Raw genomic sequence first — 576,716 nt, 5'->3', positions numbered from 1 at the left:
CTAACATTTTCCTTTCCTTTTTTCAACAAAAGCTGAGATTTGCCTAAAATAACCAGCAACCAGACTAGTGTTTATTGCTGCGGTATTTTTAGTTGCTGGACCTGATGATATGACTGCAGAACAATTTCGAAGGCATCAGTTTAGTTTACGTTTTTGCAATACAGTCAACAACCACAGCGTTACTGCCTATTTGCTGTAAAGCAACCCCAGTGACCCCTGGCTGTTGTCATGTTCCTTTTCTGCTGCATCCCCACATTGTAGGAGCTGAGTTTCTGTCTCACATGGACACAGTAGCAATAATGCAACATAACAGGGAGACAGAGAAAAGACCTTTTATTCCCTCTGTATTCCTGGCACAGCAAGAAATACAGCGTGTCATTACAGAGCTTTTCTATTAAATATACCGCGCTCACACTTAGAATTGAGTGGACTCACATTAGCTCTCCAGCGATGGTCACAGAGTGGTTGCTGATGCCCAGTATAGTGTCCAGGTCTGAGCTGGCTCCCAGGTAGACAGATTATATATTGGGCAACGTTGCCTTGCATCAGCCCACCCATGACTGTGCTCGCTGAGGAGCAGGGCCTCCTGCCAGACAAACTGTCACTGCCGCTGCCATACCCAGGAGCAAACCCACAATGCTGGGGAGATCCCTCAGCATATTCCTCTTGGAATGTATGGAAGGGCTGGGCACACGAACAATTGCCAGCTAAATGCATTTCAGCATTACTGTGGGAATATTTTGTCCAGCTTCTCCGGAGAGTGTTGTTGTGGCTCTGCATCCATTGCTCCTGAGGCCATGCTGCATGTGTGCAACCTGCCAGACTGTAACCACTGAGCATGCACATTGCACTCCAAGTGCAAAGCCTCTTCTGCCTGAAGGTATCTCAGTCTGGACTATGGAGCCTCTTTCATTGAGAAGAAATCTTGAGGATGGGGAAGCAAATATTTCCAGGACGTTCCTGAAGAGGTTCTGGGAGGGAGGCATGGAAGCTGGACTGCCCCCAGGAAAACCAAAAGATGGGTTTCCCATCTGAACCAGCCCTGAGGACACAACAGTTCACATCTCAGCACCATCAGTCCTTATGCCTTGCTTCACATCAAAAAGCAGATAAGGGAGAGCAGGATCCTACACTGCCAGCGAGTCCCAGAGAAGGTCAAGTTATTTCCGTATAAATTCCCACAAAGAATACACACTAACTGCATGCACTCACAAGCAAACTGAAGAGCACTTTGAGCTCTGGTTTTCTCTTCCTCCCCACTCTCAGTTTATGTCCTTCTGACAATCAGAAAATACAAACCTTTTGTCATTCCAGCGCAAACTTTTTGAAATTAAGTGATTTACATAGCTACGGCCAAAGATGAAATTCAAGTATTTTCCTACTGAGTTCAGTAGTCTTAACCTTCGAAGTTTGGTTGTGAAATTCCCTAGCCTAACCACAAAAAACAAACAGAAAAACTCAGAAAGCAGTGGTATTTGGGATTACTCAGGGTTGCTTGAGAGGGTATTATCTTTGTGTCTCTCAAAGGCTACAAATATGGTTTGCCTCCTTGTGAAAAAACAAGGCATCCCTTTCCTTCGTGTACACATACACAAACACACATCCGCAGACGGGCAGGGCAGAGAAGCTAAGATACCACAAACACTCCCTATTTGAAAGACAGAGCTGAACCATTCATCTGCCAGTCTACATAACATGCCACAGCCACAAGTATTCTCCTGTATGTGAGAATGCCTCTTGCAAAGCGACAGCTCACAGGAGGTCCTGGACAAGACCTGGATGCACCAGCACACCAGGACAAGCAGTAGTCCTACACAGATCCCTGAGAGCAGAGCTGCTCCAGAGAACTGGTGAGAACCTCGGGGACACAGACTTGCAGGGAAGCCATCCGGGTCAAAACTACCTGGAGGACAGATGCAAAGAGGTGTACCCTGGGGACATGATTTAGTAGTGGACAGATACAATTGAGCTTGATTATCTCAAAGGTCTTTTCAATCTGGTGATTCTATGTCTTCAATAGGGGGTGATCTTGAATCAGGCCAACTAAACAGACAAGTCTTAAGTCTAGACTAAGGTTTTTACTATATTCATGTAGTCATATTTAAGCCTGGGAGGGAACTGAGCATTCACATCTGTCTACAGGTTCATGTGAAAACCCTGCGCTGCCTGTCCCTCTGCTCTTGCATCAGCTCAAGAAAATGTTTGTGCTAATAAAGACAAGGTCTTGTGCACCACATGGGATAAGCAATAGAAGGGGGCACAGCTCTACAAAAAGGGCATTTTGAGGATTATGCCTTGCAGGAGGGGTAGTTGGAGCGGGTGGGAGTTATTTTCCAGGAGCACGGTATATCTACATTTCATATTCTCCAGTGAGGGCTGCTGTTCAGAGCAACAAATGCATTTTTTTCCCAGTTAGCATGCATCCATCTCCTTAATTTTTAACATCCTCCTGCCAGCAGCATCAAATGCCTATAAAATCAAACATACCTGAATTCTGCAGAGACCTGCAACTTCGGGAGCTGAAGGCAATGTGCCCTATGGTCTGGGTCGGTGGGAATCCTGGGCCCACAATGATACCTGTGCAGAGCTCAAGCAGCCGCCAAGGGCGCAAGTGTCATTGCCTCCTGCTCAGAAAATGTCCTCATTACAGAGAACATCAGTAGCAAACAATCAATTAAAGGAACAAAGGAGGAATTCAGAGCCAGGACTAGAAATGCATCTGCATCTGTTCCTCTTTTGTCATGAGTGTCACCTTGTGCTTTGTGAGGGTCCGATCCTGCTTGTGATGCATGAGCATTGGTGCGAGCTGCATGTACACAGCAAGGAGAGAGAGAGAGAGAGAGAGAGAGAGAGAGAGAGTGAGAGAGAGAGAGAGAGAGAGAGAGTGAGAGAGAGAGAGAGAGAGAGAGAGAGAGAACTCGTAAGCGTAATCACTCAGCATTGCCGGAGCGCATCTTGAGCTGACGACAATACTTTTGACAAGGAAAGAGATGCAAAAGCACACCCATAGATGCAGTAGATAGCATATGTCAACATTAGTGCTTCCTGTGTTTATGAAGAATTTGATTGAATAAAGGGCCTGGCAATAAATTACATGAGTGATTCCAGATTGCAGCACACATATCCATCATATGCCTTTTGTCCCCCAGAGTATTATATTTCACTAAATTGGTGACACGTGTTAAGCACCACAGACTGTCAACCACCCACACAGAGCAATGGTTCCCTCACTGCTCGCTGCTGCGTGTTCCCAAGAACAGCATTTCCTCCAGGGTCCCCAAAGCCATTGCTTTTCACATAGGTACATCCCTCCGCCCTTAGTGAGAATGCAGCACAGGTACATGAACTTCTGATAGTAAAATGTAATTTGTTCAGATCTTTGCCTTCAGGAACACTAAGATTCTGCCACGAACCAGAAAATTTGTGATCTAATTTAGAGTCAGTGAGGCATGTCTTTTCCCTAAGGCTTTTGGAAAACAGAGCTGGGTTCCCTCTTTTACATGACCTAGCATTTTTTTTTTTTCTAAATGCTAAACAATGTTCATCTTTTCTCTGTAGAACAGCAGGCTGAGACAGAAATGAAAGCACATTCATGAGGACTGTTGGCCAGGCATACAGCCCCATTCTCCAGCTAAGATGGCAAGTCACACACTGGGACACTGAGTTTGATGCTGGAGTCCCTCGCTCACTGCTTGTGATAGTCATTCACAACCACCAGAAAGCAGAAAAAGGTGGGATTTTGTAATTCATTTTTGCCACAGCTGCCCCTGTATGCCCCTGTTTAGTGTTTTAGTTGGCTTTTCTATAAATTTTCCATGCACTTTCTCTTAAGTCTCCAATTGTCAGGCTTGGTGCAGAATAATACAGCTATAATAAATGATAGGAGGTCTCAGCTGCAATTTTAATGCACAGCATCCCTTTTCACCTGTTTAACTCTGCCTCCTGCAGAGGGCTATAGATGGACTTAGAAATACCACACAAACAGGCCAGAGGTATTTTTTCCCTCTTAGAAAAATTCAGGGTAAAGTCTGCTTTTTCCAGGCAAGCTAAAAATACTGTGGAAAGTCTTTCATTGTGAAACAGCTCTTGGAAAGGTTTCCTAAAGGTCAGAGACTAGAGTGAGATCTAGTCCCGAGATTTACAGTTGGCTCTTGTGCTGAACTGTCATGTGTTATATGGCTTTGCTCACCTTTGCCCTCAGTGCACTTGAATGAGTGACAGCTGCAGGGGCAGAGATGCCAGCTGCAGCCCAACGTACCACCACACAGCCAGGGACAGTAGGCTTGTGAGGGATCCACTGCCTTCGTGCCAGTAGCTTGGGCAAGGAGCGTCTTTCTCAGAAAGGGTTTTCAGAGGTGGCGCTGCCTCATATATAGCCAGTCTCCCTTGTTCTGGCTCTGTCTCCCCAGGAGATCACCCAGAAGAGGAGCAGTACAGAAGCATGGCTGACACCATAAAGTACTGGATTTGGGGAAAAGAAAGAAAGATATCCCATACCTTAGCAGACGCATTACTTCTCCTAGTGGGAAAAGTTTCCCTTTTCTAATTTTTTTTTCCCAGGAACAACTCCCTAGGGCACCAGGGGACTTAGCAGTGAGGTGATGCATGCCTTCATTGCTCACTAAGGCAACACTGAATTTCAGCCCTCGGCATTTCCTAGCTGTGCCTGTCGACAAAAAATGTGAGTTTTACTCAACATCATTACCAGTCCTCCTGTTCCCCTGGGATCCCTGCAGTGCAGGGGAGGAAACATGGAGATCCAGGGCCAAAACTGAGACTCAAAGAGGAAACGCCACCATTCCAGCTCCTTGCTCCCACTACGACATGGTGTCAAGAGTTACGAACTAACCTAATTTAGTAGAATCACAGAATAGTTTGGGTTGGAAGGGACCTTAAAGATCATCTAGTTCTAACCCCCCTGCGATGGGCAGAGACATCTCCCAGTAGAAGGAAGCATCGCTGCTTCGCTAGGGATAAAAACAGTCTGACAAGAGCCCACCTGTACAGGGAACCCAACCTGCTCCCCGAGTTAAATCCAGATTAATACAAGCGACTGCTTCAGCGTCCCGTTTGGAGCTTTCAAGTCAGGCAAATATTCAATGAATTTGGGAAGAAAACCCCAACCCAAGCCTCCTTCGTGAATACTAATGTCCAAAGAGCTTCTTAACTATACAATAAAAAGGCCTTCCAAGCAATTCAGCAGTAGCACCGGCAGAAAGACAAACACAATCTTCAGTAAGGTCTTATCAAGCGAGAGCTGCTCGTTTGGCAGACGTCGCCCGCACCTTCAAACCAGCTTAGCGGTGACAAGGGGCACCCGCCAGAGATGCGCCCCAAGGCCCCGCGCCTCAGCCGCCGAGCCAAAGCGCCCATTTTGCCCCAAACCGCGCGGAATTGGGTGCGGAGGAACCATTGAAGGGGCGCGGGCGCCACCTGGCGGCGCGGGAGGGCGCCTCCAGCTCCTCTCTGCCAGCCCGGGTTGAGGAAAATCAACCGGATTCCGGTGCCTGCCGCTGGTGAGGAGCCGCCAGCGCCCTGCTCGCAACCACAAAATTCACAGAAACAACAACAACAAAAAAAAAAGTTGGAAGGGACTTAAAAGGATCGTCGGGTCCAACTGCTATCTCTGCATAGGCCAACCCCAAAATGTACAGCATGTGTCTCAGGCTGTCCTTCGCCAGCTTGACCTGGGAAAAAAGGGTCAAAAACCATAGAACAGCATCTCTATGGCCACAGCCTGCTGTGCCAGGGGGGTGGCAGCCACCTACCAACTGCCCTCTATCATAATTTACATTATAAGTAATATTAAGTTATCAGACTCTCCCACAGAGCTTCTTGCCTGTCACAGCTACGCAGAGGTTGAGGATGTGCTGGTAGAGCCAGAGGTGACTTCAAGAGCGAGGCAGACTTCACTGTCGGCTTCAGCAAGAGGGATTTCATTCCTGAGATGACTGTTTTGACACCTGGAAGAGCCAGGTGTCCCTCCAACAGAGCTTCTTGCCTTTCACCACTGCACCGGTTGAGGATGTGCTGGTGGAACCAGAAGTGCCTACACGAGGAAGGCAGAGTTCACTGTCGGCTTCAGCAAGAGGGATTTCATTCCTGAGAGGGCTGCTTTGACACCTGGAAGAGCCAAGATCACTAGTGTTGTGTTTGTAAGACACTTTGCCTGGTGGCTGAGCAGCTCTCATGAGACAGGGCTCTGCATCCAAGCTGGGGTGGTGGGCTGGCACTGGTGCCCTCAGTCCCATGGCTAGGGTTTCAGCCATGGATGAGTTCGCCCAGTCACAGAGGTGAGGCTGGGCATTATGGTATCAACACCTCCTCTGGAGATCCAAGCCAGTGGATGTGTAAGTGGAAGTGACCTGTGCAATGCCCTTTCCTAATTCCCAGTGAACTTGGTCTCAAGACTAGACTAAGAGCTTGCAGAAATGACTGTTACAGCCATCTACGTTCAATTCCTGCTCTGCAGGGAACTGAGCTCTTCCAGCAATTGAATGTCAGCAGTACCCTGGATAGTGTAAACATTTCCAACCAATAATTACAGATATCACCACTTCCCCATCTGAGCTGCTGAATGACTGCTGCCATCTGATACTGAACACCCCCATCATTTTTCCACTTTTTTTTAAAAAAAAGAAACCAAATGTTTTGCATTGCTTGAGCAATCACAACCCACCATCTGAGAGACACAGGACTACACCAGTGTTTAAATCAGATCAGTAAAGATAATGATTTAAACACTAATTTACAATGGCATGATCCTATTCCATAGTCAAAGGGCCCTAAAAACACATAATAGGCCCTCAACTGAAGTCTCCTGACTACACAGCACTGTTGGCTTTTGAGGGTAGAAGAGCTGGAATGCAAAAATGGAAGCTTGTATTTAATTCTCATCCATTCCTTAACATTCCCATGGTCTATCCAACACCACAGCCTAGGCATATAAATGATCTGATCCTCAGGGTTAAGAGTGAGTATTTATGATTTTGGGCAAGTTTCCCTGTGATTAAGTTTCTAAACCACGACACGGGTAGACAGATGACTTTGACAGAGACTCCTGTGAGACTTTGGTACGTTAATTAAGTCAGTCAAAAACTTCTCTATCCACTTCTCACTCATCTCAGAAAACAAATATGTCACCACAGTGCCTACTTGTCTGCCAGCCCAGGACAGCAGAGAGAAGATGCAGTGTATGCCCAGGAGCAGCTTACTCCCCGCCCATACTTGTACAAGCTGACTGGTGGTTGGGAAGCTAACAGCTGGCTTTCACAGATGTGTTACACAGACATTACATTTCTCTGCAGACCTGGTTTCTACTTGTCTGTGTATTTAAGCCATCCTGTTGTAGCAAGCTGGGAGGGAAGTGGGTGATGTGAGACCACAGAGCAAAGTGCCGTTAATTCTCCAAGTTTACAACCCAAAGGAGGATCACAGCTAGCATGGAATCAGGGTATTCAGCATCACCAAAACTAAAGTGAGCATGAAGACAACAGGATTCAATGTTACGTAAAGGTCAGTCTGCACAGTTGAACAGCACTTTGGCAAGCGTTAGCCCAACCTAAGTGAGCTGGAGACAAAAGGACTACTGCAAAAATCACTCCTTATGTCCCACCAGCAAACATCACACCAGCAATTGCACCCAGGAACTCCTGGCCTCTGAATCTGGCTTTTATTCTAGCTGCTTTCTACCAGGGAAGGTGACTTAAAGGTTGAAACTTCACAAAACATGAGTGACCGAGGGTTTTCCCAGTATAGGAAAGTTTTCATCTTATATAACATGAAGGCTTTCCAGAAAGCTGAATTTCTGAATTTCAGGGGAAATACTGGCATCTTAAAATTTATTTTTAATTGCTATTGAGGGAAAAGCAAGCTCTTCCAGAGACAAAGTCACAAAATTGTACTGTTTCCATAACGTTGAGCCATTTCCTCTTGATAATGTCAAACCATCCTAAAATATTGTCTTATGCAAAATAGCAGATTTAGTTTACCATCTTAATAAGGCAAAATGAAATTAATTTACACAAGCAAATCAGAATGATTTGTTTTGACTTTCTCCTTTAAAAATTGTCAAATTGCCAGAAACCTAAGATCCCAACACTAACAATACTGCCTTTCCTACAAAATAAGTCTTCCAGTCTGTGTTTTCGACCAGCTCTTCACATAACAGACTGACTTCAGCCCCATCCATACCCTATGCTTTCTTGGTCCAAATCCTAGTGTTCTGGAGCTCCCGCAAGAGAAACAAGGCCTGTGGTGACATCTGACTGCAGTTAGGATGTGTACAACATTTGTGCTGTATACTTTGGGCTGTCTTTTCTTTGTCTTTGGCTGACACCAGTGGCTGAACTGCTAAAACTAAAGAAACTACCACCCAGATGACAGGTCGAAAGAAAACTGTAGACATCACAAGTAAGAGCCCAGAAAATAATCATTACCATCTCTGTGGAATCACTAAGTGCACAAATGGTTGAGATTGGTCACTTCAACCCCGACTCCTAGAGCTGTAGCCAAACCACTCAGACTGTGCTAATTTATAATTATAATTGGTGATTTATTGCACATTAAAAGCCCTGTAAATCAAGCTGAAAAAAATGTGCCTGTCAGAAGCTCTCTGTTAAAATTTCCATTTCTTTCTATGCTTACTGCTACCAAAGAAACTTCAAACTGTGCTATTCCAGGCCACAGCTTTCTTTCATGCCGTTTTCAACTATTTCAGCTCCCACGAAAGGGCTGAAAATTCTGGGGCTTGATGCTGCAGGTCACGGCCCAAAATATTCTCCCTAAGTCTTTTCTGCCAGAGAACACAAAAACCTCTCCACTTCTACCGCAGTTTGTGTTCTACGTTTCAGAAATGCACAGAACTTCAAATACACTCAGAGATGAGCTGGTTACAGCTCCCAAAGCCAGCAAGAGCAGCTAGCTACAATGCAATGTGGGATCAGAAAAACAAGAGAAAATTTTAATTTCCACAGCCCTGGCTCCCTGCCATCACACGAGTTCCCCATCTGCCACTGTAGACCACTTCAACAATGGAAGGATCCTTTCTTTGACACTTTACTTTCCATTCTCCCTGGCTGCAGGTTTCCCCAGGGTGCCAGCCTTTGCATGCACCACCTCCTCTGTCTGTAGCCGTTGCTGCAGTATGGGTTTCTCTATTTATCTTACAGAAAGATGGCAAAATAGAAAGCCATAAATCACACAGTGAATATAGTTTTACCAGGTAACTAATCCCAACCGCTGGTCTGGTCACCCTAAGACAGTTGGCGGAAGGATCATAAAGATACAGGCACAGGTTCTCCATTGCCTAGTCTGCCCCATGAGGAGCAGTGTGGACTTTTCCCACTTCAACAGTGTATTTTGCTTTTCCACAAATTTCTTCCTGACCCCATGTTCCCTGAAACATAAGATTAGATAAATTTAGAGATGACAATTTTATTTCAAAGCATATTTTTTGTTTTCATAAATGTGTCCTGTTTAGGGTTCTTGGTTCTTTGCATACTAAATAGCCTGCCTGGTTTTCTCTTTGCCACATCTTTGTATTATACTATTTTTACAGCTGACAAGCAGTGTTAGACTATGGAAACGCTATGGTGTCAGAACCAGATTGAATTTGCTGATTGCTGGAATTCTTTGTGCTGCTTGCACAAAATTTCTTTCCTCTATAATACATCTGTTGTTTGTATATTCGATAAAGTTAATATCTGTGAAATCAGTCATTTCCCCTAGCTCTAAATTATACCGCAACAGAAGATTGACTTCATTGTATTGACAAGAGAGAACTCTCAATGCTTATTATTTGTAGTGACTTGGAGAGATTACAAAAGCACACAGAATAGCTTTATCAGGGAAGTATACCTCTATAAAAGCTGATAAGGTGATGAATACACATTAACAGTGTAAATAGTTTTTAAACAAACTTCAACTTTTCTAGCCTTTTAGGGAGGAAAAACTAAAGAAACAGATCACTGTATCATCATTCCCTTCTGTCCCATCCCAGACCCATGAGCCACACGCTAGCGTCCAGGCCTGCAGGGGGGATCATTAATCCGTGCAGTGATCCGGAATATGACAAGGTCACTCTCAGGGTGAAAATCAAAAGTGATATTTATTCTCGGGTCTACAGCCGAGACATGGGGGTGCAACTTCCCAAAGTTACAGGAACATACACCAACCTGTTCAGAGCACAATCTGATCCCTGAATGCAACCAAGGTCACTCGAATCCTATCCGACACACACACGGTAAGGTAATGGGAAGGAGACAGAGAGAGAGAGAGAGAGAGAGAGAGAGAGAGAGAGAGAGAGAAAAGGAAAGAAATCACACCACATCAATAGGCAGTGACAGTTTGTTGGGAAGACGTGGTTGCTGCAGCAGCTTCCTCCAGGCTGTGTGGTCCATGCTGGGGGTATTTCTCAGATCCACGAGCTGTCAACTTCAGACAAAACTTTTAAGGCAAAGAAAGAAGCAAAGTCAGGCTTTACACCTTCCTCTCTTCATACCAATACCGTGTTTAACACTGATGTCATGTGCAATATTTATGTCTATGTAAATAATTCAGGAACCAATTAATCCAATTCCTTTGTAATTACATTTTATAATGAGATACAGCCCCAAACCCAGCAGCTTAATTGCTGCTTAGAGGAGATAGTTATGACATGAACACTCGTAAAGAATGTAGGTGTTTTCTGTTATTTCAGTTAGGGATGAGGCTTAAGCTATTAGAGTCCTGATTTGGATTTCAGACACTTCCAAAGTTCAGGCACTTGAAGACATACAGGTTTTTCACCTAAGAACAAGAGGCTTCAACTCTTCTATTTCACGTGACTGTATATCAGGGCACAAGAGTCACCCCTCTTTTCCTGCAAGACAACCATACTGCAGTTCCATTTCTCTGATGCTCTGACTCACAAAGTAGTACTGGATTTTGGCCTCATATGGCTAGATTCCACCAAGTTTGCCCAGGCTTTTTTAACACATCACAGGTGTAACCAGCATGTAGATCACCCCAAGCTCAATCTATAAACCTTGCTTGGTACACAGGAGAAGCCTGAATGTTAAGGGAATCTCAGATGAGAAAACTTTGTGAAACACTATGAATCCTATCTTAGTGAACCACTCAAAAGACCAAATTAGATGCTTAGCTGAAGAACATCATTCAGGTAGGTGAGAGGGAAAGCTTATTGTGTACATCTGGGAACATTAGAGTTCAGTAAAGATTTTACGTATATTACTCACACCAATCAGATGAAGAAGTGAGGGAAATCTTCGGCTTTTCCAGTCTCCTCAGCAATGTCCTTGCACAGGTTCAAGAGTTTATAGTTTTTCCGCTGCGGCCACCATCACAATGGCCCAGCACACCAGAAACTTGTTCAACACAGATAACATCTGGTGCTCAACACAGCTGCTGATGCTGGTCTCCATGCACATTTGCACAAATGTGGAAGTAAAAATGCAATATGGTCAACAAGGGTACATTCAAACACCTCCCTGTAGTTCTCATGGGGCTTACCAGCACAACAAGGGCAGCTGACAGTGCCCTGGCCACAGAGTGCTAAATGTGGATGAGCAGCACGCAGCAGGATGGGAGCAGCAGGATCCTGCAAAGACGGGAGACCTACACCCAACGGTGCTACACAACCCTGGCTGCCCTGCAGAAAGGAGGAAGGACGTCTGGGATTTTCCTAGGCTGCAGTGGTTTGTGGATTGTTTTTGCCTAATTTTCCACGTACAAATATAAAGTTAAATAACAGCATAACCTTGGACTAGGTGCAGGTAGCTGCTCGGCAAGAATTTGATAGTTACCTTCAAGAATTGGATTACCAGCTTTGTCACCTAACAGTGACTAGAAAACATTTGGAAAAATAAATAGCATATTAAGGGATCTTTCAGGGCATAACCCTGTGGAGCTTCTGCTCTTGTCACATCTGTCAATATTTTGATGTCTAATTTATTTTGTAGGGTTAGGTTAATAAGGGAATTAAGCTTACAAGGAGTGGCATCAATAGTCGGGTGTCACTGGTCATATCCTCTTGTTCCGAAGCATATGTCTCAATAGGGGAAAACTGTTGATTTAGAAATAAAGGAAGATTAGCTCTCCCTCCTTCAGCTTAGGAGGTCTAGGATTTTCCTATCATCCCTTCAGAGAAAAAAATGAGAGAGAAACCTCTCAAAAGGAACAAATGTTTAATGGGCTATCAAATCTGATAGTCATACTCTTAAACGTGTTTTCAAGTGAATTTCCAGAGCACTGTTTGACACACATTACCTGCGGTACGAGCACCTCATGAGGCTGTTGTCACACATCACTTAAACCTCCTTGAAAATATGAGAGCTTTCCTTGGAGTGCCATATAGTTAAATATGTGGCGTCTTTTCCTTTGCATACGTTGCGCGTCTCTCAGGCTGGCTGTGCACAAGACATAGCATAGAGCATCCAGAGCAAAGGAAGGGGAAAAGCTTAGAGCAGGACCCCACAAGCCTTCCTGTCAGAGATGCCCCATGGTCGTGGACTCTTTTAAGCAACACATTACAAGATCAGCCTGGAAAAGGCACCAGTACTCAAATAGTCAGTAGGCACGGCATTTCTGAGTAAGGCTTTGTCTGTACGGGATGGCTGCATCAATCTGGTTTACTTTAGGCTCAGAAACAATAAAGCCTAGGGTGTACAAATAGCTATAGGCATGTACACATTTTGGATTCAAAGGACTCCATTTAGTTCAACTTGAATGCATTCTCAATTGATTTAAATTAAGGGAAAATAAACAGTTCTTAAATGAAAAATGAACACCCACAGATTGGCTGGCACAGGTTTAACTATACTCACAGAAAATCATTCCTTCTACCAGCGCAATTTTCCCATTGTGAAGAAGTTCTAAAATGTCAATGGCTTTCAGCTTGCAAAAACACAATACCCTGAAACTTTGCCCTGTTACTTGTAATGTGTGGTGTACCGAAAAGTACTGGATAATGAGAGGGAATGTGCTGATGTGAATATAGAAATCTCATTTTAAAGCATTTAAAAGCTTAAGAACACAGCTTCAAACTGAGAGTTGCTTAGTTTTTATGATTGCTTTTATCTTTTCTAGCAGCTAAAGACATCCTTTGATGTCTTAAACTTGTTCTAAACAAATGTTTTACTCAACGTGCTTTCATGAGACCTGGACAATTTATTCCATTATGCTGCTATTAACTGGTGTATATTTATGTGTCAAGATGCAAAGGAGCAATTCCTACAGCTAATATTTCACTGAGAAAGGTTCTGTAATTACACCAGAAAATTTGGAATTAGGATTCCTGGGTTTTCTCTGAGCTGCAGGACAGACAAAATGCACTGTCCTCAAAGTGAGTCACTTTGATTTCCTTATTTACTGAATGCACTATAATGTTGATAAGAAATTGTGAAATTTGTCAAGACATGCTCAATGGAAAGGTGACTTTTGGGGCAATTTTATCCTCTCACCTGCATATACTGCTGGTAAGGTTCTTCAAGATTCTCTGAGTTAAGAGCATTTTTGTTGATGTTTACAGGTGGTTAATAAATTGACCCCTTTCTCTCTGACCTGAGCGACAAAAATGGGAAGCTGAATTTGAACTAACACCACTGGGTGAGAGGCAGAACAGAGACATTTATGAGGAAATTAAAGAGAATTGAGTTGTTACTAAAGGTGTTTTCAAGTAAGACTTTTTTATTTGGGGAGAAGATTAATTTTTTTCTGGAACCCTCCAGCTTTTTAGAAAAACGGTGAAACCTCCTCTACCAAAAAGGAAAACCTCTTCACTTCTAAAATAATCTTCCAGCTTTGTTTTTTGAATTAAAAAAACCCCCAAAATCTGACCTTCTATGTGCATGCTCCCAGATCTTTCACTGCCAGAGATTAACAAACAGACAGGCATAACAGATCACTTAAAGAAACATCACACAACAGTCAGCAGAGATCTCGGAGGGACACCAGACACGTTGCAGAAATCCTAAAGGGTAGCTCAGAGGGAGCATCAGGTTTCCTCTCCCATACCTGCAGAGAACTAGGCAGACAACTCTTGCCACGTTTTGTTCTAGTCTGAGCCTCTTGCCCTTCTGTTTCTTAATAAACCTGTCCCCAAGGATAAGGGATATGAAAAAACTCCAGTATTTTTTTAGCACTACAAGCCTCGCTTGTTCCTCTTATGGTAGCTTCATCACCAGTAGGACTGTACCAGGGCGGTGGTGTAGTAGTACCATCCTGGGGGGCCAGTGCTGATCGCCAGAGCTGATCTCCAGTGCCCTGGCTTGTCCTAGAAAAATTCAAGATATGCGAACAAAACTGAGCTCTTTCATGAAACCTTCATGAAAAATGGGAAGAATCATACGCCAGGATAGCTCCCATGCCAGGATAGCTTTCTGTTGGTGTCCTCACCCCAGGCTGCCACATACCAGGCAGCTAACCTCACCTATGGCTGCTGCATGTGCCAGTGTAGCCTTGAATGCAAAACTGTTGGGTTGAAGTTTTCAGTGAAATACCTCTAGGTGGCCGAAATGTTCAACAAAACACTTTGCAGAAAAAAGATATTTTATCTAAAATAACGTCTTGAGTTCAGTAACTCCACTAACTTTGGTGGAAGAAGTCTGCTTTCCGAGCTGATGGTGATTTATCTGTTCTATTAAGTCCACACATGGTGCTTTCAATGGGACCAGAAATTAGACTGCCTGCAAAAAGGCAACGGATGGAGGTTCCTCCTCGGTTACTCTGATTTAAATGCAGAGAAGCTCCTGTAACTTCTTTTGTGTTATTTCAGCTCTAAAGGAATGAAATGAAGAGCAGAGCTGTGCCAATGAACAGCAGCACACAACTGCCTAGGCTGAAAACGGCAAATAGTTTAAGCACAAATATTTTCTTTTACCATGGAATTCCTAAGCATACTTGGGAATTACCAGATTCATTCTCAAAAGTAATATACTTTTCATTTAATGAAAAGAAAAACAACAAATGAGAAAAAACAAAACCCACAAAATTCCTTTGCCACTTCTCACTTACTTTAAAAATTTACCTGGGCATGTGTATCTTTTGTTTCCACATTTCTCTCAAGGTACAATTCAGCTAACAATAAATACCAGTATCCTATCATGTGTATTTGACAAATAAAATTCTAGGGTAATTTGACAATCAACAATGCCTAGTGTTAAGGATTTAATTATTAAATCTGATTGAATATGATTAAATATGGCTCATGCTTTCCAAAATGGGTTCCATGATAGATTTAAATGAACTCATTAGTGGTTAATGCAGCAAAGCGCTTTCTAAATGCTAATGTTTGGCTGCCTTTGGCTCGTTAATTAATTTGAAGATTGTGTAATTATCAGAGCATTCGGTTAACATACGTCTACTTCTTTTTATTCCCAAATGACAGTTGTTTGCATGTAACTATTGGAAATTCAATTATATTTACAATAAAAACAGAACATCAAACTGCCCAAACAAGCACACTCTGCATGGGAACAGCATCTTTCAAGTCTTTTTTTATTATGGTTATTTATAAAGAACATAGGCTCAGCAGCTTCCTCTAAGCACAGAGAAGGGATAGCAAAGTAGATGTCTTTGCTGGATAATTATAGACCTCTGAAGAGTTGTGCAAGGTGTATGATGTCTGAAAACAGCTTGAAAAGAAGCAGGAGCAGAGCCTGGCTTGCTTTGTCTTTTGGTTTGGGTTTTTTTTTCCCTGCCCTTTTTTTTAAAAAAAAAAATTTATTTGGTACTTTGCTTTTAAAAGCCAGCAGCCATGAAACGAGGCAGTACAGCCTGAATGCCCTGTCCAGAACTGATGAGCTGTTGTATATGTGAAGACATGGCACAGACCTGGGTTCTTAGTGGACATGCAGAGCCACAGACTTCAGAGCAGGCTGGGAAAGTGACACCTATTAAATACACTGTGTGATATTTAGGGCAATAGGTGTACTGGCAGCTCTACTTTAAATAACACAAAAGCCTGAAAATAAAGCAGAAATCATTTCTTAAGCAGATATTAAACACAATGATGGGGCCATAAACACAATAAAAACTGAGCACTGAACAAAGCTTTACAGTCAAAGCTTGTAAGAAAGAGACATGGATTATAAGAACTTCATGAACATCAGTGTGAACTCACAAGAGATGCCATAGGAATAATTTGTGTCCAAGTTTCCAGAGCTATAAGGCTCCTCAGTGGAGGAAGAACAGAGCTGTATCTCCTAAAGGTATTTTTAACGACAATAACTAAAAAATTAAATTGACTCTCAGAATTATATCTTCCATAATTTTAAAGGCATATTTGATTTCTCTAACAAGCCTCTATGTTGCCTTCACACCACACACTGAATTCCCATCAGTCCGTATGACAACAGGGAACTTGTTTGTCAGCAATAGATTTTGTTTCCACTAAATACAGAATTCTCTACTGTAGTTACAGAAGGCCACAAATAGCTGGAGTGACGGCACAAGTGTAAAAGCCAGAAAAAACAACCTTGGGATGCATTAGCATGCATACGATTGCCTGAAAGGAGCCCTTCTCTGCCAGCAGCTGCAAAAGCAACAATGCATTAACAGATGGAATAATTAAGCCCAATAAGTAACTATTACATTTTCTGGTGAAACAGAACAACTGCGTTTTCTCAAATAATCAACTTCTATCTCAAAAAAACTCCAACACGGATCACTTAGATAAATCATCTGATGAGTTTGATTTTTCAATTGCTATTGATCATGGATTTTTGTCCTATGCACTTTTATACGGATATGTACTATTCAAAAATGAGCAAATAGGCATGATTAAGTAGACAGCACTTTATAAGTCCCCCCAAAAACCCCTCAACTCCTCCTAGATCTCCCTTCATGGGAAAAAGGCAAGGAATGATCATGAAGCAAAACGCGTCACCCTTAACTTCTAGACTATTGCTGATTTTTACAGAAAAAAATGTTAATCCTTTGATTTTCACTAAAGTAGCTGCCTTGCTAGACAATTTCTATTTCAGATAAAGGTCTACCCCAATCAGTAACAGGAGGGTTAATAAAGACAGGGGTTGGTGCCATTAATAACTTACAGTGAAATAGGGATGATGAGATGGGTGTCTTGGAGAAAAATTGCACTTCCAATGGGTGCAAAAGCTCTCACCAACTTTACTTTGGTATGGACACACAGATGTATCACTGGATGAGTTTCCCAGAGTTCAGCCAATTCGATTAATGCCTGCAGATCCTCTCAGCACCTGCCTCCCATCTCTAAAACACACAACCCCACATGTTTGCAGCATGTCCTAGAAGACGGCAGTGACTCCCAGCAGCAGCTCACTGTCAGAGTTTGCTTTCTTCCCTCAGCCTCCACCGCCAGCTTTGAGGAGAAGCAAACATAGAGAAAGCAAGGCAAAAAATCCCCCAGGAGCAGAATACTCAAGACCTGCTTGCTGGGCTGAACTGCTGCTGCTTCCCAAAAGAGCACCTCTTGTCCATTGGACTGTCGGAGAGCAACGAGTGTGCTGCAGACTTTCTAATGAGGTGGCAGCAGAGCTCATTTTAAGGCTCCAACCACCTCTGTGGCAGCAGTGTGTTGGCGTCTTAAGGCATGAGATTAAGAATTCAGATAGTCTTAGAGATGAACTGCTATACAGAAATGTCATCTCTTAAGTCAGCTCGAAAAGAGAATCACTGACTCAGCACCTGTCCAAAACCAGCAGAAGATGCAGGCATATAAATGGATCCATCAGAGAAACGGATCGGTGAAGAATACTACTGTTGAAGGGTGCAGGGACAGGCAACAAACAGAAAAATCACCAGAGTTTTTGCCACAGCCTCTGACAGGAAAGGCAGGGAGTGAGGTGGAAGGAATCCAGCTCCTGGCACCCGTAAAGAGTCTCTTGAGCTTATGAAAAATAGAGGAAAAAGAACTATAGCATTGGGTTGAGGGAAAGGTGCAGCACATTGTAGGAGCACACCGCTAAAAAATCAACAGGAAAGCAGTGGATTTTAACAGAGAATTGCAACTGCTGCAGGAGGTACAGGTCACACCGAACGTCTACAATTAATTTTTAAAGCCAAAGTCACAGAGAAAAAGATTAAAACTTCCTTGTACTGAAGTTCCCAGACATTTGGCTACTGACTCATGGGAATATCTATTACATCAACAGGGAAAAATCCTTTGACCCTCCTGAGGTACAGATATGGATGAGAAGGGCAAAACATGGCATTGCTCAAATACCCCTACCTTTTGTTGTTTAGGAGACTGCTTCGGGTATTAATCTCACTGGCATCACTTTAAATCCTGATTTTAATGCAAATGGCCACATACCATGCCCCACGGAGCTAGAACAGTGGGAACAGGCAGCAGCCCTGCAGGACAAACCGGTGCAAGGAAATGAGAGGAAGGTCTTTAGGTGCACAGTAGCTGGCTCCATCTCCAATGACAGCTGTGCCTGTGAAAGTTTCCCTGTCATTCTGCAAAGGTGCCAGCATGGTACCCTTCATAAAGTCCTAACTTTTCTCTCCTTTCCCCTGTAAATACAGCAGGTGCAAGTGTGTGTGTAACAGCAGACTTCACTTCAGAAGAGCACTTTATCTACCCATCAGTTGAAAGGACTGTGCCCCCAGTGCATCATCTGTGGTATCTGCCCTTCAATCTCCCTTTTTCCGTACTTGTGGCACACTCCAGCATCTTCACTTCTGCAGATAACAAAGGCCTTGACACTATCATTTACTCAGCGGACAATGAATCTGACAGCCTAATCTTAACTTCTTAACAGCTGTGTTTATTTACTAAAGTAGTAAATTGTTTCCTCCAAAGCACAGAGGAATTGGTCTGAACAAACGAACATCTCTGCAATTTGGCGAGATTTGGTATTCGCACATGCTTTCTCTTGAAACTATACATTTTTTGATCACTGGAGTGTCTGAATTATAGGCAATCTTGGGATTCAATCTTTGTTTTAATGACTTCTCTGACTGGTGTTTTGTATAGAGAAGGAAGGCTGGAAGTACAGTAAATTGGCTCACAGGAAATTCAAAATAATAACACCACTTATGTTCTGAATCTTACTGACTATATTTGCTTCCATTCCAAGACAATTTTCTGTTTCCTATTTGTAGTTTAGTTTAGATAACACAAATCATTGCAGTACCACACTGGTTTTTTTAGCCTGTCTCCACACTTAGACAAACTGGATGCTGTAAGATAGTTCTGTGCATCAGCAACACTCTACCTCAGAAAGGGTGTTAGGAAACCTTAATTAGATTAACACACCTGCACCCTGAAACATAAGACCCAGCCCTATTATTCCAGACCAAGTAGTTATGAGTTTCTGGAAGCGTTCGTCAAACATGAGGTGAGCCTTGCCAGGATGCCTGGCGGCAGCTCCTAAACTGCAGGGCTTGCCACGGTGTCTGGCTTGCACTACTCTGCCAAGTTGCTCCTGCTCTTGTCCCAGGACTGCAGCTGCTTAGGAGCCTGTAACAAAGCACAACTACTGCTCTCACACTGGGGAAAGCAAGGAAAAAAAATAATCTTTCAGCTTATCGTGAACTAAGCATAGCATTGCTGCAGCAATCCCAGCTGCAGAAGCAAGTTTTGGAAAACAGCGGATACACAGAAATGTAACAAGAAAATAACACATCCTCCTGCTCAGCAGCAGTGATAAAATAATGTCAATAAAATCTCCTCTTCCAGTTTCCACTTCTTGGGGTTGGGTACATGGAAGCAGCTGAGAATACAGTGCACATCTACCCCCTCTACCACTGCTGAGACTCTTCGATCCTTAAAATCTCTCTTTCAATTGGGGCTGAGAGAGGAGATGCCTTTTCTCAACTTATGCTCACAGTAGTAGTTGTGCTCAGGCCTCTAAGAGGAAGGGTTTAGGTTGCTCTCCCAGTACAGGCAAGAGCAAAGCAGGTCATAACCCAGAGCTAGAAGTGATCTGCATTCTGAAAGTGCAGTTTATACCCCTTCACCTTTTTTCAGTCATCCCCCACCATATCCAGAGACGCAAGAGCATACTCAGGTACCCATCTGCTGGAGAAAACATCCAGAAATCTCAGCATGCATCAGGCTTTCACTGTGGGTGCAGGTAGACTCAAACAGCTGCACCAGCCTAACAGCCCACCCTGCTGCCCGGTGATCCTGCTGTCTCCACTGCTCCACGCTGAAAAAGTGAAAAATACAAAATAAAACCAAGCAGTGTTTTCTGCTATGTCGGCGAGCTGAAGCAGCTTACAGAAAGGAACACGATCTCTCCTTTCGGGAGTTTTTAACACTGGTTACAGCATTTCTGTACCCAGGAACATGCACTGGAAGCTCTTACCCTAGGAGAGGTAGATGCCATGTAAGGAACAGGCCTGGAGCTGGCTGCTCTGGGGGCCTTTCAAGGGCTGTTTCACAGTGGTCAGGGCTGCAGCCACCTGTGACAGCGGAGTACTTAAGAGAAGTTTCAGATATTCTATTTTTACGAGTTCTTCCCCTGAAAAGACCCATTTGAATTGGAGTTTTTTTATATGCAGTCTCAGTTAAGAAATGACATCTCAGTTAGTTTGCAGTTGTTTGGGATTCTCCTGTCCTAGGAAGTCTCGCGTTTAAAAATTTTATTTACAACAACTTTGGTTACTTCCGAATCCTTGCAACATTGATCTATTCAAAATAAGCTCTTTGGGAGACAAATATCTATGTGGTTAGAACTCAGGAAAATGTAGGTCTCCATGACATAGAAACAGCCTGGACCGAGATATATATCATATTAAACATCTACTGCCTGAAAGCATGTTTAATATAAAGCAGGAAAAAATTCTCTCTCTCTTTCTTAGTACTCTTACCAAGAGTATTAGCATATCACTGGAGCATGTTATGAATTCACTTTTCTGTTTTGTTTCAGCGCACACCTCGCTGACATCTCCAGTTCCCAGGGAGGCCTGGGACATTCTTACTATTTCTGGAACAACCCTGTAGCAGTACTGGACTGGGAGGGTTGATCCAGGTGAAAGCCATGGGCAGATACAACCCTCAGCCTGATCTTCCATCCTAATCTGGGGCAAGAGTCTTTGGAGCAGGGAATTTTGTGTTTCATTCCTAGCTTTGTCATAGATCTGCTGGGAAACTCTGGAGAAAACCTGTCAGTAGCTGAAACCCAGGATGGGGGAACAGCGCAAATGAAGGCTTGTAGATGAAAAAAGGTGTTTATGCAAAATTTCCAAGAACAACAGGGATCCATCTTTGCTGGGACACCAGTAATGCAAACCCATAAATTATTGAGCTATTGTTCATATTTATAACAACAGAATTGCAAAACTAGGAGCCTCGTTTCATTTTCAGTCCCCCACCGCCCGCGCCCCCCTTCTCACTTGTGCCAGACACCATCTTTCTCATAAACAAGATTCTTATTTCAGTATTCATTAGATTTTTTGTCAAAAAGAGCAGCTGGTGCTGATGAATTGATTAAGATGCACTGAGGTTGGTTCAGCCTAAAGAAGAAAAGACACAACAACAGATTTCAAATATATAAAAGGCTGCTGTGAAGAACAATAAAGAAACAAGCTTTTTCTTTCCCCTCACGTGGTGGACAGAACAGTTAAGTTTTTAATTTCATCAAAGAAGATTCAGACTAGACAGAAAAGTGTTTTAACATCAAGACTATCACAGTATAGGAACAGATTGCTCAGGGAAGCCTTTGAGACCAGAATGGCAGCTGTCAGGAACAGGCGCGTTCAGCCTGCCGGGCTGCTGAGCAATCGAAGACCCCCAGTCCCAGGCATTTCTCCTTGACCTCCTCATTTTTGATGACCCCATTTTCAAATAGAACCTCCAAACCAAAAAGTATTCAATTTGATCCTGTTTATTTATAGCCCTCCTAAATAAAGTGAAATAAAATGGTTAAAAAAAGCTGGAGAAGAAGAAGTCTCCCGATTCCCATACCCAGGCATACAAAAAGTGATTCAGCCTTGATTGACACAGAAAGCCATATAATGGGCTGACATTCAAACTAACAGAGTAGCATTGACACAGATTTCTTATTTGTATTATTTCTTACTTCTTGTCCACTTCAGAGGCATAATTTACCTGCAAAAGCATCCAATGGAAATGCCGGGTTGATTTATACACTCAGTCAAGCAAACAGTAATAAGCAAGGAGATAAATAAATAAATAAATCATCAAGTATTTTGTACTTGAATGCTCTGGTAAGAAATCATATACCTAAACCCCAAACTCTGAGGCATACCTGCTATCCAGGCAACAGCAACAAACTACACCACTATTTAACTGACATTTCTAATGGGTACCAAACAGGAAATTCCCCTGCTCTAGAAACACACAGTGGAAAGCTCCAATTTGCTCTCTGCAACAGCTATACTGAATGATTTCCTGTAAAATTAGCTGCAGGAAATGAAATACAATATTTAATAGAATAAAATAATTTAATTCAGCAGACACAGCAAACTGATTTGACCATGACAGGGGTAAGCAAACCAACTGCAATAAACTACACCCCCCTCCACTTCTTTGCCTTGGGAATTGGCTTCTGGCTTTGAATTGCTTACTGCTAGAAAGCAGTTAGTTCCTATCCACCTAATCAGCATCCGACTTTGCTGCAGTATTCAAGCAAACTGAAGATGGATGAGATGTGGCAATAGAGAGAACTGCAAAACTTTCAAATAACAATTTCAAAAGTAAATGAAGCATCGGTAATTGCAATTCTTCAATATTTTCCTTGGGCAAGAATTTCCTACCTTACAAAATTATTCACTTACAAGAAATTAAGGGATTTATGTCAGAATCTACTATGGCTCCCAACTGAAGTATTAGGAATGTATGGTTATTATATCATAAAAAAGTCCTTTTCCATACTTAAGAGTATAAAGCCACAATGCAGTTCAAGCATAACAGCTAGCAGACATTATGCTCCTAAGTAGCTTTTGTAATCGCAAACTCTGTGAAGAAAGAAATTGTAAAGACCCAATGCAGCTTTGGAGGATGAACATGCGAGAAGAACCTTAGATCAACCAAATGGTGCCTTAGATTTGTTCTAGCTGCACTTCAGTATAGCAGAACGAGAATCGTGGTCTTTAACAGATGGATTTTTAATATTTGTCAGGAAAAAAACCTTCATCCACCAACATTTCTTTTTGGAAGTGCAGCCCTAGCTCTGCTGGCACCAAAGTCAATGGAAACTTCACCTCAGCATCATTGTGAGCAGGGAGCTTTCATTATCTAACAGGAAAGGGAGAATACTCAATCCAAGCTGTCATCAGTCCAGTCTCAAAATGATCGATATGTAATACAGAAAAGTCAAAACATGGTGCTGTCAAGCTAAAAAATCAGGGCTCTCAGCAACTAGAACAAGTCAGAAAAATCTCTGTGGAAACAAGAAAACAGTCTGTTGAGAGTGCTTGACTTCTACTGAGACTTCTTGAGACCAAAATCTCGACTTGAAATCTGAAGAATGAATCTAGGAGCCGAACAGTTTCACATTACATCTATTAATAAAACCTCTGTCTTTTCAATTCCTCAAACAACCCTTTATGGTGCCAATTTTCAGTTAGTCAGATAAATAAGAAAGCCTCTGCACTGCAGATCTGCTGAATCAGCTTTCCTTAAGGACAAATTGTAATAACCGGGACATCATCGCTCTCTACAGAATCATTGTAAATTCTTCCCAAAATGTTTTTCCGTTACAGCTGCCCTGTGCTGACATCAGGGAACCAAAGACGTTGCTTAGAATTCCACTAAATCTTTTCCCTATGAGGTAGAGTATACGAACTTTATGAATACCTGAGACCACGAATTCCTGTAAAATTAAAAAAGAACAGACTGTTGTAGCATGATAAACTTCAACGGGAAGATTTGGGCAGTAATGGCATAATGCACCTACCTGGAATACAGTCTCCTCCTCACAGAACAAAGTAGGCAACACTATCATGATGTCTAAAGCATTGCACTGCCACTCTGTGGCTCCTGCATCGCAGGGTGGCCAAGCACTAAAGACGAGCACTTGTGCTAATGAAGTTTCAAGACACACAAACTTTCTGACTCATGACATTAGTTAGCACAAACGGTCTGTGTCCCAAAGCCATAAAATTACTTCAGTATTGCTCTCTCAAAATTGAAACGATGACAGAGAAATTCCTGTAGTGCACTTACGAGTCCAGGTGAGGGGAATCCTAGACTGGTTTTACACTTGTAAAATACAGTCCCTTCTCTGTTTTCAACCCGTTGCATACACTTCTGAACAGCAAGTTTTGACATAATTAATTAAACTGAATTTTTAACATTACTGAAATAAGAAAGCTATTACTTTTGAACATGTTACAGTAAATAAAGAGTCTACATGAAGAAGCAGTAATTTCACCATAAAGTTATAGCCACATATTAAATAAACCATCTGGGTTCCCTCTCCTGGATTATGACATAACCCACAATCCTAAAGGAATTAAAACATCATATGTATAGATAGATACATGTTATTTCATGTGTAAATCTAATTGGTTTCAAATATCTGGAACACAGTAACACAAACGTTCCTTTGCATAATCAAATTGCATCACTCCATAAGAACAGATCTCTCCGATGTGAGATTCCATTACCATAGACGAGCAGGCTCCCATGCCTCCAAAGTCTTCTGAACAGCTGCAGTGTAGCTGTGAGCATCACTACACTCAGCTTCTCTTCCACAAAACTCTGGGTAAGGAGAAGATGAAGCATGTAAAATGCGCACAAGACATCAGTTCGTCTAAATCAAATGCGTAGCAGCAAACAGCGGCAGAGGACAGCTTCACTATTTCCAGACAACCTACTATGTGTTCTTAAAGAATACGTAGCTGTACAACGTACCATCCAGCACTGTGTCTTGTATGAAAATGTGCCAAAATATTGAAAATAGTGTTTCAGCCTATGAATTCCCCAATTTAATTATCTGGAAATCTTCTATACCAAACATTTAAAATTACTGGTATATAACATTCAGCCGAGGTAATATCAAAATATATTTTATTCTGGACCTCTTTCAGATCTGATTCAAATTACAGTTGTCAAAGCAATACAATGCAAAGGGAAACTGCAACAGAAAATGTGCCTAGAAGGGATATAAGGGCCTTGGGGACAAATCATTGTGATGTAGAACCAAAATACATCATAAAGTGTAATTAACATGGTCCAGGACAGTATAGAACATCTGTATCAGTCTTCTTTAGACAATAATCATGAAAACTGAACAATAAAAGTCCTTTAAACAAGTACAAAAAACTGTCATGGGCTGGTTTACACTTTTACAACAGTTGTAATTTAACTGGATAACTGAAGAAATGATGCAGACATTTTAATCCAGTGCTATAGGTAGGCTCACAGAATTAGACCCAAAGGATTTGTAACTCCAAATGAAACCATTACAACTACAATGTCAATGTCAGGAGAGAGAGAAAATTACTTCTGTATTCTAGCATTACTGTTCTGCACACTGCAGTCTGTTGAGGACAACATTGCAAAGTACACTGGACTAGCAACAACATGCAGACTGTTTTCTTGTATTTACCCACAAATGTCAAAAAACATTATGAAGTAAAAATGAATGATTATTTAAAAAAAAAAGAAAAAAAACCCCAAAAACACGCCTCAAGTTATCGTCAAGCTTCAAACTTAAAGGCAGAGAAAGCGAATTATGTACTCAAAACTACTGATCTGAAGCACTACTAACACTAAATCTGCAATCTGCGAGAAACGGCAGATTTTCCTGGTTCATCTGCCTTCCATCAGACTGACGGTGAAGACAGCCACGCTTTCACAGAACGTGCTATTTCAGAGCTTTCTCTAGAGGGAGAAGTGAAGATTGCTCTTCAGCTCTCTCCCTATGGAAAATGTCAGGGATCTTGATGGGGATTTACTGCTGTCTCCTGAAGCCATATTTGCTTCTAACATGCCACAATGTTGCTTCTGCTTTCTTCAGACTTCTGGAGAGTGTGAAACTGATCCCGCTGGGGAACAGCTCTACAGGATTTTGTGAAGGGAGAAGCTATCACTCTTGTCAATCAAAAAGGAACACTGGGCTAAATCCGGCAGGCCCTACTCTGGCAAAACCCCCACCCAGGCCAAAGGGGGTCCTGGCTTGGGCGAGTCGTGGCTCACTTTACCTACGCGGCACGCTGTACGGTATTACACAGATCCGACGCCTCCAACGCTTACGCTGCCAAGGTTTTCTCATGAAGTGAAACACAATGGGATTTCTGGTTAAGTAAAGATTGGAAAAAGCGGGTCCCAAGGCTCCTCTTTGCTAAACAGACAAAAAACATACAACCTTTTATTTACAAGCTGAAACCCCCAGTTTGCAACTTTAATGAAAGTCCTTCGTTCAGCAGAACTAAATGCATCGGCTGCAATTTGCTCCGTAGGCAAACTGGCATAACCGCCCTATGCCACCTACTTCTTCCTAAACACAAAGAACATTTCAAAGGTACAACGTCTCGTTAAATACCCTAGCATGAGGTAAGCAGTGTAAGGAAAAAGGAGTGCTTTTAAAATGAAAATTAATTAAAATTGGTAGAAATCTTTGGCCTTTCTCTCAAAATGCATTAAAGTGTCATGAAATCAAGAAACATGCTTCAAAATGCCATGTCATTCTGACTCTGGTAACTATTACCTCCCTTCACCCAACTCAGAAAAAAAGAGGCACTTTTAGTGTTTCATATAAGATTTCCAATCATCTAGTAGACGCGCTAAATAACCCTGCACGATTGTAGTCCCAGAATAAACTGAGTTTATCAACATTACAAAGACTCTAAAAAAGCTTTTATGAGGACCTAGATATTCTCTTAACTACACTAAAAAGTCCACTGGTTGGGAATCTTTAGATCAATTTAAAATGCAGAAAAAAGTAAAGTAAAAATAGGAAAAGAGGGACTCTATGGAAACCTGGACCTAATTATGCAGAAATGAGAAACAGGATTTTGAGATGGATGCATAGAAAGACAGTGAACTCAAGAGCAATTCATTTCTTATTCCATCGTTAACTCTGAGCCAAGTTTTCCCCTTTCCTTTTATCCTTTATTTGGATATTTGCCCATTAATGTGTTGAACTGAAAAAAATAGGAACCGTAATGTATGCAAAGGCTTATGCACACATTTGCCTCCACACTTGAAGAACAGGCGCAACAGAACTACTCAGTAGGTAAGATTAAGCATGTGCATACGCGTATACAAAGTTAGGGTCCTACTGACGTTTGGCATACTCAATTTAAAGGAACAATTTGGATAATCTACCTCACTATTGATTACGAGATCTTTGTGCTATAAAAGATAATAATTAATGTTATGGTTCTTTGTTTGTTTGTTTTTGCTTCACATAATCACAGAACCTAGCACACCTTTCATGCATGCATTGAACAGTGTATAAAAAAAGAGGCGAGAAGAGGTGTGAGCAGGAGCAGCACTGTGGCATGCTAGTAAAGGACAACAATAAAATATCCATGGGCCAGATCCTTTGCTAGTGGAAACTGGCATCATTCCACTACAGAGGGGCGCTGCTGATGAACACCAGGTTGGGGGCCTCAAGCCTGCACATCCAGAGCACTCAAGTCAGCAGATCTGACGCTCCTGCTGGACTGCGCTAAGAACCTGAAAACCCTGGACCTGTGACACTGAAGCTCTGTTTTACCTATTCCTGAATATGTGATACTATGCTGAAGCAACCAGAATTACAACCAAAACAGCTGATGATTGAGAAAGAGGAAAATGACAATATCCTAAAACACGGCTGTGTGATTTTGCAGCTATGCCACAGAATTCCACCACAATTGTTTAGATTGGCTGAAAGAATCATCCAATAACTTTTATGAAAATGAATAAACTGTCCATATTAAAATACAAAAAGTACTATCAAGAATCACTTCTGACTTTCAGATTTAAATTCAGTGCAATTGACAAATGCATTGCTAAATGAAAAATGCAGCTTAAACATACTCAAAACATTTGTGTCTATTCCTGGGAGCACAGTTTAAAATTATTGCACAGAATTTTTTTTTATTTTTATTTTTTTTTTCATTAAATGACAGAGGTCAGCCACAGCCATGGACCTCCAGCAATAAAAGCAATATTTCAAGTGCCAGACACTCAATATATTAGGTTTCCTACATATTGTAACTCACAGGGTAATTGCTCTAAACATTTGTAATATGTTCCAAAACCCTAAAAAATAGCTGGCACTGAACCACCGTGGATGACTGTCTGTATGGATATGACTTTTTGTTGGCTTTAAATGCTGTGTATGATAGTATTACAACCTTCTCTTTACCACTGGCAAATTGCTACCCTACCTTAGCCAAACTCAGACTTGCTTCAAGTCGTGTTTATTCCATGGAAATAGCAGAAATCAATGCCCAAAGAACAATGGTTAAAATGTCAAAGCTGCATTATCTTAATTAAATCAATTTATACCTAACTTAGAGGGGGTAAAAAAAAGAAAATAAAAAAAAAGTTAGATACTAGCAATCATAAGCCACAAAATTATTTGTCATTAAAATAGTGTTATAAAATTGATAACTTCGCAAAGCTCTGCAATATAAACCATTCCTTAAGTAAAATGCCTGTGACATAAATTTGACAACCTCTCTTTTTATAAATTTACACTCTTGGAATCTTATGCAAGACATGATGCAACCTTTTGGACTACACATACGCGTAAACACAACCTCATGCTATCATTTACAAATAAAATCACTATTGGTATACTTTTAATCACATGAGCAGAAAAAGGTTTGCCATATACATCTGTCATTGTAAGAAAAATACTTGATATTGTAAACAGAGTAAAAGACACTATATAGTAGTGATTATTAAAAAAATAGCAGCTTACATCTACCCTATATTTGGAAAAAATGTAGTCACAAGATACAATAAACTGCAGGACTGGAGCAGCAGGGGAATTAGTGCAAGTATTCATCTTTTAAATAAGCTGAATCACTGCTATTAAAATAAACTTGAAGCAAGTCCTCTGTTTAAGTTTTTTGTTTTTTGTTTTTTTTTTTTTTAAATCTAAGGTAGTAAACATTTTGCCTCTTAATGGCAGTGTTATCAAATATATGCCAAAGATTTTATTTTAATAAAGAAAAATTACATGAGATACTTTTAATACTGGAGTTTGGTTACAATTATACATCTAAGCTCCTACAAATAACGATGGGCAACTCTCAGAGAAGCTGTGGCATGAACCCTTGTCCAGAAAGATCTTAACCTCTTAAAAATGATCCCCTAGCTGTACTTTGCTCCTTTTCACAATAGTGCACAATTTAACCATAATTTAGCTATGGTCTTAAAGCAACAGAAGATGCGTTTTTTTCCTCTTTTGTCCTTTTGTTTTTTTTTTGCATCCCTGTATTTTTCTTTTCTGTATTTTTGTGCCCTTCTACTCTTAAGTTTGGCAGAATTATGTCCCAAACTACTGCATTTCAGCCATGTCACCAGAAAATAAAACATAGCATTATACCCATTAATGTCATACTTTGTAGGTGAGCAGGACGTGAAATATCACGCCTCGAAGACATTTTTTTTTCTTCTCTCTCCATAACCCCTTTTCCACCCTCCCCCTGTTCACAAAATTGTGCTCTGGGAGCCACAGAATGTACCAAACATTATCAGGTTCAACCTACCTCTTCAAAGAATGCATTAAAATATGTTTCAAAGAAACATTTTTTTCCAAGGTGAAAAATTATAAACAAGAAACTAATTCACTCCCTTACTTCATGCATCCATAAACTCAACCAAAACAAAACAGAAAACCCAATGTTTAAAAGCAAAGAAAAAAACTACTGCTGCAGATTTCTGTTAGTCCATTTTCTCTGTACACACAAACTGCTCAACTACTGAGAAGGAAAACAAAAATACCCCACAATCCATTATCGTAATGGATTTAAAGGGGACAAGGGGTAATGAAGGCTGCCATTAGTATCTTCTGAATTTGGTATGTATATGGTCTGCTCTTGTATATGGTATATTTCTCTCTCTCTCGCTCTCTCTTCTGTTTGTCATATCCAAAACCTTTAAATGTTATTTTGGGGCACAGCAGATTCCAGCACTTGGTGAACAGGATTCACAAGCTGTGACAAAACTCTGTCATCCTCTTCAGGGTGTAATTTTTTTTTTTTCTCTTTTTTATATACAGTATATGTATATATTTCTTTTACGTTTGGCTGTAGTGGACTGGCCATGGTTCAATTGGGACTATAGCAGTACATGGGTCAGGGACAGTCATTTTGGCTATGTACACATTCATAGTCGGTCCATGGCTTCCAACTAGTAGCGCTATTTCCGTAGGTCTAATACACAAACCTGTAATAAAAAGAAACATATTCAGAATGCATACACACCTTCATACAATACATATACACAATTTATACAATTCTGGGTGAAATATCTGAGCAAAACCTATGAAACACACTGTGCAAGCTTTATCTTGTATCTCTTAACAATAGATTTGGGGGAGGGAACCACCAGGAGAGCACTTCGGTTATGAGCACCAGACTTGCTAAGGGTACTGCTGCCTAAAGAATTACTATCAGAACATAATGTTCTAGTTCTGTCAAATATAGAAATCTATTAGTAAAACATAATCATATTAAAGCCATGCTTTTAGTCATCAAATAGTTCAAATGTGACTCTGCTTCCTTAGTTATTACAAGCTATAAGTATATTTAAAACTGAGGGCACGAGGAGGGCTTTTGCTAGCGAACAATATAAAACAAAATAATCAACATTTTTAAAAGAGGAAAAACTAAATGAAAATCAATCTGTTGCAAGTACAATCAGTCTCTTGGGTTAAATTAAATGGAAGACTGGAAAGGTTACACAGCATACATGTAAGAGGATCACCTACGGTGGAATGATGATTAATTCCTACTCAGGATATGCCTTGAGATTTTGTTCCTTTTATGAGATTGTCTACACTTCTAAGATTAAAATGATAGGAAGGACTAATCAAAATTAATTCTCTAGAATTTAGTCTACTTAAAATTCAGACCTTTCTATTTTCTGTTCTGTTAATATTTTACCACAGTACTTTGCAGGACAACGTCAGAAGACCTTGGAGGTGATGCTACAATACACCACTATGAGATGATAGAGGGTGCATTCCTGATTAAACATATGACTTTATTCTGTGTCTTCTAAACAATGGAAACAGAGTGGTATTAACAAGTAGCTCCTTTCATTTTCAGGAACTTTTTGAGTATCCAGAAATTTCTACTTTGTTTTGCTGTTCTTTCTGTTAAATGCAATGCAGAAGATATTTCACTCCTATCGTACATTACAATGTCATCATCTACAATGACCGCTTTCACTTGAAAAGGGCAAAGACGCAAAACTGAACTTGTTTCCAGACTATAATGAAAAGACCAGTCTCAATGCACGCATTTCTATGGTAAGCCCCAGTAGGGACAGAAAACTTAAATTAGAGGCATCTTCACCTTCTGAGATTTTTGGAGGGTTTAGAATAGTAATGCATTAAGCCGGAATAAAGACATATTCTCCTTTCAACATTACAGCACTTCTTTACATGAAAATCTACATGTGAGCTGGCTATATTAAACTTCAACTACAGAAGGAAATTTTGTCTCCATTGTTAGTGAAAAGATTTCCAAAAGATGCTTTTTGTTAGAACGTCGGAAAATTTAAGCTGCACTTACTGAACCATCTGAAGCACTTGCTCCAACTTTGTCTCCTGCTGCATTCCAGCAAACCTCAAAAATCCCTCCCGTTCCCCGATAACTGTGAACTAGGGCACCTGTCTAAAAAGGGACAAAGCATGTAATTAATTTAACAAAATTCAAGCAAACAGTAAAAGTTGTACAAGTAAAACTTCCCCACTTCTTTTAAAACCTGAAATTCTCACAGGAAATGGTCCAGATGAGACCCGTGGACAATCTCAGCACCGTGTTAAAGGACATGACCAACACAATTATCACACCTTCAACTCTTGTGTTTGACAAGGAAAACTGGGGGCAGCCACGACTACTTCCAATTACTGAAATGAGCCTTTCAAAAATTAATATCCAATTCCCAGTAGCCAGCAATCATATCTCGCCTAACAATAAGGTCTTCGGGCTTTCATTCACAATCATTTTTTTTTTTTTCCCCAGAAATGCTAAACAAGTAATCATGTCCTTTTCTAAAATGTCCTGTAGAAACACCGTCATCATCATCTTCTCTCACTTTACATTCTCTTGTTTTTCAGGGAAATTCAATTAAGCAGCTATCAAATTTGAATGTCTACATCCAGTCATCATTTTTCACAGCGAACCTGTTTTATCGGGAGTTTGAAGTTCAGTTAAGAGAATTCTGAATGCAACACATTATGAAGACACTTTGTTGAATATGTACAGTTGGTGGTGTTTTTTTGGTCTTTTTTGGGGATGGTGTGGTGTGTTTGAATTTATTTTTTATTTTGCTAAGTAAAGACAACAAAGACAATTATTACTTCAGCATAGGCAAGCACACACAGAGAGAAATTAAAAGTGATAACAAAAAGGAAGTGAATTAATGTGTTAGCAAGGGCGAAGCTCTTCATGGCCCAAACATGATGGAGTGACAAAGGTTGGAGGGGTGCTGATGGAAAAAGACCAAAACACGTATTTCTAAATTGAAAGAAGAGCTATACCTGTGTATTCCAGATGTGTACACATTTATCAAAGGAGCCGCTGGCCAGGTACCTGCCGTCAGGACTGAAAGCTACACTGTACACAGGTTCTTGGTGTTTTGTCAGAGTATGAATACAAATTCCTCTGTCTACATCCCATAACCTAACAGTGGAATCAAAGGATGCACTGTCAAGGGAAAAAAACACAGATTTATTACATGTCAATTTGGCATATTTTTGTTGCTAATATAAACACAATAAAGTAACCTACATGCTTCAGAACATTCTGTGATCCTATATATATGAAGAGTGAAGTAAAAGCAATGCTTAACAGGCATTTGAAAGTAAGATTAAAATAGTACCTTGCTAACATGAGATTGGCATTTGGATTATTTGTTCCTGGTCCTGTAGGACTCCATTTGATAGTATAAATTTCTTTGTTGTGTGCTTGTAAATCATGGACACAACTGTCTTGTTTCATACTCCAGATCTATGATGAAAATGGAAGAAAACACAAAGACATTTAGCACAATATTGAACCAAAATATATTTTACATCTTTCTTCTTCCCTGTCTGCAGCCTGACCGCTACCTTACAGGATTCAAAACATTGCTTATGATTGTTGAGTTTCTAGAATAATTATGACAAGTATTATTCCAGTACTCTCCATCCTTAGAGCTCTAAGTACCTGATAGAGTTAAAGAGTAATAAAGGTACTGTCTATAGAAACCAATCTGCATGTGCTAACTACAAGCCCCTTGAAAAGTGCAGGGATGATAACAGATGCTAAAATGAGAAGAGCAATATGTATATGTTCTTGTCTGAGTTGACAAAATATCACAGTCCTATTTTTAAATGAACTTCCTGCTACAAAGACTAAGTGAAATAAAGGAATAGTAGAGATACTTTCTGCTTTCATATGAAGCTATAGATACACACTGCAACAAATATTGTTGCATTTTTCTGGCTTATAAGGATTTGCACTGTTAGGCCTTTATACCTTTTCCTAGATGTGAAACTTGATATAGTAGCTAATCCTCCTAAAGCTTTTTTTTAATGACACCTGGTTTAATAGTGCTATTAGCTCATCTCTTGTTAAAAAAAAAAGCTAACAGAAGCATGTTTAAGCACAACTGTATTTAAGAAGCAATTGGGCTTTAAATGTTTAAATGAATGACGCTTTTCAGAACTGGTGCTTCACTGAAGGGAAATTGATTTTCCGTGTGCAGAGAGAATTAAAATTGTATTTCCAGTTTAAATTGATAAGATCAAAATCCAGCTTCTTGTGCCAAAAATAGTATAGATGAAAAGAGTCCATATTAGATGCCCTAGAGAATATGAAATTGGCATCACAAGAGAGAAAAATCAATCAATCGATCACTAGGCATCTTCCACAGGATTCAAAACCTGACTTTTCAATGGTGGTAGTAACGAATGTAAGTGAACAAAGTGATTTGTGACGTGTAGACTTATCTACAAGCAATTAGTCTTCCAGTTAACCCTGAACAAAATTGTAAAATTCCTCTCAGGTTGGGCTGAATTCAAAACAGCAACCAAGAAGTTAATTGCCTGAATGCACAAACGGTGACATGTTCCCGGTTGTCACCTCTCTACTCACTGAAACACAGCAGCAACAGCTTGAGCTTTAGGCTGGAATTCATCTCACTTGAGTTTCAGCTGTTTAAGTACTGAGTATCTAGCTTAAGCTGGCTATTTCGACTTCATCCACTGCTAATGGAGAATGACTGATGCTCTCAGCAGTTTACTCCTCACACTTGACTTAGACACTTAGGAAAATACGAATTGCTCTTCAGTGGTGCTAGACACTATTGACTAAAAGATGCCTAGACATCTAGCTTTAGACTAGAGGTGTAATGCTTAAATGTTTATATTTAGATAAGGTGATTTCCATTGCAAGTGCCTGACTGCCAGCACAGGAGGGGCTACCTGGCTACTCATTCAGCCATTCCCTATCTGTGATTACACAACAGTGAGTGAGATGGATATAAGTGTGTTGAGGGCTACTAGCAGGACAGTGCTGTCAGCATAAAAAAACCCATATGCTAAGAGTCTACCAAACATAGTGCTAGAACACTCACTAAATATAGAAGAGTATGGCAGTAATGGAAACATCTGTGATATTGAAACAGCACAGGCCTATTAGGCACTAATAATCTCATTTCTCCTAGTGGATCTAAGCTGGTGGTACTTTTGTTTAGATCTCTAGTGTGCCTTGAAGTCATGTGTATAAGTCACAGTATCCCCTGCATTCACAAGTTTGCCTCCGTTCTACAATAAAGTACGTTGCTATGAATTATTTGAAGGAAAACTGTAGGTGTAATTTGAAACTGTAGAATGACTCCTCATAAATTGGAAAACTAGAAAGAATGGGAAAACGAAAACAGAAGAAAACCAGGAAAGGAGCTAGTCACCCATTCTTCTGTGTTACATGACATGCATTCCAACTCCTCCTTTTAACTAAAAGTAACTATCAAGCGTGACAGCTCAATGATTAATGACCTGATTCTGTAAACAGCTAAAAGCACCTAATAAATCATGTTCCAAGTCTCAGGGTGGCAGCCTGTAACTAGTTCTCTGGACCAAAGCTTGGCTCTGATTAACAAGGATTTGCCAGGATTGCCTAATCTTTTTATACTAAAAAAGAACAAATATTGGGTGACATGGCAAGCACTGCGATACTGCTGGACCACCCAAGCTAATGGTGCGTAATCCAGAGTCCTATAAAGGTAAGAACAAGCACCAGAACTCCTCTTACCTTTAGAGTCATATCATCAGAGCAGGACGCCAGAAGGTTACCAGTTGGATCCCATTTGATTGCATTTACTTCATTCTAAAATTGAACAGTGAGAGTAAGTTGGAGTCTTCACTTCTATTACAAATGATAGCTTACAAGAGATAACGTTGGACAGCAGTTATGAGTATTTGTAAAGCTGTCAGTATTGTAACATTTGATCTTCATTCCTAGCTTCGTCTTCATTAACAACAGCTTTTTGCTACCTGTTCATCACATTTTCCCATGCACGCTCTTACACAACAAAGGCTGTGCATAGCAAAGTCTTAGTTACGCTGTTTCTTCTTCTAAAAGTCACTTTTGCTATGCCATCCTGGCTCTGGAAAATAGCTGCACGTGGGAGTAAGAATTATTCTAACAATGTTAGACACTACAGTTACCATACGACCTTCGCTACAACAACCTGTCTACATATACCTACTGCCTGTCGCCAAAGACAAACCATTCCACAAGTGCTGTGTACTGACAAGCACACTGGGCCCCCAACCTCTCATCTACAAAAATATCATACAGCAAGCCCTGATTTTCCAGTACTTACTGTGTGACCCTGGAAGGTTTTGATGGGCCTATCTTGTCCTAGCTTACAGACATGAATACACATGTCTGTACTGCAAGAAGCAAATGTGTTGTTACTCTGCCAATCAACATCTAATGCTGGTGCTAAAAGAAAAAGAAAGAAATTTATAACTTTGTTATACGTTCTGCAGGAGTTTGATTTGCAAGTTTAGCATGCACCACCTTAGAACAAATGCCAGCTGGAAGCACCTATTAATTTTACTGCAGTTCTAAATAAAATCCAACAGTATGAACAGCGAGAAATGCAGCCAAAACTAGCCTTGTACAAATAAATGAAACAAAATTTAAAAGAAGTCATTCAAACATGGAGCATATCTGAAATGAAATGGTTATGTAGAACACGGTGCAGTAGGACAAGCCATAGTCAAGTAATCTAAAAACAAATCTCAAGTGTCAGCAGGAGGAACAGGTTTCCACAATTTAACACATCATAACACGTGAGCCCCTCTCCACTAACAGTCCATGCTTATGTTGCCAGATGGCAGTCAGTGAAAGGTAATGATTTATTTCCTTTCTTTAATTCCAGCATTGTAGGGTGTGGTAACTTGAAGCTTAGTCATGGGCGACATATTCCATTTGGTTAAGCCAAGATATTTATGGCAGATAGCACACAGAATTGCTTGGAGTAAATAAAAATTTCAGTGGCATGACAACAATCAAAACCATCAAAATATAGTGTGAGTGGAATAAAAAGAGGAAACAAGGCACATTTCATAAAGGCCCTTCAATGACATGTTCATCATCCTCTCTATTCTATCTTCCAGCTGATTCTAGCAGGCTTGCACAGCATGCAGCCCACAACACAATTTGTCTGACCTCCTGAGAGGCTGCACTCTCATCCCAGCTGGCCAGAGAACCGCCTTTCAGCTGGCTGGTGGCCAAACAAATTGGGGACAGCACAGCAGGCAGTGCAGAACAATGGGATGCAGAGCTGGGATTACTGTAGCAGGAAGATGACAAATGCAGTCCTTAGCTGACAAAGACAAACCTTTCATGGCCCACCCACTTGATTTGTCTGCCACTGTACTACAGAAAGTCTGTAACATTTGGATTATCTCTTATGACTTTCACAGAACTGTAATAAAGTTGAGTTGAAGTTATAAAATCAAAAAAATTCTACTGTGTTTACATTCTCAAGACTACAAATATGGGAGCTGGCATAAAAAGACCGTCTGTAAGACTTCAAAATGGTATAAACAAGCCCCATAAATTCAGATTTCTTCAGATTTTTTAATTTATTTTAATAAATAACACTTTTTTGCAATTTCAGATGGCAATCCTCAATGATCAACATCAAGACTTACCAGAATGAAAAGGAAACTGCTGCTTGGCTTCACCAGTGTGGGCATCCCAAATAATTGTGGTCTGTATTAAACAGATAAACAATAAACGAACTTGTACAAATGGCTAATTTCCCCAGAACTACCACCATTTGTATGTATCAGACTACTAGCCTACTGCCCATTGTCCAAAGCTGCTCCCAATTACACATTTCTAGTGATTTACTCAGTACTAAAGGAAATAGCAGATGTACAGACAAAGGTAGAAAACCTTAACATGTTGTGATATTAGAAAGGTGTTTGATCACAGCATTGTGGGATCTCAGGGGAAGAAGGGGGTTGTGAGCTTTCTCTTAATAAACACAAACTAGATTTATCTCTTTAGTCCTATTTATATTCTTGCAATCCACTCCACACACCTATTTTAATTTCAAATACTTGTATATTCAAATCGTAATTTCAAATACTCATTTGTCCCTAAGGAGACCTTTTTTAAAACAATCCATCTTGTACTTATGAATCTGAAAGATTTGATTTAAGGGTATAATTTTGTTTTGAGTTGTTTTCTGCCAGTACTTCTGATACCCTTCTGATGAAAAAAAGAAAAAGGCAAAAAAGTCTTAGACGACACATGTAGTTTTTTGTAATCACTGTACTATATGCCAATATTCCTGACCTACCTCAACAACCAATGAAAATTTTGATACTGAATTCAGTGGAAGGATGAACTGACCAAATATTATTTATGGAAAAGAAGTATATGGTTGGGCCAATCTTTCTGCTAAAGCAGAATATTTTTTAAAGTACAATCTCAAGTGCTCTGTCCAAGGAGTTCTATTGACTGAAATGAGGCTTCTATCTCCTCCATAACCCTTTTCTGCAAATTACAACTGTACTCCCATAAAGATTTACAAACTGGCATAAGCTATCACAGATGCCAAAAGAAGAAACCCACCCTTTCCATGCTTTGAGACATTTCCTTTTCCTTCCTTTGTGCCAGCACAAGCACTTATAAAGCTGGGCACTAAAGCAAACCAGGTTAAATGTGTGCATGAAAAAAATAATAAATAAAGGAGATGTACTACTTCATAGTGACACTGCCAGTTCTAAGTGTTGCAGACCTGTGATCTTACTGAACTTGCAGTTTGACGCTCTCACTGACAGAAAGCCTGTGTTTACTTCTGCACCTTAAGTCCATCAGAGAGGAAAACCTAAACTCTTTGAACTTGTCTTCAGTCTATTCTTCAGCACTATGTACCCTCCCTTATATTCATAAAATATTTCTTGGTAACAACAGCTTTAAACTTAAAGACCTTGTGAGTCTTTAAGTTTGTTTAGAGATGTGAAATGAAACACAGTTAAGCTTCTATGTTTCTAAGTGTAATGAGCTTCATGGCATTATACTAGTGGCACCTCGCCAGTCAGATATATCGTCTTTTCTAATGTTCCAGGACTAACCTTTCTAACCATTCTCAGGCTTGACTGATATCCAAATCAGCCTAAACCTATTCCTCCAGTATGATTTTTTTTTTCCTGCGGCTTCACATAAAGTGCTTCAGTATATTTTAAATTATTTGGTTTTACAACAGTTTAGCGATCCTGCGTTTGAGGCACTTTCCAACTTGCACTAACCCAGCTGGCAAGAGATCCAGAGACACCAAAATCTAAAGAACTAAAATATCTCATAAAGCTACTACAAAACACACAGAAACACAGCTGTCATAACAAATTCTTTTTAAGTACATATTTACGTTCCATACCTTTAGTTTAATTTACTTACTTTCTAATTTTTTGCTATTGTGTTTACAATTAGATTATAAAGGTGAAGGAAAGAATTTTAATTTTACCAAAGATTATCTCACCTTGTCCACTCCTGCACTTAAAATGAAGTTTCCTTTCTTGTTCCATTTTAACGCAAATATAGGACCTTTATGTTGCCCTAAGGTGCTGGCAAGATTACCTGAAAATTTATATTGATATGAATACATTAAAAAAATAAAAGACTATGTTGTGAGCCACAATACAGGAAAATACACTGGAAATAAAAAGTCTTGCACTTACCATCTTTAGTCCATATTCTTGCAAAGCCATCGTAAGACCCAGTTGCTAGAAGTGTACCTTCACTCTGTCAGCAAAAAAGTTAATTTATACATTTATTTTTACTGTATAACTCAAAGCTAAAGAGCACAAAGCAAGTTTCACTTAGAATACATCCACGTAAGATTTATCATATTTATTCTGTCAACTACAACTTACAAAAAAGAAGTACCCAAAGCACAATACAAGAAATTACAATGCGACTCAAACCCAGAAATATTTCAGGAGCCGCAGCAGAAGATGCACAATCACTTAAAATGTGACTATGTAAACTTTCAGGTACAATTTTCTCAGAGTATTTTGAGCACTGCCATTTCTACTTACATTCCAATCCAGCGATGTCACATCTTTGTTGCTGGGTACGTCCTGCCCTCCTTCTCGTATACAGTGTCGAAGTACCAGCTGCGTAGAGCCGCTTGTGCTGTTTTCACTGAGGTTCCATATCCGTGCTGTTGAATCTCCAGATCTAAAGAACAGTTAATAAGAATATAACTCCTTCTTTCAATTCACTCCATTTACAAAGGTATCCATTTCAAGACAGCAAATGTTGGGGCATTTTGATTTAGAGGGCATTACGGTAGGTATTATTTTAACTTGTTAGCACCAACATAGAGAAGCATGCCAGCGAGCACTGCCACTGCGTACACACACATGGTTAATGCACGTACCCTGAGGCCAAAAGGTCACTAACGGGGTTCCAGGCACAGATGAATACTTCAGATTCATGGCCACGCAACACCACTGCCTTGTTGGGAGGGATTTCAACATCTCCATCTACTTCCATCATATCTGTGTGATTATCTGCATTATGGGAAACAACAGTAGAAAGAGGTGGATTTTAATATTTTGGGACAATACTTTAACTACTGTATGGGTCATATTCTGCTGGGATGAGCATAACGGTTAATTCACAATTTACAGGGATCTAAATTTGACAAAGCCGTATATGTCCCTTTACTTTTTCAGTTGCGATTTATGAAGTACTTTAAACAGATAGGGAGTGTCAAAAATGTGAGAAAGCTCTTGGTCCTTCTAAGACTCACTGTCCAAATGGATTTAATTTTGAAACTTCAAAATTGAGGCCAAAAGTTAAATTTTTGCTACGTTAAAAAAATAAATGTGTTAGAAGTATTCAGTTTTTCTGGCTCTATGCTCCATAGTAGAATGTGTTACTAGTCTATCTTGTGCTTTAAAAATACATTTATGACACATTCATTTTCAAAAATCTCTCTTTTCACCAACTGCAGTCAAACAGATTTTAAATCTACATCTCAGATACTTCACTTATAAAATGCTTTAATTAATTTAGTAAAATTCAGTGATACGGTAAACTGATAACAGCTTTTTAAAAAGCATCGGCAATTACTGTGGCAATACATAGCTTTCTGCATGGAAGTGATGTTGAATCCATATTGTTCTGTAAAGCACACTGGGGCCAACTCGACTGACAAAACTGTTTTCTTGGCAGCTACCATCAATCACTGTCTATTATTAAAAATAAATTCACTCTAAGTGTAAATGCAGAATATAAAAAACACTGAACAGTTCACCTGCTCTATTCACTGTGGTTAAACAAACCATTTCACATCTATTGCTTAATTTAACATCAAGAGTTTCAGTCACTGTTTGTACGTATGAGAAAATAGAACAGGCTATTAGAACATGCATGTTGTTAAGAAAGAGCACCATATAAATCATTGTTACAATTAAAGAGAATCAATGCCAGTACAATGCTGTGTACCAGCCAGTAGGGGTTGCTGATACACCACATTTAACAGTGACCGAGATCTGACGTTTACATTTGTTCACAGTTAACAAGTAAATAGCCTTTTATTTGTTTAAGCCAAGGATTATATTTCCAGTCTATTTATCATACACAATAATGAAAAAAAAAAAATAGTAAAACCCAGCTATAAAATGCAAAACTTGTATATGGCTTGAGATGAATATTCTCTCAAAAACATCTTTTCTTCAGGTGTATTTACAGCTCCCCCTCTCAAATGTGAAATGTAGACTTCCAGAAACAGAGTTTCCAAATCACATTTTCATGCCTGACCTGAACTTTCTATACTAAGCGTGACTGTAAGGTATGTTCCTTTAACCAGTGATGACAACTAAGACTCACTCGTTTCACTATCACAACTAAAATGGAACCAATGAATACAATAAACCTGCAAGCAGTTGCACTGAATGATTCTGAATAGCAAATGATGAAAATTGATACTGATAAAGGACATAAATGACACAGGATTTGTTGGCAACCATGACGACCTCAGCACAACAAGACAGACTGTCCTACAGAGAACCGGTTACAGCTTTCTGATTCATTGGGTTAGCGGAACCTGTCAAAAGGACCTCATGGAGCTTCACAAACTATGATGTTTTAACCAGGTGTGGGTTAGCAGACTCTTCTCCTTATTCCTTGTACAGGGGCAAAGGCTGAGGATATGCAATATTTAAAGAGTTGTCTCCGATGTTTTTTTCTTTTCATATAAGATCTACTAGAGGGTCCTATGAAAAACCTTCTGATGATGGGAAAGGAACAGTACTGGAAGTGAAACCGGTCAGTGGAATATTGTGAATTAATGAATTCAGAAGTTTGCACCTCCTCCTGCAATTCCAGATCTCAGACACGAAGACAGTCAAATGTGAAAGACCATATGTTTAAGCGTCATCTTTGACAAAGGTATTCTCTTAAAGCCGAATGGTTATTTTTAGCTGCACACATTTAGCTCACTGCCTACTAGTTTGTACCACCATAAATAAAGAAATGAGGCCATTAAGGTCATTTCTGTCTCAACTTACTTGCTATAGTATGTGCTCCGTTCTCTTCTCCATTTGCAGTATTTTCTCCATTTTTTGCTGATCCCTGTTGGTTAGTCGCGGCTGCAGCTGCAGCAGCTGCTGCCTGCTGTTGTGCAAGTTTATCTCTGTAGGCCTGTTGTCTTGTCTGTACCACATCAGGCATTACTGCATCTATCAGTGAGAGAGACTCTATCGGCCTACCGTCAAACAAGGTACCATCCTAAATTACAGCAGAGGGAGAAAACAAAAAGACAACAAATACAAATTAATATTATGGGCAAAAAAAAATCCAAGGAAAACTAAAGCAAAAGTTTTGATTTGATATAATAAAACAGTTTACAAAAGGTGCTGGAATTGATAGTTTATCTTTGTTCTGATTAGGATTGGAATTTTAGTTTAAAGTTAAGTCGCCACAACAAATACGCAAAAAAAGCCACTGTAAGCTTTCTGACAGAGCTTCTGGAATCAAAACTTTTATGCTTTGAGTTTGCTAAATTGTCTGCTAAAGCAAAAAATACTATAAGCTATCTATGAATATGATTTCAAGCATGAGTGGCTGCAACAAAATCTAATGGTTTGTTTGAAGAGCTGCAAACATTGCAAGTCGGGTCACTGGCTTGTGAAGTTATTCCATCTTATTAGACTAATACTTTCCATAAACACATTATCTGGAGAGCTGACTAGTTTTCTTCCTTTTTTTAAACACTGCTGGCATGCTTTCAAACAACAAGGAAGAACTTTATCCTGAAATGGACAAGACCCAGTTAAATATAGCCTTAAACACATGCTAGGGCCTTGTAAGGATCTATTTTTAGGAGCTAGAAGGATTCCTTGTGATAAATATAGGGCCTCCTCCTTCTATTCCAATCACTTGCTTTATTTTTCTGAGGCTTCCTAAGGGGAAAGATTTACTTCACTGGGACTATGAAAACTACACGTAAACGGAAGACATAAGAGAGACTGGAAAGAGAGCAGAACTAGTGAAAAATATCATTTCCTTCCATAATATAACTGACGCATACAAAAGCTGCTAACCTTCCAGGCATAAATGAGAATGGAAATGGAGGACGAGTATCTGCAGCATCAGGCAAGAAGATACACAGTTTTCTGTACTGCTGGAATAACCATTTAAACATCAAATTCAATAGAACCTGTTCAAGATGAATTAGCCCGGCAGAGGCAAAAAGCAAACTAGCATACATTTCCATCCTTCCTGCCACAAATTGAAACCCTCTCTCTATCTGGAAACCTTGCCTTGGGGCTTTCATTACTTCATTATAATGACACTCAAATGAGAGGTGCACAGTGCTCTCCCACCTCCCTAGTGCAAATCCACAAAAATAAAAATTAAATGTTACTTGTCTCAATTACTATCTTATTGCACTTGTGTGAATTTACTACAACATTGTATTAGGTTAAAAACTCTACACACAACGGACCTTTAAGCAATGAGCCAGAACACCATGCCTGGTGTTGTGTGGCTGCACTGGGCAGAACCCCTACCCAGTAATGTCACTCCATTCTGGTTCCACCACTGGAGTCATGGTGAACACCAGCAGTAAGGAATCTGAAGTAAAAGTAGATAAATAGGATACAAGAAAGTTAAGAAAAAATACTAACATTCAAACTTACTGCAAGCAAGGACACAATGCTCCTGCAGGCAAAGCCTCCTTACCTCATTAATACTGACTTCTGCCTCTACATACTGCAGACCTTTCTGGATGATGGAAATCAAAGCAGCTGGTGGCACCAGAGCACCGTTTATATTAGATTGGCTGATATGGCTCTCTATACCAAAGGTAAATGCTGAATGGGAAAACCCTGAAGACAATGCAAAAACATCAGAATTGTTTTATAGACAGAAAAAGTTACTTGCCATACAGTGTAGGATCTTCTTTTACAAAAGTTACACAAAGTTACAGTATGTTTATGAACTATAAACTCATCAAAACATCTCTGTTGTTTCCCTCTTACTTGTTTCTAGTTTAAATGTACAAAAAGACAAAACCTAAATTTATATATAAACACAGCAATTATTAATTATGGCATCATTGGCAAAACATTCATGTATAAGTAATACAAAAATGTAAAATATGCAGTAGTATTTACATATATTTATATATTCTGAAATTATATGTGTAGTATTGACTATAGTATTATGTCTCCAAGACATCAAGACTCACTTATTCTTTTTACTCACCAATTTGTTACCCATGAAAGGGAAATGGATCTGTACACAAACCAGTTGTGCAGTGCTGTCACAACTGTGTTAAGATTAAGAAGTGGCAAGCACTTTATGGTGCAGCACTGGTAGCTGCTTCTTATTTATTTGATTGCAAATCTAAAATCTAACCTAAAGAAAAATAGTTGTTTCAGCAAATTAACTTCACTGTCACAGAATTTTTTCTTAAAGATTTTTTGGGTTTTTTTTTTTTTTTACTTTTTTGCAGCCAGGTAACTACAAAGCTGCCTGCAAACTTTCGGATGAAGATAAAGCAATTTTGTACGTTTGGCTTCTGTGACAAAAGCAATCTGCAACTGGAATAAGAACACATAATAGTTTCCAGTAAATTCAGGCAGAACAATGAGTTTCTGTTTTCTCCTGACAAGCGGAGACTGAAAAACTGTGCCAGTCACCATTGCTTCTGGGGTTTCTTTGTCTTAACTTGAGACATCTATGAGCAGCAGACATAAGCAGCAGACAGATGTGTCAGGCAAATGGATTTTCAAGAAGCCTGAAGTCTTGTTCTTCCTCCTAAGAAGGCAGCAGCTTAGGCTAGCCTGGCAACGAAGGACAAATCCTCCAAGAAAATGTCCTGCAGGGAGGGAGGCTTTTGAGAACTTAAGAGTCATTCCTGTAAAAAAAAAAATCTGTTCATCTGCATTTAGATTCAAACAATACGAGTCATCTGGTCGTGGCAGCCACTTCTTCCTTTGAAATACAGCAACATCTGCCCTCCTACAGTCATATTCAGGCAAGGAATTTAGCCGTGGAAGACCAGCTCATGTGAGCACCATCATCCCAGGACAACAGGAAAAAACAGTATTTTTGTGGTCATCCATTTTTCATCTTCAAGTAGTCCCAAAGAAAATGGTTCAAAGAGTCATTGTCACTTGTAGATAAAGTGATCTCCAGGAAAATCCATTTCGAACAATCAAGCAAGTCCTTAGTTGGTTGACTGCCATCTAGAAATTCCAAATGACCGAATCTGATTAAGTTACAGAAGGTAACTTGGCAGGAATTCATTCTCTTGTTGAGTAGAAACACCAAGAAACAGTTCAGACAGAAGCACATGCCTACTGGCAAAATAATTAAATGAGTCTGCATTTGCTAAGGCCAGTTCCAGATGAATACCAAATAAATTATGCATTGTTTAACAACCAGAATTGTAAAAACTCACCTGACTCCTGCAAGTATCTATATACCAGGAAGTTAACCTCATCACTGCTTATACTCATCTTTATTCCCAGTTAAACCATGAGGTCACAACAAAGGACACAACCCTGAAAATAAAAAAGTAGGTCAATGAAATATTTTTAGTACCCAATACAAATTTCTCTACAAATGCTGTATTTATAGAGTAAGTAGCTCCCTGGCAGCACAGACAATGGTTTTATTTTATAATGCAAATAAGTCTACTGTAGTCATTAAAAAGTCATTTGTCTCACCGCAGCATAAAGGTCAGTAAATTAAATATTGAAAGGCTGGATTCTCAAATGATGCATAATAGTATGGACTGGGGAACTATGCTGCTTACTACCAGTACCAGAAAGGCCTAATTTCACAGGTTTTTAAAAAATACTTGAGTGAGTTTCATTGAATCAACATTATCGATATGGAACACATTTCTCAAAATGTGGATTTCTGTCAGCCGGGCTAACAAAGACCAAGAACTTGGTATCTAGGGAAATTCTCGCTTTTACACTTTCTAATCTAGTTCAATTTTCAGGTACTCTTGCTCTAGTGAAAAGGTGCAATATGGGCTACAACACTGTACATGTTCAATGAAAGCCCAGCTATTCCCACTAAAAATTCGAAAACATCTCAGCCGTACATTTATGCTTTGTGAAAGGAACTCTTGAAATTAGAGACAAACTTTAAACATATTGATGGATATATGTTTTCCCCTTGATTTTATTAACGTAACAAAGTATCAGACTATATCAACTTTTGATGACAAATTTTGAAAACATGAAGCAAGAAGAGTCTTTAAGACACAAAGAGGAAGAGACAAAATACAGTATTTTTTTTCTAACTTTAAGCCTCATTTTTGAGAGGATTCTCATGACTTTTGAATGTTTGAAAACCCTGCTCTTTTCATCACATCTAGTAACAAGCAAAAACATCAGCCTCTAGAACAGAGCATGACATAAGGTCCATCTCATGCTCCTAGTATCCACACAGCATTTTTCATCAATAGATCTTCAAGGTTTCTATCCAGCCACCCACCACCTTCCTTTTCTTCTATGGAACTGGAATTCGACATGGTAAGTGACTTTCCTACTGTTATTTGACAAAGTTTGACCTGGACTTGACATAAAAAAAAAGGACTAAAGAACAGGTTTTCTAGTACTGCTCAAAACAGAAAGTTATTCCTGTTAATGCCCAGCTACATGGCCGCAAGGTCAGGCCATTCACCACTGTTGCTCTAAGTGGGAAAGTGATGAAGTCAGCAGTAAACAACAATTAAAATATAATCAGCATTATAAGGCCGCCAAACAGTCAAAGGGCTTTATGTGTTCCTTCTAAGCATCTTCGCCTAGTAAGACTTTCCAATGAAATAGGGCAAAATGATCACGCTCTTTATCTAATTTTTGAACTTTACCAGTCAACTGCAACCAAATGTGACAGGAAGAGCTCTCCAAAATGTGACTTTCCTTCTACAACACTATGGGGCTCTAGGAAAGACCCAATGAACCTCCATAAGAAGAAGAAAGGCTGCAGGATGAAATTAGGTTTCAAAAGAAATGCGTTTGCCCAAACCCATATACAAATGCTGTTGAGTTAATGTGCACATGGATGCTTGAAACCTACACAACTGCGCAGCTACTTGTGCAGCTAATAGCTGGGGTTAGGAAGGAGGGTAGCACACACACTGACCACTCGGTTTGGAGACGGCACAGGAAAAATGACACAATCCAGAAGCTGCACAGGGAGGGCCCAGATCCAGCGTAGGCTGGCAGGACCGAAGTGGCATAGCTGGGGTTATCCTACGTGGGAGACAAGGGACAAGTACATGCTGGACATGTCCACAGAAATCCAGATCTCACGCTTACAGAGCACCTCGAGCATACTGAGCAGTCAAAGAGGGGAAGATACTCTTAGGGAAATAAATAAAAATACAGAGCTACTTAAATCCTTCTAATTTCTAAAGGAAGGCAAATTGCTCCGGTACAATAATTTCTAGCTAGTGCAATACACGCTCTAAAGGTACACTGACACTAACCTACCCTACTCCATCCACAGCCCCAGCAATGCCTGATGTACAAGGTATACCTGCTAAAGTACAATATACTTTGAGGGCTCATTTATTGAGAAGCGTGTGAAAGTAATGTCATTTTTAGCGATTTCATGCATTGAAATTCTATCATTTCTACCATGTGCAGGATCAAGCACTAATTTTATTCAGCTATGTCTTGTCATACCTGGCACAAATCATCTTTATCTATGACTGCTTGTTATCAAGACTTTCTGTAGAAAGAGGAACGTTATTCTCCATAAGAAGAAAAGGTAATTAAATTTAAAAATATTTGTAAAGAAGCCTTTTTACATTACACATACAAAATGGTATTAATTGTTTGATGGGTTTGTTACAGATTTTTAAAATCTTGCTGCATCATCCAAAATATTCATCAAAATGCAGAAATTAGAAAGTGTTATTTGCTACATAGGGAAGATCCACATTCTTAACATAAAGCAGAATTGTGGAGATGCCACAGAAATTCACGTTACGTAGCTGCACAGGAAAAGAAAAAAAAGCTAACATTCTGCTTGTCTGTCAAAAGCACTATGAGTCAAACAAGTTTCATCTTTCAAGGCTGGTTCACTCCCACAGGATGCTCTGGTGAGGCAGGACCAGCACTGCCACAAGCTGCCCTGCCCAGCTATCAAGAGGTGGCAGTGCAACACTAAGCTTTTATATCACAAAAACCAGGAAAACACAGAAAAGCGTTCAGTAAGTACACGGCTTGCCTAACGAGGACATGAAACTGAAAAGGGTGCAAAAGGTTCCAGTTTTTTATCAAGATATTATTTTATCTTTTTCTTTTTTTGTACTTATTTAAGTTTTCTGCAAAGTCGTGCCTGTATTTACCCCCACCCCAGGCCCAGTTGCGCAGCCAGCGCCTCAGAGACAACCGTCACCCAGCCACCACTCAGCAAAGGACATGAGGAATTGTGAGAAGCAAACCCAAACCTCCCTTCTTCCCATTCCCAAAGCAAACTATCACATTAAAGAGAGAATACAGCAGAAGTACAGATAGGAGAGGATACAATCATTCTTTCCCTTTGACAAATTTTAGGTCGATATCCAGTTTGCCACTGGCTGCAAGCTTATGCTGCTCACCCTCGGAAACAGGGGCCAAGTCAGCCTCCCCTCAGCAAAGGGCTCCACAGCGCGGCACCTCCAGCGGCTGAAGCAGCAGCTCAGAGCTTAGTGAACCCCATTGCAAGAGACGAGGGACCCCAGGAGCTGTGCCACCTTCTGCCTTTCTGCTCGTAACTTCCTGGGAAGTAACCAGTGGAAGTGACCCTAGATAGTGACTGGATGGAAAGGAGACCCACCGACCTCAAAGCCACCGGTTATGTTGCGCTCGGTGCTCAACACACACCGACACTCTCTTCCCTCATGCTGAAGTTACAACTTGCCATGGATGTCTGCCAAAGAAAAATAGGAATGGGAAAGAAAAACTTGCTAACCTAGAAGTCACGTGAATGCCATTTTCCCTTAATGCCTCAACAAGGGCTTGTCTGGGAGGTGATGGGGAAGTTTTCTTAGAAGTAGTGTCATGTAAATGGAAACAGAAACACGACTAGAGGAGAAAAGACTGAGAAGAAGAAAATCCTCATGCATGCACCCATGCATGTACGTACATACCCCACACGCTAGCAGATCTACTTAATGCCAGTTTATTTCCTCCAATTTCTTCCATGTGCAATCAGCTACTTATTTAGGACACTTAGTAGGATATTAATAGTACTCTTTATTTTAGGTAAAGCAATAAAATAACAGAAAAGTTTAAAAAAATCAAACGAATTAGTAGAAATGATCCATAATTCCTACCAGTCTTAGAGTTCTGATCCAATATGCAAAGGGCCCACTGAAAGATATCTTCACCTCTATATCCCAAATCAGTTCTGAAAATGTAACAAGATCCTTGAGGCCTTTTTTCCTGGCCTTTACAAAAATTCCAAGTCTTCCTCAAAATATTCTGTGGATTTACAGGAAATATGGCAAGCTGCGGTGCACCCACACTATTGTTTTAGCTCCTAGTGTGCTTTTAAAGGAAACCTCTCCCACTTGTCCCTACTTTTGTTTGAGCTTCAGAAGTCACAGTACGTTTGAAGTAGATTCCTTACTAGTAAAGCTAAAAGATTAAATTAAAAAAAAAAAAAAAAAAGAAAGAAAAAAAGGTAAAAAAATAAATAAATAAAAAATAAAGAGTGTGCACAAAGGCTTCCAAACCATGCCCAAATTGCTCATGGGCTTCCACTCCCTTGGACCACAACAGAATCAATATTCTCTGCTCAAAACAATGTCCACTTCAACACTCCTTTTCTCAGGCTCTCACCTCACACATATTCCTACAGTGCTCAGCAATGCCATAAAGCCAACAAAACCGTATTATAGTGTAGGTAACCCATCACCCTGTTCTTCCTTGATCATCCAAAACCACTGAGCCACAGGCATTGTAGGATCCCCTTCCTGGAGGATGAGCCTGTGGTTTATAACATTACTGTTCAATTAGAATCAGTCTCAAGATATCCTGGGTAATTTTTAATGCTGCTATAGAAAGTCCCTGAACTCCCAAAATTTATCAAGCGTGAAACACATCAGCCATAAAACAAAAGTCAACTGTCTGTGCAGATGCTGACCTTACGATCTACTTGAGAACTAGATGTGCCACGGGTCACGCACAGACAAGATGCAGGTTTGTGCTTTAGACAAACTGACCCACTTATTCCAACTCTGAATCGATGCCAGAAATCACACAACCTCCCCCCAACATTTGGTAACTGCCTCTTTCAAAGGAAATGAGGTTTCTTGTCCCAGAGCAAACACACCAACAACTCTGAATTAGCTTCCACATAGCAAAAATGTGCTTGCATTTTAGTAACGTGCCTACCGTAACTCAGACGCACCAGCACATAGGGTCTCACAGGGGCTTCTCCACCCCTTGAGGGCGATTCACACACTTTCATCCTCTGGGTAAAATTTACAAGTAAAATCTGTTATAACGAGATCAAGTTCCACTATCACAAACACTGATCTGCAGGCTAATGGATGCCCAACAGTAGAGATCTTATTGCATTTCTGACAAATTATTATTCTACTCTACATGTTTATGCTAGCTTTGTACTCTTCCAGGTTCATGCCAAATGCTGCAGAACAGATGCCGCCCGATATGGCTCCACGCCTAATAGGCTTTTTTGGTTGTGCTTTTCTTTTTTTGTCTTAAACAAACCTGAACTGGCAGAGAAAGTTTATACATCAGATTAGCACTTTATATCTCCTCATCCCAGTTCTATAACATACAATAAATCTAACTCTGGTAGATCTACTGCATCACCAAACAGCAGCCTAAGAAAGTAACATTTCTGCAGTTTTATGTGGGCTCTAACACATCCTAATTAGGTAGGATAGCAAACACCACGCAGGCTACTGTGAACAACTACTTCCCAAAACATCCCAATCATGAGCTAGGTACCAACTAGGATATGTTAAGGGGAATAGCTAATGCTCTGGGTAGCTCTGAAAAACGTTTAATGTTCAGACATAAACAGACTGCTACATTTATCCATGGAAAACACAAGTCTGGCTACAGAAACAATAAGTTTTATACAACAGAAATATTGTCACTACTTTTATTTTTTCTTCTTTCACAAGAAATCCTGACAAATATGTTGCTAGCATGTGTGCAAATACAGAGTGATACCATTTTGTAATTGCTGCTTAACAATCTTCCTTTTTTTTTTATGGCCACAGTAGTTAAAAAAAGAAAAACAAATCCAACAAATTATATGAACCAGTCTGGGAATGTGTAATCTTAATTCCACCTAGAAAACCTGAAGGCATGTACACGTCCTTTGGAAAGTTTTATTACAATTTGCTTTACAACCGTATTACCTCTCTTAAAAATAAAAAATAAATTGTGTGTGTGACACACAATTCCTCTTCATTAAGCTTCACAACTAACGCTGGAAATCCCTCAGCCTGGTAAGCATGCCTGCTCTGCTCAACCAGTACGTGATTGCTGTCCCAGGGCCTCAAGGGACAAATACCCTGTCGTAGACCAGGAAAGTGTCAAACACCAAAGTCTATACCTCTTGTCCAACTGCATGCAACACGAGTACAACGGTGAGGCATCAATGCCACCAAGTCTGCTTTGACGCATCATCAGGGATGTGCAGAAGACAGTGAAAAGACCACTACTTAAATCCAACCACTCACACCAGGCAAAATCCTGGAATTGTGAGGTTTCGGCAGAACTTCATTCAGATACCAAATCTGCCCCGTGAGGTGCTTGCAGAACCGGAGTTTTAATCCCCAGCTCCACAAAATGCTGTTGCTTGTGGCTAGTGTTCTATAAAAGTGTTCTCCAAAGGCTCTTCCCCGACATAGTGAGTTTATCTCAAGTGGCTGCTGAACTCAGTAACTCTACATCCAAAGAAGTTACATATAGCCCTTCAGAAACAGTTCATAAAGGAAAAATCATTAATAAATCAGTGGTTCCTATATGTCAAGCATGCAGTGTATGACTGATGTTGCACAGCCCTCTGAGTAAGAATTTATTAGACATCAATTTCAATCAAAAATGAACATTTCTCATACGTCAAAAAGAAGAAAAAGACTGAGGTTTCTTTAACTATATCAACTAATTGCTCTAAAGAGTCCTATTTGTTCTTTCACATCTTCACAAGGGTCCAATATTGTATTGAGCACAATACAAATGAGCCCTTATTAGAGTCCTCCTTCTATCTGACAATCTGCAACTAGGAATTCTTTCTAACCTTCTGAATCTAAAGGAAAACTATTTTTAAATTAAATAAATTAAATTAAATAAGCTTTGTTGTAACGTATTTCAAAATGAAATTTCTCATTTTCTTAATTTTTACCCGTGTGTCCAAATTGCTATTATTTAAATGCGTCCTTTTTTATTTTAAGATTCAATAATCTGTCAAATGTGAACTTACATAAAAAACCATCTGTAATTCTACCTAATGAACCTTCTTACTGATTTCCCATATGATCAAGCTTTGCTAGTTTTCCTTCTAGCAATTTAAAACAAGAGATGTTTCTCATGTTCGTCTTTTAAGTCTAGTGCTTTGCTTTCAATCTCAAGAATACAGCTTCACTTTCGAATACTAAAAAGTAATTTTTCCTTTCCTCATCTGAATTGTTTTCCTTAGCTCAGGCGATAAATATTTGTATTCCGTACTTCAGCTTTAGTGACCTAATTTATGGCAACAGTCTGTCTTTCTGTGCCAATCTGAGAGCATGAAGCATACAAGATGACAAAGCCAGTTTGAAATTTTCTGAAGAAAAAAAACCCAAAACCACCCAAAACCTTGGCTAAAAATAACAGTTACTGTCTATTTATCTGAGTACTCAGTCCCCAGAAACACCAAGCACGGTCCTGACTACTATTACAAAATAAGCTGCAGATGAAGGCCATTTGTTGGTTTTGCCTAGAGCAAAGTAGTATTTAATTACTGAACTATGAATCTCCTCCCCAAAGTCATATGCTGGGTGATCCAGGAGACTGGGATTCCGGATGTTACAGCAGAGACACAAGCAACAGTATATTCAGTATCACATTTCCAGGGTTATGGCTACAAAGCTGCAACTTCTACACTTCGTAGAGTTAAAAATACATCTTCCTGGACAGCTATAGGGCATCATGCAGGGATTCTTGGCAGCCATATTCTGAAAATCCCTAGACTGACTAAAGAAACAGAGATATTTCTGGTACTGACACTTTATTCAAAGCTCTTTAGATTCTTACATCTCTTTTTTCTTTCTTACAGTGCAACACAACAAAAAAATGATGTGTTTGGGAGAGATTTTTCCTCTTTATTTCCTGTACCAGAAGAGCAAAAAGGAATCATATATTATATGATATATATAACTACGATATTTTAAAGACTTTTCAGCTGTTTGGGATACAATGAATATAGATATTTTTATCCAGGCACAGCTTGTCTGTGTGATAACTACAAAAATGTTTAAATGGAGGTACTTCTGATACACCTTTCCTTAAGAGCTTCCTTAAAAGCCAAACCCAGCTGCTCAGAACACGCACCTCTATGCCAGTAAACCCACCAACAAACAGTCCTGCCTCAGTTTTGACCTACTACATGAAACCCATCCCTCCTCAATTCCCCTCAAGATCCCAAAAGCAAACTTCCCATCTCAATCTCCTGAAGGTGGCCAAGAGAAGGGCTTTTAATCACAAAGCTCATGCCCACTGATGCAGGCAAACTAGAGGTAAATGCAAACTGTCCAGAAGTAGTAGTTAAAACATTAAAGCACTGCCCTCTTTCAATACTTGCATAATTTTCAGAGCATAGCATGAAATATAAACAAACACTATGAAGTTTTCCTTGATCAAACATCTAATCCAGACCAATCGCATTTTTCAGAAAAGAGGAACCAGTGGTTTGATGGGATGACCTTCAGGTTTAGACTGTTCTACCTGTGCACAAGTTGGGCTGATGCCTATGTCAGCAAAACTGGAATTGCGGCATTTCTAACATTGATTAGAAATGGTTAGCTTTTCGTTAACCACCAGAATTAGCACATTTACCTACCTGGGGAAGCAGCAGTAGCGGCTTTGCTAGTATGGATTACTTCAGAAGATGACCTGCAAAATCCACCTAGGCTTCGAGTGCTAACCTATATCTACCCTGTAACAGAGAGAACGCTACCAGACAAATGCTTGTCATACTCCATACTGTCATCTGTTACCAAAAAGGGGAAGTTTTCCTTTACTAGAGGGGCCATCATGGGAGCAGTGACAAAGTTAAGCAAGCTGTAGAGCTTTCATTCTGTCCCTTTAAAGAGTACCACGTTTCAGGAGCACCTAATTTAAATAAATTTAGACTTTTGCAATCAAAATACAGACCCAGTCTCAAGAAGGCTTTGTAAAATTGTTAAATGGCTTTACTAACTGCTAATATGATGACCTACTAATATTCTTACATCTAGACAGAGAACAGCAGTAGGTTGCTGGAATCAAGTGCTAGAAAGATGAAAACCAGAAGAAGCCTTATATAGTACGTAGTTTAAAATCCCATGCAATATACCTCTTCAGCACGCACGCAGTTTTAAGCATGTGACTGTATGACTGCTAATCTCCTGTCTTGCTTTAAAGCCTCAGCAAAAAATTAATTATGGATGAATGTGGGAGCTCATCCATTAATCCTCGCTTGGATCAAACTGTAAAAATTTCTGAGAAAATAACTGATAGAGAAGAGCTCTTGAATTGGTCAAAATGAGCCCTATTAAGAGCTTTTGCTGAGGCTAAGGGAGGTGAATAGCAACATCCAAAGAACGCCTTCTAGTTGTGACCACGCATCATTGAAAATAAGCACAAGTACTTTGGTGCCAGCTTTTTTATCAAGAAACTGTAAAGATTAAACAGTTAAATGGAGTTAAAGACCTCCATAAAGTGCTGCATTTCTGCTCTCAGCTGATTTATTCTTATTTTCATCGCTGGAAAACCCACCGAATAACATGGGCTGCAAGTCTGATCAAGAATGTTCCATTTTTCCCCAATATGTTGTTCCTGATGTTCCCACAATAGATCACTCAGGGCTCTAAGGGACTGTGTCAATTGAATTGAATGATGTGGTCGCCTGCTGGTACATAAATGCAAAGGCAAAGCTGAGGGGGTTTATTTTCAAAACAGAAGACATTGATCCTGTGACAATGTTCCATTACCCTGACTTTACTCCTATTAAAGACAGTGATTACATCTACATCAATCGCTTGAGCTGATGGATATTGGTGCACTAACAGTGGCACAGTTTTTCACTATGCTGCTGCTGACCTGCATACTGATTGCTAACAAAAAAGATTCATTCTGAGCTTGGATTAATGTTACCTATTTGTCAGTGAAAGACTACAAAGTTTGGACAGACTTTCATAATTAGTTGATTTTCAGCTGTATGTGGGGTTTGGGTTTTTTTTCCTTAAAATCTTTTTGTGGAATGGTTATTAGAGACTGTGCATCCTGGAACAGATTCTATTTGTTATGATTAATATATTTCTATTGCTACTTGATAGTAATGAACAGCATATGTAGTTCTGACAACCATCTGTGGAAAGGTATCTCTCTGCACTCCTGAAGCAGCATCCCTATCTTGACTGGGGATTTTCTTCCCATAAGGCTTGTATGGACTCCTCCTCCATGACTTTGTACTGTCACCTTTCTACAGTTTCTATCTGCTGTCCCTAGCTATCTTTTCCAGGCTAGTGATCCATCTTCTGGCTTTCATCTCTCAATCTGACATACCATCTTGAGCCTGTGGTCACACATTTGCCCTGGTTTTCATCTCTTCACCATGCACTGCGTACACATACTCTGAACTCCTGACTTCATCTCTCCAACTGCTTTCAAGAGCACCTACGTTATCTGTGCTTCTTTCAGTAACTTATTTTTCTGTGTTCCTCTTTCACTACCTTTCTGTTTTAACATGTAAGTTGACAACACTTTGCACAAATAAAATTCTGGTGGTCGAATATAATCTAATTCATCTTTAACAACAGTGATTTCTATTCCAGCTAAGCCCTGTTCATTTTATTTGTTCTTGTTCGTTTAGCCTTGTGCCCTGAGGCACATCCTTAAGTGCTTACAGGAGAAAGGCCTTTATCTGACTCACTTCAGTGTATTCACCACAGTGGGTTCCCTCATTCTTGATTAGAAAGTTGAGTTTTTTTCAATGCTGCCATAACAGCAACAAATTGAGGTGATTTGGAGTTACACCTACGCAGAGTAATAAGGCACAGCAGAGATCAGAGTTAGCAGCATCTGAACAAGTGCAGAAACCAGGACAACATCCAGAAACCAGCCCGGCCGCCAGAGCCAATCAGCATCTTGACCTGGCACCCTTCTGCACCATGCTGACATCCACAGGTCACACTGGCGTAAGGTTGGGTACCTCCTTGCCGACGGCCATTCCATACTGCACAGCTATAATTTTCCCATACCCAAAAGTAAAATAAAAAGACCCCAAATCTTCCTTCGTGGTGCGTCCTGGTACTTGTGAGGCTGAGCCTGTAGAGACCAAAGCAGCCCTCGCTGAGGGGATCCTGGAGCACCAGCTGTACAGCAACTAATTTTGCCAGAGTCTACGTTTTGAAACGCCCATTACAGGCCACCTCTGCCCCATGGACCGCGTCTTTTTTGTGAAATGCTAGGTTACCTTTTATTAAGGTTGCTATCATTACTCATGTAGTTATCCTAAATTCCTGCAGGTCTTTGGAGCCTGTTTTGTCTTTCCCAGTGAAGAACAAAGGACAAACTAAAATCAAACATGCTTATATTTATCTGGACACAGACATGAACTTTTCAAACAAAGGATCCATTTGTTTGCCCTGCCCTTCTTGGTGTATGAACCCAAATACTCTCACCTCCTCTATTTTAGCACCTACAAAGTTAATACAAAGTGTGGGGCCTTATTTTCAACATGCAATTTCATAGACCAGACAAAGAGAGTTTCATCTTTCTAAATGCAAATAACCTCAGCTGGTTTTCCCATTGTTAAGCCTACTCTCATAGGCCTTTCCCATGAGGAAAGTAGTTTTGGAATTATATACCCTGGCAGCATCTAGTTTGGTGATAACAAATAATTTTTCTAAAATTGTGAGTGCATGAAAGCTGCCAATTTTTTGTTTCCTCAGGCAGATGTTTTGTTAAATACTAACAGCTCCAAATCCACAGCTTCTGCAAAATAAAGGGTAAAATGTGAGAAAATACCATAATGGGGTGAAAAAAAAAATTATAACAACCTCACAGGGCTCACAGAAGATCCTTTGGTTACAATTTCAAGTCAAGAAAATATAAACTGTCAAGGAAAAATATCACCTCAAGCCTTAGTGGCCATTAATCAAGCACAACTACACCAAAACTTTCTACTAATTGAAGAGGAGGCCATATCGATAAACATAAAATGTCTTTTTTTTTTATTAAGGTGAAGCTAAAGCAAACAGCATCCTAAAGATAGGGAAAAGAATGAATTAATGACACCAAGAATGCAAGGGGTTTGTTTTGTTTTTTTATAATAGCTTCTAACTACTTGGGACAAGGCCAGTATTACTCATGAATTGTGGGCTGATGGCAGATAGACTGGTAGTTACTTATGTTAATAGTAGAGACAAGCTGTGCTTTAGACATGTTTTTCTTTATTAACCCAGATATAACCATTGTATTATTCCAGGATACTAAACACGTTGAGGATCTAACTGCATTTGGACAGCAGAATTTGGTAATGAAAACATGTGCCAACATTCACTCTACTTAGTGTTCAAAGCTCTCTCCAGCCACGAAATATATCCTAACGCCTGGAATGTATGCAGTTAAATGTAAACTGACAAGTTCTTTCTAGCCCCAAGAGTTCACCTCTAGGATTTAAAGACATGTAACTCATGACTGACTGCAGTGTTATGCATGAACAGAGAGTTTTAAAGAAAGCTTAAAATCTTTTACCCTCAGATTAAAAACTCAAAGCTGTTTCCTTTACCCAAGCATTTTGACATCTAACCTTGTTTATGAAAGTAGCCTGAAATGAGCCTGTGGGAATACGCAGGTAAATAACCATCATGAGCTCAGGACTCTAAAAATGGAAAAAAAAAAAAAACAAAGCCCAAACCTTTCGCAAAATCAAAAATAACAACATGCTTTTGCAATTGGCCACATGAACACAAATAAAGATGTGAATCTATGTCAGATATATCTGCTCCCACTCTCCTTCACTACCCCGGCTGTGCTAAGATTGCCAATTTGCAAAACAAGACCTCATAACCACTCCAACAATACCACTTAAAACAACACTTTCTTTCATTCCCAAATAAAAGCTTAATGAAACCAAATGCAACAGCAGTATCAAAGATGCAAACCACAGCTCTGCCTTTAAAAGCTGTATTAGACCTGTAGCTCATTTTTGTTTAAGAATAATAAAACTGCAGTGTTTGAGCTTAAATGACAGAAATCAGTAACAAATGCAAACATGATCAAATGCAAAAGGGCATAATGAAAGCATCTTTACTTAGAATATTTTTTCTTTAATTAAAGACTAATTAACAGGAAGAAATAATTAAATCGGAGCATTTCTCAGGAAAGGGAGATGTACTAATTAAAATTAATTTAACACTTACAAATTTACTTTAGAAAAAGGACTCAAAGTGAATCAGAAACTATTCAAACTTACTTTAGGACCTCAAGATTTAACTTGAGGTGGACTTCGAAATTCGGTAGCTAAATTTTACAGAAGCACTTAAATCACTTAGAAGCCTTACTGGAATTGACTTCTAATAAAGAAGAGGATGTGAAGTACTTGCCTTTTGTAGGACTTCCTAAGACCAAGTTGATATGTCTCTCAAAACCCATGATATAAATTAAAAATCACTGTCCGACAAACATTATTTTTTGGTATTTAAAGAGTCAAAGCTCTTCTTATCTGCTAAGTTTTAATTAAGTATTACAGTAAGAGCTTAATACCCACGATTTCAGCCCTTGCAAGGAGACTGGGCACAGTCATACATGAACACAACGAACTGCAGCCACAGACAGCACACAATGATTCATTTGTGATAGGCTGTGACACAGCATGATGAACAAACTTGTCCTATTTTTATTTACAACCTAAAATAATAGAAATGTGAGACCAAGTAGCATTCTCATTTCTTCTCTCACTGCACTATATACCTATCTGCAATATTGATGTAATCTATTACAGAAGTAATAGAGAAATAAAGCAACGGCCAACTCAAGCACCATCTCAGCAACGCTTCACCAGCCACGGCTGCTGGGCAAGCAGATGCCTGTGCCCACAATGGCTCTGGAAATGGAAGCAGGGTAAGGGCTGTTGTCAGGGCAGGTTGTTGACAGGTTGTCAGGGCAGATTACTGTTTTACTTCTACTGAAATAAAAGACTAGATGCTCCTGGGCCACCATTCTGTCACCGCTGGTCTCTCATGACTGCAATCACCAAAGAATGAGAGAGGCAAAAAAGTGACTTGCATAGCCCACATTCCAGCTTCCACTATGGAACTGGACACTCAACTACACAAGAAGCTGAGCTGCAGACAAGACCCTTGCTGGGACACAGGCATCCAAGACAGGAACACTTTATCCTCCGTACCTCTGCAACAAGGGCCAACAAGTATCTCTTACCATTATTTACATAATTTTCAGGTTCTGCTACAATAACCACCTTCAAAGCAGACATTCAGTCTTTGCAGCTCTACATTCTGCTTTGTACCACATCTCAAAGTTTGGCTGTGTATGTTGTCATGAGAAAACTTAATGCTATCTAGTAATTTCTGCTACGTATTTTGGCAGAGAATGTCTCCATCTATAGTAGCTATACCTACATTTCCTAATGAAACAGTACTGCTTTTTCCCTTCATCTATATATATTTAATGAAAAACTCACTCATGCCTCCAAAGGTTCCAGACATTCATTCAGTTCCCTTTCCTTCCTTTAGCATCTGCTTATTTCTTTCTCTAAATGAAGCTGTATCAAGAGTCTTTTGGTAGAATATTGAGAATAGCATATATGCTGAGGTGATATGCCTATAAATATATAGAAAAGGCATACAATACAGTCATCCTTGACCAGATTTTCTATATGCTGCGATATATTCTCTTTTTTACTGGGAGCTGTTCCAATACCTGAATCATCAAGAGCGTTCTTTTCTTTAACAAAATGCCCTGAAAAATAAAAACAAGCTTCTTTCCTTCTCAGTTGAAAATAGAATATTTTAACCTAACTCAAATTATCCTAGACTAAGGGCAACTTTGAATGAGTGCCAAGTTCTGACACTTCACTGGTGTTTAAGTCTAGAGGCATATTTATACTACTGTGAAGGAAAAATTCACAGAGATCCAGTGAACATGCGTGCAATAACACAGCCCCAGACAGCTCCTACACATCGTAAAGGCACCTGTACCTGTAGAAGCAATTCCACAGCTGTTCTTAGATGATTAAAGAAAAGTCTCAAATGTTGTTCTTGCTAATTTGGCACTGTACATAGGGTCTAACTAGTAAAGGAACCTGAGCACACCTTTAGGGGGATACACAAAGAGTTTCAACAAAATATTGAAAGATGGTTTACAAGAATGCTATTTTTGCCTTTCTGTATAGCACATAGGATAGGAAAAAAGTTCCTGTTTTGTGAGAAAAACATCCTTCAAAGCTGTATGCAAATGCTTACATAACTGCCTATACACATGCACAAAACCCTTCCATTAGGAGTCACTATTTTGAGTTAAACATTCTCCTCTATTGGTGTAGTTGGAAACATCACAGTTTCACATTTGTGTAGAGAAAACAGTTCTGCTTAGTCAAGTTAAAACATCAGCAGAGATAGAAATACACTATGTCTTATATCTGCAGGCTACTATTACATAGGCAGCTGCACCAAAACTGCCTTCAAATTGACCCACCAATGACCTCTACTCTATCTTTTGCAGAATTAAGCAGTCACAGTAACTACTTCTGCTAGTTCAGACTTAAATCAGAGAGGACAGTTTTTCAAAAAAAGAAACCCATCAAGTTAGGGTATCATGCCTCAAACCTTTACCTTGCCTCAAACACTGAAATAACAGGTTTCATGCATGAACAATTCTCATCATTTGTTTCCAGTAATAGAAGCATTATTTGAATAAAAAGATATGACAGAGAAGAAGTCCATGACTTCTCCAGATCACATTATACTTTAATAAGTGCTGCGCAAATTGCTCACATTTTGAAAAATTCTCAGTATTTCTCAGACTCCAAAGATCTCCCATCATCTTTCTTTTCTTAGAATATTCATAAAGCTGTGATATCTTCACTTTGCAGAATTGCTGTTTAATATTCTTGAGTAATGCTACTCAAAACTTCACAATGCTTTTTCTTTCATATAAACCTGAAAGCTTATTTTCTTCCACTCCAGGATTTACAAACTCTAATGTAAGTCTACATGCATTATTTGTGCATACTTGAGAAATTATCTACCTATAGGGCTGGAAACCATAGAGTGTGAATAGTACCATGCCCAAATATTTTAGGTAGACCAACCTAATGCAAAAATGGCTTCAGGCTTTACACCAATTCACTTCCATCTTCAAATAGCACCCTTTCGCTACCCTAATTATCAGCTTCCAGAGCCCCATCAAGCAAGCCCCCACTCTCATCGCCAACACAGGAAGACCTACTTCTAGTTTCTTGCCCTGACTAGAGAATCCTATTAAGAAGTTCTTGTGAACCCCATTTTTTTTTAAAGAACAAAAAAAAGGACTTGTGAAATTATACGTAGACGCAGATCAAACCAGAAGATTATTTAAACATATTCTAGTCCCATTGACTTCAATTGCTTAAGTGATTTGTTGGAGCAGAGCCAGTACAACAGCTCCCTGCAAGAGCAAGACCATAAAGAACAGTCAGCAATATCCTTCTTTACCTTGTGAGGGTCTTACTTGCAAGATAAGATTTGTTAAAACAAACTCCCTGTCTTTGAGTGCCCTCTACATACGTAAAATAGTTCACAAACTTTAAGGGATTGTGATTTAAAAAAAAAAAAAAAGAAAAGAAAAGAAAGAAAAAGATTAGACATCTGCTACACCCACAAGACATTTGTTAAATTACAGCATATATTAAAAATTCTACAGATACAACTGTGGTATCAGTTATCTACTGCTGGAAGAACAAATACTCAGTTGTGCTCTTGCACAATACATAAGCACTGCTGCTCGTACACTGGTTCAGAATGAATTTTCCTTTTATTAGAAAAAGTAAGGTAATCTTGTCTCCCTTGTAACTCTATCCTTGGAGAAGAGAGGAAAAACTACGTTTAAGGAAAGCATACAAAGTCAAAAGAAATGCTAAAGGGATTGTAGTTACATACATTTAAAAAAAAAAACCCACAACATTGCAAATTCATGACTGTATGCTAAATTCAAGAAAAAGGCATATGTTCTGGATATTTGCCCTGCGAACCTCATATCTTCCTTTAGGAAGCCAAGACTTTAGTACTTGGGGAAAAAAAAACATACTTTAATCAAAACACAGTAGCTTTTCCCCCTTTTTAAAAACCTGAGGCAATAGTGACTCCACACATTGAGCAGACAATAGTTTTCACAAGGTGTTTTGTCAAAAGGTCTATTTATTAGTATTCCCATGTTGTGAATTGATGTGTTTTATCGTAACTCTCAACAAAATGAATACGAATTTACACATGAGACAACAACAGTTCCAAAGGGAGCTGTTAAAGACCATTGAATAAAAGGTATCTTAACATAAAGGTTCAGTGGACTGCAGAAACAGACACCTAACAAACACTGTAAATGCACTTATCTGCAATTACTAATACTAAATTGTACCAAACTAACAGTCCACTTTTATGACAAGTAAATAGATAAATCATTGAGTGTCCTTACCAGAACTACTCTCTGAAACCCCACAAAACTGTGATGTGGCAGCAGTACAGCCCTTGGTATTACACCACCTGTAACACAAACCATATTATGATAGTTTCTATCAATATCTATTTTAAAGGATGAAAAAGGATAAAAGCTATTTTTCTACCAGTCTTTTACTGAAAGCATTACAACAACATTTTTTTTCCTACTGATTACAATATATGTTCACACAAGAAAATAAATGAACAAATGTTAAAGACGATCTTTTGATCAGTTACATGGAATATGTTTAAAAAAATATATAGGCACCGTTTCAACTCTCCTCTTACTCTTTCAGTTGAAACAAAACCCTAGCACAGAATAGAGCATTAGTGTTAACAGAACCTCTGTTCTTTTGGCTGCTCATATTGTCAAAAGGGAACTTTAATCTGGATTCTCATAAAGTTTAAAAAAGGTACTGCCATGGTGGCTTATTCTACTGTTAGCTAAAGAACACAAGTAAAATGACTCAATGGCAAGATAAAAAGTAGGAAACACAAGGCCATGATCAAACCAGTCTGTGTTTTCAAAACTGACCATTTTGGATCTGAATTTAACACCAGTAAATTATAAAGAACAAGTTATATGAAATAATCCTTATAATAGCTTTGTAGAATAAATTACTATAAGTGACTTCAAAACTTAAACAGTCCCTAGAAGCTATGTACATTATGCACCTGCGATCAGAACAATTACCGATCCTACATTTGGATAACATAGTGGCTATCACCAATATTCATTACAGATTAAATCATGAGAGAGAAATCTTATGTCAAGATTAAAGAGAAAGGTTTGCAGGTAAGGGCGCAGGAACACCAGCTGGGCACTGCAAGAAAAGAACACACATATCAAAAAAATGCTGTTTGAAGCAAGACACGGTAGTTGAACAGATAACTCTGCCCCAAGTGGAAGAGAATTCGGAAAAAGGCAAACTGTTACCTAAATACTAAACTCCAGACACAAAGCCTCACAAAATACATTGCAAATAACACAGAAACCTTCACAAAACCTCCTAAAACCCAGGACTAGAACCACAGAAGGCAACACATGCCTTAAACAGCATACAGCATTTAATACTTTCCATTATCTTAAAAATAACATTGACCTCTCAAAACCACCCTGTTATTCAGTCGGTTACTAAGCTGAATAAGACCTGAAGATGTTTCTCCCCCATTTTCATTGAGGAACTACAGAGCATTTTGGTCAGCAATCATTTTCCACATTTAGATTTCCAAGAGATTCTAGTAAACCAGTATCTGCTCCTTCCCCCCCTCCTGATAGCTGGGAGGACATGGTCTATGGGAAGAGCCCTGGATGAGAGAAAGGGGAATACCACGAACGCCAATGGTGCTATACTCCACGTATATGGAAACTACGGATATTGTTTTATTAATATTTAATTAATATTTTGATATTAAAGGTTCTCCTTTTCAGGATAAGAAGATACAAATACTTCCTAGACCTAGAGGGTGAGAAGCAAATGCTACAAAGGCTCACTTGGAATACTGAGATCACAAGCTTTCTCATAATAAAAGTCAATTTATTCATTACTACATTTCCAAGAAGAGCACTCCAATACCACCACACTGGACCTGGAAAGTGCCTTGGTCCTGCTCTGTAACAACACTTACTGACAGTAGGTCACAAGATAAGTGAAAAGGTTGTGACCCCATATTAATGTAATTTTAATTCTCTGCTAGGCTATTATGTACTGCCTTGATCATTTTGTGGATCTAACTGTACATATCAACTGCATTGCTAAAATTGGATAAAAAAAAAAAATCTGAAGCAAAGTTTAATATTTTGTAAGAGTTTTAACTCCAAGATGAATGATAGTGCAAAAGGTCATTAAAAGGGGATGCTGACACTGCTAGTTAAGCAAACAAGAGGGAGCAATAAGTTTCAACATTCATATCCTTTGAACTTTATCCATTTTGCATTTAGCATTTTTCACTCATTTAGAGTAAATTCTGTTCCATGAAGCTAATCGGTATTAGCCCTAAAATGATGCCAAACAGGAGAAAGAACCAGGAGGCTCTACAGGAGACTGGAGCACCACCACACCCTCAACAGAAGCTGCTTTTTCAGAGGAATTCCCTTCCTCTCCACAATTCCCCACAGAGCATACACAAAAACACACAGACATCAAACAATAGAAATTCATCAATCAACATCCTCCCTACAACAGGTACCTGTTTACACTTAATTAATATATCATGGGGTGAGAGGGCTGAGAGGGCACTGCAAGAATTCAAACACCACCCAAGTTAACAGGTCCTTTAAGAATAACTAAGCTACAAGAGCAATTTAACAACCAGCTACTTCTGTAGTCACTTGTATCACAGAACATTACCACCAGAGTACCCCCTGCATTTTATTTATCCAGGAAACACTTTTATCCTGTTTCAAATAAATAAGCATAAAATTTATTTTATATACTGCAAAGACTTACAGGTTACATAGAAAGAATATGTCCACCTTTTTTTTTTCTTTTCTAATATAAGGTAGCAATGTGAACAGAATCTGTAGCATGTAGAGTAAAAAATTCACAATTAATTATATTCCTACCAAATGATGTGATGAAATTAAGCACATCACAGGGTGCTCATCTATAATCATTAGGTAGAATTTCCCTTACTATATCCACTATTCAAGCTTACTTTCTGTAGTAACACTGAGGAATACTTCATAGTTACATGCTTAGTCTTATTTTTCTTTCTTACAAGACGCTGCTATCCATGTATTTCAGAGAATCTGAAAAGAATCAAAGAGCAAACTTACAGTCTCTTTAGGGAAAAAAAAAACCCAAAAAAATCCGCAAACCAAAACCCCACAGTTGGGGAAGTTGTCCTCAGAAAGAGGACAAGAACAGAAAACACTGCAAAAATGTGGGTGATTTTGACAACCCAATTTTTTAGGTGATGCTAACTGGCAACCTTAATGACTGAATCTGCTACTAAAATGCCCACACACCATTAAGAATTTGTTCATTCTGAGCATGAAATCTTTCCCACTGCAGCTTAAAATATCTATGCATTCATCCGTGTATAAAAATATACATTTACTTCCCCACTTCAAAATTAATTACAGAGCAGGAATTTTATCATGCTACCACCAATACATGTGATGATGCCACATGTAAACGTATTGCACTTGTTTTGGCACAGGACAGCAACAGAAATAGTAAATTTAGAAAGATTCTATGAAACTGTCACTCTCTAAGTAGTTGATTAATATCAGTGAAGCTGGGAGGATGGGGCATTCGAGCAGGCACAAGCAGTTAACCTGCCACTAGGGTATGCTCCTTGATAAGCACCAAGTCCCACTGACCCATATAATGGGTGGGTTTTGTCCCCACAGCCTTTTTCATTTTGCTAACTGAAAGAAATAGAGGAAAGAGTCCATCTTGTACCTCTCTAAATTAAAGGAATACAGCTATCCAACCCAGACTAACTTTATCTCTTAAAGCAAAAGCTTTGTTTGCAACCCTCTCAAGCTTTTGGCCAGCAATTTCCATTTCATATTCTTCTTTTCCATGACTTGTAACTGCAATCCTTACTACTATTAGATTTGGACTTAAGTCAATGCAATTTGTTTAAAAATAATAAAAAATGGATTTTTTTTTTTTAACAAACAAGTAGCATTTCCTTTTTGAACGGCTGTCTAGGGATTTTCTTGTTTTGTTACTAAATCATGCATAGTTAGGAGAAAAAAAAAAGGTAAATTATGCGCTCATAAAAACTACTTACGTGCACTTTTATAAATTGAACGTGGCCCATTAGGGAAGGAGAACTGATCTACTGTTGGGAGGTATTGTTTACTGCGTCTTACCCACTAGACTACCTGTTAATGTTATTTTCTCTCTGTATGACTATAGCAAAGACTGCTACTAAGGCAATAAAATGCATGCATACAGGCAAAGAATTCAGTATAACCTGACATTAAATAAAAATGTGTCTCTCTTGAACTTAAAGCAATGCATGCATTTAGATCTCTCAGGAGCTCAATGCATGAATAAGGCCTTATTTTTAGTCTGTCCTATGAGCATTGCATAATTTCTGGTCTGCTTCTCCCTCCATTTGCATAAACCCAAATGTTACCGCCGAGATATTTGATCTGCTCACTACCACTTATTCCCTCTAATCCTTCCATTTCAAAGACCAGCCAGCCAATGAATGTCACCACAAGAACAACTGAAATCCAAGTAATGCACTAACAAAATAAAGGCTCGTTCATCTACAAAAACAAGATCTGGCCTTTCCATCTTTTCTCTGCAAACAGCACCACAGATCTTTTTGCCACACCTGAGGGGGAAAAGAAAAAAAAACCAAACCCAAAAAAAACCCAAACCCCACAACTAACAAGAGAGGCGGCTTTGAGAAAAGCAAAGTCTTGGGCCGACAAATTCACACTGGCCTCCTAAACTCACTCTACGAAACATAAGCAAATCTGTTTAACTTCTGTCGCAATGTTTGGCTGTGCTGTGTGTAAGCTTCTGTATTACAACAAAATATTTAGCAATCCGTGCAGTTCTACTTGAAAGTTAAACTGACAATAAATCATTTATCACACGCAATGTTTAAGATCACAATTTACTGAATAATATTTATTATTTCAAAGTAAACATGATAAAAGTGGTATTTCTTTGAGATTCAGTAATTTCAGGAGAGAACAGAAACACTCAGCAGAGACTCCAAGACGGATAATAATCCTAATCCCACCAAAAGGGACTCTGGGCAGGACTACTCAGATACTGAAAAACATATGCAGCCAAGCCTGAGCACTACGAAAGGTAAAAAGTCTTTTGGTCATCACCAAGTAAAATCCTCCAGGAAGATTCTGTCCCTATAAGCTAACACTTTCCATAAAGCTTCCCAGGAAGATGGTAACCAGACGTCAATTAAAATGCTACAGACAAGCAAAGCTTCTGCATTATTGCGTCTTTAAGTATAATCGTACTATTAAACATTATTTGTTAGCAAAACAGTTATTCCAGCTTCTGAAAATTAAATTCTTAAGATCTTTATCTATGAAACACTAATGTTCTACCTTGGCTACTTTACGGCAATGTCCCCTGTGAACGTGCTTGTTTTCTTCTCTTCCATATCTGCTGTAATTTCCATAATTCTTCCTTTTAACAATTTAAGAAGGCATACCTTACGAGTGCAGAGGATATTTTCAGAAACATTGATGGTGTTCAAAGAGTCTTATGTTTGACTGGATGCAGATGGCACATCAAGGAAGAAGCAGCATCTAAATCTATGAGCTTTGGCTGTTGCATATATTGAGCAAACAGGTTTGAGAATTACACTGTGGCTTGTTCTTTGGCCTGATGATAATACAAACTATTTGGCTTAAAGCCTTTATAGTTTTATACATACATTTTCAGTGTAAAAAAAGAAAAAAGTGAAACACAGGAATGACTTTTAACACAAGTGTAGGGCAGAAGGATTTAATTTTTTTAAAGGTTGACTCCACAGTGTTGCAAATACAAGAGGCACTACTTCGCGTGCTCAATAAATACATAAGTAAATAAAATCTCTTCTGTAACCCTGACCATTCTGCACAATATCTAGCAACTTATATTATGGCAGCAACGCTTGTCATGATCACCATCGCAGAGCAGAAAGCTGTTACATACTTTGTGCCTGCAAACCACAGAAAATGAGCAGCCTTCATCCTTCCATTTATCCCCGTTAAAGTCAGTGCCACCACGTTCTCCCAGGAGAAGAAGTGTGAAAGCTAAAGCACTGCAGGCAACAGCAGAAAAGGAACTCAGAAGAAAGGTCTGTCCTCGACGCTCTTGGACTGTGGCAAGGGATGAGCCCAACTGCCAGGCAGTGACCGTGTCTTGCAGAAGCCTCAGCTTATTTTCAATAAGTAGGAAGTAGCACTTCTGGGATGGAGCACACACCTCAAACCAGGCTTTCATTTGCTTGAGTATCCATGCAAAAATAGTGGGAATTGGTCCTAAATTGGACTAAAACGAAGTTATATCACAATTATGTCATATCTAATTAAAGTCCGTATCAGCAAAACTGAGTCCTGCCAAGGTAGACACAAACGTCATTCGGCAGCCACTGCCGTTCCTAAACCCACAACTGGAGGACATGAAAGCATAATAAAGCTACTGACTGAATAGCCCAATTTCTAAAATAAAACAGAATCTACCCAAATTCTAAAGCATTGTAGTAACACTTTACTAAAACGAAAGACAGGTTCTTGGATTTCAGCGTTGCAATTCAATAGTCATATGGAGTTACAATACAGATAGCTCTTTCACTCTCTCAGAGGATTTGAGTTAAATTCTTGGCTCAGGATTGTAGTGAAAATAAACAGGCAGCATTAATCTAGTCAACATTTATTCATAAAACACATGAAAAAAAACCCAAACCTTAGTTTACTGAATGGCAGCCCAAAAGATTACGAATGCATCTGTCAGAACTAACAGCAAGAAGAAGGTGCCTGATGAAGTCTTTAAGGTAGCTCTTGTAATATATGTATCACCTACTTACAGAGATAAAAATCACAGACGGATTCACAAAGTCATCCAAACAACTCCAACCAGGCTTACTAATACCCGCAGTCCTGCTCTATGGAAAAGCTTCTGACAAAGATATAGCATCTATTTTTCTCCAATTTTGGAAGCATTGCAGCTGTGTGTTGCCTAACAATTTAGTTTATTAAAGGCAACAACTGTCAAAACCTATACAGACTAATTTGGTGTGCAGCGATTTTACATTATTCGTATCTTGTCATAATCTGACTAGTGCACACTATCGCTTTCCAATCATGCCTATAATTGGTTTCTTGGCTGTATAGGCCTAAAGACTATAATCCAAACCATCTCCCAATTACACTGAAAAATGCGTGTGTTAGTGGAAAGTTACATTACTTAATTTTCAGACTCAATGAGCCTTTAATAATTCAGGATTTTTAAAAGTTTGCACAGAGACACTATTTTTTGGTGCTATGCAGAAAGTTGTGTTTCCGTAGGAAACTCCAATATTGAGACCTGTAAATGCTGACGAATCACGTATGGAGATATATATGGAACATAAGGCAGACTCAAGAAAAAGGAAAATTTTCATTCAAATGGAAGAATATATTCCAAGTCTACTCATTGAAGCCAAACAAGAAACTCAGCCATTAAAGTCCTGTACTTCAAAACTTACAGAAGTGTGACAATTACACGTGAACTTGCTTGTTTACTTCCAACATATGCAACTGCTTATCATCCTTGCCTGCAGTCTTTCAGAGGGCATTTATAGTTCCTTGAATTTGTTGGTAGACCGACAGCAGTTCAAAACACAGATACTTCTTACAAGAATTGTTGCTTAATAATCCCAGAGCGTGGTATCTGACAGATGCTTTCATTACAGGACCAGGATTGGCATACAGGTAATTTTTAAGATGCTTAAAGTGTTGTGGCTGCTATTTTGACAAATATAGTTCACTATTTTTCATAGAAAAAATTAGCAAGTAAATATTGCAAGGACAAGTAGGATTCCTCAGACGCAGATATGTTTCTTAGGAGAGGAAAAAACATTGAAGGTACCACTTGAAACAAGATAATTTTCGTAAATTTTTAACGTGTTAAGAGTTTTGGGTTTCTAAACTACTACAATATGGCAAGATATAAGAGAAATTTTAGGTGTTCTTGTGATTACAGTGCTATCAACAGGACTATATGTGAGAAGCACATGCATAGATACAATATTCCCTGAGTCACGTAGAAGTGAAAATAAAATGTAGTACTGCCAGGCAAAGAGAGGCAGAAAAACATACAGGAACAAAAACTGTTCAAGAAACTATTGACAGTCTCCAACACATCTCAAACTGACTGTGAAAGAAAAGAAATCATGCTTCCAACGCCCTGCAGAGTTTAAGCCTGGGCCTCATTATCTGCCTTCATATACAATTCTTATCACCAGGGCAGGCAAAGGCTTCAGCAGAGTCATTTCTTCCTCAGTCCACTGTGAATTGGACAAACACTACAGCTACATTTTATCAGTGGAGAATAACTGAACCTTAAACACTTCTTGAAATGGTCTGGATCCCAAGCAATGCCCGAAACACTGATCTCTCCAGCAAAGCTTGCTGTCACAGTAACACGAAGTCGTTTTGGGTTGGTTCTCTGTACTATGCACAGTAAAGTGCATCAGGGAAAGGAAACCAAAAAACCCAAAACCAAAACAACAAACAAACAAACCACCTTAAAACTGGATATCTGCAAGAAAACGGAAGCAAGCAGCTTGCTGCAGTGAGTCTGTCTCTCCTTAATTGTTTCTTTCCCGACTATGACGCTATGAACTATGCTGAAACATGTGCACAGACACAGCTCTGGGGAGACAAGCAGCAGAAGAAAAAGACACAGAGCTCATCACCTTTCACAAGGCATTGGCAGTTGCCAGGAGGGCTGTGAAAGCTCCAAGCCCTACACTACGCTTTCAATAACCGTGCCTTCCAACAAGCAAAGAGCTATAGCACCCTGCCCTATAAAGTACAAGGCAGAAAAGTACATATGCTCATTTTTAGACACTTGGCACTAATACGAGTTTTCTGTTACACCTGCAATAAACGGTAAGAAAACCTTAATGCAGAAGATGCAGCATGTGGTCAAAGGTACTGCCGATGCTCCCACTAACCGGCAAGTTTCACAGATAACAACCAGCAGTGTTTTAATCCAGCAACAGCAAGCACTTTCTAAGACACAGCTTAAACCTCCTAGGACAGCTACCATTTAAGTAGCTGTCATAAACTCTATAACAAACTCTATCAGTAGTGAGAGGAAACAATTTTTGTCCCCCGTGAGTTGAGCGCTCATAGCAAAATTGCTCGCACAAAAGGAATGAGATGCAAAGAAGACACACAAATTCTGTAGCCAGCACTCACAGCCCAGGGTTACCTCAGCATTGCTCTATCAAGTTTAGTGGAATGCATTTTAAAGCGGTTTAGCTCTGTTTTGTCACATATCCAAAATATCAAACACATACAAAGTACAATGCATCTCTCTCAATCCTCCTATCTTATGATAAATTCATATAAGAATTCGTTAAAAGGTGAAGTATTGCACATGTTTGTTAATTTACAGACAAGCGTAAGTGGGAGGGAGAGACAAGGCAGGAGGCCAGGTAAATAGGCAGAAGAAATAAAAACCTACGTAGAAAGTTTTCCCACCAAAGCAAACCAGAACCTAACATCTTATTGGTATATTAACATGTGTGCTGTGAGAAGTGATGTGCACTTGAATGCACGTTTCACTCTGATCCCAAAGGATCCAGCTTCTTGTGAGATGCCCCTTCTCATTTTATTCCTCTTCAGCGTGTCTATGAGCTACCGACTTCTATTGGAAGCCTAAAAAATGCCATAGGTTTTACTTTATACATTGGAAAAAATACAGTACCGATGCTGATTCGGGACCCTCAGTTAAGGTGACCTGCAGGCAACACATCGCTGGCTTTCCTCTTAGGCCTTGCTTCAAGAGGGAGGCTTTTCTTAAAATACTGAAAGTGCCCTTACTTTGAAATCATCATCCTCAGAAAGTGGTTTTGAGAAATACGACCAACTTTGCTTTCAAGCTTTTGACTGCAAAGGCACATGAGCGTTACCGAAGCAAAAGTTTTAGAATTAAACATATATGCAAAGGAGGATACACAGCACAGATGAATAATATATGCCTATAAATAAGAAGAAAAATAGACTTAAAATATCCACATAACTATTAATTAGTTATTAATATTAGATCACTGGTCTATTTCCCTTCAAATTAGCAATTAGCCACCCACTAGCAAAATGTCAATTGCAAAACAAGAGACAACCTACTTTGAGTTTTGAGAGACATGTCAGCCACTGTTAAATCACAATACCCCTATTGTGTGCCTTCCCAAATTAACATCTAGCTTTCATTACAGGCAGCTATATGTACAAGTGCTACTATAGATTTTAATAGTCTTTATTACATCACACGAGCCAGTGCATTTTTCCACAAAGAAGTCTATGCGGAGAGATAGAAAAAAACGGATTAAGCAATTCATTGGTATGAAGCTGGGTCAGACACTGGCACAGCTATTTCTTATGGGTCCTGTGCAGCAGTCATCCTGGGAGGACTGAGCACCCAAGAGATGCTAATGAGATATTCTTGGATCCGATTTTATTATTTTTCAACCAGAGACAAGCTTTGATTGCTAATGCTACATGCAATGTCCCGTGAAATGCAACACAACACACTACTCCATCTTTAGACTGTATTCATAGAAAGGAGTCTCCAACAAGGGGGAAATACCCTCTAACAATATATCTTATCGATCAGCAGGGGAAGGTGCATGCACCTGCATAAGATACCCTGCACAAAACCACACTGGGTCCAAACCAAGTGCCCTGGTGACTATCAGCTCAAGGAGATGGAAGACACACTTTATCCATAACTACCTACTGAAATGCAGATGTTCCTCTATGGCCTCTCTGGCTTCTCTCCTGTCAAGAAAAAAACCAAGTAGCACACAACCAGCACGGGATGGCTCCTCTCTACAGCTTTTGCAAATGCTGTGATTCAGGGCTTCTCTAGCAAAACTAGACCATGTTGGGGATTTCAGTGGAGGTCAAAAGTCACTGAGGTGAATTAGTTTTAAAGAATATGGCTTATTCCACTAAGTTTTCTTCTGGTTTGTGATTTGCCTTGAAAACAGTTCTCCCTTTCTTTCTCCAGATGCCTGACGCTATCTGCAGAAAAAGTTGAAAAAAAGAGCACCCTGCAGAGGTTCCCTGAAGATGGAGAGCTGGCAGGAGAAACCCTGGCAATACATGCTAAATTGCCTCAAGCCTTCTGCTGAGAAAGAGGCAGGTCATTCTTTCAGACAGGTCTGCCACAGAGGGGAAACAAACAGATAAAGAATTACATAGAAACAGTTCTCCAAGCAAACTTAAGACTAAGGAACACATCTTCTCGACAACAGGTGACCTGTACACACATTTTGGTGGATAATGTGTCTATTTTATAGTTTTATAGCAGATTAATTTGGAATACACAGAAATACCTTTAAAGACAGACTTGAAGAGAAACATAGTAATCAGTGCTGCTCATCTTTCCTCTTGGAATAAAATCACATCACTTTCCATCAGCTTGCAAGAGCACATACCTAATAATGCCTTTTACAGAACTTCCTTCTACAGCTGGCTTTTATTCTTGTAAAAAATAAGAAAATCATCCTCTTAGCCTTAAGATTTGCACAAAGCCAGAGGCCCAGCAACAGCTGTTTAATTTCTTGTGTATTTATGCATATCAAAGTATTTGTACAAAGAAATCAATTGTAGCTGTCACTAATTTTGCATGTTGCCGATTCACCTTTAAACCTACGGGGAGTGAAGGGAATCCTGAATTAAGATCATAGTTTGCCATATGGGAATAGGACTGTCCATGCTTTGCTATTTCCTAAGTTTTCCTATGAGCTTAAGACTCAGTTTAATATATAACTATTAAAAACTAGAGGAGTCAAAGTTGATAAAAGGGAACAAGAGCTGCAAGAAGAAACAAAATACAAAGCCAGCTGAGATCCAAAGCCCCTTGCATCACATGGGTTTTTTTTTTATCCATTGTACATTTTATTTTTTCTAAAAACTATCACACATGTAAGCAGGAAAGCTGTGAGGTCCTTTAAAAAGAGATAAGAAAGAAAAGATGGACTGGGTCCTACCCACCCCTTGCTGTGCTTTTCCTTTATATGCAAAGATTTTTCCTTTATATGAAAAGATTTAAATCTTAAAGAGATAGTTCAAAAATTTTCAGGATTAGGGTGGGCTTGACCAGCTAAGTCACATCAGCAAATTTAATTCAAGCAATAGCTGTGGGGATCCACAGGTCTTATATCTATGAATAGAAACTGGAGCCCAACTATCAATAACCAAATTTACCTCTGTAGCTGCAACACTGCAATCAGTCTCACACCGCCTGCTTTATATCAAACCAGCAGGAAGTCAAGGCCTAGCTCACATCTTTTGATTTTTCTCCTATTCCAAATCAGTTTACGGCAACAGTTTCTCTTAAAACACGCAAACAACCATCAGCAGAAGAAAAACATTATTTTCATTTAAAACTTATTTTTTTAGTTACTTATTCTGGGCAAAGCCGGCATTATGGAGGGAAGAGGATTTGATAGCCATTTGACGGTTTCATTTAATAGAAAATAAGGATAGAATATAGAGGTTTGCATATGTTATGGAAATGAAGGCAAGCGTTCTTCTGGGAAGTCCTGGCTCATGCAGACCACTTAAAAAACCCACGACAAATTTCTTCAAAACCACTGAAAAAGAACAACTGAATAACAGACCCTTAACCTTTATTGCTGAGAGATGACGACCTATTTCTAAGTACGTCTCCCAACAATTATTGTACATCCCACAGGTTCCTGGCCACTGCTGAGGGCTGCTTTCCACCACACAACCCCAGAAGCTTCACAGTCAATCTAGGTGTATCTCCTGGTAAGAGTAGTACCCCTCCAAGATGCCAGGGAACCTGCATTTCCACTGACTCTAACCAAATTAATTCAGTTAATACATTAAGTGCATTGAAATTATTATAACTGAATATTCTATTATATAACCACAAACCCAGCAAACCCTTTGCTATCATATCCTTCACCTGAATTGCAGTTTAGAAGAGAGCCAAACCCGATGATCCCATGCAGTACAGCAAGAAAAGCAGACATGGTTATTCACTTACACAACTTCTGTGGAAAAACATGAGGGCAAAAGCATGATTCAGGTTATGGAAGGCAGTCAGAGGCACAAGAAAGAGGTAGTATTGTCAAGTCATCACAGACTTTTAACTACAGCTGGTAAATCTGCTAGACTCTTACAAATGTTATTAAAACATATACCAAAAATGTTATTTTTCTGCCTCAGGTGGAGCAAACTTGTTTTTCCATCAGAACAGAAACGCCCTGATGAGAAAGCGGCTCACTGGAGATGTGCCATAACATGTATTACTGAAAATCATTTTGTCAGAAGAAAATTGAGAGCACTTGCAAGTAGGAGAAGGTTCATAGGGCTTTCTAGACTGGTTGTACTTTACATTTATACATACACACTATACTTTTATAAGTGCAACAAAAAGATAATAAGAGATCTATAGATTCTCTTTTGTGCTGAGAAGTAAACTATTTAAGCACTAACAACCTCTGACAAAGCAATCAAAACCTGACCCAATTCTGGACACGAGCACAGTAACAGTAACCAATTTTATTCCCACCTACCCTGCTTCTCAATTCCCTATACAACACTGCTAGCTGAGAAAAAAAAAACACCCAAGGCTACTCCAGATCAGTGCCTCAGAGGAAAATGAGCAGGAATGCAGGCAGAGGGGTGGGTGGCAGCCCACACAGGTATGCTTCAAGGACTTGCAGAGAAGGAAAAGTCTCTGTGCAGAGGTTATATCACTGATGTGCACTGCAAAACAGACAGCAAGTGAATTACAAGGCTGCAAGGCCAGGAATTTATGGAACTGAAAAACCTCTGGGAATGATCATCTTTCCTATCATAATGTAAATCACAATGTGTGTTGATACAAACTCTTGTAAAAGCTCTGATGTAGTTAAACACACTTGGATAAAACGTAGCTGTACAAAAAGATCTACAAAACGAACAATTAAAAAGTAACACACGCAACAGATGACGAGGATTGTACTCATGTCACTTACAATTTTTCTGTTCTGTTTCAAGTGCCTCTCTTCTTACTCAAGGAACCTTCATAACAATTAAAACCAGACATTATGAACATAATTGCCACTGCTATTTATTTTAATAACGGCAGCATCCAAAAGACCCTTTTTTAAAATGGGGGCCCCACTGTGCTAACACTGCATAAACATGCAAGACTTAGTTCCTGCACTAAAAAGATTGTGTAATGAGACAAGGTCAATAAGCAACATAAAAGCAAAACGTCAAAAAAAACCCCAACCAAACCAAAACAAAGAAACAAAAAAAAACAAAAAACAATCTCCATGCAGGACTTCAGTTGTTTTGTTTTACTGTATTTTCCTTAGATGATCTGCTACTTCTTCTTGCCAACCAAGGTCCTGCAGACACTCTGCATCTCTACTACTATTGGCTCTGGCCTCGTAGCACATCCCATTGAAAATAAAAATAATAACTCAAAACATTCCTCTTCTGTGGGAGGCAAAATCCACCGAAGAGTCTTCAAAGACAACCGAAGTGCCAAGATGCAACACTGCTTTTCTAGTCATTCCTAGAAGTGCTAGTTGTTTCTGATTTAAGGTAAATACAATGTTGAAATATTGCCTTCACCATAAACAAATATTCTCTTCATCTAAATTCAATAACTTCTTTGGTCAGTGAAGTGAAATATTTGTAGGATGGACCGAGGATTAAACGCTAGCTTGTGGTTTACATCCAGAGAAATATTAAGATAGGAAGATATTTAACAAAGTGATTCTGTGGCTGGAAAAAAACACCCCACCCTATATAGAACTAGCAGCAAGATAATGTGCATTCTCGTGTTTTAAACTAGCCATATAGCAAACAGCCTCCTATAGGCAAGTCCTTCCTCAGCCCTCCCACCTCATAAACACAGCAGAAATGTGAGCACCAAGATAGATTAGAGCCCAATGAGAAGTGTTTTGAGGGAACAGGGTAAGAAAGGAAAGGAAAAAGCATCACAGGGAGAGGCACTTTTTCTGTTCTTGGCTCTGGCTGTCAGGCTGAGTTAAGGGAATGCCTTCTTAAACAGCTGAACCTCTAGAAATTTGCAGCCATTATCCTAGTGTGAGGCAAAATGTAACACATGCACTTCTGCCTGTCTAGGATTCTTTTTTCATTCAGCAAATATTTCGTAGACTTATGACTCACAAAACTAATTATTTTTTCTAGGTGTTACTAAAAAAATCCATACAGCTCACCCAGATTTGCTTAGAAGTGATAAATAGATGCATTTCCTATCATCAAGTCCACTCTTTACAGATTATGCATTCGCTTCTCTCACTGCAATTTAGTACAGGAGAAAGGAAGCATAAAACCCACTGTTTAAAATGTTCCATTTTGGAGGATTTTTGGTATTCACTTACTGCAGAAACAACCATCCTCTTCCCCTTTCAGGATATTCCTGCTTTTCAATGGCATTGTTCTTTTCAGCTAACTCAATATGTCCATCATTAAATTCTTCTTGGAATACACAGCAAGTCAGGGCATGTATTTCCCATTGATAAACCCACCAAATTTAAGGAATGGAAGTGTTTCTCCTACCCAGCTCTTCAACCAAGCTTCCTAATTATAGCACTTTTATCACAGGATTTCAGCATATAATAGCAGAGGTGCTCTATAGCACACTGAATTCAAAGTTGAGATAGCCACAAAACTGCTCTTTAGACACACTAAAGTCATGCACATGGTAACAACGTGCTATTGTTTCTCAACTAACACAGTGTGCAGCAAGTTGTTTGTGTAAACAAGGCACAGCCTTATCTTCCAAGTTGTCCGAAGCGATGCCCAACTCTCAAACTGTCAAAAGAAGGGCTAGAAGACCTCTCACTGAGCCGTCACATTTCACCCACTTCTGTTTCAAAATAGGTATTTTTAGTTGACTTCCAGGCAATTTTCATGGAATTTTGCAGAGATGTTAGACAGGGGTAGATATGTTTATAAATATATATTTTTATATACGTATTTATTTTTATTTCTATATATATGTATTTGTTTATTTATTTATTTATACATATATATATATACACATATACACACACACTGACATGCATTCATTTTCCAGTGGAAGATTCCCGGGGAGGTAGCACTGTTCTAAACAAGTGATGTGCTGCCAGGACAAGAGAATAAGGAAGCAAGTGCGTTATATTTTGTGACCCAGATCTCCTCCTGTGATCTCCAAGCTCCTTTCCCTACTCAGCGCACTGTGCTTACAAACGACTGTGGATTTTCCACCGGATGAGTTGCAAATCAGAAAAGTATGTGGAACAATTAACTCCGCTTAAGCTGCCATGCTTTTTCTTCAAAAGTAAGCACTGGGGTTCCTAACTTATGAGTCTTGCATAGTTCAGATCTTTTTAAGTAGATGTCACCCACCGCAGCTGTAACTTGGCACTTCTAGCAACTCGTCTCTCAAGCTTTGCTTTACTGGTGCTTCTCAACTCAAACAAAAGTCCCAGATCAGTCTCGGGGTTACAACAGAACATAGGAACTCGCAAAACAAGTGTTTTTTTCCACAGGTTGGCTATGTATAGATGCCACAAGTTCTCTCCGAATGGTTTCAGAATTTACATATTTAACATTTCTTTGCAAAGCATAAATTTAAAGGCATTTACATAACTGATTAAAGTTCTTTCCAAATTAGACAAAAAAATGAGTCCAAGACCTGTTATGTACTTCTGAATTTGCCAAACTATATAATGTTCATATTCATTACATTGTTTTGTCCCAGGCAACAGTTTCTGTCCCGTGTTCCTAACAGAAGGACGTGATTTACTTCTGTATGTGTCAAATTTGCTAATCTGGCAAAAGAGAACACAGCTGAAATTTTGCTGATATTCTCTCCAGGTTATACAAAATCAAGCTCTCACCTTTCAAAGACATAACCTGTTATTCCACAAACAATGCGTGTTACAAAGACAGTCAGGGTCCCGCCCTGAGCCCAGTTTGTACTAACAAGTGTCCACCTTAAAACCAGCGAGGCTATTGTGCCTCTCATTATATCATGGGGAGAGTATCCAAAAATCTTACTCCCCAATGGATGAGATCTGTTTTCTAATTACCAGCTTGAATATGCTCCTTGCCAAGATACACACACTTCTCGTCCCAGTGCTGTCTTCAATATAACATTGAAAATAGTTGTACTCACTGAAGCCTTTATCAAAACCTCATGTATTTAGAGAGAGCAATTATATCACTTCTCAGACTTCACTTTACTTGGATAAACCAACCAACCTCATATTTTCATCTTGCAAGACAGTCAGCTGTTCCCTCACCATCTCCATAGTCCTCTTCTGCACCTGCTCCACTTTGCACTCATCTTTCTTGCATGTATTCGACCAGAGTAGCTCAGTGTTACACACACGGATTCAGCAGTGCTGCCCTGCACATCAACGAGCAGCATTCACATCTTCCTATTTCTACCTTAAGTACCTCTTCACCTCACACATTTTAGGACTACATTTTCCCGAGTTGCAGGGTACTAGTAAAAAGATGTCCTTTGATTTTACTGGCTAATATACTGAATTCTTTCTGTTCCTCTGTCATTTTCAAGAGATAAGTGCCCGGGTTAGGGCAAAATTCACATCTGTCCTGAAGTGCACAACCATGCAACTTGTGCTAGGAAATTTCAGTCCACTTTTCCCACTCAAGTCCTAAAGCTCTTCATGTAGGATACTCTGTTCCTCCTCTACACTGACAGAACCTTCCAACTTTATGTCACTGGCAAATTTTATCACTCCTACTTCTGGTGCCAAGTTCATGAGTGAATACATTAATGTCAGCCTAAGACCAATTTGTAAGACAATAAACTTCCTTTAGGCCCAGCACATTCCCCATGATCACAAAATGACTTAACCCCCCTTTAACACACTCCTTATTCACCTCGCAGTTCTTCTAAAGCATCTCATTAGTATTTTAACTAAGAATTTCCTATGTATTGCTGGAGTAAGTACAATACCATAGCCCAGACAGATCAGCTCTAGCTCATTCTTTTGTCTAAAACCCCAAATGAACAACTCCAGGAAAGACAACACAGATCCCACTACAGGTGTCAACGAAGCCCACATGCTTAAGTCTTGTCTATTTTGATTATACATGTACATAAAACCACAAGATGCAGAGCAACCTTGCCTCAGTCCCCTCCCAACACAAAGCCAGAGCCCTCATGAATTCCAGACACTGGGACGTTAAGATCAAGATATTTCAGAGGGCTGCACTTACATTAAGTCATGTAACATTCAATCTTCTTCCGAAGATGCTACAAAGCATGTCAAACTGCAGATGAACAAAAAGCAGTCCAAAGAAAATGAGAAACTGTGACAGTCCAAGGGGTATTGCAAACCTCAACAAGGTAATCCCTGCAACTGCCATGACACGGTCATAATGCAAGACAAAAAATGGTTTATTTAGTTTGGGTTAGGAGAAAAGGGAAATTCAATGGAAATACATGGACCACCATAGACACAACCACAGCACGTATAACTAAAAATAAAGAAAAAGAGGGAGCGCTTGTTCTGGTAGACCATGAATGAGGTAGATCTGCTGACAAACCTCAGTCAGCTTCAGCAAAGAGATTGGCGGAACAAAACTGGATGGGTTAATGAAAGCAGCTGCTCCAAAACAGCCTGTTCACCATAGTTTTCAGCTTCAGCCAAAAAAGAGGACATGCAAGAGTCCGCCTGCTGACTGAAGTGGACATTCAGCTGGGTATCTAGTAAACTACAACAGCATAGGAAACATCTAAGTACTAACCAAAAGAACGACTCGGCATAAAAGGATCTTGCTTTTAAAAAAAGTTAAATATAAAAGAAACTGGGAATCAGGCTAGTGGAAAGGTATGCAAACAATCTGCTCTAAGCTGCATTCACATTCATGGACTCATAAGCAAACCAGTTACCAGCTTATTGCAAAAAGCATGAAACCTACAGGAGAAAAGGCAGCAATGGCCTTGCCTGAAGAGCAGTACATCACCTCAGGGGCGCCCACAGTAGGAAGTAAGAACTTGTACAGTATCTTCTATTTAGAGCAAAACCCCAGCATTTCTAATGCTATTTCCATTTGCTATTTATGTAATTAACAGCCACCTCCTCATATTGTCTCCTTGGGATCAAATACCCATACCTAACTCCTCAGGTTACTTCCCATTTCCCAGATGGTCAGTATTCACAAAATACCTTCTGCGCCTCAGTCACTTCTTGGTTAAATCCATTTTGACGGCTCATTAGCAGAATAATTTATCAACCGTTGCAAGACCAGCTCTTTTAAATTTGTTTTCTATGTAAATCAGGTTCCATGCAACTAGGATAGAATTCTAGCCTTTTCAAATGCATTTTAATGTGAAATGCTGACATAAAGACTGAAGTTTATTTGATTATTTTTCTGTTTATGTTATTAGTAATCAGTTTTTCTGGCACTCTTTTCTGTTCCAGTTCAATCGCTCAGTTGAATTACGTGAACTCCTGGTGAACTGCACCAAAAAAAGGAAAATTAACTAATGCCTCATTTGATCTTGTGACCATAAAACTTGTGTTTTCATTCCCTCTTTAACCTTTGACCATCTATTTTTCCCCTTAATTTGTGTGTTATGTACCTGATAGTTTTAAATTCGTTTCTTTTATTAACGAAAAAAGAATCCTCTCTGATGGCTGATCTGCCCTCTATTCTGATCCATTCTAACCATCACTGACTTTATTCTAGACTCTCATTAATAAGCACACACTTAAAATCACTTCTTCATAGTCCACCATACAGGGATGTTATTTGGCTTACTACATTCTCTTTACCAGAATGTGTACGGCTGTTTTCACAATAAGTGGTGAATATGCTAAAAGATAAAAGTTTACGAAAGCGTGAGATGGCTGGTTTTATAAAAGCTCAGTTGCCAGTTTATCACTTTAATACATTCCTCTTTTTTTCATATTGTTATGACGGGCTTGAATTTAATCTATGCTACTGGGTTTGTCTTTTTGTTGAAACAGATGAAAACCACTTGAAGACATGATAAAACACTTCTAAAACACACGTAGACCATAACATGGTCCATTTACAGCCAAAAGAAATTAAACAAAAGGGGAAAATTTCATTAATATCATTAATGATGATAAGCATTCCAACTGCTCACATTTGATGTTATTACCTTCCATTTTTGTGAATATTAAATTCATGGATGTTGATCCTACACACACGTGACAGATATCAACTCTAGGAGGATTCAGAACCCTTGCCTTGAATAACTTTTTTCTGTACGTGCATTAAATCACAGTAAGAACACCACACACAACCTTCACTTCCAAATACGGGTGCCCTAAGCTGGTGACTACAATCTTTATTTCTATTCATATGCTGAACTATGAAAATTGGCATGTAAGTACATGCTTCTACAACTGGCATCCGTGTTGATGGCCATGCAGACACAGTGTCCCTAGACTTTGGTGGCCAGTAGGACTCGGTTTCTCCGAAACAAATAAAAGTTGGTATATTCAATATCATTCCTCTCAGCCTATAAACTTTCTGTTGTTATCCAGCAACATTCACTATCTCCCAGCATCAACAGCACTGAAACTACCAACAGCTTTTACTTTTGTTGACTCAAACTAGTATCACCTTTCTGTTGCCAGGAAGGAAACCAGGATCAAGACTTGATCATGGAAGCGTCACGTTAACATGGTCCTATGGAAAATAAACCCTGCTCTTCTTCAGACACACAACAGCCTGTCCTTAGTTTTTTTCTATAACATCCTACTTCAAATACACCTAATACGCAGTTATATTTTTTTTAAATATGCAACAAACTTACTTACTGTCAGGAACATTTGACACTACTTCTAATTCCTTCATATAATAGAGTGGGGAAAGGGTCATTTCAGGTCACACAACTTCACCATGGGCATATGGCATTGAACCCACAGCAGAAACAAAATCTCTCTCTCCTATAAAGCAGATGGCATGCTGATCAAGTAAGATATAATCTAATGCTAGCTGCACTGCTACTGCTGCTGTTAACTACTGAACTAAAACCTGCATAAAGTGGTACAAACAGAAAAACTCAAGGCAGGGGAGGTAAAGGAGGAAGAAGATGACTAGGGAAAAAATACAGAGTAAAAATGCCCTAACGCAAGACAAGTCATTGTAGCAAAAAGAGCCTCTTTTCGGATACATTTAACATTTAAAACCTAGGAATAGCAATAGGCAAGGAACAGCAACTGCCTTTATCCTGTATCAGAGGACATTCTCCTACTTTCATATACTGGCCCCATTCCCTTTGCTCTTGTGATTGCACCGCACTGGGCACCTGCCAGGGGCTACATATCCCGGCTGCTTAGGTAATTACATATTTATGGTTCTGCAGAGAATTCTTAGTCAAAGCTTATTTCTGAACTGTAAAAGGCTTAGAGAATCAGCAGAGAAAGTTTTCTGACAAATGCTACTTCAAAATAGAGCCACCACTTTTTTCAAAGACAGTAGTTTCCCTTGCAGTTGATTAATCCATTAGTGAACTTTGAGCAATGGTAGAACAGGGAGACAAGAAGTGTTTTCCCTCTAAATCAGACAGGAATCCTGGTTGTGTGCTTAACTTGCTTTTTGTAAAATAAAAAAATACAAAATTAAAAAACTCTACCAAAAATGGAGCAGAATGCAGTAGTATATATTTTTTTTTTAATATTTATCACAGTATGCACCCTACCACACCACACAATTTTTCTTCAGTATCATGTTATTAGCGCTTCCTCTTCAACACACACTACTAGATCAGTTAAATTCATTCTGATCCAATAAATAGAATTTATGGATGAACACTGTGAAATATAATTGTTCAGCTGTAACCAATTATCAGACAAAATACATTGCACTTCACCTTCCTTCACTGATAATAGCATCCATCGATTCAGGCAGAACAGTCCAAAATTTTATGTTGTCACTCAGTTTAGGCTTTTGCAGAAACTGCTAGAAATACATCTTCCCCCCCTCTTTTAAAGCTGTACTCCATAAACTGTACGACCAACTACCTCAACAATAAATTTCATGAGCACTTTTAGGCCCTACCATTGAAAACACTTTCAGGCTTGGTTAGCTTTACGCACACAAGTGCTTCTTATTTATATCTCAAAAGAACCGTCCTTACGCTTGAAGATACACATACGCATATGCGTATGTATTTGAAGAATGAGGGCGTTAATCACGCAGGATTATTTATTTTGAAGCAACCACTCGTGTCTCTGGCAGCCAACACCTTAAGCACTGCCAGGTTTCATAAACTCTTAAGCAAGGGAGTAATGAGTTCTCAGTGTAATGAAAACTAACCTTCAGCACTACCATCTTTCAAAGGTCTACCCACCCACAGATATTCTTTTGTACATGCTCATCTTTGTGAGATGACATTCAGCTCCTGTTGAAACAAAAGTTAGTTTTGCAGTTCCAGTGCCTACCCTGGAGCTAGTGGCACGGACCTCTTGTTGTCCTTGGCAGGCACCACCAAAGACAGGACTTCCATGCCAAACCCAGCTTCTCCAGTTCTGGGTGCAGGCTCCTGCCCTCTCCTTTGCTTGTCTTCCTATGCATGAAACCATTTTAAGATCATGGACTGGCAGATTACCCGACAGACAGATCAGCATTTACACAGGTTTAGCTGTTGTGGAACCAGAGGCTAATAGTTCTAGTCATTTATTCCAGCTGTCTTCTAAGCAGTGGTAAGTTCACAGGACAACGCTACAGAAGGCACTACAAATGGTGTTGAAAAAAAGTCTTGCTGCAGTTTTTGCAGACATCTTCCAATCTGTTTACTAAATGCCTTTTTCTTTGGAGTGACTTCACCCTCCTCAGCTCCTCCAACCACTCCTGCCGTTTCTGGGCTAAATCTGCTGGGTAGGTTGATCACATTGAAGTGTCTCACTTATGGAATTTCCTGGCCTAAGAGACTTGGCACCTGCAGAGTTGTTCTCCTGTAACAAGTCTCTTACATGCAAGAATAGTTGACGAAACACAAACGGTATTACACCTTCAAAAAACAGCGTCGTAAAAAACAGCGTCGTAGATGGAATGGACTTCACATCTGCTTTGTGTTCCCCTCAAGAAACTACTAGGACACGACTTAGCTGTTGACAACTCCATTTTTGTGCTTGCTGCCTATTCTCAGACTTTGCCTGTATCAGCGTGTAATAAACAGCAACATCCTCTATGCTCTTGGGGAGGAGACCATTTCAACTGATCGGTGTGTTGATCTTTGTCAAACTAACTATCCAGTAAGAGATGGAGCCAAGAAGCCAAGCATAGTGTTTTTCAGTATGCCTCTCAGAGGGCCACCACATTGCCTTTCTTGCTCAATTCTTCCATAGCTCTTTTTGGTTACTTCCTGCGAAATAAAATCCATCACAGCAAGCTGTTGTATGGTAGCCACAAACAGATTCTTCCCGGCTTCTGTAGTTTCTAGGTTTTGCACACTGCCTTTTATATACGTAAATATTATATGGATGTATACATGCATGTAGACTCAAGCACACCCGTATGTAGCCACTTATATTTACGCACACAAACACCCCCAGGGCTGCTTTGATAAACTGTAGAAGTCAGAAAGGCACTGGTTTGCTTCTAAAACTTGCAGGAAAAGCCTTGCAAGGTGAAATGGAAAATCTCTCTCAGGTAAGCTACCTGTTCCATCACGTAACAAAAAAATTAATTTGCAGAAAACCTGATGTGATCTTTTATTTAGGCCAAAGGTCCAGGACTTTTGATATTTATTTCTCACACATTCATTAACCCGTGTGACTGTGGATTAAATACCCAATTATCAGCCTCAAAATGAACTTTTGAGGTCCTAGGAAAACTAGCATTATACATTAATTTTTCTTCACCTAAGAGATCTTTTTTGTTAAGTTTTTGCATCTTTCCTTTGAGACTCTAAGGAACATTACAGTTGACTGGAAGAACAGGAAGAAGAACTTACACCAATTGAACACAGCCTACTCTCCTTTAGCAGGCTATATCACAGTATAAATATTTGAAAACAATGCCAAGAACTACAATATATTTTTACGAAGTAACAGGTATTTTACCCTACTTATTTATCAGTTAACATATCATATATGATGGGGAAAAAAGCACGTTTTAATTAACTTTGAAATACAAAAGCAAAGAAAAACAAAAGAGGATGTGCAACTTCCATGTTTCATTTTTTTTAGTACTAAGAAATGAACTGAAAATCGTGATTTAACAAAATTGTCAAAAAAATTATAATTTCTCAAGGGAATCAGAAACAAGTGTCTGATTCAAATATATGTATTGAAGATGGGTAGCTAAGTTAAACCAAGTCCTGTTGGGGAGAAGAACAGAAACTGCTTTTTTTCAGGTCAACCTTTGGCCCATATTTTGTCTGCCATTATCAGAGAGAAAAACAACATAAAAAAAAACTATAAAAGTATTTTTCACTATAAACCAGATAAAGTTCTGATTACATTTGGGATGATGGAGAATGTGTCTGCCTTGTCTCTTAAATTTACAAAACTGCTTCAAGGTAATTAAGAGATAAGTAATTGTTTAGAAATCTCTAAAAAAATAAAATATAACAACTCACAGCACAAAAGTAGCCCTTAAAGAAAAGAGTGGGGAGTATTTCACTTCACTACAGTTGAGTATGTTTTATGATCACTGTAACAACTAGCATGCCCTTGAGACTCTGCAATTCTGAATTTCTAATATAATCTGTAGGGGGAAAATTAGGACAAAATGCAGTAACATTTCAAGTACAGTCTCTCAGTATGTTAAAATTTTATGAAGTATAAGGACTAGGTTAATATGGAATGAGTCATGTTTTTAAGAGAAGCAGTAACATAGACCTGTATTTTACATCATAACTAAAAACAGGCTCGAATACAAACTGGAAAGAAATCAGAATAGGTTTTTATCAACAACAACGATGAAAATTTAGCCATAATAGAAAAGGCTGAGTGCGCTGTACGTTTCAGGTTTAGAAAATTAAAACACCAGGCTACATGATCAGGTAAAAATGATGACTTTTTACTCAACAAATCCATTCCCACTAGCTGAAATTCATCCCAAATCAATATAAACTTTACACATATCAACTCTGAGCTTAAGCATCAGGCTATTAAATAACAAACACTTGACGCAGATCTTCTGATTTCAGAGTCCTATTTGCCTTACTTGGTACAAAAAATCTGTGCTCCATTACATTTCACTTCAAGAGTCAATAGAATTACTACATTTCAAACTAAAGAAGTTACAGCCAAGCAAACTCTTTTGAAGCATCACTCTGCTCACAGGACAAAGTATAGTTGCAAAAGTGGAAGTGAGGCTATAATTTATTTACATATTATTTAGATCCACGCCCACAAACAAACCAAGGGAATCCAGCTCAGCTCTCAGATCCCAAATTGGGTTTTCAAAGCCAATGGTTAGCAAAACCGTCCCCTTCACTTCTATACTGAGCTCAATGATCCAGGGAGGCTTGAAATATAAAACTCAGCCTGGCCCTTTATGCACTTAATTTCTTAAGGCTAATGCTGCAGTTACCATGCTTACACACCTCAACTGTGACAACAAGACACCAAAACTCCTGAAATAAAAGGTTCTTTGATCAGAGCTTCATCACTAAGTTCCAGTCCTCACCTCTGCTTTCTATCTGCGCATCAGAAAGCGTACGTAAACCACAAAGACAGTCTGCAAATACAAACTTCCAATAGTATGCAACACTAAGTAATATTCCAGAGATGCAGTAATACTATTGCATCAATTAAGCAGAAGCTAAGATTTTCACTTCAATAGTCTCACACTGTCAAATGTGCTGAAACAGACTGCACCTGGAATTGTGTTGGGTTTTTTTTTATAGGAGAATCTGTTAGTACTGAAAAAAAATGCAGAGAGCAATCAAGTGGGGGCAACAGAGCACTCGGCTCTGCTATGACTTGCCTCGAAGAGGCTTTTGGCCAAAAGAAGCAGCAAAACCAGTTACCACGAGAATGAACTATGCGATTGTCAAATCACATTTCTTGCTTCAAAATTAACATGCTGCCCTACTTTCCACAGGATAAAATCCAGATACAATTTTAATAGTTTTGTCAAACAATGACGTTCTAGATGTTTCATTTAAAAAAATAAAGTAATCCACTTGTGTTCTAAAAAGTAGTTATTCTAAAAATACTATTTAGAACACAAGTTGGCTTACAGTACATCTGCAGGAAGAAACCACACCACCTTTAGTCAGTTAAAAAGGTACTTACCATTGGCAGTGCATTGATATGCGGAAGTTTTCCTTTCAGGTGCCTCTTGCCACAGTAGGGCGATGCTGACTAGGAAATAAGGAAACAAAATAACAAACATTACCTTTTATTATTTCAAAAACAGTGACATTAATACAACCCAATGTTATCAAGTATGGGCCTCTATGGCTCTTGCAGCCTACTCTGCTCGAGGAGCAGAGCGATCACCACCAAATTTGTATAGAGCCCAGAGCAGCAGTGACCAGCACAGCAGATCACGCAGAGCTGGGGCTTTGCATATATGCTGTCACTACCCACATCCCATGAACTACTCCTGTAGGGAGCCTGAAACACAGACCTTTAAACAAGTGAGCCTGCTGGATGACTGCTTGTAGCATCAGAACTCTAGCCGTTCATGTGCGCTCCTGCTGAATGGACGTGACTAACAACCTGCGTATAAAACCCTAATGTCTGGATTCTGCCTTAGCTCTCCAGAAAAGCCTTCTACTAGGCCAACAGGCAGCTTACAGTACCTTCTGCCCATGGCCATTCTGGAAACAAATCTCATCTACTGAATTCTAAACACAGTGAAAAGCCTCAGACAAAAATGAACGTTCCAGCAGTTTAACTTCCAAAATGGTCACATCCACTGAAAAGCAGTTTAAGAAATAAATTTCTTTTCCTAACATGTATTGCACTAAATGACGCCGTTTATGTTCACAGGTGTGCCCGTGCACCCAGACAGGTACCAGCTCCAGCAGGGACTGCAGTAATTAAAATAGCCCAGCTCATACCAGTTGCTGGCAACATCTGACAACACATACATAACAGAAATTTTCCTAGTGCAATTTTCATGAGCAATCTCTCTCTAGATCTCCCTGGATCTTCAAAAACCAAACAAAAATATAATCTGACAAAATCCATGCTCTCCTACATTGTAGTAATTTTCTTTACTTATAAATAATAATTTAATGTACCTAACAACAAAGTTAAGTATAAACACATTTTACTGTCCAGATATGCGTTAACTCCATCCACTGTAACATCCATTTTTATTCATTAATGACAAACAATTTTTATTCACACTAATATTTCTGAGCAGTTGCTCTCCAAAGAAATACTTGCCAGGCTACTTTTCTTGTTGGGAAACAATCTAATCACCCACTCAAAGAGCAGGAAGGGCAACAGATGGACATGAGTGACTAATAAAGTCTAATCCGGCTATTTTTAGATTAAACTATTTACAAAGCATCTGCAAATTGTGTTCAAAAAGTTTTACTATGAGCAAAGAATGGCTTCAGGCCTCGTGATCAACATAAAGTTCCCATGTGCAATTTTCAAACTCAGCCAGGATATGGTTTATTATAAAGCCATTTTTGCATCCCGCCAAAGAAAAGAGCTGCAGCAGCCGGGCTTGCTTTATTCTTGGAGATTCCCACCACACTACCAAGGACAGACAGAAATGTAACCACCACAGCACATAACCCTCACAGCACAAGCAAGAGACGCTGCAAAAGATGCTGAATACTGAAGGAATGCTGGGAATTGAAAGAATTTGCAAACATGCTCATTTCCTTGCTTAGCTGTGCCACAGGAATCATGTAAATAGGCTGAGGAAAACTCCGCTCTTCAAGTGGCACAGGTTCCTATGTAGAGCTGCTCAGAAAGTTTGTTATTTTCCACAGCCAGAGTTGCAGACCAGCAGAGAAGAGAAAGCTTTATCAACCTGCTTAGCAGACCCCATAAACAAACACTACTTGCTTATAACAAGTGTTTTCCTTAAAAACAGAACACCAACCAACCCAACAATATTTGCACTCTTATTCTGAGAGCAGACTAAATCATTAGAAAAAGCTGTGTACAGAGAACAGCAGAAGAGGGCTCGTTGCCCTATTCTGAGCACGATGCTTGGTTTGGGTTATTTCATTTGGGAAGGAACATGGCAAACATAAATAAAAGGATGATCGCACAAACAAACCATTTTCCTCAATGAAAAAAAAGCTTTCCTCAGCATACACTGCCGAAACTGTCTCCTTCCAACACCCCTTTGCCCTTGCGCAATCCTTTGAGTGCTGTACTTATCGTCAAAGCCAGAGAGGCAAACCTTTCTGTCTGAACCGTGGAAGAGGCTTCTTGTCCTTCACTTTATATCTAAACAGGGCAGTGACACGGAAAGAAGCTGGAAGCAAAGCCTCAAGAGAGCAGGGAATAAGAAAAGAAAGGGTTCACTGACTCTGCTTCACTCCTCACTCATGTTAATTGGTTGTAGGCTCCAGTTTTAAATAAGAATGCTTGAAATGACACATAAATGTTCAGAAAACACTGTGATGTCCTTCAGAATCAAGTACTAAGTACAAATGCCTCAGCAGCAGCTTTTTTAATTCCAAATGTATCCCACTGGATTTTGGCATGTACCTTGACAATGTAGGTGACTGCTATAATTTATTGATTTTAGACTATCTTTTGCCTTTATAAATAGACCTGTGACTGTGATTTAAACATGTGACCAGGTGTAACAGTAGTAACAGCTACAGTACCTGACACTTAAAAATAATACACCAGATGCCCTTGAAGTTGATAAAGCACACCCAGGGAACACACAGTAGCTTGCGAGCTTGGATCCTTCATCTTGGAGGGGCTGGAGAGCTGACCACTGACTGATGACTAATGCATTGACTGAGTACTGCTCCCCTTGACTTAGAAAGAAAGAAGATTTTCTGCAGGCATGCAGACCTGCTCCCAGCCAGTGCTCACCAGCTTTGCTCACACTGTGTTTTTCTGCACAAGAACGACATATTTGAAGCCTGTGTGCCGTCCCCTCCTCGACACCGCACTCAGACACTTGGTACAACACCCAACATCATCTCCTCGGGAACAGCATCTCACTGCGGTGCACAGAGTGGCAGCAGTGCCTGAAGACATCACAATCTCTGGAGACCAGCTTGCATGCAGAAGTGGCAAAAAGGTCCAGGCAAACAGGTTGCAGTAGGCAGGCAGCTCCCATCTGCAGGGCCAAAACTAACACACGAAACTGGCTACCAAAACCACAAACACCAGCCCATGCTGCTAGCACAGACTGGCTGCTGTTATCAACCCAGGAATAATCCCGTGGCACAAAGACAAAAGCACAGATAAACCGTGGCACTGCACAGTGACAAACCTGCCTATAGACACACAGCACAGACATACACTAACATTATTCTTAACTTGTTTCCAAACATGACCAGTTCAAAACAAGGATTTGTATAAAAGTTATTTACAAAAATGTTTAACCATTTCCTTCTAGAAATGCTATCATTTACACTATTTTCTCCTACACATCCATTACACAAGGAATTACACTGAGCTCATGCTTTGGCTAAAACAACGTTTTCCGCGTGAGCTTTGAATCGCTTCTCTTTCTGATGTGAACTTGTGTGCTCATTTTTTTCTTCTAATCCTCTTAAGATCACACTGTTTACACTGCTTTCTGAGATTTTGGTGCTATTTGAGCTTTAACAACAAATTTAGTCATTAGATGTTGTGCTTTGTGAATTATAAAAGCCTTCTAAGGACACAATATCTTTTCGTCTGAATTATCCTTGAGTATCCTGCTTTTATCTGGATTCAGTATCTGGAAAGAGTGTTCCAATCAAAACAGAATTAATAAAAAACTAAATCCTGGATATTCCCCTCAGTAACTAGGCTGCAAAAAGCATCAGACAATAGTTTTAAGAGTCTAAATTGAAAACTAATCACTCCATTGAATCCTTCCTTTCATTTGGTTAATAGGCATATACAAAACTAGCAGTGATTCTGCCACTGCTGTGCTTGGAACATAAACAGAGAAAATCAAAGTTATTTCTTTTGATCACAGTTCCACCGCAACGTAAGGCAACTTTTTTAAACAACTGAGCACTTTCACAGTAACATCTGCTTTTAAGATCTAATAGAGAAGTTAAACTGAGATAAATATCAACTCAAAAAAATTCAAGAGAAACAAATACATACGAGTGGGGGAAAATAACCAGGACCACACACAAGACAGCATTAAAAACTGACATTACCCGCAATTAGCTCATAGTAATAGGGTTCCTAGTGACAAAATACCACACAAGCTGCACCAAGGCTTCCCTCGAGGAGCAACACAGCAGCACAGCACTGGAATTTGCTTGGATAGAGTGGGGATCATTGATGGCATTTTACAAGAAGCCTGAACAGGGAAAACTCAAAGTATCTGAGACCCGCCCAGAGACGCATCCACCTATGAAACTACATCTGAAACGTCTTTTCTCCATGATTTCAGAAATCTTTGTTTCCTGATCTTTGCTCTCTCTTTAGAGTTTTATTATGTTAGAAATATGGAAAAAAAATGACATAAACTGACTTTCTGTCTGCTTCAAAGCAGAAATGCTTAACCTATATATTCATATCACATAAAAGCTGCACAACTTTCCGCACATCAGAAATAATCTATCATATACCAGACACCTGTATGTCTACAGACATATGTGAACCATTAAAACAAAACAGGATATCTGAGGAGGATAAAGAATAAGAACTGGGTTAGTAGACAACACTGTTCTGGGGCAAAGATCATCTGGATATGGGAACCACTCTTCAAAAGCACACAGAAACAGGATTCACTGTGCAATGAGAAATACAGGAAAAAAGTCAGACCAGAGCAAAAGACTATTGTTTAAACACCAAATTCTATAAAAGCCAAAAATCGGGGTAACCACAGAAGATAGCTTACAGCCCGCTACAAGGAAAGGAAGCTAAACTGCTGGAGAGAAAACCATCTTAGCCAGCTCTATTAAAACCACATAACACACAAGAGTGATCTTGTCAATACCAATAAGTTGGTACCAGTGGGGAAGTAGAGAGGGTGAGCCATGCTGCAGCACAATTTCACTTGCAAGGCATTTACATAAAATTAATTAGTAAGTAACTCAATTCACGTAAACTGCAAGTTAAAAGAACCTAGAAAATGAAGTTAAATCCAGCCTAGACTGGGAAGGAGTATAAATAGTTATTACTTGAAGCACTGAGTGCTACAGCCTCTAGAGTAGTCACGGAATCCCACCTTGATGAAGTGTTACATCGAGGATGGGGTCACATCTATGTAAATTCAAGCTAATTTCTAATCTGTGTTACTTGCTTGTTTTCAGAAGATAGCAGACATGACGACTACTGACTTATTGATAATAATAGTGACATATTGATAAATTATTTTTGTGGTTTTATTTGCAGAGTTTGAATTTAAATTAATCACTGCAAGATTAATAAGAGAAAAGTCTGAGATTAACAGGCTGTCAAACTGGGTGCTCTCAGCAGAGTCACCTCAAACCGGAAAGAAGAAAAAAACCTTTTCCTTGTTTAAAAGAAATAAGTTTGTAGCATTTAGGGGCCTCTCTTATTCTCAGTAAGTTTATTACAGATTTCAAACCCATAACTAGAACCCGAACCAAGACATATTTCCCATGATACTCATTCAACCCGCTTCAGCTTGCCAAATCAACTCAGCCACGCTGCTTAGTGACAGCCCTTCCCTTCACCATGCAGAGCCCGTGAATGTCGATGGGCCTTCACAGCTGAACGGAGGCAAGCACCCGCTTTTGCCAGCATGGCAATGTTGGGGGGGGACCTGATAGTTGCAAGGTTACCAGGACTTTTAAATTGGTCTCCAATTTGGGGACATGGAACAAAGCTCAAACTGCTTTCCTAGGAAAAACATCTCCTTCCACATCCCTGCTTCTGCTAACAGTGCCTGCCTTGTCTGTGTTTTAAGATATTCAGGACAAGGTATTCCTCTGCACTGGGGTTAATGGTGGCCTTGCAGAAGAACCATTCTAAGATTACGGCAAGCATCAGAAATCGTTAAGGGGGGAAAAAGCACAACTCTACATGTTTCTTAAAGAGCCTAATTTACCAAACTCATTAGAATTCTGTCTCAAATCTGCCATGTTTCGGGAGGCAGGATACAGGTTTTAAGCGGGCATCGTATTTGGAACTGAGTTCAAAATGTATAAAAAAGAATATCTCCAAAAATAACAAGAGAATGTGGACAATATTGCACTATTTTCAACTCTAATTAATATAACCACTATTCAAACCCTGCCTGTGTTTCTTTCAATACTGGTACCACCATAGCCCTTACTTTTCTGGGCAACTGAAAGTCAAACAAGACGTTCCTTCAGAGTAAAAGCTCGATCTACAATTTTGTTGAGCTGCAGAGGACATTTAGACAATGCTGCAGGACTTGGGTTCTGCTACAAGACGTTCACAGGGAGCTGACATCAACAAGGCTCAACAAACCCTGCTGTGGTCACTGACCCTGAACACCAAGTACACTCTGTCTTGTTGGAGTTGTGGTTCTCTTCTTATCTGAGAACATGTTAGGAAGACTGGTTGCTTTCTGTTTGCCTTCTGCAGGAGCACCTTGCAGGGTGTTTGGCCTCGCAGTAAACTATCACCTTGCTTGTGATACTGGGCATGCAAAAGTAATAGCACAGTCTGAAGAACTGGTATCCAAGACTTCTTTTAATATAGCCCTCAAAATTATAAGTTACTTTTAGTACTCAAAAGCACTTCGAAATCCATTTTTCCAAAAATTTAAAGTCACATCAGACGTCAAAAGTAAAGTCTGTGGTGGATGTTGGTCTTATACTCCAGATATTCCTGGAATGCAGCTCCCCTAAAATAAGGTGCTAAGAACGCATTCCAGATTCTTCCTAAAATTATTACTACTATTATTGTTTTGTGCAAAGCCAGAGAAAAGCATAAGCCTCTCATGCTGCCAGAAAAGGTAACACTGACTGCCCTGAAACCATCCATTAAATGTATCAAGGAATAATTAAATACATTTGGTGCATAATGTACTCATACAGTAGCACCACCTTTCTTTAAAGATTCTCCCTATCATATTTACACAAGTAAACCCTATTTAATAAGCAGCAGTACAAGTTGCCCGAGACCAAGCAACACAAGGAATTTTTCCCTTTTTCAAATCTCCACATCCTACCACCATCTTTCCTACGAATCCTCTTGCCTCTGCCCTTCCCATGCTCCCATCATTTCTCCAATGGAGTGATTTTGTGGCATCATATGAGGGCTTTGACTCACAAGGAGTTAAAACCTCCCCAGAGCAGGCTGCTGTTGTTCATGCACTGGTTGTCCAGCCATCCCTGCTAAAAGGACAACTCATTCTAACAGCAGCTACTGAACTGTGACAAATCGCAGACTAGGGTATAGGAAAGAAGACTGTGCTGCTCTTGTTAACATGGCAAGCTCTCCTGCTTTATGAGCAGGTAAAGCCATCCTTGCAGTGGGGGGGCTAAAAGCTTGGAGGGCAAAGGAACACACACTCATTCCCAAGTAAGCTGCTTCTTGTTCATAAGAGCTCAGAGGGTGCAGCTCATCTGAAGGCTTTGGTTTTGTTTTATTCTCAAGCCACATTGTAGCCAACCCCTACATGCCACAGCCTGAAGAGACCCACCCCTAGCTGGGTGCTCTTGCCACTTCCTTTCTCCTAAAATATGAGAAGTAATTGTTTTCTACCACTCAGCTCCTGAAGCATCTCACTGCAGGGTCAGAAAAGGACAGAACTGGCTCAACAGAGAACAAGGAACAGCCCCGAAAAAGAGGGAATACAGGAACAACACGGCCCTATAGCTCCATTGTCAAATACACCTCTTTTTCTGTGGGATGCTGGTACTTTGGACAATGACGGGGATCCCAGCACTAAAACCTCACAGCAAACACTGACTTTTGTGTCAGGTAATGCGAGTCATATCAGAAATAACACAGACACTAAGTTTATTAAAAAAATACTCTGTTGTCTTTTCAAACTGTTTACACATCAGAGCTGAGATACTGCATTCGTCTGTCACACTGACTGACAGGAAAATATTTACATTGATATTTGACTTATACGCGGAGTAAGAGACACTGAAATCTATTCCAAAGAGTAAGCAGCCTACAGCACAGACATAGCAAAATATTTACTTGAGCAGTATGGTCAATGAGAGCAGCATTTATTAAATAAATGGGTATAAGTCACTAATCAGCAGCATTAGACTAATCTAATCATGCCACTTGTTCTTCTCCCATTAGATTTTTTAACAGGACCAAAGCATGATCAAGGAAAACAAATATATTTGATTCATCAATGACAGCATATTCAAAGGATCTGATGAGCACCAGGAAATGAAGACACAGTAGAGAGGCCTCATATAAAGACTGTCACTAGGCTATGATTAATTTATAACAACCTAACAGTACTGTTATTCAAGTCTGTCCTAAGTAGTAAAGTGGGGCTTAGCTACACGTACATAGCTACGCTACCAAACTCTGTGCCTCCCCGGCCCTAGGTGGTCTACTCCAAAATAAAAAAGCTTTTCTCAAACATGTTGTTCATTACACTAATCAACACTAATCAATGTTGGCTGTAAGAAAATGTTTTTCCATACTGCAAATGGATGCAAAAAAAAAAACCAAGCAAACTTAATTTGTTACCAAAATCAGTGAAGTCAGTATTTTTGTTTCATTGCAAATATTTTCTTTTGATTTCCTACAGTCACTGCAGATGCACAGCTCAATTTAGAGCCTGCTTGAACTCATGTATAACCTGCAAAGAGCAACATATATCCTACAAACAAGTGGAAGGGTGATTAGTTAACCTGTTCTAACTGTTTGCAAAGCAGCATAAGAAGTGAAAAAACTTGCTAACGTTAGCTTCCCAGCACCTTGCATTTTCTTTTGTATAAGTTAAAAGATTTTATCCAAAAGAAGTTGCAATAGACCCAAAGAGTGGCCGTACGGGATGAGGCCAAAGGGCTCCCTGTCCCATTACCCTCTCTCCAGCAGTGACAGAAAGGCAGCTGCCCAAAGGAAGAATAAAAACAGCACCAACATGATCTAATCCCCTCAGTAATCTCCTAGCCTCCAGCTATTTTCAACTCAGATGACTTTTCAGAGCACAGGGGCTTTTTTTGTTTCTGTGTACTTAGTAACCTCAAAGGAATTGTCTTCCATTAACTTGTTCAGTCCCATTAACATTTAGCATCTACCTCTTCTGGTAAGCAGTTTTACAGGTCTGCTCCCTGCTCAGAAAAAGAATAGCTTTTGTCTTTCTTCACGGTTTCATATATTTGCCTCTTACTCGCTCAACTTGACATTCCTGGCAGAGAAAAGGAACCTCTGACTCCTGCTCACCCTCTCCGCAACTCTCGTGAGTCCACAGACCTCTGTATACCCCACTCCCATGTTGTGACTTCCTTAACCCATTGCTAAATGAAACAGCTACCTGGTCCCTATATTACATTTTAACATCACAACCACACGCTTTGCCTGCCACACACTGAGTCTGCCATGGCATTTCCAATCCTTCTGCCCATTCTGATCTTTTCCAGTGTTACTATCTTGATAGCAATAAATCTGTATTACTGACAAACCCATGGATCATTAACATATCAGAAAAAAAAAAAGGCACTTAATTCTTCGTTATTGAAGGTGTTCTTCTATAAGAGTATTCATCCAGGAATGTGAAATGGGGAACTGAACATCTAGCATAGTAAATGTTAAAATAACACCATTAAGTTTCAAGATTATTTTTGAAAGAGCATCAGCCCATATGCGCTCATCAGCATAAGCTCACACCTACAAAAGAGCTCAGTTTCTAACATATCAGGAAGCTATTAACTTCTAAATCCTATCTATACAGTAATCTGACTAATATTATTCTCAGTGTCTCACCTTTCCACACTTATATTCTCTTCTGTTCTTCACTAGGGCTCCCTGTAACAGGGTTAATAGCATCTTGTTTCTTCTGTAATGGGTATGTCCTAATAGTAACAGTAATAGTCTATCAAGAGTGACTTGAATTTATGCTTTCTTAAGCTCTTCTGAAGAACTGATACTAAATACACTGCCTTCAAAAATATCCAGAAAATATGAGTTGTTTTGTCAAGCATATTATTTCTCATTTTTAAAATCAATACAATCATGGAACAAGTTGATACCCTCTGCTTTAAATGTCTTTTTAATCTCAGTGAAAATCTACCTCATAGCTTGGAAAGCTGTTAATGGATTCAGTCTCAAGTACAGGTAAGGAACACCTCTGACCAGGAGAGGTGAGACAGCAATTTAACAGGAACAAAAGTAAAGGGGGCAAGAAAAGATCAAGGTTTTAGATAAATCTACTGAAAATGACGTAGCTGGAAATACATTTTAAATAGCCAGGAAAAACTTCCCCTAAATGATGCAGCTGAAGAACAGTTATGAGAACTAGCACATGCTATGGGGCTCCTGTTACTTTAAGCAAGAGTAGTAAGCACTCTGCAAGGAGTAGTTCTGCCTAAGGAGACATCCAGTGCATAGCTTTGATCTAACAAGGCTTTTCCTTTTCTTCTCGATTCTTATCTTGATTGTTTCACACCAGGAACTTGAAATTTGCTGAGCTGCCCATCCTGCAAATCTTCCTCCCTCCCCGTCCGTCCCCCCCTACTCTCCCCTCCCCGTTAAAACAAGAATAGGCTGAAGATAGAATTTCACCATTTGGGAATTTCATTTACAGAATTCTGCCTCTGCAGCTGCCTTCAGAATTCTCCCCAACTGCTGTCAGGACTACAGAAAAAGAGGGGGGTTGGGGTTTTTTGGTTATTTGGGTTTTTTTTTCAAGTCAACTCCTATTTATCAATGTGATCTACTATACTGATTAGAGAAAGTAAGAGACAAGACCTCTAGTCATGGTCTTTAAGGGAAAAAAAAATCTTTAATCATCCAATTTGTGAAAAATATTTGCCCACGCCTCAATTTTAAGACATGCCAGATAGCTACTGTCGCTGAATTTACTTGCTTCTTGTGTGTTTCTTGCTGCTCTGGGACAGATTTACTAAAGCATCCACAGACTACCCAGGCTTCCATTTTTAGAAAAAGAAGAGAGTGATGATTCTCTATGCATTAAAAAAAAAAAAACAAAAAAAAAAAAACCAAAAAACAAAGCAAAGAAAAAGCATTATGCCTCAGTTTGAATATATAGATATTTAGCTCCTTCTGTTGATGGAGAACAAATTGGAGGCCTCTACATTTTGCTACTTTATTTTGTGACCATGCTAACAGACACTCATTAGCCAAGGAAACAACTGACAAATGCTCTGGCAAGGAATATCACAGACGTTTGTCAAAAATACTCCACCTAGCAGAAGTATTTCCCCTCAGTGTCAGACATGTCAAATATTGGGGTCTGGTTCATCTCCAAACAGAACACTCTAGATATTATTTTAGTCACACCTAGTCAAGGGGTTTTATTCCTTCTTTTATTTTTAAGCATGCCTTCCAAGCACGCTTTTTTTGCCGTGCTTTTCAAAGTCAGCATCAGGCTTTTACAGTGGAACAATACGACGTATTTAGTATTATCTAATAGATATACAGAACCTATCCAGCACTATGTACTAAATGCATAGGATTTGACAACCTAATAATGATGTATCCTCCATCAGCCCACAAGTAATAACAATGTAGGTTTACAAACTGCTGCACTTCAGAAGAGACTGTTTACCAGATCAGATAAAAACAAGATTCAATATATATATATTTTGTTGCATGACACTGTACAGCTGCAAGCATTTATCAGACTTTCTTGTGTCTTATCATTCTTATCACTGCCTAAGGAACAAGCAAAATCTTGGAATCACAAAATGTCTCAAACACTAGCACTTCTGACCCATTTAACACATAGCGATTTTTTTACACCAGCTTTATCCAGAAATAAATCCACTTGCCATATTCTCACAGGAATACTGCTACTAGACTGATTTTGACACCTTCTCACAGAAGTCCCACTCGACCCTTTTGGACCGTGCGTGTAGCAGGCTGTGCATACTACTGACACACTGACTCTCCCTCTCCCAAAAAATTGAAAAGGATGCTATTTTGGTAGTGACATTTGTAGACTAAACAAGCTAATCTTAAGGGTAATTAGCGCTATTTGTTCTTTTGTTAAGATAATTTCCTTGTGGCATTTTTAACTAAATAATTTGTTAATGTAATGATTCAGAAAACATTACTGGTTTGGTGGGTTTTTTTTCCTAATAATATCATCCTGTAAAGTAGAAAAAAACAAATATGAATCTATGTTCATTTATTTTAGCTGACATATGAGGAGTTAATTTTTATTGCTTCAGTGTGTAAAGACTTTGCTACAAAATTCTTCAGTGACTGGACTATTGCCAGGCCTCAAAATGACACATGTCACAGACTCTTACCAAAGTTTGAAGGTAGTGACTCCAGGGAGCAGCCACAGACCACCCACAGCCTCAGGAAGCAAAGATGAGCACGGATGAAGGCATGCAGCCACAGTGAAGTGCAAATATTTCATGCCAGGGAGGCAACAATAATGTAAAGCACTAGTAATACATGTATGAAAGTGATTTACGAAGCCTCCCATCAGTGTGAAAAATTCCGCTGTCCCAGTGCACACTATATAGCCATAAACGGTAAGATAAGGAAATGGACGTGTATTCTAGCAGCATGGTACATACATATATAGGATGGGAAATGTAAATGGAGAGAGATTCACGGCTTGGCTTGGAATTGCAACTTAGGGCTTTAGTTTGGCTTTTGTTAGTACATAACATAGCAAATAGGGCAATTTGATTTCATGTGTAATGCTTTATGTAAAAGTCTCTCACGTGACACATCTTAGAAAGAGAGATGTATTTGCAAAATATTAAAGGCAACATTTGCATTTCTTTTGATTAACAAAACAGAAGGACACTACTGAAGATCCAAACAGTCTGCTCATTCTCAGTCACCAGCTGACTTGACCTGGTGAGGTCATTTCAACAGTCACATCCCAATCACTCCACCCAAACCCTCCTGTGGGTTTTTTTTCTCTTCTTTGAATTAACCATTTCTCACTGCTAACTATGAATTAACAAGGATATAAATCAAATTTAAAGGAGACATTTCCTAAGCCTCCTGACACATGGCTGCTGCACTGTCCTTGCCATTGCCCCATCAGCTGAATAAAATTACCAAGATTCAGAAGGACTTCACTGCAGCTGCTCACAGCCTGGACGTGAACAAAACTGTTCCCAGTACTCTCTTGGAAAGGAAAGGCATGGGCACTGCTTGAGATAAGCAGCTGAGTTATTAATGAGGAAAGAGACCCAAAAAGCCACAACTGAGGCACTGTGAACTTAAAATTCTGGTAAAGATACAGAGCATAGACACGATGTCAATATTCATTATGTTTAGGATTCACAGAACTTGAAACAAACCCTACACATACCACACAATAAATTTTAAATCTCACTCCTCATTATTTTAACCAAACAGAACAAAACTAAACTAAACAACAGTGCCTAAAGAGAAGTAGAGTGCAGGAACTGGCTCCCTGCAGCCAGGCTGCGGCTCCCGCGTAGTACCACTGCCTCAGCAGGGAATCATGTCATGAGTGGAATAGAAAAGGGAACATCCCACAGTCATTTCTGTTTGTTCTTTTAAAATACTGTTTTTTTCAACTCTGCCAAAAATTTCTATTAAAAAACCCCAAATTTTAAAAATACTTAGTTACTCTTCAATTGAAATTTTCACTGTGTTTTGACACCAGAACCCCGCTGCAGCATCTTTGGTATTATTCTCTAAAGAAAACAAAGCTTTTCCAATTACACAGCTTGTCTTGGGTCATATAGTTTTAAGGCCAAGATTAAAAGACATTAGCTGCTATCAGACAGATCTGAGAGAAAGAGAAATCCAGAAATCTCCCTGATGTCCTAAACCAGCTGGTTGACTCAGACAGCAAGAGTGCACGTGCTCTGATACACATCACATTTCATACAAATCTCCTTGATGGAAAATCTGCATCAAGTCACACGGAGAATGCTTCAAGCATAAGGAAAACTTCAAAACTCAAGAATGCTACACCAGTTTACAGGAAAACACAGATCAGTATTTCCACTTGTCGAAGAGTAACTTATGGATTGCTAGAGACAAGCAGGCAAAAGTAATTCATGACCTTCTCTGTCATGTCCTTGAAAAGAAACGATGGTCAGAGTATAAACTCAGTTTCAAACTATTTACATGTTCTGAAGTTAAAACTGGCATTTCAAACTGACCAAAACCACAGACGGAGGCAATGCACTCAGAAAAGCAACACTTCATGCCCTCAGCAGCGCCAGATACAAGGACTGCTGATCCCCACACTGGCTCAAGGCTGGCAAAGCCAAGCCCCAGGACAGCAAGAACAGCCACAACTTGGGCTGGGCTGTTTTCTAAAGATACCCCATCTGTTAAGATTGAGTTTAAAATTTAATTTCCAATTCAATTTAAAATTTTGGCAACCTATACCAAAATGTGATTTAAGCCACTATAATAATTTCAAACAAATGAAATATTCAAGTAATACATTAGGTCTTAAAGAAAGCTAAACCACTGATGGAAGTGCTGGAAATAAGAGACACAGCATTCATAAACAGCATTTATTACAAGCGTTAAGTGGTAAGTTTTTACACTGGCACAGAAATGTTTTACTATCCTAACTAGTTTGTATTCAACTAGCTTCAGAATTTTGAACATACACTGTACATTCAAGGATGAGATATTTATCTGCCAATTATAAGAGGGCAAGCCCCCTCTAATTCTGAAATACTGAAGAACAAAATCAGCTCACTTTACAACTTACAAAATAGCAAGCTTTCCTAGTTTTAAGTGCAAGTTTTCATAAATAGCCTCTCTTAATCCAGTAAAAACAAGATTTTGTGCCTTGGATACCCACTTTCATCTAAACACCTTTTGACACGCTAAATGAGGAACACGCTATTCATCAACTTACAACTTCATAAAAAGTCAGGAAAACTTAACCTTTGTTTATGCAGATTACTTTAGTTACGTGCTTTCACAAAAGCAGAGCAGTAAATCTGACTGATCAGGAAAAGAAATACCAGCTTTACTACAACACCTTAGCACTAGCAGCAAATCAAACATTTAATAGATTGCAGCACAGTTATTTTCTTGACAAAGTTTGATTTCTTTAAATCCAAAAGAAAAATTACAGTCAATTACTTGAAGCAAGGGCTTCTGTGTGTTGGATAAATTGTTTTCACTTTGATCCACCCTGGGCCTAACAGGCATTTCTTCTGGTATTAAGTACTCAAAGGTGTAAATTAAGGCTTGAAAGACCTCCTTAAAGCAATATCTATAACAAGCCTTGCTATTCAAAGAGCCAACCAATACTTTCAAAGGAGAAAAGATTTTAAGCCGGGTTGGAAAAGCATGCAGCAATAGATAGTGTGTCTACTTCTGGATGCAAGTCATTGAAAATGAATGCAAAGAAAGCCCTTGCAGGACATACCCACATTCTGAGGAGGGTGGTGCTCCCTCAGAGGTGCAACAGTGAGCACCAAATGAACAACTAAGGAAGTTTAACTACTCTGTTCTAACAGCTATGCGATAGATCAGAAAACTGTCACTTCTATGCTGGAGAATTATCATTTATATAGTGGTAACATCTCTTAGAATTATTAGTACTGTGATGGCACTGGAGTCCCGACAGTGAATGAAAGCCCTAATGTGCTAAGCAAAGATATAATATACCCCTAGTTTAAGGACAGAGGCAAATTCTGCAGAGAGAAGTAACACAGGGAGCACAGAACCACTCCAGTGAAGCGAACAGGGCAGCAAGAGGGGTAGCGGGCAGCGATGTACCCCATGCTGCACACTGATGAACTCTCCAAAACCGCAAGGCTTCTCCTGCTTCTCAGCTCAGCCTGAACCTCTCAGTACTAGCGGTTGAGAAAAGCAGGTTTAAGCTCTTCGATGCAGGCCAGCCTACCTCTGAGCATCCAATAGAGAGAGCAAATCTAGAGGCTACACAGAACCGGATCATCCCGACAGACTCCTGCCAGGAGACGGCAAGGCTGCCTGCCACAAGTCTATTGATAATGCACTGACAGAGCTCCTGCTGTGATCTGCGTTGAAAAAGAAACTCATAACATCCTCTGTGCATTCAGTTTTACATTTGGAAAAATCAAATCAGCATTTGAAGACAAAGAGCAGGCACTACACAACATACAGTACCTGCAAATTGCATTCTCAAGTTCTCAGGTGTTGGAACTGCCTCTTCGCCCATCATGATAAAGTACTGCTATCTAAGTGAATTTTAACATATTGTCAAATATCCACAATTTATAAACCTATCTATTTTGCCATAGTCAATTTTGCAGCTTCATTTCCAGCAATTTATATTAACGCACCACGGATCACAAAATTATAAACACATAGGGCATTACCGATAACTAGAAAACACAGTCTTATCTTCTTCAGGTTTTAGGTTGGCTTTTTAAGTTTAGCTTTATCATTTAATTCTAATCCAGCAAACATTCCATATTTAAATAATGCAAAATTATATCTAGAATACAGTACGTTCAAGTAATTACACTGAGAACAGGAGAGAATAAGAGGGCAGCTGCTGTGTAAAATCACCTATCTAATCATACTTGCAATTAATTTTGTAGTCTGCATGCATTCAAAACTAATCTTTTTGTACTTCACTTCTAAAACTCATACACAGCAGTGCCACGCTTGCTCTCACTTCCGCAGGCAAGCATTGCCCACAAGTTCATTTTGGACATCATAAAATCTCAGCTCATTGACAATTAATGTACGTCTCATCCAAAAGTTTATTAATGGTTCTTTCTCTGTGTCTTTTCTGGAACATCAGTAAGAAACACCAATGACTAGACAAGAGGACTGATTTTAAAGACAAACAATGTCAGAAGAAAAATAAAGTTGTTCCCATTTTCCCATTTGTACAGTAGCAAATAAGGAATCAATAATAAAAAATATATACATTATAAAAAGTTTCAGAAACTCCCTTCTGAATTCAGCTTTCACTGTCTGTCTTAATTAAAAAATGTGAAGGATCCCAAAAGATCAATAGGACCTATAAGAAACTAAGGTGCACAAATCAATACCTTTTTTTTTTTTTAAATACAGTAAATTGTATAGTAGCAAACACTGGGATAAAGCAAATGGATCTTCATACAACAAACAAAACAGGTCATAAATCAACTATTTCTAAACCTCTCATATCTTCAAATAGGGAATGTGGTGAAAATGTCAGAGAAATTATTTTCTAGTGGGCCTTCAGTTTTTTCTAATTTCAAGTACAAACTTTCACTAAAGGAATGTGATCTTTAAGGATTTACCTTTGTTCCTCCCTCTCTTTAATTTTTAAAGAGCTTTCTCAAAATTCGCTTTGCAGGAAGCATCACTGGTTGGGACACCAAAGGAATAGGGTGGTACCCTTTGATCAGTAGATACTACCCTTTCCCTAGTTTAGGAAGGATTTTACTCACAAAAACTTTAAAAATTCTTTAGAGTGCAGCGCTGAAGTGTCCTTTCAGATCATTCCTGGTTTGGAGACATTGGGGATTCACCTTCTGCCAAGTCATCCCTTCTGCAAAGTAGCTGAGCTCAGACACTGGAGTGCCTCAGCAGAATGTGCATAAAAAGACCCAGCAAGATGGGACTGGCATCTAATTGCCACTCCAGCTCCACCAATTTGCTGTCGGATTCACTTTCATTCAGTTCAGTGCCTAAAAAATTTCCAAACAAGGCAGAATGAATGTGCCAAACCCTAATGTACACCCACAAGGACGGTTACTGGACTGTCTCTAAGACCGGGATGCCATTTGGGAAAGCTGAAATACCAGCTCATTGGAGCGTGAGGAGAAAATCCTTTTCTCATAGGACGCTGATGTGCCATGTAATAGAAAATGCTATTAAACAAAAATGATCGACTGCAAACACACACGGATAATTTAGTGAACAAAAAATAACTTGCAGTTAAGAGACAATATAAATTGTAATACGCAGACAACTAGTATGACAAAAGGGCAGGGAGCTTCACCCCCCAAAAATACAGTAGCGAAAGCAGAAAGACAGTTACTGTGTTTTGATTTTAGCAAAAGAAATTTTAAATAATCCATAATTGAGGATGTAATTGCTAAAAGGAAGAAACAAACAACATAGAATAATCAAGACTGAAGAAAAGGAGATTATCAAAGGCACCTGCTATCACAAGAATAGAAATGAGATCTTCAGAAGCCCTGAAGGACTCCTTATGGAAAAGAAACAAGAAAAACTACAGAAAAACCCAAGAAAGTGATCATTACTGATTTGATCATTGCAGCACACAGAGATGTACTAGAGATGGTAGAGAATGCCAAAAGGAAGGGGGGAAAAAAAACAGGAGGGAGGGGAAGGAGGTGTCCTGTATTCATTCTGTCTTTGCCATGCGAGAGCCATTCCCCATCCTGCATGCAAACCACTGGAACCAGCTGCTTCTACAGCAGCTGCATCACACTCACGTTTCACAGCTACACAGCTCCAGGAAAACAAAGCCAGCAGGGTGTAAACATCTCTGTGAGACTAATGCATCATCTTCTAAAAGATTTCCTCCAATTGCACTGTTGATGGCTCCAGCTCCAAGTCAGCATTATTTCTTTATTCTGAGCAGAAAATGCACCGTGGCAAAACAAAGCACAAGTTTCACTGTGCTTTTCTGCTCTGACCAGAGAGCAGTTTCTTCCATCCTTTCCCTGCGCCCATACACATTACAGAGTACTTTGGCTGCCTCTCTAAAAGATTACATTCCCAGAGCGTGGGTTGATCAAACACACTGAATGCACTACCGACTTTGACAAATTAAACAGGTATCTCCAAAACCTAACAGTGTCTGTAACAATTTTGCTTACAAAATTTAAAATTCCCATAGAAGGAAGATCCTGTTTGACGACTGAACGCCTTACCATATGGATCTCAGACAGAGTCTGAATACTGTTTTAAAACAAACTGAAATTCTATACATTTCTACTTATTTGCAAGATGATCAAAACAGTGAGAAGTTCTAAGGAGAGGACTTTAATTTTGTCCATTCACCACCTTCATCTATCGGGAGCTTGAGTTCATGCAGGACCTCCCAAAGCCTCTGGAAAAAAAAAACAGAAGAGCCCACTAGGCAGGGATGGAAAGAGCACACATTATTTAATAACCAGAAATTACATACGAGAGACCTTTCTAGTTTTATTTTTAGCACAACGTATCTGTTGGTCGAAAGACTGCATTTGAACACTGAGAGGAGTGTAATGGGAAACTTAGTTTAAGGATACCGTTCTAACAGGTCATAAAGATTGTATCATTATCCTCCTTGGACAGTAATTAGCAATAAGAATACATGCTCTTCCCTTAGTTTTTGTTTCATTGATGAGTTGTGAGGAAAGAGAAATACTGTTCATTCAACATGCTGTTTATTTAATATTCAGCTTTCTTGAAATCTTCTTATGCAAAGTACAAATGCTGATGATCAATTATTTTAGCAATCATAATTCAAGCTGAAATTTTACACTCTGTAAACACATTATCATGACCACCCCATTACGCATTTGAAAAATTCCAATTGCAGCAACCCATACCAATGAACATGCTGCATTACGTTTACAGTAAAATGCTGTTGTGGCTAGACATACCAGGTTTTTTTTAATAACAGTAAAATGAATGAAGCATACATACATGCTGAGTATTTTGCAATGTGGTGTACAAATACATTCATACATTAAAACAGTCACACACTTGCTTTAAATATTAAAATTAAAAACGTTTAAACTTATCGCTAACAAGAGGTCAGCTCCAATATTAGATTTTTGGTTTTAAAATGAAATTATCAGATAAAATAGAGAAGTCAAAGGAGAGACTGTCATTTTTGTATGAAATGACCTGTCATTTCTGTAGGAAAATTTTCTCTCTGTGTCATTATGTTGATGACAAGGAGAACAAAGTTTTACTAAAGCAAGCAGTAGATCTTTGGGAGCAATCTAAAACACCCTCACACTTACTGGGTGGCCTAATACATCCCAAAATGTAAGCCTGTAATTAAATAAAAATTCATAAAACTCTGCTTAGACTTTTTATGGGAAGTCTTCATGCACATATAACTGGGGTGTAACACATACACTGGGCATCTGGAAGGAAAAGGAGGCGAGAAACTCTAACATGAACATTCTCCCAAGTTTGAGCAGCACCTCTACCTTCAATCCGTCCCATCTTGCTAATATTCGAAGATATATTATACACTCATCATACAAGCATACTGAACTGATGTGCTTTCCTTGTACGAGCACAAAGCTTCTAGCATTTATTTAGATAAAAATCAATTTCAGAGTTGTTAAAAGGAATTATCACAAAAACTAAGGTTGAAGTAGATGGAGTTTGGCAGGGTGATGCTTATAGTGCTCCTAGAATTTTGAAATAACTGCAAATTTCCTCTATTATCTTTAGTTAAATACCTGCTTAATGCAAAATTTCTTTCCCACAGTAAAACTCAATCTCCTAACACTAATAAACAAGCAAACATTCAATATCTTAACACTAATAAACAAACAAACATTCACAAATTAAGATTTGAAAAAAAGAAAAAGAACCTATGACATGCACCTGAGCAATACTTGGCAGATCACAACATACTCCTGTGTAATAATCACTTTGGAAGGAAAAAGTTAATTAAAGCATATATTTGGATGTTAGATGAAAGGCTGACATACAGCATCACTCAATTTCCACAGCTTTTCAATAAAAATCCCCTTAACTAAGCCTGTGCAATTGGAACAGCTACTCCTCAAGTGATCACAAAGAAAAGCATGACCATATTACTTGAAGTCTCAATATACATTCCAGGGCTTTTCATACTTTAAACAAAGGGAAAACAAAACACAAACGTTTTCTTATTTCAAAAGTATTTTGTAGGGTTACAGACTGTGACTGCTCATCTTCAATACGCTCAAGCACATACATATACAAACGCAAAATACAAGTGTCACTCATAAAAAAAAACACACACATTTTTACTGGTCTATATGTCTCTGCCTTTATACAGGCATACCGCTTCTAAAACACTGCCTGTTCCATCCATCCAAGTGAAGTTCTTATCCAGACTTTCATTATCTCACGCCTGAGCCCATGCTGGTCCCTGGCAAAAGGAAGCTTTTACCCCTCTCAGATCCATCTAGGATCCTTCTGAAAAGATCATTATCTTCGGCCTTGCCACATCTTTTTGTGCTTCTCCCCTAGCTTCACTTTCTAATACCTCAAACAATTCACTTACCAGGCTCCTCTTTTAACAGCCAAGAAGGGCCTTGGCACTTTGCTTATCACTGGTTTGGTACCAAAGAGCTAACTCCAGCTACCTCCGAACAGCTAACGATGAACTTAATATATTTTCAAATGAGCATCAGCATGCTTCCTCACGTAGTGCTCATTATGAGAGGTGCTCCCAAATTCACAAGTTTCCTTTGAGTCTCTTTACAAAAGTCTCCTTTTGCATGTCAGCTACAAAAACTGTGTTCAGTAGCTCCAAGTGAATTTTTCTTCCATGAATATACACAATGGCTTTCTGAATCCACATAGGCTTCTAAGCATTACCATGTTCTGAGGTAAAGAATCCTGCAGGAATATTCTAGGGGAAAAAAAAAATCACTTAACTGTGTTTATTTTGGACATCACTTTCTAGTTCTATTTGATGTCTTTAGTCTTTACATTAGAGTAACAAAAATCACTTCCCAATCATCCTCATCACAATCCTCCCGATTTTACAAACCTCTGCCACCACCTGACCCAGGTGTTGCTGCATTCCTCCCACCCAACCTGGAGACTACTCATCCTTTTAATGAAGCTCTTCCGCTGCCAATTCTGACTGCAGAGATGCCCTTACTGGTGAACCCGACTAGGCACTTCACAAAGTTTCTAGCAAGCACTTGGAAAGAGGGAAGTTTGCTTTCTTGTTAGCAGGACAGGTTTCTGAAATTGTTCTACCTCAAGGATATAAGATGCTGAGTCCAGCGTACAAAGAAAGCTGTCAGCACTACTGATTTCTGCTGCCAGGAAGGGAGATATGCACCCCATATCACCCATGGCACTAGAAAGGAAAGGACAGCGAGGGATGCTGAAAATTTTCAAATCCTCCCTCAGCTGCTATGGTTATTCAGTCTCCACATCTTGTCTTACTACTGTGAAAAAACAATTAGATTTTCTCTCAAGGGTTGAACTTTACCGAGGATGATGAGGTAGCTGTGACGAACCAGAAACCTGCAGGGAAGCCACAGACCTGGTTCACGTGCACTTCAGCAGCAGCTCTAGTGCAACTGCCAGAGCCTAATCTGCCTCCTGGTCCAATTCCTTATTCTGCAAGAGCAGGAAAAAAGTGATCAAGTTCCTGCTATAGGCAGCAAAAGGGAGGAAAGTTCAGCATGCATGCCATGCATCCATTAATTCATTAGATGAGCAACTTCCCCGTGATACCCAAAGTACAGCAGTAACATCCTAATAAATTCATGTTTTTAACTTCAAGCCAGGAAACTAATTTTCAGTATAGATTTCAAGTTGACTGAGACAAGTCAATGAGATTCTCCAGTACTGGTTTTCTTTCCTTTAAGCATGAAGCTGTAGAACTTTGTTAAACACACTGGAAGGTTTTACAGTTTCACTGCTTTGTGGTTAAAGACTTTTATATCCTTTTCCGAGATGTCTCACACCTGCTTAAAGAACAACTGCCCAGTGAGTCACAGGTATTTCCATCACACCAGCCACATTCAACCACTGTTATTTTTCAGCTTAGAAAAGAAGCAAAATATTCTATAACCATTAACTATAGCATCAGAGAAAACAAAATCCATGCTGCCTTACTAAGTTAACATTGCATATCCAATAAAAATAATCACTTCCAAAGTTATAAAATCACTCAACTTCATCTTTGATGCTTCCCATAGTTTTTCTTACTACACATCCACTTTTTCATGTTTCTCTTAACAAGGCTTGCATGAGATGACCTAGTTTATTTGCACTCCTCCCAAACTGTGAAGTAGAATGTGCTAACACAAACCAAATGGTCCCAGTCATTTTGAAATGAGCTTCTCCTCTGCCAACTACTCACCCTCTGCCACCTCTGTCTACTGCCTTGACACTTTCCAGCCATTTTCCTCCCAGGCCTTTGCCGCCAGCTCCTTGTCCTCACATCTTGCCCACCCTGAATGCCCAATAGCTCTCTGTTCTTTTTCCTGGGCTGGTGCCGCTTTTTTCTCCCTGGCAGGCCAAGCCTTGCAACCCTGGGCAGTTGGGTTCCGCCGTACAACCAGTTGCTCCTCACCTTTAATGTCACCAAATGTTTTCATGCAGGAATCGGTACCTCAAGCTCCTGTGAAGTCAAGTGCTGCTCATCAAGCACACAGTGGCTGGCTCTGCCTGCTGTTTAAATGAGTGCATTTTGCTTCCCAGCCATGCAATCAGCCAGCGAGTGCAGCCCAGCAGACACCATCGGTTAACACCACTGCTTCCCATCATGCGCCTGCAGAGAACGATTGAATGCCTTGGGCGTGGGAGAAAACCCAGCTCAGATTTAGTGCCAAAACACAGTGGAGAGGTCGACATATCACCTATCCCACTGCTAAACAGGAGTGCGAGCTTCATATACTGATCCAGGGAAGGTATGTGTCAGTGCCATCTCTGGCATATGGTATTACTCAGGTTACTATTTTCATCTTTGCTAAAGCAGTATCTATGGTAAGATAGCAGCCCAAAAATTGCATAATGTAACATGGAGGGAGAATAATAAAAAAAAAAAAAAAAGAAAAACAAATAACAGCAACAAGGAAAAGCCTTTAAAATTTTTGGACTATTGTGGCTTAGTTCTGCTATTCAGAAAAAATAATATGAAACAACCTTGCAATAAGCTGCCTGAAGCAAACTATTTTCAAGTTTCCTCTAGTTTAATGACTACCCATTTCCTCACTCCAGAGGCATCCCTAGAAATGCCACAGGCCATACTGGAGCAAACAAGCGCCTGTGGTAGTTAGAATATGCAGTGAACGCTCCCCCATTAAGTGCAAGCCTGAAGGACAGATTACAAACTGCCAACAGGGGATCCAAATGAGCAAATCATACAGAAATGTCAGTCTGCCATTCACACAAACCAACTTTTATTTCTTTAAAATTACCTTAACTGCACACTCAGAAGTTCACATCCAGAAAATGTAGTGAAGTTTGTTTCTATATTAACCAATTTCTCCTCTCACTTATCCTCAAGTTTAAGGGTAGTCGTTTCAGTTGTGAAGTTTCAGTGGACACCAAATAAACTCACAGGACCCTGGAGTCTTAAAGCCTGGGAACATGGACTACTGTCATGCTACCAACACAAAGGAACTGTATCTGGTGTACATGACCCATGGTTCTGAACGTAAAGTACATCTTTCCCAGCAGCTTCATGAATAATATATCTAAACCACAGTAGCAGAGTGGTCCACCATGGGAGGACTGCAAGGACAAACTTCAACATGTCTTATACTTTTCTATCTGAAGACTGAACAGCTTGAGGAGGACACTAGAGAAATATAGTGTTTTATTCCAGTATTGCCTACCAGAGACTGTTTCTCTTCACACTTTGTGCTGCAATAATTTGAAATTCTTACAATGACAAATACTGTTCCTCATATTGCAAAGACCACAAATGCGTGTCCCATTCTCTATGAAACCATGCTGAGGACTCCAGGTGAGCCAGGTCAAAGGCTCTTTCAGCCAAATGTGAAACTCCACAGCAAACCGCCACACACGACAAAGGGTGGAGCTGGTACAAAATTACATTTCCAGATTGAATTTGCACTAAAAAAAAGCCCAAAAGGAGCAGCTGTGATCTGACACACACCAGATTTGATCAGATACTACCTCTCGTCCAGAGGCAGCGCATTGGGCACATCATGCCCTTCATGATGTGGAAAGCACACTAATTGGCACAAACATGCAGCCCTGATCTAAGTCTAGTTTTGTTTGGGTTTTTAAGTACTTTAGGTGTGTTTTCTAGTCTCTGCATCTGACTAAAACCAGGACAGAGAATGCAGATGGGATTATCAATTTCCATTGGGCCATGCACTAAGGGCAACTGCTGGCAGGAAGCTTGAATCAGCGTAGAGATTTGGGGCTCTTAAATACCTTTCCTCTGAAATCATACAGCTGTCTACAGTTGTTGTTCAGTATAATTACAAAAAATATTGAGATCTCTTACTGCCACTTAACGTTTACCACTTCCAGGAACATGCAGCTCAATACAATGCAGCAGAAAGTCAGTGCATGGTAACGCAGCCATCAGTACTAGTGCTTTACTGGAGGCTGCTGTGTTAGCTCTCAAGTAGTATTACATTTCCTGCCTTAAAATGTGACTATTTGTCCAGCTCACTGAGGATGAGGACAATGAGAAAGCCTCCAAACGATCAAACAAAAATTGCTACCCAACTTACTGTCTCTAGAACGTACTCCAGAAACGGATAAGAGCAACTTTGTCTTACAGATTGTCTAAAATTCAGACAAATGGGCAACCAATCTTCCATATCGCCTCTCAGATGGGGAAGATCACTATTTAAAAATTCACTAGTTCACACCTCACGGTGAACTACAGAGAGTATCCTGTATACTCATGTTAGCCAGTGTCATCTAGAAATTACTGTGGTGAATTCATTTAAGCAAATACTTCCCAATCTCTTAAACAGGTTTCAATGAAACCATTAAATGCTCTTCTCAACCGAGTCCACAGTGTGCAAACACGTGCTGAGAACTTACCCTTCCCTTCCCACTCTGAAACTTGTACGCTGCACACTACTCGAGCAACCATTCTGGACCACTCATTCTTAACTAAAACACCCTGAAACTGGCTATTAAACAGACACACCCACTGCAATCTGAAAGGACAAAAAGTTATTTCCTTCAATTGTGGTGTAGAGATAAGGTACAACTAAGAAAACACTCAAATACAGTTTAGTTTAATGAAAGTAAAATGTTTCATGTATCCTGCAGCAATAACTCCCAAAAGATCAATCTTCACAGCCTTTACTTCAATAGTTTCTTACTCCAGGGCCGTTTCCAAAGCCAATTCAATTCTTCCTATGAGCTGTCTTCCCTTCACTGATACCTACCCTCTCCATGCTGAAAACATACACCACTGTATTCTGTCAATTCCAACCTGACCTGCTCACAAAACAGAAGAATCTGTCTCTCATCAGATCTGTCCACAAGCCACCCAAGCCATTACAAGATTTTCTCCCATTAAAGGCTGGGATCAAAGCCAATCACACTGTCAGCAAGCACCCGGACAGAGAGAAAGTCAATACAAGACAGGACTTCTCAAGTTATGAAATATGTCTCATCACCACGAGTGACAAATGAAAACAGAAATCCTTTCTCCTCTGGGATCCACTCATTTTCATAAGAAGTGAAGTCTGATTTTAAAAGATCAATTGTTCTCTGTCACGGTCAGATCCACACTTCAATACATGTAAGATGATTAACATCAGCTGAGGACAAAACATTATTTTGTGCTTCAGAAAACAGTGATGCAAGGAACCTGGACCTGGAGATACCCAAGAATGGCATAGATCTGGCTGCAGTTTAATGTCTGGCCTATAGCTGTGGTCCTAAAGAGCCTTCTTTACCTGCCTTTCCATCAAAATTCAGTAAGAGTTCACTGCACAACTCAAAGCCCACCTCAGCTCTGGTTTTGGCTTCTTTCTCACTGAGCAAAGGGGATTGCAGCCCTGCCTGATGCCGAACAGGAGCTTGGTCAGCTTTCTGACTCCAGCAGAATTACACATTTAAACCACCTGAACCCTTAAATCCAGGCAACAAGGAGAATAGTATATTCTTCTCTAGCATTTCCAAAATCCTTATGGTGACATTACTAGAAAGACAATTCAGGTCACATTTCTAATGCAAAGGGTCACTTCTGTTGCTCGACCAAGTTGCCACAAAACTTCACGATGAACAGTGAAAGCGGAACACAGGCAAACACAGATGAAAAACACCATTACAAGGGCTCCATTGAGGAAAGCTTGTGAGATTCCAGGCATTTTAATTACATCACACTTATTTTTCCATACTACTAAATAAGTATTTGCATATAATTTATTTCAATTATTTGCATGCCTATCATAGGAGTTGAGGCATTTTATTAAAAAGTAAAATAAATAGTATTTCACACAAAACAATTTCATAGGAACCTTGCAGTGAGTTAATTATAAATCAATATAATTAACCAAAAAAATAAAAATTGCCCCATAAATAATTGAAGTCCTTCAGTCTTCCCATGCCACGCTCATTCCAGTAATCAAACAGGTTCACTAAATACTAGAATAATTCCCACCATTCAAATTAAACAGAATGCAACTATTTCACTTACACACAGAAACCAGTATCTGTGTCCACAGAACATCAAATCAGACATCCAGCCTGCGGTCAGCTCTCAGATATGTTTGGACTCATTCAAATGTTACAATTTTTCCACCTCAAAAGACACACTGTAAAAATCTATCTTTCAAAGAAAAACATTCCCCCTGGAATGTTATCAAAAAATCCTTGCCCTGCTCTTCCTGCTGGAGTTGTTCACAATCTGTTTTTATTACGAAATTTCTAACAATAACCTAAAAAAACAATTAAAAAATCATACCAACATTAGAGTGAGAATGTAAGAAATTGGTGGCTACTGCACAGAGAATCTGGTTTTGATGTTAGACTTGGATAAAGCTGGTTGTTCAACTGGAAGTGGATGGAGAATGCTTTTTTTTATTGAGGAGAGCTAGCAACAGAGGGGGGAAGGGGCAGGCGGTGAGTTAACATTACTACCATCAAAGCCGATTTGGCTCAGGCAGTAAGGAGGAGTTGGAATGGAAAATTGCACAGCACTATTTTATGTTCTCTGCTAAACAAGCAAGAAAATGCTGAACACAAATTCACAAGACAATGGATAGGTGGTGGTCAAAAGAACAACCTGCAGATTTCAAGAGACAAATACAGCAGATGAACATTTACCAGTAAAAACTGAGGACAAAACAGATGAAAGACTTAGGCGTATCTTAGAGGAAAAAAAACAAACCAAAACAAAGCAATGATAAGAACTGCATCAAACCCATCTGAAGTACACCTGATGTAACTTCTACATTTCTCTTAATTTCAACCAACTTTGGTATTTAAAAGATAGATAGCAGCATCTATCTGTGAAACTACACTGTGTGGCTCTTGCACCTTCTATTTTTCTCTTGCTTCAACTGAAAATAATTGGCCTCACAAGAACACATACTTGGTCACACATGGGACACAATAACATTGTTTAGGCAATCAGTGACCAATTCAGACAGGAGAAAATACCTCCCTATGAAAGCAAATGCACAACACTCTTCAATGCATGGGATTTTATGTGTTAATGCTTGTTTTAACAGCTCGATAGCACAGTACTGAAATCCCTGCACCACGTACTAAATTACTCTTACTTTGGAATTTAAATCCAGACAGTGACTCTGTTCGTCAGTAACTTAGAATGGGACTACACAAAAAGATTTTTTTCTTTTTTGACAATTTTAGTGAGATGTATTTACTGTTTAAAAAACAAATGCACAAAAAGAAACCTCCCAAAACCAAACAAATCCAAAACCAAAACACCCAATGCACTCTACGATGCGCATTAATGGCCTTTCAAGACCAAATCCTGCAGAAGCGTAAAAAGGAGACATAAAAACCTGCAATCTGGGGATGCCCCTACAACTCGCACACCAGTACAAGGAACTTGGACAACACTTACTCTGCGGATGCAGCTCTCACTACTGACAGTCCAATATACACTCATGAGTAGTCATGTTTATTTTGTCACACCCGTTCAACAAGCGTGAGTAGATAAAACCCTGAAACACTGAATATTCTTAAGCAACTACCTCTTTGTGGAAAATATACTCAAAAAAAACCTCACCCAACATATGATTTCCACTGCTCATTTCATTTGCCTTGCTTCTACACGTCGTTCCACTACTTTGCTTCCTAGCGCTGGGATTTATTAACTTGAGTAAAAGTGGTTTCAGTATTGCTGCTAAAGCACTACTCAGCAGATGTCTAGCATCTATATTTATACAACTCTAAAACTGGCAATAAACATGATTTTTGTATTGCCACACTACATTTTTTAATGAGACATCATTCCTTGTCACTGTTTACCAAGAAATAAGTTGGCCACAACTGAGTCCTTCTCCCATATTATTACACGATGTAACAGGAGTTTGGCAAGCTGAATGGAAACTTCTTGTTATATATGAAGGAATGCTTAATGCTAAAGATTGGTGTTACTCTCCCTGTGTTTATGGACAGCAGGGCTACTCAGATGTCGTATGCAGGAAGGTATCCAAGGGAGGGAGATGCCTGGGAAGACATTAGGTATAAGCGCTCAGACTTCAGAAATTATTTCCATCCAGATCCCAAGCACAGTGACTTTCACCGGACTGTGCCAAAAGACTGAGTATGTGGTTCCTAACTGACGTCAGATGTCTGGGCAGCCAGCCAGCTTCCTATGGAAGTGATTTTAATAATGCTGAAGTTCAATCTAATTGTCTTGATCATATGATCACTTGTGTAAGGGGCCGGCAGCTTGCATAGGTAAGCTGTATTTTTTAATCAAAGAAAATAAATTATATGTTGAAATTACAAAGACAGATAGATTGGGGTAAATAGAAGTCATATTCAAATGTCATGCCTTCCTCTAAAGCCACTCGTTCCAAAAAGGAACAGATGTTAGCCAAGACAAATTCCATCGTTGCTCAACAGGGATTTTGACGGCCTATGATGCAAAGCAGAGTATTTTCTCACCTGCAAATTTACAGTTGTTCCATACCCATAATTATACCCTAAACGTAAAGCCTTGCCCCTTCTACTCGCGTGTCCTAATAGGTTCTCACTGCCCTGAGGCTTTCCATAAAAATTCAGTTTGTTTGGTTTGTTTCTTTGAGACCTTTCTCTTAAAACTTTTCTGTGATATACTAAAAAAATCCACTCAATCAACCAAAAAGCCAAACAAATTTGAAGACGGTTATGCCACAGAAAATCAAACCGACCATTCCTCTTCATGGACAATATAACACCAGTACTTCCATGCACACTTTCATCTCTCCGTACCGATTCACCTACTGCCTCATTTTTTAACTGAAGTTTCAACCACACATGACTGAGCACAAGCAAGCCTTATGGTGTGACCAGAACTCCAATAGATCACTGTCCCACGGGCGATAAACAGCGCCACATCAGGTAGTTGATTGTTAACAAACAGAAATAAGATGCTGGTGAAGATTGTGCACAGTTAAGGCAGGGCTCTGAACCTAACACATTCACATAATCAGTGCTCAGAGCATTCAGAGATTAATATGCTCCGAGACAGGCTTTGAAAGAGAAAAGAAGGAACAGAATTAATGCAACTCCTCCCCTTCCTCTATAGTCTTTCAGCCCCAGTCTCACCTCCCAGTCCTCAAAAAGGAAATACGCATTTCCAACACCCCAGTTCAGATTTCAGATTCTGGCAAAGTGTTTCCAAGGTCTTTGCTGTCCTTTCTGATCATCCCTCTCTCCTAAATAACAGCTCAGAAGTTCAGTGACAAACAACAACAGCAGAAGGACAGCAGAAAACCTCTGTCCTTCAGCAGTGCCTTTACAATTCACCCTGTGGCTGAAGAACTATGTAACCATAATCAGATTCCCTTTCTCTTCATTGCAATGTCACAACTTTTCCAAGGAAATTTCCAGTTTGCTTAGCAAACTACATTTGGACCATTTTCTAAAAACGTAAAGAGAGTGGGAAAAAAATATTAAAAAAATAAATTAATCTTTTCTTCCGTGTTTTTATTTTTGCCCAGGACATATTTGCAGTAGTGTTAAACCCTCATCACTATGAGGTGCAACAAAGTATTTGAAAACATTGTGAAATTTTTGAAAAAATAAATGGGAAGTGACTGTCCAAGGTAAGGAATATATTAAGCTAGAGTTCTTTATTATACCAGCCAACACTTAAGAATATCAATCTTTTCACCTTCATTAAAAAATGGGGTTTTTTCATAATTTATGTCATAAATGTTAGAAGACTATTAACATATTTTATTTCAAAGCATATTCTGCTATAATTACACTTTTGCTTGTGTACCAGTTAGTGCTCTTTTGTCATTTATAGCTTTTTAATAACGTCACACAAAAGCCCTCTACAGTCAGTGATTCTCTAGCCTGAACAGACTACTTAAACCAGCAAAAAGTAAGGTTTCCTATGTCAAGTTTACATTTTACAGAACTGCTCCACCCAACACAAAAAAAAAAAACCCAAACAAAAAAAAAAACACCAAAAAAGAAAAACAAAAATACTGCCATGCCTGACACAAAGGTTACATTTCTGCCAAACTTCAAGCATGTGTTCTCAAACAGGAAGTAAAGCTTTTCAAGAAAACTTCTTAATTGGTAAAAAAACCCACACAACTTATTTTTCTACTTCTTGCTGCTGTTACCTCAACAGCTGACCTATTTCAGCCAATGTGGCAAAAAGAGTCTACTCAATCATGAAATATTTCAGCCCACTTACAAAAAAATAAATGTGATCCAACATCCCAAGCTCAGCTGTTTTAACAAAGCTTTTCCCCACTGCAACCACATTTCCACTGGGATCATAACCCTAAACAATCACATAAACAATTGGATTTCTGTGAGGGCCACGACCTCACTTGCAGCTTCCTTCACCCCATCCCAAGTCACCACCTCTCATTAGGAAAGCTCTGCAGAATTGAGATCTATAACTATGGACTGGCTTTTACCGGCTAAACTGTGGCACTGTGGAAAACACAAGTTGTATTAAGCTTCATTTTGGCAAATCCCAACACAAATCGCCACCTCTAGTTGAGCCCATCATCAGTCACTTGCAGTTAATTTGGTGTTGCTAATGCTCATGCATGAAGCAGCTCACAAATATATTTATTTTATGATTCTTCTGGTAAATTAGGATAAGCTATCTCAATACAGTGGAACCATCTTTCATAATAAGCATCAATAAAAAGGGCCTTACAGGATTCCACATGATGAAAACAGGATACCAGATCCAAATATTGTGCTTTATTTAAAAGAATACTTCTTGGCTAAATAAGTTAGAAGAAAAGAAAAATAGAGCATGAATATCACCTCAAAACACAACAGTCACAAAAAGGATCGTTCACAGGTAAACAGAACAGCAGGCACTTCAAAAAATGTCCAGTTTAGTTTAGAGTTTATTTTGTTAACCCACATTTTGCTTTCGACTTAGCAGATTTTGGGATCTCAGTTATGCAGACAAAAAAAAAAAAAAAATTGTAAATTTTAGCAATTTATAACCACACAGATACACTCTTCTTCGAGCAGGCTCAAGGCTGCATGCACAGATCTAACTCTGCTTTCTCCACACATCCGTTATGCAATGCAGTGTAATAAATACGTAACCACGATGTCACGCACTACATTGCAAATAGGATACTGTACTCTTCAGTGACCCAGAAGAAGGCAGGCTACCCCACGTTCTACCCATGATTCTCCCTCTTCCCCAACATTTCACTTCCGTAATGGTCCAACACTTATTTTGCAGACATTTCATACCACCTCCTCTCTAAGGTATGTAAATAATTTAGTCAACAGTAATGCATTATGCAATTTATTTTCAGTGAACAGCACAGCCCTCGTTAAGTGCAATTCATGGGAAGAAGCAGTTAATTACGGTAATTCATCTGCAGACCTAGGTGTGCAATTTCACTGTTATTCTGCTATTCTACTTAACATGCATATCCTGTATAAGGGCAGTTAAATGGCAACTTTCAAAACTGACATCCCAATCCCCGATTCTATAATGAGCTCTGAATCTGGGCTTTAAGGCAGAGCTACATTAAACACCACTTCTGCAAGGGGAAAGAGTCAACTTACACAAAACAACTTGCACGATCAGAGTTTGAGGTAGTCTACTGAATAGACCTCTACAAAATCCTAGAAATAATTCTATGCTATTGTATTGCACTATTTGTGGAATGGTATGCGATCATATAATTAGAGATCATATAGTACATTCACACAAAGAATACTGTAGGGCTTGCCAGGAGGGTGGGGCAGGGAGCTCTTTTAAAAAAGAAAATTGCATTATCTGGAAATTCAGAGCTAATCTCAATTCAAACAATACCAGAGAGCTTTTTCTTCACAAATTTTAGAGGAATACATTTCAGATCTGATTGCTGCCTGAGGAAGAATTAGCTCTAAACAAAACCAGCTCAGGTCTTCAGTTACTAAGATGTTAAAAGTCAAAACAAAGTATTTAGGAAATAACATGAAATATGTCTCAATATTGAAAAAAAAAAAAACCCTCTAAACTCCAGCTCCTTGATTACAATGATGGGGAGCAAAGATAGCACTTGGTTCAAAACAAACACTGAAAGAAGGGACAAGTGCAAGAAAAACACCCTGGTTTGGTAGTTACACCAGAGGAGAGGGAAAAAATGAAGGGCAGGTCTCAATTAGATGCAGGAGCATAGCAGTTTCCCGCAGAATCGAGTTAACTCCCGAGTTAGAAGGAGGCTCCAGCTTCTGCTCCTGTCATCCCAGGCAGAGGCCGTCCAGACTGTCCTCCCCATGATACCGCCTTTGGGGCAGCTCGAGCAGCATCAGCCCCAACAGCCTGACTCAGCACCTGCTCCCCTAAGCATCGCAGCATACGCCTTCCAGCAGCCTTGAACAGAGTACTCGATCCTGGGGCTGCACCTCACCTCCCCTCTTCTGTAGCCTGTCTGCAGGCTTCAGGAACCCAATGATGCACCCTGTGTAACCCTGAAGAGCGTACAACTACTGAAGAGCAGCCTCCTGCCAAAGCTCTACCATCTCAAGAGAAGCATATAACACATCACTAAACCACTGAAGCCCCCACTCACTTTGGAGAACAGGCAGACAACTCAGCCATATCTGTAACATTCAGCTCTGGTCAAACCTGCAACACCACCACCACCCTCAATTAAAAGCCTGAAGTTGTAATAATTTTAGATAGTTATTGCTTTAACGATAGGAGGCACAGAATTTTATATGAGCATCCTGAAGGTCTCCAAGGAGCACAGGTCCAAGATGCAAGTGCACAGACATTCAGATAGCTTTAATTCTAACCTTATAAGCTTTGATATATCCACAGGACTAGAATGTTTGCGCGCTCTGGCTTGTTTATGACTGACTACATATGCTAGAATGTGTTTTGCCAAACTCATAGCTAAAATAAAAACCAGCATTCAAACAGCACAAAACTTCATAAACCAAATAAACAACACATTGCAAATATTTAAGTCTTCCAAGCAAAGGCTACTTCCATGAATGTCAATATTTAAACTGGCAACAAAGCATTTCAGACACTGAAACAAACGACTGGCTAAAAAACGCTACCCTCATCATCACCATCATTTTAAATGGTTCATTCTTCTTTTCTCCTGAAACATGCGTGGCACTCAAATTATATATACATATCCATAGCTATTTAAAAACAACAGAAAATTGGAAACATTAAATTTAATCTTTTTGCTTAACCCAAGACTAGAAAACTGTCAGCCCTGAAAATTAGTTTTGCAAAGCCTTAATGCATCTGAAAATGGCTCACTTGCTAAACATGACAAGCAAATTCCGAAATAAAGGGAAACTCTTTCCCACAACATGCACACTAATATTTTTCTTTCCTGAAGGTTGGATCATTTCCAGGGAACCTGAATTGACTTCAATGAAGCAGTAATGTATTTCTCACTAAGAACATGTAGACTGCCTCAGAATACAAGAAAACCATTCAAATAAGAAAGGGCCTCACTCAGTTCTTCTAAAAATACCCAATGTTCACACTTAAAAGCAAATTTTTTAGCAATTAGGGTTTGACTACACCAACAGCTATATCTGCTGATCTATAGAAACCTATTACACTAAACAGGAAAGAGATGCTTTTTCTAGAGTCATTAAAAAAAAAATGTGAACACACTGTAAATCCGTGCTCCTAACTTCAAGCCACGCTGCCTAGCAAGTGTAAATACATTCTGGTAAAGTTTAAGGGATTTATTAAACTCCTAGCAGGATTTTCTTTTAAAATTAACCTGAGGACATTTCTCAATGTAAAGCATGGTGAAAATAACAAAAGTCACACTGTAAAAGCACAATTCACAACAGCAAAACCCAAATGTAGGCAACTTTACGTACTATTCCCAAATGGAAGAGATTTCCCAAAAATCAAAACACTCCCTAAAATTTAATTTGCCGGGAGATAAAAAATACACAAGCAACGTATGAAAACAAGACAATGTCAGTGAAAGCACGTGCTCATCAGCATCCCAAGCACAACTGTGTTCGCCAGGACTGCGATGCACTTTAGGAGACACCCGTACTGCCAGGGAAAACTCACCAGAAAGCAACATCCTACATTAAGACTGCACATCTTGCATAAGCATTTCTCTTGACAAGCTCTATCTGCCCCGGGCTCTGACAAGGAAAATACCACTGGTTCTCAGTAAAGGGCCTAAAAAAAGATTTTTATAGAAGCTTGTAAATTTGCTTAACTATAAATTTAAAAACAATAATAATTTAGGAATTTATTAAGGAAGACCTGCCCAAGTCAAGTTGCAAGCACACGACAGGGATCGTGTCACCACTCATGTCTACTTTATATATGGACAAATCTAAGCAGTCAAGACAGTATGAGTAATGTGATCACCACATCCAGAAAGGCTGGTGTCAGCCTGGCTTAGCTATTAGCTGGCTTATTGCAGTCTGCGAAGATTTTGTCTGATAGCAAAGCTGACGTAAGAGGTTCATGTCTCACCCTTACCTATTATAGTTTAATTCACACGGATAACCTAAAGTTTACTGCCACCTTCACTGTAACAACACAGTAACACCCCCCTAAAATAGTACTAGTTTTTAACACAATCAATCTTTCCAGAGATCATGTTTATAGGACCAATAAACCACAGCATGAGATGGTGGAAGAAAAAATAAACTGCGGCAGAGGATAGAAACTTTCTTTCCAGACAGAGAAGTTCACAGAGATCCACCTATAACTTTTGACCACATTTCTATTCCACTTTGAGCAGGGCCAGGATCCCACCACCTCTGCTCCCATCTCCAGTGCTGTGACCAGCAGCTGCTTGTGTAGCTGTGCTCTGAAACTCACTCCTGAAGTTGCTCAGACACTGAAGTCCAGCCTTTTCCCCACACCCAAAGAGCTGCCAGGGTCTGGGAAAAGCCAGTGCAGGAACCTTAAAACTTTGTGTAATGTTGCATTTCCACATTAGCAAGGACACAAAGATGCCCAATTTCATGAACCAAGTAGCCAAATTTCAACATGATTCTTCTCCATGGATGGGCGCTACCAGCAAATATTTCCAATGTTTTTTATCCAACATAAAAAGTAGAAGACGAGCACAAAACCTATAGGGAGCACTTGCCTAAACTAAAAAAATCCAATCAAGCAGAGGCTGAAAAACAAAACAAATGTCACTTGACACTGCTACGTAGCCTTTCACCAGAAAATCTCAGGGCACTGAACTGGACTCAAAACCCCTCCTCTTAAGTATTAAATCACTGGTGCGTGGGTAAATTTGTTAATCCATTTGCTAAGGTCACACAGTGGCAGAAATAGCAGACAATCCCGCCACTAGCTTTCTGTCCTAATCATTATGTGGACAGAAAGTCTTCAGTGATGTAAACTAAAAATAAAGTAAATGCAGTTATCTATTACATGCAGGTATATTAAGTCAACCCAGAACCATAAAATGATCGGTATGGGGACTGGAGGTGTCTCTGGGGCTCCACTGCAGATCTAGACAACTTCACGAAAACTTAAGAGAATTTTTAACCAGGAAGTAATTCCATAATTCCATTTATTCACGCACCCCCACATGAAAGGGCTGCATAGACAAACTGCAGTCATGCTCAAAAAAAGTCTGAAAACCTTGAACAGTAACCCACAGGACAGGCTCCATCAATGCATAGTACCCATACTAGGACACCAAAAGTTTGCCACTCCCTCTGTACTGAAATTAAAGCAGTATTTTACAGATTGCCAATAAGCTACCAAAATTGCGGAAGTCTTCTACTGTCAGAGGGCAGACAGACACATAGCTGATGTGGTCAACACGCAGTCGAGAGATCTATGACCATTTTGACCAGCTTTGGTGCCACTACACATTAAAGCATCCTGATAATACCTCTTATGAAGCTCTGATAATTCAAGAACATTTTGGTGAATACTTTTGTATTGGCATAACACACACTGCAAGCACCAGTTTCTGAAGCGAAAAAGGCAAGAATATGAACTGACAAGAAGAGAAAAATTTATTCTACGAATTAAAAATGCTGAACCAGAAAATGAGCTACACTAGCATTATTAAGATGTACTAAAAACAACAACATCATAAAATTACTGCAGGCAGGGAAAACTAATCTTTGTGTTCTTCCTTAGGCAAAACTCACAGTAATTTCAATGGGACTCTTCCCCCAGATATGGCTGGATGACTACATCCACAGCCTCCACATGCCAACTTTGCTCCTGCAGCCAGTCTCTATTGCATCCATCTTAGTTACACTACACATTTCCCAATTACAGGGATTTATAAACAGCAAGAGTCATTTAGAGGCAATCAACAAAACTAACTTCAGTAGAGATGAGGTTCACCACCATTATCTCAAGTACCAAAGGTTTTGCAGTAAAGGACTTATATTTGAAAGACTTTAAAGGAAAAAAAAATCTTTTACTGACATTCTCAAAAGCACATTTTGCATTCTCTCTGTCCCAAGCGCATCTGTTTCAGAGACAGAATACAAGCCACAGGTTTCACTGGGCAAGAAAGTACAAGAGAGTTTATGACACATTATTCTCTTCTGTTTATTTTAGTAGGTTCCAGACAACAAGTAGCCAAATAAAAATGGTGCTTAAATATCAGGCAAGAGTATTTCCTATATTAAGCAGTTTCTAGATGTGAACTCTTTAAAGATGATCTTTCACCTCTGAAGCTGGAATTACACACACTCATCTATGTAGCACAGGACAAAGGCGCCTGTGCGCACGTACCAGCTCGTGGTCTCAAAGCTGTGTTTGTTCACCCAGAACAATGGGGCATGTGACTTGTCAACACTACCCACAATAAAAACAATAAGATAAGACTGTCACTGATTTCATGATGACTGACTTTGTTTTTGCTAATTTTAAGTCACAATGCCAATAAAAATTTATTGCATAAAATCCCTTAGTTGAAAAAGCCCCAAGCTAACCTCACGGAGCACTTAGTTTTTCACTCAAACTTCCCCAGCTTTTTTGCATCCACACTAAACATCCACATCAACTCCTCCCAAAGCCCCCTTCTGACTTCATTAAGAGCTGGATCAATGTTTTACGCCTAAAGCCAAGGCTATGTTTATCAAATACAGGCATGGCCAAAATATGCCTTTCCCATTTCTTTGCCCAGGTGCCTGCCCCAGACACCCCTCCGCCGCACGCAGGCCCCCTCGCTCACCTCTGCTCAGTGCCCCGCTGCCAGCACCAAGCCTGCAAAAGGAGATGTTCACAGTCCAGCAGGTTTCCCTCCACCACTGACAAGGGCTGCACCCTCCAAACCCACCTAAGCTCACTGGCTCAAGACAGCTACATGCAATCAAGTCCTCTACGTAAACTTAACTAAATTTAGAAGAAAAGGGAAGAAAGCAAAGAAAACCTGAGAACAGAAACAAAAAGGCACGAAATGGGTTTAAAGAACTGACAAAAGAACAGACAGAGAGGATACAAAATCAAGTCCAAAATGACAAAAACAATAAAGCCCTGGGCAGGGGGTGAGGGAGTGGAAACAGGTAGGGGAGAGATTAGAAAATCAAATAAAGTCCTAGAAAGGGATTATAACAAAAGGATGCATACTGTCAGGATGAGACAACACACCCTGGTACATCACATTAATTTGCTATATTCACATGACAGCACAGACAAGGAAGCAGAGCCAAGCAGAGGAGAGGGCGCGACCACACTGATCATTGGAAGGGGTTAATTTCAGAAAAAAAAAAAAGCAGTGTAGTCTTGCACCATTTGTCTTTTAATTATGCAGGGGTAGGCTTGGGAGGTTATTTGAATCACACAGAACAGCAGTAGGCCCAACAGCACCAGACTAACAAACAAAAGCAGACAGCACCGTGCACACGGAAGCACACAACAGTTCCAAACTTCCACCATTTAGAGTAACTTTAATGCAAATGAAATCTGACTGACCTGATCTCTGAACGTGTGTTTTAAAAAACACTGCATTTCTTTCTGTTCATCTTGGAAAAACTCTGTTCCACAAGCAGGTAGTTACAAACCACAGCTGGGAAAGCGGAAGGCACATTAAGCATACAAGTAAATTTTACATATTCTAACATCATCAATGCAGCTTTCTGGAGCTCTTCAGCCCAACGTACAGGTGCCTTGGGGCTGGCACAACAGGGAACCTCAACCTACATAATGGACATACTCTTAGCTGGAGTCTGACATTGCGTTTCACATACCCTCCAAGCCTCTCACATGAAGTCATCCATAGCGTCAAAAAGCGAGTCACAACAAATCAAAATTGTTTTCCCTGGCTACCTCTGAAAGTTTCCATCCTTTTACCTTTCATATCATTTTTACAATTCGTATTAGCATTTCTGTCGATGCACACGGGACCTTTAAAAGTCCAGTTTTGTGTCCCAGTTCATACAAGCAACCAGTATCTCTCCAGTCCAGGGCCCCAGCTGTGTCCCAGGCACTGGGACAATGAAAGGAAGCTGACAAGGATATTCAGTGGGGGCTTCCACCAGGAGCCCACAGAACCACACAGAGAGCAGAGAGGATGGATATTTAAGATACAAGCAGTGCCATCTATTTTACCAGAAAGTAAAACTGGGGAGAGCTGTGGTGCCCAGGCACCTCACCGGGATGATCGAAAGTTTATTGAAAGTTTATTTTTGTTTTAATGAAACAGACTCTTAGAACTTAACCTCCAATATGTTCACTGTGCACTATGAGTACTGTAAGAAAGAATCTTACAAAGAGACTTGATGAACTATAAATAAGGAATCCAAATCAAAATAACCCTACGTGTGTAGAGGAACCAGCTAACATGGACTTTGCCAACAGTTAAGATAAACACATTGATATTTCTGATGTAATCAACAGCCATTCTGAATCTGCCCTGGAAAACAGTCACAGAAATACAAAGCATTTTTCTTACAACTCAAACAATTGTGACAAATATTTACTATAATGGTGAAAGGTTCTGAAAAAAAAAAAATCTGTAATCACTATCAGATTAAGCTCGCCAAAATTGCTTAGCATGCTGCTTCATTGTATTTTTAAGTTTCATCACAATTCAACATATTCCAGTTTCATATTCCTGTTTTTTCATCTTAAATAGTGCTAGAAATTTACAGTCTGAACAAGACGCATCAGATTGTTTCAAATGCACAATGAAGTTTCAGAAAGTGAAAATCAGGTACCACCTCCACATGAGCAAAACATCCCAATTACAGAGCGAGCACAGTCCCTACTTCTCTAAACCCCAGATATGTTGCAGTAGCTATAGGAAACAGCTAATCTATTGCTACAAAACCGATGTTTCTAGCACAATTTATTTGACACCAACATTAATATATGGTTTGACGACGCTGTTCTTCATTTTTCTCCATCCAGGTCTATGTTAACTTTGCTGTAAAAGTACTTTAAGAAGTTTTAAATATGAACAAACGTAACCCCAAAGTAAATACATTACAGATTCACAAATATCATCATGGCAAAAATCTATATTTTTAGGAAGCTCTTCCCAATTACAATTTATCACTAAGAGTCTGTATTTAGGAATGCCTGTTTGTGTTAATAACTAAGCAAAAATTTCTGCACTAGAGAAGAATGCTGACATCCATACAAAAATTAGCTGTGATTCATTGTTTAACAGTTGTCTTCCCTTTAGAGAACACCGCAGACTGAAGGACATATTGCCAAACTGAAAGCACCAATACTTCCTTTAACCTAATATAGGACAAATAAATACACTTCAACAACTTCTAAAACTTGCACGTCCTACTTTTTTGACCCAGATCTCGTTATTTCCCCCACAGGTCTATACAATATCAAAACTACTTTTTCCCCCCAAATTTAGACTTAACCTAAAAGAGGAAAAGTTCTCAATTTCTGGGAGCTAAGGAGACCTGGAAGCAAGGGGCAAAGAGGGTCATCTAAGTTAAAATAATTTAGTATTTTAAGGTAAAATTTTCAGCCACACTTAACGTTCTCTCCCAAATGCTTCACCTAACGGCAAAAAGTGTCATCTGTTCCAACAGGATAGTAAGTTAGACCAATATAAATGATAAATGAAAAATAATTAAATATTTTTATTACTATTTTTACAAGGCAAAAATGTATTTTCAGAAGTCATGCTGACACTCGACCATTAATCAGCCTGTCCAAAAACACAGAAGAGCTATAAAACTTGTTACTCCTCTCCTGAGCCAGCCTGGACAACTTGTTCTAGGAAATCAAATTGTTTCTTCTTTGCCTGGTACTTTGAGGGAACCATCAGGGGATTGAAATTCAACTTGTTGTTCACAATCAAGTTGAATCTCCAGCTCAGAGTTTGCCAGCCATAGGTCACCAATATGAAGAGCCTGAACTTCTAACACTGTTAACATTAAATGATTGCAACTTTCAGGACAGGTTATATTTATGGCTCTAAACCTTGACAATTTCTGTGGTTTTGGCACTGGGAACAGTATTTAGCTGTAGATTTTCATGAATAGTAAATATTGGACCCTTAACGTATAACCTTGGAAAAATGCTCCACAAATAGGCTGTACAGAGATCTTTTCTGTATGCTCTATAGTGGCTGCCAGCAGGCACATAGCTGCCTGCAGAACAGGAAAGTTTCCAGAGTCACTTCCACAGCCCTAATTCATAAAAATCTGCCATCGCCCCAATGTCAGTGGGGTTCAGTGGGAGCTCTACATGCGTTGGGGTAGTGCCCGAATCATTCCCCAAGCTCACCTACGGCTTAAAAGGGGCACCAGCATTAGCTGCAGAGACAGCTGCTGGCCTGCCTTTTGCCAGGCTGACCAATCTACTGCCCCACTGAGGGGGGAGGGAAGGCCTCCTACTCACACCACAGCAGCTGAAATTTCTAGTAACGCACCTCCAGCGATATGGAATAACACATGGTACGTTTGCATATGGCACAAGGCAGGAGAGTGTCTATGTAACGAACGCTTACGTTGAACAGAAATTGAACCAAACCTTAGATCATAAAAAAAAAATCGAACAAAAACAACACACAACTGTTTTTTCTGTGGATCACAGATTTTATTTTTTTTTTTACTGCTAGACGTTACTAATAAACGAGATTGCTCCTTTGCAACATGGAGACCTAAGAATTACAACCATAAACACAAACCAGAGTACACAACATAGCCTTTTACCGATACAGCTCCCAGAAAGAAACAGAAGCACCACCCTCACGGGATTTTGCAAAAATCAGCAAACCACACGCAAGACTTGATTTTTAGAAATGCTAAGCACACACAGAGACTGCCAACATCGCATGCAACTGTGGAGGCTCAGCATCTTTGAAAATATGACTGTATTAATATCTTACTTCACAGACGCAGATGCCAGTTTACACTCAAGAAGAGTCGCGTTTGCACCAAGCAGAACTACAGCACAAACCCAAGGGCCTGCTATCCACCCCACACCATGATACACCGCTCTTGGAGCTGTGCCGGGTACACACAGCACCACAAAGGGCCACACGTGAGCACTGAACCAGCTCAAAGGCAACCAGATTGACACCCAGTCTGCTTGCCTTACTCATCCTGAAAAAAGGACATGTAAGTCTGATAGCATGGTAACTATGTTGCTTCTGGTATTCAAGAGAACTTGTTCAGAAGGACCTCAGTAGCTCTACTTAACACTAAATTGTGAAATTAGTTACATTCAAAGGCCAATAGCAGACTTTCTGAAAGACAGTACACACCTCGACTTAGACAAGCCTGTAAAACTCCTCATCATCACTCTGGAGAGTCTTTCAGTAGGTTTTCCCATAAAGCCACACCAATTCACCAAGCCTTTTTATTATTATTTCTACAGGTAAGAAAATATTCTAAAAGGTCTTTCTAGCAATCAGCCCACCCAAGAAACCAAGTGAGCAGGGGTAAGCTGCAACCAACACCTACGAGTCACTCTTTGGGGATTCAAGACAGATAGGTCCTACACACCCTAACAGTATGCGCATTTTCCCCTCTCAGTTACACATCCTCTAGCTTGGAAGAACCACTTCTTATCAAAAAAAAAAATTTTAAGGCTCTTTATCGATACAAAAAGGAGAGTCTAAAGGATGTCACAGAAAACTACATGGCAAAGTGTAAAAAAAAAAAAAATCAATGTTTCAGTAGGTAAGCTGAGCTACACTTCTACAGATACTTCAGAACCAAAAGAAAACTCAACTTGAGCTCAAACGCGGCCATTAAGAGTCCAGGGCATTGTGTATAAACAATTTCAGCCTTGTTTTCATTACAAGAAGGAAGAAAAGGGCCTTCTTATCTTGCATTAGATACCACAAGGCAGAACCCTAATGAGGAGAAGCTGTTCGCAGTTTTCACACAAACTGGCAGAGTGATTTCTAGACAAGACTTCCATCCTTTTTCACTCAGCTGATCAACTCTCATGAAGCGACAGCGACGCTGCCTCATCTTCACTGCTTTTTACCTCAAGTTAGCTAATTCAATTTTGCAAAATTAACAGAAAGCGAATATATTCCCTTACAATTTCATCTGAAAAGATACTCCTTATTCCTCCTTTCATTGTCATACTTTATCTCAGAGGAAACCAATTATGATAGGAATAAAGTGGTCTCCATCTAGTCTGCTTGGGATCACCGGATGAACCCTTTTCTAGTAAAGTCACTCTTTTCATTAAGCTACTTTACAGAAATTAAAACCATCCAACTCCACACTGCAGTGCCTAGGAAGCTCCAGGCATTTGGGACAGGGTGGCTAAATCAAGAGCAGGAATGTAGGAACTGCTTCTTCATTACCTGTTAACGTGAAGGTATTACATTAATGTTGCAATGCAACTTAAAAATACTGAAAAGAGCTGTCAATCATAGATCCTAACAGAAAACTTCTCACACTTCTTCACCTAACACAAACCCTTAAATTTATATTTAAAACGGTACATGCAACGAGCACATTCTCACAGTAATCGCTTTTTGTAGGAGCTAAACACTCATAATTACAGAGGTGCACACACACTTTCACTTCTCTCCCAGCCTCCAGCCACTTACATAAGCTGATGTTTAGGCCTTTAAATACAGTCGTTATTACACCTTATACTCGGTGTATGCGCACACAGGCGGAAACACACACACACTAAGGCTGGTCAGTAGACCCAGCACTACCACAAGTCTCAATATAAACAACACAAATTAGGTTATAAATGAGCTGTACTTCAGTACATTTCAGCATCACAACATTGCAGTTTCGCTACAGTGCAGTCCTGCAGTACACCCTGTCCCTGCCCTCCTCTCTGAAGCAGACACCAGACCATTTTATGACCCACCTATCCCAAATCAGAAGGGGAAGTGCTGATGGTAGGTTTGTGCCTATCTCTTCCTCTCTTGCCAATAGCATCCTCTCCAGCAAGGTGTCAGAACTCACATGGGCCCCATGATACTGAACAGCTGTGGGACAAGCACAAAAAGCTTGCAAGCAAAAACTGAGGAGGTGACTCTGTCTTGCGACTCCAGATGAGCAGGAGAATAGGCTTAGTGAAGGAAAGGTGCCATGTCTGTCACTGCCTCTGCCTTCCCCAAAACACTGCACAGTGCTGTGATACCAAAAAAGTATCCGTGTCATGAAAGTCTGACATCCCATTGCCCACCAGTAACACAAAAACACACTTGAAATCTGTGGGCAGCTTCTCAGACATCTGCAAAGCTTATTCGACCAAACTAGACTACCAATGTTCACCAAGTTGCGTGTGTTTCTTTACAGAACCTCCTGACTTCTACATGGTTCTGCCCTTGTAGGATGTGGGTCTTTACTGCCACTTCAAAACAGGTAACAGCAAATACATTCTAACTCAAATGTGACATTCATAACAAATTCAATTCCAAAACAAGAATCAAGTTGGGTAAAATGTTTGCTTTACATTATTCAAATCTGTTCTTCCCAACTAAAAAATATTACCTGAAAACACAATTATACACACTTTTGACCATTTTCTTAATCCATCCAGAGCCTCTTTATGCTTAAGGCTGTAGCACTTTTTAGCATCAAACCCTTTCATGATAGGAAAATGGCTATGAAGTGCTGCTGTTGGGTACTTAGCACTTACTCCATGCCTTACAACTTCAAAGCATTACACAAACATCACTAATTACCATATATAGAATAAAACTGAGAGAAACAGTCATATAAAAAAACTCACAGGGTAAAAAAAAAAAAAAAATTCATAACTACCTGTTTGAAGGGGAGAAAAGCTTAAGCAACAGAATCTCCTGTAATTATTGCATTCTTTATGCTACACACATGTACTATGGCTGTTCATGCTTAAACCAACAAAAATCAAACTCTTGCAAACTCTTACAGTCCTAAAAAATTGAAAAGCCCAAAAGCCAAGCCCAATCTCCTTTCACACATTTAAATCATATTTCGTCTTCCATTCCCCACGGGGTGAGAATGAAGTCTTCTCCAGGTGCTCTCAATAACAGTTTGGGAGGCACGCCACCAAGTTCCCAAGACACAGTACCCCAGGAACCCTGTTCTCATAGAGAGAAATTTACATTCCCCTAAGAAAATTTGAGATAGTGACAGTGTACAGGCTCAGGTGATCTTCAGTAAATAATAAGGCCTAATGGAATACAGCGTATCCTAACCAGAAACAAAAGATCACTTGGAAAAAACACAAAGTTTTCTACAATGATTTCCAGGGTGCCACCTGCACCCTAAGCAGCATCACCACAACAGCACGGCCACCTTTTTTGTCATGGCTAACAGAAAAAAAACGTCCTTCATACACTCATCACCAACACATACTGACTTCTTAAATTCAAGGACGCACAAGAGTTTGTAGGACAGTCCTTTTTTTGAAGCATATTCTGAAAAGATGATTAACACACATGGATCCAAATGAACGCCCCAAATCCAACATGAGCCTCATGCAAAAGAACCTTAAGGCTGCTCAGAGCAAGACAAGGGCCCAAAAAACCCTGAGCACCCAAGAACTTCAGTACAACTCAAAACCCAAACACTGGTTTTGCATATGGTGCCCTCTCTCTAAGTGGCATAAACCACTGCCCCAGAGAATACGGGAGAACATCCACAGGGCAGAGACTGCCAACACCAAAGGGCCTTGTTCACGTGCTCAGCATCCTCAGACACTTCTTTCAGTGCCACAGGACAGGAAAAACAAGCAGACAAACCCAGAATATGGGGGGTTTCTTAAGCAACAAAGACTTGGTTCTCCCGATCACGCCCCTCGTGTTTTAATAATAAAGAAAGAATACGTTTTGTGATCCCCTCCATACATCAGGCAGGAATTTGATTTACGCAGACAGGAAAACGAGGAAGTCGAGCACACTGGAGAGTAGTAAAAACTTCACCAGCAAACTTCACTTTCCTACACAGCGACCTACAAACCAAACTTTCCTCCAGGCTCACGTGTCTTCTGCAGCAACAGCCTCAGCCACGAAGCACACGCAAAGTTTGGTGTGCAGGAGGGAAAGAGCACAAGAGAAAGAGCAAGAGAGAAGCCAGGGGAGACTTTTATCCTCTCAAGCTGCCTTAAAAGGCAATTCGGTGATGAGAGATTAAAGTCACCTGGAACAACACGACAGCTTTAACCCTTTCAGGGGACAACAATAACAACAAGCCACACGTCGTGCTATTTGCAAGACCTATATCCTCTACCAAGAAAATAAATACATTGCATCAACCGTGCAAGGAAGATGCAGCGCACAATCTGCACCCGGGTTTCGAGCAGAGGCAAAACCCACGAAAAGAGGGTCCTTAGGAAGTGCAAAAAAGCTTGGGTTTTGCCCCAAACCGGGCCACCACGGGGTGTTCCACGTTCCACCCCGAACTTCCCAGGAAAACTGGTCAATTACTCGGCTGCTCCGCCCCCGGGGGGGCACAGGTCCAGCCCAGCCCCTGACTCCCCGAAGACAGGGCTGGGGGGGGGCGCCCATCCCCCTCCCAGCGGGGCTCGCACACACCACACCCCCCCAAGTAAATATGCGGGATTGGGGGGGGAGAGGGCGCTTCTCCGCACAAATCGGGCTAAAAATAGGGCGCTTGCCATGGCTCCCAAGTGCCGGTGTGTGTGTGTGTTCCTTCCATTAAATCCTTTAACAAAAATGAAGCCGGAGGGGGCGGGGGGAGGAGAAGGGGAGATGGGAAAAAGGAGAGGGGGGGATGGGAAAAAAAAAAGCAGAGAGGGGGATGGAAAAAGGAGAGGGGGAAAGAAGGAAGGGGGATGGGAAGAAGGAGAGAGGGGGATGGGAAGAAGGAAGGGGGAGGGGAAGAATGAGAAGGGGGAGGGGAAGGGGGGAGGGGAAAGAGAAGGGGGGATGGGAAGAAGGGGGGATGGGAAGAAAGGGGGATGGGAAGAAAGGGGGATGGGAAGAAAGGGGGATGGGAAGAAAGGGGGGGATGGGAAGAAGGGGGTGCCGTTTGCTTAAACGCCCCCTTTTCCCCCCTGCAGCCCGGACCCAACCCCCCCCTCCAGCATTCACTAAAGGGGGCGAGGCGGTCGCTGGGCTCCCATCCCCCCCCCATAGGGACAAACGGGGCGCCCCGCACCCCCCCCCCAGTCTCCCCCCCCAGTCCTTACCTTGCGAGCGGGTCCCTGGGAGCGGAGGCACCCGAGATCCCCCCGGTTTGCGCCTCCTCCCGTGTCACACCGCCATGTGCGCGCACATCTGTCTGCGGGCGCCTTCACACGCGGGCGTGCGCCGGGCAGCGTTTGTTTTTAGCTGAGGTGTCCACACCGAGAGCGAGAGGAGGGGTAGGAAAAAAAAATGAGAAAAAAAAAAAAGAAAAAAACCAAAAAACAACAAACCACCGCACACACGGGAGGAGGAAGGGAAAAAAACACCCAGCGAGTAGCGCTGTGATATTCAATTATATCCGAGCCAGGGGAGGGGGAGGGCGGGGAGGGGGGGATTCGGTCCCGAGGAAGGAGGAGGGGGGGAGGAGGGGGGGAAAAAAAAAAGTAATATCAGTGTGCGTGATTGAGATTGAGGAGGAATCGGGGCAGAATGTGGGAGCTGTTACTAAGGGAAGGAGCCGAGCGGCCCGCAGGCAGCGCCGAGCGGTGCCCGGCCGCACCGAAATGGGCGCCGCGGAGCGACGGGAGGGAGGCGAGCCGAGCGGCCGGGAGGCGAGGCCAGGCAGGAGGAGCCGGGCGGCCCCGGGGGGACACACGGCTGCGGCCCCCCCGCACCCAGACCCCCCCCGCGCTGCCCAAGGCTTGGGGGGGAGCGGCCCCGGGGGAGAGGGACCGGGAGCCGTCTTGGAAGTTGATAGAATCACTAAGAGTTTTGAGGGCATCGAGCCCGACCGGACCCGTCCACTACTAAATCATAGAAGTGTTTGTGTTGGGACTTCAGGATTATCCAATTCCAACCGTGGGCAGGGACATCCCACCAGAGTGGGCTGCTCGAGGCACAGGGTGAGAGGGAACGGCCGAGGTTCGGAGTGGACGTTAGGAAAAATTTCTTCACTGAGAAGGGTTATCAGGCACTGGAACTGGGAGGTGGTGGAGTCCTCGTCCCTGGAGTTATTTAAAGGATGGGCAGATGAGGTCTTAGGGGTGCAATCAGAGGGCTGGAGCACCTCCCGGGCGAGGACAGGCTGAAAGAGTTGGGGGCGTTCAGCCTGGAGAAGAGAAGGCCGAGTTGGACTGAGCCTTGAACCCCTCCAGGGATGGGACAGCCACAGCTTCCCTGGGCAACCCTGTGCCAATGCCTCACCACTCTCATGGTGAAGAAATTCCGCCTTATGTCTAGGCTAAATCTGCCCCTCTCCAGTTTATATCCATTGACTCTCGTCCTATAAGCCTTTGTGAACAGTCCCTCCTCAGCTTTCTTGTAGCCCCTTCAGCCTGCTATAAGGTCTCCTCGGAGCCTTCTTTTCTCCGGGCTGAACAAGCCCAACTCTCCTCATATGGGAGGTGCTCCAGCCCTCTGATCATATCCCTAAGCATCTCATCTGCCCATCCTTTAAATAACTCCAAGGATGGGGACTCCACCACCTCCTTGTTCCAGTGTCCGATAACCCTTTTGGTGAAGAAATTTTTCCTAATGTCCAGTTCAAACCTCCCCTGGTGCAACTTGAGGCCATTCCCTCTCATCCTACCCCCTATGCCTTGCGCAGCCTGGTCTAGAGGGAGGTGTCACTGCCCATGGCATGGGAGTTGGAATTAGATGATCTTTAAAGAGCCTTCCAACCTAAACCATTCTATGATTCTATCACTTGGGAGAAGAGACCAACACCCACCTCAGTAACACGTCCTTTCAGGCAGTTGCAGACAATTATGAGGTCTTTCATCAACCTCCTTTTCCCTAGGCTAAACAACCCCAGTTCTCTCAGCTGCTCCTTGGAACACTTGTTCTCCAGCCCCTTCACCAGCTTCATTGCCCTTCTCTGGACACGCTCCAGGACCTCAATGTCTTTCTTGTAGTGAGAGGCCCAAAGTTCTTCTAGGAAAACCATTAATTGTGCTCCACTGCCAAAAGCACTTCTGTATGTTCTTGTAGTGTATCACAGCCCGCAATGGTGCCTGGCATTAGGGATCCGGTCCCTGTGCATGTGCCAGCCTTGGGTGTAACTCAGTGCCAGTACTTGGGCCTGTTACTGCGCTGCCCCGTAACTGCAGTTTGTTAAAATAATCCTCTATAGTCATAGAAACATAGAATCATGGAGTGGTTTGGATTGGGAGGGACCTTAAAGACCATTCAGTTCAACCCCCCTGCCATGGGCAGGGACATCTCCCACCGGATCAGATTGCCCAAAGCCCCATCCAACCTGGCCTTGAACACCTCGAGATATGGGGCATCCACAGCTTCTTGGGGCATCCTGTGGCAGTGACTTACCACCCTCACAGTAAAAGTTTCTTCCTAATATCTAATCTAAATCTTCCCTCTTTCAGCTTAAAACTGTTCCCCCTTGTCCTATCCCTACCTTCTCTGATCAAGAGCCCCTCCCCAGCTTTCCTGTGTGCCCCATTTATGTACTGAAATGTTGCTGTAAGGTCTCCCCTGAGACTTCCCCTTCTCTAGGCTGAACAAGCCAAACTATCTCAGCCTATCCTCATATGGGAGATGCTGCAGCCCTCTGATCATCTTCATGGCCCTCCTCTGGAGTCATTCCAACAGATATATGTCTTTCCTGTGTTGAGGACTCCAGAGCTGAACAGAGTACTCCAGGTGAGGTCTCACGAGAGCAGAGTAGAGGGGCAGTCATAATGTTGTGTCCTGCCTGGATGCCGTTTGGTTTGAGAATCAAAATGCTATTTATCATTTATATTGCAGGTTTATGTTTTAAAGCAGGCTTTGTTATCAAAACACATTCATCACTAGGCAGTCCTCGCCATCCTAAAATGTTTTTGCAATAGCATTTCACACTCTTGGGCGTTGGTCCAACGCTCTCATGTCCGGACACTGGCACTCAGGCGGAGTCCCAATGACCACAAACCATGCACAGCAACAACGGATGTCATTCGTGCTTGTGCCAAAGGCTCTCCACACTTGCAAGCTCAGGTCCAATGCTGCCCAAACAAGGCCTTCACGTCACTGCGCTTCTGCAGAACTTGCTTTTACTGCGTCTGGCAAAACAGGAAAGTAGAGAGATGCGCCCCAAATGTAGCTCTTATTTCTCTCTGTCTTTGTGAACATTGCTCAGCATTGCTGGAGAATGATGCTAGTCCTAAGGTGGCAGTTCTGGAGTTAAGGATGGAGTTAATTTCAGCCTAAGGACCGGAACATACCATAGGCAGATTTCACCTACCTAAGCTTCACCTCACAAACAGATGTGACCCCTTGACTCCACAAAGCCTTGATGAAAGCAGAAGGGTGGGTGTCTAGGTGTAGGATCACCTCACAGTGCTGATTTTTTTCATGGTCAGGCCCATGCACTTATCCTTCTTGTATGAAGAATGATATTTAAATACTTGCAGAAAACAGTTGTGTGTGGGGTTTGTTTTTTTTTTTTTTTTTTTTTTTTTTTTTCCATTGCAAAATCATTTAATTCTGAGAAAGCCCTGGTCTTTGCTTGAAGAGGCCTGAAAAAACCAAAGTTTCTGTAGGAAGCCAGGGTGCATGTTTCTAATTGCAGACCACATGTCTTCCAACACTTATTTCTGTAATGATTTTGATGGCCCAAGTGGGCCACTTCCTCTTCTCCCTAACAGTGTGTAGGTTGTCTGCTTTAGGCGTGTAAAGATGCAGCAGTTTGTAAAGACCAGCCTAATTCCAAACTTCGACCACTTTGTTGAAAGTTCAGAAATTTAAAAGGGATGATAAAAGTGGCTAGAGACTCATTTACACCTTCCTACATTATAATCTCAGGTCTGCTGATTCTTCTAAATGAGCTTAACCTCTTGATATGCTGAATTATTTATTTCCCAGGTAAAAGAAGATAAGCAATAACAGTGGGTAGAGGAAAGGGGAATGGGATTATTAAGCCTAAGGCAACGGAAAAGATAAGGGACCTCTTACAGGGGACTGTGGAACACCAGAGACCTGGAGAAGGGTATGGGAGGAGCTGTGAGATGTCCATTGAACAGGAATGGGAGGTGTAATGTTCAGAAAGCTTGTGTGAGAAACAAAAGAGGGAAAACCCCTCAAGTGTGTTTTGTTTGGCCCACAGGAACTATGAACAACGTCTTCCCATCCATCTGCTGAGCCGTGACAACGTGCTGAACTGAAGTCATCTGGCTGAACGTTTCCATGGTCTAGTGTTCTCTAAATGTTCAGTCACGACTCTGGGGTGCCAGGCTTTCATTTTTAATGTGATGATGTACTCGACTGGGTGATTACCCAAGGATACATTCTGCTCTGCAGAATCTACAGAGTGCATTCTGGCAGATTTATGCTTAAATTATTTTGCCCCATCTGTTTTGGTTTGGTTTCCCTTCCTTTACAAAGGCGAACACCTCACAGGACTGCACAAAAGCCTTACTTTCCGTGATGAGCTTCAGACTTCGTAGTTCTATTGCCCAAATACACAGCTGGCCTCAGAGTTACCAGGGCTTCTTTCACAGTCGAGGGAAGTTCTCGCTTTCGGAGGTTTCCAAGAATAGCTGTTGGGTAACACAGGGCAGTTGAGCAGGTTATGGATTTTGTCGAGCTGTTCAGTGAGTGAGCCGAGTTTAGGGAGTTAGCTTTGCCTTCAGCCCGGAGAGGCACTTTCAAACAATAGCTGTGACTACGTTTCCTTTCCCAAACTATCCTAGTAGCCAGAAGGACTGGACCAAACCCTAACTTGTGGGTGGAACTGGATCCATCTGAGGTCTTGTGTTTGAATAAAGCATGCCTTCAACGTGCTTCAGTAATACTGCTGTTCATTTTCCATGGCTCTGTCATCCCAACTACTGAAAAGTCTTCTCACAGCCATATTTGTGAGACACATCCTTAACATAGTTGAAATTCCTTGTAACGGTGAGTTCTCTGCCTACTAGGCACATATAAGCAAATATTTGCAATAACTGGACCAGTGTTTGCGCAGCACCAAGCATGCTGCCCAGACTACATAAATAATAATACTTGGCACTCGCGGAGCGGTTTCCATTTCAAAGCACTTTAGTCATAACCCTTGACACCTATATGGCCTTTTACATCTTTACAAGAATTAATTAATCCTCACAGTGTCCTGTGAGATAGGTATGCACTGCAATAATAACAACAACAACAATTAATAATTCATGCATTCTACTCAAAAAATCACTTCAGGGATTAAAATGCATCTGTAATACTCCGGTTTTATTAACATTTTCCAGCAAATAATAAAAGCCATGGTATTGTGTTAAATCTGTGTAATACCTGTTCATAAATCTTCTGTAGATTGGTGTGAGACTGAAGGCCTGGTGAGATACCGGTATGTTGGTAGGAATCACACGATTGGCTTCAGAAAAGCAAGATCAAGCCTGGTCCACCACACAATCTAGGTGCCAGAATGAAACTTGCCACACATGGGAGTGCATAAATAAATACCAGTGAACCAGGAAGGCTCTTTGTTCATTTTTAGCTGTTGTTTTTGCAAAGGCTCCCCCAGTTACAGCATGCGTTACAGGACCCCATCCTATACAAACAGAGCACCAAGAAAATGCCAGCGCTTACTGGGTGAAAAATGGTAGTGACTCAGCACCACATTGTGTAAGAGGGAGAGTAGGACAAGTCTGGCCAACACCGGGGCAAACCCTTCCCCTTGTAGAAATTACCATACTGCCTTTGATGTGCAGGCAAGTCCCAGTCAAACTTGATATTTAAACAAGCAGGACTTAAACTCTGTTGACTTAAACAGGCTCCCACCAGGGGAGGGCCGTGGCTGCGGGCTTGCCGGGGGCAGAGGGGTGATGGGTGCTGGAGTCAGACTCCCCACATTGACAGTCCAATTCCCCGTGAAGATGCTTTTTTTCAGTTTGCATTGCAAAGTGGATTAAACCACAAAGACACTTTTAGCCCTAATAATGCTGCCAGGACAAAAAAAGAGTGGGAAAGAGTAGAGACAGGTATGCCCACACCTTAGTGATTTCCCTGTGACTTCCCCACGATTAAGAACCATAAATCTGGAGCACAGAACAGTTAAGGCCAGTGCCTTTCACACTCTAAGACTTTTTCCTTTAATGTGAGGAAGATACCAACTTTTTAAAAAAAACTTCAGAATTCTGTGTAGTACAAATCAAGAAAGGAAATGGAAGTTCACCAGTTTTAAGGGACTGGCTTTATTCTTTTTGCACCTGCTGACAGTGACTGTTTGCAGGAGAGGACCTGCTGGGAAAGGGACTTGTTTCTGAGTAGGGAGATCTGCCACTACCTTGGCATACAAATTGATCGATAATTGATCAGTGGACAAGTGGTAAAAACCACTGTAAGGTGCTGCTGATTAACATACTTGTAGCACTACTTTTTATTTTCATTTGCTGCAAAGCATACACACACAGGTACATTGTAGACCTCCATAAGGCAGAGAGGATTCCATCCTAAAACAATCATCTCATTGATACACTTACCCAGATTGATTCCTGAGGCTACTGCTTCCCAGAATAAACAGCAAGAGTGGAGAAACAGCATGACCAGGTGAATAGCCTCTCATTCATAGACATCTGATGAACTGAGTGATCCAAAGCCATTAAGTGGCTCTTTCAGAAACTTCAGGACGCAAGTTATGCTGCTTAGAGCACATATAGTGCTGCTGTAACTCGGTGTTTTAAGAGGCATGAGCCAGTTAGCATCCCTCCAGTACACAGAGCTTCCGCAGGGCATGGGCCGCTTGTCCCAGCCATTCTGCACAGGGGAAATTTCATATTTCTATTTTTAAAAGGTACCAACAGCCCTCCTCTCCCCCATATGATAGCCTACAGATGACAAAGTTAAGAACTGCTCCAGCAGGACTGGGATATTTACCAAACAAAGCCATTGGCCTTATTGTCTTCTGCCGCTGGCCTCCTCCCCAGAGGCCCAGCAGACCCTGAAGACTTTAAGGGGAACACAATTATGTGTGTGAATGCGTCACACCAAGGAGAGCTTTCACATCAGTGCCAGAGAAACATATCTTTAAAAGAAAAGTGAGAGAAAGAGGAGCAGAGATGCCAGCTACTTCTGCCTCCTTCAGGCAAGGGCTCCTGAGCCTTGCCTTCCCCAGGGGAACGGCTGCTCCCACTGGGTCACATCCTCCCCCATCTTTTTTTCTTTTTTCTCTTTTTTTTTGAGTGGAAAAACAATGGGTTTTGCTGCTGCTGCCCCAGAGCCTCCCTGCCCGCAGAGAGCTGCCATTGTGGGCAGAGGATGCCACCATCCCCTTGGGCTCCCAAAGTGGTTCCTGGCGCACGAAGGAGGATGCAGTGAAAGCTGTCGCAGGGCCACCAGCTGGCACGATCAGTGTCGTGTTGAAAGCCCTGAATACTGTCCCTTGCTACCCAGAATTTGGCCCCAGGGGTTTTTGTGGATGTTTTGCATAACTGCAGAGAAGAGAAAAATGAGTGACCATCGCAGAAAGATGCTGATACAGACCTGACTCTGGAAAGCAACAAGAGCTGAGCCCCGGCGGGTTTATTTATCACAGGTGCAGAGCTATAGTTTCAACGTGAACCGGAGTTGTTTCCTTGAGAGGCAATGCTCTGGCAGGCGGATACCATGACAGCAGGCAGGCTGTTGTTAAACAACCTCTCTGCAAGCACACCCAGCAATGCAAGACCAGACTGCCTCGGAGTTCCTGTAGTAATTAGTTTAGACACAGGGAGCTGAGTTAAAGACGTGGGAACAATGTATTTTTTGGCTTTAATCACTCTCTAAGGATTGTTTTAACTTTTTTTTTCTTCTTTTTTTTCCCCTGCAGTTGGATATGTAAATATCCACATTTCTTAAAATGGAAACAAAGAAATATTCTTTCTCAAATAAAAAAACTGAAGAGGCCCCTGTTAACTCCATGGTTATGACAAAGCTCCCTTCCTGGCAGGGTTGTAACTCGGAGGTTACATCCTCCAGTGGCTAAGCAAATCCAAACTTGTTTTATTTTAACAAGGTTACAAAAAAGGGTGTGTACCTGCAGCTATCGCACACTTCTGAAGTTTCAAGCAAGACGTATCTGGCTCTTCTATGAGATCAAACGGATTATCTTGCAGGGCCAGGATGTGGTTGCAAAAATTCAGTATTGTGTGTGTCATCATGATTCATAATATAATCTACGTTACTCGGTATAATTACCGCAGAGTAAATAAAGGCACAAGTACTAAAGGCATAATATTTCTTAGAAATTTACCTTTATCTCTGTCACATACTATTTTTATGTTTCCCAGCAGCCCAGGAGTCTGGCCAACTTCAAAAGGATTTCTTTTTCTTGTCCATACTTAAAGTCTTGCTTTTCTTTCATTATACCTACATTGTTCTGGTTCTTTACATGAGTGGAGGATGAAGCCAGGACTGTTTGCTCCCTAATCAGAGTCCTGAAAGACTCCTCATGTGGTCTTCAGCAAGCTGTTTATTACCAGGGCATAAGCTTCCATCTATAAAAAGAGAGGACTAACACAGCTACTAATGATGATGATATTATTGTTAACACATAATTATCTATCTCACAAGAAAAGTGGGAGGGTAAATTAGTGTTTATAAAGTATTTTAAAGATGATAATATTATTTATTTGAGGGCTATACTTTATGTCCTGAGGACAGCAATTGTTGAAAACCACCTTCTAATTAGATTTTGCTAATGACGGTGTGAGAAAGGTTTAGGAAAAAAAAAAAAATCAATACATTCAAAAGTCCCTGTTTTTTCCTCTTATATTATTGCTATCAGCTGCTTTCCTGTAGATAGATATGCTATATTCACATCTACAAGACATTAAGCATTATTTTCTGGCATATTAACTGTAAAACAAATGAAGCATATGGTGGTGCCAAAGCACACCCTGCAGTATGTTATTAGACAACTTGCTCCAGTGATTAAAGCCCTCGAAGTCAATAGAGGTTCTGCAGTTGTTTGGGTTTCCTCCCCCCTCTACCCCGCCGGGCTAGGATTTCATCTTGGATCTCCAACCTTGTCTTTCACTGCACATCACTGATGGGTTTAACACTCAGTTAAAGCACACCCTGGATTTATTTTATACAGTCCCTTAGCTGTGAAAGGGTGATGGCAGGTGCTCATCACAAGGAGCTGACTGCAGCGCAAGTCCAGCCAGAAGAACGACTTTGCTGGGGCCTCCTGTATTTGCCCTTTTTTAAATCAATTATCTACATTTGATTGAACATTATTTCTCTCAGTTTTATTCTTTAGGAATTCTGATAATGTATCAAACTTCCCTGAGCCAGTTGTAATCTTCACCCCCTCCGATGCGCACCGCACTAACCGTGAGTGGCTGCAGTAGATTAAGCAGTATATTTCCACAAAACATTTCCAATACGAGACCAGATTTTATGAGCTGTGTGAGCATCCTGTGTAACATTTCTAGCAGGTACATAAAATGCTTCGGGGTATATACAGACATTTGACTGGGTAGACCAGTGCTACTTGCATCAGAAATAGCTCTCAGTCTTTCATGGTGCTAGATGTGCACTGTAACGTAAGACCAGGAGACACACAAAAAATAGAGGGATAGAAAAAAAAACCCAAAGCACACAGTGGAAGAATGAACTGCGAATTATTTCCTCAGCTGAGCCAATATTTCCTACAACACGGCTTTCTGTGAGTCAGCCTTTTTGTGCCACAGAACTTAAAATAGCAGAAGTGAGATAACAGTAGGCTTGTTGGAAATTTTAGAAATTTTCAAGGGATAAAAAAAAAAAGAGAACAACTTTTGGGCTGAGAGAGTTACTGTATGTATACATCCAATAATCCTAAAAAGGTGACATTTATCCAAGATTGTGAGACACAGTAAATCCCAGGCATGGGGGAAGCCCCTTTTGCAGTGCTGAGGGCACAGAGCGCTGCACCCCAGCCCCCTTTCTCCCTCTCCCATAAGCAGAAGTTGTTTCATCCCATCCTCAGTACCTCCTTTAATTCTGCTTATGCTGCTGAGAAGCCCTGAGGTGGCGGAGAGGAACTTTAGGCAAATTCCACCCTGATTTCACATAGTTCAGGATAGGGCTTAATAAATATACAGAGAGGAGAAGAGAGAATATTTCTAGAGGCAGGGTAAAGCAGGGGATGGGCTAGCAATTATGCAGACTTGTTGGCCACATCCCAGCCTTCAGTGGTTCCTCAAGGGCTCGGTCTACCAGAAATGAGCTTAAAGTCTGGATTAAATGCATCTCCCACCAAAGCCATCACCTTCCCTATTCGCTTGCATGACATGCAGCACACCTGGGTAGAAGAGATCCCACGGAGAGCAAAGACCACACGCTGCTGGTACTTCTGCACCACCAGCGAGAAGCAATTAGCATGTCAAAGGGGTGGAGCCCCACCATGACCTGTATGTAAAAATTAATATCGTTATTAAAATGGACCCAAAAATGAAAACGGCACCCCATGCACCCCAGCTTTCAGCAGGGCTGGGGCTGTCTCTTCCATTACTGGCTTAATGAAGCCTCCCCTGTCTGCCTCAGATTTCATCTACTTGCTCGTGGCCTGTATGGATAATTCTCTCTCTTGCCCTATATTTACGTTCAAAATCTAACGTTTACTAACTTGATTGGACAGGGGGCATTTTGCAAAGAAGTGGCCCCAGGCAGAAACATGGCATTTGGCTTTTATTTTTTGTTTCTTCCTATCAAACACAGGTCCTGTTCTGCAGGACGCTGGGCAGAGAGAGCTGCACCAGATGTCTAACGTAAGCAAACAAAGCCCAGGCACAGATACAGCCTGGCTTTACACAGCAGGTTATTTTTAAAGCTAAGAGCAAAACCTCCGTCTCCTGAGCCTCATTAACGGGAGGCTCACACTGGCCAGGCTGCGCCTCAGTATTCAAACCCAAGTGTTTCTGTGTGAGCGCCTTCTCTCCCTCCATTGCTCAGGAATTTTTATTTTAGAAGTCTATGAGGACATAAAAAACTTTCCATTTCCCACATCCTGTCATTAAGCAGCTGTACTCTGAACAATGAATGATGACAAACCAAAGCAACAGTTTTAACTGAGGCAGGATTACACTTGGCATCGCTATTTGTTATGTGGCTTACTGGACAGCAAGACAAATGCGTACTCCTGCTACCCTTTCCTGCTGCCATCTCTGTCCTCCATTAATACATAACGGCACAATTAGAGGGAGCATTATAGCCAAAGCAGCTGCAGGATGAGACCCCCAAAATCAAGACAACAGGGCCAGCAAAGGCTGGGGGTCTGCAGTCTTGGATGGGACCCTTGCTTTCTCTGGGCTGGGTTCTCACCTCCAGCACTGACCTAGCAGTACCTGATGCTTCAGTGGGAAGAAAAAGACTTGCACAAGCCTTCTGGGCTGCGGTGCGCTTGTATGCATACAGGGAGACAGTTGTCCTGACCTGGGGCGGATGGCTCACCAGAGAATATTAGCCAAATATTAGCATTCTGTTATTTTCTACTGAGTAAGGTGGAAACATAACCAACCCATGCCTGATATAATTGTCACAAGGTACTTGCAGGGGTTTAAGTAATGTCTCACTTTGCTTGTGCATCCTCTAAAGCCTTGCTGGTAATGATGATACATTGCAGTTAACAGTAGTGCCATTTAGAAACTGGAGGTACAAAATATTCGCTGAGAATGCTGCCAGCTTTACATAAATTCATGTGAATATATAATCACATTACTCCGCACCAACGGGGCACTTGTAAACTGAGAGGCTCAAATTGCTGTACCAGTCAAGGCACACAGCTCCCATCCAAGTAAGAGGCTGCTGAGGGATGGCAGTACCTGTGCAGCAAGGGACTCTCCATACCGAGAGGCTGAGTCCAGCCTACAGAGAGGGTCAGGACACAGGGAGGATCGTGCTTGCACCACCTCTTCCCCGAGCATGGCCTCAGGTTTGCACAGTGGCAAAGAGGACCCCCAGCCTCTCGTGTCCCCAGCCCTCACCAGTAACCCAGCTCACGCTGGGAGAATGTACTCTGCACACATGAAGAGACTTTAGCAATGTCTGCTCGGAAACGTTCTCAGTTCCTTCTAGACCATCTTTCAGTGCAAACACAAGACCCATTCAGCCTGGGTCACATCCACAGGCAATTGGGAGTCAATGGGATCATTCATGTTCTGAAAACTGTGCGCACGCTCAAGTTGCTCCTTCAGCAGTGGCCCGGGCTGACACTGCTGCATGCTTCCAGCCCCATTCATTTCAGCATTTGCGTATATTCCACTTCCCATGAGGTCCACAGGACTTCTGTAAACATAAATAATGGCAACATTAAGGCCCCATTTCAAGTCCAAGATTGCAAATGGTATTCTTTTTTACTACTGAGCACCTATTTATTCATCAAATGCATTAGAAAATCCATTAGAAAGGAAATTAGGACCTAATGACCGGCATAATCATTCAAACCCAGTGTTTCAGACGCAGACGTAGAATATAGTTCAGTGTTTGCATCTCATCTTGTCCTATGACTCACTCGAGGTGGGAAGCAGTGTGATGAGCCAGCCTCATCCACCCTCCACACCAGTAAGCGGCTGGCAGAAACCTCAGCTGCGGGTCGAGCGCAGCTGCCTTGTGGGCAGGAGAGGCAGCGGGGCCCACGCCACAGGCAGGACGAGGGCAGGCGGCTGCCCACTCACAGCCACTCTGCTGGGAACCGCAGGCAGCTGCAAAGGAAGGGACGGCACGGTCTGCTGTGGCACATGTATATGTGTGTGTATGGATATAACATGTATCCTTAGAAAGCGGGAGCAAACAGCAGCAGATCTGACTCAGAGCTGTAGCTCTGTCTGTGCTGCAGCAGACAGGGACTTACTTCTGGCTCTGCAGGGAGTCATGACTTAAGGGCGAGACGATGACAGCAAGTGGCACTTTGCTTTAGCCTGACCTGAGGTTTAAGTGGCAACTTAGCCTCAATCTTCAACAGCAGTTATGAGTTGGCATGTCCCCAGCTCCTTCACATTCTGCCATCACAGCACTACAGCAAGGGCAGGTTTTCTGACAGGACTTTCCATCCCAAATTTCTCTCAAACAGCCAGCGGCAGCCAGGCTTCCCATCTTATAATCTGCAGTGAGCTCCATAAATTGTTTGAGTGCTGTTGTTGTTGTTGTATATGTATATAAATCTATATGTGAACTGTGCCTTCATGCAGCTCCATTTCATTAAACAAGCCGAACAATTCCATGACTGGTTTTATGCCTCCAGGCACTTGGGTCATCTTTGATTTTTACTTGTCTCATAGTTTGTGCTTGCAATGAATGGATTTTCTCCCTGGCAGGACAATGAGATAAAGTAAACCCTAAAATCTTCCCCAGTGAAATGGCTCCCAGAAGCAAGAGGGAGAGAAGGGGCAGGGCTGGGATCCCTTACACTGGATCCCTTTGCCGGCAGCTGCATCCAGGGACTGCTGAACCACACCGGTGTCAAACCCCCAAAAGTCCACCTTTAGTGTGGTCTGATGGCAGAAGTCAGGCCAGGATTTAGCCACCACCTCTAACACTACTACATCCTTGTTCCCCTTCCAGAAATACAACACAGAAAAGTCCTTTTCTTCCTTGGCTACACAGCAGCGGTGGCGTTTCTTCCTCCACGCCCCAACAAGAGAGGTTTTTCAGCCTTTAAAAGAACTGAAAACATCTCAACCAGGAACTCAGTTCAGCAGCTAAGAGCTTGTCAAACATCAAATCCCCATCGCTTTCAACAGGGTCTGCAATAGTTTTGCAAGTGACTAACATAGCTGCAAAAGATTTAAAGCTTTCTAATAAATGCTGAGTCCCCCCGTTCACTGCACACAGACGCACACAAACTGCATTATTCTAATTCCCTGCTAAGCTTTCTAGCTCCTTCTTACATCATACAATATAATCAGCCATTTGGCCCTGAGTCAGTATTTCCATGAAGCAGTCTCAATGTGAAAAGCTTTCAAGGCACTGGGATTGTTTTTGCTTCTGTAATGCTTTAAAAATGCTATATCTTGGGACCAAAGAATATTCAGTGAAAATAAAGCATTTCTGGATGCCTTTCAGTTCTCGCATCAGAAACACTGGCGCTGAGAATAAAATTGTTCCTATATTCAAGCCTGGTACCAAAACATCAACATTAAATTTTTGTTTGTGAAGTTTATAAAAACAAATCACTCTGGACTTGAACATATTAAAGACGGAGCATAGGACTGGCTAGCACCCTTTGTACTTTACATAAACAATCATAGGGTGCTGTTTACCAATGGCCATACCAGATGAAAGCAATTAAAATGGTTCGCATGTGTATTCAAAGCTCAAAGCAGCATTGGTGCGTGGCCCGTAGCGCCCAGCGCTGGCTTTGTGTGCAGACAGCTCAGCTGTTGCCGACTGTAGCGTTTCTCACCCAGGAACGTGCCCAGGTACGGAGACTACATATGGAAGAAACCTCCCCACACACAAGGTACCTGCCAGAGAGCTGCTGGGGGTCAGGGCACGCCACAAGTTGCTGCTGTCCTTCACCCTCTTCCCGTGCAGAACCACCCCGTGGCCCCTGGCAGCTTTGCCCATTCCTGGGGAGCAGAGGAGCGCGTCGCATGGCAGGGGATGCCAGCAGGCACCCGAGTACCCATCCCAAGCCCATCGGGATATGACCAGGCACCGAAACACCAGGGTCAAGCCCATGGGTGAAAGAATCCCTTTAGGGGATCTTTTAGGGATCCCCTTCCATCTCGTCTACAGGGATGAACTCTGACTCAGACATATCCCAGCACTCTCTTCTTATCCACAATGATATTTCTATGACACTGAATGCAGTGTAGGTACAGGGGTGACACATTGTCCATGTCGTTTGACCGATGATAAATGTATTTGTCATCCCTGCTTATTGCACATTATGACTCACCACTGCCCAGGTTTATTTTGCTTTCCAAGGGAAGGAGCAGTGGAAAATATGTTGGACCAGCAACGAGGAAAGCAGCACGTGGGCCTTTTGGTGTGTTTATGTCTGTTCTTAGCCATCCTCTTCCTTTTTCTGTTTTTAGAAGCCATCCTGAAGGAAAAGTGCAATTTTTGCATTGGTTACAAAGATTACACAACACCAGTTGTAGCCACTGACACGTTTAAATGTCATATGAGAAAAGGAATGGCAAGAAAGGCTGTGTTTTGAATTTTAATGGAGAGCAGGAGCTGGTCAGATATTGCTGGTTCAGGGCATGCTTAGGGAAGGACCAGAAGGTCCCTCTGCTCTGAAGTAGCCAGCAGGAACAATGTTTTCTGGAAAAATAGGGGGTTGATAACACAAATCTTTAGAGACAGGTCTGCTGTCCTGTGGAAAATAGTATTGTTTTCCTTACAAAAAACTGCCTACCTTTTCCTTCATGGGGAGAGCTCCCAAGACAAACCTTACTCCCAGTAAGGCACTGTGACTGAGAACATCTTAATTCCCATTTGCAAGGACATCATGGAGGGACACAGGACCTATGGCCTGACCAACAAAACTCCTCAGCAAGAAACTCCCTTGGAGAAATTTCTCAATTAGAACTTTAAGCTTTGAATTGAATTTTTTTGCCCTAAAATATTCAAGTTTCAACTTTTCAGTAAAAACTGTAATTTTTTAGGTTTTTGGTTTTTTTTATGTCCAGTAGAAAGGACTGCTAATCATTTCGCTTTATTCTTGGGGAAAGGGTGAGCCATGTGTCATCTCTAAAAACCCAAATAATAGCTCCGAAGTTTATATCTAAAAAAAACTCTAAACTTTTTTTCTCGTTATTAGTAAATGATAAGGTTTATCTGCCTCCCACCATCTCTGTACTAAGGGGGAAGTTGAAAAGTTTTCTAAGAACTTCTCAAACTGCCAGTGAAAACTAGCATTAGAGATAAACAACAGTATCTGAAAATCAGAAAATAGCTTCTCTCCAGCTGTTTCATCAAATAGCAGCAGAGCCGTGAAGTGCACTTATTGTGCAGCAAATGAAGACCAAACTTGGGCACGAGGCGTATTTTGGGCACCCATTGATGTGCAGGGGCTCCATCTGAGAATGGGAAAAAAAAAAATCCCTCAGATATATCAGAACTTCTCCAGATTCCCAGAATCAAAATTTGGAAGAGATTGAAAAGTGTATATGTTTTTCCTTATGTAAAGAAATGCCTACCAGAGCCCACGGGAGAGCACTTGGCTGTTTCCAAGAGAAGAGCAGGGGCTGACCGTGCTCCCTCTGCCCAAGGTGGGTCAAATGCAGCACAGCAACCTGCGCTTTCCCTGATAATTTCTGCACAGATATCCACCTAAGAGCAAATCCGAGTAGAAGCCGAATCCTCCACCCAACACCACTGATGTGGCAGGTAAGCCACGACGCGCATCCACTTCCCAGCTCCCGATTCCCACTGCACTTGCCCGCGGGGCTATAATGGTTTCTAGCTGCCCTGGCCCCTGTCCAGCCAGCAGGGGTTTTCTCAACCTCAGCTCGGCTGCTCGCCTGCTGCCTCCCTAACCTTCAGCATTATCTTCAATATTCAGAGTCCTCTTACTCTCCTCTTGCAGGTTTCCCAGAGTTACTAAAGCTTTTCTCAAGCTTAGCGCTGCTTTTTTGAGCCTTTCTCCTTCACCTGTGCAGGCAAGCACTGTGCCCCCAAACTCAATATCCCACTCAGCAGTGGCTGAGACCACAGAGCAGGTTGCTCAGATATGAAAGTATACAACACCCCTGCGTTTGGTAGCAGCTTTCCAGCCTTTGTGGCTGCAGACCCATCCCATCCTATAGGTCTTGCTGCTTTTCATGGCTGCACCTCACCACTGTAACTATTTCCAACTGAAACCTGCTAAAAAAACCCTACACTGATGGGGAACCTGTGCCGTGCGGGGGACATCCATGTGATGGCTGCAGCATCCCTCTCAAGCAGGGATCTCGTGCATCCGTTGGGTCCAGGGGTGCCCGGACAGTCACTCCCTGAGGCTGGCAGCACCCTGCCACAAACTGAGAGGCAGCTCATGCCACAGAGGGTAGGAGCCATCCATCGGTGCCTTGGATGCTCCTTCCCTGGCAGGAGAGGGAACCTGCTGCCGACGTGGGCAGCCAGGCAGCACAGCGCAGACTGCCTGGGCAGGGGACACCCACATCACTTAAGAGCCGCCGTCCACAGTACACATAAGCACTAACACTATACTTCTGCGATAAAGAAGCAGAGTCCTCTGGACATAAACTACAAGTTTTTGGGGTTTTTTGGCAATCAATTTTGGGGAGAAGTTCCCAAGGCTGTTATGACCGCATCTAGTTACGGTGCAGCACGGAGTCAGCCCAGCTGAGCTGGTTTGTCCATGTGTACAGTCCGGGAGGACTGGTGAGGGTCAGCTCCATTGCATGGCTTCAGTTCCCATCCAGGGATGAAAACAGACCCTGCCAGGCACCCGCCAGCTCACTGGGAGCAGAGAGAGACAGGACTGAGCCTGACAGTGAAAAGAAGTGACCCTTGTGCTTCCCCTATGTTTAATCCCAAAACACAAGGATTTAGAATTGACATCTCTGATTCAACAGCTTTGTCTAACAGATGTCAACCCTAATAAGGTAATATCACAGATTTTTTTTCTGTTTTGTTTGTTTTTAAACCAGGCCTGCTTTTTTTTGCCTTTCACTATTTTTCTGTTCATTTCCCCCCAGAGCTACTGTAAACAACCTTGGGAAAGATAAATACTGGACAGTAAGGATAAACCACAGTTCAGCACTACATGGGCACACATTATGTGGGGAGACAAAGAAACCAAGGGAAACCAAACGGGGCTGTAAAAGCCGTTTTCCAAGCTGGCAGTCCAGATAGACACAAAAGGTTCAAGCACCAAGTTTAAAAGCAGCCTGAGCCCAGGTCTACCCAGAGTTTAGGAAGGAAACTGAACTGAAGTGGTAAAGGAACGCCAACCTGCATCACCAGTGGTGCAGAAGGAGGTGACGGCTCCGACCCAGCTGCCCTTTCCTCTCTGGCTCGGTCAAATGCAGACAGGTTTCAGCAGGGGTTCAAAGCAAGGCTCAGTCTGAAGGCACAGCAAGATCTTGCAAGACTGATCTTGCAGCAGTGTCCCGCTTAGCACAAGGGTGGAAGGGGTAGCCAAGGACTGTGGCAACCGCTTTTTGGAAATCACTGGTGAGAGAGAAGCTGTATTTACTTTGTTGGAGTTAGTTTGGAGCTACAGTAGGATAAATGAGACTAAGATCTAGTCTAGTTGTTAAAGCAAATACATCTGACACTGACTTCAATAGACTAATTCCAGATTTATACAGAGCCTGTGAACACGCAGTGGGATGATATTTATAGAGAGCAATATAGAAAAACAAATCACAGTATTAAGAGAAACAAATAGACCCTGGAAAAGCGCCATGTTTTCAAACTGGGCCACAGTGACTTGGGCTGGCGGGTGCCTATTAGATCATCCTCATGTCCAGGCATTTGCTTTCTGTGACTTAATTGTGTTGAGAAGCTCAGGCAGAACAAAGAAAAAGCAATTATCTTTCTCTTAATAGAACGATGCATTTAAATAATAATAATAATTTTAAAATGCCAGGCCAAATAAAAAACCACAGCAAAATTAAGGGAAAGGCAGATTCAACCCGACACAACTTTCTCAGGCTTTCAGAGAGCATTTTCTTCTGCACTACAGATCTCTCTCCCTTAACGCCTCCCTCCTCCAGTTTCCCTAGTCCACAAAAAGTGAGAAGCTGAAGGTAAACATCTGTTTCTGCTTGCTAACCTTCCTTCCCCCCCCCCCCCCCTTTCCTTAGGAGGCTCTTACTGCCAGAAAGGGCACTGCACATATTTCACTGTGAAAGATCAAGAGAGGATAAAGGGAGCGGTTTCCTGCTCCTAAAAGCAGCCCAAGCCAGCACGGTAATGCTGTTTAAGCACAGCTCTTCGTCATCACCAGCATGAATGAAAAGCCAAGGCAGCCCTGGGACACAGTGAGAAAGATCACTTATAAATCAGGACAGTGAGGTGACCTCTGGCTCTGACATCTCCAAGCCACCACTTTTAGCCTGTTTGTCATTGCTCAGTCCCTCGGGCATCGTCTCTGGGAACAAGGGGAGGCAGAAGGAAGGACCACAGGGAAATTGCCCTGAGGAAGTGTCCTTGCCCCGCATGCATCAATGCGGGGTGCTGCACCCATCCTGCCCGCTGTACCCCTTGCCCCAGTGCTGCCCCCACTGAGCTGCTGCCAAGGCCCTGCACTTGCCTGGTTATGCAATACCAAATGACATTTTATTTAGGCTGTTTCAGAGGAGCAGAAAGAAAAGACTCAATTTTATGCTTTCCAAACACCCTCAAGTGATACTCTTTCCACCCGTATTTTTCATCTCCAGCAGCAGAGCACAGCAAGAATTATCCTGGTCCTTGTGACCTCTCTCTGCCCGTCAGCTCGCACAGATCTCGTGCCTCCACCCCATCGCTCGCCTTCTGTGGCTGGGGTGTCTGCCCGCCGCCTCCCGCTGACCCAGCACACCCCTTGCCCTCCAAAACATTGCAAGAGATGAGATCATCCAGAGGAGCTTGTAAGACAAACATCCTGACAGCTCTCACTAACGCTTTCCACAGGTTCCTTGTGCTCCATTAGCTCTTGCTAGACCGTATCACAAAGCAGTCGCCATAATTAACAGCTTGTGTACTTTTGCACACACAGGTTTTTATAAACCCTCTGCTCCTCTCTAAACAAGAGTCAGAATCACCAGCCCAAGGCAGCAAACGTGCTCAGTAAATCCATAGTCTTGGCAATTCACTTATAACCTATTCTTTTGACAAACTTCCCTGTTCGAAAGAAAGAAAGAAAGAAAGAAAGAAAGAAAGAAAGAAAGAAAAAGAAAAAACAACTACAGCCATCTTCCAGGAATAAACAGAAGGGCACACACTGAAGTCATAACTAAAATCCTTTATCTCGAAAAATTTGCCCACAAGGTCTGCGGAACAAGGAAAGCAGACCTAGATTTTCTTGCCTGGATCTAACCTTTAGCCAGAGCTGTGACAAGAGAGAAGTGATGGAAGTGAGAGGAGAGGGGCTTCCCTATGCAGGCAGAGCTAAAATGGGAAAGAGAAAAATGCAAGCTGTGAGTGTTTACTAGGACGGGAAGCTCCTTGCTGCTGGCTTAGGCAGGGCAGCTTCTCCTCCAGATTTGACCTCCGGAGAACTCAAGTCAAAGCCTCACTTCAGTTGGAGCACAGGGAGTTCCCATACCAAGCCCAACAGATCCACATTTTCCTGTGTAATTTCAGAAGGGTTCAGGCTGGGAAGAGACATCTCAGCACCTTCTGGTCCAGCCCTTTCAGAGCCAGGCCGCTCACATCACTGCTTCTGCCGAAGGAGACACAGGTGCCTTGATGCCAACAAGGCATCATCCCTCATCCCTCTGGAATGCTCCACCCATGCAAGGCAACCCAAGGGGCTGAGCCTGTCCTTCACGGGCAGGGTCTGGCTGGCTTCCGTGGGGACCAGGTGGGAGCAGTGGAAGGCTTTCCCAGCCAGCAGGGTGGCTCCAGTGGAAGCACATTCACCAACACCACCTGCTTCTTAGTGCTGTTCCTTGATATGGGCAAAGACACCCTCAAGAGCAAGGTGGGCACCACCCCCACATCTGCCAGTGGTGTGTGGCTGTTTGTGCCTGCAGCTCCAGTTGCTTGATGGAGATGGAGCAAGGTTGTTCTGGTCAGACTCAGTACACAAACCGGCTTAAAATCAGCTTAACAGCACAGCCATCAGCTTGGCCAGTGCTACCGAGAGATCTCCAGCTCCCTCCTGGCCTCTAGCCATGCTCAAATGCAGATGCAGAGCCATGCATTTGCTCCACGTGCATCCCAAAACAACCAGTGCCCCATCCCCAGGGAGATAACATCTGTTCTGCAAAAAGGCATGCTGTGACCACCTCCTTTTCATAAACAGGACTTCAATTTCAACACTTCCAGACATCACCTTCCATGGGGGATCACCAACAATGGTGCCACCAGACACTTCCCCTCCCACAGGCAAGGACCAGCACCTTTCCCTGCCCCGCAGCAGCATCCAGCTGCGGCCTCGGCATCTGCACATGCTTACGTTCCTAGTGGTAATGAAAAGGTCATCGTGGTGGGATGTTAATGGGCACATAAATAGTACCAACGCAGTCGTTATTACTGGCACCGCAGTTCAGGCAGGCACTGCTGATATTTACAGTAGAGTACAGTGGTGGTTTTAAGCAGTATTTGGGTTTAGAAGCCATTACATTATTTTGAAATATGCACACTGTTGGTGGATGCTTAAAGCTCTGCTACACTGTGGCATAAACTAAGTATTAATTTTGGCTCCGTAGAGGAAATTGAAAATGGTGCCCTTGAAATCATTACGCTGAGCGAAATTCAGCAGTAGGGGAAAAGACAGTCTAGAGGGAAATAAGAGAAAATGTACTTCAGGCAGCCAAATGACCTTGTGGGACTTGCTTGGCCCAGGTCCAGGAATGCGGAGATTGTCAGGGGCAGCATGGTGGGATGCAGGGGCTCCAGAAGATGGGGCCCAACCAAAGCACCCCCGCAGCCACCCCTGCAGGCACCAGAGCCCCTCACCACAGCTGCGCCTATCTATCCCAGCTGATAGAAACCCCGCAAGCCCCTGGGGACAACTTTGCATTGTGTAGTATTGTTTTCTCTAATTTCACCCTTACTTATGTAACCTCTGTGACAGGGGTAAGATGCAATATTCCTAGAGGGACTCTGCTGAGGACAAAGCCTGCACTCACACCCCTAGAGTGGTACTCCTGTCTACCAGGGTCCTTCTGCCCCCAACTACTGAGTACAGGCAGCGCCTGAAAGGATGCTACCCTGGTTTTACAGGCTTTATCCTGGGACAAGGGGGAAATATGATTAATCCAACCATTTTTGTCCAGTCAGCCAATACCCTCATCTGCCAAATCGCCATCTCTTATGGCACCCTGACATAGGCAGGGCTGTGCGTCACTCTCTGCAAACCCAAAGGGAAACGTCACACATCCCAGCTGCCACATGGCAAGCTTCTCCTGCCAGCAAGAGATATACAGACGGTAAAAGGGTGTGGGCCTGCTTTTTTATATAGATATATAAAAATAAAAAACCAACCTCAGCTGCCACTCCAAAAATATTCCCCCTGCTGATTCTGCATGTCCCAACCTGTCTGGAAAGAGCTGCACAGAACTTGAATGACCAGCCCTGGTCTGTAGGCACAAGGGATTCAAAGTCTGTTTGAATGACCATCAGAAACAAGTGGGTTTTATTGAACTGAGATAAATCCCTGGATCTCATCCACGTAGAAAGGAAATGCTCAGAATCCATCTGAGAGTTGACTCACACTTGCCCTTTCAACCTCATATCCTGACATCGCAACCTACCTATATATATAAAAAAACCAATAATACAAATAACTCAAATCTCTACTGGGGCTTTGGCAAGTAGCAAAACTGAGCCCAGCAAAAAAGAAGCAAACCCCAAACCTTTGAATAGCTCCATGGGAACAACTGCTGGGGTGTGCTCTCCTTTTTCTCTGGCTTAGGAGAGCAAATCCCTGCAGCTGGAGCAGAAGCAAGGCCCTGTCTCTACCTGGGTCCCACCGGGACCGCACATCACTGGCATTAGCCGGGTGATGACAGAGGAAGCAGCTGTTCCTGCTCCCCTGAAGTCCCTGACGAGCTGCATCTCCAATCCCCCCAGCTCATCCCCGCAGCCGCCCAGGCACAGCCCATGGAGTGATGCCAGCCAGGACAGGGCCTTCCACCACTATGGAGAAGGACTACCTTGCAAGTCCCCACCAGCTTTTAGAAGAAAGCAGAAAGCAATCAGTGAATTTTCTTGTCCTCTACAAGGATTTGCAGGAACGGAGGTCTGGCTTGGTATGGCTCAGATTAGTTTTCACATGCACAAAATTGTGCTGGAAACACAGCTGCCCTTTATTTAATGCAGATCGTGTGTGCTCCCCACTCCCAGTCTGAGCAGAGCAAGCATTACCTCACCAACTGGATATAATTTCTCAGCTCCCTGACTTCAATAAAAATTCTGACACCTGCAAACTTTTTAAACAAATCATGTATATTAGAGCAGAAAACCCCACACACATTCTCATGAACTAGCAGTCATGCATCTTGAAACCAAAACCTCTAGAAGACATCTGGTCGATGCTGGTGTCGTTGTTACAAGGCTCCCCTGTGGCGCTGGTGGCAGAGAGCCCACAGACCTGCTCCACAAAAGCTGTTCTGTAGCCAGGTCTCCCTCTGCCACACCGAGCTCCCTGGAAAGCCAACAGACTACTTTCAAGAGCACCATAAAAAAAAAAAAAAAAAAAACCAAAAACCAAAAAACCAAAAAAAAACCCCAAAAAACATAAAATGAAACAACGGAAACCAAAAGGTGAATCCTCAGTTTCCTTCTGCAGGTGCTGATACTGAAGCAGTGTTAGAAGCTGAAGCACATCTTTTCTCTTAGATCTGTGCACACAGATACCAGGAAAAACGTCTGAGCTACAGAGGCCATCGGGCAGAGGAGAGGGAGAGGTCTCCAGCTTACATTCCTGGGTACAATCCTCCGAAAAGCTGCTTTCCCTCTCCACCCCAGCAATAAAATAGGTTTACAGTTGAGCTCCTGAGTGGCTGCTAACTAGGAGGTGAGCGCTGGGTGCATTGAAAGCAGCACGTTTTCACCTTACCTGAAGCCCAGAATGTCTTAATTCAGGTGTGTGCAAACAGATTTGCTAGAGCAAGTTCCAAGAAAAGGCTCATTCATCTAAAGAAACACTTGGGTTTATTTTTGCCCCAGACTTTCAGAGCACAATTCCCTTCCCAATGACAATGTGAAAGAATGAGAAACACGCTGCAAACCCCCACCTCTCTGCAAAGCCCTGCGCAGCAGAAAGGCCCACGTGCAAACCTCATGAGCAGCCTTTGTTCTGGTGACATTTCCAGCCCAGTCACTAGGTCAAAGAGAGCACAGACAAGTTTAATTAAACATCCAGACTGTCTGGTGTTGCTTTATTATCACCTGAACCTTCCCACTGCTTCTCAAGTGAGACCCGAGGCACATAATCCTGACAGCGAATTAACAAGTTTATCTTGGTTGATTGACCCAGACTTTGGAGCCATAGTAAAAAGCACAAGGGCTCGAAGTGCAGCAGAGCTCGGTGCCAAGTTTTACTCTTAAAGGACACCTGAGAGCTCAGCAGGAGCAGTTTGACTTTTCTTACCCAACGTCCTGTCACCAGCAGCCTCTGCAAACCATGCAAATGCTGCAATTAGTATCAGAGATAAACCAGATCCATTAGTAGATGGAAAGGGAACTCAATCTGTTTTACAAATGGAAATGAAGTAGCAGCCTCAATTATAGGATTTTTAAAAACATGCAATTTAGCAAAATGTTGATTTCCTTTTCGTTTACTTCGTTCTTTGTCTTTTAGATACTTCAGCTCAAGTAGCAGGCAGTATATTAACCGACCAGATTTTGGCAATGTATTTAATAATCAAGCTCAAATAAGTGCTCTTAGGAAATAATTTTATTTACAGTTCAGCTGGGGAAGAATGTTAAAGCTTGAGCATTTGGGTAAAATTATTATCCTACAGGAATATATTTTGAAGGCATTTGGGCTGTAGCTGATGAGTACTGTTGAGTCAGAGCACAACATTTGACCTTTCAGAAAATTCATCGTTTATTTGGGACATGGAACAGGGTTTCCCTCCCCAGTACCAGAGTGGGCAATCACTGCCAGAGACAGAGTCCTAAGACCTCTCTCACTCCTCCTGTCCCGAGCCCCAACAGGAAGATTTTAGGGTTCCTGGCAAGCAGAGAAATCAGTCCCAGGCTACCAGACTCCTTCTCCATGCAATTGCTTTATATGTGGATATATTTTACCATTCTGCTGCAAGACTGGAGTTTGGGAACACGGCATAAAGATATTTTATCATGTACATGCCTGTATGATAACTTTTTTTTTTTTTTCAATTAGTCCAGCCCACGTTACTGTTTAAATTATGAAGGTGTTCAGCATTAAACATTTTGCCATGCTTTCCCCATGGCACCTTTCCCACTCCAAAGTGTTCGGAATCCGAACAGAGACTAAGCACTAACTAATTAAATTTCTCAAAACAAAGGTTAATTAGTGTGTTTATTTTGGATTATGTATATATTGAATTATTAAACACTATATGGTACTGTTAAAAAGGAGAAAAAAGAAAAAAAGCCCCAGCAGGCTGAAAGGAGGAAACATTCCTAAAACCAAGGAACAGCTTTCTCCTGCTGCCATGCAGCTACATTAACCATTTGTACACAGCTTCAACACAACACTTTTCTAGTGACCGCCGTCTGGGGAGGTTTGAAGACTGAAAGCATAAACCCCTCCAAAAGGAATGTCCAGCAGCACTGACCTGTGACTGTAACGGATTCACGGCTTTTTAGGAGGATGAATGGGGAAGCTGCAGAGAACCCATAATTGGTTCAGGATATATTACACCAAAGGCCTCATGCAACACACACGCACACAGTCCTCTTATGATTTCACTTGTTCTGCCAGACGCAGCAGCCACTGAAGAAAGAGGTTCCTCACAGGGCCCCGTGGACAGAGATGTTTCATTCTCCCTCCAACCCCCTTCTTTCTTCTTTGGTCCCAAGGTGGAAAGTTTGCAACATGCAGCCTATTTTCTCAATACTTAAATTATGTAATTATCTATAGACCAAGCTAACAACTACAGTCCAAGAGCCAGACCACACTAAAAGACACAAGCGAGTGAAGATTCACCCAGACTGTAGTTTTCATTCCTACATTTACCCTGTAATGGTAGCATTAAGCCGCATGGGGTACATGAATAAACCTCTGTCAACCTGTAAGAGGTAGGAAGATACAAGCTAATACCAGTCATGTTGTAACTACCTGAGAGCACGCACATATGCAGATCTGCCCTGAAAGAAGAGCACACAGAGCACTGTTTTAAAAGAACAAAGTACTCCAAAAAGCTTTCATCCTTTCTCAAGCTTATTGTGTAGAGCAATACTTCTATATGCTTGGCCTACAGCAATGGCAACAGTGTCAGATTTATCTACTTTAGGCATTTCCAGCATGCCTATCACAGTGGGCGTAAGATCCATTTTATCTGAAGAGTCTTACAACAGCTGACATGAGATCTTTTCTTCATCACCAGGATAAGTCTCTGTATTTCAGCTTTCAATTCATTTTCTATACAAACAGAAGTCCTGAGCCTGAGCTACAAAGCGCACCTGTTCTTTCAAAGCATCCTCCATTGCTTCAGTAAACAATAATCAGCTTGATAGTCCAAACGGCAAAAGAAAAGTAAACTCACAGGCACTCCTCAGAGAGATTATCACAGAATTGTGCTTCTCCAGAACCCATCCAGCACCTGTAGAAGTTTCTCTCTCGCAGCCCCATGTCAGTATAATATAAACTTCAATATAATGTTAGGGATGTGGTTTCTGAAGGTGCTGTCAGATGAGCTCTGCTGGCACTTGCAAAGGGGATAAAAAAGATGGTACATTGACGATGGGTGTGAGAAGCAAAAATAGGTCAGTTCCTGGTTTATTACCTTGTGATTGTTGCAGCACTATTAGGAAAAGCAATCAAAGCTGCACCTGACACCTTCAGAGGAGGCAGAAGTGGCATCAGCTGCTTGTTCTCACCCCGATGTCCTGTTCCTATCCCTTGAGGTAAGGATTCCTCCTGTCATGAATCCCGCCAAGATTGCCAACTCTTTGCCACCAGGCTTTGTTGAATTCATTACCTGATCAGCCAACAAAAACAGATAAACTCATTTTACAGCCATTGCTTATGAAGGAATGCAAATGAAACTGTCTCTCTGATTTTTTTTTCTCACTATTTAACATTTCTTCAAATGCACATTATTATGGAAATACTTTATGCAGATCTAGGAAGGCAAACCTAATTAAAGGTACTTTATTGAGGGACTTTATAGCAATACTTGCTTTAAGCAGCAAGTTGTTGAAGCAAAAACTCCTTTTTTTTTAAACTCAAATATTTTTGTCCTGCTGTAGAAGAGAAAATTTACCTTTGAGTGGTAGATATCTGAGAAATTTTATTTTATTCCCCTTTTCTCCTTTCTTGGTGGTCTTACGTTTCACATGCATACCCTTTGGGTAAATTTCCTGGGAAACTTTTCTGATGATACCTTGAAGGTCATCTACAGTAAATGTGAAACAAAGTGAACCCAGATCTCAGGCTTTGCAAATGTTCATTATGTAAATTACAGGAGCTGTGAAGATGGAAATGAGGCATACAGATGCTGTTATGCACGAAAAAGCAGAAGGAAATCTTCAGATTTCCCTTCACTACAGAGGCGGTTGGTGTCTACAGGCACTCTTTTCCCTGTGGTATTTCTAGCATGAAAACATTTCAGACTCTCTGTGGGTGTTATTTCAGAAATTACCAGCTCTGTGGTCATCAGTGTAGGTCAAGGATTAGGGACAGATCTTTAAATTCATCACACATCTGGGAAGAATCAAGGGCCAGATGCAGCTGCAACCTGGATGGCAGGAAATAGGAAGCAGGGCAGGTCTGTGCAGGGCAATTGCCTATCGTCATGTCATTTGGAGCGTGGATGCTCCCTGGGGACCACTCCTTCCCTTCTGCTCCATGAATGCGTGCCCAGTATCCTTATTCCTGGGATTAGTCTAGTTGACTGCCATTGGTTAAGGCTAGTCCCGAGGAGGAATGTATCTGCACTGTGAATTGCAGTGCAGAGACATACAAGTGGAGGAGATAAAGATTCAGCACTCGATTTCATGCATCCCTGGGCATATCACTTGGAGGCCAGATTTTGAAAGATACTTGAGATCAAAGGATGAAGAAAGATAACCAACTTCATTTTCACATCTATTCCTGGGCATGTATTTCCTGCACATTTCAATAGGAAATGGGCACCCTTGTGCTTTTTTTTTTTCTTAAATTACTAAATGCCTTTGAGTAGCTGGTTTCATCATAAGGAACCAACATACATTTCAACGGCAGACTTTAAAGTGCACTTGTTTCAGTTTCCCACCTGAGAAGAAAAGAATGTGAATCTCCCTTTCTTCAGTTTATCCCATATCTTGCTCGGGTTTGACACACAATTCTACTCTAAGCAATAAATACCATTAAGAGATCCTCTAGGACAGCTTTCAAGAAGTGATGAGTACTCAGTAGCTAATGGGATCTACCGGTGTTCGGCAGTGTTGAAATTCAGCTGCAGTGTCTCAAGTTCAGTTCCTCAAAACTAAAGGAACCAAAAACTCGAGATTGCTTTTGGTATTTTTGGCTTAAAAATTCATTAGGGAAGCTGAGATGCAGACATAGTGATGATGGGGTGGAAGGACAATGCTGAGTCAGGTGTTCTCCCATCAAGTGACTGGCACTACCCAGGGCATATTGAATGGGAGAGAAGGGCTGAGCCTTCCCTCACCAACCTCATTAGAGATCTGCTCTGACCTGCAGCAAAAAAAGAAAGAAAAAAAAAGGAGAGGAGCAGTAAGACAACACTGGAAGGGAAATTCCAACTCCCTGACCCTGGGATAACCTCACCCTTCACATTAACAGAGCAACAAACAGAGAAAAAAAATGATGAAATTGCCTCAGAATGAAAAACAGAAACAAAGAAAAAGATTTGTTGAGTCATCCGACAGTGTTCACATCAAGATATTTTGTTAGCAACTGTGCTAAAAGAGTAAATGTAACACATTCTGCTTTGGCTTCTCCTTTAGCAGTGAGATTGATTTGCATTCGCACATGGAAATCAGGTTCTCCTGCCCCTTCCTTTCTTTCATTGTTTGCATGGTGTATCTTGGCTAGAAAAGCTCCTCTTGTGAAAAAAATAAAAAAACACACCAGAGAAACCGAGGCAGATGATTCCCCACCATGGACATGTTTTCTTCATGAGGTTTCTTTTCCTGAAGGGCCATTTTAAGAAGCAGGAAGGTTTCATCCTCAGTCCCACTTTGCTCCTGCACCACCTGCCACGCTGGGCAAGGGGAGCCTTGCTCCTTGAGGAGGAACTTCTCCACGAGCCCCGGGTTTCGCAATGTGTATAGGAAACATCTTGCGCTGACCTTGATTTATGCAGAAATGTTAGCTAATCTCTTTTATGTAATCACCGATAGCTGTTTCTAAAGGCTAAGTCCCCAAAATGGAAGGCATGAATTAAAAGAGACAGATGTGGTTTGGCTGACACTTTGTTCCAGTTACAGCCTCAGAAATAACCTACTTAGTTCATGCTGATTTATGCAGGGGTTCAAATACATCTTGCACTCACCCAGATGGGAACACACGTTATTTGCTGTTCAGCCCAGTTTCACACTCTGATCCTGCTCACACCAAAGCCAGCGGAATTGGCTCCAGGTTTATTCTGCTCAAATGCGATCAAAGTCTGGTCAAAAGTCGCATTAAGACTGGGTTTTCATTTACCCTGGATCCCCTTGCTTGGCACCACTGCAGGCTTTGGGAGCTAAAGGCTTGCCTTTCCCATGCAGAGCTGCCTGCCTTTGGTCACCCAGAATGACACAGGGAAGACAAAATCTCTGAAGCACCTTTTGCAGCACCTCTAGCTTTATACTGCTGCACAGAGTGCAGGTCAAAAGCCAGCCTGAGTCTAAGCAACACACTTGGCTGGCGTTACAGGTATCTCCAGTCCATATATATAAAGTCACCTGAAGGGGTAATGTTCCCAGCACATCTGGGCACCTTTGATACACAGAGCAGTCAAACATGGTTTTGGAGGTGAGCGGGGTGCAAAGAAGCCTGGCAACAGACTCAAAATCCTGCTCCTGTGAGAGAGGAAGACGCAGCACCTGCTCAGCCATCGTACCTTCCCTGCCTAGAAATAAAGATGCCTTTTGTTTTAGGGATGGTGCTATTGCCTGGCTCATGCACACTGATTGAAGACCACCCTCTGTCTTCCTCATGGAATAATACTGCCAAACAGGGATGCATTTATTTTCCCTTCCTCCAACAGAGGAGCCAAAGGCTCCCTTGCCATGAGCAACTTCAGGGGCAGCTTGAACACTCCCACGGGCGTTAGAGATTATTTTCCCATTTTATGTAAACTGAGCATCATCTCTGTAAAAAAGGAAAGATTCACGCTTAGCAAACATTTCCAAAGAGCCAATATTTCCCTGTTAATTACTCGTGGCTTGTGAATACAAACCTCATACAGTTGGTACCTCCACTAATCATCCCATTACAATATGTATTGAGCTGATACTCTGTGATATCTCATTGAAGTATTCATCCATGTCGGAAAGGATTTGTCCATAAAAACATCTCCTCTCATACCATCACAGGATGCTGCATTCATTCCTGCTTCCTCTGTCATCTGATGCTGCCTAATCCCACTCGGTGACATCAATCACAGGGGGAAAATAAGACAATTAACTGGCAATTAATTAAATTATAAACTGTAAGGAAGAACAGAATATTTGTAAACCTTAATAGCCTTATTAACATGCACATTACAAGCTAGTTGCACATTCTCAGGGCTATGGATGTCTTTATACATACATGACATCACGCAGACTTTCATCACGGGGTAACAGTTGTTCACCTCAAAGGGCTGCGTGTGGTTGAAGGAACCTGCCTGGCCAGCCTGAAGCCATGACAGTACAGGTGCTTTACACCTCCCCTCCTGCAGAATGCTGGAGTAAAAGATCACCAGAGCAGGTGCCGTGCTGCAGCCCGCCAACAGCAGCAGCTCCCACAGTGCCTGTGCTGTCCCCAGGCCACAAGGGTGCAGGGATGGCCATTCTCTACAGAAAAATGTTTTCTGCACAGAACAGGCATCTGGTAGGGTGTGTGAGCAGCGGGCAGTTCTGCCCAGCCCCTGGGCTCTTTGATCCAGGCTACAAGTATGCTGACTTTCAACAACTGGGGGGCCAAGCGCAGGCCTGCAGTAAAGTCACCCCATTCAGGGCTCTCTCTGGGATGGAGTAGGTGCCTCATCATCACTAGTGGTGAACCTTGGCTCCTTCCTCTGTTCCCAGCTCAGCTGGCAGACTGTTGGCTTTTCTGTCACAAGGATGCACGTGCTTTGGGCTAGAGCTGAAGTCTGAAAACCATCAGTGACATTAACAACGGATTATTATAATATATATCACATATGCAATGTGGTTTTGGTTAAAGTGATTTCCTGTAGGACTACCAGAAAGTAAGTGGGAAGAAACCAACAGCTTGTGTAAGGCACCCTCCGCAAAATCGCAGTGGCTGTTAGAAGGCAACAGCAAAAGCTCTGTCACTGGGGAACCAGGCTCAGAGATTAATGCATCCAGTAATGGTGCTTGACCTCTGTTTTAAAGTCATGAGAAAGGAGGAAAAAACACAACCCATCCCAACCAACTCATGAATGAGCACATGAAGCCAGAGCCAGCCCCAAATGAGGTACTGGGACTACAATGGTCACGCTGACATAGGATCACTACACAGTCCTCAGGTCCCCTAGGAATAACCTTCACACAAAAACTTGAGGTGCTCTCTATTGTACCATTTCTGTAACATTTTTGTCTCGGAAAGGTAACTGAACCATCTAATACGTGTTAAATCCCTGACTTTTTCCTAGTCTATTTGCGCCAAAAGAAGTACTTTGTGAAGTGGGAGAGTGACCTACTAAAGCGGAAAAATTAGAGTGTAGAAGATGGATGGAGCTGTAAATCAGGTTTGCCTCCAATGGCTTGTATAGCCTAACTAGGCTCTGCCATCCTCCGTCTCTCAAACCAGCTGCATCCCAAATCTCAGCTGTGTTAACTCTGGTTCTAGTCCAGTGTTATTTCTGTAACACGTGAACTGGGATGACACACACCCAGCCCGTTCGTTTATTTGTGGAGTGTGGACCACTGACCGATAGCCAAGTGCTAATAAAAGCGGCATTCCCCTTCCTGTGCCATTCTGCACCACATACTGGAGGCAGGCTGGCCCTTCGGGCACACGGTCATCAGCCAGGAGTGGCTTAAGGTTTTCATTCTTAATTTTGATGGAACTGCATTGCCACATTGTTTTCTCTCCCAGTTCAGCTCCATATTTAGCCAGGGATTCTGTCCTTGGCTTATTTTCTTCAGTGAGGTTGATAGCTAATGCTGCTCTGCTGTCCGTACGTTTGCCTCCCTTGTCAATGCACAGACTGTTCTTGGGATGCATGAGGCAGTCAGATGTGACAGAAGCTGAGAGGTTTCTTTCACAGCTAGAAGGGAGAGGAGGGAGCCAAGCATTTCTATACACACCCCAGGAGCTCCGGTCCCTGGGGAAGGGCTGGAATCTCATACTGACTGGTGCTGGAAACACCCACGTTCAGCTAACCTGACTGCAGCGTTCACTGCGGGAAAATTGGCTCTGAGGAGGCATTACAGCAAGAAGAAAAGAAATTAATCCAACACGATAGGACAACAGACATTTTAAAAATAACCCTAGATGAAGCTCCAAGAAACTGTGATGACCAGGGGCCAAATCCAGACTCCATAAGCCCAGCTCATGTCTGCGGTAATTCTAACATTGGCGGAGTTGCCCGGGCTGGCGCCGAGGCCAGTGAGATCAGAATCTGGCCAAAATCACTTGGCCTCCTGCTGCACCCCATGTTGTAACTATCCATGATGTTGACACATTCAACTTGCCACTCGTTTGTGGGACTAATTACACATTCACATTTGTCTGTGCTCGCTCGGCTCCTAGCAACTGCAGTCACAGTCCTAATTAAAATAATAGACTGAGATTGGTAACACTACTGATTTAACAGGAAATTAGAAGAGTTACGTTCACAGAGCTTAGGTAATTGACACCAACAGTGCTCTCCTTGTAATGTGCATTCTGTGATTGATTTTGTTCCCCCGTCAGACCTAAAAGCATCTTGGGAGCACATCCCACCATCAGATTACAGTACAGAAGAATTAAATGACTATTACACCACTGCCTGCTCTAGAGCTGGCAGCTGTGGGCTCGAGCACAGCTTTGAGCTTCCAAACCAAACATTAGACCTAAAACTATAAGCCTAATGTAAAACAAAACATGCTCAGCACATCATGTTCAGCTCCCCTTTTAAGAACTTCCCTGCAAAGCGCTCATTTGACAGCGCTCCTGCCTGGGAAGAGGGCTGCAGTCAAGACAGGCGTAGCTTGTGCATCCTTGGCTGCCTCAAATGCCAACTCCCTTAAAACAGAGCATGGCCTGTAGATACTACAGGTTCCCATAGGCAGTTGGAAAGGCTCTATGCACACCACTGGCTGTGCAATGCACAGGGACACTCCGGTCATATAGCAGTGGAGCCAAGAGCAGACTTTGATGGGGTTCCTCAAGGTGCGTGAGTAGTTTTCACCATCATGTTAAAGAGTGAAGGCTCTGCTGTGCTAAACCCATCATGCAGCTCGCTCCACATGAAGTAGTTCTGTGCATGGATAATCTCCGGAGATAGCCTTGCTCATTCTCTCAATGGTGTAAGTCAAAACACGTCCCTACTAGCCTGTGGAAGATGAATCAGTCCTTTTCTGTTGAGGAAGCTTCTGTGTCCACAGTCTTTATACATGTTATTTATGAGATAGATCCCGGCATGTCAACAAAACAGGCTGTCATGAGTATAACAGAGTAGTCGTTTCAAAAATGAGGTGGAATGGTTTGGTGCCAGTAGTTGCAATTGGGGCTTCTATCTTCGCTGTCACCTCTCTCCCAGAGCCTGAGACAGCAAGGTTTTCTAATCCGAGCTCCTGAATGTCATATCTTCCTCAAATCCCTCCAGTCACAGTGTTATATCGTCCAGTAAGTTCCCTAAACTGTGTTGCACTGGATCATGAGTGCCTTTCACAAAGACGCATACGGCCCCCTTTGAAGGCACCAAAATAGAGAATCCTTTCAGTCTCATCCAACTGATGGCCACTTCCAGAAATGTTCTGGTCAGTTCATATCCTTCTCTGCTACTTGAAGGCACTCAACTAATCACTACTAAGCAGCATCTACAAACAGATCTCCCAAAATATTACAATCCTAAAAAATGAGGAGAATGAGAGTGGACAGTGCAGGGGGACCTCAGGGGTGAGGACAAGGTGGTCAACGTGTTTGTAGGGTTTTACACAATGACTCCACTGCAAGGAGGTTTGATGAGATACATTTTGGTGTGACTGAAATCCATTCACTGCATTCATCCAGTGACCTTCTGTGTATGTCACAAGTGATAGTGACTAATAGCTTCTACATACCAAGAAATATTAATTATATCTGTACATCTATAGATTGAGACCCTGTCTTTGGAAGCGTACAAAACTGCTGCCTGCTTCTGAAGAAATGCATTGGCTGTAAATTATTGTGAAAACCGTGTCTAAAATGCCAAAATTGCATCAAGTTGCAAGAACATTAGTTACTTAATAGTCATATGCTCCTGTGGGCTCCCTTCTGTTTGTGGACTCAGAAATGTGCTGGGAAGAACAAAATACACGTGGTCTGGACCTTCTTGTCTGATATTAATCCCAGCACATCAGGGCTATAAAATGTTTTCATGAACACATATGTCTTCTACAGAGAGCTTCATGGAATAATACTGCTGAGAGCGCTGCAATATAGGAAATACTCATCCACGGTTTATAAATCCTATCCATCTCGGCATGTCTCAGGGAGTATTATCAGGGCCCTGGAGAGCTAGTGCAAATGCTACTCTTGCAGCTTGCATAGATAATTGTTTATAGATGTCTTCCTTTCCTTCTGCTGTGCCTGTAAACGATTACATCCAGAAGGCATTTGTTGTGTCCATCTCATTTGGCTCTAGCAGCTCCCACAGGTATCACACACCAGGTGCTCCAGTAAAGCCCCTACCTCCCTGTTGGGTATGGACAAGAGGATTCAGCTACGCTGCAGGTATTTCTCCCTGTGCTTCATCCAGCACAACGCAGCTTTCTGGTGGTAAATGACAGTCTGGGCTTTAATCACTCTGCATGTGCACTGAAATGAATACTGGGGCATTTGCTTCTGGAGTTTCTGTATCCCACAATTTAAACCTCCCAGCTATTAACAGATGTTTGATCCCATAAATTTTGGCCAAATGCTCAGAATAGGTGCCTGCTGTTTGCAATGATAGCATTAAGCTCCCATAAAAGCCCAGTGTCATCATCTTCTCCCCATATCCCTTGCTGGACTGTGCTGCCTCCTGTCACACCCCACCAACAGGGCAGACCGTACTCAGTGCCCATAATTCCCACCACTGCAAGGGCAGGCACCCTGTGTGCAGTCCTTCCTCATGTGGAGTTGGTGGGAAAGCTCCGAGCTATTTGAATGGCTCAAGAAATTTGTATCCTATGCATCCGCATTGGGGGAGAAGCCTCAGCTCCAGACACCAAGATCCATCTATGCCTGACAAAGCCATGGTGCTGCTCACAGCTCCTGCCACCAACCATGGCTTGTTGTGCAGGAAAAATAAGTAGCAGTGACCAAGCACTATGGGCAGAGACTATTTTTTGCTTAATCCTTTCCTTTTATCCAAGCTGAGCAGAGAAATGTGTCTCACATCCGGCACACCCTTCCCACGCCTCTCTCTGAATAAGAAACAACTCCTCATCTCAAGGAGTTTCCAACCTAGCTACGAGTGTAGAGGCAATGCATGGGAAGAGGCAGCTGAGAAAACGTGATGAGGCAACACGGTGGAGTAGGGCACGCAGCACCACAGCAGCCTCACTGCTGCAATACATTGTGAGTCTCATGGCAAAGCCAAACTGGAAACACATGAGAAAGCCTAAAATGGCTTGTCTGAACACTGAAGAAGTAGGTGATAGATACCACTTGATCCTCAATGAGACAGCAGGCCAATAAAGTGAGAACAAGACATGTGTGTGTGCTGCAATGAAGCCCGTGAAGAGGTGGAAGTGCACCAAGGGCAATGTGGTCAGAGGGACGGGCAAGGGAAGGAAGGTGGTCTTTGCAACTGCGTTCTGAACAGAAAGAGGAAAGGAGCAGAGCAGGCTTGGACAAGTCAGAGCGAGAGAAAGGATACTGTGGCAACCACAGGGGACTGCTGGGAAAACACCGGCAGCCTGGGCAGGAGAGGGAGCTGGGCAGAAATATGGAACAGTCCATAGTGTAGAAAGGCAATCCAGAAAAAATTCCACGTCTCAGACATAGCCTGGAGGTTTAGGATAATATGAGAACATTCATAGTTTGCTGATAACTGTGTGATGCCAGCTAAGAGACCCACTTTGTTACCAACAACAGCAATTGGCAAGTGGAGCTGAGTACACGCTGCTCATTTTGTCATCAAAACTGGGAAACTTCTTAATACCAATTGAGGGTCTTCAGAAACAGGCATTCTTTTTTATTTGGTAACAGATATACAGGGGGAGCGATCCTCCTACTATATATGACAGCGACTACAAGTAGCAGGTGTTTTTATACACTGAATTGATACATATGTATTATATTTTTCATAAAAATCATGTGTGTTAATCAAGTTTCCCAATGCTAATTCTAACAGGCATCCTCTCCCTCGCGTGTGCTCCCCACAGTCCTTTATCAAGCCCGAGGTCTGAAAAGCAGCCTCCTACGCTATTTCGTTGGCATCTGCCCCCTTCGAAGTTTCCGTATTTAGATTAGACATTAGGAAGAAATACTTCATGATGACAATAGTGAGGCCCTGGCACAGGTCGCCCAGAGAAGCTGTGGCTGCCCCATCCTTGGAGGTGTACAAGGCCAGGGTGGATGGGGCTCTGAGCCACCTGGGCTGTGGGAGGTGTCCCTGCCCCTGGCAGAGGGTGGAACTAGATGGTCTTTGAAGTCCCTTCCAACCCAAACCATGCTATGATTCTACATAAGGTTTAAAATAAGGGTTATCTTGACCTCCCAACTTTTTTTTTGGCTCCTAAAGTGGTGGCCAGATGCTGCTCTTCCGCAGCCTTCATTGTTTTATTTCTTAAACATTACGAAATGAGGACTTTTCTGTTGATAGATTTAGATGATTACACAAGGTGTTAGCGCGCACACCGCATTCCACATTGCAGCTTGTGTTGGTGTACTCGCAGTACAATGCCTTTGGACCTGGGCTCTTCAAGCTTTAACCTGCAGCTCCATATTTGCTGGGGGCCACCCGGGAGGGTGGGGAGCTGCACCCCCAGCTCTCACACCCCCTGGCTCCCGCAGCTCTTCTCTACCTTGTGTTTCCAGCCTGGAGCCACGGCCACTGCAGCCAGACACGTCAAGCCAGATAAGGTGGAGAAGTGCGCCTCTGTGAAACTCATGAGGTTCAACAAGGCCAAGTATAAGGTCCTACCCCTGGGCCGGGGCAATCCCTGGTTTCAATGCAGGATGGGGGATGATGTGTTTGAGAGCAGCCCTGAAGAGAAGGACTTGGGGGTTTTGGATGATGAGAAGCTCATCATGACCCAGCAATGTGTGCTCGCAGCCCAGAAGGCCAACAGTGTCCTGGGCTGCATTCAAAGAAGCGTGGCCAGCAGGGTGAGGGAAGGGATTCTGCCCCTCTGTTCCTCTCTTGTGAGACCTCATCTGGAACACCGTGTCCACTTCTGGAATCCTTAACGTAAAAATGATATGGAACTGTTGGAACAGGTCCAGAGGAGGCTACAAAGATGATCGGAGGGTTGGAGCACCTTCCCTACGAGGACAGGCTGAGAGAGTTAGCCTTGTTCAGCCTGGAGAAGGCTCAGAGATCTTATAACGACCTTCCAGTACCTGAAGGGGCTACAGGAAAGCTGGAGAGAGGCTTGTGAGGGCAGGACAAGGGGGAATGGGTGTAAACTGGAGAGGAGCAGATTTAGACTGGACATTAGGAAGAATTTATTCACTATGAGGGTGGTGAGGCCCTGGCACAGGTTGCCCAGAGAGGCTGTGGCTGCCCCATCCCTGGAGGTGTTCAAGGCCAGGTTGGATGGGGCCTTGGGCAGCCTGGTCAGGGGGGGTTGGAACTGGATGGGCTTTAAATTCCCTTCCAACCTAAACCCTTCTATGATTTCATCTGTTCACATTCCCCTGCCAAATCCCGCCCAGCCCTGGAGCCCGGGGCGCTGCGGGCGGGAGCGCGGGGAGCTGAGCTCCCTCCGCCGCCGCCATTTCGCGCTCCTCCCCTCCCCCTCCCTCCAGCGGAGGCGGTGGCGCCCTTCCCCCGCCCCGGCCCGCGCGCCCATTTCCGCCTGGCCGGGCGCCGCGCGGCGCAGCCTCCCCGCCCCCTCCCCAGTGCTCAGTCATTCAGACTGGGAGAGTCAATAACATGCTGACATCACCAGCGGCGCGCGGGCTCGGCGCGGGGCTGCCGGCGGGGCCGACCGCGCGGGGGGGGGGGGGGGGCGAAGCGGGGGGCGGGGCCGCGCCCTCGCCGGGGGCAACTGGCACTGAGAGGGAGGGCAGTGAGGAGGGACAGTGAGGGGGCATGGCGGGGGCAGTGAGGGGGGACACTGTGGGGACATGGCGGGGGGACATGGCTGGGGAGACACTGAGAGGGGCAATGAGAGCGGAGGGGACATGACTGGGGAGAGGATACTGAGGGGACAGTGATGGGACATGGCATGGGGGGACACTGAGGGGACGTGGCTGGGGGAGAGCCCTGCGGAGGGTGCGCCAAGGAGGGGCAAAGGTGAGGGGAGAGCCCCAGCGGGATGTGACTGGGAGGACAGCCTTGAGAGGAGGTGGCTGGGCAGGGGGCACTGGGCAGAAATGAGCGAGGGAAACTGTTGAGGGAAAGCCACGAAAGGGAGCCATAGGGGAAATCATTGATGAGGAGAAATGGCTGACTGGAGAGTGCCAAGAGGAGAACTCCGAGCGAAGTGGCTCCAGAGAAGACCCTGAGGAGAAACACTTGAAGGAGCCAGCTGAGGGCCAATGCTCTTGTCCACGGGTGTCTCCAGCCTCTTCCTGTGCAGCCTCTAGTGTTCACACTTCTCTGTAAAAACCTCCCTCCGATCCTCCATGTAAGCACCCTCCAGCCATCAGCCTTCCCACAAAATAAGGGAAGAAGGCAGGAGGCAGCTGGTACAAGAGTGATTGGTGGTGCTGAGTCTGTGTTGACCACAGCCCCTCATGCAGAGTGTCCTGGGCCCAAGGAAGCCAGCAGTGATACAAATAAACCCGGGAGATGGTTCCTGAGACTTAGAGTAGGGACCTTGGGCTGGGATCTCTGCCACCTCAGTTGTTTTTTTCCTAAATATCTAGAGTTCCACATTGTGACTTTTGTTGTTTGCCCTGCCTGAGCCCAGAGGGGGAAGGCAAGGCAATATAAAGGCATCGTCAGATGGTGCCTTCCCATTCCTATACCAAAAATAGAGAATATTATAAATTTAATAGACTTTCTTCATAATTCATAGCTTGCTTGTGGAAAAAAAAATCATAATAGCTTGGTGTGATATGTCAAGCATCTATAATTCATGGCACTGAGATCACACAACCACCATACAGCAGGAGTTCACTCTGCAGAGTGAGATGTTTGTAATTAATCTGTGAAAAGAGAAACAAAGGCAGTAAATGAGGAAGGATGATCAATGAGGGCCAGATCCTGCCACCCGCACTGATGTGGAATAGTACTCGGCCAAAAAGTTTAAATAAGCTCTGGCTAAAATAGATAAAATTAGCAAAAAAGTGGGGTATATAGTAAATTTATCACTGGCTGGTTCATTACAACATGGTTGGGTGGACACAGGCCATACTGCCCGTTTGGACAGCAAGGTCCCAAAAGCAGCAGGACGGCCTATGCTCAAGCTAAGCCTGAATCAAAGGATAAGGATAGAAGAGAGCTTGAGTCAGGTATTGTGGCTGGCAGAGGTGGTGTGAGGGAGAATCGAGTCCCGCAGTGGAGACAAGGGGACTCCCTCTGCCCTTCCTGTCCCACAGGCTGGGAGATGCATCTTCAGGGAAGGCTGAGAAGGTTGCGATCCACTTTGACCTTTTGTGTCAACCTCAATGACTTCAGCAGGACTGGGCGTGTGCTGAAGTGCTTTGTTGAACAGGGAAGTTTCCTTGAATCAGAGCCTGAGCAAGGATTCAAACAATTTGTGTCTCTGATGAAGACTGGCTGCAGCAGTGGAATGAGCCGAAGTCGCTTCCTAATTGGAAACAGTGAGCTGGAGATCTCCAGAACTCCCTTCTTCTTGCTATTGTCTATTTTCATCCTGGTGAAGCTAAAGCTGGTAACTGTGATGCGACAGCTTAAAATCTCCCTGTGGTTTCTCACAATAGACCAACCGTCTACACTGGTTTTCAAACGATGCAGGGAAATTTTGTAAGACTGCATGGCCAATCAAAAGGGGGGGTGAAAAATTAATTTCTTGTAAAGCAGATGCTACAAGGAAAATGAAAAAAGAACTCCTCATCCTTCTGGGGGTTTGTCTAATGTATGGCTTTAGCCCAAAAAAAAATGGTGCCAGGCCTAACAGACAAAGCTGTGTGTCACAATTAAATCATTTTAATTTGAGATAAACAAGCTACAGGATGGAGAGGCATCACAGTGAGGCAGGAGAGACTCCAAAAGGAAGCCCAGGCCTCACTCCCGGGAAGTTGTGATAGTGCCAGTGCATGGATGCTGGAGGCCAGAGGCATTCTTTATTTTATTTACAAATTTGTGACTCCCTCAAAAAATAATTGGTTTTCTTTTGTTGATTGTTTGCTTGTTTGGGTGTTTGCATTCTTTGGATTCAATTTCCCCTGCAATATGGCCTTAATTTGCATTGTGAGGATACATGTTTATTTATGTATTTATTTTGTTAATTTATTTATTTACTAGGCTGCTGGCCCTGCAGAAGGACAATGGCCCTGTGGTGACAAGGAGAGTCAGGAGGTGCAGCCCCAGTCTCCAGAGCCTCTACAGTTTCCATCCCAAGCCTGAAACAATCTTGATTGTTGCTGCTCTTTGCAGGCAGCTCTGAGCCTGAGGCACAAGAAGTACTTGTAGGGTGGTGCCTGTAAGCTCGATATAGTTAGCAGTTAAATGCACCGAATTGCTCGTTTTATTGTCCCCACCCAGCCGAGTTCAGGCTCTTGAGTCACAGTGATACCCTCTGGTGACATGGACCCACGAGAGCCGCTGGCAGCACACACAATCTCTTCCAGTGGGGCCACGTTGGTGGAAAAGTCACACAGAAGAGCACTTTTGCCCCTGTATAGGTCCTCAGGGAAGAGTAAATAGAAACTGGGAATTTATTGTGTTTTCCAGCTTCTCGACTCAGCCTGCTAATCTCTTTCTGCCACACAAGTCCCTGCAGAATCCTGGTATTTTTCAGCATCTGGGAAGTAGCTTAAGGGAACGCTTGAGCACCCGCTGCTTCACACTGACGTTGTGGCAGTCAGGAAAAAGGCCCTGCAACCCGTGGGTTAGGTACCCTGATGAGCTGATCCAGTTATCATGCAGCAGAACTGGAATTCATGCTGGAATTAATTATTTTGACCTTAACTGGCTCTAAGGTAGCCATGCACAAAGTGTGTGATGGTGCTAATTCATCTCAGAGGAGCATTGTGAGGCTGGTGCATTATTGCGGGTACAATGCTGAGAGCGCCTGGCACAAAAGACCTTGTACAAGAGCAAAATATTTTCCTCTACGTTTTATTGGTTTTGCCTAGAAGCCTCCCGTGGCAGAAAGGAGCAGCCTGGTTACCTAACCTATGCCTAACAACGGCACCAGGGCAGTGTTAAATTTCACTCTGCCGTTTTTTCTCCTGCGGTGTTTGCGTGATGATATTCTGTAAATGAAGTGATACAAGAATCACTGTTAGTGAAGTGATACAGGAATCACTGTTATAAGAGGAAGGGTAGAAGAAGGAGACAATGCAATTATTATCTTTTCTGTCTACAACCTAGCAAACACAGCGCAAGGTTGGATTGAATTACCTTAAAACATCACGTGCAAGCTTGCCTTGGATTTAATGATGAGGATCTATGGTGCCTGTACAGATCAGATCTAGCAGCGGATGGCAAGAAATGCGAAGCAGCAGACATGCTGATCCTGTCCAGGCCCAATGAGTATCATCTGTTCATATCCACATGGGTTTCACAGCACGCACAGTCTCAAAACGTGCCTTTAAGCCTTAGCAAAAGGATTGCTTTGCCAGATTTAGTCTTAAAGCCTTGGGCAAAGCCCAAACACTGTGCTGCTCTACCCTGGCTGAACTGCCTGGCACCTCTGTGGCCATGGTCCTGTTCATCCCTGGTCTTTCTCTCACATCACATCACAGTGGTGAAGGGACTGTGTCAAAGCAGCTCTGGCATGGCAATGTGTCTTGGAGGTTTCAGTGGGAGTGGTGGGGGCTACAGAAGAAAATGCCCTTGTCCCCATCCAGGCGAGGGAAGAGACAACGGTGTCAAAGTGACCTTTTGAATTTTCACTGTCTCCTTTAAAAGAAAGGAAATAGGCAGGCAGAGAACACAGATCTGGGTGTATAAATAACCAGTAAATGGCAGGGGTGTTCACCCTTCCCACACTGCAGATTACCTAACACATCGCATCACTTGCTACAGCTTGAGATGGGGGAGCTGCCAGCAGAGCAGTGCCGTGCCTGATAACCGGAACAGCCCACAGGATTGCAAGCTAGCATTGCTCCGAAACGTAAACAAGGCAGAGCCTCCTCCTCACCACTTCGAATGCAGTCACCCCACGTCCCAGGGGTCCAGGCCAAATCAAAGAAAAAAGGAAGGGAGTTACGGAAACACAAACAAAAATGGTCCAAGCTTCCACATTTTCTCAGGAATCGGATGTATAAAAAGCACAGGAGTCCTCTCCCTGACCCAAGCAGTCAGGGCAATGCAGGAAAGGCCATGGCAGAGGGCTGTAAGTCCTAGCTTGACCTTCTGTGGGGTCATGGGACGCAGAGCTCACACTGCCCTTCATTCTTCGAGCCTCATGGTACACATCTGCTCCATGCCTCGTTTTCCTCTGAACTCAAAACCTCCCCAGCTGTCCGCCTTCCCAGCAGGACAGTGAATTAGGAGAGAGCCAGCAAATCACTACAATAATAGTAATAACAGCACCTTTTATCCAGTGGTTTTGAAGTGCATGGCAAAACCAAAGCAAATAATATGCCCCCTGTCACCCCAGTAAGACAAGCAAGCAGTATTACAGTGGGTGAGCACGACCCAAGGCGAGGGTGATGCAGTGACGGGCATCAAACGGCACAGCAACCGAAACCTGAGCAGCATCTGCGTGCAATCACTTATCATTTGAGTTGGCCTCTGCGTTCATATCAGTTGCCAGGCTTTTGATACCGCTATTCTTTAAACAGAAATAGGATGAAGGCAGGCACCTGTTTCTTGTGCCTGTCCCTTTCCTGCTCTGGACTCATATCCAAACTTCTGAGTTTAACCTTGTCTTTATGGCGTGTTGAAATCAAAACACTCATGTGAACATCCTGAAATGCTGGGGATTTTCAGCTCAGATCTGAACTTGGAGCTGTTCTCCCAGGCTTTGCTATTTTTAGCTGCATGTCGAAAAAGTTGAAGCAGCACGTGGTAAGATGCTACGACTCTTAAAATTAACGTAAAAATGTTCTAGGGAATGGTACCAGCTCATCAAAAGTAAGTTCGCTGCGTGAGGTAACTCTGTGACCTTTGATGTTGTATTGAATTTGTGGATCACTGGCTATTAATGTTGTTGCAATTTCTTTAGCAATAACCCAGTGATTACGGAAAGGGAAGTAGCTATTAATATGGTAAAAGGCACACCTAGCGAAGATGTTTACTCATACAGACTGAGAGGGGGAGGGCTAGACACCCTTCAAGATGTTTTCTGTAGCTCTTTTCTGTGATACTAAAGATAAGGACCTGTTTTCCCTTCCTCCAAGACCTGACAGAGTAGTGCAGTTGGAAAATAGTTCCCTGGCATTTGAAGTGAAGGATATGAAGGCAGACAGCAGTCGGAAAGTGGCCTCTTCATTGGCCACGAAGCTAAGACCGTCTGCTTACAACACACATGGAGGCTGCAAGATGACCTCTCTTTAACACTTAGACATGTCAGGTCTGATCTGTGATACCGAGGAGTGTCCTGTAAGAAGTTATAGGTGGTTTTGTGGCCTGGGGTGGCAGTGGCCCCAAGAAGCTGAGGACGAGGTACCTCTCTCTCCCTGGCACCTTGTCTTACCTGCTGGTCGATGCCCCATGCGCAGATGTTAGTTGCTACCTGCTTGGTTAATGCTGCTGGGACTTTTATCAGTCAGTTCAACCTCATGATTTTGACACTGGGATACCCCAGATCAGGTCCCTGATGCTGTTAACATGAGATTCCTCGGCAAGGAAACAAGAGAGGAAATTGCCCAATGATGGGTGGCTGGGGAAAGGAATATAAGGCCAAGAGTTTCTTTCACAGCGCCAAACAGAAGTGCATATCTCTGCAGTAAGATTGTTATGCTCCCAAACCTATGGACAGTGCGCAAAGGTAACCAGCCACATGCAGCATAAATTCAGGTGGACTATGCTTTGTTATTTCTGCAGGAAAGTCTTTTGCTCTGTATTTGCTCCACCTGTGAAGAGCCGCTGTATTTACCAAGCCCAAAAGTCTGCCAAATAGACTGTTTGCTCAAGGAGCGTTGCAAAACACGGACAGGACAAAGATCAGGGAAGAAAGGAGAGGGATTTTAGCAGCCCAGCCATACCACTGGTGGAAAGGAAAGAGCCATGGCTCTTCCTAGTAGAGGAGAAGATCAGGCATTTGTTTGTGTGGACTGCCACAAACCCCTGCCAGTCTCAGGCTGGTTAGGAAATGTAGTGCTACCTACACGCCGTTATCAGCAGGGCGGGCTGATTTATAGTCCCACATGCAGTTATAGCTTAATAATAACAATAAAGACGGTTCTCAGGCATTCCAGCCTGCTACACCCACATCACCTTCTTGCCTTTGCTAAATTTACTTCTGATTTACAGTTGCGTAAGCAAGATGAAAATCAATCACCTGAGTTTCCAGATATTCTGGAACTAACAAAAGGGGGAAGAAGGACAGGTTCAAAAAATGGCCTGGGCTTATTTCTGCCTTCCTTTAGAAGCATCTGTTTTGGAGCTCCCATGATTAGGCTAGCTGTAAGTGCAACTGTCCGCAGGGCTTTGTTGGTAAATACTGAACTCCTGATATTCTGCCTGGCAAGTTTTGTGAAGTTTCGTTCCTATAAAGCTCCTCAGTTTATTTTGTGCTGTGTAATCACCCAGGCTTCTGGGACTATTCCCTGCAGGAACACCCGTCTGCTCTTACTGTCATTTCTCTCACAATGTATTGTGTAGTTTCTTCAGTCTTCTGCTCGTCAACACTTTGTTTCCAAGATATTGAACTTAAGCCATATTCTTCACATTTAGTTCTCAGGAGAGTTGAATCTTCATGGTCTGTTAATTGCCATGCTGTTAATTAGCTATCCTCAGCTGTATTTTTCACCTAGGTTGGATGCATGCTCCTGAGAAACCAGGAGGGTTGAAGAGCCCATAATCTCGAACATTAAAGCAAACACTGCATGTGCTTTTCCCGTCCAACTTGCAAGACTTCATTCACCTACTGAGACAGATGTGGAGAAAGCAGTTTAACATTTATAGCTCTAACCTCCTGGCATGTCTGTGGGGCAGTTTCCTGTGTCTGACTTACACAGAGCATGACTTGCCTGCATTTTCTCTGTCAGCTTGGCATGGTTCCCCTGTCTACTGGCCAGCAGACCTGTCTGCCTCCCACACCTCTAAAACAAGCCCCTTAAGGACTTAGGGCAGGAGGGAGAGCAATGTGACTTTAGGTGACTTAGGGCTCTCAGCAGCCTGGAGCCAGCTCCATACACTTCATCTTGCTGTGGGGACAGAGCTTCAGATAGCCACCAGTGTTATTTGTCCGCTGGTGCTTGGTGTCACTGTGGGCAGCCTGAGCTTTGGTGCTCCTGTGAAACTCACCCTGTGGGGACAGAGTGGAGAGTGGGCTGGTTGGACTGCAAGCTTCTCATGAATGCTCCAGCCAGGGTTGCTAAATGTGTGGGTGGTCAGGAGAAGGGAAAGGGACAGTGGCCTCCTTTTGGGTTGCTGTTCCTCCTCGTGATGCTTCTACTCAGCTACTGGCATTAGTGCGGGGAGCTCTTACCCCTTAACCAGCAATACTGCTGGAGCGGGAGATCTAGATGTGCTAGTAAACATTTTGAAGACAGAAAATAAATCCATCCATCTCTGTAAGAAATGCTGCCCCCAAGAGAAATTTCTGATCATAGGCAAAGCTAAGTGCACAGGCACCAGCGAATTCACCACCAGCATTGATTATTTCATTATAAATTGCTCACTTGCTTTTTTACATTTGCTTCTGAACAGAAATGAAACACTGGCTACTGAAAATAACAACAGCTAATACACAACCAAAAACCTGACTTGCATATGAAAACACTGGCTTTTCCACAGGGGCTTTCCCACTGTTAAAGCTCCTTTAAACTTTAAAGTACCAGCTCTATTAAGATTATAAAAATGTACTGCCTTAGCTGCTGGATTTTTCACTGTGCTGAAAGGGAGACAACTGCTCAGGGGTTGATGGAGAAGAGCAATCTCAATATTAACTAACAGTCCTGCACTGACATTGTTGATTGATGACCGAGATGAGGATGTAGATGGAGGAATCAGGGGCTTTCCAAATTGTAAAATGGGGAAAAGAAACTAGCCTGCTCTACCATGGCTGGAGCTATGTGAGATGCCTCAGGATACCCAGCAATGGCCTCCTGAGTGACACTGCAGTCATGGGTGGCCTCCTCCTTCTTTTATAGTAGTTGTTTAGTGGAAAGTATTGTGAAGGACCATTTCCCGAGAGTCTTGCAGGAATACATAGGCCCCTGCCTACATTGCAATAGCTGCCGTTTAGACACCACAAGAGATGATTTTCCTTCCTGGGACTGAAAGGCGATTGGGGAGATGCAGGGGATGCTGACTGACGAATGTGAGTGGAAAAAGAAAAGTAGAGCAGAGAAGGCACATAGATCCTTGACCGCAGCAATTAAGATGGCCTTGGCAGCATTACTCCACTTATGTCTCCTACCTTATGGCTTCAGCAGTGGCTGGAGGGCAGCAGAAGACTTCCAGTGCTATGACACAAGACCAAAGAGTAGCAGAAGTAGGAACCAGGCCTGATCCTGGAAGAGCTGTAGAGATCTGTTGCTTTCCACAGGGCAAGTGTGACCTTTGTCCTTGTGAGAGAAAGCTGTTTTCTATATTTGACCTTTTCTCAGTACAGGACTTGTTGGACTTGTTGGGAGTATTCTCTGGCCTAGGACAGAAGTTTCTCCAGGAGACCATAATTTGACCCATTAATGTTTTTAATTCTCCTACATCCTGAGCTAAAGGTGACTGGAAGTAAAAAGGTTGTGTAGTGCTGTATGACTAACAGCAGTCTTTGCACTGAAGCCGAGCCAGGCAACTCTAACAGTGCAGAAAAGATGTTTCCACCTCAGTAGGACATTTTTCTATTTGCTGTCCCACGGCCTCTTCCCCACATGATGATCATGTGCAATTGCTGACAGCACATCTGGTGAGGGGCTGGATTTACACCATCTTATTCTCTGTTTATAGGGGTGATTCATCTTCAGAAATGCTGGCTACTGGATGCCATTAGAGGAATATTGCCCACAATGGCATGCTCTGTGGTTCATTCTAACTTTTGATTTTCTGGGTGACAGCAAATGATGGGAGTGGTTTTTTTATGATCACCTGTATTTGTACAGGCAAGTCCAAGGATGGGCAGGTAGATGGGAAAAAGAACACCTGTCTTAATTCTGTATAGAGGAAGTAAACAACTCCATGAAAAAAGAAAGTAGGAGATAAAAGGGTAAATATTGCCCTTCTCCCTAAGGCATAGTCAAGAAAAGCCGTCATCATTTTGCTCAGGCTCTGGTATAACCTCATGTTTCCTACAAAACATATTTCCCTGAGATCAGTTTGCACATATCAGGTTTTGCCCATGAATACTCATGAGACACAAATCAGTCCCTTTAATCCATGATTAGTATGTCACCCCACGCTCAGCAGTTGCGTCATGATTTGGTGTTATTGTTGAATGGATGCTGTGCTATTTAATTGTTTTTTTTGCTTAGTGATCTGTTCGCTCTGTTAATATTTAATTTGCTTTTTCCATCCCTCTTTCTACCCCCGGAAGGCCTAAAGAATAGGAAAATATCTTTCATTTTCTCAAGCTTTGTGTGCTATTGTAAGAAAATACCTATTCATAATCTACTGTAGGTGATGATGATATATAGTCATAATGCTGGAATTCTTAAGTGGTTGCCACTGCTGCTTTATAGCTGAGAAACCCCCCCTCGCCCCCCCCGCATTGACCTGATTTGAAATAAAGCGGGTTAGTATGCTTTATTTGCTTTTTCCAATGGTTCAGATAATGAACAAATTGTCATCTTCACATATCCTCTGCCAGATTCTGAGCTGAGGGCTGCACACGAGCCTGAATGACGGTAAACAATGTGCTGCCTAGTGCTTTGCATGCTTTGCAGAGGTGAATTCATGAGAACAGATTAGACCTTTGATTGATCCTTTAAACAAAAAGAAAGGAAAACAGTAACAGTAATTTATACGAGCTGTAGCTGCATTGCAGTTTTTGTAGTGATCAATATTCTTGGCATTGTAAACAGCAGCTTTACATAATAAATAGCTGCATTATGTAATGCTAGTTAAATTTAGAAATGGTTATTTTATTACCTTTAGCACATATAAAATAGAGAGTGATAGAGCTGGAGCCAAAGAGCTGACACTGTCTGAGGATGCAGAGAACAGCCGGGCTGGGCTGTGCACAGCGAAAATAAAACCCAACCCAATAAAAGAACTTGGCTCAGGCTGGGTGCTCTGGGTCAGCATTTTGGGGCGGGAGGTCAGGGGCAGCTCTGCTCCGAAACACATCATGCTCAGGAGCAAAACATCTCTGCACAATAAAGATGGAAGATTTATTATGAAGGAATGAAATGTGCTACTTTTGTTCTCCCTGGTGTCCCTATAAAGCTTTTGTTTGACAGGCTAGTTTGGGCTCTGGTTAGCTACAGTCTCCTCTGTGTAGCTGCTGGCTGCTTTGAGACTAGTTGTGTGCAGACTATAGATCAATTATCTTCCTGCGAGGGATAAACAATGTTTTCCTTTTTCCTCTTCAGTAGCATTTGCTATTATCCTGGAGCATAGAAGCCCTTTCTTTTCCTTCCTAGCCACACACACACACACACAGATGGGTTACTGGCAGGATGGGATGGAAGAATTCAAATTTGTTGCATTAATCTTAATAGCCTGATCCTCTTGCAGCTTGCTGCTGCTAACTTAGTGTTCAGCATGCTGCCCATTTACCATAGGCTGGATGGACGAATACTTTGTTATAAATAATTACAAGACATCTCAATCCAATAAGCACACCAAAATGAGAGTCTTCGAAAACGTGAGTTTGGAAAAATACAGCTGAAGAAGGAAACTCACATTATGAAATCTTTAGCTAAGCAGAAACGTTGTTAAGACATTTCATCACACGCACAGAGCTCCAGTGTGGGAAATAAAGGGACTTTAGTTAGGACATTGGAGCTTAGATATTTCTTCTGCTTACTGTAGTTGGCACCCGTTGATCGGGAGGCTGAAGCACTCTCAGAGAGGGCTGTAGCCGGATCCAAACTGCTGAGCGGTTTAAGTGCTCTCTGTGTCCTGCACTCTGCATTGCAATTATAGGGCTCTGACTTAAAAGTGAATCTAAAGCAGCATCAAACATAAGAAAAATTCAGATCTAGGTCATAATTTTACAAGGAAAGCCTGTGAGTTCTTAATCAGCTGAACCAAAATCCTGATTCTGAAGAGCATCCAGCTTCTTAAAAATACAGATTTGGACTGATATCAGGAATGTCTCTAATAATTACATGTATTTGATTTTTCTGAACAACTATTCACAGCTTTAGTATAAATAAGAATCCTGCCCAGCATCTGGTGTGCCTGGAAATTTTCAGACTACTGAGCAGCACATAGCCACTTCAGATAAATTGTTAATAATTATTTATCTGAGCCAGTGTGAGAGACAAAGAGTTAAAGCTAAATCTCATTTGCAAGTAAACTTTGCAAAAGCAGTGAATTTTCTCAAAGGCTGACTGCTCTTCATTTACAAGGATGTTCCCAGTCTGATTTCAATTAAAGAGAAATCCTCAGGCATTTCTCCAGTTCGCCGTTCTTCTTTATTCCACATTGTTATATATTGAGTAATAAACAAAACAAAAAAAGACTGTATTCTGCAATGAACCACATACGTCCTGTGCAATCTCAGGGAAATCAATAGGTCAGAGCCTGGCCGTGGATTGCGTCAGTATCAGTCATCAATAATTCCTCCAGCTGTATTGGAGTTTATGTCTGTGTAAGTAAAAAATGAACGTGGGGATACGAATCCATCTGTAGATTCACCTAAAAAATGAGAGAAGAAAAATAACATTGTAAATGCCACTCCTTTATGCAGAAGGAGAAACAAATGAATAGGTAGCTGGCATTGTAAACTCTGATTTGTTTGCCAGGGCTCAGAAAAATCATAAGAATACATTTAAAAGAAAGCTTGCTAAGCCAAGTTTTGGGTTGTTTTTCTTTGTTTTCTGTTTGTTGCATCTCTAGCTCCTGCTTCTCTCTCTGAGGTCTGTGGTTCACAAGGACTGAGACCTTGTTTGTACAGCGGAGGCTGAGTCTCACATAACAGCATGACAGCGAGCACTGGGTCTTTAAATAGTAGTGATGATGATGATAAAAAAACACATTGTTGACAATTTGGTTTTCTTTGCAAGTGCCAAATTACCGATTTCTCTCATCCTGTTCCTGGTAATGTTTTAATAACTGTGTATGTTTTCCACCACAGCAGGCAACGCCGTTGAGTGCTGAGGCTGAGCTAGGCGCTGTAGGGGATGGATTGGGTCTGTGTTTTCTCTCAGCTGCCTCCTACCTCGCTGGCCTGGCACTGAGGCTACGCTTGGCATTGTGCAGGTGCTGAGCAATTTGGATATGCACACAGCTTTTGAGGTTACATAGCTCGGCTTTGTGTCTTCTTGCTTACACAGAAATGGGTCACATGGAGTTTGTGCTTGAATGGGGGGTATTTGTTTTCTATCTATTAATTAAAATAAAGGGAAAGGAAGGTAAGACAGGAGGAGCCTTTGTCACCCTGTGAGGTCAAAGGGACAAAACCCCATGCAGTCCCCTGCCTTGGGAAGGAGGAGATGGTGGTAGTAAAAGCATCTCAGCAATGGCAGTGATTTCCCTGCAGCCCCACGGCAACTCTGTGACAGAGCAAGGAGTCCAGTGGGCTCGAAGTGCCCGGGCTATGTCCCCATGCCAGCCATCCTCCCTACTAGAGGGCAAACGGGCAACCTCCGCCTGGGCTGGCTGTACCTGAGCCTTATACCTTTGGCTTAATGCTTTTCTGGAGCAATAAAATGTTCAGAGTGGAGACATTTTAATGTCTCCCTCTATTCCTGTTATAACTGAGTCTTGTTTTTAAATAGATCAGATTTTCATCCCCATTTAAGCCAGCATAAATCAGGAGTTAATGTAGGCAAAGTCACCCGGCTCTACTGAAGCCTTTGGAAATGCAGTTGCAGGAGATCACAATCAGGCCTTGTGTTCACAGAAAAGGCTCACCACACTGGGAGAGCAAAACCCTGCTCCAGAGCCATAAATATCATAACCTGCCTTTTGACTTGGGTTCTTCAGCTCTTCCATCCACTGTTAGAGCTTGGTCAGAACTTGCCCAGCATGTGCATGAGGCTCCACATGCCCTTTAGTCCTCCCCACATGCTTAGTCTTCGTTTGTATGCACACACTTAGTAATCACTCATTCTGGCCGTAAAACCTACAGGATTTTAAATTGAACAGAAGTCCCAAATGCTTTAAAAGAATTTATGTTGCATAATTGTACTGGTTTGCCTGAAAACAAACAATGATGTATGGCTAAAATACTCTCTCAGGGAGATGACTCAGATCCTTCCTTGTGGCTTGGACCTCACTCGGCTGCTGATGGTGCATCTTATAATCTCTCCTCTAGATGCAGGGCAAGGGAAGGCAAACAAAAGAATAATGCATGGAGCTGGGGGCATAAGATGAGAAAACACAAGTTTTTTGAAGCTTTTGGAGACACTCAATGCTTTCATTTATTCTGAATAAAGCCAACATTGGAGAATACAGAAAAGAAAACCAACCCCCATCAGTATTACACACCAGCCCACCTGCGGGTGGAGGATTATGGCTGGTTTTGTGCTCATTGGCAAAGCAGCTGTGTCCTGGTGGCTCCCTACAATGAGGACAGCCTGTGCACAGCACAGGACACAGCTGCCTCAGTGAAGTAGGAGGATCTAGGGAGGGTGGGTTTCCCACTCCAGTGCAGCCTGTAGTGATGTGGCTTCCCAAAAAGCCGCTGCTTCTGCTTGGCCCCATGAATGGGCAGGTTTAGCTGTTTTGTAGTCTAAGAAGGTTGTGGGCAAGCCCCTTGTGTCTGGATGTCTCTTTGCCAGTGGCTGTGGAGATGATTCTGGGAGGTGGGCTGCTTTGTCTGTATCATAGAAATGTTTTTGCCACCAAGTCAGCAGTTCATATAGGTTTTGCTGTCACTGTTCTCACTTCCATCCTCCCATACTTTGTTTTCTGTAATCATGCTTCATGTCCCAAGATGTAATCTGACTGTTGGTAATTAAGTTAATTTTCAACCAAGGCTCTAAAAGGTACATGAAAGCTTTACTGTGCAGATGTGACATTCAACCACTGCTTAAATGTCCTTGAGCCATGATGGCCATCTGTCAGGAGTAGGAACCCTGAACAGGTGTAAGATCAAAAAGAGCTCACTTAATGTGTTTCAAGAGATCCACATTTGCATGGTATGTACATACAACTCCGGTTTGCAGAGGTGGCTTTGCAGATTTGGGGATTTTGCCGTTTGTCTGCTGTTTGCAGATTTGGGGATTTCCATTCTGAGGATGCATTAAAACCGCGGCTGCTGCTGCATGTGAGCAGGCGTTTTCAGGATGTTGGCCTCAAGCAGTTCTATCCTTTTCTCTCTGTCACTACCAGCTGGTCAGTGGACATCTAAGGGTCTGTAGCTCCCTGTTAGTGCTGGAAGTGTTCCGATGTAATTTGATGCACTTCGAGCTATGCAGCCCTGCAAACGCCCTCCACCCTTCCTTTTTCTAAAATGAAAATATCAGATATGAAGTTACATTACAGAGCATACTCAAGTAGTGTGTCTGCCTTCCATTCCAAGCAAAGCAGCGCAGAGCAGTCTAATACCATCAGCTTACAGCATAAGAATATTAAAAGTAGTAAAAAAGAAAAAGACCTGTTAACTTCACGGCAAGGAATAAAATAAGAAACTTCTCTGCAGGCAGCGCCAAGCATCATCAGGGAACATATCAATTCATAACAGCTGTGGGTAGCTATTTCTGTCTCAAACTTCAATAGTTTAATTGGAGAAGCATGGTAAAAGTTAACAGATCTGTGTCCAGCAAGGTTAATTCTGAGGTTAACAGAATATGATGCAAAGAAAATGAGCCGGTGTTTTTCTGTCTTGCTATGAATAGCATAATTGCGTTATTGCTACCGGAAGGATAGTCAGCTCTTCTCACTCTGTGGTCTCCCACTGTGGAGGGAGTAACCTATGAAAAATTGGTTTCCTTTACAAACATACCCTTCTGCTGTGCTCATTCAATGCCTACGTAACCATAATGCTGAAGGGGTGCCTGCTAATATCATGACTGCTTGTGATCATGTTTTGCAAGACTCATTCTTTTCTAAGTCCAATGAGTAATTTTTGTGCTGTTTAGGTTTTTAAAAAGACATTAAAAACTGGAAGAGTTAAAATGCTTTCAGGTATAATTTCTGAAAAAATGCTTGTGATTTTTGTTTCCACTTTGTCACATCTCTTGGTCTGAAAGGATTTGCATGGCTGTTCCACCCTGTAGCATTAATGGAAGTGGCAGTGGGAGGCCACAGTGCTCTTCCAGAGGATTTGCAGTCTAAACACACCCAGCAGACCTAAAGAAGGAGGTAAGAAGACATACACCAAGGAGACTTGTGAACAGCCCTGTATGAAGGTGGTAGCAGAGAGGAATCTCTTGATTCCTGAAGCAGTGTTCTGTCCTGTCCAAAGGGGGTTGTAGCCAGTTCCTGCTGCCCGTTTTGATGTGCATGGTGATAAATTGTTTTATTTTCTGACTGTACAAGTGTAACTCACAAAGGCCTATTGGCAATGGTGATTTAGAAGTCAAATTAAAGACTTTCCAGCTCAGCTTTAGACAGATCGATCTAGAATAGCACTAATGATATACTTTCATAATGTGCTTCGAGAAACTCTGTTAAGGTACCTGAATAATGCTAAGTACTATTAATAGAGATGACAGGATAAGTTTGAAATTCTTTGCCAATTAAATACCTGCTTCCATCACAATGCTTTCAAATTCATGCACATTTCTCCAAAGAGTAGCCAAGTCAGAAAAAAAAAGAAAAAAGAAAACAGTACACACTGTGAAATGTATTTTTTTCCCCCACTCTGGAATACCTTTCCAATTTTATTTATTATTATAGATTATAATACTAGAAAATAAAGGACTCCAAATAAAAATTAAATGCTTTGATCTATCCGGAGCACTCTTCCTGTTGGCTTTGACTGAGCTTCAGAACTTTTATTCTGAATCCAAATGAAGGCAGACTTGTAGATGTCAGGTTCTGCAGTGAGCTGGAAGAGGCAGTCCCAGCAGTCCAGGTCTGCAGTACAAGTTATGTGTGCTGCGGGGCTTCCCCCGGGATCTGCTCCCTTGCTCGGGCATTGAAGGGAGAAAATGCCCCTAGTCTTGCATTTGCAGTGCAACTTTGACTTGAGCTGCCTTATGGTTGCTACAAGGACATTTGTTCATGGACTTAAAATAATGCTGTTTGGTTCTCTCAAGCTATATATAGACTGCCTGGAGGCTTCATGCTGCAGCTGGCTCCAGCAGGATCTTGGTCTCCTAAGTGTCCAGGGAAGGAACAGAGAGGGAAAGGAGGAGGAGTTCCCTGCCAGGCTGCACAACCACTGTCTTCCGGCCAAAACCAGGGGTGACAAAATTGGGGTGTTGCCTGGCTATACACTCAAACCTGCGTGTTCAGGACCCTTGCTGTGTCCCGTGGTTGCAGTACTGCTCGACACTTCAGTGCTGAGCTGTCATCTGCATCCAGGGGTGAAGAGAGATGCATTCACATAATGCAAAGGCAGGGAGGGTGAAGAGCACTTCTAGAGTCCTTCTCCTCCACTTAAGGAAATGCAGTCTCAGTTCTCCAGCTGTCACTGGTTAATCAAGCTCTTCCCCAGTGCAGAGGGAGAAACGAGGATCTAACTCATGACTCAGTCAGATCCCCTCTCCTGGCCTTCTCCAAGGGGAATGTTGCCCTTTCCTCAGGGCTGCTAAGACCAAAGGCATGAAAATAGTAGGGTTTTAGGGTTGCTGGCCTTAAAATGGACCTTCAAAAATAGTTTCCTCAGATATTACCTTGAGCGGTTTCTGTGTGTGTTCTTGCCAACAAGCTCTTGTTAGAATATTTCTGGAAAATAAACTCTGGAGAGCCATGAGCACAGCCAAGCAGATTAATTTGAGACAAGCAAATATTTGTGGGAAAGTTTGTGTTTGTTTGCACTATCCACCCAACACTATCATACAGCATTTTCCATGAGTGCATAGCTTTGCTGAGGTACCTTTTGATCAGAGAGATAGATCTATTGCTGTGTATTAATTTACATGTTTTTCAGCTGTGAGGCACCAGTAGAAATTTTGGTATTTTCTCCAAGAAGAATTTGGGTTTGGCTCTGAACTTCACTTGAAGAGTTAACATTTCTAGAGCCATGACCTCAAAACCACAAATAGAAAGGAAAATAACATAAGATAGATGAGCATGAAGTTCTGGAAACCCTAAAGAGTGGAAAACCAAATTTCAGTATGTTTTGTAACCATCCTCCTGTGTTAAGGAAAAAGGATTTTTTAATAAAACTGTACCCCAGAGCCCACAAAGATTTGCTAGATAAATCACAAACACACAAGTGAATGTGGGATGAAGGCTGAGTCTGTAGTCCTCCAGCTCTTGAAACATCTACCTAACCATCTGAGCAAGAAAGCTGGTGTTGGCTGCTTAGCTCAGCTTCCTGGACCAGTTGCTGGACTCTAACAGCACTCATTCCCATGAGCAATTCAGCAAGGCTTGAAGCCCAGCAGTATTTTTCTCATTGAAAATCACCCAGAGAAAAAGGAAATTTCTGCCAAATCAACACAGTTGGTTTGTGAAAATAATCCAAGTGCACCACTCTGAACTCTGGCTCTAAGTTAACACCCCTGCCCCTCCAGGCCTCTTGTGTTCCCTCGTGGACTGCTCTCACTGAATCAGAGCAGTGGTCCAGCAGTGGCAGGGGGCTTATAGAAGACTTCAGCTTTTGGGTTTTTCCTCTATTCTGGGTGAAAATTGATGTCAAAATATGGGACGTAGGTACTGGCTGGTTATGTCAGCTTGCAGCTCTCTCTCCTCCATTGCAGTGTGCTCTTTCCAGGACCTAAAGATTCCGTACTGTGCAAATGAAGCCACTCAAAGATTCTAAGTCCCTTATACATCCTGCCCTGCAGTAGCACAGATGAGGAGGGATGTTCTGCCTGTGTCTCATACATGTAGCTTTTGTCCTGCGTACTTGTGTCTCACTTGTGGGCATGGACAGGTGTATTTATCACATTCTTCTGCCAGAGAAGATCACTCCATTTCACAGAGGGAAGATCTTATCAAATCCACTGATTTACAGCAGTGACAGTCCACTCTGAATCTCCACCAGCACAAAAAGAATTATATATTTTTATGCAGCATTCAACAAACTGTCTTATACAGGAGACTAAGCAAACCTCCCTTGACTCCCATAGGTTTTATTTAATGTAAAGCTCTCTGTTTTGTAGTGAAGACATTGTACAAATCACTTAAAAGCTGAAAATCCTCCCACGCCTCTTCACAACCCCTCCATAAAGTGAGCACAACAAGAAAATTGTTCTGTGGTCTGTGGGAAGATACTGGGAGATTTTCATTTCAGAGGTGAGCTTTGGAGCCTGGTGGTCCCAGTGGCCGCAGTGTCAATTGGGACACAAACACTTTGCAGAAGTCAGTCTTGAAGAGAGCGAAGTGTCGTTGCCTTTGTTCTCACTTCCACACCTGCAACATCCTACTGAAGTGGAAATGTCCATTCCTCTTCCTTCTGTCTTTACCTCCATTGCTTTTCCCTCCATTGCTTTTCTCTGGCTGCCCTCCTCTTGCTCACGAGTTTTCATGCCAGGCTGATGTCCCTTTGTCATTTCCCACAAAATCACTGTGGTGAGAGGCCATTATTTGGCTGCACACAAATAAAAGGACAGAAGAAACCAAAATTAGATCAGGGATTCCATGTGTGGAAAATGCCACACTAACCCTTCCAAGATTTATTCAAGTCAGAAAAGAGAAGGGGAAAAATCAAGCAGCCATGAAAATCAGGCCCCATACATCTGTGATGGAAAAAAAGAGCATCATCGTTCAGAAAAACCCCAGCTCTCACGACACATATTCACTCCTGTTTACTTCTTAAATGATGGCGGTTGGAGTTGAATAAAGCAGATTGAAAAGTGGGGGATACCCATGCAACACCAAGAGATACGGAGCAAGAATAAAGTGCATCGTTCATTATACTTTATTCCAGGTGTCCCCATGTCCCAGCTGCCATCTTGCTACATGCCGAGGGTACTTGTAACTCATCGGTAGTGCGGTCGCTGTACTGGATGGTGATGCCTTACTGCAAAAGGCTATTGTAATAGCTGGATATGTGAATGCATTTTGCCATGGTTCTGAGTCTAATGAGTGGAAATGGGATCATGGATGGGATTATGAAGTGCCATATCAGACTGGAAGGAGTGGAGTGCCACAGGGATCTGTGTTAAATCCGGTTTCAAGATAAAACCTTTGTTAATGGGAAGACGACCTCTACAGTTGTTCCCAAATTCTGAGGATTAACAAGCAATGCAATTAATTGGAAAGTAGGGTTTAATAAATTTGCTTAAGGTAAAAAATAGAAGTGAGAAACCCCATCTCCTTGCCTGCACACATACGTTGCTTCACATCAGCAATGCTGCGTGCTCTGCTCGGGGCTGATGGGGCTTGTGGTATCCGGTTACAATCAGGTGAAAGCAAGGGGAGACACAAAAATAGCTGTGCAGCCCACACTTCTACCCACGGAAAAGCACAAGTCACCCAGGAGCAGCTGCTTGCTGCATTGGTAGCTGCTGGGGCAGCATTTGCTGCAGCTGCAACCCGTCAGCACCCTGGAATGGGGACCATGCTGTCATTAGCGCCCAAACTTTCATGCAACAGAGGATTTGCTTTACTCCACATGCAGCTGAAGCTACATTTGCTCTGGCAGCATGGGAGGTGGCCACCATTGCCCGCCCTGCATTCACCTCTCAAGCAAGCACAGTGCATGGTATATATTTCCCTGAGTGCTTCCAGCTCCGACAAAGGTGTGAGATTAACCACCCGCTTTCCCCCAGGGTAGGTGCTGCCCTTCTTCCTCCATGATTTCTCACCGGGTTTCCAAGCAGGAGAGGTCTTGCCTGGAGGCTGTCACCCTCCTCGCAAGCCAAGTTTTGAGTGCTTTGGTTGTCATCACATCAGACACTGAGAAGTTTCTTAGAATAGAAAAGATGATGCTGAGACCGATACAGCAACAGGCGTTTGTGTTCTCTATCCTGCATACCAGTCCTCAGCAAAGGCTGGAATTGGTTTGCAATATAAGGTGAGCTGCCTCTCCTAAACACCAGACTTGAATCCCCGAAGGTGACACCATCCTGGCCTCAACATCTTGGTCAGAGATTGGATGGGGAGACAACCCACCCCACCCCCACCTCTCCAAGTTGCAGGCAAAGCTAGGTGCAGTTAGGAAGGGGGTAGTGTCACACATCTGACACCTAGGACCAAATTCAGTGGCCCAGAAAGATGTGCTGAGGCCTGTTTGTCTTTGGGAACAAGTCCCGTGTCCTCAAATGTTGCTCAGTTTTGTGTTTTTTCTCTGATGAGCCTCAGGAGCTCTGAGGTTGGTGTCCCAGGGCCATCATCCCACCAGTGCCAGAGTCCCACCATCGCCCTCTTGTCCATGCTGCCGTCCTGCTAATTTAAGAGAGAAGATGTTGCTTGGATTACTTCAGCTCTGTTACTCTTTCTGTAAGCACTATGGATATTTTTGACTGTCCTTTTCAATTCCAGCTGAAGTCAGTGCCACAGGCAGCTCTCTTAGTAGATTGCTTTTGTGATTTATGCAGGTCCAGAAGAGTCCAAGGATCATTTATCTTCAAACCAGGAGAGAGATGAAAGAGTCCTGGTAGTAAAATTTCCTGCGGAGCTAGATCTGAACATCAAAGAGGGGAAAATGTCATTGTTTTACTGAGACAAGATGACGTGAGACAGGTTTTAATGCTGAGGGATTTTTTTTAACTGAATAATTTGCCTTAAAAAGAAAAAGACGTTTTGGGAAGTGAAAAGAGGGCAAACGAGTGTGGTGGGCTCGTTTTTGCTGCTGGGAAGCTCTTTTTGGGGAGGAACAGAGAAAGGCTGGTGGAGGCAGAGCCCAAAGGGCACACGCTCCTCCTGGGATGGGATGACGACACTAGGCAGGGCCAGGCTGTAGTTGGTGAATGTCCTGACTGGGAGAGGGCATGTGATACCCTGTGTGGCCGTGATGCCCAAGCTGGAAAAGGTTTGCCATCAGCCCTGACCCATGGTGCTTGCACAAAGCGATGTGCTCATGCGACACAAGCGTCTGCCCAGAATCATGACAGGCAGACTTTTAGCGTGTGGGTCTGCACAGCAGCGTGAACCTGTGTAGCATAGAGAAAAATAGAAAGTTCCTAATCACGGTGATTCTGGCTGCAAATATGGGAAACACCGGCTGGCCGCAATCCTCCTTCTGCACTGCCACTGTTTGGCACAATGACGGTGCATCTCCTCAACCGGCTCTTGGGGCTGAGTTTTGACTGAGCATCACCAAACAGCAGCAGTGGGTCCTGCGGGGCTGGGGAGCATCTCCTGCCCTCATCCTGCCTCGGGACTTGCAACTGAAGCACAAATCTTGGGAAATTCAATCACGCCAGAGGGGTGGAAGGAAACAGAAAGAAGGAGAGAGCTGGGAAAGGGTTTGTTTACATTTACAGCAGATGCTATCTAGAGGAGGAAAATACTTTTATTTCCCCTGTGGACTGCCAGTTGATTTTCTTGTGGCAGGCACTAATGGAAAATAATAAAACCCATTTTAGTCAGGCTGTATCCAGAACACTTACAGGTCAAGCCAGTACTCAAAACAGAGCATTCTGGAACATAACACATTAGTTTGTCACCAGCGTCTATGGTGGCCAGGGGATTTTTACTATTTGAAATAGAATTTTATAGGTCAAGGCCTTTTGTGAGTCTTGAAAAACAGTGTGTCTCTGTAAAGTTAGCATAAACGCGAAGGCAATTACTGGGTGTAAAGACACACAACCTTTGTGTTTGTTAACAGTGTAAAAAAACAAAGTGGACCCGTGGTGGGAACTGCGATATGACTATAAACCCCAGAATATAATCATTAGTTGTTATGGACTTGGATACTACAGTATCATCTTCCTGCTGCTAAATCAAACCCACAAAATGCACAGGAAGCATCTTTCGCTGAAAATTATGTCCTCTCGGTTTATAATTTAAAATTCACTGATGACTGTAAAGGAAGGTTGGTCATAGGAGCCCAAGTTTCTTAGAAATGAGTCAGAAGTAGATCATTTGTTTAGGAGAGATTAACTTATGTCAACATTCAGATAACCTCAAACATCTTCCATGTGGTTTTATACCTCACAGAATAAATAAAGCAGAGACATGAGGTGGTTCCTGAAGTGCCACCACACATGCACACACTCACACGTGCACATATCTTTGACTCTGTTTTCTTCTCCATCCCCTCCCCTTGCACAGCCTCCTCCCCACAGTGCTTCCACCCCAGTTACTGAGGAGGGCTGTAGGAGAATGCCTAGGATTTGTGCTTTAATTGCCCACATTAGAGACAAAGGCCACCAAAAGCCTGGCTTTGGGCACTCTGGAGGCTGAGGGTGCTTCACATGTGTTGCATGTCCACACACCGCCTCCTTCCCTGGAAGCTCCAGGGATGAGGATCCCCGTGCCACATTGTGCCCCAAAGCCCATCATCCTCTGTGGCGTTCCTGCTAAGCGACTGCCTGGCGCTAACGGCTTTATTGTGATACCAAATCCATGTGCCAGGTGGCTCTGGTGTCGGGTGTCCCGGGCAGCTGTCCCCACACTGCTGGTGGGACTGCTGGGACCGCTGGGGTGACCTCCCAGGTGGGAGAGGAAGCCTTATCACTGGACTTAATTACACGACACTGCTTTTTCTGCCACAGCCAAACAGATTCTCACTGACTCACGCACCGTATTGATTGTGATTGTAATTAATAACAGCAAAACACTCAAGTCCAGGCTGCAAAGCTCCCCCCTCAGCTGTGCAGACTCTCGCGTGAGCAGCCAGTGGAGTGAGGCGATTTGCTTGTTCAGAGCAGGTGTGGTGCAGGCATCCTCCATTCATCTCAAGCACGGAAGAGTGAGCATCATTCATCCAATCTTCCAGCTAAGGCATTTAACGTGAGGCTTTGGCACCACGTACGGAAGCTCCCCATGTGCCTAGTAGGTCAGAACCACATTTTATTAGTCCTTCTCTGAACTGCACTTTGCTTTACTGTTACTTCCCATTATGTTTTCTCCCTTGCCTCACTAAGCACCATCTTCTAGGAGGAGGGGGCAAAGCCCCAGCCCCTTGCTGAGGGGTTGAACTGAATCATCCCTGCCCCTTTGCCCCTCTTGCTGAGTTGGCAACTATACACAAATGATCACTATGCTTTTCTTTCCCTCCTTTATTTATTTTTAACCCAAAGCTAAGTGTACATCTCAAGACTGAAGTGTGTTGTGTTCCTAGTAACTGATGGTAGGTGGGAAGTCCATACGGCCACTCTGTTTCCCAGTAATATCTACTGAAGTCTGGAATCGCTATCGTTTCTGCAGGTTTTTCCTGTAATTCAACTTTGGTAAAACCCCCTCTTAGGAAGGAATTGATAGCATGCTGTGGCTGCGCTAAATATTGATTGGGGGTTTTTTTTGTCTTTATATGGAAAGCTGCACAGGCTGTTGGACAAGAATCTGAGAACAACAAATATTAAATCTGCTAATGTTTAGATAATGACGAAGGTCTGCAGTTCCTCATGATCATAATGAAAATGCCTCTATTGTGCTGTGTGAGGTACTTTGATGGACAGTAAGTGCCTTGGCAGAGAAGGCGGCAGCGTGACTCCATGCAGGTGAAGGCTGAAGTGATGGAGGAAGAGGTCCCAGGGCAGAGCAGCATTGGAGCTAGGAATAGCACTTATCTCCAAAATGCCATTGTGCAGTGCTGCACAGTACATGAAAACCCCATTGCTTTTGTTTTTCCCCATACTTTTATTATCCTAAAGCTTCTAAAACCTTTTTTTTTTCATCCATGGAGAGGACAGATTATCAAATAAAATTCAAGGATGTGAAACTTGAGGGAATAACAGAAAGGGATTGGTTTAAAGAGTATATGAATATAAGAAATAACAAAGTTCACGTTTACAGGCTGCTTTTGCTGACTCTGGTGAATACACACTCATTCCAGGGACCTGCAGTTTCCTACCAGTCCACAGAGCACTCTGCAGTGCCTGACCGCGTTCTGTGGCTCTACCTGTAAGCAGCATTTTGAATATCCCATTTTTAGATGACAAAAATACCAGGGCTATTCATCCTGGTCTCCAGCTGATGGAGGTGGTTTCCACACTGAATTGAGCATCAACATCCACATTTTGGACAAGCTCGCTGTCACGTCCAGCTGATCCACTCTGCTGAGCAGCAGCAAAACAGACTACACAAGCTGGCATCAGCACAAAGGGCTCAGTGAAAGGATCCAAACAATAAGATCCATTTGGCTGCTGCCTTGTACTGTGGGTCCCCACACTGTAGCCACAGAAAACTGCTGAGGGAAAAAATTCTCTGGGAGATGCAAAGGGTTACTGTGCACTGGCAAGGAGAGATGAGCTAACAACACATGGAAGATGAACTAACAACACATGCAGAATGGAGAGAATCTCGTCCTGTAAAATGCAGTGACTACAGACATCTCTGCATACCAGCCCACACCTCAGAGCAAGTGCCAATGGGAACCACCTTGGGTGCAACCCTCCACACAGCTGGCAATTCCGCCTGAGGTGCAAGGTATCCAACACAGAGATTTTACTCCTGTGGATGTTAGACATAGGCAAGAGCTTCAGGATCAGACATGCTTATTTTTCCTTTGCTGCTGTGAGCCTGCTGCATGTCAGCGTGCCTTCAGAGCCGAGCGCAGACTTCCACTTTCCGCATGCTCCTCGCCCCCACAAGGCATTCCTGCCATGCACTCACTCCAGCAGCTTTCCCACTCCTGGTCTGTGCAGCCAGTGCAGAGATGCAGGCAACCCTATAAAGTGATTTAAGTGGCTGAACTGCCCAGGAAATTGCCTCTCTCTCTTTCCTGACAGTACACGGAGGATCCTGGTGCAGCAGCACAATTTGGGTGCTGGAGGTGGAGTCGCCAGGTCCCCCTGGCATGGGCTGTCATGGGCAGAACAGCATGCAGGGCAGGACAGATGCAGCGCTCAGCTCCCACTCCTGTTCCCAGCTCAGGTGTTTCTCATCCATCTGATTCCCTTCATCATTAACTTTTTTTTTTAAAGATTCTGCTGTTGCTGACTCCACAAAGGTCTCTACAACATAATGAGGTAACTTTTCTAATGACTCAGAGATTTCTAAATTAAATGTAAAATGTTTATTGCAGAGATGCACGGCCATACATTATGCATTAGTGTTTCAATACAACCACGTAATTCTGGTAGAAATTATCCATGTGACCTGCAATCAATTTTAGCTACTATTCTTTGCATACTTGACAATATGGTCATTTGGCTGTGGAAATGCGCTTTTACTTGATTACTTATCCTGTTGATAATCACTGTGGCTTTTGGCAGTGTCAGGGTGTTATTTCACTCCCTGAAATTGCCAACACTATTTGTGGAGGGACTGGGCGTAGCTATGGCTGCTCTGCCAAACCCCTGCGGCTTCACTCAACACCAAGGAATGCACAGACTCCAGCACAACCCTTGAAGACTCGTTTTAATGGTGTGGGCTTTCATGGGCTGCCACAGGCCCACATGGCACAGCCAGGCAACCAGCATCGTCCTCCCTCCGTCTCCTGGGTCACCACTTGCAATGGCCCACGGCCATGGTTCCTGTTGGACTGGTGACAATCCCCATTTTGCTGATGTGCCCCCAAATCCCACACGCCTTTTTCCTGGTGGGCTTCAATACTACAATATGTGGGTTTTGCTTTGTCTCCAAAGTGAGTGTGCCAGGGCAGTGATGGGGTGGAGAAAATGTGTGCTGTGCAGGACTGAAAAAAATGAGTGTTCCTCGTTTTATGTGATAAGAAAAAAACCCAAAGGGGAGAGATGCTGAAATAATAAGCTTGCAATAGGCATGTGAAGAATTGGAGGCATATATTCCCTGTGACTACATTTGGGCAGATATTATCCACTGTCTTTCTTCCTGAGTTTTGTCAGCCTGTTGCAGTACCAAAGAATGATGCCTAAAATTAACTTAAGGCTGTTAACCCCATGTGCTCATGCACTCCCACATGCTTTGCCAAACAAAGCAGAATCTCCTATCCAGGCAGGACAGAAATACTGCTCCATCACAGAAGCGCTTGCTCACACCACGATAGCACAGGGACTGGCAGTCTGGAGATGCCAAATACACCATCAGCTTGACCAAAAGGCTTGTTCCTGCTCCCAAAGAGCTTACAAACCACCCTGGCCATAGCCCACAGAGAAGGCAGGTCCCTGTGCTGGCCCCAGTGCCACCAGGCTCCAGGAGTCGTCCCTCTGATGTTAATCCGAGGTGTCAAACGCGTCGTCGAGAGAGGAAGTGCTCTGCCAGTGTTTGACCACTGCTAACTTTGGTGAAAGGACATATAAATCAGGGAGATGTGAGAGTGAGGGCTGGTGCTCGTAGCTACCAGATCTCCGCTGTGTCGGGCTGATTTATTTTGCGTGGGAGCAGCAGTAGCAGTTTACGCCTTCTAGTGTAGATTACAAGATAAATCTGGCTTTCAATGAGACCCATTGGTGACTGACACTGACAGAGCTTTTAAATCACCGCAGCTGCCTGGATATAGCCATGGGCCTTATTTGGCCCTGCAGGTCAGGTCTCCTTTTGGCTGGTGTAAATCAGCACAGCTTCGATTGAGATGTGGTGTCAGGTTCGAGCACCGGTCTCATTTTTATTTAAGTGTCTGCATGGTAATTCCAGCTCAGAGGGACACCTGAGGGCTGCTGCCCTTCTCTGCACGAACTGCCAGGTTTTGCCGCACTAGGTTCTACCTTTCATAGCGAAAGCTTTAAGTATCAACTAAAAGTCTCCTTGGGGGTGTCACACAGATGCTCTTTTTAAGACACACCTCACACTGCCAAGGTCCATCTATATGGAGATGAATATCCTCCTCAGCATGAATGTCAACTATTAATGTACTCCAAAAACTTTTCCACTCACTTTGACACCACAGACAGATTGTCAACCAGTCAGAGCTGGCCTGGGCTCCCTGAAATTGCCAACACTGTGTGCTCCTGGACATAATCTGATATTGCCCAGATAAACTCCCTGGTGTTAAGGTAGTCAGGACTTCCAAGCAGATGATTAAAGTCCTCACCATGCTCTGACAAGCGCTGATCTCTTCTGACGCACATCCTGTTTTGTCAGGAGGTTTGGCATTGCTGCCAGATGTGTGTTGCAATGACTATCATAGTAGCCTCATTGGTGGGAATAGTTTCACCTTCCAATGAGTGTGCACCTAGAGCAGGATCAGCTCTCCTTGGCCAAGCGGTGCTGTTTGACACTGTGGGAGCATAAGCATGTGTGTATCCTCTATCAGCCTCATACCCAGACCATAAGGTCGTTTCTAGACAGGTTTTATCTGGACAAATTACACTGTACATGGAATAATCTCACCAAGTACAGTATGTCATAAAAACAACCTTTTTGGAAATGAATGGTATTTTGCTTTTCTTAGCTTTTTGCGTGGTCCAGGACATACTGTGTGTGTGGCAACAGTCCATGGTCTGGGCCGATGAGGAAATAGCAAAACACCACCTCATTCCCTTGCCTCTTGCTGCTGCTTCTTGCCATGCCGAGGGCCGGATGCAGACAGCCCCAGCTGTGCTCCCTCAGCTCACATTTCCGCTTCTGCATATTTCTTATGGCTGATCAGTTGTCACAGTTTTCAGTTCCACTCAGTGGTGGTTCTGAGTGAGTTATCCAGGGGGAGGTATGTGTTTGCTGTATCACTTGGTATCCATGTGCATCCCAGCCTGCCACCAGCCTGGCAGAACATATGCTTGGTTGTGGGGATTTGGTTGTCCCGTGAATGTACACTGTGGGTGCAGTCGTCGTAGGTGGTCAGTAAAGTCACCAACAGTAAAATGGATATACGTAATTTTAAAGACTATTGTATTTTCTATAAAAGCCCAGCAGTCCTGATGACAACTGACAATCAGAGCAGTCACAACTGGAGCACTCAAATGCCTCCATGATGGATATGACATGAAGCCCAAGACAAATAGCAAAGTAGGTACTGTCTCACTGCTTCTGTGTGTCTTCATGAAACAGAAGTTAAGACTGAAAAAGTACTGTTGTTCCTCCTTGGGTTTGTTCAGAGAAGCTGACGATACTGAAGTGCCTTTACAAGTGGAAAGAAATATCCTGTGGGTTTGGAGTGCATTTATTATTTATTTATTTATTTATTTATTTATTTAGCTTCGGTTGTGAGGACTTCACTTTGCAGAACTTCAGATAAACATTCATTTAAAGCATTGTTTTCTATGGTTGTGAATTCTCTGTGTGGCTTTCATTACCATCCTAATTAGATCCCTGAGGGTAGAGCATCACCCGGTGAAACAGGACATTGTGCCACTGATGGGCCTTATGGTAATTAACGCTAGTTGCAAATTCGTTCTCTTCATGTAACTTAGTAGCTAGATGGCACTGAAGGTATTTTGTGGCATCTACTGTCTCAGGTATGGCAAAGAGATGACTAATTTGCTTATGAGTGGTAAATAATTACAGAAATTATTATTATTCATTTTTGCTGCTGTTGGACCAAATTCCGGCTGCTACTATAGCTGTCTCACGTAGGTGTTGTGACTACAATAACATCTCAATGTGATAAGCAACTCAGACCCTTCACTAACCACCCTGTCACATCCCAGCTCCATAGGCACCCAATGGGAGAACTAAAATGTCTTCGACACCTATTGCAGATGGTCTGAAGACAACTAGAGACTCCACATAGGTACAAGATAAAGGCACATGAGATACAGAACAATTTAAGAGAAGAGTAAGAGAAGATTGAAAAGTTGGGAGGGGAAACAAATTGCCATTTCTGGGAATCTTTACAAGTCGTGACTGACTTGGCTTTCATTCCTCTCTGCAGAGGGGAGCTGCCAAACTAGAGAGCAGCTCTGGATTTCAGAGTCTCATGATTTCGTCTTGGCTGCTGGTATGAAACCGTGGTGCTCCAGGACTCTTATTTAGTCTATAATTCAGGCAGAAAGTTCGCAGTCAGAATCACAGAATCATAGCTTGAACGACATGTTCAGTGATTCAAGACCATTTCTCACCCACGTTAGCACTTCCCTTGCAGCTCCACTGACTTCACCACGGGTCTCCACAGTTTCTCCGGCTTCAGAATTACCTTCTGGCACTGCTCCTAGTGAATGAAAATAGGAAGCTGGATTGCTTCACTAATAATCTTATTTCCAGTTTGTTTCAATTATGCTTCTTTTCCAGTGGGTGTTAAGCAGTTGTTTTGGTCTCACTGTTTTAAGGCATGTAAAACATGTATATAAGTTTGTGTATGAGGGCTCTCTATAGAAACAGAGGAGCTGTTGCCCTGTTCTGTGCCAACCAGCACAGCACAGATTTGAGGAAGAAAAATCCACCCCAGCACCAGCAGCGCTGGAAGGCTGCAGGTCTCTGCAGCAGCATCTGCCGCTGCTTAGGGACTGGACGCCGGTGCAGGTGGCTGAGGGGTTGTTGGGGCCCACTGGAGCAGCTCCTCGCCATGCCTGTGATGTTTCTTGCAAGCAAACCCCATGGCAAAACCCTGTCCAGAACGTGTGTGCAACTAATGGGATATTTAGAAATCAGGTTTACCTCTAGTTAAGCCCGGTCGGAGTTTTATTTGGAGTGCTTTAGTTCCCACTTTCGTCAGCCCCCCCCCCCCCCCATGAGAGCTCATTTCCCCTTCAAACCAGTGCTCAGATGGACAGCTGGGGAGACCACAGTGCAAGAAGGGGTCAGGGATGCCTTTTCCTGATATCCTGATGATACGGAGACTATTTCGGAGCTGCCTCTGTGGATCCAGCTGCCTGGCAGGAGATGCTTTTGACCTACTTGACTGTACTGAGGAGTAGTAGGAAGGAGAAAGAGGGTTTCATTGCTGCATAAAAGAAGCTGTGCATCTGATTGACCTAATTTTGGTCTTCCTTGCACTCTTTTAACTCCACTTCAGCAAAGGAGTGCTGATTTACACCAGAAGAAGCTGACCCAGTTTCCATGGCCTGCTCTTGTCGTGCACTGGGGACATGTTGACATTGCCATCATCCCCTGCCTGTTTTCCCTCAATTCAGGTGTCTGCAGGAGCACAGGATTGTGGGACGACGCTGGGTCCGAGCATGCAGGCAGCCAAGTTGGGACACAGGGTGATGGGATCCAGGCAGCCCCCACGGCAGGGCAGGCATTTTGCAGCTGAGTTGCTCTAACCCAGGTTTTTCTGTTTATTTAAAAAAATCAGAGCCAAATCACAGCGAGGGGGGCTTATGAGGGGGGATGCCCAGCCCCCTCTGGTTCCCTCCCATCTTGGCTGGTGGATCCCATAACTAGACCTTGTATCTGCCCCATAGTGAAGGACTTGGAGACACAAACCTCCCCGTCCATGGCAATCGCTGTCCCACCCTTCTTCCTGCACAGTGGCTTTGAAACCACATGAGAGCTGCATCAGAGCAACCTTGGTGTTGAAGTTCGTTAATTAATATGCTACTGTTAACTATGTCAAAAGCTTTCTTCAGATCAAACAAAACGGCTCCTCATGTTTCCCTTTGGTTGAAAGCACTGAAGGTGTCGGCAGTGGGTGCTGAACACGTGGCAGTGTTAAAGATGCCGGAGCAGGCTCTGCTTTTGGGGGTGGCTGGTCATGGACCACCCTTTTTGTAACTACATATAAACTACGAGAGACAAACCAGTACTGCTCTGCTGTTGCTAATATCGTTGAGTATCTTTCAATAAACGTGCAGGAGGGGCCCAGCTAGAGCAGCTGCTATGTCTTCGGGACCATTTCCTATTATTTTCAGGGAATACGGGAATGATGTGCACAGTGGGCATTAGTGAGCAGCAGCAAAAGCAGAAACATCTCCCCACCTTTGCTTTTTTCTAACAACTGCCTAGTCAGATCAGTTTATTGAGGTTGGGTTCATTGGATGGATTTGAAAGAAAACACCTGTGAAAAATATTGGAAAGAGATAATTATGCTTCATTTCTGAATGTTGATAGTTTGAAATAATCAGAGACAATCACAATAAAGTAGAAAGCAAAAAAAAAAAATCCTTGAAAGTAGGTATTCCAAGTAACTAAAGAAAATAAAGTAGCAGCACTAAAAGCCATTAGTTTTTCATTTGTTCCATGTCAGCCCTGGCTCTCCCCTTCCAGCATCCCCAGCCTCTCCATCAGCTCAGCAAGGAGAAATTTTCTACCCAGTCTCAGTACCAAAATCCTCTTGCCAGTTTGACCTTGGCTGAGATGGCAATGGAGCGCGTGGTGGCAGACAACGGAGGTGGGACCTGACATTTCATGATTAAATGGAAATTTAACTGTCTCAGGATCATCGAGGGCTGACCAAGTCAGGTTGCTGGGGATGAGGTTTCTGGCTTGAGCAGCCTCATCTTACAGCTCCTTGTGTTGGTTTACAGAGCAGGTGACCTTCCACGTCCTCCTTTTGTGTGGTCAGTCTGACCTCCAAATGGAGATGTGACCACTCATCAGCTAACACAGTGGCGAAAGAGGGAGCAGAGTTCAATGCCAGTCCAGCGAGCTGCTGTTTGGTTGTATAATGTTCCTCTGCATATCCATGCAGGTATCATGAGTGCCTGGGAGCTGACCATCTTTCTGCTTTCAGGACATAAATGTCCAGTTTTAGGGATTTGAGCATGGGAGGAGAAATCTACTCTCCTGCTGCTCCAACGCTAGCCTGAAACCATTCCCGTTTACCTGTTGCAGAAACACAGCTAAATGCAAACCTCTCGTCAGTGCTATCCTGTGCTGTCAAAATTCAGGTAAAAGGTAAAATTCAAGTAAAACAGGCCAGGAATGAGAAATGCCTCTGCTTTCTGAGCCCTATACCTCAAAGAAGAGACCAAGCTGGCTTGTGTGGTGCAAAGAAGACAATGGTGCAGAGCTGCACTACCAGCTTGCAAGTCATCCCTGTATTTCCTGGCCACCTTTGCTATTCTGGTGGATGAAGACAGAGTTTTAAGTGCCTTATCTAATACAGCTACGCAATGACAACCCAGGGAATTCAAAACACCACTGTCCCCTGGAGAAATCCCAAGGAGTGCAGAAAATCACACTCATGCCAGTTGCCCAGGGGATCAGTGATAAAATTAAGATTTAACAATGGCCCTGAATCGTTGGGCTTTTGTACAGACCCTGTCATTGGAAGTGAAAGTAAACAAAGGGAATTTCTGCCCTCCACACCTCATCTGAATAAAACAGATGGCTGGGGCTGGGCAAGTGTTGAGATCGGATCACAAAAGTTTATTACTGCTGGCAGCAACCTTGTCAGCCCAGAAGCCTGTGAATGCCTTAAAATATCTGCTTGGGGTTTCTGGAGCAGTTATGCATCCTTTTGGGGTTGGATGAATTTTATGGCTATAATCAGAGGCCTCCATTACTCATTTCTGTTCTTTCTACCAATATTGTCTTACAAGTTCACCTGCTAAAGGCAATCTGTGAAAACCAGGGCCCGAACTGTCAGATCACCCAAGTGCTGCTTCATCTCCTGCCTGGTTGCTAATGAGAGATGGGGTTGTGCTGACAGACCGACTGGCTGGGGAAGAGAGGGAAAGGAGAACTGAAGTGATAAAATCCTCAATTTAAAGTGATCTTTTCTGTGTTACCCACTGCTCTGGCTCTGACAGCCCTTGCAGAGTTAAAAGAGACACCAGAAAGGGAAAAAGTAATAATAAACCTCCCCCCCCGCCTGTATTTCAGTTGTCTGGTCTATAGCATCTATTTTTAATACTAATGTTGCATGGTTTAAAGTTCTACCAATCAAATTAATCTTCTACGTCAACCTCTCATCTATTACATCGTGACATGGGAAAGGTGAAGTGGGGTCATATTGAGATCAAGTATTTGAGTTGACCCAGAGTGGTTCTCCTCTCCTGTGTGCAATTTCTCAGGGAATTTTTGCAAGAAATCCTTAGGAAATTAAGGAATAGAAAACTTATGGTAATAGTATAGGAGGGGTGGGAAGACAATTTGGTTCCTACAAATTCTAAATTTTAATATTACTTCGAAAATGCAGCATCTGACTCCCACAGCTCAAATGATGGGTGTTTCAGAAGGTCAGGCTGTACCTAACCACAGTGGGTTTATCTTGAAGGGCCTTGTGGATGAGAGGTCAAAAACCCAGTTCCCACAGGGCATCACCAAACCCCTCAATGTTGGCAGCAGAGAAGCACAGCGGGGCTGAGGCTGCCCAGATCCTTGAGCGCTGGGGTGTGCGGGTACATCGAGATATGTCCAGAGAGAGACATATCTGCATCTCCACTGATTAAGGAAAAACTGGTCTCCAGGGACGCGAGACAGGCCTATTTCATAAGCACTAAATCACCATACTGGAAACTCCTGCAGAACTGCTTTTATGGGAAAACACACACCCATTGCACAAGTAATTTTACTAACAGAATTTAAAAAAAACAAACACTTTGCAAAAAAAATTACAGATTACCTACAAAAAAAATAACCTCAATATATACACAGCAAGAAAAATTCTTGCGTTTTAAGACTATTAGATTTGACCCAGCAGAAATTTTTTAGATGTTCCTTTCAAGCAAACCTAAACATCAAATAATAATTGTGTAAAGGCAAGTACTATAATAACAACACTGAAAATGCAATATGAATCTTTTCCTTTCATAAAGGTCTATGTGCTTTTATAAAACGTTCATTATCAGTACTTTCCCCCTATATCCGAAGAAAAGAAACCAGTGCTTTAGAGTCTGAACACTTTAGCGCATGTGACAGAGAACAGAGCTGATGGGGCATTATTGCTGATAGACTGATGTTATAAAACTATCCTTCATGTTCCCAGAAAAATTCTTTGTTATTTATTTGAAATTAAAACTGACTTGGAAAAAAAAATCCCTTTTTATAACGGATTCAGCTAATGTTCTCTTTTCTTGTAATTTATATTAATAGTGATTGCTCTAATCTTTTAGTGTATTTCAACACTTTCAGCAGGTTTATGGGCTAAGATTGTTATTATTTACCTCACTGACTGGTTTTATGGAATAACTGCAGCTTTCTGCGGAGGTAGTTCAAATGCTGAAATGAAGGAGAATAAAATATAACACTGATTCTCACCGCTCATGTAAGAAGCAAAAAAACAGAGGGCAAAAAGGACAGGATATATGTTTAAAACTACCAGCCACTCTATTGAGATTGATTGGACTGGTGCCTTTTGGTGTTATTTGTAATGGGTCTGGACAAAACACGGAGGAGGTCACATCAGGTAGTGATCCAACAGTGGTGTCCCAAGACAGGAGCCTTCTCTCCACTCTCCATATTTCCCCACGCGGTGATTTTGAGGCCATTCTGGGGGTTTTAGCTCTTACACAGCTGAATACAAATGTGCCTCCTGACTGGGGCTGGCAAAAGCCTCCTCGGAGATTGGAAAACAGTGCAACAACTTTTTCTCCTATGGGATGACATTAAAAAAAAACCCCAAACAACCCTTATAAAGGTGTTGTAATTAGTGGGCCTGACAGACTGATGCCAAGGTCAGCCCTCCTATCCCAGGCACAACGCGGATAGAGCCGTGGGTACCAGCCCCTGCTCTGAACTCCTGCAGCGCCGGAGCTCCAGAAACAGTCAAGGATCCCATCCAAACTCCCATGAAGTCAAAGGGCTCCTTCATATCTTTAAAGCCAGGAAATACATTCTTAAATGCTGAAACCAGTTTTATAAACACTTAGGCCTAAATCTGGAAACCTCTAAAAGTGTTGTGTGATTTTTTTTTCTTATATGATAATCAGAAACGTGTGTGTGCAGCTCTCATTGCATTTTGGAAGCATCTGCCCTAAAGATGAACAAACTCTGCCATTCACCAGGCTGGAAACTCCCCAAATCTCCACAAACAGACAAAAGCAAAGCCTAAGAGCCAGCATGGTGAATATCGAGAGTTTTAGGAGTTTATGATAGAATTTCAGTTTATGACTTTAAAGATGACAATTGTAAAGGCTTTCAAATACCAAATATTTGGCAATGGCATTATCACAGCAATTAATGACACACGAAGAAGCGATCAGAGGAATGTGATCTCTTTTTTCCCCGTTTGAAGATTTTCTGTGGGCAATATGTGATAGCTTTATTTATCCTCTGTCAGGGAAGAATTCAATTTTTTTTTCTTGAAATAAAAAAGGTCTGCAAAGATTTCTCAGATTATTTCAGTTATGTGAGATGAGTCACGATGGGTTCAATACATCACATAACACTCGTCCTTCATGAACAGCAGAGTGGATGAGCATTGCAGAACACAGGCCATGGATAAACACATTTGAAATTCTAAATGTTATTGAGATTTTAAATATGTAACATTATATTGGGAAAACGTGGAATAAACCAGGAATAAACGATTTCCTCCTAAATGATGACCCTCATTTTTAAGCCAACTTCAAAGCTGGTTGAAATTATTCAATGTCAGTTCAGAGGAAAAAAACAGTGCTTCTTTTGCTCCTACCAGAAATATTTGTGTTGGTGCACCAAAATGCAGGAGTATAAATGGAAATCAAATACATAAAGAACTCATTGAAAAAACTTACCCAACACAGTTGCAAGTTTCCTGTGTTATCCTTGCAAAATTAAGAAACACTCAGAGCTAATCCTTTTGAGAGATTACTACAGACACCATAAAGGGAATTTAACAGTAACTTGGAAGTTTTTTTGGTTTATGATGTTATTCCTTAGACACTTACAAAAAAAAAAGGATTGTTTTTCTTTTACAGAAACACTAAAACAAAGATGGGATGCAAATAATTTTGTATGCAGATGACTGTCATCATTTACCCTCACACAGCTGTAAGATTTGTGCCTTTGGCACCTATTACTCTTGATAACCATACATTTCTGATTCTATTTTTCAGCAGTGATTTTACTGTCTTCAAAATTAGTCATTGCAGAAAAATCCATGTAGTGATGGAGATGATGAAATAAAATCATATGAGATTGGATGAAAAACCTAACAGCCTGAATTCAGATCAAGAGCAACACTGATTATTTTGAAACAAGTCCTGTGTTTATAAATCCTTGGCAGTACCATCAACTCACTTTGTATCAGACAATGAAATTCGGATTTTCTCTTAGCTGAAGCCCTAATCCTGAAGAAAACTGCTGCCCTGTAGATTTGGTGCATGTATACAATGGGTCTGTGCACTCCTGCTGTAACTCGAGCAACCCTTAGCAAAATTGGCTTTTCCTGCCCCTGCTCCGCAAAACTTGGCTGCCAGTCATGTCACTGTCTGTGCTGAGCCCTGCAGGATGGGTTGCTTTGATGTGATCAGATAAGAAGAACCTGGACACACCAGCTCTCCCCAGAGCTTTATTTTGCCAAGGGGAGCATCCTCCTGGGGCCACCCGTGGGCTCCGACCAGCCCTACTATCACTGACAACAACTTGGGGGTTTCCAGCACTTCCCCCAGAAGGAAGTTTTCACAATGGGTTGAAGTTCAGACTAAGGAAAGGTTTCCTGGTGCACTGCCGCGTTGGCCACTTCTGTCTAACCACCGGACTCATTTGCCCCTTGGACATTTCACTCTCCAAACACAGCCATGCAACCCTTGGCGCTTTCTCCCACTCTGGACAAGCCCCTCTGTCTAAGAGCTTCATACTTTTTTTTTGCTTTTCCCCAATTCTGTCCAGTTTGTCAGCACTTCTGAGCTCATGAGCTGCCCAGAAATACAAGGCTGATTATTTTCAAAGCTGTCAAGGTTGACATTTTCAAAGCCGTGTACGGGAATTGGATGTCTAACCTCTTCTTTTTTTTTGACACAGGGGGGCTTTACCTTTTTTGTTTGTGTGTTGGTTTCGTTTTGGGTTTGGTTTTTTTTGCGACTGGAATTAAAATCTGCAAGCCAGCTCTGAAAGCCTCAGCCTGTGGATTTAGGGACGTGGGTGAAAGAAGTGCCCAGCCTACATGAGGAAGGCAATGCTGTCGCTCGGGGCTCTGCTCAGTCTTTAGCGTGACCATGCCATGCTATGGTGTGCAGAAAGTGTTTCCCCAGGGGTGCACTCAGACCCTCACACTCCTGGGGATGAAAGCCAGAGAAAAGAGGACATTGCCATGCTTGTGTCACATTCCACATTCACATCAGCCCTTCCTGTTATAGTACACTGTATGTATGACACTTTTTGCATGTATTTACTGGTAGTGAGAGGGGAGAGAAAACACAAAAACGTCTTCACTCTAAGAGTTAACCTTGCTTGAAACAACTGTGACAAATCACGTTTCTTCATACAAATCTGTGCAGAGCCAGAATCCTCCCCTGTGTAATTTCTGACTTCAATAGGCAAGGGCTGGTCACGAGCCGTAATTAGAGCTGGCTGGGGAACAATGAGTTTGTTTCATGGCAACTTCTGAGGTTTCAAAATCTGTTTATGTTCTACAGAGGAAATGAAATCAAAACATTTCTCATCTGAGATGGGAGTCTGTCAAAATGTCCGTTTTCTGAGCAGAAAGTTCCTTGTTTTGCTGTGGGTCTTCCCCTGCCCTCTTCACTGCAGTCGGGGCGCGGGCTGTGTGCGCAGCCAGGAGCAATTACAGGGTGGATACGCCTGGGTGCCAAATGCATCGGTGCTCAAAGTAACCCATGTGTTTTGATAAAAATAGATGGAGTTGAAAACACCATGACCACTCTTGCCTGAAATGTTCAGCTTGTTTGGAGTCACGCTGACCTGGTAATGCATCACGCCAGCACCCTGCTGGGGCAGAAGCTGACCTAAATGGGCACAATTGTCTTCTGTTTGGTACATCTGTCCGTCTGTCTAGAAAGACCATAAAAGTATGATTTTTTTTTAAGGTCTAGCAAAGACTTTAAAAATATCTTCTATGTGGGGATATTAAAGGCCCGATGACATACTTGGCAGGAGTGGATGTCTGCCCAGGAATCACTGGCATTTCCTCTCCTGCCCCACGTGTTTGCTGACTGTCTGCACCTCTGCTGCTCTCCGTCCCAAAGCAGCTCAGTGCAGCTGGGTATTTAGTGTGTGTAGCTCACAAAGTACTTTGCAATCCTTTCCGTGAAAGCTGCTAATCAATTACAGCTGGATAGTTTAGTTCTAACATCATCGTGTTGAAGAAGTATCCTCTGACACTGAAACGCTTGAACTAGCAGATATTGGTAGTCCTTGACCTTGGAGCAGTTTGAGAAACAGCACCTCTCCATTGCTATGGATGCAGAGAGACTTATCAAAACTCATATAGACCAAAGGACTGCGGGTTTAGCGCTGGAGTCTGTGCAGCTGGAATAATGCACAAAGGGGAATGCCAGACAAAATTTTTATCCAGTTAGGTAATACAATTTTATAAAACTTGCAAGCTCGTAAAAACTTCAGACAAATTTGCGATCTTCCAGATCACCTAAAACCTAAAAGCCTTTGTGACAGCCATTATAGTGATGAAAGAGACCACCTACAGGAATTGTTAGCCTTACCCAGCTGAATGTTAGCAACTCCCTTCCCAGCCTCCTACACCCAAAGAAATTTCTGTTCTGACCTCAGATAGCATGAGCCATTGCCTTCAGTGAACAAGAAAATGGTTTCAAATAGAGTCCTAATTTCATGTACCAGCCCCTTGCTTGTGCCACTGATTGATGAAGATTGCTGCAATGAAGCCAACTTCTTCTTGGTGATCTCCTGGATCTTGTGAACTGCAGTAAGACAATTGCAATGGGCTTTGCTGGCGTTGACATCTGAAATCTGGGCCCTTACTTTACCACTAAGGTAATGTAGTTCAAGTAGTGAACCATCACTGGCTGCTGGGATGCTTCCATCAAATAAAATTATTCCTTCCATATACTTAAAGTAGTGCAATCTAGATAAGGAAGATAGGTAAATTTTCTGAAAGTCATTTGTCTTCCTATCCTACCAGTCATTACTTTCTCCAGTGATGTAGAAGAATTAATTCCTTTTACTCACAATTAGCAATTTTTATGACTAAGGTTCTTTTCCTTTTTAGACTATTTTGCACCTGAAAAGTCTGTTTAATTGTTTAATTAATTTTCATAGAGTGGTGAGTTTGACACCAAAACAAAGGAGCAAGATGAGGAAGAGAGACGTAAAAATACGTCTGCCCAGCGGAGGACAGAGCTGCTTGGGCAGGATGGAGTACTGGGGCTGCTCCCTGCAAGAGTGGGAACTCAACAGATGACTGAGAACACAGTGCTTTCTCCTTTCTGGTCATGCCACTCACCTTCAGAACCAACAGGACTGCCCAACCCCATTCACTGCCTGGGAAGTACACCTGTAAGCTCATGGAAGCAGGCCTCTTCCCAAAGCCATGGGGAAGGCAGGAGCTGCTGTTGGTGCGCTGACAGGCTGCTGCACCTCAATGCATCAGAAAGTATGAGGAGGTACCTACTTCTCTGTCCCTCTCTTATCCTCTCTTCTCAGAGGAGCTGATGACTTCCAGCTCTCCTGCATTGCTAATACCCCCTTAGCAGTTGCACTAACACCAGTGAAATTTCTGCAGCAAAATGCAATTCAAAATGATGAATGGGCAAAACCCCCAGCCTTGGAGAGTGTCCACACTGGCCATTACTGCAGTGCTAACGGCGGCAGGTTAGCCTATTAAGAGAAAGGAGCGCCGCAACTTTAACAAGGGCACTAGCTTCCTAATAGCCTGAGTGCCTTCCTTAGTAGCTTCAGACTCAAAAAGCCTTTCTCCGAATAGCTCTCTGCTGGTTATATCACCAAGAGAAAATAGCTTCGAGGGAGGAGGGTGAGTTTCTGTTGCATGCAGACACATGTGTGTGTGTCGCCCTGTCTGTCATGCCCTGACTTTCTCCCAGCTGTCAGCCTGGCTGGCGCTGGGGGCAGCAGCTATTCCTGGGCACTTCCCCAGGCACTTGCCAAACCAGAGAGACAAGTTGCTGTGGGGTGGCAAAATAAGAATGATCTGAGTGACTTTGAGCCATGAGTTAGAGGAGATGGAGGAAAACGAAAGCCTAAGAACAAGAAAAACTCTTCCACCAAAGTATATGCATCTGATGCTAAAAAGACTCACAGTGTCCAAAAATGCTTCACCTTTTCTTTTTTTTTTTTTTCCAGAAAGCATGTTTCAACTGTGCTAACACTTCAAAAACTTGTCTTAAGTAAGCTCTAGTCCATAATCTTTGCTTTGCCATGAGCAGGCTGTTCTCTTTAAACAGGCTAAAGCTTATGGATAACTCTACCATCACATGGAGGCAGATTCCAGCTCTGCTTCTTCACAAGCTCCCCCCAGAATAAACCACTATGTGCAGAACTGAGGACCTGCCTGCCATAAAAACGATGCACCATCAACGTGCTTCTTCCAGAGACAGGCTGAGAACAAGATCCAATGAGTCCATGAAGAACTTGTGATTTATGAAAGAAGACTCAGAACTTGAGCAATATGCAACGTCGGAGAGGACATGCAGTGACCGCTGGGTGACAGGCCCTGTTGGAACTACGGGTAAGTCAACCAGAAATGTTGTGCTCATTTCATCTAGTAGCATTTGGTCCATTTATTTTAATTGCAAATAAATGCAAAGCAGAAAGAACGGGTTGCAGTAATTGTTGGAGCTGGTAAAACATTTTGTGTGAAGTGAGGGTTGGCCTTCAACCATCCAAGTAAAACCCATTGCCTAAACAATAAAGCTTAAAAGATGGGCAAATTGCGGTTTATGGTTTGTTCCAGTTCCATACCAGTCAGGACAAAGCCAGGGTTGAATACACGTGCAAATTTGCTGCCTAACTTATTAGAAAAATGAGCTTTGCGCAGGATTTGAGCCATTTTAAATCATTCACTCAGAGCAAAGAGGAAAGATCAGAGCAGCAGCAGCTAGAGCAACATTAGCAGGAACATTACCGATCCAGATCTGCAAATGCTAGTGCAGGCAACACACATGTAAACAAGAGCATTAAGATAATTCGCTTGTCATAGCCTGAAGAAACAATCCAGATAGTGCTATGTGCCAACCAGCCCAACTCAGGCTGGGGAAGGGGAGTGTTTTTCTGTGTGTGTGTTCTGATTCCTGGCTGGGCTGGGAGGAGTTTGCTCATCACCCTTCTGTATGTCGAGCAGCTGGACCAGATTTTACAAACTCAAGCTGGTTTGGGGAATGCAATGCCTCGTTGGCATGTGGCTATTCAAGCTGGTGCCTATTATGTCACTCATATTAAAATGCTATGAAAACAGGCTTTGTGCACTGTGAGGCTGAGCAAACCTTGTTATACAGTAATTATGCAATCAGTATATAATCAAATTTCAGTGGCTGGGGTGTGGAAGGGAAGTTTTGGGTTGTAGATGCTTGTAGGGGTCTCTACAATGAAATACGTATATAGATATATTTACAGCCAGTGGCAATAAAAATTCTGAGCAATGCTAACTATACTGAGCTTCTGTGATGTCGAGAGCAACTTACAAAAGCCCCACACAGCTGGTTAGACTCAAAAAGACTCTTCTACTCAATAGTCAGACTTTCTGCAATGAAATGCTCTACAATTAACAAACCCTTCTGGAACAGGGCAGGAAAGAGCTTTCAAAACCCATGCAGAGTTGGGGTTTTTTTTTTTTTTGAGGTTTTTTGCAGCTCTTCCCCTGATTTTGAGAGGAAGCCAAAGCTTTTTGAAGTGTTTATGAAACAAACGAGCTAAACCATATCCCCTCTCCACCCTCCCAGTGAGAAGAACACTCCAAATGAGCAAGTTGTCCTTTACCAAAATGCTTCCCTGGTGGTAAAAGTACCACAGGCAGAACAGGAACTGGAATATGAGTTCCTTGCCTTCCCATTTTTTCACATCCCTGGTGTTCAGCATGGTTTGAACTCAGCTATTTGCTGCAGCGAGATGCAAATTTTATGGTTCAAGCCTGCTGAGAAACTCTTTCCAAAGAAAGTTTGATCAGGATGGGTGTGTTCCTATGAAAGATTTGACTTTCCCTGTATCTGCAATTTTTACAGAACAGTGTTTGTGAAAAAGCTCTCTTAGTCTCACTTTCTATAGACATCCAGTCCCGCGTCTCAATGGAGCAGAAACTTAGAGAGTCAAAGAGGAATCCAGGATTTCTTCTATCTGATGGGCCAGATTCTTTGCCAATATAAATAGATTGAACTCTGCTCAGTGGGACTGTGGCCATTTATGCCAATAGAGGACCTGGCCTGCAGTCACAGCCTGTTTCTTTTTTTAAACCACAAGAGACATGACCCAAACTGTGCGGAGCCAGATTCAGACCCCAGCTGCCATCACTTTCTAGGCATGCAGAGCTATTTTGGTCAGCAATTCCACTTGCTGCTTCAACCTGTGCCTGGAAGATGATGGAGGGGGGATGAGGGGACACAGAACAGCTCATTTTCAGCTGCCTCTCAGGAGAAGAGCTGTCAGATGTTGCAGCCCAGATCAGCCCAGCTAAGTCTGGAGGAGATTAGGAATAGATTTAGATGGGGTCTATACATAGGGCTGTGAGCATGTGTCCTGGCTTGGCTTTAAACATTGCATTCATGGAAACTCCCTAGAAAGGACTTTGTCAGCCACTTCTCCAGTACCATCTGCCCTAAGCTGCTGTATTTCGGAGCTCTCCATCCCTTCCTTGGCCACCTCACAGCTCCTGCCCTCCACATGCACTTGCAGAAATTGCCACCTGAATCTTTTGCTCCCCCTCTCCCAGAGATGCAGATCTCTGGTCTCTTGGCAGAGGGTCCCTGGGGACTGAAAAGCAGGGAGATGTGATGTGTCCCCTCCCCACAGCCTGTGGTCAGGGAATCCAGGCGGAGGCCCACCTTGCACAGAGTTCCCACAGAAGTGGGAATTTTCATGAGGGGAGCTTAGAAGGGATGCATGGAGTGAGCACCATGTGGGGGCTGAGCAGGTTTTCTCCAACTCATAAAAATGCGCTTTAAAAGCTAATAGATTTACACATCTCTTTTTTTTTCAGAGCATTTTAAAACAGCAACTCCTGACCTTAAAAGAAAAAAAAAAAAAACCAACAAAAAAAAGCAACACACAAAAGAATTCAATAAATCATTAAAGCGCTGCATCCACAAGCACAGCCATGTCTAATCCTTTAGCTTCTGCGTTTCTGGGTATGTGGAAGCCAGGAGTTGCCATTGCCAACCAGTTAAATGCTGCAAACCCTGTCTGCCTCTGCCTAGTCATTACCTCTTTGAACCAGCACCACAAAGATTTTCCTTCCTGACTCCCTTCCTTTTGCTGCTGCTCCTGTGAAGGTGCGCAGGAACAGCTCACCTGGAGGGGGAGGGGTTCTGCCAGCTGAGGGGAACCCCCCTGTGCCTTCCCTGACCTATTTTACATTGGTAAAACAAAACTCGTGCAATCATTCTGGCTGTACGGATGTATTTCTGGCTGCCTGTCTGTCCGCCCCCAATTGATTTATGGTTTCCCCAGCCAATTTCAGTGACACTGATGGTGGTGGGATGAGAGCAGCCTCCTCTTCCTCTGTCCGCCTCCCAGCACAGCACAGTGCTTGCTCTGGGTTTTGCTTCCCGTACAGGACATGCCACCTGGCAAGGGAAGAGAATTCTACTCTCATTCTCCTTGCTTTTTTTCTTGTGTGACATTTTTACTCTCTACAAAATTGTGCATGCCCTCCGGATAAGCGATTAAATTCGAAGACCAACAATACATGAAGAAAGAGTGGGATCAATTCACAGAGAAGTGGCTGAAAGTGGTTTATTACATCTTTTATCTTTTTTTGCTGGGAGATCATTTGCCAAATCATTAAAAGAAAAATCAAGTGAACAGGGTGACCAGCAACTAAAAACTGCCTTTTCTTCACAAACTAATGCAATGATAATATTATTTTGAATAAAATAATTAAAAAAATAGCTAATACTCCTTTTGTGGTCAGATTCTGATCTCAGTTACCCCAACAGCTCACTAACTTACTGTAGCCACCATGTTCTAACTTACTGTAGTCAGGCCACCATGTTCACGTTTAACACCAAATAAGTGGACAGGGCTCCTGTGGCAGCTCATCTGACAACAGAACATATATATATACACCCAGCATCTGCTTGCCAAAATACAAACCACCAACCCTCTCTCTGCTTGCACCACCAGATCAAGGCCCTTAAAGGATACTGTCCATCAAACTTGCAGACAATATTACAGTGCTTTTCGCACCTTACATTCACATTCACTTTCATCTCCTTTTACATCAGCAGAAGTCTAGAAGGTGAGTAAGAATAAAGCTCCATTTCCAAAAAATCCTTTCCAAAATGAGAGAAGTTGCCAATTTATCGAGTAATAATTTCCAGGTGCAGTGAGCTGTCAAAGCACAAGATGTGCTGAACCGGGCTGAGAATAACATTGCTGAAATCGCTAAAAAACATACGGCAAATCCCAGTGAAAGAAACTGTTAAGAGTTGCAGGAGGGACATCAGGCTTGTTGCCTTTTTCTTGATTTTCTCTTGCTCTTTTTTAACCTTATTTGAGCTGCTCATGACTGGCAAGAGTATCATCTTCCGCTTCAGTCTATCTGGATTTAGGATATACAAGCCAGAAAGAGATCCAAAGCCTGTCAATTATCAGCAGACAGGAGATGGTAATGCACTTGAATTAGGTCCAACATTTTAAACGCCTTGCTATAAAAAGGCAAAAGATTATTCAATCACAGAAAACAACATTGCAAGACCTATTAGAGCTGGGTCACCATGTTTTCATTGAGAGCCGTATCTTCTGCTTTTGCTCCATCATCTGCTATTCATGTGACTCCACTTAGCAACCATATCTGATTAGGCTTGTTTGTGTGCTGGGTACTATTATTTTTTTGTTTGAATTAGTGCCTCCTGTTTTTTTCTGTTTCCCAAAATATAGCTCCTTTTGCCCAGAGCTTGGGTGCCTGGTTATTCCCCTTTCGCTCGGTAAAGATGAGCATCCTCCCTGTTGTGTTTTTATGGCTGGAATGGGAGAAAACAAAACTCATTTTCATGCAAATCCCCACTGTCTATCAGATATCATAGTTGTCAAGCAGGTCATTAGAGGCCTACTGTGTAAAATGAAGATTACTAATTAGAGCTGAAGAAATAATTTGCAACAAATAATTTATCCAATGAATTTAGATTTTTTTTCTCCTTGTGGAGTCTCTACGAGCAGGTTGTTACTTAGCCAGAGTTGGCCATCCTTTGAAATGTTTTTTAACTCCTTACACTCATTGTGACTGATTCTGATTTTTCAGTATTACTTTTCTGAGCTAGATGGCTATCAATGTTGATCACAGGGTATGGGATTTATCTCCTGGGTCAGGTGTCAAAATAGGCTGAAATGAACAAATGCCAGTATATTCTTAGAAAGTACATTCCCTGAACACCAATTTAAGTTTCTGTGAACATCACAGCACAAGAGTCATTTGGGAATTTTCCATTAAAATACATTTATCTGGCAAAAAAACCCCTGTAACTGCAAAATCTCAAAATTTTACCCTCAGTAAATCTTGCATAAGGCAAAAGGAGCCTCCAGTGTGTGGTGTATTATGCAAGTCTTGTGAATGACTATTACCAAAAATAGGAAAAACAAGGAGTTTATCCTGCAAGGAAAAGGGGAACAAATGCATCTGGCTGCTAATGTTCCCAGAGGCCTTGTAGGACCCTACACATATCCATTAAATATAGAAGTAACGGAAAATGAAACCTACTGTGTCACGATTCATAGTCACAGGAAACAGGATTTAGCAAAATCTGATCAGTTCACTACAATGGAAGATGTTAAAACATGGATTTTGGATAATTTTGATAGACCACTTCTCTTCAATGCGTGACACAGTCTGTTACTTTGGCTGAAAATGTTCATCTGATTCAGCTTGAAAAGAGAAACTGAAATTTTCTATTGATTTTCATCCTGTTACAAAAGTCGTTTTCTACACACATTAATTCCAGAATGGTGCACTCCATGAACAGTCTAAGAAAGGCGAAGCACAAAGAAAGGAACAAAATTCACCCAGTGAATTATTTCCAGTGTCCAAGCACACATTCATAGGAAACCATTTGCAATATGCGACGTCTTCATTAATAGCATGGGGCAAATTCACAGTAATAGCTGATGCTATATAATCCTGAATTGCAAAGGAGCACCTTCATTTTCAGCCCTGCTAATGAAGAATCCAGAAAGCAGTCTTGGGGGGGGAGGTGTTAATAGCATTTAAATGAATTAAAAAAAAAAGACAATTTGTACCAGACTTTTCCATCCCATCTGTTTAATATCTGGAGCACTTGGTGTTCCTTGCACTGACTCACTCGCCTTTATATTTGCAGGCGGGTGAGGCAACGTTCTGCCGAGGAGCGATGGGAGATGGGGGGATACTCCACAAGAAGATGGGGAGGGGGTGGGGAAACAGTGAACACTCAAAGCTTGCTTGTCTGGTCTAAACAGCTCCCAGTACAAAGCAGGCAAAGTGGATACAGCTGTCAAGAGGGGAAAGCTGGTTGAGAAGAAGCAGTGAAGAATTTTTGCTCTGTGGCTCCTCCATGGGCCTTCCACACTTCCACCTCAGACCTCAGAAACGTCAAGGGAAAGTCATGGGAACCAAGACTTTCCACCCAGAAATCAGGTATTTTGGAGCGTGGCTGCTCAGCATTGAGTGTTGGAGCCTTTTTTGGCTTCCTTGCCTACAGTCTTGGCTAAGAACATCCAAATCTTCATTTGCTGTCACCAAAACCAAAAATGACTTTGTGGCAACTACATGATTCACAGGGAAGGGGAGATGGTCGGGGATAAAAGGAGGTCTGAGGTTCATCAGCACTTATGCTGATTGAATAGCACCGATGATGAGGGGACGTGGAGGCTCTGGGGAGGGAGTACCAAGCAATGTTAAAGGACATGCCCTGCATTCCCAGCTCAGCCACCAGTGCTGTATGCAACCCTGAATAAGTCTCATTTCCATCTGTAAACTGGGAATAAGTATTCTTCTTCTAGAGGTGCTTCAAGTGCTCTGGACAAGGCATTTTATTAAAGACCTGACATACTATTTTGCTAGAGAGATAAAGAGCACGCATAGAAAGATGCCCAGATCAAACCCCAAATCAAGGAAAATCTTATCCTAGGCATACCAGCCCACCTCTTTCACTGAAGATCCCTCTCTCGTATGCAAAACAAACACAGCCTGAGCAACACTTGACTCTCCATCAGCCCAGTTAGACCCACAACATCTGTGTGGGTTTGGAGCGAGGCAATGTGGGCTTGATGACCTTTGCTGTGGATGCCATTCCCTCTAACCACTTCCCTGTAGGAACAAAGCCTCTCATGGAGCCGCATGGCCCTTGGGAGACAATAGCAGCGTAGCTGCAAACACAGCACTTCTGTGTTTAAATACATTTTCTCCCAGAGTGAGCATAGGTTTAAGAAAAAAAACCAACACCAAAAAAACCACTGAAGAGACAAACGACCTTATTCAAAGCTGGATGAACTCAATGGGAAGACTCCTCCTGAATTTCAATGAGCTTCAGCAAGGCCCAGGGGGATGGATTAACATAAGGGCTGAGAGGAAGATTTCCAGGTGCTCCCCACACCCAGGGCCAGGTTTTCCAAGAAGACTCAGCACCAATGTGTTTTGCCCTCCAGCTCTCTAACATGTTTGCAGCCAGGCAGCCAGGGAATGGCAAGGAGAATTTCTGCATTATGTAGGAAATCCTGGCCGCCCAAGGTATAGGTATAGTTTTCTAAAGGAGATTATCTGACTTTTTATCCATGGCAGAAAAGATGCCGCGTGACCCATCCCAGATGTGCCCGGCTGGCTGAGACATGCATCTGTGCTGCCAGGGCAGGCGCTGGCGCAGGGTTTGCCTCCCCAGCCAGGTTTGTGACGCCTTGTTGTGGTCTCCCTGCTGTGGCTGGGCAAGCCCGGCTTGCACTACCACCACCAGCCAGGAATGAGGACTGGGATGGGGCAAGCAGCAGCACCGGGAGAGACCTTCCCTCCTTTGCAGGAATGCAGGCGGGTGGATGTGCGTCCACCCACAAAGGTGTAGCCTCTCCCTAGCGTAGGAGACTCAGCTATTGTGCTGGGAAAAAATTCCTCCCTGACCTCTGTGTCAGAGTCTGTGACCCTCTTCAGAGTCTGTACCAGGAAGAGGGACGAGTGGTACATCCCTGAGCTGCAAAGATTTCCTGTCTCAGGAGCCTCAGCACAATATTCCCAGTCTCGTGTGGCCAGACCTTGTGAGAGCTAAAGAAAGAGCAGCAGACACTCTTAATACCACAGTTACTCTTGTTATCGCGGTGGGTGGGGTTTCATCGTCATGTCTGGTTTCAGCCAGCAGAAAAAAAGAAGTGAATCCCACCAAAATCTCATCAAACCATTGCCTGGTCTATCAGAAGGCAGCAAGCATAGCTGAGAAGGCAGTGACATTTGCAGGAGGTTTTATACAGCAGGGAGGTATTTAACCCTTTCTCCCAGCAAGTTATTAAAAAGAAAATGTGTATTTGAGAGTGCTGAGAAAGCAGAAAAAGAAATCAGGGCTGACGGTGCTAATTACCAAAAGCACAATAACTTGATTAAGGTGTCTGAAGGAAAAGGCTTCATCTTCAGCTCCCAGAGACACGTCTTTGTGTCTACAATACCTCTCATTATTTTTAGGGAGACCCAAATTTGAATCGCAATCCAGTTCTCCGTGCTACTCTGGATTGAATACAGCTGGTACCTCGCAGCAGCTGGTGCCATGGGAATCTTGCTAATGAGAGCAGAGTCTGTCTCTCTTTCACTCTGAATCTAACACTAACTGGGAATCAGCCTGACCATGAGAGTCCTGGCCCATCTCATTGAAGACCTAAATGCTACCTTTGCAACCTCTCCCTGTGCTTTTATCCTTCAGCTGAATTTTTTAATGAATCCCTAGAGTTAGCCCATTCAAATAATTTATTTATGGGTTTATTGCAATGATCTAATAAGACTTGAGGTCAGTGCGAATGTACCAGTGTAATGCAAGGTACAGCCAGCCCAGATCCTGGCATTGGGTCTTAAATACCTAAAGACATTCTCATCAGCATTATTTCTGGTTTTGTTGTTTTTTTTTTTTTTTGAATTGCTGAACTGTATGTTTTAGAACACACAGCTGTCTTTGTTCAGAATAAACCAAAAATAGCAGATTTTGCTCTGCTTAGCTGGGTGCTAAATTATTTACATTTCAAAACCCATAAGTAGAGACAATGACTGTATTTCCAGAGCCTACGCCTGCTGTCAAATATCCTTTTCTCTTCTGCAACCTAATTTAGACTTCCTTTTTAGAGTTGCAGTTTAGCTCCATTTTCAATTATATTAGAGGAAGCAAGAGTTCAGGCCATTATCTCATCATTTCCATGAATAGTGTCAGAGAGGTTCTCTGTGAAGGCAGAGAGAGCCCTCATGGTGCCCGCATAGACAGAATGGCTGGGGATGCTCAGGGAGGAGGCAAGGAAGATTCAGCCCCCATGGTCCCTTGGGGTTTGGGCCACTGGAAGATGCTTTGCTTCACCCATGCAGTCCCTGCAAGGATGCCCTTGTGCCCTCTAGGGTCAGTGAGGAGCCTCTCTGTGGAGGTGAGGTGGCAGAGAGGGCACTGCCCATGGTGGTTTGTCCCTCCTGTGTCCCCTTTTCTGGGGTGCTAAGGTGGGTGGTGCTACCTGGAGTGCTTGTGATGTTGGGACACCAAGCCTGGCTGGCAGGATATGGCCCCTACAGCAAACCCAGGGAAAACCACGCAGCCACAGAGGGTACTGAAAGCCCAAGGAGAATTCCCAAGGCATAGCAGGATATTGCATCCTGAGATGCTCCTTGTGTTCAGGGCTGCAACACTGAACCTGATGCCTGGAGACCAGCCCAGGTCAACGAATCTGCTTGGTTGGGAGTGCAAGCTGGGACCTCAACAAGAAGAGGTCTCAAATATCACATAATTTCCCCAAGCTGCTTCTCTAAAGGGCTGGCTGAGCCTCAGTGTTTCTTTACTAAACCCCAAACTCCCTTTGGCACCTCCCTGCTTCCTACTCACCCTTGCCAGGTGCTTTGCACTGCCATTGCCAAAACCCTTGTGCAAATGCCAGCTACCTTTGTCCTGTTCCCAGTTAAATCCCTGTGTGCCTTACCACTGGCATGGTAACTGCCTATCTAAAAGGCAGTGGGAGCTGCAATGCAATGTGAACATCCTGGCTGAGGAACATAGACTTCAGGTCTTTTTCTGTATCAGTTCACCCAGACTCATTGTATTTGTCACTCTCATAGCAGCCCAGCATCCTGGTCGTGTATATTCTTCTTGGATGCTTATAAAAGGAATATCCAGCATCTAACTGTAGCCTTAGCATTGCCAGCCCCTGTGATTTTATTACCAATCTTCTGATATTTAGAATTTTTCATAAAGCTGCAGCTTTGGGATGCAAGTAATTAAGTGAAACTCTCAGCTTTCACTGAGAAATGAAAGGAAGTTTCTAGTCTTCGTGTTTTAGAAAAGCTGGAAAATGTGCCTGAAGGCACAGACTCCAAAGACAAATTAAAAGAACCAATATGTTTTATTTCTTTTTAAAACAATTGTGATTTAGGGATGGGAATGGGGGTCTTGATTCATGATTTGTAGATTCTGCATTTGGCAGCTCTCCAGTATTAAAGACGGCTCAACGCAGAGGGATCTGAAACTTCTTGAGAGCTGCTCAGTGGGTTTCACCAGGTTCCACACAGCACTTTTAAACACCCCCCTTCCCCGAAAAATCTATGCAAGACTTATTCTACAACAGGCACAATTTAAAAACTCGGTACATGCCATCTTATAACCTGGGTAGATTTGAAATCTCATTTATTTAGATTCAAATGGGAGACACCATCACTCTGCTGGCGTGCTGAACGACACCTTTAACTGGGGTGGGTGTCACTGAAGGTTTGATAAGAAAGGGGTTTGTGTGTATGTTGGAGGTCTTGGGGCTGGGACTGGCTCCTTTTTAAAAACCAGCTGGTATTTGCACTGCCCCTGCACGTTATTTCTTAACCTCACTGTGCTGCTTCTCTCTACCAGACCACAAAAAGCACCCTGTGCCCTTCCACGGCTTCCCTCCATGGAGGCTTGGCTGATCCAAGGCCAGCTGAAATCTCACGCTGACTCTAGTGGGCCTCAGCTCTGGCTGTGGCTGCAGCTTTCTCCGCCAAGTGATCACAGAAGATGAGACGTGAATAAACATTAGCAGCTCTATTGCCCCATAACACCAAATGCACAGTAAAGATCCTACTAAAAAGTTTCACCCCAGGAAGGCAGCACCTTGTCAATCTTACTGCTGCACCTGTTATATGTGTGCTGCATGTATTGGTGTTTGTTCAGAGAGAAAACACCCTAACTGCCCGTTCCACTTCATGAGATAAAAGATGCTGAAATGGTACTACACCACCCTGGCTCTGAGTTATAGGAGGAGAAATAGGAGTCAGTAACTTTTGTGAACTATGAACACCCATACCAGGGAGCCCAGGGATGAGATTTGTGTAACAGGTGAGCAAATTCAAAATGCTTTTCTTGCAGTGTGTAGGGTCTGGTTATGGAGGCAGATGTGGTGCCAGACAGCCTCCACTGAGCCTTCCCCTGGAACTGCAGTTGAGTTACCTTTGGAGAGGGGTTGGTGTGGTTTAGGGTTGAGGCTCTCCAGCGCTCCCTCCCTCCCTGGGCAAAGATAGGGCTGTTGGCTGGGATAAAGCATTTCTGGTGGGCATCAGACCCATCACCTTATGCCCAAACATCATCTTATGTAGAGAAAGGGTATTGAGTAGATGTCGTAGCTTCAAGGCCAGTTGGGATAGGTCTCTGCAGGGCCTGCCCATGCTGGTCCTGGTTTCTGGACCAAATCCTTCATGATGGGGTTGCATCCACTTTCTGGGTCACCTGGCAGCACCCGTTTCCTGCTCATTGCTCCATCCCAATGCCAATACAGCTGTGTGCCCTTTCCTGGTTCACAAATGTTTCTGGCTTCAGGTGTTTCTTGGGCTGTTTGTTTCACTGAACGCATCTCCAGGAAGCAGTAGGACTGTGCTGGGTATTTGCTGACCCTTGGGGAATGTGGGGATGTTAGAGGTGACCATGGACAAAACTCCTGCAGGATTTGGTCCCTAATTGCAGGACTGTGAGCAAACCCCTACGTGCGGGAATTGCTCAGCGGTACCATCCCAACCATATCTCCCCTGCAGCAGGGCAGGACCTATTCCCACACCCCTTCACTCTCACCTTGCACTTAATTTCATTTTTTTTTTTGAGAAACACTTGTTAGAGGCGGCCTCAAGCGAAACAAAACCCTACCAAGGCTCATCTGCCAGAATGCCTTCAAACCAAAACCCTGGTCTGGCGGTGTGAACAAGAGCCCTGGCATGGCCTGGTGTAACTGGTGAAAACAAGAGGATGATGCTGCTGTGGAGGGCAATGTAAGCAGCTCCACCTTAAACAGCAGAGAGCACCTTAAGCTTTCTTCTGGCCTCCTGCCACCAAAACTGCTCCCGGCTGAGCTTTAATCAGAAGGAAGCCTGTGCTTTGCATGGTGGGGGAAGGGGCGGCCAGAAGGACATTTCTCCATTGATTCTTTAATTTTAAAAGTTTATTTATTGAGTGGTGGGTTTTTTTTTTTTTCCCCTTGACACAATAAAATTCAAATTGATTTTGCAATCCTCTCCCCCATCCTTGTACTCTCCCTCTCAAACATAATTGGGCTGCGAGGTTTGATTTGTTCCCCTGGTCCCCAGCCATGCTCTCTAAATAGAGTTTCTGCAGCTGGGCCTTGGGCAGGGACAGGCTGGGCGAGGGGGCAGATCCATCTAAGGACCCCCAAGGAGGATCCTTGAGCCCAAGATACGTCCATGACACGGAGCTTTCCCAGCCCAGGGCTGTGTCCCCAGTCCATGGCTCTCCCTCCAGCCCAGCTGACGAGATGGTTTATTTTTCACCAGGCATTTCCTGCTAATCAGACCATTAGTTCTTGTGCTAATTACCCAGCTAGTTCTCAATTTAATTAAAACATGTGCTTTTTTTTTTTTAAGAACCAGAGGTTTCAATCATATTTCATTCTTATCATTCCAGATCTGATTGGCATTAGCCATAACTATCAGGGGGAAACCAAAGCGATTAATCCTTTCCCTTGCTTAGAGGGGCATAAAATATGTCATCGGCTATTTTCCCAGGGAGGCTGCAGATTTTTATAACACTGCTTTGCACAAGAGCCTGAAGATCTCAAAACATTTATCTGTGCTTTCACAGGGTTGGTCCATTTCATTAAAATACAGTGAAAAAAAAAATTGCTATCAAGGAAGCCTAGCACGAAACCAGTATCATTAAGCAGAGAAAGCAATGCACAGCCAGATCCTGATCTGAGAGCAAAGTGGAGTGACTTAGGTTTGTCTGGCTGAGCAGGGTCCGCTTGGTCCTGCCAGTCCCTGCCAATGCCGTGGGCAGTGCTCGTGCATGCAGCACCAAAGTGGGTTTGTGTGCCACTGCAGCCTGGAAGAGCCTTTGCAGGTCACCCCATGGTTTTAGGCTGTTAGAAAGTGGGAGAATTCAGGAGACAAGCAGAAATTTAGGATGGGGAGAGACATGATCTGTGGCAATTAGCCCTGAACAGTGAGAGTATGACCAGAGAAATATTCAAATCTTTGCAGTGAAAAGAGTGAGCACTTGGTGCACCTATGGTGGCATGGCCATATCCAGCCATGCTCATGAGGTACAGGAGGAGATGCTGAGCACGGGCCAGCCAGCAGCACCACAACCCCCAAGCTTGGCTCTGCTGCACCTATGGAATATCAGCCCCGCATGCTGCAGGGGAATTTGGGACAGGGCTCTTTTTTAAGTAACGCTTTGGTATCTCATTACCAACCTCAAAAATATTTGGCTATAACTTACTTTTGAGGTTTGGGCTAAGGCCAGGGACTCCAGCAAGAGAAAAGTCAAATCTGAATAAATGAGTTCAAGTTCAAACCTCTCCAGCCCCGGCTGCAAGGCGTTCCCTGCCACCGCCCGGGGTGCTGGGAGAGCCCTTCTGCAGAGAAACTGCTGCACAAAAACATTTGGAAAGTATTTTCCAAAGGCAGCTAATGGCCCATCTTTCATCTTGCAAAAAGAAACCAAGCTGATAATTTGCTCCTCATGTTTCCTTGTGATGATGGCAAGCTGCACCTTTTGGGATTTATTTCTTTTCTCTCTACCTGTCCATTTTTCCCACAGCCCACTCCCTGAGACATGTTTTATCCCCTCACTAGCCTGGAGTAAACAGACACTTTCTAAAACATCTTCCACTTTACTTCTGCTTTGCGTTTCCTGTTTGTGGGCCACAGTGGTGCATGCAGCCGCAGCCCTGCTCCCCTCCTCGCACCTGAGGTTAAACCCTCCCTGTGCACCAGCCTGAACACAGACACCCTTGCGGAGGATGTGAGCTAAATCGTCAGTCACTCCTGCAACTCTGAGCCTTGGCAAAAGCTTTAAAGCCTTCAGAGTATTCGGGCATTTGCTCTCTGCTTCGCGCACTGCAGCAAGGGTCCCCCTTGGCAGGGCTGCTGCTGCACCTGCCTTTGCCCAGCATCGTGGTGCTTATTAAGGGATCCCACAGAGTTTAGGGAATAGTACAGCCCACTGCCTTTCATTTCAGATACTGATTGCATCAGGAACAGCTTCCTATCCATGTTCTCAAACACATATGACCAGATGGAAATAAACAAGCAGAGATTCACATGGTGGAAAAGATCTGCCTGAAATGTCTCAGAAAGGATTTTGTTCAGTCCCAGTGGGAATATCCATGCGGCAGTGCCAGGCAGCCTCTCATCCCAGTGCTGGGGATGGGTGGTGCTGGGAGTGGCAGGCCCTGGCTCTCTGCTTTCAGTTCAGCCACCTCCTGGGAGCTCTAACGGGATAAGGACAGTTGGGGTGGTTCAGGTGTAGCAAGTTATGTTTTCCATGGGTAGCATTTCCTCACCTTTTTTCCTGCACGCAAACTGCATTTGCACTGAAGGAATTGCAGCGTGGAGTATTTGTGTGTGCAATAGCAGAGTGTGCTCATACAGTCTCACACCAGTATTTCTACCACTGCAACAATGCTCACTCCATAACTGGGGTTATCGAGAAGGACTAACCATGTCTCTTTGCATGGCTTTTAGGACAATACCCTAAACTGGTGCCTGGGACCTGCCACTGGAGAGATTAGCTCACATCAGGGTGTGGGTAGATGTTCACGCACCCCAGGGCTGCACGCAAGTGAGCCACTTTGAAGAGAGTCATCCACAAGGGAGATGTTGGCTCTCTGTGCTGGTATGCTGGTAGCACTTTTTTCTGCTTGAATTGCTGTAACATCAGCCAAATAAGGACTGATTGCAAGTGATCACAAAAGCAAGGGAACTCCTAGGGTTTGACATGCTGGGAATATCAAGCTACTGTCTGGAAAAATACAAAAAAATGCTGTTGATTCATTGCTGCAGCCCTTGACATATAAATTAGGTAACTAACCTGACCTGTGACTGTTTCTCCAAGAGACTGGCTGAGACATGACAAATATGCCTTTCAACATACCAGGGCTGATTACTAAGAGCACTATGGGAATAGCTCAAAGCCTCACGTTTACATTATGAAAAACAAGAAGCCACTTAAGGCAGACCACATTGCTGTCAGAAAGCCCTCAGGTCCTGTCTGCCCAGCTGCAGAGAAGTTACGCAGGGAGCCCTCAGCGTGGTAGGATGGGTAATACTCAGGTGTCCTTAGCAAAAATACTCACTCTCATTCACAGGAAAAAGACTCTCAACTGATTTTTTTGTTGTTTGAAGGATGGGGTTCAGGTTTGTGGGGCATCCTTGCTGGTCACTGGTATCAGCATCAGGTACCCCTCCAGCTTGTGGAGGGGGTGAAGCCCTCCTCTCCAGGGCTAGGAGCTGCTGCACCCAGGAGCCAAACCTCTCCACCACCTGAAGTCATGCCGTCAGTATTGCCATTGATAAAAGTAGCTTTCCAAGCATGCAAAAAAATTTCATTGCCATCACACTGGATTTACTGTGTGTTGACAGACCTCGGAGAGGGGAAGCTCCCGCTCCACCCGACGCCACTGAATCACTCATGGAAAATGTTGGGTTCAGCACTTGCTGAGGAGGGGCCAAGTGGAAAGTACTTGTTTGAACTATTCTCTATTTGTGTTAAGGCCATAAAACCTGTATGTGTATCCCAAAGCCTGAGCTGAAGAGGTGGTCATGGAGGCTTGACGGTGGAGGGGGTACAGAGAGCAAAACATGTCTTTGCAAAAAATGCCACCACCTACCTACCCCCCTCCACAGCCTCCACATTCAATTTTGCCTGGCCAGGAAAGGCCTGAGCCAGCCTCTTGGCATTCCACACCAGCATCTCCCACCCTGTTCGAGGGCATGTGTCCAGACAAGGTGGTGGTCCTGATGCTACGTGTTTCCAGGATGAATTTTTCAGCAGAATTACCCAGACTAGCTTCAGGCTTCACTAACGACTCACATTCTTCTCCCTTCTGCCTAAGCCATTTCAGTCCTTGGGTTTCAAAATGAAATTTCACAACGCATGACTTTGTTTCAAAGGGCAACCGAACTGCAAAGCAGCCCCTTCAAAACTCCAGTCATGTACTTTACATTAAGCAATTAAACTGAGCAATAAATATCACTCTGTTGTGAATGAGCCTCCATTTCCTTTTCTATTTTAATAACAATAATGGTCAAACTTCTGTTTAAGAAGCAGTTTCTGGTTCTATTAGGAAATGAGCCAACCTATTCTAAGAGATACAAGACTTGTATGGAGACGTAATAAATTTTATTAAGCCAAATAATATAATTAGTAAAAAAACTAGCCAAGCTTTCAGGCACACAAACCCTTCTTCAAGTCTGGGGACAGGCAATGGCTCCTGGCAGCTGCAAAACAGCTGTATGTCAGCTGTTGCTCTAGGCCAGGCTGCTTTGATCAGTGCTGCTCTGCCTGAGGCATGGTGTCTGCACTGGGAATGGGCACTGGCTCCCACACTCGCCTGGGCTGGGTTAGGAGGGTCAGCTCCAGTTTGGGCAATGTGTGCCCTCAGGTTACACTGAAGACAGTTTCAGGGTTAAGTGTATTTTTTCTGCAATTTTCAGTTTATCTTACAGCTTTTGGGAGGACATCTGTCCTTCAGCAACCACCTCTTGTTCAATGTTGCAGCCATACTAATAAAAATCCATGCTAAATACCAGCTATCCCTGAATAGCCTGTAACTCCTCTTGTATACAAAGAGCTCAGAGTTTAAAAAAAAAAAAAAAAAAAAAGTAATTTTCTGAATATCCAATATGGGCACATGGGATTCCCACAACTTCTTCTGGCACAGCCTTTGCTTCGTCTTTCAGACTGGAAACCTCTTGGGGCAGGGACCATGGTTTTAATTATACACAGCTCCCAGCTGAGCAAAGCCATCAATCCCTATTAAGTGAATAAATAATTACTTCAGTGAAGCACAACTCATTCCTGGCTCAAACCCATTACTGAAGTGTTCATAGGTCACAGTGTATTTGTAAGCATAACTTAAATAAAATATGTGGATTGGGCAATGCATGGCAAAGCTGTCAAGTTACCCTCCAAAGCCTGTAACGTATTTTGGTGGCAGATGCTTCAATTTATAAGTGAGACACAAACATTGTCATCAGCTGCTGCAGGAGTGCAGGACCATGACATCGGACTCCACATGAGGATGTCCCAGTATTTTCTTTGAAAACTAAGGAAGAAGAACCAGGTGAAGCTGGTGACATCTCACAGTAAACTGGCCTGGGCCAATATCCCTCAGCAAAGATGAAATGCAACATCAACCTCTCTTCATCAAGTGATCAGATCCCACAAGTAGACTCTATGGTCCTGGACTGCTCCCAGAAGCATGATTGTGTGGATTTAATGCCTAACTCAGCCAGGTGCTGGGGAGTGGATCTCCATGCTCACATACCATCATAGCTCCTGTTAAACTGTAGAAGAGTCTTTTAAAGTTGAATCACCACCAAAGATATTGATTGGGCTGTGTCTGTCACATCCCCTTTTTATTCTAGTCACTAATTTACAGGAGAGTAAGAACTACATGGGAAGAGGATAATTAGAGGGGAGGGAAAAACACCCAATTCCCAGGAGAAAAACATAAATGGTAGTGTGGAATGCAAGATTCCCACTTGTTTTACTTTATGTCTGCAAGCTCCTGAACAGTGCTTAACCATACTTTATTTGTGATCAGACCTTGGAGTAATGAACAGACAAACAACCCTGCTCCTTTGAGGACTTATGTCCTATGGGAAAAAGGCTTTTTTTCTCCTCTTTCACATCCATCTCTAGAGAACAACTGACACTCTTGGCATACAGCCGCTGCTGTGGTGTTGGATGCTTACTCTGGCTGGGTCCCAGATCATCATCTCCCACGATCATGTCTCCTGCCATAGCTCAGCCTCCCACTTTGCTGGCAATAGCTTTCCATCAGGCACAAGAGCTGCCAGCCTCATCCTCCCTCCACCACAATATTCCCTATATTATATTACTCCAAAGCCTTTGAGCAGCTGTTTCAGATCACCTTCAACCAAAGCCTCCATGCCCAGCCATGCTGGACATCACTCTGTGTGTTTCTGAGCCACTCTGCCATCTCGGTCACACTTTCCTCTCTCAGGGTTTTATCATCTCATTTACCTCAAAGCTACTGTTGCCTTTGTGTGCTGCTGTGCACACTCGGGCACCGGTGATTAAACAGCAAAGTCCTCAATGGCTCTCATCATCCCAACAGTCACTGCTGACATTGCCATACATTGCTTGTGTGCCGCATCACAGGGGTAACTTCTCTGTAGTTTATCCATCTCCCTGGAACTAATTAGACCAGCAACTGCAAGCTTTATAGACAGATATCACCTTATGGATATTTTATCTAAGAGGTTGTGCAAAATATCCACTTACTGCTACCAAATGCTACATGCTGTATAGTAGGCCCAGGATTGTTCAAAGAAATAAAAAAGAGAAAAATCAGAAATGGTACAAACATACAGCAGACATCAGAGGAGTCTCTGGACCCACACAGTCAGGAATCTTTTGGGGTAAAAAGGCAGGGGTTACAGCAGGAAGTCAGAGAACAATGCTTGACTATTTAAGGACAACAGCATTTCCTTTCTGATCATCAGCATCATTTATTTGTTTTGGAGTGCAGCCAGGTACTATTTGATGTCTGCTGTCTTGTTAAGGTGGAGAAGTGTTCGTAAGGACTTGCTTGATGTTACCAAAACGTAATTGTTCTAGATCTCTATTCAGGTGCATTAATGGTTCATAAACCATTCATGACTGCTGCAAGATGTCATGGATACCAGAAATATGAGTGAGTTTTAAAAGCTTTAGAATTCTTGGGAAAAAAGTCCACTGAAGACAATTAAAATCAAATATTGCAGATTACTGGCAGCTGGGAGGATACTGTCTGGCCACTCTTGCCTTGTCCTAATACTCTTCCCATCCCACCCAACACTGGACATTGAATAAAGACAAGTCACAAGTGAACTTTTGCAATGAACCAGTGTGATGTCTTCATGCTCACTTATGGAAGAGGTGCATTTCCTGAGCAGGGCTGCAATCAGCCTCTGATTTTCTCTATCACAGCATCAGATTTTAAAGCAACATCCAGAGCTAACCACACACTGGCTTTGAAGGTTTCATTAGCACCGTATGCTATAATGAATATTGAAGTCTAAACAGTTATCAAGCTAGCTGATAAACTGAGGAAGATACATGGAATGTCATGGCCCTCTTCTGCGTCCAAATGAGGAGACACATTCAGTCTGTGTCAGCGCTGGGCTGCAGCATCTCTGCTATGGAAAGCTTTAACTGACCTCTAACTCTTCCTCTCCATCTCGCAGCTTTCTGTGACTTCCCAGACCACGTCTGGAAGGGGCTTTCTAGTGCCTGTTTCTGAGAAAGGCACTCTTTCAGCTGGGAAGTGTGATATAGGATGACATGAAATGGGAAAGCTACATCTTAAAGCCTGCTAAAACAATAGTTGTTTTCCAAGTCCTTTAACTGAGCATGCAGGAATTTTTCATCTAGTCTTCATAGCCTACAGAGCAGAAAGGGGTCTTTCCTGCACCCGGGCAAGGCAATGCAGTGTTGTGCTATAGCGTACTGTGTTATTTAAAATAAGACAAGATCTCTGTTCTCTGTGCAAAGCACTGTCATGCCTCCAAAGCAAATTACAATGAATACATGGGAGAAAAAAAAAAGATATCAGGTCGCTATGGTTTGCTCACAGGTTGGCACCACCGCTTCCACGGGGGATAACAAGTACAGCCTGCCAAGCAGTTGCATTTTCACGCTTTGATGTGGTCAGGGCACTTTTCTCCTAGATGGGAACAGGAATCTCATTCCTGTGTTCATGAGTTAAGACTGCTCCTCCCTTATTTTCGAAAATGTCTGCAAGTCCCCACAGACTAAGGAATGAGAAGTAATTTCATACCAGCAGCACAACATTTCTTATTCTTTATCTTTGACCTCACCCACCGCGTAAAAATTTTCCAACACCCCATCAAAAAAACAGAGCAAAAAGCCTCAAGTGAAGGTGACGAGTCATGGTCATTAGGGTTTAGTTACATGGACTTCACTAATACACAAGAAAGGACAGGGACAGCCTCATTGCATAACCAGGTAAAAATTATTTTGAAATATTAACCACAGTAGCAGAAATTACGATTGCTTTGCAGGTCACATACGAAAAAAAAGTACAAGATTCTTTCCTGCAGGTCAAGTTCTAGGATAATAAACAATTTAACCCTTTTCATTACCCAGAAGTCAAGGAGACATAGCGATTAGGCTAAAAAGGGGGAAAGAAATGGATGAAGCTGAAATAACAATAACACATTTGGACAGCACTGCAGAAATGACACAAGACTGGCTGGATTTCAGAGTCTGGTTGCTTTGCAGCTTTAGGGCAGGTCTGGCTGTACAATCTTTACATAGGAACCAGACTCTGCCCACACATCCCTCCTGCTTTTCTTACAGAAGGCAGCAGCCACCGAGGGAGATCAGCTTCCCCCGCGCTGCCTTCCCCAGTCTGCAGGCCAGATAAAGTTGCCATGGCACTTACTCCATTAGAGGCGAGGAGCTTTTCTCCAGGTTTTAATTAAAAAAGTCCCTGTCTCGGCCCAAACCCATCTCCCGCCTGCGTGCTAAATAGCTTAATTTCCCCTCAACTTACACTGCCTTGCAACTACCTCTATTCCTTACTTCATCAGTGATGACATAGTTTGCTGGAGGCCCTCACTAATGAGGTGCAAAAAAGGTATTAAAATACAGGCCACTTCTCTAGCTGGCTGAGGGTTAGTTTTAGTGCAAGTGAGAAGAGAAGAGGGTGTTTCTTTCTTCTGCCTAAAAAATGAAAGGACTCGGCAGGGCAGCCTGCAGCACGGGCTGTAACTGCTTCCTTCAGACAGCCCCCACAACCCTCAGTCTGGGGAACTTGTTGGCTTTGGCTTTGTTTCCAGCTGGCCTGATCTGGGAACAGGTATCCCACAGCTTGCACTGCTCTGATCTTGATTTATGAGGGCTCGAGACCCCTGATTAAAAAATCAGAAGTCCAAAAGCAGTACTAGCATTTCTTTGCAGCAAAGGTTCTTTGTCACCCATTAGGGACTGCAAACTGTTAATGACTCTCCTGCTGCTTTTCCATGCTGATTTGTGTTCAGAGCCTTTAAATTCAGGTTAAGTTTACAATCTCACTGGGTTAATTTTCCTTATTTCTCCTCATGCCTGGCCTTTTGAGGTAAGTTTTCGTTCAGAAGACTAGTCCCAATTTGATAAATTGACCTCACTGCGGACACAGTTGTCTTTGAAAAAGACATTTCTACTTCCTTGCTGCATTGCTTATGGAAGAGCTTTGAGTATTACAGAAGATCTAGGTGCTCACAGTCCTTAAAAACTTACCTGTGTAAAGAGTATGTGATGTCTCTGAAGAGCGTTGTTTTTCCTTCTCCATTTTGTGCTCAAGTTGGGCAGTTCTTCATCCATACAGGAAGCCAACAGACTGCTCTTTGACACCAAAACTCAGCCTGCATGAAGCTAGATCTCTCACATGAGAATAGCATCAATATGCTGTCCCTGAGGGGGGGCGGTACACTCACATAGAGCTACCCCTTCCCCACCACCTTCCTCCTCCTCACCACTCTCAGCAGCCTTGTTGCTGATGGGGTTGCTGAAGACCACCTAGAACATGCTGGAGCCAGGAGCCCTGGCACTATATTCTGCCAGACTCACCCAGCCAGCAAAACCCACCTGGGCCCTGTGCTGTCTTGTCTTGCTAAGAAGCAGGCATGTAGAGCGCCTTAATGCCTCCCTTAAAAGCAAAAATTAGTAGCATTTCTTTAAAGAAAAGCTAGAAAAGCTCTAATCCTCCTGAAAGACGAGGAGGCAAGAGGGGAAAAAGAAGACTGAGCTGCCCTAATTCTCTCCAGCTGAGCTGGAGGCTGCACTCATCTGCACCTGGAAACCAGAGCCCCTTGCAAGGTTACTGCTCAGGAGGAGACCGTGGACTTAAATTAAGGTGATGGTGAAGCTTATGGGCAATTGCTGTGTGTCTGATGTTTCTGCAGCTCTGCTGAATTACAAAGTGCAAGACAGAATTGTTTTTTTTTTTTAATTTATCCCCGTTGTTTTAGCCAGCTGCAGTTGGGTTCCTGGGGCAGTCTGCTTTTCAGATTGGCAAACTGTAGGTTAGGCTTTCAATTGATTAATGGCTTGTATTTCTAGGGTGGTTAGCTAGCTAACACAGAAAAAAAGAAAAAGGATCTAGAAAACATATATTATGTTGTTTCAAGACCTTTCCAAGATTTTTTTTGGCTCAGTGGCTAAGGGAAGGCCCCTCTTCCCTGTAGGAAAAACACAAAGCAGCAAGAAAAGTGCAGTTGTATTCCTTGGGAGTTAAGAATTGGGTTTTAGATGTATTCTAAATTATTTTTGAGGAACTTTAGATGTTATTATAGGCTGAGTAGTTCGTAGGCTTGCATGTATCCTCAAAACAACCCTAAGAAATAAGGAAATACTCATCCCAATTTATACTCGGAGAACTGAGGCAGATGATGTTAATGGGAAATGCAGAGCACCAGCCTGCCTGTGGTGGGGCATCGTAGAGGAGAGCCACAAATAATTGCAGTCCTCCATTGCGGCACACTAGCTGGCATTTGGGTAAAACATGGTTTCCTTAGCACTGTCCTGAATCTCAAGTTTAAATCAGAGCTTCAGATCTGTCCTGTGAAAGGCTGAGTCTCTCTGATAAGGTGCACTAGGCCCTCTGTTTCCCTGATTTCCATGTGGGACTGCCCTATTACAACAGAAATGCTGGTTTTGTAAAGACCTTTTGACTAGGTCCTGAGCAGCTTTGGGATGACCTACCTCCTTGAGTCATTGTCCTCTGTTTGAGTAGAATGCTCAGAACTGAACATTAAAACAAAACCAAACCTAAACGCAGTAGATATCTGCTGAGGAAGCGTGACGCAAGTTGTAATCATCCAGCCCCTGCTGGGCTGCGCCATCCAAGGTGAGAATAAACAGCAGAGCAAGAGCACTCCTGCAGCGCAGCCGTTGTTGGCTCTGTACAAAGTCTGACAGCAGCCCAGCCATCCTGGGCCCCTAAAGCTGCCCTAAGGTGCTGCGAGGCTTCAGGGATGCCTGTATTCCCCCTGTAACCAACGCCTCGCCTGAGCTGAGCACCTCTACTAGCGAGGCCACTGCTGGTCTTACTCCACATCACTGCAACCAGATTGAGGTGGATCACCCATGCCTGGAGGTAGAGTGTGCTACGCCCATATAACGCCTGAACCAACCCCCAACACAAACGGACTTCATTTTTCCTGTAAGAAGTGGGGCAATCATGAAAATGCACAATCCTACCTTTTCTAGACCTGCATGATATAATTTTCACTGCCAAACATCCTGCTGACTTAATGACACAGTTATATTTGAGGTCTAACAGATCTTGGAGCAAATGAATGTTAGAAGTTAGAAAATGGAAGAAAGGAGAAGAAAAAAGAAAACAAAAAATAATAGGATCCTATCACATGGCTCTTCTTGGCTTTTGACTCGGTCTCCCGAATGTTTCCAAAACAGCAGGAGTATGACTTGGCTGTAATTCTATATTATGTAACAGCAATTTCTTTGTTTCCTCTCACTTTAAGGTTTAGCAACAACGAAGAAAAGAATCCTCATATATAGAAATGTAGGGTGGGGATCGTTAAGACGATGCTGAATCCCTCTGAGCTATTAATGGAGAATTGCAAAACCGCTGCCGTGGGGTTGCTAGGTTTTACCATGTCTCTGTGTCGTGTTAAATATTAACAGTACTTGTACTTTCAGCAGTATTGCTGCTGCTGAGCCTGGATACGGCCCCACCAATCCCAGCCGCTGGCTGTGTTTCCATGGAGCCGATAGCACCCCTTCCTTTCATTCACAATGAAATCCTCCCAGCGATTGCCTAAATCCATCACTGAAAACGAGGCATGTATAAACGAAGCAGAGCATTTTTTTGGCATTTTCTCCATGCCTCATGGATGTGTGGGGGTGTGTCCACTTCATCTTAAAAAAGGCGAGGTTTAGAAATCACGTCTATTTTGTCTTGCCTGGCAGCTCTGCAGAGCTGCATGGTGCTTTTAACCCTCATGTCACCAGCTCTGAAATAGTTACCTCTGCGGTTGGTTTAAATATGCAAAACCCAAATACAGAATCTCCTAAACTGTGGATTTGCCTTCTTTTCCCTGAGTAACACAACTCTCATCAAAACCTTTCAGATTTATGTTTAAAGCGTCTTAATGGAGTTAATGGTGCAGATTTTCAACACATTGGCTTCATGGGAGTGGTTTACCTCCGTGCTGGGATCGGTTTATATCTGTGCTGAATGCTGAGAGGCTTTGCTTGCTGTTGCTCTTTGGAGAAGGGCAACACTAGATGCCACAGATCCTGCATATTGAATATGCATGTGAGCTCAAACAGCTTTTTGTTATGTCTCTAATTAGGCTAAGTAGGTGGTTGGATTCAAGTGCTAATTATAAATGACCACTCTAAAATACATTAGGATATTTAGGGTTGTGTGCTGTTTGCATATTCAGGTTCCAGCTGCTGCTGACGGATTTGTATGAGTAATAAGACAAGTCCATACACCTAATCCCTTTTAACCTGTGACATTATTTCTTTTACTTCAATTTTTTGACAGATACACTGTGTCTAAGAAAATAGATTTCTAGCAATGGGAATAAGCACGCACAAGGCATGGTGTTACCCCTGGCAAAAGAGGGAAGTGAGTGTTTGGCAATGAGAGGCAGGGCAGGTCCAGCCCTCCAAAATAATGATGTGATGATTCCTCATTTACCCAGCACTAAGGAGGGGGTCCCTGGGAGTACCCTGGGGGAATTTAGGCTCTGTAGGGTCACAGAGTAATTCCAGTTGAAAGGGGCCTCAGGAGGTCGGCCAGGAGGGCAGACCAGGGTTTACTCATCTGAGTCCTGCAACCCTCTGAGGACAAGCATGGCCCGACCTCTCTGAGTGAATGTCACGCTGCTCCTGACCAGCTGCCTCAATGCAATTTCAGATGTGTGAAATTAAAACCTGATGCTTTCCTGGCATATATTCCTCCTTCCTATTGCATGTGTAAACTGTAAACCTACAGGCAGGCTTGGAAGGAGACGCAAATCTTTCCTACTTTTCTCTGATTCAGTGAGGACTCCAGGTCTGATAGAAATGGGAAACAGTAGGTAGCTCAGATGGTCACTACTGAAGGGTATACTGAAGGGTATAATCAAAATCAATCATGAGTTTCAATGGAGAGGCTTGTGCCCTGGGCTGGGCCTGGGGAGGTGATCACTGCTCTCCTCCACTTCCTCTGGAGCCGTCAATAGGCAGAACAGAGGTTGGCCTCTGATGTTCATAGACATGAATTTCCAATGAAGTTGATTGGTAGGAATAAACTTAACAAAAATATCTGCTTCAAGAGCTTGACTTGAGGGATATTGAGAACTTGACACCTGCAGATCAGCCAAGGAGGTTGGAGAACTGTTGGTACCTTCCCAGATGAAGCTGCAAACAGGAATGGGAATGTTTCAAGTCAATTGTGCAGATAGTGGCTGCTTGAAACAGCCAGTTAGTGGAAACAATAACAACCTAAGCTTCCTAAATCTATAAACAAAGGTATAAACAAGCAAGGCTGTTCCTGAAGTCCCAAAGCAAAGGTAGTGTTATAAAGTTGGTATTATCCCTAGCTGGTCTATGTCAAATGTTAGCTTGGCTCTTGTTTGGAATCATTTCTGAAGTCAAACTCATGAACTCCCAGGCCTCAGGTACAGTTACGAGGGATGAATGTGGATGTATCTATGGCTTAATAGAGACATAATTTCTGCCTGAATGCTTTATTATTTGAAAATCATAAATAAGGCAAAGTGAAAAGGACAAGCCCCTTTAATCTATGAGAGGTGTGCTAAATGATCGTGATAGATCTCTGCCAGCTCCGTGGCAGGCATAGCTGATTTGCACACCCAGAATGGCAGTGATTGTATCCCACAAACCACACTGAAGGTGTGGAGATCAGCTTTTTGATAGAAATACCCATCCTACTCTTGACCAGGTTGGATGAGAATAATTAGCAAGGCATTGCAAAGAGACTGGATGGATGTATTTTGCTGCTGCAGTGAAGGAAATTCCCACCCTGCACCAGCCATGAACTTTGTCAGGCTCCTTTCTTATCTCCTCCTCCACATTTCTCATCACTCCTGATCTATTTATTGCTTTGCTTTGCATGCTTTTCTAGCCCAGCCCATCTCAAGGCTGTCTCAAGGCCTGTTTGTTCCGGTGTCCCTGAAAAAGCTCCCACCCCCAGCAGCATGGAGGCCATCTGTGCCAATGGCCCCACACGCAATCCCGCTTCTCTTCAGTGTGGAGATGCTTAAAAGTTGTTTTGATGAGTTTTATACAGCAATGTGCAATCTTGAAACCCACAGGTCTATGCAAGATGTTCACACTGCTGCCAGAGTGCAGCCATTACTTGAAACCATCCATGTCATGTGTGCATCTACCCAAAGGGTGGTCTACAGGTTGGTGGATACCCCATTGGTGGTGGGGTTATTCTTTCAGTCTGGATTTCAACCATGATCAGGATGGAATAAAAATCAATAAATGCATAGAGGTTCAAGCATAAATGTCCTTTCTGTGTTGGGGCTTACGGCTTATCATTTCCTGGATAATCAAATGTCATTTGCTGGAGAGAAGACCTTGCACCCAGCATTTTAATGTGTTTTATTTACAAAGCCTCTTGGGGTAGTTTCACATGAAAAGCACCATACTGAATTTTCTCACGACGTTGCATTAATTTGTACAAACTGCAAATTGCTGCAGATCTCCTTGTCTCTGATGTGCACATACTTTCAAAGTTTGATTCATGCACAGCCTGGCCCCCTGAGAGCTTTGGTGCTGGGGAAAAGAGGGGCACCCTCTGGGAACTGTCAGCCAAAAAAAAGATCTTCTGTAAAGGTTTTTTTCTTTGTCCATCTCTTAACCGCTCTAGCTGAGACATCTGAGCTGAGGAAAACTCCACCCCTGCAGCTTCTACTTGGAAAGAGTAGAAAAACGTAACTAAATCTCCTTAAAAAGAAAAAAGGAATTCATGTTATTCAGAAAGAATTTCTGTCTTCCATTCAGTCCCACTGGAGTTTTCTGTAAGGCAATCAATGAGTAATAACCAAGAAAAGACTTGAAAAAACCGTTCCTTATTGCTGTCACACTTACTGCATTGTGCATCGCAACCTCAAAATGGGTGACCCAAGCAGCTGAGGGAAAAGAGAAGAATAAAAAATAACTGCTAACTCTGATGGGGATGCTCATGCAATTGCCTTCCATTGTGTTCTCTGCAGGGGAGCTGCTGGGTATAGCACCACAGTGTCTCTGCTAGAAACACCAGTCACCAGCGCAGCAGAGGGGCCATCAGCACTGTGATCCCTCCCTACCATGGAACCTGCTGGCCGTGGTTGTGTCTGTCACTACAGGATCCAACAAGAGGGCACATTGGCACCCAAAGGTCCTTTAGAGAAACTGTGAAAGGCATGCTGGAAATAGTAAATTTGCAGTCCTTTAATACTCACAAGTTTTTTTTTTTTCATGAATGTGAGATTTGGAGAAGTCTTTTTGAATGGCATTGACATTTTATCAGAAAAATGTTCTGGTCTGCTGAGAGAAAAATAAAATACTTCGCAAAATGGTATTCAGTGCATGGCCACAGATCTGCCCTCTTCTGCCAGGACTGCAGGCCTGTCTGGGCTCCAAGAAAAGGGCTGGCAGAAAGAAAACCTGAAAGGCAGACTTTCTGATGTGGCCAAGACACACACTCCTCCTTGCAGTGTTTCTGAAAACACAGGTGTCCAAATTATCCCAGGAGTCACAGTATTTTTGAATCCAAAGCTTTAGAAAACTCAGGCTGAGCTGTGTTTTGCTCCACAAATTTGCTCCCAAATTTGGGGTTTTCTGTTTCCAGCCACTTTGTAAAAAATATCTGAGACTCTTGCATGGAGCTGGTGGTGTAGAGATTTATTTCCAGCTCATTGCTGGCCAATAAAGGTGACAAACTGAGTGCGTTTGGAGGGGAAGAAAACACACTTTGTGGTTATCGAGGGCCAGAGCTGGAGACCATCTTCTGGTTGCACAGAAGCATTTTATGCACCTCTCTCTACATGACATTATTTCTTAGGTAACTGGTTTGTAGATAGAATTAAGGACTTGTAAATCCGAGGAAATCTTAAAGTACCAAAATGTGCCTGCAAACATTTGTGCCTGCCATTTTTCAGCTGTAATAATGGAAGTCCTGTTAAAGTGAGGATGAAAAATTGGTCCTATATCAATAACATGTATGAATGATGCTAGAGAAAACTGGCAAGTCATCAAAAGCCCCTGTTCTCTGTTTAATTCTCTCCCCAGCTCATTATGGATTATCACGTTTTGTCTAGTTAGTGGCATGATTATGGAAACAGAAAAACCATTTCTCTCTGCTTCTTATCTAAAAGATGAATGAGGCACATATAATTGGCTTAAGTTATCATTTAGAAATGAGCTCTGGTGATGCAGGGTTTTTTCTTTTTTGTGTCCCCAACTTGAAGCCCTGAGACACAGTAAACTGCTGGCATACGCCTCTGGTTGTTATCTGTCCCCATCTCCCATGTGCTTAGCTAAAAGCAATACACCTATTAAGAGCTGAAGTACTTTTTTTTTTTTCCCCAGAAAGATCAGCCATAAATAACCCAGCAGGCCGAGATGATCACCAGGGCATAAATTACCACCAATACAAATAGCAGGTGAATGGCCCGAGCGCAACCAGCGAGCCGCATCCACCCTCGCCTCCGATGCAAACTTCATCCCACCACCATTAACCCATCTGAGCTGTAGCCACACCCACGGTTTGTGCTGCCCCCGAAGCATGACACGAGCCTCAGGAACCCTGGATTTCTGCCTCCTGGAGTACGTTAGAAAAATACGGGGGATTTTGAAATCAACATTTTTCTTATTAATAACAAGAGAGAATAAAACTACAAGGGAAGAACAAGTGATATCACCAGAAAGGGTTTTTCTTTCCCCACATTAAGCGCTGATGTGTTGGAGATGCTCTAAAACAAGTACTTTCCATCGGGATGCTAAGCCTAACTTCTGGCCCTGGTTACAGCTGCATCAGCTCGTGTGGACTGCTCAGTTTGCATACATTTGGGCCCATGATACCTGTGTTTTGGTGCTTAAAAGCAGTCGAGCAGTCATGAGGAAGGGTCATTGGCCTGCTTGGGCTGCCAGTGGGTCTCCTCAAGCCTCAGAAAGTGATGCTTATGTAATATCCAATGTTGTTAAGTGGAAACTGATAAATGTTTGAAAAAGCCACAGCAATTTGTAGACGGATCCTTTCTCACTCCTATGTTCTCTTATAGCTTTACTCAAAGAGAAAATGGTGTCTGAGGAAAAAAGGGGAGAGAATATTAATTCATCTTAATTTTTATAGTGAAAAAAAGAGGAGTGGGAAGGATGCTTTCACTCTTGTTTATGTTATTGACGCTTAATTCTTCTCTAAGTATTTTGTTTAAAGTCTGTCTTTAAAAACTCCAAAATAATAATTGCTGAAATTCCAGCTTTTGCATGCAAAGCATCATTGGTAAAATTTGTTTCACAGCTTGAGCTTGGCAGTCAGCTGGAACAGCAGAATTTGATGGACCTTGATGATTCAGAGGACAAAGATGGCTCAAGAGGACATAAAACTTTCTGGGCATCAACTCTTTTGGCCTAAGTTGTCTCTGTTGTATTCTGCTGTTGCCTGACAATACGAAAACACAAAATGCTGTTCTCTTTGTGCAAAAGTCCTGCACGATTTCACTAAAATAAGCAAAAGAGCCAAAAAGGAAGCAGCAAAAAAACCAAAACCCAGAATATTTTCGGAACTTTTCTCTCCAAATTACCTCTGTGGTGAAAAAATGTCATAGTAGGCTTTGTATTCAAAAAATATCAGCCAGCTTTGTGAGCTGTTAGTGAGACCCAAGTGAGATCAGGATCAGGCGTAATTTGCTCATGATTATGTTAAATTCATAAAAACGATTTGCTGTTTCTCAAGCACCAACCCCCAAATTGTACTTTTAATATCTAGAAATACGCCAGTGAACAATCCATTATATTGTCCTCCCACAATTATTATTATTTGAAATGACAGGGAGATGACAGGAAACTGTAGCTCCAGGTTGTGAATAAGCAGCAGGAACAGATGGGTTTGTGAGAAGCAGCGATCCTGCTCTCCTGCTAAAGATGCTACAAACTGGAACCCCCTACTAACATGCCCTGAAAATATAGATCAGTGGAATCATCCCTAAACAGAGGATTTCACAGCATTTTCCAGGAAGCATCACCATCTATGTAATAAGGAAACAGAGCTGCAGGTGCTAAAGTACTTACTGCTATTTTTTTTTTTAAAACAGGGACAGCATCAATTATCCCACTATCATGCACGAAATAAGGCTGGTTAATCAAGGTTTAATATAACAGTAGGAGTTTTCAATGCTATTAATGTGTCTGATGGGATTCACCCTTCTTTTGGGTAACGGGAAGCTTCTGTTTGTATTAAGGATTTACAGCACTGTAATATGCAGCGGTTTTTGTAAGGGACACTATGAAAACATGGGAACTCAACAGCAAATACTATTCAAGTTATTTAATTGCCCACCAGCGTGCTGGGATGGGGCTGTCTCTGGTGCTTCTCTGCCACCACAGCCTTTTGCATTCTCTCTTTGCCTTTATTTTTCAGCACTGCCAATGTTGCTGTTTGCGTGCATGCACATACCATTCCTCTTGCCAAACATGTCTCAAAAAAGGAGAAAAGTCATATAAAGGGCTCTTTGCCATTCCCAGATTTTCCAGACCACAGGTGGACTTTACATGTCCCGGTGAAGGGTTTGTTGGTTTGAACTGCAGTGAAAAAAAGAATGACCTGGACAATAACGATATTAATGTGAGTTTTCACAAAGATTTTTTCCTGTAGCCCCGCTGGAGTCTTTGAAGGAAATCTGAGTGAGAAGGGCTGGCATGGGACTTACGAGAGATTTGGGTGAAAACATTGGTGAATCAATAGTTGAAGTCTCCACCTCCTTCCTAACCAACCAAAGTCAAGAGAAGTTCCTCCACCTTCTCCATCTGCCTCTGTCTTCTGGGCAATTTCACAAGCAGTTTGTCATCTCATGCTTTGAACTCAGCAGGTTCCTCATTCACTGTGATTTTTCTATCATTATTTCTCTCTGCTGCAGCAGTTTTCTGGAATATCAGGTATAAATGCAACGCCCTGTAGCGGTCAGCTCTTAACCCAGGATGCTGCAAGCTGTGTTACTGCTCACCCCTCAACACCAGGCCAGCCTGACAGACTATGGAAATATGCTTGGCAATGCCATGAGTATCTCCTGCTGATGTAAGACAAAATAAACACAAAAGCTAACCAACAACTAGACTGGAATAAAATATGTGCTCCGAAAAGTGCAAGGATGACTAAAGTGCTGCAGCCAGGCACTTCCTGGCATCTGGCGGTGTCCAAGCAATGTTTTTCTCTCTCTGGCTGTAATTGACACATCCAGGTTCACATATTGCATTTATATTTTTGACAGGTTATGGTGTAAAGAAGGCCACTTCATCAGCCAGGGAGAGTGCAGGACTGAGACAGCCTGGCTGACCTTTTAATTAGGCTCTGGTCTTTCCTCTTCCCACACATTTTCCTCCTACTACTGCTGCAGAGCAAGTGCTGGAGCACTTGCCCCAGATCATGTAGCCTCCCACCTAACCCCCTTCTTCACACTTTGCTTTTAATGCCACGATAGGGTGGTGAATGCTCAGTCCCTTCATGTGGAAAACGCACACCCTGCAGCTCCAAATACCTCTTTTTAAAACAATATACCACATTCTGTGCAGTGGTGTTATGTGTTGCTAATACACATTTGTATGATTTTCCTTTGGGAAAGGACGTGTTTGGAAGAAGATGAAGGTGGACCCTGCCCACGGAGGGGCAGCCCCTGGGCCCCCCCAGGCTCCTGCATGGAGCGGTGGGGGCTGAGTGGGCAGCACACAGAGGCAGTGAGCAATGGAAGGGGTAGGAGCATTGTTCTCCAGTTAAATGGGAGGCTGACTATTATCTTTGGTAAGAACTAATTTATTACCTTCAGCGGGTGCAGAGTTAGATTGCTGCTGTTGAAAAATGTAGCTTCCTCATTATATTCTTTAATTTCCTTCATACAGGAGAAATACTTGTATTTGCTGCTTTCCCTCATTATGCACTTGCTACTAGGGCTTTCAGACCCAAAGACCATCATTACCAATAGAATTAAAGCTTTTGGTGTTTCCTGTATGTAAGCAAGGAAACCAGAGTGACTGGAGAATGCATTGCTTCATCTCCGACCTATTTCTATGATCGGCACATTTCCCCTCCATAGATAAGGGAAATTGTCCCAAACCCTGGGGCTGTTTTCTACTTCCAGTTCCCTCATGTCCCTCACAACAGGGCTTGCTTGTAGCTCAAGGAGCACACCTTCCAGGGAAGGCAGTGGCACGTCAGTTATTTTACTTATGTTTCTGTCTCTTTAGGGTAAGTTTTGCTCCCTATGAACTGTAAGAAAATGTCATTTATCAGGGAAGGTGCTCCATACGTATTTAACACTGAAAGGGAATCTCAGGAGCAGACATGTAAGGCAATTACATGTGTGTTTTTCAGTCCTAATTAGACCGTACTCTTTAATTGTCAGATGCATTTCTGACCTTTTTTTTTCATTAAAGAAATAACTCCTCTTTTAGCAGGGATGAGCTAAACCCCAAGTGGAAAGGTGAGGGAAGGAGGAATAATTAATGATGATGAAGAGGCTGCCTGCCATGGGAGCACTGCTGCATCTTCCATTAAATCATACCCCTCCAGTACTGGAACCCTGCCTGTGATGCTGCTGGGACGGGAGACCCGGTGGCTGGGGCTGGATTGTCCCCAGCACATGGGGGATTTGTGGACTGGAATGCCACTGGCAGCTGTCACCTCAGAAACAAGGGAGGCATTTGGCTTCATGGACTCTAGTGACCGTCTCAGGTGTTAAATGGACCAAGGTCTGTGGGGATGGACATTCCCTTACATTGAATATTACTCTTAATATTTATTTATGTGATGGTAGGGCCTCAGAAGGGCTGAGCTGTGCATTGGAAAGAGGGCTCTGATAGACAACCAACCTCTCCAGCAGGATCAAACATTTAGGAGAAGCAGGCACTCAGTTTGGGAAGACTGAAGACAGCAAAATATCTGGGGTTTGTGTGAAATCTCATCTGAACTGCAAACAGCATTTGTGGCCATAAAGAGCAGGCACTGGTGCAAGGGTTAGGGGTGCTCACAGCTTTGATAGGGCTTCACTTGGGGCAGCTCTGAAATCCACAGTGGCAATACGTGGAGGAGAATAAAATATTTGAAAGAGGGGGTTTACACAATTTTAAGGCAGCTTGCCTTCCTTCTGCCCAGCGTGGGCAACACTGTGGCTCTGCATCACCCAGCGCGCGCTCTGCAGGCACTCAGGAGCCCAGGGCATCGTGAGTGGGCACGGTGTGCCACTGCAGCAGCACGCAGCGCTGGCTCAGCTTCCCCTGCCCAGCCGAATGTGTACAGATGGTTTTCACCACACCACAGCACGGCAAAAGCACCTCTCGGGAGCTGAGCCAGTCCATGTGTGGGGGTGTTATTTAGAGTAGGGAGGTGCGAGGGAGTGATGCCGCTTTATTATGCCTCATAAAAATAAAGTCAGGAGAGATAAAAACAACACTTCCATTTGAAAAGAGGGAGGAATAAGCCAGATAACAGATATGAAATTTTCCTCCAAGACAGACTACTAAATAGGCTCTTCTTGTTCACTGAGGTTCAGTAATGCAAGTTGACAGGATATTAAGGTTATTTCAGGTTCTTCTGTCTCCCAGGGTCATAAGCCTTCTGCTATGCATGTTAATCCATCTTAGCATTCCTCCGAGTAGCTACATAAGTAGGGCAATCGGTTTAGTATGTACTCTTTCCCTTTACAGCATGGTTGGGAGGAGAAACCTACTAATTAACAGAATACCCCTAGAAAATCAGGAGAGGTTTTAATATTACAGAGACACCACACAATGATCTGCGATTAAGTAAAGATAAACCTTTCTTGAAATATTTCAGGGGCGACAGGAGGAGGTGATCCAAGAGAGGAGGAACCGGGAGGCATTTATTCCTCAGCCCTTCCCCCTGCCCTTCTCTTCCTCTGTATGACTGAGTGATGCCAAGAACAGCTGGTGAGCCACATCTCTGTATGACTGAAGGGAAAACAAAAGCCTAAGCCTCGCTGCATCCTCCTACAAGGACAGGTTTCCCTCCTGAGTAGCAGCTGAAAAGTTACTATCCGTGCTGCGCTGGAGGATGCTTGTGCATCGTATCATGGACTAGTTAACCCCCTCATGCCGCAGCAGGGTCTGACCAAACCATGCACCTCCAGCCTTTGGTGTGCTACACACCAGAATATATTCACCATTTTTTGCAGGTTGTTGAAAACCCTGCCAGTTTTCAAGCAGATGCTACAATGACATCAGTGAATAACGTTAAAAATAAAAGCGCTCATTTTGAGCCTGATGTGTTTAAAAGTCAAATAAATGCCCTGAAATTCTCTGCTCCATCACCTTGTTCAATGTGACTCACTCCAAGTGCTTTCCAAATTATATAATACCACCTGCAAACCATTCCTCTAACTTAATAACTGTAGTCGTCCTGGGGAGTGCCAGAGCACAGAACAGAGGACAAGTGGGGTTGGGGGTACCTCTGCTCCCCTCTTCTCAGCTGCTGCAGTGACAAGTCTGCTGGGACTAAATGTACCAGCATTCAATTACAACGAATTAGTAAAAATAATTTTTAAAGTATCTAAATATTTTGCTTTCAGTTGGCCTTTAACAAAATGTTTCATTTTTTTAATTTCGTTTTTCCATTTCTGAAAGAAAGTAAAAATATTTGCCCTGGCCTCTGCTTTAGCCAGAGATTTTAAGCAAGCAGATGCTCAGACACTTCTTAACTCTTCCATAATCAATGGGAATGCACTTCTGCTCTGCAGCTGGGAGATGGGGTTTCACCTAACCCTGGATAACCTGCAGTTTCAGCAGACACCAGTTGCACATGAAAGAAACAGATGCAGGGTTTTTTAAAGGTTGACACATGTAGTAAGTTAAGTAATTCCACCCTTTAGGGTGGGATTTTTTTTCTGAAAGACAGGAGACATTTCAAAGCTAATACCCCGCTCCTGGGGAAAGGCTTACTTTAGATCAAAAACCCTCCTGAGCTACAGCCTGCAGAGATCGATGGGAATAGCCTCATTGGCTGTAGTGGACTTCAGGTCTCAATGTATGAACGTCCTGCCCCAACTCCAAGGTGCGATAGCTTTCCCAAACTGTTTTTTTGTCAGAGATATTATGGGCAGGTTTTGTCTTACAGGCAGCAGCTTCCCTAAGGACAGGGAAGTATTGGGAAGAGGGCAGTAATTGGGTTTAGAGATCAGAATTAGCAGTGGCACAGGGATATTCCTGGCTTCCCAGACACAGCACAGCCGCAAACTACCTGAGCCCCTGAAAAGATGAGGAAGATTCATATGATTTTCTACATCTTCACTGGCAGAAGCTGGGATACAGCATGAGCTGTGTAATACACTGGAGAAGCCAGGCGGAAATTTAATGAGTTTATTTATAGAAAGAATTGAGATTTCAGTTAATGAAATGACAACATCTCTCTTTTCTCATGTGTTGCCAGCCTCGGGTTAGGTATCATAGACTGTAGCCTTGCTCTGCGGCTTCACTGGCACTGGGACTGCCACTGCAGAGCTGCCATCAGCTGGGGACGTAGCTCAAGTGATTACCAAGAAAACATCCTTAGGAAAAAATTAAATAAAAAATACTGTGGTGCAACTGCTGGGTGAAGTAAGTAGTATTTTTACTTACAGGTCGAATATTTGAAATTCAGAGACTGAGTATATGCAATGTGCTAGACAACCTGGATATCCCAATGACATAAGTTGTGGGGAGAACCAGAGATACCTGCTTTCCAGTAGGTCTTTCCTGAGGTCTTCTGAACTGCTAAGAGCAGGTTCTGCTGCCAGGGGATGGTCCTGTCCCACTTCAAACACACAAAGCAGGACATCTCACCCTCATGGCATGGCAGGAGCATTTCCCTTCCCACTCAGCTGGCTGACCAAGATGAGTTTGCAGCAGGGACTTGCTGACTGTCAATTCTTACCACTCAGCCAAAAGGACTGGTAAATACAGAAAGTCTGGATTAGGAAAGCCTGGTTAATTTTTGCCTTTTTTCTGTTCAGGGGAAACCAAATGAAAGAAAATTATTTATAAAAGATGGCTTTATTCCATTTTATTAACACATAAAATGAATCTGTGAATTCATGGAATAACTCCAGTGATTTCAAACTGATGAGCAAAGGATGAGTTGGTCTCAAAAACCAAAATGTCATTCAGCCAATGAAGTAAGTAAAACAATAAATGATTGCACATTTAGAACAATCAATGAAGTAGTTACACAAAATATTACGTGATCCAAGATTAATTAGGGATGACAAATTCCTCAAAATGAATAAAATATAGGATAAATATAAAATCTAAATGAGAATCAATTGAACAACTTGCTAGAGAAGCTGTTAGCACCTGGTACTCCAACATCCCATATTGTTTCAATCAAAGATCACAGCAACATTCTGAGCATCTCCAAGATGAATATGTGTACCATTGGTATCTGTCAGGAAGTTGAAGGTGAAAAGAAAGCCAAGGAAGCCAGAGCTTGCTTGAGTGATGGGGTTTTGCTTTTTTCACAGCAGTGCTGCACATGCCTGCAGCTGTTTACCTCCTGCAGTGGTTTCAGCAGAGTTTGGAAGCCAAACAGTACCAGGGAAAACCTCAGAGGGAACACAGGGCATGGAGATGTTAATTCAAGAGCTGGAAATCTTTCTTTAGCATACAAAAGAGGTCAAGAAGCCCTGGATTCAGTACTGCTCACTACTCTGGCAAGGAGGCACTGGCCTGATGCCCAGACAGGGCACTTCTAGCCCCCAAATCTCCTCCCTGCCCAGCTGGGGCACTGGTAGAGGAAAGGTCCCCAAGCCCTGCGGCTTGTACTAATCTCTCATGGTGATGGTATAAGGCAAAAGCTCATGCACTTCATCTTCTCCTCCTTTACCAGAGTCATTTGAACAGTGAGTGTTTTTAATCTCATCAAGGAGTGCTGAAATATTTCAGTTTAAACCTCATCCCTGGTGGTTTAAAGTGATTGCATCCCAACTAAAGTCCCACTGCCCAGATGATGGGCAGTAACCTGAGGGACTGTTCTGTGAACTCGACTTGTCCTGCATTATTGCTGACTGTTTTTTTCCTTATTAATTTTCTTTATTTTTATTTCAGCCTAGGTAAACAAATCATGTCACTTTTAATAACAGATGCATTGGGATGTTGCTATACAAAGGGCTTTCAGAGTTTGTCTTCGACACAGACTGCGTGCAGACTGAGGTTTTCCTTAGCAGCAAACCAGTTTGTTTTCTGGGAGCCTCAACTGGCCTGAAATGCCAGGTCTGATCTCATGAAGCTCCAACAGTATCTCATTATTTCTCAACAGAAGATGAGATGCCATCATGTTAGGTGTGGTAAATCACTTCAGATCAGCACAGTTTAAAGCCAGTTGTGGTGTTCTCATTTTGCTAGAAGTACCACTCCTTTTTAAACCAGCATCACCGTTTCAATCATAACATTCAAGGAATAAAGTGCAACAGCTTGACCTGGGCAGGAATGTCCCAAGCCCGTGTGCAGCACATCGCGGTCTGTACCAGCCTGTACAGCTTGCATAGCAGGTTATTCACTGACCCTTCTTTCTCCCAAAGCTTTAAATTCACATTCTCCCCATAGCTGTAAGTGGTGTGAGCCTCTCTGTCCCTGGCACAGCCTGTGAGCTTCCATCCCCGACTGTCTGCCCCAGATGCAACTACAGTGTGAGTAGCCACTGCTTCTTGCACCAGAGAGATGATTTAAATCATCTTGGGCTTGCGTCTGAGCTTGTTCATTCTTTAGAGTGTATGTAGGGTTAAGGGCCAAAATCTGCACTGATATATAGCTTTCACCATCAGATTTAAAATTTAGTGCAAGGGGACTGGACATGTATAAGTCACGGCAGAAGACTGTGAAGAAACTGCACCGTGCTGCCATCTGCACTGCACTTAATTTACAAGGTAGATTAAAATCATGGATCATGTCTGACCTCATTTTGTTTGGTTTGCCTGTAGGATTTAGTCTTCATTTCATCTTTTTGCTTCTGGGGACCATGCAGCCAAGGGGAGATTCATAAAATGAACAGAGCCTGCAGTTTCTGTCTTTTCGTTGAAAGACGTGACGATGCAAAATGGGAATTAAACCATTTTCTCAGCACGCACAGACCAAAGTTGAACCAAAGGAGATGCCAGCTCTTCTCATTGATTTCAGCTTCGCTCCTCTGAGACCAGCAGTACGGGAAGGTCACGTGTGCAAGAAACTAGTACATCAGACCAGAATTCCTTGAACCAGTGTTTTTCTTGCAGCCAGGTCCCACAGGATACCCTCTCTGCTCAGCTTGTGTTGGGCTTATCACCATCTTCCCAGGGAAACTGAACCCAGCATGCAGCGTGCTCTGGGTGCGTTGCTGCAGATGCAGGTGTGCCTCTGGCTGCAGACGGCCCTTCAAACGCAGGGGGACGTGGGGGGTCCTCGCACCCTGTGCCAGCCATGTGCACGTAAATCATTTATGATGTTGTAGCAATTAGTTGCTGTACCCAAAATAGGAGCTCAAAATGGGACAACTATTCTCCAGATTTTCTGCTTGCTTATTCACCAAGGACATGCCCCGGTTCCTCATCACTGCCTGGTCACACCATAACCCTCCAGACTTGTGTCTGCAGCAGCCAGAGTCAGGTTTTCCAGGCATGGGGTAGAGTTAAGGTTATTAATTGGCCTTTCTCTGCTCTAGCCACAATCTCTATTTAGGAGAGCTGGGAAAGCTGGGACCTTTCTATGCTCTAAAGGCACAGCTGCCACCAGCGTGGCACACAGCCCCTTGGGGGAGCACACAAATGCTCCCACAACTCACCGTAAAGCTAGTTGGCTCATGTTGATAGCCCAATATATTTTTTAGCATAAACCAAACCAACTGACACCAAGCTGACCAAAGAACAGTGAGATATAAGATAGAGCAGCCCCAGGATCACTCAAACCCACACACCAGCCTGGGCAGGGCAGTGCCATGCCCCTGGGCACTCCCCATCCTCTGGGGCTCCCTTTGGGCAATGCTGCTCCAACAACTGTATTTTGAGCTCTCCATGAAGGGCATTAATTCTCCTCTTCCCACCCCTCCTTTTCAGGCTTGAGACAAAAGTCATCGTTTAAGATAAGCTTTTAAATCTGTTTGTGGTGGTTGGTGTTTTAAAGCATTTACTACAACGGAGACTTCTGTGTGAAGAATGCTCTAACTAGCCTTAGCACTAGTTAAAAATCTTCCAAGTGCAGGAGTAAATTCACACACACAAAATCAGTTTTCAGATACAGTAGGGCACCCATTAAGCTTTGTGTGGTTATGCAAGCTGATACAAATGCCTTATTAATTAGAAAATCAATCATGCTGTCCAGCTGATTGATGTTAATCCTACACCAAAAGGGGGAACAATAGTATAATCAAGACCAGATCATTTCTTCCCATTATGGGGAAGAGGACAAGACTGCATTTCAAAGTGATTCTGTTGTAACGAGCTGCACGTATATACGCCATGCGGTAAGGACTCTTTTAAGATGTGGCACATTATTTTGATCAATAAGACTCATATTTATTCTGGATCCTGAATCTAAGGAAATTTCATATGAAGATTAAAGGAAATTATAATATGATCAGAAATGATCGCAGAGAAGGAGAGCTGTAATTATCCAAGTGGCAACATTAAGAAATAGGAAAGAGCCCAAACCCTGTGAAATCAGAAGACATCAAGAATATGCTAAGAATGCTGACAGTGTTTCATGACATCCAGCTAATGATTCAAAACTACAAAATAATCTATTTAAAAAAAAATAACTGTTGAATAGCTTAATATCATAGAACAATAATTAAAGGACCCAACTGATTCTTCACCTGTTTCACATTATTCGCAGTCAGCCCTGCCAGCTTGAGGACTGGTAGCAAATAGCCTTAGCAGCTGTATTCGTACCATCCCAAAACAGTGTGGCTAGCCAAAACCTTTTGAAAAATACATGCAAGAATCACACCAAATGTCTGGAAGATGATTTGACTACAACATGAGTCAGGATTTGCTAGAAGAAAATAGCTCATTACCATGCAAATGCATGTTGTCTTGGTTCCAGGCTATCTGTTGTATAGCATATCCTATATAACATAAGACAAAGCCCCAAGGCTTGTAAGCCAAGTAAAATGCAAATTACACCAGCTGAAGGCTCTATGTGACTTTAATCAAGGGTGGGTGCAATGTATTTGTGAGACAAATTAGCAGCATAGTTATATCAGAAAGACAGAGCTCTCTAATATGCAACCTGACTAATAGGCTAGAATGTGGGTAAGAAAATGTTCCACTTGACCACCAAAGTTTAAAGTTATTCAAGCTTGCAAAAAGCATGATAATCATTCTGTGCCAATGTTATTTAGCATTTCTGTAACTATTTGTAGAAATGTTCCACACTACAGTGACTGTTCCCTTTCTTTCCCTACCGTTTCTCGTATAGGAGCATGCTGAAAATTCCACAGGGATTTGGGCCCCACCGGGCTAGAAATGCTCACAAAGGTAATTCCTGCCCTGAAGAAGGACCAGTTTAAACAGACATGGTGGGCACTAGGCTGATATACACTAATACCAGAGGCTGGGAGTTATAAGATCAAGGGTCTTTGTTAGCTAGCTGAAGTGCTAGCTTCCAAAGCAAGGAGTTCCAGCTCATGGTCAGTAGATAGTACCCCCCTCTTGCCTAGAGCAAAGCTTCTGACACACTACGCCATCTGTGCTGCTGGCCTTTGGTGATGGTTGACCTTTCTGCCTGGACATTTGAACATCTGTGCAAAATATTTTAAGGAGGTTGGGGTGAAAAAGCCACACTCTTGGTGTGAAGAACAGGCATTGAGAGAAAGAGAAGATGTGTGAAGTGAACCACTGAAAGAGAACAGAAGAACTGAAAATTAGGATCATACAGTCAGGCTTGTGGCTGATGCAAATTTCAATGAATCGTAATATAAAAGCCAGCTGATCTAGGGGAAAAGGCACTGGAAATGCCTGATGCATAGTGTGGGAAACTGGCTCATCCAGCAGTTGTTACTTTTCCATGATGAGCCCTAGTGAGTTCCCTGAAAGAGCTTTGCCGAGGCCCCAGGAGATACAGAAGTTTTGCAATGGTTCCTGCCGGCTGCTCTGGTCTTGCCTTGTTTAGTTTCAGTATGAGAAGGCACTCCACGTGTCCTGGGATCAAACAGAGTGGATCCCCATGCTGTTTCATGTACTATGCACACTGCAGCTGAGACATTTCCAGTTTCATAGCTCAAGAATTCAGAAATAGATGTATATTTACACGTTCTGCCACAAACAGATGGTGTCTTTGGCTGGCTTTCACTGCATTCCTCGAAGGTAGCACCGGGTCGCAGAAGTCAGTCTTTCTACAGTGATCTCTGCTTGCAGGGGTTTCAGGGTTTGTTTTGATTCCCCATTCATATTGCGCACTGGCAGGGGCTCAACAAACACAGGAGGACTTACCAAACTATTTCCCATGCCAGGAGATGTGATAACAGCCAGAGATGGCCACAAAACAAAGTTCTGGTTCCGAGTTCTCCATGGCTCCCAGCATGGCTGGCGCAGGCAAAGAAAATACTAACCTGTACCCAGAATTTATGGCTAATCTGAAGCTCTCAGGATGACAAACTGGGAGATTCCTCCAAAGTAACCTATTTCTACAATCCTAAGGAAAAAACAGGTGAAGAAAAACATCTGCTACCTCTGCTGATGCTGAGGATGTGACTGTGATACAGAAATATTTGGGTGGGTTTTGTGGGGGCCTTCTCCGTCCGCAGTGGTCAGTGGCTGAGAGGACATATTGCCTCTGAATGAGGCTGGTTCAGGGAAATGGTCGTCCCCACAGACCACATTTAGGTTTAGCTCCAGCAAAAAAGGGCCACTTGCAAGGAAATGGTGTCTGGAAATGTGCCCACTGGGAGAACTTGCAGTAGTTTCCCATCTTGTGTGCAGCTGCTCTAAGGGCTGGGGAAAGCTCGACTGCTTGCTGCAAGTCTGCTTGTCAGCCTTCATGAACGACCAGCACTTCTTTGTGCTGTCTGTAGCTGAAAAATTATTCCACAACAACTCTGACCCTCATAACCAAGCCCAGGGGCTGGGTGGTTGAGGGATCGCCCCACACTACAGTGATGGTCTCAGCCCCCAGCTGAGCCTTGTGCCACCAGTGCCACCGATGCTTCCCAACAAATTAATTCTGAACAAAATCGCGTGTCTGCATCTCTTCTGATTCCCTTCACATTCCATCACCGATTATCCTGTATGGGCTAAACCAAAGTGCAGATGCCACGGAGTGGTTGGGACCAGTGAGAGCTTTTGAGAGGCAGAGTTGGCTGAGGTTTTGGGGCTGGTTATGTAAGGGGAGCACGTGTCATTTAGACCACCCAGAGAAATGCTTCCCAGCAGTGAGAAACTCAAGCAAGGATTACATGTTACAACTGTGGATTCCTTCAGCTTTCAAGCCGATACTGAATTTATTGGGGAAGAGATGAAGGAGAGATGGCAAGAAACAAGAACGACGTAGCAACAAACGTGCCAGGGGAAGCAGCTCTGGTTATTTCTTAGCCAATCACTCTAAAAGCAAAGACATGCAGCTCTTCAAGCAGCCTATTTAAAACTGGCACTGTACAGTAAAGGGAAGCTTGCCAGCATATTTCATTAAAATACCTTTCCATCAGTTAATAATCATTCTCTGTGCTTTAATAGCACTTCCCCTCCAAGATTTTCAAGCAAACCCATAAATGTCAGCTCAACCTTGAGAGAGAAGAATTCTTAGAGCTATTTTTTATGTGGGTAAATGGAGAGACAGAGATATTCCCCCAAAGTCCTGTACTATCGTCCCAGCCCTGCATGACAGCAAGTCTTTATGCACGAAGCCAGATAACTAAGTGGCCGTTTGCGTAACGATGGCCTGATTAGTGGCCAAGCCAGGAATCAAATCCAGGACTGGCGACTCTTACTCGCTGCTTTTCCCCTTCTAATAAAAGTTTCCACAGATGCTGTGGATGAGAAGTTATATGCCCAGTTCCAGGAATAAGTAAATTGGAAACAAATGTGCTGTGTGACTTAGCGAAGTGTGTTTACAAGAGGATTGCTGCTACTTTAGCTCTAACACTGATCTGATGCTTGAAGAGATCTGAAACCAAACAAGGAGCACCTTGCTTCCCTATTCCCTCTCTTGATGTCCTGTGCAGCTCGAAGGTGGCTTTTTCATGTGGGGTCAGTCAGTTTCTGAATAGCACCATCAAATATTTATTTTTTCCAAGTCAGAAGAGTAGTAGTCTTCTTTGATTTTTGAAAAGAGAAACTGGGTATTTTCCTAATGGTGAAACAAGTACCTGCCTTACCCATGGACCATATTCCATGTAGTCTAAATTACTGACAACAAACAAAAAAAGCACAGCTATTAATCTCCTTGAAAACAGGGAAAATTTCTCTCTCCAGTACAAACAGATATTGCTTGTACTAAATGCTGTTGTTGATATCACCTTTAAAATAAGTGTGTCAAGGATTTCTCTGCTACTGTGCACATGACACCCTTCATTTTCTCTAAGGTGTGAGCTTATAACAGGTTTCTGCGTTACAGTGGGCCACAGTCTGATCTTAAGAACTGAAGTTCCTCAGGTGCACATGGAAACTGAAGAAAGTAATAAACCCAATAATAATAATGGCATTATGTTATGAATCAAAATCTTGATCCCAATGGATAATGGTACACAATACATACGGACTTTCCAAAGGCAGCCTTCAAGACATGCAAAGATATAGACAGTGCAAGGAGGAGTCATTCCTCCACAGAAATATTCTAATCACCATGCGCCCCCCCCCAGCCCCCAGCTTATTCCAGGAACTTGGGAGCCTTCGTTCTCACATACTGCTATTGCAAAATAGCCATGAAGCTGTCTGACAGCAGCGGAAACTCCCTCTCACATGGTAACAGAGATGTGTTTGCTAAGAAACAAGGACCCGACTGAGAGAGAAGGTGCTCTCCTGCTGCGGAGTTAAACCAGCTGAGGAGCTGGGCAGCATGGGGGCCTGAGAAGGTTCCACCACCTTGAAGGCTTTTCAAGGCAGGTGTTGTGAGGAGTGCAGCAGTTTGGGTGCATATCTGACATAAGCTCCCAGTGCTATCAGTGAGACCCAGAAAAGCCTGCATGCTCTAAGCCCAAAGTGTTCCACAATTACATTATCTGATGTTTCTGTCCCAGCCTCTCTGGAGACACTGATGTCCATCTTCCACTTTCAGAGGCAGATAAATAGGAAAACACACATATTTCTGGTAAAGCTGGGTGTAATCCCATATGAGAGAGAGCTTCTCTTATTTTAATATTTAGCTTTTTCTTTTCCCTGACTTTAAAAAATACCCTAAAGCCACAAATGCATAAAGGTGTTTTCTCAATAAGGAAATTCCTTCTTGGGAAGCTGCTTTGGTTTGCAGAACAGAAGCCAGAGGGGATCCCAAGGCCATTGGAAGATGCTTGATTACATCATAAAATACACTATATGATGCTCAGTCTTTGTGTAGTAGCAACATACCTGACATAAAGTGTCTCTGAGATCATGCTTTTAGAGGACTGTTAGCCAGGTTTTGAGAACACCAGGTGAAAATGTTGTGCACATATATGCTAAGCAACAGTTGCTGTGTATTCTTGATGTGATGGGGCCGCAGCCTTAAGAGATAAGAGGAGCCAGTACAGCCAAAGAATCTTATCTGTTTGGGGTCAAGCTGGCTGGAGAGGACACGTTCAATGTTAGAACTGTATCCTGCATGCTCAGTGCCTAGTGATATGCACAAATATCATCTTTTATCAGTACCAATGTCCAGCCCATCTTTTAATCTGCCGCTCGACCTGGCTGGCAGCCCATGGCAGGGAGTTCCCCAGACTGACTTCCCTTCTCAATGCCTGCACTCTTTTTTCTCAAGCAGACAGAGAAAGGACAGGAGAGGAGGAAATGGCAATGTGTTTTTCCTTCTATCAAGACTAATGGCCAGAGGAAGCACCACCTTTTAAATTAGCTGTCATTTGGAAAGTAGTCATAGGATTCTCGGCAGAGTGACTCCTTGCCCCAGATCTACTCTGACATTTCAAGTACGATCAAGGCCACCCGGACACCCGACGCAATGTGATGCACAGATGTTGATAAATTCTCCCATGTGAAAAAAATATTAAGTCGTTACAAACAAAACAGCCTCATAAACAGAGCTTAGGAAACTATGATAAATCAAGTTAGTTAGGCAGTCGAGTTGGTACAAGCCGCTATCTCAGCTAATGCAGATTGAGAGTTCAACACATGCTGCATAGATCAGCATTTTAAACATATACCGTTTACCGGTCTTAATGAATACTAAAAGCCCAATAAGCAGGAGCCAGAGCCATTCTGACACAGCTTCATACAGATGTCAGTGGCATTGTCTTTCATTTTATTTGCTAAGGAGTTATCGATAGCAGTAATTTGCTGCTGATGATGCTTCAGGTTATAAAAGAGAAAAATTAACAAGTTCTGTTAAATTAGGAAATGGGCTCTATGCCCTGTTTCATGCTATTGTGTGAGGTGAGGCTAAGCAGGGTTGCAGGCAGTGAAGGCATCAAGGTCCCTGGTGAAGGCAGAGCTGTGGCCAGCTGCCACTGGGATGCCCGGCCTTGGCCATGGCCTCGGGCACAGATGCTTCCAGCCAGCCGGGAGTGGACTGATGAACCAGCTGCTATTAGAACAGCTTTGAGTGCTAGTAAATGGGACAGAAGGAAGGGGAAAGGGCAAAACAATACAATCTGGCATAATAAAGTTTCAGGGTGAGTTCACCTTGATGCAGTGTTGGGTGGGACTCCTTGTCCCAGATTACATCCTTGTAACCGGACTTTGCAGAAAGCCTAGGGTAGGGTTTAAGCTGGGGACACTGGTAACCCTGAGCTCCGGTCCTGACCCACCCACTGCCTTCCTCTAGTCTTCACTGACTTCTCAGTTGTGTTGTAAATTTTGAACATCATCCTCAGCCATTTGTGAGAATATATACTCATTAATATAGGCACTGACCCAGCCAGTTCACTGTGAGAATTGATTTCATACTATTTGTAAAGAGCTTTGGGGAGGAAATCCCAGGCACATGTAAAATATTATTATTTTTACCCATTGCAGTTAATGAATGGCATTTTTTATGCTAAAGAAATGAATACAGGAGGCAAAATAATCCCAGGGAGAGGCTTCTAGCCAAGGAAAAAAAACATTCAGAAGGCAGCAATGGTCTTTGTCTGGGCAGGGAAGGGAGGGGATGGCTGGGGACGAGGTGTGGCCTGGAGGTCTGTACCTTCAGCAGCTCTTTCCTGACACCCAGGTTCACATATAGAGTGATTTTTAGCAAATCTGCATCCATGCATTAATCTCTGAGGCAGATGCTGTAAAAAGTGCTCTCCTTTGTAGGTCAAATGAAGTTCAGTTGTTTGCTAAGCACCTTGAACTCCTGGGATGAAAGCAGTGTTGATCAGTTCCTGAAGCGTTGGCTCAAACCTATACTTGGCACCAAGCTAGGCAAACCTCCAGCCGCACACAAAGTCAATAGATTGCCGCCTGAAGAAAAACACTCAGAAATTGCAGGACTGGGTGTTGGTGAAATAAAATACTATCATTATGGTTGCTAGCACTAATGAAGGTCCAATCCTTTCAGTCATCAGACAAAAGGCGGTAAGTAAGTATGTAGCGTTAGTGCTGATGTATCTGTAGTGTAATAGATAAGCCATGTGTCCCTGAACACATCTGTAGGGCACTGCGGTGCACAGCGAGCACTGTAATAATTGTCACTGGTGGGGGGAAGTGAGGGGACACATGGGAAGTGTTGGAGAGCTCTTCCACTAAATTAGCCACCTGCAGTACCCCGAGCCCCCAGGATTTAGTATTTCATTAATTTAGACGTATGCAACCGTGCAGAGGAGAGTATGATGCTTTTTTTATCCTAGTGTTCGTGCTCTCATCCTCCCTGTGGATGCAGGTCTCACGCACTTCTTGGAAAAGCAAGAAAAGCATTGTAGAGTTGCCCTATTTTCCAATTATTTTTCTATAAAAGGCAGTCACACTGATCCACTTTTTCTCCACTGAAAGTGAATGGGTATCCCCAGCTCTCAGCCAGAAAAGCCTGAGGGAAAATAGGAACAGAGATTTTTGCAGTTTGCAACTGATGGTCTTCAAGTCAAGTGCCTGGCTGTGGCTCTGACCAGAGGCTTCTTGGCACTGGAATGGCTTGTGCTTCTTCGTGGACCCAAAGGCACACAGAGAAAAAGGAAAATACAGTTGCAGTTGTCATCTGTGGGGGGAAGAGCAGGTTGTAGGAGGTTTTCCAGCCTGCCCATGCTGGCTGCTGAGCACAGTGTGTGGCTCCCCTGTGAGTTGCTCCTTGCCCGTTTCCCTGCTTTGTTCCCCGTTTCCTTCTAGCAGGATGAGCTACACCTCGGGGCAGTCAATGGAGAGGCTCCTGTGGCTGCACTGGAGCCAGGACCAACTCTGCTTACCACCTTCTGGCACCAAACTGTGTCTAGATTGTGCCTGAAACACTAGGTGAAAAAACCCAGCAATCACCTCATGCGTGTCTGGGTTTCACCTTCAGTTGTCTTCTTTTGCAATTTAATTTTAGCGCATTAGTGGTTGTAGCTGTGGATTTATAGGTTTAGATGCCTTTAGTAAAGCCCTGACTTCATGGACTTCATGGAGGGCTACAGCCAGTCTGCAGCTTGCTGCCTGCACATCAGCCCCCACGGGCTGGTTATGGCACATAGGGAGTTTGGACTGTAACCAGCAGGCAAGAGACAGCTCCCAAGTACTAATTTAATCTAAGATCTTTGTTTTCCCCTCCTCCATTTGCTGCTTGTAGTTCTTATGGAAATTAATTTAAAAGTATTGTGCAATTAAAAAAAATTAATAGTTTCCTTCCTCTGGAATTGAGAACTTTCTTTTGAGCAGGAGGGAGGGGTTTATGAACACATCTTTCCTTTTTAGAGGGTTGAATAGAGGCTTCTGTCCTCTCATGTTTTAATTAATTTTTCTATAGTTGCTTCATTAATTGATATTTATGTATTGCTTGTTGTGCATAAATTCTGGAAACAGTGCGTAAGAGGATGTTCTCATTACAGCTCTACAAGTGCTTGGCCAATACTGGAATATTAATAATGGGAGCTGCATGGAAAAGTACAGTTTGTTTCCTTTTCTCTAAGGTTTCTGTCACATATGGTGCCTTCAGAGAATAAATAGTCACTTCAAGAAAGATATTTTTTTTTGTGCTGCAAGAATACGATGGCTATGGAGGCAAATGCCAAAGTAATGGGGGTGCAGCTGAAGTACAGTCTGTGTTGCACTCAGTTTTGTAGGTCCTTTAAAACTAAATCTGCACAGAAAACATTGTCCTGTGCTCACTTCTGGTCCTGCTGGCTGGGGGTGTAGCCTCTGGACAGCTTCCCTTTGGGAAAGGGAGGCAAGGATTCAGGCAAGTCAGTTACGGACTGCCACCAGGGAGTCATTCTGCTGCAGAAACATCTGAGAAAGAAAGGACTGCTTTCTGTCACCACACGTTAAAACCTTGTCGCCTCTGAGATCCACCAGGACCACTCTTCACCTAGCAGGCCTTCCACCTGGAGCGGCTAATTAGTTTTAACCAAGAGTAATTTTCCCTTTAAAAAGAAACAGAAAAAAAAAAAATTGGGGATTTCCAGGAGCAGATGTTCTGGGTCTCTGAGATCACAGCCGTGGTTTAGCAACACACCCTTCCATCACCCACACGTGTGAGCTCACATGTGTCCCCCTGCTCAGATGCTGAAGCACGTGCTCCTTCGTTGCCATATTCTGGGCAAACCATCACCCTGGCTCTGGGTGGGACTGAAGCCCAGCGCCTGCCTGCAGGACCTCAGCTCATCCTGAGATCACACAGTGCAGCAGGTGTTCCCTACAGCTGAAAATCAAGGTCTGATGTACTTCTTGTCAATGCTCAAGAGCTGTCCTTAGGTTGGCATTTCTCTGGTAAAAAAAAAACCTCCCCCACAGAGCAATCAGCTGGTGTCCTCTAAAGGCATGCGGTCTGCCCAAGAGTGGCGAGTTATAATCTGCCCATGGAGCTATTGTTATTTGAGATTTTATTAATCATTTACTACATTTTATGAGCTTAGTCACCTGCATCGTCTCTGTGCTGACACAATAATTTACCTCTACAAGGATGAAAAATAAAATAAAAGATCATTTACTGGCAGCTCACAATGCTCTTACCAGGTTACAAAGGCAGGTGGTAAAGAGAGATTTCTTCTGGGGAATCAAAATAAAACAAAAAGGGATGATGAGACAGAGGCAAAAGGTATCAGTGAAGATCAGTTTTATACTGAAGCATGTGATAATCAATTATTCAGAAACATGGTGTTGAACTCTCTCTTCCCCATGGGTTTACAAACTTCTCACTTGCTTAGCTCTGGTAACAGTTATCCCGAGATATGTAAAGGTATCGCTGGAGGCCACAAGAGGCCACTGATATTAGGCACATAATGTAGATAAGAAGGATATTAGAAAGCACATGACTAGCTCATCTCCTGCTGCAAATGTACAGTGCTCCATTAGAGCCGGTGGAATCTCTGCCAGCTCTCACCAGCTGGACCCACCAGCTATCATATGGGACTCAGAAAGGAGAGAGCCTCACTAGGCAGAGGCAGCCGGGTTGGGTGCGTGATGCTCCTTTTCAGGGTGAGAACCACAAACAGGCCTAAGCTACAGGCACACAGCAACCTTCCTCACGGTTTGGCTTTTTGTAGCAGGACACTCAGGGAAATACAGACAATGTCTTTTTTGAGTGTGAGCAGGACATGGACATAGGTGTTTATGGCAGAGTGCCGCGCCATGCACCCAGGGGAGCAGAACGGGGCGGTAGGCTCGAGCCTCCTTAAAAGCATTTCTCAAAATAAATGATAAATTATTTATCCACTGTAAATGGGTGGGATAAATCTGTTGGTAAGCAGCAGCACAGCACAGTTAGTTTTGACAACTCTAAACTGACAATTTACAGCCACTGGTAGGTCTCTGTTAAGGATATTACTCTCTTAGTCTCCTAATATAATACTGTCAGAAATAACAAACAATCCCCCAACGTCTCCCTGTTCAGGAGGTTGTCTCCTCCTGGCTCCCCACAACTTTGCTCTCTAACCTCTCCAGCAATGAACGGTGTTGAGCACTGCCATCACTTGCTGTGCTGGGTATTTCCCAGGTGATGGGCATTCCCAGCCCCTGGCTCATCGCTGACACGGCAATGAGGAGCAGGACATGCTTAGTGTTTAGGGACATGTTTTAAGGGAGTGTTAGGAATGGTTTGACTCGATGATCCAGTGGGTCCTTTCCAACCTGGTGATTCTATGATTCTATGCTTTCTCCCCAGCTGTGAAAAGCAGTGGCCGCCTCTTGAGGGAGTGATGGGAGACGTACAGAGGCCGTGGTGATGCATGGTGCGGACCTCTGCCCCGCCAGCCAGCCAAACGCTGCTCCTCCTTACTGCTGCCTTTAAGGAGAAGGAACTCTTTTCCAGCCCTGCTCCATGGGCTCGTCCCACAAAGGGGGCAGAGCAGCTGTTGAGCGTGAGGGAGACCTCTGTCCTCCCCACGGATGGGTGGTAAGACGGGGTGTTGGAGGATCCTCCCCATGGTGGTAAGACTGGGTGTTGGAGGGTCAGAAACATGCTAAAACAGAAAAAGCCATTCCACCACTTCGCTACTTAAAGCACTGATATAACAAATACGCAAAAGTTAAGTATTTTGCAAGTGTCGAGCCTTCCTAGGAAAGCTTCTAAACATTCCCGTCCTGTATAATAAATGAACAGCACAGTAAATGTTATGAGAATAATTCATTATTCATCATGAATAACAAATGAAAGGAGTAATTCACCTTCCACTAATCTCTAAAAAGGTCCTGCATATTTTAAATCACGTATGGGTGCCGAGTACTGAGGAAGAAATCCACATTCAGTCACAGAGACCTCACGGCTCCTGCTGTTGTTGGGTGGATGCTATGACTGAGAAAATTCCCTTGAGAAATGGGTCCCCAAAAAAATCACTCTGTATGCCACACTTGCCAGCTGCTCTGGGACACCAACAAGCCCTGCAGATTGTCTTCACCTGTGATTTGTTAAAAAAAAACCAACAAATGTGCATTTGCAGCTGATAAACCTAAATAAAACCCTAAAATTCTGCATTATGATTTTAGGAATGATTTATTTTTTATTTTATTCTTTCACCTATATTATTGCTCCTGGATGTGAGTAAACACCAAAACATAAAGTGTAGTTAAAAGTATCTGCCTATTACACAGCAATTGCCCTCGTGTGAATTTAGCTTGGTGAATACATTTAATGTTTTCCAACGATTTCAACTCCCAGTTTTGCTAAACCTGCATTTATTTTGACTTGTTTTGAGTAAAGACTTCCATAGGATAATCAAGATAATGCCAGCAAACTGACTTATGACCCCCACTATTCCAAATATTCACAAACCTGCTGAGTAACCCGGTATATTTTTGGCTCTGTGGACTTTCCATCCCTGAATGGAGAGATTAGCTGCAAAGAGGGGATTTATATTTAAATCAGTGTGAGCTAATGCAACTCTGGTGTGTGTCAACAGCAGCCTCAGAAGATTATGCCATGGTGCTGTGCTGAGGAGTGCTTGACACCTCGCTGGCTGCTAATATTCCATAAAACCACACCACCCCAGAAAAGCCCAGACTTCTCCCATCCACCCACCCACCAGTAATAGGAACATCGAAATCATGCAACATGTACAGCATAATAATATTGAACTAGGAAGCTGAGATGATGAGGCCCCCCAAAGTCTAGAAGATACTTTCTGAAGACAAATGAGACAAGAAGAATCAACACCAAGCACTGAAGATAAATACAAGCCTTTCTCAGCTGTTCTTTTCCTCAGGACAGTACAGAGGGACATTTCGGTCTCATCATTTGAACCTGTACCTTCTAGATCTGGAGTACTGCCAATTTCCATGCATGTGCATGATTTTATGACTAGATCCCACACAAGCTGTCTACAAGAAGTCTACAAAGAGCTTCCTTAGATACCTGCAGAGACCTGCAGTTCACCGGGGCCCCTAAGATGATCCATAAAATGGTGCATTTCCAGGATCCCCTGATGTAGACAGGCTGCTTTAACAAGAATTAATGCACTAAACTGAATACACGCGTTGGGGTATGAGCTATGCTTTGACCCTCTATGTATGTGCTCTTCAGAGACAGTGAGATGACCCACCTAATACCTAATAGTAATGACCTGCAGAGTGGGACCGTGGTGTGGGTTAAAGGAAAGCTTACCAAGATTCTGACCCTTTCAACTGGCATTATTCCATCTCAGGCTTTATCGGTCAGCTTTGAAGTCTAACTAGCTCCCTTGTGAGGAATTCGTATTTGGCACGCTTGCATGAGACATACTGTGGCAACAGAGGTAGCTCTATATGTATGGTAATTTTTAGGGCTGAGTGACATTTTTCAAATGGATAAGTTCACTGAAAAATGCAGGAACCAAGGGTATTTGTGAAAAAAATTAGAAAATGTACAAATGTTTCATTTTGACATGTCAAAAGAAATGGTTTGGAGATACAGAGACATTTTCTTTCAACATCATCACACACAAAATATTTTGACTTTTTGTTTTGAAACAAGCTTTGTTGTTCAAAAACTGACCTAAATTTTAGGAAAGGATTTTTTAAATTAGCATTATTTAATTTAAAAAGAACATTTTTTTTCCTGTTGAGAAAAATGCTTGGTTTTGCTAATTTTGCCCATTTTTGGATTTGAAAACCAAACTGAAAATTCCGTATTAATCCACCTCTCTCACTGTTAACAATCACATCACATCTCCAGCTACTAAAAGAAAGCAATGTCTTCATCCAGCAATGCATCATTGCCATTACCCAACATCCCTACTTTTACTGCAGCAAAAAGGGGACTGAATTTTGTCCGTGCCTAAAAGCATGGTGGCATCCTGTGTACGTGTGACCCTGGATGACTCAGTGGCCTTGGCACAGGACGTGGACATGCTTGCCCGTCCCATGACCGCAGCTGCTTTTGGGCCCCACTGCACCTGGACTTATCCTCTGCCAGGCACACTGCCCTTATCAGGGCTTTATTTAGCCAAGCAGGTTAATGAATAACTCCATATTTCGCCAGCAAAATGAACCCTCGCTAACATCTTATCTCCCGATCACATGCAGCAAAAGAGAAGAACAAAGACGGATTTGTCGTGTCCTCTGTTACTCACCATCTGAAATGGCTGATAGGGCTCAGCAATGTGGCCACGCTGCTTTTTAATGGTTAATTTATCTGTTTTTCTGCTCCCCTTCCCACCCATGAGTTTCGATTCCAAAAATAGCTTTAATCAGTCACTGTGGAGCCGGCTCAGTATATGGCCAGCTTGGTTTCTTCTCCAGGTCTGCTGTTCTAAGACAACAGTTTTGCTGGTGTTTAAGCTCACTGCCCTCCCCACCAGTGCTCACTGCAGAGCAGAGAACCTCTGGAGCCATCAGGCACGTTCTTGCGTTCAAGATGCTGTGGACAGTGAGCCCTGGTGCCCTGAGCTGTGGAGCCAAAAGACCACCTGCATATTATGTGGTGGGAAAGCTCTTCAAACATGATGCCTGAAGCCACCCAAACCCTTGGGGGCATCCTCACATGCTGTACAAGCCTGTTCGTTAACAGCAGATTAGATTTGGGGTTTAATAAGATAGTTCACCTGTGTGTGAGAAAGGGCCATGAGGTGCCTGCAGCACTCACACGTGCCCACTATGGTGGTGTCTGAGCACCAATGGAAAAACTTCCCCTTGAAAGCAGTGGAGACAGGATTTCAGCCCATACTTCATCAATAACAATTGAGACATCTAGTCTTCAATTTTGTTGCTTTCTGGGTCTTGGCCTTCTCATTTAATTTGGTTAAAAGCTCTTCTGCCCAGAGTCTATCTGGACATTAGCCATTATAACATTTTCATTTCTGATGGGGACAAAGGACTCAGTTGCCACAGAAGCACATTCAATACTTTTTCCCTTCCCCCTGAGTCCCTTCGGGAGTTTGCTGAAAGATTCAGGATTGTGAGGAATTCCTAATAAACAGCAATTTCCTATAGGTTGTTCTCATGTCCTTCATGACACAGGAGCCTTCAGCTGTCTATTTCTAGACTCTGCAGGAGAAAAGGGATGCTTTTGTTACACCGATGAGCAGGAAATCAAAACACATTTCACTGCCCTGCCCAGCACTGCGGTTAGCAACTTCTGGTTCATTCAGAGTGCATTGCTGGTGCCATTTGCTTCTATTTTAGTTTATTCCCTTTTCCTTCTACTCCTCTCTGCTTCCTATAACAACCCCAGGAGCAGATTGACGCCGGGTAGCTGGGATGGAGCAGTGCACATATCTGCAGTGCCGGGGTCCACGGGCAGCACAGGGACTCAGAGCGCGTGTAGCTGCTTTAAAAAAAATCTTTCTCTGGGACATCACAATTAAAAAATCATTTCCAGTTCTATTATTCTCAGCCCAGGGCAATCTTACCATAGTCTTCAGTGCAGCCAGCTCTGCCAGTCACTCCTGTTAAATACACTGAGTTTTCCTTCCAGTTTAGGGTTAACAAAGATTAAATTTGTGTGGCCAAACATAGGCAGGGATTTCATTCTCATGAGGTTCTGTCTGCATTATTGAATTCCAGCCTTTTTCATGTGAAACAAAAATATACCAGTCATAGCGTTTTTTTATAAAATAATATTCCACTGAAATATGTTTTTGGAAAAAGAGCGAGTTTGGTTTTTCTGCTGTGATCACAGCAGCAAGGAATGAGTATTATCCAGGCTCCAGGAAGGGAAAGGGAAATAGGTGCAAAAGATATGCACACAGCATTGTCACTGCTCATAGCTGAGCTGGGAGGGGTTTGGAGAATGGCATGCTCTGCATAAATACCCTGAATTTTCAGAACTTTGTAAACCATGTTGGAGTGGCCCCTGAATGTTATATTTGTAAACATCTCATAACGAATCTCTCCAAAGGTATTCTCTGTCCTTGTTATTTGTTTTCCATGAACATCCACTCCTGTACAGGAATGCTAATGACGAGCAGGAGGTTTTCAGATTGGTTTGTGGCATTTTTCACTTTCCCCTTCTCACATCAGTCTCAGGATCATCCATTTGTGGATAATCCATACACTTAAAAAGGGGGTAGGAAATTTCAAATAACTCTTTCTCTCCCAGTACTTATTGTGCTAATCCATAATGTTGAGATACTGAAGTGTGGCTGCATGCGCATTGGGGCAAAGCCTGGTGGGGTGAGCGAGGCTAGGAGAGCAGGGCTTAGCCCAAACAGCTCTTGCAGTGCTACATAGAGGAGGAAAACCCAGAAAAGCTGCTTTTAACACAGTAAGGTCTTTAAGAACAGGCAGAAACCCACCCATCATCACACCCTGGATATGCCAGCGCTGATGTGTTTATTGTGGCTACATTAATAATTATGATCAACAACAGTAACGAGAAAAAAAATCATCATGACATTAGTAGTAATGATTATTATTTCTGAACTTCTGAGATTTTTAATGAAGTGTTTCAGTGCTAAGATAGGCCTCTGTTGGGCGAATTAAGCAAATCTGCCTTCATATTTGAGGTTACAGAAAGAAGTAGAAGTAAAAATTGCCAGTCATCTGGTTCTACATATTCTCTATTAAACATGGAGGTGGTTAATGTTAAATATGGATCTAAACGTACATAAGCAATAATTTAAAATAACTTTCAGGGCCTGCAGTGGCCTTCAGTAGGTAATAACTAAACCACGGTTAACTCAAAAATATAGTTGAATAGTTTTATATGTGACTGTCTTACTGGCTTCTTGTTAAGGAGAAACAACCACTTGAGGTTCCCAGGAGAGTTATGGCTGTGGAGGGAGTGAGCTATCTGAAACATAAGTTTTGTGCCTTATCAGACTTCTTTTAAATGGCTTTACTCAAAAATTACGTGGAGTTTTGGAATTTCCCCTCCTAATTCTCTGCCTGCACTTCTGGCCCTTGCTGTACCTATGTAGTTTCATCCCAGAAGGGTGCTGCAGACAAGTGTTGAACCTGCACAAAATGTTTCCAATTCAAAACAGTCAAAGTGCTATGCTATTTCCTGGGTTTCTGATGTTTAGAAATAAACACAGACAGTGCTTATTTAGGGAATTTTAAAGCATTTCTAAGCATGTCAGCAGCATACTCTCTCCCAAAGTGACGGAGTTTGCAACTATGTTTGGTAACTGAAAAATGCAGGCTTGGAAACATTATTTTAAAAGAAGGAAAAAGAATCACAGAATCACAGAACCACAAGGTTGGAAAGGACCCATTGGATCATCGAGTCCAACCATTCCTAACACTCCCTAAACCATGTCCCTAAGCACTTCATCCACCCGTTCCTTAAACACCTCCAGGGAAGGCGACTCGACCACCTCCCTGGGCAGCTGTTCCAGTACCCAATGGCTCTTACTGTGAAGAATTTTTTTCTGATATCCAACCTGAACCTCCCCTGACGGAGCTTCAGGCCATTCCCCCTTGTCCTGTCCTCTGTCACTTGGGAGAAGAGCCCAGCTCCCTCCTCTCCACAACCTCCTTTCAGGCAGTTGTAGAGAGTAATAAGGTCTCCCCTCAGCCTCCTCTTCTCCAGGCTAAACAACACCAGCTCTCTCAGCCGCTCCTCGTAAGACTTATTCTCCAGCCCCTGTCCTGCATGGAACACTCACAGAAGCCATATGTTTAAACTGTGGCACCCCCGCCAGTCCCTGGGGACAGCTGGGAGCACAAGTGCCCTGTGACCCAGTGCCAGCCCTTACCGGCGCTGGTTGTGGCATCTCCCGAATCTCAGCCAGCAGGCAAGCACTGGTATACACGTACCCTCAGGTCTTTCCCAGTTTATTTCCCCAGCTTTCCCAAATCTCCAGCTCCTTCCTCACACATCTTATTGTCTCTTACTTCCCTCGCTGGAAGATATTTTTTCCCACACTTCGCCTAATACTGTGCGTAAAAACTCCTTAATCTTCTTGTGCTTTGATGCTATGTTTTGCTCTCACCCAGAGAACAAATTCTAATATCTAAATTTCCAGAATTATTTTGTTTAATCATTCTCTACTTCTTATCTTGCCTGTCTTGACTTCCTTCTTAAAAGCCCTGATTTGCTGCTTCTAAGATTTACTGCAACATACAAATTGTTTCTATTTGTATCTGCACATGAAGTCAGTTGTGAAGTGTGTCTTGGGAAAATTTGCTTTAAAAACATAATATGAAAATAAACAATATCAGGGAAAGGCAAGCTGGCTTATTGTCAATACATTTTCCACCTTAGGAGGTTTTTTCTTTTTTTTTTCTTTCTTATCTGTACATCATTTACATTATTGTCTTTTTCTGGGAATCACTCCAATGGTGGGACTAAAAGGTCATAATTTGATGGAATACAGTGACGGTGATGCTGGATAAAATGTGCACATGCTGTTCCTTTCAGTTAATGATACTGAGATAGCAGGATGCTGGAGAAAATGGATGACCTACTTTTATCCTCTGCATTAGAGATACATTTTACAAGGTCGTAGGACTGTTTTGATAATATTTGTAAAATCCAAAGGAGGTTGTACCAATATCAACTCTGTGACTTCCATTTAGACCGGTAAAAGTAAAATCAGAGTTACAGAGTAAAGATAAGAGGAAAATTATAAATATAGTTGTGTCTGCGGCACAGCTCCACCCTGCTATTCTTGGGAAACCCCATGTCCAACTCTGCTATGAAAGGGCATTCAGTCATCCTCAACTGCTTTTAATTATATTAGCAGTGTTATTTTAGCTGTTATCATCTAAGGATATGACTGAAGCAGTATATTTATAAAGAGAAGTAATATCATTTGTTGGACCAGCTGACACACTGACAAGGTTTTTTGGCATACAAACCTGAAAAAGGGTTTGTGTGCCTGAAAACATAGTTTTGGTTTTTTTTTTTCCTAAACGATCAGTTCATTCCAATAAATAGTATCACCTCTCCCTGTAGACTTTGTCTCATTTCATTATACTTGCATTGAAAATAGGTAAACCGAATTGCATAAGGTAATTTGTTTTGTCCCCAAACCATGCTGCTAGCTCTAGCCGGGGCCTTCTCTTTCCAAACTGCTTGAAAAGACCTAGAGCTTGAGGTTGCAGTTATAGATTAACTCTACCAGAAAGAGCACAGAACATCAGACTTTGGGTTTTGAAACAATTTTTGTCTCTGAGAGAGAGATCTGAGGCTCACAAGGATTGTGTCTACATGCACTTGTGCAGGGGCTGCCCTGGCTTGAGGGGTGCAAAGTGACTGATGTTGGTGCTGGCAGTGGGTCTGGATGGGTCTCAGGTCCGATCCGGCGTGGCGGCTTCTGTATCTCCACCTTACTGTATAATTATTTTCATACTGACTCATTTCTCTGTCTGGAAGAAATCCGAAGCAGAAGCCCCAAAACATTTGAACTCTTATTTCAGCTCAACACGAGCACGAGGCATCTAAATTGTTTGGCCAAAATAATTTCTTACCAAGTTTCCAGCCAAATTTGCAGGCTCAAGAGAGCCCATGAATCACAGATAAGCAGCCATCCATTTGCTGCGTAACTTTGCTTCTAATTACTAATGGGCAAACATAATATTTGGAGTCATTAATTGGTCAAAAATAACACTGGGAATTCAGTGCAATGGGATCAATAAAATAAAAGTACTCAGTGTATGGGCAAAATGTAAGCTGCTTGGCTAGCAACATGAAAATAATTTTTAATGCTTCCTTGTACCATGACTGCACAGTGTTTTATTTCATGTTTTACTTAAAACATTACAGAATGGCTTTGTTTTGGTCACATGCACAGTGGCCTTTTCTTAACATTTATTCCTCAGGAGTAAGGGTTTTATTTAATGTAGCCTTTGCAGGCTGAAAGGATTAATCTTTTGCATGCCTTCTTCCTTGGAGAGTTTTTTAGAAGGAATATATTCGTTTCATAGCTTTCTGAGTATATCTTTTGGTATAAGTACTTGCTCCCTGTCTTCCCTTCTCCCCAGGTTGTTTACTTAGGGAATAAAACTTGACCTTGACTCTAGTGTTCCAGACTGTACAGTCAGCAGAGAGTAAGGGGAAAAATCAATGTGAACCGTATTAGACAAGTAGAAGAGAAGTACCTAAGTGCTGGGAAGTCATCCTGGGAATGGAAACAACTGAGGTAATTCTTAAAGGTGTATCTGAAATACATCCTGCTGATGCAGCTCTTGTGGTTAAAACCCCACATCTCACCTTCTCCTCTCTGCACTCTTTTTCTCCCCAGCTGTCTAACACATCCTTGTGGCCATAAGACGAGTACACACCAGAGCCCTCCCGGGGTACGCACCTCAGCCAGCTGGGCGTGGGAATCAGGGGACAAAGCAGTAGCTCTTGTCTTCACCTCCCACTAGCTCTGCCTCTGCATCTGCGACTCTGGATATTACAGGGGTCCCGTTACTATCTCCAATAAAAAAATAGGTCAAATGAATCAACACCACAGGTGAGAAAGGACAGCTCAGCAGAAAAGAGATGTGACATTGTCAATGAGGATGCCAGCAAGTGATAGGATGGAATTTGTCACTGGGGGACTCACAAAGTAACCTGTCTGTACTGTGTTTCAGGATAAACTCTGCTGTTTCCTTGCCATTTCTCAGTTTATGGAGTGAAATCCTGTCTGAGCTGCCTCAGCATACAGTTGGGACATAGAGGTCAGGAAAGCAAAGTCAGACTTCATCTACCAGACATGCTATTCCAGGAAGCTGTGCGGATCATTGCCGTTTAAATGCAAATCATGTTTGGTTCAATATATTTAAATACTGGTGAAAAATCCTCAGCAATAATAGCAGACTGTTAATACATATGTGAATGAAATTTTTAATTAATTAGATGGCATTAGAGTACCAGATGTGTTCTCAAAACAGCTCAAAAGTACTCCATTAAAGGGAACAATATTTAATAGGAAAAAATGCAATAGCATCCCGAAGTCTTAATTAAATCCTTATACCTTTATGGCTTTTGCAAGTGTTTTTACTCATAATTTAGTCTGCCAGGGAATTGCATCACTGGTGTGTTCTGCAATAGAGGTGTGCCCTAGGAAGGGCACCATCCATCAGGCTTGGGTTTTTTCCTTAGATTCCCGTTCCCCTTCTTAAACAAGGAACTGCTGAAAGACTTTGGGAAAACTGCCTGTCTTTCCCTTGAAAAAAAAGACTGGAGGAAGGATGAGAGGATGGAGGAGAAATAGCACGAGGTATTCTGGCCCTCATCTTGCCATGGGTGGAGGCTCTATGTGAGATGCAGTCTGTGCTGGAGGCCAGCAGCACACATACAACGAGATTTTTCTCCTGTGATGGGAGCAAAGTGACAAATTTATTCATTCCATAGGATTATCAGGTTGAGATTTCCATAGCTGGAACCTTTGAGGTCACCTCCCAAATATGGTACATGAAGGTCCTGACCAGCAAATGGCCCAGTGCAAAGAACCTGTGAGATTAATGCCCGGCACGTGAAATAGATGACTTGTGTTAGCAGTAATGGCCTTTTCTCATATAAATTAGACCCGCATGTGTACACCCTTATTTGTAAATAATCCAGAGATCTCATCAAATAATTTCCAGTTTCCTTTTATGCAATGGTAAATTAAGCAGAAGACGGCTAAAGTGAACTTCAAGATGAAGCCCTCTAAAAAACATGCTGTTGTGGAAAATCATCATTTAGGGTAACTTGAGAAGCCAGCTGGTAAAATTCAATCACTTTTTCCAGGGCATAATAATTTACAGACCCTGTCTTCAGCATGAATAATCTCTGTTAGCTTCCCCTGCCTTTAAAATCAGGTTCCACTAATATTTATTTATCATGCTTTCTCAGGACCACACAAATTAGAAAAAAAATACCATGGCATTCTGTTTTCTATTTAAGCATGTAAAGCAAGTATGTATAAAGTCTAGCATTAAAACTTTCAGCCATGGTTTTATTTACATAACTGTTTCAGAGTTACTGCCTAAAGCCACGCTCTGTACCAACAGGGCTTCTTCAGTACTACCGTGTTATAAATACTAATAGTAATAATAGTGAGGAGTCCTTAAGTTATTTTATATCTTTCTTTAATTTTGTTCTTGCAACACGATGTCAGGACATTTTATCTGAGCTGATAGGAAGAAGGGATTTTGATTTTCTTAAGACTGTTGGCTTTTTCTCATCGAATTTTATGCCAAGGGCTGGTATAAATTGTGCCAGGAGCACAGCACAGCACAGGCATGGCCAGGCTGCACCGTGCTGGGGCTGTGGCTGCAGCAACGCTTGCTTGCTCAGACAGTTCACAGCAGGGACCTTGCCTGAAAACTCCATATATTTTTAGTTGAGCTATGTGAGGGATACAAGTAGGGCATCGGCACTCAGCAGAACCATGCAGACAGGTTTTGCGTACAGAGCAAAACAGGAGAATGGGGGGGAGGGAGTGGGGTTGGGGTTTTTCTTCTTTTTCTTTGATTCTCCTGACTTTGCACAAAAAGTTGAAAATTAGGTTTTACTCAGTGAACTTACATGAGTTTGCACAATAGATGTGAGAGAGGAAAACAGCCTGTTCAGAGCCAGAGAGGAGCAAGCAGTTCTGCGCTGGCCGGGTCTGCATCGCCGGGCAGGTCTGCATCGCTGACACTGTTGGCAGGACCAATGGCCACACCGGGGGAGAGGCAGAGAGCTGGGATGGGAAGAGGATTTGGCACCACCCTCGAGATATCCTCTTAGGGTTCATGGCTGGGAAACTGAGCAGGGAAATCAGCATTACCTGAGGCGCTCTCTAGCCTTGTTCTGTGGTTTGGAAAACAATTTGAATGGAAAATGAAGAGAATTTGAGGCCAAATCAGAAAAAGAGTATGGGACCAATACAACAAGAGGAGAAGAAATGAAAGGAGTGGAGTCTAGGCTTGAAAACCTCTTCAGTTTTTATCCACCAAAAGGAAGGATTTTATTTTCTCTGGAAGGAGACAAAATGAACAGCAGGGACTACCGTTGTGGTAAGAACATCAGGAGATGTGCTAGCTGCAGCGAGAGCTCACTGGCAAGGATAGCAATGGCATAATTTGCAGCAACGTCTGCAACTGGCCCAGCAACAATCTCTCCTCATTAATTAGCAGAAGCGGTGGGTTTGCCAGACAGTTCTGTTGGGTTTTGCCTTACTACTGTACCCCTGAGCTAATGAGCCATCCTCTTTCTTTCCTGCTGAGTGAAGTATATCTGGTCTGACCGCAGAAAGGGCACAGAAATCCAGTGTGCATCACAGGGGGTGACAGAGCTAACCATCATTTCGTGTCTATAAACTGTGGGTCATACTATAACCACATGATACAACAGCAGTGGGCTGCAGGCCTATGGAGACAATAGCAGAGGTTCATCAATGACTCCCATGTCTCTCCCTGTGCATCTAATTTTATGCTGCAAGGTATGCAACCATGTATATATGATTCTAGCTTCCTGAATTTATTTTGGATTATATGTCATTTATTCACAATTGTGCCTAGGTCCTCCAAGCTGACAAACATGTCTTTTCACCTCGCTTTATTTTCTCTGCCTGAAAAGAACCACGACACCGTCCTTCATGAGTGCTTTGGTTTCCAGCAGTGAGATAATATCATAACTCAGCTTTGCTTATCCCTCATTTCTACTATAAAGTCCATCTATACAAGAAAGCACCATGTGGTTCAGTATACAGGGACCCCCTGGCACCTTTGCCTAGCCGTTACGTGCCATCTCCATTGAGCACCGTCCTGTTGGTGAATTACTACAGCTATGGAGAAATTAATACCGGGCGGAGGAAGGCGGTGGCCTTTAGCAGGTCTCTGGCAAGCTCAGGTTTCTTTTCCAGGATTGCATTTATGATCAAATGCCAACTTCTGGACATGGCTAAGCGGCTGCACGCTGTTACCTGGGGAGCTCCAGATATTGGTGCAGGAGAGCTTCTAGCAGGTCGTGGCTGCCCAGCCCCATTGGCCATGCAGGCAGGATCCTGTTTGCCTGCACACAGTGTTGAGACTCACACAGTCTTGCTCAAGTCATTTCATGCGCAGTTTAATTCTTTCCATAATGGGGAGGGGGACTTATTCCAAGAAAACCCGATCCAAAATGATCAAGGTGGCTTAATAACACAAGGCAAACAGCAGTGCTATGGCCCTGCTAGACAATAGCAAAACACATTCGGATACGCAGCTCAGACCATGCTGCATTACACATGTAATTAGGTTGTTTCCATGGTAATGATCTAATTATGGTCTTCTTGGCTTTGTGTAATCACATTTGCTGCATTTTGGCAGAGCTGTTTTCCTTATTTTTGAACTGCAACACTTGGCAAGATAGTCTTTGTAAAGCTGAATAATAATTTTGCTTGATGGAAACCGACAAGTCTGTGAGTTTTTATTTAAAGCAGTGTTGAAGATACAAGACAAGACAAAACTATATTTATATATATAGCATATATATAATATATATGTATATATAAAGGATTTTTATCCCTGTAATTTCTATTCCTCCTTCCTTCCTACCTACTTCTTTTTTTTTTTTTTTGCAAGTGCTTAAAATAATGAATGGTAGCAGTGGCTCCCACGTGGGACCTCTCCTCTGTTCCCGGCATTAGTGATGGACTGACCAAAGAGCATGAGAATTCACCTCTCGTTGCCATATTTTCCCTTTCTGAGTTAAAGACACCAACATCAGATGAGATGTATATGCAAAATTATATTACTTCTACTAAGCTATTTCAGCTCCTGGTAAGCATGATGCCTTAGAGACAGGTGGTGAAATTCTGGCCCTGTAGAAGACCAAGGGCAAAAATCTTGTGGATTTCCATAATGCTGCAATTTCCCATATGTCTGTTAAAACATCTCAGAAAAAAAAAAAACCAGATACAGAAAGGACATGGACCAGCATGGACCAATATGGATTCTCCACCCTGCTGCCCGAGAGTAAGGTGGTATTAGGCTTCGGTGACACGTCTGATGTCTCTCTTCAGCTGCCATGGCAATGCAGCAGAATTTGGTCGTGGGATTTGTTGTTGTTGGCTTATTCCTCTGCATTACAGGGCAGTTTTAGGGAGGTGCAGAGATCAAGGCCCTACTACAGCGAATGCCCATAGGGATTTATGATGGTCCACGTTCTGTTACGCAAGAGAGCTGCTTATTATAGCATGAATTCTCTCCTAAGGCATCTCTCTCTTTGAAGTCAGCTGCAAGATCTGGCTGTTAGCTATCGCTTATAAAGATTTCTAAAGCTTTCTTGCAAAACAAAAGATATATTTCTAGCTTAAGCAATAAGGAATCTGGGGAAAGATAGGAGATGAAAGGTCAAGCAAGAGGAGTTTGTAAAATCACACTGGAGCAGAACTGCAAACCGCAGTCAGACAGGAGCTTGTATTGCAATCGACATGGCTAATCATGGAAAGGTTCGTGATCAGAGTTGCCATGACAATAGGAAACACCTAAAAAAGATCTATGAAATGTTATTTCAGCATCAAGCCAAGAAGTTAAGCCAAATCCTACACTCTGGTTAGTCCTATGAGTCAGTAGCTTTCATAGTAGTATTGCTAAAGGAAGGATTTGGTTTTCTGACTTTGAAGATTTGGGAAAACAGGTATGAAATATAAATTATGATAGAAAAGTTGTGCCATAAAGAATTCACTGTAGAAGGATGTTGGAAGTATTGCAAATACTGCTTACAATTCTTGCTTAAAGTACTGAATATACACACAAGACAACTGAGTCTTCTGATTTTGATGGACAGGTGGTTTTGGCTGCTTTCTGAATGAACACAATATAATGTCCACTCTACACTCCTCTAGCGTCTAGGGACCGAAGTTTTTATCTCTAAACCTTTACAGAGAGATTTCAAATCCAAACTGAGTGACACTGAATTTCAAGGACCCAGCAAAATAATTCACTTCTGAAAGCAGTATTTCCTGAAGATATCTCAGGTGAGAAGAAAATCTGGTGTTGCCATGGTTTAGAGTGAATAATGATGCAAGGGTGGGGGAATGTTTCTTCATTTGGTGCATCACTGAGTATAGGATTCCTGGATCTTACAGCAGGACCAGACACTGTGTCCTCTGCTCATTTTTTTGTTTGGTTTGGGTTTTTTTCCAGTATTGACTATGCTGTTATCCCAGAGAAATTATGTTGTGCTATTGAGCCATAAGCATTCATGTTATGTTCTGCAGAGAATAAAACTGTGATTAGCTATTGCCACTTGCCACTTAAGTTGTAGCACATTGACACCTCTCAAATGCCAAGATACACCCAAATAAGGCCACAACAAACACTTGTGTATGGACATACGACTGCACAGCTGTCATGGTGCAAGTCAAACAGCAATGGAGTGAGGTGGGATTTCAGGTCTGTTCTGTCGCTGCTCCTAGAGAAATGAAGACCTTTTCTGAGGACCCTTCAGCAGGTCACAGCTAATAGACTTCCACAACTTCCCTACAGAGCAGGTTAGGTATGAAACATATACTGTGCTGAAACATTTTTCTCTATTGATATACAGCCACCTCCTGGATGGGATGATATAGCAGATAGTAAACAGGTAACAGTCTTAGGAAGATATTTTGTACCTCAGATACCCTTCCCCTTCCTCCTCGCCTGCTTTTTCAGCCAGTCAGAGGGAGGAAGAGGAGGGTAGCAAGCAGCTGGAGGTCAGTGTTCCCAAGACTGAGAGAGAACAAGCAGTGTGGCTGGTGAGGATCAAGCTGCAGCAACCCTGCTTGCTCCAGGCTGGTGCTTCCCAGAAACATCACATCACCAGCCCCTCACTGGAAACCCTACAGAAAAGCCTTCAGCTGAGTGGCAGCCCAGCTCCACCAGCAAGTGCCTGTGTGTGAGGAGTGAGCTTCCTGAAGGGGATGGGTTGGGTCCTCCCTGTATTTTGTCCTTGTAAGTACAGCAGCGCAGTACGGGATGCACAACATAACCATGAGGGGTATCCTCTTCCACCTCCTGCCTCCTTCCTATTTAAAAGCTTAGCAGCAGAAGGGACAGGCTTGCCTCCAGAGAGAATAATGTTATGTTAATTAGAGCCCTGTTAGCTGAAACTGCTGGTTCTTGTACTTGGCTCTGGTTGTGGTATTGGAGAGCATGGAACAGCATATTTTACTGTGAAGGCTGCACAGATGCCACTGCTGTGCAAAGCCTTACCTTCAAACTGAAGTAATCACCATCTCTTGCCTTCAAAGTATTGCATGCTTGTAGAACTAAAAGCTGAGCTGAGGAGCCTGTCCTCCTTTTCACACGTCTGTGAATTTCATTAATACCACCAAAGATTTTACATTTACTTGCAGAAGATACCAGACTCCTCAATTTATTCTGCCCTTGTTTCCACCTTTTATAACCCAGATATTTGCACAATACAGAGCAGCAATGCCAAGTGCCAGGTGCCTCCCTTCCTGCTGCACAGGCTCCATATGCTGCCTATCTGTGTCAATCCCAGGGAGCTCTGCAGTTGCAGGAGGACAATTTTCAAACTGTACGTATGTAAATTAGAGCTGACACTCAGCAGCTTTAATTCACGGTCTGAACCTGATCCTTGCTTGCACCCTACCCATCAGATAACCTTAACACCACAATCAATAAAGCCAGATAATTACAACTAGTAGGAAAGCTAAGTGTATGTTTCCAGCTTTTTTCATCAAAACAAAGCCCTGGTGATATGTTCCTGCCAAGGCTTATACAGTTCTGCTTTATTACACTGGGAGCTCACACAAGCCTAATACTGTATAATACTTTTTACACAAACACTTTCAAGGAGAAATTCCCTCTTATCTAAATCTAGCTCATCTATCTTAATATGAATCTGTAATTCTGAATGTGTAAGGGGGAAACTGTACCTCTGTTTCCCTTTTGATCTACTGCCAAATCCACTGATGTCAACAGACAGAATGAGAGTGATTGAGAAAAGTGAAAGACTGGCCCATTAAACTTCAGATATTTTACCTCTGGGTTTCACTAGCTAAAGCTGATTGATATAATTTCCCACTTCCTCCTAGACACCCCAGATCCTATTTCTCAGCCTTATGTTGCCCTTTTGCTCTGTACATATTAGCTTTGCTAGTGATTGAGAGAAGTTTGTCCTTTGCAGACATCACCTTAGGAAGAAATACTGGCAAGCAGAAAGCCATTTCGTACTGCCTTGGGAAGCACAAGTCAACTTAGAAACATCCTGATTTCCTGTGTCATCTGGAGCACCAAGGAGGACAGTATCTCTGACCACAAAACATTGACTCCCAAGCCAAAAGGACATGGGATCACTCAATGTAAAGTCTCAAGTGAAACATGGGCATTTTTATGATTTTCACTTTAAATTATACAGAATCAAGAAGGAATGGGTCAGGGTACTTTGATTAGTACCTAAGCAGCAGCTCAGTGATAGATAAATCTCACCTCTGTGCAGTGGAGCAATGCAATTAGGTAAACCCTCTTCCTCTGAAGCGTAATGTCTGTCTCTGACTTCTGACTTCTAGGACATCTGGAGTCAAACAACAGTAGTAACCCTGCAAAGGAAAGGAATCAAGATGACTGCAATCATTAATTGCACTGCTATAAATTCTCTAGTGTGGGAAACTTTCATGTGTGCATGTAGTTGTGAAGAAGCCATCGTGAACATGGTCTGTAGCACTCACACACACACACACAGACATCAAAAGAATGCACTTGGTGCACGTGGCATAATTCATGTCTTTTCTTGAAGGCTGTCACAAATCTGAGATGTATTGGGTGAGAAGAGTGCTAGGGTAGTTTTTTAATTAGTCCACAGTTCAGCTGCATTGTAAAATTCATGCTCTGACGTTGCATCCAAAATTTATAACCTTTTAAATCAAAGGAACATCTCAGGCTCTGAGTTTGTGCTAATCGGAGGTGTTAATGATAAAAGCACAAGCCTGAAAAGGGGACATTAGACAATTATTCACAATATTCAGAACTGTTTCTCAGGCCAATGTGCTGCCCTATAAAAATTAATCTGGAAAATATATGGGGCTCCAAGCTGTCTCGCTCGTATCTGTTATCCGTCTGGTGCCACTGGAGGTGGTGTGATGGGAAAGCTGCACTTTGTCCATCTGTGGAGGATGCTTCCCAGGCCAGCTTTTTAAATAAGCAGGGGCTATAGAGTCCTCAGCTCAAGCACATCCATCCTGGAGAAGAACAGGTCTTGGTGAACACACCCAGGGCTCAGCAGCCTTTGTGAGCCCTAGACACAGAGATTAGGAGGACAGGTATGGTACGGGCCTGAGAGGATTTGGGATAGTGTACTAGATGACCGTGGCTCTTGGCCATGTGGACATTTAGCTTCAGTGAGACATACATTGCTGTCTCTTGGTTTCTTGGCGGTTGTTGCCAGATGTGACATAACTTTTGCTAGGACAGGAAGGAGAAAGACATCATCTTCAAAGTGGTCTGAAGAGATGCTGGGTGCTTTCCCTAGACACAACCGTTCTCTGCAAAAATATGCGTTATGCAGTTGTTCCTTTGCTGCAGGACAGTTATACTGTGTTGCTTTTCAAACTTCAAAATGCTACTGAAGTTGATGGCGAAAGCATAGCCAGACAATCTGGTATCAGTCAGGAGAATGGGCCATCGTGGGGGTGGTGTAGCAAGTGTCATCACTACCTGAAAAGTAATTTATGCAAAAAGAGAGCCAATATGTGATTGACAGGCAGTTGTTGGGAAACATTTATAAATATTTAACCTTCTTTCTTCCCCCAAATCAATTTGTTTTCAGTTATTTTGATAAGTTTATTTTCATTTTTGTCCAATTGCAGACTCTTTTGCAATGAGCTTTCCTTTCAAGCCACACGCGTCTTTCATATTGAAATTTTTAATTTGGGAAATGTCTAAAGGCGCATTTCAATCACTGAAAACCCTTTTCCTTCAAAAATATGGAAAAATATTGCTTAAAGCAGCCACTTAATGTTTCAGTGACTGCTATTCCTAAGCACAAATGTAGAAAGAGTCTTAAATACCACTACAGTGAGTCAACCTGGAAATACGTTGTTCTTTAGGGTAGTACCCACGGTAAGTGTCCAAAGAGAAAGGCACAAATATACGAGACTGAATTTTGACCCCAGCTATATTCTTTTTCTGTATTTATTACATCTGTATCCATACTATGAATAGTAGATTAGAGTTTCCCAAATTAGAAAGACCTCAAATAGTTTACAGGGCCACTGTTTGGTTTGTTCATTTGCGTTTCAATCAGCCCCAGATGGAAAGGCTGTTCCCGCTGTGTCAAGGGATTCCGGGCAACTGCACTGCAGACTGTGGCCACTGTGGGTGAATACGACTTTGTTTGCAAAAAGTACTGAAACTCCCTTGTTATATTTGATGATGTCTTTTCTTTGCGATTAAAAGACTTCTCAATATCACCAAAGAAAAGGAAGATTTTTGGTGGATACTTTTCCATATTTTCAGTTACCCTTTCCATTTTCAGAAAATAGTTGTAAGAAAGACACATGTAATGCTTTGATATTTCAAAGGTTGTAGCAGCCCTGCTCCTGCAGGTCTATGCGTCCTGGGAAATGCCAGCTGCCTCCAGGGCATCTCAGCCTGCCCTGCTTGAAGGTGATGGAGCAGGAAGATGGTTGCAGGCTCCCAAGATCCCAGCCTGTCCAGAAAACCCAGCCTGTGTCCTGTGACACACTTCTGCCTGGGAAGGATTTTGTCTCCTTGGGGAAGGACCAGCAGAGGTGTGGGGTTTGGATGCTGTTGGCTCTCAGTAAAAGCCTGGCAGCAGTGGAGAGCCTAGGGGAAGCCCATTAGTTAGGAGCTGAGGCACCCGATGCTGTTATCGCTAATGCCTTCAGCGCAGGACAGAGCTGCAATCAATTTCATAATAAATCAACCCCATTTTCTAATATGAACCAATTTATCTACAAGACTGACTTGCCAAATACTATTAGAGGCTGAGGTCAAACGGAAAAAGACATATCACGTTTTCAGCTTCTCCTCCTAACTTTGCATCTCCAAGGTACACCCTGCAGTCACTGGTTTTCAGCTCTTTACCCTCCCTGGAGACTTCTCCTTCAGGAGACTGTCATTTATAGACAATGCAGATACCACAGGAATTCTATATCTAATGCTGGCCACTAACACAACAGCTCTAAGTCTGAAACCAGCACCTGTCTTTTGTCACCACTGTACAGTAATCATAGAGACTGGATAAAAACATTATTTGGAAGGCTGTAGCGGAACCAAGCACATCTTGGCTTACTACAACTGAGCCTATGTTATGATTTTTGTCTATGTTCATTTAGGCTACAGCTCTGGCGGAGATACCCAGCTTAAAGAATTAGCCATGGTAAACAAGACAGGAGAGAGATTTGAGACTGTTATTTATAGAAGGAACCACACAGAGATGACTATAAAAATTATTAATACATAGGAAATACAGATAGCATTAGTCTAAGGATACACAGAAGAAACAAAGAGATCTCTGCCTTGAATGGTCATTGTATGACACAGGATTGTGAAGAATTTACTTATATGTGAGCAAGGAGCTGGGAGCTGCTGGCAGCTGGGAGTCTTGGACTGCACCAGATGAAAACACACTGATGTTTAACTATTCATCTGACGTTACAAAGCGGCACAGTCCGCCATTGCTATTCCCAGACGAGCAGCGAATATTGATTAATCCATTCAGAAGAGCTAAGGTGCTGGTGAATGCAAAAGTAATAATAATTGCATCAGCAGTTAGCATCCTTGGTGAGTGTGCACGTAAGCCTGCATGTAAACAATGGGCGAGAGAAGTCTTCTAAGGGAAGAACAGTGAAAAATAGCATAAATGGGCTTAGTCTAAAGAAAAACTTAGGGACCGGATAATGTAACCAAAACTGCAGGACACAAAGACATGGAGTTAACTTGCAGCAAGGAATATACGTATCTGATACAAGTCAGGCATGAGGAATAAATTCTCTAACAACACAACAACTACCACAGCAGCAACACAAATGTCGCCAGCACTCAGTTGGAATACAATAGCGTCCCTGGCAGCAGCTACACTTGCTCAGCTTTTTCCTTACTCATCTACTTGTAACTCCATACTTGCACTACTATTTCCATTAAATAACAGAAATAATAGAAATAGAAATAATTAAATAATAGAAATAAATTCCAGGTTGCAGTAGGTGTATAAGGAGGCTTCACAATTTACAATGCTGTCAACAAACCAATAAGAACAATTTCTTATCAAAAAAGGTATCACAAGGACAAGCACTTCTCAAAAAGAAGAAAGTCACAGCATTACAAATGCAAAGGTAGTCAAAGCATTGCTGAACAAGAAGGCCACTCAGTAGAAATTTCAGTAACACAGGTAGTTATTGGAGATGCTGAGCAAGGTGGTTGGTTCACCTCTTCCTCACAAAGGGAGTTTCCTCTGGTGCATTTATTTGAAATCTTTTTGACTATGCATTTACAGTTCTTACATACTGGAAGATAACCCAGAGTATTAACAGGCCTAAACTCTTTTTATTCCTGGTATCTCACTTGAAACAAATATCCCTGAATATTCTTTCCAAATGCTATTTTATTTTTATGTTTTCCAGGCAGAAAAGAAATGGTCAAAACTTCAGTAAACAAGATTACTAATGACAGGCTTTTAAAAAATTATGCATAGAAAAGCATAAAAACAAGGATGTAGTCTCCTAACCTTTCCCTTCCAAAGAAGCTAACCTTTTTCTGTCCTAGATTGCATTTGGCTGATGTACATCTTCAGATGCAAATATGATTTGATACAAAGCCTGCTGTACTCAGTGGAACGGTTTCCAGTGGCATTTATCAGCAGTGAGCCAAATCCACATTACTAATGAAACTTCTTAGATATAATAAGAATAATCAACATTAGGGGTGGTACCTTTGTTAAAAATCCAGGGACATCAGTATTAAATTTGGCATTACCTTAATATTTCTGAAACTTTCACCCAGAAGGCTTTCCATAGTTAGCCATGAAAATAAATACATAAGAAAAAAAACAGGAAGAAAGTGGGGAAAAAAGCTGAAAGTCTATTACCCAGATATTGAATGGAAGTGCAATGAAAAGAATAGGTTCCACAGAGCAGCCACAAATTACTTCATCATGGCCTCACAGATCATAAGTGGTTTGTGCTGATGACTTGAGTATCAACAGCCAAGAAGATGTAATATTATTATTCAGAAATTTGACCCATGATATTTTTGCAAAATGTTAAAATTGAAATATTGAAGAAAAAAATATTTTGAGTTGTCATGAAGTTGTTTCCTTTAAAAAAAAAAAAATCCCCCAAATTCTAAAACCTAATATTCTGTTGATTAATGTGTTTCATCCCAACTGCAGATTAACCTTTTGAAGGAACTAAAAATGGAAAATTTTAAACCAACTAATTTAAAATACAGAAAAAAGAGCATGATTTCCATGTCTGAATGCCAAAATTAATAATTTAAACTTTAGCAGCTAAATTTCATCCATAGATTCTGTTGATTTAAATTGCATTTTCTAGGGACTTTCTTCTTTTCATCCAAATGTCAGATGGGCAGTGGATTTATGCACAACAGCGTATCTGAACGAGGGCAGTGCTATGCCTCCACATCAGCGCAGAAGAACAGGAGGCACAAAGGATGCAGACGAAGGCATGCCTAAGGGTTGGGGATGTGACCTAACTCTCTGAGCTTCGTCTTTGAGCAGAGAGGCTGGTTTAATCACTGGAGCTATGAGAAGCCTTGGCAGCTCTTCAGCTGCATTCGCCCCGTCTTAGCCTGGCATGGGTGCAGGGGCTGGGACACAGCACACAGCTGGGTGCCCACAGTCACCTGCTGTCCCATTGACTTCCACGTGCTTGTTAGAAAAGTCACTCCTTATGAACAAACACACCTGGAAACTGCAATAACAGTAAAATACCTGCTAAGGAGCAAGTTGTAATTTCTTTCCGGATGTAAACCTATCTGTAGAAAATGATCCCGCAGTCACTTATATTAAACTGTCAGTGAGCACATCCCTTAAAAGCTTTTTATTCTGTTTTTCATTTACGACATTTGACAAGGAAGAGAATTGAATATCGCTGGTGCCGATTCCAGCACAGCTCATCTGATTTGCTCTGACCAAGCTCTGGGCCAAGTGCCCAGCAGCCCAAGCTGTATATCCTGTTTTTTCATTAACAGATATTGTCACTTCACCACCAGGAACTCTGTTTTTATGCAGCTACTGAGCTCTGGAAACCATTAGGTGTATTTCTCTATTACATATCAAGAAGATGTATGAATATTTAAGCAAGAAGTTTTCTTGGTTGCATAATATTTCCTCTCCTTTTCCCAAAAATATTCTCATTTATCCCACAATGTTTCAGACTCTTTGGAATGGACAATGTACCAGGAGTGTCTGTGGTCATGGCAGATGGGAAGGATGTGTCCCCAGCAGTGACCGTGTACTACTCTCACCCAGAGCAGCTCACAGGCTGTGACCCCTTGGGCTCCATCAACTACTCTGGGGACATCTGTAAAAGATAGCTAAGAAAGAAACCCTGCTTTCAAATGGCTTCAATTTACTGCAGCTATAGCTGCAGCTTCACCAGGAACTGGTGGCTGCAATCAATAAAACTCAGAACCCAGAATCACCTTTAAATTTAAGCAGAAAAAGCCCAAACTTTGTGACACTCCAGAGGTAAGCCTGTGAGCAGCTGCTGACAAATCACGACTTTTGCAGAGGGAAAAATATCTGCATGTTTTTAAGAGCACAGTCCCTGCTTCTGCTTGGCACAGGGTAAACCAGCAGTATCTCCGCAGGATCCCAACCTTCACAGCTACATGATCACTGCTGCACCAGCCACTTCAGTGTCATGGTATCAGCTCATTACGAAGGGGAAAGAGCTTCCCTTGATTAGTATTATTTTCTGCTCAGTCAGTATTTAAGGAAGCAGCTTCTGAGCGTTGTTTTCTGCGGTACGTACTAGGACATCCAAAGGTTTCCGTCCCCAGTCGCATGCCTGTGGTCAGACACAGATATGTTGTGGGACAGTAAATCTCAGTCATGTCTCCAGCACTGCAGAGGCAAGCACCCAGGTTTAATTTCAGTGTGGTCAAGCAGTGGCAGAAGACAAGCAAGGAAATCCTCCTCTGGGCAGTCAGAGAAGGCAAAGGAGATCACTCTTGCCTGTTCACTAAGGAAAGGACATATTGAAGCTCCCTCTTGGAGCTATACCCACCCACTGTTGTATGCTGGATACTGTCAGCTGTATGCTAAGGAAGGACTGTTGGAGTTGCAAGCTTTGAACAATTTAGTGGGACAGTATATTACGGCTTCTCCTTATATCCCTTCATTTGGTATCAGGAGACACTGAGCCTGTGATGGTTTTATTTATAAACCTGCACTGAGCAATGGGAGTGTTGCAATCATCTCCCTGTACTAAATTTGGCTTTGGCAGATACTCTTGAGCTTCACTAAATTCCCCTTTTGTTAGTGAAGGAGAGATTCTCAGACCATCTGCTGCCCTGTTTGCTTTGGCCATCTTCGGCACATGGCAGTGCCCACTGTCCCCAGAGGCTTTTGGCCGCGCTGACAGCAATGCTGCAAGGAAGGTAGGAGAAAGCTAGACACAAAATTACCATACAAAGAACAGCCCCGCAAAAAGGAGGTCAATCCAGGTAAAGACACCTGACTTTTATTCTCTTTTACTCTTATGTGTGCCCCAGGAGGGCCAGGCTGGTCACTGCTCACAGCTTTGGGCATCTTGCTCAGCTCGTGCACCTGGGGCAGCGCTTGCTGGACTGCCTGTCCAGGATACAGCTTTCAGAAGATAGTGGCCTCCAAACAGCAGGCAGAGATGTTGGGAAATTCAGAGAGAAATCTGAGAGAAGCAACAAGGCTGGGCTTAGACACCTGGAAAACCTGTGAGGCCCTGAAGACAGCAATGAAACTGTCACTCCCACGGCATATATTTGATTCTCTGCCAGGGAAAACTTTTGAGGTTAAATTAACAAATGGAGGCATTTTTTTCTGCCACAAAGAAGCTTTCTTTTGAGTCTGGGTAACCTAATCCACTTGCAGCATTGAAGGCAGTCCATGGAAATGTTTGGTAGGTTGAAGGGAAGGGAGGCAGGGGAGAGAGCCAGGGACATGGCTGAGTGGAGGTATCCCACCCAAGTCATGTTTCCACACCACTTAGACTCTTTTCAATAGAGGCACAAGGGCCTGCCAATGCAGATGCACCTCATGAGATGGTCATGCAGGATGTTTAGGAGCCTTATGGGCCCTTTTTTGAGAGTGCCAACACCTGGTGTATAAGAAATTACATCTTCTCCCTACAACCTACCTAAAAAAACTGATGCTGTCTCCCTGTGACTCAGTTCCCTCTGCAGGTCATGTCTAAATGTCTTATCTCCTAAATGTTCTATAAGAATAAATATATAAAATTTTGCAAGATACTAAGAAACACAGTAATTGGTTTCAGGTATGTCCTACAGATAGGAAAAAAGTCTTTAAAGCAAAAGTCAGCGTATTTGCAGATGCTCAGAGGCTCAGCATCCAAATGCCTGACAGCAGATCATCAGCACGTTTGTTTCTGCAATAGCAGGGAATGCCAGCATCTCTTTGCTGACTGCTCTTCAGTTTTAGCAGGTGAGTCCAACATTTGGGGATTCTTAGCAGACTTGGGAGTGAGTTGACAATGATGCCCCCAGGTGCTACAGCTTGTTCTCGTAGCTCCACAGTGTTCCCAGCACTTGGACCTGGTGGTGAGCTGCCCACACGTACCAGCATGGGGTGCTTCGAGCACCTCATATGCCAACTGCTCCTGGATAACCATATCTGGCTGCCAATGGAAACAAACCCAGGCTGACTCTTGGCATTGGGGAGCCATGAGAGACTCTTGGAGATGTCTATGTGCCTCCAGTTCCTGGTGACAAATCTAATTCAAAGCCTACACAGCAGCACAACTATTTGAGATGCTGTATTTTGGAGCATTACTTATTTCCTGAGTAGCCAGTAGACCAAGACAAATTGTCCAGCCTTTCTAATTTTCCCTGCCTATATATTAATTAGGAATAGAAATATATTAATTCTTTCATCAGCATAAAGGAGACATCTGTCCTCCCCAGCATTTGTTGGCTTCCAACGTCACCCTTATATTCCTATTCTCTTTCATTGTTCTCTCTAGAAAATACCACATTTGTGAACAGCTTTTTAATTGAGGCAAGAAAACATTGGACTTCCTACAGACTGTGTGGTTTCCACGCTAAACGCTCATCCTCCTGTGTCCTGAGTCTAAAATGACGCCTGAGACAAAGCATAATGCTCAGGTGTCTTCCTGGGAAAGGTAGGGCAGAGCCCTGCTGCTCAGGGAGAAACGTGCCGTGCCCAACCGATGGTAAATGATTTCTTCCACCAGGAAATGATTGATTAGCTTTGCCTTTGCCATCTGTTAATTAGCTAAGGCAATGGGTTTTCAGACTTGTAGATCCGCCTAAGGGTAAGAAAGCAGCTGAAGACGTTTGTACCCTCAGGTCAGTGCTGACAACACATGGCTGCATTTGAAGTTCCCCGCAACCCAGCCGTAGTCAGGGCCAGCTCCCGGGTCACGTTTTCTCCAGTGGCAGCCAGTTGCTCCCTGTGACCTGCTGCCTTTGGGCCAAGAAACGGAAGGAAGGAAAAGAGACTGTCCTATTGCTTGAGAGACTTTAAAATTGAAATTACTGAATTCATAAATGTCTGTATGTTTGTGTTGCTGTCGTCAAAAGAGAGGAAAAGACTGCAGAATCACCCTGAGGTTGAAATCCAGCCCTCAGTTTTACCCAAGCCTTAAAATCCACCAAAAATCCACTAGGGTTTGGTGCCTGGAGTGGATATAATTTTGTGTGTTATGTCCACTTGATTGCCTACTTAGAAATTATAAAACCGTACTGTATTTTAAAATTGCAGTTGTAAGGCAGCAGTTTCCATCTGAATGATAATGAAACACAGTCCAAGGTTATGCTGGGACTTTGCTGGTGCTATTAGAGATCAGTTCAAAGCTACAGAAAAAAAATATATTGCACTAATAAGTCTTCCTCATTTATAAGTTCCCCTCCACGAGTAATTAAATGTGACTTTTCTTTTTTTTTTTTCCCCTTTAGATGGCTGATTTGTGGGATAGCTGTCATGTTTTCGACTGAGGCTCAAAAAAGAGAACTTGAAGATCTGAGATATTTAAAGTGAGTAACAATACACCCTAGGGAGAATTCCTACCTGGCCGCAGCAGGAGCTGCCACTTGGGAGATGGAAAACGCACTGCCAGGTCCACGAGTGAGGGACCAAGGGTGAGTTTCAACGTGCCGCGGAGAAACAGTGCACGGGCCTGACCCTGTCCCCTCTTCCTCATGGAGCACATCTCAGAGGCTCCACCAGCACTTGTTTCTGCATCTTCCTGGGAAATGCTCCCAGCATTCAAGGTCTTGGGAAGTTTCAGAATTGTTGAGATGCAGCACCCTGTGCTCTTGGACCCAGCCATCGTTGTGCAGATGAACGCAGTTGTGCACTCAGGAATGGACCTGGAGGGTCACTGGGGGTACACTGGGGAGTTGCATCCAGGAAAACACCAGGGATGCAGCCAGGGGATACACCCACCAGGTATCCCTCCTCTATTTTACCTTGGTTGAACAGATGCCTTTTAATCTAACAACATGAAGCCAAACATAAATGTTAAGCATTACTAGGGGCAATGTATTGACTGTGATAAATTACAAAGCAGCTGAATGAAAACCATTACACTTTTATGGCTCAGCAAGCTACGTCCAGCCTCTCTAACTACCCAACAGCCATCCCCCATTGATGAGAGTTCTGTGTGCTAGCAAGGGAAAACTCATCATCAGCATATGCAATCACCACCAACTGCTCTATCCAGGTCAGGAGGTGAGCGACTGCTGCTCAAACATCTGCTCTGGAAGTTAGGTAAGAACTGGGAGAAAAGCCCAGGACTGGGGGGTTGTCCCTCTGTGTCTCCCCTGCAGAGGAACACTGACAGATTTGACCTCCTGGCTGCTGATGTGGGTAGGCAGGAGATGGGGGGACCACATGGGGCTCCTGAGCATATTATGCCACAGATCCTGAAGGAGTTAGCTTGGGGGCTGGGAGGGAGAAGCTTGACTCTGGCTTTTGCAGACATATATCCACACAATTAAGGTCAGGGGCTTATCGCAGCTGGTTTTATTTCTGTTTGTTTATTTATTTGTTTTCTTAACAGCTTGGCGTCAGGGACTGGACTGGATGGCTGCATTTGAACCCTCTGAGCTGCTGATTTTGCAATATTCTCGCTCTGATGTGAGTGTTATTTCAATTTTTGTTTATCTCCTGTATCAGTCAGTGAAATAGTCTCCAGAAACAAGGTCAGGCCAATTAGAAACATGCAGGTTTTCATTTGGACCGAGATACAGCATTCCTGAAAGTTGGCTGCACCTCAGAAAGACTCTGCGAACGATGGTATTTACTGCTCTCTGCCTTACAAACAGAGCCAAAACACAAGCTTTACCCACCGATGGCTGTTAAACTTGATGGAGAAAGTAAAGGTGATTAACCCCTGGCTTCCCCCAACTTTACTACCTCTTTAGATGGTAAAAAAAATTCCTCTTCTGGGCCAAACCTGAGAATGGACTTCAGTGACCAGCCACTGTTTGCTCTCCTTCATTCATGCTGAGGGCTTGCAACCGGTACCACAGTAACAGGATAGAAGCATCCATACATGAAACCAGGTCTTTGCTGTGAACAGATCTGTGTACATCTGTTTATTCTTTCTCTCCCTCCCTACCACAGAAAAAAGATACAATCTGCTTAGTCTCATTTCCAGGAGCCCTGCACAAGCAATACGATCAGACCACATGCATGTGAGCTGCTCAGCCCCAGCACCTGAATCCTGAACTGATGGTCACCACCAGGATGGAGGGGCTACCAAGTCTTGAAGATGGGCTTGGCAGCCTCAGCTGTGCTTGGCTGCTGCTGAAAAGCACAGAGTTAATTTCCCATGTGCTCAGCTCCAAGTGATGCTGTTCATGCTGGCGGGGCTGGTAACAAACCTCTGAGCTCACAGCCCCCACAAAAGCTCTCTCAGGCTGCTGAGGTGGGGATCTGCTTTGCAGGCTGTGGGGGGCAGAGGCAGGGAGCAGAACCGCTGCCACTGGTGCTCAGGGAGCAGAGGAGGACCAAAGCTGTGTTTTCAGTTCGGGCTCGAGATTTTAATCTCCTTGAACCAAAGAAAGAGATTTTTCAAACAACAAATATAGGGAAGGGGAGAATGTGCCAGTCTACAATTACTGGAGAGGTCGAAGAAATGGAATTCCTAACGGGAATGTGACAGTTCAAGGCTTTACAGCTGAAGGCTTAAGGACACATGCACTTTGGTGTTTGAGATGAATGTAAAACGACATAAATGCCAGTTAAAATGCATTCTAAGGAAAAAATCATGCCTACTTCAATCATTACAATTCAAACAAAGCAATTGTCAATTCCACTGCAATTTACATTTAAATGCATAATATAATTCTCGTGCTAAATGATCTATTTCCAGTGTAGTCCTTACTCAGTGTCTGTGATGGGGAAGGAGAGGGAGGCTTAGAGCTTAGCTTGTGGATATACACTGGTCTGAGAGAGCTATGCTGCATGGTCATGCTGAACGACCTATATTTTGGATTTCCCTCAAAGAAAAGAGGACAGTTACACTTTCAGCAGAGAAACCCAGAAACATTTTCACCTCCAAAGCCCAGAGAAGATGGGCAGATCTGGAAAAAGGATGCCGATATCTAAATATTCAGGGGTGCTGGGGGGTTTAATAATACAACATTTTTAGACACAGGCAAGCCCCTTATCAGACAGAAAGGACTTCTCCTGTTCCATGCTCAAAACCAACCTCTCAACCTCTCTCCCAGAACACTGTTTACTGCTAACGAGAGAAGACTTGTTGTAACATCAGCCTTGCCTACACGTCATCCATTGCCTGCTTTCCATCTGTTAGTCTTGATATTTCCTTAATCTCTTCTCTCACACAGCTCCATGAATAGTTCCTCTCCATAGCACAGGGAGTGAAATTGGAGAATGCAACATTGCTCTCTGGGAAAGGCATATATTGGTTTGGAATGAGACGCTTAAAGGCAGGCAGGATGGCTGTACCCTGAGAAAGCACAGAGAAACGCAATGAGAAAATGGAAGGAGAGTTGAATTTGAAGTGTCTGTTCTTTAATTATAAATGTTCTTCCTCCAAACAGCTTTTCTTAACAGCTGGTCATCCATTACATGGAGTTACGGAGGTTTTCAGACAGGAGATCAATAAATGGGATTTTTTTCTTGGCCAGGAGAAGCCATTACATAATGGCTGTGTTTCTTCCCTGTGCTTGCTGAGCTATCAAAAACTGGCAAGCGTTCAAGACAGTGAGACTATTCTTAGATGAGGGGCACAGCATCAAGCTCAGCAGCAGCAGCATAGTTCCCAATGCCCAGACCCTGGGAGGGCAGCCAGAGAGGGGTGGTGCAGTACAGGGCATCTCATCCTCCCCTGGGAAGGGCATGCAGCTGGATGCAGCTTCAGGAAGATGTATGTTAGCGAAACAACAGTCTCAATGCAGTGATATGTCCAAGCTGCATTTAAAAATATGCTGGATCTAAATAAAAACAAACCTGACAGTGACCGGGAAAGATGAACAGCCTTCCAGTGCTACCTACTGCTCCACATAGGATACCTCACAGTGTGAAGGGGAATAAATACCTGTTGTGTAACAATGTGAGAACCATACACCTCTGCTGTCTGATTTTAATGGGTTATTTTCCGTGAAATCGAGGCTATCTGCACAATAAAAGGAGATCTACTTCTTCACATACTGCAATCTTTGCTGCGTGTTCCATATAAATCAGGCTGCTGCTGTAAATTTTAAATGGAGAATCACATCTGCATCTTTGCAGATGATCTGTCTCACACAAACATGACACATAAGCATTTCTAGAGACATTTTGGTCACTCGCTATCATGCCACAAGCCATCTGGCTACCTCTATAGTAGCAGAGCTTAGAATAAAGCCACTCGCTTTACGATCTGTGTGTTACTGGAAAAACAAAATTCTGCAGATGGGTTCTGCTGCCACAACCTCGAGCCGTCACGCACCAGCCTGAAGCCACAGTAGCATGTTCCTGTCATAGTCAGTGCTACGGGGGATAATGGATTTGTCAGTTCTTTGTGACGCAGCGCTGCCATACGGGACAGTGTGCTCTCACCCACACACGTCTATCAGCTCTTCATCGGGTAAGAGCAAGCAGGATCAGCTTCATTAGGTTATGCTTTATAGAAATGTGAGCCAAAGAAAAAGTGAATTTCCCCCTGCCAGGTGCTGAGCAGGGGAAATGCACCTATTCTTCTTTTGCCAGTCATCAGCAGCATCAAGCAAGGAGGTCAGGACTAGGGTGAACTGAGAACCCAGCCCGAAACCACTTGTGTGAGCATTGCTACCGAGATCCCAGACGGGGTGGTCCTCAAAGGCTTTCAGCAAAGCAATGAAAAAAACAGAAAATCCCAAAATATTTTCATGGCCCAAACACTATGGGAGACAGACCTCAAGCTGCCAGAAAGGTCGAGTGCTCCAGCGAGAAATGAAAAGATGTATTTCAAAGCACAGCAATAAAAGCACATTACAGCACCTAAGCCAAACCAAGCTCTCAGTTCACCTTCCAATGTAAGATACAGAGCTTGGACAATATCCACATGTATAAATTTTGGGTTCAGAAATGTGGACTTTCAAGTCTCTTTCCCAGTACAACAAGCCGGGGCACAAAGGCACGTGTGGCATTGGCTTTCCCCAAGCCCCAGGGGTCTTGCTGTGGCAATCCCAGGCATTTCATAGCCAGCAATTTTCTTGTCTTACCCATGAACAAAACAAGTACAACTCAGTCTTATTGTATCTGACAGCTATTCTACCTATCTTTGCAGCCGATTCTTCTTAAGTATGGTAGCTACTGCTAGATAGTCAGTGATTCATATTTGCAAGCAAGATAATTAACAACACAACCCCTTGAAGAAAATGAGTCAAATGTTAGAAATAGCCCATCAAGCAAAGGCTTCATAAAGCAAGTGCGCACCACAAAAATGACAGTGGCCTCTGTGATAATATTTCCAAGATCAATTCATGCTGAATAAATTGCACACTAAACCAGGTTGATAGCAATGCTTTTCTCCAGGCCAAGGTAATGCTTATTGCCATTGTCATATCTGGAAACAGAAGGGAACATGCAGTGGTGTTGGTTTGAAGAGGTAAATTACACTTTATAGGTGAGATTAAAGGAAAAGAGAGAGGTATTTGGAGAAGTGGAAAAACATTAACCTGAAGTGATCCTGAGGCCATGCCAGATCTGTTTTTAGGGATGCTCAGGAAAAGCCTTTCTCCTAAAGGGGATGACATAGACCTTGCCAGCTGTGTTCAGAGGCAGCATTCCTGTGGTACCCAGGAGAGCAAACCAGCCTGCAACAGCTCTTCCTGGCTTTGGAGTGTCCCAGGACCCCCCCGGGACTGTTCAGCACCAGCTCCACTGCAGACTTGCACCCCTTTAGCCCAGTGGCAGAAGCAGCAGACCAACACACATGAAATGCTTCTCAGGCTCCATCCCAGCCTGCAACATACACACATTTTTCGGTCTGCTCTGGGTCACCCACATTTACTTTTTCCGTGAAGAGGAGGAAAAATAAATTAATGAAACAGAGCAGCATGCAAGACTCCCTCCCCCTCACCACCTGGCTTCTCCTGTGAAGAGTGCCAGTGCTTCACCTCCTATTTGATGTATATTCAGCAGAAGATAGGGAGGCACAGTAGCTTCTGTGGGCAGCAGAAATGAAAGGGAACGGCACAGAGGCAGCAAAAAAAAAAAGGGAAAAAAAGATCTTACAGCTCTTTGATTGTGCTGGCTCTTTGTTTGAGGTATACAAAAAAAAAGCCCAACCTGCTGAAGCATTTGTCTGCTCGAGATAATAACCTTTTCAGGTGACTTGTCTCACCTTCCAAGCATGAAATTCCTCAGAAGGGATCCCACGTCTCACACAGCCCCTAAACAGTGAGGTTATTCTCGGTCAAGGCTGAGGCTCTCTTCTGAGTACTTTTCCCCACAGCTCTGACCCGCGGCCACTGCTCACCTACAGGGAGGCAGCCACCCTCATGGAGCTGTGCACAGCGGTGGGTGGAGGAGAGACCTTCTGCCCCAAGTGTGGGTGGAGGCACCTCCAGGAAGACACACTGGGAGGGGTCCATCCCCACTGCAGAGCCCAGACCCTGCAAAAGAGACAACAAGGAGGCAGGCAAGTAGATGGACATATTAGAGGCCAGATATATGGGGTGCAGATCAGCACAGCGTCCCCAGACTTGTACCCTGCAAGGTCATGGATGTGTGCTGCCTTGCAGGCTGCCAGGAAAGAGTTAAATTCAGGGATACAGCAGACATCTGCTTGGATCCCAGGAAAGCTCCTTTGCTCAGAAGATTTATGTCAGCCTTGAAAGAAGACCAGACCAAACAAAAGCCAATCAGCAGCATTTTGGGAAAATATCTTTTTCTCCCTGAACTTGTGAGAATTTCCTCATTACATCTGTCATATATTTTTTTCTTATTGTGACACAATCCTGCCATCTTCTAGTCCTGGGAATAACTTCAAAACATTTAAATAATTCTCTCTTCTCCAACATTTGGATGCTAAAGTACTTTACAAGCATTCATGGGTGTAGGCCAAGATTTTTTGAAAGCAACTGTTGATTCTAGATGTCTGCAATTCTGGATGCTTCCCTTCATGTCAAATTTCTGTAACAGGGCTTCATTTTCAGAGGTGCTGGAGTATCCAGCATCTGCAGATTAAGTCAGAGAAACAAAACCACTCATTGCTTTTGAAAGCCTGACCTTCAATCTGCCAATACCTTTGCAGAGCCTTATTACCGGAGAGGAGAATCATCAGGAGCTGGGGTGTACATCCAAGGTTATGTGAGAAATCTGGGGCAAGCCAGGCATGGATTAAACTTTGTTCAAAATCACCTTAGCTGCAAGTCTATTCTTCATTTTGTGTTAGCTACAGTAGAAAAGAAATACGTTCTTTGCAGAAAAAGGTGATGACCAAAGGAATTTTTAAGAAGAAAAAAGGCTCTGTTAGCACCTAAAAATATATCAACCATATTTTGGTTGTTCTTTGGTTTTATTTTAGCATTTTGGGAAAGCAACAAGGATATTGAGGCAAAAGCTGAAAAACAAAAATGCTATCAAACCACATTTTGCCTGAAGAGCAAACCCTGAGTCCTGACAGAGTTTGGCAAATAAAGACAACTTGGCTGATACCAACGGCCCAGCAAATGAAGCATGTGAAGAAAAATTGTGGTAATCAAAAGTGCCCTCTAGTCTCATTTATTTATTTTTCTAACATATGACAATGACACAAAAGCAGAAAGACATGACGTTTAAGCTTTAAAATCATCAATACTGTCCTGGAAAGGGACCGACTGATGGATCAGGTTAATTAACTATCCATTATTGGTATGTCCGGCACAGTACATGCCAGATCATCTGCTAGTCGATGCCACACGTGGTGCTGGAAGAATTTCGTACAAAGAGGTTTGGAGCAGGGAAAGCAGTTCCTGCTTAAATAACTCCTAATGAAGGGCTGCATGTGAACAGTGATGAGAGGCTTTTATGTGCCTTCAGTGTGGTGAAAGAGTTTAAAATGTGAACTCTCAGCTCTCTCCTGCCCAGAAGAGATGAATGAAGGTTGTCATTGTTCAATGCATCATCACAATCAGAAGAAATTTTAGACTCTGCTGGGAAGGGGAAGCAGTTTTTCATCTGAGAAGCCTTATCTATTGTGCAGAGTTCTATTCACAATAAAGATTTTCTTCTGCAGAGAGACAGTAAAGCTCATTCTTGCCCTACTTGTGTTCTGCCTGGCTGCTCTGGTGGCATAGGTGGGCTCTGCAGGACACCTGATGGACACAGTGGCAAGATCCCTGCAGTGGGGCAGCAGAGCCAGCGCTGGTGGTCCCCGCCTATCGTGCTTAGCTCTGGGCTGCAGGGTGGCGCAAGGACAGGAGGAAGCTATAAACCCTCTGAATGCAGGGCTGTGCAACGTAACGGCAGCCCTGGAAGGCTCCTGTGAGTTAGAGCAGTTGCAAAGGCTGCACTAACACGCATCATGTGTCACTTTGGCCTTCCCAAGAGCCAGAATCTAGAAGGAAAAAACTTATAAAGTTACTTTTTCTTTTTTCTTCCTTGGCTGCAATTTCTATGCCACGTACCTTAGGGAATACAGCATCAAGTGGGACACAAAAGCGGGTTTTACCTCATTGCAGCACAGTGGTCAGGAAGAACAGATTTAGGGACTAGTGATGCTTCTCTGCTTCAGTTTGTCCTTCAGTGTCTTGTTTTACATATCTGCCTCTAAGGTGAACTGCTGATATGAAAAGAAACGTGATTTGAACACAGACTAGTTCTTGGAGGGCTTCTGCAGTCCTGACTGCTCAGGAAACCCTTTCCTTGTGCGTTCATACTCATATTAATCACATATTTGTTACTTAATGTCCCACAGAGTGTGATGGACTCACTTGGATATCCATACCTGGGTGTAAGCTAACATGGTTGTCCATCTTCCCCAGTGAAACACATTTCTAGGGCAAAGGATGCCAGTCATCATTAATTCTCCTTCTGAACAAATTGACTGCAACAAGATTTGACCACAGATGCATATTTAGTAGATCAAGACCCTTGCTTTCAGATCCAGATACTTTTGCATGTACGGTCCACAGGCACAGATTCCACATATTTCTTAAAAAACCTAGAGGATTAACACTGATTACATATAAGAAAGTAGCAGAATGAATGAAAGGACCTGATGGGCTCTGAATTTCCCATCTGCTGGCTGTTTGTGACAGAATGGTCTGAAAGTTGTTCCAAGGGAGGAGTACACAGCACAGAGCATTTCCAAGAATACAGCTTTTCTTCTAGGAATGAATTTTTGACCATTGAAATTAACCTGCCATGAGGCCCCCACAGTGTACACTCACAAACAGGAAGCTCTTAACCCATGGGGGTAAAAAACAGGCTTTTGAATTCTGCATTTGACTCGAAGATCTGAAATCTATAATTCTTTTGCTAAGATTAGAGATATATGGCAGCAGCACAGGATACCAGCAGAAGCTGAAAAACCTTTTGCTGGCAACAGCCTTAGCAGAAACAAACTAGGCAGCCTGAAAATTAACCAAAACAGTGCAGACTTCTGGGCAAATCAAGCAATTATTCATACAATGAAAAGACATTTGGTAGTGGAAGACCAAATAGTTTTGCATAGCTAATGAGTCTGAAAATTACAAAGGCAGAAGTACAGAGAGACTTGTTTCTGTGTGTTATCATTTGCTCAGCACTGGTGCAGGCTCTTGCAAAGCGAATTGCTTTGACCCCTCTGACAGCAGAGGCCCGAGAAGCAGCAGGGAAGCCGCATGAGACCTGGCCCTCCAGCAAAGCCTGAGATGCTCCAGGGACTGAAAACACTGAAGCTTATTGGTATCTTCACTCCCATAACGAAACAGCCCAGTGAGAAAGGTACCACCTGAGGAGTCTATGCTGCTTATCTCCACTCCACCCAGAGCAAGCCTTCCTCATCTTAAGTGCCAAGGAGCTTTTTCACACCTATCACCCTACATCTCCCCCAGGTCAGTCAATAAAGCCAAAGGAAAGATGAAGAATCAGGAGCAGGGTGTGGGTTGTATCAGCCCTGAACAGGGCATTGGCCCAGGGATGTCACATGCGAGAGAGGTGAGCAAAGGAGCAGAGAACTAGCTGCTCTCCCAAACCCATCTCCCTCTCCCATGGTGATGGAGCACAACAAGTTTGCCCGGTCCAACCCCTGCACCCAGCCACACAGTGCTGTCGCATCGACTCCTGGAAGATAGAGCAGATCTAGACTCATATTTTTTTTTACAGATGAAACTAAGGGTAATTGAACAAAATCTGTTTCTGATTAAAGAGATTATGTGTCCTAGAGTGGTTTTTTTAAAAAAAGAAAAATTGCGCTTAAATGGCTTTTCTGTAGCTTGTTATTTTGCAATAAGATTAACACCAAGAAGGATTGAATTACCTGTTAATTCAACACAATTTTCTGGTACCTCCATGTGCCATCAAGGATACATTTAGAGGCATCTTGACAATGGATTCTTAGAGCACATAGTAAGGACATCGTTACTTTGGAAAATACATACCCAAAGAGACACATGACATTAACCCCACCTGTAGATGAGTAATCGGAGCTAAATCAGGAATGTTCCCTCTCAATCTAAAAGAAATGGTACCCTATAAATTCCACATTAAAAAATCCTAGTAATTTAGTACACTATTAAGCCATAGTAGTACATACAGTAGTTTCACAGCAGTATTTTATCTTGGAATCTGAAAAAAATAAGATTTACAGCTCTGAATGTTGTGTTCTTGCTTGGAATAATCAATACTGATTTTAATATACTTTTTTTAAGGAGATTTATTTCCTTGTTGTAATAAAGATTTAAATTGCAAGGTGCCAAAAGTCGCTGAACTATAGTTTAGGGCCATATCTGTTTCACTTGAAAGAATGGTGATTTTAAATTCAATGAAGCTTCTGTGATGAGTAGAACAAGGAAGGTTTGGCCCATATTTTTGTTGAATAACCACCAATGAAATAATTATATTATCACACTGATAGCCACATGTATTGATGGCTGGAAAGCATCATACTCTGGAGACAAGTAACAAGCTTGCGCTTTCTCTGCAGCTCTTCTCCACTTGCTGTTTTGTGCTTTGCCCGAGCAAGTGTGGAAGAAGCACCCAAGAATGTAGCCATCAGGTCACAACAAGTGAGCATATAGCTCCATGGCCTGAGCATGCTGAGCGTGGTTACTTTACATACCTCAAGAATATTTTTTAAGGTTTTGATTTTCAATGCTCTGTAATGGGGACAAATGGTGGTACTTTCCTTGCTGCTGTGCTCATGCACCCACACAGAGATCAGGCGAGATCCTAGCTAGGGGACACTAGCATCTCCTCACTTCAGTGCCCTGCTCTCACTTGAGTGATTAATACTCTAATATCCACAGAACGATAGTTGGATAAAAACCTCATATTTAATCTTGTCCATCCCCAAGCAGTTCATGATTGCTCCCAAGAGTCTATTCATGAGTGCTTTGTTCAGTCGAGTTTTAAATGACTCGAGAGCTGATAGGGACTCCACCACCTCCCCGTAGGAGATAAATCAGTACACTTAAATAAAAGACAAGATGGTATCTAGCATGCTGTTTCTACAACATTTGCCATTAGTTCTTACCCCAAGGCAAGCATGAAATAAACATTCCCTGCTCCCAGGTTAACTGCCTGCCTTTCATTTGGAACAGTGTGGTACGGATTATGCTATCATCAACATATAAAATTAACTTCTACCCAATGCTGACAGAGACGCATTTAACATACATAGTTTGGCACCACATCCAGCATTAATTTCCCAGTCCCAGACATGAGGAACAGAAAAGCTTTATTGGATCACATGGTCCTGCTCACTGTTAGGCAAATGATTTGCTCCTTAGTGACAGCCTCTGGAGTTTTCTCCAGCCCAGTTCACAAAATCCTACAGCGTAAGGATCACCTCCCTGTGGATTGCACATCTTTCTTCACATTTGTAATTTCTGCATCTGTCTTAAAATCAGCCCTGTTTCTTCTAGCTACAATTCTAGGATTCCCTCTTATTAACTCCTCCCCCACACTTTTTCTTTTCCCTGTTGTACAATTTTCCACAAGTTAACCCATCCAGCTCCCCATATGACTGTGAACTTCTCAGACTTTCTCTTCAACTAATTAATATCTTTCTTTTCCAGAAGTCAGAAGGCTCAAGGTGGCATCTCTTGCAGGTTCCCTCTGGCCACTGAGGCAGGAGACCTGCCCCTATGATAATGCCTTTGCTGTGTCCTTCCTCCATCAGGGCCAGATCCTAAAGGTACTTTGAGCTCCTTGTTTCCACCAGCTCTCTTCCAGCACCCTCACTTCTTTCTGTGATAAGATGGAGTATTTCTCTTCACATGGATTAACTGCAATTTTCCCATTTTTAATGTTAATATTATTTTACTCTAACCACATTTTCCTTCATATCTAGGCAATTACAAGACAATTCACAGCAAATTTTCATGGGGAGAGTTCATTACATACTAGAAAATGTACAATAATGAAGCGTGAAAAACATGGCAGCTTGCAATGGTATTTGCTTTTCAAACTGTGAATAAAAGTAGGGAAATAGTGTTCTTTGGAGCCTGGGAAGTATTTGAATTAGCAGAGAGCAAAATTATTTAAAATAAAAAAAAAAATAGGGTAAAGACTTCCCAAATAAATTACGGTGTGACTAATAATGTATTGATCTTGTTTTTTCATTCCTCCTGAAGTCTTTTAATTTTCATGATTGTGCAGTTAACAAGAAATTAGGTTCTATCACATGGTGAGAAATCCATGGCTCCATTTTATAGGTATTTTAAGTGTTTGTTTAGAGCAAAGGAAAACCAAAATTCAGTACCTCAAGGGTTAAATTAAATTCATAATACCGATTCTGCTATCTGAATAAGCACCTTGTGCTGAAAGTGTCCTTCCTTACAGTGGATGATCAAACATACCGGTGACAAATTGGTTTATCTCAGACCAGGTGCTCAAGTCAAAAGACGCTGTCAGAAGGACAAATCTCAGGGAGTAAAGAAATGGCTTTAATCACATTGGACTCTCCTACATGAGCGAGCTCTTCAGCACACACAGACGGAACAGGCAGTGTTACAAGAAATTGTGCAGCAAGCTTGCCTTAAGCATTCCTCTCTCCCACAGGCTGTATAATAAATGCAAGAAATGATTCAAAAGGGCCATTTTGCTTGCCTCAGACATATTTTGCTAAATCATAGCAATAAAGATCAACTCCACCAAACAGTTTCTTTTTCTCCTCTCTCGTGTCTTTCTGCAGCTGTCAACATCAGACTCTCTCTACAGAGTGGGCTGAGTATTTTTACAGCTCTGTAAGGCAGCCTCCGTGAGGCAGGCAAGCAATGGATCTTGCACCAGGCACAGACTTACTGGGGACTGAGGAGGGGTGTGGGAAAACGTCTCGGAGAGACTTCTTCCTCATCGCTAGCGCTCGATGCAGGCATATGCATGCATCACAAGTAGTATTTCGTTACATCAGGTCTGCACCTGCTCCTCTCTCCACTGGAAGGAATTCAAACCATTTTCTTGTTGCTGCCCTTTTGCTATCAAAGCCAGCACTTGGAATAGGAACAAAATACATAATGATTTCAGAAAAAACCTTGTTTTTCACAGATCCCTATAAATGGAAACAGTTTCAGCAGTAGTCTCTCCAGATGAAATGGACTTGGGATTTTATGGAAGAAGACGGTGTTTGAGGAGCCTGTGGACTGCTCACATTGCTTGCTTTTGATGCTGGAGTTCACCTCCAGAAGCCTGAGGATAGTAAAAGAAGTTGTTGGTAGGTAACATGTTAAACACCGCAGGCTTTCAAGTATAAAGACCAAGACCCACAAAAAATCAAAGTGTTTCTGCAGGCTGTCCAGAAACATGCTGTCAGTGACACAGGGGGATACTCATTGCTGGGGCACATCTTTGCACGTACCCAATTTCTCCAAGGAGACTGTAACACTACCTCCTAGCAAAAGCTGTCCTCCAGGCACTTGACCTCTGCCAGCCCAAAGGTAATTCTTTTACTTTTGCCGGAGAAATACCTCCAGCTCCCTGCATTTCCCCCAGATCTTCCCTTGAACAGAGGCTCCCTGAGGATCTGCCTACAGTGTTGCTCATAGCTTTTCTTGCATACCCTCTGGGGAGTAAAGCCATTTGAGATATCAGCTTTAATGCTGTGCTCATGACCTCCAGCATGGAAAGGAAGATATTCCCTTATTTCAGTGGAGCAAAGGGTTAAGTTCTCAGTTGTAAGATTGAGAGCAGAGTTCTCATAAAGTGAAATGAAATCATGAAATGCAGTTATGCATTATGTTTAACCAGACCCTTTCTGAGATCATTCAGAGCCTCAGCTGAAGTGGTAGCTGAGCTTCAGCCTGGGGCTGGCTGCTCTGGGGCTCTTCTTCCCAGCCAAGGGTGCTGCTGTGTGCTTCCCCCAGGACAGTCCTTCTAGCTTAAGATAGCAGCCTCTTGCTGCTCACAATGTTTTTTAGATTCTTACAAATCTCCGAATCACTGATCACACAAAGTATTTCCTCTCTTGTTTGAATGGACAGCATTTGCTTTGCATTCTTTTAAAAACCAGATCTATATTCTTCACAGGAAATAGATGTTTGGCGTTTGGTTGTCTTCAACAACCTTGCTATCTTCCTCCCAAGCACACACCTAGTGTTGATTTGGGGTGTCCTGATGAGAAAAAAGGCTATGTACAAATCTTTATGCTGAAACAACTGATGAAAATGGGAACAAGATGGGCTATAAAGAGAAGAAGATGGGTAAGCACTGGAGAAGACTGTGACAGCACGTGGGGAGTGAGATACGTTGTGGGACTCCTATTCAAAAAAAAAGGCATAAAGAATAGAGGACTGAAATATCTGTCAGTTATTATTTTACAGCATCTTTTTAACTAATTCTTAATCAATTACAGGCAGTGGTTTCACATAACCCTAATAATTTATCACCCTATATGCAACATTCTAGTCACTTCTCAAGGTGAGCGCGTGTTGACTGGCACAGAATGGGCACATTGGCCGTCATGCAGGTGGACCTTATCTCCAAGAGGCTCCTAACCTGAGTTGCAAAAGTACGGAGAACTAGAGCCGCCCAGAGACCGCAGCCCAAGTCAAATAGAGACTGAATGGCAGTTGAGAGAAAAAATCAGGAGTCTCTAGTTCCATCTCTTCAGCTATCATTAGCAAATTCTCCTCTCCTACCTCCTCATTATCAATGGGATTTTGTGAAAGTTAATATCTTTTGATGGCCACTACCTGATTCAGGGTCTGTGCTCAATCTTGCCCTCGCATGGCACTGACCACTCAGGCAGCGTCTCTGACATCACAGCTAGGCTGAATTCCTGCAGCAGCAATGAGACGTTCTGACATTTTCATTCCTCCTGAAAGCATGTGTCCAAGGATGTCCAGGGGGTCCTATTTAGCAGAGCATTGAAACACAAGTCCATTACTCTGCCTGTCAAGTTACTTATATGGTTCTCCGTCACCACAGTGCCTACTGTCTTTATATTGTTGTAGATGAAAGGAGCTTATTCCCAAAGGTAAGGAAATGTTAACCCTAGCCTATGAACCATGAGCTAGAGGCTAAGGCCACACAGGAAAGTTTGTGGCTCATTGGGGAAATTCACTGTTCTCTAAACCAACTTCCAAATCTGGTTTTCCTCATCTGCTCTTCTTCATTTCATTACAGCCTGTCCCTTGCCATCAAATGAAGGTTTTGCATTTATTTTCCTTTCATGCTGTAAAAAGCGTCTTCTGACATTTTTTCTTAAATTTGGTATTTGCCTGAAAAGCAATATTTTTGCAATGATCTCTAATGAGATTCCACAGCCAACCCCGGCAAATATATGCCGTACTTCCAATTCTTGCATAAGGCAAAGGAGGAGGAAACCATATAATTTATTTTCCTAAGGATGGAAAAGTACAATCAAAACAATCTGCTTGTAACCTTGCAAGCGCACAGCTCCAATTGGTCATGACAAACCCTCCCAGGCTGCATACTCTCTCCAGAAATCTTAATACTGTCTCTGAAAACAAACACACTGAACTGAAAGATTTTCCAATGGAGTCTATCTGTGGGAAAATTCTTGTGTACATCAGAGGGGTAAAATCAGATCTGGTATGGAGTGATGCTGCAAATACTCCCCCCTAACAAGCTTTTTCTGCTGGAGGCTTTTCACGTGGCAAAGACCACACCGACTGTGGGGGGCTTCCTCCCATGGAGAATTTTGGGCAAAATTGCTTCATTTCTTGAGATCTATTCCATGCTCAAAGCCAAACATTTGCTTCTCAGGGATGTTCCTGCACTCCCTCCAGATAAATCATGCTGGCAGGGATGACTTAGCAGGGGCAAATTTCATCAGAGGCCAGAATATCACCTCAGCCTTCCTCTCAATATAACAGTAGGCTTTTAATCAGGGACTTCTTCTGATTACTCCTGAGTGCCGTAAACAACCAGGATTTGCTATGATGCTTTTGGATTATTACCAAAAGTGTAATGATATAATACACACCATGCAAAAAAAATATTACCACTGCATGCAGATAAAATGCTTGCAATTAAAGAGCACTAACTTCCATGCTGGCTGCTTTAAACAGCTCCTGCTATTATCATCTTTGAGAATAATTAATCCCTATTGTTTTACCCAATCCAGAGCTGCTTTGGCAATTTTTGACATATCCCATCTGGGTTTATTTATTTATTTTAAGAAGCATTGTCATCAAGAATCCTGGAAGACCCAAGAAAGAGTTGATTGATCACAAGGTGCTATCAAATGTCAAAGCTGGCCCTTGCTGACCTCCCATCTATTCAGAACTGCTTTGATTTAATCTACAAACTGGCTGCCTCTCCTGCCCGTGAGTTCTGTCTGTAACCCATGTGTCAGTGTTTTGAGATATGACCCGCTTCACGCTCCATTCATCTCATCTGAAGGACGGAAATTAAACTGGAGGGTCAGCAAGGGGCACAGCTCAAAATACACACACATTAAACTGGAGTCTTTTGTTTGGGCCCATCAGAAGACTTAGAGCAACCATCAAAAATGATATTCAAGTGGAAGTGATTTTCTTTTTCTATTGAAATTTGTAGTACTAATATATGTCAAAAGGTGGGAAGCCTTGCCACAGCAGAAGGAAAAATAATCATGGTGCCTTCCCAGAGAACTGCTTGTGATGCCTTTTAATGCTATAGGTATACGAGTGTACAGACGCCTCCAGGTATAGTAGTGTGCACAAGGCACTATTTTCACTGTAAATCCAGTATTTAAACTTTTTTTATCTGATCATAATATTACAGCTTGAACTGATACACAGTGAAAAGTTCACAGCATGGATCACAATATTTTAAACCTCATCTGTCTTACTTGGTTTTTATTATAATTTGGAAAATGCTTAGCTCCAGGTCTTACCCTGTGGAACACAGCCAGCAGCTCAGATGGATAACTCTCAAGGGTGACCACAGCTTTGCAGAGCAATTTTCATACTGCCTTTTACTTGACAAGGAGAATGATTATGAAGCATGAAGCCTCAATGGCAGCCCCAGCCCTCACACGCTCCTGCAGCTCTAGTGTTAGCCGCATCGACTCAGAGACATACTCCTTGCACAAACTGCAGGGTAAGAAAAGTCTCCTGCAGGCTGGCTACAGGTGGACCTGCCATATTTGGGTTGACTCAGCCCTGAAATTCCAGCTGTTTCACAAACTGTCTTGCAATCGACGGCTACAAACCACGTTTTCATTTGTAGAGGCAAGCTGGAAGGAGTCCAGCTAGGAGCCCTCTTGTACCTCCACTCCACTAAACTTGGGTTTGATTTAAGAGCACCATCCACACTAACAGAAAGAGCAAATAAAGGGCTTCACACTCAGGGATCCCATGAGAACATTAGTGATCATCACCATTTTTGTAAATCATTTTGTAAAATCAGTAATACGCAAACACCCAAATCCCATTGTTCCATATCTTTCTTCAACCTATTATCCTTAATGAACTAATTAAACTAAAAATCCTAACAATTTAAACTTAAAAGCTAAAGGAGACATCGTTCCTGATGGAATGCTGCTGTTTGCAAATCTACCTGTCAATCAACATCAGAAAAAAATGTAGTGATTTGTAAAGAGGTTTCTTCTTTGGAAGAAAAAAACAGAGTGATATTTATCAAAGGCATATTTGCCCTTGAGTCTGGAAAAAAGAATGCATAAAAATGCCTTCAAATTCCTTTTAGTTCTGAGGCATGCCTTTTTATTCATGCTTAACTGCAGAAGAAAAATTAGGAACAAGTGCGTGCATATCAGTGCATGTGTTAGCATAGGCTTTAATTGGTTAGGAGTAAATTAATGGCTGCTTGCAATATTTCTGGCAATCTGTTATAAGCTATGTAAATTTTTAAAAGAGGTTTCTTGAAAAGGCTGGCTGAAATCCTGTAATTCATATTCTGCTGGGGGAATTGATTTGAGAAATAATAATGAAATGTTTTACCTCAGTGATGAATCTCAGTTTAGTAGCACTGCAATTTTTAAAAGATTCTTGTAAATAATGCTACAAGTATTTCTAAGAATAATCTACTTGAAATAAATATCTCTGTCTCTGAATTAACTGCATTTTTTTCACTGTTCTTTTTCATCTCTTTCTTATTCCACCATTCCAGGGCTTCATTGCAAAACTAGGTTTCAATATCAGTTTTGCTATTGAATTTTGTGGGAACTTAATCAAGTCCTTAAGAGGCAGGTCCAGTTTTATAGAGACAAGCTGGAAATAGCCCAAGACACCGATGACTCTTCAAGGTGAGCCTGCCTCGGTCATCTGGATGGGAGCTGTTAAACACTGATTGAGACAGAGGAAAAATATTTAACGTGACTATCCAGGACACTCATTAAGGCTGCAGGAAAAAATTAAAGCCTCACATGAGGTAGATGAAAGACATGGACCTGAACCTCCCACAAATGCTCCTTCTTCAGCACACCCAGGGAAAGGGGAAAGCTCCCGTGGCAATAAACCGACTGTTGAATGACTGCATTTCCTCAGTCCACTCATTGTTTCAATAGCTGCCCAGTGTTCACACAGATCATCCATGCTTTAGATGGTCAGTGACCAACTCTCAAACCCAAATCATAGGTCTTCAAAAGGCTCACGCTCACAATCCAACACACAGGTTTTCCTCTGGTTTTCAGGGAATTTGCAGTGATTGCACTTCAGCTGAACACGCACCGTATGCCCAATCAAGTCCTAATAGTCATTAACCTGGGGTACACACAGACAGAACGAAACACTTCGACCTGTCTGGGAAACAACATCAGCAATAGGAAACTCAGGCCAAAGAGGCCCACTCCAGAAACACAGTCCAATAAAGAAAACTGGGAAGTTTTATTGCATGTCCTAGGCAGGTCGTACAGAATGGTTTTGGAGGAAGGCCTCAAGATAGGAACTGACTAAAAGTGTATTACTGCTATAGCTTTTATAATGGCTGTATGTATAGCTTCTGCAGCGTGCCTAACTGCTTTGGCTCTACTTTTCTCTTATCTCCTGTATCTAACACTTTCTTCTTTAATGCTCAGCGGTATGCAAGAAAGTGTCTTGTACTGTCAATAATGCTGTTAACCTTTTATAAAAAAAACAGAAGCTACCAAAAAAAAAGAGAGAAGGAGAAAAAGAGAAAGGCTATGAAAGACTGTGGCTCAATGCCTAGAAAACTTCAATATGTTGTAGAAGGAAAAAATTGCTAATTAGGCCCTTGCATAGTATATTCTAGTCGTCTCTGTGCTGCAAGAAATTTAACCCAGCTCACTTGGCTGATGGTTGGAGAAGTGGGAATAGAGTGTGGGAGCTCTGGAATCCGATTATTGAGATGATCTATGAAGTAATGAGGCAGTGAAATGCAGCTGGATGCAGGGATTTCACTGTTGGGCTCAAAACGTAGGGAAAATGTTCTTAAATTAAACAGAAGGCTGATCCACCCCACAGCTCGTCATTATACTTGGCTCTACTAAAGCCTCCCACAAAACTGGCCCCACATTGCTTGTGTGCTGAGTGATGCAAGGCAAGGAAAATAGGCTTTGGAAAAGCTGACTGCTACTCCAGATGCTCTGAGAGATCAGCCATGCTGTTTTGGAGAAGAGGAAGACAATGGTGCAGGGAGCACCATGAGAGCTCTGCAGGCAATGAGAACACTCTACGGATGCACTCCTTGAGCTCCCAGTTTTTAACATGTGCAGCCAAATGCTATGTTTCTGTGAGATACGTAGGGTATAAACCCACATGGAGTGGAGAACACAATTTAGCGTTTGGGAAAGACAAATGGGATAGAAATGTGCCCGTCAGAGTAGTCATCCCCAGAATTCTCAACTCTACCCCTTACACCTTCTACCACACAGGCAAGCTTTTCCTGGATCCACCGGCTGGGTACAGCCCCAGCTTGTCTCAGAGAAACTACAAGGAAAGCGGCTCTCGTGCAGGACCTCCAGCACAGCTGCTCATGTCATCCCCACTGTTACTCATCAACCCGCTGATTCAGGAACAGCTGCTCCCAAGTCATTTTAGGTTTGCAAATGCTGAGTTTTGTTTCCTACACTTACAAATGACCTGCTTGCAGCTTCCACTGCTGTTATTATAATGACTTGGGTAAAATTTCTCATGTCTCAGAGATTTTGGTGGCTTGCAGTTCGTAAATGATGATGTCGTGCTAGTGATTTCAGTTAGAAAAGGCGATATTTTGAAGTCTAACTACATGATCTTCACTGGAGACTGGAAGGTCAGTTACAACCACAGGAACAAAAAATTTTTTTGAAAAAGATGGAAGATTCTGTAAACTCTCAGTTTTGTATCTTTGGGCAGAGACAGATGAAATAATATACACACCAGAGAATGCTTCATTGCTACTATGGAATAACGCATACGGGTTCATAAAAAAGAACACAGCTACCTACTGGCCCATCCAGACAGTAGGCTTGGAAATCTGTATGTATACACAAATAACAAATGGCTTAATTTGCATACTGATTATTCTGTAATATCTTATTTGCATATATATTAATATGAAGGTGCTATAAAAAATACTTTTAAGGAGCGATAGTGCGTACTTAACAGACAGTCACGATAATCTTCATTTTAGGTTAGAAAAGGAGTAAAGAGCAAGTTCAAAAAGAGAAATGGAAAACGTCTGCAGCCTCGAGTCATTAGGGTAAACTGCATAGAAGCCAAGAAGTTTATTCAGCCTTCACAGTTCAGCAAGGTGACTCCGAGATTCCTCCTGCAGAGCCACATGGGCTCACTGTGGCCCCCATTTTTCCCCGGGCACGTCGCTCATGCTGTCAGCTGCAGAGGTATGTCATGAACGTGGGTAATTCACCCTCTATTTAAGGTTGTCTTTCCTCCTGGAAGCAGCAGCAGCTATAACAGGCAGAGCCGCAAACAGACAAGCACAGAGGAAGGAGATGTTGTCTCAGCTAAGTCAAGGCAAGGAACAGGTGATGGGAAAAGCTGAGGTGTGCTCAGGCTTGTATGGGACCTGGGGTGGGCAAGGTGGAAGTATGAGGAGGTGAAGAACCACGGTCCCAATTTGCTTAAATGTTTACACCAGAATGACATGAACCAGATATTCTGCTTCATCAGGAATGCAACATTTTTTGGTTACAGCCAATCCAAGGGTAGTTTCTTCAGGAAATTTTTGGGGACCCAAGGTTTCCAGGGCACTTGGGACCACGTGCAAAGCCAGACACAAACTTTTGTGCTTCTGACCCACATGCCTGGGGACAGGGTTTCACTATGGGAAAGGGATTTCTCAACAAGAGGGTCTTTAAAAATGTCTAAATCCATTAAAAAGATTATTTAGTGGCACTGTTCTGTTAAATCACTGACCTCAGACATGGACAACTTATGCTTATATTACTGTAGGATGCTGGTGGGTACCTGCTGCTTGTCCTGAGCAGCATATATGGATGGGGACCAGACACTGCAGAGGGTACAGTGGCTCAAGAAGAATCCCAGCTGGCAGGACTGTCATTTCCTTGCCTTTCGGGCACCATTTCTGTTCACAGAAAGGAGATTGCTGAATAGGGGCAATATGATTTTGAGACAACTATTATTTACTGTGCAAGCTGCCATTGCAGACTATGATTAAAGGCACTCTTTTTGCTAAGACGCAGCTCTTTTTTACTGCAAGCTCTGCCTTTAAATTCTGCTGATATTTTGAAAAGGATAGGCACAGAGGGATAGCAATGGGGGCAGGAAAGCATCTCCAGGCAGGCCTGGTTTAACTGGATGCAGGCGCAGTTTGTTCTTCTCCTTGGAGCACAGGTGATGACTGTGGTGGTCAAGGGGACTGATGCAGCTGCGGATTTGGGGAATACATCTGTGGTGTTTGCATTTCACAGACAGGAAAGTTCACGTACTGAGTGATACATTCCCAGGTGGTGTTATGGGCTCATTTAATCAAAAAAATATTTAACAAATCTATACTGACATCAGCTCCTGGTAGGCTCATTCGTTATGGTGCCATGGAGATAAAATCAGCCCTGTGTAATTACTATTCTCCTTGACAGGGTGATGAAAGGGACTCAGGTTACGAGACCTGGCAGTTGAGGGTCATTTTGGGGGACCTTGGCCTGTGTCACACGGCAAGAGGAAGGGAGAGGAGAGACCATTAGCCTACTTAATGCTCTTGCTCTGAAGATCTTGTCCTGGGGGAAAACCTTGCAAATCCTGCAGACTGCAGAGCCAAGACAGCATCCTGCACGTGAGCAGGCTCACATGGAGGCAGCTGCCTTCATCAGTCCTGCCTGACCACAGCTGCGCTGGCGGTTCAGCAGGGGCCGGGGGGAATCCTCCACACAGAGGGTTGCTTTCCTTCTCTCTGCAGCTGGTCCCTCCGACTGCCATCTGGAAATACCTTTCCTCCCACTTCAGTGCCAAGGAACAGCTTGCTTATACCTTGCTTCTGCTGTACCCTCTGTAGCCCTCCCTCTTGCCAAATTGCTCCCTGCAGTCCCCAGCGAACGGCACAACTCCCTCTTCCCTTATTTGTTTTTACTGCCTGTCTATGAGCTTTCCAAAGAGAGCTGCATCCTTAGAAAAATATCCTTCCCTTTAGCATTTTGGATGCTGTTTGCCCACCAAAAGCCTTTAAGGGATACAGATCCTGGACCATGACAATTCTAAAGACGGCCTAGAGAGATCGTAGTGCTAATTTTAAACAGATGGGCTTTGACACTAAAAGATACCTTGATTAAATTAAATCTGTGCTCAGCAAAGCTCTAACATAACTTACGGTGACCCTACTTACAGGGGATGACATCGTACTGATAAACTGTGACACACATACTCTGCTCAGGTTCAGTTTGGTATTGCCCGAAGGAAATAAACAGCACTGTGAAAATATAAAATCTTTTTTTTTTTTTGTTTTTTTTTGTTTTTGAAGTCAGTTAAGCAGTAGGTAAGGGTTTCTCTGTGAGGAAGGCATTACGCCCACATAGCAAATGCCATGGGAACAGCAGTGCTCTGAGCACCCATTCCTAGCTGCTTCCACCGGGAGCTCCCCAGGGAGGCCCAGCCATGCCGGCTCCCGCGTCTTCAAAAACACTGTAGCACCAGAAAGAGCTGAGAGCAAAAATGCAAAATATGCATTTAAACTTTAAAAATTAATGTTGACATTTATTTAAAAATGTAAGTTGGCAGCTCTCCAATGGTTCACTGAGTACATTAACTTAGTCAAACGCCCATTACTTCCTCCCCTTCCTACTAACAAGAATGTTTTGAAAAGGCAAGCTTTGCAAACTCTGCAGCAAAGCACATACCCCTTCCTTTTTTTCTTCATCTAAGCTGCTGAATACAAAGACTATTTATAGAGAGTGGATCAGAGACAAGCTTGAACAAAATCTAGATCAGTGTGCTCTAAAATTTAGAAGCGAGAAAGGTTTGTGTCAGGGCCAAGATTTAAAAATCAGAAATGTGGGCTCCTCTGCCTCTGTGCGTTGCAGCAAGTCACACATACTGCTTCCCACCAGCCCTCCCTGCGAGGCTGGGAAGCTGTGGTACACTTCTCCACTCACTGGGCTCTGATCTTCACTAGTATCTGTGATACAAATACAGTGATATACATAATTTCCCAGGGAATTTCATACCTAATGTTGTCCCTAGATGCTATCCCAACACTGCCCTGACCCTTGGGTCTCCAACCATGGCTCTCCCTCCCCTATGCAAGCCCCAGCTTTCAAGCCATTTGTGTCAACAAACACCAAGCCCCCTCATTTTGCAGCGCCGTTTGTGATATTTGGGGTGTAGCAGTTCTTTGAATACAACTGTGCAATAATGAGCACATTTTGCAGCTGTCTTTTGGACATGGGAGATGTAACTACAGAGTTGCTTGGGGAATTTCTAGAGCATCCGCTGTTATCACAGCGTTCAGACATATGAGCTGACAAATTTTGTGGCTGTAAACAGCAAAGGCTTGCTGAGAGTCTGGACACTAGTGTACAAAATGGGAATACTTTCCTAACGTGAAGACAAGTGAAATCCGTACAGTCTTTCCAGGCAGTGTCTCAGCTTGCCGGAAAGCCTGCAGCTGCTATATGCAAATACTGTAATTCCAATATTGCCGGCTCCCATAAGGACTTAGCACTGAACAATGTGTCAGATACTGGACTCAGAAGGCAGCTTTGTAAGCCTATGGAAACAGGTTCTAGGCTATGCTGCTTTAATAAAATAAGAAAAGAATAGCCTTAGATAAATCTTTTATGATTATGAGTATGTCATCCATAGATCTCTGATTTCCAGATCTGCTCTGAGCAAAGAATTCAATTAATGTATAGAAAGAGAAGAGAAAATCGCCTCCAGTGGTGGAGGTGGATATTAGGCCAAGCTCTGTTCTCCTTTAGTAACCAAGTGAAAGGCAGAATAAGTGCATTCCTTGGCCTTAGCCCCACACAGTTACTTCAGCCTCACACCAAATCAACAGAGATCAGATTTTGACCCAATTAGAGCTTTTACTTATTTCCTTCCTCAACATATTCTTTGTAAACTTTTCTTCTGAAAAAAGGATGTGGTTCTTCTGAAAAAAAAAAGGAAATTGTGCTGAAGTACATATGGAATCAAATCCTGTTGATCCAGTGATAAATCAGCAGGGAACGAACCACTGGGATTCCAGAGGGAGGAAGGGACTGAGAGAAATGGGGCTGTATACATTATGCATCCAGCCCATGTCTGCTTAAGAGCTACGTATGGCCAACAAATGCAAAATCCATTGATAATGCATCCTTCTACACATTGTCACTGCTTCCATAGGTTATATTCATATTACTAAATTAATAAAGCCCAACTAGGGAAGACCCAATACCTTCTGCATGATGATCAGCACGAGGAAGGAATCTGTGTTGCAGTGACATGATCCCATTTTTGGGGATGGGGGCCTCACATTCTCCCTGGTTTGAGAATTTTGAGGTTTGGGTTAGTTTGAAATGAAAATACTGCTTTACTGACCCTGTGCACTTCTCCTACATGATGAAACCATACATTGCTTTGAAGAGAACAGGATAGATTTTGCCCAGATGGCAGGAAAATAACATTGCAGATAACTGTCATTGAAAGCCCTGTTAGACTCTTTTGCTGTGCAATCTCTGCCGTATATTTTAGCAAAATACTCACCCTCCATGCCAAAATCTCATTAAAAAACAAAATTAAAATGGAAACATTCGCTCTTCCTATCTCATAAGCTTATTGCCTGTGCTACATGTGGGTGGTGAGCATGTTAGGTACAATTTAGAGCATAATTTCCTGAAAATTGAAATGTCACCAAGAAAAGGATTGTAAATAATGAAACTTTGAGAGGAATCTATGATCTTTGTAACAGATAATCATATTTTAATTCTGACTTATGGCTCACCCAATTACCTACAGTTAGAGAAAAACAACTCTTTTTCTTATTATATGGAAATCAGATGAATTAGATGAAAAGCTATCAACGTTACAGCTTAGAAAAGATATACCAGTGTTCAGTGATGTGAGCAAAGCCCATGAATCTGCTTCAGTTTGTGGTCCTTTTTATTGATTTTGCTCAGATATCTATAAGAGATCCATAAAATGTTGGTTGAAAAGTTTTCTAGAGATACCATAGATCACAGAATAGTTAAGGTTGGAAAAACAAGTTCATGGAACAACCCCTACTGAGTCAGGCTGGTAGGAGAAGATGGAAATCTCTTTTCCTCTCTGTAGGTTTTTCAGAAAGGCTGCCAAGTACCAAAATTAGTATCACACGGCTTCTCAATCATGGGTTGGAAGAATGACTATTGAATGGTAAATACTCGGAGCGAATAGTTTATGCACAGTCCCAAGAGGCAGGAAGATGCTGCCATAATGCTTCGGGTCTGAGTTGAAAATAGATTAAAAAAATACAGAAACATCAAACATTGCTTTAGTGTAATTAGGAAGAGTAAAAATGGACAAAGTGCATCACATAAATAATTGTAAATGTTTTGCCTAATGACTGACACCACAAAGACATGCTGCAGTGTCCAACAAAAACAAGGCCAGAGGATTTCAATGCCTAGACATGATTTTGCTTTGGTTCTCTCCTGTTGTTTCCAAAAGCCTTAAAGATTTATACTAAGGAACTGCCAATACCTGAGGCTTTTTGCAGCTGGAGGACCAGATCGGTGAGAATTTCCGATGTGAGCACACTTTCAGCCCATCACCAACAAGCTAACAAGGTATACGGGTAAGATTTTGTGTGAAGTCCATCACCATTGCAGAGCAAAGCTGTATCCTAAAGTGTCCATCAGCACATGGGCAGGGAGGGAGGCTTTCAAAATGTATTTGCCTCCCCTCCTAACATATTGCCACAGCCTCCTGAATTTAGCAGTTCTCTTTGCCAGCAGCTGCTGTATTGTACACATGCTGATGCACATACACAGACACATACGCATACTTCATTCAGATGAGAAACCCCCCCTGCAGAACAACTTCCAAATAACTAGTTGCATTTATTGTGTTCTCTGGGGCTGTTATTTCTAGTCCTCCACCATCCTACTTTTTACTAAACAAAATTCAGATCAGTGCTTTATAATTATCGTCCTAAAAGGCACTGTACAACATCGTGGCAAAAGCCTTATTTGTTCACCCACAAACACCTCACAAACATCGAAGGTACTACAGGAATGCAGAGAAAGTCCTCATCACTCCTAAAGTCTGTGTCTCAGTTTCCACTGGCCTTGCCCCAGCGTCCCTCATTCTCCCCAAGAGTGGCTGTCCAAACCTGGCTGGGTTAGCGCCTGTGTCCCTGGGCAGCTGGCACTGGGGAATGCCAGACACACACCACAGCCCTGCAAAAAACTGTTTTTCCTGCTCAGTGGCTAACCCAAAAGTCAGGGGGGAAAAAAAAGAAAAAGGAAGAAGAAGAAAATAAATCAATTTGCATTGATGCAAAGCAGCAGTTTTCCATGTTTTCTTGGCAAGAAATAATTAAGCTAACAAGCCAAAAAGAAAAAAATTATCCATTTAAGATCTGACTAAGCAGTACATCTCTGTGTTTATTAACCCTTCTCTTGATCAAAGCTACTCTGTACATGAGAACACCATTTTGAAAATCAAAAAAGGGATCCACTTCTTCCCCGTCCTCTTCCCTCCTCTCCTTCCCTTCCCTTTCTCTCCACCAGCCAAATCCCAGAGTTCCCTGCCATCCACCCTTTGCATTTCCATGACCTCTCTGCCTGCCCATCTCCTCTTTTTTCCAAGTTTTCCTTTCAGATAAGAACCCATCTCTTTGGGAAGGGATGTTTTGCCATGAAGACACAGTTGTTTGAGATTTAACTATTGGCCTAGTTTAGCGTTTGATGTCATTTCTTCAACTACTGACTCTGAACTGCCTTTGTAGTAAACAGAACAGAAAAAACAGAGAAATGAATAAAAAAAATCCCACCTATACTGATACAAGACCCAATCAGAAATCAGACCCAATCAGACATACCAGCTTCATTCCACATCCTCCGGAAAAAATAACTTTTCCGCAGATTTAGACCCCTGATAGTGACTACAGACTCCCCCATGCAAACACAAGCAGCCAGAGCAAAGCATTGTTTTGGGGCTGTCCCAGGATCCTTTCTGCCAGCATGTGAGACAGATTTCCTGTTCAAAAAAGCAAGTATCTGTGTGAAAATGGAACGTATCCAAACAAGAGACAAGGTGAATTTCTTACACACTGCAAAAAGGACGGGTAATTTTTTTTAAATAGCTACACGTGTTTTATTATCTTGGACTTCTTAATGCCTCACATCTCTAATTGTAGTAGTAATTATTAGCTCAGTTAATGAAAGCTTTGGAAACAAGATTGTGTGGGAGTATTTCAAGCCATGAGTTAAGTCTTTTAACTCAGTAATTGCCAGTAATTAATTCATTTTTGCATTTAAAGTGCTGAAAAGCTGAAATTTTATTTCCTTTAACTGTATATGTGCTTGTAGGTTCTAAGTTGATTACTACTCTGTGAGCACCTTTAAATCAAATTCAGGGGTTTCCAGGTGTATGTATCATGAAGTCCTAGTAAATCCTTCAACATCTGCTTGGAAAAGGATTATTGAATTTGATTGATGATGCCATTCTTCTGAAGGTCTACCCGTTATGTACCTACAGCCATTAAAGGCACTGCAAGCACAATGGTAGTAAAGAGCTTGGGGTTGTGGAAATTCTCATATAAATAAGGGTTATACTCATGAGCATATGGTTTGGAAATCAACCACCTTACTCTTTCAGGATGGAGAGAAGGTCTTGGTCAAAGCCCTAGAAAAATACATATGTGCGTAAATCAGTGGTTCACTGGCTACGATTGGTGGAAGATGTCACAATTGCATGAGGAACTGCAACAACTGCAGCTCACCAGTGAGTTAACCTGGCCTGTGGGAGGGGCTGATTCCACCCATTTCTAGAATTTCACCTCTAGCAATGGTTCTCTTTCCTGAGCAGAGGAGACTGAAACAGTGCACAATGAGAGGGATGCAATGGGGACCAAGGAGATGCAAAGGACACATTGCACTACTGGAGGTCCAGCTCCCTGCGCAATCTCGGTGCCACAGAAACAGGGGTTTGAGACCTTCCTGGCTGGGCAATTGTTGAAGCAACCTGCTCAGATACAAAGCTACACAGCTATAAGCTGGATTTTGGCCAAAAAGACCTCCTTCCCTTTCAATTCTCTATTTCAACTAGAACATTATATTCCCATATTTGTAATGGTCTATGACTCCTTATTGGTAATCCAAAATTTATTAAAAATGAACATCTGTTAACAACAGACACTAATCTCATCCAGACTTTTAAAGTTCTTGGGTGCAAATTATCCTAGACTGTTAAATCAAAAAAATATGACTCTACTAAATCTTGTTGAGCATTTCCTTCAGTAGTTATTAAGCTGAAAATTATTCCCTTTTCCTCATCTACCATAAGTATAGCTCCCTGCTTCTGTTCAAAAACAGCACAGAAAATGTTAATCAAACTTGTTTGGCTTTTCTCTGCATCATTACACTAAATTAAATCAATAACTTTCAAGTGGGAGAGAGAAATCCATGACTTTCTTGTTTGCTCTTTGTGCAGTCATCTTTCTTTATTAGAGACACCTGAGACCCGTGTCAGAACATATGTTAATATACAGGCCAACTTTTAAACTTATTTCTTTATTATTCATGGGTTTTTTTGAGTGTGTTACTAACTGCCACGTCAGAGGACTGGTGGGTTATAAGTGGAATCATTAAAAATAACTCCTTTTAGTAAAAACACAGCACTATTCATATTTTATTCAGTATTTAACAGTCCACAGGAGACTCTCATGCTTTCTTATTTCCCAGATTGTCTCTTCTAAATGTCATTGTCAACCATTCACATCCAGTTCATCCTCCTGAGCAAAACGGGTTTCATAAAGCCTAACGTAACCAAAGAAGTTAAACAGATGGTACAGTGCATCTCTGCAATTTCCTCAGGCTTGAGTTTCATTCCTTTGAAATAATAGCTCCCCTTGAAGTACGCATGCTCCTTCATATTAGAATATGAAATATAGTAATTACAGAGATTACAGAACAATTGACTCAGTCATTGAATGAGTAAGATAAATAAACGCAGGAGCAGGTAATGAGACTGGAGGAAGGTTTTCAGGTTTTCTGTTAGCATGCGTAATGTCACTGTCAGAAGAGCATGAAGAGTCTCAGCCTCATGGTTTGGCCTTTGAAAGTACCAACTTGGAGAGACAAGCTCACAGCTGCAGCTGTGGAGCTTTTCCAGCTTACTCTTAGAGCTGACTCTTCCTCATCATGCAGAAAAGTGATGTGCAAGGCCCCCTGTCTTACCTGACAGTCCAGCTTTAACCTAAATGAATGTCAAAGTTGACCCTTGCCAGATCATGGGTCTGTCATGGCAACATAAAGGCTTGTAGTGCACAGTTTATGCTATATGCTGGCATGGCCCTTGTTTAAATGCTGACTTATAAAAGAGCTCCTCACCTCTGAAAATTCAAGCCATTTAGGGGATGTTGCAACGTGTCAAGCTCTGGAGATATGTCAAGCATGTGGGTATGTCTACATGGCACAGCCACTGGTGCCCGAGCCAAGAATGGTGCTTGGACAGCCATGGGCAGCCAGATGGAGAACTGCTGGTCTTCCAAACAGTACCAATAAGGACACAAAAAGTTCTGTTCGTTGGCCTCTGCCTCTCCAGGAGCAGCTGTCTGGGAAGCTCTAACTCAGTCAACGTGCCGCTCCTGTTCTTTAAGTCCCAACCGTGAAAAGCTGCCCACAGATATTTTACAAGTTGGCTACACTGAAGCCTGGATTTCAGAGGAGAAATAAAAATGTCAGCGTGTGCAACCATGGCTTCTAGTGTGGGATGACCAGTTCTTCTATTTTCATCTCCTTGCCCATCTGATTTATTTGGATTACAAACTCACACAGAATCACAGAATCATTCCAATGCTTAGTACAGTTTATATGCTTCTTAGTGTAAGGAGATGCTAATCTCTGTGTGAGTAACTGTAACATAAATGAGAGCAAATCAACGTCACAAGAATATATTAGTTAAACTGATTAATTCAAGGAGATTAAGAGAAGATTATACTGGTATTAATAAATGCTTCAATAAATGCAATCTACTTGCTGGTTCCTTTTTGCAGGGATATTATTTTGTTGCAGGTTTATAGAGTGTCCTTGCAATGAGCCTCAAAGCTCTACCAAAGGATCCCCTCTCTCTGTTACAGCTACATGTGGGGCTGGCCCATGACAGCTGTTCAGCATCACACTGAGACACTGGTAATAATAGTACTTGCAGAACTTACATAGCATTTTATACTTTCAAGGCTCTTAAATTAATTAGTTACAGGGCTACAGTATGGATTCAGGCAGGATGTGAAAAAGAAAATTGCATCCAGTGGAAACTACAGGGGTAATCTGGGGAAATGTAATGTAATTACCCAATTTGGAAACTGGCCAGAGCACCGCTGCTAGAAACACCATGGGATCGCTAATGACCACACACGGTCAGGACCTCAGCTTCAAGTCTACTCAAAAAGATGAGGAGAGCCCTAACAAAATGTGCTCAGTCATCAGGTACAGGAAAGAGATGATTATATAAAATCCGATTTCCCCCTAGATGCCTCACAGCCATGGGTTCTGGCCTGGGCTCAGCAGCACCTCTGGAGCTTGTATTGAGTCAGATCTCAGGAATTTAAAAATCTTTATAATTATTTTTTTTTTTCAGTTCCAATTTTCAGTGATATTTACAAAGGATCCACCTCATAAGTCTGGTCTTAGTTGTATTCAAATCCCCAGGCAACTACTCAACCATTCCCCTCTGAACCCCTCCAGAGCACACTCATGTTCCCTTATTTTAGCTAAAACAAGCCCATCAGGTGGTTGCATTGCTGAGCTACAGCACTGCTCTGTGTCAGTTTGGAAATGTTAGTGTCATATAGACATGCAAATGTCACCAGGGGCCAATTTCAAGATGCACAAAAGAGGGACCATTAATTGGAAGGAAGGAGGGGGAAAGTGATTACAATTCCTACTCACCTCAGTGGTGCCACAGGGGAGAAAGTAAAATGCTAACAAAAACCAATCAGTCTTGCTTGAAAGTGTTTGATGTATGCCACATATTGGGCTGGCGGGGAAAGGGACATTTCAGCTTCACAAATCGCGTAGGGTAGTAAACCCTACATGCTGGTTTGGGGCAGAACACCCACAGCCTGATGCTTTTCACACAGCTGGATTGCTGCAATTTTTAATTTCTTCGCAGCACTCGAACACGGATACTGAGGGATCTTTGAAATGCAACATGCAAGGAGGGGCTTCTGGCAGCTGCCTGCCTGAGCAATCCGGGAACTCAGCTTAGTCCAGAGAGCCCTGGAGCAGCTCAGGGATGGTCTGGGGAGAAAACAGGGAGCCGGGCAGCCTGCCCAGCAAACTGAGGACCAAGAAGCCTCTTGTGCCTGTCAAGGAACTTGGACTCTCGGGCTTTATCATCAGCTTCCATGCTCGCTTCAGAGTGCTGAAGGTGCAAAAAATAAGAAGGTGCTTTGTTACAAGCATTAAAAAATGAAAAAAATTGGCAAAATTTATTTCTTTTCCTCAAAAGAGGAAATTTATTTTGTAAATAGTTTTCCAACCCATCGGCAGTGAGTTTCTCACTGGCTCTTCTGACAAGTTGCTGCATCCCTTGGCTCACCAAGCATTACTCTAACACTCGTGGCAGCAGCACAGAAAGAGTCACGGCACAACTTGCTGCTCAGCCCTGTGCACGGCTCTCGCTGCCAACAGGCAGCTCCTAGTGCAGGAGGTGCAAGCAGCCCGTGCCTGCACAATCTGCCATCTGAACAGCCCACGTTTGCCCTCAGAGCTCAGTGGAGCCACTCTGTTGCTGATAACTGCATTGTGCTGCAGTCCTATTCCTGCGCTCACTTCCCTCAGTGCTGTACCCAACAGATCTGCTCCTTCCTTCTTTGTGTCACAGCAGCACTTGAGACCCTTCCAGGAGAGCCTCAAGAGACCTGAGCAAAGAGATTTTATTTTCTCCTGTCCCATTTCCTTCTTAGGGAAATTTATAGACCTCACTGTTCCTGTACACGTACATCTCTTCCAGTGCACCGCCAATAGCTGTTACATTCCTAATTTTTGCATTCCGCTTCAACATCTGAGATGCACAGGAGCTTTATTTTTTGCAACAAATGTTGGTAGATTAGCAACAGAAAGTACATAAAGGACAGATCTTGATAACAGCACACTCTGACAGACTGCAGGGACTGACTTCTCTCATTTACACCTCTGTCATATAAGCACCGGTCCACTGACTTCCATGGATTTATTCTTGATCCAAGCTATCATAATTACTAATAAAAACAAGTTCAGACTTTTGCCTCTATTTTCAACTCTGCAAGAGTCTCATGTCTTGCAGTCCTTTTCAATCCATACCCGAGCTTGTCTGGTGTTTATTTACCCAATACATTAATTCTGGTTGCATTTTCAAAACACTACTGCTGTTGGAGAATCCTTTCCACACCTGAACCACTGCATTTGCCATGCAAATGACTCCCAAGTGCAGATTGCCCCGTGTACGTAATTTCACCCAGCACCACCAACACAGCCCCTTTTTAAACAACAGTCATCTGCTTGCTAGTCTGTTCAGCCGGCTATAATTAGGGTGTTCACTGAATACCCAGCTTTGACATGCCTTTGGCAATCATCGTGTTGCCTTTTCTCTGCTGTGGTTTTCCGTGCCTCACTTAAGCAATAGGGGTACAATGGGGACCCTGTTACCCCCGGCACTAGTGTACACACAATAGTCTCCTCCACCCAAAACGACCACATCACAGCAACCAGCGTTTGAACATGGGACCTCCGAGGCAACTTCTGTGAAATTAGGATGTGGCAGCTGGTTTTGCATAATTTAGAGAGTCTTTTGTTGGATTAGAACTGGTTGCTCCTCAGACTATAACGTGGAAGTGATCAAGCAGCAGGGAACTGGAGGAGGAAAGGGACCTCTTTTCATTAAAGGCTGCTGCTTGTTTGGTGAAAATAGCAAGTCTGAACCTAAACAACTCCGGGTGACACAAAAGGACACAGTGAAGATGTGGGATCCAATCTCAGCATGATGGACACATTTAGCTCTGCCATATCGACACTATAATGATCTGCCAGGTCACACGGACATCAGCAATGCTGCTAGTTTGCTTTTATGGGAAAAGGTTCTGTGCTCTGATTTGGGTAATGAGCTACCCTTGTACACACAGAAACAAGCATAGAGAAACCGCAGTGGGTGTCTTCAGCAACACAGACTACTGCAAATACGTCACATCTGACCCCCCTGTCACTTCACCAGCCTTCTGCAAAATCTGGCATCTTGCTCAAGGTCTCAGCTCTCATCTCAATAGCCTGACCCTGGGAAACTCACATGGACAATTAAAGCTCCCAGGTATAAAGTGTTTCCCACATTGCTGCTGCTTTGGCGTGATGGAGCTCCCCCTGAGCAGTGAGTTTGTCTCTGCGACACCAAATTTTCTCTGAGGTAGTTGGATGCAGTGGGACAGGAAACTGGAAGAAATAAGTAACGTGACACATCTAGCACGAGGCTCATCTGCCAGAATTAGCTGTTGCTACTGTAAAAATGTAGACATATATATTCCTAACACTCTTCCAGAAACAAGGCATTATTGAGCACTTTCTCTCCTCAGAGTGGTTACAGACGGACTGAGGTGTAGGCAACCACACTGCAGGATCTATGCAGTCGCTGCCGAAAGGAGCAGAGCACGGCAGCCCACAGGGAAAATTATTTCACAGCAAAAACTCTAGAGGAGAATAGTCCGATGGAATTTAACTGTCTCAGTCATTCCTGTGGCTTTCTCTGGGCTCCTTATAACGAGCGGAGTTCACCACTGCTCTACCTCTCTCCTTGCAGAGAAAGCCTTATAAGGCTGCGTGTCTCCCGAGAACGGTATAGCAAAATTCTGCGCTCTTCAGGGGGTATGAGACCACAAGAAAAGATGTTGTAGCATACAGTGATGGAAAATACAAGCCAACTACAAAAGCTAACAAGTTCCCTGAAGGTCAGGTACAAATATGAGGGACAGAGACTTCATGGTGTCTGTCAGCGGGGCACCCACAGAGACACGCACAGTCCATCTGTGCAGACAGCCTTTGTCCCAAGCAATGTTGCCCTAAACTCTCTGCTGCGATGATGGTGGCACAGGGCATGAACTGGTGGGCTTTGACTTTGTCAGATGGCACCGAAACTGAGATGCATCTTCTGAGGCTGTTTTCATATTTTGCACTTTTAGTAGAAGGGTTCACTGGTTAGATCTAAAGTACTCCCAAGAGCTTGAATGCATTTCATATATTTTCTTGTAAGCAGATACTTCAAGGACAGCCTTTATGTTATGCCCAGACAGTAACTGCAAAATAAATTAGGGCATGATGCTGGTATACTGACTTTAGCAGATCTCACAGTGACTTCATGGGGAAATACGCTATGGACAGATCTTGGCCTCAAGTGAGCAGGGTGAGAGAGAAAGGGCTGTGACTCTATACATATGCCCGTGGAAGGGGCTGGGGCACCACAAGTATGTCCCTCATCCTGCTTCACCTCCTTTCTGGCTGCATATAGCAGTGTATAATCACAATCTCAAAATGGTGCAGCTTATTCCCACACCATTCCACATTTTCTAGAGAAACAAGCCAGTTTCTGTACTCATCCCAGGTCAGGGGTAAGCCAAGGGAAGAGCAGATGATGTCCAACTTCCCAAATCAGCAGACAAAAACAGCACCTGGCTTTGTTTCAGTACTGTTTTGCTATATATCCAAATCCGTCTTGTAACACTGGACCTTGGGCAGAAAACAGGCTGTCATCTCCTTGAGCTGTCAGATCCCCAGGAGGCATTACCATCCCCAGCAGCAGCAGTACTGGGAAGCGGCCCAACCCCTCTCTTCAGAAAACAACCTGCTCCACACTTCCACATGATCTTCCCTTACATCAACTCATGTTACTTTGCTACATAAGTTATCTTTTAGTGAAAGAAAGGGAATTGTGTTTCATCAAGGACCTCTTCAACAAGTTGTCACCGTCTCGGTGATTTAGGGTAGGCAGAACACCTCATATTCCCAGCTGCCCTCATGCCACCACAAGCTGCCAGTCAGTGTGAAAGTAGAGCCCACTGTAGCATCTGGAAAGGTCAGAGTTGAAGTGTTTTCACGGAAAGATAATCAAGCCATAAGATAAATGCCTCATCAGGAGGAAATGTCAGCTCCTGAATGAGGACAGTTATTGTATAAGACATTTCTTTACCTAAAGGAAGCAGGTTAATATACCTCCAAATTACTATTTATCACACCAGATGATGTTCAATTTCCAGTGCAATTTCCACTGTGCTTTCTACAGCATGTGTGGAAATCAATTCAGAGATCCTTCCTTCTGATTTTTTTTTATAGCATCAAGGCATAAACTAATTAAGAAGAGCCACAACAAAGCAAAAGACCACGTAACAAGCCAAAATGATATTTTGAGATAGGCATTTAAAAAAATGCCAACCCTGTGCAAACTCTTGTCTGTTCAGATTTAACATATCACTTCAACATATCATCTTTTACAGCTTGAATGGGAGAGACTTAAGAGGCAGTGTGCTTTAGGTTTCAGCAGGGAAGACACAGGGTGACAGTGAAGAGGGGCTTAGAGCAAAGAGCTTGCAAGAAGCACAAAAGGCATTTTAAGAAAATGTCTTGAAGGAATCATCAGCAGACACTAGGTATAAAAGCAGGAGCAAGTTCACACAGGAGCCCTGGGAGAAGAGTCAGAGAGGCGTCTCGTTGTGAAAGAGGCCAACAACAGTGTAAGAATTGGAGAGGGCTGGAAAAAAAACACAAAAGCGCTGTGAGAAAAGAGGGCAGTGCCACTCAGAAGAGCTGAAAAGTTACAGCCAAGTGTGTTTAAGAGTGACACACATTAGGAGAGTGATGGAGTAACAGTGAATTTGAGACTCTCAGAATGAGGAGTAATTTCCTTTCAGGAAATATGTGACCTTTTTAAAAAAAAAATCTTATTGATGAACACTTTCCAGTGGGCTCTAAAAAATAAGCAGCTCTTTTCAAGCTTTTAAATAACTTGCAAAGCAGCCTAGATTATTATTACTGTAAGGTCTCTCTCCTTCCTTTCCTGGTCTGAAAATCCTCCTTCTCAGGTCCTGCTGCATAATGTGGTGGGAGCCTGCTCACAAGGACTGCTGAGACTGGTCCCCTCCAATAGCCCTCTCTGTGCAACTTCTGCTATGAGGTACATTGGAAGAAAATTTCACCAGCTCGACCACTTCTCCAGAAATTAAAAAGGAAACAAATGATTCTCAGAGGCATCACCTAGAGCCCCCTAGAACTAACATTGTAATATTGCTGAGCTGTCTCCGGAGTCCACTCCAATCTTTACAGCCCAGCGCTGCAGTTTTAAATTTCCAAAATTTATTCTGTGTCCATCTCCCAAGCATCTTCCATCTCATCAGGAGATTCAAGCCAACTATGTTTCCTCCTCAGCAACTCTGAAGTCATTCAAGATACATGTATTTTGTCCTTGCTGACAAGATCTACTTTGGGCCATGTTGTTTCTCACCCACCACCTTGCTCTAACAACAGATACATTTTACAATTTTCAAAAGCTGTCAACTTCATCGATCTTCCAAACTGAATATACTTTTCTTCTATTATGTTTGCTGAACTGTTTATGCTACAATTAAGTCTTTATTCAGCTGAAAGCAGCCTACCTTCATGGCAATATGTCATTTGCTCCCTAGCAAAGCAAGTAATCTAATCAAATAATCATGTCGGTCTAAATAATACATATGTACATGTTTTGAATAAAATACTCTGACTCCAGCAGTGTCTTGTAAGATGGACACACTCTACATGGTAAACTGTCGCTCTGGTAGAATAATTGGTTTGATCAAAACCGCGTGCTCTAATGGAACTGAGCGTCTGGCAGTACTCACAGTTCAGGACTAAAAGAGAAGATTGTCTTTGTCAGATCAGTCATGAAAACTGAAAAAGGAGACTGGACTGCACTGAGCGAAAATGAAGGGATGCCCTCTAAATCCAAAAGACTGTGTGCCTTATATATCCTGGTGCTACACATTTAGTCTCTACTGTAAGTCTTCTGTGATCTCTTTTGATCTTCTATTATGGAAGAGGAAAGCTGCTAGCAAAGACATCCCACAGAAGTCCTATGCATGTCTTCCTGCCTCTTTAGAAAGGCCACGATGACCCGAGCGCTGCTACATCATGCAGACAATGAAAAATGAAATAATGTTACCTACACCATTAATTGGAAAATGCATATAATTTTATTGCCACCTAGTAAAATGACTCTTGATGTCTACAGCTGACACACTCCAAGTTTGCAGAGAGAAAAGGGGGCACAGGCTATGGCAATCAGCGGCCCTGATGGCCTCATCTCCCAGCTGCAGCATTTCCGAGCACCAGACTGGGCTGCAGTATCTCTTCCAGAAAAGCACCCTATCTTGGTGGAAATCCTGGAGACACAGAGCTTGCTACTGCTCTACACCAGTTGTTTCTAAAGCTAGCTGCACACATTACAACCACTGGGCTTAGCAGCCAATTTTTACTGATTATTCATCGTGTCTCTCAGACTCTTTGCACCTGGAACCTTTGTGGTGATATTCTAACACTCCTGCCCTTTAAGAAGATCCTCATCTCACTTGACAGACGTTTGTAAGATACACTGTGTTTTGATTTGCAGAACAAAACCAAATTTGGTTGAGAACCCTGCCATCTGGTGATGATGGCTACAAAGACTTGCATCTTATACTTTGCCTTGCTGTATAACTTATCTGCCCTTCCACAGCCCTTTACTCTGTGTATTACAAAGCTCTTTGAATAAAAAGGATTCTTTCAGCTGAACACAGCACTTTTGTCTCTGTTTTACAAGCAAAAACAAGATGACACAGAAGGGCAAGAAACTTGGCCAAAATCCTTAGCATGACAGAAAAAAGATTCAGCTCTCTGAATCTTCTGCGTCCACCTTGAAACAACATTACCATCAGCCCATTAATAGGATCTTTTTTTTAAAAAAAAAAATAAGGTAAACTCCTACTCCTTTAAAAAATAGAGGGAGAAAAAATCAGCCAATGTCTTCATGATGCTAGACAGGAGATGCATCATCACCTTAACATACGGAGTTTTGTGCCTCACAGCTCTGTGAAGTGCAATAGAAATTGGCTTAAAAAACAGCTGGCATGAACCCTGTCCCAGCCTCTCTCCACCTCTCAGGTCATTTACTGATGACAGCTGAGCAGGATGCTTTTAACTAAGACCAAGAGACCATAAACCATATAACCATGATGGACCCTTCAAACTCCTTGCAAAATATTTCAATTCAGAAGTGGATAACAAGAGTGGGGACAAACACAGAAGATTATTTTCAGAGGAAAAGGATGTCACATTTTTTCATCACAAGTTTGTGATGAAAACTGGCTATCCAGCTTCCCTACTATCCCTGCAGAATTTGTGGTTACAAGGGCAATCCATTGCCACATTACTGAACTTCACAAAAGCACAGCACTTTTCACAAGCATCAATACAATTGCCTTCTCTCCTCAGCAGAGGGAAAGAGCACAAGCTTGGAAAGCATGAGTGAACCAGCCCTGTTTTACATATGGTGCACCATTTGGGATGTCTCTTCTCTGCTGATACCAGGCCACCACCTGCCTCCCTCTTGTGAGTACTGCATGGGCTGCAACAGCCCCAGCTTACAGACACCATACTTTGGGTCACTAATAGGACACTCAGGGAGAACTCCAGCTCAAGTCTGCCCTGCTCCCTAGCACAACCTCAGATATGCAGACTGGACATCTTTATGTGCCTGTCTTGCAGTATGGGAAAATAAAAGTTCCTTCCTGAAGGGACTCTGACGTTACCTGCTTTTAAAAGAAAAATGAGAATTCCATGAATCCAGAACCTGATTTAATAATAAAACAGCCAACAAAATAGCCAACCTGCAGGCAGCAAAAAAGGGGGCTTAACTCTTCCCTCCAGCCTGGCACTGTGGCTGGAGCAGAGGCAGGCCATCCAATCACCCTGCCTGCCCCACTGCAATGGGAGCAGGTCCCAAACCCAGGTCAGCCAGGTGAGAGCCTTCACTCCAGGGGATTCTCTGCTCTCTCTGGCAGGTGTCAGATGGAGAGAACCTTCCTGTTGTCCCAGCCCACTGAACACAGCACACCTTCTGATCTCAGCCATGGAAACAAGAGGAAAACCCAGTGCAGAAGCTAAGCCAGAATTGTCAAGTGATGCAAACAAGACTAGATTAAGATTCATATCATGTAATTCATGCTGCGTGTGCTCTTCTGCAGATAGAGGAAGGGCCAGCTCCGCAGCAAGTAGTTCTTCCTACGGCCTCTAGGCAGCTAAGCTAGTTACACCTCCTGAGAGTACATGCTGTGATTTTTTTATTTGCAAAGTCCAACATGTGCCACAATATCACCCATTCTCCGTGAGCAGCAGGGTACAGGATGCTCTCTGCAACAGAGATGTCAGACAGTCTCAGGCCATTTCACAAACCAGGGAAAACGGGATCCTAGAGAATGACAGACACTTTGAAAGCAGCCCACACCATTCCCTGCCTCTTCTTTCATCTGTCCACTGTGTGGGAAGGAAGGAGAAGAGGTTAGAGCTTGCCAGGGCACATAAAATTGTGTCCTCCTCTTTCCTCTCCCCTTCCCCCTTCGTGGAAGGATCTTGGAATGTGACTTGCCCCAAGACGTGCAAACATATACACTGAAGGTGATCAGCTTTTTATCCTGCAATGAGACTACTGTTATTAGCAAAGAGGTGGTTAAACAACAAAATCACTTCTTGGAAGCGTCTCTCCTTGCTCAGCTCAATTTGTTTACATTTTCATTCGTAGCAAAAGGGCTTGTGTGAACAGAGACTGCTGCTGATGGAGGAGGAGGAAAACCAAGCGAATTATACTTTCTGGTGCTGTCACTAAACAAAGGTAGAGTAAAAATACAAGTCAAAAAACAAAAATAAGAAGCTGGCTTCGATATACTATCCTTGAATGAAAGAAGTATTACTATCAATGTCATTATTACCTTCCCATTATTTCCTTACAGAGCTGAAGCACCTGAATGCCACCAGCTCCCCTGAGGCCAGTGCCCTTCTGGCACTAAAGTCCCAACTGAGCTCTGGCTCAGGTCCTTCTCAGCCCTTCATTGCTTTCCAGATGTTCTGCTTGGATCCAGCCCCAGCACTGCAGAGAAGAATAGTGGACAGCACTCTGCATCGCATGGCATGTGTCCATGGAAAGGCAAAAACCCTCACATTTCCCCAGGCTTCTCAGCTTCACAGCACCCATATGCTGAGACAAGGCTGGAGAATGGGTGGGAAGCCTGAACTGCAACAGACAGAAGCACGCTCAACCATTCTGAAGGATGGAAAGTATGCGGCTTGAGGTTTTGGTCCCTGTCCCATACTGGGTGTAGCTGTGAAAGCAAAATAATGTTCCCTAAAGTAAGCATGATTAGGTGCTCTCCACAAACTTTATTTATGTGGGGCAGGGCTGTATGAGTGAAAAGCTGGGGAGAATTTCCATTCTGCCCGGATGACTCATAAACCATAGATTAGGTGACGAAATTTAGTGAATGGGAATCCTGCCCAAACTCAGTCTTAGCAAAGTAATTAGCAAACTAGTTTAATGGATCAGTCTTTTAACTGTATGCCACAATGGCAGAGATGTGATGTTTGGAGGTGGCTTCGTACATCTCACAGAGATTTTGTACAGATTCATGTTTGATTTGCATATCCCCGTGTGTAAGTCAGTAACTTTCCTCTGCCCATGGCAATCTAACAGAATATCATAATGAAGTAATCCAACCTGTAAAAAAAAACCTGATCCTACTTCCTAAATTTCTAACATTTTCTCACTCCAAGAAGTATATGTTTGCTATTATCTCACTGCCGTGTTGAGCAGCTAAACAAGGATGCAGGTTCAGTTTTGTTTCAGTTCACTGCTTAACAGCCATAGCAATTTCTACACACACATATATATATATATATTACAGTGTTTCCAAATGCTTTCTCCTGAGGGGGCAGACAATAGCTGGTGAATATTCTTTGCATTAGTCGGATTATTTTTTTCCACTATTTGCAGAAAACAATAACACAAAACAGACAAAAAAAAAAAAAGGAATAGAGAAAATAGGGAAAAATAGCAGTCTTTCCAGTCTTTCTGGAGGCAATGAAAGCAAGCCATTGATCAAATATGCTCTGCCATCTGATATGTGGAATGCTTGCCTCTGAGTGCTCTGAGACCTCACTGCACGCAGTCATTACCCAAAGCTCATCTAAGTCTGTGGGAATGGACCTAAGAACCTGACTGGCTTTGGTTCAGCCCTTAGTCATGCATGTAGATAACTGGAAATATATAAAAAAATGTATCCACACAAGAGAAAGGGTGCAAAAGTCAGGAGGAGGAGGAATGTTTCTTGCATTAACATTTCTGAAAAACTATTTCGGCAACTCCCACTAAAGTTGGGGCAGTGACAGCTGCTTTAGGGAAGCCTCTTCTCTGGGTGGCACTGAAGTGTATTTGTTCACTTGTAATTGAGCACATCCTTAAATATCTCCATTAATTAGTGACAAAATGTTTAAAGCAGTTTGGATCTTACAGTTGCCTGGGATGTTGTGTGGAGTGGGAGTGAAAACTTCAGTCCACATGCAGCTGAGCTCTACCTTATGGTGCCTTCCTATCATGGATAAATCTGAGAGAAAACCTGAACATCAACTGAGATGAAGTGCTTTTGATGCTATTTAAGACTGACAGAGCACTCAGTGGCTATGGCTGTGACCTGCTGCAGCCAGCTGCCACTACATCTGTTGGGGAAGCCTGTGCCACTCGGGAGACTTGGAGTGAAATTTACCAATTTGTGGTAATAAATTTATTTTTAAAAATAAATACAGTACAGGCCACGAGGTGGCCTGACACCAGCTCTGTGGTCACTATAATGTAAAATACAGGACACAAGGAAGCAGGCACCAAAACTGTCATTTAGGGACCACACACTACCAGCAGTAAACCCCCTAAAAATTGACTTTAAGAGTCATAGAGGCAGGCATTATGTGCTCCCTGACCTGTACATTAAGCCCATTGCTGATGGTGCTTTAGCCATGGGTTCCAGGGAAGCTGGGGCTCTCGTGACATGGCTGGAGTTGCCCCAGGGTCCCAGGCCATGGAGCATCTCACAGGTATACCCAACAAAAAAAAAATCATTTTGAAAACGAGCCTTGTGGTGTTGTGTTTAATGCAGGAGCGATATCCAGTGCCAGACTGCCTGAGAACAGCTGTGGAGGTGATAAGAAATTACAGTCCCTCATTTACACAATTTTCTTGCATTTGATTAGTGCGGGGGCAGGGGAAAGCAAAGATGAATGCTTTTGCTCTCTCCGCCATCCACCCGCCCCAATCACCTCTGGCTTGTTATGAACTGCATCCTCACAAGCGCTGCTTAAGCAAAAGCACGTTCCCATGGTTACGCCAAGGATTTTCTGAGGAGAGCCGCACGTGATGTGAGCAGTGAGAGTGACTAGGCTGATATATTAAACACAAAAACGGAGTCCCCTTCCAGACCTCAGGATGCACCTGCTGTGTGCCAGCCGCTTGCACCCCCAGAGAGCTGACCTCTCGGATGAACCGGGGGTAAGGGATCGCTACAGTGGCCAGGCACAGCTCATTTATTTTGAGTGACCCTTTCCACAATGCAGATAAAGGCATATCTTCCCCCACGCCACCACAGGTTTCACCTGCAGGTTGTGCTTGCTGTGGCACTAACCACCCTCTGCTCACTCCTTCCAGGGTGGCTACAGCCCCGATTTTAAATTGACTTGCAGTGATGGAACAGAGGAAATACTTCCCTCAAAAAAATCCCACCCCTAAAAAAGCAACCAGAGAGGATGCTGTAGGTTATGGCGCGTACCAAGCACCCCAGCGGGCCCAGCAAATTCAATAATAGGAGAAACACAAGCAGGGCAGGCGTTCTGCCGAATGACAAAGAGATACTGTGTGTTACGAAACACAATCAGGAATCCAATTGAAGACCTGAGAATAATATTGCTGGTTCACATCACAGCTGCTGGAAGGAAGGAGGAATTTCAAGTCCAGCATGAAAGGTGGTTCCTCGCTGCAGTGGGGCAGCCCACCAGCAATGCAGCCCATGCAATTCCCTGCTCCTTAAGATAGGATATCTCCACATGGAATATATTCTGCATGTTGAACTACTTAAGAAATTACCATTTCTTTATAAAAGAAGCAGGAATAACATGTTTATACAGAAATAACCTGGAGTTTTGCTTTTCTTGGGTATCTTTATCAAGAATAATAGTAATCAGAAATCAGGCTGGAAAGAAATTCAAGGAATTACTTAGTCCATCCTTCTTCCCAAAGCAGACCCAGCTGTAAGTATGTATTTCATGTCAAATGTCTGCACGTGTTCTAAATGGCCTCCAGTGGGAGATACACATGATGGTCCACAGAAAATCTGTTTCATTCTTTTTTTTTTAAATTCAAGTTCATCTTCTTTTGAAAGGCTTTTGACTTACATTGGTTACCACAGTCACACACAGAAGTCATTCTCCTAACTCCTGGAACATTAAAACCTTCTCCAATGTCACTTGGTGGCAGACAGTGTGGGAAAGAGCTCATATTTGCCGCATACTAAATCTCATTTCTCAGCCTTCACTCTTCCTGACAGAAATGCTATTGAGAGCCTGCTGTGGGAATGATAATTAGTTTGTTGATTAATCATCAATGCTCAATGATATAGTGTCATTCCTCATGCTTTTGGATTTGAGAGAGTTGTTCCACTCAGCAGAAGGGAGCTCAGGACTGTGTTACATCAACCGAGGACCTGGAGAAAGTCTCCAGACACAGGCAGGTCTGCAGGTGTGCCGTAAGGCTCATCCATCCATGCTGGCTCTCCCCAAAACCAGAGCAGAACCACCAGCCAACTGCTCTGCACAGTCAGCCCACAGTCCTCACTTGGCTCTACCCCTAGTGCCAATAAACTTTTCCAGGGCAATTCTGTTGGTTTCCAGCCCTTAGCAAATACTGTCTTTGTTAATACAAGTTGTGATTTTATTTCATTTTCTCCAGGAGCTCCCACAACATCAAGATCAAATTTAAGGTATTAATTAAATGGAATGTGTAACACTTTACAGCCCAACAGACAACACTTTGGGATAATGGCAATGGCTGGAGCTGCATTACAGACATGGTCATAAAAGGCTCCGAATGCCCTCTGTTGGCCTCCCACTAACCAATATTCCTGTTTTCTAATATATTCTCCCACTCTCTGGATTTCAATAATTATTGACGATGCCTCACTGACAGCACATATTCAATTTAAAGGCTTTACTTGTCAGCTTATGCACGTGCTTATCTGCAAAAATAATTCTCCATGTTTATGGTTCCCACTCCTCATCTTCCCAGATGTCTAAGTTCAACTTTATTTTGCCATCATCTTAATTCGCCAGCTACAGAGGAAGACACAGCAACTTCCAAATTAAGTAGTTGGTGGGTTTTAGCCAAAAATAATGCATTCATGGTTGACCATAAACCCATCTGAGGCTATAGCAAGTGCACCAGGTCAGTCTTTGCATGATGGCACTCTGTCTGCAGCAAAATCCAACTGCAAACACCTATCAGAAAAATCCCAGAGTACACCAAGAGTATCCCTGAACAGCCCCAGTCTGTGCACCATGAATGCCAACATAAAAATATATTTTAAAATAATTTTTTGTTCAGGAATTTTCATGTTATAGTGGATAACAGAGTTTTCCTGATAATTGGAGGGCTTATATTTTCTATAAGCTTGTATTGAAAATTGAGCTGATTGATTGGATAGAATAAGATCTCTTCTAGGTGTGAACTGTCCAAAGGCAGCATCAGATTTTCCAAACTGACTTACCATCAGTCTGAGTATTTTTTCATGACAGTTGGAGCTGTTCATAAGGAATTTGGTATTTGATACTGGAAAAGTAGACTTTGTTCATTAATTTGGACAAGATATACAGATAGTGATGTCTTATTTTGGCCACTTTTATAGAAAACGTTTCCAATGTGCATATTTATATATAAAAGTTCAAAATGCTTTTTTATGTACATTCTTTGCTGCTGACCTCTAATTCTCTGCTTATCTGGAAGTCTTTGCAAACAAAGAAGTCTGTTTCAATCTTCTCAGAACAAAATGCAAGATGGGTGCAAACACCAGTGAAAACAATCCAGGGTTTTATTTACTTATTTACAGATAACTTGTTGAGGGATTCTCCCTGCTTCAGTTAACAGCTGCTTTGCTTTTTCTGTAGCAAACTCATCAATCCACCTCACTTTCTGTTGTGGTGGAATGAAAAACCCAGCAGTGAAATGGGGGATAAAGTCAATTGAATGCATTAAAGTAGTGCACACAGTTTGCTGCCTAAAGCTACACAGTGCAGCCGGTATTTCAAATCAACATTCAGTTTTAGTTTAGTTTATACGTTTGAACAGATACATTGCTCTACTAAAATTAAATTATAAATGTTGAAATCATTTCCATCAGCACCCAGACCCAGCACTTTTTTATCCTTATAGTCCCTTCACCATATCATCATACTCCTGAGATTACCGGCATCCCACATGGAACAGAACAGGTTAATTTTCCCAAGGCTGAATCATCACAGAATTCATCTATAATAGCCCATGCAGAATAAAAAGCTAGAGATGCATTTAAATACCCCCAAAGTAATTTGGTAAGTCAATGAACCACAGTATCTTCTCCCTACTCACTGGTTCACTTGGCATCCATCACTTTTATTTTGTATCAGATACCCATTGTCTGAAGCAATAACAGATATGCGATCCAAAGAAAGGAGCATCCCACTGAATTTCTGGCACACAGCATAACACTGTCATTATGCAGCATTGTGGTGCAAGCCAAAATACCCGTTTTTAATGTGTTCTCTGCAAAGAAACAATGGCAACCACAACTCTGCTACATAATCTCAGCAAGTTATTAAAACTGATAACACTCTTGATCTGGCTTTATCCTGAATGAGCTAACGTGGGTTGGTCTTAATTTTAAACACCTAGTTCCACAGATATGGATGACACTGATACCTTTTTTTTTTCTTTCTTGCAGAATAACATTTTTAAAGTTGAAATCAAGTTTTTAGGATTTCACAGCACAGAAGCTGTGAGCACAGTCATTACTCCTGAAAATGTATCTGTAAAGCTGACAGTTAGAGAAGAGGTGAAAATTGCATAAATTACTAGGAAACAGGGAACAAATGTAACAGAACACCTTTCCACTTGCAGCCGTGGGCACCAAATGTACCCAGGGAACTCTGTTTCCCTTACTACTGTGGCTATAGTTCTTCCCTGTGGTTCCAAGCTGAATTACATTTCCCTCACATCTCCTTCCAGCGGTTGCTTCACTCCTCTTTGCTCATCCTCACTCGGAGCCTGTTTTCTTGAGATGGGGTGTTTAGTGCATTGCACAGCAAAGAAAATAAGAGCACGGCATAATGGGTAAATATCTACAAATATTTCTCCCGTATTTTTCTTAGCAAAAACTTGCAGTCTGCCTGACATTTGCTTTAATCCATGGTATGGTATCCCTTCTGGCACACGCCATCCAGGGAGCCCCAGCAGAGGGGAATTAATTTTATTCCTCCGTACGCTCCAGGAACACAGATGCTCAAAATTTGGAGCAATCCAGCATCAAAATTTTGTCTCTGAACAAAGGCTGAAGTCACAGACTTACAGCTTGCTTAATTCCCTCCACCCAGAAGATCTTTAAATTCAACATTACTGTGCCAACCCAATCACCGAGGAGTTAAAGCCTGCTCACAGGTAGCTCTGCGCAGTGAAAGCTGCTGAGCAGAGTCATGGGTTCTGCACTTAATTATATATATAGAATTTCTCCCTTGTTTAAGCACTTTTGTAACCTATTGGTCAGTGTGAGCCCTGCAATAAGATTCAAATAATGCTTCTAGGGTAAAGCACAGAGAGAACACGGAGGATTCCCACACAAAACACTCTAGGAAAGGTAGGCAAAAGGCTGCAACCTCAGAGTTGCTTTTTTGGGGGCTATTGCACCTGCAACTCATTGGGGACAGCCGCGAAGCTGAAATCAGTTCTTCTGGTGGAAGCCCAGTAGGGTGTGTGGAAGCTGACCAAATGGCACTTGCTTCTCTCTCAGGAATTCTAGCACTTTCAGATCAAAGGCAAAAAAATCAGCAAAACCATAGCGTATTTCTCCAGCCCAAGGAGAATATAAGAATACCAGAGATGACTTAGCAGAAAAATATCATATAAATGATCAGTGGGGGTTGCCCTGGGATCCTGCAGCAATCTAGCATCTCAGCAGGCACCCCAAGTGCTAATCTTGTGCTGCAAACCTCCGAGCACCTAAAATCATCCAGTGCTCGAGAGCAATATATACATATATGTATCTCAAAGCTGAGGCTCATGGGTTTTGGTTTTAATTCAGACACATCCAGACTGTTTTGGTTTGTTCATTCCTGGATTATCTAACAGGTAAATTTTAAAGATTAAGTGAAACAGCAACAAAATCAAAGCCAAGGAGGATTCTCATTGTTTTTTGAACAGGGTGAGGGAGCACTGATTAGCACTAGTTCTCCAGAAAGGGTATAATTGTAAATAAACAGCCTCCACACTTTCCTCCCACATGCACTGGCAAACATACTCTAAGATGCTACCTCATTTTATTCAGTTCCAACAGTTCTCAGTATTAAAGCTAATTAACCCTTTTTATTATTATTTTTTGTGCATGGCACTTGTAAATCTTGATTTTACATCCCTATATCCCAAGGCTTCCCACTCAGGCCAATTAACCACGTAGGATGGGGAGGGAAGCAGGAGAGGAGAGCTATCATTACAGAATTATACTTGGTCAGCCTATCTGATGGGGACACGTAAGCTAAACTGGGGAACTGACACTGCCCCTCCGATGTGTGCAGAATGACCACCAACACTGTGTCCTCCTGCAGACAGTAGCTCTTGGCGAGCAGCTGACCAATCGCCTGTGGACTCGGGCTCCATCTTATTTATCCCTACTGAGCACCGAACATTTCTATTAATGCAACATTTCTTTGAACCCTAAAATCCCCATTCCTGACAACCAACATTTTCTATTTAGGTTATTTAAGCCCAAAATAACCCCAATGGCAATGACCAGTTCTGAGGAATAAAGCAAGCATAGCTATTTTCCACCTAAGCTGGGCACAACCTGTATCTCTGCATTTGATCTCTTTCTTCATTGGTAGTATTGTTCAAAGAGCTGGAAACAGCACAGTCAATGCAGATTTAGGAAATATCGAGGTATTTAAAGATATAAAAGCTTGATATAGGCTCAGAGATTTTCCATACAGAACTACTATTCAGGCTCACAGAAGAAGACATATATGTACGTACGTATATACAAATATGCACATATATATGTGTATATACCCATACACACAGACCATGGGCAGTACTGCAAGGCAAAATAAGTGATTTCAGCAGCTACAGAAGACTTCAGCTTTGCCGAGCTGGCAGCTGGGTTTGGGGTCATGGCAGTTCCTTTGGCTGTGGTGGCAGGCATGAGAGGGAGCTGCATCAAGCTCCCACAGCTCTCTGCCCCTGCCCTGCAGGAGAGAAAAGAAACCCTGCAAGCACCCAAAAACTCTCCTCCAAGGCTCTGGATGTGCTCTGGAGCCAGCTACTCCCTGGCCATCCAAGCCGGTGCTCCTACTCAGGGTCTGATCCAGAGAAAGTATTACCGGTCGACAGCTACCAGTCTCCCCGCACCACACAGCTGTCCTCTTGCAGCAGAGAATTTTAGTTTATTTCTCATGTGGGTGTTTTTTTCACTTCTGCACCCACAGCAAGGACACTGACTCGGCTGCAGTGCTGTGGTGAGTGCATGAGCACAGCCGGGAGCTGAGGTGGGGCTGGTGACCAGAACGGGCTGAGCCAGGGTTTCACCCCCTCACTACCACACACCACTGGAGCACAGCCTTTCCACGGAGCGAAGCGCTTGGCTGCTGTTATGAAACAGCATCCGAAAAGGGGTTTGTTCCACAGTGAAATTATGACAGCCTTGACCTGCTTTGCAGGCATCCTGGCTCTCTGCCAGCTGGGTGTATCAAGGGATGCTGAACTGCCAAATCCACCAAACATCAAAGGAAATGAAGCTGTTCCCATGGGATTCGTTTTGCTCTCTGGCCACAGAAATGTTGTATAAGAGCTTCCCTTTGAAGAGCCAGGCAGCGAGGTGCAGCAAGATCCCCGGCAGCTTCTCAGCTAGACTGGCCACCTCAGCCCAAGAGGGCTTTATCCTCTCTGCAGTACGAACCAACATGCCTCAAAATGATTGTGAAAAATCCCTTGCAAACACAATAGGAATGAATAAAATAAGAGGTAAAAATAGCTAAGAAAATGAAAACGGTAGTAAAAGAATTAGGGCCATTTGCGAATGGTTTGTATTTCCAAAGAAAGTCCTTACTGGTTGCCAGCTGTCTGAGCCCTGAAACTTGGCAAAACTACAGCAGACATTGAATTTGATACAGACATTTGGTTCCCCATATTAATCATGTAGAGTAGAAATGGAATACATCACTTACGCGTTTGCCTCATCAGCTAAGGCTTTATCTCCCTTAGACTTAATGGAAACCTTCCCTTGCCTTTCCTTGTAGCTGAGATTTCAGCTCCAGAGCACACCTCCAAGGAGACACCACTAGAGCGGAGGGGGGCGGGGGGGGAGGAATCTTGATGCACTTGCTTCCCACCACCTGACACAGAAATTCAGATAGTACAGGCTTATCTTTAACAGAGTCAGGACTAAAATGGGCCACTCTTTTACCCTTTACAGAGGACAGAAACCCCAAAAGACCAAAGGAAAAGAACATCAGAAACAAAGATCTGCTTGTGCCAGAGGGGAGAGCAAGCAGGTGGAGGGAGACCTGGGGAGGTAGGGAGCTGGGGGATGGCTGGCGCATCCAGGGCAGTCAGGACACCTCTCTCTGAGGCAGCATTTGCTGGTCTGGATTATGTCAAGTGAAGTAATATGATCCCATCTGACCTTAAAAGACATTAAAAGGTCAATGCACCTCTTTGTGGTGCTGCGAGAAAGCTTTGAAATACCATCAGCCTTGCCCACAGTGCAAAAAAAAACAGGAGGGGAAGAAGAGGTGATTCATTGCAGTCTCTCTCCTTTCTCCTTCAAACACCAAACACCCACACGATTACTCTAAAACCATAACACTTCGGGGGGTTAGTAGTATAATATGTGCCTTATGCCAGTATTGTTCTAGAAATGTCTTTTTTTCTTTCTTTCAGCTACTCCCACAGGGCAACAAGCACAATACATGTGCATACATCTGGTGTGCCACAGACATCACAAAATGAGTCAGGTCCTCAGCTGGTATTATTCAGCTTGGCTGTCCTGATGGTTTTAATTTTTTTTTTTTATTTTTTTTTTCATTTCTCTGCCTCCTTCCAAACATTCTCCCCTCTCACATTCTGTATGCAACAATAGCACCATAATATATAACTGTATCATATGCATCTCTGCAGTCCCTCACAAAAGAAAAATAGATGTGTAGACATTGCTGACAAAACTGCTCTGTCTGGGTGGCATTTTGCTTAACAATTCTTGACATCAGATTCCAAATCCTGCCTTCACTTTCTTATACAAAAAGAGCTTCTCCTTCAATTCTGGTTATCTAATATACTAATCCTGAAAATATGCTTTTGAATATCTTTATGTTGGGAGTGGGTTCTTTGGTTATTCATAGCTGATGTATGAATGCAAGTCCCTTCCTATGCACTCACAAGTTGCAACATCACACCTTTCACCCTGCATCACTGATCATTTTGTCCCATTAGTGTTCCTAGAGTTGACTTGTCTGCTAGATTGAAACCCACCCCTCTTCTTATTTCCAGAAATGTAAAGCTTTTGCTGGAACTGTTTATTTCACATATAAGAGAGGAAAATTTGCTTAAATATTTTGTCATTGTTTTGGAGACAAAAAATCAGTTATATTTTGTCCACTGATTATTTAAAATGTCTGCTGATGATTTAAGTGGCAGAGTCCTCTCCATGTCACATTTCCATACCCAGAACTGCATATGGCTATGCTGCTCTAAAGCCTTTGTGACTTCCAAGTCTGTGTCAATCATACTGAACAAAACTATTTGATTCTTGCAAAATGTTATGTTTTGTTCCATTACAATGCATCCCAACACAAGAATTATCATACCAAATCAGACTAAAGGTCATTCTAGCTCAAATACAGTGTCTTAACTGCAGCCCAGGAGAGAACATGACTACAGGGAAAGCTTGTTTGCCTCAACAGATCATCCTCCCTTCCAAACATCTGCAATGCAAGGACTTTCCAGAGGTTATCTGTGAAGCGTTAGCATCAAAAACACCCTGTACAAGGAGTGTCACTTATCAATTGCATGGAAAGCATCTATTTCATTTGATGCTTTCCAGTTCCTCATTAGGGGAAACAGGAAATGATTAATTGCTTCTGACCTTCCTTATACTGCTCCACAGTTTCCCCGCTACCAAAGTCTGCAAAGAAGTGCCAGAAGAGCACTGGGAAGAGACAGTCTTATGACAAAGTTGCCACATAGCTTAATGACAAAGTCTTATGGCAGAGTGCCTTATGATAAAGTTATGCTAACAACCTTCAGTGTGGCCATTTGTCACCCTCTAGAGGTGGCCCAGCAATAAAGAGATTGATGCAGCACAGCCTTTGGACTGCTCTCTCCACCTTTCCTCGCTGACAGCCAAGGATGCCAGGTTTGGTCTCCTGGTCCTGCCACCCATGTCATTGCAGGCCTTCGTACACAAAGATCTGCTTTCTGGACTCCACAGAACAAATATATGAGAGACTTGAAACATGCTATTCTTGAAAGTCCTGTGAAACAAATCTGCTCTTACAACTACTGATTTATTTAAAGGGTTATCCCTAAACATACACGATAGCACAGGCTCACCTTTTATCCCCACAACAACTGAGCTCCTATGGTAGTCATAAAATGATATGGTGGAGGTTGCCTGTTAATCTGGAATGACAAAGTCAGTCTCTGTAAACAAATACTAGATATGGAGGCAAAAAAAGAAGTGCCATCAAGACCTGGGACAGATTTCTTCCTTGCCTGCAACAACATATAGCCATATATGGGAAAGAAACTGATGGCTAGGAGACACCAGAATCATTCTCTTTGCACCACTTGGCTTTGTCTTGCAGTAAATCCCTCCTCGTGTGTGGGAGGAGTACTGAAAAGCAACTTAGCAGAGGTGTGAGGAAGCAGTACAGGTGTTACCAGAGCAATTTGCATAAGGTGACCATCGCGTTATGCAAGCTGAAATAAAATACTGGTCAGAGGCCAACCTGTCTTGTCTCCTTGTCTTCCCAGATATTTGATCACAAGCTTTACTCTGCTAGAGAAGACAGCCATGCAAACAGTTGGGACAAACTTTGGAGTTCAGCAGAATTTCATAACTCAAATTATCTCACACGTCTGTTCCTGTTTACACAACAGGGGATTCTGGTCTTATGGTTTAAAAAAAAAGATAGGGATCTGCCTCTGGAAAGATGATTGCTTTGTTCTCATCATTTGGAAGAGTCAGGCTTAAAAACCATTGGAAACCAGGTTAATGTGTTCTTTGCAGAATCTGCAATTCCTGCAACTGAAAAAATGTAACACACAGTGTCAGATCTCGTTTTCCCTGGGTCACCTAGTGACAGAAGCTTCCTTAACTTCATTAGCACTACAGTTATTGCCACCAGTGAAGAACCCGGGTCATTACTCCCATTACTCCTTGAACACCTCCAAGGATAGGGCGTCCACAACGTCCCTTGGCAACCTGTGCCAGTGTCTCACTACTTTCATGGTGAAGAAATTCTTCCTAATATCCAGTCTAAATCTGCCCCTCTCCAGTTTATACCCATTCCCCCTTGTCCTATCATCACAAGCCTTTATGAATAGCCCCTCTCCAGCTCGCCTGGAGGCCCCCTTCAGGTACTGGAAGATTGCTATAAGATCTCGGAGCCTTCTCTTCTCCAGGCTGAGCAAACCCAACTCTCTCAGCCCGTCCTCATAGGGAAGGTGCTCCAGCCCTCCAATCATCTTTGTAGCCTCCTCTGGACCTGTTCCAACAGCTCCATATCATTCTTACATTGAGGATTTCAGAAGTGGACACAGTGTTCCAGATGAGGTCTCACAAGACAGAAATAGAGGGGCAGAATCCCCTCCCTCACCCTGCTGGCCACGCTTCTTGGGATGCAGCCCAGGACACGGTTGGCACATTGTCGGCTCATGTCGATCTTCTCACCAACCAGCACTGCCAAGTTCTTCTCTGCAGGGCTGCTCTCAATCACATCATCTCCAATCATGTACTGAAAAAGGGGATTGCCCTGACCCAGGTGCAGGACCTTACACTTGGCCTTGTTGAACCTCATGAGGTTCCCACAGGCCCACTTATCCAGTCTGTCCAGGTCCCTCTGAATAACATCCCATCCTTCCAGCGTGGCAACTACACCACTCAGCTTGGTGTCATCCACAAACTTGCTGAGAGTGCACTCAATCTCACTGTCAATATCATTGATAAAGACATTAAACAGCACTGGTCCCAGTATGGACCCCTGAGGAATACAACTCATCACGGATCTCTGTCTGGACTTGAGCCATTGACCACTACTCTTGAATACGACCATTCAACTAGTTTCTTAGCCACTGTACCGTCCACCCACCAACTCCATATCTCTCCAAGAATGATGCTGTACCTTCCCTTGGTACTCCCCAGACAGCCCTGCTGCTCACCAAGGTTAATTCTCACTCTTCAACACAGCTTTTCTCTCTTCAGCTTTTCCTAATAGAGGCAACATGTTTGCATGTATTTTATACTTACAGTAATCAAAATGTTTCAACAAGGATCTCAATTAGTAACATGATGAAAAAGTCAGAAAGAGAAGATAGAGTAAAAATGACACCTACTGCGAACAATTATAGGATGTGCACTTTCTAATGAACTACCGTCCAAGTTTTGTTTGGGATGATTAACAAGACATGATGACAGCTGATGAATATCGTAAGAGCAACTCTATTCCTCCTACTTACTCTGTGAGTCTAACAGAGCTGACCTTTTCAGAATGCCTAGTAATTTTCACATTACATCCTGAAAACACAGCTAAAATGAGCGTGCTGGATTGCAATGCAAGACCACAAGGGACACACCAAGCAGAGGAAAGGTGTTACCAAAACATGACAAATTACTTATCTACAACTTCACGGACAGAGATTTGAGTTCCATTCGAGACTGAGTGATACATGTTTGATGGATCCAACTTAGATACATCAGACAGATTGGCCTATAATCCACTTTATAACTGTCACATGTTAGTTGATAATGCTTATGAGACGATTGGCAGGACAGAATGAGACGATAACGGAATTACCTTCATTGCCTATCTTACACGTACTGTTTACTGAACTTGGATGAGAACTAGTGAGTCGGTGTTCAGGTCTTCATCACAACACAGTCTGTTCAGAAACCACATCTCTCAAAAAAATGTGGCACAAACAACTTTTTTTTTTTTTTTTTTTTTGTCTTGACCAGAACTTAGAAAAGGTTGAAAATAAAAATTGTTTGGGGATGAAAAAATGTATGATTCGCTTTGAGCTTCCTGAAAGAAGGAGGGGGGAGGACATACATTTCAAAACCCCAAACGTTTTATTCATGTCAAATAAAAAATTCAAAACTTCTTGCTTGACAAATATTGAAATGAAACATTTCAGTCATTCTGTCTTTTTTTTGTGACAAGTTGTTTGATGCTTTTCTTTCTTACAGAAATATTAGCTGAGGCTTATATTAATTTGAAAAATATATCAGTTAAGGCAATTTTTCGTCCAGAACGATCTTAAAATTACAACTGCATTTAATGTTATTTTACTCCATAGACATAGATATTCATATCTTTCCAGGAATCACACAGAATTATCAACGATTAACGAGGACTGGCAATGACAGGCCAAAAACACATACAGCTCTCTATCTGCCTCTGTAGCCTCCAGGTTTATGAGAAGGGAGTTGTAGCCCCTTTCCTTGCACCCATGGAGAGTAACCCTTTGTACGGGCAACTTAAGTTTGCGAATAGCAGTGCTCATTTCCAAACAGGATAACTCATCTTACTTGGAAAGGCACATAGCTGTGCTAAGTGATACTATGGTTAAGAGCAATAAACTGATAATGTCTGTTTCCTTCAGCTTTGACTTGCTGGATCTTTTCCTTCTTATTCCTCTGCTTAAGATCTTTGTGAGCATCATCTTCCTGACTCCCTTCACCCTCCTTAGGCCTACAGCCGGGTTAGATGGGCAGGCTGTCCCTGGAGAGGTTTGTCTTCACTTGCTGCTTGTTGGGAATAGGATACAAGAAGGAGAACTGCTGGTGAAATGCACAGCACCACGGGGCAGGGGTTTGCAAGGAGCAAGAAAGAGTTTTCTGGAACTAATGTGATGTTCCTTAATCACACTGTTAATCACAGCCACACAGCTCATTTCTTCCCTCACTGCCCTCTGGGATTGTGCCTGTTTAGACTGAGAGTTTGTCAAAGGATGGACTTCGTTCTATGTTTGGCAGATGGAAATGCAGAATGACCTTAAGGAAACAATGCCACAGCAGTCCACCTCGCATCCTTTGTGCGCATCCGTGAAGTGCAAAGAATGCTTTTTGGTGTCATACAAAAATAATAAAGACAGATACAGTTAATAAGTAGGTAGGTACATTTTCAGCCCTCTGAGCTTTATCATTTTCTTTCAGCATTAGACCATTTTTTACAGCTGACTGCTGTGATCTTCCAAGGGATGTGCTGATGTGGCTTGAACCAAGTTAATTTGCTTCCATTTTCTTTTTTTTTTTTTTCAGGATTGCAGATGTCATCAAAAATAAACAGTACAAAGAGGGGGGAGAGAGAATAGGCAAAGCAGTAACTAATTAAAATAAAGCATAGTTCTCCAAAGCTCTTTAAATTATTCAGATGTCACAATCCAAGAAAAAGTTGTTCTTTTCTAAGCATTCTGCTTTTTTTCTTTCCTCCTTCCTGTCAAAATAACTAGTCTAATTAAATGTTGAAAAAACCTCCAAAGTGAATTCAGGTTATCACAGACAGCAGTTTTGGAGGCATCTAAGGATCTCCAGGATATGGTAGTTTTGAAGAGCTAAATGCATGTTCTTTGCTAAAAGTGGTGAAATTCAGGACTCAAGGAACTATGGGGTGGGGGACTCGATACAGCTGCCAATAATCTTGTGTGCGCACAGGGACTATAACTGGGCATTGTACAATGAAGGAAACCGCTCCAGCTCATCTGGAGACTTGAGAATGAGTTATGGCTCAAGGATTCACAGCCCTCTCTCTCCACTTCCTGTGGGCAAAGAAGACAGAGGCAATGAATGGCTTCTGCTGCACCACTCCAGCCCTTCTTTGTTTACAACAAAGTGCATCAGACAAAATGTGCAACCACTACTGCCATCGTCTTACAATGAAGGTACCAAGCAGAGCGATGCTTGTTGCACTTCAAGCCAAGATGTTCAAACCATTCAGTTGCCTCATTTGCAACAGCTAACACAAATTCCAAATACAAGCTAGCAAGCAGTATTTCAGATAGGTGAAATAATAATAGATTCATGAACTCTTTGAAGTGAATTTTTAATCCAATGGGTATTTCCACCAGGAAGGCAACTTTTCAATGCTTTTTCTTCATTGCACGTCTCCCCAGCACGAAATGTAGAAACTCCCAGTGCAGCAGGACAGGCCAGCATTTACCCACCATTGCAGGATGACTCCTCCTGCCAGATCCATGGGAATAGCTGAGCTCTGAGCCTTTATCACCCCAAAGTGGGAACAAGGTCTCCAGTTTTGGTTAGTGAGAAGAGAAAAATTCCTCTAGCATGACCTTTCTGCCCCATGTGAATATTTCAGGGAAACACCCAAGGAAATAGCTATTTCAGGCTGATTGTGAGGACATTTGTGCTGACTGAACATGCTAGCAACGCATTAAAGGACTGCAGCAGATCATAATTCTTGCTTAACCTACTTAATATCCCCAGCAATTATCACTGCTGCTGGTGCACACTTTCCCTAACCTACAGAAAATACTCAAACCCAGTTACTTTGCTGCTGCATCTCAGTTCCTGCAGTGCCAAGACATAACTTCCACCGCAGGGCTTCCCCCACCCTAGAAACCACTTGTCACATCCATAAGTGCTTTTTTAATTTGTTCTCTGTATTACCAATGTGCAGCGTTGCATAAATCCTCCACCCATTTTTGCCTCTAAATCCAGCCCCTGCCCACAGGCCTTCAGCTTTGCTCGCTGGAGAGTGATTCTCAGAGCAATCGTCTCTCCCGCAGCTGTTAATCTGTCATTAGTGTGCCATAAGTCAACCAGATATACTGCACCATTACAAAACCTCAACGGAGTGGAAAAAATCATTTGCTTTACTGTCAACATAAAAACTTTCTATCTTCATTGACAGTTTTATTTAGAAAAATCTCAGCTATATTTTAATTTGCCTCTAATTATAGCTCTCAGAAAGCAGTTACGTTAAAGTACGTTAAAGTTTAGTGCAATAGCAGCTGCTAACTTTCTTTTTCAACTTTTTGGGTTTGTTTAACAAATATTTCTAAAGAAAAGATGTTCCTGAGTGTTTTTGTTGTTGGAACAAAACAAATTCTTCTGCAAACTGGCTAATTATCAACTGCTGCTAAAATCAGCTTCCTCCATGTTACTGGCAGCACTGAAATGAAAAGGGACATTTTTAAATCTTTATCTAGTAGGGCACCACAATTTACTCCCCAGAGCATGTTACGCATTTCAGTGCAATGATGCCCCACCTGAGCTCTGTGGACATCTATCTCCTATCACAGCAGCAAATCAAATAACTCAGAATGGAGTCAAAATGCAGGGGCTAATGAAATAGTTTTGTATCCCTAATTCCAGTGAGCAGGCCTCCTCCTGAGAAAGGAGGTAGCACTAATGGTCTGAGGCCCTGTTTTCTGCAAAATAAGTGAAAGAAATTAAAGCATCATTGCTCTAGGCATGTTTTCGAGCTCATTCTGTCTTTTACTGTGGCAGCATTAGCCAGGTTTTCCTGGTTCATCCCCACAATGAATTAATGCATGCGGAGAGTACATAAAACAGCAGCCGAAGTTCTCTTATTGGCCAAAACCTACCTGCCTTCTATAAATTATTTCCTTCAGAAATGACAACATTTCTGCAGAGTTCATAACCTTCCAGCACTGTGATTTTGTGAATCTATAGGCTACATCCTCGCTTGTAGAAAATAGCTTGTATCAGGCCAGTACTTTTGTTCTCTCACCTGCTGGCCACACGGAACAGCAATAAACACCATGGGAAAGCTGGCATGGAGACAGGGACATTGGAGACATTCAGCAGTTTTGGGGGTAGTTCCCACCACACCAAGATTCATGTAAGACCCTGAAGTGTGTAAAACCAAACCTACTACACTCTTCCTTTAAAAGTTAAGGATGGCACCAGAATCATGGTAACACCTGACAAAAAAAAAAAAAAACCAAAAACACCAGAGGCGAAATGTCAAATAAATAACGTTTGTAAAAGATGTTCCAGAGGGATCGTGCTGGGTTTGACTAGACATGGACAGCAATAATGACAGTTCGTTTGAACTTCTGCAGAATCTGGTTTTGTTTGTTTTATTTTAAATTGTAACAATACAAAACTGATCTTCCAAAACACTTTCTTTTTTCTTTCTAAAAGATAAAACCCCAGAGCAAGAATATTTGTGCTGAAAAAAAAAAGTGTCTCAGATGAATAGCTTTGTACGTATGAGGATAGAATTGCCTGAAATAGCTTTGTTTTGAAACAATGCATTGTCTCGCAGGAATTTTAGACATTCTTTAGGAAGGCAGCACTTGGCATTATATTTCATGCCTTTCAAAGTATCTATTTTCTTAGGAAATGAAGAAAGGGGATGAGAGAGAGATGTTTTTCACTGAACTGACTTTGCAGTTGTAAGGATCTCAGGCAAGAAGATGCATAAGAATGGAGAGAAAAGAAAAGACTATACCCTATTCACTCCAAATGGCAACAGGAAAAATAAAGGAAAGCTCTCCAGATCATGTGCCTGAAGAGGGACTTTCTTTGAAGAAAGTCTTCTCTTCATTGCAAAAGACTTGTTTCAGCTTGACTGATGAATGTTGGAGAATTGCACATATGAATATAGAAGACCACAGCTGACAAATGTCACACCAGGATAGATCATTCCATCAGCTCTCTGTGTTTTCCTAGCAGTTTATTTTCTGTTCCACGCGTGCTTGTTAAGCCTTTCTTGTGTTTTTTTTTGCTACAGCAAATATAATGCAGTAATGCTTGGATATAAGCCCTATTTAGACTGTCTCCAAAATCTAAAGAGTCTGATCTGGTGGTCTGGTTCATATCCATCTGCCTCTAAGGTCCAAGGCACAAACTCCAATCCCTTTCCCACACCCTGTGGATACAGTATTCTGGTCTGGATTCAGCTTAGAAACCCCCCAGGACTCAGATTTCAGGTCTGGAGCACCGCGTCACTTTAATCTCCTTGTGGTTCAATTATTTATGGGAAAGGACCACAGAAGAAAGAAAGAAAAAACTAACAGGAACATGGAAGCTTTCTCTTTTCAAACTCCATGACACAATTTTGTGCCTCACAAACACACAGTGTTATTTCACTTTGTGGTTTATGCCCGTTTGCTACCGTATCTTCCCAGAGGTCTGGCTCACACCTCAGCTTCCTGGCTTAATTTTCAGTTGGTATTTGAATTCATCATTCAAATCATTTTTCATTTGCATATTTCTTCTGAAGAAAGGTCCTCGGTGGGCATATTATTACTCACTCTCTATTTCCAGTATACATTTTAAGTCACCTCTTTGTCCCTTGTGCAACCCACACACTGACACAGCATCTTCTCACACTTCTCTCCCACACAGGCAGCTCATGAAATTACACTCCTAAGCCATACAGAGGATGATGGATGGCTGGTATTTATCTATCCTATGCAGGACTGGCTTACTCAGAAGCTAGTAACGGGTAAGAGAAGTTCTAGCTGGCCCAAGCGCCACGCAAGATGCTCCGGCTGCCTACGTATAGATCCTTAATTGTTAAAGAGTTGACTTCACAAAAAAATATTTCCATGACTGACAGGTGTACAGGCAGCCTCAGGCAGGAGGTCAAGGAGCAGAGGCAGCTGATTGCCAGCTGAAGCCGAACACTGCCAATTCATCAATCGGTGACAGAGCTACCCCAGAGGAGCATTGACTAAAGGATGTGGGGGTGGAGTGTGCAAAGTGATCAGTAAAAGGTTGCTAGAGGATTAAGCTGCTGGGGGAATTGCTTAAAAGGTGGAGAGGTTTGGCCACAGAATGGGAAAGGTGAAGGGGAATATGGAATTTGTGCCCTTGTCGGATAACACTATCACCTAGAGTGAAAAAGCAGCTGTAAAAATCTCATTTTCTGCTTTAACCATCACATCGGTAATTAATTGCAGGAAATCACCTCACTGCAGACACACATGTCAAATACACTTGAAACCTGTCTCACTTTCAAGTTGGGATTTTTTTTTCACTTGCTGAAGTGCTGAACACAAGGTCAATAAATTTGTCTTTAAAAAAAATTAGCTTGGAGGAGCTGCTTCATCATCTTCCTTCTGCTTTTCTGTAACAGTCAGTGTGGCAATATCCGTTTAAGTTCAGCATATTGTTACAGGATGTGTGGGAACCACAAATACCATCTGAGACCAAGTTACAGTAAATCCTATTCTTAGTGTCATTAATGGAAGTGCTTCGTTCTCGTCACAAAAGCAAATGAAATAAAAGTCCATTAATTTTTCACATGTGGAGCAGTAAGAAGGCACTTTAAAAAAAATGGAGGAAAGACTCCAGGTGGGTGTGTGAGTGACTTCAGACCTCAGTCCGGTGCTGAGCCCAGAGGGCACAAACTATTTCTGTCTGTGAATGTTCAATACCTGAGTTCTGCTTGTTGCTTTATAAATATTTTAAATATAAGCTAAATTTGAATCTTTAATTATATTTGTGTTAGTATATTAGTTGATTAAGGCCAAGCACTGCAATAAACAGCTAATCATTACCTCTGCGGTTCCTCGCCACTGTCTGCATTACAGTAGAATAAATCAGAAGAAACTCATTTTCTACTATTTTGAGTGTGATAAGACATGAGACAGTAAATATTTCACTTGGTCTTAGCATTTACACTCTCTGGACTCGATATTCCCCTGATTTATACCAAAGTGAAGCAGGAGCAAATCCACCAAAGTCAATGGAGTTAAGCTAAGGTAAATCAAGCCCTCTGTTACCAAAAATCAATTTTCCATTTGTTTTAATAACATTAATTTAAATGAACTGACTTGACATTCTCATACCCTGATGTGTGCACATAATTACTGCAGAGGTAATCCTGGGCAAACCTGGGTGCTTATGGCTCCTCCGTCCATTAAAATTTGAATGCCTAGTTTAAATAAAAGTATTAAAAGGATTTATTTTTTTTTATTTTGTATACCGAGGCCAAGTGCAGAGCATACAGTTAACTTAAAAACAGGTAACAGACTTCAGCCAGTCAAGGACACAGTTATTGCTCACCTCCTTCACTTTGGAGTCCATTTAACATTTCCTTTTTTAGCTGCACACCTGTTTGTGTGATGGCTGGGAGAACTGGCAATTGGAAGTGTGAGGTGCAGATCCCACTCCTAAGCCTGCCTCCCTGCCGGCTTTGGAGGTTAAACTGCTCCTGCTCCCTTGGTCTGTCTTGCCAGGATTCTTGCCTCACGAAGTCACCACAGCATCAGTTAAACAGTTCCCATTTCAGATGAAAGAAGGGAAAAAAGCTAAATGTCACTTTCTAAAGTTTTATCCTGCAAGGATCCACGTCCACCAACAGTGTCTGAGCATGTATGTACGCTTTGGGAATGCCTGTAACAATGAATGTGAAACCATTACAGGAAAAGACAAGGCTAAACCACATCCACCTAGAGATGACAAATAGTAAGAAATCTCCAGAGAAAAAGGTAATGTTCCAAGGAGATGCATTTTTGTTTGTCCTGTTTAAACCAAGAGTTACAAGTAGAAGAAAAAAAAACCAAAACCCCACTGATTGACTCCAGGGTTATAAATCCTTTGTTCAGGGGTGGAGTGGAAGCAAACTGAAAGCTAAATCTGGTTACAAAACGATTGTTCTAGGTTTGCTGACCGCTAGGGGCAGAGAGAAAAAGGTGATGGGAAAGGTCATTTTTGCCTTAAGGACTGGGATGGGGGAAGCCAAAGGCCCTAACTCACCCTAGATTCTTAACTCCCAAGAGATTTGGAAATTTAGTCCCCAGGATCATCTCTGAGACATGTTTCCTTGAGCATCAGGACCGAGGGAAGGACTGCTTTGTGTATACTGCTCTTCCACTGGCCCCAGGAAACTCTGCCCAGCTGTGCTTGGACCTATAGGTCCTATAAGGGCATCAACCACAGGATATCTCATTCCATGATGCGTGTGTACAGGATCTGATGCAACCTCATCTGGAAAAGTGATAAAATCTTGCACCTAAAGCTTGTAGATAAATGATGTCACCTACTTGAGTTTCTTCAAAAAAGGTCACCCAGAGCCCTGTGCTGCATTCAGGGAAGGCTCTGACAGATAACATGAGGCATTGTATTTAATAAATAGGACATCTAGTTCCTGTAAGAGTCCATTCCTTGTTGGTTCATAATATTGTAGTAAAGATTGATAGTCATAATAAAAAATATCTTAGTGTGTCTGCATTTTCTTACATATATTAGGTAGATTAGCAGGATACTTCCAGCAGAAGTGCTGTAAACAGGAATAAATTATGGCTTATGTATCTTGTGAGCTGCTAGTATTAAAAGTGTAAATATTTCATCAGACACAAACATCTTCACATTTCTTCTCCTCAGCTGATAAAGCAAATAGAGTAGTCACTGAGAACTTAAAAAATAAATGAAAGGCCCCTCTCTGATATCTGCCTATAGAGAAAGGGACATACTCTGGAATGCTGCAAGATGACTTCAAGACCTGAAAGGTCCCTCTAAATGAGGCACTGCAAATTAAAATTCATATTGGGTTTGTGAGGCACTGGCTGTGCAACCACATGATGAACAAGGAAGCGTGTTTTGATATATGGACCCAATTCTTTTGGTTGTGCAGAAGAAATGACACTTTAAGCCTGCCTTGAAACACATCTTGACTTTCAGTAGGAAATGTGCCCCTGCAAAGTTTTGCCAGTATTGGGTTATGTTAGTGCATCACTGCAAGGACAAAGACAAAAGAACAGTGAAGGCAACAAAGTGAGAAGAGGACAAGGATGTGAGTGACGAGGGAAAAGGGAAGAATAAGGAAAGAAATTGAATGGGAAGGAGAGGACAGCAATGAAAGCAAGCACAAGAAAGCTGCTGAAAAAGGACCGAGGAAATCGTCCCTACGCAACAGCACATTCAGTTCCACCATTGTTCCACTCTGAAGTCTTGGTTTCCAGATTCTGCATCACGTTTAACTACCCAGAAACCCAGTCCCAGGAGAAACAATGCAGCTGTCTGGGCGAGTGGCCAGGATGCTGTCTGCCTAAGAACATTTTTATTTAACTTGAGGTTACAATTCTTTGTTTCTGAAAATGTAACATTTGATATAAGCCCAGAGTGCTGACCTATTTCTTTTAAAAACATAAAAGCAATTTGGGGTTTAGTTCCAGCTTTTGATTTAAAAGCTTTTAAAGGAAAACCTCAAAAAAAAAAAAACCCTATGAAAATTCCATGCCAAAGCCATTTTCTGGCCTTTAATTTCCAATAGCTGCAGAGAAAACAACCATAAGTGGAAAGAACAGGGACGCGTATAAGTAACTTCAAGGAGATTATTCATTTTCCTTAATAAGGATCTTAACAGCATGATGACTCATGCAATATAGATAAGCAGAAACAAATAAATCAAGAAATTAAATAGAAATAGAAAACAAATTGAAAACTCAGAAGATAAAGCATTTAGGAAAAAACTTGGGGAAGGAGGGAGGGAATAAACTAGTTCCCCATATAATACCATTGGATGTGGGGGCTTTTGCCTTCACAGGCCATTTCCTTTGCCTATGTCCCTTCCTATGACACGAGAAGTCTTTGGGAGTTGGTAAAGCTCCCTCTCTTCCTTCAGTGACAGAACTGGTACAACAAGAAGGCCAGGTCCTTCCCATGTTTCCTTACAGCATCCAGCTTTGCCAGGTCCAAGTCTATAATTACAGACCCCTCCATCACTCACTTGCCTGGTCTCTTAAAAGTAAAGGCCCTGGTAGGAAGTGGCAAAGGGGTGCTGTGGGGATGCAGAATAAGAATCATCTTCTGTTACAAATATATTACACAGATGGAAGACAGATCATAGTAGAAAATGACTGCCTGGTGCTGGTTCTACTGCAGTTTTAGATTTAGTTTTCAGCTCTTCTCTGTCAGAGAGCCTTTGACATGGATATGCATCTGCATTTTTGCATTTTAAGGTGCTCCAATCTTGGCAGATCTGTGCAGCGGTATATTTAGACCTGCAATAAGTAACTGCAATTTGTACCGTTAAATTAAGTTTACCTTATGGTGTTTGTACCTGTTATTTTCTTTGTATTTAACATCATTATTTTAGAACTTTAAAAATTATCAGATGTAGGTGATACACCCAAAATGAACAATGGCTTAATTAAAGTACCATCTTTGTCTTGCTTTTCAACCTAAGAAATCGCTTCCACTTTTTAATGGCCATCATTCCAGCATTCACTATATTTTGTTTTAATGATGACAATCTGTTGCAGCTCAGACACAGAACTTGCATTTTCCCCCAGACACCCAGTCATTTATTTTGTGTGTGCGCTTTATTTTTTATGGGGCCAGCTGCTTTGTGATCAGCGAAATGTCAGAAAAATCATCTTACCATAACAAAGCTGAAAATAAAATATTCAAGGAAGCAAACTCCCATGGAAATCTTTAAAGCCCTAACATGGGAGAATTCTCATCTCTGTGCACACGGGTGACTCATTGAAGTAAATAGGAATTACGTGACTGTATCAAAGATTTCAGTATGAAGGGCACATTTTTTCTCCCAGCTTTGGCCTTTCAGAATGAACTCACAAATAAATTTTGAAGAAGAATCTAGCTACAGATAAACTTGCTCAGTGATATCGGCCATGATCAGAATACCAAAATGAGTTGAGAGAGTTACAGTATCTTCTTATCATGATTAGTTATGTGCTTAACTTACTATGCCTTTAAATGCTTTTTATAAATCAAGTGCTCATATTCAACTGTCCAGTTTGCAAATGGAATGAATGATACTTAAGAGGTCAATACAGATGTGATTTGCAAGTATAGAGGTTAATGGACAAAACTTGTTACAACTTGCAATACGGGAAAAAGCTCTTTCTGTAAGTATTGTAATTAAACAGGATGTTATTTTGTAATTGTTAGAAAAGAAATCCCCAAATTACCAGAAGGAAAGAAATTAGAGCAAACAGATCTGCAGGAAAATATTCTCATTTTAAGTATCAGCTAAAATATAAACCGTCTATGAAAAATTCACAGATATATACTCATGACATCCAAAATTATCCTCTCGGGTTTCATGATTCTGCAAGTGAATGTAATTAGTTAATGGTGGTGTTGTTATAAAACTACATACTGTGGCTGGCGGCTTTTGAAACTAGTCCAGAAACCAAAGTCTGACACTAAACAACTATTGTGTTTGGGTATTAGGCAACAGGAAATCTGCTTGATGATAACTGAGTTATACCAAGCCCTGCAGCAGCCACCGAGACACTGTGTCCACTTAATCTGCACATGGCAAAGTAGATATGCCATTCACAGCTGCATGCATGAGGATATGACATCTTTGTCTATATTAATCTCATGGCTGGCTTCACATGACTCATTCAACCTTTTTTGTCTATTACATGAAAGGGAAGTTAACTAGCAAGGCCTCTGGTGGTTTCTAAATAGGTCCAGCCCTGCTGCGACGCACATTTCAATCAAAAGAGTAGAGCTACTCTCCATGTTCGTAAAGCTTTCATGCCACACAGTTGTGTAAGTCCACCGTATCTACGCAAATCCCTCTTACGTGTCATTAGTTCGTTTCGAAAGCCATCTCGTTAAAACACAGAGGCTGTGATGCCAAGAATATGGCAAGTGGGTCAAATGTATTAAAGTATTGGGAGAGACAACATCAGCAGGCTCTGCTATCCGAGTTATTGGTGGAGAGATAGAAGACTTAAATAAATGAACAAGCTTAATTTAGAAACTGAAGGAAAAATCTGCAATATCTCTCTCTCACAAAGATAAGCTGACAGCTAAGTCAAAACATGGCTATGCCCAGAGGCAGTAGGAGGGTAACAGGCTTCTTCGTTCTCTTTATCCTCTGCAGCAAGGTTAAGAAAAACATCATGGTTTTAGCTCCAAATGATTCACTGGTGCTTTGCTTTTCAGAGCAGTTTGATTTTGAGATCCTGTGCTCTTCCTTTCAATCAATATTCAGATAATTACATCTTCAAACTCAAATATCACCGAGGGAAAAATACCAAGCTTTTCATCATCTTTCCCTGAAAGAACCCTCACAGGTTTGAAGACATCCACACAATAGTACTATTTTCAGTTACAGTGGCTCCCCTTCAAGACTCAGACAAGGTATGGTTTTGAAAACCAAAAGACATTCCCCTCCCCAGAGAAGTAAATCCTAGAGTCAGGCAAGATACCAAAAAGGAGGAAGAAACAGAAGCAGAGAGCTTTCACAGTTGGCAATGGCCATATAGGCATTAGCTGGGCGTGCAAAAGGAAACAGAAAAGAAAAAAAAAAAAGAAAAAAATCATTCTTAGAGCAGTTTTATGAGGAAAAATAAACATTTTTATGCTAAATTGTGATTTTGAAATTCAGAGCCTACACTTTTCCATAATAATCACGTCCAGGCATATACCAAAAGAAATAATCAAAGAAGAGGGGATTATTTGCCCCATGAACGCTTGTCCCATGTGGACAGGAAGCTTCAGTTTCTTCCAGAAAGCTGAAGATGAAGAATCTAGCTCCAGCCCTACCGACAATGCCTTCAGTATTTCCTTGTTTGTGTCCCTCTGCTCCACTAAGAGTGTGCTGCCTGCTGAAAGCTAAGGCAAGTATACTTAGAGAATAACAAGTTACTTTAAAAATATAACCCGTGGAGAGAACACCTGGATGGAGAAGTGGAACCAGACCCCAGTGAAATGTTTTAAACCTCCCAGATAGGTACTAAAAGCTACTGGCTGCTGTAAAATACTTATACTTTCCACTTTTTTCTGTATGCAAAAAAACCCAAAATCCAAATAAATACTTCATATACTTTAAAGTATTTGAAGATGTCCAGGTTCTTTAGAAAGGCTAAATTAAGCTTTTCAGAGGCTTTTTGATGATCAAGAGCCAGATCAGCACTATGCTTGAAGCAAGTTCACTAATTGTGCTTGAGAAGACTTCTGACTTCAAAGATTGATGTGCTTGAGGGGCAGCAAAAGGAGTAATTTGTTAAAAAAAAAAAAAATCTAAACACAATCAGAAAGGCATTGATGCATATCTGTGTTGACCTGGGAGCTGTATCACAGTAGTCACGTTTGTAAATTATAACACATTCAGAACAGAAGGGAGCAACTAAATTCTTGCAGAACTGGGAAACCACTAGATATCTTTGGACCTTGCAAAGTACATACACCTAAAGCTGTTTCAGATCTTGGCATGTCAGAAATCCACAGCTTCCCAACACAGATCACTTGTAGGGAACATATTTGTATGTATGTTAACACTTTTCTGTTTTCTTACAAAACAGCAGAGTTGCTCTTGAGTATTCCTAAAACCCTCCAGTGACAAGAGTTTCAGTACTGTCCCCAGGCAAACCGTGGTTATAAACTTCTTTAGTTACCTCTCCCAAACACCCATTGTAGTGAGCTGGAGCATTTCCTTTTTCTTTAACCAATTGATGCTTATGATATGAAGCTGAGCAGTTGTACTTATTTCTTAATCCTACTGTATCGTTACATCTTTGTGTGCATGAGATGGCAAGCAAGATACTGACACTGGATTGGAAACCATGAAAAAGTAAGGGGCTTAGAGCACGACAACAGGGACCATAGCAACAGAAGACATTCGTTCATGCTACTGATTCCTAGAACAAAATACCAGTGTATCTAGATAGAGAGATGGCCATTGGCATCTCCGCTAAGCAATCTGCAGGAACAAAGGTATCTCAGTTAAAGCTACAATTCAATGTCTAGCACAAAGGTCGCCCTGGCTTAAATTCAACACTTGCAGCGCTGGATAAAATTGTTTGCCATGTTACCACAAGACAAAGCAGTAGTGTTGCCATAAGATACACACGCAGTTATTCATTGGCAAGGAGATGCTAAGTTGTTACCATACATTTGTTGTAAGTTATTGAGCAGTGTTTCTGAAGTCATATCTCAGAACTGCAGTGAGCCCCTCACCCTGCAGGTCACCACCTGCAGGGGTACTCAGTAAAGGGTAGCTCAATCCTCCTTAGGAAATAGAACATTGCTGAAATCTTGAAGTCTTACGGTAAGACATGCAGAAACACTTTCAAAATTGCTTTTCATCTTTTTAGAGTCCTGCTTTTAACTCTTCACACCATGGGTAGGAAATGGACATTTACAGCCACTATATCTCTACTGTCAAACCTGACAACAGAATTAACAGCTCTGGTAATTAGCAGGAAAAGTACCCTGCCAGGCACAAGGCTCAGGCCACAAGGTGATCTACAGACTTTTTTCCTCAGGGTCAGCGTAGGGGTGAAAACATAAAAATGGTGAATTGCTTATGATATGAAGAGAAAAGAGACAGCTGAGCCACAAATTTTATCTCAGCAGATTGTAGTCAGATACTCTATAAAGACATCGGTTAACCTATACCTCAAAGCTTGTTAAAAACAAAGCAAGTATCTTAGAAATCCAGCAAATTAGATATACTGCAGGCGGTTAACGGGAATAAAGGAGATTAAGTGGCCACTAGTCACGCTTTCAAAACCAGAGGAGAATTTAGTACTCAGCTGAACTGCTTCTGATAGGAAATGCTCTCCTCCTAATAATAGAGAAAGTAAAAGTACAAATCCTAGACTAAGAGACTTGCTGACCACTTCTAAATTACCAGCACCTCAGGTGTTGCTTGAGGTGAAAAAGTATTGAAAAATACCTGTGGAACAGATGTTCATACTTCCCTGCACTTGGTGCACAGTATTTGGCAGTAGAGCGATTCCAAGCAACCGAGACCCCAATCTGTAGTAACAGCACTACAGATACATGACAAAACCAATCATAGGTGTGCGATGTGTACGCTGATATGGAAATGTTCATATTGTCTTTCTGAAGGAAAATTACATTTTTAACAAAGTGGATGTTTCTATTAAAAAAAAAACCAAAACAAAACATGTTTGACTTGGAAAGCATTCTGTTTCAGATGAATAATACTTTTGGAATATAAAAATTGAAAAGCCTTTCAGAGAACTTGCTGGTAAAGTTGTTTTTTTTTAAAAACCAAAAGTTCACACCCCAGGCCTCCACTCCCTACCAGGAGGAAATAAAGCCTCCCAACCAGCTGTTCTCACTATTCAGAATGCATAAATATCAAAGCAAAACAGACACATGAGCAGCATGGAAATACTCTCAAGGAACGACAGACTAGTGGCCTAGTCTGAGACTGTAACTGTTACAGTGAAACTCTCTCTCAAAATAGCCATAAAGGAAGATTTAAAGGATGTACTGAAAACCAGAAAGGTGTCCTTCATTTGCAGGCTTGAGGGCTACATGGCACTGCATCATATCAGAAGCAGCCAAGGAAAAACACTTTGAGGATATGTATAACATACACAGTGACGTACCATCAGGATTAACATGACACAGCAAAGTAGCACAACGATACAAACACTGCAGATAAGAACTCCCCTCATTTGTTACCGATTAGACTTTAGAAAATACTGAAAAAAATCAATATTGGTTCAAATTTTAAACTCATTTTCCTTTGGTTTGGAGAATATTATTTTTATGTATAATAATCAAGATAAGCAGCTACCTTAGAATATAATCAAACAACCATTGTCCTTTTGTGCTTCCAATACAGACAAAGCGCTAGAGAAATGGAATTACTCCCACCTTGGAGTTGGAGAATTGAAACAGAGAAGGACTAAGAAATTTTCCATACTTAGAAGGGAAGCCTGTGTCAGAAACTGGGCCAGAATGCAAATTTCTACAGTTATTCTCAAAACAGGTTTGTTGGCATAATTGTTTTTCAACTGCGCAGGTTGCCAAAGAATCCTGAGGAACATTTATGGAAAGTGAACCACAATATGTGCTATTCAGCTAAGAGTCCTTTTCTGTTAGAGAGGTGGATGGAGAGAGGTTCTGTGCAGCTGACTTCAGAAAATCATAAAGAGGAAAAAGTGTCAAAAGTAAATGGAAGAGAACACTATCCAAGCAAAGTGAAATGCAGTTATGTTGGATACTGTAAGTGCAAACTGCAGCGTGTGTGTGAAAGGTGATACCCAGGCATAGCTGGGTGATCTGTTAAAAAACATCAGTTCAGGTCACTGAATTCAGCAATGTTACTGGAGCCAGCTAAAATCATTACAATGCACTGATTAACAAGGAGATCCAGACAGAGGGGAATGTACATACAAATGCATGAGGCTTTTACTGCTAAAGAACTATAAATTCTGAGGATCAAATGCTGTTACAAAGACAAATATAACAAAACCACACATGCACTATTAGTACCCTACTGGAATTAGTGGGTTTCTACCCTCTGGTACAATTTCAAGATTGCGTGTGCGGAAATCCAAATGTATTGAGGAAGACAAAATTACAGGCTGACTGTGCTATAGACAGCAGCCACAGTATTGATGTAGTTTGACCTTTTGTGAAAACCCTCACCAGAAAAAAAACCCACGCTGTGCTTGATTCCAACCTTCCGATTTGGTACAAATAAATCTGTTTTGTTAGGAGCAGTGGGGTTAAGTATAGCACATAGAGATGTGTTTCAAAGGATTGCTTATCCACAATTCTTTTATTATCATGGGATACTAACAGTGGGTGGATTTTCAATTAGGGTTCCATTTTCCCAAAATTTTAAACAAAACACTAATATTTATGCATAACAAGGACAGTTCCTTCTTTTAGCATGGCAGTTCTGTTTTCATAAAGTAGCTGAGTTTCTCCTATCCTCAAAGAGGTAATCACCATTAATTTATATTTTTTCTATTAATTTGTAAACTGCTTTTGCAAAGTAACAGCTTTTCCACTTTTAAAAGCAAGGAAGGACTGCTTGGTTTGTGTGAAAGTGTTTGTTAGAGTGCACACTTCTGTAGAGAAACAATGGCTGTGTTTCCCACTGCCGCAAATGTCGTTAGTGCTGAAGTAACACAGGGTAAGAGCAAGGGTTGCTCCTATCCCACAGCTAGCCCGTGGCTCCAATGCTGCACGGCACAGAGATAGGAAGATACGGAAATGCATCAGCCCGAGACACCTTTGTACAGCAGAGGCCGGCATCAGTGCCACCAAAGAGACAAAGGAAGTGCTCAAAAGACAGAGTTCTGCAAGGACGAAGAAAAGAAAACTAAAGGAGCAATGGCTACAGAATATCACTAGATAGACTTCTTCACCCCTATTTAGCTATGCTTTTCCTTGGATGTTTATTTTTCATCCCATTAAAAAAAACAAACCTGAGAACAAGTATAGTATATGTGTGCATGTCTGTAAATTTGTGGTGGCTGACTCACATGTGAGGGTGAAGGGTGGCTTTGCTAGCTGCTGGGCTCTATCAGATCTTCCTTGAGCTGACTTGCCTGATAGACTCAACAGAGATGCTCTCAGGATTTATCAGCAAAAGTAATGTCAGAATAAGACCCTGTGCCTTGTGATCAGCCTGTGGCAAAAACAAGATTTCCTATTTGGGAGTTACTAATCTATCACACATTAATTAATCGTATAGACTGTAGATAGAACGCAGCTGAACAAACTCAGTAGAGAGAGGAATCTGAAGCCACTCCAGTATCCCGAGGGCTTCTCATAACTCTGCCCTCCATACTCGGAAATGTCATTCTCTAAAGTAGGTCTTACATCTTTAGAAGATGAGCGTGGGGAAAAGCTCTCATCTGGGATATAGAGACAGTTTCAGGCAAAATAACAAGAGTGGTTGCTCTAGTTTGATGAGGGTTTCCTCATTATATTCTGTGCATTTCAAATGTGGGAGTTTGGTTTTGTAATGATATTGCACATCATCTTTGAGCCTCTGGGGGCTGAATGTAGGATTTGAGAGATAGATATATTAGCAAGAACAATCGCATCTTCGAAGAAAAAAAAAAGTCATACTTTTACTGATTGATGGCTTCTGTGTGCCACTTACAAAAGGCTTGTGTTTCTCTGCTCTGGAGTTTCCCAGGCTCTGAGGTACTTCAATTAATTGTCATTTATATAACCAATGCATCCCTTTCTCAGGGGCAATGAAAGCTCTGACTCAGGAAAATGTCATCAGATCCCTTTCATCACTTAGGACCAGGACCAATGACTAAAGAGCATAATATTTCATTTGGGGTTAGTCTCATCTCTGCAGAACATTGTAACAGGCAGCTCTCTTTGCTGCCTAGTTTGTTTGCTGTCTTCAGGAGCGTACTTCAAAAGATCCCTGTCCTCCTAATGAAAGTTCAATGTTTGTCTTTTATCATATCCTTTGTTCTGAGGTTTAGCCCACGTTCTCAAATGGAAGAAGAGGAGTGGGAAAACTTATTCAGCACGACAAAACAGACATTGTGCTAGAAAAAAGTGTAGCGTGTATCAAAGTGAAAACGTTAGAGAAAGAAGCTCCTAATAAATAATGTTGACCTACCAAGATGTTTTTCTCCTAACAGGGTACCCCGGCCTAAAACAGAGAAAAGAGAAACGTAAGAGTAATGTAGAAAGGCAAGGCCCATCTGACTCCAGCTTTAAGGAATCCAATTGAATGGGGCTGGAGGTATGTGACAGGACATGTGGTTCATCTGCTGCTCTGCCCTTGGTTCTATAAAATTAATGTCCCAACTTCTCTGAGGTCAAAGAAAGATTGTAGCTAAAGCAGCCTTTAAAGGAGAGAGAAAAAAAAAAGTGTTGGACAAAAAGCCCCTGTATTTCTAAGGTGCTTTATTAAAAAAACTTTTCCATGGCTGATTTCTGTCTGATCCAAGAAATCACTTTTAGGGTGTAATAGTGTTTTTTATTATATCTTCAGCATGTATTTCTGAGTTCAAAAAGAAGGGGTTTTAATAGAAACTCTGCAGTTTCAGGACTGTTTATGTCTCCCTATGATTAAAAAAATTCATTATTTTTCTCTAGCAAGCTCAGTCTAGTCTTAGCATTCTTCCTGGTGAGACTTACACAATATTCATACCTACCTGCTAGGTCTGATTTCTTTAACAGTACTTTGGACTGGATTTCTATCAACTAATTACCCATTTCAGAACAGCACAGCAAGTGCCTTTCAACTGTAATCTCTTTTTTGTAAAACTTTAGTGGCATTTATTTAGAACAGAGCTCTCTCTCCCAGCTTTATATGCAACTGTGAAGAGCTACTTATGCTCCCTGTGGTGTTTGTCTCTTAAAAGCCTGATTTACCTGAGTTCTGAGCTGCGGAGTCTGAGCAGGAGGAGGGCACACACCATGTCAAGCCTCCTAAGAAAGTATATTTACTAACTCATAGTTGTGTGTCTTAGATGTAAAATAAAATGGCACATCTCAGTAACATCGGTGGGCCTTAACTCTTAGGAAAGGGCAGAAGCACAGTTAACCTCTTCCCTCTGTTTGCAGGCAAGACTCCACTTGAATCATCCAGTAAACCAGAACAAATTTTTACATGAATTAAATAGCTATCTACACACCAAGAATAAGAATGAAATGATAGACACTTTGCAGAAGTCCAGGCTAAGGCAATATACCCACAGATACAGACACACATAAAAGCGAAAGTGCTCCGTTGCATTTCTCTGACAGCCTTTTCTCAGAAAGAGGCTGTGCTCCCTGCAGCCTTGAGCAGTTCCTTCACAGCACATACACTAAGCCACGACTTTTTTTTGATATCGCAGAAATTCCCCTAGAACTACCTAGAATCCACTGCGTTTTCAAATACAACAGACTGTGCAAAACAAGGTACCAATGCCATTGCACATCTGTATTTCCTGACTGCATTTGTTTGCATCGCTGCTCCAGTCAATTAGTGACAGCACTCTGTTCAGTCTGACCTTCTGCACAGATCGTCAGTAGTTCACTCTTGTCTATGAACCTCCCTTACCCTTTTTGTTTTACTTCACAGCTGGCAAGCTAAACAGGTCTCTAGCCTCAAAAAATCCTCTTATTTATAATCTGGTTGGCCTTAGTCTACTGACTCAAGCTCACGCTGAATGACTTGTAAAAAGCAGAAAACAATTTCTAGGCTTCTACAAGGAATACTACCCTTTTGTTCCAATTTGTTAATTTATCTGTATCACTACCACAGATACCCGCTGGTCTGAGCAGGTTACAGATCCCTGGTATGCACACACATTTTTTAACCTGAAGTGTCTCTAGCTCAAAGAAATTTATCTCTCTCACTTGTTCATTTTACTACTCGACTTCAATCAAAACTACCTCCACTGCAGTCATTGCTCAGATTTCATTTCTCTACTTAAACACACCATCTATCCTCTCTTGTACCACCTTCCTCCTCCTACTCATTTAAATGGGCTGTTATACCAGGGTAGATTAATGTCACAGTCATCTCCCTTGATTTAAACGGTGTTTGATTATATCTGTCAGGATATACTTCTCTCTAAGTATGTGTTCTTGCCTGATGTGTTAATCTGATGGAGAAAATGGGCCCAGAGATATGGCCTAATCATTGCACAACATTAATAGTTAAGGCAAGGTTCAGGCCTCCAGGTACAGACTTGTATTGCTAATCCCCACAGGCAGTGGAAAACACGGCACATTTTGAGGATACAGTGGCCAAAACACAAAAGAAATGTAGCATTCTCCAGGCATGAGGTAATAACACATTTCCTGCATTTTTACATCTCCTTTCTCCCCTCATTCGCTCTCTTTTTTGAATCAGTCTTGGACAAAAGACAGCTTTGTCCCCAGCATAATTTCAGAGCTGGGACATCAGCCATGAAAGCTGCTTTTCTTGGACCTAAGAAGGAAAATTGAGTTTTTGATCTTATGGCAAATTTCTCCCTTTCCAACACTTCCCTGGGCAAGGAGAGTTGGATGGACCACGTCACCTCCTTCAGCACACATAGCTTCAAGATAAGCACAGCATTAGCGGTGGGAAAAGCCCATGGAAGCAAAGGAAGGTTTCATGTTTTAGGTCAGGCCTTACCGGGGAGGATCTGGACCCTCCTTTAGGCTTGTAACTTTTTTGGGTGGGGGCAGTACAGATTCTTTGAGAACTAACCAATCTTTGCCTATAACTGGATACCAGTTTTATACCAACTTCATCAGTGAGGTTGTCCAGTTTAAGAGTATATTTCCTATGGGAGAATCCTTGAATAGATAGTAGAATTCTCTCATTTGCTGAAAACTCCATAAATTTGTGAGCTCATTTTAATTATGAAATGAAAAATGCAACTCTTAGCAGAGGGATAAAGCTTCAATACTTTTTAACATTCTACTTAATTTTTTTATTAAACAATAATTGAAATAATCTTTTGAGATAATCACTTTCAGATAACAAAAATCACAACTAAAATTTTGAAAAATACTAATGATCTTATTGAGTGACATTTTTCTCTTATCTACCATTTTAATAAAAGTTAAACCAAGGAAGTTTTGATCTAGTTACAAAATAATATTAGTAACAAAAATTTGGAAAATTTATGGCGACATTGTTCCGGGAACATGAGTAGAGACTCAATGTCATTAAAACTTGTAAGTTTTTAAAGGAAAGCCCAAAATCAAATTATAAGCCAAGCAAACACCTACTGTACTCATCTTGGATTAGTTCTTTTGGGACAAGAGTCTTATATTTCTTATATATTTCTCTCTCATGATTTTCTCTGCCTATCAGAGACATTTCCTTACTGCAGCTTTGTTACATTTCCATGTTTGTTGCTGTCCTTCAGGTTACTGTAGCCCTTATCCTCACACAAGAATCCTTAGGATCACCAATATCAGCCTTCATTCTCTTTATCTCAGCCCATGGACAAATCCATTGTAAAGTCAGAACTGCTGTATTACAGTCAGGTTCCTGCTTTATATGGAAAAAGATGGAAAGAACATGGAGAACAGACTTCTTCCCTGAAATGAATATATCAGGTAAGGATGAAAATCACCTCTGCTGAAAATATCTTTCCTCAGCAACCTAGAATTGTGATAGGTTGCAAATCAGGTATCAAAGGGAAGGTTGAATAGATGGATGATGACATGAAGGCTTCCTAATAATGCTAGATGGACTAATTTTTTTCTTAGCTCCAATTTTATGACTAAGCATAACACTTCTTATGAGTCACAGTAGAAAAGAACCATAAAGTTGACAGCATAATGTATGATTGTGGTCAAAAAGACTGGGAGATAAATGCATGAGGATAGAATAAAGCTACTCTGGGGAGGAATTGTTCTAGAGCTCCGCAATGAGGGACTTGCTGAACAGTTTTGTGGCAGTTACACCCAATATCGGGTGTACATACTATGGAAGTAACAATAATAACAGCTACATATTTCCCTAGCACCTTCCCTCTAGATGGATCATTGATATCACACTTGGATGTAGGTTAGATGTCCCCTATAGGAATTTGCAATCTCATTTTATTCATGATGCTGAGTTACTGTGGTAAGAAGGGCCATTTATATCTAGAGACAGACAGGCAGTAACAGTAGCAAAAAATGGGGAAACGCAGCGCAAGAAGAAAAAGCCAAAAATCAGGATACCAGAGAGTTTATTCACTGAGAAGTCTACGATTAGTTTCTCCAGTTATTATACAAAGAACAGTTACTTTGGGGTGATGGTATATCATGTTATATTTGATATAATACCAATCCTTCCCATACATATTCATTATGTTCATACTCATTCTTCATCTTCATACATATTTGATAAAGTCAGATCCAAGGGACAGCAACTTTCACAACAACTTAGGACTGCAGTTATGTACACACCAAATCAGAGGATACCAACAACATCAGACCACAGTGTACTTCATCCTCACTCTGACTGTGGAGAACAAGAGAGTTCAGTAGAACTAGGACAACAGGTGGACTTGTTGTGGAGTCTACACTGAAGCCAAGCAAATGCCATCAAGGAGTCAAGATGCACTGGTCATAGGAAAGGAGGCAGCTGCAAGTTAAACCAAGATAGACCTCCCTGTTGATAGCCCCCCCGGCTGAACCTGGGCTCCTTGGCCGCTCACATTTGAGAATAGTGCACAGATCTCAAGGCAAAGCCCAACAACATACTCCTTTTTCCACAATCATGCATGAATTGTACTAGGGAAGAGAAAGAAGAGATATTGCACCTAACAGGCAGCATTGCTATTCCCAGCCCCTGACTTCTTGTTTTAAGTTTCACTATCCACAATATCAAGGCTTTCTAAAGACACTTGCAACAGAGTACAAAGAAAATGTTTTCCCTTCTCTGATGCTTGAAATGAGTTATTTTTTTTAAACCAAGGAGGTTTATTGATGCTATAAGCATGAGAGAAAGACCTATCCTAATTTCATCCCTAGAAACAAAGGAGGATTGGAGCAAGCAAGATAAACACACGGAATTAGAAGGGCTACAATGAAAGTTTGGGAAGGATCCACCTCTCTACTAAAAGAAGCTTAACGGTAACAGGAATAGTATTGAGAGAGAAAATCCTGTAGTGACAGGAGTAGCAACGATTTACCACTCATTCTGCATGAATTAGATTTGACGATGGTAAGCAAGAGCTCCCCCATCCATCAACTCTTTTTCATCATTGTCAGCCCATGACGGTAATGGGATAGTAGTATTTGCAAGGCTGATATACAGTAATGATTTCTGGTTAACAAATCATACAATCAGACTTACTATTAATTACTTTCTGTTATCCTCACAGAATGCCACTACAAAGATATTTTCTTATCCCTTCTGTAAAATCATCATCCTGCTCCCTTCAACCCTTAGTCCTTTCACACACTGGTTAGGCAGCTAACCAGACAGACCAATACTACCTCATTAATGCACACATTTAATGAGTTAGTCATAGGCACAGTATTACTGATGAACTTGATCTATACTTATTTTGACGAAATCCACAAAGAAAAAAAAAGATAAGCTGCAGTTACTATGCACATAAAAAATATTTTTCAACTAAAATAAGGTTGCATGACTTCATTCACGTCAGCCAAAATACTTAAACCTGAACTGTGTTCTAATGTTGTTCTTTACAGAAGCATTGATTGTGTATACAAGATAATAAATGTTAGGAGAAAGTTTTTAGAATTGTTCATCTAGAATGAAAGGTGGATATTTCCTAATCAAAATAACTGTGCATATAGAAACAAATGAAAAGAAAACAAACCCAGGCATTATTCACTCTCAGCTACATGAACAAAGTGCTAGGCTGAGTCAAGCACTGGTATCAATTTTCTTTTCTTAATGAAAAGGTTTTCCGAGATGTAGTCCTTTCTGCTTCACTGTGGATTGACAATACATTCTGACCTAATGGATGCTGATTACTGTTTCCATTATGCAAGGCTGACAGAAGCAATATTTCTTCGAACCACAACCTGTTGTTGAGCACAGAGCTATTGTAGTGTGACTCTGTGATACAAAGGCCTTTTCATATTGCATGTTCCTCATCTGCTTTGAACTGCTAGACATCCTCTCACGTGGCAATAAGAAGACCTGTGAGGCTGTCCTGCCATCACAGCTGGGATATCATCATTCAGGACAAAAAACCAGAACTATCTGTAAGCCTTTCAACATGAAAACCAGATGAGACAGATACTACACTTCAGTTCTCTAAATTTAAAGGCAAAAATCAAGTAAGCACCACAAGTGAGAGACTCACTGGGGAGGAAGTCCTTAGCTTCTCCTGATCTCTCCAAGGCTTCAACGGAGCACTGCCAGAAATGGCACAAGAAACCACATCCTTCTTGTGAAACAGAAAAGAAAAAATTAAACAGTATTACTGTGTATGTCTTGTATCTATCCAACAGCTATTTCTGTTTGAAGGATTTGGGAATTTACCAAAGCAGGGTCAGAGCCCGGGCTGCTCAAGCCTGGCCTGTGCTCAGAGGCAGTACATACAGCCCTGCCAACACTCCTCTCAAAGCAACTTATATACCTGGTGCTTCGTTTGTATTTGTTCATCACATACATCAGTGATATTTTTGCCATTTACATTTCATAATCTAACAGCTAAGACCAGTTCTTACAAGCTCTGATATCACAATAGTTGCTAATTTTGACAAGTACGCTGAGAATACGGGCTGTGTTTCTCAAGGTGAGTTTCCAATATCCCTTCCCACCATAACAAACTAGCCTGGTCAATGCAAGGTGCAGTTATTGCACAAGACCATGTGAAGCAGGAAACCAACAAGCTGGTGTCTGACATACTGTGCCACTGCCACTGTGGCCACCCACAGTTAGGCTGTGCAAGTCATGCCCGGGGCCCTGAACCCAGCTCTGGCACTCAGCAGTTGGCTTTTTCTTGCCAGTCAAGCCTGAGGTGGAGCAGTTTGTCTAAATGATACCTTCTTAGTCTCCTGTGGAACCACCTAATGGCACTGATAACCAGTGGGGTAATGTCCACTCTATGGATGTTTCCTACTTAAAACTACAAAATGTGGAAAAAGAAACAGATGAAGTGACCTCTTCAAAATCAAGCAGAGGCACGGGCAAAACCGTAACTCTCCCAACAAGCTCTGTGTCACAGATTTATTCTTGGAGCAACAGAGAATAGCACTAAGAAGTGGCTTGACTTCAAAAGGCTGTGGGAGTGCATGAAAGGAGCAACTCTTTCTAGTTCCCTTTTGCTATGCAAGATTATCATGGTATATCTCACACATCCTTCAGGCATCCCATCACTTGGATTGCTTTCCTACATAGGATACCTCTGATTATCTGTTTACCGCCTTACCCAATGTGCAGGACAAATAGTTTGAGTTGTGAATTATAGAGTGCTGTACATGGTGAATATGATTTTTGTTTGCTATCCTTGAGCTACTGAGATCCTACATCGATCTTACATCAAGTGTAAGAAAAAGCTATGGATACATGCCTAGCGGATAACTATACCTTGTCATCACTCTGTAAAACTTCTAAAAGTGATTGATTGTGGCCCATGTAATGTGGATATCTTTGCCAATGGAAACTGCTCACAAAATAATTCCACAAGACACGTGGTCACATTGGTATTTGCATATTTGTATGCTTCATTTAAAAGGATCTGCTACATATTTTGTCTTATTTTCCAGGCAGGAGTAAGTCATATTTTCCTAGCTCTTCAATTTGTAGCAACTTCCCTCTCATTCAGTTCCCTCCAATTTGCTGTGAACACTGTTGCTGCAATACTCTTTCATTTAGGTGAACAAATAAGTCACACAGCCGCTTGGAAACTGTTACCACACGTATTCAGGAAATAGCTGGCAAGAAGAATGCTGCGGTTGATATTCCCCCGGGCCAAGCACAAGATTGGCACAGTGCAAAACCAAGCAAAAAAAAAAAATCATAAATACAGATGAAAAGAAAATTCAGTATAACCCTTTTCCAAAGCCGATCCTTAGTGACTCTCTAGATGACAGGCTGAATACATGCCTGGCTTTCTGCTGACAGTATAATGGCTGATAAGATTTTGGCAAATGAGTAGTGAGGAATGATCAAGAGAAACAGCTTTTGCCTTCTTAGTTATGCTTGAAACAGATCTCCAGTTGCATCTCATATAGCCCTAGCAGAAAACCTCACCACCTGAAAGCAGCACTGCAGCAACCTCAGAAACAGAGCTGGGGAGACCATTATGTCAGCAGACAACACTGGTTCACTGAAACAAACACACTTTCCAAAAAGGTGTTGATTATGGTAACAAGGCAAACCAGGAAAGCATATAATAGAAACACAGTGACCATCTTGTCTGCAAGCAACCCACCTGCCAGGCTGACTGTCCACCGACTCAGGAGCCCTGCCTTGCAAAATCCTATTTCCTTTAATTTACTTGCAAATTAATTTCTAGCTCCTGCGTACTGAACACCACCTGGTCTCTGGTTATGCAGAGGAGTTTCCCCAAGACTTCACAGCAGTCTGTTTTCTAAATTTTTTTCCTACACGCTGGTTTCAAACAGGAATTTCAGTTTCTAGCCAGGTTTATTTCTAACAATAAGAGCCAGAACCTCATTTGCTATAGATGCCTATATCCCCATAGAAAATAAGTTCAACATCTGACTAAGGTGTACCAAGTTGGGTTTTGAGGAGCAGTGTGCTCTGACTTCTACTTCAGCTCCAGCCAGGCCAGGATTTGGGGATCTTGGGGGAGAAAGTGTACATTCCAATTTCCTTCAATATGGTGCTCGATGTTCAACCATAGCCTTCTGAGAAGAGCCAAGCACTCTCAGACTGCATCATTCTTTGTCACACATTTCCCCTTTTGGGTCTGTTTAGAAACATTTCGAATGGTGCTATCCAAAAGGCAAGTTACTACAAACCTATACAAGCCTATAAGCCTATAAGTGGTCACACTGACTTTAATGGAAAGACTCCAGTTGATTTCATGGGAAGATGAATTAAGTTGGTAAAGAAGATTGCAAATTCAGGTTTGGTTCAGTCAAACAGAAGTTCAGAGACTTGTCTAGATTTGTTGAATACGTGAAATCACCAGGGCTTTTGCACTTTGCAAGAGTAACTCTTACCATAGTAGCCTTGAAAATGAGAATAATGCAAAACCAAGTCTTCACATGGCACTGAGAATTAAAACAATAAAGGTGAAAAAGGGGAAATTTGCTATAGAAGTGAATACAATTTCAAAACAAGATTTTTTTTTTTCCTCCCGGATGCTCATCTTTATTTTGCTTCCTTTATGGCATTGGCTTTTTTCATGTGGAGAAACAGTATGCTCCTCACTTCTTTCTCAGGTGCTAACCTCGGTCCAAATTATGATCTTAACCATATATATTATTAGTTACATATTATTAGCTCCACTCACCAACAAAAGGCTTCTACTCCCTTATTAACAGTATTTCACCACTGCACAGATAGATGTAGAATGTCAAAGGCACATGAAATAATGAACAATGCAATGAAAGCTCTTGGCTTTTCCTATTCTACCCATAGTACAGGATAAGAACAAGGAGGCATTTCATGAAATTAGAAAGGGTGCAAAGGCTGATACAGTTTAAAGCAAAGACATTTCCTCTTTCAACATAGTTCAAACCAGCCTGTGAAATTAACTGCTGCCTACTCAGAGCTGAGGAAGAATGAGATCATATTTTCTGTGTCATTTTTTTTTATGTGAAATCCAGAGATACTCATATCCTCAAAACACATTTTGAAATAAAATAATAAGGAAATATCTTCATTAAAAGAAAAGATTAAACAGGAAGTACAGGGCTTTTACAGGGGTTGTTGATTGTTGTCTGGCTAGATTAGCCTTAACAACACTCTTAACAGAAGGAGGCTTAGGTAAAATGCTTGAAATCAGATGGGGGCAAGAAAGCTAATGAAGAAAAGGGAGAAGCCAAGGAAGGAAAGGTGAGGTACAGAGTCAACAAGCTGAAGTCTGGGTAGACTTGTGGAGTAGTATTGGCAGTTCTATCTATGCCACAGCAGGAACGATGTCTGGGCAATTCAGCACTGCCTTGCTGAACTAGGGCACATTGGGAACAATGGGCACGGAGGGGACTGAGCTGGCGCTGCTGGCCCCAGCTTGGGCCATGAGGGAAAGAGAAGCTGGTTGCTGAGCCTCTGTCTGCTAGGGCACAAAAGCTAGGTGACTGCAGAAGTAGGGCAACTGTCTGTACAGCACACAGCCCAAGCTCCACACTGCTCTCTGGGTTGCAGTTTGCTATACAAACTCATCAGTGCAGCCTTTGTTACTTAGGAAACTGCATTGTGCTACATTTCACTGTGTCAAACATCTTTAAATAAGAAAATCCAAGACAGTCTGAACCTCTCTCGCAGTAAATGTAATAGTAAAGTTATGTACACCTCCTCTTTTAAGCTTGTTTCTGTGCCTATAAATCCCTGATGCTAACTTGATTTCTCAGGAGCTACTCCTGACAGCTGTGCTGATCATCGCCCTTTTCCTCCACTGACATGAGCAGCTATCCTGCCTGGTTTGTTTTCAGCAATGGCAGTGGGACAGACACAAAGACCATGCCGGACTTCCCTACCGGCTCCTTTTTGTAAGATGAAAATCACATGGTATATTACTCAAAGATTCAAAAGCTCATTGCAGTAGCTTAAGATCCACTGGCAAAATTAAAAGTGATAAGGGATGTTAATCTTCATGCTTCAGGGTATAAACTAATTACCATCTGGAGTCAGGAGGAAGCTTTCTTCTTCATACTGATACAGCTTTTTACAGTTGCCTGGGAAAATGATGAGTTTGGAGAGGTCGTTGCTCTCTCTGATGCATTGACCTTTGTCAAAGGCTGGATTCTCAGCTAGTGGATCAATGGCCTATTTCAGGATGACATTCCTGCATTGATATACCACCTTCCATTCAAATACATCCATTTGATTTAACATCTATTAGCAATGTAATGCCCCAGAGCCTTGTATCTGTCAAACCGTTTGCTTACTCTTTTTATTCCAGAGATTAGTGCAATCTTACATGCAAAGTGCAAGGAACACATTCATCGCTCCATAACTCACCTTTCATATGAAAGGTTAGTGTTCCCTTCATGCCTTTTGGAGGCAGCAGTAATCGTGACAGTGGTACAGACCTAAGCCTTTTATCAATGAGCAGCGTGGCAGGTCTATTTGTTTGAGCCCTTGCTGACACCCACAGTCTCTGTAATTCAGTCTGACAGATTGAGGCCATGTTCCAGATCTCACAAAAGAAGCAGAGGCGGATATTGATTTTTCTGTTATTGTTGGTGATTTGCTGCTTCATTCCTTTAACAAATGTTAAAAAAAAATATAGTAAACAAGAAGGTCACAGCTGCAGGTTGGCAGAGCACACAGTGCCGTTTCCCCTGTTATTCTCCTCTGTCTCTATCTTTCTGATTCAATGGGCATGTTCCACAGACCTTGAGCAACAACACTGGATAAATATGAAAAAACAGCCATGAAGCTGTTAACAGCCCAGAGGGACCACAAGAGAAATCTGCTTCCAAGCATTTTTCACGCTGCAATTTGAGTAATGTTCCTGAATCACAATTCAGAGTAACAGCTGTATTTATAGCTTCTCCTGTACTAACTTTGGCACAGGTATAACCTTCATGTTCATATGGAAACCAGGTCCCTCAGCATACTGTGCTCAGGCTTAACTCTAACTAACCTAAGGCATTTATCAAGCACGTCTTATGAAAGCTGCTGGCCGTGTCCGTCATCTCTCCAGGTACCGTGTGGACAACTTGGGTCAGATACATACCTGCTCTGTGCATCTCCTGCATTTGTCTGACAAGGTGCACACCTTGTAGCACCTTAGACCTGATGTACAGAGATGCTAAGTAGTCAATCTCCCATTAAAATCAACATAATCACCTAGATCCCTTCCCTAATCTGCTATATTAGTTCCTGCGCTTTTGAGAGCATTCTAGTCTCCCAGTATATTAAAGTAAACAAAAGACAAACCTTTATGAATCTGTTGCTTCTACATCATCTCAAAATGCTCAGAATTTATCTTTTTACAGCTAAGACAGAGGATGTGCAGATTCAAGTCTGGAGTCCTGGACAGAGCATGGCTCCACATGTGGAAAGAAGCCATTTGTAGTAATTCTGAGACAGATTCCAAATTTATAATGAGCGTCTTCAGATTTCTCTTAGAAAGCATCAAACATTGCTTTGCATTTAGCACTAAGTTAAAACAAACAAGCAAACAAACAGTTGTAGTTGCTCATGTTCGAGTTTGTCTTTTAATATGTTGGGGCACTGGAGTGGTAGGGAGGGGCTGGACTTCTCCCACATACCCTTTGCAAAGCTATATAAACAAAACATCAAGCACTTTAATGGCATGATGTTGCCTCTAATGTAAGTTCAAAATATATAACAGATTATTTTTTAATCACCTTTCAGACTTTAAGAGAAATAAGTAATATCTTTGAGCTGTGAACCGAAGCATTTTCACTATCACGGGGCCTTGACAACCATCTTCCTACGCAGTTTGTCACACTGAATGTCACTAATACTGTCTGAATACTGATACCGCTCATGACTTTTTATTACATTTCATGTAAAGATTTTATGTATTTAATTTAGCAAAGGCATTGATAAATGAATATAAATCTTTCGAGAGTCTACTGATAAAAAAGCTCTTTAATATCACATTGATATTGGTGCTGTGTTAAGCTTCAATAATATTTACATTTCACCCTTTTTATGAGCTCAGTGGCATCGCAGTGATTGTTCTTAAAGATGATTGAAAAACATAGTAAACTCATGGGAACATTGACATAAATCTGGAGTAACCTTGTTGCTTCTTGTGGAGATACTTGTGCATAATTAGGAGTGCTATTCTCCCCAGGAATTGTGTCATACCTGCAGTTACAATAAGCAGAAATATAGCTACTTAACTTGCTGTCCTTGTGCTTTCTCTTCAAAATCATTGCCTTGTTTGCAAAAACAAGTATTTTCCTCTTCTACATCTGGCACTGGCTCATGAGGAGCATTTTCTGATCTCCAAAAGGATGGGCTGGCAAAGAAGAAACCTGCTACTGCATGGGCAGGAGAGGGAAGGCAGGACCACCCAAACCAACAGAAATCTTTATTTCTCTCCCTCCAGCCATTGCTGGCTTTCACTTCATCCGATGCAGCCTTGTTCCCATCGGCTGGTTTTAAGAAGAGCATGAGGCCATAACCCTCAATGGCTGTTCTCCAGCAGGGAGCTTGAAGCATGGGCTACACAGACCAGCTGCAGGCTGAACAAACATTTGCTTCAGCTAGCAAACACCAAACTACCAGTGGTTTTGCTTTTACTGGTTATATCCCTACCTATTCTACCACCTCTTTTAATTTTTCACAAGTGTGTGTCTCTATATTTTTTTTTTTTTACATTTAAAAATGAATGCGATGCTTTCAAGGAGGTAAATCACTGCTTTTTGTCTCCCAGACAGGACAGACTCTTCTTTGAAATTACTGAGATTTAATTCCCATGATGCCACTGCATTTCTGTTTTACACACCTTGGCCTGGAGGTGATAACAGCAGTGAGGGCACACTACTTCACACCTTAGGGATGCTGGCTTATATCTCCCTGGGACGCTGACATGTCGATAGATGCAGTTCATTAGCAGTCTTGCAGCCACACTGAAAGGGAAAGTGTGACTTTTCACTGTTTCCATTAGCACCATGTCAAGAGGTCACAGCAAAGGCTGAAGGCAGTAGTATCACACCGTGGATGTAGGCACAAGCAGATAGTCCCAGCACCAATGTTTTAGCCAAAATATCACAGCAGAGAGAGGTGGAAATAAAAATGAAGACAGAGAGAGGCAACATGATTGGCCCAAGGTCAAAGAAATCTCTTTGTCAGAGTGGGAAACATCTCTCACGAGCCCACCTACAGAGCTCCGTTGATCATCCCAGCAGCTTTCCCATGAGTGGAATACATGTCTATTTTGACAGCATTCTATTTGTGTGCAACGAGAATTGTGAACTTGTCATGGTAAATTGCTGAGAGAAAGTTGGTCCTTTTTGGATATTACTTCTTCACAATATGCAAGACATCCGGTAGAAATGCCTTACAAACGTTATTAGTGTTACACTGCAGGGGCAAGATAAATAATACATACATTGAATAAACCCCTAGGCACATTAATGGGAAAGGCTATGCAACTTCAACTACCCTATGAACTTTTCCATTTTCCTCACAGAAATTGTTTCTGTGGATATTTTGATTTAAATTGGGCTGAAAGGGAGGAAGGAAGAAAGTTAAATGACAAGGTTGTCAGCCAACTGTGCTCACTCAGGAATTAGTGGACAGCGCCACTACTCACAGTTTCATATACTGTACATCCTTCCTAAAGATAAACTCTTCTGGAGGCTATTTGGGGATAAAAATAAGCAAAAAATTCACCATAATTTATTTTTTTTTACTTTGTTTGGGAAAAAATATTGATGGGAATTTTTTCATGCTGATGTAATTTTTGCAAGATGTAAAATCCTTAATCTGGTACAGAATAGCATTTACTGTAGCATTATTACTAATTGTCATGCAACTTTTCTTAGTGCTGGGAAACTTATGGTTGGCTGTCAGAAAAAGTTATGCTAAGTGAAATAAAGAAAACCACAGAAACACCTTCTGCTGTAACAGATACAAATCACTGCCATTCTATCAATTAAGCTGCTGAAAGAGCTGTCAGCTTTTCCTTTTAGCTTCACTATCCTCTGTTCCCACTCTCTCCCCTGTCATGATCCCATGTTACTTTCAGCCCTTGATCTATATAATGAGCTCTGCAGAGCAAGGACTTGCATCTTGTTCAGCTCCTGTAACATCTCTTATTCCTAATGCATGCAATTAACAGTAACACCACAGCAATGCAAAAATACAGATGCTGCCCGTCTTGGTGGCAAAGTAAACATTCACCGTTATCTTCAGTCTACTGAGAGTTTGAATTAGAGAGATCATTGTGTCACCTAACATTCAAAGGCTAACTTTATCCCAATAGGCTCATAACCACCCCCAGAAAAACTTCGCTTCCCATCAGGAACAGGAGAGCAGTGGTTCCACTTTACAACACCCTTTCTTCTCTTTAACCCAGATATCCCTATATCAAGATCAATGGCCTGTGATGTGGTGCTCATCAACAGCCTGTTCTTATGGTGGATAAAAATCACTGATCTTGCACTGAAGTACTTCCTGAATCTTATCTTTAGCATTCTATTGTTGGCAAATCTTATCTCTTGGCAACAGAATTCAGCCAGGGATGGAAGAATATATCGTTAATCTTCATTTAGTATAAATTTGTCAATCTGAGGAGAACTTTCCCAGAGGAGAGTATTAACTCTTGTGAAGACACAAGAAAGGATGCAGAAAAGCAGGAAGAAGTTGGCCAGATAACACAAAGCAAGGAATCTCTACTTGCATATCACCACTGCTTTCTCCCTACCCACCCTCATGGACCTGATATCAGCATCACTTACAACAGACGATGAGCCCAGTCAAGGAGCAACTGCAGCTGCTTGGCAGCTTGGTAAAATGGGTGTTAAGCTAGGTTTTGGTAAACGAGTGATTTGCAGTAGCATTCCTGCACTCAGTTGTTATTACTTTCAAGGATAGCAGAAACCTCAGGAACTTGGAGAAGTTTGGAGGGAGAGGATGGCAGAAAGATTAATGACTGACACAGTTGTATACTTCATTGTACAATGATATAGTGAAGACCACACTGGTTCTTTTCATTGAAAATTAGCGGGTTTGTTTAGTTTTCTTAAACACTATGTTTTTCAATCATCTTTAAGAACAATCACTGCAATGCCACTGAGCTCTAAAATAAAACACTAATTCAAGGTCAGTAGTAAATATCTGCAATACTACAAGTGGCAGGGCAGAGGGAGAAAGCCAGCCCAGAATACAAAAATCATTCAAACAGTAAGCAAATTAAGTGCTTTTAAACTGACCGTGTTAAAGCCTGGGGAACAGTAAATGAGGAACACTCCAGTCATTTATAGAAAGACTTAGATCATTTAGAAGCTATTGATAAAGACTGTTCTGTGTTTGTCAGCTTTGAACTATGAGGACTTTTAAACATCTTATATTTTCTGTGAATCTTAAAATGCGCAGATTAAAAAGGTAAGGAACTCCAAAGAAAAAAAAAAATCTAAGGGTTGGGTTTTGTTTTTTTCTGTTCTGGAATGGAGAGCAAAAAGCAAAGTTTTTTCTGGGAACAAGTGTGTTAAGTAAATTCCCTTACACCAGGAAGAAATTTAGCCAAAATAGTAAAGTTGTTTAGTAGGTAGCACAAAATCTAAAGAGAACAGCAAGAACAATTTAGAAGAAAATAATTCGAAATCCACAGAAGCAGGCATTCTCACTAGTTATGTATACTTGAAAATCTTAATAAACATCTGAATTCCTTTGCTGCTCTGACCTTCAAGAAATTAGAAGTCAGGCTTCATTTAGAAGTCAACATACTTAAGACTTCACTTGCTTAGATTATCCTTCACAGAGAGACTAAAGCTCCTGAGTCACATTTGTGCTTTGGAAAATACTACTTGGCGCCCAAATGCAATACCATAGCAAGCTCATAGCAATCACAGTCTCCTGTTCATTCCAGCAAGCCAAATCTGCTTATATTCTATATGAGGGCTTAGAGCATAGCTTTCAAAGCTGACAAGACCCTACGCTGCTCATAATGGAGCAAAGCAGATCTACTGTTATCTATCTGATATTTAATTAGGTGATCTAACCTTTTGCACATTTCCTAAGACCATGTTACTTCCATGCAGCTCCCATCAGAACCTCGCTATTACCTGGCTCTTCCAAGAACACAAAGACCAGTGTCTCCTTCTCCACAGTGCAGCTATTCAACAAAAATAAAAAGATACCATTTCCATAGGATCTTCTTCAGTGTGAAGTCCTACTCAGGAACCAACATGCACCTCTCTAAGCTGAACAGCTACTCCTGCATCACAGACAGGCATTCAGCAGTATCTCTGAGCATTTCCAATGCTTCATTTAAGTTCTAAACTGTGAATCCCATGCCTCTAGTCTCCCAGCCTTCGCTGGCCCCTAAGCTGTAGAGAATCCAGCAGTTCAATACAACTAAAACAATGCTTGGTTATTATAAATTAAATAGCTTTGCTGAAAACTTTACTGAGCTCCTACAGCATAATGTACAAATTACTTGGCCAACAAACATCATTAAGCTTTTCTTAATAACCTTGTATCATTTGGCAAATACACTGCTCCATAAGGACCTTATTAAATCTAATTTTAAGTCTTTCTTCGAGAAAAGTAATTCTAAGGGTGAGCATGTGTTTTATTATAAGATATGAAAAAAACCCAATCAAACGGAGTAAGTGATTAAAAGACTTCAAAAGCTTTAAAAGAAGGAAAGAAAAAAAAATATGAACGAGACAGAAAAGTTAAGCAGACCTACTTGAACACTCCAGAAAATGGTGCTGAAAATTGTTTACAGCCATATTAAGGGCTAGGCAGCTCCAGGATGTCATCTGTAGGTATTTAATTACCAGCAGGTCTGTGCTACCATGGGAAAACACTAATACCCCCAAATACACCAAAAAAAGCTCTTATCATGAAGAGACGGGAATTTTAGGAGGATTTCAAATTCTTTTAGATATAGCCTTCCAGTTACTGAATGGACAAAGGGGAAAACTATGTTGAAGACATGAAAGCCACTATTTCCCACCTGCTGATCTGCTTGTCTTGATTATGTTGATGAGAATACTTGAACTGGAAGAAGGATAATTGACTAAGCCACCTTGTATTCAGGACAAATTGATGAAGAAGGGTTGTAGTAATGGATATAAAGAGTGACTGACCACACTATAGTATGACAGAGTAAAATTAAGAGGAAAATAGCCTATAATTATTGGAAGCACAAAATGCATTCTTACCAGGTCTTCAAAATTCACCAAAGGAATGCAATAAATACACATGATAACGTCTTGTTTCAATTTAAAAGTGAGTCATAGGACAAAAGATTAAAAGTTAAAGCCACGTGTTGAAATGGAGAGAAAGAATGAGTAGAATTTTAGAATAAGTAGATTTTTTGATTTGTGTTCAGGAAGGAAGAATTATACTAAAAATGCAAGAAGATTAAATAGGCTAAGTATGTAACTGCTGCTGTAACATCACAGTTAGAAACCTCATTGAATTCAGCAGTTTATAAATAAGAGAGATGATGTGTTCCAGGACTGTTGCCTTATGTTCACAGTTACTACCTGCTGCCCTTAACATCATTCATTTTACTCTAGGCAGACCGCTCCACCCACCATACACAAGGACAGGTACAACACAGAGCGTCCCAAATGCTTTGCATATCTTTTTGCCATTCAAATGCAGCCACTTTCCAGAATGTGTGACGATGCCACACAAAGATCCTGTGCTGAAAGGAGCATGCCAGAAAATCAGCATCTCTTCTGTAAAGAAAACTCAACAGGAAACTCCTCATTCATATTTTTAAAATGGGAAAAATTTGGGGGGGTTGTGCTCCCCACCAAGAGACTGAAGCTGTTTTGAAACTTTTCAACATTTGGGTACAAAACATTTTTACTAGTTCTGCTCTAACAGAAACACAGAAATGAAAATTGAGACAAAGATATCAACTGATGATGCAGAGTGCCACAGGTATCTGAACCCTAACCCAGGGTCCAGCTTTACCATACGAAAAACACCGTTTGTTAAGAGACATTCACACAAATAACTTTCATTTGTGATATCTTGTCCCGGTAACCCACACCTGGTAGCCTTAAAATGCATCAATTTATGAGCCTCAGAAAGCTGGAGGAATGCCTTTTAAATATATCTGAACTATTGTAAGTCTGTGTGAAATCACCAGGCAGCATTCATTTAGCAGGAAATTGAACTCATGCCAATTCTGACTGAACTGGAAAGTCAAATAAACACAGATATTTCAAGATTAATGTTTGGGAAAATTAATTGACCTTTCACACACTTCTTTAAAATTACACCTTCAGTTCTGGGAGCCAATAAAGGGAGCTGGAGCTCTACAGTGAGTAGATCATATTGGTGACATGTGAAGTTACTGTTTATAGCTTTAATTTAAGGAATTATGCCATTGATGACTAAGCACATATGTAACAGGCTCTGCAGTTTTCTGACAGCTGTCCATGTTTTCCAACCAATGCAACAACACCTTTCAGAGGAAAAGGAAGGCAGGCACAATTGTCCTGCATTGGATTAACAGTCTGTGGGTCTGTACCTCTGAGAATAAAACCAAGTTTCCTACTTCTGCTACCACTGAGGAAAAGTCCCAGGCATCTGAACCCACCATTTACGCTGGAGGAGGAGCAAAGGCACCGTATACCCATTCCTTCCTTGGCACACTGACCCTCTTTCCCCTGTTCTCTCTTACCTACTTTTAGACAACAAAATTCAGCACTATTGGCTCTGCTGTGGAGACATCTCTGCAAGGAGGCACTAAGGTTTCAGGGCAGCAAACATTTTTCCTTTCTATTTAGTATCTTCTCACCATCAAGCATAAATAACTGACCATCACTGACAAAAATCTGGGTGCTGCTACATTTTCATTTTGCAATACCACACACATGTGGAGGGAGAGCTCTTGCACAGAAGGGCTAACCAGCTAAATAGCAAGGAATGAGGAAGAAAAAGCATGAAAATTCTGCACTTCACCATTAGCCATGGACCCACACAGAGGTCAAACACATCCATGGAAGCCATGGCTGGTCTTCTAGTCCCTGATCTGCACCACACTTGCAGCACAAAGGGGAAAAGGTGATCTTTCTTTTCAAAGAAAAATCATGACCAATTATGATAACCTGAAATTCCTCAACAAAGAGTCACTATTTGAAGTTTGGCCAGGTATGGAGGACAAAAGGAAAACAGTGTATGCAGTAACTGTTCCCAGAACACTGCTTCAAAGTTTCTCTGAACAATCCAATTTTTATGCTATTTATATGTGCAAGAAGGAAAAAAAACAGGTCATCTGAGTAGATTATAGCATTGCTGATGGATTGAGACTTAAAGCAAGTCATGTCATTTTTTTATTAGGCATAACATTATAACACACTGGTAAGGCATAAAACTGCATCACTGCTAGGTAACATCAGCTTTTTCAATTATTATTATTCCAGTCATCATCATGCTACAACATGTAGAGATTTAAAAGTCAAATACCATAATTATACCCACAGGAGGAGTGTGTGGAGGGGAGGCCTTGCTGGGTTCATAGGTACACAATCTTGGCAGGTTTGGTTTCTTTCCATATGGCAATATATTTTTTTTAAAGGCAGCATAGCAATAATTCAGGCATTCAGACTTACGTTACCTTTTCCTCCTTGTAAATATTAAAAGCAATACATTCAAGTACAAGTTGTCTTCTCCTGTCTCATTTATTTTAGAAAGCCCAATGACTGTACACTTTGATAATAACCTTTCTGAGACCCGGGTCCATGAAGTGAAGGGAGAAACTCATTTTTCCTACTAGCAGCCAAGTACCACTGGGTACAACTCAGTAGCTGTATTTGAATGAAATTTGGGTTAAGCAGTTGTAGGAAACCAAACTCTTTTTCACCGAATTCCTGAAAATTCGGGTAAGGTTGCATTTGTGCAGAGTTAAGCCAAATGGAGCTAAAGGCTTGGGTTGCATCCAAGGCAAAAAAACAGGCAAATAATTTTTCCTCATTTTCCATGACTAGCAATTCTGCCCTTCCAAAAGCTCGATCCTAGCACTTAGTTAATATAACCTTATAAAAAAGAGGACCTTCTAAAAAAGAGGAGCATACTTCTTCCAATGGGTTGTAGTGCTTTCTGTTTCCTTTTGTCACTTAAATATTTAAAGTGGCATTTTATTGGCATTTATTATAATTTAATGGCACAATCATTTGCTTAATATGGTACCTGAAAATAATTATTTTTCCATTGAAGATGGTATGTTCCATTTAAGAACTAATCTAATACCATTTTTGTTTCAATGAAGTTTCACTACACTGAAAATTCCTGTTATATTGCTTTTCTCCCTTCCAGTCTTGACATATTTTAGTTCTAAAAAGCAGAGTAAAAATACAATTTTTTTCAAACTATATTTTACATCTCTTACTAAGCTTAACTGTCTTACAGCACTGTGTTTATGTTATTTTTCAAAAGAACAAATTAAGATAAGAATTACTCCACGATTCCTTTACTTCTACCACAGTGCTGACCAACATTCTTGATGCTCACAACGTAAAATTGCTTCACTAGGTATAAAAAAGGTAAAAGGCTCACTTTTTGTGAACATCCTGGCTTGTGTACTAACTTCAGTTATACTCAGGAGAGAAATAGCTGACAGCTGCAGTGCCATTATATAAAATTTAAACAAATGTAAATGAAAGCAGAATCTGACCCAAGGTTATGGGGCTCATGACTTGTGAGGTCTTAGCTCACATCTTGGTTCAAATGTTAGGGTTGGCTTATATTTTGGTTAGTCAGTGCAAAAAAAAAAAAAAGCCTAAATTTGAACATAACCAGATCTTCACATCTTAAAATCCATCCCCAAAGTTTTCAACTGGACATATCGGAAAGCCACTGTTTATGGATGTCTTAATACACAAGTTCAGCTCCCTGTTTCTCTGCTGTAGGAAGGCATGTGCTGAAGAAATTGTCATCCGCTGCTGGTGGGCAAATGCCTTCAGGCATAAAGCATCTTCCTGGCTCCCAGGAGAAGGTCCTCCTGCCTGGAGAACCATGCTTTCCAAAGAGCAGAAGCATTGTACAGTAATAATCCCAGGATGAGCCATTGACTAAAGTAACAGAATGGCTCCTATTTTACAACATGGAAATCCAGCAGGAGAAAATGGAAATCAATAAGGATGAATATTTCAGAATCCTGAAAAAAAATTTCTGAATTTCAATTAAACAAGGGTGTGTTTATCTGTTCACACTCCTCCCCCCATCTTCTGACAGGCTGCACCAATTTTTCCTATTTAACAAGTTACAGGAAGCTCTACATCCCACACCGATGACCTGATGCAAAGCCCCTCAAGGAAAGTAAGGCTTTCCTTTACATCAGCATCTTTGGATGGAGTGGTTTGATTTTTTTCCCCAAAATACAGGCTGGTGAACTTGGCATGTTTATAGCACGAAATCCAGTAAAACAGCAAAGGATAGAATAACTGCACCAGGGCAGAAGCAAGAGTTGTCACAGTATGGAGTCTCTGGTATTTTTTCCCTACCTGGCTGTGCCACCAGCTGCAGCAACGGTACTTGTGGTGAGTATTGCTGCTGAGGAAAGACCCTGCCAGATGCCTGATTGTGCACCCATTTCCTTCCCTCCCAGGCAGGGTGGCTGGGTTTGACCCTCAGGCTGTTCTGACTATGCCCACTAGCATGCTCGCATTTCCCTACTGCTAGCAGGGAGTTTTGGTCAATGTAATGCTTTTATTTTTTTTTCCACTTTAATCCTTTACTCAGTTGACCTCCGATTTTAAACAGAATTGGAACCATTTAATGTTTCAAGCAACAGAACTGCACAGAACAACTTCTACTGAAGAACCAAAAGGAAAGGAAAAAAACTCAACATTTTGCATCAGGGAAAAAGTATTATTATTATTATTACTCCTGAGAGTACAAATCCTGCTTCTGAGCTGTTACCACTAGACATTTGACATGTTCATGAGAACTCTAAAAATAAATTAACTTGAATTTTAAAAGCCTTTGTATCCCTGAAGGCCAACTCACTACTACCGGTATAGTTTGTTATCTCAGCAGTTAACAAACAGCAGGGGCCGCACAGCCTGGAACGGTCACGTAAGTGTCTGTAGCTGTTCTGCTACAACAGGAGGGAAATCAGGGATAATTACAGGCTGAATGAGTTGCATAATACAGCGTGCATCCTCAGTAGTACATTGTGTCCTGATTACCAGCACAGAAGCCAGAGCAGCGTTGAAATTACAGTTTTAAATTCTGCTGTCTTTATTCTAAGAGACTGAATGCGAGAGGCAGGAACAACCAATTCCAGCAATGGACAAAAATCGGTCAGGGACTTGGAAAGAATTGTATTGTCTTCTGGCTGGCAGTCTGACAGCTGCCAATTTCTGTGTAGCACTGTGTCTAATAAATAGCTGGAAAGGCCTTTGAATAGGCTAGATTCCCCTCCTAAGCCCTTCATTAGGAGGTTTAAATTTCACACCACTACTCTCCTCCAGTTATCACAAGGGATCAGGAAACCTATTTCCAGTAACTGCTGTGCAAGAGATAAATAATGTCACATCCTGGAGAAAAGAGAAAGAACAAAAAGAAAGAAACAGTTGCTCAGTCTGATGCTCAGAGGCTACAAAGGGATGATTTTTAAACCAAATGCAATCTGCAACATGCTAAAATGTCCTAACAAGATGTGGGTTCAGTCCCAGATCTTCAAAAGTAGTGTTTTCAATCTTGTCTTTGTAGAGTCTTGGAACTTCTATTAGCCTACTCCCTAGATGGTTTCTTTAGTCGTGTCTTCTGGAGAGGCTAGTCCCTTGCAGAACATCCAATGTTCTGTCTCTTCTGGTACTATAGCCACCATCAATCTGGACAGTTTGTCACAGACATTTTTCTTTGGTTTTCACATAATTTCTCACTCTATTACATTGCAAATGGATTAAACTAATTTATTCCCTTCTTATATTAGCAAACAATTTTTAGTGAAGTCATGGCTTCCTTCAAAGACATCATTTCATTTAATATTCTGCTGCATTTAAATGCCTACAGAGCCTCTTCCAAGATTCATTATTTATCACTTCTGATGCAAAGATCAAAGACTGATAAAGTTGAATTTTCCTCAGAAATAGACATCAAGTTGTCCCATCAATGGTTCTGGCACAGGCATGCAGGTATGTGTGTGTATATAGATATCAATGTTGATAGATAGATAGATAGATAGATAGATAGACAGACAGACAGACCGACCGACCTTTTACTTCTGGTCTTTGTAGCCATTCTTCTGAATGAAAAAAAAAATAGATAAAATAAGTCAAATTCACTGCAGGAAGGTACCTGTGTACTTGTGCGGTGTTTAAGTGTCTCTTAGTGACAACAGATGTGCGAGTGCTGCCAAAATGTCGCACAAGCCTAAATCTGGTCAAATACTTTCACTGGGCACAGGAGTCAGGGGGTCACCATTAGAAACAGGAATCATTGAATGTGTTGTGTTGCCCTTACATAAAGGAAAACTCATTGATACTTTCACCCAGCAGGTCCCTAAGCACTGAAGTCCTCATATGGATCCAGTTGTGCCAGCACAAGAAGGTACATCAAGCTGACCCAGATTAAATGTGTCTTTCCTACACTGAGTAACTATGACCTGTTTCACAATCATAATCGGAATGAAAGACTACTCTGGGACCTCATTTGAAGTGTTCTCTAGAAGCAAGATTTCTTGCACCATGAAGAGAAGGCAGACTTCACCCCAGAAGGATTTAATTCAGCTCCCTAGGAACTGTGTAAAGAAATGTCTGTTTGGAGACTATGCAGACCATACCATCTCCTTTAATTAAGGCAGTGAAACTACAAAGATGTTATGTTAAATACTGTTAATGTAAATAAAAATAGTAATGGTTCATTCACAATGGTATGATCTTATGATCATACCTAATGTTCAAAATACAGCGTTCCTTGAAGCTGAACTTCATCATACGGTATAAATGTAAACAAAACCTTATTACAATGTGTTAACATTAATATGACAATAACAACAATATTAGTAAATTGTTTGGATTTTGCTAATATTTTAGGAGTGGTTGTTTTTTGCAGGCTGGTTTGTCTTAATCACATAGTATTAACAAATATTAATTTAAAAGGAATGTGACCTGACTGTACGCATTCTGTGTGGTATTCAGGTTGACATACACAGTACAGAAGTTTAGTTTTCATTCTGAATTAATTAAGAATTAATGACTAAGGGTGTTAGTCATGTCTTGAAATGCCATTTTTCTCAAAGCAAGGCAGTGGCAGAATTAGTCAGCTCTGGATAGTAGAATTAGACACAGCTTCATGAAAAGCATGAAGAGTTCAGCACATTAAAGGATATTATTTTACTGAGCATGTTATATGCAGTGAATGAACCTTTTGTATGTCTGCAAATCATTTAAAATTAATTTATTTTTCATTCAGTCTTACATATTGTATTAGAACTTCAGCTATCCAAGTATCCTTCATTTCTTCTGTCATTAAAATTAATGTATTAGCATGCTCTGAAGTAGGGATGGACCTATATTTAAATAACTTCCAACGCAGCACAGTGGAAATGTTCTTAAGGGATGCAGAACCCCATGGTCATCATTTCTCCAATTTTTACCAAATGTTATACAATTTCCCCCCCAACAAGGAGGCAGTAAGGAAGTGCAAAGGAAGCCTGGTTCAGCAACAAAGAGCATGCTTATTGCCCAGTTTATGGTGGCCTGAGGTTTGAAGGGCATTTCTGCTGTACAGTGCTCCTTTGCAGGTGTGTTTCATGGACTGATAGTGGGAGAGCCGCAAGAGAAATTCACACCTGGGAACTTGCCCATGAGGCAACGCAGCTTCCTCAGGTAATGGTCCATTACAGGCAAGTATAAAACAAGCCGAGATTCAAAGTACCACAGCATTATTCCTGACACATCTTCTACTGAGGATTATTAAGCCCTGACACTATGCTTGTCACCTTGGGTTAAATGCATCCCATGGAGAGGAATTACACAGGCCCATATGCTACATTGCTAGAGCCAAGCAAATATTTTTCAGGCAAATATTTTATTCCCAAAAAGGATTTCTTTCTCAACTGAAATAATTTGCTAATGCAGATCAAATTCATTGAATTGCCTCAGAGGTTTATAGAAAGAAGAGAAAACAATTTTAAAACAGAAAATTTAATCTGGTAGTTTGAAACAAGTCTCATTTTTTCATCTTGTTTCAAAATTATTGCTCTTGCACTTGGAATAAGAAGATGTTCCAATAGAAATATCTCCACAAGCAGAACTCTTCCTCCTCTCCATTTTGGGCCAAAGTTCAATTTCACACAAAATTAATTTCAAAGGTTTGTGGAGAAAGGAGTTACCTACATTGAAAAAGGCAGTTGCTCTGCTAGGCAGTTATAAGACCCCAATGCTTTTGGAGCTGGTCCTAATTTAGGTAGGTATAAAAAAAAGATTTGCTTAAGTAAAAACTTCAAGGCTAGGCTAATTTTTATGAACTGTGAAATCAAGGTGCTAAGCTATGAACTGTTTGGGCAGCTGAGAACATGAGAAGAGCAGGAAGTGCAAGAACATCTACTCAGGTCCTACAAGAAACAGGATCGCTCCCTTTCAAAAGCTCACAAAGTTTCCAAGCTATGAAGACAATTCACATATTAAAAATTAGGAATGTTCTTTCCCATATTAAGGCTTAAATTTGCTAAGGCAAGGGATTCGATTTGGACTAATTGAATCTAAGACAATGGGAATATAGAAATTGTGCACAGAAAACAAGGGCAGCAAGAGGCATTTATAATAATTGAGTTCAAAACCCTCCAGGAGATCAACAGATGATGCCAGTCATCAGTGGAACAAAGGGAAAAAATAGATGAAATTTGAGGGGAACAAGCAATTTTACAGCTTCAGCTAAATAAAATCTCTAACTCTCCTACAGTGCATTAATGTTTATTGAGCAACAGAAATACAAAGAAAAATGAGACAGCGACACTACAGCCACCCACAGCCTTCCTCAGGTTATGCTTGTAGGGATAAAAAGATGAAGTGATTTAATACCTCCTAATAAGACTGAGTCATACCACCTCTTCTCATCTGTGGCCTTCATATCAGCACAACGGGAACGTCCTCATTTGAGGAGACTCAAGGACACCTCCACTGTCACAATTTTCCATTGTGTGAGCAGAACATTCAAGAGGGAAATCAAATTAAAGTATTTCAGCATCAGACAGGCAATGTATCTGGGAACTCACCTACTGAACAGCCTAAAATCACAGTGTTTATAAAATGGATTATGTGATGTGGAAGCCTGGGAGAGCACAGGACCAAGTTTGCCAAACAAGAGGAGCCCTTCCTTCCCCTACAAATCCATCACAGGGCTCACTGGGAGGCTGAAACAGTCACATTGATGAAGTGCTATCCCACATTCCCCCTCTCCCCTTGTGTTCCCAACTCAGCTGTGCAACTCTTTTCTTCAATGCCTGTGAATCCCAACAGGGAAGGGGGATTCAGCTTCTGCTGCCAGCATGGTCACTGGCCAGGACTAGGACCCTGGCCACTTATACAGTCTGCGAATATAGACTTGGGTGCAAGCAACCTAACCCCAAGCAGGCTGTTACAAAAGAGGAATTAATGATAGCCATCTCTACTAGCATGGGGAACTTGCCCATGAGGCAACCCATCTTCCTCTGGTAAGGGTTCATTACAGATAAGCAGTAAGCAAAAACCACTAATACCTTTTTCCTATTTCACAGTACCATTTCATCTAGACCAAACCGGGGCTTGAACTCAGCAGGAAAAATACCTGCAGACCTCTTTGTTATTAGTACTCAGGAAGTCCAGAATCACTAAAGTTATCACTGCTTTCACTCCACCCTGCTATGCACTGGAATATAAATTTTGTCCTCTGATACACCATCTTTCTTCAAGGTTCCCTGCTTACTCAGTGAAAAAGGTGTAAAATATCTGCAGAAAGAGCAGCTACTCAATGTTTTCTCTTGGTAATCTCACTTTGAAGGATCTCAGGCTTTCCCTCCTGCCTCTGTCAAGGCTAAGCTCTGACAATAGCACTGTTTTTTACCTTGTGCGCTTTACTAGAATATGGGATATCACACAGCATTTGCATGATTTGTGAGGAATATAACACACATCTTCACTTTCATGAGCAGCAGTATATCGTTCTCTTTTTATAGATGCAAAACTGAGATGCAAGGTGATTCAAAAGGAAAAAAAAAATCCCTTTGTTCTTCATATTTTTAGGATAATTATTTTCCACACCTATGAAACTGTGACAGGGCCTTGAAAACTAAGCCTTTTGGCGCCTTGTGGCAAAAGGCTCAGCATCTTAATGGCCTTTGACCTCAGCAACCTGAGTCTTGCTGAAACCCCTCCACATCATTGAAGCTGCCTCAGCAGCAGAAAGGTGAGGCTGAATACCAGGAGCATGAAGTGCCACCTCTACAGAGCTTAGGGGCACCCAGGAGGTCCTGGCAAACTCTCAGTTTCTGTGCTGGGCAGACTGGGAAAGCACCCCAAGAAGGTACTGCCATGGTCTTCCCTCAGCAGGAAAGATGCGTATGAAGGAGACATTTGATGTTCCCAAAGCAGGTAGCCCCTCCTCTCAAGGGGAACACAGGTCAAGCCATGGTGTCTTTGCATTATTTAAGACAGATTATTTGTGTAAGTCTGTCAGCTCAATTTAATCAGCTACCAATGGAGCAAATCCTCTCCTTTCCTTATCAGCGATAGCACCTGAATGAACGCCACCAAGATCTTTGCTGTTTGAGATCTTGCATGTATCTTCTCATTTCAGCCCAAATGCTCAAAATGGTTAAAAAGAGGAAAAGCTGTAAGAAACAGCAGACAGTCTCTCCCATCATGGAAAGTCAGTAAATACTGAAAGATGCATGTTCCCATTTTGGTCCTAAAACAAACAGCAGTACAAGGCTTGTGATTTAAAAGGCTCCATTGCTTCCCTCTAAGCAGGCATCTCATTCGAATTCTTACTCCTCAGACCTAATAACTGATAAGTGGTATTGACTATTACTCTGAAAATGTATCCAAGAAAAAGAACTAAAAGATGCCATATAAGCAAGAAGGAAATTTATCGCCAGATTTTGGGGTGAACAGTAGTTGTCTTTCTCACCCATGACAGAGAAGATGATATACAGATAATGGGATAAGAAAAAAGTATGAAGTAGGGAATGATCCTTTGTACTGTTTGCTTCTCCTTCCTCTCCTTGTTCCCTGCTTTCACACAAAAATGATGATAGGCACATGTAGAACATAAGTTCAGTATCTCCAGCCCCAGAAACTTCAGCACACATCAGCAGAAATCCACTGCTTTCACCACAGTGAAGACCAGTTTCCATCAGCTGAGGTGATGGAGCAAGCTTTTTAACACATGAAGAAACCTCTTAAGTATAGCAGCAACTAACTAAAAAGGAGGAGCAGCAAATGACACCAAGTATGTCTGAAATTTTAAGTGCATCCACATTCAATTCAGCTGGTTTCAAAAATACGGTTATGAGTAAATTAAGTCTCACTAAATATACCCAGAAAATGGTATAGTCCCTCTGGATTCACTTAACCTGGAATGTAATGCAGTCCTTACTGAGACAGATGGCCAGCTGATGTCAGTTTTGGATTACTTTCTTTCCTGGAATGGGATCTTGCAAACCAATATATGTAAGTATATTGTCCCACCAGTTGGCCACCCTCCCAATTTTACAACAGGACTTACAGTATTAATGGCTTCTTGAAACTTCTCTTGGAAGCATGTTAATATGTGAAATGTTTGGCCTTCATATTTGAAAAAAGTAAATTTTAGTCATTAATATTTAGTCATTAATATTCTGTTCAATATATTGAACAGAAAAACATGAGAACATGAACTCTAATGTACTGATACAGGGTCCAACTTGACTAAAGGCTTTTAATTTACGTAGCCTTCAAACCAGTTCCCATTTTGTTTTTTTCTCCCCAGTCTTGATTCCCAGTACACTGCCTTCATTTTTTCCATCAGGGCAGCACCAAATAAAACGCATCCCCAAACTGAGAGTTTTGATAGAATAACTCATTCAAAAAACAAGATTCATTTTAATAATGCCTCATATGCTTTAACTGCAATGGAAAGAACTGTGGCAAAACAGTCTCCAGCCATGGCTGCAATTCAAACACTGAACCTTGGCAAGGCTAACATGAAACAGATGATAGGAACCAGTAACATGTAAATAGCAAGAACATGAGCAGTGATTTACTCTGTCTGCATTGAGAGAAATGCAAGCAACAAGTCCATTGTATTTTTAGAATTTTCCTGGCTTTGTTTATTTAATGTTGTATTATCAGAGAAAGCATGTTTGTCATCTGTGATGTGAGAATTTTAATCAACAAATACCCCATTATAAACCCTGTGTATTTGAACAGGGTCTTTTTAATAATTTTTAACTTATCAATATCTGCAGATTAACATAACAGTCCTTTATTTCTAAGTATATTTATACTGACGTCTATACTACAGAGCTTCAGGTTTATAACCTGAATTAATTACTCATGTGGGTCTACATTGCTTGATTATGGAATTCTGTATAACTACAAACATGCAGGAAAGTTGTCATTAATTTGGAAAGTAATCTGGAATCCAATTCTTTCAGATAATTTATTCCCCAAAACTAGGCCCCATAGGTTCAAATATCTAAGAACTTCAGTATTATTTCATTCCCTGAGTGAGCTCATTCGAAGTCTTTCTTTTAAACCAAAATATATTGGCATTGGCTGCTCTGAAATTAGTTTAAATTAGGGCAGAAACAGACCTATTGCCTATAAAAACCTTATCTTCTATAGGTCAGTGGTTAGCTCAGTTATTGGAAAATAGTTCTCCCTCCCACATTAGTGCTGTTCTGTTTGTGTTTTTTTTCACTCATACTTTAGAAAATAAAAGCACCATGCAAAAGCAGAAACAAGAGACAAGTAAACCTCCCCACACCCATAATTTTTTTATCACTGCAGACTTCAGATGCCATGACCCAAGTCCCTGGGGCTTTAGATCCAGGAGTAGGACAATTTTTTCAAAGAGGTCAAAATTACTCTGTGTATTTCTAGTTCTGCATGGGTCTCAGCAGCCACTGAAAAATATGATACCTTTCTCCTTCTTTGGATTCAGGAAGCTGAAGACACTCTTGGCTCAGAGCATCCAGCCCTAGATTATCCATTACTAGCACGTGGCTTGGACTCAAATTTCATCTGGCTGCCCTGAGTAGCGATGATGTGAATACAGTCATTAACTCTGTCTTCTTAGCAGTCTTGTATTGGTGATTAGTTTTTCAGACACACAATACCTGGAAATATGCTGGATTTTCCTGATAATACATTAAAATAAATGTGCCTGTAAAAGCAGTGCTAAAGTTTCCATTCCAAAATGATAGCTATCACATAATCTAGGTCAGAGTTTACATCTGGGGTAGACCAGGCGAGTGCTATTTAAATCTAGAAATATATGACAATTTATATCTGTTGAGAATCAGACCAGCTGTTTCTAATGGGGTTTAATTCAAAGCAATTAGAAAATGCAAACTTAGAAACCCTATCATCTCGTTAGTTTTCCAAAGCCTATTATCTAGTCTGTGTATTGCTTCTAAAGGAGTGGGGATCTTCTCCAATTACTCATTCTTAATTTATATACCAGACTCTCCAATCTTCTCCCTCCATGACTGCCCATGATACAAAGAGAAGCTGCTGCATCATCTAGTGGCTAAAGCAAAGCCTTCAGAGGAGGACAGACACTTGTGAGAATGGGCTGCTTCTCCCAGCGCTTCAGTCTCCCACATTTACAATGCACAGAATTAACTGCATGCAAGATGCAGAATTTTTATTGTGAATATTTTATTTAAAGTGCTTGAATATGTAAATATATGACAATAGCTCCTCGATGAGGACTACCTTCTCTTCCCAGGCGGAAAGCAGAGAAGCCATCACGCAGAAGGGGAGCGAGGCAGGTCGTCTGCAGAACTGTAATTACAGGCTTCACCCCCCGACCTCCAGGCATGGCTTAAGCCACCAGAACAGAAGAGAAATATATCTTCCCTCAAGCCCAACTCAAGTATTACTAAGTCTCATATGCTTTTCACCTAGTCCACAAAACTTGTGTGATTTCACTACATGTGAATCACTCTTAAACCTTTAGTCTACACCAACTTGAGTAGGAGTCACTACAGAAGTGGAATGCAGCATTATTTTGAATGCAGTTAAAGACAAGCCTTTTTCGCCCCCAACACAGTAGATCTGAACAGATCATTACAGCGCAGACAGAAAGACAACTGGCCATATCATAACTCCGAGTACAACTACTTAAAAAAGAGGTTGAATTCCTTATTATTATTATTAGATCTGATTTTCATTCTGATTTGCAATGGGGAAGGAGACAGAAAATGAAAAAAAAAAAAAGCAGATTTTGCCAGACTGGAATTTGCCACAGGAAGTACTTTCTGGTTTCTTCTCTATGCTTAATATTTTGTAGAAGCCATAAAACAGAGCATAGCGTGGGATACACCACACTGCAAAACTGTCTATCCCCTGCAACTGAACAGAAGCAAGAGACACCTAAGCCACAATTTCTATAACACGTTCCTGAGGTATATAACATCATACTGGTTCTTAACAAAAGGCTAAATATTTCTACACTACGTTGCTCTTCAGAACTTCCTGTTCATAAATATTGACAATGTTTTTTGACAGAAACTTGTCAGAATATCAACATTTTCCATAGGTAATGATTTCTAGTATTAGTATAGCTCAAATAACTATTATCTTTTACACCACAGTTTTTCTCCCAGAATATTTTGCATTTCAGTGCTTTAGGGATGACAGGACAAATATTAAAATTTTGCAGACAATTATGCTCTTTCAATATCAATTTTAAACAGGAATCCAGAGTATTGTTACCAAATACAAAGTTACAAGCTATCCAATCCAGGTGGTTGGGTTGGTTTCTTGCCACTATTTTTCCCCCTCAAACTAACAGGCTATAGCAAAGAAAAAAATCTAGAAACTGCATATTTTAGAGTAACATTAAAATCCTTCCTTAGACAGGCCACAGCATAAAATATTCAGAATACCAAAAGTGCTGCCAAGAAAAGTTTTATATACATATACGCAGGTTGTTAATACTCATGGTATTTTCAAACCTGACATCTAGAGCTTCATGACACATGTCAGACTTTCACAGCCTCCTAGGAAAGCTGCCTGCACAGTGAAGTCTTTGTCAGACGCTTCCTCTGATTCATGTTCTCTATGGCATGTGCTTATATCACTGTTACTCCGGTTAATAACCTGACCCTGAAAACTGGAAATACACCACAAATCACCATCATGGAAGAGTTTACGTCTCAACTTCCCAACTGGATTCAAAGTTCAAATGATAAACTCATCAGTGGGTGTACTGCTTTCTGGCTGGTGGAAAATCTGTTACTAGCAGAGAACTATTAATCTTCCAAAAAGAGCCGCAATGGCTTACTTCAGATGATACCTTTGCGGTGGGGAAAGCAAGAAAGTGCATAGGGCAATCCTCGCTGATACTTGCCATTAAAATGCCATTTACCAAGTCTTAAAACCAAGGATTTAAACCCAGTGGGCATCTTGCTAACCAGATCAAAGTCACTAGGAGCTTTGCCCAAGTAAGTAAGTATTAATAAGTGCCCAAATAAGGCAATTATCCAGAATGCAAATACTTTTTCCTTATTCATCATGTGGAATTCCCATTGATGGAAATGAAAGTACCATGTGTGCAGAGAATGCAAATGATATCTACAGCATGGATCAAGGGAAAGAATTTTGCCTGCAGTGTTACAAAATCTTAATCACTCACACAGCTCAAGAACTCCAGGCTGTGGCAAAAAAAAGTTGCACGTAGTCTGTGTGAGAAACACACCATCCACGACTTCAAAACCTTCCAAAGTGGAATAGAGTTGTTTTTGAATTGCCAGTCTGAATAAGTGAAGAAACTCTATGGGTTCTGCACGGAAACAGAGATTGAGGTTTACCAAATAAATGTAGAATGAATCTCACACTCAAATAAGAGTATCAGGTTATTTTTAAATGACTGTAACAGTTTTATATTTCAAAAATGCAGCATTTCTAATGCTAATGTACAGGCAAACCAACTTTAGCACTACATTTATAACTCTTTGAACAGGAAGAGAGTACCTGCCTTTATGTCAACAGTCCTGGAGGACGGAAGTATGTTATTTCAGTTCATCATTCTGATATGGAAATTGGAGAACTTGTTCCCCTGTGGCCAGCTTTTATAATTAGACTTTATTTACAAGTAATAGAAGGCTTGAATTGACTGAAAGATATATCATTCATAGACAATGATTTGCTTCCAAACTCAGCAGAACTGGACAAATGACAAACTGATTCAAATACATCTGTAAATAAATGGCTATAATGTTATTCATTGTCATTCATAGAAGTCAGATTACCCAGGCTTCAGCAATGTTACTATGATTGTTAATATTCTTGAAAGTGTTTGCAAATGTCCCAAGTTCCATGTTGTTTCCTAGTTGTCATTCACCATTTGCTCTTCCCTGTCAAAATGTTTCAGTCATTAAACCAGAGAGCAGAAAATATACCACATGCCCAATCACACACACTGAATAATAAAAGTAGACAATTTGTGAACGGTTTGTGAACAAACCCAGAACCAGAATAGAATTCATACAAGCCATTTAGCAGACATCTGAATAACAGATCTCTTCCCAGAGAGCAGAAATGATTTGCAGGTTGCTTCTCAATTAAAAAAAAAACAGTGAAATCCATCAGGCTTTGTGTTTTGAAAAGTGCTATTAGTCTAGTCCTAATATTTCATCTCTCTTTCTGCTTTCAAAGGGGCTATCAGCAGACTAGTTCAATTTACCTTTCTGCTCTGACAAAACTAACGTTTGTTAGGACTTCAAGTTGAAAAAGCTTATCCCGAACATGTGTCAAAATACATTACAAGGGAATATTGATTACTTCAGAACTAAGAATCCTAAGTCCAAGAAATGCAAAGAAAATGTTAAATGTTACAAGAAATCCAGGCATGTAAAGATAAGGAAGAGTTCAATGGGTTCAGCTTTAATTCCGCTCACCGTGCCTTTTTTAAAACATTCTGAGAATTGACTGAAAAACTAAGTGTTCAATATTCAGTACGCAAAGTAGCTCACTAGCTTGATCTCTCTCAGACAGGACGTACAGAGCTCTTTCTCTTTTCTTACTGAACCAGCATGCAACCATTTTGTAGCAAATCACATGTGACCATCCAGTTCTGATTTCTCCTATATGGCAACACAACAAAGCCGATAATTCACTTTTGCAAGCATTCACACCATGAAGTCTGAATGCTTGCAGAAAGACAGCCCCAAAGTAAAATAAATGCCTCCAAAACACTTGTAAGCGGGATTGCTTTTACTGTTATCAGCCACACAGCTCACAAATGGAGTGGATTACCACAGTGCCTGGGGTGTGCTCGTTACTCAGTTTTCCCATTTGTTTAAAGATTGATATTCTCATGGCATCTCTTTGGACTAACATCAGTGCATCCTATGGTGAAACACAACATTAGACCTTTATAGTGTGCGTGCTACAACATAAATCTACATTGCCCACATCTGTTCTCAGTACAGAACAGCCCTTCCCCAAAGCAGGAGTTTTACGGCTGATCACATTATATTTTCCATGTTCTGCTCATGGTGCTCATTCTAGATGGAATTTGTTTCTACGCAGAAGATGAGCACAAGGCCTTTGTGCTATTTAAGCCGCAATTAAGCCTTCACAAATAGGTCTTAAGTGATGCATAGGCTGCTGTCAGCTCTCTAAATTTCACCCTATGTAATTTCTTCCATCACCCACTCACATTATGTTATTGTCTATGGCTTCAGAAAATTACTACTAGTGCATTCATAACTTCCATTCAACAAAGCGGCTCAATGATTGTTTTCTTTAACGCCCTCTGAGCTTCCCATATTGGCTGTTGTGCTTTTACAAGTACATTTCCCCAGTATGAAATTTCTCTTCCGTCTTATATGGGAAGGAGTATAATTTAGAGTTCACTCTGGAACATCTCATCAGGGAAAAAGAACTGGATATGCACCATTTCCATTCTTAACATTATACTGACCTCTAGAGTAAGAAGTGCTGCACACCTGATAAATCAGCTGGATAACTAAGAGAAGCAGAAAGTAACACAAGGACTACCAGAGCTGCCTGTTCTCAGGTAAGGTCCCAGGAGCGATGTACTGAGACAGCACAGAGCCCTCAAGGCTAAGATGGATCCAAGTCAGCTGATAACTTGGAATAAGGATCTGACCATGCCATAGCCTTTGTGAGTTGTGCTGAGTGTCTCACAACACCTCCATGCAGCATCTTATGTTTTGATTCATGTCCTGAGGACTAAAGAACTTATAGCTTATATTGATTGGCAACACTTCACACAGCACGAGATATTTTCTCTCATTTCCGCTTTTCAAAAATAATAAGTGTTTTAAGATTTGAACATATTCTGAGACATACATCCTCTGCTGAAGGCATTCACATAACAATATACAATATGTTCATAGTTTTCTTTAATGGTATCAGTTTCCTTTGTTTTCTCTTTTCCTTTTTTTCTGAACACTTCCCCAAAATATTGATTAAAATACTTCCTAAGTATGCGTCTGATTTTTTCAGGAAAACTTTTCCAGGTTTCAAAAGCACCTTCCAAAAAGGCTCAGCTTGAAATAATGTTTTACTTGTCATCACTGTGATTTCTCCAGGAAACCCCTATGGCCTTTTCCTGGTGAATTACTAAAATGCAGCCTCACTCTGAGAATGAAAGTACAAAGCAACTGCTTTACACCATATTGACCGGATTACCTCTCAGATATAATCAAGAAATAAAAATACCTAAGAACACATTACTAAGGGCAAGTGAATTCATTAAAAGGAGCATTGTTCCTGTTCAGGTCCCAGAGCTCCTACAAGAGCAATACGGACAAGCCGACAGTTTCAAGAGCCACCCACGGAATTAGCTAGCTAAGATACACTGTTAGCCATGTGCCATAAGAATTTTATTTTACAACCTGAGTATAAAGCTCTCTGGACCTTTGAAGTTGCCTTGCAATCAATTAGACATGTTTTAGGGGATGATGGTTTTGTTTGTACAGTGGTTGCCTTTAACAACATACGGTAGCACCTGGTATCCAACAACAATGGTTCTTCTTTAAGTCAGCTATTACTGTTCTCCCTTTCCCTCATGTGGAGTCAGACCACTCTGTAACAAATAGGCATGTTCACAGGCAAGACCTGTGAATTTCTGCTGACAGAAAGGCTGTAAGTCACCTTCTCTGATCTTCTGTGTTATTTCAGCACAGCTTACAGTAATTTTAAGAAGAGCATTGGTGAAAGTTTTTCTATTTAAGAAGAGGTCTTCTAAGAATTACATTGATACTTTAAAAGCCCCTCCAAGATGTATGCCACACTACAAAATCTTTTCTATGATTTTTAAAAATAGCAACTTCCAATAAGATGTTAAATGAAAAGAAAGCCTCATGCTTAAGACTTCAAATGGTAGACAACTTGTGATTTTCTGCATTAATCTCCCTCACGATCAAAAGCAGCATGTACTTTTTCACAAAACCATGAAAAGCTCAATTGTCAATAAATACAGGTCAGCATTAAGGTTTTTCAAGCAGTCAGGAGCTGAGCACAAACAGCAAGTGAAATAGCAGGGGCCACAACCAACTTGGCATTAAAACATACAGCGCAGAGTTCACGCAATAAAGGATACAACAGGTTCCTGCATAAGGGAGCTATTTTTTCCAGAGTAGCTTACACATAAACTACATGGATGGAAGTAAATGGCAACCTGCAAGCAGAAGTCAGGAAAGGGCTCACCTAGCTCAAGCTGAGATCACCCTGCACTGGAGGACTAGACAAACACAGAACCCACCAAACACAAACTGCAGTCACTCACAATGGAAGCACAGATACTATCCTGCACAGCTACTTACTCCTTCTGCAGCACTGCTGGCAGCACAACTTTCCTCAGAGACAGAAGAAGAGGTCAGCAAGAGGCATCTGATCCCACGAGGACAATCCTGTGACCAACATGTTCTCCTCAGCACTCACCACATGCCCAGGAAGACCTTTTTCAGAGCTGTAAATCATTATCCCCTTGCAGTTCTCACTGGGCAGCTAAAGATAGAACTACCCTTGTGCTACAGAGAGAAAGAGCTGAAAGGCAATGCAAAACTCTCACTAACCCACTGCAGTGGGGCTGCAGGTGCTTTTGGTTAATCCTAAAGACTTTGCAGGGGGAGCCAATGGGTCTTCAGCCCTGCAGCTGTGAAGCACCTCCAGCTGATGGGCCTTAAACTGCATCTTCTTTTCTTACAGGGGCCACGTGTCTGAAGCAGTACATACAGCACTTCTTTGAATCCACTTTTGGTCTCACTCTACAGCCCTGTGTGAGCAACGCAGCAGTCCCAAGGTGTCTCCATACCTGGGTGCTGAGATTCCCATCCCCAAGACCTTAGCACACATTTGGGCTGATGAATGGTCACCGTACAGGACAATCAGCTGAGTACGGTAGGTGTGCTTGGAGCAGTCACTCTCAGCACATAGGTTCAAAGAGGGCTTAAGCAGGGACATGGTTGTCTGTAAAGCCATCTAAGGCAGTACACACCACAGAGGGGAAAGGGTCTGATTGGGATGCAAAGTAGTGTAGAGGGTTGAAGGTGTGTTACTGTTACTATTTTGGAGTTAAAAACATGTATACATACAAGGCTGTGATGCAAATCACCAGCAGGAACTGAATCTCCAGAGAAAGTCTGCAGCTGGGTGAGAGTGGAAGGGTGGGTTGCATAGTCTGTGACCATTGCTATGATCACTGTTGGTGATGGAGTTGTTGCAACCTGACCTAGGAGAAAGCCACCAAATCCTGCATTTTATTTATGTGTTTTACATGTTACATCCTAAAATAAAAATCTCTATGTGTCAGACTGGTGATGTATAAATGTATAATTCCCTTATTTGATTAATTTATTTTTTTTCCTGTTGATAAAACTAGGCTAGCTTTCCTAGTGGAACAGAGATAATTTAGCATACAGTGCTATGATGAGGACTATTGGTGTCATACACTTGCCAAGGGCACCTAGGAGATCCCTTCACCCTTACAAGAGAAAGCATCCACATCTAGAAGTTAAAACATGTTTGCTGTCTAATGCACTCACAAACTTGTTGCTTTGGCTGGACATTAGTTCCTCTGCCAGAATGGACAATAATTGTTTTATAAAGTTTTTTCCCAGTCAGTTTAAACCAATTTATGCAGGCCACCAGAAGACAAAGTCAAGCTCTCTTCCAGAAACTCATGTGCACTCCCTGTACTGCCAGCTCCTTTGTGCACAAACACAAACATATGTCTGGTCAAGATTTTCATTTGTAGTGTCAGCTTTAACCTAAATCAGTTTCTCGACCTCCATCTCTGAAGGAGCAAGTGATTTCTTGTGACGGAAGGGACACATAGAATGAGGGACAAGAAGCAGCACAATCTTCCAGAAGTAGAGACAGCTTTCCATGACTTTATATGATCATGAAATTATGGTACAAGTTGCATGAGATCATTCTCGATGACTGGGTAGCTAGAACTTCCTGAATTACAGGTGATAAATAAATAATGAAATAACAGACAATACATGACATCCAGTTAATACCCTTTCTTGGAACAAAGATCTAATTATTCAATTCCTCTGAAAGACAGTCATTTGTTAAACATGCATGTGAGAAAAAGCAGTCTAGTATGAACATCTGAGATGAGCTAATAAAGAGGAACATGAATGTGGTCAAAATGCACAGTCACTCAGAACCAAAATAATGTCATTTGAAGGTAAGCAATGTTTTTGTGGCATTCAACCAGTTCTCTGGGGATTTTATGAAGCTCTAAAGCTTTGTAGTACAAGGCTCCTTTCTGACATTTGGAAGTCAAGTACCTTGAAAAGTTTAAAGAGGGGGAGAGAGAAAGGAGGCAATGAAGAGGGGAAAATGTCAAGGAAGGGATAATTCTTTCCAGCCCAAAAGAATCTATTGAGGAAAAAATGGCAATTTTCTCATTACACCCTGAGGCCTTCCTGTCTGAGGTGCAAGCTCTGAATCCAAGACTTCCCTAGCACAACCTTCTGTAAAAACAAGCAGAGGATGGTATGTGTTTAGGGTGACAGTTGTGGGAGAAAATTTCCGGGAATACTTTGAAACATTACTGATTCCTCCTCACTGTGTGAACAGAAAGCCTGTAAACCAAACTTCCACAGAGACATACTTTGAAATGGCAGACTTCAGAATACCTATTTATTTTAACTCATGCTTATTGTTCTCACCAAGCTTCTGCTTGAAGTTGAGCTTGTAAGTGAAACTAGTTCAGGCCAGTTTCAAGGCCCACCCGATGAAAAATAATGAAGTCTCTCTGTTCCACCAGATCAGCACAGGACTTAGGCTTGAGGGCAGATTCTTAAAAGATTTCAGGGAAAATTTCAAGTATTTACTATGACTATCCAGGGCTATATTACTAGAAATGTTCAGTCACCTGACTAGGGGGCAACTGGCACCCAGGCTCTGACTGTTCCTGAAGGGCAAGTCAGATTCTAGTCACTTATTTGGGTACTTACATAGAAATGAGCTTCTCTGCAAATCTTGCCTAGGGCGAGTAGTGTTATGTGCAGCCCCAGAGAACAGGATTTACTGGCTTCCAATTTTACCTGGGTTCCAGATGCATTACTCGTGAAAAATTCAAAGAAAGGACAAATAAACAAATGGTAAAATAAATAAAGATCCAACAATACTCTTACTAGATGAAAACCCGACTCAAACTGTTAAATTAACAAGCCCATAACGGTTACTTGCTGATTTGTCAAGCAGCATCAAGTCAGTTTACTTGCAGAATTTTATGTGTGTGATGTAAAAATAAAAGGGTATCCCAGACAACTGCAGCATTCCCCATAATAATAAGTCATGTGAACTCTTTGGAAAATGTAAATAAAACCATAAAGTCATGTCTTTGTGCACAAACAATGCCGCAGAGTAGACGCCCTACAGATATGAACTCTGTAATAATCTATCCTCCTGGAAGCCTAGGTGATTTATTTCCCCTCTGCTTTTGTGAGTGTGTGCGTCTGAAAGGAGTTTCCTTTATTTAATGGCTCACATTCTGTTCTGGGGCTTGTTAGTGCAAAGAAGACAAGTCTAATTTGCTAATCCATGCTGTGAAGGAGTCAAACAGCATTTCCTATATCCTCTGCCATTATGAACCAAAATCACACTTCTATCACGTTCTTAATACTATCTCACAAGATAAACTTCTGTTGTTAATAATACCTGACAATCCCATGTATGAAAGCACAAAAAACCCTTCAGAACACATTTGTGCCTGGTGTAACCATGTTGAATTAACTGGAATTAAACTAGTACTAATCTGGCGTGTTATGGGGTCAAAGCAACAAGTTGGAGAGCCTCTTCCTACAGTCTCACCCTGACAGTCAAGGTTAATGGTGCCAAGCTGAGTTCCTGCTGCTTTCCTAGAGCCATCAAAAGCCTGAAATGGGATTACACAGCAGTAATAGGGAGCTGTTGTAAGGCTTCCAGTTTTCCTTCTTCCTCTTCAGTCAACAGAAATCTGGGCAAGGAAGGAGAGCTCAAGTCAGTGTAGTTCACTGATTCCTCATGAGGGTCTGTGCCAATATCTAGAAAGTCAATGGGAACATCAATATCACCAGACTATCTTTTTTTAGCTTCTAATCCTTTGGAAATAAGCAATTTCCAAAATAATCAGCTTTTTTTTTTTTTCTCAGTTGGAAGCCTAATAACATTTCACAAAAAAATACTTTTTTTTTTTACTACTTTCTTAGAGGAGAAAAAATGTTGCTATGTGAAAGAATTTAATCTTTCCAGCTTTCCTTTTTTCAGAATTAATGATATGTTTCTTTTCCCTTGAGAGACTCTAGGGAGAGAAAATACTGTTAAAGAAGTATAAGCTTTTATATCCATCAATAATTTTGAGCCTACAAGATCCATAATCTGATCAATGCCCATGTGTCTTCCACAACTGAGTCCAGCTGCAGAACTGGACTCAGCAGAGCATCTAGAACCTGTTCCAACCTCAGTTTCAATAATGCGAGCAAGCAACCTCAGCAAGGGCAGCAAAACATATCCGCCTTCCAAGAGCATGATGATCCTGCTTAAATACAGCTCAAATCCAAGGCCAGAGTGCATAGGGGAGAATCTCGCCTCAGGGAATACAGTCAGACTTGTTTCAAAGCATAAAAGTTAAATCTAAATGCAAATCTTTCTTTGTACATTGTGCTGATAGTAGGACGACTCTCTGGAACCGTGGAGCTGACACAACTGACTAGGTAGGTGCACAGAGGTAGATGTGTATCCATCCAACATGAAGGTTTTCTGACTGCTATGGGAAAAGCAAGGATCCCTGAGAGGCTAAGTGAGCCTTCGCATTCACAGGGTATATGGACACCAGCAAGCACCAGAAGGCCTCTGTTCTCTCTTTTAGGTTCAAACCCCTCCATACCTCAGGATTTCTGCATTACACCTTTATCAGCCACACTGCGGTACCTGAGTGAGTTATGTATCTTTCTCTTGCCTTAATAATTAAGATGCAAGCTCCTTCTGCCTCCAATGGAGAAAATCTTTTCCAGCATGCCAAGTGAGCTTTTGCCCAGTTTATCACCAAACTTCCCTTGAAATTAGGAGTGATATTTTGTGAATATAAAGTTTGCTCACCTGGTTACTGTCTGAGGATATTAAAGAAATTGAAATTTCCCTGGGTCTGGTTCACCTCAATATGATGTGGAATCTCTTGCCTGATAGTAACTGTGACCTCCACACACCAGATATTCATGTCGCAGTAGCAACAGAAAGACCATATCAATCTACTGAGATATGCGTTTACAGAAGGTATCACAGGGTACTTGGCGGAATACATTTTGTTGGCAATTTACAGCGTCACCATGCAAGGGTTCATGCAGCATTTCATCCTAAATGGCCCATTCACAGAAGACAAGCCAAAGTGCTATCTTTTCGGTGAAGTGTTTTACCGTACAATGTAATTCCAGATAGGAAATTATAACTGCCTGTAACAACGTTCGGGGCTGCTCTGATGCACAAACAGACATCATATTTTACACATCTCCTAAGTGCAAGGGCAGCAATTCACAGAACTTGCTTGCAGCTTCTACACACAGCACTGGGACCTGGAGCAAAATACACTTACAGCACCTAAGGGAGAGGGAAAGTCCCAGTGGTCTGGAGCCTGTGTTTTGTAACTCATAATGCAATAAAGGTATGAACCATGGCCAGGAAACCCTGAACTCATACAACCAGCGATCTCAAGGGATTTTGATACTTGACAAACAGCAATAATCAGCTGAGCCTGGGCTCTGCTGACCACAATGTGAAACAGCCTCTTGAGAGAAACTCTGATTCTAGGTAGTGGTTTCTGTGATTTTATCCAAGGGCAAAACCACCAGATCTACATATTATAGATAAATATATGAACAAAGATAGGTGAACCAAGTTTGCGGGGTTTTTTTTCTGGTGCATTTCTCATGGAAACTTTAACAACATGACATCAACATAACAGAATCCGTAGATGCTACAGGAATGGGTCATACACACACCTGCAACAGCAGAAGGGCACAGGAGAGGCGTCAGACAGTTATAGGTGGCATGGCTACCAGTGACCAAACGCTGAAATCTACTTTTATGTGGGACAGGTGTGTGTCCATCTTTGGACCTGCATCCAGCCAGGTCTAAGCCCTGTGTCTGTGAAAGAGGCTGGGAGATCACACCTGTGGGGACCACTGTGGACACAGAATCCTTGAAGCAAGTGAAGCACTTTGCAGCATTAAGTCTTTGGCTATTTTACAGTTTGTCTGCTCTGATAATAACCTCCAGTGACGGTAGATTCTCAGGCGTGCACATGCAGTAATATTTGTTCATTTATTGTTATATTTATTTGGCAATACATGGCAAGAATATGACCATTATCAATGAATAATACTTCAATAAAATGGCTCTCTACTAAAGCAATGACTCTGGAAACAGATACTGTACTGTGTATAATGACAAGAAAATATCTATCTATTGTTGAAATAATCTTTCTACTGAGAACATTGCAGGCCTAGGTGTCCTCTATAGATGTTAAAGGAAATCTCCCATCATCATCATCCCAAAGAAATAACTGCACTGAGAGAACTACTATTTTGGATAAGTGCCCATGTCTTGGACATACCATATGGTAGCTAAGTCTTCTTAATGCATTAGTTGTATTGAAATGTTTATGGCATTTGCATGAGCTATGCAGAAACTTCTTAGTGTCATTTTCAGTCTCACAAAAGGACAATTCTGGAAGTTATCCAACATATGTCAATGTAACTGCCATTCCCCAGTGACCACGGCTATAGAAACTCAGAGCACACACTGTATTAATGTGCCCTATTTGTGTTAGCCCTGTGGCTGCCTTCCACACCCTACCTCTCACACATGTGCATTGCACAGATGTTCTAGTCCACATATGGAGGCTTTACATGGAAATGAATTCCTTGGAGCAAACAAGCAGAATCAGATAACAAGGCCCAGAGGCAGCAGTTTCACGGGGAATCATACCTGAAAACTAAATGCCAGGGGATGGAAGATGCAGCGAGACAGCAAAGTGAAATTGAAAGCAGAACCTCAAATGTTTAAACATTCAGAATACTGATACTGCACAGTAAAAGGAAAAAACAAAACAAAAACCCAAAACCAAACAGGAAAAGTCAAATTCAAGAGGGGTTAGAAACAATCAACCCTGAGATAATAATAAGTTAGGAGAAAGATAACACTAAGAAAAATCCCAGGAAGAATCTACCAAAAAAAACCATTGCAGAAGATGTGAGTAGCCCTTGGTATGCTGCAGATCTTCAATTACCAAGACAGGGTGCCAACAAAAGGTACATTCATTAGAAGTACCCTTGGCAAGGCCTACCAGGAGGATGACAGGAGAGCCCAGCAGAGAAATGAACTCTTGGCGACAAGGTTAAAGATGAGAACATTTCTGTGTATAAAGGACACAAACTGAGGTCATGATGAGTATAGAGCCCCAAGGTGAAACACACATGGATGTTTCAAGGGCTCATTTGGTTTTTTATTTCCTTTCCAGGCTGTTACACTGGCAGCAGCCACATAACCAATTGCATCTATGTTGAGACCCCTAAAGGAATTGGGCAATAATGTACAGTTATTTCAAAGGGATTTAGGTCAGGCCTCATCAGGTTTTCTTATGCTAAGAGCAAAAAAAAAGAATCCTAAATGCTGTCCTGTTTGGCTGAGCAGGTAAATATCGAGGGGTTTTGTTCTCATATTGGAGCTCCTGTTGCGTCTTGTATTTTCCCATAGCTTACCTTTTTACATTGCACACAACTTGGGTTACAGGATTCAGTTTCCTCCTGATTAAAATGCAACTCCTGTAGGGTAGAAATATCAAGGAGAGACCTTTGCATAGTAACACTGATCAAAAGTTTGCAAGACAAAGAATAAAATTACCTGGGCAGGCATTATCCAAGCCAGTGTTGCAAGAGGTAATTACAAGTCATCGGGATACTGGCTTTACTTTTCATCTCAGCAGCACCACTCACATGAGTTCATTACTAGAGGTCACACTCTGGTCTGGCTTCGCTGTAGTTCAGGATAACAGACATCATCCAGTACTGCTTCCCTCCCACTTTTAACACTGCTGGTTTCTCCTTCCCATGTTACCAAATAGAATGAAAATACCATGAACATATGCAAGCCCAGCAGAAATTCCCAGGACTGCCCACAGAGTTTGCAGTCCGGGGGAGGCAGCACATCCCTCACAGGCCCAAGCGTTGCCCATGAGAAAGGTAGAGACATTTTGCCTCAGGCCAGGTTGGGTATGATGAACAGATAGGTAGGGAAGGGAATCAGCAAAGACCTTAGTTCAGGTATCCACATCTGGGCATAAAATCCCAGGGTAAGTTTGCATCTTCATAGGGAATTTTAGTGAAGTTCTGATTGGGTTTGGAGTTATGCCTTCTCCTTTCATTTCCAGTATGCACACCTGTAATCTGACAGTGTGTGAGCTTAAATGCATTTCCTATCCAGAGGAAATGAGTTTGCATCTTATGCCCGCTAAGTATTGCTCACAATTTCCCAGGGAATTTGGCTGCATGAGGAAAAATCCAATATCTTGGAACAGCCCCTGGGCCAAGGTGACTTCTTTAATCTCTGCTGTTCTAAATATTATTTCCACAAGACAGACTGATCCTCCTTTGGTCCTATTATCTGGAAATATCTGCTTGGTTGCCTTGCTGGTCTTATAGAAATAAACTGTGGTTTTAGAGTTCTGGTCCTGCTTCATTTTGTTACCAGACAGGCTCAACAAATGTAGCTGAACCACATCAAATTATGGAATATTTAGGTAGATAACATTCAATCTCCCAAGGATGATGGCCAACAAAGCCTCCAGAGGACTGCTGTTCTGACAGCAAATTGTCCTATTTGGATACTGCAATTTACTGTAAATCTACATTTGACTACTTTCAGCAATCTGTTTATATTTGTTTTAACAGACTGAAGATTTTTTTATTATCAAACTCAGTCTTCCTGTAGGGTTCTTAACACTCAATCAAATCTTCCTTAAATTCATAAAGCTGCCCTGAAAGTTATCCCTGCAGGTAAGGTTTTCCAAAGTGTTCAATGTTTTCATGGCTCTTCACTCCCAAATTTTCAACATGACTTTGGAGCTACCATCAGTAGGACACAAAGATATGGGCTTGGCACTATATCTGCATAGATAATACCACCTCCTCTACCCTGTGTGACATTCCCACCAGTATTCTGCAATGCATCATCCCTTCCTACTTTTCATCTGTGTGTTTTTAATACTGCTGTCTCAAATAGATTCCCCTTTTGACAAAGCATAAAACAGAGATGGAGAAGCTTTGAGGAAGGGCAAGAGCAGCTATTAACATGCAAAAGGCATTCATGAGTATACAGATCAAATAAAATTTAGTGGAAGGAGGAAGTGAATTAGAATTGACATTAACAGATGTTTATGAAAAATAAATGGAAAAGAAACTGTAAAGGTTTACTGTGTCTCACATTAAATCAAGAAGAGGTGTGCCAATGAAATTAAATGGCAACAACCAGTAGAAGGGATGATAGGAAATCTTATTTCCCAGAACACATAATTAATTAGTGACGCATTTGCTACGAATTACTACGAGGCAAATTAGCAGGACTGTAAAAAATATTCAGCTGTTCCTATCAATATGAGTATCCAGATACTTTTAACTGAATGAAACATAGAAGAAGCAACAACCTTCGAGAAACCTGTAAGTGCTGAAAAACCCAACTTCTGACAAGAAAACACCTGACACAAGTATGATCTTTTGTTGGAAGCAAGAAAGTGCATTTGATGCTGCATTTATATGGCCGATCTGTATGTTCCTACACATCTGACTCGGGATTTTCCATCAATCCCACAAAAGTATCCACTTTTCCTCAAAAGTGCAGATATGCCCAACATTCAGTTGTTCTCAAGTTTATGTTTACTTCTCCTCCTTAGGGCCAATATGCCAGCTAAAAGAAAACAGAGTGGAAAGCCTTTTTTTCTCCCATATTGCTCTTTCAAAGCCTTTTCCTGTATAACCTTTTCCATGTTGCTAGCTATACTATTAAGCCAATTATTTGTTTTCAAGGTGCATTTAGTGTAATCTAGAAAGTCTACAAAAGGTTTCAGTGCAGGTACAGCTGCTTCTGAGCAGATTGTCCTGAGGAACACAGAATTATCATAGAATCACTGTGTTGGAAAAGACCTTTGAGATCCATCAAGCCCAACCGTACCTGTCCACTACTAAATCATATCCCTAAGCACTTCATCTACCTGTCTTTTAAACACCTCCAGGGATGGTGACTCAACTACCTCCCCAGGCAGCCTGTTCCAGGGCCCGATAACCCTTTTGGTGAAGAAAGTTTTCCTAATGTCCAATCTGAACTTCCTCTGGCGCAACTTGAGGCCGTTTTCTCTTGTCCTATCACTTGTTACTTGGGAGGAGAAGCCAAAACCCTCCTCCCTACAACCTCCTTTCAGGCAGTTGTAGACAGGGATAAGGTCTCCCCTCAGCATCCTTTTCTCTAGGCTAAACAACTCCAGTTCCATCGGCCACCTCCAGTAAGATCAGGAGCATGCTGACGGCACGCACAGCACTGGGCTTGTACTCAATAAACCAGCACTGATGATGAACCCAAGTCCATTTGTGCTCGTTCATTATTGCTGAAGGAGGCAGGTGCCCAGGAGGGTGACCCTTGCTGGTCGCACCACCAGCAGAGCCCATGTGGCAGCGATGCCCATGTTCGGTCCAGTTCGGGATGACGGGGCTGAGCGAGGGCAACCGCGGTCAGCAGCAGCCTGGGGTGGCCAGAGGGGGTCCACGGTGACGAGAAGTGATGCTAACACAAAGGAATTCATCTTCTCCACTCTCACCCAGCCGGGCCTGGGGGGCTGCATCAGGGAACGCTCATTGCAATGGGGACGGCGACATCTCGTGGCAGACCTTCTCCTTTCCCTGCAACCCTCTCCTGTCCCTGCCACCTTCTCCCTTCCCAAAGCACGGCCGCAGGCAGCCTTTCTCTTCATGAACTGGGATGTCACAATGGAGCCGTGACTGGAGACAGCCCCAAAGGAGAGTTTCTAGCACCTGGGAAGCTCTAAACTGCTCGAAGGAATCAATGCCCGCTGAGAAAACGTTCTCCTGGGCTTGCAAAGCCGTTTTGGGCAGCACTGTTTCCCAGGAGATGTGAGGGGCACACGAGCTGACCCCCTCTGCGCTATGACCCTCCCTTTCAGCACAGTTCAGAGGTCCCCAACAGTGGGGAAGACCCATCAGGGGCAGGGGAGTGAGTGCATGATGCCAAGGCAGCCAAAAGGATCCTGTATGATGGTGGAGTCAATTAATAATAAACAAATTACTGGGTCATGGGTGGAGAAACATGTTCTCCCTCTGAGGAATCCCCAGTGGCTCATCCGAGATTGCATCTCGCTCCCGTGAGTCACGGTGGTGCTGCAAACAGGGGCGCCAAAAAGAGTGTGAAATGACCACCTTGGATAAGTTGGTCCCTATGAAATGAATTTTTCAAACAGATTATCTCTGGAAGATCAATAGTATAGTCAAAGACCACAAAAACATAGCATGCATGGGACGTTCTTGAAGAAAAGGTACAGTGGAGGGTGTTCTGGATCTCTCTTTAAAAACAATATTTTAAAAAGAGGAAAGAAGAAGAAAGGGGGAAAAGGGGAGGGAGAGAGAAAAGAAGGGAGTGGAGACCAGAAACGAAAAAAAAAAACTAAAGAGGCCTTTATATTTTACTGAATAATTTTAATTTTAAAATTTTACTTTACTACTACCTGCTGAACCAAACCCTGTAGTTACTTGGCAGCCTCAAGGTAAGTCCCCCATCCCCAACCTTGTCTGCAAAGCAAAGGACAACACATTCTGCCTCTTTAAAAGCAACAGCACAGATGCCCTCCATCATTTTCTGCACCATTAAGATTCCAGTGCAACAGTGACAACACAGCTATATGGGCTTGACCAATTGTGGAAAAATTACTGTTGATTGCAATGAACTTACAGTCCAGCGCTCTCTAAGTACAGATTGATTCCTCTGTTTCTATTTTCCTCTTTTGCTTCCTATAAGTAAATTTTCCTGCTTCAAAATATTAGAAAGTAGCCTCCAGGCTTTTCATGGTTACTACTATTTTTCCAGTTCCTCTCCGCTTTCTTAGGGTTCCCGCTGCTATTTCGAGAGCAAATTTAATTTGCATTGATCTCTGTTTCCAAATGAAGATAAGTACAGTCAGCCACACTGTTTTATGGAGTTCATTAGTACTTTATCATAACAGACATCACCTTGCTCTACATGTGTTTGTGCTAAATAAAACAGTGTATATTAACGCATACACTCTCTGTGGCCTAAGCCCATAGTGTGCTTTCAGAGCAAAGTCTGAGGGCATAAATCCTGAAATTCGGCTTGGAAAGTGCCTCCTCGGCTGTCATATAACATGTAGTATTAACTCCAGAAAAAAAGATCCCAACTCTGAAGTCTATAATGTTGGACCACAGTACTGAAGTGTGTAGTGCTGTATGAGGCATCTCCCCTCTCTTCAAGGGAGCAGATTCAATTGGACAGTGACAGACATGTTCACTGACAACTGAGCAAATCAATTAAGGCCAAAGTTGTGCAAATCCTTAACTCCAACCTGTTGGGCTCTTTTTAATATCTTTCCATTAAGGGTGAATTGCCTTGTGCTAAGAACTGGAAGTCCTGCCTACCTGTCCGCACATCTCCCTGCACCACTAGGAGCAGTGATAATGAGACTTAGCCATGAAGTGCCACCACAGTGTAAAGCCTTCGAACACTCATTCAAAGAGGAAAATTCTTAAATTAATGCATTCATCCTGGCAGAAGCAGAGCACGGGAACCAACATAGCCATCAAATTGCAGTCTGCAAGCCACTGATGCTCCACAGAGGCAAGAATGGGGATCACAGAGTCATATGAAAACAGCCAAGTGTATAACAATTTCAGCTGCAAAGCTGTGTTTCAATTAAAAAGCAAAGAAAAAGGTGCAATTAGAGGATCTGTCAGTAGGAAGCATGAACTATGGCAGAACAAAGAATTTGCTTGGTCAACATCTATTAAAAGATGATTTTGAAAGAAAGTGTCACTATTGCACAGATGAATGAACGTGGCACAAGGGCATTACACTTATTGGGAGAGCAGGGAGACAAAGGCCATCACAAAACTCCTTCAAAGAGAAAGACATATTGAGCCAAAAATTTCTTCTATGCAAAATATTAGAAACAACATATCAACTGGAATGTTAAGTCTGGAAAATACATAAGTAGCCCATCTTTTATTTCTCCTCCTGGATTGATTACATGGACTAGAATGATTTTCTCTTTCTCCAGCTTCTAAGATGGTCTAAATCAAGGATAAACATATACAGATGGAAGAAAAATATGTTAATATGTCAGCACAGAGCTTCTTCCAAATGAAAAAATAAGAGAAAACAAATCTTATTTAAAGCTTCAGAGAGAAATCTGTTTTCCGCTGTAAGAGCTTTCTGGTGTGCAGAGGACCACATTCAGTGAATAAGCTGATCAGCAAAACATGTTATTAAGGCAAGTGCAGCAAATCATAATGACCTTGTCTTGAAGAATTAAAGCCTGACTAGAGCACTGCTGGCCTAGAGCTGTCCTTAGCTCCAACGAACTGCCCTGCAGTAAGGCCAACAACCATGAAAATACACCCATATTGCCAGTACACTAGTACCTTGTGCGGACTGGAGAACAGACTTTCAGTGCCCTCATCCTTCAGAGCACCCTCACAGCTGTGACCAGCTTTCCACCACAGCTCCTGTTTGTTTAGGCACAGTGTGGAATAGCCATTTGGGCCAGCGGCTGGTGCCCTACGACAACACTACTGAGTCCATCTACGAATCCTTCTAGTTTATCTTGGTGTTACATTGTGAGGATGGCATGTCCGTGAAGCAATGGAGTAACCAGTTTTCTTTTGGTTTGATGCAATGCGCCCATCCACCTGCAATCACTGCATCGCTCCCTTAAGCAGTCAATCTTACACCCCCTCTGTCAGGGCACTTCCAGGAAAGCAAAGCCATTGCCCTGACAATCAGCAATCTTCAGGGCCCACCTCTTTCGTCTGGTGATTTGTCTGAGATGGTGTGAAGTTGACAGAATTTACACTGTTTTCAGTGAAAGATGTAGTCTTTGTCTTACACAGACTGGGAAAAGATACTCAAGAATAGTTAAACTTCCATTGCTGTCTGTTTTCAGCACCTGTTAATCCCCAAACCTTCCAGGTTAAACCATTCTAACACAGTTAAGTCATTTTACAATCACATGAGATAGTCTGGCTCCTCACACCTTCTTTCCCCAAACACAATGTCCAGAGCCACCTATTCCTACCACTTGCCTTGCGCCAGCGCTATTGCTATTAACCTTCTTAGAGACTTGATTCAGGGAACTGAAAGGGCAGAAAACAGTTCACTTTCTATCTGTGGAGTTACTTTACTGCCTGCTTAACTCCCTGCACCAGCTGCTCATCGCGTGCAGGTAAGCAGCAATGCAAAACAGGGTATGTACAGGATAAGCTGTAATTATATAATTAACTGTAATTAATTACAACAGCTAAATATATGTTATGCTCAAGTGCTAATAAAATTAATATACAGAATTATACAGTGAGGGGAGAACAGCACAATTTCATTTTTTGTGGTAGGATCTAGCCTCTGGATTGACTATAAACCATGTCCTTGCTTGCAAGAGCAGCAGAATTTGGGAATCCTGAGAAAGTTACCTATGCTGCTGGCAATGTGATGTTAATAATGAGGAAGAAAATATTGCGCTTTAAGCTACCAAAATGCCCTTTGCAAATGAGTAGCTTAAATACAATTTGCTGGACTTACTCCACTGATTTTCCTTTGTAAGGTGACCAGCTCTGTGAACACTGAGAAAGTATAAAACCAAACAAATCTGTTGTTGGCAATCACTCCAAACACCTGTACCAACTAGGCTTATTAAAAGTAATTGGGAGGCATGTAAATGATGCTCTACCATTAACCTGGCTCAATTATTCAGAGTTGCTGTGTCAAGCTTTTAACCAGCCACAAAGGCAGAATTGCTGGATGCTTTTTCTGAGAGAAAATGATAATGGCGGGAAAAAAAGCATGCTGCCATGTAACTCCATGTTGTGCCTAACCAGAAGGAGTACTCATAAAGGAATAATCCAAAAAGACTCTTTAAGAAAAGGAGTTCCCTCTGTGTTACTTTAAAGGTCTGGGTTTATACACAAGGACTTCAGCGGTTTAACTCAAATGCCCTGTCCCTCTGAAACCAGTTCTCACCATTTGTACAGTGTTTTAAGACCTCAGTCTTAAGAGCTCAGCCAGACTCTGCTCTAAGGTTCGCATGGGGCCCCAATGCATTGGAGAGGAGACATGCATCTTACTTTGCCTTCTGACTTGGGGGGAGGCGGGGTGGGTGAGGGGTGGATGGGGGGTGTGTTGCTCCTGCCCGGTGAGCAAATCTCAGCTTAGAGAAAGTGGGTAAATCAGGGCTGGAGATAGGCTGAGGACACTTGTGCCTCTTCTGGGCTTGCATCCCAAAGCCATCACTTACTGAATGACTGTTGTTTGGCAGTCTGGATGGAAAGGCTTTTTTGTTTGCTACTAGCTGAGGAGCACACATGGGAAAACTCCTTCAGACCACAAGACTTGGAAGAGATGCTGACTGCAATTTTCAAGGAGCACCAAGGATACAGGCATGTTTGCTCCATTGGGTCCAAGGAGATTTGAGAATCAAATGCCATCAGGTCTCTTTGAATAACCCAGGTGGGAACCAGAAGACTCCCTTCTCCAATGAGCTGACTTATCACCTTTATACATCATCTGTGTGTCTCATTACATAATTTTTAAAAAGCTTGTTAGCGTATCACCTCAGCACGTGGAAATGGTAAACTGCAATACTGAGATGTCACAGGGAGGGTTGAAATGGGAGGGGAATGAGATTACTTAGGACCACTGTCAGCCTTACTGCCCGCAGCAGTTCTTTCACACCTCTGCTACTGGATACAGCATTTTCTGGCTGTGGGCTCAAGGCAGATTTTGTTTACCCGAGTGAATGGAATGACCTTAATTTCTGTCAGCATCCCTGAAGTAGTTCCAGATTTATTCTGAATCAAGGGGGGAATCTGATCCTAACTTTTTGAACACAAACGAGTTTACTACACCTTGGCAATTTTCAAATGTGCCACATCCATCAGTTTTCCTTTCTGACTAACATTTGGCAAAATATAACTGTCAAAACTTTTTAATTCACATCAAATTGTTTGTTATTTGTTCCAAGTCACATTTTAAATGTCAGCAAAAAAGTTTCCATACAGCTGTTGTGCGCTCACACACATAGCTACCCTCTGACCTACACCGAAGAACAGCTCTGGAGCTTGAAAAAGTGTAAATCCACCGAGGCAAGAGTGTGAAAACACAGCTGGGCCCAGGAGCTTCTGCTGCTGCAGTAAATCCCACTTTGCCCCTCTGCATAGCCCTCTAGCCTTAAAGTCTTTAGAGGTGAAATCATTAGCTCTCCTTCTCAATGCAGTTCTTTTTTGGCATTAAAGATCCCTCCGAAGCAAGGACAGTTTAGCATATTTTCCCTGCCTGCCCATCAAGCTCTTAAAAAATTAAGTTATTAATCATCTAAACATTCACCTCCGCTGAGCTAAGGCTTTCTGGCCAGAAAGTCCCATAGGTGGTTATTTCAAATATGACTCTGCTTCCATTGAAGACTTTTGAATTAAAAATATCTGAAGTATGGACAAATGCACCTTGTGATAATTACCATCTAGCACTGTACTTTTAAAGCAGTCAGCTGAGCTTCTAGTTTATATTTCACTAATTTGCTTACTTGGTCCAAAAAATAAAACCCACAAACTCCACACTCATCATGTAGTTCATCTGAGGTCTACACGTACAGCAAAGCATTGCTTGCAAGGAGGAAGAGAAGTTTGCAGCAAAATTGTTTTGTAACAGATGTATCAATGGAAAAAGTTAGTAACTGGGAGTGTTCTCTCTTTCCCTGTCTCGCAGTTGCTATTAGTGCTGGTCTTTAGGGTGTAGCTTTCCTCTTGGGCTTCTGTGTTTGTTTTACGTATTGCTTTCCTCTTCCTTTTGGTCAGGAGCTCTTTTATGATCAGGCAAGATAATACCGAGCAGCAGCACCGAATCCACAGGACAAAATGAGCCTTTGCTTAAAATATCCAAGAGACAAATGGAGGTAAGTAGAAACAAATGGATAAAGCTGTTTGGGCTGGGGAATTACTGTCAGTTTGTTATTTGGAGGATACTAATAACTAGTACATTGGATTTGTTTTAGTTCACCCCTCTCCCTTACCCCCCCCCCCATATGACTGCAATGTTAAGAATTAAACTAAAGTCCAACATAGAAATATACTGAAGTTGTAATTGTATTCGGGCCTTTGGTAAGGATTACAGAGTTGGTTAGGACAGAAGACCTTTAAGCAGTGTTTCCTAGGCCTTCATGGCAGACTTTAAACACATTTCCCCTCCTCCTTTTTCCCCATCTTGCAAAGCATCTCTGTATTTCTGATCACTGTGCACCCTGTACCTAATCAGAGAGTTTATCCTGCTCCTACTATCTGCCTGTAATTCACATATATTACAGAGGTTGTATTTGCTCAGCTGTATTGAATCCTATTATAAAAGCAGGGTCCGGAGGGCAGTTTCTGGATGCACAGTGAATGTCTGTAACTAATAAAACATAGTACCTGTGGTGCTGGAAGTATCAATGTGAAGGCAGAGTTGACAGGGTAAGTGATCCCACTTCGTAATCCTATAACATTGATTCAATTTGGTTGTACCAGCATAAAGGAGATACTGAGAAATAAGCTGGACTTTGGGATAAACTGAAAATGGTCTCTTTAAAAAAAACCCACTCAGTACAGGATTTGATGACATGCAGATCTTTTACTCATGGTGTGTCATATCTGGCATTTAAGCAGATGAAAATAGTCTCATTTATTATGTTGTACAAAGGTGGTGAATATTTCACTTTAGAGAAGAAAGGTGTACACGTCCAAACAAGTCTCCACATGTGCAGCAAGAGCAGGCAATGAGAGGCTACAATATTTCTCGGTTTTCTAAATTATGTTTTAAGAATCTTGAAGTCTACAGCAGTGGAATTTTTTTTCTGTACTGTTCAAAGTATACTTCTGATATAAAAAGTTAAGTTACATTAGTTTTGCATGCACACCTATGGTATGGTTTTGATTTCCAACTGCATTATCATGTTTTTTTGAGCCAGGTTTCTAGACTCAACAGCCATTAAAGGAATCGTTGTTTACTGCTGATCATTCAATCTTATGTCCATTTAAAAGTTTTTTAGGAAAATACTGATAACAAACAATTGCAGGTCAGAGACCAAAAAGTTAGTTCATATATGAAATAGAATGAGCTGTTTCCCAAAATATTTTGTTGAATCTACAAACTTTTTGATTGTTTCTTCTGTTCACATAGACCAGACACTGTGCTCCCTCATGTTGTGAAATAACAGAAAAACAGCTGCATTTTAGTGCATGAAGGGTATCATAATTAATGAGAGAAATTAGTTCTGCAAGAGTGTTAGAGAGGGACAGCCTTGAATTATGTACATATTGATTATCTTTCTATTGGTGACATTACCTCTGGCTTCTCCCATTCTCCTTCCACCTGACCTCCTCTCCCACATAGACCCAAAGCTCCTTGGAGCAGGGTGCTTCCCTGACTGAGTGTTCACACAGTGCTTGTAAGAGTCTTGCTTGCTTATTTACATAGCAGCAAAGCACCGATAATAAATCAAATGTGCTGGCTTTTTTCAGCGGCAAAATTTCACTAAATTGACGGAAGATTTCACATGGCAGTACCAGACCTCAAAGTATGACTGTTAGTTAATTGCTTTCATGGAACCACTGAGTTAAACTGCATTTATGTTGACAAATCCATGCCCAGAGAGCTGAGTCACCCTGCCCAGAGCAGCAGCTATGGCTCCCTTGAACATTTTCTTTTCCAAAGTACATCCTTCCTCTTCCACCAAGGCCTGCAGTAAGCTTCTTGCTGCCAATGTTTGCTTTTCATACACTGCACTAAGACAGAAAGAGAGGCAGACGTCCGAGCTATCAGGCTGGCAGCAAGGGAAAAGAGAAACTCCTGTGTCAGGAACAAACCCAGAATACAGGGCTGGGTTATGTTTATAACCTTGAACCACTGATACAGACAAAGAAAAGTGGATATAGGGTCATTATTAACCCATATAGTTATTTTCACAGCCTGATTTTAAACTCACTTATATCAGTGAGTATTTCTACTGGCTTTTCAGTTTCTCTTTTGGCACAGCTTGAAATGCTGCCCACAGCTGGAGTAAAGCCTGAAGGGACGGGTTTGGATGCATGAAAATGACCTGGTGCAGTCATCAGAACTACATCATGGTACTTGAGCTGAAATAGGACCAGTTGCACTTTCTCTCCTGCACTTAGAGCACAGACCTCAGATTTTTGCTGTGAGCAGTTCAATACTCACAAGTCCCTCTGCTCCTCACATTTTGCCCTGAGTTATTCTAGCTGGAGTTCTAAAATAAAAAAGAAGAACCATGCTAAGTGTAGAATCTGGAGGCTAAGAAAAATAATATGCAAAGAAGAGTACCCAAAACAATATCTACCTATAAAATAAAAATGTGCTGAGAGTCAGAAGATGATAAAGAGAAACGAACACCAGAGCAGCCAACTATAAAAAAAAGGACAGCGCAATACTTGATAGTCACAGGAAGATTAAAAATAAAATAAAACTACTTTGAAATCTCTCAGAATAACACTGCAGAAGAGCTGGCTGGTCCCAAAGACCGCCGTCAGAATGGCATAGTGAAGCCAGCAGGCAAGTTTGAACAGGACAGATCTTAAAATCAGGGAAAAAGTATTCCTGTAACTAATGTCTGAAATGTCAGAAACTAAAATACATTCAAAAGAAAAACACTAGGAATGGGCAAAAACTGAATTTGAAAATCTTCCATCTTGTTGTGTACTAACCACGGCTGGACATTTGACAGACATTTAAGTTCTGTCTCAAGTTCATTTTAAAACAAAAAAAAAAAGTTCGCTTTCCCATCCCCTCGATTAGATCTTTTTATGTTGAGAGCTGGTTGATGAATATCATATCATCTATCACTGTCTCTGCATCTAATCAAAGCAGAGATTTTGAAAGACAAGTGTCTTTGAACTGCTAATTATGCTTAACAAAGGAAGTGTTTCAGTTGTTGTTTCCTAATGAAATTTCTGCTTTTATATAAAAGGTTTTTCTGCCACATTATTTCTGGACAGTACAAAGCAAGATTGAAACCAACAGATAATCTATTTATTTCTGGTTATATCATGATGTTTAAAAAGGTGGGGAAAATGTCCAGCGTTTCTTGCATATCTAAAGTTCCTGGTGATTTGTTGAGAAATACTGGCAAAAGTCATTCTCTAACAGATACTTTGTACTTCTGGATACCTGTGCAGTCATTAAAAAGCACCCGTGGAAGTTCCAAGTGTGAGAGCAGGATGTTAGCTCAATTTCTCTCCCCCCAAGAATTTCTCTTCTTAATTTCTTCTTCCTCATCTCTCTTTTTGGGGCCTCATTCTGAAAGGGATTTAAAAGCTGCAGTCAAGTAAATCTACTAAAACAGGAGTAATTACAAAGCAGGAGGATAAATCACAGGGAGAAAAAGATAAGAAGTGGTAGGTCAGCAATTCAGCATTGTCCCTAATTCCACCACATTCATGTACTTTGGTTCAAGAAAAGCCAAGAAACACCCATTAAAATCCCAACCAAACAACAAATACTCAGACTTCAATGCAGCCCCTCAAGAGTCTCAAGTCTTTTGACTTGCATCCTTTTCTAATTTTAATGCTTCTTAAGTGAGGCCAAAAAGTGAAACTCTAGAAATCCTGGATTAGGAAGCAGGTTGTATATATGAGTCTGCTCTGCCAGACACAGAGGGCTTTGATCTGCCAGAGAAGAGGCTGTTTTGTATGGTCAACATTAAGCTAGAACTCGTGTATTAGGAAGCTTTGAAGAAAGTCTGAATTATATAGAGAGCTGCTGGTAAGTCACAAATCGATGGTAAAACCTTCAGTACCTGATATAGGTAAACAAGTTTTATACTGTTACTCTCTATCGCTGGAATCACAAATTTTCCTAGGCTTAAGCAGAGGAGATTCAGATTTTGAAAAAAATTAATATTCTCCAATTTATATTCCATGCACTGACGAAGGGAATACAAGTGTTGTGCTTGCTCTTCAGACCATATAAAACAGTTTAAGTTCAAGAGTGTTGTTTCTCATTTTCCTTAAAGCTACTTTAAAACAGCTTTACACATACAGGCTTAATAAGAATGACAGTTAAGCCTATTAATCAGTTTTCAATTGCTCCTTTCCATTGCCAGTTTGTCCCTCAATTTCCTGTAAAGCCCATAGATTTAGAAAAAAATATTTAAAACATAAATAGTACAGTTCAGAAAGTGCATAAATGGTAACGAAGAGTTGACTCTCTTCATCAGTAAATGAGAGGGCATTCGGAGACACTGCCATACAGCAGAGCCTGGGATTAGCTCTAAATTACCTCTTCTTTGAAAAACCCTTTCCACTATTTTATTTCTCCTTTTGCAAACATTCTTTCTTTCTACCCACTTACAGTCCCTGCAAGAGTGTTTAGAAGTTCAATTAATTTGACTAGGATTAAGATATGGATATTTGATATTAAAAAAAAATCCACTATGTGCTGATGGTATGCTTAGACATTTCTGTTGCTCTAGAACTGACTAGTTTGAACACCATGAGGGTGCCAGCTTGATAACAATGTAGGATACTGGGTTGCAGGAAGCGATTTTGTGCCATTCCCAATAGGTGCTGGAGTGAAGCAACTGGATCTGAAGTGTGGCAGAGGCTCACTGAGGAATGTAGCAGCTTTCTAATGGCTGCGGTATTGAGCCTTGGAGTGGGCTTTTTGTGAACAACTTTGATCCTCTCCATTAAAAATGTGCCTAAGGACAAAAAGTAGAAGGAAAAGAAGAGGAGCATGCACCAAACACAGAGCTCGATCTGTTTTGCCTTATGGCTTATGTAGACAAAGAGCGAGCTGAGTAATTTCAATTAAATAACTAACACAAGAGTTTCTCATTATATGCCTGGGAAATAGAGAAACAATGAAAGACACCTGAAAGCAAAAGTAACTTTCCAGTAAAATGTGAAATTTTGTAGCTTGAGAGAGGCTGAAGAGAGGCTGAAGAGAGTTGAAAAGAGTGCAGATGGGACATATAAATGGTTATGGCCGTGCTTCATTGCTATACAGACGGAACAGACCTGGTATCTTAATTAAAGCAAGCATTCAGTGTGACAGCAACATCCTCTTCTAGGATATGTACTCTGGCCTGTGTAGGCTGGAAGCAAATACTCTTATCCCTATCATACTGCAGTCTCTCTTGGAGAACTGCAGGTTTTTTCACAATTAAGGTCCTAAAGGTAACTGCATAAGCACATTAGACCAAAAATACCATCTAGCCAAAATTCATCCATGCAGATTGCCATACAATCTTACGGGCAAAAATTAGCATATATCTTCAGTTTTCCAGTGCTGATATCTGCATGTCTCCAAAGGATCAACATGTTTCCTTGGAGCGTTAGTAAACCACATAGTTCAGCAGTGGTTGTTTTACAGCTCAGGTTAACCTCACAGAGAGAAACTGTTAGCTGAACAGTTGTAATTTTCATTAAGCACATCTTTTACTTTATCTAATTGTGGGTAATTTTGGAATCTCCATCACTGACGGTTTTTGAAGACAGCTTAGACAAACCAGAAAGTGGTGGAAGTAAAGCTGAACCTGCTGCAGATAGACTGGGTGACCTTAAAGGGGCCTCCCAGTCTCCATTTTCTGTTATTTCTCTAATTTAATGCTTCTGTTTCACTAACTAGACAGCTGGCCCTGTGTTAGTTCAACAAATAACAGAAGCGACGTAGGATGTCTTAGACGAGGCCAGTTTCAATGTTTGCTTTTATTTTATGAACAGTTATCCAGCTCTGGAGGAGAGTTAACAGGCTACATGCACAGCCTATCTCTGTCTGTGTTTTCAGGCAACTGAAAAGATGAAATCTTTCCCAGAAAAGAAACATGCATGCAAACGCTAACCATTTTACAGCTTTTTAGAAAATACTCAGCTGCCTACATTAGTCTGTGATACTATGTGAGTGACGTGTATTCTTCCACTGTAGTGGGATTATCACAATATTAATTTTTAAGTGAGGGAATGGACTTAAGCTGTATGTTTGGAGGCAGAAGTTCTAAAACAAGAATAAAAAAAGGCATTTTCTGACCTTATCCTCCAGCTAAGCCTTGAGAACTTTGATTTCATATCAGTGTTCAGGCATAACCCAGGCTAATGCACTTAACCCTGAATTCCTGCCAATATCCTGGTCCTGCCTGTTTGCAGTCTACTGCGGTCACCAGTTTCAGATGAGTGGACGATTTGGAAATGATGCAGCACTTGTCAGCTTCCAAACGGATAGCTCAGGAGGGCATCAACATATTCCCATCAGACCACAGCTTTGTTTTTCACCCAGCTTACCAGAATGAAACTTTTGCTGCTGCAAAACCTAGCTTCAAACCCCCCCATGTTGGTCAGCTAAACAATTGATGATCCAAAATGTTTAATATTTTCCAGTGCACTAACATAATAGCCAGATGTTTTGGGGATAGATTTACCATGTATCTAGGCTAGTTCTGCAAGTGCAGGTCATGCTGACTCTGAAATAACTCTGTTCCTGCCCTGAGTGTATCAGACATCCCAGTTTGGCAATCCTTTTCATAGATGTGCTATTCTTTTTGGCAGAAACACAACAGGTTTCAGTTTCCCTGAATGCTGTCTATTACATATGCATCTAATACCTTCAGGAGTTTTGTTAAGAGATTGAAAGGCCTAGGTTTAGAGCTGTCTATCACAAAGCAAATAATCTTCAAAACATGCATGTATTTGAGCAAAAACAGCCAAGTCCTCATCTGGCAAGGGAACTTTGATTTCCACAGCAGTCTTTCTCCAAATTTAAAATCTCAGTTTTACACATGGGAGACTTAACATTTAGCTGAGTCTGAAAATACCTGGATTTTAGTTATTTCACTGTTAAGAAATATGTACAGCTGTTCCTATTATTTTAGAGGGTGTTGATTGTTGTTTTTTTTCTTAAAAATAATGCCTTTGTCTCTTTTTAAAATAAATTTCTTGAAAGCCTCTTAGTTTTTGGAGCTTAGGAATCATAATAAATTGAAACCTGTGAATGCAATTCAGTTCAGATTCATGTGTTGAGTCATGAGTCCTTCTCAAGTATGTGCAGGAATCAAATCATGCCCATGTAAGGGGATTGGCAGTAGCTTTGGAAATATCTGTCATCTTTCCCAGTTTGCACTCATGAGCCATACTTCCAGCTGACATTTTTGTAAAAGCAAGTAAACGTTTTGTCTGCAGGTATCAGATACAGCCTCAATAACTATCCCTGTATCCATGTGCTGCTGCATAGAATGGGAAGGGAGGCTCTGAATCTCATTAAGTGGTTTGTGTCTTACACTGTTAAGATTCATAGCACTATTGGAAGATTCTTTTCTCTCTCATCTTTTACCTAGCACCAAATGAAGACAAAGAAATCGTTCATACCATTCCCTGTATCTGCTCTTTTATCAAATCTGTGCAGCATTTTCAAAATCGACACTAATATGCTATCAGTTATCATTAAACTGTTTTTCATTGTCCGAGCTAATGAGGCGATCAGAACTGAACTGTTTCAGACATTGATGGCTCAGCCATGCACACTGAAACACACTGCCTTCCCAGGAGCCCCAGCCCCTCGCTGATGCCCCTCTACCGTGCCCTTAAATCTGCCACTGAGCTCCTGCTGACTGTCAAGAGTTCAGTTTGCCTCCTGGAGTATATTTCTGACTCATCCTTTGCCTCCTTTTACCCATTTGAAGTGTATGCTTGTGCCACGTAACTGCATGAGCTGTACAGCTCCAGGGAACCAGTTAGTGACTGCTTCGTGTTATGCTGGAGGTATATCTAATCTTTGCAGTCTTATCACCAAGCTAGCCAGACACATGTCTGTGTTCCACCCACCCCTCACCCCCCTAATACTAATCAGGTACATGTTATTACATGTTTTGTTAAGCCATGAGTATAACAGCAATATTAGCAGGCCCCCAGTACACCATCAATCCTAATCTAATGGTAAAACAGCACTCATGCAGGACAGGTTTTCAGGTTTTGATGGCCTCTTGAGTTTCCAGGTTGGGGTAGGGGAAAAGGTGTTGAAAAAACATTTGTAACAATTTATAATCTACTTTTGTGGATTCAGATAGGTCAGATAAACATCTGAGCACATTTGTCAAAGAAAACAAACTACTATTCTGAACAGCTGGAGATTTAGCCATCCCCAGAGCAAAGTCCATCAAACCTAGAGATGTGGCAAACTGCCAGACAGCTGCATGTGTGTCATTTTGATGGTCACACAGGAATGCCCTCGGGGCAGGAGAGGATTAATGGTAACTCTCTCAAATCCCAAGTGCCTCATTTTTGAGCTTCCCATGGCAGTGTATTTCTTCTTCCATTTTCATTTTGTTCTTAAAGCTTCACTCCTTGTTTAAACCCTCTAAGGAAACTCCTTGCAAGATAGATGTACGTTACCCTTTCAGGAGAAAAAGAACCTCTTTCAAAAAAGCAAATACTGAAATCTATTTACCAATGCCCCTCATGTATATCTCTCTCTCTCTCATCTTCTCTAAATATTAGTTCAGAAAACAGCTTTCATTTATCACAATTTCATTGCCATAATCCAGATAGCACCAACTATTTCTATAGTGATGGTCTAATGCTAATATGCAAGAGTGGAAGGTAATTTGCTATCCAAACGAATTACTTTTGTCCTTGGATGAAGCGGACAGCAAAGACAGTGCCCCTGCTTAATTGGAAACACTAGACAGATACCCATAATGATCTGTATGTAAAGTCTAGTGTTGGAAATGTTATTAACATTCAATTTAACTCCAATAAAAATTAAACTAAGGCCTTATGCTCATTTCCAAACAGAAATCTTCTTGGAAACAGTTTGATGTGCTGTTTCGAAAGATGTCAAAAGATCACCTCTCCATAATGACCAGGGAGATATGGATCCAAATAATGATGTCTGGGTATTTATATGAATGAATCTTCTCAGAGCTGCCCATCACAGCTAATAATATACAATACACATAAAGCTTAAAGAATCAGGAACACACTTCACTTACTCTGAATATGTCCATGAAAATGGATGGAACAAGGCCTGAATACAAGTTCAGCTGTCTAATATAAGGCTCAGGAGACACTGTGTGAAATATAAGATTTGGTGGACAGAGTCCTTAACTACAGTTAAAACCACTTATGAACTCCTAGTGTACAGACCAGCTTGCTGACAGTAATGCACACAATATAGCAGCCAGTCTAGATGCTGTTTCTACATCCCCTTCTTCCTTCTCTAAAGGAGGGATTTAGGGGTAAACCAGTGGATGTAAAAGATTTAGTTTTGATCATCATATTTGATACAGGTACAGGACATGATCACTGTGGTTCAGATTTCTTAGCTGGGGATTATCCCTATTCCTTCCAGCCCTCACTGGTGTCTGTGAAGATGACATAGTTTATTACCTCTCAAAAATGCTTGCACGTACATCCCAGGCTAGGCAGTCACACTCTGCCGTGCACCAAGCCATGAATCTAGAGGTGCTTAGGCAGAGCTGATAGATCATTCTTGGCTGCCAGAAGGAAGGTAACATTTGGGAAAAAAAGACTCCTGTAGAGTTTGAGAAGTGAGTTTATCTTCAGACCATGGTGTGACAAGAGTACTATTCATCCAGGCTGTGCAGTGGTTAATCAGTGCTGGCACTGGGTGCAGGACCAGACACATGGAGACAAAACAACTGGACGAATCAGAGCTCTGCCAAGGCGTGAAGTACAGCTTTCATATAATCATGGAATGGTTTGGGTTGAAAGGGTCCTTTAAAAGTCATCTAGTCCACCCCCCGGGGAATGAGCAGGGACATCTTCAACCAGATCAGGTTGGTTGGTCAGAGGGCAGTCCAAATTGACCTTGAACGTTTCCAGGGATGGGATATCTACAGCTTCCTGAGCAACCTGCTCTGGAATTTCACCACTCTCATCATAAAGAATTTCTTCCTTATGTGTATTCTAAATCTACTCTCTTTCAGTTTAAAACCATTACTCCTTATTCTACAGCTACAGGCCCTATTAAAAAGACTGTCCCCATCTTTCTTATAAGCCTCTTAAGTATCAAAACATTGCTGCGAGGCCTCCTCAGACTCTTCTCCAGGCTGAACAACCCCAGCTTTCTGAGCCTTCCCTCAGCTTTGCTTGTCATGCTCTCATCAGGACCAAACAAGATGTTCTCTGCCTGTGAAACATAGAGCACGGTGAGCAGCACAGTGTGAGCTAGACCCAAAGTGTGAAAGCTGTATCTGCCAACATATATGCAGGAACTGTTCTACCCACATCTGAGTTCAGTACAAATATTATTTGTGCAGGACAAAGAGCAATTAGCATCTAACAGCTGGTTCTTGTTAGAGTCACCTTCAGACTAGTCAGGCACGGTCCCACTTACTCTGTTTGTATTTCCAGAGCGCTGATCACCATGTATCTTTGTATCATGGCCATCCATCACACCACTAGTTTCTCATCTAAATACTGCCAGAAGCCCTGTGAGTAGCCCAGTGCTGACACTCCCTTCTTCTCCCTCTGCATGTTATTATTTAAGTTGCTACCGGCAAAGAAAATGAAAGTGGCTGTGTCCACAGTGACATTAGCAGAACTGTCAGCTTAATCAAGGCTGAGACATCCCCCCTCTGCTTCCCTGCTGCTCCTTTTTAAGGCAGCAGAAGAGCCCTATGAACTAACTTTGCCTAGTTATCCAGAAATACTGCTCATTTCCCAGGAAGACTTTGGTATCCTGACTGTTCAGCATGCTACACCACCCTCAACCACCCAAGGTCCCCAAAGTAGAGCTATTGCCAGAGTTCCCGGAGCCCAGGCTTATTCCCTGGTCAGTGGGAGCGCCTCTGGCAGCCGGCAGAGCCTACTTTCAGCAGATTAATCAGCGTGGGGGAAACAGGATTGCAATTGCACTAAGGCAGAGCAGGTCACCAGAAAGGTTGAGTGCTTTGGGGGAGAGATCTTTCTGCAAAGAAGGAAACTTGTTGAAAGATTTTTCCAAAACTTTGGAAGTTGGGTGTTTGTAAATAGTCCCTAATCTCTTCAACAATATCTGCTTTTTTCTGTTTGGAAAGGATCATGCAAACCTCCACTACAAATCGGCTCTATTCAGCTCACTTATTGCCACCCAGGCCATTACTGAGCAACAGTGCTGTCGGTAGAGGGGAACACGGCTGCTGATGATACTTCCTATTGCCACCTGCAGAGGATTTACCACGAGGTGATTCTCCTGGACCCCAGATGCCCCATTAAGTCAGGCAGAGCTGGCAGGCAGACGCGAGTGGGTTCAGAGCAGCAGCTGCCACTGCTGCCTTTCACAGTCCTCCAGATTGCAGTAGGACAGGGAATAAAATTAACCTCTCTGCCTTGTCTCAGCAGGATATCCTTGTCTTTTGATAATATAGTTGTCATCTGCAGTTTATAGAGGCAGTTTTTTAGGTATTTTTGTTTGTGTAGGGTTTATTTTTTTTTTAAAGAACGTTTTCAGAAATGGAGGGGAAGGAGTCCCTCTTCAGTTCACCAGGCAGACACACCAATTTGTGATGTGCCTTGTTTGATACAGTATGTCAGTCAGCAAAAACTAGATTTCATGTGACAAAGCATTAATGATGTAATTGGAGAGGGAGCACCATAGCAAAGACAGACATTCTTAGAAAACTAGTATTCCAAAAAGTTTCAGCATTCAGAAATGTCCCTCTCCATCTTATGCCCTACAAGTTTGGTGCATGGGTGTTTGCACACCCTCGTCTCTCTCTCACCACACCCATACCCCTTGTCCACTCATTGCAGTTCTTGGTCTGTCAAGATCACTCTCCCTTTTTATCATCTGCATTCCCTAGAATTGTCTGGAAGGAGAAATCTCGAGTGCAGTTGCTCTGCTGCGGCGTCATTCAGCCACAGGGCCTGAAGAGTCAGTGCAGACCACTCGCTTTGCTCCTGGTCTCTCCTCCATCCAGCACATCTGAACCACAGCCAAGGCACAGCACGCGCCAGGGACAGGAGCACTCACGCTCTGGGGCTCAGCACACTCTAATGTTGTCTTTCTTGCAATTCCTCCCATCACAACATAGACTTGTCCTCACAGTACAGATATGTTCTTTGTACTGATAATAGTAGGGTTGTTAGCTATGAACTTTCTCTCTTCCACTATGCCACCATGTGCTTCTCTGACACAATCTTTGCAAAACAGTCAAGGAACTTTTAAGTACCATGATGCTGCACACAGGTTTTCCTAAAACTTTGAGAGTCAGAGAAATAAAGGTTGGTTTCTTTCCTCCCATGACCAAAACAAAACCAAAATCTCCAAGCAGCACTGCAGTGCTAACAGGCTGCTGAATTTCAGGAGGGGCAATTCTATCGGGTCAATATTCATACCAGTGTGACTGTGGAGAGCTGGTTGTTTAGCATCTCTAGATCACACAGCGATATGAACCTAATCAACTCTCTGTCTCAAATTTCAAATCTCATTGAAAAGCATATCTTATCTCCCTGTCGGTATTGCTTAATTTTCCTTTTCCACTAAGCTATTATTTAATTCACTGGCAGTAGCTACCACTGACAGACTATGTAGTCCATAGGGCTGACCTGGGGCCACAGTCCAGAGCTATAGGACTCTAAGCATAACAGTCTCACAAGCCTGGGCAAAGCACTGTGTCCCATTTTCCCCATCCTGACATAAAAGTAATGGGTTTGCTCACAAGGTAGGCTGGAGTGATTATATCCTAGAAATACTCAATGCTAAACACTTCCACAAGTCTATTTATCATGTTTATTGAGTAATTGTTTGCAGGAATAAGAGATTAGAGAATAAACCTATAGTAACAGGGTTGGGCTGGAGTACGAGAGATATTACTTCTGTTCCTGGCTCTTACACAGGTAACAGGAGAGACTCTAGGCAAGGTTTTGGCTTCAAACTTCCACCCCTAGAATGGGATATACAACCCTTCCCCCCGGAGGCTAAATCATTCTTATTTGTGAGTTTGCAAAGGTATTGGTTACTGTCCCTTTTTAAGTGAATTTTTACACATGCAGTTTATAAAGGACAAGAAGGAATAACTGCAGTTAGGAGAGGCCTTGCGACACTTAGTATCTATTTTCTTGTATTTAATTAAATCTTAGGCAGCAGGATTAATGCAACAAGGGAAATGGCTCTCGCAGTCAATGCTGACTTCATGGACTTCAACAGCCATTGATGACATTGACCGAGACAGCTATTACTTCTGCCCGTTTCACTGAAAATAAGGAGAGGACCGTCAGACCTAATACCTGCTGAAAAATCAAACAGGATTGCCTACGGAAAACAAACTGACATGCATGTGGATTTTTCTGTTAGTATAATTTCCAGATAAGCATCACTACCAGAGTCCAAAGAGTTAAAGTAGCACCATGCCTGATCTCCCACAGAATTTCTGAAGGAGCACACAGAAGTCCAACAGGTATAATTAATGTGAAGTGATGTGTGCCGGCAGGGTCCATTCCACTGCCTTTTTTGCCTTGCCCACCTGCTGCCCACCAGCTGTTCCTCCACGGCTGCCCTGACGTGCCCATGAAACTTCACTCCAAATGCTCTGCTTTGCTTCTTTTGTTGTTTCCCGAGGAAACGCTCAAATAGCTCATCTGTTCTTTAAGCACTTAACAGAATCCATGAGGCGTATGGTGAGTGGAGCTCTGTAGGGTTCCTACTCTGCATCAGCTCACACCCTGTGGCACACGTAAGCTTATGGCCTTATTGTCAGAGGCTGACCAACTGTTGCAAATCAAATTCTGTAGAATTACACTGACACACACGAGCTGGCTAGCTGGCCTTACCAATTTTCATAGGTCTTGATCTCATGCACACTCATACTGATTTATTAGCATCAATAAAGTTACTCCCAGATCTGTTCTCTCTGTAGATCGGTGCCTAGGCAAGCACAGAACATGAGGGATTTTTGCAATTATGCAACTTACTCTTCTGCAAATATCTTCCCACAGCCCTCTTCATCCTCCCTCTAGATCAACTTCTATATTACAAGGAGTTGGGTTTTTTTCCAATTGATTAAGAATAGCTGGAGTAACACAAATGCTTACTTGAGGATAACAGCTAGGTGCTGGCACTGTAGATACAGTGGTAAGGAAAACTTTGATTAATGCAGAACATGCCTCGAGGGAGCTAGTTGGACAAGAAGACAGGATTGAGCCACCTCTCTTCTCACAGAGACAATCAGTCACAAATTTCCATTTTTTTTAGAGAGTAAAGCTAATCAGGAAGCCTCATTCTACAAATTTTATCCTTATGAAAGTTGGGAACAGAGATAAATGCTTTTCTGTATTATGCTGCTCTCAAGAGTGAGAAAGAGGGGTCCTAATGGTGGTGGTTAAGTAGGAGAGCAAGCAGCAGTCTCAGGCCGACCTGTACAATCCTGCTCTTTCCAAAGCATTCCACCTGCACAGTCTTATTCATGAGTTTTAATGATAAATTTTCTTGCTGATGTTCTTTAATTCCTATGCTAATCCTGCTACCCTGCTTTGCTGCACATGCCACTTCCTGCTGGAATATCAGATTTTGATATTAAGGATCAAGAAGTTCATAGCTCTGTGTGATGATGCTGCTCATCACATGAGAGTGAGGTGAACTACATCTCCTTGTTCTGCAATCACTTCCAGTGCTCCCTAGTGACCCCACAACCTTCAGCCAGCTCTGGGGCCCTCTGCAGCCAAAAACCCTTTGCGGAGGTTGTGAGTAGTTCTGCTAAAAGTACCCAAGGAGATCGGCTAATAATTCAGCAACAGCTGCAGGAATGAGAAATATTCCCTGCTTATTTGGGGTTGGTGACCAGCACATTATGAACCAGCAAGTGCAAATACAATCACCATTATGAGCACTGACATCTAAAGGCACTACCTTTCAGCTTGCCAGGCACAAGGAGAGCTGTGATGAATTAGCTTGCTGGCTTGATGGCATCAGGGCACAGTGAAAATACTAAGTTTCCATGATACCTGTGTTGCATAAAAGCTTTTGTACAAAGCACAACCACAGCTTGTGTAACTTGAAGAAAATGGGAGATGAAGGAAAGAAAAACAGGGTGAAAGCAAGCCACTGGTTATAAGGAGAATATAAAAAGCAAGATGTCTCTGTGGCAGGGCAGTGGTGAGGGACACTTGTGAAATTACTTCCATTCTCCTCTCTCTCCTATTACGTCTTTATTGTCTGTTTGCCTGTTTTATTCCAGGACTGTCTTTGAATACATATTTGTATATTTGTCAAAGGTCCTATGCAAACAGAATATGAACATAAACTGCACCTCCTAGATCAGTGTAACAGCGCTGCCACTTGCCACCTGCTGCAGAGGGAAAACCTGGAGTGAAAAGGAAAGCCAGTAATATGTGTCACAGAAGTGGGGCCCCTTTCTAAGGGAAGTTTCTGCCCTTAGTGTTGTTCTGAATATGGTAGGTTTAGGCCTACCTTAAAATAAGAGCAATAGAAAAAATTGGCAAGCATGTCCAGACATAAAAAGCTGGTTTACTCTAACTTGTATCAGGTTGCAGATACATTGCCTATTTGTCCTATGCAGACCCCTCCATCAACTCAGCTTTTGCCATAGCTGTCACTGCAGGAGCTGTGCAGCTCAGGAATAGTTTAGCCTGCAGGATTAGAGGATGAACCCCCTATAGGCTCAAGCAGTAACAGGCAGAGTCACGGTGAGGTTTTCCATGTACTCATCAGCTCTCCCAATAAATGGACCAAGTTTCTCTCTTCTGGTCTTATCCCCTGTCTCAGTTCCCCCAACAGAGCAGTAGCACAGCTCTATGTGGAGAACAGGTGGCACACAGCCATTGCATCCCCTTGTTCAAATGTTTGAGACCTTGTTCCTTAACCAGAGACCAACTACAATCTTAAACCTCAGTCATGTGTCCCAGCCCCTTGTGAAAGGTTGGACTGACCAGACTATCCTCAATTCTATTTACTCATCCTTGCTCAGATCATCCCCTTCTAAACCCTGAGTGAAAACAAGTGTTTCTGCAAGGCAGACACCAAAGGCAGGCTGAACTCCATGGCTGTATTATTAAGGAAATTAAGACTAATACGAGGAAGTGTTGCTATCTCCATATATAGCATTATACTAAGTTGCTGCACTGTTTCTAGCATCCATACTTTATCATGCATGTTTAAATACCAAAGCCAGTTCAGAGCCACAGAAATGACAAAAGGCTACAGAGGACAATATTAGACATAAAGAACTGTTTAATCTTGCAGAGAAAGGTCCCTGGAAAACCAGCTGGAAGAAACAGCCAGCTGAGCTCCAGTCAGCAGCACTGACTAGCCGTGTCAGTGTTGATCACAGATTCTCCCTTCTTCGACAAAGTCAGTATCAGATGACATGTCAGACTCCCACAGAAGTTTTAACTGTGTTATATCAAGATCTACAGACATACAAAACCTCCAAAACTTCCATACAGAGATCCCTCCAAGGGGACAGAGCAGTTTATGTTTTTTTTCCAGAGTAACTTGCCCCTGAAAATCTTGTGGTTGCCTTGGAGCAATGGCAGAAAACACATGGGAAAACAGAGCAGGCAGAGGAGCTGGGGACACAGCAGAAGCTCCAGGAGAAGCAGGCAAGGAGATGGGCACAGACAGATTGGGGCTGTGAGTATTGCCAACAGAGAGCCTCTGGTTTAACAAGATAAGGAAGCATATCTATAAGTACAAACTAGCTGACGTTTCTCCTTGTCCTGCCTGCTGGGAAGGTAAACAATCGGAAGGATCCCCCCCAAACTCAGCTCAAGTAGGTCTGTTAGGTCTCACAGAGCTGATGGGTCTGAATATGCAAGGGAGGAATGGTCTCGAGATGTAGGAAGGTTGGGTCCATCCTAGTTTCATCCCAAACACACTGTGGCTCTAGGAAACTGTCAATCTCTTCCTGAGCCCCAGAGCTCCGTGGGAGCTCACTGGGCCCCTGACTGCACCTTTGGTTTGTGCCCTGCGCCCCTACCTGCAGGCTCGCTGCTGGGCTGCCATCTCTAGCCCGGAGCCTCTAGGTGCTGCTATACCACCAGCAATGGATTTCCCGGCAGGAAGAAAGGGAAAGAGATGGCAGTAACTTCTTCACATTGCAGAAGGAAACTGCAGCAGTTCTGGATCAGCAGAAAGTGGGGTTTTTTAAAGCATCTTGTTCATTCTTGTGTAACCCAACACAGGGCAAGGCAGTCGGTCCGTATTTCCTACAGGGGTTGCAGCAGAGGGAATAAGCCTGAGCGGCAAGTTCTGCATCACATCACTAAGCCACAGCTGTAGTTTAGCTTTTCAGACAAAGAAAACAGAAGAGGTTGAACTGAGCTAATGGTGCTGTCATGATAGGAGTTAACCCTGTTAGGTCAAGAACCGGGACACAAGTGATTTGTCAAGGAGAACAGCACATTAGGCTGATGCTTGAACGTGAGGCTTAAAGCTTCTGGCATTAACACATTAACATTTTGCCTAGTTAGACATTGATCACTATCACAAAGCATGTCATGACCACTATAGGCTTACCACAATTCTCTAGCCAGGGATGTAAAATGAGAACATATACCAGAAAGAATATTAGTTGCTTCTTCTTGGGGAACTTTACTCGGACATTTAAGTGAGTCTGTGAGTCTCACCCTGCTGTTTCCTAAACGAGTGATAAATATTCCCTTGTTTCCTGAGGGCAACCTCACAGTTTTGCTCTTCACTGCCATGCTATGATTTTCACCTTACTTTAACCTAAAGTGTTTTTCATCCTTTTCTGATGTTCCAAGGAATGCAAATTTAAGTTGTTCGTTACCCAGCTGATACCATGCCAGCTGGGGCAACTAGGGAAGGTAATCTTGTCCCACCACCAGTAGAGAGGTTCTGTATTAACAGTGTTTTCTTTTGTGTATCCCATGCTGTGCAGGATATAGAATGAACCCTTTGTGGCCAGAGGAACCCTTAACACCATCCCACAAATACGCTGCAAGCACTGAAACAGTGAAAACCACGTGTCTGTCCTTGACTAATGAGGACTAACAAACTTCGTGTTGCATCCCTGATAACATACGTACAATTTACATGGGGTTTATTACTATACATACTGCAGGGAGAAAGAGGCAAGATGACTGCATATCCTGTAAGTTTACCCTGGTTCAGCTGATCCATGCAGCCTCTCTGAAAGAGCCCCCAGGAGACTCTATTTGCTTTGAAATATTAATCCCAGCTTAGTGAAGGGATGGTGCATGATCAGGCACAAACCTTAGAGAATGACTCTTTAATTTTTCCATCTGGGAACTCTCCTCTCTACAAATGCATTTAATGCCTATACATGATCTCTGGTGGCTGTTGTATGCTGATGCTCTGAGGATTACGTGATGCCACTTATAGAATGAGAAAGTCTCAGCACGCACTAAGAATTAAACAGATGGCAGAGAACAATGGTAGGGTGCAGTAATGGGAGCAACTGGAAGGTGCTTTTCTGCAACATAGTCCAATCCGGGTGATCCCAGGAGACATAGTAGGCATATACCCTTGGAAAGGAAAACCCTTGTAAACTTTGGTACATTTAGTTGCCAGCACTTCATCACAGGGAAAATTATCCCTGATGGGAACCACACAGACACTTCTCAGCTGCAGCAGTGTCCAAGAAATCCAACATGGAAGAGCAGTGAGAATATCAAACTATGGATAGAATGTGCTGGGGATATAAAGACAACACCATCACAGGGAGACAAACCCACAAAGGCATAGGTGCTACTCACCACTCTGCAATGTCAAACCGCATCCCAAAGGAGAAATAGCGCTGGAGAAACAGCAGGGAGCACAGGTACTGTACAGCCTATACCACAGCCTGTACTACCTACTCAGCAAGCCTGTAAGCAGATTCCCTGCACTTATTAGAGAACTGAGATGTCCTGTTTCTCATTTCTTTCTAATATGTGTTGTTAATATTTGCCCCATGTCACTTATGCAATCATGACAAAAGCTAAATGCTGAGAGCTGCTACCTGTGTTCACTCTCGATGCAGCCTGTGGTCCATGCTTGGACACTGCTTGGGAGCTTTGCTGGACATCACTGCTGACAATTCCCACTGCCTGCAGACTACTGCCATAGCGGGCTGAGCCTTCAGTTTTGAGGGGTTCCTACACAAAAGTGCATTTTGCAGCACTTTCCCTCCAGCCTATTTCAGAGCCATGCTGCCTTTGCCAGTCCCTTTCATTCCCATGCTGTTTCATACATCCTATGGCAAACTTCCCATCTGTGCGAATACACAGCCTCCAGGCAAAACTGTCAGCAAAGTGCAGTTTCCTAAAGGAAAGGACTCTGAGGAATCCACCCCCTATGCTAGAGGTCTTAATTCCTGCAGAGACATAAGCAACCCACAATTATTGTGCTGTCCTGCTATGGGTATTGCTACCGTCACTGCCCATACCAACAGCAGGTCCTGATGGACAAATAGATTATTTCTAATTTTTATGATATTTGTTGATATTGCTGGAGGCATTTGAGTTTTTAGTGAAAAGGAGAGAAGGTAGTTTATGCTTTTCAATACTGGAGTATGCATGTGTCTGTATATATGTTCTGCATTTGATGCAGTATTACTGAGATCGGGTATTTTTTTGCTGGAAGGAGTGAGTACCAGAAGAAGTCAAACACAGTGCTGTATTGTTCGGCACTACAGGCATCATCTCTTGCCCGATCTTGCAGTACCTCCTTTAATTAGGTTTTATGTTAGAGCTCAGAGTCGTCAGACAATGCCTCAGCAAATTTTGGCTAAAGATTAAGCATTGGTATCTGTGGGAATCCAGCCAGAATTTATAGCAGAAACACTGATTTTCTTTTTCACAGAATTGTATCTTAAAAAATATCAGCCCGTGTGATAATTACTTACTAGATAAAAAGTACTTTTTTAATAGTCATTTGTTCTAAAACACTGTTTCTGGTATTTTCTCCATGGGTTCATTTATTAATGACACCTTGCAAATTGAGAAACTAGAGCTTTTCCCTTCCAGCCTTTAACAGGGATGAAGTGCTATGGGATTACTAATTCATACTCACTGTAAGCTTCCCTAAAATACAAAGATAATTACCTGCTTTAATTGCAGCAAATGCTCATGCAAAACCTCCTGTAACTCTGCGTTACTTATGGTCAATATTGCCATGAGCTGCTTCACACTATCAGATTGAAGGGCTCTTCAGTCCAAGTGTTGGTGCTTCCCACCACCTTACACTGGTGGCTGAGGACTGACATCATGTGAGTCCAGCAAAGCACAGCCTGCTCATCGCTGAGGACAGCTTCACTGAGGCCATAAAACATTTCCAGTTAGGAGAACAGTCATTTCTAAAAATGGATTCAGGTCAGCTTTTTCAATGCTTTCTCTCAGGCAGGATATTCAGCAAGTTGTCCTAGGCTCCAAGTGTACTTTCTCTGCCCAGTGTGGACAGGCTGTGTCCCTAATCAAGAGTACCCTCATGTCAGAAATGTCACAGCTGTTTTTCTGGTTCCTTTCCTCTCTGCATTCTCATCTTGGCTTTACTTTCTACTTAGTTGATCCTTAAAATCCCTCTCAACACAAAAATCTAACAGTTGTCACCATGACAGGGTGACGTCTGTGTCCATCTTAGTCAGAGGCAGCTGCATCCTGCTTTTCTTTTTTTTTACCTCTTTCCTCCCTTCCCATCCCCTCTCTACAACTACATAGCCTCACACAGCATACAGATTCACTTCAGATCTAGGTGGGAAGAAAGATCAAATACATGTCAGTCATTACTGTAGGTGGGCATATATTAATAAGACAAACTCCTCATTTGCTGAAGACAGAGATTATGTTTCGCACTGGGAGAAATCTTCACTGTGGTGATGTAGGAGACTGAGGTATCCACTACAGACATTTTAGGCTCTCAGAGGCTGTTCAGGATCAGACATTAAGTGTGCTCATTAGCCCAGTCTACTGACACTGCCCTAAAACAGACACTGTGCCACCTCTGAGTCACAGACATATTCTGTAAAATGCCAAGATTCAAACACGTGTAATATAGGGGCTGATTATGCTTCAGCATGTTTTCTAATAAATTATTTCTTAGAAATAAAGCATTAAACAAATGGGAAGTTTAATGAAACAAGACAACAGTGATAATACCATTGTATGTATCTGCAGCAATGATGGGGCTAGATCAGATAATGAAGGTATAAAATGGGTAAACACTGGCATCTCTAATACCCATAATAAATTCTAGGGCATTGAAAAGTCTGCATGACATCAACAAGTAGCAGTTCACAACACTAATGACAGCAGTCTCCTAGAAAACAATGATATTTAGAGTGATAGTCATTGAAGGCAAGCGTCCCAAAATGCAGAAACTACCACAAGATCATCTAAAATGCATAAATCCAACATGTAAACAATTCTTCTGTTTGTGAGATGCAGTATAAGCCAGTATGATGAAAACAAAGCACCTTTTGTTCTTTTGGTTTCAAGCTCACATGTGCAATAGGCGTAACTACTGCTAATGATAAAGAGTGACTTTAATTCCCATAGCTTTAGCACTAGCAAATTCCGTGCAGATCCCTCTACCTGACAGGCAAGAAACTTTGTTACGGCAACAAGTTTTATGCTGTTGAAAAGTCACCATGTTTGTGATGGGGTAGGAGGAAGGGAGGGAGAGGGGAAGACAAAATTAAAACCAACAAAACAGCTGAGGTCCAACAGCCTGATATTTAGCAGTATATAGTCATATGCCATATCAGCTTTGCAGGTTCCCTCTGTATGTCACTGTGGATAAAGAGCAAAGGAGTGAAACCAGGTATCTGTCAGCATTATCAGACTAACAACAATGTCTCACAAAAGGTAGGACTACGACTTATCCTTTTCTGTCCGAGTTTCTTCGTCATTTTGCAGCTAGGGAACCGAGGCAGAGTAAGTGTTTGTAAAAGAGATTCCTTTAACCATAAGATCATCCTCTAGTAACAGCTGCCCTTGTAAGAGGCATTTGTACTACAGCCCAGCTTAGTGTCATGAAACTAGACCCGGACACAGAGATGTTCCATCAGCCCCGCTTTTTCTCAAAGAGCAGTCAAAATATACTCTGCTGTCACACTGAGCTTAGCTCCACAGCAGATGTGGTATGTTTGCAAGCGATAGCCATTCCTGTCATATACTGAAATTAATTTCTCAGACAAAAATCTGCTTTATTGCGAACAAAAATGAGCAGCAGATACATCAACACAAGCAGGCCAGTAACAACATTTGTGATAAAACAGCCTTTCCCACTATTTGCTTCCCCCCATATGATAATTTAGTCATTTTTCCAAGAGAACTGTGTGCATATTTTTCTCCTCCAGTTGACTGCTGCAGAGTGACTATGCTTGAGAAAATTAGTTTTTATCATTTTAATCATCTAATCTTCATAAACCTTTTAACACAAAAACAAAAACTACTTAACGCACAGCAAGATAATTAATATTGAAAATAGACTCCACAGGGGAACTGTAGTACCTGCTGCACTGCATTAGACTCCCAGAATAATCAATTAGCTTTAAGTAAGTTTGTAAGGACAATATAAATGGTACCGACACAGACACTACTTCCACTTGCTTTAGATGCATCAAATCAAGATACTGATAGCTCAGCTTTAATAAGTTCATCAGTGTTCCTGCTGAAATCTTAGTGACTCTCAAAAAAATTAACATCTTTCCTTTTCAAAACCACTTCAAAGTTTACAACAAAACATATAACGGTTTACCCGGCCTAGAAGAGGAGAATTTTCGTCTTCCCCTTGCCCCAAACCAAGCCACAACTGACTGAGGGAAGGATCTGCAGCTGGAGCTTCTTAAGGGCAGCCTTGGAAAGGGTCAGACTACCTTAGCTACTTTCCATACCCAGGACAAAAGCTTTTCAGCTGGACCAGGAGCCCAGATGAGGCTTTCTGCTGCCCTAAGGGGACAAGGAAGCTAGATATTCCCTTTTCTGGCAAACAGCAAATTCTTTTTAAAAGAAAAGAAAAAATAAGAGAGAGATAAGGCAGAGATAGCAACTAATCCTTCCTGCTAAACACATCTACCTCTGAGCAATGTCACCTAACTCATTAATGCCGAGAACTAGGGGCTGCCAGCAGAGACTGAAAGGGCCCCTGAATGCCAAAAATAACGTGCACACTTACAGAGCACTCATCATCCTCCAAGTACTATAGAAACATTAACTAATACTGAAGGAACTAATTACTGACAGAACGATGTTTATTGCTGTTCCTGTACATGTGCACTGGGTACATGCTAGGAAACCTTTGAAGGACTCTGTTGAACTTATTGGGGATGCTCCTTTTTTTTTGGCAGAGGTTAATGACTGGTGGTTTAGGGTGGAAGCCCACCTTCATCTTGTCTCATTCATGGGAGGACGCTCAACTTAGGAGGACCCAATGACAGTGGTCCCTGTCCTGACCCAGGCCCTGCACCCATAATCCACAAGGGGCCATTTCCAGATTTGCCCTCCGATCTCCACGGCAGTCAGGCACACACAAATCTGCACGACTAATAAGCGTGTATGAAAAGTTTGTTATGTGCTACAGTTACAGATTCTTCACAAGGGACTGCTCAAAGACGTGAGGTTAAAAAACCTTTTCTGAAACAGGAAATGTTGGGGAGGAAATCATACAAGAATATAGATTCATTTAAAACTCAGCAGGGAATGGATAAAGATAGCAAAAATATATATATATCAGAGTGATTAATGCTCTCAAAGGATTTAAAGGAAATATGAAAGACCCTTATTATATGAGCATCTGGGGAGGACATGCAAAAATCCTAGAGAGAAAGTATGTCCGTTAATTAGTAAACTAGAGTGGGTGTGAAACTAATGATGACTAGAATCTATCATTGATGAGACAGATAAAAGACATGTGAACAATTCAGAAATGAGTAAAAGCTGATAAACTATCTTTTATTAGTAACATGTGAGAAAATACTTGAGTAAAGATGAGCCTATGTAAATCAGCTGGTACAGATGAGTCTAGGATATTGGGAAAGTGGTGAAAATGTCATACTGCATGTGATTATGTCTCCTAATTTGTGAACAGAAGACTAAGAATTGACTAAAGATAAGTGCATACACATGCTGAGAATGCAAAATAAATTATTCTAAAACATGGTTTTCTTTTACCTTTTCTAAAATAAAGACATCAACATTGCTTTGGAATGCAGTGAAGGTAAGGAATATGAGAGCAACCAGCACAACCTGTCCCATTTAAAGGTCCGCCCAGTGGTCCCTGGGTGGTTGCAGTTATTCGTGTCAAAGGCCACTGCTGCCCAGCAGCTCATTGCTCCTTCACCTGTTATGAGACTTCAGGCAGGAGGTCCCCATCCTGGCCATGCACTGTGCCAATGCAGATTGTGTCCTGGGGTTGATGCCTGGCAGGGAAAAGGATGCTTTGCAGATGGTGCTGAGCAAGATGCAGCAGTGCATGGCTCTCTCGGGTATTTTGGGTGACCTTGCCACAACACGAGAGCAGTTGCCTTCAGCAGGTCGAGGGACCACAACCCCTGGCTGCAGCACTCCAGGGAAATCGTACCCCAGGTCATTGTACGGGATCCCAACCATTTTTGGACAGAAATCACAGTCCTGCCTAGGATTGTACTGATACTGTAACTGCAGAACGGCCAATTAGCTCAGGCCACAGTGTAGGATTAACATAGTAGTGCCCCCTAAACAGCCGTTTTTAGAGGTGCCGATACATCCAGCTGCCTTGGAGGCAATGCTGGTTGTGGGTGTTTGATGTGCCGGAGAGCTCTTCCCAGCAACCCAAAGCAACAGTGTCGTTCTAGCAAGAATAAATCTCACCAGGCACACTTGATTGCTTTTTTGATAGAAACAGAAAATTAACGGATGAAGGGAGTGCTGGAGCTGTAATATATCTGCATCTGAGTAGTGCATTTGATACTGTGCCTCACGAAATCTTTCTAGAAAAAAATAATTTAAATCAGCTTGGAGATGAACACTGTCTTTTTGATTGAAAACAGGCTGGGAGGCTGTAAAGAGAGGTTAAGAGTGAGAGGCAAAGCATGGAGCTGAAGGTGAGGAGACCAAAGAAGAACCGCAAAGCTTACTCTTAAACAAGTTTTATTCAAAATTTCACTGTTCATCTAGAAATGGAGGAGGAAGCAACATTTTAATAAGATATGCAGATGAGATGAGATTAGGAGGAACTAAAATCTTCCACAAAGATGTAAAGAACTCCACAAAGAGAAGCAGCTGGATCAGGGAGTTATAAATGAATTTAGTGTTGCTCACAGAACAGGAGAATTTGACCAGTTTTTCTGTTCACTGGAACAAACTAGATCAATCAGTTTTTATTGGTAGGTGGAAAAGAGGTTTTGGTTCATAATTTTCTTTCTGCTTCTGCAGATGTGAATCATGCTAGCCTGAAAACTTAAGAAAATCCTCCTGCATCCCAGCATCCTTCCTAAATGGGAGAATTTGAATTCTTTTTGTCTTCAGGACACATGTGCACACCCAAAATTACTTGCTAAAAAAAAAATTGCAGATTTAGCATTTTAGAATCTGTCTGCTAAATATCTTAAACAGAATAGTAAGTGAAATTCCATCTTCTCCCTCAAAGCTTGTGGGCACACATTGGACCCAAGTTCGAAATGAGGCGTGGCAGCAGCAGGGCAGAACAGCTGGGGCTGCCCAGGTTCTGAGTACCTTTTTGCTGCTCTGCTGTTTCTGCACCTGGAACACTGTGTTCAGTTCTGCGAAACTCATTAGCAAGGAGATATTGAAAAATTGTAGTGAGTTCAGAGAAGAGCAACAAAAATTATCAAGGGGATGGAGAGATTCATTTAAATAGAAAGATTAAAGGAGCTAAATCAGTACTGAAGGACTGAATATGTATTATAGTGTCGCTCAGAGAAAAATGGCTACAGAGAGACATTACAATCTAGTGCTGAACAGTGTAAACACAAAAGATAGGGAAGAATTAAGTGGCATGGTAGAATGTAAAAGAAAGTATGAGGAGTCAGAAGTGAGAAAGGGAAACACAAATTACACATCCAGAAAATTTTCCTGACAAAGGAAGCCTCATCAGTAGCAACACTTAAAGCAGTAGCAACACTTAAAGCAACACTTAAAGAAAAAAAAACACTTAAAGAGAAAAAAAAGAGAACAACACTTAAAGAAAAAAAAACTCTCTTGATTATCTGAGAGTTTTTATACTTGGTGGAACTGTGGGACCAGACACACACAGAGGTTTCCTCCTGTGTGTAAAATTTCCAATTTAATCTCTCACTCTTACAGCCACTTGTTACCACTCTACAGAAACACATCTTTATGTTCTTAAGTGCAGCTGCTCTGCGCCAACAGCAAGCAGCTCAGGGCAGTTGTCCCTAATGCCTTGTCCAAGCCATTACAAGGTATTCTTCAGGATTTTTGCCTCCTAAGGAATGTGGAGCTAATGCAACACAGCATCTTGGCTTTTTCATTTATTATGTTTCACTTCATATGCTGTATTGCTTTCACCTCTCAAATATTGATTAAGTCAAGTCAAAGCCTTGTACTAATCAGCATAGCACAGTTTGCATTGTTATACATGTGTACCCATTAAAAGTGGGTTTTGTAAAGTAGTTTGTGAGCTATCTGTTTCCAGAATCAGACAAGGTCTGCATATTTCAGCTGAGATCAGCTCTTATGTGTTCAGTATCACCTAGGCTCTGTTTACCAGTAATTCTTCGTGCATTAGAAAATGTAGTTTGGTCCTCCCCCACTCCTGGTGCCAGTTAATTAAAGCAATTCATGTGAAGTAAATCAACTTCCATGAGTAATTAAACAAAGGGAAAGATACGTTAAGTCCATAGTATCTACCTTGGATATAAACCTGTACTAGCAGAGGGAAAAAGTGGAAAAAATTAAATTAAGTACTGTTTGCCCCCACCCAAAAAGTAACAGCTGGAGAGTAGTCAAACACTCTTGTAGCACTGAGAGCTAAACTCTTCTTTTACTTGCACCATGTGCAACCTCTTAAAATGAGTAGAGTTTAAAGAGAGCCCAGAGAGTGCAAACCCTGCTTTCCCCACAGTGGCAAATTCTGACTACTTAATTCCTGGCAGCCGTCAAGTGTGAATTTCTCAGATTTGAAAATAGCCGGAGATATAGTTGAATGACTTTGTATTACTGTCATTTGTATTCTGCCTCTGGACGCTTTCATTCCTCTTGCTTTGAGTAATATTTTTTCAACCTCGTCTTCTCATTAAAATTTCCTCTTCATCATAGCGCATTTCAATATAATTTCCTCCTGAACTGAGCTCAGGGTGCAGCCCAACTAATAAGAATTGCATGATATGCATTATTATGCACACATAACCCATTATAATTGAGTCTTATTCTGTTTTAATTGCACATGTTTACAAACACTGTGTTCACTGCAATGGATTATGTATTTTAGTTGATTGTGCCATTAATGATTGAAAAGTCAGTGCCATTTTTTGTTAAATCCATTTTTGGCTTGCATAACAAGCGACATAATAGAAAACTCCTCTGGAGAATCACAAGATACATTTCTAACTTTCTCCTGTTTATTTTTAACAGTTGAGAAAAGTTCTGCTGTAAGCTCAAACCATGCATCTTTAGAAATGCAATACTTCATATCGTTCAAATCATCTTCAGCCTTCCAGAGTGTGGCAGGATTTTAGCCAAATACTCATCCTTGGTTGAATTTGGAGGCCAAATTTATTTTAGTAATAGAGTCTTTGCTAATCTCAGTAATTTACAACATCCCCCATCACCCAGGCAAGCCCCCTGCTTTCACATTTTCAGAGTAGAGCTTTGCACCTAGAGCTCCCTCTGTTGTGAGTGTGCTTAAATTCCCCACCACCTTCCTGGAGGTTTTGTTTCTGGGTAATATGATAAGATCAGCAGATGCAAAATTATTTAGGAAATGGAGCTCCTGAGACTTCTGATACTGAAGAGAATTGGAAAATTTGGCAGCACACTGTGCTGTTTTGGTGCAAGGTCAGTTAGATAAGGTCAGTCAGGATGTTAAATTCAGCCACTGCCTAGTTTGTCATCAGGTTTTATAACTGGAGCAAGGGAGCCTGATAGACCAGAATCTCCAGGAAAAAAAAAAAAAAAGATAATTAAAACAAAGCAGTATTTTCACCAAGATTTATAGAAATTTTTCTTCTTGTTATATACTTTTTCTCAGATACATTTACTCTATACAGCATTAACAGACACAGATGTGCTGTAGCTGGGCTCTGTTCAGTTTTTTCTTCACGTATGTTTATCCTGCTTGCTCTTTAAGCATCTATGCAGGGCATATTCTCACCCTAAATGCTGTCCTTCAGATATGAGGAACACTTTCCTAAAGATGCTAACACCAACTGCAAGCTCCTTACAAAACTAGTTGCCACCACCGCATCACAAATCCAGTGACTTTCTCTTGAGCCTCCCCTGTTACAGAAAGTCGGTAATTGGGAGCAGACTTCATGGCCCCAAACATGCATATTGGCTTGTTAAATTTAATCATCATTGACTAAAAGACTATTACACTAGTGAAGGAGAAAGAAAGGGTTTGTCCTAAGAGGAAGAAAGGTTTTGGCAGAAATCAAAATGCAGGTGATGTGCTCAGCATCTTCAAGATGCGACTGTTTATGGCTTTGACAATAAATAATACATCACAAGCATTGACAAATGGAGCTTCACAAAAGCCTCATGAAGTAAATCAGCAGTTGTTATCCAGGATGGAGAGGGAGATGGGGCATAAAAAGGTTAAGCAATTTGACCAACAGGATGAAGCAAGCCTGTGGCAAAAGTGCAGCTCCTGTGATGTTCAGGTCTATGCTGGTAGTCACAAATCCTATACCTACTGTTTTTCCTGTTACCAGTCGCAAAGGAATGGCCACTGATAATGCATTTAGATACTAAGTTGTCAGGAGGATGCGAAGCCAGGAGATAAACTAATGATTTTTATGTTCTGTGATGGATTTACAGGGAATCTCAGAGGCTTTAATTTGGACAGTCTGGCTTCTGCCATGCCTTTTTGTTTTCATCTACTGGATTTGTCATAACTATAAAGCTCTCCAGTGGGACTGGGGATCTGACGTGTTTGGGGCTGGGATTAAGCAATATAGTATGATTCTGTGTTTATAACAGGAAGGCTTTTTTTCACGCTTAGAGAGATTTTGGCAAGAACTGTGCTCTTATTATTAATTGTTGTGCATTGTGACTCATAGTAAACTGACTGCATTGTCTAATCTGTTTTTTGGGCATCATGAAATGTTTAGAGGTTTCATATATCTTGAAGTTTGAGATTTTGTCCATCTTTACACGGTCATGCGGGTAGTGATGGCTGTAAGATTATACATCAGGAGCTACGCTGATAACGCAGAGGTATTCTAGCAAGCATTTATGTTTGCTATGATTTATGGCAGTTTACTGTGACTTGAAAACATTTTGTGCTGAATCAGTTTAATTCACACTGTCTGGATTCAGTAAAAGCAAGTTCTCATCACTCTAACTGCCTTGCCCCTTCTTCCTTCCTTGCACGACATCCTCCCTGCACAGCTGGGGATGTCCAGACCTCTAGTCCTATGACTGGCTGAGGCCGCTGTTGTTGCAGGCAGTTCTGGTGAGGCTTGCACTTGAGCTGAGGATTTTTTTGCTTCAGTCTAGAGGACGCCAGCACACCCTTCTTTTTGCAAAGTTATTCCAAGACTGTAGTCAGGACCTAGTGCTGATCAAATGCTTTGCTATCCTGTGATGAGAAGTGTGGCAGAAGTGAAAAGTATTACTATTATTGCAGTCCTTTGAAATGTAGTCCCTAGGGGAGCTGACATTTGAAGGATTCACTGCATGCGGTGAGGTCTGCTGCCAGCCTGGGAAGCCAGGATTCATGAACAGCGGCTCACAGATACTTTGTGCTATGCATTGAGGAGGTAAAGCTTTTGTTTGTGGAGAACAGTTTGGCAGAGCTCTGGAAGGAGCAGTTCCTTTAGCTACAGAAAAAGAGTTGGTACAAGGTCAGAGCTTTTAGAAAGGGCAAAGAGAAAACCATCCATGCATGCGTGCACCTGTGTGAATTTGCATGCATGTGCATATGCAAATAGTTTGCAGATATTGTTAACTCCCGGGTTCCTGGATGCATCTGGAGAACGAAGTATAAAGTTGCAGAATACATTCTCATATTTGTGTGAATGTACCTGCATTAACCTTAAAAGAGGAGGGATTTAAAGCACTGCAATAAGGCTGTATTGAGAATGAATTCCTTGGAAAATCCTTGTGCTAAATCAAACTCATTTTTGTTAAATAAGCTCATAAACTCCTTCATCGCACAAACTATTATTTTTACACTTTCAGTAATGAAAAATGGCCAAATGTATTATTGTTTTTAACCTGGCAAATATATTTGCTCCTGGCCTGAGGTGCTGTATGCCAAGTTTCAGGAGTGAAGTCGATTTTTATGCTTGAAGCTTTGTACACACAGGCCTCTAGGGAAAAAAAATAAAAAGAAAAGAAAAAAAAAAAAGGAAGGTTTATCACTGACAAGTTGGCACAATCTTAACTAGCATTTAGCAACTGGAGGATCTGGAAGGCACATCAGACTTGGAATCAGTAGGGAAAAGAGGAAATTCTGCTGTTACCAGTCTTGCCATAAGAGGAACAGATTAAAGGGAGAGGTGAGTAGGCAGAGCACTACAAAGATGGGACAGTTTGCGGATGGCAAAGCATGTTGATAAGACCAGTAGAAGCCAGTTAGCAAAGTGATTAATGAAGTGGAATTGCATTTTGGTTCTTGGGACCAACAGTCAATTGCATCCCAACAGGATCGGCAGAGATCTGAGTGCAGAAGTCAAGTCACCACTGAAAATCTGTACTCATAGTCAGCGCCTTCTCACGGCCTTCCCAAACACCTCTCCTTCCAGCAAACGCTGATAATCTGAACTTCCCAGCCAAGATGCTTTACTGAGATTTTAGCAGGAAAGGTGGGTGGGGGAGCAAAACAGGAAGAGAAGTGGTAGAATGGGATATGTGGCATGCACAGCTTAAAGAAAATGGTGAGTACATTGAATGGGAACTTAGATGTGAAGCCAGCTGGGCTCCCAGCCCCAGGAATTCCCTGCAGTCCTGGGAATGCCTGCAATGCAAACCCCATGGCCAGGGTGGTAGGTCACATCTCAGCACAAATATTTCCTGTCCCTGACATACAGAGTGCTCCTAGTTGTGGAATGGAGTGATGCTTCAAGCTAATACTCAGGAACAAATGGAGGGGCTTTCAAGCACCAGAAATACTCGACAATTAACTCTACGCTGGCTAAAGTAAAAGAAGCATCATGCATGGAAGAATATTTGGCATATGTCCAGTTCTTAGCAAATTCAAAACCCCATCAGTCTAAAGAAGCATTAGGAGTTTATGATGTGGAAATAACTGGCTGGTGAGTGACGCATTTCCAGCTTATCGTGAGCCATCTATTAGAAGAAAACATTCTGGGGCTGGACTGAACCTCATTGCTGCAGGCCAAATGCCATGAACATGAGGCAAGTGTTTCAGAAACAGAATAGCCTACTATGTGCAAAGAGGGAAGAGATCAGGAAACATTAGGCGTAATTACTTCTCAGCTATTTAATACTCGATGAGGTGATGGGGAAAAGTCTTCTGTAATAGCTGAGTTCAGGCAGCTTATGTCTGCAATAGTGTCATCTTTGCTGGCTTCCTCTCATTCTGAGGCATCTACTGGATGGACAGAAACCTTTTACATTTTGACCATTTGACTTGAAGCAAGCACTGAGCAAAAGGGAATCTGCCAAAATGGCAAAAGTGAGAGAGCTGTTTTCAGTGCATCTATTTTAACAGCAACAAAAAAAAACGCAGCTCAGTCATGCTCAGCAGTCAAGGTCGGCATGACCTTGGGTTTGATTAGCAGAGCTCTGTCCACTCCAATGGAGTCAGTTGGTCCTGGAGAGCCAGGATTCTCAGAGCACTCTATGGACATCACCTGGTTTTATAAATACCCTCAGCTACAGAAAAATATTTGCTTTACAAATGAGCAAACTGAAACACAAGGAAATAAAGTCTTGCCTAAGAAATCAACAGCACATTGAGCAACCACAGAGACTCCCAACTGCCAGTCCCTGTTTTTAGCTGCATTCTCCTTGGGAGTAAGCCAGGGAAAAGTATCAGTGTCCACATTCACACATAGTGCTCAGTGACAAAAGATAGCAATGAATCCTTCATCACCGGAGTAATCCCAAATGGCGTTCATGAGATCCATAATAATTTCCTTCAAGAGCAATATTTGAAAAGTGTGTCCTTTCTCTAGAAAAATTCATCACTGGGAGAAAATCTTAAGTAGTTTCAAGTAGGGGAAGTCTCTTCCTTCCGTAACCCTGCAGCTGCCCCAAGGTGTCTGCACTCGGGATAGTGGTAGCAAACCCAACAGTGAACCTCTAACTCCAAAAGCTCCTGTATAGACAGTACAAGAAAATGCGAGCCAAAACTCAGTCAAACTGAAAAATGGACCTGCATCTTTCTTTTTTTTTAAGTAATCATGTTCTGTCCCCTGGGTCTTTTTAATTCTTCTATCTGCTATTTTTGTCAAAGACAAGATTTGTGCTCTTTATTTGACAGTCTTTTCAATTCCTCTGAAGAAAAAAAGAAGCTGTAGAAATACCAGTGCCAGTTACAAAGGACTACAGAAGTTATTCAGTGAAGATCACTGCTGGAGAAGCTCTAGTAAAAAAAAAAAAGGGAGGTTTGGTCTGAGCTCTTTACTTCTGGGCAACAGTCTGCTCTGCAGTGATTACAGATCTAGGCTTATTTTCCCATCTTTAACCCTGTGTCACAAAGAAGCTTCCCAAAAGCAAATGTTCATTCTTCTTCATTGAAGTACCAGGAACTGCTCAGATGTGTATAGAACCTGGACACTCAATTACACACTTCTTTTTTCCATTTCAGAAAATACCGCCTGGGTACAGTGCAGTACACTCTTCATGGCCTGAACTTTCAAAAATCAAATGTGCAGACATTTACAGGGAAAAAAAGAATCCCCTTTGCTCCTGACTTGATAGCAAATATGTGGATTTTGCAAGTACCTTCATGCCCTGAGGGCAGGATCTGTTGCAGGATGAGTTGAGGACACGCTTGCTCAGATGAAAACAACTCCTTGACTGGCATCGTTGCTGCTTCACCCACTCCTATGAAAACGTGTCAAGAGGTACTTTCGTGGATAACAGGATGCCTCAGTCATGCTGTTCCTCAGCTAGCCTTGCTTACATGAGCTAAGGAGACATCTACTTCACGCCAGTAGAAGGAGAACATTTTGCTGTGGTCTTTAAAACTGTATCATTGTGCTGTAATCCCCCTACCTGGTGCGATGCATCACTGTGGCACAGAGCTGTGGCATTTTCCAGCAGACAAGACCAAGCCTGGTCAAAGTGCCACGCTAAGCTCAAGACATGTAGTGCCTCAGCACAGCCTTGACCTAGTACTGGCATCCCTGCCTCTTGGTGATGCAATCAACAGAAGGCCAGCAGTCAGCACATCCATGCGGATTTTTTGGTGCAATCAGACTCGGCGCAAAACATGGTACTAACTCTCTGCAGGAGTCTGTTATTGCCTATCCTGAGAGCACTGGCCTGTGAGCAACACTGCAGCAAAGCAGCAGCCCTGTCTGCAGAAGTGCACGCTTCACTTGTGAATGCCACAGCCCTCTGAGGGGACGCGGCTCGCTTCAGTGCTGCTCCCCAGATGAAGGTGACAGAAGCAGCGGCAGCTGGAGGTCACTTAGAAACAGAGACTGAGGATGGAAAATGGGAATGGAAATGCCACTGCTGTGCCGATGCCTGCCTGCTCCACCTTCTGCTGCTGCTGTTTCCTGGGAGATGAGGATCAGACCAACTCTATTTTCAGGATATATAGATAAAAGTTTCAGTCACAGGTCATGAATCTTTCAGTTGCAAGAAAGACTGACTCTTTTTATTCAGCAGGGCAGGAACAAGAGAGCAGCCACTCTGCTGTGTCTGCCAAGCACAGTGTTCCCTGGCTGGGGTGCCCAGCCCAGAGCAAGCTGATTCTTTCATCCAGAGGCCATAAAGATGCTGACACCCACAAACACGCACACCAGGGATATTCACGCATGGACTCACACAGCTGGCCTTCAGTAGATATTTTCTATGCTTCTGACTGGTGCAAAGTCTCTTCTCCAAGCCCTCTTTAGCCTTTGCCTTGCAGGGGGTAGGATTTCAGAGAATCACGGTGAAACTAAAGATCTCCCAACAGGAGCAGGAAAAAAAGAGAGGGCTGGAAGGGGGTTCTGAGTCACTGAAACCAATCCTCTGCAATCACAAGCCACTATATCATAAGATCTCTTTCGTCCAGCAGAGAAGCTGTGTCCTACCTAGTTTGGTTTTACTTCCACCCCTGTGTTGAGAGGGCTAATTTAGTGCCTCATTCTTCTGATGTCTGGAAACCTCAGAATTTCCAGCCTAAGTTTATCCATGACCCGTTTATACCTATTTGCTCTTGTGCCAACTCTCTGAGTTTAAATAGCTCTTCTCACTCACCAGTGTTAACCCTCCTCCCCCTTGTATTTAGAGAGAGCAATCGCATCTTTCAAAGCCAAATAAAGGCTGAATTTCTCTGCAGCTGTTACTGTTTTAAAACACCTTGTCTGAGCTTGTGTGCCAGGGCTCCCTATCCGGTAGTCCAGGTAGGGTCTCATCAGGCTCATGTTCACACTGGATGTCTGATGCATAATAGATTCACAAATTCTTTCTCTGGGCTCCCTTGGGATACCCCAAAACACTCACTTCCTTTTCCTCCATCATTTCACAGAAATAATGCATGGCATGATTCACTGAATGCCCACTCTTGCTCTTAGTATAATTACATCCGTATTCACACTTTCATCTCTCCTGCTACAGCCCTTAAGACCACCCCAATTTTCAATACGGTTTTCTGGATCTCCACTATTATGCTAATTCACTCTAATTTCATCTCAGCCACAAATGTTAAAGCTTCTTCCTTTGTGTCAGGAACATTAGAATTATAAATGCAATCAACTTTCTCCACTAACACTAAAGGGACTGCAGAGGCAGCCGTTACACCCCAAACTGTCCCAAATACATTATATACTCTCCTTAAATTTCCAGATATTTCCCGCTCAATTCCACCAGTCCTTGTTTTCTCTAGTTTGACTAATTTTTTTCACTATATCAAATACTTTGTAAAAGTCCAGAGAGATTAGATCTATGGCATTGCATTTGTCAAGAAAATCAATTATCTTATCAAATAAAATCATCAAATTGATCTGACACAGTATACCTTTGGTAAAGCTGTATTTCGTTCTTTCCTCCGAAAAGAAGCCCTTCTCCTTCATAAAGCTTTGTATAGTGTTGAGATCAGACAAACCAGCCTTTAGTCACATCGATCACATCTTTCTCTTAAAATATACTAAGCAAGTAAAACACAAAGGGGTGATAGGAACAGTGCCCCATCTGGAGATAGATTCCCCATATATTGGCTTCAGCAAAGCCACAGCAGAATAGCAGCTAACCTCTATTCCCTGCTTTCCTACATTTTTTTTGTTTGGAGTTTTTTACATTCTTCACTTCAAAAATGGTTTGAAATGAGGCTTTTACAGTGTCAAAATGCAGAATCAGGGGTTTAGGAATCAAACAAACCAAATTCTAGAAAAATAATGCAAGACCTGTATTTCCACATGACCCATGGAAACAAAATGTTGCATCTTTTCCTGCGGCAGTTAGGGAATCTGTTCCTAAAACAGGTCAGAGAATTGCAAAGTGCATAGAAGCAGGTGATTAGAAATTAAAATAAAACTGAGAACATTACATGTGTTTTGCTTGGGTTTGATTCAAAGGCTTCTGACAGCGCAGCTAGCAAGTTATTAGATGTTCACAGCCTTCTGCCTGGGGACCTAAGACTTAAGCACCTCTCTATTGTTTGGTCACTCATGGAAAAAGACCTTCATTTAGAGACCTGGTTGGCTTCTGTGTGCTAAATTTATGTCAGCAAGTTATTCATATTAACATCTTTTTTCTCCCTTCTTTTCCCACCTCCCTTCATCCTACCCACCAAGGAATTAATTTTAATTTGTTCAGCTGAGGCAGCTATTTTACTTTTTCCTCTCAAACTTTTGGCGCTCCTCCTTATTTTGGTGATGGTACTCTCCCTTAGGATGGCCAGATGTGATTTTTTTACTGCCAGATAATAAACAGTGCCAGCTTTTCATAGATCTAACCTGTGAGTAAAAGACACCGATAGCCCATGAGAGGTGCAGTTTATCTGAGGGAGGAAGATGAGGGCAGAAGGCTGGAGGTGTTTCAGTCCCAGAACCGTTGTGCCTTACACAGGTCACACCACATTTTTATGCTTTGGTTTTGCATTCTAGTGGCTGACTGCCCATTGCAATCATACACTCTTGAGCCTGCTCCTCTACTGTGCCTTTGCTCAGCACAGCCCTTGGCCAGGGCTCTGCACCTCATCCCCCCTCCTCGCTTTTAGCATCCATGCCAAGGTGTAGGAGCGCTATGGCCATTTAAATAGATATTGAGACAGTCCTCTGAGCCATCCTGTGCAGAACTGCAATACGGCATTATACTGTTTCTACTACATACAAACAATAAAGTTGACGAGTTAATGAAAATTAAGAAAAATGAGGGCATTTCACTTGAGTTGTTCAGGGACTGTCTCAAATAGCCTTGCATGGACAATTAATTTCCTACTTATACTATAAAAAAATAAAATGAATGGTCAGTGACTGGAATTAGAAGAGAAAGTAATGAAACTGAAACGTGATTATTGTCAAAGACAGACCCTAAGAGGATACCAGAGTCTAGCTGAAAGTTCGGATGAATTTGAACTTTGTTGCAAAGGAAAACCCACTTCATTTTCTCTGTTTCACAAAATAGTTTTATGAACATAGTAAGGAAATTAGCAAATCTGATTATGCAGGGGAAAAAGCTCTTGTCATAATTAATTCAATTCAGAAATCAGCTGCCAGCAAAGAGGGAAATTTCCTTCTCATTTATATTCCTGTCAACCCGCTGAATTCAGAAGGGTGTCAGGAAAATTTAAGACTTCCTCCGTAAAACTATATTGCTTGACAGTAACCAGGCTCATACTTACATTCAGGTGGTTCTCCCACCATACCCAAACATTGCTGAGTGTTATTATTAAACAGACAAAAGATCTCTAGAACAAGATCTCACATCAGGATTTAAGTTTTCAGGAGTAAAATGTATTTGCACACCTAGGGTCAGGAATTATAGCCAACAGTAGTAGCAATACAGTAGAGAATATATCTCATATGTATCATACCAAATATGTAAACACAGAATCTTGATTCTCTGCTTCATTAAAAATCAATGACATGAAATTTCTTCACAGTGTCTCAGATATTTCACATGGGAGAAGGAATGTTCTTGTAGCTAAAATATCAAGAGGCTACATGTATAAAACACATGAATAACTTTGGGCAGACAGTGTCTTTTTGTTCAGTGATTGTACAGCTCTTGACACAATGGAGAATTCCCTGAAAGGGAACCCTGAAAGGACCAAACCACCCAAAATAATGAACACACATGATGGATTTCTTTGCAAAAGAAAGGAAACAAAAAGCAGTTCTTCAGCTTTTGGACTCAGACCTGTATTCCTCATTGTGGTATGTAGGAGACATCACTTGCTACCAATCTAGTAACACTACATTTCTAATTGGCTCCAGAGCAAGGATCCGTCATGTTATTATGGGTCAGCAAGGCAAAATTCTGCCTGTTTCCATCAACTCCATCAGCTGCTGAGGAGTCAATTTCATTACCACTTTGAAAGGTATAATTTGGATTTGCTTTTTCTTGAAAGCCTATCTTGACAAAGGCACTGAAGTATCTCATTACTGAGCTCAGGTATGAAAACAGACCCTGACTTGGCTTCCCCATGAGTTTTCTTATAGAGAAAAGAGGGGCAGCAGTGGCGATGCCACTGCAGATGCTGCTGGCTGCCCAACCCTGCCTCTGCACGCACCCGTGCCACTGCCTACGAGGGCCCAATCCTGCCTCCCACCAACAGGCAAGTTACTCTGGTTTTGGAATGGCTTTTCACACAGACATTTTAAACCCTGCAGACTGTATGCAAGGCAGATGCCCATGACAGGCTCTGTCGGCTCTCACACCCTGTGGATCTGGGGAGCTTTCAGTGCAGTCTTTGCTGGGAAAGGCTATACCAAGCTCAGGCAGGAAGCCTCGGAAAGCAAAATCGCATTGTAAGGAGCTTCATGCTCCTAGACCATCCCTGCCATCCCCAGCATCCTCGCTGTGCTCCTCTGCATCAGCTACAGCATACAATGCTCCAGGCACACCCACAGGGAGAGAGCAAACCATGTTTCAATAGCAAGTAGCAGCTTCCCCGCATAACCGGTGCCCCAAGAGCCCTTCACAGCTTAAGAAGAGACCTTCCTGCTCACATGGGCATCCCAACCTGTTGTACCAGCCAGCAATTAAACCTCAGCAGCGCAGAGGTTTTGTGTTGGACCAGGAGGAACAGAGATACTTCGCTTGTTTGGTGGACTTGCTCCTGTTCACATCAGAGACAGAGGAGGGCCTGTTATTCTGGTGTAGTTATTTACCTCCACTCTGCAGACAGTACAGTAAGTCTGGAAAGCCAGACAAGCATCCAAAGGAGTCAACTTTCTTTTGCTGTTTGAGGCTGAGGGTACCGTAAGCCCACCAGCCTGGCAGAGGTTGATGAGCCAGCTGAGCACACCTGCAGGAGGGCGAAGCAGGAGCCACTGGGCAGCAGAGGAGAAGAAAAAGTGTTGGCTTAGTCCTTTGTGCAAAAATAATAGTAACTCTGGGAGCAAGGAGAGGAAGAGTATATAGACACGCTATGTAAGACAAACAGGACCCTGGGGATATTTGTTCCAGCGCTACCAGATCCATCATGCTTCCCCCAAGGGGTATTGCATTTCCAGGGACTGAGGTTTTTTGCCTGTTTACTGCACCAAGAGTTATTTGAAATGTAAGCATGAAAACTAAGCAAAGAAAGTACATCCTTCTTGTGGTGCCTGTGGATGTGAGGAGAGTAACTTAGAGGAGAGAACCAAGAGTTAGAGATGCTGCATGTGCTCCTCTGTATGTGTGTGTATGGGAGGCACATCAGGGTGCTTTTATCTTTAAGCACTGGCATCTGAGGCAAAAAATGCATCCCCAGAGCCTGATCCTGCAACATCCAGCTGGTCACACTGGAGATGGGGCATTGGTTGCAGAAGTAAAGACTTTCCAGGACTGTTTTTTTCAGCTTTATTTTAGTCATTCGCCTTTAAAATGTAGCTGGTTTCTGTGGCCTAAAGTTCCAGCTGAGAACCCCTGCAGCAGAAGGGCAAGATTTGTGTTCTCTTGGACAACTCCTCATGCAGTGCTTTTTGCTAAGGATATGGCCACTCATCCCGGTAGGGATGAACTCCACAGCCTGCGGTGCATTTTCTGCACCTTTCTTACAGCCCAAAATTTAGAGTCAAGTCTATTTCTAAATCTCAAAATAGAGCAAGTACAGACACAAAAACCTAGAGAATCTACTTAAAACTGCTCGGAGCAGAGGAAAGGTCAGATTACAGGTGTATTTATGGACAAGTTGTTTGTTTTTCTTTTTTTCTGTTTTTTTAAAACTACCTAAAGTGGAGAAATAATGAAACATTACTTCAATAGGCATAATGAGTATAAAAGCATTTCAAACAAATAGTAATTAAAAACAGACATAACTCACTGGCTAAATTCCTCTGGAGCCCTCTTCATTTCAGCCTTTGTTGATACATCAATATTTTTGCACAGGTAGTATTGAAAAATATATCAGAGAGTATGGAAAAAAGATATTTCTCTTATCAATGAAAAAATGTGTATTTATACCAAAGGAGTATACCTGTAGCCTGTAGTAAAGGCAAAGCTTTATCATTCTGCCTTTTTCTTCTTGGGAAGCATCTGCTTGATTTCCAAATACCATTTTTTTCCGCAAGTCATTTAACCATAAGCACATCTTGCATCCTCAGCTGCTGTGATAATGAGGAAGAAGTAGCAGCTTTGTACAGGGGCTGTAAGTTTTTCATGGGGGGAAATAACTGTACGAAACCTATATATCTTTGGAGATGTATGTTTAAGGCCAAATGTTGCCTTCAGTGATAAAAATCCCGAACAACTCTACTGCAGTAAATGCAGTCAAATCCCTCTGGTTTTACATGGAAAAACTGAGAAAAGATTTTGAACCCTGGTGAATATTTTATATTCGTGATGATAAACCCTCTGCCAGCAGTAACCACACACCCTGCAGACATGTGCCCTGGTGTGAGTTGAGTCCATATGAGTACCTTCTACAGACTATAGGTCAATAAAATTAAAAAGTGGCACCTTGTGAGAGTTTTCTTCTGTCCCTGCCAGTACATATTTTCTCCAGACAGGCTGGGCTTCAAACTCAACCCAGGTAATGTCCCTCCTGCTACCTAGCTGCTGCCAAAATCTTGCTTTACTCTTTACCCTCCGCATCACCCCTGCATCATGCAAACAAGATAACTGTCCATAGCGATCGTTGATGCAAGAGTCAGGGACATCAAGACAAGGCTAGAGGGAAACGGAAGGAGAACGCTCAGGTCTTTCCTGCCACCCTGTTCCCAGTTCCAGCACAACCCTGAACCATGAGACGGTGCAAACCCCCAGCTCCATGCACAGTTCCACTCATGCACAGTGCATTCAGGCGTTAACGCAAAGGCAACCACTGCCTCTACAACCTGAGAGGAGGTGAGGGCCCATCAAAGGGCGAGCGTTCAATTCTGCCTTTCCCACACAGGCAAGCCTCTGCACCCCTCCACAGCTAAAAGCAGCTGCTAATGCTCATGCCAGAGCAAGTACGGTGAGATGTGTTACGAAATAGCATGGCTAGTTTGTGGGGGCATGTTGGAGGTTCTGGTATGACCTCAACAGCTTCAAAGTTTTAAAATAGCAGCCCAAGCACTGAAGAGTGTAAGGGGAAAACAAACAAAAAACAATCTTTCTATCAGGGAAGCCTTTGGCAGGAAGGGTGGAGGTGCTGGCGTGGTTACAGTCCTGAGGGGTTCAGTTTGTTTTGGAGCTGGACCTGAGAGCTCCAGTGCTTCTCTAACTACTGTACATGCCAATTTCATGCCAAAGCATCCTCAGTTTAAGGAAACAGAGAGGCCTATGGAGTCAGTGAAGTTGTGACAGTTGGTTGCTGAGACCTTGATGGCTCTGACACCTTGGACACAGGGGAAAAATAGCCTCCCCTTCCCAGTGCCCTTTAGTCCCAGGAAGAAACGTTAAATGGTTGTGAGATGTCTGTGAAGACGCTGCAAGGGAAGTTGTGCATTCAGAAGCATAGGTATGTGACCAGCAACATACAACGTAAAACACAAGACATATGCTACTTAGTTTTAGGCTCTTATTCTGAATTTAAAGTTTATAAGAAACACAGCCTCAATATTAGCTATACAAGGCTTCATTTCAGTTCTATTCTTTCTTTGTCCCAGGCAAAGCTCACAAAGCATTTCATAAAGGCAGAGGATTCTTCTTGGTTTACAAAAGGGGAAACTGAGGCACAGTGCTACAAAATAGCCTCACCATAGTATAGATCCTGACTCCAAGACTGCTTGCTTGTCTGCTTCTGCTATTGCTTCATTGAAAATTCCCCTCATCGGGGCAGAGTCCCTTTCCCTCCTGCTTTGCATGCTCCTCCACAACTTGATCTTTCACACCTGGAGTGCAGAGCTTAGTGTACAGCACCAAATCATCAAAGAAACCCAAACAGGCATTTCACTGATGCAAAAGACCTTTCAAAAAGAGAGAGAACAGAAATAGAAGCATGAGCTTCATCAGAGAAGTGACTATTCCACCAAAGCAAAGCAGCAGCTGAGTAAAGAATAAAAGGAAGAACTGATTAAAGGAGATGCTTGAATCCTGAGGAAAGGCGAACACTGCATAGCAAACGATTTGCAGAGGGGTGGAAAAAAAGGCAAGGAAAGAATTATCCTGCAATATCATGCTAAAGTTTCTGGAGAAGTAATATTAACATAGGAATAGGAAAGTGTGGATAGAAAAAGCCATTGAGGGTTGGTGGTGGAGAAACAACTAGGCACTGTATACAAAATCAGAGAGCATCTAAGTGGCCAATTTGGTTTCCCTGTGAAGGGTGAACAGCACAATGCATTATCTGTCACAAAGCAAGGAAATCACAGCAGTGTTGATTGGAACAGTGCTTCAGGAAATTATTGAACAAGCAAGAAACAACCTCTGATCACCACATTCCAGGAGAGGCGTAAATTTGGAGAACTACACACAGAGCCTAAACCAACATGGGCTGCAAATGTTGGAACAGTAATACACCGCTTAACAAATGGGAAAGCAGCAGGCAGTAATTGCTGCTCAGCAGAACTGTTCAGAGCAGAAGACCATCTCTGCCCAATAGATGCACACAAAATCAGGCTTTGAAAGCACTGGTACTGAGACCCAAACTGAAGAGAGTCAAATCACTAAAGCATAAAATCCTGTTGGAATTACTTAACGCTCACACTGGAGACTGGCCCCAGCAATTGGGTGTGCATCCTCAGATATGTATTTTACCAGCCTTTAAGCATTTAAACTTTCACTGGGCTCAGCAAGCAGCATCGTGTAAGCAGCCTGTTTTGCTGGATTCTGTTTTGCTGCTGTTCAAATTTACAGTCAATCTTCAGTGATTTATTGAGGAGGATTGGACACAGTAGAAATCATTTAATTTCTTCATCTCTGCTGAAAGAAGTCAATAGTTTACACTACCCATCATTGTGAAAGACACTCCCTGAGTTTGGATTTCCCCTCCAAGTAATAATAAAAGGATGCCTAACCTGTATCTGAGCAGAAAACATACTGAAGTCAGTGAAGTGCCCTCTGTTTACACCAGCAGAAGCAGTATGAGAAGAGAAAAAAGGTTTATTCTGATGTCTTTGCCAGTAACTGTCTTTGGTATGCCCCATAACTGCTGCTCCCACTGAGGACTAGGAATTGCTTTGATGTTTCTGAAAATGAGCTGTGCTTTATGAAATATGTGCTCTAGGTAACATCCCAACTGGCGAAGTGTTCATTAATTAGTACACCCAGGAGTGCAGGAAAAGAACTAGCTCTTGGAGATGGAAAGTGAGGGGTTAACCAGTCTTTATTTTTGCCAGCAAGGATGTATACTCTGTTCCCTATCCTCCTCATAAAGCATGAAATGTAGCAGATGTTTTGAGAATAGTTAGCCTGATCTATCAGCTTCTATATAAATGAAGGTTGAGTTAGTGAAGAAGAAGGCAGAATAATGTTTAAAAGAGAAGAGCAAGAAGATTTCCGACACCTGGGCAACTTAATGATGGCAGATGGCAAAAACTGAAGGCAAAGAGAAGGAGCAATGCGCACCAGCAGCTGTTGAACGAATGGGGAGTAGAAAGGCCTCCACTGAAACTGCGCAGCAAGAATTTAATACCGGCAATTCTATAAGAATGATAGCGTGAATATGCAAAGAGGAGCCTGTGTTTTAAGTCCTCAGACAACTATCGTCAAAAGTACCCAATGCGTTGTCAACCAAGGAGATTTTCACAGCAAGAAGCCATCTATTTGCATCAAATACTGTCAGCCTGCAAAGCAACAATTTCTGGGTCATTTAACAACACTCCAGATGTAGTTATTTTCTCCTCAGCAAGTGGCTCAAAAAGAGCTATGTGTGAAAAAGGCAGAGTTGGCATATAAAGGGGGACAATCAAACAGCACGTGGATGTGATTAGCTAGTTGGTGTGGTATAACTTGGTTAAATGAACAGATTTCCAGACACTTGTGTGTCCTGTGATTATCAGCATGAGAAAGATAGCAAGACTATGGCCAAACACAGGGTTACCTTTCACCATTGGCAAACAAGGGATCACCCAGGGCAGCCCAGATGAGCATTTTCCTGCGGCAGCATGCCAGCTGTTGTACTCTGAAGTTGTAGAAGACACAAGTGCTGACAGTTTTACCCCATGCAAATGAAGGGAGACCAGGCAGAGCTACAAATGTAGGGAATAACTTCAACCAGCTTTCTTAATACTTCTTGCATTTCAAAGACAGAAGCGAAATTAATGCATGTAGCCATGATTACCACTAGAAACTTATCTTCCCCCACAATGGATTCATCCTCTCCAGGGAATAGAAGCCATGTGTAAAACTCAGTTCTGAGATCAGGCTCCACAAATCCCCAGAGTATCTAGATGTCTATGATGGAATTTAGATTATCTCTTTTGAAAGATCCTTCTCCTTGTTAAGACCAATTTTCATTTATGCTGTAGTTAAACATTCTTAATACAATCCACCGCCTACTACACACATCATATCTGTAGCTCTGCCAGGCTAACTCTGCACTGACCACTGACACTCTACGGAGACCCAACATGGAAGAGCATCAATGGATCATTCCTGCAATTCCTTTAATACATGATTCACACCAAGCATCTATGGATTAGCGAGACTCCCTGCTGCTGTCTGAAAAAGACTCAGCAAGTGGGTAGAAAGAATTCTGTCTGATAGGTATGCAACTTCAAAACAAATTCATACTGTTCCTAGAGAATTTGTCACCACAGGGGAAGAAAAGGTTATTGAATGTGTAACCTGCAGCTTTAATTATATTGTGTACTTCACTGTGCAATTAGAAATGTGTATTTGTAAGAGATATTTACACTTTCTAGTTATGTATCTATCAAATTCTCATTATAATTAGGATGACTCATAATGAAATTATGCATTAGTTGCTCCATTCATTATATTGTTTGACTTACAGCCAGCATGCAAACTACAAATCTTCTGAATTCTTCATCTCCTTCATCCTCCTTGGCCATTTCCTGAGCAAATACTGGTCAGAAACAGACAGAGGCATTATCAACTGTTGCAACTAATTTACAAGCAATGGGTTTTCTCAAAGATGTTCTGCTGCTGCAGAGCTCAGCAGCAGTCTCAGCTCCTACAGAAGTCAATAGGATTTTGCAGATGAAGGGCAAAGTGGAAGCACATGTGAGCTCTCTGTTTCCCAAGGCAATTCTGCTTTGGAACATTCATGTAGTCTAGGAAGACAGAAATTTGCCATACCTAACCAAATCAGTGCTCCATCACTCTGTGTATCATGTTTCCAGCAAGGAGCAGATTGGTGTATCAGAAAAATGCAACAGCAGAGCCATGGTAAGGATAGGGAGTACGCATGAGTCTCTTCACTGATGGCAACTGCTGTTGCTACAAGTGATTAGAAAAATCCTGAGGAAAGGGAGAATATCATAGAATATACCCCTAAACTGAACCATTTTGAACTAAGCAAACTTCTAGAAGATCTTTCTAATCATTCCATGTTAGCCTACACCTTACACCTTGAACAGTTTACCCCGCTTTCAATTACCACCCAATGTAAATACCTCTCCTTGTCCATTACATAGCTCTTGCAGATAGTGATCACTTGTTAATCACCAAGTCTGACTGACTTTGAGCCTACAACAAAGTATCGAAGCATTCGGGATCATTGTGGCAGGGAGATCTATAGGTAATTCGTTCACGACATTAGGAAGCGGGGAGCTGGGACAGTCATCCATTTTCTATGAGCTGCCCTGTGTTCAGTATACAATATTGGAGAATGGAGGATGATCACCTGCTTTAACCTGTCATGGAACACTGTTGTGTCCAGTCCAGTACTGAAATCTCTCAACAGATCACCAACAAAGTTAGCACCCATAGACCTGTGTATCTCCAATAGGAGAACTGCTGTGTCAAACCACTCACAAATCAGTTGCACAGTGAACCCCTTAGTGAGATAGAAGTCTATTGCTCAGAACAAGGAGGACTTCTTTTTCCTCCTTTTCTTTTCCCCCGCCTTAAGGTGAACATAATACTTATAAAAAATGCTAGGTAAGTGAACATGAAAGTAGCAGGTATGCTTCTGGCAGCCGTGATAGCAGTCAGCGTGTAAAGGACAATTCAGAAGGGGGGGGAGACCTGTAGCCTACACTGAGCGCATACAGTGACATGTGATGTTTGATAAAGCCCTTGGCAGTGCGGGCACGTGGTGTGCTACTGGCTGGAAGTGATGCAGAAAAAAAAGAGGGGTTTAAGTTGGCCACCTTCCCCCTAGGAACAAGGCAGAATTTACCAGCATGTTCAGCACAGACCAGCAGCCTCTTCTCCTGCAAGGGCAACTTTCAAATAGTCTTTAATAGTCACCAGTGCAAAAGACCAACATAAATCCAAACCAGAGCTTCTCAAAGGAGAAGACTCACACTTTGATCACCCATACCCTCAGGTCTCAATCATTTTAAAACCTAATGCATATTTGTCATTAGTGCTCTATGAACCCCTATAGTTCGTACAGTGTAAGGCACCTACAGTTGGGTTTTCTCTGTGACCCGCTTTCCTCCTTAATCTCTCTAAACACCACACATTCCTGAGACATCTCCGTGCATCTTATTCTCATTTTAAGCCATGGGCTGTGAATTGGGTGGTACCAAAAAGCAGGCGGGTGTTGAACAAGCAACAAAAGTGCTAGCACCCCACTTGCTCTCTCCCAGTCTACCTTGGCACCAGATTGTCTCTCTAGTCCTTCAGCCTGTGTGCCATACCTTCTAGGAGACACCTCTGTGCTGGTGGCTTTTACATTCGTCCACTAGGGACCACACTGAGACCAGCAACACTGAATTGACAGCAGATGCTAACAAGCTTTGATCCATCTTGACCCAGGCTGGTGATTAACTGACAACCAAAAAGAAAAAAGGCTCCAATGCCTCGACAGAGCACTAATATTTCTGACCTGGGATGTAAAGATGTTCACTGTTTTACTGAAAAGAGCAGTCTGCAATAGCTTCCTCTCACCACCCCTCTTCCGCACATCACAGGCACTGCAAACACCATGCATTGCTCACGTTTCTCCTGCTCATCTTTATCCCAGGTGCTGTCAACTTGCAAATTCAGACTGCAAGACTCTGCTGTCTGCAAACTGTATTTTGCCTTTTGGGAAGCGCGGCGTACATCTGTGACTCCATAATTACAAACCACAGTGTAGTCCACACATCCCCCTCATTCGCTTTGTGTCACACCTGCCTTACGGAGTTTTATGAACTTTCAGCTTCCAATCATTACTCTTACTAACTCCTGCGACAGCCTCAGCGTGCGGTGGGGGCGGATGCTGTGCGTTCATTTTGCTGTTCACATCAGTCGTGAGAGCTACGGCACCTTCCATTCCCGGGAGTGATTTTCGCCGTAGTTTCAAAACAATGTGTGAAACCCTGCTCTGCAGAAACAGTAGCCTCAGTAAGTTTAAGGATGACTGAAGCTATTTCTTCTCCTGGGGAGGTTTAAAAGCTACAGAGGAATGAATGGGGTTAGACCTATCACTGCATTTCTAGCAGTCATCCTATTACAGCACTGAATAAAAGCAGAAATGGCATGTCTAGCCTAGGTTAATAAACCCTACCGAGTGCATGCCTTAAAAGCACTACGAAACAGCCTTAAGTCAGCTTGAGATAACTAATTTCAAGCATGGCTGTCTAGTGTGCCTGTCATTCCTATTGTCCTTCCAAACTATTTCAGACATTTTGAGCAGACAATACTAAGCTATGAGTTAGCAGGGGTTGTGACATTAATGGTCCAAAAAGGTTTAAGCACCAGGAGGGAACGATGACAGCGCTTAACAACTGGTGGCAGTTTGAAGGATTCCGCTGGATCTCTGTTTATTATTAATTAGGCTGCGCCTCGGAGGAAGATGTGACAGCTATCGAAGGTAGGATTTGCATGGGAAACAAAGGGAGCTGTTGCTGTTGGGTGCCCATTGTTTGAGCGTTGCTCCCTGGCTTTGTAAGCAAAGGCAGGTGCAGTCGGCAGCGGTGAAGTGGTAGTGGGGAGGGGGTGATGGGACGGAGGGTTGGGGGGAAGAGCTGAGTGTGGAAATACTGTTGATAGTCCTGCATTTTATGGCAGAAATGCCTCTAGGACAAACTGGCTCAAATCTCACTGCCTGCTGAGTGTGCATTTCACGTTACTCTTCCCACAGAGTAAAATACATAGAGGTCACGCAGAAAATACTTTACTCCTTTTCTACTAAGCCAGCTGGGCTGTTTCTGAGGTGGGAGGAGAGGGGAATCTGCCCTAAAATAAAAGGTAAAAGGGAAAGTCACGGAGCCTGTAAGATGAGGGAGACATGTTAATAACAGGTAAAATGTATCTGGAATGCAACTGATGTTGTTTGAAAAGGAGTGGGGGGCAGGAGGGATTTTCCCAGTGAGGAACTCATTAGGTTATAGTCTATTGCAAAAAAAGGCATGATGTGTCCATCCATTTTGCATAATCAAAGCTTCCTCTGCACTGTTGGCATTGTTTTGCTGGATGAGAATCGTAGTTTCAGACAGAAGAAGATGTACTTCCTCCTGTGCCACCGCCGGCCCCTTGCCACCCTCCCTCCCTCCCTCTGAGAAACAACAGAGTGGGGAAAGATGTAGATGACATTTAGTTGGATGCTGAAAGGGTTGGGAGTGAGGGCTGAGGGGGGAATGAACACTCAGTAGTATAACAGGATAGCTTCCCCTTGAAAAAGCTGGTCTCAAGCCAGGAGATCAGGAGGTGATATGCAAAGTTAGAAGCTTTGTGTACTTTTTTATGACATGCCTGTTTAGCAATACTAGACAAGAAAAGTCCAAATACCAAAGAGTGAGGTCTGCCTGGCAAAACAGGGCAGTGAGGTTTGTATGGGGTCCTGGTCAGTGCTGGGCTGCAAGTTTGCATTTTATGTCATTGCATATGACCCTCACCAAGAGAAGCAAAGGGAACTTAATTGAATGAAAATCTGATGTCCATACATATACAGAATCTTTATCATTTGGTGTGTTTGATCTGAGTGTAATGTTCCCTGCGTTGATGAATTGTTTCAACTTGTGCATTAAAGTTTCATTTCCAAACAATAGAGAGAGACTTCAGGGCGAGTGGTATTCAGTAACAATAAAACATTCTGCTTGCGGAAATTCTTCTCAGAGGAGCTATTAAAAATGCACTTAAAGGAGCTGAGAGTCACATCTTGCAGTAAGAGGTATGGCATCACTTGCCCTGCTAAATTTTAAAGTTAAGGTTATGATGCCATTATAAATCTGCTTTAATTTGGGTGTCATTAAGCATACTTTACAATACAGTTGTCAAAAGCTCACAACTTGGAGAATTCTGTTAGCCCGATTGTTTTCGTTAGGTCTTCATTAGAAAAAGAATTCCTATATAGCAGGGACTTACTGAGTAACTCGAATTTACTCTTCCCAACTAATACTCTCTTTAAGTAGAATTGCAGTGTATTATAAACTACATGGTAAGTACGTCACAATATAATTCATTTAAATAACAAAACACTGATAACAGTTTAACAACAAAAGTGCTAAATGTGTTCAGTCAAGGTAAATACAGATTGTGTCAAAGAGAAGCAATACTGGATCAGGAATGGTAAGAATCCCTTTCACAAAACATAACGTAAATATTCTTCATTTGATTCAAGTAACAACTTTTCAGTCAAGTGCGTTACTTTTCATTGCAAATTGGGGAAAAAAAAGTCTTTTCGACCTGTGCTATGTACACCACTTGGTATAGAATAACAACAGTGGAAACTTTCTTTCAAAGAAATTGTTTCTAGCAGTTTGCATTATGGATCAAAGAGATATTTTGCAGAGAAATGAAATCTGTGTCAGAAATTAGTAACGCATGTGGAAATCAAGTATTATCCTACTTTTGTCCAGAGACTAAACAACTTTACTTTGTTTTACTTCAGTGCCTTTCTTGGGGAAGGGGCCTATGGAATAAAACCACAAGGAGGTGGGAGACTACATTCACACTGCACCCAGCCACAGACTTTGCAGGGGACTTGGATGAGTCCCCCAGCCTCCTTGCCAAATGGGCAGGGTAATAGCCCTGCCCCGCAAACAGGGGTGAGGTTAGAGTACTAATGATGGAAATACAGATGGTGGGACTCCAGGAACAAGGCTGAATACACGGCTGCAGATAAGGCAAAATGCAAAGTAAAATTTTGTAGTAAGAGCATTTCAGGCATTTTCACCTGTAAAATAAGACAGACTGCAAATCCCATGATCCAAAACAACATCTGCTTTCAAAACTGTTCTGCAAATTTGCCACTTACAAAAACTTCTGCCAGCAGCAAATATCCATTCATCTGAGAGCCTATCAAAAGCGACTCCAAATCTCTCAACATTCTCTTTGCTTCATCAATGTACAGCAGAAAATGAAGCAAACTGCACCAGATTGATTCACTGTACTGAGAAACAATTTTCCTATTTTCTTCAGAAGATCAATGAGTACTTTTTGCCATGAATCTCACTTGTCCTTCTTCTTATAAATTATCTGTGGAGCTCATGCAATTTTCTAATTTATTTATTTGGTATTATTTGGGAATTTCTTCAGTGAATAACTCTTGGCTTACAGATCTTTGGGGAATGGCAAATGTGTGCATATTTATACTGTGTTGCTTAGTTCAGTCATGTGGTGCTCCTTGATTAGATGATTTGTATAGCTAACTCTCAGAAAGTGAATTGCAAATTTCACAACCAATTATACTGTTTCATATTGAATTTCCATCACTATTTGAGCAGTCAGATTTAAAATTCATGTCTTGCAAGTAGTCATACGAGCAACACATAAGCACTGAAGTGCTCCCACCAGACAGATGTGAGAGCTGGGTTAAACAGCTTTCAGTTTCATATAAATATTCACGAAAAGTGTCTAAATTCTTGCAGCTCTGTTAACGTGAATAGAGTTATCCACTGTGTGCTGCACGGGCCATTCTCTCACAGCGTTTGCTGTGTCCCCACATTCTCCCTAACTCTCCCGTATAAGCCAGTGATGGCTATGGAAAAATTTTATGCAGCCAAAATACATGCAAAAAATTGCCTTCACAGAAACTTCTAAATTTTCCACATTGTAGCCTCTCCGGTTGTGCCTGTCTTGCACATTGCATGACATGAAGACAGCCAAGAGGGGAGACGGCAATAGAGCATCAGCAATGATGCAGTGACTGCTGGACAGAAAACACTGAAAGAGAGGGAAAATAAAGGTGACAGCTGGTAGAGGGGGGGATCAGCCGCGCACAGAGTGTGTACATTAGGAGATAGGGATTCACACAGCATAAACACGTAAACACACCAGTACAATTTTTAACAATTAATCTAGTGAATCTGGGTCATTAACCTCAAGGTTTGTGGTCTTATCAAGCCCAGGCCATGGAAAGCCCTGAGCCGTAGCCTCCCAATCCTTCCACACACAAGATCTACATGGGTGTTCACAACTGGTGCAGTCAAGCAAGGAGGAGACTCAGCTGAGCGTTGGTCAGGCGAGGATCTGATGGCTGCCAGGGAAGTATGGAATAGTTGTGAAAATAATAGACAGGAAGAAAACTAACTAACAAACTGACATCTAGTGCGTGGTTTCAAAACAGTGAAAATCAGCTGGGTGAAGAATTTCTGTCAAGCGCTTTTTCTCAGAGACAAAAAACCCCAACTCTGCTGTCAAAACACCAAGCTCTTTTGACTCAGAAACAAATGAGGAGGAGAAGGTTATAAAACATGAATATATTTGTCTTTTGAGTTATTTTTGCACTGTACTTGTATCATATAGGAGGAAACCTCAGATCTCCTACTGAGGGAGCTTGATTTGCCAACTACTTCCCACTTTATGTAGAATAAGTCGAGTGTGTGCTGAATCAACAGGGTTGCTGCAACTGCACAGAGCCAACCAGCAGTGTTACACCCCCATTAAAAGTCTTTTAACTTTTCAATGATTTTAAGTCCAATTAGCCTAGATATCCTTATTTATTCTAAAAGTAGAAGCATGCCTAAATTGCCTTCAGCCAGCACTGTGTGTGAGCCACACAGCAAGAGTCACTATGGGCAATTCATATTCCGTCAGGGCACATGTAACACCAGATTAATACTCCTTAAGGAAAGGAAGAGAATGAGAAGAACTAGAGGAACTAAAATCAAAGAAAACACATAGGATCTTTGCTAGGACAAAAATTGACTCAATGTAGTCTAGAATGAAATCCCAACTTGAAATTCCCCCTGGATACCACTTCTTATTAGGTTTTCAAAATATGTCCAAGACTTTTTCTTTCGTAATATAAAACTGTCCTATTGCCCATACTTAACCCCCATCTCTGCTTGTGCCAAGTGGGATAACTTATGCGTTGCAAAAGTGGACAAAACCTCATCAAAGCCTGCACTGGCCTACCTTGCCTGCTGGACCCTTGGCACTGATCTGCACCGTAACTCCCCATCATGGGGACTTGGTAGATCCAGAAGCAGAGGGGAAGTTGTCTTTCAGAGGAAATGAAAAAAACTGTCAGACTAGCTGTAGACGTTAAGGATCTCCGAAACACAGAAAGAGGACTATAGCTAGATCCACTGACTGTGGATGTGACGGGCATTAGCAGCCAGGACCTGTACCCCAGCCACCCCCAGGCACCCAGAAATTTTGTCTGAATTCAGTGTCCCTCCAGCACTATGTGCCACTGCACTGTCCTACGTGAAACACTGCCAGAGGTGTTTTGAAAACCAGAGAAGACAAAAGAGCATTTGTCTTATTTCCCCATTTCCCTTTCAAAGGATCAGAGACCAGAGTGGCACTGAAGTATTGGTATTTCATGTGTCCAAGGTCACCCTCTTGGCAGGAGCCCTCTGGATGGCACCATCGTTGCGTTCCTACTGAGGCGTGACACCAAAGAAGGGACAGGATATCACTGCCTGCCTTATAGAATAGTTGCAGAAAACATTTAGTATACTTGGCTGTACTTTACTTGCGGGCAAGCTATTTTCCACCTCAGCAGAGTGGTACTCCTTACTGACAACCATTAGTAATTTGCAAATTTAGATAGGCCTTATAACCATCAGGATCCTGAGTGAATAAATGTTTCAGAGCAGTAACTTGAAAAAAGTCAAACTAGGAATGGTGAGAAGACCAGGAGTATGATCCCTTTGGGACACCACTCTCTACCACTTCTAATTAATATCTGATACTTAAAGCATCACAGTCCATGGTTAAATCAAAGTCAGAGGAATCAAAGGAATATTAAATGCTTCTGGAAGCTGGTGTCTCTCTCAGTCCACAGGGGTGAGTGTACTCCTCAGTGCTACTGTCGAACAGACCGACTCTCTGACCTCAGTGAGAGGTGCATGTTTCTTGTGAGGGGGACACCCCGGGGGACCCAGCACCCAGGCTGCCTTGGCAGCTTGCAGCTGCCCCAGGACTAGCATTACCCCTTGTTCTCCCATTGCCTTCTCCTCTCCATCCAGCCACACCCTGCTGCACCTTCCCAGGCTCTCCTGTCCCTCTGGGAGCCAGGGCAGCTCACAAAACTTCCAGCAAACCATACTTTGGTTTTGGCAGGCTGAGGGAGCGCAGTTGGGAGTGAACGAGCGCCAGAGCTGGTGCAAGAAAAACAGGGGAAGAGCATTGCCAGGGGTGAGGTACGGGTAACAAGGGGCAGTTGCAGTCCTAGCACAGGTAAACATCCCTCAATTCCCCTGTTCTAATGACCCAGTGAAACTGATGCAGAACCAGGATTCAGATAACCACATCTTGACTACAGGCAACACACTGCAGATCCCAAGTGTTATAAAAGAACTGAAAGGCAAAAATATGGCAACAGCTTGTCTGTGCTCACTGTTCTTCGATCGTCAGAGCCCATCTAGCTATAGATGAGCATGTTTTAAGCTTGTATGTTGAATTTCAGAGCTGCTGCGGTGATGGGGCTAGGGTAGATTCTGCTGTGAAAAACAGTCCTTGCATAGGAGGTGTAAGGAGGAGTGTTGTGATTTGGCAGTTTGCTGATCCAGGAAATAGGAGTTTCAGAAAGAAAGCCTGAGCGGAAAACATCAATGCAACTAGGACATCTTTCAATTCTTTCAACAAAGCTTCATATACTTCAAGGCATAGGGAGCAACAATTTAAGCAGGGAACAAAGGAAGTTTATTCATAACCATGGCATTTTATTAACTGGAGGATCTGCAAATGAAAAGTCCCTTGACTTTTGAAAACCTAAGTTAATGATGCATCAGGGTATAGCACAAACTTCTGACAAATTCCACCTCTTTGTTTGCTTCCATATAAAACATTGACCATGTTGCCACTTTGCTCTTTGAAAGCTCTGCTGCCCTCCTAATCATTAATTGCATAAAATGCATTCCCTCATCTTGCAAAAAGCGTCACAGGACGTACTGAGTGGTTGTGAAATATCCCAAGAAGCCCACAGCAAATTTTTTTTGATAGAGCTTAATTAAGATGATCCAGTAATTTGTGTGCAGCTGATTTGGAAGGATTTTGTCACAGGTAAACAAGCTTTGGGGGGAAAAAAAAAAAAAAAAAGGCTTTTATCTCTTCTTACTTTCTGTTTTAGTCATATTTCAAGTGGATTAGTATAATCTTTCCTCAGCCGAACTCCACAACCAGTCTATTTCATCATTGTTCTAATTTTACAAAAAGTAAATGACTGAAAGCAATCAATTAAAAATCTCTTCAGAGATGCATATGTGGATGCACTTATTCACTAAGAACTCACAAAATAACTCTGCATTTTAAAACAATTTATCTGGTGCATGAACAGGATGTCTTTGTTAGGTGTGCCTGCCTTCAGAGGGTCCCCTACATGAATACGCTTGTTTTGTAGAGACATCTACACCAATTCATCTCAGTCAGAGAGGATCCCCTTTTAAACTAGGTTTGAGTTGCTAGGCGGGTTTCTTGTTTCTTTTCTTTTTTCCTGTTGATTGATTTCAAGTGAGGAGTCTTTCCCTGCTGGGACCTGCACTGTCAAAAGCCATCACAGAACTTGCAAAATTCTGTCGTAACACCAGAAGCTCAAACTCTGCTCCGGAATCATCAAAGTTCAGGGAAAAATCCTGGTAATTGACAACAGAAGTTTTCTTAGCAACTATATTCTGCCAGACAGGCACCCACGTGGGGGACGGTACTAATACAAACAGTAAACTCTATTGACATGAGCGAATTTATCATCAGCCAGAAGATGCAGGTGTCTTCACAGTAAGACCTTGGACTAGACTATTCATAAACTCTTAGGATCAATCAAAAAGGAAAATTCCCATTTTTTAATGTTTGTTATTTTTCTTATGAACCAAATAAAAACTTTATGTTTCCTTGAATTCAGGATGAGGAAGAAGGAAGTCATGACTCGATCTCAAAGCTGTGCCCTTCCTTAATGAAACTCTAGCACATCTGTGCTGTGAATGCACAGCACGTGCAGAGGTTCTCCTGGCAGAGCAGGAAGACGTTTCCTCCACAGAAGCATTCCTGCTCTGTGGTATGTTATCTATAGAGTCAACGCAGCAGTACTACTAGTCTACAATCACTTCCCACTCAATTTAAATATACCTAGGGAGGTTCCTAGAAGATTTCACATACTTCACCTCTTATTTGAGCAGGAAATATTGGACAAAAGTATTTATCTGGTCCTCTTTGTTTCTATGCTCACTTATCCCCTCTCCAGCTTCCATTAAAACAGGCTGTTTGTCTGCCCTTTCCACTCTTTGTCTACTCTTTTGACTCTCCATTCTCTTGTCTCTGCTTAAAAAGCCTTACATATCACAGCCTGCTGGTCACTAGCCAGATATCCAGATGGTACTTATGTACCACACTGATCGGTGCCTTAGAAATAGCAGGGAGAGAGGGGGAAATATCACTGGGAGACTTCAGATGCTCTTTTTGATAAATGGCAATTATAGATCTAATTAGTCAGTCCCCTTTGGAGAAACTGGGGAAGTAACAACAGTTGCAGTCTCACAGGACAAACATGTGAGGACACATCCCTTACTATCAGGTTTTAGCTTTCCGCTCAGAGCAGTGTCAGGCAAATGGTCCAGCAATCCATCCCTCTTCTTTGAAAGACACCAGGTTTACATCTGGGTTGGAAGGTTCCTCTTAGTTCTTGTCACTGTACTGCCTCAGCACCACTACGCTGTGTCAACTACTTTTTCACAGACAACTGGTTTCTAGAATAAAGAGCAAACAGTGCTCACCTTAATTATATGAATAACCCTCCAGCAATAAGCAGGCTAATTGCATCAGTAAGCCTAGCGGGATTTGGCTTTAAGTCAACCACCAAAACGATTTAAGCATAAGCGCATAAGTTCCTTTACAACTCCAAGGCCCACTTGTTAAACTTTATTTACATCTCACTCAGAAACACTGTTTATTTTCTCTCTTCTATTTACCAAGAAGAAAGGCAGAATGGATGTGTGTGATTTGTGTGAGTAGGGGGCTGAACCCACCCTGATTGCAATGGCAGGAAAGACAGGGCTTCTTCCCCTTTCCTGAAGCACCTCAAGAAGTCTATCCAGTGAACTCCAAGTTGTACCATGTCTGGAGATCCCACCAACCTGCACGTGTCCACCAGGGGATGGCACAAAACCACAGAGGAATCTGCCAAGAAGGGAACCACTGCCCAAACCTGCTGTGGCTGCATGTTTTATTTATACCTCATAAAAGCATGAGATAAAACATTTAACTTGCTCAATACAATGGATATATGCTCTCTTTTCCTACAGAAATTTCTAGACTTTTTAAAATTCTTTTTAACAATTGCTATGTACCTTGTGGCAAATGTTTTAGCATGATACAGAAGTACCAGCAGCTTCATTTTAGCAATTGGCTCTGGAAGGGGAAGGGTGTTAATATCCTCAGTCAGCAAGCGTGCTGCACTGCGCTCCCAAACTAAGGTACCTGGACAAGGCACTGATAGGATACACCTCCAGCAAGGGATACGTAGCACAGACCAGCTCTTGACCTTTGAGTCAATCTTTCAGAGAACCGTGTCTTTTTAAATAGTGTTTTGGGCCATTTTCACTGTTTCTATAATGCAGGTCTCAGGAAGAGCCCTGCACTGGGCTGTAGTTGGTCATACGTTTCCCATAAGTAGTGGTGAGCTGTTCCTGCTTGCCACGTATCTCGGTGCCCTGCTCAGGATAAAACCATGAGCCTCTGGGGCCTCAAATTAAAAACCCAGCATGTTCATGGAATTCAAGGACCATGAGGGCTAGGGAGGAAGTGAGTAAGGTGGTCAAGGGACCACATTTTGCACCTACAACCTACCTTTATCCTGCTCAGGTATTTAAGTCTCTTCCTGGAGCCAGAGCTTTTTTTCTAAGCAGCCGTAGTTCATTGCCTCCCCTCTTACAAAAATCTCTACACGTATCTAATAATTTTCACTGTCAATCTCTGCACTCTTTTTATATCCATTAAAGATTTTATGAGATAGGATGACCAGAAATGAAAAAAGATTCTAAGCATAGAGCATGCAATTGATTTATGTTAATGGCATTGTAATAATATTTTCAGTGTTTGATTTCTTTTTCATTCTGTACACAGCTAAAATGTTGATTACTTTTCTATTCCTCTCTCCTTTATTGAACAGCCACTTACACTAGACTCCACAAATTTATTCTCAGGTCTGTCTCCACAGCAGTTAAAATATAATTAATTTAAAATCCACCAACACACAAGAAGTTGAGACAATTCTTTCCAATTAATCTTACTAGAATTCATCAATGGGTTTCACCAGCTGTCATGCTGCTCATACATTTCGCTTCGTAAAGCTCCCCTGACTTCACTATCTTTGACACATTTAACAACTGATAATACTAATAAAGACCCCAACCCTATAATTTCCATTGAACCACACTATAAGCTTTACAAGCCCTCCACATGTTCATGAATTAAAGTAAGTCACCTATGACAGCATCCTGAATGATTTTTGCATTTCTTTACACTGATAACTTTCATTTCTTATGCATATGTCAGAGATAAAAAAAACCCCAAAGCTAAATGTGCCAAGATATGTTAGGAGTTTATAAAGGCAATCAGAGAATAAATGTTATTGCTTAATTTTACCCTCATAATATATTCTGACTTGAAAAGTATATTAGATGTCAAATCACCTTACCCTAAAGGGATTAGAATGTGAAAAGTATCCATCAGGGACAGAGGAGGAAAAACTCTTGACTATTTTTATGATGGAGTTTGATAACCCAACAGAAGTGATTCTACAGCACAGTGCCAACAATAGCCAGAGACCGAGTATAAAGACCTTCTTTTAGGCAACTAAAGATGAACAAACCATTTTAGACAAAAAAAAAAATCCTAATTCTTGTCTTAAAGCTGAAACAAAATCAAATACAAGTATTTCATCAGAAGTAAAGCCACTTGCCTCTCTTCTGCTCATTACAAGGCTGCGCACTGCATTACTTTGGCTAGTAGGAGACAAAAATACAGTATCACAGATTTGGGATCTGCTGAAAGGTGGAAATACCAAAAATAACAGCAGTTTATCTTCAAAGGATTGTCAAAATTAAGGACTAGATTTTCAAAGCAGCTTGGCATCACAAGTACCTTCAGGCTTCTCTGGGAAAAGGAGAACTGAAGCATCGTTCTTTCATTTTTGGTCTGCCCCTACAAATCAACTAGCAGTCATCACGCCTTTCCTACAGGTTAGAAAACAGGCATGATGTGGGCAAGGCATATTATATTAAGGAACTTCAAGGTCGCAAATAGTCACCTAATATCGAAAGTCTCTCTTTTCTGTAGTGAAGTACTCGCATTGTTAGCTGTTTCAAGCAAAGGTGCAGGAGCAAGTCCCCAGCATGAGATCTAAATGAGTGTCTGTGTATTCAGTTTGTAAGACGATCCAGCTAGCATACAGCAATATTTGCATACCTTCATGCGTGATACATAATGCAAAGTAGTTACCAAACTAATAAGCATAATTTTATTTAATTGACATATTTATTATTGACACGTGTGACGCAGTAGCATATTAAAGCTTCAGGTTGTGCCAGGTGGAAGACAAACTTATAGCCGTAAAGATCAATTAAATGTGTTTAAACATTGCACATGAATGCAAAGCTTACAAAAGGCACTGGACAACCCCACGGGCATTGCCTGAGCTGTGGGAGGAGAGGCAGCACCTCATTTCTTCTATCCCATGAATACAGCAGTGGGCTTGAGAGGTAGATCAGAAAGGTACTAAGGAGAGTCCTGACTAGGGGGAACCTGCTAGGAAAATGAGTTAAGCAGGGCTGGATCCATGAGCATAATATCACATGGTGACCCTTGTCCAGTCCCCAGGCCGGATTTCAGCAGGGCTGAAGTCCCCACTGCAGCCAGAGCCCTCCCACAGCCTCACCCAGGCACTTCTCACTGTTTCTTGCCCTTCCCCCCAACCCCAAGCATGACTGCCAATCAACTGCAGTCTGACAGGTCTGAGTATACCTTTCACAAAAGAAATGAAACCTCAAGCCTACACATATTTGCTGTGTAAGTTTTGCACCTAGATATATGTTTTTGCAATGTCTCAAAGGGACAGGGCAGCAATTAGCTGTCCACGACTGAGATACCATTGGCCACTCTGTATTCCTTGGATGTGAAGATCCCTACTGTTCTGAGCCGGTGATGTCCACTGAGCAAAACCACACCAGCTCCACATGACACGCTGTATACTGGTGTGAAAGCAGTAACCTCCGGCCACCTTTGTTCTTGCAGGCTGTTGGTCATCCTGCAGAGCCAAGTGTGTTGACCCAGAGCCAGATGTAGCCCGAGAGCGTGCTGAGCAATGAGACAGCATTATGTCTTGGGTAGGAAAGGTTACATAGACCCCAGCAATTCAACACCCATGCTCACGTTCTCTCTGCCTGCTTCGCTTTCCTGGAGGGCCTTATTCATATTTCTAAACTGTTTGGTGTGAGCAGCAGAGAGGGATGAAAGATTGGGACAGAAGCAGCTGCAAATGAATTGCTGTATTGCAGGTACGGAATTATTATTTTGCAGCTATCTGAGGCTGGTTGGGTGATAACTAATATCCTGGGGCAGAGCGAGGCAGAACAGGAGTAGTCTGGCCAGTGAAGTGAAAGGTGGAAGGGTAATTAGAAACCATGCTGTCCCTAGCTCTTTCTCTCTGGCTCTTTTTTTTCAGAAAGGCAGGAGTGTGTGTGTTGCATTTATAGCACACAGGGAGCAGACCATCAGCTCTTCTTTCAAAGAGCCTGTTGCCTGCCATTAAATTACACTGTATAATATCATAAATCCAGAAGAACAGCATGAGTTTTCATAGTAACTACAGAAAACCATCTTCACTCTCTGAAGCAGTAAGTGCCTTTCAGATGCTGACACACATTTCCCATGGTAGTGGGGTTTTTTCCATTCCTTCTTATGTGTTATTTTATATATTTCTGTTTTTAAAGGCACATGATTAGGAAACATTGCTTATTCAAACAGAGCTCCTTTTCCTCTCTAATTCATCTTTTTCATCTGTAACTTATTTTATTCCTAGACATGAAAAAACAGTTACAAATTATATCTGACAGCATCTCCCCCAGCTCCTGAGGTTTCAGATGCATCTTGCTCCATGGTATCTTTGCTGAATCCATGTGAATAGGAGAGAACATGTTGCAAAAGAAACATTTTATCATAAATTACCCTGATTTCTTCATTCAGATTTCAGTAATACTTCACCCTCTGCTAGCTGCCGATTGTCTTTACTATCCATCCTCCCAATTGAAAAATCAAACAAATGGGTTATTATGCATAAAAAGTAGTTTTAACACAAGAAAATGAAACATAAAAACAAACGCTGAAACCAATAAACTTCAGAAAATGCAAAGCTACAGCTGCTATTCTTATTGAATGGCAACAGCATCACAGCTGAAAATGAAAAACCTCAGATTCAATGTTCCATGATTGTACAGTACCAGGTATTTACTGTACCACCCAGAACAAGAACTGATCCCTTCTCAGTAAGGGATTAGTGCTTCAACTGACAAGGTGTGGGAAAAGGAATGGTATCTTATTTGAAAGGAGACGAGAAGGGCACAGAAAAATTATGTGAATTGTCGAAAATAACTTGGAAATTCCTAAAACAAAGTTAGCAGTCAGTCTCCCAAATCCCAGTACAATGACTAAACCCTAATTGACACCTCCTACTCCTACATTCATGGAATTGTGCCCACTGGTGCCTTATCCTCTTGGGGCAATACATCTGCCACCACAGAATCACAGAGTGGTTGAGGTTGGAGATCACCCAGAGGAACCCCTGATAAAGCAAATCCACCTATATCAGGTTGCACAGGAGCGTATCCAGGCAAGTTTTGAATATCTCCAGAGAAGGAGACCCCACAACCTCCTTGGGCAGCTTGTTCTAGTGCTCTGCACCACCCTCCTCAATGGGTGGGTGCTCGTGTAAGGGAGACAGATGTTCTGCCTAGACACAATCCCATCTTCCAAGCCAGCCAGCAGTCATCTTCTGAAGAAGATACAAGAAATTCCTTAATCAGTGAATGTAAAATAATCTATGCCAATGAAGTCCTTATCCTGACAGAGATTAACTTTAAGCCTTGACGCATGAATTTTTATGGCTATTCCAAAATCTAATTTATTAATGCTAAATATTATTACTCAAAGTATTCACATTAGCCATAGACGTGTCTACTCTATCTCAGAAATTGCACTCCCACACTGAACCATTTCGTTACCTGTTTAATAACCACAATTTTTTGTGGCAGACATTAAGCGATGAGACCCATAGGTCTGTCAGGTAATGAGTCCTACCAGATTAACAGAGAAGGAGAGAAGAGAGGAGCATCGCATATTTTCTACTAGGCCTAGTGTTCACAAGTGAGATTTTAGATCAAGGTAAATAATGCTGAAACGCTGCCAGACTTGCATATCTGGATTTCTGAATGGTTTTCCTTCCCCTGTTGCCGTGCCAAGTTTTGAATTTGCTTTGTGCCAAACTACATACAAACAAATTTGCAGAAAATTCATTTCAAAGTCTAACTTACACCAACACAAGCAAAAACCAGATGTGAAAGGAGCATGTCAGAGCATTAAGGCTACAGCTGCTCTTTCTGTGATCATTTAAATGAGAAAGAGAAACAATAAAGCCAGATATACTTTCATCTTGTCACAGCTAAGTCTTAGATTTTGCATAAACAGATACCAAACGCACCTAAAACTATTAACAAGCTTTTTTTCCAAGCACAAAAAGCGAAGTTTAGCTTTGGGATAGGAGGAAGGAAAACATCATTGTGTCTTTATATGAACACTTTAAACTCCCTTTTCAAGGTTTATTTCCTCATTATAGCTCCCAGGAACTCATATAGTGCTCCAGTTGAGATCACCAGAATCGGGCATCTGAAGGAATCTGTGACGAGAAACCCATGTCAAAAAAACATTACTTTTGTATGTGTATTTCTAAAGTTACTATCAAACTAGTGGAAGCTAAAACATTTATTTTTCCTTGAGTATCCCAAGATGCTAAGATGCCCAAAGTGCTTCTGTGCTGAGCACTGGGGCAAGACACATGCAGCAGGTCTCTGGCCACAAGCTGCAAAAGCAGCTCCTTCCATCAGGTCACCTCTCTTTTCCCCCAGCCATCACCTCCTGGGGAGAAGCCAGGCTGGCCAGAAATCTGCAGCCAATTAGAGGCAATTAACACAGCTGGAAATCCATCCCAGGCAGCTACTAGTGAGACACTCGGGAAGGGAGGGGAAAAGGAGACCAGACTCTCTGTATTTTTTACTTTTCTAAGTGGATACTCAAGAGAGAAATGTCAGTGGGAGGGTCAGCTCCCCTTCCTTTCTCATGTGCTAGAGAAAAAAAACTCCTTCGTGCAAGTCATCCACCCCCTCTTCGCTGACCATCTCTACTACTCCCTCTCCAGCTACCTCCAAATATCCCAGATCATCTCCTGTCCTTTTCTGCTGCCTCCCAACAGTCTTGCTAAAAGGAGGCTTCCTCCACCTCAAGCCCAGGCTGCCATGGCGCTCACCAGAGCAGAACGAGGAAGGGTATAGTCAAGATGGTGAGCATGCTTTCTCTTAGGTATGTCACTACAGACATACCTGGAAGGGACCAGATGTAAATCAAAAGTGGCCTTTGACCCTATCTGCTTCTGATGAATTGTTGAAAGGGGTTATAAAGCAAGGATCAAGGCAGGACTGTGGTGTTTCAGGGCCACCCTGTCCGTGGGAAGCCGAGCACCGCTCCCAGCCAGGTTGCAAAAACCTCAGACAGTACAGCACTTCCCAAAGCTTCTCTTTTCCACTCTCCAGCTCCAGACAAAGCTGTGTGTCATTTACCCAAATAGCAGCTGCAGCTTGATTGGAGGCAGCCCAGTTTTTCAGATTTGTGCTTGCATTCATGGACATTTAGCCTTTTTATAAACAAGTAATGAGTGTGGGTCAGCTGGGAATAACCAGGGCTGCTTCCTGCTCTGCAGCAAAGGGCATACGTGGAACTAAAGGGAACTCATGCACAGCCTAAAAGCAGCCTGGGCAGAGAGACTTTGTAGGCAGTATCTCAATTATCAGTGCCCTACACAATACATAGAACTCCCACAAATTTGTGGATTTTTTCTTTGAAAGAGTAACAGTGACACAATCCCATTGCTCACAAGCAGCACCCGACCTTGGTCCCTCAACCCCTCCTGCTCTGCAGCCCTCTAAAAACAGTAAGCCATCCAAGCAAATCCTAGGCAGAGTTTTCCAGCTTTTCCTTCAGTGTTGGGCATCGGGGTAGGATGATCCTGCTGCCAGCGAAGGCTGGCTGAGCTTTCCCCCTCCACAGAGCAGGTGCTGTCAGTGCTGGACTGGCCACTGCTCACACTCTGGCTGGCCCACTTACGAGGGAGCCCAGGTGAGCAGCAATTAGTCCACTACACTAATTGCTTCTGCACTAACCAGCTCTATGAGATTTTGCCGTAGTAATTACTCTGCAGTCCAGCAGATAACGACTTTTGGGCAATGCAAGGCATACATCTACTGCCAGGTGCTCTCTGGTCATCACCCCGACTCAGCCAGCCCAGTCTTTTGCCAGTTCCTGCTTTGCCCTGCTCAGCTATAACTCATCTTTGCATGTACCTTTCTGCACAATCATGTCAGGCAGAGACACAGGTGAAAAAACAGATCAGTTCAATAAATCATCTTTCTCCACTTTGATCTCATTTTCCCCTCATTACATCCTTCCACTGACCAAAGCAAATGGCTGATCTTTCACAACACACACCCCACAAAAGCAGGCGGACGTTTACTCTGCCACCCAAAACAAGTTAAGGCTTTCAGTCTTTCAGAACTATTTACCTCACCAGCTGTTTCCTGCCCAGGTTTGCTCCAGCTGAGACCCTCTGGTATCAAAGCATCTAAAGATTATAGTGTACTTAAAACCCATTCTTCTGCTCTCATTAATTCTCTCCAGATGGCTGTCGAATATGCAAATATTTACAGCCCCTCAAACCAGTGCTCTGGTGAGCTTTCCTCCGAAGTGACAGAGAAGGTGTAAAACGACAGAGCACAAGTCCACAGAGGAAGCCAGTCAAAGGACCAAAAGGAAATATTCTAGGCAGTGCTGTGGTAGCACGCTGGCTGCATGCTGATGGCAGACGACAGGCCTGGGCAGTTAAATCTTTCTTTCCTTATTTTGGGCTGGCAGCCTTTCATGCCCAGACAGCACCGTGAGGCTGACCAGCCAGCAGCACCAGCCACAGCACAAAGTGAGTCCTTAGTGCTGAGGCTGTCCACGAAAGAATAATCGCAAATACACAACAGCCAAAAAATTGAGAGTTGATAGTATGAAAATGTCAGTTCAGAATTCAGCGGAAAAAAAAGTGGTTAAAAAAAATCATTCATTTTTAAGGACATGACCAGTCTCACTAAGAAGTACATTTAGGGTAAAATTATCTGGACTAGGGCACAGAAAGGTCAGTTAATCCTTTTACTTGGAGCACGTAGTTATTCCCTAGGATGCATTTTTTCATGTTCCATGTGAGTCTGACATGATGGCGGTCTGAATCTTCAGCACAATTAAGAAACATTGGATTTTCATTTTCACAGTTGCTTTGGTCTCATCTCACTGGAGGAAATGCATTTGCTAGCCCCACTTCCTCACAATATTAATTTTTCCATTGGCTTTACAGAAGCTATCAATTTACTGGCCAGCTTTTGTCATGATTTAAAAACTTCATCTCAGTAACGTTGTTATCTTCCAGCCATATTTCACAGAGATCATGAAATTGGTTTATATGGATATCTTACCTAGCATCTGGCTGACAGGACAATTGCAGGGAAATATTGCCAGAGATATAAGGCTGATATAAGATAAATAATGAGCTTTAAAGCTTAACAGGTTGTTTTCTTTAGAAGGGATCATAGTGATGTTCCTGTGCACAAAATAGCCACTTGCCATACAAAGACTGAGGTGGAAAGTGCCCCTTAATGCATGAAATAAATCCTAGAGAGTGGCTGAACAACAGCTTAATTCTGAGCCAAAGTTTTCCATGAGCTTCTTCAATTATCTGATTTGCCAGAAGTAAGTGAGTGCTTCCAGGAGTATACAACAGCTAATAATGCATTCCAGAGTCATTAAGGTTTATCACATAAATCTCTAACCGAGTGCTTTTAAAATGCATATTACTTTCTTGATAAACTATGATGGTTCCTTAGGAGCCATTAATATGAATTAAGGTGCATACTATGCATAGTAGAAGGCCTCATGAAAAGTATTTTTTTCACATACAGGGTAATCAGCTTTTAAACTGCATTAAATACCACAGCTGTAATGTCTTCCCCTCAGTCTCAGAGATCGGGTTGCTTTCATAGTAATATTTTTTACTCAATTTCATTTCCTCAGATGAAAGCCAAGTTTTGAGATGTGCAACCAGGAGGTGAGAAGTTGGAGACTGACAAATTGCAGGGAGGGGAGAAGAAGCTCCTTTCCCTTTTACTAGTTAAAAATCCCCAGCTGCTGTTTTCATAAACAGCTTCTATAATCTAAAGTGTGTTACTTTTTATCAGAAACTTCCGATGTACATATAGAACACTTTCTTGCTTATTACTCTTACCTCTGGGTCTTTGAATTGGGTGTCTTTTTCCAACATACTGCAGCTACCTTTACCCTGCACAGCAAGCAAATTTAATTTCTATACACACAGTTGGCCTTAATGTTTATTTGTTGCACTACTGCAAACATTGTTCCTATCTGGAAAAACCTGCTCTGATGTATATTAAATGAATAGTATGACAGAGAGAAAAGTTGCATTGACTTCAGCTAGAGTTGGGTCAAATTATGGTATCTCACCTTGGCCTCCCCTAAGCTTGTCCAAGGCAAAATGAGGTATTGAGCAAGGCTCACTTCAAGAAAAAAGCAGGGGACCTGAAAATGACGGCTACCGAGGGAATAGCTCAGACACAGTTACACCTGGTTTGTCTGAAGGAGATCCTTGGCTTGAAATACTGGCTGCTAAAAATCTGAGTAAGTGTCCCCGAGATATGCTCCATGCTGGATAAAGCGACCTTTTAATCACCGCAAGTGGTGCATGATCTTCACAGTCCAGTTATCACAGGTTAAGGGAGAATATCTTCATATGCACGTTGTGACAAATAGAAAGACTGAATAAAAACTATTTTCATACAGGGAAAAGACCCGAGATGGGTCCTGAATTACTTTCCTAACAGAATGATTCCAAAACTCCTCTATGCAGTGTCCTCATGGTTCACTTACATGGCACCCTTGGGCTCCTATGTCGAGCAGAGAAGGCAAACGGCCCTCCTGGCTGGAGAGAGGGTAACGCCTGTTTGCAGACCTCAGGTGCTTGCAAAATATGCCCAAGATCAAAATGGGACACGAAGAGGGGACAGGAGGGGAATGTGGAAAGCAGCTATAGGCACTTAAAGAGTAGGAGAGGTATAAGCTGCTGCACAACACTCATCTACTCCATGTGGTCAGCTAAATTAACTTAAGAAGGTCTACAAAACTGGGGACAATACCCTTTCTTACTGACAAATGCCACTTTCTGATCATCAGTTCCATTTTTTGCTAGTCTGTATAGTGTCACAACTTGATACCAATTATGCATTTGAGGACAACCTGCTGGCAAAAAGCTGTTGGCTTTCTATACCATATTTTTGCTCACTAGAAGATTACAACAGGTATTAACACACTACAGCAAAGAGAGCTTGTTTATGTGTTAAACTTGCATATATCCAAGTATGAAGTTCCTTATTCATCAGTGATATACCTCTCTCTGCTGCTAACTTCTAGTGTTGAGGACATCCTATATACATATATATATATACGTATATCTATCTTCTTGACAGACTAAGACAGGGAGGATTGAAGACAAATGCTGTTTTTCAAAATAACCTCAAGCAAAGTCCTCACATTAGATCCAGTTTGTCATTTGCATTTTTTGAGCATTATCTTCATCACAACCACAAACTTCCAGGCAGAAGGTGATACTAGACTTTGGCAAGACCTGTTGAAAGCAACATGATTGAAACATATTAAGTCCTTTTTCAATGGCTGCTTTGTTTCCAAAGATGAAATTTATGGAGTGTGTTCTTTCCCTTCGGCTCCTCCCTTTATTTTTATTTTTCTTATAATGAATCTACTTGCCTTAAGTACTATCTTTAACCTTTTCACGCCCCTTGCATATAAGAAGTTTATTTATACCACAGCAACAATACATATCCTTTCACTTCTCTGTTTCTCTCTTTATTTTGAGCAAAAACTGAAATATATGCAGCAGCAAGGCTTGTAAAATCCGGTTTCTACATGTCTGTCTGAACCACTTCTTTATTTAGGAGGATCATTGGACAGAGAAGGCAGATGTAGTGTCGTATTAGCTCTGCTTCTCTTGCAGGTGTGGGGTAGATGGCTTTGGATGTGCTCCAGGCACCCAGGCACCAAACAGAATGGCTGTCAGAATAATGTTTCTCCTTTATTTCATGAAAAGCAGTGTGAAGCACTGCGTTCCTCATTGCTCCTTCCATGACAAAGACGATTGTTACAAAAGATTATAGTACAATTGGGAGGTATAGAGAAGGCGATAATTTATATAATAATATCTGATGATAATATAGGGTGTATTCATTCCCATAACTGCTGAGGCACTCAGAGTTTACCACTTTCTGCACAGTTTTAGTCTCTACACAATTACACACTAAGGCCTTCAGTTACCAGGATATGTTGACTTTTTTAAAAGAAACTGAGCAGGCATTTGAGCAATATTCTATTAACCCTGGCCTAGGAGGTGTTTTTGGCATACGACGCTCCTGTTGCTGCCATATCCAATGCCTCCAGTCACTGGCTTCATGCCTAGGTTTGATGCGAAGCAGGCAGCAGGGCTGTGCGAGACAGTTGTAGGCAAACAGAGAGGGGTGCTATAAAATTAACACCTAAGTGTCAGAGAGAGCGTGAAAGCTAAAAATATTCACTGTGTGCCTACATCCAAATTTGGAGCTTGCATTAGAGAGGTTTTTTCTGTCCTTCCTCAATCCAGCCCCCCAGGCCATCTCCTCCCAGCAGCTGATCCAACAGCACTCAGACACGGTCCTGACGGTTTTGGGGTGATCATTGATGCCCCTTTTCGTGGTCCTCTCAAATGGAGGTGGCAGCCAAGCAGCACAGCTCCCAAGTTGTTTGCAAATGCAAGAGCACTGACAGTCACTTTTCCAGCACTTCCCCACCTTGCTTTCTAGATCTCTCCAGGCAGGATCAATAACAGACTGAAAACACTTGAGCTCCACTTTCACACAATTCCAAGAGGATAGGAGCACTGGGAGTACTGGAGAGAGCAACAAAGGGAAAATTACCCTGCAAAACATCTGAGACGCTAACCATTTAATATACGCAATTCTGCTAGAGAGACTCAAACAACCGTGTGTAATGGTCTGTGCTCTCCCCAAGAACATTTTCTTTGGAGTGTTTACAGAGCCGATTTTGTAACTATAGAGGGACAGGTACATCCCAGCTGTATCACACTGTTACTGCGCTCAACCACAGCAGAAATCACAGTTACAAACACAAGGTCCTAACCCATGCACACAACAGGCAGAAGCTAGGTTTCATAAAGAGGCATACTCAAAAAAACAACACAGTAGGGAAGTGTTTTGTTTCCTTTCTCTGCCTCTTGTTTAAAATTATTGAGAGGTGGAGTTAAATTTGCAGGCAGCAAGGACATAGGAAAAGTTGATAATAGCCATGGGCTCAATCTATAGGGATTGATCGTGCCAGTGATTGAGCTGCCTTCCATCAAAGAGCTGACGACAATGCTAGACGCTTGATTTACCCTTCCAATGCCAGGATTTCTTACCCAAGCTTCCTCTCTGCTCCTCCAGGACTGTCAGAAAATCTGTCTGCAGCACTGAAGACAATTTCCTTGATTATGGTAGCAATGTAACACACTAATCAAGCAGATGCAAAAATTTCTTGAGCAGGCAGTCATGGTGACCACAATGTCCCAGGGGGATTTTTGATGAGTCTATGAAGCCAAAAGAGGTTTCCTTTCAGTCTCAGGCCCCCTAGAAATTATTTCAAGACACAAAAATTCTCCTGACAGTCTAGCAGAAACTGCTAGTCATGATAGCGCCCAGCAGCCTGCAAGGATTTTCCTGCATTTGTTTCCAAAAGTGCACACACAAATGCAGACAGATTGATGCAATAGTCTCTGAAGAGACAACCGTTTGGGAGGAAAAGATGCTCTTACTAGATATTACCCACGGCTCTCCCCGACTTCCAATACCTTCACAGTCTGTCTTCCCATCCCCAGAAAGTATGGTAAATCCACCTGAGGTATTTCAACATCTCTGGCTCGTTACCAATCAATTCACTAATCAACACATCTCCCTTCAAGCTAAAAATCAAAAGTTTCACAATTATTAGTTATTTTAAACTAAACACCAAAACAAATCTCCTACTCAGCCTGTTAAAACTTCTGAGGTTTCAAATGACCTTGTTTCGAGCTGTTGCTTATGAGTTGTGTGTGAGTGGTTCCAAAGCAGCATATCCTCCAGCAGCAGCTGCTGGGGACCCACGAGTGTCACCTCACTTGACCCACAGCCACACATGCAACAGTGGGGCTGTTAGAGAATCACAGACCGGGACCAGAGCTCAGACATCTACTTATCGCACCTCTCCGTAGCAGGGGACTGCAGCATCAGAGGAGAAAAGCAGGCTGAAGTTGTCATGTTTTAGCCAGGAACTTACATCACCTGCTGCAGAAATCAGGCAGGAGGATAGCTGGAGGTTTGCTGCAGGCCCTTCTTTTTTTGCAGCAATCAGTGCAGGGAAATGGTGGAAATCAGATTGCAAAGAGGCAAGAAATTAGTAGAAGCCCATGAAGAACTGGAACAAAGTATCTCCCTGAGAAAACTATTATTGAGGTTAGCACTGAGTAGGATCCAGCCTCAACAACCTCAGCTGAAATATGACTGAAGTCTGGTGTGCGATGCAGTCAGCCAAGAAGGGGAAATTATTTCAGCCCAGGGTTATTTCTATTTTTAACATTTCTGTGTTTATTTCTGTATTTCAAACAAAATACAGGGAAGACGACTACCTGTACACCAAATTGCAGAGGTAACGAGTAATTTCAGACCTCAGTGAATCTGCTGAGGAAGAAGGAGACAGATTTCATAAGTAGGAAAATTCAGTGATAACCAGGGCAATTAAAGCCTTTTTTACCCACCTGGTAAAGAGCTGCCCTGGCAATTGTGGGACTAACTAGGGGTTATGAACCGCATACCATCTGATGATTTTTAGGTCAGCACTTTAGAGATTCACATCAGAAAAGAGTTATTGGCCAAATGTAGCTATCTGCCCCCCACACACACACACATTTTTTGGCAGTCTTACACCTGACCCTTAAGGAATAGTTATCAAATAAAGCAGCTCTCCTCTTATCCATGAGAGGGGGTTCACCCAGACACATTACTGCAGCTACATTGCTGGAAGTATTTAGTAGTAGTGAATAATTAATGAATAAATAATGCATTTGTGTCTTAATACCCGAAGGTCTTTGGGTACACCTTCACAGAAAATAATTAAAACAATAGATTACAAATAAGATGACAAGTCCCCAGGCAAGTGGATGTACATAAACCCACAGCAATGCAAAAACAAAAGGGACATGAACACAATGCAGAAACTAAACAGTCCTTGTGATTTGCTCTACAGACTGTGCAGCTTCTGTTTGTGCACCATGCCCTAACCCTGGGATGTGAAGCCAAAACCAAAGGCAAATACCAGCACTACGCAACAATCTTCATAAACCTTACTGTCACGAAAACATCTTAACACTAAAGAATTATACCTAGGGAGGGGAAACAGGTTTGTAGGCTACAGAGATGCCCAAGTCCATGAATGCAACCAGTATGAGATGCAGGTAGCTGCTGGCCACATGTCCTGTGGCCTTTTGCAGTTAATTCTCTAGCAATTCAAATCGGGAAGGGGGGGGGGGGAGGGGGGGAAGCAATTCCTATTTCCACCTTTGTGCTTATTGCACAGATCTGTCCAGGTATTACAACTGCTAATAGCTGGGCCAGGCACCATCATTAGCAGAAAGTAGCCAAGAAACATTATATATACAGAAACTTTGACCTTTGGGATAGTAAAAGCCTTCCCCAGGCACAGTCTTATCTGGGAATTAAAATGAGCATCCTCCTTTCTGTGCTGTACACAAATTGTTTTCAAACACCTTTCATACCTACCTGAATAACACAATAAGCTAAAAGTGCTTTTTCCAAGTGACCTGGTGGAATCACAAGGAAAGGTTTCCAGCTACCATTTGAGAAGCCGCAGGAATTACATTTAAATAAAAGAATTCACCGGTCTGAATGGTTATGAGCAAAATGACTATGAGTTGTTAAATCTCAGGGAGCAGAAGGGGAAAGTGGCTGTTTGCAATCTGGAACACCTCTGTCCTTACCACGCAGATGCTCAAAGAAACCTCTTCCCAGATCTTAATTTCTCTCTCAATAGTGCAATAAAAAGGTCCCTGGAGGCTAAAAGCTAATATCCAATACTTCCAGCTGCTTATGAGCACTAAGAAGCCAGAAATTTCCCCACCACTGAGAAAGAGCATAGTTGTCACATACATCCATATATCCAACCTACAGCGTTACCAGTTGCCACATTATACTTTCAACTGTACAGCACAGTTTGGCAACGCTGAAACTTTATCTTAAGCAAGAGCAGAAATCTCCCACTAACTTCAGCTCAGTGATCCACATGAAAACTAACCCCACAGTTCTAAAGAAAACTCATTTTGCCACCCATGTGACAGTATTGGGTGAAGAAAGGGGCAAAACCTGTACATCTAAGAGTAGAAGATGGAACAGCTTCCTTCAAGCAGTGCCCGCAATTAGTTCAGCTTCAGTCAGTCAGGAAGTTTCACCTTAATTTTCATTGCTTACCTCATTCCATTCCCCGTTATGTTTGTAATTGTCTCAGAGAAGCTCATCATTACGGTTTTCTCCATTGTTTCTGAACTCGTCCCCAGGGCTCAATGCAGCGATGGGGAAAGTGTGAACATCTTCACGCAGTAACGTAATACTTGTGAACAGCAACGCTTCCCCACCTCCTGAAGCAATGATGCTTTTATAAAGGAGAGAAAGCTGTATGCCTTGAGTGAACCCCTTAAAACTTTTGCAGACAACTCAGGGCCCAATTTCACGTGGTCCCATGAAAGCACCAAAGCCCCTGTAGGGACACAAGAGTCAGTGGGAATTGTATGCCACAGCCTTCCCATTAGACCTCCCCTGTCCCTCAGCTGAGGGAATCTCAGAGTGTCTATCAGTCTTTCCTTTTGGTGACACTAAGCATAATAAGTGGGTGCAGGTTACAGAGCCAATCCTTAGCAAGGAACAGTAAACTTTGGAGATTAGACTGCCTCCTTTCTTCCAATACAGCTCAGGATAGCAGAAGCAGTTAAGTTTCTGGGTGCTGCTGATTCCCCAAGTGAGCTTATAAAATTCTCGGTGGACATTTACAGATGGTCTATGTAACCAGCTCTACCACCAGTGAGTATAAAGACATGGAGAGAAACTGACTCACACATTTTTATTCCCTCCCTCCAACTATTCAGGACCACTTACAAGCACAGATACAAAACACAGAGGTCAATAGAAATGCTCCCCCCCTTTAAGTGAAGGCAAACTTTTAGGTTTGTATTAGACTTAGTCTTTCGTTCTCCAAAATATTCCATTCTACTGTTTTATGCAGTTTGCTTCCTATTTCAGCTCTAGCTGAGGATGTCAAGGGTCCAAACCATCTTTCCTTTTGTGCCTCACTTGGTCAAACATCCACAGTGGCAGTGGGCACAGCAACAGCGCACTGTCTGGGATGCTCTCTGGGCTCACCTGGCTTAGCTACTCAATTACACCACTGTGCAAGAGAGGTGATAAGCCAACAGCTGAGGCAAGATTGCCCCTTTTTCCATGCTTTTGGCTGCCAAGGTACCAAAGTGGCAGCTCAGGGTCAGCTAATACAAGCCCCCAAGCACTGGTGCAAGTGGAAATCTTGGAAGGAGGAGGGGCTTAGCAGGGACACAGACTATTCCTGACCTGAGGCCACCAGCTTCCTGCTGGGACAGTACCAGGCCATCTGCATCAAGCAGACACCACACCATTGTCCCAACATCACCTTGTCATACAGTCAAGTTTGCAGCCAGCCTCAGCTCACATGAGGCTGGAAGGGGGATGCCAAGTCCTGGCCTCAAACTACCTACACTGCTGGTGAGCTTGGTACAACATGAAGGTTTGCCGAGCTTCCAGAAAGATTGCCATGCCCTTATGCTCACCAGAACGTAAGTCTGGGATGCAGTAAAGCACAAGCTATTGTGTTTAGAAGTTCTTTCACACCTGAATGTAGTAACTATTTCTATACTAACATCTTATTGTCTCTTTGCCTGGAGAATTGTGATCAGGATGTGCTATAGCTCTAAAAGTGTGTAAATAACTTTTACTTTAGAGCTGCCTCCAATGAATGTTTTGGAGAGATTGTTGCTGCTTCTTTTGTAGTGTTGCGTTTTGTTTTGAGGTATTTGGGTTTGTTTTTCTGGGGCTGGTTCATTTGGTTTTTTTAATGGTAGATTAAAGGGTTATTTCTGTAGGAAAGAGACATGTTGGTAATATTGAAAATGAAATGTCCTAAATGAGAGCCCAAGAATATATTATTTCACGCACTACCTACTGAATGATGAATTAATAACAGTATCTCAAATACATCTTCCATCAATATGCTTCTTCAGATTCCATCAGCATTTAATTAACATAAATTATATGACACAAGGAGGATTCAGGCAGTCATCAAAAAGAACACTTCTCTTGTAAGCTACTGAGATTCTTGTGGTTTCTGCGAGGCAGCAGTTCCCATTCCCACCCCCCATAAGTTCATCATAAATCAGATATTTCCAGAGCAAATTTAAAGCTGATTTTTTTCCTGATTTTCTTGGGATAGGATATTGGATCTTTGGCTTTGGTTCAAGCCATCTTCTAAGTTTTATGCCAAGGAATAGCAGTTATACAAAGGAAATAACAGCGGTATCTAGCTGCAGGGGGACCTTGAGCAGTCCCTATAATCCTGCAGTGAGGTGGAGCATCAGTAAACCACAGAAACCATTTTTTATTTAAGCATGTTAAGAGAAAAGAGTTATGACTGCCCTAAAAAGCCCGAGAGTTTTTTATAAATCTCATAACAGTTCAAAAGGTCTTACAGCTCTGTCTTCAAAAGGGTGCAAAGAAAAGTAGAGTGACTCCAGGAATGAGAAAATTTAGGTACACAGCAGAAATGTCAGCCATATGACCAGAATGAAGAGGAGGGAAAGAACAGCTGTAGTCCCCCATCGGGCTGAAAGGTATCCAAATGCTCATTTGCAAAAAGAAGAAAAGAAGGGAACCAACCGCAAAAGGCAAAGGGGGAGAGAAGGACATGTTGGCTCCTAATAGCAGATACAGGAATATTGCTTTTTCTGTGTGCCTTTCTCAAGCTGAGAGGGAGATGTCTGCTTTAACATAAAAAAAACTAAAAGCTGGGCAAGTTAAACTATCAAAAAGTTATGTTTATTAAGAATCACATTAAAAGCATGTTTTACAGCTCATGCTTTTATTTATTGTTTTGTCCACTGAAAAAGCTGATTCTGAAATGACCTGACAAATCCAACTGGTTTATCCCCATAGATGTGGTTATTTTATAAACTAGGACAGAGGATTGCCAACAAGTGTCCATCTCCCCAGCCTATTGCTCCAGGGAGGGCAGGCAGCGCAGTGCAGAGCAGCCGCACAGATGCTGCTGTGCAGGCTAGGATGGCAGAGCTGCCTGTATGTCTGGGATGTAGCTTCTTCCAGAAACCAGCAATAACTACAAAAGCTTTCCGATATGTAGTAAAGAGCAGATACTAGCCCTAAAAGTCTTTTGGGAACTGGTAACAGGAGGCTGACTCTCCCTTGCATTACACAAAGGAGAAAGCAAGGCAGTATAAATAAATGGAGTTCATGTATACTGCAAGTGGCGGAGAAAAGATGAGCCCTTCATTCAATTACACTGTTCTAGTCCATATAATCCATTCCAAATTAGTTAATATAAAGCTCACTATGCAATAGTGTTCCCTGCTATTGTTACAAGTTGCCATATAGGAACAGTGCTAAGTGCATAATCCTGCAGCAAGCAGCTGCTCGTTCTCCAAGAGTTCACAGGAGACCAAAAAAGCAAAGGAAAAATAATAGCACAAAGCATCCAGGGCTAGAGAGCAAGCCAATAACTGAGACAAGAATAGAGCCCATGTCCTTCCTGTCCTTGGTGCATGCAGTGGACTCCACAACATTCCTTTTGGTCCAATGGCTTCTTTTGATCTAAGATGCTCCACTAAGATTCCGGTACTAATGACCAATGACCATAGTTTCCATAGGTATCATACAGGTCTACAAAGGCTTACAAATAAGCTAGCAAGCATGGAATAGTATCTCAAACAAGGTAGTTCTTTCTTAAACTGGAAGATAATGCACATTGCCATAAACGTCCAATAAAAGCAGTGTTGGAACAACTCATTTTCAAAGGATGCTATGTGCACACCCACAGTCAATGTAGCTTGGATGTTCGTAAAGTGCATCTCAAAAACTCTGGTCAGAGAACAAGTCTCATAAGGATTTTTCTCACTAAAGCAATATATTTGAACCTCCGAGCTCGGAACTGTAGGACCATAATTTTCATATCTCCATTTACTTCCATCCCATCCTTTTTCATATGTAGAATTGAGTGCCTCAAGGACAGTTCTCCAAAAGTGGTAACAAAGGCCCTTAATCATGTCCCCATCTCAAGGTACTATTTACAATTGGGAAGATGAAATCATCATCCTACCACCATCCACAGTTCAAAACATCCCAACTCTATGTTTATATTATGTACGCTTTTTTGGGTGCACGTTCATACCACAAAATACTACCAGAAGCAGCTCCCAACAGCAGAGGCAACAACACAGACAGGAGATTTGATACCACCGAGGCTCTGACATTTTTATAGCAATGACTAACATTTTCAGAAAGGAAATGAACTTTCCAAATCTGATTACAGTACAACTCTGTGTGAACTGGACTCCTAACCTCTTGGCTCATTTTTTTTTTAAAAAACATTGAGGCCAGAATTAGTAACAAAAATATTTATTTTTCTTATCCCCTTTTTCTTTTGCATTTTTCATTACACAAGTATAAGGCAATATTGTGCTATCACAAGCAGTCACAGCTAAGCCAAAACACTGCTCCTGCTATAGTCCCTCTCTTTCAGTTGCTCATTTCCCTTTCTTATGACATTCTCAAGAGGCTTATTAATAACAAGTGGGAAGAGAGACCTTTTTCATCTCTAACTTTGCAATGGGCAGGTTTTCCCTGGAACACATTACTGTGATTCTTCCCCAGACATCCCTTCTCCATGCCTCACTCCTCAAAAGCAGTGGTATTTCCAGAAATTAAGTTAGCTTCGCTAACTCCGTTATATCCTCCATTCGTGACAAAACACCCTTCATTGCTTTAATGTTCTCATTATGTTTGATACATTGCACCACTGTTCATTTATTATAGCATTTTAACTTAGGTTCAGATTATATATCACCGGGGGAGCTCTCTGGGATAAAGGGCAATGAATACTTTAATTGCCTGATAAATTATTAAGGACGCTACTTTAATTGGGTAATGTGGTATTTACATCTTTGAAGCAAATACTTATGGAATCTGTATGGGTGCAGATTTTTGCTAAACATACAGCTACAAGCCGCTTTCTCCCTCCGAGAATGATAGTTTTATCAGGCTATTAAAATAAACACTGCACAGGAGAGACTGTAGCAGATGCCAGGCAAGAGCTGCAGCTGGAACAAAGAGACAAGCTTCCATCAAAGTCAAAGAAGGTACACTGACTTACATCAGCTGAGGGACTGGTCTTCTGCATCCAATGGGTTTCACTCAAAGCAAGGCAAAATAGCAAGAGACCTACATTTTACACTGCTTTAGCTAACCTAGTTCATTTGAACTGAAATGGGTCACAGTGTACCCACACAAGGAGTTCAGCAGTAAACCCAGCTTTGGAAGGAGCACGGGGATAATGCAGCTGGGGAGAGCAAGTGCATATTGTGTTATACGGAGCCTGGCATGACAGAAGCCTGGTCTTCCGGCTGCTTTTGCAAGGCAGGTCAAAAATAAAACATCCCCTGGAAGGGCACAGCCTACGCAGCCACTTACAGCCCATAGGGAAAGGATGGGGCTGAGAGGGAGAGGTGCGCCCCTGCCTGAGACCACCCTGCTCCCAGCTTTCTCCGCTGTCTGTTCATCTCAGTATTCTGAAGCAGAGGTTTTTTTAATTTCTGCAGCATCCCTTCTTTCCTGAGCTGTGCAAACATGAAAATATTTGTCGCATCTTTCCCAGCTATAGGCTGTGTTTCTTGCTTATTAAAATAGAGAGAAGGGAACAGATTGTCTAGGATGAAGCTTTGCATTGCTTAGAAGTATTTAAGAAATACCCTTTTCAGGATAAGTTAACATTTCAAAGGTGTTCCATATCTGTTTGTTATCAGCTTTTGGGAAGACAGCACGGCTGAGCTCAGACCCTGCATACAAAACACCACTGAAATGAATTGTACTTTATCTCACTCTGACTTGACCCCTGCATGTCAAGCGCTTCAGGGGTTCAAGGTAAAGACATGCTAAGCCTACAGAGGACAAAGTCACTATTATTTCTGTAACTACACAGTAGGTCCATTTTCGGCTGGTTTTGGAGCAGTCTCACTGTGATTCAGAGCAGTCCAACCTGGGGCCACAGGGGCTAAGTGACAAGCAGTGCACAGGAACATGCAGAGAGCCCTTGAGGGACAAAAACAGGGAAAGCAAGACCGTATTAACACCCCTTTTAGTGATTTGGGCACAGATATCTACTCTTTCCCTTAAGAGGGCTTGGTGATCTCAGAGAGCCACAGGCATCACTGCACCCAACAAAACTGGCGGGGAGAATGACAGCACCACCAAGATGTAGTGGGGAAGTCTCTCCTGGAGCCCTCTAGTATACCCTGTGACTTCCTTCTCTCCACAAAAAAGTTTTTCACCAGAATTGCACAGGGTCACCTGGCTTTCCCTTTAGTTAAGGCTCTACTCTCACTCCTCTATGGCCAGAGCACAACAAAGCAATCTGGGAAGAAACTATATATATGTACTCACATATACACATGCAGACATGCACTCCCATGCACGCCATAGGTATCTACGCACATGATTTTTCATAGGAAAAGATACTACTTCAGTGTCTTTACTTGTCAAGAGGTCACCGTGTTTTGTTGGGGTAGGAATTCAGCCCCACATCATGCCACACAACTCTGTTGCACAGGGATAGCTGGTCTGGCCCCCATGTCTGACAGTACTTGAGTGAAAATACAGTTAAGCCTTACAGATAAAAGAGCTTTCCGCCCTTTCAAGGGCTACTGAGGAAAACACAGTCAACAAACCTACCGCTTACTGTCAGTGAATCTCAATAACAAAGTCAAATTAAGTGAAATCCCAGTTGATGCCTCCTTACAAAAGCTAAGTTTGAATCAGTGCATCCAGAAAAACACCTAATTCAATGTTCAGATCTTCAGAAAATCAATCCCTGTGAACATGCACTCAAATGAAAACAAGCGTAGATGGAGAAATTCCCGAGGTTAATACTTCCAAACAGATCAATACACAAACTCCTGGGGATTGATTTTCTGGAGCTCCAACTCTATGTTAGCTCTTCAGGACAACCTTTATCTACCGGAGATCTATGTAATCAGGGCTGTTCTTGCAGTTTCTGGCCCCTCTTTCTCTAATTCTTCTCCTTTCCTCTCCCTCCAGACTCTGTCCACTTGTCCAACCCTTTAGGCACGCCCAAGACAGTTTTCAACGCTCCTTGTTGCCTCTCCATCATGCTCTCCACCACACAGCGGCTCTGACAGCCATCCAAGGGGCTCCTACCCTAGCTAATTGCTTTGATGCTGCAAGTAACAGGGCTTTCAGAAGAGAAAAAGGCTCAAAAGCATCAAGAGGCCAAGCAAGAACAATGTTCAGCAGCATCAAGAGGCTGAGTAGGAACACACTCCAAAAGAGCTTGCAGGGGAGGGTCAGCGAATTCCAGATGTGCAAAAAAACAAACCCTTCCCAACTCAGCTGTAAAGCAGACAGCTTATTTACTCATTTTACCATTTGTGCTGTATCGTACAATGCACATGGGAAGTGGAAAGAACTCAACCCTAATGTGCCCTCATTTTTGTGAAATCCATCCCTCCTGCTTTCACCAATAACCTCTTAAATTGCATCTGAAAGGGACTCCTTTACCAGTCAAAGCATCATTGTTTTGCTCAATCAGTTATAACTGCAGGGCAGCTAAGCTGATACACTGTCAAGGTAACATTTACTTCCAGCACCCACGCTATCAAGAGGCAGTAAGACCCAGAGAACACAACAATGACTAGAAATAAAGCAGCTTTAAATACACATTTTTAACAGCGGTAGTGATTTTTAAGTGACTTCAGGGCCTTTATCTTCACAGACAGTTTGCAGTGAAGCTCCAGGGGTCCCCTTTGCTCAGGAAAAGCAGAGCGGGGGTCAAATTTCTGCCTGCAAATCCTCCTAGAGGAGAAAAATTCCATACTATCACGCTCCTTGCATGTGGGGATGAAGGAAACTGCCTATCCCAAGGGCCACAGAAAATGGTCTGGCTGCTAGCTTACAGCAGGGGAGGCCAGACACTGACAGCTCACTGCTGAATTTAGCCTTTCTCCCAACAGTTATTTACAAATTTAACAGGCACCACTTCCCACTTCAGGTGGGAAAAACTCTGTATTTTATTCTGCTTTTGGATGCTCACATGCAACTCCTAAAGCTTTTGACCTGCTCATGTTTTATGCTCTCTAGGTCTACTGTTATCACTTTGACATGAGCTTTAGACCCATCACTACCTAAGCTGGTAGTTTACCATACAAAATACAACAAAGGTGTAGCAAATATGCCCCTGACGGCCCTGTTCATCTGAAAAGAAGGTCCAATAAAATAAACTGCAGTAAGAGGCTATAAGGCACCACACCAATTCACCGGCTTTAAATACCCAGTGCTGGGATCAAACTGTTTCTTGGGGCTATTCCCCCAATAAAATACCTTCTCCAAATGGGGAGAGGGACAGGACAAACTGCCAAGTAGAAAATCAGCCATGCAGTCAGTCAAACAGCCAGTACTGAGCTACGACTGTTTGTTGGACTCTGCTTGCTGCCTTAACTCAAGCCTACAAGTGCAGCAGCAGCCCCCAGCCCAGGCTATGCACAGCGCTCATGGGGAACACAGACCTCAAGCAAGGAGCAAAGCTTCCTTCCTCCTCCATAAGTGCCTTGCATCATCATCCTTCCTATCAGCATCCACACAGTTAGTGCTATAGGAGTGGGACGACTGATATATGTGCAATATATGCACACAAGGCTTTAGAGAACCACAGTCAAAATTATGTAGAGGTCTTGCTGAGAACATGAGGTCTCTCAGGACTTGGGCACACTCTGAAATGGATAAGGTGAAGAGGACAGTGAAGGAAAGGGCTTGCCTTGCCAGAAACATGTTTGAAATTTAAATCTACCTTTGATGGAAAAGATCCCACTGTGTTTTCCATACCCTACCACAGCATCGCTGGGGTGTCACAGAGCTGTAAAGTGACACAAAAGACAAAAGAATGCACATAAAACCTGTTCCAAGTCATAAATGCTCCTGAATGCTATAGGCTGACAATAAGGTAGACTAAAAATAATATAGAGTTTAATATGTAGCATTCTACAAGCTATTACACACAGGCCACAAGAAATAGCTTCCTTTTTTCTTCCCTCTACCTCAAGATGTTTCTTATCTGCCTTTGCCAGGGTGACCATCTATCACATCTCTTTGCATGTGCCAGAAAAAACAGGCATGTTGCATCTGATTATGCTTCTTTATCTCTATCAGTATTTTAGAAGCTATTCTCACTTTGGTTATGCTAATCTGATAACATTATTTCTGAGCAAGTTGCCGTAGCAGAAGGACTAAGAGCTACCTAGCAGAGGCCAAATCCAGTGTAATCAAAGATGCTGCTTTTGTATTTTAGACATTGATTTCAAAGGCTACAGAGTGCACTATTTCTCACTAATGATAGAGGCAAATCAAAATTCAAACTTCCAGAAAGGTTTTAGAAGAGACATTACCCATACAGCAGGGAAGATGTCGTGCAGAATCACAGAATGGTTTGAGTCAGAAGGGACCTTAAACATCATCTAGTTCCAGCCACCCTGCCACAGACAGGGACACCTTCTACTAGATCAGGTTGCTCAAAGCCTTATCCAACCTGACTTCGAGTATCTACAGGGATGGAGCACCCACAACTCCTCAGGACAATTCATTTCAGTGTCTCAGCACTCTCAGTAAAAAATTTCTTCCTAACTTCAAATATAAAAATTTTTATCGATATATCTATCCTTTCTTTCAGCTTAAAAATGTTACCTTTTCTTCCTATCACTGCACTTGCTGATAAAGAGCCCTTCTCCAGCTTTCTTGTAGCCCCCCTGTAAGTACTGGAAGGCTGCTCTAAGGTCTCCCTAAAGCTTTCTCTTCTCTATGCTAAACAAGCTCAGCTCTATCATCCTGTCCTTGAATGGGTATGGGAGCAGGGAGGAAAGTACATCAAAACCTCTCGTATAGCAGGACTGAAGCCACTTCCAATGCAACCATGCATCGCTGAAGGCTGGAGCAGCTTATGTGGCTTTTGCCCCCATCTGACCTCCACTGCACCATAGCTGTGGGCAGCAGAACCTTCCCTCCCTCCCAAGCCCTGCAGCTACTGCACATGGGCTGCAGCCAAGTCTCTGCTCTGCCTGCTCCTGTGACAGCAGCGTCCAGAAAAACAGGAACATGGGCATCAAGAGAGAGACTGATATCCACAGCAACTTCACCTTTAATTTAGTGTTAAGGTTCCTCACAACAGAGTGCCAGAGAGAGTGGATGGACACCTTTGCACCAGGGGACGACAACGGTGGCAACAGTCACGGTGTGCAGAGCAGAGCAAGACACAGCCCTGCAATGTACAGCCAGGAACACACACTCACACACAGCTAATGGCTCCAGACAGCACAGCTGAGTAATTTGGAGTGTCATGTTTCAGCAATAAAAGCAAGATCATTGTGAGAGACAACCTTTGATATCCATGTTGAAACTGCCAGCACCAGAGCACTTGGGCTTTATTACTTTGCTCTGTCCAGAAAAGCAATGCAGTTGTGTACCAAAACGCCACCCTTCTGTACCTCAAAAACCAGCAGGGGATTCTCTGGTGCAAACTCTTCCTATGGCCAGCCTAGCTTTGCACCCTCCCAGCTGATGGTCCAGGATGGACACTGCCAGAAGCAGCACCTGTATTTCCACTTGCTGAGTATCTGATTGCTCTTGTAGAGATGGACCAAAAATGAAGTTTCCAGTCTGATAGACAAAGCAGGTCAGAGGAAAAATTTAATTGAAGTTGATCTGAAAGGTCCATTTTTCATTTAAATAATCAAATCCAGATACCATTTCAAGTATTTTAAATTCTAGCTTATTTCAAAAATTAAAGGACATTTTAAACCTAAAAAACTACTTCAAAACACAGCCCAAGAGCTCAGGTTTTGAAGTATCAAAATATTATTTTATGAGCTTTAAAATAAAGAGAGACAATTTCAGAAGTCCTAGTCCTCCTCCTCTCTGCAGCCCAAACTGTGGCTCTGACTTCAGCCATCGCTGTGAAAGATTTGAGTACTTTGAAGCCAAAAAATTCCACTGAGCTCTTTCCTACTGCTGGAGACATCAAATGGAGTTACAGCTTACTGCACATCCACCTGATGTGAAGCAGCTTTTACAAGATGGCAAATCCATTTGTTCATGGAGCAAATGGGTAATTATGCAGTAAATAATCCTTGGTTGGTCAATTTACCTTTGAATATTATTTTTTTTGTCATTCAGATGTATACCCAAATAGAAAGATACTTCCCCCCCACGCTCCTAGTTGTAGCCAACAAGAAAAAATGACAGGTTATTCTGCTTATTCAAAATTCAGCCTTTTCTGCAGAGCAGCAGGACCTGCCAGCCTGCAGCTTCAGCTCTGTCACACACCAGTGCCCATGCAAATACTTTGGTTGTGTGAGCCATGGAGGCAATCAGGCTAAACCACTTAGCTAAGACCAGAGTTTGGGCATCCCCCAAAGATGCTGCTTTTTCTAGTACTTTCAAATTATTGAACTACAGCAATGGAGGCTTCTATCGCTCATGATGATATCTCCAGGAATAATTTCAGCAATGAGTGGACTCTGTAGATCACCATCCTCCCCCTGGTATGGCAGTGAAATGCTGAAGCTGGCACAGGTTGCTCTGCTTGACTCAGAGGGAGCTGATGGATCCTTGCAGTGAGGCTCCCAGAACAGACGTTGAGTTTGGCATACAAAATATCTGCAAGAACTGTTGCTGGACCAGCAGAGAAGAGCGGTCAGGAAGCATCAGTGACAACTTCAGTCTGCTGCCCATCCTTCCCTTCCCTGCACCTCTTCACAAAAACATATTTAGAAGAGTCAATAGCAGAAGTATGTCATCTACTCTGTCTGCAGAGATTAGAGAACTGGTATAAATTATCCTTTTCATTAATGACTTGATCCTACCTAATCCCCAGTAGATGATGTTGACCTCAATAGACCAAATCTAGGTTTCTTAGCCTACACAACCTCTTCATGCTGTTTCCTAGCTTCCATCGCAGAGCTACTTTCCAGCTCTCCAGTTCTGTTACATCCTGGCTCGCTTGCACTGTGGCTCAGCCGATCCATGGCACCTCCTCTACAAGTTGTACCAACTGCACAGAGCAACCCAAAATTTACTGCCCAAAAATGTTGCAAATGTTCCAGAAAGGACAAAAAATGTGTTCGAGATGTCCCCTACTCTGGAAATACAGGGGGAGTTACTCCTGCATGTAACATTTCAGAGAGCTGGGGTCTGTTGGACATCCCAGATCAAACTAGTACCAACTGAAGAACATAAAACCAGTGTAAAGGAGGGAGCACTGTCGATGATCCCAAGCAAGTTCTAAGGGATATCAGTACTATCACATACTTAAATTGATTTTTTTCGGTTTAAGCTCAATGGCTGCTTATCTCCAATAGCAAAATTAACATCCAATTAGTTTTGCTAAATAATTCATGGCAATACTTTTGATGTGGCAGCAAGTTCCAGCAGTGAATCATCAGCGTTTCACATTATTGCGTTGACAGTAACCAGGATTATTTCTTAAACAAAGGCATCTTTCCTTGTTTCCACCATCCACACCCAGCTTCTTCTGGGGCTTGTAGCATCTCATTGCTTCCTATTGCCTAAGGCTACATTTGAAGGGATAAAAGGAATTGTTGCTATTGAAATTTTTTTAGTTTAACAGAATTCAGCCATACACAGAAGCTTGATTTACTGCTAGATTTTTTTTTTCCAGCAGTGAAACACATTCGGAGCTCCACAAATCTTTCATAATGAAGCAACCCAAAACCATTGTTTAGTCATGCAAATGAAATGAGTTAACTGAAAGGCATTCTGGGGACCAGCAACCTTTTGCCAAAACTCAAAGAGAAGATTTCTATTGTCAATCAAAAGGCACAAATGTTTCCAAATTGTCTTTTGTGCATGTGCATTGCTGGGGGAAGGGCAAACAAGACAGTAAAAGTTTCCTGCAGTCTCCAAGCCACCCTAAGTCTCAAATATTATGGGAGAAATGCACATAGTTTACTAAGAAACTTTTTAACAGATACATGGTGTTACTGCCACAAGTTGAGAGGGAAGGAAACTGTTTTCCATCCATCATTGAAACACACCAACCTTTACCAAATCCACCCTTTTTCATTATGATAAAGGAGACCAGAGTGGATTCGACTCTCAAAGAACAAGACTCTGGCAAGCATCCTCCAAATTCACCCTGTTCTGCTTTGCAGTCTGAATCATGCTTTCTCCCGATATTCTTCTTCCCGAAGAAGAATAACTTAAACGCACTGTCTTTCCAACAGAGCATGGGGAGCCATCGCAGGCTTGGCCCAGGCAGCCAGAGCCAGGCTGGCTCCTGGCTTTAGCAGCTTTCTGCTTTGGCATTTGAAAGCTCTCTCATTACTTCCTTTTAACAAAACACATATATACACAGTGAGCCCAGAAACAATTGCTGGGGCATATGTTGGTTTGGAAACTAAGATCCTGCAACTATGCTACTAGTTCAATCATTTTCAGTTTTATTCGTGCAGTTCTGTTTTACACCCTCTCCCACAGTGTAGAACACAAGTGATTAAAGCCACTTGGAAATACGAAGTCCCTTTCACCACACAGCCAGCTGACAGCAAAGCTACCAACACCAGTCTTGCAGGATGGTATATTCCTCTAACTTAGCTCTACACCATCACTCAAACCCAGTCCAGCTCCATCGCTGCTCCCCAAAGACAGGCAGCTCTCTAAACAAGTGGCACCTCCCAGCCACCCAGCTGCACTGCCTCCCCTAGAAACACTAGATGGGTGCAACCAGCAGTGCTGACCTTCAGCCCAGAGCTCTGCAAAGTCAGACTGGGAAGGCACAACATGCACACATTGAAGAGCCAAAAAGAGGCATGGTGAAGGAGTAGAGATGCAGGAACGGCCATGTAGTACTTTCCTCTTTGAACTGAAGCATTTTGTAAGCAGACCTTAGCAGGCTGTAGATAAAATTTGAGCTCTCTATAACCCTAATCTTAGATATTACTAGAGACTCTCTTATTGCTGAGGGATCAAAGATGTATAGCCATTTTAGCCTGCGCTTCCACAGCAGCTTTTACAACATTAGATATAATGACCAGATGCTCAGCTGGTATAAACTGCTTCAACTTTATTTTCTCCACTAGCAATAAGAGCCAGTTCACACCATCCAAGGACTTCTTGCAAGGTCAGTATTAGATAAAGCCCACACACAGATCTTAACAAACTATATAACATTTACCTATTTTTGTTTCTGCTGAGATCTCCACAAACACTAACCAACTCATTAAGATAGCGTCAGCAACAGACACTGGAGTTTGATGTGTAAGATCAGCAACAGACACTTTAAACAAAAAAAAACCAAAACCAAAAAAAACAAAACACTCCCACCACTTACTAACTTAAAGCTGATACAACAGGACTAGGATCCACCAGTCCTGCAAAGCACACGTTAAGGAGCACAAGCTAGCTGTTTCTGAATTCCCTGCTTGACCCCATTTGTAGGGAAGTCACCACTGTGTAACATGGTGCATACAAGCCCAGCCAGGGAAACAAGGTCGTTGTCATCATGATAGCAAGCAAACATTGCAGCTGTGGCCTCACAGCCATAGGACGTGGGCATCTCGACGAGACTGTGATGCTCAAGATATATGCAACTAACTGGTGGTGGCACAGCAAGCAGCAGCTTATCCCATAATGAACGAACTTGTCATACGAGACTACACACAAAACACACAGAGCGTGGCTTATTTCTTAGAGTTGAGTTTGGTCCAGAATTACAACTGGAAAGTCAAGAGAAGAAGTCTGATTCAAAAACTTTTGAAAAGGAAAGGTAAAACACAAACTATTCAGGTGAACTAAGGACAAAATATTAACTCCATCTATATTTCTCTGATAATACAGCCAGGTAAACTGATCACATCCTGCAGTGAAAGTAGGCAGCATCTGTCATAAGAGTCTGAACAGCAGCAGTTAAGAGATACCTTGAGGGAGCAGCTCTTTCATTATGAAAAAGTTAGTGAATTAGCCACAGATCAATTGACAAAAGGAGGAAATACTGGAGAACACTTGAGCATGATGCCAAAACCCACGAGCCACTGAATGGCTCTGCTGTTTCACAAGCTAAATGACTATTCCAGCCATTAAGACTGACAGCTCTGACAAGATTTGTCAAAGAACATCTACTCTGGACTCAATGAAAAACTACCCCAGTAAAAAAAAAGAAATCCCTGCCAGCTGTGCTGATGTATATTATCTTTATTAGAAAGGCCTTACTGATAACCAAATTAATTAGGGATTTGAGCAATTCACTTCTTCACATAAACTTCTGCATATGAATTCAGCAGACAGATGCAAATCAGAACTTTGAAAATGCATCATTGTATTAAATCAGGGCTATGTTTGTCAGCGGGCGTAGCAAAGGGGAAGGTTTAAAGTAGGGGGGTTCTGCAAAGAACATTTATAAGGGGTATGGTATGCTACCAAAGTGCCTCTGTTACCTTTGGAGTTTGCATTTAGCCCCCCTCAGTGCCAATAAGTTAGATGCAGTATAGGGAGGCTGATGCCATTGCCCTCAGGGTACAGTCATTAGTTTTCTTTGTTCATTTTTCTTGACCAAAATCTACAAGTGTTCCAAATTAGACAAAAAATAAACTTTGCCAATGGAAAGTTGATGGAGCAGAATCCAACATTCCTCCCTCTGAATTTTCCCACCAAAGCTGCTGGGTCAGGAGATGGCAGACTTGGCTGCAACAATGAGTGCCATCTCCCAGCCAAGTCCCGGACAGCAAGGGTGGCAAACTACAATAACTGTCACTTCCAATTTTCTTTCCCATGTGGAAGCACAGAGGTATGAAAGGAGCAGTCTGCTCTCACTGCTCTCTTGGTGCTGAGCAGTTAGACACAGTGCCTCTTGGACATCCCTGGAGCACAAGATCTCAAAGTTCTACCTCATTCCCAACCTGCAACTGCCCCAGACTTTGGCTTTGTGATTCCTGCTTTGCATAAGTCCTGGGCAAAGCAGGGCTGGAATACTGAAAAGCAGCAAAGAGATGGCTCTTGCCAGGGTGAAGGATTCCCCAAATGCATCTATCTCAGCCAACAAACCTGCTCCTCAAGCTCAGATGCACACAGCAAGGCAGAGATGGCCATGGGGGCAAGGTGAGGAGCAAGCTCCTGACATACTCTGCACACCACAAGGCTGTCCCATTCCCCAGGCTGTCGTCAGGAACAGGGTGTTTCTGATCTGGGCCACAGCAAGTTTTGGGAAGGCCATCCCAACCATGTAGAGTGCAAACTGTGATGAAGTACTGTGCAGCAAAGGAGCAACCCACCACTGCCCAGGCAGGCTGGTAGGCAGCTGATTCACTCCACTGCCTGATCCAGGGAGGTCCAAGAGAATTCCCTTTGTGGCATGCAAAATTATGCAATGGTGGATTCAGGCTGGAGCAGACAGCAGGTTCCAGACAGGGATAGCTTTGAACTCTCCCACAAGTCCCCTACCTTTTACAGTCTGAATGATGCCAGCATTTGGGCATAGTCTCAGCACAGCGATACAACTCTCTTGTTCTTTAAAGTGGGTCCAAGAAGCCATAGAGCTATTAGCAGAGGACAGCATGATGCCAACAGGAGAGAGAGATGATGAAGTCTGTAAGGTCCCTTAGCACGCTCCTGCTAAAATTGTGGCTTTTCTCCAGTTATGGGGAAGTGTTTATCTAGGTTTTTTTAAGACAGAAAGAGCTTATTACATTAAACCAGTTCAACACCCTACAATGTGTGCAGGCATGTTCCAGGTGGCATCAATATTTCAACTGCCCCCTTTGAAGAAGGGTCAGAGCCACTCAGACAATTTATGCTGCCCTGGCAGCCAGGACCTGCCGGCTGTGCACAACAAGGTGCTCGGCACCCAGGAAGCCCCATCCAGGCATGGGAAGGGGACATAGAGGCAGTATGCAGACCTCAAAAAAAGATGTGCTTCCAAGTCCCACATGGCCTTGGAGAGGGGGATCTCATCCCCACGGAACACTATGCTCTGCATGGACCACCAAATTTCCTGCCTTTAAAGAAAGGTCACATTAGGAAATTGCACCTTAGAGCAAATGAACGTACTCAAAACTGTTGGTTTCCAGAGTTAGCCATTTAGCATCCTAAGAACAGCAAAAATTAAGAGCTCATGCACAAGTCCAGTGGTATTCTCCAGTGCAGCAAGATGGTGCTTTCAATAGCAAGGTCACACAGAAGCCTGCCATGCGATGTCATCCCACTCCTGCACAGCCTTATGGGGCTCTTGGAACAGCAAGCACCATCTCTTGTTTAAATTGTGTACATTAATGAAGTTTTCAGCCTCCTATGGACATTGAACTCCTATGGACGCTATACTATACTTTAAAAGGGTCAGGAAGAGAGCAACAGCCTTCAACTTGTGACAGCAAGTTACTCCTTTAATTCTCAAAACAGAAGCATCCAGTGTGATGCTGAAGGCCTAAAGTCTACCTGATCCCGCTGCTGACCTGGAGAGCATTACATGCAGAGGGCTGCATAACATTCATAATCCATTAAACATCAGCCTGGCTACTCCTCAGTCTCTACCAAGAGCAGTAGGTCAGGATTTCCCAGCCTCTGGCCCCTCCTTTTCCCCTGGCAGGGCTGAAGACGTGCATGCACACTGCCCACCCAAAGCAGCAGGGAGGTGTACTGAAAATCAACACTTCAGGACAGTTTAACCTGGGGATAGCATTAAGCCGAATCTCACAGTACAGACAAATAGCAATTTGATTTTAGTATGCTTTACCACCATATGGCCAGTTTAGCTAAATTGCATGTCTAATTCTCCAGAGAACCAAAGATCAGCAAAACTTGCAGTACATCATTATTACAAAGGACAGGTGAGAAAAAGCACCTTAAAGACCCACCTTGGGACCAGGAGTCCAACCCATGCAAGGGAAGGCAAAGAGTGTGAGCGGTATCAAGTGACACACTTAACTAAAACTCTGCTAGAAATAGGGAAATAAGAGCTGGCAGACCTGTTGTTCTAACAAAGTTTATCATGGTCTCCATGGAAATGAAGCCTCTTCCCCTGCACCAGCTGACAAACATGACAAGACAAGGTGAGGAGATCAACTGGAATCCCAATTACATGGCGCAGGGTGGGACAATAAGGGTGCCACATTCAACAGCCTCACAACATTTCAAAACCCTTAAGAGACAGATTCAAACAGAAGGCTAAAATGTAAGTCTCACTTCTCACTGGCTAGAAAAGAATGAAGAATTTTCCACTACATCCTCTGACAGATTAGGCACGTTATTGTTAATGCTATGTAAGGAGCAGGCATTAATTAATGCTGAATTACAAAGAAATTCCAGTAGTATCACATATTTCACTCCTGCCACTGTGGCAATGAACTTGTTCTGAATAAAGAAATTAAAAACATATATCAGAAGGAAAAGTTAATGGTTTACCGCCTATTATGAAGTGTGAGCAAAATATGCCACTGGACTTGAATGAGAGAGGAATATATCTCAGCTTTTGTTATAGGATAAGATCACAGCCCTAAGCACATCCTTTGCCGAGAATGAAGTGTTTATCAAGCAATTTCAAAGATATGCACTGTGACCTTGAGCCAAACACACAACATTTACCAGACAGTAGGTTTTCTATCTACAAAACGGGAACAGCAGCACTTACCTCTCACAAGTTCAGAGTCAAGTCCAGAGTGCAGAAACCACTTTGCTGCTCTGTCCTTTGACAAGGGATGCTTTAACAGTTGTGGACATCCTTGAGACTTCTCCAGCCCCAACAAGGAGATAGTGAAACCACCTTTTAGGGCAGCAAGGGCGGGTATTTAGGAGCAGTCCTGGTGCAGGAGGAGCTGGGAGGGGGGAACTAGAGACACCTGAGCATGGCAGCTGGCAGGAGCTCCAAGAAGCCCAGCAAGAGATGGTCACAGTAAAACAAGTGAAAATTGGGTTCAAAGGGAGAGCCAGAGGTGCAACAAGACCAGCTGAAGTGGATGAACCAGATCAAGTAGTACAGGGTCAGTCAATCAAAATTGTATTTGTGCTGACAGGAGGAGGTTGAGGCTTTTTGTATTACCAAAGATTAAAAAACCCAAAGGTTGAGGATTGCATAATCATCCTTAAACACAAGCGCCAAAGCTACAGCTGCAGTAAATCAGTGATGCTCCAAGGACACCTGAGAGTGGCTCAGCTCCATGAGCAGACCTGGCCCAGGGACACTGGCTCTTTTCTTCAGCCTCTGTCTGTTCCCAAGACATCTGTCACAGTGCAAATTAACCCATACTGACACTCAGCCAGGCGTGCCTGCAGCTGCAGTGAACCTTTCCTCCAAGTTCCCATCTCAGATATTTATTTCTGTAGGTCTTGCTTTCGCATCTTTACTATTTTTACTATTTCCATTAGTCTTTTTGGCTTGAACTGAACAGTTTGCTTTCACATTATTTCCTTCATTGCTCTGCCTGTATCCGATGTATGTGTCAGAGACTGTGAAATTCTGTGCAGCTTCACTAAACCCATGTTGTCAGGTAAATAGCAGCAGTATGTACCCCTGTTCAAAGAAAATGAGAGGTTTATTAATGTAGCATTAGATGAATTTCTGTTTCATATAATTATGCATTGAATTTAAAAAGAGATGTCATGCACACAATCTTTAGAGTCATAATAGACAATCTGTAAGAAAGAACAAAGGAAAATAATTTTAATAAAACATTGTACCCTAAGCAAGAAATATGCTTCGTGTATCATACATGAGAAAAGATAGTTATTTGTTGTAAAACGGAATTGTGACCTTGCTGCAGAAGTGTTCATTACCTAACGCTGCAACAAGAAAATTAATGGATTTTGGAATGGTGCAAATAATAGTAATAATAATCATTTTCGTTCCTAGCATTTTCTTGCTGACAGCCAGATTCAGCAGCGAGTGTTTTGTATTATTATTTATAATGGGGATTGCAAATAGAATTCCACATACCCTTAGAGACATTTCAGAAATGTTTGTCTAGTACAAGGGTATTACACATGAGTAATCAATATTTTGTAAGTGCTTATAAGTCAAGCAGTGGAAGCCCAGAAACAAGACTGGCTGCCAGTAGAGTATATGGTTTATGCAAAGACACATATGTACATGGTACTATCAAGTATGCATCATTCTAGCATTTGAATCCCTACATGGAAAAGTTAGGATTATGGTTTACTATGGAAATTACTCATGGTTTTATACGCATTTTGCAGCTGATAAAGTTGTTTATTGGTACTAATTATTAATTGTCGATATTGAGGGAACTGTAGCAGTCCAAGAAGGTATTGGACTGCCAGTTTTGGACATCACCCTCTCTGCAGAAATCTTCTCCTTCACTAAGCAATAAGGGGTGTCTGAATTGTCTCCTCCGGTAGGACCCAGCTCAGTTCTTGGCCATTCTAGGTTGGGCTGGAGCTGCCCAGAGCCCTGCCCCGGCTCTTCTGCATGCCACTGCCTCAAAATACAAGCAGCAAATTTGTTCTTTAGTAGCTGATGAAGAAAGTTCACCCTTCCCACCCCCTCAGCCAGCCTGTCTGCAGAGCACCAGGAATGGGCTGCAAGAATGATGTATGTATTATTTGGGGTGAAAATTCACTGCAAGAGTGACTGCTGCTCCCGGAGGGGCTGGACAAATAGGGAAGAGCTGATGTTTTTGCAGTGATAGAGAGAGCACTGAAGTCCTCTGCCCAAGCTGAAGGATGTGCTGCCAAAAATTAAGGAAGGGAGCAGGAAGCACTCTACAGGGATTTACCTCATTAAAACCACACAAAACCTAAATTGAACCTTTGGAGCAGCTTGTGATGGAGTAAGTATTCTGTGTGGAGCTGGCAGGATTGCCTTTGTTTTTCAACAAAGATCACAAATAGGTTTCTCAAACACCTCAATGTGTTTAAAATGGTAATATTATTAGGCAAGTAAGTACAATAAAAGAAACATCTCTGCAAATGGAAACCCCCAGGCACATACGCCTTCAAAACGCTATTGGAATTTTAAACCCTGATAATTGCTTTATAATGTAAGCAATTGCATTACGAGCTGAATGCCACAGCCAATGCATCACTGCAGCCATACCTTCAGCTCCAGCCTCGGTCGTTTCCCTCAGCAAAATACCCTTCGATTGCAATAGACTTAAGTGTAACTCATGGCACAACTGATTGCATATGCTGAAGTGAGTTTGGTTAATGGACAAACCTGGCTTCTTTGTAGTAGTGTGTGCAAGACTGGCAGAGGGAGAAAGCCTGGCGCATTCGTGCAGTGCTGGGCACTGACTCCAACGCTGCCAGCCAGGACCCTCCTGTCCCAGCATGGGAGCCTCCTAAAGGAAGAGCACCAAATGGGTTATGGTCTCTAAAGCCATGATTTATTGGAAAACCAGTAGAACAAGGCAGCTTTTCTAGTAGAGGAAATTTCCCTCACCTAAGTGAAACAAATTAAAATGGAGAGGGCTGAAAACAAACCTGACTGCACCCTTGCAGACTGTCGTTTCTTTCAGGCTTAGCCTCTGAAGCTGCTAAATTCAGGGCATCTCTGAAATGTATTCAATTTTCCCTCGGTCACAAACATTTCTCCTCACTCATCACCACCCAGGCTGATGCCTGGCAGCTCCCGGGGCGCCCAGCTGCCCCACAGTCTGCCTCCTTGCCTCAGGAGCAGCAGCCAGGGCAGAGCCAACAAGCCACATTCCTCACTACCCAACTCTTCTATGGACTAATACGCACAGTAAATCACGAGCAAAAAGGCAAAAAAAAAACCAAACCACCTCATTGTATCATGGAAGGAACAAAGTTAGCAGGGAAAATGCCTGTACGTACAAGAGCAGTTGATTTTGGTACATGGTGATCAGCAGTTCCCCAAAGCCAGAGTGGGAGCTGCATGCAGCCAGGCTCAGGTGAGCAGTGGCCAAAGGACTACAGGCAACCCACCTACAGCTGGCAGGGCCTCTAACAAGTTTGCTGCTTGTGCTTTCCACAGAATTCAGGCTGAAAATATGCACGGTGGGTGCTTGCCACAGGCTGAGTTTCAGATGGGAGAGCTTCACCAAACAGTTTCACAGTATCCAAGCAGCGGACCGGAGACAAAGCACCACAGATTGTCTGCTAGGTGCGCCGCACCGGCACTGGGAAGGGTGCAGCCCTGCTGCTAGGGCTGTGCTGGAGCTGCCTGGTGCCCTCTTATAGTCCCTGGCATGATGTGGGATCATCCCTACTTGGGACCCTAGTCTCCTTTTCCTACACCTGTAACCATCCACCAGCCCTGTCAACAGTGGTACAGTTGTAGTCAATGTCATTGCTTAGAGTGTTGCAATTTTCTGTACTTTCAGCTCATCAATTACATTGATTATCACATTAAACATTCCTGCTGCTACAGGGACAGACTAAAAATAATAAGCTTGTATCTTCCTAAAACAAATGAAACCCATTTGTACTACTGAGAGTGTAGCGGGCTCATTGTTTCGCAGTAATGAAGCTTTCATCTCAAGAGATTCAATTCATAAAAAAAACCTCACCAAAGCTGTGCACAACTACCTTTTTTTTCTTTTTACAGCTGCTGACATTCCTTTAAGTTCAAATCTGATTCAGGTTTAGGCCAGCAATTGAAATAAAATGGGAAAGCCACAGAAAAACAAAAAAACCCACCTCTGATGGTATGGCACACCCTTGCACTCCAGGCAACCCCATGCCCACCTCGGGCTGTGGGTGCCCAGATCCACCCACTTTCTCCTGCTATTAAAAGCTACAACCACCTTTGCTCAGCATCCCAAAATAACTCCACATTGCAAAGGAGATAGGAACAGCAAAACACTGAATATAAGCTCTTTGGGACGTTTTTATAAATATGAATTTGTAGCCAGAGCCACTCAAGGCAGACAATAAGAGCCAAGGAGGTGCTGTCTGCTGGTGTCTGTGGATGAACCAACTGCAGACTGCAGGAACCAGTTGGGGTCAAGGAACAAGCAGGTTTTGATGCTTTTCTGCTTCGCCCCATACCAAGCTCCAAGTCATAATGGTGTAATTAAAACGTAAAACAAAGCGAGATTGCCCTTCTGGCTGCTCCAGAGCTTCAGTTTGGGTGAACAGTCCATCTTCAGGTCTGCTCATCACAAGGCGGGGAAGAACAAGCATCTCTCTCCTTTCCACCTATTGAAGGGGGCAGAGTCAGGCCTTGCTTAATACTGCTTTAATTGTCTGAACAATCCTCCCTTATCCAGAGTGAGATCACGTTCCTGACATGGGTCAATTGCATCAAAAATGAGCTTGACTACCTCAACTCTCATTTATCAGAACCAGTTCATCGTTGCTTATATTATTTGGTAAACTGATGTTTGAGCTTTTCAGGCTTTGCTGGTAGGGGCAGCACATTTACACCTGAGCTTTTGCCTGCTGAGATTTAAACATGCTCAAACCACAGGTCTGAATCTCAGTAGCACTAGGTCAGGCCTCCCCAAAACAAGTAGAGGACCTCAAGTCTAATGTCTGGACCTCTAAGTCCAGACATTAGACATACCACAACACCTTGTGGGATCACAGATTTTGTTCCAAATCAACGCTCACTGTCTGCAGGTGCTTTCCTTCAGCTGCTGGGGACTTCTCTGGTGAGATCAAGAGCCTCTCGCAGGGATAAAACACCTCATAGACCCAGGGGGGGTGTTGCTGCTTGTTATATTAATTCAGAGGAATTCGTGCTGTGGGAGAGAAAGGGCAGAAGGCTAGCGAGAAGATATGAAGAGGAAGACGACATACGCGATTGTGAAAACTTGTTGAAGCCCTGTAGCACTGCCTCTTCCCTCTGTAACACTCAGCAGCTTTCGCTGCAGAGCTTCTTGGGCATTGGGCATTCATAGGTCAAACTGTTCTTCACTTTTTGATGACAATTAGCAGCTATTTCAAACACAAAGCATTCTTAGCCTCACCTTCGATCAACTTTTCCAGGAATACTTTTTGCCTTAGAAAAAAAAAAACAACAAATCTCCAGCAAGCACCTTGCACCCCTTCTCCTCCCAACTCAAGCAGGCACCAGAGCACAGGCAGTGCTTTGGGGTGCATGGATGGGGTTAGGCAGCAGGGGTCCTTACCAGAGCAGGAGGGCTATAAGGCAGCACCAAGTACATCTCCTGCAGAAAGTCACCCTCTCTCTGAACCTTTGTAATTGGCAATCAGTCCCACACAAAGCCAAATATCTGGCTTATTAAAGCATGAACTGCTGAGTCCCTCGTTAGATGCCAACAACATCTCCCATGGGGTTATTTACCCTGCAGATGGGGTTACTGGCCCTGGAGCAGTAAAAAAGGACTTCTAGCAGCAATGGGACAGATGGGGTGCATTTCTCACCCATGGGATGATATTACAATGTTTCACAAGGAGTCTGCCTCCCACACACATCAAGAAATATCAAGTATATCTGCGTGCACACAAGGCATATGTCCCTGTATAAGGTATCTATATGGTATAGCTCCTCTTTCTGCTTTCACTGTATTTTATCTTTAAATTTGGAGAGATTTTTGTAACAAATCAGAGAGGAACAGCTAGTTACCAAGGAGATTCTCTGATGAATCAGAGACTGACTGGTATAAGATCTAGACAGGCTGTAGCTTCTTAATTTGCGAGACCTTACATTTTAAGCAGGGAAAAAAAAAAAAAAAGATCCTATTGCAACCAACTGTGTGTGGACCACAGTAGCAAAAGCAGCTTTTGTTTTTGTCATAGGAGCAAATAGCAAGCACACAGCATTGGAAATCAGTGAGCAGCCCAAGACGGATGAGAGCAGCTTTCCAGCACGCTCTTGACTTGGGAAAGCAAATACCACCCAAGGACAAAGTGTGCTGTTAGAGGTGACGGAGGGAAAGGCTGGGAAACCCCTGATTTCACACCAGCGCAAGCAAGGATCCACAGGGTTGAGCGAGCACGGGAGAAACAGCTGCACTCCTGCTTCCATACAGTCCTGGCATTTTGGAAAGTGAAGGTTGCACAGCCAGGTGCTGCCTATCCGTGCACCGATCATGGGCTCGGCACAATAGTGGGACTGCCCCAACTCCAAGCCTGCTTCCCTGCCCGACTCCTGCAGTTTTCTTCCTAGGAGCAGGAGAAAGGAATGAATATTGGCAAGTGACAGTGAAGGCACCGAACCCTCACCGATTATCCTGCCCTCACAGGGATGGCCATAATTCCCAGGAGGAGCCCAGGCAGCCAGGTATGCACAGGCAGAGTGGATGGGAAGTGGAATTTTTATAAAGGAAAAGATAACAAGAGGCTTTGTAAAGTAAAGTTTGGAGAAAGAAAGATCGGCTTTTGGGGACTGACTTTATTCAGAGGGTCCTCACACTTGCTTTTTTCTGGTGGTTCATTTATGAGGAATTACTGAGCACTGGTGCTTTGCCTCTATTTAAAAAACAAAGTAATTAAAACTGCCTGGAACTGCAAGAGCAGTGAGAAATATTTAAAGAATTCAAGAGACAAGGTATACGTAAGCCTCCTGCTTGTAGATAGGCTATTTTCCCAAAAGTGGAAACTACAGAAGTATGTAGATGAGAGGGGAAAAAATCTCCCTATCAGATCCCATTGAAATCTCTATTTCAGGTATAGCTACTCTGCTACTGCTAAGTTAAACCTGATGCTTACTGTAGAGAGCTGCAGGACATGCTGAGGCATTTGGGATGGGAATGGTGCTGAGGCTACTGTGAAGGATCAGGGAGTAAGGTGAGTGTTAGAACAAATTCATGGTTTTCTGCTAAGTGCACCCTGGAAAAAAAAGAAATTCCTGGAGCAGTTATATCTGACAAGATGCTTGTGCAAGCCAGGCTTTAAGCAAGGATTTAAGTAAAGGACATTTTATAGGCAAGAAAGTATAGTGCTGTTTTACGATACAAATGACACTTTCTCATCTGAGGAATGAATTAGCTGTCGGTAGCATCTGTGGGCTGGAGCTCGAGGGTTATAGTAATGCTTTAGCGATGCATATTATAATATTATTATGGGGGGACAACTTGCTTGAATACCCTGTGGGCCTCTCATTTGGAAAGCAAAATACTCCAGAAGGCAGTGATAGAGGCTAAAAACGGCATGTGGAGTGGGGAAGGGGCACAAGAAATTCTTCCTGAGAGCAAGTTGCTTTCAGCACTGCAAAAAAACAAAGTCAGGAAATTCCAAGCCGTGGCTCGTAGCCAGCAGGTAACTTGCTGTCTGTCCCACTCCAGCTTCACACACAGCTCTTGTACAGCATTCGCTTGCGCGCTTCCCAGCTGTGCCAGACAAATTAAAGGTGTAGCAGCAGCAAATTAAAACAGGCTCCCAGTTTTCATGCCTCTAATGAGTTATTGGGCTTTATTTGACTTCATATTTATGATCTTTATCCACTTTAGGGTCAAGTTGAAGTCATTTACATCTTGACCTTTAAAAGAGAAAGGCTTAGGAAACCTCCCAGAGGCAGAGCACAAACTTGCAGGCACTCCCTATCTTGCAAACATTATGCTATGCCACAACAGTGCTGTTGTTCCAGCCTTGGCCTGATTAGGGATGTGGGACATCCATATTCTCCATAAAGCATCCAGAGTTTGTTTTTCCATCTGTGTACAAGCAGCTGCTGCTAGTACATGAACCATACGTTATTCAATTCTTTTAATCCAAGAATAGCAAACAGGCGGATTAGGGATTTACAAATGGAGAAACTGAGGCAGTGGGCATTTAAATAATTTGGATAAAAACCTGCAGCTGAACAGAAAGAGCATCCAGACAGAAACTCAAGCCTTCACTTTTATTTCTTTGTAGTAACTATTAGTCTGGAAAACCTTGGAAGTTTGTCGCCCAAGTAACTTATGCTACGCAGCAAAGCTGGTCTGAACACAGGGACTAACAGTAGCACAGCACCTGTATGGTGTGGTCCCTGGGCTGGAGGAGAAGTGCTTGTATATTCTGCCTTTGCTTTTCAATTTCAACTGCAATAAGTGAACAGGACGTTAACCGCGTTAGCTAGTGTTAGCTTTGGAGCTAAGAGTTTGGAGCTTTGGAGCTCAGTTTGTTGGCACCAGCATTTGTCTGTGTAAATACCTAGAATAAGGTCAAGGAAAGACAGGGGGATTCATGATTAATACAAACTGCCAGGTGGAAGGTGGCCTCCACCAAGCCACAGTATTTGACAGAAGATGTGGTCCCTCAGTACTAAACTGGTGTTGGAATGGGGAGAGATTTTTTTTTTTTTACAGATAAAGCTAGAATACAAGGAAACTGATGTAGTTTCTCTGGACCTCTGTATGCATACATGCTTCCATAGAGTTTCTGAGAAATCAGTTATTCTCAGCACATATAACGTCTGTTGCTGAGCAGAGTCCAGGCACTGGGGGAACCTATGAAACAGTCATACAGATTAGCTCTTGGTGGTAATCCACTCATTCTCACTTGAAATCCTGTCCTTCCCCAGGAGGGCTTCATTGCTTTGCTAGAAACACCCTTATTCCCCAGCGACCCCTTCACAGGGCAGGTGGGTTCTGCCTCTCACGGCTACTCTGTGCCAGCCTCAGCCACTGACTTCTCACCTAAAAAAGGTGCCTAGATGAATCTCATCGAGTATTTCTCCTGCGTTTCCGACATGGTGCCCCAGCACTGCCTTAGGTGAGTCAGTCACATCAGGGGACACCCTGGGAATTTCCAGGCTGCAGTAGGTTGGGTGAACAAGGTTTGGGAACAGGATTCAGGACCAGACCAAACTCTCTCACAGCCTAGAAGGCAAAGCTCAGTGCTAACACAGCAGGGAGGCACAGGATCCTTCCTGACAACCTTCTCTGAATGACCCAGATTGCGTCAACGGGCTCTGGAGGGAGTCCGCAGCCAGTACTCTTCAGATGGGAACATAGGATTTGCAACATGGGGCCCAAGAGAGATGAGAAGCACAGCAATGGAAAAGGAAAACAGAAGGCCTCAGCACCCTTCACGCCTTCAAAGCTGGTAAATGCATCTTATTTCCCTTTCTACTCCTTCTTTTAAGCAAGCCAGAGAAGTCATCGCCTCTCTGTGCCCCTTTGCATGCCAAGTAGCACTGTGTTGGAGAGACCCCGATGCGGAGTACTGAACCTTGCCTTCCAGGCTGCTATCGAAGAGCCCAGAGGCAGCCCAGCAGGCTGGAGCATTGTATGTGTCCTGAATGACACAACACATCTCTCCTTTAAATTTAAGGGTCATTTGGTAAATAAGTGTACCGATAACCAGATGCTGCATGTCGTGCCAGCGGAGGGACAGTGTTAGCGAAGGAGCCACCTGGGTTTTGCATGCTTATTCAGAGGCTATAAACACAAATATTGATGCCTGTGCCACCCCTCCAGGTAAAGAGCAGGCAGAGGCAGCAAAACTTAATCAGAGAAGGGGTCTGAGCGGACACAACCCCACCCCCCTCCAAAACAGTGGATAGGGAAGATAGAAGACCCCATCACTACAAGTTTTCCTTTGGCACACTGCAGCTCTGCAGTGCCTCCTGGGCTAAGGAATGCGTTTTGTCTCATATAATCTTGTTTGCATGCAACAGGCATCCTCACCTCTGCAGGTGCAAGCCACAAGCACCATCATTTTGGGCATATAAGCCACTTACAGCAATATTGTCTCTCTCTTAATGAAAGAGAGGCACCACAGCAGCAGCTACACTATGCACTATTAATTTGCTGCCAGGTGGCCTAACCTTAGACTTTAACGTGCATTTAACTAGAAGTCTACAACAGAGATACCACAGCGCAACTGTAGAAATGCACTTTTACAGCAATAGTTTTAGTGCCAGCTGAACTCTGTGGCAAAACTCCCTCTGGCTCCCATGTGGCCAGGGTCTCACTCACTTCTGTGTGCCCACATACAGGTAAACGCTGCTGGGTGGAATATTCTGTTGTTTACAAAAGTATGAGGCAGTGTGACTTCAATAGGTGTTTCTCCAGAAATGGAAAAAGATGGAAAGTGTGGAGTAAGGCAGGTAGTGACTTAATTGTCATTTAAGTAAACCTTTTGAATTTAGTACTGTGAAAAATCTGCATTCCTAATGCAGCCCCACAGATGCTTGTAACCCTTGTGCTCCAGGCACACATCGATATTCTTTGCTGGGCTGGGTCTAAATCAATCTGACTTCACTTAACCCTACACTCATCCTCCAGGAAAGGCATACACCTGCCACTTAGTGCTCAGAAATATCATCATTTTCCAGATACACTGCCAGGGGTGTACAGGACGTAGCAGGCCAAATTTCTACACAATGTCAGTTTAACTCCTAATTTGCTTAGCAGAGCCATGTCCAATTCTAAAACAGGTCAGCTGCACTCCTCAGCTGGTAAACTGGTCTTGCTAGCTGGTATGTGTCCAGCAGTTCTGTGCTCCTGCTAATATCAGTGGAGATTTTAAATTGCCTTTAATTAGTGCTTTGAAAGATCCCACTGTTCCTCAGCAATTAGCTTCTATACTGGGTTTATTTGAATTGAAAAGGAGCCATCCACACTAGACATGTGGCAAGCTCGGAAAATTGTTCATTTTTTTATTCCGCTTCTAATTCTTAACTCTACTGCTAATGTGCAAAGGCTGGCGGTGAGGCAAAATGTCTTGTACAAGAGTGAATGAAAACCTCAGGAATAGCTTAAGCCTATCTATGTCCTACCCACATGCTCACAGTTGTGTTTATTCTGCTTAAAACTGAGGTCTGCCTCCACTGATACACAGTTAATTAGCTCTGAGTGAAGCTGCATGGTTTTGACAAGCACTGGAAATTTCAGAGGTGGGGAGAGCATGATGGAAGGCATCCTGCTGCTGCCAGCAGACCTGCTGGGTCTCAACGCTGCAGGCTGCCTCCTAGCTATTAATGGGTCAGCATTTGGAGGCAAAGGTTGCTCCCGGATGGGATTTGCTGTCAGTAGAAGGTCTTGATATGGAAGGAAATGACCTTTCCTTTCCCCTTACACTGTCTGCAGCCCTCTTCCCTCCCACTCTGCACTTAATCATCCTTCAGTGTTCCCCCAGCTGTGATATTTATTACATTTCCCCACTCCCACACAAGACTTATTCTTCCTCTCTAGTGGTCCTCAGGCCAAGAGGCTACATCTGACATGGTGAACTGCTCCACATCCCTCTGCCATCCATCTCACAGCCTCCAGAGCTCCTGTCCTTCTGCAGTGTCCCCACACCAGATTTGGAGCTGTAGCAAAGATGTGCTGGTCTGAGGGATGCTGTGCTTTCAGCACCTTGAAACAAGCCCCCAGACAAATTATTAAAGCTATTTAGTACCACTTGTCTGATTGGTACAGAAGTTACACTACTTAAAATAATTGCAGTTCTCAGTAGATATAGATAAAACCCTTTTTAATTATCAGGATATAACCTGATGTGCTTTACGAGAGACTGACAACTCCCTAAGTGAAATAACAGATACAAGACCATTAGCTAAGTCATAAGTTTTCTCAGACGCCTATAGATTAATAGTTTTGTATCTCTGTAGGAGCATTCACAAAAGTTTTCCATTGCTGTACAGTCTTAAAGCCATGGGCTGCCTATGCTCCCAGATGTGGCTATGTCTTGCCTAAGGAAGGCAAAAGCAGAGAAGGAAGGTGCTTGGCTGCCTCCAAACAAGATGATGGAAAAGTTGAAAATGTAATCCGGAAATTTTGATTCCTTGTTTTCTGTTTCACTCAGTAGAAAACACAGTCCCTTGCATCAATACTTTACAGTGGTTATCAAATTGATACTTCTTTCAAAATATTTTTTCTTCAAGTACACATCCACTCCTGATCTTATGGGCTCAAAACTGTACTCTTGGTATATTTGGAATTGATTGCAACCTCTTGATTCATAAAGATAAGCAACACCACCATTAAAAAACAAGAGTACAGGTGCTACTGAAACACCAATCACTCCTCAAGACATGAGTCTGCAGTTACCCAGCCTGAGACAGAAACCCACTGCCTCCTCCAGGCAGTGCAGGTGCCAATTTCCCTCTATTTGAGGATTAAATAGATGACCACATTGCAGTTAGCTGACCTGCCTGTACCCCTATTGAGTGCTGTAAGTGCTCCGGCAGCAGCACAGCTTTGCCTTAATTGCATAAGCACACAGCTTGTTCAAACTCCACTCAGGCCCACACTTAAGGATTTAAATTAGTCTTCAGTGTAGTCACTGCCTCAAGTGCATTAGTCTCCTTTACATACACATAAGGCATTTGAAAGTTTCAGCTCCCATCCTTACTCCTGCAGTCTAAATCATAACTGTTCCATTTTATGTTTTTGAACTAAAAAAACAGCAAGCAACTAATGCCAGATGGATCAGAGAAAGCAAAGCAAAAAGTTTAGGCAGAAAAGATCTATGAGAATCCACCATAAAGGATCAAGCAAGTTCAATCCGTCCTCCTTTTTTTTTTTTTTTATCCTTACAACGTCACTCTCAGCTCAGAAGCAGCAAATTTCATCAGGGCACAAGAAAACCACTGCTGGTTCGGACCACTGTTCCTAGCCAAGTGCCCAACATCTGCAGGAGATGACACCACCACGTCATGTAAACCAGAAGCCACTCCATATTGGCCATTTTCATAGGTACCCAATAGAAGTACCCAGCTACAGTCATAAGTCAACCAAACCGACTGCAGCTTCCACAGGCAAACTCATCATGTGAGACAAATGCTTCCCTTATTTTCACCGTGGTTAATGGCCACGAACCTAGAGGCTGAAATTTCAGTTCATGCCAAGGAATACAATGGTCTATATAATAGATTCGGCCCATATATAGCTAGAGAAATCCTAAACTGTGCAACAGACCAAATATACAGAGATACTCATTTCTTAGTTGTTTATAATCTCTCCAAAACTAGCAAAAATTGGCTCCCTCAGCGTTATATTAAATAAGTTATCACTATAGTTAGCCCAGAACAAGTCCAGCAATATGTCATTAGATCCACTGTCTGGTACGACAGAGAGCTGCTCCCATCCGATAACACCGATTAGAACACGCACACTTGTTCAGCTAGAGGAGGGGGCTTCAGAGTTTGAGCAACAAGCTGAGACCAGCCAGGTTGAGCAGTTAACATCCTTAAATCTCCTCTAGGCAGTCATGAACACACAGCGGTTGCTGTGAGGACAGGTTACTTGGGAGAGGTAGGCAGCAGGAGAAGGGAAAGCAAGTCCTTTACTTCTGATTATAAGCATCAAAGATTATAGGTCCCTGTTGTAGGGCCATGGCCAAACCATTCAGGAAACTGGCTGCAATCCAGCCCTCCAAAATGTTGTCAATGGCATGTTGTTAGGTGTTCTGAGGAAGAAGATATTACAGAAATACGAACTATCATTCATTACTTCTGTCAGATGTATAGGACAATAGTGAGCATAACACAGCCAGGGCCTCGTGCTTCTCATGCTTCTCATGCCAGCAGGATTTGGAAAAGCAGGTCAGGCAGCGTTGTGCTGGGCCCCACCTGGGAACAGGGCAAGTCCCCAGTAGCTCAAATCTGTCATTTTACACTCCTTCTCCAAATCTGCCTTTTCTTCCTCTACCTGTAACTAGATCTGTGGCTATGCCATGTTCACCCTGTGCCTTGATAATCAGGTTTGCATTCCCTCCCACCACCATCACGTATTCCTTACACGACATTGCGACTAAAGCTTTATTGCCCGTATCTTATTTTCCACATTTCAGGTTACTTAGTGCCCTTCTGTTGCCCCTAAGTGACACCCCCAGCACTACCGCTTGGTGACCACAGCATCATTTGGGATGTCTCGGGCTGCTAAATCACTCTCTCATAGGGTGCAGGCTCTCTCCTTACAGGCAGCACCAATCAGATTCCCTCAGGCAAGGTCTTATTACTAAGAGTGGAAATTTCCAAATGTTAACTCATTTTAGCCTAAATAATTATCATTGTTATCATTGCCTATAAAGCTGGCTCTGTTTCACCTTCCACAATACTTCCAAAGTCACTTGGATGCAAAGATAATTCACACGTAACAGCAGCAGAACGAGGCTGTTTAGTACCACCCATCAGCTAAACTGAAACTCTAGAACCCTTGTGTGCTCTTGTCAAACAGTGATAGGCATAAATCAATACTCTTATTTCTGCCCAGCTCTTCCAGAGCCGCATGCCTACACAAGAAGGAAAGCCATACATTCAGCCCCATTGAACCTTAGATTGCAATAAACACAAAAAGGTAGCATCTCAATGCAGTACAACATACAAACTTCACTCCAGAAGGCTCAAGACAAGGAGTAAATATATTTTCAGAAACAGCACACAAATAAAACAGAAACACTTCAGACAACTGAACACCATACCTTGAATGTACAAATAGTGCTTTTCTGCTTGCTTGCAAACATCCTTCCCCATTTCTAGCAGCTCCCAGTCCTTTGGGCCAACAGCGACAAAGAGATGTTTTCCTCAAAATATCTCAGCAAGAATCACAATAGAACTGTCTCCAACAAACCAAACCACAACAGCTCCTGGGTGAACCATTTCGATGCTTTTAATCCAGCCTTTATCGTGAGCACCTGGAACCAGCAAACACCCAGCATCTGATCCTGAGCTGATTGCTCTAAATTGCCATAGTTTCACTAACTTTAACAGACCTTTAATGACAATTTGTATCAGCTGAGGACTTAGGCGCTGCTTCTTTTATCTGTTTATGAGCAGTGTTTGGAAGAAAACGTAGTAGAAAAATCAAAAAGTTATTTTTCCTATTAAACCTGAAATCTGGCCAGGAGCGAAAGTTAACTTGCTTGTTTTGCTTTGTGATACATTGATAGTACCTCTAAAATTCAGGTAAGAGATTTAGCATCAACTTATTTAGCAAGAACTTAAAGGGACAGCAAGCAGGAGGCAGGAGATGTTTTGGATGTTTTCATGTGGCTCATGTTGCTAAGGAAACTGCCTCTGCGATGCCTGTGTGCTCACACAGCTGGGTCACTGGGGCTTTGCTTCACAGAGTAAGGGGTGAGTCATGGCTGCAGAGTAAACCGCAAAAAGAAATAAAGGAATGTCTTTATCACATACTTGCACTCACATGTGAAAATATACATCAATAGTAGTAGTTAATAATAAAAAACACTGGCAGTAGGACATCCGTATTAATACTTTTGCTAGTAGTAGCATGCTGTGTTTCAATAATTACATCTAACCGTTCAAACAGACACAGGAAAAATAAAAGCACTATTTTTTTCCATACACTGTTACAGTTCCTGGCAATGTTAGGGTATAACACTAGGATATGACATGCCAAAAATATCTTGATGACACAATATTCTGAATAGTAGTGCTTTCAGGTTCCCATCTCATGGCACAAGCAAAGTCTGAGCCACTAACCACGAAGTTGTTTCTGAAACTGTCATCAGAAACAGATGCTTGTGTGAGTTGTGCATCGCACTTGTGGCAACAGGAGGCTCCGAGCTGCAGATGTGGTGGTTGAAAAAGAAGGCATGGTTATTAACTTTTATTAAACCTACTAGGTGTTCTTATATGAAGAAAGGTGCCAGTATATGAATGTGATACCCATATGACAGTTACTTATACTCTCCACCTGTAAATTATGTGGTCCCTCTACACCCAGGTGCACCTCGTCTCTGAGAAGCCACTAGAGAAGTAGCTCATTTCCTTTTTTGTGTGTTTGTTTCAGGTTTTTATGTTGTGGTTTTATTTCTGCAGATAGTGATGACTTTTATAGAGGACCTGCTGGTTTTAGGCAGTCATAGACTGTCAATGTTACAGAGATGCCTATTACAAGGCTTTCATTAACACTGACAGACATTACATATTTGTACTTAAGGCTCCATCTGGATAATCATACAAAAGCTTAGCTGAGTTTGCAGAGTCTCATAGGTATCTCGTGTGGCCTTGGGCTCTTCTGATTGATCATTGGAAGATACGGTGAGCAGGAGCCTGAATTGGGCCCAATTCTGGTTCTTCTTGCAATTCAGGTCCAACCTTTGAGCCAGGCAGTGGCAGCCAACATTCTTTATTCTTCACCCCAGGGTTTTGTTTTGGAAACTTCAGAGGTGCCTTGCTTTGGGCAATACCTGTTAGGTATTAGCTATACCTGGAATAAAACTGGAAAGGATCCTAGGGAGCTGGTAACATTTCTGCTGAAGTGAATGGTACATCAAGATGTACTGAACTGAAGAAATGAACATTCAATGACTTGTTTAACTCTGAGTGCCTTCCTGTAATGTAATTTCACTACACTTCCAGACTTTTAAGATTTTCTATCTTGCATTAATAGAAGAAAGTGTTTAAGAGTTAAGGGCTTAAGCAATGGGATCATTTCTCTTGTCTGCTACCACATATCACTGAGGACACTGGAAAATATTGCATGCCTCTTTCCTCCTCTGTTTCCCCACTGTGGGTTTGTTTTATTTTCCCGTACAGGAGGAGCTGGACTGCCTCTTTCTCCATTTTGCTTTCAGACAGCTTTGTAAATGTCAGAAAAAGAGAAGTCTGAGCCACTACTGTCAATCAGCCAAGAGAAGTGAGCTCCTGGTGGGTGCCTCCTGGAGCCTCCAGCCAGGTACCTGGCACATGGGCATTTTCAGTGCTGTGACCTCTGGCTCCAGGTTCTTATTGGGCCACTTGGAGGACCACAAATGTGGATGCCAGGTGGATTTTGTTTTGTGTGAAAGCCTGAGGAAGACTGACTTCCTGCTGTGGAGCTTGAACGCAGTTGGGATTTAGGTTGTCTAGTTCCTTCTTGTGTGATTCCCCACGCTACTGCTTGGGTAAGCAATGCTGTCTGATCATTGCATGGCGTCTTTCCTGAAGCAGATGGGTGCTTTCTATTAAAGCTTTCTTATTATGGAACTTTGCAAGTGCTAAGATAAGTATTTAACCCTTGAAGGGTTGCATTCAGCACCTTAGGCTATCTGTGGGAGCCCCACTGCTCACATCACAGCACCCACCCCAACAGGCGAGTTTGGCAACTCACCTTGTCTTTGAGGGACATTAAACAGCGGCTTAGGGGACCACGCTTTCTTGGGCTTTTTGATATATGTCTAATGGATTCCTTCAGGCAGGTTGCCTTGAAACAAGTCCTTATCATTCACCTTAAAGGAGTCATGTCAGGACCTACATTATATTCTACCTCTGGGCCCCAAAGGGCAGGCAGGTTCGTGGTGTCCTCTTCCCACCTCTGCTCACCTCTCTGCTATGCAGCAGCCACCAGACAGGGAGTGTGCTGGGATATAATTTAATGGTGAATCTTGACAAATGCAGTGGGTGAATCAAAGGCAAGGGTCCATCGCGCTCTTGCAGAGGATCTGCCCTTCCAAGGATGTATTTATCCTCATGTTTACCATGTTCCCTACTGTCTTTTGTGCAAATATCGTGTTACTTTAACCAGTATTCACCATATGTCTCTTATGTTCGATTTATAGGCCTTGCCAAGGAGATTACCTGTATGCTATATTAGGTGCTTCTATTTGGTCATTTATGCTGCCATTTCTCCAAAAATCAAAATACTCATAGGCCTCTATAAAAATATCTCTCAAATGCAGGAACATGAGATTTAACGTTGCATCTCACTGGTTTAGTGGGAGATTTGTTCGTTTTCACAGTAAAATCATTGTTGTTGCAATTTATCAGCCATGCAAAGGTAACAAGCTTGTTATGGCTTGGATAGCAAACTTCACCGCTAGGTGAGCTGTAGCTGCCATCCAGGTGTAGCTGCTGCATTGTGTGTTCTTTAGTTTGGGGCATTTGGCCTCAGGATTCCATTTATGTTCCAAATATTCTTTTAGTCCAAAGCTTGGAAGTTGAGATGAGTTAATACTCAACCGTACCTCTACTCCTGAGGCTGCAATAGTCCAACATAACCCCTAAGTGGGATGCAAATCCATCTGGTGAACCCTGGCTCAGGCAACTGATAAATTTATCTGTTGCCGCCAGCTGTGAAACAGCAGGGTGCCTGAGAAGAGCATCAGCAGCATCTACTCCCACAGACTCCGATGTTTCTCTTTGTTTCTAGATCTAGATAAAAATGCATCAGCCTTTAGGGAAGGGGAAGGGCATAAGGGTTAATAGTACACTACCACCGCAAGCTGCTAGGTGACTGGTCTGCCTGACATGATAGGAGTCTTGTGGGAATGTTGCTTTTATGGTATTTTTGTTATTTTCTTGGACCAATCTGCAAGAGAAGGGCTAATCTGATGCAATTTCAGCCACATATTCTCAGATGAGAAGATGTAGAATTGGTTTATTTTAGATCCATCCAACAACCAGAGCACACGGAGAGCAGTTTAAGATGCAAGGATTCACATGAAATTCCTCAAAGCCCTTACCAAAATTTAACCCAAGAGCCTCAAGCGAACTTTTGACTTTATATCTGCTGATTATCATTCTAATTATTTGTGAATAAAGATGGCTGCTTTCTGATCCAAGATTTACTGAAGATATAACAGCTTGGCATTTGAGCACCAGTAACTTTGCTTCACTGAATTTTCCCATCCTTTCCTTTAACTGGAAGTTAGTTCCCATCACTCAGCTCCAGGGCCAGGGCTGTATCATGAAGGGCCAACAGACAGCATGAAGAGATGTTGGAAAAATGCAGCAAAACATTCACATGTTTGGCAACTGACTGCAGGTGTATGTGGCTCAGAGAGGAAACCTGTCAAGCAAGCCCCTCTGCATGTGGTGTTATCAATACTGTAGTATCAATCAGAACATCATGGGTTGCCTCCAAGGCAGCTAGGCAACTGAACCCCAAAACCAACCTGAAATCACTTGCAGGCTTTGTACTTCCATTCTCCATAACTCAATAGGCTCTAATTTGTTTCCAGACTGCCTTAAAAACCTCTTCACCTAGCCATGACCTCAAATCCTTCTGCTCTGGGCTGAGCTGAGAGAGGATTGTTCCTTAGGAATTTGGCACTTGTTAATTCTCTTAAAGAGATTACTCAAATCTCCTAAACAAATATCGGACTAGATTTCGAATTCAGCATGGGTGATAAAATGACCTTCCTGATAAAATCAGCATGACATAACCTCAGAAATTGGAGAGGGAAGCCTTGGATGTAATTTTGACTCGGTAGGTACTATCATGGTAAGTTATTGGAATGCTCTGCGTCTCTGTTCCCCCTATCTCTAATATTCTTGCAATGTTCCTTGAGAACCAATACAAGAAATGTCAGATCTTCCAGATCTTCATGGAAGAGATAATATACTAATAAAGTCATTGGGGCTATGCATAGCCTGCTGATTTCTTTTACTAAAGCTTACTGCTTTTCCATTTCTCGTATTTGAACAGTATGGTTCATTTCAGTGTCTGCACATGACCAGTTTGTGCAGCATCCCGACTCCTGTGTTAATCAAAGTGCTATTATTCAGAAGCGGATTTAGTTTAGTGCTGCAGGGCAGGTGTTTGGGCACCCTGGCATACCCCAGGATCCACCACAGAACCATCTCCTCTGCCTGGCACCTCTGGGTAGTTTCCCCATGGTGCAGCTAACAGCCAGAGTTATTTATGTCCTGTGTCTATCTGTGCAGCTTTCTTTGTGTCTCACCCTGAAAAGACAACTGCAGGGTTTGGGCATCTAACAGTCATTATCTTAAGAACTAGTTGGGGCTCAGTGAGGGTAGCGTGAAGTCTTTTAGCCATTGTGTTGCGTCCAGTAATGAAGCCCAGAAATTTCATCTGTGATGAGCATTTCACAAGGAGAAATCATTAAGTCAAAACTGTATCACTTTCAACCTACATCTCTTCTGTTGGTTTTCTGTTACTGTTCTTCTATAACCCCAAGAGACTTCTAACGTCTGTAATGGAAACAATTTCAAATCCAATATGAATTCATAGACTATTTTAAAAAAAAATAATTCCTTGGAGGGCAAAGCCCATCATGACTTACATCTATTTTCAAATCTCTCTCCCCAATTTTCAGTTTAATTTACTCTTTTGCTAATTCTAATTTTCCAGTACTGTGCTTACAATATCTAACCAACTATCATTCATGTGGAAACACATTAAAATTCTGAAACAAGCTGGAACTTATGGCTTCAAAATTCTTGTCAGCTTTACTTCTCAACCATCAACCTTTAATGGTGGGTCTGCCCTCCTCTCCTCAAAAAATGTATTAGTTTTTTTCACTGTTGCCTTCTTGAGCACTGTGCTCTGTTTCACTCTCACTGTTGCCCATTATGGCAAAAGTATCCCATCTTCTTCAAAAGTATCCTACTAAACTTCAAGAGTACCTGATGCAGAAATATAACCTTTTCCTAAAGATTTCTTCATATGCTATTGTTTAGTTTTCCTTTGTTTTTAAAGAATCGAATGAATTTTTATAAAGAATGTTGATGCTGTGATGTGTTACACATAGAAAAAGCAAATAATTGTACTATGGCAAAATACTGGCAATAGTGCTATCTGTGCATAGCAACCAGAACTGAGAAGACGTTACACACTCTTGACTTCTGACAAAGAGGAAGAGCAATCTGATTTTGCTCTGAGAGCAAGGGCTGCTGTTCAAACACACACATCCAAAGGCAACACCTCCATCACAGCACCTCTGGTTCCCCTGTCCCAGATGGAGCAGGGCCAGGTCTTGGTTCTGCACAGGAAAACAGGCAACACTGTGCAGCAGAGGCATGGCAGATCCCACCCTCTCTGATCCCATCTGGGCTCCCAGGGATAAAAGTATCCATAGGGACCCCAGGCTGAGGCTGTAAGTGCATCTCAGGATGAGGCAGCTGAAAGTTGCTTTGTACACGGCAGTGCTGGCTCCCTTCCCTCCACAGCTGTCTCCTCTACTCCCTTCAGGGGGTTATATTTCTGTGAGCTAATTTAAGGAGAAAAGCCTTTTTAATCCAGTATCTTACAGCCTCAAAGTAAGGATATATTTTATTTTGAATAAAATATGACTATTAAGCTCTTTAGAGAAAGTTGGAGACTTTGTCCTCCAACATCCCTCCAAAGTACTTAGACTGCTGTTGGTTTTAGAGGTGTAAATACTACAAATAATATAATAAAGTTCGGATCTCAGCAATCTGTTTTGTTTGGAATAGGATTACAAAGTATATCTGTATGTTGTGACAGAAAAGGTTCAAGTATGAGGAGAGCTTCCCCAGAAGTCAGTGCTGAGTCTTGCTCTGGGAGAGCTTGCGGTCAAAAACCTATTTTGATTTAGTTTTCATTATAATTCATGAGGCTCTTCTTGTTTTGCTTCCACCAGTAAAAAAGGGACACCCTACCCAAGGAACGATAAAATTTAGCATGTTGAGCACTCATTTGAGAAGCAGACAAGAGCTGGTTAATCCTGCAAGATAACTGTATGTAGTAGTTCAAGGCAGGAAGCGAGAATGAATTCCCTAACCAGCTGAAGGCAAACAGGTAAAAAAGACTTAAGAAAGAAAAATCCTTGTAGAAAAGAATATACTATTAACTGAAAAAGTAATTTAACATAATAGTAGTGTTCTCATACCACTGAGCAAATCTAATACCAACTCTGCAATCTAATAAGATCTCTGCAAATGCGGAGAAGTTCAACGTGAAGTGCGCTCTTTTGAGGTTGAGGCCAATGTCCGTTAAGTACAATATAAATACTTCAGCAGCTTCAATACAATCTGGATCAGGCCTCAATTGAGTTTGGATTGTCAGTGGCTGTTATTGTCTCTACAGAATATTCCACTCAAACTCACCACGGGCGATTAAAGTAACATCTAATTTCCACAACAATACAAGCAAATTCTCAATCCTCGCTGCTGTTGAATACGGAGTGCAGCAGGCACCTCTGCGGTTGTGCCAGAGCTGTTTCCTGCACAAAACAAAAACCAAACTAGCCCAGAAAAATTACAAGTGGGTGGGTGACAAACATTAGACCTTCTCAAATGAGGCATAATCAATAGGCAGACCCCAAACCAGAATCCTAGGCTTATCCTCTGAAAGATTCATGAATAGTCAACAAGAGACACGCTGCCCATCTTGCAATGATTATGCCATTGTGTTGCCAGCCATTGTATTTCTCATTTCACTAATGTCCAGTTCATTGTAGTTCAGCTATTTCTTTATTGCACACATCAGCTGGAAATGATCAGCTTCATTACCCAAAGCCGCAAAAGGCTCCATGCCATAATCTACATGGAATTATGCAGGCTTCAGTATATATGGAAAAGGCTGCCCATGCAATGGTATTTTATACAACACAACTGCTGTGCACTCAGCTATCTCAGTCTATCACTTTTTGCAGGTTCCAGCAATGCCTCCCAGTTGAGTGTTCCATTAACTTTTTCACCTCTTATTTCTTAAAAATCCCAGAAGTAATCTTAATCCCCCTTATCTTGCTACAGTATTATCTTGCAACGTTCCTGGTGGCTTCACACAGAGATTTTGTGGACCTACATTTATTTCGCTTAGCCCAAAATGAAAGTCTTATTTTGTGCCTGATTACAATTCAACTCAGTTTAGAGGAAGGTTTGTTTTACCTTCTTAACGTGAGGGAGCGTCTCTCATTTAAGGTGGGAGATTGACTCCCCTTAGATCCTCCCTTTACATTAGTCTCTTGGAGAAGCCTAGGATGCTCCACACACCTTGTCTGATGGGAGCAGCAGTTAACCCAACCCTGTCAACTCTGGAAGGAGTCCCATCATGGTGTCAGTGTCTTCTCCCCTGGTGAACTGAGTGTGTTTGTAAAGAAAAAAGGAGTTGCGAGATTGGCAACTGCTTAAATACAACTGGCCAGGAAGAAAAGGTACAAAATCCACTTACTTTAGCGTGTACTCGAAGTAATGTTATGGATCATACATTTGTAACAGCTTTCTGTATTAATAAAGTCACTACAGAAGCTTTCAAGTTTGAAGCAAGCCTCTCAGTCTATTGCTTCAAAAGGACAGTCTAAAAGCAACTGATCTATTTATATAGATAAGCACCCAACACAGTTATCAAAATCAATGCAAACACTCAGAAAAAGATTCAATATAAATAACAATAAATAAGTAAAGACCCAGGAAATAGGAATGTACAATTTAAAACTAATTGAAATGCTGACCTGAAGAATAGCTGTTTATGTGCATTTCTGCAAAGGCAATTCCGAGAAAGGGAGAGAGAATGCAAAAAGTAAGTGGAGACTTTCAGAGATGACAGGCAAGAGAACAGAAAAGCAGTATCCAACTCAGAGGAGCTGGGCAAGGCCTAGAAAGTGGTGACGCAACATTGCATTTCTTTCAGTTTTTGGTTTATATTTGAATTTAAAATGATTTTGTACAAAAAAATGACCTGAGCACTCAACCCAAGGAAGTGTAAAGGTGCAGTGTGGTTATCTGCATACATGTGTTTTCGATGGCTGAGCAGTCTGATTTTGCACCCATGTTCTTTTTTTGAGTTCAAGAGAAGTTTTGACATGAACTCTGGTTGTTTGGTTAGCTGAGCCATTTTTTATCTGCATTTGAGTTTATCTGCATACCTCTCTCTTTGAGTTTGCCATGGGATGGGCCAGCCGTCACCACCAGTCTTTCAAAGTACTTGCAGCCAGTTCATCGGTTCAGGATTTAGGCTGATGACCGTATGATAGGCTTTGGGCCATGCCTATCTTACACTGCACTGTGGACAGCCTAACTTGAACACGTTATTTATATACTTCTTTGAGGCTTGATGAAATACAGGAGCTCCAGCTGCTCAGTGCTGGGTACAGCACTAACGAAAGGCCAGGTCTGACCCTGGACAACTCACAAATTGCCCTGGTGTCATTTCAGATGTGGCCCATACAAAAATATAATGGCAGGTTCAGGCCAAGTGCTGCCTCATTCAGTTCAGTGCATCTTACCCCACAAAGTAAATCCCAGTTGTGAACAGCTGTGCTTTGCTTGGCTTTAGAAGAATAATGGCAACAGCCCGGTATTCTCGGGACAAAAGCCCACAGGACACGTACAATCCCATCTCCTCCACTTTAGTGTGCATGAACGTATTACGAGCTTGGAAAGAATCACAAAACTTATCAGCTGAAAAAAAATCAGTTCAGCCTGGAATGCTGAGTCCTTCAGGAGAAGTTCATAAGGTTTTGCCAGCAAGATTTAAACTTTTCGTAAAATGAGAAAATAGTCTCCATTGCAGTCCCAATGCAGTAAACCAGACGTATATCCTTGCAATGTTTCTGTGAACATCTGATGTGAATAAGTATTGTTTATACTTCAGTTGGCTCATGCCAAAAATCAGGTGCCTTCTTTTCCACACAAACAGCCTGAGCACACTGGGAATGTGAGCAAGCGGGAGTTGGCACCAGCCTGAACCTCAGAGCTCCTTGATACAGCCACATAGACACAGACAAAGCCAAGCATCTGCTGTGACTGCGGAGGTCACAGGACAGTTGCTTTGCTGGCACAAGTCAATACAGCACTGCTGAAGTTAATAGAGCTGCCCAGATGGGCACCAAACCTGGACAGTAAGTGCCAAGAGAAAAGGTCCAGGTGGTGACGAGAAAGAAGATAATGGGAAGAGACAGAAAATACCAGACAGATAGGAAGGAGAGGAAGATCAGGAAGCGACTTCAGGTTATTGAGCACAATATTTAAAAGAAACAGGGAAAAAGTACTTTGACAGAGAACATAATTAAATTGTGCGGCAGAAGATACAGTGAAGGTGACACTGGGACATGGCTTGGGACAGAGGTTAGACGAGTTCTGAAACCTGCCAACCAGAAGATCCTGGAAGGATTCATGAGGGCCCACAGGCTGGTCACAGCACCCCCCTCACTGCTTGGTGCAGGGCCATCCATACCTGCTGATCCTCACATTCATCCCAAACACCCATCAGTGGATGCCTGGCACTGAATGGGACAGACCTAGAATTTCACCCAGCACCACTGCTCCTTAAATACCTTCCAGGGAGGGAAGCAGAGGACAAGTCATATGCTGACATAATTGAGCTGTACTGAAATCTACCCTGACATCAAGATTCAGCTAAAGGACTTCTGAACTCAGTGCTGGAGGGAGTGGAACATCACTGAGTTTCACACATGCTGCAAAGGATACTGAGGGGAAGAAAGAGAGAGAAACATTAAGGGCTTAAAAAGCATTTTGATGTAGAAAATCGACATTGTCAAAAAGTCAACCAGAAGCCAAGATTTAGCCAGATCTGCTCTTATTTAACCTTCAGTGTGAGATCAGGTCTCACCCTTTCTATTCTTGGTAACAGCTGATGAACGTGGTGTAACAAGGTATTAATAAACATCTGCCCACATCTTAGATTAATTTGGGGAAGAATTAATGGAGGTCTTAGCGTGTTCATATTTTCTAATTATAGCAGATGACTTTATTTATAGAAATAATAGGGTGAATGGAAATTGTCACTGACACCATGTCAATATGTGTAATGAAATCCAATCATTTAATTGCATTACATTTGGCTAAGGAGTCATATCAGTAAAGGGCCCTCTTTAGAGCAGTTCAGTAGTCAGTATTCGTTATGTACTACATGTTAGAAAGCTATTAAGATTAATGTTTTTTTCAATGAATGATTGGGAAAATAAGTCATCTCTGACATACCTATTCCTGTGCCTCCGACCCCAAAAGAGATGAGGCGAGGGGCAAAGCTTCCCATGAGGAGGGGTGAAGGACACCAGCTCTTACGAAGCTCTCTGGTTTTCATGCTCCTTTCTGGATGTCCTTTGCTTCCAGTACCCAAAGGATCCAAAGTAATGAATAGATCCCAGAGCTGTTGTCACTGCCCATAGCTTAGCCGGCTCATGTATCAGCTCTGCTTCATACAGTGCCCTCTTTACCACAATAAAGTATCACCAGTGCTTCTGTGGGAACAATATTGAACTATACCACTGAGATAAATAAAGCATAATTCTAAACCTTGATATGTTTATGCCTCCTAAGAGAAAGAGGAAAGGCCTATAAAACTCCCGCTAAAGGAGACATTGGTGTTTGGATCGTTTCAGATTGTTAGGTGAACCCTAAAGCCAGTTTTTATTGGGAGTTGCTGGCATGGGTGTTAGAGAGCTGCTGGGGTTTAAGCAGGCTTTGAACTGAATGTGCCTGTTTCTCAAGGTTTGAAAATACATTTAATAATGTTCAATTCAGGCAGGGAGCTAAGCAAGTTTGGATCTTTTCTCCCAGAAAGCAGGGAAAAATAAAACAAAGCTATAATTATGGTGACAGATGGTCTGTTACACACAAAGCATTGCTAGTAATTTTACTCCTTGCACGCTGAAGGAAGAGATCTGGGGTGATGCTGAAAAGCCAAGAAAGACTTCTGATTCTCTTCTGTTCTTCCAAACTGTGTTTCCTAATCCATTCTGATCTTCCAAAGCTATCAGTCTGAATTAATGAAAACAGAGCAAGGAAAAGATACAATTTCTATTAATTATAGAAGCAGGTTTGTGCCATAAACAGAATTCATATCCCTACAGTGCTGCCTAAGTACCTATAATTCAGCTGCTCCACTCACAATTGCAACATATTCTTCACATTGTTTTACAAATTAGCAAACCTGAAATCAGCAGCCCTGTACACTGTGATGACATTTAGTTTAACTACAGGGGACCTGACCTGCTGAAATCCACGGGTGGTCTTCCAGTACTGCTTTTCACTGCAATTAAGTTACAGCTCCCAAATTAGCTATTCCTATATCAGCTCCATGTTTGCCATTAAACTGAAAGCACAGCTACTTAAGAAATATTGTCAGTTACTTATTGCAATTGCTTATAAACCCTACCAAGCTAACACTTGGGATGATGCTCTTTTAGAGCATCTTTCACCTTTCAGAGGTCAGTAGAAAGGAGGGTCAGGGCACCCCTGGTGCCAAATGACTTTCCGAGTCAGTCAGCTGGTTTGTATTTACTGTAGGGTACATGGAGTAAGAACCCACATGTGGATATCTTTGCTCAGCAGCCAATGCCCAATACTTGCATAACCCACAGCGATTTATTTAGTGCATCAAAACCTGCAGAAACAGAACTGGGTGTGCTGCCTTCTAGCCAGTCCTTCCTCTCCCACCACCTTAACGCCAGTGTTGGTGTCCTGCACTAGCAAAGGATCAGATGAGCATCTTCTGTAACCCTGTGGTCACCCCGACATCAGACCAAGCCTGGAAGTAGAAAGCCCCAGAAGGAGCTGGCTGCTAAAAGCACTGTTGCCCCATCAGCAGTGAAGGAAGTGAGAGCTTTCAAAATGGTGGTGGAAGAGAACTGAAATTCCTAGGGGCATAAAGGAGAGCTGGAAAGGTGCAAAGTGATAGTCATTCTTTGCTCCCCTCGAGCTTTCCCACCTTCCAGATTAAATAAAGTTTGCTTTTCTCTGCGTTTGAGTGACAGGAAGCAAATTACCAATTCCCAATTAGCAAATACGTTTGATAGCAGGGCTCCTGCCACGAGCTCGGAATTTAGTACCAGCAAATCGGTCTGACTGGGGAGTGTTCTGGCAACTGAAATAGTCCAGTAGCCACATTTTCCATTAACTGTAAGGCATCAATAGCAGACGGCTTTTGATGACAACATGTTCTTACAGCAAATGACTCCACCAGGATAAAGAAAAAAAAGAAAAGGCACTTCTCTGGGCTATAGTGCAAAAGGTTGGGATTCTTTTATCCACTACTCACAGTGCTGCTGTTGTTACTTTATAAGCATCTGACTCAGGCATTTGACTGGAAAGGTGATAGAATGCTTGATTTTGATTAACTATTGATTTGAATTTCCATTGTGGCAAAAGGTAAATAAAAATACAAACAGTATGAAGAAATAAAAAAGTTACTATTGGACAAAATGTTCCATATCATTATTTAAATCTTTATAGATACTGAAAAAATCTTTTTTTTGGCTTGCATGAAGGTCAACATTCAGCATTTGAGCATTCTTTCCACAGGGATTATATTTAGATACTGAACCTCCTGCCATTTTAAGGAGAGTATTTGTTCAATTACATCCAACATTAGTCCAGCTGTTAAGATTCCCTAAGGGACCACAGCAAACTAAAGAAATGCCTTTGTTCTGGTGCCAACAGGTTCAGTGGCATTGCCCTGCTCCTTCGCTTGCTTCTACATTCAGCTCCTGACCTCACTGATGTAAATAAGAAGAGAATCAAGTGCTCAGTCTCTTCTGAAGTACATATCAAAGAGCATTGAAATGATAGATTTCATTAAGCTTATACATCAGCTTTAAAAGAAGAAAAAAAGAAAGCTGAGCTGAGAGGAATTTGTGACATTTCCAGTGTAAGGAAGAGGAGCAGGTGAGGGTGAAAGTTAAATTTTGTACCCTATGGAATAAAAATGTAATCCATACTACGTCAGCCTCTGATAATATTTTCTATAACTGAATTACTATTATGAACTTAATATGGGAGAAAAGCCCTTTGAACACAATAGGAGGAAAACTACCAGCTTTTATTTACCTGCTACACTATTAATTACAGTGAAAGACACAAACATATCACAACAGGAACGGCTCAAGTCATCTGCAGTGCATTAGCTGGTACCTTCACAAGTTTTCTTACATGTATGTTGCTTAATTCAATCTAAATAAATTTAAGAATTCAAATACCAGCTTTTAGTAGCAGAATAAGGTCTTGGGAGTACCTAAAATGAGAATTTTTTTTGCTTAAACTTACCTTAGCAGCCACCTCAGTTACAAGCTATGCTGTAAAGCACCTTGGGATAGTAAGACACACACTCACTGTCTCCCACGGGAGGTGGAAATGACCTTCAAGATTAAAAGGCCAATGTGAAAACACAGCTTTTCTCCATTTTGATTCAAATGTAATTCACTTGATTGCTGGGGTTCAGTGGTTCTTAAGAAAGATGGGGCAGAAAGACCTTTCATAAAAATCATGAAAAGTGTTGAAAATTAACAGGCAATTGTTAAGCCGCCCTAAAAAGTAGAGAATACAGACATAACTGACAGGTTTTGATTTTCAAAATCTACTTCCTTGTTTCATTCATGGAATTATCAAATGCTTAGTAAAAGCCTTTTGCTGTTGGGAAGAAAGTGGGTGGAACCTGGCCAAATGATGGACACTTAACAGAAAAAGACCAAAGAAGGCAGGCTGGTGCAGGCTGTATCTTTGATAATTATTTGAACAAATACCATCTGTGTGGCTCTCAAGGGTAGGAGCAAGCTCTTGCTCTCTGGGCAGGCCTCCAGTGTGTCTTCAATGCATGTTTTAGCAGCCAGAAACTGCTTTTAATCTCCCATGTGACATTTAGCACGTTAGGACGTTTTGTCCTGATCCTGATAGCTTCTGTCATTCAGCAGCTGCTGAGTGGCAGCTGGCCAGCATCAGCAGCACAACCCTGTTGCCCAGAGCAAAGCACAGGGATAATCGATCCCAATGAGGTGCCACAGGTCTCTCCAGCTTTGGGAGAGTCCCCAAGACAGAGATGGGATGCTCGATTGACTGTCACTCCTTGACGATGAGGAGTTTTGTGCCAACAGTAGATAAACAACTTCCCATTCTGTGAAGTCCTTTGTTCGGCAAATATTGGTCCCCAACAAAGCAGCTCGCTTCGTTGGAGTCTGTGAAATGGGACAGTAGATGGAGCTTCCCTTCGACTGAGAGAACTTTTTTTCCTGATAAAAGGTACAATATGTGTGGGCATCACATGGAGTTGTGCAAGGGAAGCCACGCACCCGCTTTAAGGTTCCCATCCACAGCGTTGCAATTTCTCCCAGCAGCAGAGCAGACAAGCAGGGAGCAGGATGGCAGCTAAAAGAATGGGATTTACAGGGTTTAGGTACCTTTCCTGGAGCTGCAGCCTGCCCTTGTCATCAAAATCTGGACCACTGGGCAGTGATGTGGTCAAGTGAACCTGTCTGTGTAGGAGAAGCTGTTCAGTGCCAAACTCTTCAGTGTCTTTGCTAGAAAGGCAATTCTTGCTGGCTGTTTTGCACTTGAACTTCTGTATGGAGATGGCTATCTTCCACGAGCTACTACAAAGTGACTTCCCACAAATGGCACAGCAACTGAAAATCTATTTCTGCATTCTGACAATTTCAGTGTGTTGCCAGTGCGGTTCTGTTACAGTTTTGCTGCCACCAGTTCCTTAAGGCAGTCTTGCCCAACACTGTTGAAAAGGAAAACATTCACTGTGCCCTGAGGTAAATGAAGTGTGGAAGTCCCGTTATCACTGACAGAAGTTTTGCCTAGTTCCCCATCTGCTTGTCTGAATGTTAACGTACAGTACTGGCACATAAGCTTGAATGATAAATAGAAATTCTAAATAGAAAGCAACAAAATATTAGTCAAATATGCTGGTGGTGTCTGCAAAAATGTGCTGTGGGCACTGAAATTTCAAGAAAGGGAAATTCTAGGACAAAATAATGTTGTTATGTTTTGTTGATTGAGGGAAAATGCTAGGGCAGAATAGGACAAACTAACGGGTCAAAATGAGATTTCCTTATTTTTTTTATCTGTAATCCATATGGGATCCTGCACATCTCCTCCTTTCTATTCTTACTGCTATTTGTGTTTAGAAGCTGAGTAAAACAGCATACGAGGCGAGAAATCTGAGAAGAGAGTAATAACATGATGCATAGCATTAACTTGCTGGTTTTGGAAATACCCATTTATCTTGGTTAAATGAAAGCTTAGCCCAAGTTCTAAGCCAAGTAATCATGATTAGGGAGAGAAAAAGACATTCACCTCCTTAGAAACTCAATACTCTTCAACAGTAATAGCACTGCAGTGACATTGTTCAAAGCTGGACGCTTGCAGTAATTAATATAGATTATTGCCATATGAGGGATGGAAGTGTCTGTGACTACTCCTACCACTGTTTTCATTTCTGGACCAGTTCAGAGACAAAAAATACGTGTGGTTTTTGTTTCATAGACATGGCTGTTACACTGTGCAGATTGCTACGCTGGCCACAGAGGACTGTAGAGATTTTGTTCTTTTTGTTGGTTCAAAAAGGCATAGAGGGCATACGTATAGTGTGCTTTTATAGAGACTTTGGTTTTATTCCTTCTCATTTTCTTTTTTCCCTGACTTTCAAGAAAAATGTAGTTTCTGCTAAAAAGTATATTACAAGAATACATCTATATAGAGGTCACAAGTTCTCAAGCTATTGGTTTTCTAAGGAGACTAAATCTGCATCTGTACCATCCAGAGTATCAGGCACCAAACTCATCCACAAAGCAAGTGATTTAGTGCTTACAGATTTTTTACCTAATAGAGTGGTGTAGCACTGTGCTAAGCCCAGATCACCAGCCTCCTCTCAGTAGCTGAGTCATTGACCACTAGATTTCCCATCCACTTTATACCATTACTTCAATAAATTTCATTACTACCTTTCTACAATATGCAGCCATTCCTACTCTCTTTTGAGTGTGCATATCACTGTTACATTTACACTGTGTTCCCTGTCTTTCTAATACTCTGCCTTATTGTAACCCACTTAATTTCAAACTTTCTCTCAGTCCTGTTCATCCAGCTGGATTTGATCTCTGCCCTAACTACACATGAATCCATTAGAAAGGCTTCCTTCTTCTTATGATGGAAATTGTTCTCTGGGGCAACTTCTCTGTAGGAATTAGGATTTTGCATTGTTTTTCATAGAATCATTGAATCACAGAATGGTTTAGGTTGGAAGGCAAACTGAAGTTCATTTAATTCCAATCCCTCTGCCACAGGAAGAGACAGAGCTTAGAGCCCTGTTCAACCTGACCTTGAATGTTCCCAAGGACAGAGCATCCACAACTTCTCTGGAAAACCTGTTCCAGTGTCTCACCATCCTCATACTGTAGAATTTCTTCCTTATATCTAATCTAAACCTACCTTATTTCAGTTTTAAGCTGTTACCCCTTGTCCTATCAGCACATGCCCTTGTAAAAATTCCCTCTCCGATTTTCTTGTAGGTACTGGAAGGCTGAAGTCCTCCTCCTTGGACTCACTCCAACAGATCCATGTCCTTCTTATGTTGCAGGCCCCAGAGTTGAGCACAGTATTCCACGTGGGGTCTCCCAAGACTGGAGCAGAGAGCTTATGCTACAAAATCTGCCCTTTTGTAATAAGACAAAGAGTGAGGGTGCTCAGGAGATCCTAGCTGGGTGTTTGCTTTTACCGCAGAGGTGCTTATTTCAAAGCTGTGTGCTTCAGTCATATCAGTAAGTTGGAGCTATGATATCTGTCCTGCATCAAGCCCATTTCTTAGGGAGGCAATTAATCTCTACCAAGTGTCTGTCATAACCAGATTTCTGAGCTGATGTGGTCAGTATTATTTACAGCTTGTCTGTAGACATCCCTCTGCATTCAGAGGTCCTCCATCAGATCTAAGAGACCGATCATGAGGGAAGTGTGACTACTGGATAGCTGCAAACCTGAACTTGTTCCTCTCACCTGATGACCTCTGACATCTAGATCTCAACTAATTCTTCCTTGCATATTCCAGCAGGTTTAATACAACATCATTCATTGACAGCCAGGGAAAATCAACCAGCGCATAGTTAAATAACTCGCTTAAACTGCCAGGTCACAGTGGTGTGATCCATCAGTCCTGGTCCTCTTGCCTGGCCACTGTTTTGGATCACATCTTTTGCTAACTTGCCTGCACAACCCAGTGCAAAACCAGTTGCTGCAATGGCAGAGCAGCTGTACACCAACACCCACATCAGGAAGCCAACCTGGTCAGTAGGGAAGCAGTGCAGGCCCATGGACTTGAGCACTGGTTTGAAGCAGGGATGAACCTAGAGAAGAGCTTGTGCAAATCACCTCCTTGCTCTGGGCCTCAGTGTCACATCTGCACTTTTGCAGTAATAACAGACAACTCCGAGTAATGATCTTTAGTAAGATGTGACATGCGAAACCTCAGCAGTAGTTGAGCATTCATGCTGACTGTCCACCCATTAGCAGTGCATGCATTTGGCCAGCTGCTGTCTGCTAGATCCTCCTAAAAAATAACAAGCGGACTAAATGAAGACTGCTGTATTTTTCCACAGAAAATAAAGTCAAACAACAGCTAAAATTGAGGAGGGGAGAGGGGGAAAGGGAGCAGAGAAGGCAAACCAAAGGCAAACCAAAGCCAACATAAGAGTTGTATTTATTTTTTAATCCCATCTCTTTTAGTGTCTGTGATGAGCACTGTAACTAAAGGAACCTAACTGAATTAGAATTTCAATATGTCCTGAGCAGATTGGAACTGTTTCCATTCATAAGCAGCACGTCCCAGCTGTAATTGCCTGCTTGCTTATCCACACAGGTCTTTACAGTTAATCCAAATGTGGACTCAAAAATAAATAGTGCCGGAGCATTCACTTCCCGCTGGGCAGTCGTTTTAGCTCGCCTCTGCCTTTGCTTTGTTCCAGCTGGTGCTCTCAATGGCACAGGGACTGACTCAAAGGAGATAAAAGAAGATTGACCCGCTCGAGGAATTAGGTGGAACTAGAAACACTTCTACTCTATCTGCTCTGCCTGTTTGTCCTTTTCCTCTGGGAGTTGTTTTGCATCTGTTTATCTTTCTCTGCCCTCACCTCTTTCCCCAGCCACATCACTTGTTCAATGCGTCTCTTTTGTGGCTCCCCTAAGAGCTGCTGATGCCCTCACTGTCCCCAGCAGTACATCACCCTTCCCCTCCCTGTGGTCCCACTCAGAAACACACCACCAGGATTTTAACGTTGATTTCCTGAAATGAAATATTCTCATCAGGGATATTTAAAAGCCATGTACTTCTCAAATTAGATCTTCTCTGGAGGGGGTGTAAAGCTGAGGCACAGCTGACCAAAGCTGGAGCTGGATGAAGATGTCCCTGCAGATGGGACTTGGTAATGCCCAAAGCAAGGCTCTGCCTTTGTTCTCTCACATGGAAATCCATATGTGTCTTTGCTCTCCTCTTCCTCAATGGGAGGAAGGTCATTGTCCATCATCTTTTAGGCTGTTTACTCCACTACATCTGCCACAGGCTTCTTGGGAGACCACAGCAGATACTCAGCAGCCTCAGTGCCTCTGTTTATCACCTGTAAAATGACAGTGCCAGCACTCTCATTCTTCACAGTCTGGGTTGTAAATTCCAAGACCCTGAGATGACAGCGATACAGGGACATATGAGAAGAATCAGGAGCTGCTTCACTTAAGCAGAGTCAGAGATGTCCAGAACCCACTATGGAACCAATTATTCTTAAAAATAGTATTATAGTATCCAAAAAAGCTTTCTCTAAGATCTGGTCAAGAGGATACACACAAAACCTCAGCTGGGAGGAAGGTCATCCCCTCTTGATGACCATCAAAGAGACTGACATTAATGTGGAGATGGAGTTGGAAACACCTACCACCCTGGGAGTAGAGCAGCAATTCAGTGTTGAGCATTCACTTTGCCTCCTTTCACTCACCCTGTTTCCCAGTGGGCTTGTCACAACATAATCACAAGAAACAGAGCATCTTCACTGCCACCCATGTGGTCTCAGACGGCCAGCCTGCTCCAGGGCCATACAGGTCTTCTGGTGCAATGCAGCACCTAAGGTGATATATCCCTCTGCAATTACAGAGAAGCGTGCTAAGATTTAAAGGAGACCATCAAGTGAGGTAGTGCAGCACTTTCACTGCCTTCATTCTCACCCCTAGGATCCCTCCTTATTAGTGTAATGCTGGCTGGTCTGTAGCAGAGCAGATCTCCCTGTAAAAACTCTTGACTCCACCGGCTAGGGGCGTGTTACAGGGTGGTGGCGCAATTCACTGCTGCACCCCCATCCCAAAGCAGATTGTGCACCCCTAGCCCATTTTACAAGCAGATTGTGCCTTTCTCCAAAGCCAGAGAGCAGCTGAGATTACGAATGTAGTGCTTGTCCAATACGTCATTTTCTACATAAATTCAAATTGAACACAGAAAGCTAAAAGTGTTCACAGAGTCCTGACAGGAAAAGGGGATAATTATCCTCAGCTCTTCCTCACAAACGTCCATCTCCACTGACTGCAATGTGCCAAGAGAGGCGTTGCCTCATGCTTGGATTGCAAACTTGCTAAACTCAAAGCATGAAGATAGTAACAAAGGCTGGCTCTTCACTAGATACTCTGCTGTCTGAAGGTGGCCTGAAAACATTCTTTGCCAGGTGTAACGATGGGACTAGCACATCCTTTGAACAGAGAGGAGGCAGCTGAGGCCATAGTGTCAGACTGCTCTAAGGCAGCCAGAAGGTGGCCAAATAAGAGAAGTTGGAACTCTCTTGGTTGCAATGGCAAACAGTAGCCCCTTTGTAGCCAACCTAGGGACACAGGAATTTCTGTTTCAATCAGCTAAATCAGCATAATTAACACAATGTGACCAGGGTGAGCAAAACAAGTCATCATGGGAACAGTAATGTATAGGAAAAGCCACTGGAGGGGAGAGAGTGAAAGAAAAAAAAAGGAAAGGTGGAAAAGGAAGTTAAAATTTAAAAGAATAGTAAGAATAAATACTCTAAAGTCTACAGTTATACCATGTGGGCTCCTTAGACTTGTACTAGATGGGTAACTCTAGGGAAAGGGCAAGCCTAGGGATGAAAGGCATCATTACATGGCAAGACTTGAAAGAGTTTTTCAAAATCCAGGAAGCCAGCACTGGAGGAAAAACCATCATGAGAAGCAAACCTGGAGGATTTAGAGGTTACTTTGAAATATTTAATTTTGAAGTGTGAATGCATTGCACGTTGAGGTATAAAAATGTCAGCCTTTTTGAACATCTCTCTTACTCCCGTACATATTGTGGAGAGGGAATAAACAATCATAAAGCATGATTTGAAGTTAAAAGGAATTTTGCCTTTTTAAGCATAACCAAATGCTGTTTTGTTCCACACACTGTTAAGCTGCATCCTCATGTGATGGCTTCAGTTGTCACTGGCAACCTCATTCTGCTGCTTTGGACAGGGATCCTACTCATGCTTGTACCATGGGAGCCCAGCAAAACTGCCCTGTATCCAGGGTGTCACCTTCATTCCGCTCAAAAGCTGGATGGATAGCTCGGCCCCGAGCTCTGGGGAGATTTAGGAGAAGGGCCAGAAATAGGGGTGAATTCCTTCATGGGACATCATTAGCCATCAGTCTTCCTAAATTCTTGTCTGTTCATTAACATCAGGTGCCTGTTACCCATTTTTCCCTTACCATAATGAGGAACCCCAAATTGAAGGTCATCTGCCAGTTGGATTAGTCAGTTAGTAAAGCTGGAGCTAAGACACTCCAACAAGAACAGTTATTTATGCTGTTCTGTCCTGCACTGTGCCCATTAGCTTATGGTACAGCAAAGTATCATCACAAGGCAGAAATACAACATTTGATATTGCTGTTGGTGCTTCACAATTTAAAGTTGTTGCTGCCAGAGCATTAAATGTTCCATAAGTGGTAACTGACTTCTACTAATGCAGATGTATTTCTTTTATGAGTTAGCTTATTGCGGTTGTTCTTGGTCCATGCTTGCTGTTCTGTTATGGCTGCAAACAAGTGGGATTAGAGCAAGCAGATACTGTGCTCAGATGGAGATCTGCAAAGAAAGCATGTATTTTGACTACGCAAGAAACACTGCCCTCTGAATTGTGTCAGAACAGGGGAATTAACAGCCAGGTGTTCAACCGGCTTCTGACTTGCATCTTCAGTGCTATTGTGTGAAAGCTCCCTTGGTACATGTGCAACACTGGGGCTTTTGTGTTGCACCACAGCCACAGCCACGACAGGTCTCATTCAGATCCTCCAAAAAAGGCTCTACAGCCATGAGAGAGACCAAATATCTCCCATCACTCAACAGCAGACATCTGTCCAAGAACTGGCACTGACCGCTGTTTTATGGCATAGACAGAGGGAACATGGACTAGCAGGAAAACTTCAGGGTTTACAGGGAACTGCCTTGGGGTTTAAATGAATTTTCTGGTGGGAAATATTAGGATGAGGAATCGAGAGCACTTGGCCACATCAACAGTCCAGGGCATGAGTACATTCGGACAAAGAGGTCAGGGATTGTACCTTTAGGTGAATGTTTAGCTTTTGTTGGCTTTTGATGACTCAGAGTGTCTTTTATGAGGCAAAATTAATGCAAGTGCTGGTCTATTTACAGTGGCCACATTGTCCAGGAAATGAAATGCCATAAGGGGAGCAGAGTACATTAGTTCTGTGCCATAAATGGTTCTCTAAGGTCTCAGAAACCCTATGATTTACATAAACATAGGCAAAGGTAATTACAAATAATCACACATATAAAAAATAGCTTTCCATCTGAAAATGTGGTCTGCAATATCCTTCTTTGGCTCTTCACAGATGTGGTGACCTAGAGGTAAGGGATATTTCATACCAATCATGACGTAAACCAAAACCTGAGGAAGGAAAGCAGCCAACCCAGGGTGAAAGTGAGGACAATAGAGTATGTAATATAGTTACCAAGTTACAAACTAAGTATTTTGAGATTCAGAATCACATCTTTTTGGAGCAAATTGAAGTAAATACTGCCCCAGCATGTTTTCTTCACATTGCAGCCCTCTCTTGCAGTGCTGCTGAGTGGACATGTTTATATCCCTTAGAATAGGGCAGAGTAGTTCTAATCTTATAAGAACTATCTCAAGTCTTCAACTTGCAATGGCTGAAAACATAGAAACCTTGTCAGGGTTTCAAGTGAGATCCATAAAATTAATTAGAAGATCGTGTTCATGAGAAGGATGAGGATGGGGAAAGATGGGGGCAGTGGGTCAGGGGGAGACCCATTGTGTCAGCACCACAGTTGCTTAGAGCAACTTCTCAGCCAGTGCAAAGTAGTGAAGTGCCCTGGGCGCAGGTGTGCATGTGTTCATAAGAGATTGTACACTTTTTACTCTATATGTCTCTCTTAAATGTCAAGCATTTATTCATAAAAGACCCAAACACTCAGAACAAGGCAAGTTTGGTAAAACACAAAGCATAGCCTCCTTGTCTGTCTCTGTGGCAACCACACTGAGAGACAACTGTGTTGATGCCTCACTGGGTAAATAATGGAGACACCAATGTTCTGGCAAAGTTGAGTAGAAAGCTCAGGGTCCAACCCAGTATCCTGACTATAACAGTAAACAGTAAAAGCCACATCAGGTACAGCAGTTTGCTGGTAACCTACACTATAGGAATATTCCCTCCAGACTCCTGATAGTCAAAAAGTAGCTCGATGCACCTCTTCTAAACTGTTTTCTAACAGATATTGTCGTGACTTTACATGCTCTGTCTGTTCAAGAAATAGCACAATCCAGTTTTACTTTAAATGCCAGGCTGACATCCTGCGGTAATGAGTTTCACAAGCTGATTACTTGTTGCATGATAAAAATACATTGCCAGCAGCTGACTCAGAGAGGCAATGGGCAATAAAAGAGACTAGCGCAACTGGTTTTCTCAGAAAAGAGAAAGGGGATAGGGAAGGAACAGGGTTCACAGGAGCAGAAAGGCATGGAAGTAGCTAAATGACCTGGTGGAGCAGGACAGGGTCATTGTAGATTATAACCATTCTAGGCTGCAAGTCCTCCAAAGGCTTTTAAAGGAGGGTCTTGAGGTGTTTGTGTTGTTACTGTTCTACAAAAGGCTCTTACCTTACAGGTAACCCCCACCTAAAGGAAACACTTTAGTGACTTTAGTCACTTACATCTGACCTCTGATATGATGTCATCAGAGTAACAATTTTACACAAAATTAGGTGTGTAATTGTGCGTTAAATACCGATGGTTGGCTTGGATTGCCCAACTAATGAAGCAGGCAGCAAACCCTATCACATATGGACTGCTCCAGGACACTTGGCATTTTAAGGGAGTCTGAGATCACTCTGACTGTGGGGGAAGAAAAACACTCCTTTTCCTCTTCTGGCATCCTCTCAGTGGGGCAGATCCCTCTCACGCAGCTCTCACCTCAGTGGAGCTCCTACAATTGGCTCTGGAGCTTATGAACCTGCCTCCCTGCCCAGGCTGTCCTGCCCAGGTGTTGTGGTTGACTCAGACAAGCAGCAGAAGCTACTCATCACTTCTAAAGTGTGCCCAGGTTTTGTTTGATTAAGAACAGACTCTAATAGCATTCACCACCATCTCTTGATGACTCTGGGACCACTCAAGCTGTGGCAGCACAGCCAGACAGCCTTTCCTGCCATGTAACTCACATGTTGCGCCTGGAGGGCGCAGTGGCAAATGTATGTGTGTGTACACACATATATATAAACTATTTTTCAGCATTAAGGGGACCAGCCTGGGACAGGTCTCAGTCTTATATCCAATGTGGCCTCCAGCCCTTGGATACTTGCCCTGAGCCCTCCTGCATTGCTGGATGCGGAAAAATCAGCATGTTCAGCACAGGCTTGGCAGTCTCTCTTGTGCTGTCTGAGGTAATGTGGGTGCAATCTTACATACCAGAGTGAAGATTAGACCCAAGGTCCTGTAACCCAAATTTCTGGCCATGATCACTCAAAAAAACCCACTTCTTAGTTGATGGCTGTATTAATCAGAACCTTGCAGATGCTATTTTACCTTCTAAAAAATAGAAAAGGAAATGCCTCTTCTTATTGTCCAATACTTAACTATAGTGGTTGTAAGGAAAGAAAAGACTCTTTTTGGCTCTCAGAGCTGCAGTAATGACAGCAGAGTCAGGGAAAGGGCTAGAAGAGAGTTTCTTCTTTCTGCCTCACTTGTTTTGGGCCACCTTCTTGACCAATTTGCCGTGCATGAATGCTTGACCAATTTTTGTGCATGAAGCACAAAAGCTTCATTAGATTTTACTGACTGTTGTTTCAATCAAGATCCCTTTCTGTAAGCCCAGATTGAGCCAGCACCTCTGAGCATCACAGCAACAGGGAGCAGCAGAATCCCAGTAGAGAGTAAGTGGTGGAGTCCCCAGTTTGGCCCCTTTTCCCAGTTTGTGAGTTTGGCCGGGATATGTGCAAAGAGGCCCATGGAGGGGATCTGGGCTGACTCCAGATGGAGAGCCTGGTCCCTTGGCACCCATCAGCCTGTCTGCATACGAATAAATTTTGGCTCCCATCCATGTCAGTCTTCGCCTGCAGCCACCTCTACAGGATTTAAGTATTCTCCCAGGTTCACTGCTATGCAAATATTGAAATTAGCCCTTTGAATGATTATGTAGATAGTGACATTACAGACTTTTCAGGAGAGAAGCACAGAGGAATTAAAGTGTCTTCTCTACTGACAGCATCAGCAGCCAGGCTTATTTTTCAGTGAGCAAAAGAATGGTCCCCAGTGTATGAAAAACTTCAGCATTAAAGCATTTGGCGTCTGGAATATTTCTTTCTTTTTTCTTAAGCTTTTCCTTGAATGCAGTGAAAGCACAAAGTGTTGTGCCATGAAATAATGCAAAGTACAGCTCTGACCCAGAAGGTCCCAGCTTTCAGAAGCTGAAATTTTAACTGAGCCTCACTAAAACAAGGAACAGATTAGGAGGAGCTATGAAGGGAGCTGCAGCCTTCCTAGCGGAGCCAGTACAGCCTATGCTTCCAGACTCACAATGAAGCTACATCTGGAAAGATAGTTGTTCATTTTCAATTGATCTAGCGTAACCAAAATCTCCTAGGAATAACATAGGTACAGTGAATGTGCCTCTAATTAGGGCAAAAGAGTAGCAACACTTCTTGAGATCCGTTCAATTCTATTTCTGTTTCTACGGGATATAACTGAAGCACAGGGTTCAAATTCCATCCTTAAAATGAAACCCTTAAGTCTTTTCTCCTCTTCAGAAGACCCTGAGAGAAGGCAGCAGGATTCATAATCTGCTGTGAAACAAAGAAGCCCATGGGCAGGAATCTAACTGGCCTGGACAAATGGCTTTGGAACAGTAGTTCCTCTGGGGGAAAAGATGCGTTTGTCACATCTGTTACATTTCCACAAAATGCTGCTTTTACATCTCATACTTGTGCTTCATTCAAACACCTTCCTTGAGAGCCTCATCACACTGAGAGCCACCACACAAGCAGTAAGCTATGATGAACAGGTGTGTGCTTAAGCAATAGCCACTTTCCACCCCTCAATACTGCCATAAGAATGTTGGATGCAAATATTACCTTTTCTTAAACTACCAATGATTTTTTGTTTATAGCGCAAATGCTTTTCAGTGTGGAGCATAGCTAAGCCTCATTAGAGAGGACCACATTTTACCAGTTGGGCTAATGAGATTTATCTTTCATCCTCACACACTGATCTGTCATCCCCATCATTTTGCATCCCACTTTGAGTTAACAAATGGTCCATCTTCAGAGCACACTGGGCACACCCCAGGGGATTTGGCACACTGGATATAATGTGGTCTGCTGCATTGGACGGGCAGTGACAAAAACTATCCCTCTTCCCCTAGGTCCTTTCGTCGTCCCACTGCAGCAAGCAAAGCCAACACTGGGCAATCCTCTAAAATGTTTATTTGGACCAGTGGCCGGAGCTCTACATCTTACAGACATGACGAGAGAAGGTAACTGGCATCTGTGCTGATTGTCTCTTATGGGTTTTGAATCTTTAGGAGTGTGGCCTGTAGCTTCTCCTTAGTGGTGACACTAGAGAAGTAGGAGGGGTGCAAAGGGTGTCCACCCCCTTCCCTCTCACTCACCCCCGACTGCTGCTGCACGACACCAGTACCAGCCAATGAGTGCCAGGGTTAATGTGCCAAGCCAAAACAGAGTGGGGGGATAATGCTAGAGCCATGGCCAAAGTTTTCCTTGTCTCCAGGAAATCAGCAGAACACTGACCATCTCTGAGGCAGCGCACACACATTGCACCTTTGAAAGCATACTAATCCTCAGCCACAAGTTTTCAGTCCCAGCTTCAACCCCTCCAAAGCATTTCTGCCTTTTGCACATGTCCTGCTTCCAGCCGTTGGCCCACACTGTTTCCACAACCCCCTTCAGACAACACACTGTGCCTCCACTCACCCAGCCAGATCATTGTCCTATTTAACTTCTACGTATACGGATGGTGCATCCAGCTGTCAGAGATATTTTCTGTTTATATGCATGTGCGTTTGAGGATGAGCGTGTGTGCAATACATTGCACAGTGACCGGGTAATGACAAGAAGCTTGAAAGTGGTGTTGCTAGAGGGAACAGGCTGAAGGAAACAGAGGAATAAATGGGTTACTGGATTCCCTAGGAGGTCAGGGAATTACGCAGAGGAGAAGGAAAGGGAAGGGGAGAAGAGGTTTTAAGTCCACAGACAAAGGCAGCACTCAGTTGGGAATGGGAGAAGTTAAATATCACTGTTGAAAGAACAATTGTCAGTAACGCTCAGACTCATCCTTCCAGAGTCAACCTCCTTTGTAGTGAGATTTGTTGGACAGCTTGTCTTCTCACAACCAGACACATTTCTCTTTCTTTTCTTTTTCTCTCCTCCTTCCCTCTGCTCCTTCAGTTCCCCTTGCAGTGACTATTAAATGTAACCACAAAAAAAATCAGATTCCAGTGAAACAAAAACAGAGGTCGGTGTATGCACAGTGCCAATTAGCAAAACACATTCTTCGGTTATTCTAATGAGACATTATTGCTGGCATCTGCTTGGGAAAACACACTTAGTAGTTCAGGTAGCAGAACTGCCCTCGGGACATGGAGTTTCTTTGGAGAATTGGTCCATTTCCTGAACTTTTCTACAAAGGCAGCATTGGTTTTCAGCTCTTTTAATAATCCAATTTCAAACAGATATTTTGAAGCCATAAAGGCCAATTTGGCAGCAGTTTTCCACGGATTTTCGGTTCAAGCTGGTTATCTAACTGCCTCATGTAGTTCTGCAAGCCTCCTCTTTAGCTGAATTTTCCCCAGGCTAATGTCCTTCTGTGTTAAAACAGTGTCAAGGACAGGATGGTCCAAGGTTAGACACTTGGAGGAGATATCTGACCACGCATTGGGCTGGGTGGAAGCCAGTACAGCCTTCAGCTCACGCCATAACTTTCAGTGGGACTTATTAACGTGGGCTGATCACTGTGCTAAACAGGAATCACAGGTGTTCAATCAGCTTAAACCCTAGGCAGAGCTCACCCCTGCAGACACAGGGAGGGAGGAAGCAGTATCTCTGCACTTACACACCAGCTGTGATAATTTCGGGTGCCTTTTCAAGCCTCTGGGTGGGTTTATTTCCCAGGTGGTCCTGTAGAGTCATACAGAAAAAATTGTTCATACGTTGTGGGTGATTATTAAAATGCAGGAGGGGAAGGGAGGAAGAGAAAATAGAAATATGAGAGCACTGACTGCAGCCTCAGGACTGCAGAAGAGAGGTGTGAACACAGAGCAAGTGTTGCTGGTGGAAGAAACTCATCTGGCAGTGATTTTAACACGTGTAAGGTCACCAGCAGCATCGCTGTATCAAACAGGCAGCACATTTTCAAGAAATGACTTCCCCTAAATGACTGTTTCCCAGGAATTTTGTTCTTTAAACTTCAGACAGAATGATTGTCGTGTGAAGGAGCAAACTTGTCACCTAACACATAAAAACACAGACTCTTGAGCGATTGCACCTTAATAACAACCTGTGCAGCATCAGGTCACTTTCTGTGGAATAATCTCCTTTTGGGTGGAAGGTGTCTTCCAGGCATCTCTTCTTGCAGGACCAAGCCAAAAATTTATGTATTTCATTGCTGGTTTAGGCATCCACTCTTCCCCAATTGCCACTTTTTTATGATTCACAAACCTAGTCAAGCGGTCACTCTTTCTCAGCTATCAATTAGACTTACCGCAACATCATAAGCTTAAAAAAAACAAAGAACTGGTTTGATTTGATTCAATTTGGTCCAGTTTGGTGAGAAACAGGGAAGGAACCGAGTGAACAAAACCTGTTCATATTGGTAGGAATCCTTCCACAGGCTTTTGAGAGAGCTTCAGAGGGGTTTCCTGTTGCCATAGCTCTAACAACAAAAACTAATGCATCTAAATACACTCTGTAAAGAAAAAATGTAAAGAACTTGGCTTCTAAGTAGAAAAGTCCTTCAGCACTGGGAATTCTGCAGATTACTACAGGAGGGTTTTTTGACACTTGCAGTCAAGGTTTTCTGATATCTGTAGGCATCTCAACATGAGGTAATTTGAGTGACATCCACATAACCACTCTGATATCAGAGAAGTGAATGTGAATTCAAAATCACTCCAAATAATTCACGCAGGCAGATATCCCCATCTGAAAAACCTCATGACTGTGCACAGTGCCAGAAGAGGCAGCACCTCCTTCAGTGCCACACCATGGTCTACTTGCAAGGGAAGGAATTTAAGGGTAGGGAATTTGTATTTAATTTAAAAAAAAAAAAAAAAAAAAAAAAAAAAGTAATTGTAGGTACCTGGTAATTCTAGATTTCCAGGGAGGAAACTAGACCTGCTTTGCAGCTCTCATAGACCTACCCACTTTGGAGTGAAACAAGAACTGTTGTACAGGGTCAGAAGAAGACTTCCTTTAGCCTCTCTTTCTCTACATAGCAGTACCCAGTTGTAAGCCTTTGGCATACAGGGCTGTTCCTAATAATTCCAATAAATACATTATATCCCCAGAACTGTGGGGCGGTCCCATACCCTCAGAGCACAGAGAACACAGGATGCATGTGGCATGCCTCATCCTTCACATAAACAAGTGCTAAAAGGCCATGTCCCTCGTGATGGCAAAAATCTTGGCTGCAGCAAATATGAGCAACTCTGCAGAAGACAGAATTTCTTATTAAGGCCAGCAGGCTTAAATCGGCATCGCAATTCTCCTTGACTGTCATTAGGGTGATTAATGTAACCTGGGCTGCCTAATTTCATCACAGGTCCTCCCTAAGCCTTCCTCCGGAGATCACAGAAGCAGCTGCTGACCACACTGCAGAGGGATCCCCACACTGCTGCTGTGCAGAGAGATACTGAGAGGGAAATCTCTGTGCCATCCCCAGCAGGCACCGTCACAGCTGAGATCTCCTTTCCGGCAGATGAGCCCAGATAAAGTAGCCAGCCCATATCCTCTGAGAAACTGGGCAAAAGGAACACAGAGATTCAAAAGGGGAGAACTTTAGTTTGGAAACAACCAGGAGAGCAAAGACCTTTTGTCCTTGGAGGCTTACTTTCTATTAAATGTCTTTACACAGGGCAGAGAGACCCCTATGGGACAGCTGGGATTTCATTAAAAACAAACAGCCCCCCCTCGGTGTCGTATTTGGGGAGCAATCCCAGGTAATCATAAGTATTAGATGGATTCACCTAGATGAGTAGTGTCTGGGACGCAGTGATCTGTACTTAAACACACCGCAGCAGTCAGTTAACTGTGGCTGTGCAGCCTGGGATCTAAAATCAGCCAGCTAAGCACAGCACTCTTCCAGCTCACCAAGCAGAAAGAGGTCCCTGGGCTGTGCCGAAAGTTCACAAGTACCTAAAATTTCCCCCCACGGAGCAGCACACACACGCATGCAGACCACCACTGCTGCTCCAGCTAAGGAGATGCCAAGGCTGATCAGTTAGTTGCAAAATATTCTGCACAACACACCATGTCCCCCAAACCCAGGGCTCTTGGGGGCAAAAATGAGAACCCTGGTAATAGCAGATATTCTCAGAATCATACAGAGCAAATTGGTACCTCCCCACCACAGGCACGAGCCGGGAGGAGGAGGAGGAATGGTTACTCAATGTGTCTCCTGGGCTGCGTCAGGACCGGTGCATCACACACGGGCACGTGCCAGGCCACCGCATACCTTGGCATGTGTTACCAGACTGACTGCTGGCAGGGATTCAGGAGGAAAAAAAAGTAAGGTGCACCAGGCTACCACCTTCCTGTTGTTCAGGGCTTTGAATAACAAGCACTTGAAAAAGAGCAACCAAACAACTGGTCCAAACATAACCTCTAAGGCAGTGCCTTATTTTGCTTTATTTTCCATGGCAGGTGAATGGAGATCTGCCCGGCAGCTGGTCACCACATACCTTTCTCTTTGCCAGTCACCAGCCAGATAGAGAATTTCTACAACACACTCCTCAGTTCAACATTTTTTACCTCTCATTGCACATTTCTTGACTCAAGGCCACTTGGAAAGTATTTGTAACCATTCTCAATTAGCTATTTGTTTTTAAATTGACCATTTGTATCCCTTTTATGTCCTAGCTTCTCTGGTGACATTACTGAGCAATCACACTGTCTCTGTTTTATGTCTACACGCTGACATAAGTTATGCTGTGTGATCGGTTAATGTGCTGGAACTGCATGACAACCTCTACCTTCCTGCCTGCTTCCATTTGGGAGCAATGCAAATCCTAATAGCAGCTCTCAGAATTAAATACAGTTTGATAAATAATAATAGAAAAGTCACATTAGATTATTACTCTGCATTACTTCTTTTAAGGCAACTGCATCTGCCAATTCACAGTATTTTTTTTCTCCCCAACACCAGAGAAAAACCTGACAGGCTGAATTACTATTTCATTTCCAGCTAGGAAAATATTGACAAGCTTTAAAGGGCAGTTTTCAAGAGAAACCATGGACATGTAAAGATGTAAATTACAGTTGGATGAAGAAACCCCAAGGGGTTTTAGGTCTGGGAGACTACTGACTGCAGTACCATCTAAGAAAATTTTTTGCTATAGGTCCCCGCACCATATATATTTTTTCTGGCTTTACTCATTATCTAAATACAAATTAAATTCCAGTTGCAGTGATTTTATGACTAAAGCTGTTTTCTCATTTCTACTGTTTTTATATAAAATTTTACATCTGTCTTAACTCTATTTCTTTGTCCCTATTGGTGAATGTTATATGGTTGGTCTGACACAGTGCTTTTTTCCAAGGTTGAGTGAAACTTGGTGGTTTCAGCTTAAATGAATGGTGGGTTTGCTAGAGCCCAAAGTGATGTTGATGATGCTCACGTGCCATTTTGCAGACAGTAGAAGAGGAACTTCTTCCACGTGTACTACTATGTCCATGTTATGGTGGTGCCAGGGCACAGAGGTGTGCGGTTCACATGCTTCGGGTGCTGCCTGGATGATTCAAAAGAACCATAGCAGAAAACACAGGAGATTTTGACCAGCCTCAGGTCTGTAAGTACATTTTAAACCCACAAAGTTTGAGTGTGTTTGAAATGTACTCAAATATTTCCTTCTTCACCATTGTGTCCTCATGACCCATTGAATCATCAAAGGCTCGGAGATGAAAGAAGGACTTATGGTTAGAAAATGCAAAAGACTTTCTGCTGAAGGGGGAATGGTTTGTTGTATCTTCTTTTATTTAATCCCAGAACAAATAGCTTTGGTGGATAATTTTCTGCGAGCATTTTCACTGTAATCAGTAAGTGGGCTTCCAGAAAGCTATTTTACAAATAAAGTAAATAAGCTCCCAATCGAAAAACTCACAGAAATCAATCGCAAAATCCCCATAGTGCTTCCTGAGCTTTGACTCACACTCAGGGTGGAAAATTACTCAAACCACTGGTGTGTAGGGAATAAAAAAAACCAAACAAAACACATGGTCCTTTCAGATAATTTTAGTGATGACTTTCTTCAGGCTGTTTTCTACATATGGTAAGACCTGTTACCATATTCAGCTGAAGAAAAGACACCTCGTATACCTGAATATCTTCTAGTGGCCTAAGCTGGCATTGACAGGTCAAATTCACCCGTGGTATGATTGAACTGACCCAATGAAGCTATACCAAAGAAGGATTTACTGAGCTGACACGAGGGTCTAATCCTTATATTTGCTATAGGAGGTTTTTACCTTTTCAGAAATGGCTGTGATTTATTTTGTAAATTGATAAGTTTCCACCAGGTCAGAGTGAATCCAATGAGAAAGGACACCTGAGGACCCTTAAGCCCTTCTCTCCCATGAGATGGGTATGGAGGTGGAACTACCTACCCTGTAGAGGGTTCATTGATTAACTATGAACTTCACATAAGAATGTATTATTTTCAACCTCAGAAATATTTACCAAAAAATCAGGGATCACGACCTACTGGACAAAAGGAAAACAGTCACAGCCCTAAAAGCGGGAGAAGACCGGGCCATACTCCTCGGGCTGGCCATGATGGTGTGCTCTATCATGATGTACTTTCTCCTGGGAATCACCTTGCTGCGGTCTTACATGCAAAGGTAATTTTGTGATGTTTACTCTGATCTCACACTTTCTGCTCCAGCTGACTTCCCAAGACTTTGACTCTTTTTATTAAAGATTTGTAATTTTTCCTTTGGTCAACATAGACACAATTCTGCATTTCCTTCTCCTAGTATAAATCAGGCATAACTAAATTGAAAGCAAGTTGAACAATATCAGCATAAGCAAGGAAAGAATTAGATCCCTTGGCGAAATCTTGATCCATCGGCTTTAGACTTGCCACAGTTTAACACCAGTATAATACCCGTATCAGCTGGTCGGCAGTCTGCTGAACCCTGTAAGCCTCCCCTGGGCTGTTGCTGCAAAGCCCAAAATCAGGAGGAAGCAGCAAAAATATTTAGAAGTCTCAAGAAAGCATACTTTCAAATGGAGAACAGAGAATTAATTTGGGAAAGAAATCAACATGCTTTGTAGTATGTAGTTTTCCATGTAGGTTATTACTTTCATTTTAACAAGTGAAATTCTCTTGAAATATAGTAATTTGCTCAAAGTGAAAGATCATCTTTCATTATTACTGCACTGCATTTAATTTTTCTGAGGCCTTCTCTAGCTTCTTCCTCTGCCACGGAGCAGAAAGTTTGGCCTGTGGTTCATTAGCAGCGTTTCAAGCACCAGCCCTATTTAAAATCCAGACCAGTCTGTAATAAGACAGTCAACAATGTTCTTTCTGCCCTGATCAGTGGAGTTAGAAGAATGAAAAATGTGTAATTGGCGATGAAAATATTAGTCTGCCATGCCCAAAACTACCCTGAGGCAGCAGCCAATACTCGGCATGTTTTGGCTTATTTACCGTAGGCTGCTTCTTTAGGCACGTACAATAAGTGTCTACAGTTAACTGGTATGAGCATCTTCAACTGTATTAGGGCACCTGCAGGAAAATATTCCTTCTTAACACTAGAAAAATTAGTGAAGCCTGAGGATAAACGATACTGATTTGCAGCATCTTATTTGTGAGGTAAAGATATTTGTCCCTTTCTAAATCCAGGCAAAGTTTAGCTTTTTAAAACAGAGATCAAGACTCGTTAAGTATCCAAGAGCATTTCCTTTTCCAAATTGCTTTCCCAGTCCTTTCAGCAATATCGGGGTCAGTAGCAGAGGCTGATAAGGTCAAAACTGCTCAAGTGAAAAGAGATGATTTATATTACTAACTATGTGAAAAATTGCCAGAAGATATCAAAACACCTACAAAGTATCAAATATTCCATCTTCACAAGTCTGTAGGTGTTACTTTATTACCCCCATGCATGAATAAAACAGCAGCCAGAAAGGTGAAGTGAGAAGACAACCCAGGAGTCCTTGCTGTCCCTCCACTTTGCACAGCCAGATCTCCTTAGGGGTTATTCTCCTTTACAGACAGCAGTGTCCCTCCAACAAAATACTGCCTGTGAGGGGAAAAAAATCCTTTGACTTGATTTCACCGCTGAAATCATAGCGTAATTTAATATAAATATACGACGGAACATACAAGCAGATTTACTGCCAAAGCAAAATAGCAAAAGAATTAGTCAGAAATCTTTGATATTCCTTACTGCATAAAGGTTTTTGTAGGCTTGGCAAGAGGCAGGCAGACCCTCGGCCCACTGGGCGTGAGCTGAGAGGCTGAGCAGGGCTAAAGGGGAGCCATGTGGTGAAATCTGTTCCTGAGCCCATGAAGGGCCTCGCACAGAGCCCACAGGGTGCCCTTCCCATTGCTGCTCTCATCCCGAAGGAAAATCCAGCTGAAGATTTTTAAATACATGCAAGAAATCCAAGTGAACATTGCCAGTGCACACCCAGGCTCCATCATTCCAGTTTCAGCTTCTGCTGAACTGGAGATAAGCTGAAATCCGTCATAATTATTGCATCCGCTGGCTTAATTTACAGAAAACTGAGGAAGCTGCTACTAGAAAAAAGCCTTTCCACAGGTGGAGCTGCATGTGCTACCACTTGTGTGTCACTGTATCTTCATCCACATAAATATACATACCCTGGTAATACAGTTATCCTCCCAGCCTTCGCTTTAAATGGAACTGGTCTTGATGGTTAACCATCAAGTCGTAGTCCAGGGTGTTCCATCGTGTAGCGCTGCGTGCAGTGTGGTCTTCTTGGGGCAAGCTGCTCAGTTTTCTCCTCTGTTATATCTGTTGTTTCCTTTATGTTTCTGAAATAACTTCTCCAGACTAAAAGTTTCAGTTCCTTTTTCATTTATATGTAAACATAAGCAAATCAGGTATTTTTGTGCCCAAAGCACAAATTTTTGGTGCTACAGGATAATGCACTGTCCGATATGTTTGTCATGAGAAAGTCCAGCCTTTGTTGAAAGCCTTGCAGCATGTACCCTGTCCTACAAGATGCTTCTTGGTATATCCCTAGTGGAAAGCCTGCGCTGCATTTAGTGCTTATTGCCCATTCTTGCCATGCTCTAACACCTCTTTTTTTCCTACTTAGTGTCTGGACAGAAGAGGCTCAGTGCTCACTTCTCAATGCGTCCATCACAGAAACCTTCAACTGCTCATTTAGCTGTGGTCCAGACTGCTGGAAAATCTCCCAGTACCCATGCCTCCAGGTGTATGTTAATCTCACTTCTTCTGGCCAGAAGCTTCTGCTCTACCACACAGAGGAAACAATGAAAATTAATTCTGAGGTAGGAGTACAGTATATATTTTCTTCCTTAAATGGGTTTTTGAGGGCCACTCACCTTGTCATACCCATTCTCTCCTTTAAAGCATAATGAGACTTCCAGCACCTGCTTCCCTGGTAAATACAGAGCAGAGGAAGCAGAAATCACTGTACAAACGGAGCTCACATCTCTGGAGGGGGCAGTTTTCCACCTTCATCCCCTGCAGGGAGTGCAACTCATCCCATACAGGGATGTCCCAGGGGACTGGAACCTCCCTCATCCTCTCTGCCAGTGGATCCTCTGCCTCCCTCATCCTCTCTGCCAGTGTTTTATATGTGCAGGCTAGTACTGAGCACTTCTGACACTGATATTCTTGTGAAGCTGTGGACAAGCCACTTATTAGCCACGTACAATGCTGCGTGATAGCAAATACCCGTAGTGATGTGCACAGAGCATCTATGGTGGTGAGAATAGAAATGGTTTTATTAATGCAGGACCAGGCAAGGCAACCAAGAGAGAAAGAAACCCCCATGTCTAACAGCAGATGTATCTCCATCTCAGTCTTTGGTGACAAACTCTGCACCCTGAGCATCTCAACTGAAATCAGCTGTGCCACTGGGGTCAAGGCTCAGCAGTTGCCCCTGTGGATGGTGTAAAGATGCTGAAATTTGCAGAGCAAGGACTGTCAAGATAAAAGCAGCAGCACAAAAATAAAAGGCCTGGCTTTCAGGCATGTATAAGTTAAGGCGTCAGCCTATTTTTCTTGCACAACTTCCCTGATTCTAGACATTCAACCAGAAAAATTATTCTTAACAAATCTGCAGAAAAATTTCTCTCTCCGCTTCAGCAAATACAAAACCCAACATAACTCCACCCAGGTGGGATGGAGACAGCTCCTGTCTAGAGGCTATAATGAGTGCAGTGGATGCACAGAAGGCATCTCCCTGCCAGCCCACAGCCACAGCTGTGCAGCCGATGCAGTGCTGTGCATCACGCCCAGGCACACAACCACTGCTTCAGAGGTGGCTGTTTGCTCACTCTGCATAGCAGGGATTGGACCTCTCCCCACCTTCCCTTCTTTGTATCTACAGCACTTGGGTACCTAAGATCGCAAGCTGCAGCGACCTATGATGCAGCTAAGTCATTAGACTTGCAAGTGCCAGATTTGCATTAACTACTTCGTTATCCAAGGTCACTGAACCCCAAACTATGGGTGCGTGGCAAAGCACAGCCTATAACAGCAGAGCCCTTGTTCAGGCTGCTGACAACGTAACCTATTGTGTTTCTATTTATGGCAGCAGTTCAGTAGACCAAATTACTTCTGCATATTAAGATGAAGAGGTATTAAAATTAGTCAAAGCACAGTGTTGTTGCACCAGGCCAGTTATTCTGCTGGATAATTAGCTCCTGTGGCTGAGAGACAAAGTCCTCTGGATCTGAAGTGTGAAATGGAGAAAAGTGCATCCACTTCCCCCTCTGAATTGGCATCAGTGCAGAAAGGAGGCACTCATGATTCATGAAGCCTGCAGCAGGGCAGACCCCACTTTCTACCAGGGCAGAAGCAAAATTCAGTAACCCCCCATACCACAATTTGTTTGAAATGGATCAGATTGGTCTCTGTGCTCCACTGGATTCAAATAAATCAAAAGATTCAGCAGAAACCTCCACATTCTGTTATTGATCATTTTTGCTTGCTGAAATGGACTTCGAAATTCTCCCATATGCCACCTCCTCTTAATTTAATGTAGGCACAGTTAATACTTCTCCAGCCCAAGGTTGTTTTACAGGTTAAGCTTTGTTCTCAGGAGGATTCCTAGTTTTTCTGACATGCTGCTGGCTACGTGACCTGAATCCACACACAGTTTTGAATGGAAGTTTGCAATGTCTATAAAATACCTGCCTTCTTGTGCCTGGCTGGGATCAGCAGAGTCTCCAAGCTCAGATCACCACAACCCGTCTCATCTCCCTGGACAGGCACTTACTCTTCCCCCGAAGTAGCCCTATGCGGCGGGATGAGCAGCCTGAGCATGGCTCATTTTGTCATATTCCAGCTGGGTGCTAACTGTCTGCCTCCATCCACCTACTCAGGTCTGCATTTCCTATCTTTCTCCTCACCAAACAAACAACAACAACAACAAAAAAGCCATCTCTGGCTTCCTGAGCCCTGACATTGCTGGGAACGTTGCTGAGCACGGTGCTTACCCTCTGATGCCAACACCAGTGACCTTCAAAAGGTCAGCATCACCCCTGCCAACCTCTGTGCCTCACTGAGCACTGGTGTGCACACAGAACAGTATCTGGAGCCCATCTCTCTCTTCTTCCCACCAGCCAGCATGGATGGAGCAAAACACACTTTGATTTTAAATAATCTAGGAGCCTTGCTATCTAACCTAGCTATAGCCCCACAAAATGTGGTAAGGAGTAGGTACAATTTACATCAAGATGTACAGCATGCTGCTGCCAGTCTCCAGAGTCAGTGGGAAGTAAATGAATACCAGCTGAGCTGTTCAAGTCTTTCCCAGAAAAGTGCACTAGAGTTTTCATGGCTTTTTATTGCTCTAACTGTGTGTACTTTATCTCTAGCCTTTAAGACAAGCCCAACCCCTCATCAATACCACAACCACAGTGGCTTAAATGCTTTTACAGCTAAACTTTCCCTTCGCAGCTGTCAGAGGATTTAACAGCCTCTGGGAGAGGTAAATCAGCCTGTGTGCCGCACACCAGGACCGCGGAGCCAGGCTGTCACCCTGAGGAACAGCTGCAGCAGTTAAAGCACTTCTAGAGGCTCCATTTCAATCTCATATCATTTTGATTCTTTTCCTGTCATCAGAGCTAGTGCTGATTTATACCTGTACTCTGTAAGTGAGATAACAAGCAGGCTTTAATCACCAGAATCACCGCTGTGCCACCTATAACTGCCCACCACTCAGAAATGATGGGTGATCGCACGGTTTCCCTCTGAAGGTTCAGGTATTTATAACCAAGGGAAGAGTGTGCCTGGTGCAGGGGGAGCAGCGATGTTCAGCTGTGATTCTCTGCAGGCCCATTCCTGCAATTGGGGTGGAGAATTCAGTCCCCAGGAATCAACAGCAGGCCAACACAGACACAAAGCTCCTCACTTCAAACCTGTTGCACTTTCCAGAAGAGGTATAAACTGAAGTCCTGACCACTTCCTTACCAAGACTGTCACAGCACATCTTATCAAAGTTTCCAGTCCCTGATTCCCAGCTTCCAGTTTCAACACGATAGGGATATACACCCCACTTGCAGACATATGACAAGAGCCGTGTATTTTACAGCCCAGGCTGAACCAGGGGCCTCTCTGGCAATAGGGCTGTCAGTGGAACTTCATTGTATTAAATGAAACTGCCCCCTGTTTTACCAGAGCTGTTGTGGGATCTCCATGCTTAGAGATATTTAGAACTTGACTGGAGCACATTGAACTGGATGCATCCGGAGGTGGCTCACGCAGGCTACCTCTCCAGTCCTTTAAATTAGAAAAGCTAAGCTGGAAATGTAATAACAAGTTCTCTCTGTAACTGTCTGGTACGTCTTCCTTGTGATCAGATTGCGAGTAACTCAAGACACACTTTTCTCACATTGTATCACAGAATTCTGACCTGAGGTAGAGAGCCAGACATTTTTTTACTTTCAGATTTACAGGCTTCCAAGCATTTGACAATGCGGACGTGCAAGAGAGCAGTATAGACCCAGTAGTCTATGTTCACAGGTACAGCATAACCATTGTGGATGCAAAATTCCCTGCAAGGCATTGGAGAAAATAAATAAAGGTCAAATCAAAGAAAACACTTAAAACTTCCCATTATCCATGTCTACCAACTTGCTCACCAATGACCTGTGCAGCACAGCACAGCAAGCCCTGTGCTGTCCCTGAGGTCTCAGCGGGGAAGCCAAGGCACACAAGAAGGCCAGCAGAACCCCACAACCACGCCCAGAGAGTCCTTGTGCAGAGGAGCATTTCAAAGCTGAGGCCAAAACGCTTCCAGCAGCTCAGGACATCTAGGACGAGGCAGATAGCACATGGAGTAAAGGGCACCCACATTTTGGAAAGGACACGGGAGACCACAGCCTGAAGAGACAGTTTCAGCTCAAGGAGCCTGGCTGAGAGGCAAAGCGTATCACCCTTCCTTGCAAACCACATTTCACACCTTCATCCTACCAGACCCTCTTGCCATGGGCAGCCCAATCAACCCACCACAACTTGTGGTTCTGTGACATCAGATGTAGGAAGAAACAGCTCAAGTTCTGCCTCAGCATCAGGTCTTCTTAGAAAATGTTTTGAAAACAGTTGGATTTGTAGGAAGTAAGACCTCCCCCCATTGCACTCTTGGGACATTCCACAGTCTTTGAGTCTGGGAACCTGTCATCATTTGGACTTTCATGTGCCTATGGTTTTCTGTCAAGGGAGGAGGGCCGGATTTCAGCAAGAGCGAGCAAGTCCTCATTTAATCTCCTCTCTTAGAATAGTAACAGCTGGAATGTCAAGAAACAAAAATGCGTAGTACCAAACTTGCAAGGGAAAAAAAAAGACAACCCCCCCAACAAATCCAACAGCAACAAAAAAGCCATCTAAGCTGGAAATACTGCTGTCTTGACAGAGATAGCACATAATTTAGTACAAGAAAATGAGGTCGCTAGACTGAGAAATTTCCCCTACTTATCAGATTATGATCTATTGAAGAGTCATAGGCACTGGAAGAGGGCTTGTGGCTTTGGACATTTAAGACAAAGCTGGGCAGAGTGCAAAAGAATATCCTGGAGGGAGCAGGATATACTAGCAGGAAGATGGATGAGATATTGCTGCTCTTATATTTTCCATCTCTAATTTCTAGAGCTCTATGAAATATTCATAATGGCAGCGCTACCATGCTTTACCCTTTATGCTCCAGTCTGCTAGTGCCAGACAATCTTTCTGCTGCACTTCAAATTATACTCTATGCTAATACACTTGCCAATGAAGCAATCAAATTCTGTTATGAGGTTAATGCTTTGATCATTATTAGGACCAGAAATTTGTTGCAGTATGTTACAAAAAAGTCACAGCATGGTCATGAAAAAGAATTGAGGGACATTTCTAAAGTGTATACATTAAAACAATAATAATAAAAAGCTATGGGTCACATTATTTTAATCAAAACATCTTTTTTCCTTGGTAAAACTCATTTTTTCTCCTTAAATTATATGGAGATACTTCAGGTGCTCACCCAGGACAAGAAGGTTTGGCAGTGCAGGGAGGGAGCATGGTGGGACCCACAATCACCCATTTTTAATTAACTTGGTTTTAGACTTCTTGGGAATGCTAGCCTGAAACCATGTTAGACAGGGAAAGCCCCAAAATCGTCTTTTCTTTGTGTCTGAGACTGAAATTCAAGCAGCATCTGCAGATAAAAAGAACTGTTGGACTTAGGCTGGGATCAAGCACAAAACCAAGACTAAGAGCCATTCTGGTAGCCAAGCTGTTCTTCAGCTCGAGGCTGAATGAAAGTCTTCTGGGTTGTCAGTAGGAAAACTGCATTTTCTCCTAGATTATCTGTTTGTCCCTAACTGAAGCATTATTCCCAAGGGAAAATTTGTTTATAGGTCTCTTATCAGCCTTCTCCTCTGTGGGTGAACTCCTGTACCCACTATGATCACTTTGATTGAGTGAGATCTCAACCACCAGATTTGTATTTACAGAGAGTCAATTACCCATCTAACTGTGAGTGTATGTGTGCCACTTAAGATGAAGAGGTACTTCATCAGTTCCCTTTTTGCATGTGTAAATTAGCAATAATAATATATTCACCTATCTCACGAGGCTGCTGTGCAGATTAAAGCATTGATGTTTGTACAGCACTTGGAGGTTCTCCAATGGGAAATTCTGTAGATGTGCAAAATATTGAGTTTCATCTGTGATAAATTTATTATTAGCTTAATAGTATTACACTCTTATGAAAAGCATAATCATCTTGAGATTTTTCCTGCTTGCCATCTTAATGCAGGCATTGTACTTGGTTTAGAGATGCATTTTTCTCCCTTTGATTTCTTCCTAGTGTTCATACATACCGAAGTGTGGCAAGAATTATGAGGAATCCATGTCACTAGTGAACGTTGTGATGGAGAACTTTAGAAAGTACCAACGCTTCTCCTGCTTCTATGACCCTGAAGGCATTCAGAAGAACGTGATCTTAACAAAACTGTACAGCTACAACGTGCTGTTCCACTCCCTCTTTTGGCCCACCTGCATGATGATCGGTGGGGTTGCCATTGTCGCAATGGTAAAGCTGACTCAATATCTTTCCCTCCTCTGTGAGAGAATCCAAAGGATCAATAGATAAAAATGAAAACTTGGAGATTTAATTACAGCAAAAATACTGTTTTCTCATTCTTCACCAAAGAACCTTAAGTTTGTAATGTGCAAGTCTGTTATAAGTTCCTTATTATATTCTTATAAGTAGAGCAATAATGCAAATGCTGTTCTATATGCAAACAGGATGTTATTATGCAGACAACTGAAAGAAAATACTGTTTTGTGTTGACCGTCTATATGATCTTGTTTTATGCTGAGACTAGTACTTCTTTCTTTTCTACAGCCAGAACAGAGCTCAATGTGACAATTTGCCAAGCTTAGTCAATTGACGTTTTCAATGTAAAGGATTCTGGGTAAAATTCACCACTGGACAAAGGGCAACCAACCACTTGCGCATCACTGAGGTCTAATATCTGGCTTGGTCCATTTGATGGATTTGTGGCTTTGGGGTTTTTTTTATCAAATATATATATATATATATATATTGATGATAGGATTTTTTTGTGGCAAGATGGCACAAAAGGGACATATTTCGAGGCCAAGATAAGCATACAGTATTTTCAGTCTCAGCAGGACTTGGTGATGCTTTGTGTTTGTTCCCTCAGTTCAGAAGTAGATTTTACCCTATGGCATTTAAGGTCTTTTGGAAAACACTTCAGAGTTTTATTTTATTTAGTGCTATAATTTTCTTCTGTCTTATCAATATCATCTTTGTCACTTGCAGAAGCTGTAGCCAAAAGAAACAAAAATCACTTGTTCCATTTTCTATTCTAGTCTGAGCCCTATTGATGGAGATGGGACCAGAACTCCTTATGTAAAAGTTTATTACTCATTTGTCTTGTATTTGCTACCATATCACTGTAAAGAAAAAAAACACAATCAGCTATTTTTTCATTTTTTACTTCCAACTATTTTAGATTTTTTTACTTGATATATATACAGATATATATATAAAGAAAAAGCTATATTATATCTAGTTGTGTATTGGAACTTGATTATGGGGGCTTTTTTTCTTTGTTTTTACCCACTGGAAAGTGAATACAAACACTCATGTATTTATAACCCTCATGTTTGGATAATATCATAACGTGGAGGAGCAGCACTGCAGGATCTTATTCACTATTCATGGTGTTGTTTCAGTCAAAGGTCTTTGTTGGTGTGACATCAGAACTGACAAAAAACTCATCCAGTTCTACAGCTCTATTTACTGAATTGTTAGATAATCATCATAGTAGATCTGGAACTATCTCCTGACCTTAACTCAGTGCTGGCTGACATGAATTATGATTGAAAATGCCCAGGTGTGAAGATTTATCAGAAAAACTGAGATTCTGACTAAGCTGTTGTCCTATCTGTCAAATATTTACCACGGGGATCTTGCCAATGCAATTTCGTGCACACTGCAGTCACGCTCTGCATAATTTATTTTTATTCTCCTGTAGAAAGCATCCCTTCTTATGTTACATTGTAAGGGCACATCTTTCAGTTTCTCACTTTGTACCCAGCCTGAAGGACAAACGCAAGGCAGCTCCTGTGAGCACCCTGTGAACTCACCAGCCAATAGCTCAAAGAAACTACTTACTGGTTTATTCAAACAAAGAAAGAAACATCTTCACCCCTCAAAAAGACTATAAAGCAAGTATCGTGCCTAGGTCATCTATATAGAAGTACCTTTCTGCAATGTAGCATTAAAAATTTCAAGGTGTTACAAAACTTTACAAGTCATGCAAGTGTAATGTGAGCTGTAGAAAAATGAGTTCTTAGCAGTGAAAATGAACCTGCAATCTTGTAATCAGTGGTATAATTTTCCTTAGGTAAATAAATTCCTGAAGGGTGGGGGGGTTATAATCAGAGCTCCAAAAACATGTAATAAAAATATTGAATTAAACCTTCCAGCTTTCAATATCTTCTGCCTTGAGGCCCAGCTTGTTTCATCAGATTTTACTGAGTAGATTCTATTGCCAAGAGACAAGGAATGCTGACGCAAAAAGGTAATTCATAACTGATTATTTTCAAATATGTGGTTTTGATCAATCTGTTGGATTTGCAAAAACCACCATCAGTGGATCCGGGCAGCATCAATGTGAGTGGAGTAGCAAAGTCTTTGATGAACTATGAGCAACCTTTATTAGGCCACCCATCTGCCAGAGGAAGGTGAGACTCATCGCAAGTGCCAGCAAGGATGGAGGAGAGAGATGGGGACCTCCCGCTCTGCCTCTAGCACCGCTGCCACAGCACCCCACCCCTGCACACATGTGGGTACCACCATGCGGAGACAAGAGGATTCATCATCTGGTGCCTATACATGAAGGGCCCACAATGCAGATGTTCATCATCGTTAGAAAACCAAAAGCCACTCCCCAGGGCGTCTTCACCCTTTATTAAGTTGTGCTCCCTTCAAGCAGGGAGGTTTTATCCATATCCTGTGCGGTCATACTACCCATGGATGTCCTTCATCTATCTCCCTGCCATCCGCTCAGCCACACACACCCCCAGGGAAGGACTATGCTGCCAATCGCCATTCACTAATCAGAAACGGTTTGTGGCACCGCTAGCAGAGAGCTGGGATGGCTTTTCTACACTATTACCAACACTGACGTTGACAATTTACATAACAATTTACATGGCCTGCAATAAAGTAGCTCTTTGGTTGTCTGTGACATTTTCAGCGCCTCTGTTTGTGCAGTTTGTTTTTAGGGACAAGAAAGCTGATTTCTCCTGGCATTTACACATCAAACGCTGCTTTCAACATGTTGCACCATAAACATTTCACCAGCACTGACGTGTGTGAAACATCTTGATGCTGTTACAGTCTATAATGATTTTGTTGACATTAATGGGGAGATCTGTGGGATAGCAAAACAAGTTGAGTAACTGGGTGCAGTGAGGTAAAACAGTAATTTTAAAGGGAATTATCTGTCTGATCACTGGCACAGTTAACCCCCTACTGAAGCGATAGCATTGCAAACACAATTTTGACAGCTCCTGCTGCCCCAGAGAGAGGTCGTGTTTCAGAGGGGATATTACTCTGAGCTATTTTGCTCTCTACTTCCATGTTAATATCACACTTGTTCCCTGCAAAAATAAATTATGTTCCCATAGGGAGCTCAAACAAACAAGAAATATATGGTAGTGAAATCCAGTGATCAGGCAAATGCACCACATGTACAAGACTGGTCCTGACTGCTCCTGGCACAAACATTCCACCCCCTTGATATTCCAGCTGGGAATTCAGGACAGCTGGGAACACACAGTGCTGCAAAACTCCTTAATGGAAAACAGCAGCACAGTATCCAAAGGCATTAGGAGCTTATGAGAGGCACCCTTGTGGGATTTAAAGCATGCATAAGTATTCCAGGTGCCAAATTCACATGGCCTTTTAATAGTTATTTTCTTAATTAGGTTATTTATGTCAGGTCTTATTTCTATTCTGGAACATCTAAATCTGAAGCTGAAGTGTGAACATCCCTGATGTAATAATCTGAAATTTGGCACCTTGCAGCAGGCTTACTAAATGTCACTAGCCAGGACATAGAAGAGCTTAATTTGGTTTAGCTTTTCTAATTGAGAAGAAATCACTATCTCTCAAAAGGTACTCTGAGAACAGCACATCAATGTCCAGTGTGAGTTTGAGGTGGTACAGAAGAGAAAGAGGGCTCAGAACACAGAAGCCTCTACATCAAGAAGACACAAATGCAGTTATTTCAGACCTGAGTGACTAAACAAGAATGAAGTCCTAAAGCTCTAAGGCACAGCTGAGGATGCTTCTGGCTTTGCCTCTGCCTGCATCTCCATCCTCATCACCAGCCACAGAAACATTCAGTTGAAGAAGCTGCCAAGAAGGAACAGACTGATGTAAGCCTGGTCCAAGCTGAATCTGCAGCTGTTTGACTATGAAAGCTGTGACCTTACAGCAACACCATTCTACCAGTATAACCTCTGGAGGGAATGGCAATTTCAGGGTAACAGCACCTTAAAAAATGGTCAGCTAACTCCTCATGCAGTCGTGCCTTTTTAGAATAGCTGCAGACATTCCAGTGGATTGAACTAACATCTTCACAGCAATAAAACTTTTTGCATAGGCTCAGAATCCAAATAGGATCAGCTGTCCATTAGCCACTGTACTGCTCATCATCTATCAAAGCCCTGGGAGAACACCCTCACTTTCCTGGTCCACTGCACACCCATCGCTTCGCAGCACTCAATTTTTCAGAAAGAAATCAGCACAGTTTGTGCTGTACCAAAACATCTCACAACTGTATACAAACTTTGCCAAATTGTTTTTTTGTCATGCAGGAAAACAGAAAATCAGGGTCAAAAATCAATTTTGTTTCAGTGTTTTGAAAACAAGATATTTCCTTTTTTTAGTTTGAACTGATGTTGCCTTTCAAAAGTTGGGGGAGGGGAGCCTTAGGTATTTTTCTTGGGAAGGCTTGAAAAAATAGTTGTTTCTGTGATGTGAAAAAACTATCAGCAATTGCTCAGTTCACTGAACATTTTGAACTTTTTTCTTTTGAGGCTTTTAGGGATACAGTGCTTTCCTTCCACTTTTTGAACCAGTGACACAGATGTGACCACCAGCTGCCCCGGCTGGCCTCGGGTGATCATCATCTCAGAATAACACTGGTCATTTCTACGGGCAAAGTAAAGCACCCACCTCAAAGAAGATATAAACTACTAAATTAGGTGACAGCAGGAAAGAGGAAAGCAGCATTTATCTGTTATCACTCTCCATGTGGGGCAGCAACCACTCAGTGTCAGCTCCTCTCCCAGGTGCAGCCATCCCTGCAGAAGATGCTGCTGTTCCAGGGAATCTTTTATGTGCACGGACACCATGCACTTTAAACCAAACTAGTGGTTTCTTACACAAACTAGAGCAGTGAGGCCATGCAGCTGAACTGTTTGAGCTGTTGGAAGTTAGGGAGGACCCTGCAGGCAGAGCCCATGGCTGGTACACTTGAGTGGGTTTTAAGCCCAGGAGCACAGCCAGCACAGCACTTGCACCATAATGAGCTGTATATCCCAAACCACATCCTCGTGTATTCTGAGAAAACGCACTGAAACAGGAGGGATGAGTGTCTCTCGCATTGCCCAGCAAATCCATCCTGTTCTGGCCACGTGCTGGTCCCCTAACAAGCCATTTTTCAGCTCAGACCTGCTGTTGATTAATGCGAAACAAACCTCGTTTCACAAAAAGTACTTTTTTGTCCTTCAGAAGTGATCTGAAAAAAAAAAATGGAGTTGCTGCCAGGTGAATTCACACCAGGCTTTCTATGCATTAAATTTCTCCAAACACTGAAAAATGTGTTAACATTAGTAGACCTGCTGCACAGAAGCTTGTCTACATTTTATAGGTCTCCATTTTCATACACGGAGCTGGTGAGAACATATTTTTAACTGAATTACATTTATTCAGGTGAGAATTCAGCATATTTCATTGCCTAGTGAATTTATTGTAATGTAGAGGGTCAGAAATACTAATTCCAAAGTGCTCCGTAGACTCTACACACCCAGAAATATTACAGCATGGCTATCACCAGGCAGAAAAACAGCAAATTACTGAAATAGATAAGCAGAGATTGGAATCAACTTTCTCTTCTGGGGCACAGAAAAGGTTTGTTTACTTAGGAAGTCTGAAAAAAAATAAAAAACCAAACCAAAAAACAAAAAAGATGAGAAGCAGAAGCATCTCCAGGAGGAGTCAGGCAGGTCACATTCATGGGAGCAGATGTGCTCATCCCCTCTGTTACAGCACAGCAAGACCAGCCCTGCTACAGGTTGCAAAAGAAGTTTTATGGCTTTTTTTTTTTTTTCCAGGAGCATGTTCCATTTCTAACACATCTTAGGAAGAAGTGTTAGGAAATTGCTAAAATCCTGGTTTTACCATTCCATTCACTCCAAACTATCTTCAGTTTGAGATACCTCATTTTCAATACATCATTTCATTTCAAAAGTTACATTAATCTGGTCAGGGCTAAAAAAAAATTACATAATTTGAACCCCAAATGGAGTTATCTCCCACCAGCCCACTGAGCTCTTTGCACTGACCCAACTTATTTTTTTTTTCAAGTTTGTCATTTTGCAGAAAACTTTGAAGATTTTCATTTTTCAATACCATACGCAGATAGGAAAAAACAGCTAAAACGTTGTGGAATTGAAAACACATTTCCCATGCAACTGAAGCTAAAATGTTTAAGAAAAAGCCTTTAGTGTAGATTTTCAGCTCAGACCTGCTGTTGCTTAAAGTGAAACAAACCTCGTTTCACAAAAAGGACTTTTTTGTCCTTCAGAAGTGATCTGAAAAAAAAATGAAAAAATGAGGAAGGTGTGAGCTTTCATCATCTCTCCCAGCCTGGTTATTCCTTTGGATAACTGCAATTACTACTGTGCATTCAAGTGTATAAGCACTTTTTGATACCGAGCCAGCCACACACTTGGCTCCAGATCCCAAGCAAAGGATCTGTTGTGCTCCAGAGTCTCCCAGGCATCTCCGGACCTAAAATCAGGTGGGCAAGAAGGAAGAGCACTTTAAAATCCTTCCACACAGAAGGCACTTATGGTTTTAATCACTGTGCACGTAAGCTCTGTTATAGTCATCTCAGATTAAGTAGGAAGCAAATTCTGATGACTAAGCGGCAATGCCTTAATCACTCCCCTCACAAGCAAGAGTTCAAAGCCATTAATACCGCAAGACAGCCCAACAATACAACAGGAGTCTGCTAAAACTGCAGAAGGCTGCAAAACCCAACACAGAGGGAGTCCTGGTGTAATTACTTGCCACTTCCTCTGCACCACTCTACCATATGCCTAAAGACGGTGGGAAAGCAAGTTAGCATCAGTGGCAACACATTTCCCACTGCTGGCCACTCTTCCCTCCCCAGAACATACCGATTCCCAGCCCTGCACAGAACAGTTGTTGTGGCTCAGCTTCCAAATATTCAACGTTTTCTCCCACTCAACAGCAAAACACAGGCCAGGAAATACATCCTTGAGTGCTATTTGATAGCACGTGACCTGTAGCAGGCAAGTCCCGTCAGTCCAATAGTTCTCTCAGCCAGCTTCCAGGAAAGAGTGGGAAAGTATGCAGGGAAAAAGGCAAATAATAAATATAAGTAAGAGAAATGTTCTGCTTTGCACAGGAGAAATGAGGATCATCTGTTTCTATGTAGGGGTTTCCAGGGCACAAGTTGTTTGGAGATCTCCCTCTGCATGGGCAGCACTGGGTGCTGCAGTCTGTTGACCCAAAACACACCAGCCAGCCATCGGTCTGGCTACTGCCACCTCTCCTGCCAACAAATCTGCTCCTGGAGGTACAAACAAAGGCAAACTTGAGGCCACAAAACTCTAGTGCAGGTGTCGTGATCTGTTTGGAAATAATGCCCAGGATTTCACTTCTTTGGCACAGTGCCTGACCCTTGGTAAGTCTCTGCTTCCCAAGGAATAGCGGCTTATCAGCATCTGGTTCTGTGGGCTGAAAGCACTCAAGATCAACACAAAAAAAAAAAGAAAATTTTCTAAGGAAAGA

The 576,716-nt window shown here is 42.3% G+C and overlaps 2 protein-coding genes and 1 long non-coding RNA gene across 17 annotated transcripts; 1 reads left to right on the top strand and 2 right to left on the bottom strand.

The window, feature by feature from the left end:
• Positions 1 to 24,947: 24,947 nt before the first annotated feature.
• Positions 24,948 to 136,927, bottom strand: TBL1XR1 (TBL1X/Y related 1). 6 transcript variants are annotated; one of them, XM_054074480.1, is made up of 17 exons: positions 136,725 to 136,927; positions 88,991 to 89,059; positions 63,027 to 63,094; positions 45,563 to 45,665; positions 43,837 to 43,982; positions 42,162 to 42,381; positions 40,025 to 40,175; positions 39,681 to 39,822; positions 39,321 to 39,384; positions 39,122 to 39,219; positions 37,284 to 37,344; positions 35,942 to 36,063; positions 35,368 to 35,442; positions 32,954 to 33,081; positions 32,613 to 32,778; positions 31,642 to 31,743; positions 24,948 to 30,289 (listed from the first exon to the last, which is right to left on the bottom strand). In XM_054074480.1, exons 4-17 carry the CDS (start codon positions 45,618 to 45,620, stop codon positions 30,263 to 30,265), a joined length of 1,560 nt encoding a protein of 519 aa, XP_053930455.1. In that variant the 5' UTR covers positions 45,621 to 45,665; positions 63,027 to 63,094; positions 88,991 to 89,059; positions 136,725 to 136,927; the 3' UTR covers positions 24,948 to 30,262. The 6 variants fall into 6 exon arrangements, with proteins under 6 accessions (XP_053930455.1, XP_053930460.1, XP_053930458.1 ...); XM_054074485.1 differs by having other exon boundaries at positions 40,025 to 40,172; XM_054074483.1 differs by having other exon boundaries at positions 88,991 to 89,055.
• Positions 136,928 to 191,639: 54,712 nt separating this feature from the next.
• LOC128853000 (uncharacterized) lies at positions 191,640 to 512,944 on the bottom strand. The gene is made up of 3 exons (XR_008451175.1): positions 512,071 to 512,944; positions 283,444 to 283,553; positions 191,640 to 193,857 (listed from the first exon to the last, which is right to left on the bottom strand). It is a non-coding gene; the product is annotated as an uncharacterized LOC128853000 (long non-coding RNA).
• Positions 421,051 to 570,163, top strand: LOC104057854 (calcium-activated potassium channel subunit beta-2). Of its 10 annotated transcripts, XM_054074105.1 has the most exons (7): positions 468,481 to 469,033; positions 518,124 to 518,607; positions 521,205 to 521,354; positions 553,555 to 553,665; positions 560,090 to 560,260; positions 562,710 to 562,905; positions 568,935 to 570,163. In XM_054074105.1, exons 3-7 carry the CDS (start codon positions 521,290 to 521,292, stop codon positions 569,217 to 569,219), a joined length of 828 nt encoding a protein of 275 aa, XP_053930080.1. In that variant the 5' UTR covers positions 468,481 to 469,033; positions 518,124 to 518,607; positions 521,205 to 521,289; the 3' UTR covers positions 569,220 to 570,163. The 10 variants fall into 10 exon arrangements, with proteins under 10 accessions (XP_053930082.1, XP_053930079.1, XP_009557587.2 ...); XM_054074104.1 differs by lacking the exons at positions 468,481 to 469,033; positions 518,124 to 518,607 and adding an exon at positions 421,054 to 421,220 and having other exon boundaries at positions 560,111 to 560,260; XM_054074103.1 differs by lacking the exons at positions 468,481 to 469,033; positions 518,124 to 518,607 and adding an exon at positions 421,055 to 421,220.
• The last annotated feature ends 6,553 nt before the right edge of the window (positions 570,164 to 576,716 follow it).

This window comes from Cuculus canorus, chromosome 9, assembly GCF_017976375.1.
Source record: "Cuculus canorus isolate bCucCan1 chromosome 9, bCucCan1.pri, whole genome shotgun sequence".
In the NCBI taxonomy this organism is placed as follows: Eukaryota; Metazoa; Chordata; class Aves; order Cuculiformes; family Cuculidae; genus Cuculus; species Cuculus canorus.
Note: the sequence above shows the minus strand (reverse complement) of the source record. Positions and strands in the feature narration are given on the sequence as shown.

Coding starts and splice junctions, on each gene's coding strand:
- TBL1XR1 (XM_054074480.1), bottom strand. CDS start 45,620: ATGAGTATAAGCAGTGATGAGGTTAACTTCCTGGTATATAGATACTTG. Junction 43,983..45,562: donor TAGATACTTGCAGGAGTCAG/GTGAGTTTTTAC, acceptor CATTGTCTTCAG/GGTTTTCCCATTCAGCATTT. Junction 33,082..35,367: donor CTGATGATATGACTCTAAAG/GTAAGAGGAGTT, acceptor TTTTCATCATAG/ATCTGGAGTATGAAACAAGA.
- LOC104057854 (XM_054074103.1), top strand. CDS start 421,183: ATGAGCCTTTGCTTAAAATATCCAAGAGACAAATGGAG. Junction 421,221..521,204: donor TATCCAAGAGACAAATGGAG/GTAAGTAGAAAC, acceptor TGAATGACCCAG/ATTGCGTCAACGGGCTCTGG. Junction 562,906..568,934: donor CAATGAAAATTAATTCTGAG/GTAGGAGTACAG, acceptor ATTTCTTCCTAG/TGTTCATACATACCGAAGTG.